This window comes from Pelophylax lessonae, assembly GCF_965119305.1.
Source record: "Pelophylax lessonae genome assembly, chromosome: 1".
In the NCBI taxonomy this organism is placed as follows: Eukaryota; Metazoa; Chordata; class Amphibia; order Anura; family Ranidae; genus Pelophylax; species Pelophylax lessonae.
This window is the reverse complement of record NC_138768.1, coordinates 600,514,037-601,090,752: the sequence shown is the minus strand read 5'-3', so window position 1 is coordinate 601,090,752 and position 576,716 is coordinate 600,514,037. Positions and strand designations below refer to the sequence as shown.

Below are 576,716 nucleotides of genomic sequence, written 5' to 3'. Positions count from 1 at the left end.
TCACCTCAAGCTTGATTGTGATGAATTTCTTTCAAAGAACCAGGCTTGACGAATTTGCTTTGAATCTAGGAGCCAACTAAAAAATTTGTACCCATTTTTTTTTTTACCTTTTTGCCTACTCTACTGGTTATTTTCACCCCTTTCCGACCCCGGCCGATTTCAGCGCTCTCTTAATTTGAAAGGCAATTGCGCGGTCATTCAATACTGTACCCAAGTTTAATTTTTCTAACTTTTTGAGACCGAGCTTTCTTCTGGTGGTTTTTGATCACTAGGTTATTTTATTTTTTTTGCTTTACCACGCCTATTGGGCAGTCCTCTCGTGATACCGGGCCCCCTTTCGACAGTCCCCTTCCCCCCCACAAGCAGGTTCCTACCTTTTGGGAGACGGATGTATTGTGGCGGTTCTGCTGGTAGGGAGTTGTTTCGATGTCGCCCCCCCGCATGGCCCGTTTTGGGGGCTGCCATTTTGCTGTCGTTTTTTGCTCTAAATCAATGTAAAAACTTTCTAATTGAAATGAATGGGCGGCCATGTTTTGGTATTTCCCCATAGGAATGTATGGGGGGCGGCCTTTTTCTTAATGTATGGGGGCGGCCTTTTTCTTAATGTATGGGGGCGGCCTTTTTCTTAATGTATGGGGGCGGCCTTTTTCTTAATGTATGGGGGCGGCCTTTTTCTTAATGTATGGGGGCGGCCTTTTTCTTAATGTATGGGGGCGGCCTTTTTCTTAATGTATGGGGGCGGCCTTTTTCTTGAAGTCAACGATCGCTGGACAGCGAGGGAGAAGCTAGGGGCTCTAGGCATATGACCCAGGTGTTGTTTCTTGTGTCAGTTTGTTTCTCTTCTCTGCACAAAACGTTCCTGTAGCCTCCAGACCGTTTCGGTGGTATGTTCCTGGGGTCCTGTAGGTATTCCTTACCCTGCTGCTTGCTGTGTTAGGGGTGGGTCTTGCGGTACCGCTTGTGCAGCGGTGCGGATTGCATGTTTCTCCTTTCATCCTTCCAGGACGGCCTACATTTGGGAGATTGTAGCTCTGCCTCACAGGAAACACAACTAATTTGCAGCTGTTTAAAAGAGCCCCACCCATCCTTAGCTCCAGTTTAGTTGTGTTTCCAACCTCACATCAGAACGTTTGTTTTTTTACTAACCTGAGGCAAATAGCTGGCCAAGACGGTACCCCTGGAAGGCAGCTTCGGTCGGCCTAATAGCAGGTTCCTCCCTAGCTGTGTCCTTGGAAAAAGGAGCTTTCAGGTCGCCAAACATTCCAGGTAGTGCGGTTTGCCTTGTGGTGAAGGTCCCTCATACCTGAAGTCCTGCTGGTCTCTGCAGGAAGTCTCCTCCATTCACTTCGCTGGGCGGTAAGGATTTCGAATTTCCCGCCGAGCGGTGAGCCCCAAGCCTCGCTATGGAGACAGGAAGTTCCGGCGGAAGGGGCGGAGCGGCTGACTCCCGGAAGAAACCCAGCGTGGAGGAGACGCCGGATCGGAGCGAACTCGGTACTACCATGGCTGACTCTCCGACTCTGAGAGGGCAGAAGCCCCAGAAAGAGACACAAGCAGCCGCAATCCTTACAGGGGAGAAAGCGGCAACGCGGGTGGCGACAGGATCGGGTAAGTGATACCGATGGCGGCCGACTGCTGTCTATTTGACAGGTATGCCATGCTTTTTCCTGTATATTGCCGTAGTGGTAGGCAAGAAGGTTATGTCGCTTCATGGTGTCCTCTGTCTTTTCATGTGTTGTCACAGGTACGCCACCAGCACAGGAAGCCCCTGCCAGACCCTTATCCTCAACTAAAAAATGTGGGGAATGCAGGGTTAGGTTGTCTAAATCTTACACAAAGCCCTTATGTCAGACTTGCATTAATAAATCGGCAGGGCAGGACCTAATGAAAGATTTGCTTAAATCTATGAGGGAGGAAATGGTAGCTACAGTACAGTCCTTTAAGGCTACAGCAGCTATCCCTCTAGTCCCAGCAGTGGAAGGAGCAGATAATGCGTCCTCCCAAGACGGTGGGTGGTCAAGGGGACCCCCATCCCTCTGGGAAGATTCTCTATCCATTCCCTCAACTCAAGTTAGGGAACAAGAGGATCCAGAAGAAGGTTCTAGTTATTTAAGAGACCCTTCTAGTTCAGAGGAGGACTCAGAAAAAAACAGTGAAGGGGAAAAAGTTAATCTTTTTTCCTTGGAATATATGCAGGGTCTTCTTAAAGTGGTATATGACACTGAAGAAATTCCTATTCCGGCAAAGAAGTCTTCTTGCAAAGACAAAGTGTACAAGGGCTTGGGGAAAGCCCAGTACAGAACCATTCCCATTCACCAGTCATTAAAAGACATAATACACCAGGAATGGAAAGTGCCTACACATGCCTTTTCCAGACCAAAAAACTGGAAAAGGTTTCCCTTTGAGCCTCAAGAATTGGAGGTATTCACCAAAAATCCTAAACTTGATGCTCCCCTGGCACAGTTATCAAAAGGAACAGATTTATCCTTTGAAAATGCCGGGCATATTACAGATCCTATGGATCGCAGGATTGAATCCGTATTAAGTAAGGCCTGGGATTCTAATGCATATAATACAACTATAGCCTTAGCTGATACCTGTATGGCCAGGAGTACAGACTTTTGGCTTAAGGAACTGTTAAAACGTGTCCGCAGTATGGCAGGATCACAAGATCTGATAGATTCCTTAAACATGATTAGTAAAGCTGCGTCCTATTTGGCAGATGCAGCTGTGGAGTCATTAGCAGCATCTGCTAAAACAGCAGCATTTAGTAAATTCTGCTAGAAGGGCGCTTTGGGTCAAAGCTTGGGAAGGTGATACAAACTCCAAAGTAAGACTTTGTGCCCTGCCCTTTGAAGGTTCATTACTGTTCGGTTCAGGACTTGATGATACCTTGTCCAGATCTGCAGAAAAGGGAAAAAAGTTCCCCACCAAGAGAAAGGACAAATCGGGAAGATATTCCTTTCGAAACTTCCAAGGCAAGAATCAAAAAAGACCATTTAAGGCCAGGAAGAAAGGCTCTGGAAAAGGAAAACAAGGGGACAATTTGTTGTTCCTTAAACCTGGGCCTAAACCTAAAGAATCTAACTGACGTCAGCGTCAGTGTAGGGGGCAGACTGACCCATTTTGCTTCCCAATGGGAAAACATCTCTGCCAGTCCCTACTTTCTGCATTGGGAAGGGTACCAATTGGAGTTGGTCTCCCAACTGGTACCAAATTTAACTATGACCTGTCCCTTAAAAATAGAACAGAAGTTCATGGTCAGAAAAAATTTGTACCAAAATGTCTGTATGACAATGTTGGGTGTAAGAAATGCTTACCTACATGTTCCAAGGTACGGGGAACATCAAGTAGTTCTCAGATTCACCATAGTTACAGAAGAGGGGGCTGCACGTGGACAGCCCAGAGCTTCTCCTTTTTGCTTGGCAGCAAATCCAGGGATCTTTATAAAAATTTGGGTCAAGGTAGTAGGTCTTCTGTACCTACTAGGCCAAAGTTTGGTCCCGTGTCTGGACGATATGTGGATTTGGATAAAACCAGCAGATCTACTGGGAATCAGTTACCATCTCATCCAACAGGTAGAATGGGAACTGAACCCCATAATTCTCTAACACCTGGTCCAATAAATTTGGCAATCAGAAGTGGACATGTTTGTCACGCAGCAGAGCCAAAAAGTAGAGCAGTTCTCCCTTCTGATAGTACAGAAGGATATGCTGGGCTTGAAGGCCCCAGTAATACCTGTGTCAGGTACCCCCACACCAACAACTCTAAAGGCACATTCCACAAGGGGCATGGCAACTTCCTGGGCCGAAAAAGCCGGAGCATCCTGGGAACAGATCCGCCATGCTGCCACTTGGTCCAGTCAAGATACCTTCCTAAAGCACTATCGTGTGGAAGTACTGTCGCAACAAGACCTTGCCTTTGGCAGAAAGGTTTTACAGGCAGTGGTCCCGCCCTAAGGTAGGCCAGTATGTATTCCTTTATTATCCTCCCAAATGTAGGCCGTCCTGGAAGGATGAAAGGAGAAAACTTACCGTTCACCGGTAACGGCTTTTCTCTTCAATCCTTCCAGGACGGCCGGCCTACTTCCCGCCCTATGTGGTGGTGAGTTCTAAAAGAATATGTATATATAAATGTATATGTATTTATATGTAGCTGTTTGACTATATTCCTTAAAGTTCGGTTGGAAACTACTTTCCTATTACTGGAGCTAAGGATGGGTGGGACCCTTTTAAACAGCTGCAAATTAGTTGTGTTTCCTGTGAGGCGGAGCCACAATCTCCCAAATGTAGGCCATCCTGGAAGGGATTGAAGAGAAAAGCAGTTACCGGTGAACTAACGGTAAGTTTTTGCGACTTGTCGTAAAGTGACACTGCGTTTTTTTTTTTTTTTTTTTTTTTTATACTCGTTGCAAATGGAGTCTCAGGACCAAATCGCGCCTACAGACCCCCTCAGTGTGGTTGCAGGACCCTCCTGGTCGCAGCCCCTGTCTGCTTTTACAGCAGCTTTGGAAAACCTGGTGCCAAAAGTGGATTTAGTTTAAAAAAAAAATAGCTCAAGCTGAAAGCACCCTATGCCTTCACGTAACTCCTATAGTATCCTCAGATTCTGAGGTAGATGTGGCTGCCGCGGACGCAAAAGGGGGAAAAATAAACAGACATCTTCTGCATTCCTAAAGAAGACCCTAAAGAATAAAATGGAGATCGTTGCAATATTTCTTCACACCGTATTTGCGCAGCGGCCTTCCAAACGCAATTTGTTTGGAAAAAAAATCACTTTTTTGAATTCAATAAGAAAACAGTAAAGTTAGCCCAATTTTTTTCCATAATGTGAAAAATGTTACGCCGAGTAAATGGCTACCCAACCTGTCATGCGCACACTCTTTGGTATTTAAAAATCCCATAGGCGACACTTTAAAAATTTCTACAGGTTACCAGTTTAGAGTTAGAGGAGGTCTAGGGCTCCAATTATTGCACTCGCTCTAACGATCGCAGCGATACCTCATGTGTGGTTTGAACACCGTTTACATATGTGGGCGGGGCTTCTGTATGCGTTCGCTTCTGCGTGCGAGCTAACAGGGACAGGATTTGGCCATGAGTACTATCAAGGGCCAGGTGTCGGCCTTGGCGGTCTTCTTCCAACGACCCTTGGCTACAGCTCTAGGGCGTACCTCTCTTCAGGTTGTTTGGCATTTGGTCTCTCCAGTGTGGTCTCCTTTGCCGCCTTGGGACCTCAATTTGGTACTTTCGGTTTTCCAGCAGTCTCCCTTTGAGAATCCTTCGGGAGTTTCCCCTGCTTACGCTGTCCCAGAAGGTAGCCTTTTTGGTGGCCTGGCAGTGTTATCCTCTCCACTTTATCTGGTGCTTCACCCCTGTCTGTCATTCCTTCCAAAGGTGGTCTCTGATTTTCATTTGAATGAAGACTGTGTTGCATTCCCTGTGTCCCAGGCTTAATTATCGGAAGGAAATTATCTTGCATGCCTTGGGTGTGTTCCAGGCAATTAGGGTGTACCTGGCAGCTAGCCTTTCAGGAAGTCAGACTCTTTGTGCTCACGGACGGACCTTGTAAAGGGTTGTCCACTTCCTCTGCGATCATTTCTAGATCAGAGAGACGGTGGTTCAGGCCTATTCTATCAGGGGTAATGCTCCTCCTTTCTCTGTCAAGGGGCACTCTACTAGGGAGCTTAGTGCCACCTGGGCCTTCCGTCATCAGCTGTCAGTGACGCAGGTTTGCAAGGTGATCACCTGGTGGTCGGTGCACTTTTTTACAAAGTTTTATAAAGTGGATGTGCTGTTGAGAGGACCTGATCCTCTGAGGGTGTATTGTATTTTTCAGGTGGGCTCCAGTTTGGTTGAGCCCCTATTACCTGGTTGGCTAAGGTTTAGCCTTGGGAATTTTTTTGCTGTTCCCACCACTCTTGTTTAACACTGTTCTGGTACGTCCCAATGGTTAATAACAGAAGCTGTGTCCGTCAATGAACGAAAGAGAATTTTTCACTTAACGTAAATTCCATTTCTCTGATCATTTACGGACACTGCACCCACCCCTCTGTGGAGTTATAATTCTCCCGACACTGCTTGTAACAAAACTGAGTGGCTATAGCAGAGAGAGAGAGAGTATACCCCCTCGGACTGCCCATGGGTGTAGCCAGATTCTTTTTCTGCCTAGTGGCCTACTCCTGTAGGGACGGTATAACCCAGTGGTTAAGAATACCAGAAGCTGTGTCCGTCAATGAACATTGGAGAAATTGATTTTACGGGAAGTCAAAAATCTCTTTCTTTCTTTCTTTCTTTCTTTCTTTCTTTCTTTCTTTCTTTCTTTCTTTCTTTCTTTCTTTCTTTCTTTCTTTCTTTCTTTCTTTCTTTCTTTCTTTCTTTCTTTCTTTCTTTCTTTCTTTCTTTCTTTCTTTCTTTCTTTCTTTCTTTCTTTCTTTCTTTCTTTCTTTCTTTCTTTCTTTCTTTCTTTCTTTCTTTCTTTCTCCTGTAAGGCAGTGTTGTGCTGATTTGCATTCTAGCTCATTATGGGAAACTTGCCATAGAGCGAAACACTTCCAGCGTCGGGCTGTCCCAGCTGACAGGGCTTCCATCTTCACCAGTCTTCCTTCCATGTTTGCAGATTCTGGCTGTGTGAGTGGTTGGAGCCGCTATGACATTACTCCTGCCCATGCACGAGTGCCGCCGTTTACAGCACAGGACTCTAAAGGGAGGCCGTTCCTTTAGAGCGCAAGCGCGCTGGTGATGTCATTAGCTGCAGGTACAGTAAATATTTCCTAAACGGTGCACGTTTAGAATAGATTTACAGTACCTATAGGTAAGCCTTATTATAGGCTTACCTATAGATACAATTATGGGAGTTTACTCCCACTTTAAAATGCATTGCTTGCTACAATGTAACCTGAGGACTCGCGGATCAGGGTAAGGTTAAAGGGTATATGAATATTCAGCCTGTGTGCTGTACTGTGCTCAAATATATGTACTTTAAAGGTAACTCCTCTCTCTCCCCCCATCTTGGTGTATGTAAGATTGCAGCTATCTGGTGTATCTAGGTAAGTTATACCATGGCTGGTTAAATGGGATCTTCATTTAATGGTAGTACAGTGGCATGTTTACAGCTCGTGGTCGTAGGATGTGACAGATCGTGTGATCAGGAGGCATTCCCCTGGCTCCCAATCATTAGTAGAAGACCCTAAACTGTTAGTGTCAGCTTAGTCTTTATACACAGGACATGTTGTTGAGTGCCCTTGGCACACACAGGTGTGAACCTATGCAGCGTCATAGAAGGCCCAATACTTTGATGCTATGTGTGACTATACTTGAGTGGAGAGAATGTTAATCCTGCAGTGAAAGTAAATTCATTAGTATTATAATGGGTGTTTTTTTTTTTTTTTTCTAACAGGTCTTTTGGGCTTTATGCACTTATGTTTACTAGTGGTTACCATATTTGTGTGTTTTTTTTTTTGTAATTTTTTTTTTTTTTTTGCTCTTTCTCTCTAGTGTTTCACTGGCAAGCAACAATTATGGGACCTGTGAGTATTACATTTTTGAAAGATTGAGCAATTGACCAAATTCTAATATTTTAATTCTGTGAATATGTTCAAAGCTTGGCTAATTGCAAGGGACTACAAGATAACCATCGAGTAGTTGTCTGACTTTTGTTTTTTTCCTTGTACCATCAGTGTGATATACTTATGTAATTGTTCAATGCACAAGATTAAAAAAAAAAAAGCTTCACATGCAAAAGTTTGTATGTTAGGAGATGCATGACAAATAAATATTGAATGGATTGAATAGACATTAAAGATGTTCATCAAACTCTGTAATGCTGAATTTAGGTGTTTTCTTCTTTCAGCGACACAAGATTTTAGGAATTCTGATAGTTAGGTTCCACTGCCTCCTGCAGAAGGTTGTTACACTGTCAAGCAAAGTTGAAGCCAGCCCCTATATAAATCTGTTTTTGCAATCATGCCTTAGTGTTTTGCTGGTGTCCTACCCAATTGGGTGCCTTTTTTTCCTCAGCTCTACTAGAAGTCAGTTTTTGCTAGTCTATCCTGGAATGTGACCTTTTTGTAGTGCTTTACACTGTGTATTGTGTGAGTTAACCGCAGAGTGATTTCAGGCACCATCTCTTGAAGACTCGATGGGTAAGGCTGGTCAGGCTGAAGCATCGAGAGCTAACTGTGTCCTTGGGTGAGCTTTTTAAATTTCCTGCCACTGCTGGCTTTAACATGGTAAGGGTTAAGGCTCTAGGAACAGTATTGACCTGGGCAGCACTCTGTGCTCTTTGCTGTCATTCAGCCCAGAGGAGGCACAACACCACCTCTGCTCCTGAAGTAGTACCACATGGCTCATTCAGTCTTGTCTGCATTGGCTGCTTGAGATTGTGCACTTGTAATGCCTTGCCTTTCTTTGTGCCTAGTTGCGCAACATGCCTTCTCAAAGACGCACAAAGGCTGATCCTTCTGCTACATTTGACTTGCACACCCCCAGAACGAGTAGAAGCGTATGGGCTTTCTGGTATCCCTGGAAAGCATCAATGCCTGAAATATATAAAACCTGGGATACCTATTATATAGAGCCTCTTTGCATATATTGCAATATAACTTGCTTAAATGTATTGGGGGAAATTTACAAAAACTGCCCCAGTCTGGAGCAGCTTTGCGCAGTAATTTGTGTCTAATCTCAGCTTGTTCAATTAAACTTGGAAAGGAAAAGCGAGAAGACTTGTCAGTTGGCATGCACAACTGCTCAAGGTTCTGGCTGAGATTGCAAGCCATATTCCTCTAGTATGGCCTTGGCTCCCTTTTTGGACTTTTTCCCTTGTGTCAGAATTTTTAGGCAGGACACTAAGATGGTCTCTTTGAACCATGACGTTCTGTGTTGGGGAACTCTCCCTGCAACAAATAAGGTGACCTGCTGCCTATCTATGCATGAACAGCTGTGAGTGTCTGCATTTTTTCCTAGAATAGTATGGCCTTCAAGATCTCCTCTGCAAGTAGCCTTTTTCATTAGTGTGAAAGTTCATCACTTGTAATGGGCATGGTGTATGGGGATAGTGTAAGCCTGGGGGCCCTTGTGGGGTCTTATTAAGAAATCATCCTCCTGCTGCTGAGCAACAGTCTTCTGAGGAAGCTGGAGGGCCACAAGGTTGAGATCCCTACTGTATGGTGTCCTTTTCGGCTGTACAGGTAATGGTAATATGGTTGTAACACCAAATTGTTTTCTATTTTATTTTGAAATTCAATAAATATGGTCTTTAAAAAAAAAAAAAAAAAATTGTTCTAGCTTTAGGATTCCTACATCTCGGAGGTTGCTACACCTCTTTAAGGGTGTGTGTGTCATGGTACCTTGGGCTTGCTGGTCCCTGTTGTGGTTCCTGAGGCCTTACTGTGTCGGTCCCTAGCTGCATGGTGCGCTGTGGGTGCCGCCATCTTGGATGTGGGCAATGTGATTACCCCTCCCCCCCCCCCCCCCCATAGACTTGTATGGGACAGCCATTTCCCCTGCAGCTTTCTATGGGTATCCTTTGTGTAGCCCTGGTGCTATACTTGGCAGTGTATTTCTAACAGGCGACATCACTTCCTATGTGGTCATTTCCTGCTGCTGAGCCAAGGTCACTTCCTGCTTCTCTCTCCATGCTGTGGAAGATTCGGGAGGCTGTGTATCTGAGGTGGTAAAGTATTGAGGGTCCCTGCGGTCATATCATTGCATGTTCTGCTATCAGTTTGGTTTAAAGGAGCTCCTTGCAGACCCCTGCGATTGGTGGATACCGCGATTGGCTTTCTTAAAGCTACAGTACTCCGTTTTTTTAAAATTGCACTGGAGTCCCTAACTGGAATTTCACCCTCAGACCCACTTTGTGCGACTCCCGGACAGTCCGGATCGCAATCGCTGGCTGCGATTTTAAATGCCCTGGAAAGCCTGGCGACTAAAGTTGATTTAGTCTTGAAAAAGGTTGATGGCCGTAAACGGCCACTGCCTTCTCCATCTGTGGAGATGTCCTCTGATTCAAAGGCTGATATTGCCCCCGATGCTACCCTTCCTGAGGGGTCGCTGTCCTTGCAGTCAGATGGTGAAGAGGACCTGTCTTCAGCTGCAGCGCGGGAATGTGCTTTGGTGGAAGCCCTGATTATTTCAGCGCTGGGTACTTTAAAATTGGCTGAGCCCACGCCGGCAGGGACGCGGGGGGCTTTTGGCTCCCAGAACTCCAAAAGCTTTGGACGGTGCAACCTAAAGTGGACCATCCGGTTTCCAAATTAGACAAATCTACTCTTGTGCCTGTGGAGGATTCCCCAATTTTTACTGATCCAGTGGACAGGCGGGTGGAATCTTTTTCCTGCCATCGTCACGTGCTGGTGGGTTCCATTTTGACACCATTTTTGTCTGTGCTAGTCTCAGACGGTGATGGCATGAGTTAGGGGTTTGCACGAGTCTTTGGACCCCGAGACTGTTCCACCGGAACAGCTGGAACTGTTGGACCAGGTGATCCAGGCTCTAGTGTTCCTGTGTGATACGTCTATGGATGCGGCTCCCCTGGTGGCCAGTGCCTCGGCCGTGGTTATTTTAACATGCATGATCTGGTTGAAGAGCTTGTCGGCTGACCAAGCTTCTAAAAAAGCCTTAGCTGATCTCCCCTTTCTGGGAGACAGGTTTGGCGACTCATTAAATGAATTGATCAAGGGCCTGACTGGCGGGAGGAGTACTCTTCTTCCTCAATCCTCCAAGGGTAAGACACCCTGTACTAAGCGGGGTCCCTCCTTTTCTGCTCATGAAACGTTTTTTTTCGTGCCTCTGGGGCGCAAGAAAAAGGTAAGCCGTTCAGAACGTCTGGAGGTGCTAAGAAACCCTGGGGAAAGTCCAAGGCCGGTCAGTCAGGTGCTGCAGACAAGTCCTCTTCAGCATGAAGGGGCGTCCTCAACTGTCTTAGGGGTGAGGGGACGTCTGCTCTTCTTTCAGGAACACCGGACTTCCTTCATTCAGGATGAATGGGTTCGCAAACTGGTTTGTTCTCGGTACAAGATCGAATTCTGGTCCCTGCCAGGGGACAGGTTTTTTTAGTAAAATCTTTACCTGTCTCTGGAGCGTTTGAAGGATTTGTGGGAGGCTGTGCGAGATCTCCTGGCTCAAGGGGCGAGTGTCAGTTCCCCAACAGGAACACTCTCAAGATTTCTATTCAAACCTGTTCACCGTGCCCAGAAAGGGAGGGCAAGCTGCGTCCAATCCTGGACCTCAAGGATTTTAACCTGCTTTGTGCAGGTGCAGAAATTCGGAATGGGAGTCCATCCAGTTGGTGGTGGCATCTTTGAATCAAGGGGATTCATCGATCTCAAAGATGCGTATCTCCACATCCCCCATTTTCGAGGGACACCAGCGATTCCTCCTCTTCGCGGTGACAGAGGAGCACTTTCTATTTAATTGGCGTTACCCTTTGGTCTCGTTTCTGCTCCCAGAGTTTTTACCAAGGCCCTAGCCCCTGTGCTGGCCTTGTTGGTCAATGAGGTATCGCCATTGTGGGGTATCTGAGCGATCTCCTGTTGCGAGCAATTTTCCATTCAGATCTGCTGAAAAACCTCTATCCCAGTTCGGACCCTTCAGGACTTCGGGTGGATGATCGATGTCGCCAAATCTGCCATGACTCTGTGCGGGTCACCTATCTGGGGCTGATCCTCGACTCTGGCGAGGGTCTTTCTTTTCTTCCTTTGGACAAGCTTCAGAAGTTGCAAAGAGCAGTCCAATTGCTGATGGAGGCCAATCGGTCCTCGCGGGCTTGCATGAGGGCACTGGGTCTGATGGCCTCGACCTTCAAAGCAGTCCCGTTTTCTCAGTCTCACACGAGACAGCTGCAGAAAGATTGTCACAATGGAACAGAGATCCTCTGTCTTTGGACCAGAGGATTCTGTTGAGCCATCTCCAAGTCAGCTCTCTTGGTGGATCCAGTCACCTGTCCTGTGCCATGGCAAATCCTTCCTGCCGGTGTTTAGGACGGTGGTCACCATGAATGCCAGCCTATCAGGCTGGGTTGGAGTTCTGGGGAAGCTTGGTGCTCAGGGGACTTGGGCGTCGGAAGAGTCTTACTTGCCGATCAATATTCTGGAGCTGAGAGAGCGATCAAGCTCTGCCTGCTTCACTGGACGAGTCGGCTACGTGGCTCTCCGGTTCGGGTCCAGTCAGACAATGCCACTTCCGTGGCTTACATCAAGGGGGCACCAGTAGAGCCCTGGTGGCCAAGGAGGTGGCCGAGATTCTGGTATGGGTGGAACACAATGTTCCGGCTCTTTCCGCAGTACACATCCCGGGTGTGGAGAATTGGCAAGCAGATTTCCTGAGTCGTCAGGTGGGTGTTCAGGGAGAGTGGTCCCTGCATCCGGAGGCTTTTCATCTCCTGTGCGTCCGGTGGGGGACCCTGGACGTAGATCTGTTTGCGTCTCGCCTCAACAGGAAAGTTCAGAGGTTTGTGGCCAGGTCTTGGGATCCTCTGGCCGACGCCACAGACACTCTGGTGGCTCCTTGGAGTCAGTATCGCCTGATCTATGCCTTCCCTCTGCTCTCTCCTGCCAAGGTTTCTTTGCAGGGTGGGGATGGAAGGCATTTTGTTCGTTCTGGTGGCACCAGGCTGGCCTCGGTGGTCTTGGTACGCTGAGCTGGTAAAAATGGTTGTGGATCCTCCATGGCGTCTTCCTTTGCGGGAAGATGTACTGTCTCAAGGACCGATCTTCCATCCTGCTTTACGGTCGCTGGCTTTAACGGCTTGTCTGTTGAAAGGAAGGTGTTGAGGGATAGAGGTCTTTCTGATTCAGTGATTCCTACCCTTTTGAAGGCCAGGAAGTCGACGTCTAGGAAGATCTATCATCGTACGTGGAAATCATACATTTCTTAGTGTGAATAGCTGCAGCCTCGCTTGTTTTCTGTAGCTAGGGTTTTGGCCTTTTTACAAAAAGGGGTTGAGCAGCGCTTGGCGTTGGGTACTATCAAGGGCAAGGTTTCGGCCTTGGCGATTTACTTCCAATGTCTGTTGGCTGCTCATACTTTGATTCGCACCTTCTTTCAGGGGGTGCGTCATCTGGCCCTTCTAGGAGATCCCCGTTGCCGCCGTGGTATCTTAGCCTGGTTTTGTCTGTTCTTCAAAAGCCTCCTTTTGAGAATAGGGAGATTTGTCTGCTTTGTCGCAGGTTGCTATCACTTCTGTCTGCAGTGTCTGAGTTGGTGGCGTTGTCCTCCTGTCTGCCTTATTTGGTGGTCCACAGGGATAACGTGGTCCTCCGACCTAATCCATCCTTTCTTCCTAAGGTATTGTTGCTCTAGGTAGGGTTCCTAAAAATGGTGCCACATCCCTATAGAAATTCCAGAGAAGAGGATTCCCCTATTGGTGGGACTTTTAAGGAACTTCAAAAATTAAAAATAGAGTATAATAGCAAAAAGTTTTATAACAAATAAATATAAATATACGATGAAGAAATGTTTTTTGGATCTTAGCTGGAAGGGAAAGAAATAGTTTCTGCCACCATCCCGAGAGTATAGTTTGTCGATTTGTGGTGCCTCAAGTCAAGTATGGGATTTTAAGGGCAGGAGTAAGGCGAGTAAACAGTAGTAGTACAATTTGTAGATAAAATTTATTCACATGTATAATTATATACAGAGATTTGAGTGAATTGATGGGTCAAGTCCCATTGTGATAGTGAAGAGAAAAAAAGTAGTAGGTGTGGTTACACGTGAAAATGGTGACTTAGACAAGAAAGGTAGATGGTCCTGCTCTGCTGTTCCTCATATCAGAGAATGGGAAATGGTTGCAGAGAGGGGCCTGATCGGTATTCCAACATGTTTCGGCCTGTAGCGGCCTTTATCAAGGATGTTACCGATTCTAGGAATAAGTACAATAAATTGTCAGAAATAGTAGTATATAGTTGTTCAAGTTTAAGTTATATATAGAGTTGTAGATTAACATACATATTTTTTGTCCACTTTCTGGAGTATTGCTTTCCCAGACTTTTTCCAGGAGCTGCAGGAACAATGCTGTATTGGGTGAGAAAAGTGCAGTATGGTTGTAGTTGGAGCCACAGGTGGAACAACCTGAAGAGTTGTTGGTAATAAATAGTATAAAAATAATAATAGTAATAATTACTTCTTGGGCCACGTTTTTTCTGGTCCAATGTAGTTCAATGTGGCTATAGTGTATAACTTTCCACATTGATGGAGATCATCTGTGGTGTTTGCACATTGATGGGAGTCATCTGAGGTGCAAGGTATATAAGAAAGATGCATAGTAAAGTAAAGGATGGTATGAGGTAAAAATAAAACATCCTTGAATGCAGTACTGAAGGTTTGAAAATTGGTGAAAAGTAAGGACTTGGTGGAGAGATGTTGGTACATCTTTTCAAGTCTATGCTTACGTTTTGTAGAAGGTATTGGTATGGTGTTGCAGCATGTTGCCTCCAGGTCCTGTCCTCCTGCGATCCGGGAGAGACTGAGGATCTGGAGGTGTTCCCCGGCCTTTTAAAGGCTGTCGCACATGCGCAGTGATGCGCTGTGTGACGCCTATGGGCGGTGTCCGTGGTCTGACGTGAGATGCGTCTGCGTGCGGCAGATGCGGCATCCCTTGTAGCCGTGCGGACGTGCCCCTGCGGCCGCCGACACGGAAGAAAGCCAATAACTCCCAAGGGGGATAGTGGAGGGTGCAGGACCGACCGATTGGCTTAAAAATGCCCCGATCCAAAAGGGGAATCGGGGCTTTCCGTGCCGGGAGTTCCTGGAGTGCAGGAAATAAGCAAAAGAAGTGGATGAACAGTGTCATGACAGTATATGTACAGACGTGTAAACACCAATTAAGTACATATGAGAAAGGTTAAATAAATAAACAAGATACAATATATATTGATATATATAGGTGCAGCAATATAATCATGAAGGGAGAGGGGATGTGAGACGGTCTGGATAGGGTCCGAGTAGGGAGGGTATTCTATGGTCAGGTATCCCGGTATCATGTTTTTGGCATGTATTGGGGAGTAGGATGGCCAAAAGATGGCCAATTGTAGGTTGGTCTAAATGAAGGTGGATTTTCTTGGTATGAGTTTAGTCTTTTTTTTTTTTTTTTTTTTTTTTTTTTACCCATCAATTCACTCAAATCTCTGTATATAATTATACATGTGAATAAATTTTATCTACAAATTGTACTACTACTGTTTACTCGCCTTACTCCTGCCCTTAAAATCCCATACTTGACTTGAGGCACCACAAATCGACTAAATATAAATATACACAATCTAAAATGAGCAAGCAATACAATACACAAGGTGCAGAGGATGACCACAGGGAGAGCAGGTAAGTACCCAATGCGTTTCGAAGTAGCTGAAGACTTCTTCCTCAGGGGTCACCTTAAGTGGTATTCTGTTAATGATTTGACATTTTGTAAGAAATACAAAATCATTTTTATAAAAATAAATTTATTTTACAATATAGTTGTATGTCCAACATATACATGTCAATATAAATTGTAAAGCCACTTACATCGACTGCTTGTGTGTGATTAAAGAGTGCTTGCAAATTTTTTTAAAAAAATTTAAAAACAACCAGGTTCAGGGAAGTCAGACTGGCAGAGCATGGTCAAAGAAAACAAGCCAAAATAGTAAGTATTTGGTAATGATCCAAAAGATGGCTGTTTAAGGTGTAGACCTCCGGTATGGGATGGTAGGGGCAGCTGACCTCCTGCTGGATTGAAATAATCATAGGATAAATGCTGCTCAAAAAAATGTATCGTAATTCAAAAAGGCTACCAATTCAAAAGATTAAGTATTAAGTGGCTTTACAATTTATATTGAAATGTATATGTTGGACATACAATTATATTGTAAAAGAAATGTATTTTTATAAAAATTATTTTTTTTATTTCTTACAAAATATCTAATCATTAACAGAATACCACTTAAGGTTACCCCTGAGGAAGAAGTCTTCAGCTACTTCGAAACGCATTGGGTACTTACCTGCTCTCCCTGTGGTCATCCTCTGCACCTGTGTATTGTATTGCTTGCTCATTTTATATTGTGTATTTATATTTGTAATAAAACTTTTTGCTATTTATACTCCATTTTCAATTTTTGAAGTGCCTTAAAAGTCCCACCAATAGGGGAACCCTCTTCTCTGGAATTTCTTCCTAAGGTGGTGTCAGATTTTCACATGAATGAAGACATTGTGTTGCCTTATGTCCGAAGCCTAAACATCACAAGGAAGTTGCTTTGCGCTTTCTGGATGTGGTTTGGGCGATAAGGGTTTATCTGGCGGTTATCGAGTCCTTCAGGAATTCGGACTCTTTGTCCTCGTAAAGGTTTGGGTGCGTCTGCTGCCACCATTTCAAGATTGTTCAGGCTTATTCGATCAAGGGTCAGGTTCCTCCTTTCCCTGTTAAGGCACATTCTACTAGAGCGCTGAGTGCCTCTTGGGCTTTTCGCCATCAGACCTCTGTTGTACAAGTTTGTAAGGCAGTGACTTGGTTTTCTGTGCACACCTTTTACCAAATTTTACAAGATGGATTTGTTGGCTTCTTCAGATGCCTCTTTTGGCTGCAAGGTTTTGCAGGCTTTGGTTTCATAAGATAATGTTTGTACTTCTCTTTAGGGTCTTTTTATCTGGGTGCGCTTGTTTGGTTAAGCTCCAGGTTGGCTACGTTTAGCCTTTTGGAGTTGACGTTATTGTCTGGTTGCGTTTTCCCACCCCTCATGCCTATACTGCTTTGGGATGTCCCACTCAGCTCATTGAGGCTGCATCTGTCAATGGACGATGGAGAAAATATGATTTCTGTAAGATCTTACTGTAAAATCATTCTGATGTCCATCGACAGACGCAGCACCCGCCCCTCTGTTTGGGGTTGGTTCTATTGTCTGATGCGCTGGGTTGTGCACTGGGGGTTTATGCCTGGAGGGACAGCTCTCTGGGCATGTGTAGTCAAATTTTCCAAATCGGACAGGCCCCTGTTCATAGACCCGGGGTATAGACTTGAACCTTAAAGCGTAGTTCCGGGCACAAAAAACAATTTTTTTTTTTGTGCCCCTCCGCTAGGTATGCCGCACCTGAAAAGGAATTGGATAGTTATTTTTATTTTTTTTGTTTACTCGCCTTTTTATTGAAGATCGTAAATACTCACCTCTGACTGCTTCCTCCCTCGGAGCCGCGGCTCACCCCGTCACTTCCTGCCTCGCTATGACAGCACCGGCCCCGCTCGTCATTTCCGGGCGACGCCGCATTCCCCTGCTAAACAGCTTCTGGGCATGCCCAGAAGCTGTTTAGGAATGCCACGCCGGAAGTGACAAGAGGGGCCGGTGCGGCGCATTCTGGGACAAGAAGACGCGGAAGAAGACAGAAGAGGACCGCGCCGGCTTCAGCTGCCCACAACAGAGATGGAAACGCTGTGGAAGAAATTTTATAAGTAAGTATTTCTTCTAAAAGGTAAGTGCGAACCGGGACAGATCAGAGGCTAGCCATTGTGGAATGTGCTAGCCCTGACTGTCCCGGGGGTATGTTCAGTAAAAAATAATTTCTGTGCCCGGAACTCCGCTTTAAGGTGATTGGACACTGTCAAGGCTTTAAAGGACACGCCCTATGAGTGCCTTCACTATATAACCCTACTTTTTTTTTTTTTTTTTGGCAGCAGTTTTGCCAGTTTGCCATACATGGCCCCCCCCCCCGTCATGCCCGTGAACATCTGAGACATGTCACAGGAGGCTGCAGAACCATTTGTGCAGCTTGCGCGTCGGTAGGAGACAGCTGTGCAATCTTGCGGCTTCCCACACACAGCTTGGCGGTGCCGGGACCAGAAAATTTAAGACCCAGCCTAGGTAAGTACAGAGCTGGATCCCTGAACAGGTAAGTATCTGTCTTAAGTCAGGCTGCAGTATTTGTAGCTGCTGAATTTTAACTTTTTTAAAAATGACTTTCTCTTCAGTTTCACCTCTTCAATCATTGCCTTCACTGCTTTCTAATGCCATTGAAGCAGTGCATCCAGGTCAGCACAGCCTCAGTAAAACCTTGAGAGCCATACCTGGACCCCATGCTGTATGGGCGGCCTGTAACACTGGTCGGGGTACTGCATTCTGCATGGGTGCTCACCTTAGAACTTAGTCCAACGCGTTTGAGTGAGCCACAGGGTTCTATAAAGGGTCTAGGGCTGTGGTCTATTGATGTGAAATACAGACACGGAAGCCCCCTCAGGGATATGCCCATGACAGGTGAAGCCTCAAAATTATATATAGTCCAGCATTTTGGGCAGGTAAAACAGGGTCATCTGGTATCAGACTGAGGTTAAAAAAAAAAAAAAAAACAGGACTATGTTAGGAATGTATTTACTTTTTACAGTGTAAACCAAACTGTGCTAAAATCCAGCCAAAGGAGCTTTGTCCAGGGCTACAAAACACCACAATCCTTCAGCACTTCTGTCTCGATCTGAACCAGGTGCTGCACTGTTTATACTAACAAGTGTAGGGGATGTAATGAGCTATATGTGTGCTCAACTGTGTATACTGTCATGTGTGGATGGTGTACTGAGCTGTATGTGTGCTTCACTGTATTTCCTGATTTGTAAACCAATAACACATTCTGTATGCAGGCAAACGTCAGCTATTTTCATAATCTATTATTGGTTTCAGCCCTACTTCTAAAGGCTTACACTGGTAGGCTCCCTGAAACTTCAGTATGCCAAAGTTCAGCTAACTGTACAAGGGCAATGAGCAACCAAGGATTGTGCTTTAATAGAGCTATTGCCCCCTTCTGTGCTCTTTTGTGCAGTTTCCCTGAAGACAGGTCTCCAAACTTTCTAACCAAAGGGCCAGTTTATTGTCCTTCAGACTTTGGGGGGGGGGTGACGGGACTGGATTGTGACCAATGGGAGTAGAAAATGTCCTGACTTTGGTGGTTGATAATATAGCACCTGTGGTCAGACAGATAAGTGGTTTCAAAGAAGTACAAAATAGAATTCAGAACTCCCCATTCCCCCCTTTCTTCCCCCACCCCTCAAATCAACTGAAAACTGCTCAAGGAGTTTCTCCATTTAAACTTCTAGGTCTAATAGCCTCTTTCAAGGCCACCCATACTCATGTCAAGCATGGTAAGGAATTTCCTAGCTTTGTTGATCTCCAGTCCAGCCTTTAAGGGAGTCTTTTTTTTTTCCTTACAACTGGAAAATAAGTTGAATTTCTCTCAGGCTGCGGAGTGTTCCAGTTCCTTAGTCCAGTGGTGGAAGCGAAGCTCCCATCAACATCCTGGAGCTCGGAGAAATACAAATGGCTCTGCAACACTTTACCCCCTTCTGCAAGGACACTCAATCAGGGTGCAATTCTACAATGCTGTGGCCTACATCAAGGGGGTACCAAGACTCATGCAGCCTCAATTTAAGCAAGCAGGATAATCTCATAAATGGAAATAAACTGTCCGGTATCTCAGCAGTCTACATCCCAGGAGTGGAGAACTGGACCACTTGGTGGCCACCGCCTTGATCTAGGGGAAAGGGAATGTCACCCAGGCATCTTTAATTGGATATGTTGTGAATGGGGTACACTGATTTAATATGGAGACTAGGATGTCTATATCCAAATTACCTTTGCACCCAGGACCAAGGATTCACTAGTGCTGGCCTTGGGTGCCCTGATATTCCCAGGTCTCAGTTCAAGCTAATCCATGCCTTTCCCCCAGAGAAAATTCTGCATCTGCTCAAAAAGAGGGAGACACTGATTCCCATTGCAGCAAACTTGCCCTGAAGATCCTGGTACGCAGATACACTTCTAGCAGAGGACCCCTGGCTTCTCAAACAGGCCATATCTGCTGTGCTCAGAGCCCCATTTTGCTTCTCACTCCCTGGCTTTAATGGCATTGCTGTTAATGGTATGGCTGTTGAAGCCCAGGTTTTAAGTTAGTCTGTTATTCCTACTGTTATTCCTATCTTGCTGACAGCAAGAAGACTCTTCCAGAAAGATCTACTATCATACCTGGAAATCCTTTGTAAACTGGCATGCCAAAAAAAACGGAATTTTTGTAAGATCTTACCTGTAAAATTCTTCTGAGTCCTCCGGACAGTCGCCGCCACTTCATATTCATCACTAATGGGGTTATTGACCTTTGCTCCGCAGGAGTAGCTAGGCAACAAAATAGTTAATATCAAAGCTTTTAGCATATCCCACCCCTAGGGGGTGGTCCCCTCAGTCAATACCTCCCTGCTTCCTGCATTCCCAACTCAGTTTCAGTAGCATAGCAGTAGAGTACATAAACAAACCCCAAAAGAGGGGCGGGGGCGGCGACTGTCGGAGGACTCAGAGAAAGGAATTTTACAGGTAAGATCTTACAAAAATTCAGTTTTCTCTTACGTCCGACAGTCGCCGCCACTTCATATTCATCACTAATGGGGACGTCCTATAGCAGTGTAGACATGAGGGGTGGGGAAAAAAAGCAGCCGCGCCTAAGGCAACGCAGTACCCACATCAGAGAAAGGAACCTTATCAAAGTAAGAGAACCAACTGGAAAACGGAAAAAAACGTGCTCAACAGGAGCAACAACCCAGGAAAACAAGTAACCTAGGGATAAAGACATCCCAACAGCCAAGGACCCAAAACAAGGGGTTTTAAGGCACTGCCGCACTAAGAACTTTGCGGCCAAAGGAAGCATCCGCCGATGCCTGAACATCCACCTTGTGGAATTTTGAGAAGGTGTGAACTGACGACCAAGTCGCCGCCTTACACACCTGGGCCACAGAAGCCTGATGACGATAGGCCCAAGACGTACTCAGAGACCTGGTAGAGTGCGCCTTCACAGGGAAAGGGGGAACCTTCCCCTTCAAAGCATAGGCTTGCACAATGGTCTGTCTGATCCATTTGGCGATGGTCGCAGCCGACGCCGCCATGCCCTTCCGAGGACCCTCTGGAAGAACAAAAAGAATCCGACTTGCGAAAGGATTTTGTCGATGACAGGTAAACCCTGATCGCCCGAACATCCAAGGAATGCAAAGCCACCTCCCTTGGATGCTTAGGCTTCGCGCAAAGCGAAGGCAAGACAATGTCCTCATTGAGGTGAAATTCCGAGATCCTCTTCGGAAGAAAAGACGGGTTAGGTCGCAAGACCACCTTATCCAGGTGAATCACCAAGTAGGGAGAGCTGCAGGACAAGGCCGCCAGCTCCGATACCCTGCGAGCCGAAGTGATCGCCACCAAAAAGGCAACCTTCTTAGACAAGAGAGGCAATGAGATCTCCCTAATCTTCTCAAAGGGAGCATGTTGCAACACGGACAGAACAAGGTTCAAATCCCATGGAGGTAAAGGATTCCTCCGAGGAGGAGCCAAGTGACGCACCCCTTGAACAAAGGTGCAAACCAAAGAATTAGACGCCACAGGGCGTTGAAAAAGAACGGCCAGCGCAGAGATCTGACCCTTAATCGTGGCCAACGCCAAACGCTGGTCCACTCCAGTCTGGAGGAAAGCCAACACACTCTCGATACCAAGTATGAGCGAGGGGAAAACCCCCTGGACTCACACCAGGCAAAATACGCCTTCCAAGTACGGTAGTAAATTTTCCCCGAAGAGGCTTTTCTAGCCTTGATCAAAGTGGGAATGACCTCAGGGGAGAGACCCCTATCCTTCAGGACCTGACTTTCAACAGCCAGGCCGTTAAAGCAAGCGACTGTAAAGCAGGATGGAATATCGGTCCTTGAGACGGGAGATCTTCTCGAAGAGGTAGACGCCACGGAGCGTCGACCGCCAGATTCACAAGGTCTGCGTACCAAGACCGGCGAGGCCAGTCCAGCGCCACCAGAATCACTGTGCGCGGTTCCGAGGCCAACCTGCGAAGGAACCTGGACAGCAGCTGAATCGGTGGAAAGGCATACATCAGACGATACGGACTCCAGGACGTCACTAACGCGTCTGAGGCGTCTGCCCGAGGATTGCGCGTTCTTGCTACGAACCTTTCCACCTTGTTGTTTAGGCGAGACGCGAACAGGTCCACATCTGGGGACCCCCACTTCGCGCACAGCATCTGAAAGACTTCCGGGTGAAGGGACCATGCTCCCTGGTCCAGGGTCTGGCGACTCAGATAATCCGCCTGCCAGTTCTCCACTCCCGGAATGTGAACTGCAGTTATCGCCGGGACGTGTGTCTCGGCCCAAGACAGAATGTCGGCCACTTCCCGAGCCGCGCGGGCACTCCTGGTGCCCCCTTGGTGGTTGATGTAGGCCACCGCTGTGGCATTGTCCGTCTGCACCCGAACCGGACAGCCTTGAAGCCTGTTCGTCCAACGCAGAAGGCAGAGATGAATTGCCCGCAATTCCAGAATGTTGGTCGGGGGAGGAATCCTCCCTTCCGATCAAGTTCCCTGGGCGGACAGGACGCCCAGGACCCCACCCCAGCCCGACAGGCTGGCATCCGTGGTGATCACCGTCCATGACAACGGACGAAAAAGACTTGCCCCCCGACACCGCCGGGGACTGGAGCCACCACAAAAGACCCCTTCGGGTGAGGCGGCTCAACGAAATCCGCAGATCCAGAGATTGCGGACGCCCGTCCCACTTGGCCAGGACCTCCGCCTGAAGATCCCGTGTGTGAAACTGGGCGAAGGGAATCGCCTCGAAGGCCGAGACCATCAATCCCAGACACCTCATACACGTCCGGAGGGACGAGTACTGATTGTCCCTGAGGGACCTGACTTCGCTCTGAAGTGTCTGGAGCTTGTCTTCCGGCAGGAAGACCTTCGCTTGAACAGAGTCCAGTATCATTCCCAGGTAGGGAAGACGAACCGACGAACACAACGTTGACTTTGGGAAATTTATCGTCCAACCGAACTCCTGCAGAGTCTGCATCGTGATGGACAGGTCGTTCACCAGGCCCTGACTGGTCGCAGACCGAATCAAGATATCGTCCAGATACTCGAAGACAGAGATGCCCTGGGCTCTCAGTAAAGCCAGGACCGGCGCAAAACCCGCGGAGCCGAAGCGAGACCGAAGGGTAACGCCACAAATTGGTAGTGATCCTCCGCAATGGCGAATCGAAGGTACCTCTGGTGACCCTCAAATTGGAATGTGAAGGTACGCATCCTTCAAATCGATGGAGGCCATGAATTCCCCCGGAACCAGGGCAGCCACCACCGAGCGCAGGGATTCCATGCGAAAATCTGCCCGCCGGCCGAGAGAGAAACTCGATCTTGTAACCAGATCGAACGATTTCCTGAACCCACCTGTCCCGAATGCGGTCCAGCCAGGGTTGAAGAAAACCGAGCAAACGTCCCCCCACCCCAGAACTGGGTGAGGGCGTCCCTTCAGGCCGTATTGTTATGGGCAGCGGACCCGGACTGGCCGGACTTCTGCTTACCCGTCCACGGCTTCTTCTGGGAGCCTTGGCCCTTGAAGGGCTTGCCCTTATAGTGCGACCGAAAGGCACGAAAGGATCCCTGAGAGGGTCTAAACGAGGCATTCTTCTTACCGCGAACAAACTTTTTCTTGTGAGTTTGGGGCAAGAGAGTGCTATTACCCCCATAAATACCCTTTATCAGAGTATCCAAAGATTCGCCAAAAAGACGAGATCCCGCTTAGGGCTAGTTAGCTAAAGTCTTGCGAGAAGATTGGTCAACAGACCAACATTTCAGCCATATCAGGCGACGGTTCAATACCGCCACACTTGAAAGACGGGCAGCCAAAGGGACCAAATCTAAGTCCGCATCACAGAAATACATGACACCCTGATGAATCTGATCCACCATAGCCAAAGTTGTCGGCGGGGCAGAGTCAGCCACCAGGGTGCGCCTGAGCACCTGCGTCCAATCCGCAATAGCCTGGGCTGCCATAATGGAAGCAAAAATAGGCTTCAGCATAGAGCCAGCAACCGTATAAGAATGACGGGCCAGAGATTCCAATCTCCTGTCCGTCGGGTCCCGGAACACCGGGGTATCCTCAGCAGGGATCGCAGTTGATTTATTCAAAATCGCCACCGCGTGATCCACCTGAGGCGGCACACACCAACGCTCATCAGTGGCGGGTGTAAAGGGATAGCGCAGCTTGAACCTACTCGGCACAGCGAAAGGCTTTTTTAAATTGCGCCATTGCTCATCCACCGCGCGCTGAAATTCCGTAGAGCAAGGAAAAACCTGCGATGTTTTGCGTTTCCTTTGCGTCCCATAAGGACATCAAAACAGGAGGACATGGTTCATCCTGCAAATGCAGCGTCTACTTGATAGAAGCAACCAACTCATCCATGAGTGCAAGCTCTTCAGATGAGCCAGGGGGAGAATTATCAACCCCTTCCACCTCAGCCTCCCCCTCAGACCCCACAAGGTCAAGGGATGAGTGAGACCCTGAGAAGGGCACTCCAGCCATAGCAGCCCCATCGCCCTCTGAATCAGAGGAAATACACTCTGGGCCGTTTAGTGGATCGATCAGCCACCAGCATCTGCACCTGAGCAGCTAAGTTTGCCACAATAGTGGCCAGATCAGCCCCCTCGGGGGAAGCAGCAGCCCCTTGGCCCCCCACCAAGGTGGGAGGAAACTTGCAATCCTGAGAATCCATGCCTCAGCAAGATAAGGAAGAAAGGGGTACTGCCCCTTTAAGATCGCGGCGAGCGTAGCCCACCGCACCCACTGAATACACTGACCCCCACAGGGACAAACTGGGCAAGGAATACAGGAAAAAATGGGAAGATAAAAACCTGGAGAGGTCACACAGGCTGCTGCCACCGATCGCTGTCCCAGAGCAAAAGGAAGTGAAGCAAGACTGACCGCCCCTATGAAGCCTATGCAAGGCTACACAAACATGGCCGCTCGGCTGAGGATTCCTTGGGCAAACAGAAAATGGCGCAGACATGTGGCCTGATCGATCGCCGCCAAAAACGCCATGCATTACCACACAGGACCGGCCACCATGATTCTGCCGCAAAATGGCGGATCGCCTCACAGCATGCCCAAAATCTGACTGCTTCATGCTTACACCCAGCAGAGCGGGAGAGCCCCCCCCTTCACAGCCCACACACAGGCAGCAAGTCCACACAGGAACTGACAGGGAGCACAGCAGTCACACAGTCCCAGACTGACACCCAAATAGACAGGACCCCACATAAAGTTACACTTACCAGTCCGGATGGCGTGGGGAGCCTGCTCCAGCGACCAAACCGCTGCACTGAAGACAGGGAGTGTCGCAAGCATGACGCAGTGGAACTGCGGTGCGAAACCGCAATGGCGTCCAGTGAGGTAGCCACCTCACCGATAGCATCCCTGCAGCGAAAAGGGATGGGTCGTTCAATGTGCCAGGGCAAAACCTAAGCTGAACGCTCGATGGCAGGCTGGGAAGCCCCTGGCCCTGAGCCCTGGGATCCAGGGTGGCCAGACTGAGACCCAGCTCCGCACGATCATCTTCATCAGAAGAAGCTAACTAACGCTGAAAATAAACAGCCCCAGCACAGGAACAGCCAGCCTACTCCTGAGCTAGGCATTAGAAACTGAGTTGGGAATGCAGGGAGGTATTGACTGAGGGGACCACCCCCTAGGGGTGGGATATGCTAAAAGCTTTGATAACTATTTTGTTGCCTAGCTACTCCTGCGGAGCAAAGGTCAATAACCCCATTAGTGATGAATATGAAGTGGCGGCGACTGTCGGAGGACGTAAGAGAAAGTTAGGGTTTTAGGGGATGAGCCAAGGGGGCTTGCCCTCAAAAGCATTGTCCAGTGTCCAATTACCTAATGGTATGAGCCTATAACCCAGGGTCTTAAATTACGTTGCCCATGTCCTGTACTCTTAAGGTATGAAATTTTCAGGCAAGTTAAAATGTCTGCATATGCACAGATTTTTAAGGCTTAAAGCTTTGTCTACTCAACCTGCTTTTAAAGAAGCCCTACTCACAATGAAGGGGCACCTCATTGCCATTTTCTCAAGTCTGGATTCAATCTTTGATTTCAAAGGGGTGCAAAATAGTTTCTACCTCTTGCCCCTCTTCGTTTTTACTTTCCAGTTTGCCAGCTTCAGGTTAAAAAGGCAGTTATAATGACCACCTTTTACCAATAATACAGGCATTAGGAGTGGTTGTACCAGTTGCTTATGAAAAGTGGTTTCACTTCAAACCAATTCATTACCACAACAAATGCGGTCATTCAACAAATACTAGACTTAAAATCTCTAAACCGATTTTTGTGTCAAAATAATTCCAGATGGAATAGACCAGGTCTGTATTTGCTTCTCTGAAGCAAGGGGTACTTTTGGCATCCGTAGAAATGTCGATCTACAAATCCTGCACTCCGAGTGTTCAAAAAAGTGCTTGCCCTACTTTTGGCTCTTCTGCGAACTCAGGGCATTCATTTCACAGGTTACCTGTATGAAAAAGTACTGAAGGATTCTTCAGCCCTTACATAGTCCAGAGTACCTGGTTCTAATCTTGCACAGCCCAATTAGCATCTAGCGGATTAGTCTTGTTCCAAACAAACCAGACCTACTGGCCCCAAGGTATGTTTTTCCATTTCATTGTCTAAAAATAAAAGTTCTTTAGTGTACAATCAAGCTAGTGGGAATTTTGAATTGTCAATACACTCATTGGAGTATGGTACAGGGCACAGGCATGCCCCTCCCCTTTATGTCTTGATCCTTATTGCATGCCAAAAAACTGGAATATCAGTTGATGGGGACAGTGTTCTCTGACGGAAGCCACCAAATTTTTTATTTTTTAATGCCAATGTCCACCTGAAAATACCTACTTATAACCTATGTTCTAATACAAGTAGTGTCCTCCTTTTTTTTTTTTTTTTTTTTTTTTTTTTTTCCTCCCACATCTGATTAGTTGGCTGGTCCATCTATCTTTACTGGTTGAGGCCCATCATTCCTTCAGGTTGGCAGATTTTTACCTGTCTTGATCTGGAGTATTACTGGTCCTCAGTGCCCTCGCTTTGGCTGTGGCAGTTTCCCAGTTTTCTTTGGCTTTCCCTAAAAAGCCCTGATTCAGGCGTAGGGTTCTTAAGATACTTTGCGCAATGATCTCCATATCAGTTGGACCTCTCCGAGGCTATTGCCCACACTTCAGTTGGACTGCTTTTGGACATACCCACTCATAATTCTTGTGTCCCTCCAATGTAAAATAAAGAGAACAATTTTACTCGCGTGCATTCCATTGAGACACAGTTCCCACCCCTTTTTTGTTGGCCTTATGTACTGCTTGCTCATAAAATGGAGTCATAACTGATAGAAGTGGGGTAATATGGGGTTGGTTTCAACATTTTGTTTGCCAGTGTCCCAACCTCCTGCAGGGGGCAATATAACCCGCCCACTTCAGATGTCCTGTGTCAGTCAGTGGACTTCAAGAAAAGCTTTTACTGAAAAGTACTAAAATAATGAAGCTGATCTCCATATTTACTTTAAATTTTAATAGTTTGAACCAAACTATTTTCTTCAAAAACTTCTGCAGAGGCTGTCAAGCACTGTATGTAGCCTAAGCTACATAAAGTACCCACCACTATGTAAAGATAAAGCTGTGTGCTGGAAGTCTGTCCGTCCCCTTTTGCCTTTTTTCTCTTAGTGTCAGGAAAACTTTTCAAAAGTGAGTAATGCTGATAGAAGAGGAATGGGGCACTGGACAGAAATGACTCAGTGCTCTGGAGAGAGGCAAATTAACACTATAAAAATGTGCTTTGTTGAGATTTCATGTCTGAGGTTTACAGCAACTTTAAAGTTACAGTAAACATGAAAATCCACTTTAAAGAAGTGGAGCAGGGAGGCTTAAGGGACGATCTGAGGAGTGGTGAGATTTTGCATGGTATCAGGTTAGATATTAAAGCCATGAAAGGGTTTAGAAGTTCTTCCTTGGGGCACCCCTGTGAAGAGGGAGGAGATGGGTTTGTAGTGAACACGAAGAGTGCTTGGGTAGGAGAATAGGAGAGTTTAAAGTACCTTTCACACGAGGCGGATCTTTTTTTGACGAGCTCCTATTGCTCAGCAGGGATTGCTCTACTGAGCAGGCGGATGACCGTTCCGCCTCCGCTTACTGTGCAGAGAAGGACCTGTCAGTCTCGCTCTCCTGGGGAGATTGGATGAAAATGGACAGGCTGTCCGTTTTTCATCCAATCTGACCCGCTGGACGGATAGCAAACCTATCCCCATCCGTCTGTTTTCAGCGCATCTTGTCCGTTCGGATGCCAGATGGGTGTCAGCGGATATCCACCTCCCTATAGAGGACCATGAGTTGCCCGATCAGTCCGAGAAAGTGGAGTGGGATGGCGTTATTTAAGAAACGGGTAGTTTCCCCCCCCCCCTGTCAGAGGCAACAGAGATGTCTTGTATTAAGACCTTTTTAAGTTGCATGGTCAAAGCACAGGTTCTCGTACAAATTTTTTGGTTGAGATGGCTATCCCAGTAACCTAAAACCTGTGTGTGTGTGTGTGTGTATGTGTGTGTATATATATATATATATATATTGTGTGTGTATGTATTATATATAAATTTTTTTATTATTTTTTTTCTTGTCTAAATTTGTTTTTTTTATTCTCGTAGAATGACAGTCCATATCAAGGCGGTGTATTTTTCTTGACTATTCATTTTCCAACAGACTACCCCTTCAAACCTCCAAAAGTATGTAGAGTTCATAATTTTATTTATCTTTTATATTTAATATTCCTAAGGAGTCTGATGCTAGTTTTGCATGTGTTTATATGCTTATGATTCTGTTAAGTGTTTTGCGCACTCTGCTTTATTTTTTATTTTTTTTTAATGACCTAGTGTTAATTGTCAAATCTCAAAAGTATTTTGCATGTGGCATTTATAATGTGCATTTGCTACTTTACTTTTTTCCAGATCACTATGTTGTGTGTGTTTGTGTGGTGTCTCCTCCTCCAATGAAGTCAATGTTATCGTTTTGAAGCCTGTTCAATAGAGTGCACTGCAATGTTAACAGATCAGAAGGATAAATGCATGTGTAACTAGGCTCTAAATTTTTTGAAGTGTAATTTAAAGTGTAAGTCCCTAACACTAAAATCCCTGCATCTACAGACATCCTCAATTTAACACTAACCTATCTAGCCCTATAAAGAAGAAATCTGTATACATACATTTTTTTTGAAGCTGAGCTGTCAGCCACGGCTTTGCTGTGGAGGTGGGTGCAGAGGACACAACAGACAATGGAAGCCCAATAGTAAGTCTATGGGTGACGTCACTTTTCATTCATTTCACAGCCGTCGACTGTGTCCTTTGCAGAACTTCCGCCGATTAAAGCCCGGAGCGGATCGGCTTTAAAAAAAAAAAGTACCGTATTTATTGGCGTATAACACGCACCTTCATTTTAAGAGGGAAGTTTTAGGAAAAAAACATTTTAAATATTTAAAAATAACAGTACACTGCCCCTTTAAACACCCCCCTAAACATTGCACAGTTCCCCCCATGCACACTACATTCCCCTTTTATTACAAAGCCCCCTTTACATTGCACAGCCCCCCCTGCACTCCCAGGTGACCCCCAGTCTCCTGGGACAGCCCTGACAGCGTAATCTAAAGTAAAAACAAAATCACTGCCAGCCCCTTTCCATAGATACTTCCTACAATGTGTCACTGTTATTGTAAACCGATGCCTCTAAATACCTCAGTAGCTCTGTTCTTTCATGGCCAGTCATGTGACTGCTCTCCTCCACCAATCTGAAGCTACACTCAGAGGAGGAGGAGCGGGAGGAGGAGAGCAGCTAGCAAGAATAAATACCTGGTTAACTTTGGAGGCAGCGTTTTTCAATGACAGTGATATAATGTAGTAAGGATCTATAAAAAGGGTCGGCATTGATTTTTTTCTAAACTGCAGAGTACGCTGGCAGGGCTGTCCCAGGGCCAGGAGAGGCGGGGCGGCCGGCCTGACACCCCTCCAATGTTTGGCACCCGTGGTGGACCGCCCGATTAAGTGTGTGTTATACGCCGATAACTACGGTATGTTACTGATTTCTTCTTTACAGGGCTAGATGGATTAGTGTTAGATCGTGGATGTCTGAAGATGCAGGGATTTTAGTGTTAGGTGGACTTAAACTTTAAATCTGCTCTTGCCATAATGGTGTGAGTATGCACAGTCTACTTGAACGCTTAAGGGCCTGTTTGCACTAGAGCAGTGACTGGCAGTTTTGCGCACTGAAAAATTGAGTTGCTGCAAGGCCACATAGAAAAAACAATTGTTTTCTATATGCCCCGTTCTCACTACATTGTAGCCCAGAGGAACAGTGCAGTGAGGTGCTATGAAATGCAAACATGCATAATATCGCCCCTCACTGGATATCAACGCTGCTAAGCGGTGACATGGATGTCACTTATTACATTTCCCAAAAGAAAAATAAAATGCACACATCACACCGCCTCATACTGCATGTTACTGCAATCCAAAACGGACAGCTAGCTGCCTGCACACTAAAATGCTGCAGTTTGGTGTTCAGGCAAGTGCGAATGGGCTGCAACTGTTAGTATGCTCTAGCAGGTAAGGGCCCGGTGCAGTCACCCCGCCACCTCAATCATCGGCTCAACTTCTCCTGGGTCTGGTGGTATTCTTCATCCATTGGGCAGCCACTGATATAACTGCTATAAAATGTACAGGGAAGTTACACCGTCCCTGGCACCCAGCTCCTTTCCCACCATATTAGATGCAGGCAGTGTGCACATTATTTTTAATACTTTAAAATTTCTCGTTACTGTTTCTTTCTTGCTTTTTCTCCTGTCCTGTTAAGCATTTAGAGATGTTTTGGAGTTAGGAATGTGTGGTGTAGATTGTGAAGTGGCTGCCTGGTTGAAACAGGTTTGTATTTAGCTAGGGTCTGGGGAAGAGTTTAGAAGGCCTGTTGGGTTTTCTTACCATCTATGTCCTGGTTTGGGAGACTTTAAGTCTATCAAACACAGTAACCAATTTATTAAGTTTTTTGTTTTGTAACCCTTCCCCACTTATCTACTTTATAAGATCATTATATTTACAAATGCCATTGACAGTAGTGAAGTCTGACTTGAAATATACACCAATTCATCCATAACATTTTGACCCCTGATAAAGTGCATAACATTGATTATCTCATTACAATGGCTCCTGAAAGTGGTTGAGAATAATTAGGCAGAAAATGAACATAATGTCCCTAAAGAAGTTAAAGGCAGAAAACGATAAACCTTGCGGTTTGTGCATGGGTCTGTGTAGCCTTATGATAATACGGTTTGAGGTTTTGACTTGGAGGGCAAATTCTCCAGATCTCAACCCTATCCTGTATCTGTGGTATGTGCGGGGGGAAAAAAAAAGATTACGATCCATGGAAGCCCCACCTTGCAACATGCAAAACCTAAGTATACCTTCAGAGGTCTAGCCTTAACGGGTGAGGACTTTTTTGGCAACAAAAGTGGGACCAGCTCAATATTAGGTGGGTGTTAACAATGTTATGGCTGATTGGTGTATGTTAAGGCTTTTGCTTTATCGCTGATGCATTGCTTCTGATTTTAGCTCCCTTACAGTGGTTTCTGGTCATAAGACCATTGTTTCTATTGTAACTGTGAGCTGGACTACATCAGTACTCCCATTAAATTCTCATTGTGAATGAGCCCTAAATGGCCTAATCATGCATCTTTATTACCATTTATCTGAGCAGGTTGCGTTTACAACAAGAATCTACCATCCAAATATCAACAGCAATGGCAGCATTTGTCTTGATATTCTCAGATCACAGTGGTCCCCAGCTTTAACAATTTCTAAGGGTGAGTTGTCATTGGCTTAGGCCTGTTTGGTACTGTTTATCAACTAACCATTTTTGAAAACAAGCAGAAAATCTTTGGGTTATAAACTTTCTTTAGCAATCTTTTACAAATAAAACTGGGCCTTACCGCAATACTAAGAGAATTATATGAATGAGACCCGAAGCATTGTCATTCAAAAGCTAAAAATCCTTTCTCTTATTTCAAGGTTTTTTGGGGGGTTATTTAAGGCAATTTTAGAAACATCTTACATCTGTATTTTAGGCTGTAGCAAGTAACCTGTTCCAAAGCACCCACTCCAAGAGGTCCCTCCCTGTAGCAGCGTGTGGGAGTTCCTCTCACCCCGCAGACATTGTAGTATTTCAAATTGGTGGTGCTGTGTGAAGTTCTGCCCACACAGCCGTGTCATTCATTCTCAGATCTGTAAATGAGCAAGTCCTGTCTGCTGCCGCAGCAGACAAGACTTGTAGTTTTCATTGGATTTAGGAGTGTGGTAATTGGCATAAGTGCCCTAGTAGTCCATTGACACTACCTCCTAGCATTCTAATTGAAAACCCATGCAGGGTAACGGCAGTGAGCTGGAGGAAGAGTTTGCAGGAGCTGCACCTGTTCATTGATTGAGGATGGAATGCTTTGCAGACTTCTAAATGAAAAAATAGTGCACTTTTTTTTTTCCAGGATAAATGTGCATTTTTTCTTTAAAAGTGAACTAGCGCTTTAAGGCAAAGAACATTTTTTGCAAGTAGCTAGACATTTACTCACCAGAAATGCAGTGTTCATTTTTAGGAGTTAAGTGGTGATTGTCATTTTACTACTATAAACCAGGGGCCTCCAAACTTTCTAAACAAGGGACCAGTTTTCTGTCCTTCAGCCTTTAGGGGTACGGACTGTAGCCATTGGGAGAAGAAAATGTTCTGGTGTCAGTGGGAGTAAAAGATGCCACATCTTTAGTGAGAGGAATAATTCCCTATCATTAGTGTTAGTGGGAGAAATAATGCCCAATCACTGGTGTCAATGGGTGGAAGCGTAACCATCATTGGTATCAGTGGGAGGAATATTGCTCCATTGTTGGTGTCAGTGACAAGAATTCTGCCACCATTGTTGGTGTCAGAAGGAATAGTGCCTTTAAGGGCCAGTTGAAGGCAAGCAAAGGGCTGCAGTTTGGAGACCACTGCTGTAAATATTTAATCTCCCAATCAACTCAGGCAATGAACAGAGCAGAGTGTTGCCACCAGGTAAAAATTGTTCTCACTTTGCTCTCGCCTTGAAAACCTGCGAAATTGTTAGAAAAATATCACCTTATCTACCATGTACTTGTATGAGAATATGCTGTTCTTTGTGTGAAATCCCTTGTGGTCCTGCCAGTCCCTCTGCTTTCCTTTTTAAAAACTGAGCACACTAAGCAGGAGAACACACCATAATCAGTTCTCTAGCTATGTTGGGAATTCAGTGTACACTCAATGATTAGACTTGTCCTGATGCCTCCGTTGCAAGCTCAGTGTGAAGCCCCTGTTTCTTCTCCCCCTAGCTCTTAGGCAGCTGCGAACAGAGGGAATGTGATCACTTACATTATAAAAATCTTTTTTATTTTTAGATGTATACAAAAATGTTTTGCCTTTAAATTTCTATTTTAAACTGAATGGGTTGTTACTACAAGTTGATCGTTTGCAATCACTTTAAGCTAGCCATACTTTATACAATTTTATTATTGAATTTTCTTTAGATTTACCTTAAAGTGTAAGTGCACCCTGAAATTAAAATCCCCTGCATCTACAGACATCCATGATCTAACATTAACCTATCTAGCCCTGTAAAGAAGAAATCGTTTTTTTTTTTTTTTTTTTTAAGCCGCTCCCACACTGAGCTAGTCTCCAGCGACGGAAGCTCTGCAGAGGACACAGCAGACAACGGCTGTGAAATGAATGGAAAGCAAAGTCACCCATAGGCTTACTATGCGGCTTTCGTTGTCGATTGCGTCCTCCGCATGTGATCCCACAGCGAAGCCGCATCTGACAGCTCTGTGTGGATTTTAGTGTTAGGGTGGACTTCTACTTCAAACTATGTAGTGCAAGGGCCTGCCTGATTGTATAAAAATTGAAAGTGTATAGGTTTTACCTCCTATGGTTTTGGGCTAAGACTCAATTTACACCTGAGCGTATCGTTTTTCATGCAATTTTTGCAGGTGTTTGGAGGCAGGCATTGACATCTAACAGCAATTGTAATCGGCTTAAAGGCTCCATTTACACCTGAGCGTATCTTTTCCAGGCGGGCATTTACATCTAACAAACGCTTATCTGCCAAAAAAGAAGCTCGTACTTTTTTGATAAGCGTTTTAAGAGCTGAAAAATGCTCAGGTATGAACAGGGCCTAAAAAGAAGGCTCATGTACTTTTTTGAGCTTCAGGCATTTTGCGACAAAACACATGTGAACAGGAGGCTATTAAAATTAATGGGATTTTGCTTGTTGGGCTTTTTGAGACTTCAGAGATGAGCGTTTTACGAGCTGAAAAACGCTCCGGTGTGGATAGGGCCTTGAGGAAAATTTGTATAATGTATGGACAGCCTTATGCTTTTGGGCGAAATACTGTAAATATCTTTACATTTGGGTTAGGTTTAAAAGCTTATGTATAGACATCCCAGTTGTATTTTATGTTTGATACCCATTTATGTATGCATGACCAGTAAGTGGCAAGGCTTTGGAACCAACTTCCCCTAATGGCAACTCGTGTAAGACAACTCATGTAAGATAGCAAGGCAATGGCTTTTGCCACTGGCCATAAACCTTTAAATAGCTGCTACTGTTTAAAAATGTAATTTCTCTTACGTCCTCCGACAGTCGCCGCCTCTCCATATTCGTCACTATGGGGTTATTGACCTTTGCTCCGTAGGAGTAGCTAGGCAACAGAATATGTCAATATTAAAGCTTTTAGCATATCCCACCCCCAGGGGGTGGTCCCCTCAGTCAATACCCTCCTGCTTCCTGTATCCATACCTCAGTTTCATTGTCTAGCCTTCGATTCGCCATTGCGGAGGATCATTACCAATTTGTGGCGCTGCCTTTTGGTCTCGCTTCGGCTCCGTGGGTGTTCACCAAGGTGCTTGCACCAGTTCTGGCTTTATTGAGAGCCCAGGGCATCTCGGTCCTGGGGTATCTGGATGACATTCTGGTTTGGTCTGCGACCAGTCAGGGTCTGGTGAAAGACCTGTCCGTCACGATGCAAACTCTACAGGAGTTTGGTTGGACGATAAACTTTCCAAAATCGACACTGTGCCCGTCGGTTCGTCTTCCCTACCTGGGAATGATCCTGGACTCTGTTCAGGCGAAGGTCTTCCTGCCGGAAGACCAGCTCAGGACACTTCAGGAAGAAGTCGGGTCCCTCCGGGACGTTCCGTGCTCGTCCCTCCGGACGGGCATGAGGTGTCTGGGATTGATGGTCTCGGCTTTCGAGGCAATTCCCTTTGCCCAGTTTCACACGAGGGGTCTCCAAGCGGAGATCCTGTCCAGGTGGGATGGGCGACCACAATCTCTGGATCTTCAGATCTCGTTGAGTCCTCGCACCAGAAGGGATCTTCTGTGGTGGCTACAGTCCCCGGCGGTGTCGGGGGGCAAGTCTTTTCGCCCTCTTTCGTGGACAGTGATCACCACGGATGCCAGCCTGTCGGGCTGGGGTGGTGTTCTGGGCGTTCTGTCCACCCAGGGTACTTGGTCGGAGAGGGAATCCTCCCTTCCGATAAACATTCTGGAATTGCGGGCGATAAATCTCTGCCTTCGACGTTGGACGGACAGGCTTCAGGGCCGTCCGGTTCGGGTGCAGACGGACAATGCCACAGCGGTGGCCTACATCAACCACCAAGGGGGCACCAGGAGTGCCCGGGCGGCTCGGGAGGTGGCCGACATTCTGTCTTGGGCCGAGACGCACGTCCCGGCGATCACGGCAGTTCACATTCCGGGGGTGGAGAACTGGCAGGCGGATAATCTGAGTCGCCAGACCCTGGACCAGGGGGGGAATGGTCACTCCACCCGGATGTCTTCCAGATGTTGTGCGCGAAGTGGGGTCTTCCAGATGTGGACCTGTTCGCGTCTCGTCTGAACAAGGTGGGAAGGTTTGTGGCAAGGACGCGCGATCCTCGGGCAGACGCATCGGACGTGTTAGTGGCTCCGTGGCATCAGTATCGACTGATGTATGCATTCCCACCGATTCAGCTACTATCAGGTTCCTTCGCAGGTTGTCCTCGGAACTGCTCACGTTGATTCTGGTGGCGCCAGACTGGCCTCGCCGGTCTTGGTACGCAGACCTCGTGAATCTGGCGGTCGACGCTCCATGGCGTCTACCTCTTCGAGAAGATCTTCTGTCTCAAGGACCGATATTCCATCCTGCTTTACAGTCGCTGGCTTTGACGGCCTGGCTGTTGAAACCGAGGTCCTGAGGGATAGGGGTCTCTCCCCGGAGGTCATTCACACTTTGATCAACGCTAGAAAGACTTCTTCGGGGAAGGTTTACTACCGTACTTGGAAGGCCTATTTTGCCTGGTGTGAGTCCAGGGGGTTTTCCCCTCGCTCATACTCGTTGTCTAGGGTGTTGTCTTTCCTTCAAACGGGTGTGGACCAGCGTTTGGCGTTGGCCACGATTAAGGGTCAGATTTCTGCGCTGGCCGTTCTCTTTCAACGCCCTGTGGCGTCTAATTCTTTGGTTAGCACTTTTGTTCAAGGGGTGCGACACCTGGTCCCTCCTAGGAGGGAGCCTTTGCCTCCATGGGACTTGAACCTCGTTCTGTCCGTGTTGCAACATGCTCCCTTTGAAAAGATCAGGGAGATCTCGTTGCCTCTGTTGTCCAGGAAGGTCTCTTTTTTGGTGGCGGTCACTTCGGCTCGCAGAGTGTCGGAGCTGGCAGCCTTGTCCTGCAGGTCTCCGTATTTGGTGATTCACTTGGATAAGGTGGTCTTGCGACCTAACCCTTCTTTTCTCCCGTAGAGGATCTCGGAATTTCATCTCAATGAGGACATTGTCTTGCCTTCACTTTGCACGAAGCCTAGACATCCGAAGGAGGTGGATTTACACTCCTTGGATGTTTGGGCGATCAGGGTTTACCTGTCATCGACTAAATCCTTTCGCAAGACGGATTCTCTATTTGTCCTTCCAGAGGGGCCTCGGAAGGGCTTGGCGGCGTCGGCTTCTACCATCGCCAAATGGATCAGACAGACTATTGAACAGGCATATGTTTTGAAGGGAAAAGTTCCCCCTATGCCTGTGAAGGCGCACTCTACCAGATCTCTGAGTACGTCTTGGGCCTGTCATCATCTGGCTTCTGTGGCCCAGGTGTGTAAGGCGGCGACTTGGTCGTCCGTTCACACCTTCTCAAAGTTCTACAAAGTGGATGTTCAGGCATCGGCAGATGCTTCTTTTGGCCGCAAGGTTCTTAGTGCGGCAGTGCCTTAGGGTCCCTTATTTTTGGGCCCTTGGCTGTTTGGGATGTTTTTATCCCTGGGTTATTTGTTTTTCCTGGGTTGTTGCTCCTGTTGAGCAAAGTTTTTCTCATGCTGCCCAGCTGGTTTCCTTCCTTTAATAAGGTTCCTTTTTTTTTTTTTTTTTCTGCTGTGGGTACTGCGTTGCCTTAGGCGCGGCTGCGTTTCCCACCCCTCATGTATGCACTGCTTTGGGGCGTCCCCATAGTGACGAATATGGAGAGGCGGCGACTGTCGGGAGGACGTAAGAGAACTGAATTTTTGTAAAATCTTACCTGTAAAATTCCTTTCTCTGAGTCCTCCGACAGTCGCCGCCCCCGCCCCTCTTTTGGGGTTTATGTACTCTACTGCTATTCTACTGAAACTGAGGTATGGATACAGGAAGCAGGAGGGTATTGACTGAGGGGACCACCCCCTGGGGGTGGGATATGCTAAAAGCTTTAATATTGACATATTCTGTTGCCTAGCTACTCCTACGGAGCAAAGGTCAATAACCCCATAGTGACGAATATGGAGAGGCGGCGACTGTTGGGAGGACTCAGAGAAAGGAATTTTACAGGTAAGATTTTACATAAATTCATACATACATACATAAAAGCTTGACTTCGCCCATGCACAGTCCCAGGTGGTATACACACTCAGCTATAGGCACTATCTATTTTTTTTTTTTTCTGCCTAATCAGGAGTAAGGACCTAGTTCCTTGCTGGGCTCTCCGGTCCTGGCTATATATATATATATATATATATATATATATATATATATATATATATATATATATATATATATATATATATATATATATATATATATATATATATATATATATATTACACACACACTGCCTTGCGAAAGTATTCGGCCCCCTGGAACTTTGCAACCTTTTGCCACATTTCAGGCTTCAAACATAGATGTAAAACTAATTTTTTGTGAAGAATCAACAAGTGGGACACAATCATGAAGTGGAATGAAATTTATTGGATATTGCAAACTTTGTTAAATAAACTGAAAAATTGGGCATGCAAAATTATTCAGCCCCTTTACTTTCAGTGCAGCAAACTCTCTCCAGAAGTTCAGTGAGGATCTCTGAATGATCCAATGTTGACCTAAATGACTAATGATGATAAATAGAATCCACCTGTGTGTAATCAAGTCTCCGTATAAATGCACCTGCACTGTGATAGTCTCAGAGGTCCGTTTAAAGCGCAGAAAACATGAAGAACAAGGAACACACCAGGCAGGCCCGAGATACTGTTGTGGAGAAGTTTAAAGCCGGATTTGGTTACAAAAAGATTTCCCAAGCTTTAAACATCCCAAGGAGCACTGTGCAAGCGATAATATTGAAATGGAAGGAGTATCAGACCACTGCAAATCTACGAAGACCTGTCCGTCCCTCTAAACTTTCAGCTCATACAAGGAGAAGACTGATCAGAGATGCAGCCAAGAGGCCCATGATCACTCTGGATGAACTGCAGAGATCTACAGCTGAGGTGGGAGACTCTGTCCATAGGACAGCAATCAGTCATATACTGCACAAATCTGGCCTTTATGGAAGAGTGGCAAGAAGAAAGCCATTTCTTAAAGATATCCATAAAAAGTGTCGTTTAAAGTTTGCCACAAGCCACCTGGGAGACACACCAAACGTGTGGAAGAAGGTGCTCTTGTCAGATGAAACCAAAATCGAACTTTTTGGCAACAATGCAAAACGTATGACGTAAAAGCAACACAGCGCACCACCCTGAACACACCATCCCCACTGTCAAACATGGTGGTGGCAGCATCATGGTTTAGGCCTGCTTTTCTTCAGCAGGGACAGCGAAGATGGTTAAAATTGATGGAAAGATGGATGGAGCCAAATACAGGACTGGCACGGAGATTTGTCTTCCAACAAGACAATGATCCAAAACATAAAGCAAAATCTACAATGGAATGGTTCACAAACATATCCAGGTGTTAGAATGGCCAAGTCAAAGTCCAGACCTGAATCCAATCGAGAATCTGTGGAAAGAACTGAAAACTGCTGTTCACAAATGCTTTCCATCCAACCTCACTGAGCTTGAGCTGTTTTGTAAGGAGAAATGGGCAAACATTTCAGTCTCTCGATGTGCAAAACTGATCGAGACATACCCCAAGTGACTTACAGCTGTATTCGCAGCAAAAGGTGGCACTACAAAGTATTAACTTAAGAGGGCTGAATAATTTTGCACGCCAAATTTTTCAGTTTTTTTTGTTAAAGTTTGAAATATCCAATATTCAACACTGTGTGTGTGTGTGTGTGTGTGTGTGTGTGTGTGTGTAATTTTTTTTTTTTATGGAATTTTTTCCTAGCTTTGTTCCCCTCCAATCCTTTGGTGGTCACTGTGGGTCTTTTGGCCCCCCTCCCTGGGTGAGGTTATGAGCTGGCTTTTGCCACATGCTCTAAAAGGGGCTTGTTGGTGTTGCTGCTGCCCGGGTTTTTACTGTTGTGCAACGGGGGGGTTGAGGAGGGTTCCCTCCCACCCTGGGGGTTGGTGACTAGAGCAGGGATGTCCTTTGGCCTCCCCGCGGTGGCTGTTGGGCAGGGGGAGTGTATGGTTTAGCGTCCGCGCCTCACGTGGTCGGATCCAGCCAAAAATTTAGGCCGCGGCTTTTTTGGCCTATTGCTCAAACTGTGTGGGGGGGGGGGGGGTGCCCGGGGGGGGGTGCCCCGCCCCTGTAAGGGTGGCTGAAGCCATGCGGCTGAGTCAGGCACCCCTGTTAAGGGGTGGCCCCAGTGAGTTTGGCTGAGGCCCTCACTCTTCCTTTTGGGAATCTGACGGACTCGGATCCGCGCACATGCGGTTTGGCCTCCACGAAAATTTAGGCTGCGGCTTGCAACCTGCAAGGCCATGCGGCTGGGGTGGTGCTGTGGGGGCAGTTCCCTTTTTGATAGCATTGGAGGGGCTCGGAGGGTGACACCCTCTCGTCCCCTTTTTGCAGGGTCTAGTTGGTGGTCCATTGGTGGGCCCTCATTTGGCATCCTCTTTAGTGGGATTCCAGTCGGCTTAAATGCTGGTATGCGTACCAGACTTCTAAGAAGGCCTTTTCTGATCTTCCCAGTCAGATCAGCTGTTTGGGATCAGCTGTTTGGAGCTTCTTTGGATGAAATCGTTAAGAGTTGCATGAGCGGAGAGTACTCTTCTGCTGGCTACCAAGGGCAAGGAACCCCGTTTTAGACGTGCGCCATTCTCCTCGGCATGAGCGTTTTTTTTTTTTTTTTTCCCCCCCTCAGGGTCCCATGACAAGGGATCAAAAGTCTGGGCCTCCACCGGAGGTTCCAAGAGGACCTGGTCTGGCAAGCCACGAGCGGGCTCTTCCAGACCTGCGGACAAGGCTGCCTCTGCATGAAGGGACGCCCTCACCCGTTTCTGGGGTGGGGGGCCATCTTCGCTGGTTTCCGGATCCATGGACCTCCCTGGTACAGGACAAGTGAGTCCACGAACTTATAAGGTCAGGCTTCAAGATCGAGTTTGGTCTTGTTCTCCGGAAAGGTTCTTCCCTTCCAACCTGCACTTGTCCACAGATCGCTTACAGTCTCTGGGGCAGTGCAAGACTTGTGACTTTTAAGGGGTGATTCATCCAGTCTCAACTTCCAAACTTTTTCAGGGTTTTTTTCTCAAACCTCTTTACAGTTCCCAGGAAAGAAAGCAAGGTATGTCCAATTCTGGCCCTCATGGCGTTAAACTGCTTTATACAGAGGTTCTGCATGAAGTCCATTCACACGGTAGTTGGTGTCCCTAGGTCTGGGTTTTCTTCTCACTTCTATCGACAAGGACGGAATATTTTTCTTGTATACGAATAAATAAATTTCTTAGTCAATACCCATTACCAACATTATTATTGTCCCAACGGTTGTATGATTATTATACCACCTTTCCCGAAAGGAAGAAAGGTATTTCTTTTATAACGCATTAAATTCTAAATCTATATTCTAGAAGACCGGGCCTATGCTAAAATGGGAGGAAGAACTGTGTCAAACGTTTACAAATATGCAATGGTCTCAAGCCATTAAATATTCCTATAAGATATCCCGGTGTGTTAACCATTGGGAATTAACACAGAAAATTCTCTCTAGATGGTATCTTACTCCTTATCGACTCAAAATTTTATCCCGACACATTCGCCACTGTGTTGGCGAATGTGCAGACAAATGGGCAATTTACACCACACGTTATGGGCTTGTAAAAATCTAACAAGCTTTTGGAATCAAATTTTCAATTTTATAGGAACAATAACCGGCACAGTTATTGAACCAAACCCGGCATTAGCACTTTTAAATCTGGGGATAGATATCCGATAAAGATACCATGGATTATAGCCCATATATTGGTAGCTGCGAGGGTAATAACTAGACAGTGGAAAAGCATCGAAGTTACTAAATTAGTGGATAATAACATCTGTTAGATTAACGTACGAGTACGAAAAGGCATTGGCATTGCGTTTTAACACAATGCCGATGTTCTTAAATTGGGAATTATGGACCCTTTAGATTGGCTTTTAAAGGATTGACTAGCAAGGATTTAAATTCTGAGGAAATGGTGTATTCCAATTGCTTATTGCTCATATAGTGATTATGAACACTAATGGTGCAGATTATTTCTTGCTTATGTTTTATGTATATATCTTTGTATTGAAGGAATTGTAGATGGGATGCTCCTTTTTTTTTTTTTTTTTTTTTTTTTTTTTTCTGTATCTTTTTGGTTGTGATTTTTGATTTGTATTGTAAAAAAAGATTAAAGAAAAGACGCCTACCCACACATTCTAATGTCTGGATCTGCTGTCCCAAGGACCAATCTTCCATCCTGCTTTATAGTGGCTGGCTTTGACGGCTTGGCTGTTGAACGCCAGGTGCTAAAGGATAAAGGCTTGTCTAAGTTGGTGATTCCTATGCTGTTGAAAGCTACCGTTGTACGTGGAAGACATACATTGTGTGATGCGAGTCTCTTGGGGTTCATCCTCACTCCTTAGTTGATCAGATCTTAACCACTTAAGCCCCGGAGGATTTGGCTGCTCAAAGACCAGGCCCTATTTTGCGATTCGGCACTGCGTGACTTAACGGACAATTGCGTGGTCGTGCCACACTGTACCTAAATGAAATTGACAACCTTTTTTTTTCCCCACAAACAGAGCTTTCTTTTGGTGGTATTTGATCACCTGTGCGATTTTTACTTTTTGCGCTATAAACAAAAAAAGAGCAATTTTGAAAAAAATAACTTATTTTTCACATTTTTTTTTATATGAAATTCCCCCCAAAAAATGTAAAAATCGCAATAAGCATATTTTGATTTGCGCAAAAGTTATTGCGTTTACTAACAACGGTAAAGATTTGTGATTTTTTATTTATTTTTTTTTAACTAGTAATGGCGGCTATCTGCTGTGGTTTTTTTTTTTTTTGCGGGACTGCGACTTCGCCGCGGACAGATTGGACCCTTGACTGACATTTTTGACACTTTTGGGGGTACCGGTGACATTACTACAGTAATCAGTGCTATACATATGCACTGTTACTGTAAAAATGGCACTGGCAGGGAAGGGCTTAACTTTGAGAGCAAGGGGTTAAGTGTGTCCCTAGGGGCGTGCTAACTGTAATGGGGTGTGGCTTTTGCTGTAACCACAGAGACATACGATCCTACATAGCAGGATCGTATGATCTCTGCTGTTACATCAGGGAGAATGACAGGCGGCTTTATTTACATCAGCGGGAGATCGCGAGTGACCGGCAGACATCGGAACCACCGGTCACTCGCGCTGGGATGCCCGGGAACGCGCCTCCGGCGGCGTGTGCTCGCCCCCTATTGGCTCGCAGACGAGTGACGTATCGGTTCGTCTCTTTGCCTGCACGGGGCTGACTATCGCAGTATATGTATTTGCGGCGGTCGGCAAGTGGTTAACCTTCCTTCAATGGGGGTTAAACAGCGGTTGGCCTTCAGAACCATCAAGGGCCAGGTATTGGCCTTGGCGTTTTTCCAGGGCCAGGTATTGGCCTTGCTGTTTTTTTCCAACGACCTTTGGCCAGACATTCCCTGGTGGGTACCTTTCTTTGGGGTGTCTGACATTTGGTTCCTTCAGTGCGGGCTCAGTTGCCGCCCTGGGATCTTAATTTGTTGTGGTCAGCTTTACATAAGCCTCCCTTTGAAAATATTCGGGAGCTTTTCCTGTTTTCGCTGTCCCAGGTGGTGGCCTTTTTTGGTAGCTTTCCCCTCTGCGCGAAGGTTGTCAGAACTTGCGGCGTTATCCTGTCCACCTTTATAGTGATTCACAAGGATAGGGTGGTGCTTTGCCCGTCTGTCATTCCTTCCTAAGGTGGTCTCTGACTTTCATTTGACTAAAGACATTGTGTGGTCTTCCCTGTGTCCCAGGCCTAAACATCTGATTGAAATTGCCTTGGATGTGGTTCAGGGCAGTTAGGGTGTACCTCGCAGCTATGTAGTCTTTTAGGAAGTCACTCTATTGTGCTCACGGCGGACCTCACAAAGGGTTTTCAGCTTCCTCTGCGACCATTTCCAGATGGATCCGACAGACAGTGGTTCAGGCCTATATTCCATCAAGGGTCAGGTTCCTCCTTTCCCTATCAAGGCACTTCATTAGGGTGCCTAGTGCCTCCTGGGCTTTCCGTGATGCGTCAGTGACACAGGTTTGCAAGGCAGCCATCTGGTCGTCGGTGCACACTTTTACAAAGTTTTTATAAAGTGGATGTGTTGGCATCTGGGGATGCTTCTTTTGGCCGCAAGGTTTTGCTGGCTGCCGTTTTAGAGGACCTGGTCCTTTGAGGGTGTATTTTTCAGGTGTGTTCCAGTTTATGGTAGAGCTTGGTTAGCTGATTAGCTATGGTTAGCCTTGGGAATTTTTTTTTCTGATGTTTTACCACCCCTCATGTTTAACACTGCTTTGGGACGTCCCAATGGTTAAGAAGAATCAGGAACTGTGTTTATGAACGAAAGCGAAAATTGCATTTTTGACAAAATCCATTTTTTTTTTTTTTTTTAATCTTCATTGATTCCCCCACCCCTTTTTATTTTTAAGTGGTCCGTTGTGACTGTTCTAAACCTCCAGACAGTCGCTAAACCTCCAGACAGTCGCTAATATATCTGTTACTGGTTGGGGGAAATAGTCAAAAATCCAACTTTCTATTCACTGAAGGAAGTTTGAGTGATGTGCTGTGGGGGCCTCTAGTGTCTGTCAGCGCTTCTCTTCCATCTCAGTGTGGCAGGCTGTTTGGCGCTCTTCAGCTCTGGGGTGATGAGTCTCTGGGGGTATACGATCCTTCCTCTGCTATACAGTGCTGCGGTGCGCAGATTCTTGTGGTGCTTTAGCTCCGATTAACCCCTTGTTGGCAATGGAGCCTCTGGAGCGTGTATCCCTACCTGACCCACTCCTGGAAGCTGTGGGACCCTCTGGGTCTGTCTGACCTGGTGGCCATGATGGCAGCCCTACAATCGCTTGTACCGCCACGGACGAGTGTCAGCCCATTGGGTCTGCGTCCACTCACGCTGAGTGCTCGAACAATGAGTCGTCCTCCACAGCCGCGCATGAACGCAATGGTGGAGGCCCTATTTGAAAGTGCGGGAAACTTTAAAGTTGGAGGAATCGGCTGGTGCTGAGTCAGCGACACCGGTGCAGTTTGGCGCACCCGCAAACCTTCCAAGGGGACAAAGGTGTTCCCATTTTCTGCCTATTTTAACAAACTTGTCACTAGTCAGTGGGGCTCCCCGAAATGCATGGTTGGAATACCTAAGCGCATCGCTAGGAGATATCCCTTTTTGAAGTGTCTCTCCTGAATAATCGAACGTCTCCACCGTCGGGACTCTCAGGTTTCCAGGTTAAATTAAGGCTACGCTTTTTCCGGTGGAGGATTCGCCATCTGTTAAGGATCCCAAACAAAGACCTCGGGGGGCACACCCTGAACATGCATTTCTAAAGCTGGTGCAGCTATGAACCAAGCAACATGCATATTTACAGAGAATAGCGCACACAATCAAAAGAAATGACTATCAAATATAAAGGCAATCAATAAATAAAAATGGGGATTTAGTCCCACCATATGGCCACATCGTGCTCAAGCCCACCACTACGTGAAAGTACCCCATTGTCAGTGGGTCCTACACTATCCATTAAAAGGATGAATCCAGCCTCTACCATTGGAAATGCTTACTCCTTACTGTGAAAGATGTGCAACTGCACTATAAGGGACTCCTCCTGTATATACTTGCTAGTGGACACTGATAAGAGTACAGGTGTGGGAGGGTGGGGTGCTCAACCCCAGAAGGATCCCGTGGACAAGAATGCTGAGGCTCTGACCCGGTATCTTTTTACCCTGGCTGTTTCAATGTTGAGGTTGGTGTTTGCTAACACCTTGGTATCCCAGACCTTAACGTAATGGGCAAAAGGTTTACGCCAGGATCTGGGAGGGGAGTAAACACTCTCCTGAGCTGGCAGACAGTTGATCCAGGGGTTACAGTACATTTCTGATGCATCTTTGGATGCGGCCCCTTTGGCCGGCAGGGTATTGGTGATGGTGGTGAGTCTTCGCTGCATATGGTTGAAAGACTGGTAAGGCTGACCAGGCTTATTAAAAGGTGCTACCTTTTTGTAGGTGACCCATTTGTTCGGTGCCTATATGGAAGAGATCATTAAGGTCCTTACGGGAAGTAAGAGTACATTACTTCCGCAGGTTGCAAAGGCCAATGAACCTCGTCGTAAAAATGCTCCTCAGCTCACAAGCTGGCATTTCCTCCGTCTGGATTGCAGGGAAAGGGTTTGTGATCCACCAGTATTTTGTGGTAGTTTTCAGAAGGCCCTGGAATATATGGGGGGGACGTCTTCACCTTTTTCCAGATCCATGGACCTTGCTCATTCAGGACAGATGGTCCAGGAGTTGGTTCGGTTACAAAATCAAGTTGTGCTTGTTCCAGAGTTGAGACGTTTTGAAGGTTTTTATTCAAATCTGTTTGCAGTTCCCAGGAAGTAAGGCAATGTTCGTCCATTCGACCATTCTCCGTTCCCTCCCATTCCTTTTGTTTCTCACCTGTTGGAGTTTCTACAACTGGGTGCAGATCAACGTTTGGCTCTGGGCACCTCAAGGGCCAGATCTCCACCTTGGCTATATTTTTTCGAAAGGCCGTTGGCTGCGAATTCCTCTTTTCACACTTTTTTGTGCAGGGAGTTCATCATTTGGCTCCTCTGGTGCCATCCCTGGCACCTCCGTGGGATTTTAATTTGGTGCTGTAATTGTGAACTTCCTTTGCTCACTTTGTTGCAGAAGGTGGCCTTTTTAGTCTATTACTTCCACACGTAGGGTGTCAGAGTTGGCTGTGTTGTCCTGTCGGTCACCTTACCTGGTGATTCACAGGGACAAAGTGGTGTTTTGCAACCCTGTCAGGCGTTCCTTCCTAAGGTTGTCTCGGGGTTTCATTTGAATGATATGGTGTTACTGTCCTTGTGTCGTAAGCCGAAACATCCTAAAGAAATTGCTTTACATTCCTTGAATGTGGTCAGGACGATTCGGGTGTACCTGGCGATTCTTCTTACTGATGGACCCTGTAAGGGGCAGGCTGCATCTGCTGCGACCATTTCCAAGTGGATCATGCAGACAGCGGTGCAGGCCTATTCTATTAAGGGTCAGGTTCCTCCTTCCTGTCCAGGCGCATTCTACAAGGGCGCTTGGTGTCTCCTGGGCCTTCTGTCTTCAGGTGTGCCAGGCGACTATGTGGTCGTCTGTACACACATTCACAACGTTTTTTTATAAGGTGGATGTACTTGCATCTTCGGATGCAGTGTTCAAATGCAAAGTTTTGCAGGCTGCAGTTGCAGAGGCTCCCGCCTCTTGAGGGTGCATTTTTTTCCTAGTGATCAACTCCAGTTGTTCCTGGTTGAGCTCCTGTTTTTACCTGGTTGGCTATGTTTAGCCTTGTTAGGAATTCTTCGTATTGCTGTGTTTTTCCCACCCCTCATGTTGACACTGCTTTGGGACATCCCAATGGTCTAGAAGACATGAGCTGCGTTTTGTCAGTAAATGAAAGAACTGGATTTTTGTCTTACCGTAAAATCCTTTTTTCTGAGGTTCATTGATGGGCACAGCACCTGCCCCTCTGTTGGGTTGAGTTGTGTTCTTCTGACACTGCTTGTTACAAACTGAAGTCCTATAGCAGGAAGTGATGGTATACCCCCTGAAACTGCCTCAGTGGCGTAACCAGAAAGGTTTCCGCCTAGTCAACTCCTGAGGAGCCAACAGCTTACGCCCAATGGTCAAGAATATGGAGCTGCATCTGTCAATGAACTTCAGAGAAAAGGATTTTACGGTAAGTCAAAAATCCAGTGTTTTTTTTTTTTCTTAGTCCATCTCAAAACAATTAGATGTCACTCCCTAGGCTCACAAAAGTACCGTATGCACCACATACAAAGCAACTGCATAAATTCTGGTTTACTGCATGCTAGAAAACACCATGGGATTTATTTTACGGTAATCCATCTATGCTATGGACCTGCAGTTTTCTGGTTTGATATTAACGTCGTCCTCGCCGCCCTATAAAACATAACGCAGTAACCCTATCTTTTTTTTGGCTCTTTTTTTTTTTACATGGACGATCTAAACAAGGGAAACTTAACCTTTCCTGTTGTCTCATAACCTCAAAAATGAAACCTAATCCAGTGGAGCACATCATGGATTGTTGGGGGTTAATGAGATAAAAAAAAAACACTTACTGCTAGAAAACCAAACAACTTGTAAAAATTTGAAATATGGAACCACTGGGATACTTGTGCATTCCAACACAAACTTTAAACCTGACCTGCAGGGACAATAGTGGATCCCATATCACAGGTCCATCTTTCATGAATCCTCTAGCCATCTTTTTTTTTTTCCCCTCTTGTGTTCTTTTGTCATGTTCTTTTGCCCTAATGACCAGAATGCTAGGAGTGTTAAAGGTTTCCTATATTGGTAATGGGTTACTATTTAGATGCAAAATTTTGGCATTTCAAGAAGTTCATATTTTCCCCACATTTTATTTTATATTTTAAAATGTAAGCTTAAAAAATGTTAGCTTCAAACAAATCTGTTTTCTCATTCTTTGTTCTCCAAGCCATATTGGGTCCTATTTGAACTGGGTTGTAATATAATGTATAAAATATTTTTACTGCCTTGACTGATGAGCACAACTTTTCTTTTCAGTTCTTTTGTCAATTTGTTCACTGTTGTGTGACCCAAACCCAGATGACCCTCTAGTGCCAGAGATTGCACGGATCTACAAAACAGATAGGGAAAAGTGAGTATTGCTTCATACTTTGAAATCTTTTTTTTCTTTTTTTTTTTTTTTTTTTCTTATGCAACATTGTCTTCTTTACCAGTTAGTCCTTATATATAAAAATATAATGCATAGATATAAACATTTTTGATACTAGGCTTTCTAAATGTTCGTTTCATCATGGTTTTTAAAGTAGGTTGTTCGAAAAAGCTGTGTGTTTAAATTGTTGGGTACAATAGGCTAGCAAGAGAATGGACAGAAAAAATATGCTATGTCATAGGATAGGGGTAAGAGTTTTGGAAATTTTGCAATATTGAGTGAAGCATGGATTTAGGGGACCTTTTTTTTTTTTTTTTTTTTTTTTTTTTTATCATAATTAAAAATGGCCCCAGAATTCTAAATCAAGGACCTGGTACACTTTCCATAAGAAAATATCAATCAGACTTGTAGTACTTTTTCAATTACAAAGTGGCAACTTGAAGATTGATTTATTTATTTATTGCGCTTTACAGTGTTGCTTTGGGGTGTTAAACTGTTTTTTTCCTTTACATTGTAGTTGACAGTATACCAAAGTATTTGTTTTGATACTGTATAGCTCTTGGGATATCTAATTCGTTTACAAAATTGTTCAGCAGATAACTGGTACAGAAATTGGAGTAAGTTTCTGAATTTGGTAGAGTGCACCTTTTTGTTCACTGTAAATGCATAGGGTATAAAATGAACCATGAATCCCTGTTTGAAATGTCAGTGTCCTTTTTGATTTGGAGAGTACACAGAAATGGCCTTTTTTCTTGTAAATGTATAAATACGTAGACTAGGGCTGCACGATATTGGGGAAAAAAGTACATTGCGCTATTTGGTTTTTAACTATATATATATATATATATATATATATATATATATATATATATATATATATATATATATATATATATATATATATATATATATATATATATATATAGCGATATTTCTCCCGGACAGTCTCCGGAGGAGGGATCAGTGAGCAGAGCTCAGCTCTCCGCCAGGGGATCCGCCACACTTGTAGAACTTCTCCCGCCCCGACAGCCCGAGCCTTGTGTCGGAGCCGAAGTGTAGAGGAAGCGGGCTGAGTGAAGTGTCCCAGCAGTAGTACGGTAGCAGCCTTTGTCCCCCGGTGCTCCTCCGCCATGCTCCGGACGTCTCTCCCCCTCTCCCGCTGCTTTGCACTGTAGCGCTCTGCAGCCTCTCCGCCGCCATGCAATCCAGCTTTGCCTCTTAGTCTCCAGCCGACCATTACTCCACCCATTGTCTCTCCATTGAATCTATTTACAAAACATTACAGCCTGATCCTGCCCCCGATGCAGCCAGGAGAGACAATGGGCGGAGTAATGGTCGGCTGGAGACTAGAGGCAGGGCTGGATCGCATCGGGCTGGAGGGGCGGAGTTCCGATCACAGCCGAAAGCAAAACGGATGTGTCGGCTGCCAGCACTGTGAGTCCTCCTATGTTTTATAGGCCCCTGCTTTCAGGTGATTACACAATGGGAAAGCTTTTGAGGACCTGCTTCTGGGTGCCTCCCTTATAAACCTACCCTACTTTGTGAGTCTTTAGTTTTTCACTAGTGTGCTAAAGGTGATGGTCCTCTTTTTCCCTTCACTGAGAAATCACTCATATCCTAACCCCTTCATTTTATTTCTTTAATTTGAAGAATTCAAAGATAAAATAAACTCCTCACTGCCTTCTAATGCCACAATTAAAAGCAGTGCATCTGGATCAGGTCTACTTCAAACCTTTACCCAGACCCCATGCTGTAGAGATGGCCTGTAATGTTTTCGGTATTTGTTCTGCCTAAGTGTTTGCCTTGGCAATGCGTAGTAGTGTAGGTACGACAAACTCGCCATGTTGCTGACTATTACTGTTAAAGACTGAGGTGATTTTAGCTTGGATTCAATATGGTGTATATTTTTCTAATTTGGTGCCTAAAAACATAACCATTTACAGCTTAGTCCCAGGTGGTGGATGACCAGGTGTGACATCACACCACAGGTTGTACAGGTTACCTGCACTTTTGCCCAGGGCCCTTATAGGATACTCTGGCGCTTCCTCCCGTCCTTTTGTCACAAGAAATTGATACAGGGCAGATATAAACCAGAGTTGCTACATTTTTCTAAATTCTATATTCCACAAGCTACTTTGTGAATACCTTCACATGTAGCTATGGTAGAGGAAAGGTGAAAGGGGAGCCTTTGCAAAACCACAGGCGCACATTTGCTTTGCCGAAGGCTTACACAGCACACATCTGAGAGGGGATGCACCCCTTGCACCAATTATAGCTTTATTTCGGGCACAAACTCTGTCCAGTCAGCAGAACTCCTTTTATTACAAAGAAGTGATCCTTCCATCTCAGTTTTGAACATTTCACTGTACCTTTTGAAGATGTTCCTCCTTTTCAAAGATTTTGCGGATAGAAAGTTTGAGATGCTCTTAAAGGCTTTCTTTACTCTTGCAGGTCCAGCCCTGCAACCAGCACTCATTGCAATTTCTGTATGTCAAACTGCAACTAACTGGACTGGGGCAATGAACAAGGAGCATTTTCAGGAGTCTGCTTTAACAGAACAAATACAACAACCACCTGCCCCTCTATTTTGTTTATGCCCTAGAACAGGCCATGAGACTAATTTTCCATAATGGCTCTAATCTCCATTCACTTGCGCAGATTCTTGTGGTTAAAATTCTGGACAGCTGAAGCCTGTAAAACACCATGTGTGTGCCTTTTTCATAGAGCACCTTGCCACTTTACTCGGGTTTCAACTTTAAACTGAAGTTCAGACCTTCCTTTAGAAGTAAAGACTTGAGCCTCAAAGCCCAGCAAGTCTTCCACAAAGCCCTTTTCCCAATGAAGGGGCACCCTCACTCCTAGGAGTTGGAGACATCTGTTACCATTTCCCTCTCTGGGTCCCAGACATGTGGGTTCAGTCTTTGATTTTAAAATCGGGTACAAATTTACCCCTTTTTACAGCTTTTTTTTTTTTTTTTTCTCTTCAGATCAGCCAAAAGCTGCCAAACGACAGTCCTATTTGCAGAATGTCCTGAGCCGTCACTTGTACCAGGAAGTAGTTGAGCCAGTACCTTTTTTAAGACAGTTTAGGATTCTATTCAAATCTGTTTATGGTACCAAAGCCTAAGGATGCCCATCTGACTTATTTTGAACATAAAGTCCCTCAACAAATACCTTCAGATTCTACCAGAATTTCACATGCAATCTGCAAGGTTGGTAATTGCCTCCCCAGGGCAGGGAAAATACTTTGTATTTTTAGACCTCAAGATGCCAGTATACATATTCTCATTTATTTACCTCATCAGTGCATTCTGCGCTTTGTAACTTGGTGACAGAAAATCGCTTGCAGTTTGGGTTCAGAGGATTTGCCAAAAGGGCAGTTCTTCGGAGTAATTCATGCAGAGCCTGGGAATTCTGAGAAGAGCAAAACTGTCCAAACCTTCTCCTGAAGAATCGCCTCCTATCCAGCTGTCAGCAAACATCCACAGGACAATTCAGATGTTTTGTTTGGGTGATTAAAAAATACTTTGATCTGGTTCTGGACACATCCCAAGTAAATGTTTTCCTTCAAGAAAGGTACATTTTTCATCAATCTAGAACGGAGACATCCCAATTAGAGTTCTATATGAGTTCTAAGCCTCAAGGTAGCTTCTTTCAAGGCTGTAACATTTTCCCAATTGTATTCCAAGGGCTTTCCAACACATCCTGTCAACCAGTAGCAGGCATGCTCCTTCTCTCAACCTTTCCATTCCCAGCTAAGTAGGGGACTCTCTATCTTAGCGGATTTCAAGATCAGCCCTAACAATAGGGAGGGCTTTTCTTTCCTATCACTGAAAAGCGTTCCATGCCAGTCTTTCAGGCTGGGGAGGAGTATACCTGTCCATCACATTCTAGGGAACATGGTTACTGGTGGAAGACAAGCTCCTCACCAACATTCTATATCTGAGCAGTTTAGTTAGCTGTGTACAGCATTGGACCCATCTGCCTCCTCATATACCCCTAATAAAGGTTCAGTCGGGCAATGTCAGGGCTGTGCCCTACATCCATCAAAGGGGTATGAGTAGTCATGCAGCCTAGAAGAATGCAATTCAGATATTCCCATGGATGGAAACTCACTGATCTCTGCAGTCCACATCCCAGGACTGGAAAACTGGACTACCTCGGTGGCCACTGCCTGGGTTAAGGGGAATCGAACCTTGCCACAGTAATTCTCGATTTGATGTGTCAGAAATTAGGGACTCCGGTGTAGACCTCTTAGCTGTTGGGTTCAACAAGCTGTAGCCAGGACCAGGTATCCTAGTCTGTACCTCAAATTCCTTGATTCCCTTGTATCAGTTAAGGCTAATCATCCAATTTTCCTCCAGTTCGGATTCTGCCTAGTCTGCTCGAATAGTGGATGAGAAACAGTGATGCTAACTACACCAAGCTGGCCCAGTAGTACCTGTTGCTCGGACTTCTAGCAGACAATCCCTGGCCTCTTCCTAGCAAGCAACGTCTATCTCCATGCAGTCTAGTCCATCTTCCTTCAGTGTCTTTATTTTCATGGCTGTTGAAGCCCAGGACTAAGGTGTCACTAAACCTACAGCAGTAATATCAGTCTGTGTGCATTTAGACATGCTTGTTATACTCACTCTGGAACTTAAGGGGTTATTCCACTGTATTGTATAAAAAGGCTGTTTTTTTTCCGGTCTTCTCTTATCCTCCCCATCTTCCAGAGTCAACAAGCCATCTCTGGATAGTACAGATGCTAGGGGACAATCTGCACCTACTCAGTTTGGTGTGTATTGCTAGATTTGTGTTGTCTTGGGAGGGTGCATGTGATCAGCACTGTCCAGACAGAGGGTTAGGAGTCCTGCATCTTCATGGGAGAATAAAAACTTCCCCTCCAAGCTTTAACCAGACACTAATAGAAGTCACAAGACTGCTCTAACTGCTTATGAGAAAAGGTATTTAGCCGTTTATATTTACAAAAACAATTTTATTTCCATGTTCTGTGGGAGAACAGATAGTGAATGCAGTGTCCTGGGTTTAGTAACGTTTTAAAGATGGAGTTCTCGGAGTCTTTTGTACCTTGCTAAAAGCAAGAAAACCCTTCTAGGAATATCTGCTATTGTACCTGGAAATCCTTCTTTGCCTGGTGTGAACACAGGCACTTTAATCCCAGAGATTACTCTGAGCCTCACATTCTGTCCTTTCTAGAATAAGATCTTGACCAGAACTTGGCCTTAAGCACTCTGAAAGAGAATGGACAAGGAAGAGGTTTATCCTTTTTTAAACATCTGGCTTTAGTCTCCCTTGTTAAAACTTTTAGTCAAGTTGTATCCTGCGTTGAGCCCCCCTGCATTACCCTGTGATTCCTTTTGGATCTTGGTTCTCTCTGCCCTGCAAGAACCACCCTTTGACCCAATCGGGGATATTCCTAGAGGATCTCTCCTGCTGTTTGGTTGCTATCACATTGGTCAGACATGTCAGTTTGTGTTCCTCTCCTGTAAGAAGCCGTTCCTCATACTTCACACAGACATGGTTGTCTTATGCCCAAAACCATTCTTTCTTTCTAAGCTGGGATCGGTCTTCTACCTCTGAGAAAATAGTCCTCCCAACCTTGTGCCCTTCTCCAAAGCATCTCGAGAGAATCCAGGTGGATCTTCTGCGGATAAAGCTTTGGTCAGAAATTCTTGCAGCAGCACTTTAAAGTTGGGTCTGTTTGGAAATGTGAGCAGGAAGATGTGCTTATTTGTAAGTAACATACATGGATAACTCTTTCCCTGCCTTATTTCAAGCTCAACAACACAAAGCAGAACAAAGAGGAAATGTGTGATGTGAGTGGTGCCGCTATTCTAGTGGCTTTATTAACTTCACACAGCAAGTGAAGCCAAATGTCCAGGGCTGCAAACCTGATTGTTGTGGGGTCAGTGCTTTAGACATGATGGTTATTTTTTAAATCTGGCGCAGACATAATCTGGCACAGCTATGCATGTCAACCAATCAGCTTCAATCTACAGCATGTCCAGTTATGCTATGAAAATGAAAGCAGCTGATTGGTTGCCATGCACAGCTTCTTCAATTTAAATAAATTCCCTCTCTGAAATGGCTACCTAGACAGCCAAGCAATTGAAGTAATTGTAAAGTCGTTTTTTTTTTTTTTTTTTTTTTTAAACCCATTAAGTTCTACTTACCTCTGTGCAGTTGGTTTTGCATGGAGCGGCCCAGAGCCTTCTGGGGTCCCTTGTTTCTGCTACTGGCCCCTCCCTCCTATCGAGTGCCCCCACAGCAAGCCGCTTGCTATGGGGGTAGCTGAGCTGCAGCTCCCATGTGTCCATTCAGACATGGAGCTGCCGTTCGGCCCTGCCCCCTCTTCTGATTGACTCCCTGACTTTGACAGCAGCAGGAGCATCTCAGCCAGGAGGGAGAGTCCCAGGACGGCCGAGGGACTCGTGGACATCACTGGACAGAGGGGCAAAAATAAATATGGGGGCTTCTAGAATGCTTTTAATCTTCATGCATATAATGCATGAAGATATACCTTTCTGTCTTGCACCTCTAAGATTTTAAATCGTAATCTACAGATATTTTAAGCATCTAATAATCGCAGCAATAAGAATGAATCTTCAGTTTTCTGCCTTTGTCTATCTCACACTGCATGGAAGATCTTAGTATTGGAAGGCTGAAACATTGCTGTGACTGCTAGGCTTTCCAAAAACGCACATTCCTTAGAATTTTATGCAGACATTCTGTAATCAATTTAGCAGTAGTAAAATTCTAGGTTTTAATAAAGCTGGGTTATAATTACCAAGGTATGCCCACAGTGACTAACTGGACAAATCAGAATGGGTTTATAAAGACTTATACATTTTTACTAAGTCTCTGAAAATGTTGATGCCAGAAACCGTAAAGGAGTTGTGAAGGCAGAAAGTTTTTTTATCTTAATGCATTCTATGCATTAAGATAAAAAGCCTTCTGTGTGCAGCAACCCCTCTCAGGCCCCCCAACACTTAACCTGCGGTCCCTCTGTCCAGCGATGTCAAAGTGTCTCAACTGACCGAGATTCTCCTTCCGGATTGGCTGTCACAGCAGCATTGGCGCCATTGCCTCCTGCTGTGGTCAAAGTCCGCTAGCCAATCAGGAGAAAAGGGGGTCGAGGCTCAGTGTCTGGACACAAGGAGCTGTGACGGGTGCCCTCATAGCAAGCTGCTTGCTGTGGGGGGGCACTGAACAAGAGGGCGGGGCCAGGATCACAGACAGACCTGAGAAGAGGATCCGGCTGCTCTGTGCAAATCCACTGCAACAGAGCAGGTAAAAATTACATGTTTGTTATTTTTATAGGAAACAGTTTACAATTTAAGTTGTGAAAGTTTTACAAACACAAATTTCAGAAGCAAATAAAGACTGTAAAAGACCAGGGGTGCAAGAGTTGACGTTTCATGGTTAAAACTTCACTTTTCGAATTCCCAGCCAATTTCAAATGGGAAGTTTAAAAAAACAAAAAAAAGCTTTTGGTAACAAGTTGGGTTTCCAAATATGCATGTGTTACAGCAGCATTCCAAACAACCTTGAGGTTTTAGTTTAAAGCATAAAACTTTATGCTTTCTCTGCTAAAACACCACCTGCATGCAACCCCCCAAACATTTGAGCCTGAATGCGATCCAGTGATGTGCATGAGAGCAGAGGTCGCACCAAGAGCTATTGGATCCTGCTGCTATTAATCGCAGCCAGTTATAAGGGAAGGGTGAGGTCGAGCGCACACAAGTGCCACCATTTCAGGTGGCTATCCATGTCTGAGTAGATATGAGCTCGGTCATCCTCCATCTCTTCTCTAACCAAACTCCTGCTTTTTTAATTTACTCCACTGAGCAGTGGTCCAGGTCGTTCCTGCTTAGCCTACTTCTTTGTTGACCTGTTGCAGCGCGGATCGCACCTCATTGGCGTAAAATGTTCAGCTAGATTAGAGTTCAGAGGACATGGACATTCTGGAACATGTGGTTTTTTTTTTTTTTTTGCCTTTGTTGCACACTCCAAATGTAATTGGGAATATTATGAATACGTTTTTTTAACCACATGTACATGTAGCATGTAATACGTACGCTTTCTTTGGCATTGGCACACATTTTGATTTTAAGTTAAACCACTTCAGGATAATTTGCATAGATGTTTTTCCAGTCTTATGTAGAATATTCTATTATTGTATTTGGCATACACATGAATGTAAAAATAAAATGTGCACTTATTTTCTACTAACACTTGTAAATAATTACATTTCCTTATAGCCTTTTTATTGCCAAAACCTTTTTATTTCTAGAGCAGTTTTCACTTTTTTTTTGTTTATGGTGTTGGCTCATACAGTTTTGTAGAAGTAAATCTTTGCATCTAAAGATGTAAAACAAAAAAAGTGCCAAATCGTTAATTATGTGGGATGTTAGCATTGAAAACTGCATTTTTTTTATTAATGTCTTCTCTTTTGTATAACTTTTCCAGGTACAACAGAATAGCCCGGGAATGGACTCAGAAATATGCTATGTGATGCTACCTTCAAGTCTGAATAAACCTGCATTATAGCTGGAATAAACTTTAAATTACTGTTTTCCCCTCCCTTTCAGACCTCATCTACTTACCTTCCCCTCTCTATTTTTTTTTTTTTTGTTTTTTTTTTCGTGCTGCCTCCCTTCATGCACATGCTCACATGGGAAGACTTTTAGCTCAATATTGGACAGAAACTGCTCTAGACTGTCAAGTAGTTACCAGAATACAATTGCCCAAGATTCATAATTGTATCAAACGGAGCATGTGTTAAAATGTGGCCAATGTCTTCACCATAACTTGGTTATGAGACTAAATCCATCTTTCATTTCTCACTGAAATGGTGAAGATAGTGCCTCTGTTTGGGCTAGGGAGGGGAAGGTGCTAAGCAGAAATAAATTAAACAAAAACAATGCCCAGTTGTCTGTCATTGTAGAATACAGGACCATGGATTTGCTCTGGATATTTTGGTCAAACCCTTCAGCTATTTCAGACTTCATGATGTACTTTATGCTCATAACTGATGTTTGGGTGGCGAGTTGGTGAAATTTATATAGCGGAACAGAAGTAATGTATTTTATGCATGTCAATAAATATGACAAATTGAAATTGGAAGGTGAAACCCCATTTAATAACAGGATCAAAAGTTTTGTAATTTTTCATTGAGATTTTTTTTTTTTTTTTTTTGGAGGCCGAGCTATTAGTTGATCTATCTTCCAAACACTGTTAATATAGCACTGAATAAAACCATTCAAGCGTCAATGGATGACTGATCAACTAATAGCTCTTAGTCTTTATTCTTCAATAAAGTTGCATAAACCAATCTGTTAGCAGCCTGAATTAATCAATGTTTGCAACCTTACTTTCTTTGTAAATTCAAGAAATGTGTGTGTATATAAAGTATGGATTTTTTTCTGTTTGACGTCAAATGATAGTGTAAAGTTCACAAGAACACAAAAGATTTTTCTTTTTTTTTCTCTGTTCTTTTAAAGTGGTTGAAATCGGCGTAGTATCATAAGCAGAATTGGCTTCTACCCATTCTGGGTGGAAATTACAACTGGTATTGACTGGCTGAGGAGGGATTATTGTGATTTAAAGTTTACTGGTCACGTGACACTCAACATTCATGGTATCTTATTTAAATACGTTTTTTTTTTCCCTGAACTCTGCAACATTCTGCTGGTGACAGCCATCAACCCACTGGCAATGTGTGGTTGGCATGATCAGAACTTGGTGAAAGCTCACACAGCCGTACTAATTTTCCACGGCAGAATCCTGCTTGGCCATTGGCATGGGGGACTGGTGTCGTGAAGCTTGTTTAAAAGTGATTTTTTTTTTTTTTTTTCTTTTTTAATGTGGGATGTTCATTAGATTGAAAGGATTATTTGCTCTGCTGTTTACAAAATACGTATTTTAGTGCAAACAAAAAGTTTACTCTCTAGATGACTTATCATGAATGAATAAAAGCAGTACTGTTGTTTTTTCATTTCACAATAAAAAGCTGTCTGTGCCACTTTAGTTCCTCCCTTTTTGTTAAAACGAATGTCCTTAGAGTACCTAAACGGGCCATAAATGTGGCTTAGGGCTGCTGAAAATTGGGCATTATAATGCTGAAGAGCATAGGATGTGAATTGGTTTGGACAGACACAGGTGAATTTTCAATTGGTTCATTTATATGGTGGCATTGAATGCTGACATGAGGCTCAAGCAGCTTCCAGAGCATACCGCTTACTAATCGGTGTGCCATGTTTTTTTTTTTTTTTTTTTTTTCCTTTTGTTCATTGATGGACACAGCTCCTAATTCTTCACCATTAGGTTATACTGCCCCCTACAGGAGTAGGACACTAGACAGGAAAAGGCTTCACTATGCCTATGGGCAGTCCCAGGAGGTATACACCCACTCTCCGCTATACTCAGTTTTTTTTTTTTTTTATTATATTTTTTTTTCTCTGCTTGGTCAGGAATAAGGACCTAGTTCCTAGGTGGGATCTCTGGTCCTGGCAATTTTTTCTTTTTTAAATGGAATTTTTTTAATTTTGTTTCTGAGAACTACAATCAATTGCCGGACTGGGCGACTAACTCGATATCAATCCTTAGGGTGCCCCCAGTCTAGCCAACGTGCAGACTGCAGCTCGGCGCTAGGTCGACCGTGACATAGCCCCACTGGACGGGGGCTGGCCTGCGAGTTAAACGTGTCGCAAAGACGCATACGAATTAGCTTCAGCCTGAGTAGCAGCACTTCCTCCTGGCCGACAGCACCCACATTACGATGGAGCGGTGTCCTGTCAGGAGTGGTGCCCACTCTCTTCCTCGTATGGTAACTAGCTGATCCACCACCCCCCCCCCCCCCCAAAATCTACCCCTGGGGCCATTTTGGGGTGGACGTGGGCTCCTCCCTGGGATGGTCGGACCCCCAGGTTCCCTTCCCCCCAGCCCCTCTAAATTTTTTGTTACTTTGGGTTTTTCGCCTCCATCCTCCCCTGGGTGAGGTTATGAGCTGTCCGTTGCCACGTGCTGTTAAACCCCTTAAGAGCTAGTTGGAGTTTCTGCGGAGCGGGTTTTCCTTGTGAGCAATGCAGGGTTCCCTGCCATCCTGGGGGTTGGTGACTAGGGCAGTTATGTCTTCTGGGCTCCCTGTGGCTGTTGTTGGGCTGGAGGAGCAGATAGTTTGGCATCCATGGGCCTCACGCGGCTGGATTCGGCCAAAATGTTAGGCCGCGGCTTTACAGCCTACTACTCGGAAATGACATGAGGGACTCTTCCCCCCCCCCCCCCCCCCGTTTTGGCATCAGTCTTCCCCTCCGCTGCCCCTGGGGGGGTCGGCTCTGCTGGAGCTTGCGACTGGGCGCCCTCAAAAGTTTAGGTTGTATATTTTTTTCGACCCTTGGCCAGCATCCCCTTGCGGGATTGCAGTCGGTGGAATCCCCTGATTAGGTTTTTGGGATGAGCTCAGTATATAGCCACCCTACTGGGTCTGCGGCCACGCCTATTGTTTAGATAGTATGATTCCTCTGCTCCTCTAGCTGTGCTTAAATAGGCACTTGTGGATGCACTGATTGTGTCATTACGTAAAATTTTAAAAATGGAGGTTGCGGCTGATGCCGTGTCTGAGGCATCGGTTTCTTTTGGGACCCACAGGCCCTGCAAAGCGGTGAGGTTTTTCCTCTTTGCGCTTATCTTGACAACATTGTCCCAAAACAGTGGGGGTTGTCCAAAAGTGGTTGCTAGGTGTTTTTGCTTGCGGTATACTTATTAGGATTTACTGCGTTTTAAAGGCAGACAGTCCCACCTGTAGTGGACTCGCTGGTTTCCAGGTCAAATTGGGCTACCTTCATTCTGGTTGCAGAGTCAGACCTTTACAGGACCTGCTAATAAGCGGGCGGATGCTCTGGCCCGCAATATGTGCCTGGTTCGGCATTTAGGCTGGTAATTGCTATTGCCCTGGTGTCCCAAACTGACCGGGTGGACTAAGCTTTTACAGCGGGACCTGGAGGGAGAACCCCTGTTTTCACAAAGCTGGTGAACAAGTTGGTCCAGGGGCTGCAGTTTGATGCCTCTTTGGATGCGGCTCCTTTGATTTTCTAGGCTGTCTATATCAGCAGTGGTCCTTCTGCGTATTGTCTGGTGGAAATGCTGGTCTGTGGACTAGACTTCAAAGAAGGCCTTATCTGATCTCCCTCTTGTAGGGGGTCGCCTGTTTGGAGCTTTCTTTGGATGACGTTAAGAGTATCACAGGGGGGGGGAAGGAGGGCAGGCTACCAAGGGCAAGGAACCCCGTCGTAGATGTGGACCATTCTCCTAGGCTCTTAATTGGCCTCTTCGTCACTCAGGGTTTCAAGACAAGGAATCAAGTCAGGGCCTCCACCAGAGATTCCAAGAGGACCTGATCTGGCAAGCCACGAGCAGGCTCTTCCAGACCTGCAGACAAGGCTGCCTCTGCGTGAAGGGGCGGCCCTCACCAGTATCTAGGGTGGGGGATGTCTTTGCTGGGTTCTGGATCCATGAACCTCCCCCCCTGGTGCAGGTAAAGTTGGTCCACAAACCTATTCGGTCAGACAGAGTTCTGTCTTGTCCTCCGGAAAGGTTTTTTCCCTTCCAGTCTGCACTTGTCCTAAAATCGCTTACGAGGTCTCTTTGGGGCAGTGCAAGACTTGTTACGTCAAAGGGCGATTGTTCCAGTTTTGACCTCCAGAACATTTTCAGGGGTTTTTACTCAAACCTCTTTACAGTCACCAGGAAGGAAGGCTAGGTAAATCCAATTCTGGACCTCAAGGTGCTAAGCTGCTTTATGTGAGTACAGAAGTTCCGCATGGAGTCCATTCACAGTGGCATTCCTACCTCAGGGGGATTTATTCTCGTTTCTATCGACATCGAGGCCTACCTGCACATTCTAATATGTGCTGGTCGCCAGTGCTTCCTCCGTTTTGCCATGGTCGAGCAGCATTATCAGTTTGTGGTGCTGACCTTTTTGGTCTCACCTCCGCACCTCAGGGTCTTCACAGGAGTGTTTGCTGCGGTGCTGGCATTGTTTGCGTCAGCAGGGGGATTGGGGTACCTGGACGATCTTCTGTGAGTGGAGTCTCCGACTGCTTTGATAGACTATTGGCGTTTGGTTTGCGAACTCTGAGGGTGTTCGGTTAGATCCTAAACATTCAGGAGTCTGCTTTTGGTTCTGTCCACAAAAACTGGATGGTCTGACTCTGCCTGCCTCAGCCAGAGTGTTTCTTGCCCAGGAAAAACTGCAGACATTGCAGGAGGCAATTCAGCTTCTGTTGTTCAGCAGACGGTCATCTCTCCAGGCTTGCATGCACGTGCTGGGCCTGATATCCACCCTTGAGGCAGTCTGTTCCACACAAGATCTCTGCTAAAGAGATTCTGGTGAAATGGGTGAAGGATCCACGGTCTCAAGCGGTGGCTTCGCTCTCTGGCACTTCGACAGGGAAAATCCTCCTGTACTAGACGGTTGTCTCCACGGATGCCAGCCTCTCTGGGTGGGGAGGTGTCCTAGGCACAGATGTGCTCAGGGGGGTCTAGACTCTGGCAGAGCCCAGACTGACTATTTTAGTGTACTGAAACTCCGAGCAATCACTGTCCGACTCGTTGGACAATCGTCTTAGCGGTGTCTGATACGATTTCTTTCCAAAAATGACATGGTCGGTCAATCACAGGGGGGCACAAGTGTCCTGGCGGCTCAGTATGTAGCCAGAATTCTAAGGTGGGCTGACTGATTCGTTCCAGCACTCTCAAACTTCTGCCACAACTCCTGTGCAGGATTCAGGCAGAAGGGATTCTGGGCATTCTAGTGGTTCCAGGCTGGTCTCGCCGGTCTTGGTATGTCGATCTGGTATGGATGGTTGCCATGGGAACTTCCTCTAAGGGAGGATCTGCTGTCCCAAGGATCAATCTTCCATCCTTTTTTGCAGTCACTGTCTTTAACGGCTTGGCTGTTGAACACCAGGTGCTGGAGGTTTGTTTGAATCGGTGATTTCTGCCCTGTTAAAAGGTAGGAAATCTGCCTCTAGGAAAGATCTGCCATCGTCTGTAAGATGTACATTGCATGGTGTCTCTTGGGGTTCATCCTCTCTCCTCCTGTGGATGGGATCTTAACCTTCCTTCAACAGGGGGTTGAACAGAAATTGGCCTCGAGTACCGTTAAGGGGACAGGTATCACTTTTTTGGCGGTCTTTTTCCAATGACCTTTGGCCACAAACTCACTAATGCGTACCTTTTTCTTCAGGGTGTCTGGCATTTGGTTCCTTCAGTGTGGGCTCCTTTGCCATTCTGGAATCTTAACGTGGGGCTTTCAGCTCTACTGAAACTTCTCTTTGAAAATATTCCAGGTTTCCTACTCTAGCCACCAAAGGAGGACACCTTCTGGGGCAGGGTGTTGGAACGGACATTGTTATCCTGTCGATCACCTTGTGATTCACAAGAATAAGGTGGTGCTTTGCCTCGGTCCGTCATGCCTTCCTATGGTGGTCTCGGACTGTCAATTGAATGCAGATATTGAATTGCCTTACCTGTGTCCCAGGCCTAAACATCTGAAGGAAATTGCCTTACATGTCTTGGATGTGGTCTGGGCAATTAGGGTGTACCTGGCAGCTGCGGAGTCTTAAGGAAGTCAGACTTTGTGCTCACGGACAGAGCTCACAAAGGGTTGTCCACTTCTGCGACCATTTCCAGATGGATCAGATGGTGGTTCGGGCCTATTGTGTCTGGGGTCAGGTTCCTCTCCCTGTTTAGGCGCACTCTACTAGGGCGCTTAGTGTCTCCTGGGCTTTCCGTCTTCGAGCATCAGTGCACACTTTTAAAACTGGTTTTGCTGGATGCTGTTAAGAGGACCTGGTCCTCTTTGAGGGTGTATTGTTTTTCAGGTGAGCTCCAGTTGTTTATGGTTGAGCTCTGTTACCTCGTTGGCTATGGTTAGCCTTTGGAATGTTTTTCTGAGGTTTTTCCCACCCCTCATGTTTGACACTACTTTGGGATGTCCCAATAATTAAGATCGCCGTGTCAGTCAATGAATGGAAGAGCAAATGGGATTTTTGACTTTCCGTAAAATCGATTTCTCTGATCATTGACAGACAGCACCCACCCCTCTGCGGAGTTGGCTTTCTTCTGACACTGCATGTAACACAACTGTGTGCCTATAGCTGAGAGTGGGTGTATACCCCCCCCCCCCCCCCCCCCCCCCCCAGGGACTGCCCATAGGCATAGTCAAGCTTTCCTGCCTAGTGTCCTACTCCTGTAGGGGGCAGTATAACCCAATGGTTAAGAATCAGGAGCTGTCCGTTCAATGAACATCAGAGAAATGGATTTTACGGTAAGTCAAAAAACCCATTTTTTTTTTTCTTCTTGATTACCCACCCCTTTATTTTTAAGTGGTCCGTTGTGACTTCTATAAACCTCCAGACAGCCACTATATATCTGTTACTGGTTGGGGGGGGGGGGAGAATCATCTTGTTAGAAATTATGCAATTAGAGATCTATTTTTCATCTTCTGTAAAAGGATTTTTATTTCCAGATATCAACACTGACATCTCACCGCCCACCCCCGCCCCCCCCCCCCCCCACCCTTGAGTGTGTGTGTGTGTGTGTGTGTGTGTGTGTGTGTGTGTGCGTGCGTGTGTGTGTGTGTGTATATATATATATATATATATATATATATATATATATATATATATATATATATATATATATATATATATATATATATATATATATATATATATATATATATATAATGTCTGTACACACACCCCTATCCTTGTATCTAAACACTGGAAATATTTTTAATGCATTAGCTCAAAGCTGGAAAGGGTTGACAATGCACACTTATCAACATATCACCAGCTACAGTTTTTTTTATTTTTTTATTCCCTTTATGGTTTTATAAAGTGATTTGAATCAGCATAATTATAGGTAAACTACTTTAATTTAAGCCTTAGTTTAATTTTGTGACCAGGCCTATTTCTGGCACTTGTTTACATCAAATCTGTATTTTTTGCTAGAAATTTACTTAAATAATATATATACACGCAGAGACCCTAGAGAATAAAATGGGAGTTTGTTGCAATACTTTCACACCGTATTTGCGCAGCGGTCCTGATGCAATTTTTCTTTTTTAAATGCACTTTAAAAAAAAAACTAAAGTTAGCCCACTTTTTTTCTGTGATGTGAAAGACTGTTTCGCCGTGTAAATTGATACTTAACAACATGTCATGCTTTCAAATTGCGCATGCTTGTGGAATTGTGACAAACAGTGGTACTTAATCTCCATATTTTGCTACAGGTTACAAGTTTAGAGTTCCAGAGAAGGTCTAGGGCTAGAAGTACTGCTCTCGCTCGAACGATCGCTGCGATACCTCACATGTGGTTTGAACACAGTTTACATATGTGGGCGTAACTTGTGTATGTGTTCGCTTCTGTGCGCGAGCGGAGGCATAGGGCACTTTCAATTTTTTTTTTATTGTCCCTTTTAGGAAATTGTTTTTTTGTGCAATTACAAGGAATGTAAACATCCCTTGTAACAGAAATAAGCAGGACAGGTTCTCTTTATTGTGAGATCTGGGGTCCAAAAGACCTCAGATCCCCAATCTACACTTAAAACAAATGGGCCCTTAAGGCCATTGGGAGAAGGCCATAGTTGCATGGGGGGTGATTTTGCCCTCACTTTACTTCCTGCCTAGGCCCTGAAAGAGCCAGATTGTTTCCCTGCTACCAATGGCTCCAGTAAGCTGGGAAAACGACCAGGAAGTGGTGGGCTTATCCTAATGCTATATTTTGCCTTAACCACAGGGAAAAAATAGGTTGACCGTTTATTTTTCTGGTCTATTATCATAGTTTACCTTTTGTCAGTGTAATCGGATGGGACTGTTTGGGGTAAAATGCAGAAATCCTGGAAATATGCACTCTGTAGTGGAATGATAAAGTCCAGGCTATTTCATTGCGTAACAGGGACCATGTACTTGGGTAAGCCTTCAGGCAAACTGAAACATGAAGAATTAACATTTTTGGTAAGTGATCCCTGTATACGGAGTGGTTTTACTATGTTTGCATATGTTAAACCCTAAAATTGACAAATGCTGCATAATAAAACTGTAGTGGAGTAGGTATTGAGCCAAAGCTTCTGTATGGATTTGCATCCTTTTTCGACTCTAGTAATGTTACAAAATACTCATGATTTCAGTGGAGATCTTTTCACTCAATCCTTTTGCTGTCCAATGCAGGCTGTGGTTATGATCATATACATTTTTTCTTTTGCATCAGTGTGTAAGCCTCTGACAGATGCACTACTTGTCAAGGACGTCAATTCTAGACTGAAAATCTTTCACACGGTGGAGGGCTTTTACCAAAAGCATCTGTGTCCACCCAAACCTGTGTGGGGAATTTATAAAGCTGCCACAAATTTCTCCAGCATGATTGAGGCTACGTTCATATCGGCGTAACGATTGCGGGCAGAATCACTGCGATTCTGCCCGTGATCCGGAAATCATTGCAAATCGTGGGACGCCTGTGCCTTGCCCGTGATTTGCAATAGCACCCCAAACGCTGTGTGATGTTGCTGCGTTTTCCGCCTGCTGAATCGCGGGAACATCGCGCAAAAAAAATAGTGGGACGCATGACGCCAAAAAAAGGTACAAGAGCTTCTTTGGGGCGTCATGCGTCCCGCAATGTTTTTTTTTGCGCCGACATGTGAACGTAGCCTGATTGTTTGAGGCATTGTTCATTTTAAGTTGCTTTACGTTTCTAAATGTGACCCAATGTGGGGCTAAGGAGATATCAAATGAAAGTCAGAATTTGAAGCAGTGGTGTGTGAGGTACAATCTATCATGACCTTGCTCACATGAAAACCCATGAAATACAACAAACGCCTGTACAAGACCTTGTATGAAGTTTCTACTACTTTTTAATGGTACAAAAACGCCATTGATGGATTGGGGCTGTAAGACTGTTTTTTCTGTTGTCAATGTGAATATTTACAGCATAATGCTGAAATTAAACATGGCAGGAAAGTGACTTTATCGGTTACATTTTGGATGTGGTAACAGAGCTGGCCACCAACCTAAAATGTAAATTAACATCTTAGAAAGGACTGGCTTCAATGGTACCAGAGCATACAATTTTTTTTTTTTTATACTGTATCTTAAAACGGTTTATGGTATCTGTAAACCATATATGTGGTACTTTTAATGGCTGTATTAACCACTTAAATAGCCATTTTGTGGAACTTTTATTTTAAAAGTTTAAATCTGTACTTTTTGCTCTAAAATTTAGAACCCCAAACATTCACTCTATTCCAGAGACCCTATGGAATAAAATGGTGATTGTTGCAATATTTTCACAGTATTTGCAGTGGTCTTTCAAGCGCAATTTTTCTTGAAAAAATACTTTAACCACTTGACCTCCAAAAGGTGTACCCCCATCTTCCTGACCAGGCCTTTTTTGAGATACTGCATTGTTACTTTAACTGACAATTGTGCGGTTGTGCAACACTGTACCCCAATAAAATTTATGTCCTTTCTTTCCCCACAAATGGAGCTCTTTTTTTTTTTTTTTTTTTTTTTTTTGGTTTGCGTTCAAAACAAAACTACTGACCATTTTTAAAAAAAAAAAAACTGTTTCTGCCTCTAAAAAATCTTAATCCATTTGGGCCACTATGTATTCTGCTACATATATTTGGTAAAAAAAAAAAAGAAAAATCCCAATGAGCATATATTGATTGGCTTGTGCAAAAAGTTAGGGTCTACAAACTATTTTTTTTTTTAACTAGTCGTGACCTATAACCTGACTGACACTTTTGAAACTTTTTGGAGACCAGTGACACTTAGTGATCAGTGCTAAAAATACGGTCACTGTACTAATGACACTGACAGGGAAGGGGTTAACATCAGGAGCGAGCAAAGGGTTAAATGTGTGGCTAACTAAAGTTTCAGTGTGGGGGGGAGGTTCTTTTACTAGTAGACCTGGATCGGCGTTTCTGCCAGGGTCCATGTCTTTTGTACTCTGACAGTTTGCCTTGTTTACATGGACAGACTGGTATCTGTAATATGATCGGCGGATATTGTGTCTGCGGTACCCGCTGTGTAAAATCACATCAGGAGCGAGGCGATGGCCTCTAGCCCAAAACCCAGAAGTGTGTGTATATGTGTGTGTGTGTATGTATATGTATATGTATGTATGTGTATGTATATATATATATATATATATATATATATATATATATATATATATATATATATAGTGTGTGTGTGTGTGTATATATATATATATATATATATATATATATATATATATATATATATGTTTGTGCTCATAAGTTTACATACCCTGGCAGAATTTGATTTCTTGGCCATTTCTCTGAGATAATGATCACACAAACTTCTTTCACTCATGGTTCGTGTTTGGCTGAAGCCATTTATTAATCAATTGTGTTTACGCTTTTTAAATCATAATAACAAACTACCCAAATGACCCTGATCAAAAGTTTAAATACCCCAGTTCTTAATACCGTATATTGCCCCTTTTAACATCAATGACCGCTTGAAGTCTTTTGTGGGATTTGTGAATGAGGCGCTCTTTATCTTCTCAGATGGTAAAGCTGCCCATTCTTTCTGGCAAAAAGCCTCCAGTTCCTGTAAATTCTTGGGTTGTCTTGCATGAACTGCATGTTTTGAGATCTCCCCAGAGAGGCTCAATGATTGAGGTCAGGAGACTGAGATGGCCACTCCAGAACCTTCACTTTATTCTGCTGTAGCCAATGACAGGTCGACTTGGCCTTGTATTTAGGATCATTGTCATGTTGGGATGTCCAAGTACGTCTCATGCGGAGCTTCTGGGCTGATGAATGCAAATTTTCCTTCAGTACTTTTTGATAACTTACTGCGTTCATTTTGCCATCAATTCTGACCAAATTTCCTGTGCCTTTTTTTTTTTTTTTTTTTTTTGTAGCTCACACATCCCCCAAAACATCAGCGGTGCACCTCTGTGTTTCACAGTAGGAATTGTGTACCTTTCATCATAGGCTTTGTTGACTCCTCTCCAAATGTAGCGTTTAGGGGTGTGGCCAAAAAGCTAAATTTTTGGTCTCATCACTCCAAATGACTTTGTGCCAGAAGGTTTAAGGCTTGTCTCTGTGCTGTTTGGCGTATGGTAAGCAGGATACTTTGAGGCATTTGCGTAGTAATGGCTTTCTTCTGGCGATCCGACTATGCAGCCCATCTTTCTTCAGGTGCTTCCTTATTGTGCATCTTGAAACAGCCACACCACATGTTTTCAGAGAGTCCTGTATTTCAACTGAGATGCAAAGAAATAACCCACGAATAACTTCAAACATTTTTTATGGCAGTTGTGGCTGAAATTTTAGTTGGTCTACCTGACTGGTTTGGTTTCAACAGAATCCCTTATTTTCCACTTCTTGATTAGAGATTGAACACTGCTGATTGGCATTCTCAATTCCTTGGATATCTTTTTATATCCCCCTTCCTGTTTTATACAGTTCAACTACCTTTTCCTGAGATTCATTGGCCATGCTCTTGCTTTATCCATGACTTAGAATACAGAAATCTCTGTGCAGCACTGGATGAAAGATGCAAGGGTCTGTCAGGAGTCCAGAAACGTATTGACCTTTTTTTTTTTTTTTTATATACACACACCAATTACAAGCAAACAGATCACTGGTGAGGATGGTTCTCTTTTTAATAGCCATTCAAATCCCTTTGTGTCAACTTGTGTGCATGTTATCAGGCCAAAATCACCAGGTGTGCATGTTATCAGGCCAAAATCACCAGGGTATGTAAACTTTTGATCAGGGTCATTTGGGTAGTTTCTGTTGTAATGGTTTAAAAAGAGTAAACAGTTAATTTAATAAATGGTTTCACATGAGTGAAAAAATTTATATTCTCAGAAAAATAGCCAAGAAATCATAAATTCTGCTAGGGTTTGTAAACGTATGAGCACGAGTCTGTGTATGTACATGATTCTGGACACACCGGCCCCCCTGTAGCAGTAACTCTGCTATGGGGTGGTCTGGAAATAATTAATGAATTACAAAAAAATTTGGATAAATATGTTTTTTTTTTTTTTTTATGTGAAAAATATTACGCCGAGTAAATAGATACCTAGCAGATCATGCTTTAAAATTGTGCATGCTCATGGAATGGCGGTGAACTATGGTACTTAACACACTCCATAGGTGACACTTTAGAATATATTTTTTATTTTTTGACAGGTACTTTTGTGGAAACCCATCCTCTGCACTTAAAAAGCATTCAAAAGGCCAAGTTGGCTGTCTTGAATGTGGTCATTTTTTTTAATCTGGCGTCAGATAGTACACAGAAGTGATATCACTCATGACATCACAAGTTTTTCCATGGGAACTCGATCAGAGCCGAATGCGGCTTTGATCGGGTCTTCGGCGGCTGTGCCGGTCGCCCGATGGGATGCAAGCTGCGGGGGGGGGGGGCTGGAACGACACGTCCCCTCCTGCTCCTTGTAATGACAGCCTTGTGGCTTCTCGGCCAGCTATGGATGCTGGTACGGGGGTGATTCCTCTAGATGCAGGCGTCACTCTGGTACATGCACTTTCCTGAAATCTATTGGCAATATCAGTAACCTCCGGGACCGATTACAATATATTGGGAAAAGTGCATATCAGCCCCCAATAATCGGTCAATCCCTAGTTTGAACATCATTTACATATACTTGCACTACTTGTGTATGCATTGGCTTCTGCACGCGAGCATAGAGGGATAAGGTGCTTTAATTATTTTTTTTTTTTTTTTTTTTTGGGTTTTGTCACTTTTATGCCTGGTACAAGGAATGTACACATCCCTTGTCATAGAAATAGGGATGATAGGTCCTATTTGAAAGATCTAGGGTCAAAAACACCATAATTTTCTCATTACTGTTAAAAGCAAAGGGGGAAAAAATTACTTTTCCTAAAAATACTTTGCCCTAGGAGCCCAATGGCATAAAGACAAGTGGTGGCAATACGTACCCAGCTATTGCCTGCCCTAGATCGTTCCCGGCTTAAGGGATCCATTAGGTAAGTACAGCAGGTGCACCCCTTCTGCTGATTCTAAAAGTAATCCCGTGGTGGATCTTTTATCTTAGAGATTGGGCCATACTAAAAATAACACTGGTATTTCATGTCAAAGTAATGATGTAGTTTTACTGTGGGCTGGTCGACAAGTAGTTAAACAAAAAAAAAAACAGTTTTATCCGATCAACATCTTGTCCTATTAAAGAATAATGAAAGGCAAAACTTTTTTAGTTTTTGGATTGAGTGGAGATGGATTAGAACACAGTCATGTTATTGTAGTGAATGAAAGTAAAAACTCACTTTTTTTTGTAATCACCAGAAAAGTAATATAAGAAAATCTTCCAATGAGGACACTAGTTCTGATAATCGGGGGAGCTTCAATATGTTCCCTTATGTGACTTTAAGTCAGGGGAAACTTTAATACTTACTGCACTAGGGGAGAAGTACAAATCCTACCACTAATTGTGTTAGAAGGGGTGTTACAAACAAACATAATTTCTTTTACGTCCTCCGACAGTCGCCGCCCACTCACAAGTCTTCACCAATGGGTATTGACCTTTGCTCCGCAGGAGTAGCTAGGCACAAGATTTAATAACAAAAGCTTTTAGCATAGACACACCCCTTGGGGTTGTCCCATTAGTCAATACCTCCCTGCACCAGCATTCCCAACTCAGTTTTGATCTTGCCTAGCTTAGGAGTAGCAGGCTTTCCTGTGCTGGGGCTTCAGTCTCAGCCTTCTACCCTTTTTTGATTTTATTTCAAGTATTTTCTCTTTACTTTACTAGCTGTTTTTTTGTCAGCTTAGATAGGGATCTTCGGATGAAGATGTGTCATGCGGAGCTGGGTCTCGGACTGGCCGCCCTGGATCCCAGGGCTGAGGGCCAGATGGATCCCCAGCCTGCCATCGAGCGTTCAGCTACGGTTCGCCCTGGCGCCATGAACGACCCATCCCTGCTCGCTGCAGGGATGCTTCCTGTGAGGTGGCTACCTCACTGGACGCCATTCTGCGGTCTTGTGCTGCGGTCCACTGCGTCCTGGCTGCGGCACTCCCTGTCATTATGGATAGCGGTTTGTTGCCTGGAGACGGCTCCCCACGCCATCCGGTACGGTAAGCACCTTCTGTGTGGGGAGCCTCTGTCTGGGGTGTCAGTCTGTGGCTGTGTCCCCTCCCATGTCTGTTGTGTGCGGGCTCCCTGCTGCGATCCCTATGGGGGTTACATGCCTTTATTTGTGCTGCGGGGGGGCCTCTCTCGCTCCGCTGTGAGAATAACTTTGGGAGATGTAAGTGCAGACATGTGTGGCGGCGACCGCTGCGGCTGAGCGCCGCACGGTCCGCCATTTTCACTGTGTGTGATATGATGGTTTCACCCTGGGCCTCGCACGGGGTTGCGGTGCTTTTGGCGCCGATCGCCGCCATTTTTTTGTGTGTGGCGGGCCGCTCGATCAGAGCACATGTCGGCGGCCATTTTCTAGAAGCCCCCATTGGTTTTCTATGGGCAGCCATTTTCCCTGAGCCTGCTGCAGGTATAGTTCAGCCTTAGTGACCTCGCTTCCTCTTTCTATGGAGCAGCGATCAGTAGCAACGCTCTGCAGGTGATCTCTCCATTCCTTACTGGGCTATCCTTCCTAATTCATATGTGAGCTTTGCGGTGGGCTGCGCTCGCCGCGGCGCTTAAAGGGCCAGTACCTTTTGTTCAATTATCAGGATAGCTGATTCCCCCCAGCCTGGTGGGGGACCCTGGGTCTGCTGAACCCCCGCTGTGCCTAATTGGCCGCTGTAGTGACATTTTTGATGTCATGGATGGAGGTGCGGATGGCTGAACATTCTGCATAGTAACGGGCAAGGTTATCTATCTCCTCTGTTTCGGATGGTGATGTGGCTGCTGTGCCTGGCTTGCCACTTTCCGGGTCTCGCTCATCTCTGGACCTTTTGGGGTCTACAGGGGAGGCAGAGGTTGAAGGGGTTGATACGTCTCCTCCAGACTCGCCTGAAGAGCTTGCGCTCATAGATGAGCTGCTCCCTCCCATAAGAGATCATCCTTTGGGATACATAGAACCCGCTAGTTGGCGCAGGTTTTTTCCCCTGCCCTACTGCATTTCATCACACTGTGATTGAACAATGGCGTTTTTAAAAAAAAAAAGGAATAAAAGCCCTTTACGGTGCCTGGTCAGTTTACACTGCTTTCACCCCGTTGCGCCCTCCACGGAGGAGCGCTAGTGCGTGGCACCCCAGGTGGATCGCGCTGGGGCCGTGTTGACCAAGGTTACCCTGGTTTCCACTGAGGATACCCCGGTTTTCCGGGATCCTAAGGACGGCAAGTTGGGAGTCTCTTACCCGCCTTGCATGTATGGTGGCGGGCTCTATGCTCGAACCTATTTCGCTTCTGTCATGGTGGCCCAGGCGGGGACCGCCTGGACTGAGGGGCTCTGGCGCACCCTTGTGTCCACTGCTGCACCGCCAGCTGCGCTGGCTATGGTAGACCTACTCCATCAGGGGGTCATGTACTTTTGCGATGCGGCCTTGCGTGAGGCCCTTTTCGCTGCACGCCTGTCTAGTGTCGCGGTGCCTGCCGTCGACTGATCTGGCTGAAGTGTTGGTCGACTGGCCAATGGTCACGGAAAACTGTGGATGCTTTTCCCTGTGCTGGGTCTCGCCTTTTTGGCGAGACTTTGGATACTCTGGTGAATGGAGTCACTGGGGGCTAGTGCACTCTGTTGCCCTAGAATCCGAAGAATGGTCCTTTCATGGCGAGCGGGGCCCCGCATTTGGACCCTCTCAGGGGTCCTTTCGTGCCTTTTAAGTCGCAGTCCAAGGCAGACCCTTCGAAAGGCCAAGGTGGCCTGAAGAAGCCCTGGGCGGGTAGCGATGGTCCGGCTACGCCGGCTCTGCGCCCTATTCCGCTTCTGCCTGAAGGGACGCCCTCAACCTCTTCTGGGGTGGAGGAAGTTTTTGTGCATTTTTTCCTCCAGCCTTGGCTGTTCCGCTTCGGGACAGGTGGGTTCAGGAACTCGTTCAAACGAGATACAATTCTTCGGCTGCCTCCTGGGCGCATGCAGGATCTCCTGGCCCAGGGGGTGGTGGTCCCGGTGCTTCATCGGGACAGGTTTTCGGAGGTTTTTTACTCCAATTTGCTCACTGTGCCCTGTGGGGTGGGCGAAGTACGTCCGATCCTGGACTTGTATGCTCTGGACCGCTTCGTGCGTGTTCGGGAGTTTTGCATGGCATCCCTGCACTCAGTGGGGTTGCCCTGAGCCCGGGAGGATTCCTGGCCTCTGTCGACCTGAAGGATGCGTGCTTTCGCATCCCCATTTTCGTAGGTCACCAGAGGTTCCTTCGGTTCGCCATTACGGTGGACCGTTGCCAGTCCGTGGCGTTACCTTTCGGTCTCGTTTCGGCCCCACGGGTTCTTACCAAAGTGCTGGCACCTGTTCTGGGCCTGTTGAGAGCCCAGGGCGTTGCGGTCTTGGGATATGTGGATGATCTCCTGTTAAGCTCGAGGGTTAGTTAGGGTCTGCTGAACGCCCTGTCCACCACGGTACGGGCGCTTCAGGAGATCGGTTGGTCCATCAACGTTCCGAAGTCGACGCTGTCTCCTTCGTTAGCTTTCCCTATCGGGGAATGGTTCTGGACTCTGCTCATGCTAGAGTATTCCTGCCGGAGGAAGAGCTCCGGACTCTTCAGGGGTCAGGTCCCTCAGGGACACCCGTTTCTACTCTCTCAGGACCTGTATGCGGTGCCTGTGGTCTCGACCTTCGAGGCGATTCTTTTTACTCAGTTTTCCCGGGCAGTCTCTCCACGTGGAGATTCTGGCCACGTGGGAAGAAGCATCCTCAGTTTTGGCTCTGAGGGTTTCCTTGAGCGCCAAACCAGAAGGGATCTTCTGTGGTGGCTCCAGTCCCCGGCTGTGTCGGGGGGTAGGTCTTTTTGTCCGATTTGCTATGGTCGGTGATCACCACGGCTGCCAGTCCGTTTGGGGCTGGGGTGGTGTTCTGGGCATCCTGTTTGCCCAGGGAACTTGGTCGGGAGAGGGATCCCCCCTTCCGATCGACATTCTGGAATGGTGAGCAATACGGCTTTGCCTTCTCCAGTGGTCGGAGCAACTTCGGGGCCGTCTGGTTCGGGTACAGATGGACAATGTCACCGCGGTGGCTGACATCAACCTCCAAGAGGGCTCCGGGTGTGCCCGAGCGGCCCGGGAAGTGACCGACGTTCTGTCTTGGGCCGCGACTCACGTCCCGGCGTTCACGGCAGTTCACATTCCGTGGGTGGGGAACTGGCAGGTCGATTATCTGAGCCGCCAGACCCTGGACCAGGGGGGAATGGTCCCTACGCCCGGAATTCTTTCTGACGCTGTGTGCGAGGTGGGGATCCCCTAATGTGGATCTGTTTCGTGTCTCGGCTGGACAACCTGGTGGATAGGGTCGTGGCGAGCACGCGCGATCCTCGGGCGGCCGCCTCGGACGCGTTAGTGGCACTTTGGCATCAGCTTCGTCTGCGGTATGCCGTTCCTTCATTTGCGGTCAAGGTTCCTTCACAGGTTGGCCTAAAACCGCACGCGGTATTTCCGGTGGCTCCAGACTGGCCTCACCGGTCCTGGCACACGGACATCGTTCATATGGCAGTCGTGCCTCCGTGGCACCTGCCACTGCGGGAAGCCCTTCTGTCTCGAAGGCCGATCTTCCTTCCTGCTTTACAGTCGCTGACTGTAACGTCCTGGCTGTTGGAAGCCGGGTCCTGTGGACTGGGGTCTCTCCCCTGAGGTCATTCCTACTCTACTCAAGGCTGGAAAAGCCTCGTCCGGTAATATGTTACCGTGCTTGGAAAGCATACTTTACCTGGTGTGTGTCCAGGGGGTTCTCCCCTCGCTCATGCTCGGTGTCAAGAGTGTTGGCTTTCTTTCAGACTGGTGTGGACCAGCGTTTGGCGCTGGCCACGATACCAGGCCAGGTTTCGGCACTGGCTGTTCTTTTTTCAGCGACCTATGGCGTCTCATTCCTCATTCGCACCCTTGTTCGAGGTGTGCGTCTTTTGGCCCCCCCTCGCCTCCATGGGACTTGAACTTGGTTCTGTCCGTGTTGCAGCGTGTCCCCTTTGGCTTCGTCAAGGAGATGTCGTTGCCTCTGCTGTCGGGTCAGATTGCCCTTCTTTGGTGGCGATCACTTCGGCTTGCTGGGTGTCAGTATTGGCGGCTTAATCCTGCCGCTCTCCCTACCCGGTGGTTCACAAGGGTAGGGTGGTCTTGCGACCTCACCCGTCCTTCCTCCCTAAGGTGGTCTCGGACTTTCACCTTGTTGAGGACGTTGTCGTGCTTTTGCTCTGTGCGAAGCCTGAGCATCCTGAGGGGGTTGCTTTGCATTCCTGGTATGTTGTCTGGGCGATCAGGGCTCACCTGTCGTCCACTGTTTTCTTTCACGAGTCGGATTCCCTCTTTGTCCTTCCTGAGGGACCTCGGAAGGGCATGGCGGAGTCTGCGTGACCATTACCGAATGGTTCTGACAGGCCACTATGCTGGCCTATACTTGCAGGAACGGGTTCCACCCTTCCCTGTTAAGGCGCACTCTACCTAATCTCTGGGTTCGTCTTGGGACTCCTGGCTTCGGCCCTCGGTGGCCCAGGTGTGAGCGGCCACGCCTTGGTCGTCCATGCACACTTTCTCCACTTTTTATAAGGTGTATGCTTGGGCATCAGCCAATGCCTCCTTTGGCCGCGAGTTCTCACGGCAGTGCCATTGGAACCCTTGTTTATGGGTCTTTGGCTGTTGGGGTGTTTTCACCCCTGGGTTTCTTGTGTTACTGGGTTGTTGCTCCTGTTGCCCAGCTTGTTCTCTTACTGTGCGTAGGGTTCCTTTCTCTGATGTGGGTACTGCGTTGCTTTTTCTGCGGCTACGTATCCCACCCCTCATGTCTACACTGCTTTGGAACATCCCATTGGTGAAGACTTGTGAGTGGGCGGCGACTGTCGGAGGAAGTAAGAGAAAACTGAATTTTTGTAAAATCTTACCGTAAAATTCCTTTCTCTGAGTCCTCTGACAGTCGCCGCCCCCCGCCCCTCTTTTGGGGTTTTTGTGTACTCTTACTGCTATGCTACCAAACTGAGTTGGGAATGCTGGTGCAGGGAGGTATTGACTAATGGGACAACCCCTAGGGGTGTGTCTATGCTAAAAGCTTTTGTTATTAACAAATCTTGTGCCTAGCTACTCCTGCGTAGCAAAGGTCAATACCCATTGGTGAAGACTTGTGAGTGGGTGGCGACTGTCGGAGGACTTGGAGAAAGGAATTTTACGGTAAGATTTTACAAAAATTCTGTTTTTTTCTTTTTTTTTTTTTTTTTGGGAGCCCTTATTGGTTTGTATGTTCTTAGTGTGATTTTTGTTAATGGAAACTGTTACCTAGTAAGATGCATGCTTAAGATCTTTGTTTTGTTGGTCTTATGTGTAAAAGCCTTTACTAAAGTGCATTAACTGGCATAGGAAAAGACTTCTGGAACATTGGGATATGCTGCCTTCAGGCGATTTGGACAGTGGTGAACAAGAGCTGTAAGGACAGTTCAGTATAACCCCTCCCACCCCAGCAGTCATGTAGCAAGTAGTATTGAGCTGCAGAAATAAAGGAGACCTGTGTTCCATAATGTACTCCAAAAATATTTTATAGGGATGTTGAATCCTATACTATATCTTAAAGGACACAAGTGATTGTATTCTGGAAGTTGTGGGTGTCCAAAAGCAATCCAACAGAGGGTGACAGTAACCAGGCTAACCGGTCCATGAAAAGCTACAAAAAGAGAACGTAGGGCTCTACAGCTTAGAGGTATGCCTTAAGACCTTTATGACCAAAGTCGGCTTCTGCTGAGGAATAAATGTCCATCTGGTAAAACAAGTGGAATCAAAGACCAGGTTTCAGCCTTGCAAATGAGAACTGAAGCATAATACTGAAAAGCCGGTAAAGCAAGAACAGATCTATTAAAGTGCTTTTGATTAGGAGCAAGGGAACTTTGCTATTTGTGGTAATGAGCTATTAAGGATGGTGAAATGAAAAGTCAGATGATCCCTGTGAGGGCCTTCAGAGATGACAAAACAACTGATGAAAAGGAAAAATCGCTTAGATAGTGCATCCAAACAATGGACTGAAATCTCTGCATGATGTTTGTGTAGGATTTAGGCATGGCAAGATGTCTAGGTTGGGGCAGAAGGAAGAAAAGCCACCTTGGACAAGTTTCCCTAGGCATCAAAGCAACCTAGTGTGTGTATGTAACACAAAGGGTTCTTTACAGGTTAAGGTCATCACTCAAAAACTCACTGCAGAAGTGATGGATAAAAAGGGTAGAGACTGGAGTATCCCTAATGGAGTCAAATGGCCGCCTCTAAAGCAATGGCATGATTAGATTAAGATTGCAGAGTCATTGGGTGACATGAACAATAAGCGATTTACTGTATGAAGGCTTTCACCAAGGAGTGATACAAATGGTCTCTCTGGTAAAAGAACCACTAAGCCGAAGATTTGACCCTTAAGGTAAAATGCTGATCCAGACTGGTAGAAAAATTGAATTTCTCTTTCGTTCATTGACTGACACAGCTCCTGATCTTTCATAACAATTGGGTTATACTGCCCCCTACAGGAGTAGGACACTAGGCAGAAAAGGAATCTGGCTATGCCTATGGGCAGTCCTATGGGGTATACTCCCTCTCCCTGCTGTAGATACTCCGTTTTTATTCTGCAGAGTAAGGACCTAGTCCTTTGCTGGGATCTTTGGTCCTGGTAAATTTTTTTAGATAGAATTTTTTTCTCCTGGTTTTTTTCCTGTGAAATCTACAATCAACTGACAGGCTGGATAATCTAGATCCAGTGGTAACCCCAGTCTGGCCAGTGAGCGAGCGCAGACCTCAGCTCCACGTTAGATTGGCCATGACCGCCCCACTGGACGGGGGCTGGCCTGCAAGTTAAACGCCTAGGCATACGACCGGGTCTTGGCCTAAGTCACCCTTGGAGGGTTTTGGGGTAGATGTGGTGGACCCCTCCTTAGGACAGTCGGACCCCTGGGTTCCCCTCCTTCCTGTCAGGCACCCCCTTTCATTTGTCCCCCATCCTAACCTTCCTCCACTTATGCCTGGGCTGGGGGCAGGGTGCTGTGCTGGTGATGTGGGGTTGGGGGTGTGCCACCAGTGACTGGATGATTTGCTGTGTGGGGGGGTTGTAAATGGTGAGGGCTCCTTCCAGGGCCCCTTGTCTTTCCTGGGTCTGTCCTTGAGCCCTAGGGATCCCTCCTGGGTCTCTGGGAGCCGTGTGGTGCCACCATTTTGCTGTAGCCTGTGTTTCTATGCACGGCAGCCATGTTTGTGTTGTCTGGTGGCCATTTGCGGTGGTTTGTCATTGAAAATAGCGGCAGCCATGACAGTGGAGCCCTGTGGGTGGTGATTTCGGTGGTGGGAGCCCCCCCTCATCCCCTGGTGCTGATTCTTGGATCTTTTCACTTCCTGATCACTGCACGGGGAGTGCAGACTATCCTGGTGGCTGCATGTGCCTGTTTTTTCTGGGTGGTGAGTCTGGTGGGGTTCTCTCTCTGCTCAGGATCACTTAGTGCTTGTACCTGGGGTCCAGGTGGTGCTGCCAGCGCAGTGCAGGCTGTCCCTTTGCTGTATTTAACACCTTTTTGTGGGGTCCCCCTGGGGACTTTGGAGCACATCTCCCCACCTAACCCCCTCCGGATCCCAACCATCCATCGATGCACTGATGGCGGTCCTTGAGTCCTTTGTGTCCCAGGTGGAGGTGGTTTTCAGGCGACAGGCTAGCAAAAAGCGCCAAATGCCTTCCCCTGCCTCATCTGTATCGTCAGATCCTGAATCTGATTCGGCCGCTGCGGACGTGAGTCACCCTGATGAGTCTGCGACCATGCGCCCAGGATCCTCAGATAGTGAGGATGATTCCTTGACATCTGCAACCACACATGAAAAGGCGCTGGTGAAAGCACTGATTGTATCTGTGTGTGAGACCTTAACGATGAAGGTGCATGTTCCCTTTGGCACTCGCAAGCCATCCAGAGCGTCAAAGCTGTTTCCTTTCCCCACCTATTTTGACAGAATTGTCGCTAAAGAGGTGGGATGACTAAAGCGTCCCCTTGGGGTCCCTAAGCTATTTCCTAGGAGTTACCCCTTTGAGTCCCTTATTAGGATGTTGACTGTTCCAGCAGTGGTGGACCCTCCGGTTTCCAGATTGAACAAGGCAACCATGATTCCAGTTGAAGAGACCCAGGTCTTACAGGAAGGCAAAGGCTGTGGTCCGCAATATGTACTCTGGCTGGTTCGGCACTGAGAGCGGAATTCACTCTAGCCCTGGTGTCGCAAACTCTGACAGAGTGGACTAAGCTTTTACACCGCGACCTAGACCCCCTGCCTTTGCTGAGCTGTCGGACCAGCTGGTCCAGGGACTGCAATTTATCTCTGATGTCTCTTTGGATGCGGCTCGGCTCTGTTTCGGCAGTGGTCCTTTGGTCTAAAAAGGCTTTGACTAATCTCCCCTTTTGAGGGGGGGGGGTTCGCCTGTTTGGGGCTACCCTGGATGACGACATTAAAGGTCCCACGGGGGAAAGAGTACTTTTCTGTAGGCTACTAAGGGCAAGGAACCTCGTCGTAGAAGTGGGCCCTCTGCTCATAAGAAGTTTTCTCATTCGTTCATTGATGGATACTGCCCCCTACAGGGGTAGTACACTAGTCAGAAAATAGTCTGGCTACGCTTATAGGCAGTCTCAGGGGGTATACTCCCTCTTTGCTATAGGTACTCTTATTTTTTTTGCCTAGTAAGGAGTAAGGATCTAGTTCCTTACGGGGATCTCTGCTCCTGGCAATTTTTTTTCTTTTTAGATACTTTACAATCCTCTGCTGGACTGGGCGTTGGGCTGGATGATGTAGATCCAGTGGTCACCCCAGTCTGGCCAGTGAGCACATGCAGACCCCAGCTCTGCGCTAGGTCAGCCAAGACTTAGCCCCACTGGACGGGGGCTTGCCTGCGCGTTAAACCCCTTTCAAGGTTGCATACGACTGGGTTTCTGCCTGAGTCGCAGCGTTCCTCCTGGCTGACAGCCCCCCATTTCGATGACGAGGGGTTTTGGCTGGAGCAGTGCCCTCCTGGTATGATGAGTAGCTGTCCCCCTTCTCCCCTTGGAGGGTTTTGGGGTGGACAGGGGCCCCTCCTTGGGATGGTCAGACCCTGGGGTTCCCATCAGGCACCCCCCTTTCTACTCTCTCCTATGCTACTCCCCCTCTCCACTTATGCTTGGGCTGTGTGGGTGGTCTAGTTCACCTCCTGGGCTGGGGGGGGGGGTGTGCTGCCAGCGATCAGATGGTTGGCGATTGTTGTACTTAGTAGGGGCTTCTGCCAGGCCCCCCATCCTGCCTTTGTCTGTCCTTGAGGCCTAGGGATCCTGCATAGGTCCCTTGGAGCCTTGTGGTGCCATGCGGGGCCGCCATTTTGCTGCAGCCTGTGTGTTTCTATGCATGGTGGCCATGTTTGTGTAGTCCAGAGGCCATTTTGCGGTGGTTTGCCATTGAAAATAGCGGCGGCCATGACAATGGAGCCCGGTGGGTGGCAACTTGGGTGGTGGGAGCCTCTCCCCTTCCCCTGGTGCTAACTCCTGGATCTTTTCACTTCCCGATCGCTGCACCTGGAGTGCAGACTGTCCTGGTGGCTGCAGGTGACTGTTTCAGGTGGTGAGTCTGGTGGGGTTCTCTCCCTCTCTGCTGAGGATCGCTTAGTGCTTGTGCCTGGCGACTGGGTCGTGCTGCTGGCGCAATATGGGCTGTCCCTTTGCAGTGTTTTACACTTTTTGTGGAGTCCCCTTGGTGACTCATGGAGTCTTTGGAGCACAGCTCCCCACCTGACCCCCTCTCTGAGGCTGCAGGGCCCTCCGGGTCCCAATCATCCATCGATGCACTGATGGCGGTCCTGGAGTCTTTTGTGTCACAGGTGGAGGGGGTTTTTTTAGACTAGAGGCTAGCAAAAAGCGCCCCTGCCTTATCTGTATCATCAGATTCTGAATCTGATTCGGCCGCTGCGGACGTGGGTCACCCTGCTGGGTCTGTGACAATGCGCCCAGAATCCTCAGATAGTGAGGATGATTCCTCCACATCTGCAACCGCGCATGAAAATGCGCTGGTGGAAGCACTGGTTGTATCTGTGCGTGAGACTTTAAAGATGGAGGGCGCAGCTTTTGCAGGTTCCCATTGGCACTCACAAGCCATCCAGAGTTGCAAAGGTGTTCCCACTCTTTAGCAACAATTCTGTCAAAGTAGGCGGGGAAAGGAGACGACTAAAGCGTCCCCTTGAGGTCCCTAAGCGATTTACTAGGCATTACTCCTATGAGGAGTTCCTTATTAAGAAGTGGACTGTTCCACCGGTGGTGGACCCTTCGGTTTCCAGATTGCACAAGGCAACCATGATTCCGGTTAAAGAGACCCCGGCTTCTAAGGATCCGGCTGACTGGAAGGCGGAAGCTGTGCCCCGCAATGTACACTTGTGCTGGTTCGGCACTGAGACTGGTATTCATCATTGCTCTGGTGTCGCAAACTCTGACCAAGTGGGCTAAGCTTTTATGCCGTGACCTGGAAGAACGGCTCCCCCTGCCTTTTGCTGAGCTTATGGACAGGCTGGTCCAGGGGCTGCAGTTTCTGTGATGCGGCTCCCCTAGTGGCTCGGCTCTGTTTTTGGCAGTGGTCCTTCCGTGTGTCTTTTTGGCTCAAGTTCTGGTCTGGGCCTCCTCTGGAGGATCCAAGCGAACTTTGTCTTGGAAGTCAAGTGCTGGCTTCTCCAAACCCGCGGACAAGACCCCTTCAGCAGGAATGTGCGCCCTCACCCGTATCTGGGGTGGGGGGATGTCTTTGCTGGTTCCCGGACCCGTGGACTCCGCTGGCACAAGAACAAGTGGGTTCACGAGGTCATTCAGTCCAGGCTTAAGGATCGGGTTTTGTTCTTACCATCTGGTAAGGTTCTTCCTTCCGATGTGTGCCTGTCCCCAGTTCGCTTACAGGCTCTTTTTGGGTGGTGCAAGACCTTTTTACTTTACGGGTGATGGTCCCAGTTCATACTTCCGAACGTTTTCAGGTGTTTTACTCAAACCTGTTTACAGTCCACAACAAGGAAGGCAAGGTGCGTCCGATTCTGGACCTCAAGGCGCGCTTACCTAGTTTGTGTGGGTGCAGAAGTTCAGAATGGGGGTGCCTCCATGGACAACATATTCCCATATGTGTCGGTCTCCAGCGCTTTATCTGCTTTGCCGTGGCAGAGGAACATTATCAGTCTGTGGTGTTATCGTCTTGCCTCTTCTCCTCTGGTCTTCACTGAAGTGTTTGGCCCTGGTGCCAGCATTGTTATGCTAATAGGGGGATTGTGGTCCTGGGCTTATAGCTGAATGGACACTAAGAGTGTGGTTTGTGTTGGAAGAGTGAGGGAGCAGTGTCCCTCAGGAGATGGGTGGGGGTTTGTTATTGTTAAATACCTGCATACTATTGTTCTATTGTGCCTGTCTGGCTAGAGTAGGTTATTATGGGATGTTCAGCTTTGTGTGTGGGATGGCTCGAAGAGGGAGGGGTTTTCCTAGATTGTAGTTCCCTTGTGTTTGTGTTTCAATAAATAAACTTAGTCTAGTTCGACTCCCAGAACTGTGTGTCGTCCAGTTACTGGGGGGGGGGGATTTGTTTCTTCAGATTTACCTTTTCTATGTAGTGCAAGGGCCTGCCGGATTGCATACAAATTGAAAGTGTTTAGGTTTGACCTCATATTATATGGTTTTGGTAAGTCTGCAGACAAAAGTCTTCAGATAATCTGCACGTGTGTACGGGGCATTAGTCTAGTTTGACTCCCAGAACTGTGTGTCGTCCAGTTACTGGGGGGGGGGGGTTTTGCCTTGGATATTTTAATACTTCTTCAGCTTCAGGGATGATACAGCGGAGATACCTAGGCTGGGTATTGGAGCTCCATTACATTGGTGGCAAGTGGTGGGATGCAAGCCTTGCATCAAGAGGAAGCAGTTTGTACAAATTCGGTTACACGAATGGAAGTGTGAATGGAGACAAACTATGCTGGATTAAAACGAGCCACGTTAAAGGATTTGCTGGAAGCGAGAGGGAAGATAGCCAGCAATAAAACCAAAGCCACGCTGATTGCAGAGCTGACCGAGGAGGATCGGGCACGCAGTATGGCTACGGAAGCCGTGGATGCAGAATTTGACAAAAGTGAAACGTAGGCTAGCGTTTTATGGAGAACACCCCTCAATAGAGCTGGTACAGGCAACGTTAGCCCAAGTGGATGCCTTTATCACAGCAAGAGAGGACCGGGAGAACCAACTCCGGCTAGCAGAGCAGCGTGCCTTGGAGAGACGGCCAACTACTACACAGGCACCAGAGACAAGATTAAAGGTACCACATGATGCCTTTAAAAAGTTTGTGGAAGCAGAGGAAGAGATTAATGGCTTCCTGCAAGATTTTGAACGGCAATGCAGGCTGTACAAAGTACCACTAACAGACTGGGTAGGGATCCTAGCTGGTAAACTGTCAGGCCGTTCAGCAGAAGCCTACAGAGCCGTGCCAGAGGAGGAAATCTCAAGCTATATCCGGATAAAGGAAGTGATTTTGGCAAGATATGCCATCACCCCAGAGGTGTACAGGAGACGCTTCAGGGAAACAGAAACAGGAGAAGGACTCCCACACTGAATGGGCTTGCCATATGCAGAGGGCAGCCCAAGCCTGGCTACAAGCCTGTCAGGCAACCACAGCAGAAGCGATCACCCAGCTGATTTTACTGGAACAATTCTATAATGGACTAAACCCAGGGGTACAGGAGTGGGTAAGGGACCGCAAACCTACCACTCTCCCTGAAGCAGTTAGGCAGGCCTATTGAATATCAGGATGCCCGCAGGCAATCACAGATTAGCTTCAGACCAAACCCCAGACCGTTAAACAATAACCCAGGGTCACCAGCACCACAAAGATCAGGACTAATCCCTAAGCGCCCAGATACCACGGGCACAACGGAGTGCAGTGCCATTTGTGCAAGAAATTTGGGCACTATCAGAGACTGCACTCAGAATCGGAACCACGCTTCATGGATTCGAACAAGACTACCACAGAGGGGGCAAATCTCCTCCAAACACCAGATACCTGTCCCGCAGTGGCGTACAGTGCCACAGGTGCAAGCAATTTGGGCACTATAGACGAAACTGTACCCAGAGCAGGAACCAAGATGCAGGGATCCGACCAGGGTCACCCCCTTCAGTACAGACAACGGTCCCCTACTATGCCGCAGAGGTTCCCCCCCAGTCGTACCCAGGTTCAAACCCACCGAGGAGCAATTGGGTACCCTTCACGAAGCTAACCTGGTGCAAGCCACTACGGAGAACAGACAGCACCATCTACAATCCGTCCAGTTAAATGGAAAGCCCGCGCAAGGTCTCCGAGACATGGGAGCCACTCTCACCTTGGTCAAGCGACACCTGGTCCCAGATACCGCCCGAACCGGAGGCTCAGTAGTGGTACGGATGGCAGGGGGAGCAGTACACCGGTTACCCACTGCGAGGGTCCACTTGAATTGGGGTTATCGCGACAAACTGAATTGGAAAAATGATCTGTGAGTACTCCCCAGACATCCCCAAGCCGATCCGTTATGGATCAGACTGTGTATGCCGGCTTGTGGTTAAGGGGGATGGTAAAGTCATTAATAGATAAAAACACCGGTCCTCCTGCAGGTTTAACCAATTAATGACTTTACTATTGCTTTAGGCCTGGTTCACATGTATGCGGGTTGGGGGGCCCACATTTGCACAGGCATAGCAGCCCATTGATGTGAATGGGCTTGAGCTGCTATGCCTGCGTTTTCAGCTGAAAAAAGGTGCATGCAGAATTTAAAAAAATGCAGTGGCCATGAAATCCATCCTTCTTTTGCACCATGCGACTTACCTGCCGTTGCTGCACACGCAAACTGTTTTTAAATGCCGTGCCCACGTATACAAAAAATGCAGAAAGCTTGCCAGAGCAGGAACTGCAGGTTAGTCGCATGGTGCAAAAGCAGGATGGATTTCAAGGCCACTGAATTTTAAAAAAATGCTGCATGCACCTTTTTTCTGCGGAAAATGAGGGCATAGCAGCCCGTTCAAATCAATGGACTGCTATGCCTGTGCAAATGTGGGCTGCCAACCCCCATACATGTGAACCACCAACCTGCATACATGTGAACCAGGCCTAAAGCAATAGTAAAGTAATTTATAAACACCTCCTTCAGGTTTAACCACTTCTTGACCACAAGGATTTGCCCTCTTAATGACCAGGCCATCGGATCGGAGCCGAGCGCCAGGACCAGTTATCACCAGTTAGGCCAGACACTGCTTGATGACCTATTTTAGGCCTGGTTCACAGAGTCTGTACTGACTGACTATATAATAATGTGCATAAGTGAACCAAAGCCCCTAAATTCAGCAATGAAATTGAAGTGAGGTGGAAATTTTAATTATTTAAATTTAATAATAGAATACCGTGATAATACCGTATACCGTGGCAAAACCTTAATCAATTAATCGCAGCATGAAAATCTGATACCGTCACAAGCCTACGTGCAAGCATTAAAATTTTTGTTGGGCAACACCAGAACGGCCGATTTGTTCGCCAGTCAGTACAGAATTTGGCCGACAATCAGCAGATTTGCAAGACTGGGCATGCTCAGAGAAGAAAAAACACAGGGAAAGTTAACCATCACATGACATCACTTCTGCAGTCGGCGGACAAAATTCGTGTGCAGCCTTTTGCACTTTTCAGCGGACAGGACAGCCCTGGACAAAAGACGGCCGACGATCGGTGTACGAGGCATAAGAGTGTGGTTTGTGTTGGAAGAGTGAGGGAGCAGTGTCCCTCAGGAGATGGGTGGGGGTTTGTTATTGTTAAATAACTGCATACTATTGTTCTATTGTGCCTGTCTGGCTAGAGTAGGTTATTATGGGATGTTCAGCTTTGTGTGTGGGATGGCTCGAAGAGGGAGGGGTTTTCCTAGATTGTAGTTCCCTTGTGTTTGTGTTTTCAGTAAATAAACTTATGCCCCGTATTACGTGCAGATTATCTGCAGACTTTTGTCTTCAGATTTACCTTTTCTATGTAGTGCAAGGGCCTGCCGGATTGCATACAAATTGAAAGTGTTTAGGTTTGACCTCATATTATATGGTTTTGGTAAGTCTGCAGACAAAAGTCTTCAGATAATCTGCACGTGTGTACGGGGCATTAGTCTAGTTTGACTCCCAGAACTGTGTGTCGTCCAGTTACTGGGGGGGGGGGGGGGGTTTTGCCTTGGATATTTAAATACTTCTTCAGCTTCAAGGATGATACAGCGGAGATACCTAGGCTGAGTATTGGAGCTCCGTTACAGGGCTACTTGGACATTGTCCTCCTGCGAGCGGAGTCTCCTACTGCTCTGGTGGAAAACCTGGAAATCATACGAGCTTGAGGGAGTTTGGCCGAATTCGGAATTTTCCAAAGTCTGCTCTGGTTCCGTCCACAAGCTGGACTATCTGGGTCTGACTCTGGACTCGGTCTTAGCCAGAGTGCTCCTTCCTCTGGCCAAACTCCAGGCTGCAATTTGTCTCCTACTGTCCAGCAGATGGTCATCCCTCCAGACTTGCATGCGAGCGTTGGCCCTGATGGTGTTGACCTTCGAGGCGGTTCCTATTGCACAGTTCTATAGGAGGTCCCCGCAACGGCGATTCTGGCCAAATGGGACAATAATATGCAGTCTGTTTCCTGCCCTTGTATTGGACAGTGGTCACCATGGATGCCAGTCTGTCCGGTTGGGGAGGAATCCTCAGCGAATATTCTGCTCAGGGGATCTGGACACTGGAAGAGTCCAGACTACCTACCGATCAATGTCTTGGAACTCTGAGCTCAAACTGGACCTTGAACATTGGACGGATTGTCTTCAGGGATGTCCAGTGCGTATTCATTCGGACAATGCCACGGCCGTGGCTTAGATCAGTCACCAGGAGGGGCATAAGAAGTGTCCTAGCGGCTCTGGAGGTAGCCGGCATTCTAAGGTGGTCAAAATGGTTAATTCCAGACCTCTCTGCTGCACGCATTCCTGGGGTGGAAAACTGGCAGGCAGATTACTTCAGTCGGCAGGCGTTGGACCAAGGGGAGTGGTCCCTTCAGCCGGAGGTGTTTCATCAGTTGTGTCTCCGGTGGGGCATCCCCGAGGTGGATCTGTTTGCTTCCCAGGTCAACAGAAAGGTGCAGAGGGCTGTGGCTCAGTCATGGGATCCTCCGGTGGACGCCACAGATGTGCTAGCGGCCCGTGGTTCAGTATCGTCTGATTTACGCCTTCCCTTTTCTCAAGTTTCTGCCAAGACTTCTATGCAGGATCAAGGCAGAATGGATTCCGGTCATCTAAGTGGCTCTGGACTAGCCTCGCCGGGCTTGGTATGCAATCTGGTGCGGCTGGTCACCGATGTTCTTTGGAAGCTTCCTCTCAGGGAGGATCTGCTGTCCCAAGGACCGATGTCTCGTCCTGCTTTAGTCGCTGGCTTTGACGGCTTGGCTGTTAAACCCCTATGTTAAACCCCTATCCTTCAGCACCTAGTGTTCATCTGAGTCTGTGATTCCTACACTGTTAAAAGCTAGGAAATCTACTTCTAGGAAGATCTACCATCGGACGTGGAAGATGTACATTGCATGGTGTGAGTCTCTTGGGGTTCGCTCCTTCGCGTTGGCTCTGATCTTGACGTTCTTTCAATGGGGGGTTAAACAGAAATTGAGTACCATCAAGGGCCAGATTTCCACTTTAATTGTCTTCTTTCAACGACTTTTGGCCACACACTCCCTGGGGCATACCTTTCTTCAGGGTGTCTGATGTTCGGTTCCTCCAGTGCGGTCTCCTTTGCTGCCTTAGGACCTCATTTTGGTGCTTTCAGGCCTCCAGAAGCCTCCCTTTGAGAATCTTCAGGATATTCCCCTGCTTACGCTGTCCCAGAAGGTGGCCTTTTTGGTGGCTATCGCCTTTGCGTGCAGGGTGTTGGAACTGGTGCCGTCATCCTGACGTTCACCTTACCTGATGATTCACAGAGATAAGGTGGTGCTTCGCCCCTGTCCATCGTTACTTCCTAAGGTTGTCTGACTTTCATTTCAATGAAGTCGTTGTGTTGCCTTCCCTGTTTCCTAGGCCTAAATAGCTGAAGAAAATTGCCTTGCATTCTTTAGATGTGGTCTGGGCATTTTGGGTGTAGTGGCAGCTACGAAGTCTTTTAGGAAGTCAGATTCACTATTTTGCTTGTGGATGGGCCTCGTAAAGGGTTGTCCGCTTCCTCTGCGACCATTTCCAGATGGATCAGACAGACAGTGATTCAGGCCTATTCCATCAAGGGTCAGGTTCCTCCTTTTCCCTGTTAAGGGGCACTCTACTAGGGGGCTTAGTGCCTCCTGGGTCTTCCGTCATCCGGTATCGGTGACGCAGGTTTTCAAGGCGGCCCCCTGGTTGTTGGTGCACACTTTCACAAAGTTTTATAAAGTGGATGTGTGGGCATCTGCAGATGCTTCTTTTGGCCGCAAGGTTTTGCAGGCTGCTGTTGAGAGGACCTGATCCTCTTTGAGGGTGTATTATTTTTTTATTTTTTATTTTTTTCCAGGTGGGCTCCAGTTGTTTTGTTTTGGTTGAGCTCCTGTTATCTGGTTGGCTACTGTTTAGCCATGGGAATTTAAGGCTGTTCCCACCCCTCATGTTTAACACTGCTATGGGACGTCCCAATGGTTAAGAATACAAGTTGTGTTCGTCAATGAACGAAAGAAAATTGATTTTTGGTTTACCATAAAATCTATTTCTCTGCTGTTCGTCGACACAGCCACTGACCCCCCCTCTCCTCTGTGGAGTTGTATTATTCTGACATTGCTTGTAACAAAACTGAGTACCCATAGCAGAGAGAGGGAGTATATCCCTGGAGACTGCCAGACTTTTTTTTCTGGCTAGTGCCCCACTCCTGTAGGGGGCAGTATAACCCAATGGTTACGAATATCAGAAGCTGTGTCTGTCAGTGAGCATCAGAGAAATGGATTTTATGGTAAGTCAAAAATCCCATTGTTGTAGAATCATGGTGTCACACTGTAATCAGCTAATTAACTTTAAAATTCCTGTAAAGGTTTTCTGAGCCTTTAGATGGTCTATCAATCTGGTTCAGTAGGTTACACAGTCATGAGGAAGACTGCTGATTTTACAGTTGTCCAGAAGACAGTCAATAACACCCTTTAGAAGGAGATTAAGCCACAAAAGGCCATTGCTAAAGAAGCACAAGCAACGGGGATAACCATAGCCTTGAGGGTTGTAAAGCAAAGGCCATTCAAAAATTTTGAGATTTACAAGGAGTGGGCTACGGCTGGTGTCAATGCTTCAAGAGCCAGCACCAAAGGCCATTCAAAAATTTTGAGATTTACAAGGAGTGGGCTACGGCTGGTGTCAATGCTTCAAGCGCCAGCACCTGGCCTATAACTCTCCCATTCCTTGTCTCAAGCCACTCCTGAACCAGAGACAATGTCAGAAGTGTCTTACCTGGGCTAAAGAGAAAAAGGACTAGGCTGTTGCTCAGTGGTCCAAAGTCCTCTTCTCGGATGAAAATACATTTTGCATTTCATTTGAAAAATCCCAGAGTCTGGAGGGAGAGGCACAAAAGCCAAGTTGCATGAGGTCTAGGGTGAAGTTTCCACAGTCAGTGAGGATTTGGGGGGGGGGGGGGGGCACGGATGTCATCTGCTGGTGTTGGTCCACTATGATTTATCCAGTCCAAAGTCTCTACCAAGAAATTCCAAGAAAAACTCTACCAAGAAATTCTAGAGCACTTAATGCTTCCCTCTGCTGACCAGCTTTACGGAGATGCTGATTTAATTTTCCAGCAGGACTTGGCACATTTGCCCACACTGCCAAAAGTACCAATACTTGGTTTAGTGATCAAGGTATCACTGTGCTTGATTGCCCTGCAAACTCTCCAAACCTAAACCCCATGGTGAATGTGTGGGGTATTGTTAAGAGGAAGATGAAACACCAGACCCAACAATGCAGACGAGCTATAAAAGCAACCTGGGTGTTTCTATAACACCTCAGCAGTGATCGCCTGTATGCCACGTTGCATTGATGCAGTAATTCATGCAAAAGGAGCCCCGACCAAGAATTGAGTGCATACTATACTGTACATGGGCATACTTTTCAGTAAACCAACATTTCTTTTTTGTATTGGTCTTGTGTAACATTTTAACTTTCTGAGATCCTGAATTTGGGGTTTTCACGAGCAGTAAGCCATTATCCTCAAAATTAAAAGAAAGAAATGCTTGAAATATATCACTCTGTGTGTAATGAATCTATATAATATGGGTTTCACTTTTTTGAATTGAATTACTGAAATAACGTTTTGATGATATTCTAATTTTTGGAGATGCACCTGTACATGAAGTAGCTGTCACCTCTTTTATGTACCCTCCACTACATACAGTATATGGTGCTGTGTTCTGGCAGCAGGATGTGGACTTGCTGTGAATTAATAAAAAAGAAAAGTGGGTCTGAGCACTGCTCCGCCATTCACAGGAAGCTTTGTATTTTCTGAATAAATAAATACGTGTCATGATGTCTGATTTAGCTAGAGAAACCTTTGTATTCATTCAAACAAATACACATTTACCTGTGCGTGGCTGAGCAGTGTAGTCTATTTTGCTCCGCAAGTGTGTGCATTCTACTGCCAGAATACAACACTGTATGGCCCTGGCCAAAAGTTTTGAGAATGACACAAATATTCACTTTCCCAAAGTCTGCTGCCTCCATTTTTATGATGGCAATTTACATATACGCCAGAATGCTATGAAGAATGATTAGATGATTTGCAAAGTCCCTCTTTGCCATGTAATTTAACTTAATCCCCCCCCCCCCCCCCAAAAAAATTCCACTGCATTACAGCCCTGCCACACGAGGACAAGGCTGGAAATCACTCTGTAATGCTGATTGAGTTAGAATAACAGACTGAAAACTTTAAAATAAAGTGCTTGAAATCATTGTTCTTCCTCTGTTGTTAACCATGGTTACCTGCAAGGAGACACATGTAGTCATCATTGCTTTGCACAAAAAGAAAATCACAGGCAAGGATATTGTTGCTACTAAGGTTAAATCGAAATCAACCGTTTTATCAGATCAACAAGAACTTCAAGGAGAGAGGTTCAATTGTTGTGAAGAAGGCTTCAGGGCGCCCAAGAAAATCCAGCAAGCGCCAGGACGGTATCCTACAGTTGGGAACTTGCTCAGGAATGGCAGCAGGCAGGTGTGAGTGTACCTGCACGGACAGGGAGGCAAAGAATTTTGGAGGATGGCCTCATGTCAAGAGGGGCAGCAGGCAACAAAGCCACTTCTTCCCAGGAAAAACATCAAAACTGATATTCTGCAAAAGGTATAGGGATTGGACTGCCAAGGACTGGGGTAAAGTAATTTCCTCTGATGAATCCCCTTTGTAAATGTTTGGAGGCATTGGGAAAAAAGCCTTGTCTGGCGAAGAAAAGGTGGGCGCCACCCTGTCATGCCAACAGTAAAGCATGCTGAGACCATTCATGTGTGGGGTTGCTTCTCAGCCAAGGGAGTAGGCTCACTCACAATTTTGTAAAAAAACAAAAGGACAGAGTGCACAACTGCCCTAGCATAACACCGTTTTATTAAGAATAAAAAGCCATGAAATGTTACTCGGAAGCATATATAAAAAGTCATGCAGAGCAAATGAATCCCTGATGTTCCATGGACAGAGACTCTCCTCTAGGTCCCACCAGGTAACCGCTTGTCCTGCATTTGTTTGCAGCCTCCTGAGACCGTGACATCCAGGGGAATTCCTCCCGCTTTGAGGGAGCTGTGTATAGTGCGCCCGGTCCAGCTGTCGCCGCACACACAAGGCAGGAGAGGAATGAGCAGCCGCTCAAGGCGCACAATGGTACGGGTACATGGAGGGGAGATCCCCAAACAGATCGCCTGACATGACACAAATGTGGTTGCTAAGGACAACGTGTTTCAGAGGCGTGGCCTCCTTCAGGTCTCACCCCCCCCCCTGCTGGTACCCTCACACCTATATACAAATGTGACGGCCCCTCCCCTCATATATACTTAAAGGGGAACAGACACAATAAACCATTATCAGGGGCAACCCCAATAGGAGCAAAGGTATGCAACCATATGTGAACAATTACTAACAATATATATCAAAAAATATGTATAAAGGATATATAAAATATATATAAAAATTGTCATTACAATATTACAACTTATACACTTAAAAATAAAATTAAAAGATAAAATAAATATATGTATATATATATATATATATATATCAAAAAAAGAGAAGAGGATCCCTACCCCAAAAATGCCAGATAAATTAACCATCCTCAAATGAATCATAGATGAATACATGTACATATAGGTATCTCAGTACACACTCACATACATACACTGAGTGTATAAAGACACACCCACACATACATATAACTAAATAAGGGTGCCTACCTCCAACTCCTCATTCAAGCCCTCGGGGGACATGGAGTTAAGCGTAAAAATCCAATACGCCCCACCATATATTTGTCACCGTTAATTACATCTCAAGGTTTCCCCAGCCTGGAAACTGAAGTTCAGGATCTGCGCATGGACTGGTAAAGTTTTTTTTTTTTCTAAATCGTTTTTTTCTCCTGTGAGATCTACAAGCAACTAAGCCAGATCTGGGCGACGGGCTGCATATATATATACAGTGGGTACAGAAAGTATTCAGACCCCCTTAAATTTTTCACTCTTTGTTATATTGCAGCCATTTGCTAAAATCATTTAGGTTCATTCTTCTTCCTCATGAATGTACACACAGCTCCCCATACTGACAGAAAAACACAGAATTGTTGACATTGTTGCAAATTTATTAAAAAAGAAAAACTGAAATATCACATGGTCCTAAGTATTCAGACCATTTGCTCAGTTTTGATCTAATACAGCCAGGAGTCTTTTGGGGAAAGATGCAACAAGTCTTTCACACCTGGATTTGGGGATCCTCTGCCATTCCTCCTTGCAGATCCTCTCCATTTCTGTCAGGTTGGATGGTAAATGTTGGTGGACAGCCATTTTTAGGTCTCTCCAGAGATGCTCAATTGGGTTTAAGTCAGGGCTCTGGCTGGGCCATTCAAGAACAGTCACGGAGTTGTTGTGAAGCCACTCCTTCGTTATTTTAGCTGTGTGCTTAGGGTCATTGTCTTGTTGGAAGGTAAACCTTCGGCCCAGTCTGAGGTCCAGAGCACTCTGGAGAAGGTTTTTGTCCAGGATATCCCTGTACTTGGCCGCATTCATCTTTTCCTCGATTGCAACCAGTCGTTCTGTCCCTGCAGCTGAAAAACACCCCCACAGCATGATGCTGCCACCACCATGCTTCACTGTTGGGACTGTATTGGACAGGTGATGAGCAGTGCCTGGTTTTCTCCACACATACCGCTTAGAATTAAGGCCAAAAAGTTCTATTTTGGTCTCATCAGACCAGAGAATCTTATTTCTCACCATCTTGGAGTCCTTCAGGTGTTTTTTAGCAAACTCCATGCAGGCTTTCATGTGTCTTACACTGAGAAGAGGCTTCCGTCGGGCCACTCTGCCATAAAGCCCCGACTGGTGGAGGGCTGCAGTGATGGTTGACTTTCTACAACTTTCTCCCATCTCCTGACTGCATCTCTGGAGCTCAGCCACAGTGATCTTTGGGTTCTTCTTTACCTCTCTCACCAAGGCTCTTCTCCCCTAATAGCTCAGTTTGGCCGGACGGCCAGCTCTAGGAAGGGTTCTGGTCGTCCCAAACGTCTTCCATTTGAGGATTATGGAGGCCACTGTGCTCTTAGGAACCTTAAGTGCAGCAGAAATCTTTTTGTAACCTTGGCCAGATCTGTGCCTTGCCACAATTCTGTCTCTGAGCTCTTCAGGCAGTTCCTTTGACCTCATGATTCTCATTTGCTCTGACATGCATTGTGATCTGGAAGGTCTTATATAGACAGGTGTGTGGCTTTCCTAATCAAGTCCAATCAGTATAATCAAACACAGCTGGACTCAAATGAAGGTGTAGAACTATCTCAAGGATGATCAGAATAAATGGAAAGCACCTGAGTTAAATATATGAGTGTCACAGCAAAGGGTCTGAATACTTAGGACCATGTGATATTTCAGTTTTTCTTTTTTAATAAATCTGCAACAATGTCAACAATTCTGTGTTTTTCTGTCAGTATGGGGTGCTATGTGTACATTCATGAGGAAGAAGAATGAACCTAAATGATTTTAGCAAATGGCTGCAATATAACAAAGAGTGAAAAATATAAGGGGGTCTGAATACTTCACATTTTTCAATCTGCCCATTTTTTAAACTGCAAAACTGTTATAGGGTGCCCACTGTTTCCTTGTTACAATTTCACTGGAAGGCATTGACTTCCAGCGAAATGAATAAACTTGCATGTCTCTCCGTGCTGTCCTGCGAATACTAGCCTGCTGTTGTCCAGTCATCACAGCATGGCAGTATCTAGCAAAATGCCCCATTCTATGACAGCAGAAACATTTAATGTGGCTGAATCTATCACTCCCAAGCACTTGTATCCACCTCTTAAACAAAGCTGGTATAGGAATCCCATCTATGGGAACATTTGTCATGAATCAGTTAGAAATCCACAACTGATACAGTGCTGGTGACAAACTTAGAGATCCTTCCTTCTGAACCTTCAGAAGTCATCCCTGGTTCCTTCCATGAGACTGGACTATCTGGGCCTGACTTTGGATTTGCCCTCAGCCAGGGTGTTTCTTCCTCCGGAAAAACTTCAAAAGCTCCAGACTACGATTCAGCTATTGCTGTCCAGCAAATGGTTGTCCTTTCTGACTTGTATGAGAGTTCTGGGACTGATGGTGTCATCCTTTGAGGTGGTCCCTTTCACTCAATTCCACACGAGAATCCTCCAGAAGGAAATCCTTGTCAAATGGAACAAAGATCCAAATTCCCTGGACAACCAGATCCAGCTGAGCCAGGGGGTCTCTGATATAGTGGCTTCGGTCCCCGACGATCAAACAAGGAAAATCCTTCCTCCCCTTATATTGGACTGTGATCACCACTGATGGTATTCTCTGCACGCTTTCTGCTCATGGGGTCTGGTCCCTGGAACAATCCAGGTTACCGATCAATGTTTTGGAGTGCCCTAATCTTCGTTGGGGAACTCCAAAAGTAGATCTGTTGGTGTCTTGGATCAACAGGAAATTTCAGAGGTTTGTGGCCCACTCTCGGGACCCTCTGACAGACACCACAGACGCGCTGTGGTGTTAATATCAGCTGATGTGGGGTTAATATCAGCTGATGTATTCCTTTCCCCCTCAAGTTGCTGCCAAAACTTCTTCGTAGGATCGAGGCCAAAGGGATTCCAGTCATGCTTGTGGCTCAGGACTGGCCTCGCCGAGCTTGGTACGCCGACCTTGTCAGGCTAGTCGCAGACGTTCCTTGGAGACTTCCTCTCAGGGAGGATCTACTGTCTTAAGGGCCAATCTTCCATCCTGCTTTACAGTCACTGGCTTTGACAGCTTGGCTGTTGAAAGCCAGGTGCTGAAGGACTGGGAATTGTCTGCTTCAGTGATTCTCACTTTGCTTAAAGCGAGAAAAGTGACTTCTAAAAAGATCTATCATCATACGGGGAAGTCTTGTATTGCGTGGTGTGAGTCTCTTGGGGTTCCCCCTCACTCTTACTCAGTGTCTCGGATCTTGGCTTTCCTTCAACGGGGAGTTGATCAAAAATTGGTCTTGAGCACTATCAAGGGTCAAGTTTCGGGCCTTTGCAATTTTCTTTCAAAGGCCATTAGCCACCCATTCCCTGGTGCGTAACTTTATCCAGGGGGTGCGACACTTGGCACCCCGGGGGCGACCTCCATTGCCACCTTTTGACCTTAATTTGGTGCTGTCAGTTCTCCAGAAACCTCCCTTTGAAAATATTCAGGAGATTCCCCTGCTTACCTTATCCCAGAATGTGGCCTTCTTGGTGGCTATTACTTCTGCGCGCAGGGTGTCAGAACTGGCTGCGTTGTCCTGTCGATCTCCCTATCTGGTGGTTCACAGGGATAAAGTGGTGCTTCGTCTGGATCCGTCCTTCCTTCCGAAGGTGGTTTCCATTTTCCACTTAAATGAGGACATTGTGTTGCCCTCCTTGTGTCCTAAGCTTCAACATCACAAGGAATTTGCACTACATACTTTGGATGTGGTTCGGGCAATTAGGGTGTACTTGGCGACTACTGAATCTTTTCGGAAGTCGGATTCGCTCTTTGTACTCACGGATGGACCAAAGAAAGGGCTACCTGCATCTGCTGTGACTATTTTAAGATGGATCATCATCAGGCAGAAGCCCAGGGGGAGGGTGAAACGTGTCTAACATAGGCAGAGCGTCTGACGTCATATGCGGCCGGTGGAACGCACGCTGCAGGAAGCAGGAACCACAGCGCCGCAGCTAGCTGTCTACTATTAGTTTTAATGTAAGTGGATTTTTTTTACATTAATAAAGTTGTTTAACATACTTCACTATGGCGGACCTTATTCTTGTATATTACCGAGGAGGATACTTATTTCAGCAAAAAATTTTGGGGACACAGTATTTGGATGCAAACCTGCCTTGGAAAGAATACGGCAATCTCACACAGTCACACAGGCCATCTACAATTCATGTTCTGGTAAGTAGGCATTCAACAGGGGAGCATGGGCACATTGGTTTGGAGTGGAGCACCGGAGCACTCTATTATCACCCATTGCATTTAAGAATTGCATATATTGGATTTAACATCTGAAGGACAATTATTAACTGTTAAAGGACTATTGATACCATTTTACACAATTTATTTATATATTGCACAGTTTGCGCCGAGCACTTTTGAACCATATATGGTATTAGATGATTGTTTGTTTTAAGTATTTATTTATTTATGGATACATGCAGCAGTGCTGACACTCACACTTAGCATTGTTCAATTAAGGGTCAGGTTCCACTTTTCCCTGTTAAGGCGCATTCTACTCGGTCGCCTAGTGCTTCCTGGCCTTTCACCATCAGGCATCTGTGCTTCAGGTTTTCAAGGCAGATACCTGGTTGTCTGTTCATACCTTTACAAAGTTTTATAAGGTAGGTTTGCTGGCATCTGCAGATTCCTCCTTTGGCTGCAAAGTTTTGCAGGCTGCTGTTTAAGGTTGTTTTAAGTCTCCCTTGAAGGTGTTTAATGTTTTTTGTCAGGTGGGTTTCACAGAGACTCCGTATGAATGAACAATAGAGAAAATTGGATTTTTGTCCTACCGTAAAATCCTTTTCTCTGAAGTTCTTTGACGGACGCAGTCCCCACCCCTCTATGTTGAGTTGGGTTGGTATTGTTTTCTCTAACACTGCTTTGATGCAAAACTGACATCCTATAGCAGGGAGAGAGGGTATACCCTGTGAGACTGATCTAAGGCATAGCCAGAACTTTTTTTCTGCCTACTCCTCTAGGGGGCTGAAGAACCCTACTATTACGAATAACAGAGACTGCGGCCGTCAATGAACTTCAGAGAAAAGGATTTTACGGTAAGACAAAAATCCAATTTTTCCAGCATGCTGGAGCACCTTGCCATAAGGCAAAAGTGATAGCTAAGTGGCTTGGGGAACAAACATCGAAATTTTGGGTCCATGGCCAGTAAACTCCCAAGAGCTTAATCCCATTAAGAACTTGTGGTCAATCCTCAAGAGGCAGGTGAACAAAAATCAAACCATAAATTCTGACTAACTCCAAGCACTGCTTATGCAAGAATGGGCTGCCATCAGTCAAGATGTGGCCCAGAAGTTGTTTGACAGCATACTAGGGCCACTTGCAATCGTCCTGAAAAAGAAGGGTCAACACTGCAAATACTGACTGCAAAAACTTGGTGGTATTTGATCACCTCTGCATTTTTCTTTTTTTTTTTTTGCGCTATAAACAAGAAAAAGCGACAAATTTGAAAAAAAAAACATTATTTTTTGCTTTCTGCTATAAAACACAGCCAATGAAAAAAATAAAAAAATCAAATTTTTTTCATCAATTTAGTCCGAAATGTGGCCCAATAAGTGTATATTGATTGCTTTGTGCAAAAGTTATAGCGCCTACAAAGGATGCAATTTTTTATGGAATATTTGTTTAACTACTTAAGCCACGGAAGATTTTACCCCCTTCCTGACCAGGGCCTATTTTGCGATTCGGCACTGCGTGAATTTAACGGACAATTGCGCGGTCGTGCGACGCTATACCCAAATGAAATTGACATCCTTTTTTCCCACAAACAGAGCTTTCTTTTGGTGGTATTTGATCATCTGTGCGATTTTTTGATCATGTGCTATAAACAAAATAAGAGCGACAATTTTGCAAAAATAACAATATTTTTCACATTTTTTTATATGAAATTCCCCCAAAAAAAATGTAAGAATCCAAATTTTTTAACATTTTAGGCCAATTTGTTTTCTGCTACATATTTTTGGTAAAATGTTTGGTAAAAAAAAAAATCGCAATAAGCGTATTTTGATTGGTTTGCGCAAAAGTTTTTGCGTTTACTAACTAAGGGAAAGATTTTTGTTATTTTTATTGTTTCTGGCGGCGATCTGCGATTTTTTTTTTTGCGGGACTGCGACACTGCGGCGGACAGATCAGACCCCTGACTGACATTTTTGACACTTTTGGGGGTACCAGTGACATTAATACAGTAATCAGTGCTATACATATGCACTGATACTGTAAAAATGACACTGGCAGGGAAGGGGTTAACTTTATTGGAGAAGGAGGGATTAAGTGTGTCTCTAGGGGCGTGATTCTAACTGTAAAGGGATGTGGCTGTTTGTGTAACTACAGAGATTTACGATCCTACATAGCAGGACCGTATGATCTCTGCACTTACACAAGGGAGAATGACAGGCGGCTTTGTTTACATTAGCGCCTGCCTTTCTCCCTCTGTACTGGATGATCGCGAGTGACTGGCGGACATCGGGTCCGCCGGTCACATGCGCGGACATGTTATGGAGCGAGCAGGGTCGGGAGCGCGCCTCCAGCGCCGTGCGCTCGCCCCCTAGAGGCTCACAGGCTAGCGACCTAGCCCTACGTCACTTTGCCTGTGAGGGGCTGACTGCCGCTGTAAATAGTCGTGCGACAGTCGGCAAGTGGTTAATTTTTGTACTAGTAATAGCGGCGATCAGCGATTTTTAGCAGGACTGCGACATTGCGGCAGACAAATTGGACATCTAAATTACATTTTTGACACTGGGAACATCAGGGGCAAACAAAGGGGTTAAGTGTGTCCATAGAGGGTGCTTACTAACTGTGGGGGGGTTGCAATGATTTGGGGAAGGCAAAGATCCAGGTTCCTGCTTAGCAGGAACACAAGATCTCCATCTTGTCCCCTTGCAGGACAGCTATCTGCCTTGTTTACATAGGCAGATCACTGTTCTGCCTCTCCCGAGGATGATCGCGGGTGGCTGCCGGACCCACTGATTGACATCCCTGTCAGCCAATCATGGCGCGATCACGCCATCTAGTGGCTATTGAACAAAACTATGTACAGGTACGTAGTTTCGCGCAATAGCATCACTTTGCCATCGTAAATACTCGGCGGCCAGTTGGCAAGTGGTTAAAGAAAATCACTGAGGAATGCCCATGTATAAGAAACAGAATCTCTACTTTTAAATTATAATAGTGTAACCTTGCCTCTCACGGATACAGTTGTGTTCAAAAGTTTGCATAGCCTGGCAGAAATCGTGAAATTGATCACGAAGCCTATGCTTTGAATCGTGAAATTATACCATTAATTTTGAAATTATGATTGATCATGGCAAAAAACTATTTTCTCTTACGTCCTCCGACAGTCGCCGCCCACTTCATATTCATCACCAATGGGTTATGTCCTTTATTCCGTAGGAGTAGCTAGGCAATAGAATATGTTAGTACAAAGACTTTTAACATATCCCACCCCCAGGGGGTGGTCCCCTCAGTACATAACCTTCCACTTCCTGTATCCAACTCAGTTTCATTTGTCTAGCTGTCAGGAGTAGCTGGAAGTTTCTGTGCTGGGGCACCTTGTCTCAGCTCTCTTTCCTTTCTTTGGATTTTATTTGAGTTTTTTCTCTCTTTCTTGTTAGCTGTTATTTTACCAGCGTTAGTTAGTTCTTCGGAAGAAGAGGATCATGCGGGCTGCGTCTCGGGCTGACCCCCCTGGTAGCAGGCTGTGGGTCAGTGGCTTCTCAGCCCGCCATCGAGCGTTCAGTCAGGTATCGCTCCTGAGTTATCTGAACGACCCATCCCTGTTCCGTGCAGGGATGCTAGGTGAGGTGGCTACCTCACCGGACGCTGTGCGGTTTCTCAACCCACCTTCTGATGCGTCCTGGATGCGACTCTCCCTGCCTCATGTGCAGCGGTTTGTTCGCCTGTGCGGGTCCCCCACGCCATGTAAGAGGTAAGTGCATTTATGTGGGGACCTGTCTGTCTGGGGGGTGTCAGTCTGGGACTGTGTACCTTGCCCTGTGTTCACACTATTACGTTTTCCCTATCTCTCACATTGCATGCTGTGGGCTGCAGGAGGGGGGGCTGGCTGCACTCTGTGTCAGTTTTCTGTCTGTGTGAACGGCTGTGTGCTGTGGGGCTTGAGTTTCTCATGCTTGGGGCACATTACAGCGCCGCTGCGGCGGTTTACCATGTTCCTTTTTTGGGCAGATGGTGTGTTTTACTTCACCCTCATGGGGTGTGGGAGCGGCGGTTTCGGCGCCAAAACGGCGCCATTTTGGCTGCGATCGCTCCGGCCGCATGTTTTACATGCATGGCGACCATTTTCTTGTAGCCTCCATAGGCTTTAATAGAGCGCCCTGTATGCCAGCACTTCCTTTCCTTCAGGAGCACCGCAGGCAGCAGCAGCAGCACCGATCTCTACAGGTTCATTTCTCTCTATTCCCTGTATCCTACCTTGGTATACTTGTCCCTGTGGGGGTCCCTTGTGTGGGGTGTGTAGTGTGAATGGGCTACGATCGCAGCGCTCTCTTAAAGGGGCGGTCACCCATTTATTTTTGCTACTACAGGGGCATGGATTCTCAGGAATGCTAGTTTCCTGCCAATTTAGTGGGAAGCCAGGGGACTGCGGTTCCCCCCCCCCCCCCGGGGGGGATTTGGCTGCGATTGTGGCTAGCCTTGTGACCCAGGTGCAAATGCTGGTGGCTGCTCAATCCTCTAAAAGGCCCAGAGTTTCAATTTCCTCTGCTTCAGATCTCCTTATCGGGGTCTCGTTCCTCCCTGGACCTTATAGGGTCAGAAATGGAGGCTGAGGTAGAGGGGGTTGATATTCTCCCCCTGGCTCGTCTGAAGAGCTTGCATTCAAATTGGTTGCTTCTATCAAGCAAACTCTGCGTTTGGAGGAGGACGCATGTCCTCCAGCTGCCTTGGCGGCTTATGGGACGCAGAAAAGGCGCAAATCATCGCAGATTTTTCCATGCACTGATGATTTTCAGCGCGCTGTGAAAGAACGATGGCGTAATATACGCAAACCTTTTGCTGTACCAAGTAGGTTTAAGCTGCGCTATCCTTTTACGCCCGCTACTGATGGGCGTTGGTGTGTCCCCCATCCGGTGGACCATGCGTTAGCAGTTTTGAACAAGTCCACTGCGATTCCTGCTGAAGACACCCCGGTGTTCCGGGATGCCACGGACAAGAGGATGGAGTCCCTTGCCCGTCGTTCCTGTTCTATTATGGGTTCTATGTTGAAAGCTTTATTTGCTTCACTTATGGCGGCCCAGGCGGTCGCGAGCTGGACGCAGGTGCTTAGGCGTGTCCTGGTGGCTGATTCTGCCCCCCAGGCGACTTTGGATATGGTGGATCAAATCCACCAGGGTGTCATGTATTTGTGTGATGCGGACCTGGATATGGTTCCGTTGGCTGCACGTGTACACAGTGTGGCGGTGTTATCTCGCCGCCTGGTTTGGTTGAAGTGTTGGTCTGTGGATCAATCTTCACGTAAGACCTTGGCCAATCTGCCTTTTGATGGTTCTCGCCTTTTTGGCGAATCCCTGGATGCCCTAATTAAAGGGGTCACGGGGGGTAAGAGCACGCTCTTACCTCAATCCCACGAGACTAAGACGGCTCCTGGAAAAAGAATGCCTTCTTTCGGCCCCCTCAGGGGTCCTTTCGTGCCTTTCGGTCACACTTTGGGGCAGCCGTCCATGGGTCAAGGCTCCCGCCAGAAGCCGTGGGCAGGTAAGCAAAAGTCCGGCCAATCCGGTTCTGCGGCCCGCAACAGTGCGGCCTGAAGGGGCGCCCTCACCCAATTCACAGGAAATCATTCGATCTGGCTACTAGATCGAGTTTCTCTCTCGGCCGGAGAGCAGATTTTTTCCCTCAAGTCTTCTGTTATCCCCGGAGCGTTTGCGGGACCTGCATCTAGCGGTGCAGGACCTGAGGGCTCAGGGAGTGGTGGTCCCGGTGCCTCATCGGGACAGATTTCGAGGGTTCTATTCCAATCTGCTCACCGTGCCCAGGAAGGAGGGCAAGGTGCGTCCGATTCTGGACTTGAAGGCGCTGAACCGCTTTGTGCGGGTGCGCAAGTTCCGCATGGAATCCCTGCGGTCGATGGTGGCTGCCCTGGTTCCGGGGGAGTTCATGGCTTCCATCGACTTGAAGGATGCGTATCTTCACATCCCGATTTTCGAGGGTCACCAGAGGTACCTTCGATTCGCCATAGCGGAAGATCATTACCAATTTGTGGCGTTGCCTTTTGGTCTCGCCTCGGCTCCGAGGGTGTTCACCAAAGTGCTGGCACCGGTTCTGGCTTTGTTGAGGGCCCAGGGCATTTCGGTTCTGGGGTATCTGGACGATATTCTGGTTCGGTCTGCAACCAGCCAGAGTCTGGAGAAGGATCTGTCCGTCACGTTGCAGACTCTGCAGGAGTTTGGTTGGACGATCAATTTTCCAAAGTCGACATTGTGCCCATAGGTTCGGATTTCTTACCTGGGTATGATTCTGGACTCTGTCCAGGCGAAGGTCTTCCTGCCGGAAGACAAAAACTCGCAGCTCTTCAGGAGGCAGTCAGGTCCCTCAGGGACGTTCCATCTCCGTCCATTCGGACGTGCATGCGGTGTCTGGGATTGATGGTCTCGGCTTTTGAGGCGATTCCCTTCGCCCAGTTTCACACACGGGATCTCCAAGCGGAGATATTGTCCAAGTGGGACGGGCGTCCGCAGTCTCTGGATCTCCAAATGTCATTGAGTTCTCAGACCAGAAGGGATCTTCTGTGGTGGCTTCAATCCCCCTCAGTATCGGGGGGCAAGTCTTTTCGTCCCCTTTCATGGTCGGTGATCACCACGGACGCCAGCCTGTCTGGCTGGGGTGGTGTTCTGGGCGTTCTGTCCGCCCAGGGTGTTTGGTCGACGGAGGAATCCTCCCGTCCGATCAACGTTCTGGAACTGCGAGCGATACTCCTCTGTCTTCGTCGTTGGACGGACAATCTTCACGGCTACCCAGTTCGGGTGCAGACGGACAATGCCACGGCGGTGGCTTACATCAATCACCAAGGGGGCACCAGGAGTGCCCGGGCGGCTCGTGAAGTGGCCGCGATTCTGTCTTGGGCCGAGACGCATGTCCCGGCAATATCGGCAGTTCACATTCCGGGGGTGAAAATTTGGCAGGCGGTTTATCTGAGCCGCCAGACCCTGGACCAGGGGGAATGGTCCCTTCACCCGGCTGTCTTCCAGATGTTGTGCGCGAGGTGGGGTCTTCCGGAGGTAGACCTGCTCGTGTCTCGTCTGAACAACACAGTACCACGGTTCGTGGCAAGGACGCGCTATCCTCGGGCAGACGCGTCGGACGCGTTGGTTGCCCCGTGGCTTCAGTACCAACTGATGTATGCGTTCCCACCGATTCAATTGCTGTCCAGGTTCCTTCGCGTAACCGACCACGGTGATTCTTGTGGCACCGGACTGGCCTCGCCGGTCCTGGTACGCAGACCTCGTAAATCTGGCAATCGACGCCCCGTGGCGTCTGCCTCTTCAAGAAGATCTTCTGTCGCAAGGACCGATCTTCCATCCTGCTTTACAGTCGCTGGCTTTGACGGCCTGGCTGTTGAAACCGAGGTCCTGAAGAACAGGGGTCTTTCCCCTGAGGTCATTCACACCTTAATAAATGCGAGGAAGTCTTCCTCGGGGAAGGATTATTACCGTACTTGGAAGGCGTATTTTGCCTGGTGCGAATCCAGGGGTTTTCTCCTGACACTTATTCGGTGTCTAGGGTGTTGACCAGCGTCTGGCGCTGGCCACGATCAAGGGTCAGGTGTTTGCTTTGGCCGTTCTTTTTCAACGGCCTGTGGCATCTGATTCTTTGGTTAGCACTTTTGTGCAGGGGGTACGTCATCTGATCCCTCCTAGGAGGGACCCTCTTCCCCCTTGGGACTTGAATCTAGTTCTATCGGTATTGCAGCGTGCTCCTTTTGAAAGGATCAGGGAGATCTCGCTGTCTTTGTTATCCAAGAAGGTCGCCTTTTTGGTGGCTATCACCTCGGCTCGTCGAGTGTCGGGGCTGGCAGCCTTGTCCTGCAAGTCTCTGTATCTGGTTGTGCATTTGGACAAGGTGGTCTTGCGACCTAACCCTTCTTTTCTTCCAAAAAGGGTTTCGGACTTTCATCTCAATGTGGACATTGTCTTACCTTCGCTTTGCGCGAAGCCGAAGCATCCGACGGAGGTGTTGCTTCACTCCTTGGATGTTGTCCGGGCGATTAGAGTCTATCTCAAATCGACTGAGTCTTTTCGCAAGTCGGATGCCTTGTTTGTCCTTCCGGAAGGTCCTCGGAAGGGCATGGCGGCGTCGGCTTCTACAATCGCCAAATGGATCAGACAGACCATTGATCAGGCCTATGCTTTGAAGGGGAAAGTTCCCCCTGTACCTGTGAAGGCGCACTCTACCAGATCTCTGAGTACGTCTTGGGCCTGTCGTCATGCGGCCTCTGTGGCCCAGGTGTGTAAGGCGGCGACTTGGTCGACCGTACACACTTTCACGATATTCTACAGAGTAGATGTTCAGGCATCGGCTGATGCTTCCTTTGGCCGCAAGGTTCTTAGTGCGGCAGTTCCCTAGAGCCCTTGTTACGGGTTCTTTGGCTTTTTGGGATATTTGTTTTTTCCCTGGGTTTTCTTGCTCCTGTTGAGCGAGTGTTTTGTTCTTATGCCCAACTGGTTTCCTTCCTTTGGTAAGGTTCCTTTCTCTGATGGGGAGACGGCGTTGCCTTGGGCGCGGCTGCGTTCTTCCCACCCCTCATGTTTACACTGCTTTGGGACATCCCCATTGGTGATGAATATGAAGTGGGCGGCGACTGTCGGAGGACGTAAGAGAAAACGGAATTTTTGTAAAATCTTACCTGTAAAATTCCTTTCTCTGAGTCCTCCGACAGTCGCCGCCCCCGCCCCTCTTTTGGGGTTTTGATGTACTCTCTACTGCTATTCCACTGAAACTGAGTTGGATACAGGAAGTGGAGGGTTATGTACTGAGGGGACCACCCCCTGGGGGTGGGATATGTTAAAAGTCTTTGTACTAACATATTCTATTGCCTAGCTACTCCTACGGAATAAAGGACATAACCCATTGGTGATGAATATGAAGTGGGCGGCGACTGTCGGAGGACTCAGAGAAAGGAATTTTACAGGTAAGATTTTACAAAAATTCCGTTTTATTTACCCACTTTAGGTTCGCCCTTTAGCAGTTTTACTGCTACAGGGCTGCACCTGTGCGCCAGATTCATGGTTCCCTTAATGAATTGTTGCTCTCCAGTGTCGGCGGCACTCCTGCAGCCCCAGACCATGACACTCCCACCACCATGCTTGACTGTAGGCAAGATACACTTGTCTTTGTACTCCTCACCTGGTTGCCGCCACACACACGTGATACCATCTGAACCAAATACGTTTATCTTGGTCTCATCAGACCACAGGACATGGCTCCGGTAATCCATGTCCTTAATCTGCTTGTCTTCAGCAAACTGCTTGCTTTCTTGTGCATCATCTTTAGAAGAGGCTTTCTTCTGGGATGACAGCCATGCAGACCAATTTGATGCAGTGTGCGGCGTATGGTCTGAGCACTGGCAGGCTGTTCTCCCCACCCCTTCAACCTCTGCAGCAATGCTGGCAGCAGTGTTAATTTCGTCACCGGCATTTTTCAACTGACGAAAATGAGACGCAAAGTATAGCACATTTTCGTCAAATGACGACAACTATGACGAAAATCAAATCCGTTTTCGTTAACGAACGAAAACTAAACGAGAATGTGAGGCAGGGACGTTTACCCAACTTCCGGTTTTCACGGAGCTCCGTCTGGCGTGGCGTGCCCCGTGACGTCCGACGTGAGGACTACTACAAGAGAGTCGAGACCAGTCAACTGACCTCACCAGAGCACTGCAACACTACAGAGCCAGGCCCGACTCCGTCACAATCACATCATCATTATCATCACACGGCAGACGACCAGGCAGTGGCACCCACCACCACATCCAGAGCAGGGCACCCACTGTGTGAGTTGCAACAGCCAGGCTATTACTGCCTCCCCTGAGTCCCCTCAGACCACTGGCATCCGCCATCCAGGACTGTGTGTGCATGCATAGGCCACTGAGGCCCGCCCGGCCCATCCTGTTCAACTTCAGTTCATAGTCAGACCAGAGACCACCCTTAAACCTGAGACCCCCATCCAGCACTCTGAGCAGCACTGGGCTGTGTGCACTGACTGCAGGCAGCAGCATTACAGGCCTTCTCTCTGACCTGACCATGACCACGGGCATCCGGCCATCCCTGAGACCACCATCCAGCACTGTGTGCACTGCACTGCAGCAGCATTTCAGGCCTCCTCTGACCTGACCACCATAGGCATCCAGGGCATTACAGGCCATCCCTTAGACTGAGACCACCATCCAGCACTGTGTGCATTACAGGCCATCCCTTAGACCTGAGACCACCATCCAAGCTCCAGCACTGTGTCCAGCAGCATTACAGGCCTCCTTTGTCTGACCTGACCACCACAGGCATCCAGGGCATTACAGGCCATCCCTTAGACCTGTGACCACCATCCAGGCTCCAGCACTGTCCAGCAGCATTACAGGCCTTCTCTGTCTGACCTGACCACCACAGGCATCCAGGGCATTACAGGCCATCCCTTAGACCTGTGACCACCATCCAGGCTCCAGCACTGTCCAGCAGCATTACAGGCCTCCTCTGTCTGACCTGACTACCACAGGCATCCAGGGCATTACAGGCCATCCCTTAGACCTGTGACCACCATCCAGGCTCCAGCACTTTCCAGCAGCATTACAGGCCTCCTCTGTCTGACCGTCACCTGAGTGACCACCAGACCACAGGCATCCAGGGCATAACAGGCCATCCCTTAGACCTGAGACCACCATCCAACACTGTGCATTAGATTAAAGGCCATCCCTTAGACCTGAGACCACCAACCAGCACTGTCCAGCAGCATTACAGGCCTCCCCTGACCACTGTCATCCACACAGCACTGTCATCCAGAGAAATGTCCGCGACCGCGTCTTTCTCTGTGACTGGTAGAAAGAGAAGATCTATGGGTGTATTTTACATTTGATGCTAAGGACAACAAGACCCTTTGCAAACCATGTGGACTGACACTAACTGGCAAAAATACAACAAACTTGAAGCTTCATTTGCGTACAACTCATCCCGAAATTCATACAAAGGTAAGCAGTGCACGATAGCACTTAACTCCACTTTTGTATAAAGAGACAACTTGGAGCTGAGTGAGAGAGAATGTAAAATCAGAATAGAATTTTTCCTTCTAATTTAACCCCACAGATACAGAAAACCTCAAATGATGGACCAAGTCAAGCCAGTGCACCACAGCAAACTATTTACATTTCTCTTTTAGGTGCTTCAAAATACAAAATTGACTCTAAGGAACAACAGGCCAGGGAGGAGGCCATAGCAAAATGGATTGGATTGGATTACCAGTCAGAACGATTGAAGATGAGGACTTTGTTAGCATGATGGAGACAGTAGATAGAAAGCTGACTGATCCAAAGAAAACTAAAATAAGCAATCTGATTGACAAACAATATGAGGATGAAAAACAAAAATTCAAAAAAGAGACTGACTGCTGCTCGGAGAGTATCTATTTGCACTGATTTGTGGACCAAAAAAGGACTCTCAGTTTCATTCCTTGCTATAAGTGCATGCTACTTTTGTGTTGAACAACATAAACCTGAACACATATTGTTGGCCCTTGAACAAGTAGCCCACCCACACACTGCACAGTCAATTAAAACATGTGTGGACAAATGCTTGCAAGAGTGGGACATACCAAAGAGGAAGATCCTTACATTGATAACAGACAATGGGAGCAATATGGTGGCAGCATTTAAACAAACCGCAGCAGCAGAAGAACCACCCAGCTCTAGTGAGGAAGACTTATCCATGACGGAATGTGACTCTGAGGCAGAGTCTGAAATTGATGAACTGCAGTGGGTGAGCCAATTTTAATATTATTTTACATGACACGGTTCGGTTGACAGTTACAGTGCCTTGCGAAAGTATTCGGCCCCCTTGAACTTTGCGACCTTTTGCCACATTTCAGGCTTCAAACATAAAGATATAAAACTGTAATTTTTTGTGAAGAATCAACAACAAGTGGGACACAATCATGAAGTGTAATTAAATTTATTGGATATTTCAAACTTTGTTAACAAATAAAAAACTGAAAAATTGGGCCTGCAAAATTATTCAGCCCCTTTACTTTCAGTGCAGCAAACTCTCTACAGAAGTTCAGTGAGGATCTCTAAATGATCCAATGTTGACCTAAATGACTAATGATGATAAATAGAATCCACCTGTGTGTAATCAAGTCTCTGTATAAATGCACCTGCACTGTGATAGTCTCAGAGGTTCGTTTAAAGCGCAGAGAGCATCATGAAGAACAAGGAACACACCAGGCAGGTCCTAGATACTGTTGTGGAGAAGTTTAAAGCCGGATTTGGATACAAAAAGATTTCCCAAGCTTTAAACATCCCAAGGAGCACTGTGCAAGCGAAAATATTGAAATGGAAGGAGTATCAGACCACTGCAAATCTAAGAAGACCTGGCCGTCCCTCTAAACTTTCAGCTCATACAAGGAGAAGACTGATAAGAGATGCAGCCAAGAGGCCCATGATCACTCTGGATGAACTGCAGAGATCTACAGCTGAGGTGGGAAACTCTGTCCATAGGACAACAATCAGTCGTATACTGCACAAATCTGGCCTTTATGGAAGAGTGGCAAGAAGAAAGCCATTTCTTAAAGATATCCATAAAAAGTGTAGTTTAAAGTTTGCCACAAGCCACCTGGGAGACACACCAAACATGTGGAAGAAGGTGCTCTGGTCAGATGAAACCAAAATCAAACTTTTTGGCAACAATGCAAAACGTTATTAGAGAAGTAAAGTGGGGTAAAATGGCGCTGCCTGTTTAAAAGTGTATATATAATTTTATGGAAGGGGTTAAAATAATGTGTAGTAAAGTGCTAATGTGCAATTATATGCAAAACACTATAAATAAACCTATATAAAAAAGTATCTAAGCATTATTTTAGAAATAAAAGTATACACATAAATTTTGAGCATAAAGTGATATGTGCAATCAATAAAGATAACAATAAACAAAGTGCGAGTGCAAGTTGTCCAGTGAAAACACCAAAAATATTATATATAAATATGTTGAATCAAAAAAGTCCAAAATCAGTCCATAAAGTGCTTGCAAAATGAGTATGAGTGCTTCATAAAACAATGGTGCTTCAATATTATTGATGAGTGATATTCGAGAGGTGATCCGGGTGGTAAGTGTAGGGTGAAGGAAAACATGCACCCCTCCAATATATCCCGCACTCACCAGAGATAAATACCCCTACAGGGGTAATGAGCTTTAGGGTAATAGCCTCTTTCCAACGGTTCCTAGTAGTGGGCTCGTGGGTAAAGATATCCCTGGGTGTCTCCTCTCAGCGGGGTCAAATAATTCCAATACACTAGATCACCATAGTATTCCTCTCATCATATCCTAGAAATAACTGACCAACTCTTGCGAACCGTAAACCAGACAGTCATAATGATGGAAAGAGATCAGGAATTAACTCCTTAGACCCAGTCTGTCCAGATAGTATGGTCACTCGTTGACTTGGACTTTCGAAAAAGTAGCTTAACTCTTCTATAAGACACAGAAGTTGAATCAAATGCAGTTTTACTATGGAGGAGGTTTTTTCCGGTCTTTTGAATTGTAAGAAGACAATAACTATAAAGAAGTTATTGACCATACTATCTGGACAGACTGGGTCTAAGGAGTTAATTCCTGATCTCTTTCCATCATTATGACTGTCCTGTTTACGGTTCGCAAGAGTTGGTCAGTTATTTCTAGGATATGATGAGAGGAATACTATGGTGATCTAGTGTATTGGAATTATTTGACCCCGCTGAGAAGAAGACCTGATGGAGTCTGCCAAAGACCTGAGACTGGGACGGAGATTTGTCTTCCAACAAGACAATGATCCAAAACATAAGGCAAAATCTACAATGGAATGGTTCACAAATAAACATATCCAGGTGTTAGAATGGCCAAGTCAAAGTCCAGACCTGAATCCAATCGAGAATCTGTGGAAAGAACTGAAAACTGCTGTTCACAAACGCTTTCCATCCAACCTCACTGTGCTCGAGCTGTTTTGCAAGGAGGAATGGGCAAAAATTTCAGTCTCTCGATGTGCAAAACTATTAAGAGACATACCCCAAGCGACTTACAGCTATAATCGCAGCAAAAGGTGGCCCTACAAAGTATTAACTTAAGGGGGCTGAATAATTTTGCATGCCCAATTTTTCAGTTTTTTATTTGTTAAAAAAGTTTGAAATATCCAATAAATTTCGTTCCACTTCATGATTGTGTCCCACTTTTTGATTCTTCACAAAAAATTACAGTTTTATATCTTTATGTTTGAAGCCTGAAATATGGCAAAAGGTCAAAAAGTTCAAGGGGGCCGAATACTTTCGCAAGGCACTGTAACTATCACATGCATATGAGATGATTGATATGGGGGGGCTAGTATTTGCTCTAGTCTACTCTATGGGTGCATCTTTGTTATTTTTCCAGTAGTCTTGTGTAAAAGTATTCCCATAAGATGTTAAATGTTAAAATAATAGAATGGAACAGAAAGCTTTTCTATACTTCATGCTTATTTGGCTATGTTCCACTGTTAGGTACCAACAGATCCACATGGACCGGACACCATGTGTAGTGCATACCTTACAACTAGTGGTCCACATGTTGCAGAAGGAGGCAAGTGTGACGAGAATACTGGATAAAGCAAGATCAATAGTGCACCTCTTCCGAAAGTCTTCCATCGCAACACAGAAGATATTGGAGCATTGTGGCCTGACCCTTTTCAATGACTGCCCCACACGCTGGTCAAGCACATTCAACATGATCGCAAGACTCCTCAAACTGAAAGAGTCAGTCTGCCAAATCACAAACAACATGGGATGGGACAGCTTGCTCCCTAGTGAATGGCAAAAGCTCACATCATTGCATGACCTATTGCTGCCTCTTGCAGAACATACTAAAACCCTCCAGAGTGACACCATGTCAATGTCCCTAGCTGTCCCTGCTCTTTTTGATCTACTTAGTCACCTTGAGGACTTTAAACAGAACACTAGCTACCAAAACCTTGCCACAATTGCACAGAAAATGGAAGGGAATGCTAACCAGCATTTTACTTCATTGTTAGATCCAACAGATGAAATGTTCTTGCCACTTGCAGCAGCTGCTTGTTTTGTCAACCCTACTGTCTGTGAAACCCTTGTTGATGTGGCAGATCATGAGAATATTCAGGAATTGCTTAAAAAGGCAGAGGAGTATGCAATAAGAAAATCCACTTCGCCCCACACGCAACATCATGAATTGTCTGAAGATGATGTGGAAGAACTAGTGGAACAGGAGAATATTGAAAAATCGGAGGAAGTTGAAGAAGCACCGGCATCCACATCTAAGCAGCCTATCTTTCGGTTTCTTTCTAAATGCCGCAGAAGACCCAGGCAGAGGATCTCCCCAAACAGCATAAAACAGGAGATCAGAAAATATAAGGAAGAGCTTTTGCATCAAGTTGAGGACAACACTGCAACAGATTTTTGGCTGTCAAAGAGTGACACTATTTATCACCAGCTAAAACCTTTTGCTTTAGACCTGCTGGCTATGCCAGCTTCTCAAACCTTTGCAGAGAGGGTATTCAGTGTCACAGGTGACCTCTCTAGAGGCCGGCGGAATAGAGCAAGGGTCATTTTGGCACAAAGTGCTTTCCTTAAAATGAATCGAAACAAATAGAAGTGTTTTATTATTGTTATTTCTATAAGAAGCATAACTAATACTTGTGCTTCAAAAACAGTTTTTTTTTTTTTCAAAACAGTGAGGTTTATTGAAATTTTTGGTACAATACAAAAATAAACCGTGCATTGAAACTGCAATCAGGTTCATAACACATTGGGGTACAAAAAATACAAATATACAAAATAATCAGCACCGAGAGACAGAACAGGCATAGTAAAAAAACAAAACAGTAGTCAGTGGCTCTCCGTCGATCCAACCCTCGAACAGAAAATATTGAATTACCAGGGGCGGCCAACATAGAATAGTTACCCACTGCATTACCGAGCCGTATCAGGGCACTGCACCCATTTGTCCCAAATCTTGTTGAACTTCTGAGGGCACCCCCTATGTTTATACAAAAGTTTATGAAATGGGATGACACCATTAACCTCCTTAATCCACAAACCTAGAGTAGGAGGAGTAGGTCTCATCCACCTCCTGGCTATCAGTTTACGTACTATAAACAAAGTTTCCTGAAGAAATATGACAGTGGATTTGGGCATCTCTCCATCTGGGTAAACCCCCAGGAGACACTCCTTAGGGGAGAGTTGCAGAGGAGACCCCATCTTGTCATGGAGGAATGTGACTACTTGTTGCCATAGAGTCTGTAATTGGGGACAGCTCCACAAGAGATGAAAGAAGGAGGCGTCAGGGTCTCCACACATAGGACAAGAAGGGACCAAGTCAGGGTGATATTTGGACAGTCTAAGTGGGGTGAGATAAGCCTGGTGTATTATGAAGGTCTGAGTTAGGCGATCCGACAGTTTTGGCGACACTCTGCGGCACGTCTCCAGGGCATCCTCCCATTCCTCATCCTCCATGGCCCCCACACTGCGCTCCCAGCGGGTCTTAAGTGCAAAAGCCAAGGTGGTCGAGGAAGGTGTGTGAAGTTCAGAGTAGAACATGGAAATAAGGTGACTGGGTGCTGTACTTTTAACAATCTCAAGGGTGGTAACCGATTCTAGCTCAGGAGGGCCATCAGGGAATTGAGATCTATAGGCATGGGAGAGCTGTAAGTATCTGTAGTGCATGGGGCCCTGGATCGCAAACTGATCCTGCAAGGCCTCGTAAGACCGCAGACCAGTGGTCGTGGAGATATGGCTAAGGAGAAGGATGCCCCTCCCGCTCCATATCGACAGGTCAGGGATGGAAAGGAACTCGTGTAGTGCGCTGTTATGCCACAGAGGGGTGAATGTGTGAAATGGAGGGCACCGAAGCCTGGACGCTACCACCTCCCAGATCCGACAATAGTGGTATAGAAGAGATCTGGGGCACAAGGGCTCCGGTGAGCCCCTGACACCCCTAAGGATAACTAGGAGGGGGTCCCCGAGGGGATGAGCCCACCCAGGGCAGAGCAGGGTCAAAAAACGTTCTCTATCCGTTTTATCTATATGAAAGAACTGGGACAACTGAGCTGCCAGATAGTACAGATTAAAATCCGGCAGGGCCAATCCCCCTAGTTTTGTAGGATTCTTGAGTTTGCGCCAGGAGATCTTGTGCCGGTCAGCACCCCAAACAAAGGTCTTGAGGAGTGATTCCATCTGCTTAAACAGCTTGAGTGGCAGGTAAATAGGAGAGTGCCATACAACATAAAGTATTTTGGGAAGGAGAATCATTTTAATTAAATTGACTCTACCCATCACTCCCAGAGGTAATTTGGACCATACTTGAATTTTAGCCTTAAGCAGAGGGAACAGGGGTTGAACGTTATCCGGGACATAATCTGCTGAGTTAGCTGTCACTTGAATCCCTAAGTATTTAATGCGGGATACACATTGTAGGGCTGGGCTTGCGGGGGTGATTGCCTGTGGGCTCTCGTCAAGCGGGAGAATTTGTGACTTATCCCAGTTTATCTGAAAACCGGAGAATCGTCCATACCGTTCAATTAAAGAAAGGGCCGTGAGTAGGGATTCCCGAGAGTCCTCCAAATATAACAAAGTGTCATCTGCATACATGCTGATCTTCTCCTCCAACGGTCCCTTACGTAGGCCTCGAATCCCGGGATGTGCTCTAATGGCCATCGCCAGAGGTTCCGCGGCCAGGGCATACAGCAGGGGGGAGAGGGGGCACCCCTGTCGAGTGCCACGGGATAAAGGGAAGGCGGTCGACTGCCAGCCATTTGCCAGGACCCTAGCTACCGGGGCGCTATATAAAAGTTTGACCCACTTAATAAAATTAGGTCCAAAGCCGTACCGGTCCAGACAGGTCCACAGAAACGGCCACTCTACCGAGTCAAATGCTTTAGCCGTGTCCAATGAGACCACCACCCTGCCACCCATTCCGTCGTGCCGTGCCTGGAGATTCATAAATAACCGGCGAAGATTAAATGAGGTGTTCCTCCCAGGCATGAACCCGGCCTGGTCCGAGTGTATGAGTGAAAGGATCACCTTGTTAAGGCGAAGGGATAAAATTTTCGCAAGGATTTTAGTGTCTACTGGGAGCAAAGAGATGGGACGGTAAGACTCTGGGGCGTGTACATCCTTGCCCGGCTTGGGAATGAGCACAATTAGCGCCTCCCGCATAGAAGGGGGTAGGGTTGCATCTTTGAATAGAGATTGAAACAAAGCCAATAATTTAGGAGAGAGGAGTTCCGAATATTGGGAGAAAAATTCAATCGGGAGGCCGTCCAGGCCGGGGGCCTTAGACCTAGGGAACTTGGACACGGCTGCTGCAATCTCTTCCACAGAGATGGGTGCCTCGAGGGTCGCCAACTGGTCGGGTGTCAAAGTGGGAAAGTCAATAGAGTCCAAAAAGTCATGCATGTCAGTGCAGTCAGCGGGAGCCCTAGAGGTGTAAAGAGTACTAAAAAATGAGCGGAAACACTGTGTCACCGCAGCAGGATCAGCGATCTCATTACCCAGGTCATCCTTCAAAGTAATAACTACCGGGGGCCTATCCTCACAATGGACTAAATATGCGAGAAGTTTCCCCGCCCGCTCACCATGTGCAAACAGATTCTGCTTCTGAAAAAACATCTTAGATTTCGCCCTCTCGTAGTCAAGTTGGGAAAGGACTTTAGAGGTCAATTTATACTGAGATTCATGTGCCGGAGTCGGGTCCCCCAGAAAGGCCTGTTCAGCTTCAATTAGATTTGTCGTTGCCCTGGAGATCTCCTCAGCAGCCCGCGCTCTAACAGCCTTGATTTTGGAAATCATAGTGGATCTGGCGAACAGTTTAAACGCCTCCCACACCGCAGCCGGGGAGGCAGTGCCCTCATTGTCAGAGAAGAATTGTGTCCAGGTCCCCTCAATGTCGTTCCCATCCGACACCAAGGGGAGCCAGGCAGGATTCAGGCGCCAGGCCGGGGGAGGTCTATTGCAGGGCAAGGACAACAGTATCCAATAAGGGCAGTGATCAGACAGAGTCCGTGGGGCGAAGCCTGCCGTCAGTAACCTGGGGAGCAGGGTTCGAGACAGCAATATCAGATCAATGCGTGACATAGAGTGGTGTGCAGCCGAAAAACAGGAGTACGCGCGCTGCGCGGGGTATTTGCTGCGCCAAGAGTCGGCCAGACCAAAGCTCTCCAACAATCGGGAGAACCTGGTCGGGGACGACCCCGGCGGCACCTGGGAGGCGCCACCGGACCTATCCAGACCCGAGTCCATCACATTGTTAAAGTCACCCAGCCAGATCACCGGGGCCCCTGGGCTCTGTGCCATAAACGCCAGTCCCTCCATAATAATCACAGCAGAGTAAGGGGGGGGCACATAGAAAGCCATCAGTAACATCAATTCCCCATAGACTGACGTTTTGAGAAAAACATATCTACCCATTGGGTCGACCTGAGATCCTAGGAGCTGGAATTGTACCGATTTGGCCACCAGTAGCGCCACACCCCTGGAGTGTGAGCTATAAGCAGAGTGTTGCACCCAACCAACCCAGGGACGTTTGAGGGACTGTTGTACACGGCCCTCCAAATGTGTCTCCACCAGAACTATAATATCAGCCCGTACACGGCGTAGGACATTAAAGACAGCCGTTCGTTTAATCTTATCACGCATACCCCTGACATTCCACGTCAACAATTTCAATGCGGCCATGGTAGGGGTAGTACAGTGCGCGGAGCGGAGGCTCCCAGGATCTCAGGCAGTAAGGCCGCGGAACCAACAAGTCCACGGTCACACACCAGCGGCGATATACAGCAGCAAAAGAGCAAATAATTATTACTTGAGGTCAATGTGCATAAAACAGAAACAGTATAGAGATTGTACCAAATATAAATCATAAACAATGGTAACACCCCAATCCCCCCTCCCTGCCCTGCACCAACCCCAACTTGTGCGGGCATGTTCCCAAACAAGTGCCTCAACCAGAACAGGCCCACATGCGACTGGGAAAGAGCAAGATCAGGAGGCCAGGGACCCCCAAGGTATGCAGCAAAAATACAGCAAAATACAAATAGAATAAACAAGGGGGCCCGGGGGCCCAGGTCCAGCAGAAGTCGCAGGGGGCAACAGGGGAGTTGGGCACAAACACACGCCTTAGCGGGTGTAGGGGGCGAAAACCAACAGGTGTATCGCTGGGTAGCAAAGCCTATGGGCAGGTGGAAGTCCATAGGAAGAGAACAGAGAAATCAGTTCCATCTGTGGAGCTAGGGCGCTCCGCCGGTCAAACACAGGAGCAATAGTGCAGGAAAATGAGGGGGGAGGGGGGGGGGAAGGGGGATGCAAAGTCTTGAGTTCCGCAGGATCTACAAAACCCCCTCCTCCGCTCTTGCAGCAGCTTAAGGTATAGGCCATCAGGGAGAAAGTATCATGAAGTCGCCAGGGCAAGGTGGTCAGGCTCTAGCTTCCAGGCCTTCTAGCCAGGAGATGGCGGCCTCCGGATCCTCAAAGAAGTGGGCTCGGTCCTCGCCCTCCACTCTAAGACGGGCCGGATACAACATGGAGTACTTGATATTCTTGATACGCAGTCTGCGTTTGACCTCCAAAAAGCTCTTGCGGCGCCTCTGGACCTCAGCAGAGAAGTCGGGGAAAATCGCTATTTTGTGGTTTCCAAATGGAATGTTCCCCTTAACCCTGGCCAGGCGCAATATGGCATCACGGTCTCGGTAGTTCAGGAATTTAGCGATGAACGTGCGGGGGGGTGCACCCTGAGGGGGGGGGCGCCCTGAGAGGCGATGTGCACGTTCCACAACAAAAGTGGGTGAAAAGGATTCTCTGCCATAAGTCTGAGTGAGCAATTGTTCCAAATATGATGAGGGGTCAGCACCTTCAGAGCCCTCCGGGAGGCCGATGAACCGCAGGTTACAGCGGCGCAGCCTATTCTCCATGTCATCTTGTTTTTGGAGGATAAGGTGTACTTGTTGCTGCAGCCTGTCTGAGGAGTTTTGCAATGGGGGGAGGGAGTCCTCCACCTCACTAATTCTGTGTTCAGCCTCACCAACTCTGTCCCTCAGCTTCTGCATATCCTGACGCATCAAAGATATATCTACCTTCACCTCCTCGATTTTAGTAGTCAGCATGGTCTGGCAAGTAGCAATCGCCTCCAAAACCTTGGATGTAGCAGGGCTCTCAGGCTCCTCCACCACGAGCGACGGGCCGGCGCCATCTTGGATCGGGGCCTCCTTCTCCAGCCTCCGGAATGCAGCCAGTTTTGCCGCAGCTTCAGAGCCTTTCTTCGGCGGAGACATGCGGAGGTCGGTGCCGCGGGTGTGCGGGAGGTGAAGGAAGGATTATCGTGCCCGAAGGGCTGCAGGATTAGCGGTGAAGGATATCGGTCCGGCGGAGCTCCTCTCACACACGTCCTCTCACATGCTGCGCCAGGCCACGCCCCCTCTTCAAAAACAGTTTTAATTGTCAATTCAATTCATTGGAAAAATGCACACAGGCTACAAATGCCATTTGTATGTGGAACAATAACACAAACACCACTTATTAACTCCTCTCTCTCTTAGCATTGACAAATGTTACAATAGACACAAATATCACACTAATGAAAAAGAAAAATAGATCAGTAACAGTCAAAAAGGGCAGCCTTACATCAGGGTCCTGCTGCAGTTCTTTTTAGTGTAATATTTACCTCTATTGTCATTGGAAATGCTGAGACTGAGAAAGAGGAGAGAGGAGTTGATAAAAAGTGGTAAGTCACTCTGTTATAATTCTTACCCTAATGGCATTATTGTAGACTGCGCACATTTTTATTGAATACATCTGAGAATTAGAACTGTTAAAATAATAAGCTGACACTGTAAATGGGTTCTTCTTATTTAGAAATAAGCATTACCCTCCTCAAGTTTTACAGTATTGGTTTATTATGTAGTGCCAGTGCATAAGCAGTGCTGATGCTTATTTTTTCTTCCCTTGAGTCTCTCTGCAGCTGTTCTTGGATGGTTGAGGTGGAAAGGAAGTTGTTCTCTTCTCTGAGGATGTTTTTGTACCATTCTTTATTCATGGCTGTGTTCTTAGGCAAAATTGTGAGTGAGCAGTGAGCACACTCCCTTGTTGGCTGAGAACTTAGCAACCCCCCACAGTGGTCTCAGGTCTCAGGATGCTGTACTGTTGCCATTAGCATGACACAGGACTGATGAAGTGAGCTGATGCTTATTTTTTCTTCCCTGGAGTCTCTGCAGCTGTTCTTGGATGGTTGAGGTGGGAGGAAGGAAGTTGTTCTGTTCTCTGAGGATGTTTTTGTACCATTCTTTATTCATGGCTGTGTTCTTAGCAGGGCCGCTAATAGGGGGGGGACCACCAGCCCTCTTGTAGGGGGCCCGAGCACACAGGGGGGCCCACACAGAGAGGGGGATTCGTGATGGACAACAAATACAGAAATCTTCCTCCAGCACCTGAATCTGATCTGTCCCTCTCCCTGCTATCAGCTTTTATCTGTTGAGAAAGATACAGTCGTCCCTCACTAACCCCCCTCCCTTGTGTGGGCCCCCTTCCCAGCACTTATCTCTGCTCAGGAGTTTATTTGTAACATCTCGTCTTCTTTTTTATTTAACATAGTTTTTTTTTTAGATCTAGCAGGAATTATGGGAGTTATGTTATATTTGTGTCTGATAATAGTGATTTTGTTGTCATTTTAGCTAAATATATCTTTAATATTTTCTTGGGGGGGCCTGCCAGGTAGTCAGTATGGGGCCCCACGATTTCTAACAGCAGCCCTGGTTCTTAGGCAAAATTGTGAGTGAGCAGTGAGAACACTCCCTTGTTGACTGAAAACTTAGCAACCCCCCCCCCCCCCCACAGTGGTCTCGGGTCTCAGGATGCTGTACTGTTGCCATGAGCATGACACAGGACTGATGAAGTGAGCTGATGCTTATTTTTTTCTTCCCTGGAGTCTCTGCAGCTGTTCTTGGATGGTTGAGGTGGGAGGAAGGAAGTTGTTCTCTTCTCTGAGGATGTTTTTGTACCATTCTTTATTCATGGCTGTGTTCTTAGGCAAAATTGTGAGTGAGCAGTGAGCACACTCCCTTGTTGGCTGAGAACTTAGCAACCCCCCACAGTGGTCTCAGGTCTCAGGATGCTGTACTGTTGCAATGAGCATGACACAGGACTGATGAGGTGAGCTGATGCCATTGCCTGCAAAGTTTTTATTTTTTTTGTATTTTTATTACATTTTTACATTTTTATGTTACCCCCCCCCCCCCTTTTGGTCAAAAAAGCAATATTATTGGCAAAACAGTTTTGCCTAAATAAAGACTTAATGACTAACTCTGTGTCTGTGTAGTGCTAGAGCATGCTCAAAGCTTAATACCATAAATAATAACATATTGGATTTTTCACTCCAGGACCAGCAGTAGTATATATAATGAGTTTTGAAATTGTAGAGAAATGCTTAAATAATGCATTACAAATTACAATTGAACTACACCCATTCGATTATAGCTGACTAAAATGAGTTTGTCGACTAAAATGTAGGACGTTTTAGTCTACTAAAATGTAGGACGTTTTAGTCAACTAAAATGTACTGGAGTTTTAGTCTACTAAAATGTAGGACGTTTTAGTCAACTAAAATGTACTGGAGTTTTAGTCGACTAAATACGACTAAAACTAAAACACTTGCAGAAGACTAAAATGGGACTAAAACTAAAATGCCATTTTAGTCCTAAGACTAAGACTAAAACTAAATTGAAATTTGCTGCCAAAATTAACACTGGCTGGCAGCACTCACATGTCTATTTCCCATTTACAACCTCTGGATATGAAGCTGAGCACGTGCACTCAGCTTCTTTGGTCAACCATGGCGAGGCCTGTTCTGAGTGGAACCTGTCCTGTTAAACTGCTGTATGGTCTTGGCCACCATGCTGCAGCTAAGTTTCAGGGTCTTGGCAATCTTCTTATAGCCTAGGCCATTTTTATGTAGAGCAACAATTTTTTTTTTTTTTTTCAGATCCTCAGAGTTCTTTGCCACGAGGTGCCATGTTGAACTTCTTATAGCCTAGCTAGGCCATCTTTATGTAGAGCAACAATTTTTTTTTTTCTTTTCAGATCCTCAGAGTGTAATTTGCTATGTGGTGCCATGTTGAACTTCCAGGGCCCAGTATGAGTGAGTAAGAGCAAACACACCTGCTCCCCATTCACACCTGAGACCTTGTAACACTAACAAGTCACAGGACATCGGGGAAAGAAAGTGGCTAATTGGGCCCAATTTGGACATTGTCCCTTGGGGGTGTACTCACTTTTGTTGCCAGTGGTTTAGACATTAATGGCTGTGTGTTGAGTTATTTTGAGGGGAAGGAAAATTTGCACTGTTATACAAGCTGTACACGCACTACTTGACATTGTAGCAAAGTGTCATTTCTTCAGTGTTGTTACATGAAAAAGGTATAATAAAATATTTACAAAAATGTGAGGGGTGTACTCACTTTTGTGAGATACTGTATATACTGTATGTAATCCGACACTTCTGGGTCGGGGGCACGCATGTGCACTTCCGGCGCCTCGCTTCCGCAATAATTAAACACAGCGGAAGCCGATCGGCAGGTGCAGAGAGAGTACCCAATGTACTCTGGCACCTGTCGACCATCAGGCAGAGAGACAGAACTGCGATCTCCCTGACTCTCCGTTACGCCATGCCATCTCTCTACTTTATCGTCTTTTGACGGTGCAGGAGCCTTCCTCCAGACCTTCATACCTCACTCAATGGGAACGCGATTTAGGCTTATCCTTCTCGGACCACCAGGTGGACCGCCTCTTCTTCTTCGCTTGTAAAACCTCCACATGCTCTAAGTACCAAGAAGCTGGCTATAAGTTTCTGACCAGGTGGTACTATACTACTATACACCGGTCAGGCTGCGTAAGATGTTCCCCTCCTGTTCTGATCTCTGCTGGCGCTGTGGGGAAGAGGTGGGATCCTTTCTCCACATCTTTTGGTCATGCAGCCGACTGCACCCTTTCTGGTCGGAGGTGCTCTGCATAGCCCAAAAGTTCACGGATCACACCCTCACTCTGAGCCCGGCCCTCTTCCTCCTCCACCATAATACTTTCCGAGGGTGTCCTATCGGAAATCGATCCTGCCGCTCCTGTTTACAGCGGCCAGGAGCTGTATTCCTCTTCTCTGGAAGCAGTCCCAGCCTCCCACGGTAGCGATCTGGCTACGTAAGTTGGGACTTTATAGGCTACTAGGAAAGTGCTGATCTCGGTGGGAATAAATGTAACAGTCATCTAATTAAAATATATCATTTATTTAACATGAACATACACAGAATGTAACAGTAGACATGTATTCAATAAAACATGGTATATACATGCATATAAATCATAAGACATAGTCTTTGACCACTGGAACCCCAATGCCTCTAAAAACTAAGGCAACTCATATAGGTATATGATAAATCATGATAGATCATGATGAAAGATCATAGAAATGTAGGGTTCACTCGTGGTAGACGTGGAATCGCAACATATTTGAGAGGCTGAGAGACCCCATTGAATTGGGGGATTCTCTCATTCCCCTCTCCTCTTTTCTCTATTTCGTCACTACAGGGATGTGGCAATAGTATGATTTAGAGTATGTCTCATTCATTCTTTATTCAGATGTGGCTACGTAAGGTAGCGTACATTAATGAGATGGAAGACCTTGTGGCTGCTGAACGAGGCACAAGAGATGGGTTCCTCAAGCGATGGCACTACTGGCATGAGTTCACTTTTTCCATGGAATACAAAGATCTGGTCGCCTAGGGTGACTCGGTCGGAACGGATGGCCCTCTCCCCCCCCTTCTTTTTTTTTTTTCTCCCCTATCTCTCTCTCCCCCCCCTTCCCCCTTCTTTGCTTTGCTCCTTCTGCTCACTTTCTCTCTTCAGTTATACCCGACTTCTGGGGTCAAAATTACCCCCTCTCCCCTTGGGCATACGTCCAGTTGCTGCCTCATCCTGCACCTGATGTGGTAGCTGGCCACCTGGGTTGCTCTTCTCCGTTCCCATACACCGGCCATGTGATAAATGCCGGTGGGGATGGGGATCGCCTGGGGGCATGGCACCATACAGACTTCTGTTGCACTGTGTGGCACATTGGGGTCCAATATCACAGTGTATTTGAGCCATATCTGCAGACCCTACTGTCCCACTGTGTCATTGTTTCACGTAATTGTCTCAAACTATCTCTTGAGATATCTTTTGTGTTTTTCATGCATGTTCTGATGTTCTAATGTTCTTTGTTTGTTCATGTATCATTGCTCTTGATGATATTGTATGCCTTTTCCACTTCCATAAATAAAGAATTTAAAAGAACTGCGATCTGCCTATCTAAAAAAGGCAGGCATTCTGACAGGAGGGAAGGGAAGGAGATTTTGTTCCTCCAAAGCAGGGAATACATTTTATCTCTTCCCCTAGCAAAAGCACCTCACGCAGTATAGTAAAACACTAGCTAGGCACACAGTTAAGGCTTTGATCAATGTCAATGACATGGGGGAATGCACAGTACTAAAAACTAAGGGTATGCAGACTTTTGAAAAGGGGTAATTTGATTTGTTTACTTGTTGCCATGTTTTGCTTTATGATTTTGCCATTCTGTTCTGACCTGCAGTTAAATATGAATCCCATAAGAAATAAAAGAAATGTGTTTTTGCCTGCTCACTCATGTTTTCTTTAAAAATGATACCTATATTACTAATTCTCCAAAGGTATGCAAACGTTTGAGCACAACTGTATGATTGTGTGCCTTTTTTTTTTTAGTTCTGTTCTCTCCCTCTTAAGCAAAACATTTCAGTTCAGTGTCAAGCTTAAAATGTATTTCCAGTTTTACAAATTCAAGAAAACCCCCATTCACACAGCATACCTTTTTCTAATATTGTTTTCCTTTTTTTATGTTTTTAACTAGTGATCGACCAATATCATTTTTTGTTGCCGATACTGATATTTTGGCGATCGCATATCTGTATCGGTCGATATTTTTGTATATTTAAAAGTTTGCAAAATAAACACAAATTTCGACACAAATCTGTTACTGAACATGCAAAACTTTATTTATTAACAATTTTAACATTAAGGGCTCGTTCTTCACACCTTAACTGCATGAGAACTGATAGGAAAACTTCAATTGCAGGGACATTTAGTTTCACATCATTCTGATTGTGCATTAATGCATAATAAACTGCTGCAGTAGTGCACTCACTCACTGCAATAATTTGAAATCACTACTGCAGTGCAGTCAGTGCAAAACTGCTAGAAAAAAAGCTAGACAACAGCTAGACGGCGGATTGGATTGGAGTCAGTGGACTACCACTGCAGTAGGGCACTCACTGCAACTACTGCAGTCAGTGCAAAACTGCTAGAAAAAAAGCTAGGCAACAGCTAGACAGTGGATTGGACTGGAGTCAGTGGACTACCGCTGCAGTAGGGCACTCACTGCAACTACTGCAGTCAGTGCTAAACTGCTAGAAAAAAGCTAGGCAACAGCTACACAGTGGATTGGAGTCAGTGGACTACCTCTGCAGTAGGGCACTCACTGCAACTACTGCAGTCAGTGCAATGCTCCTAAGAAAAAGCTAGGCAAGCTAGGTAATTGGAGTCAGTGGGCTACCCCTGCAGTAGGGCACTCACTGCATCTACTGCAGTGCAGTCAGTGCTTAACTGCTAGAAAAAAAGCTAGGCGACAGTGGATTTGAGTGGACACTACTCTTTTCAATACTCCCGGTTAAGTAGAACAATATTATACTACAGAAAGCAGAACATTTCAGAATGTCTATGGTCACCTGTTAAAGGGCTTCTTTTTTGTTCATATAATGCTGCCACTTCATAAACATGCTCAGGAGGAGAGGAGGACAGAGGAGCAGAGAGCGAGAGAGAGAGAGAGAGAGAGAGGTATCTTCTAGCATGGGAAGCAAGTCTTTTGTAGCGTGGCTTATTTTCTTTCCACCACTGAAATGGATCACTTCTTCTGTCAATTACTGGTTCCTTCAAATAGAGATGAAGTTCATCATCCAGGCTCATTATTGCAGATTAAGAAGAAACTGAATCCTCCGCATAAGGCCCCAATAAAACACTGAAAATGTCCTTGTCCAGCTTCCCCGGCCCCTAATAGACACAGGGTGACTTACACATAAGAGGGGCCGGGGAAGCTGGACAAGGAGTTTCCCGACCTCTCTAAACTAGTCTGGGTTCCACGAGCCCCCCACCCAAAGTGACTCCTGTCACAGGTGCTTTAAGCATCTTTTCAGTGCTGAAGCTGGTTTCTACACTTCCACCTTTCTGTCACATCTAGCTAAAATACAATGGATCTTCACCAAACTTACATTTGCACATATACACATCCTTCTAGCACACACATGGGTGGATCCCACTGAAGGTACTTACAGTGGTCTCCAGGCAGAGGGGTGTCCTCTTCGGAGCGCTGGCCTGGCTCCGCCTCCGCAGTCTCCTCCTCCTCTTCCTCCTCCCTCCTGGACACCATGGCTGATTTTACAGAAACAACAAAATATAAGAAACCCCCCCCCCCCCCCAAAATTGCAGTCCTACAAGTTTGAACAAGGATACAGAACACAGACATTCCCAGTCAAAGTGCTTACAGTGGCCCCCAGGGAAAGCGGCCTCCTCCAGGTCTCTCTCCTCCTCCACTTCCACCTCCTCCGCCTCACTCTCCTCCGACTCCGCCTCCTACCCATCTCCCTGATCCACCATGGCTGAAGCTAGATAAACGACAAAAGAAAAGAAAACACCCACAAAATTGCAGTCCTACAAGTTTAAACAAGGACACAGAAGACAGTCATTCACAGTCAAAATACTTACAGTGGGCCCGAGAGGAAGTGGCCTCCTGCTGCTTGTCCTCCTCCTCATTATCATCACTAACATCTACAGAAAAAAACAGCACAAATTACACACAATTTTCGGACACAAACAGCCTGCTACTTATCCACATGGCAGCAATATACCCCAACAATTTTGGTTCCAAAGCTAGTAACGCATTAGGGAATATCGCTCTGACATTTCCTTAGGCCAGGCAGTACATACAGGAACAATGACATCAATGAGATTCATTGTGCATCTTTTTAACCAGGAGGACATTGTACATCCACTATGATGCGCCCCACCCTATTCCCATCCCCAGCCCCCACAATAAAGTATCTAGTGGCTCACACTTTGAGGTCACTTGAAGCAGCCTAAAGATCATGTGTTTACTATGCAGTCACATTAGTCCAAGCTACACCAAGCTGTTCTGAAATCAGGTTATTCAGAACAGTTTTTCTTGGTTTCCCAGTAAGCTGTGTTTTGCGCCCAGCTAGCAAATACTTGCTGGCCCAATCCCAGCACTTTTTACCATGCGATTAGATGTAGGCAAGTTCAGATCACTGTCAACTACAGTTGTCAGGAATGTAGGCCATTTAGGCTACTTTCAAATATTTCTGTTCCAATCGTCCTCATTTGAAGACCAACCCCAATTTTTGCTAAGGGTAAAGAAGATCAGTTGCCCACCTTCAAGAGTAGTTTACTTACAATGTTGCTTCCAAGCTGTTCAGACAGAAGTGTTTGTATTAAAAGGAGCCAAATTTCTAAATAAAACAATATTTAGGCTCTACACTCCCCCAAAAGGGTTTCAAATTTAGCAAGTACAACATTCCCATGCTTCTGTGTACCCTCCACTTCCTGGAGCCTTTGGAATGGCTCACTCCCTGGGGCCACAAATTGTAGTATGGCCATCCCCCTCCCCTGCTGCTTCACCAAGCAGACCATTGCTGGGCAGCCATCAGCTGTGTCTAGAACAGTGGTTCTCAACTCCGGGCCTCAGGACCCACTAACAGGCCAGGTTTGCAAGATAACTGAAATAAATCACAGGTGATATATTTTGCTGCTCAGTGATTGCAGTATTCTAAAAAACAATAAGGTGTAACCACCCTTCTCCTGCGCTTGGTATCCAGGTCCCTTGGCCACACACTTCACGGGACTGACAACTGGCTTCTCAGATGGCTAGGATCTTGCTGCCCTTGTCGGACTGGGGTAGTCCACCAATACTAGAAGCAAAAAGAACAAAAAAGGGCGCACCGACCTAGCGCATTATCCTCAATAAAAGGCTTTATTTAAATAACATAAAAAATGGCTACTCACAGACGTAGATAAAAGTAAAGCATATCAAGCTGGATTGCTCGAAAGTCCGTGTTTTAGTCCATATGGTTGTCCATGATGAGATGACTGACGCGTTTCGAGGCCTAGCCTCTTCCTCAGAGCCACTGTGTCATGACTACCTCTCTGGTTTAAATAGTAATGTGGTGAAGTAGCGATCCAGCCACCACCCCCAAGTGGGAGTGCCTCCTCCCCCAGGGGGGTGCGGCTAGAGCACCACCCACCTTCTCTTGTGACATTAATAGTAGTATGCAGTGGCATACATCAATCATGAACGTACAATACAAGTGCTAAAATAATACCATTATATACGTGAAATAGACACATGTCCATAAAAACAGTACAACAAAATCTAGATTAAAAACCACCATGGGCTAATGTTAAAAACAAATAAATAAATAAAATTGCTTTCACAGTGCACTTAAAATCAATGTAGATGCTCCCTGGATTGACAGTAGAGAGCAACCAATATCAGTTTTGTTAGGTAATTACCCCACAATTTTTCTATTATATGTACCTTCTGCTGTACCTGATCTAGGCTAGAAATTCCTCTCTTCATAGTGGTGGTGTTCCTCCCTCTCCATGTTTTCCATCCTGTTGGGGGGGGGGGGGGGGGTTTACACTGAAAAGAGGGATCAAAGGGGAGTAGAGGGCCGATAGTGTACTCAGTGCCCCTAACCTGCTTCATTAGACTAGTGGGGCACAGACCGTAATAGACCGTGGAGCCGATCGGTCATGTTGCACCGATCACCGGCTCCGTGGAACGCACGCCGCTGCCCTACTTCCGGGTTATTGCGTCATGCGTTCCACCCATCGTCACTTCCGCCGATGTCACACCCGCCGACGTCACTTCCTGTATCGACGAAAACAGTGTACAGCGGGGCGGTCCGTTTCCAGGGCAACTCTCTCTATCCCGGCATTGGCCCGACAGATACCGCCCACCATGTACAGCATCCTATTCCACTACACTCTACATAGGCGCTCCTATTGCAGTGTTCGGATATTGATAGTGCTGCTATCTCCACTTGCAGAGCCTCTACCCCTCTATGTGTTCAATTGGGGACCATTTTGGGCCACTATATATTTAATGAAATCAAATCAAAGAACCAACATTTATATTCATCCCTGTGCACATCCTGCTTGTTTATACTGTTAGTGACGGTGCAGCCCTGTTGCATACACGTGTGAGCGCACATGTACAACCACATATATAGCCCACAGGAAGCTTGCAGGCAAATGCACATACGCGCGCACACATGTACGCAACATTGCTACTGTACACCATCCACATAGATTTAAAAGGAACCCTCATCTGATTTAACGTGTGAGTCCAAACAAGAACTATATATATATATATGTATGTGTATCGCACCATGTATCTACATAGATACTTCATGTGGTCACAATATAGAGAACAATTAAAATCAATATAAATAAAGGCTGATAACCCAAAGCATATATAGGTGTACAAATACACCTTCTTTTAGAAATTGACCCAAAGGAGGACTATTTTAGAGAAGACATGTCCTCCAGGCTAGGTGAACTGATGTCATCGTTCACTTACGGCTCATTGCAAACTGAATGGGACCATAATTTTAGATATAGTTCTAAAACCCAGGAACCACGTCCATAGACGTCGTTTGTCGGTATCTGTCGGGCCAATGCCGGGATAGAGAGAGTTGCCCTGGAAACGGACCGCCCCGCTGTACACTGTTTTCGTCGATACAGGAAGTGACGTCGGCGGGTGTGACATCGGCGGAAGTGACGATGGGTGGAACGCATGACGCAATAACCCGGAAGTAGGGCAGCGGCGTGCGTTCCACGGAGCCGGTGATCGGTGCAACATGACCGATCGGCTCCACGGTCTATTACGGTCTGTGCCCCACTAGTCTAATGAAGCAGGTTAGGGGCACTGAGTACACTATCGGCCCTCTACTCCCCTTTGATCCCTCTTTTCAGTGTAAACCCCCCCCCCCCCCAACAGGATGGAAAACATGGAGAGGGAGGAACACCACCACTATGAAGAGAGGAATTTCTAGCCTAGATCAGGTACAGCAGAAGGTACATATAATAGAAAAATTGTGGGGTAATTACCTAACAAAACTGATATTGGTTGCTCTCTACTGTCAATCCAGGGAGCATCTACATTGATTTTAAGTGCACTGTGAAAGCAATTTTATTTATTTATTTGTTTTTAACATTAGCCCATGGTGGTTTTTAATCTAGATTTTGTTGTACTGTTTTTATGGACATGTGTCTATTTCACGTATATAATGGTATTATTTTAGCACTTGTATTGTACGTTCATGATTGATGTATGCCACTGCATACTACTATTAATGTCACAAGAGAAGGTGGGTGGTGCTCTAGCCGCACCCCCCTGGGGGAGGAGGCACTCCCACTTGGGGGTGGTGGCTGGATCGCTACTTCACCACATTACTATTTAAACCAGAGAGGTAGTCATGACACAGTGGCTCTGAGGAAGAGGCTAGGCCTCGAAACGCGTCAGTCATCTCATCATGGACAACCATATGGACTAAAACACGGACTTTCGAGCAATCCAGCTTGATATGCTTTACTTTTATCTACGTCTGTGAGTAGCCATTTTTTATGTTATTTAAATAAAGCCTTTTATTGAGGATAATGCGCTAGGTCGGTGCGCCCTTTTTTGTTCTTATTGCAGTATTCTAGTCTGCATCTCCCCAAGGTGATACTTAAATTCTGGCTAGCAAATACTTGCTGGCTCAATTCCAGCACTTTAGTGGGTCCTGAGAACCAGAGTTGAGAACCACGGGTCTAGAACAAGAATACAAAGAGGATATAATTTACAGACAAAATCTAAAGGGAGTTCAAAAGGCTGTGAACACACACACACACACACACATATTTTGGCATATTTAGTACACATATTGACTTTCCAGAGATTCGCGCCACTGCCTTCTTCAGCGCTCTCGGATTGCATCTTTTTACGTTGCTCCAAGAGAGATTAATAGCAAGGATGGTTGTCCTGTGGCAGAATCTCTGCTATAGCCAATGCGTCACCTGCCGTACAATGGATATGGGGGTGTCATATTTGCGGAGGAGAAGGATCTGTGGAAACAGCAATTTATGTTTTACTTACATTCGTTAAGATTGTGTTAGCAAAAATCAAACCATATATAAGAAACCTTTAGAGATTTGTCACAAAGGAAAAACATTTTGCCAGTTTCTGATAATACGCATACACCTATCTACACATCTATCTACATGACCTATGTCACCACACAGTGGCAAAATGTAATGAAGTATTGATGACCTCAACATGGGGGTTGCCACACCCATATAGCCCTTTTTCAAGAAACTTATTTTAAGAAAGATTTGATTCCCAAATTGTATAACAGGGATTTCCCTTGGGCTTACCATGCCCCCTCGTCTATTCCCAAGGTGAAAGGCGTGAGTATAGTCATATCCAAAAACAACCCATGGACATTTAGGGACTTACAGGCCGACCCTCAGGGTAGGTATTTGATGATTAAAGGGACGTTAGGACAAAGAATAATTACCCTGGTAAATGTATATTTCCCCAATGCCAATCAAATACCTTTCATGCAGTCTTTAACGCCGATTATATTGGAATTTCGTGAGGGGCATCTGATTATGGGGGGAGACTTCAATTTTTCACCAGAGCCCCTCTCGATTAAACAGATTGAAAAGGGAAATATCCCTTTTAGACCTTGTTGATCCATGGCGAATAATGCATCCTGGGGAGAGGGATTACACTTATTACTCAGCTACACACAATACCTACTCTAGAATAGACAGATTTATGGTCTCCCAGAGCGACCTCCCCCTGATTGTCTCTACTCATATAGATTCATTCTCCTTTCAGATCATGTACCTGTTCATTTGTTGTTTGAGTGGGACTCTGGTCCACCGAGATTAGCGACATGGAGATTAAATGAATCCCTCCTGCAGATTCCTACTGCTAGGGATGAAATTGACGTAGCACTGACAGAGTTTTTTGTGAATAACACTGACCCGTCACTAACACCCGGGACAATATGGGAGGCACATAAGTGTGTCATTCGGGGAGTAATAATGAGGATAGGCTCCAGACATAAACGGGATCGAGAGAGGGCGGTAACCGCGCTCCTAGATTGTATCACAACATTAAGCCTCTCCCATAAACAGTCTCTAGCGAGGGAACACCTACTCCCCCTTATGAAAGCACAGGAAGAGTTAAACAAATTATTATTTCAGAGAACAGTTCGGAACCTTATGATGACCAGAAGAAAATACTACGAGTTTTCAGATAAACCGGGAACAATGTTAGCAAGAGCTCTCCACGGGCCACAAAAACGTACAGTAATTCCACACATACAAAATATAAACGGCCGGAAAATTAATTCGTCAGTTGAGATCGCAGAGGAATTTAAGGCGCATTATAAAACCCTATAAAATCTGTCACCCCCAAACGTAACTAAGAGTACACAAGAGAAAATCAACAATTGCAATGGCATATATACAAGCATCTGGTATGCCTCCTCTGTTGTCAGAACAGATGGTAGTTATGGAGGGCAAAATTACAGAAAAAGAATTGACCCAGACCCTGTCTCAACCTAAGCGACATAAGGCTTCCGGCCCCGATGGGTTTACCCTTCGATATTACCAACAATTCATACAACATTTGAAGACCCCTCTATTATTATATTTCAACTCGATTGGAGAAGGAGGATGTATGCCCTTAGATTCTCTGAGGGCTTACATAACTCTCATACATAAGGAGGGAAAGGATCCGTCACTGTGTGGGAGTTATCGCCCGATCTCCCTGCTTAATGCCGACTTTAAATTGTTTGCCAAGGTGTTGGCAAACCGATTAATACCATATATCCCACAATTGGTACATTGGGATCAGGTCGGTTTTGTTCCAACCAGGGAGGCGAGGGATAACTCGACCCGAGTGGTGGATCTGATATATAGTGTTCGATCATCGCAAACCCCCATGATGTTACTCTCTACAGATGCCGAAAAGGCCTTTGACAGGGTGGCCTGGGATTTTATCCAGGCCACCCTGTCGTATATTGGCCTAGGACCTTGCCTTGGATGTTGGCCTGTATTATGGCCCTATATACATCACCCACGGCGGCAGTGCGGGTCAATGGGTGGAGATCTGATTTCTTTGAAATCAACAATGGTATGCGACAAGGTTGTCCACTATCCCCCCTGATTTTCATTTTAACCCTAGAACCATTCTTGTGTACAATACGCAAGGATGGAAATATCACAGGTGTCCAGGTGGTGGGTGAACATCACAAGGTAGCAGCGTTTGCCGATGATCTGATTTTTTTAGTGACGAATCCTATTAAATCTCTGCCGCACATATTGGAAGCACTTCAGATATATTGCAATATATCTTACTATAAGATAAATCTATCTAAATCTGCGGCCTTGGATGTTTCTTTCCCCCTGGACACTTGGAGATCTTTACGTACAACCTTTTCCTTTCATTGGTCCACCAGTTCGATAAAGTATCTTGGGGCGAATATCACGGCGGATCCTAGGAATCTTTACTCCGCAAATTTTCTGCCCCTCCTGGGGACTATTCGTTCGAATATTCAAAGTTGGCAAACACTAGCACTGACTTGGTTTGGCCGATGCAGTGCACTCAAAATGAACAAATTACCACGCATATTATATGTTATGCAAGCGCTCCCAATATCAGTCCCTGGGTTGTTTTTTTCCCAAATACAATCACTGTTTCGATCTTTCGTGTGGGCCACTAAATCCCCTCGGATTGGGCTGCGGACCCTTACTCTCCCTTAAGATAGGGGGGGGGGGGATTGGCCTACCAGACCTTCTTCAATACTATAGGGCTTTACATCTTATGCGAATACTGGATTGGCGATTGGCACTGCAACTCCACTACAAAACAATGGGTATCTCTAGAGAATGGGATGGCTGGTCGACCTGTCCCCTTGGCCCCCTGGACACCACTCCTGGTGAATGATATACTCTATTCGCATCCGACAATTGGGCCTACATTACGTGAATCCCGCAAGGTACAAAGCCACCCGAAGGTAGCACCGTTGATATCTCCTATGACACCAATTTTGGGTAACCCTGAATTTCTTCCAGAATGCATGAACGACAGGGTGATTGCTTTGGTCCAGGTGGGGAGGGTGCGCATCATAGATGTTCGGACAGAGAAAAATCCGCCATCCCATTCGGAGATTAAAGCATGGCCAGACTTGAATCTGGATCCTTTAAGTATCTTGCAAATTCGACACTTCCTTCTTCATCTACAAAGTCAGGGCTATACCCCGCGAGCATTGTCCCCATTTGAGACATTATGCAAGGGGGGATCACCTATTCCACATGCATCTTTTTTCTATGCAATGCTGGGAGAAACAGCGAAGGAACAACCTTTGTCGTATATACGACAATGGGAATATGATCTTAAAGTCTCCTTCACTCCCACACAAATTAAAAAAATCTTATCAACAGTACATGGGGCTTCTCTGGCCAGTAGATACCAGGAAACTAGCTACAAAATTCTCACACGCTGGTACAGAGTCCCTGCACTCTTACATAGAATGGATGGGTCGATTCCAGACTGTTGTTGGAGATGTGGTGCTAAGGGAGGTACAATGATACATATTTTTTGGACCTGTCCCTCTTTGAGGGATTTTTGGAGGGAGGTCGCTCTGGTGGTTAAGGAACTTACCTCGGTAGAAGTGGGCGAGGATCCAGCACTGTGCCTACTTCATCTTACGAGGGGATCAATTAGGAAATATAGGAAATCCTTGATAGCCCACTTACTTAATGCCGTGAAAGCTTGCATTCCAGCAATGTGGAGACAGACGTGTCCTCCTACGCGACAAATGTGGGCTCTTAACCGCGGAATTAAACAATTCTGAGGAGCAAACTCGGCTATGTTGGTCACCATGGTCACAATTTATAAGCTCTGATGAATATATACAGCAAAATCTCTAATTCTAGGGATACCCCTCCGAGGTGTATAGGGAGTGGGTCTCTAGATGCCCCTGACTCGGCTGGAGTTTTTTTTTTTCCCTCTTTTTTCTTTTTCCCTTTTTCTACCTTTTTTGTATCGGTCCGCGGGTGGAGTCCCCTCGGGGGAGACAAATGTGATACGTATGGAGAGGTAGAAGGACGACACATAAAATCTGTTATATTTTCTTTTTTTTTTTCTTCACTTAGTTAAATGGAACACTGTGATCGTCCTGATAACAACAGCTCTATCTGGTTCAGATGCCCTTAAAAAAAAAAAAAAAAAACAGGAAAAATTTCTTCCTATTTTTTTTTTTTTTTCACATATATAATGGACTTAAAGTCACCCACTAAATGATTTCACTATATAATGCCACGTATGACACATAGTATTAAAAGTTTGGAGTTTGTGTGTTTACTTCATATGGTTTGTTTTATATTTGTTGTGTGCACTTTTCACGATCTTGATTTGACCAGGAATTTAAAAGAAAGAGGAAGGGATAAGATATCCTCTTCCTCTTTTTTTTTTCCCCTCTCTTTTTATTATTTTTTATGTAAATTTTGTATTGAATGTGGAATTTTCCTGTTTTAAGAGACATCTGAAAGATGATATGTACTGTATCCTTAAAGAAAAAAAACTTAATAAAATGCTTTAAATTACAAAAAAACATGGGGGTTGCATCGTGGAAAGGGGACTGAACACCCACCTCAAAGTATCTTGTCCCCATGTTGATGGGGACAAGGGCCTATTCCACACAACCCTGGGCAGTTTTTTGGGGGGGGGGCTGAGGGTAGGGTTTTTTTCAGGATTGTAAATCCCCCTTTAAAAGGTGCCACCCATATTCTGCCCCCACCCACCCCCCATGTGAATGAGAATGGGCTACATTGTGGCCCTACTAACTCCCCTCCAAAAAGTTGGCCCAAAAGCCAAAGACAAACCCACATTTGAGCAAAGAAATTTCTATGAAGCAATTTTCCAAAACACAAAAACACTTTCCACAAATGTGAATCCCATAGTCAATCACAATGACCGCCAGCACAGAAAAAAGGAGACCCAAAACATAAGCTCCGACAGCAGCAAAGGCTAATCATCAATGTGCTGCTCCTCTGTCTGGCATTCGTTAAGTAGGTGAGTTGCGGGGCCAAATGGCGATGTCACTTGGTGGCCCGCCTCCTTGTCACATTACCAACCAGTGCTTTTTTGTTTTGGGCTGGTGGGGCGACAGGCCTCCTAATTGACAATGGATCTCAATGGTGGAAAGTGATGTCTCCTATTGTAACTTAAACAAAGGACTTTGCCAAAACTGATTGTGTAATTACCTTAGTTTTATGTTAAAAATATTTTGTGCTCAATAGAACCTATACTCATTTATGGGAGTGAGGGGCTAGCATCTGGGGGAAGACTTGTCAAAGGAGGCATGCAGACATCAATAAGCCTCCTGGCCATAGAGTCTCCAGAACCACTGGCCTGGGTTCTGTGGAAGAGGCCCAGGGTTAGTGATAGCAGGTCTACTATGGATTTGGTGGGGGCCCCACATGACATGGATATTTGATACCTTTTTGCATATTGTTTCCCTAAAAAGCCATACAAGCACCAAAGGTCACCGTATTCATTGGTGAGGGGGGTGAGAAATAAATTTTTTTATAGGTTGCAATTGGCACAAAAAAGACACTTTTCAAAATTGGCACAATCTTTCCATATGTGATTTGGGAGAACGCATGGTCTAGATACAGTACAGATTAGGCATAGACCGATATGTTTTTTTAAGGGCCAATACCGATACTGATATTTTGGTCACAACGTATCGGCATCGGCTAATATGGGCCAATATTTTGTATATTTAAAGTTTTGAAAAATAAAGACAATTTTTGACACAAATCTGGTACTGAACATGTTAATTTTTGTTTAATGCTTAATGGCCGGCTTTCGGGCACCCTGTTGTGGGTGGCTGGCTGGCAGCCTGTAGTGGGTGGCAGGCTGGCTGGCACCCTGTGGTGGGTGGCTGGCTGGCTGGCACCCTGTGGTGGGTGGTTGGCTGGCTGGCACCCTGTGGTGGATGGCTGGCTGGCACCCTGTGGTGGATGAAACAAAATGTGTCAGCGCTGCTAATAAGACTCACAAATATGACAAAAGCTGTTATACAATATAAGTGCTACAGCTACAGTGCAAATGAAGTGCAATGAGGTGACTCAGTGGAATAGTGAAATAGTGCCTGTAAACAATGTCCATAAATATCAATCAATATATTGCACACATCAATAATGTTCATAAAGTGCTCTTAGTGCTCCAGTGACATTAATCCAGTCCTAAAAGTGCTTCAAACGTGCTTGGGAAGTGCTCCCCTGTGGTGTCCCTACTCACCGGCAGTGGCGTACCGTGGGTTGTCAGCGCCCGGGGCAAGGTAAGTATTTTGCGCCCCCTACACAAGTCTACCAGACCACTACACTGACACCTACACTGACCACTACACAGTCCTACCTTATTCCTACACTGACCTACCTGATTACTATACTGACACCTACACAGACCTACCTGACCACTACACAAACCTACCTGACCACTACACAGACACCTACACTGACCTATCTTATTCCTACACTGACCTACCTTATTCCTGCACTAACCAACCTGATCACTACACTGACCTACCTAATTTCTATACTGACACCTACACTGACCTACCTGACCACTACACAGACCTACCTGACCAATACGCAAACCTACCTGACAATTACACTGACCACTACACAGACCTACTTATTTCCTGCACTAACCTACCTGATCACTATACTTACATCTACAGACACCTATCTGACCACTACAGAGACCTACCTGATTCCTTCACTGACCTACCTGATTACTTTACTGACACCTACACCTACCTCACCACTACACAGACCTTCCTGACCACTACACCTACCACTACAATGACCAACCTGATTACTACACTGACCTACCTAATTACTATACTGATAATTACACAAACCTACCTGACCACTACACAAACCTACCTGACCACTACACAGACCTACCTGACTACTACACAGACCTACCTGACCAATACACTGACCACTACACTGACTTACCTGTTTCCTGCACTAACCTACCTGATCACTATACTGACACCTACAGAGACCTATCTGACCACTACAGAGACCTACCTGATTCCTACACTAACCTACCTGATTACTATACTGACACCTACCTGACCACTACACAGACCTACCTGACCACTACACTGACCTACCTGATTCCTGCACTAACCGACCTGATCACTACACTGACCTACCTGACACCTTCACTGACCCCTACACTTACACCCCTACACTGACCCCCCACTACACTGACCCCTTCATTGACCCCTACACTGACCCCCTACACTGACACCTACACTGACCCCTACACTGACACCTACACTGACCCCCCTACAGTGACACCTACACTGGCCCCCCTTCACTGACCCATCTTCCCTGCCCCTCCTTCACTGACCCCCCTAGACTGAACCCTCTACACTGAACCCCATTCACTGACACCTACACTGACCCCACCTACACTGACCCCTTCACTGACACCTACACTGACCCCTTCACTGACCCCCCTACAGTGACACATACACTGGCCCCCCTTCACTGACCCTTCTTCCCTGCCCCTCCTTCACTGACCCCCCTTCACTGACACCTTCACTGACCCCTAGACTGGCCCCCTTACACTGACCCCCCTACACTGACTCCCCCTACACTGACACTTACACTGACCCCTCTACACTGACTCCCCACATTGACCCCCTTACACCGACCTCCCCCACACTGACACCTACACTGACCCCCCTACACTGACCCCCCTACACTGACCCCCCCCCCCACACTGACACCTACACTGACCCCCCTACACTGACTGCCCCTACACTGACACCTACACTGACCCCCCCTACACTGACATCTACACTGACACTGTTGCCTTCACTCTGCCGTGCTGCTGGCTGCCTGCCACAATGATCTGGAGCGGGTGGCTGAAGGGAAGTGCTGAGCTGAGGTCAGAGAAGACGCGAGGCGAAGCTCATGTTTACGCATGCCCCACCCACACTACGCCACTGGACAGTCCGACAGGCACAGGCCAGCCCCGCCATGTCTGTCCAATCACAGGGCGCCTGTCGGCCATCGCTGAGCCAGGAGATTGCAGCTGGAGCGCGGGTAGAGCGCTGGAAGATAGCAGTGCAATATACCGCATATACTCGAGTATAAGCCGACCCGAATATAAGACGATGCCCCTAATTTTACCACAAAAAAATTGAAAAATGATTGACTCGAGTATAAGCCTAGGGTGGGAAATGCAGCAGCTACTGGACCCAACTGGACCACCACGAGACCCAAAACAGGGGCTGCGGGCATGGTACAGGAGAAAGCAGGGCTGCGGGCATGGTACAGGAGATTGCAGGGCTGCGGGCATGGTACAGGAGAATGCAGGGCTGTGGGCATGGTACAGGAGAATGCAGGGCTGTGGGCATGGTACAGGAGAATGCAGGGCTGTAGGCATGGTAATGGTACAGGAGAATGCAGGGCTGTGGGCATGGTACAGGAAAATGCAGGGCTGTGGGCATGGTAATGGTACAGGAGAATGCAGGGCTGTGGGCATGGTACAGAAGAATGCAGGGCTGTGGGCATGGTACAGGAGAATGCAGGGCTGTGGTAATGGTAATGGTACAGGAGAATGCAGGGCTGTGGGCATGGTAATGGTACTGGTACAGGAGAATGCAGGGCTGTGGGCATGGTGCAGGAGAATGCAGGGCTGCGTTCATGGTACAGGAGAATGCAGGGCTGCGTTCATGGTACAGGAGAATGCAGGGCTGCGTTCATGGTACAGGAGAATACAGGGCTGTGGGCATTGTAATGGTACAGGAGAATGCAGAATGCAGGGCTGTGGGCATGGTAATGGTAAAGAAGAATGCAGGGCTGTGGGCATGGTAATGGTACAAGAGAATGCAGGGCTGCGGGCATACTACAGGAGATGCAGCACTGCTTCTCTTGTAGTTTGCCCGCAGCCCCGCATAATGGCAGGTAGTGCAGCTGTGGAGGAGTCTCCCTTACCTGTTCCTGAGGTGCCTTAGATTTAAAAATGGCATTGCGCATGCACCGCTGCCGCTGGGGAAAGCTGGTATACGTTCGGCTATTCCTGGGAATAACCGAACGTGTACCCGAATGGCGGCGGCATCATGCGCGGTGATATATTTACATCTAAGGCGCCTTAGGAGCGCGTCGGGCCGGGGACATTTTTTTGTTATGACTCGTACTAAAGTTTAAGTGACACTGGCGTGGCCGCGGGATGCGCCCCCTCCCCCCAGATTTTGCACCTGGTGCGGCTGGCCCCCCCAGCACCCCCCCCCCCCCACGCTACGCCACTGCTCACCGGAAAGACTTTAAAGTAAGCCTGTGTTGTTAACTGTTGCTCCAATAATCGTCTTGGCAGGGAAGGATATGCCAGATAATTACACCCTGGTATAAGCTGGGCTTTCATTCTCCGTGTCCAAAATAAAGAGAGGATTCTCCATGGTGAAAGTACGTTTAAAAGAATCTTTATTAAATAAATGTCCACTTACATATAAAATATAGCTGTTCTCCTACGTGCGGCTCGGTGGTTCCTATGTATCTCGGCGTGCGTTCCACCGGCCAGATGTGACGTTGTATGCTTGGTTTCAGGCTAGACGCATTTCACCCTCCCACAAGGCGTCATCAATAGTTTATACACCTGTAACAAATTTGGTATTTTCTTTTTTATCCATAAGCGTGAGGTCCTTTGTTGAATTCCCCATTTATACACCTGTAACACATTTAGTATTTTCTTTTTTATCCAGAAGCGCAAGGTCCTTTGTTGAATTCCATCCTGTGGTGGATGGCTGGCTGGCTGGTATCCTGTGGTGGGTGGCTGGCTGGCACCCTATGGTGGATGGGTGGCTCACACAGGGCCTGTGGGTGGCTGGCTGGTACAGTGCCTGTGGCTGGCTGGTACAGGGCCTGTGGGTGGCTGGCTGTATGGCACCCTGTCTGTGGGTGGCTGGCTGTCTGGCACCCTGTGGTAGGTGGCTGGCTGTTTGGCACCCTGTGGTGGGTGGCTGGCTGGCTGGCACCCTGTGGTGGGTGGGTGGCTGGCACAGGGGCTGTAGGTGGCTGTCTAGTACAGGGCCTGTGGGTGGGTGGCTGGCTCGCTGGTACTATGCCTGTGGCTGGCTGGTACAGGGCCTGTGGATGTGGGTGGCTGGCTGGCACCGGGCTGCTGTGGGTGGGTGTATGGCTGTGATACACTCCAGCGAGACTAGTCCCGACTCCAGACGAGGCTGTCCAAGGCGAGGGAGGCGGCCTAAGAAGACAGAATGATGTCACAAAAATATTGGCAATATCGGCCAGTTTCGGGGCCGATACTGATATATCGGGAAAAGTGAATATCGGCCCCAGATATATCAGCCTTGCCAATAATCGGTCTCTCCCTAGTACAGATACACCACTTTACAAGCCAACTAAGGCAAAGCCCCAGGCACTATATTTATTTGAAATGTTTGCTTTTCTTGGTTCACCTTAAACATCCTTAACCCACTGGCACTTTAGGGGTTTGCTAGGTTTGGCACCTCATCCCTTTAAAACCATACACAATAATTACACAGGTTCCGTGGCGAATTAAATCGTTATTGAAACTCACTTGATGCCTTATCTGCAATACCTTTGCCTCAGAACCTGTGTAATTCATGTGTTTGGGCTTTAAGGGGATGAGGGGGCCAGCTTAGGATTTTCTCTTCAGGGTAGCGGGGCTTATGGGCATGTGACCAGCCATGTGACCACCATGATTGGTAGTCACATGATTGACAAAGTTCCAAATTACAAGTAGTGAGCAAGAACTTGCAGTGAGCTGCCAATCAGTGTGCAAGACCAAAGATGCACACTCCTGCTGCTAGCAATATTGCATGCAAATCTGCAAATGCTCTGTGACCAGGGCTAGCTAATGACATGGTGCATACTTGTGTGCGCACAGCACCAACTGCGTCAAATCACTGCTCCTTTAAAAACAAGATTGAAACATATACTGTACACTCACCCATACTGTACATACATACATATATATATATATACACACATAATAGAAGATGCAATCCAATTGTTGTTGCAAATATCTTTTACTTCTGATCTTCATGCATGTAAGTAAAAATACATTTACAAGCGACTGCACAGTTTCGGACATGCATATGTCCTTCATCAAGCTGCATGTGTAGCATTAATCCTCAGTACAATCTTTTATCTCTATTCCCTCAGTCCAGTCCAGCCTCACACTACACAGGTGTAGCTCCTTAACCACGTTATGACCGGAGGATTTGCTCCCTCAATGACCAGGCCATATTTTGCGATTCGGCACTGTTATTTAATGGACAATTGCGTGGTTGTGCGACGCTGTACCCAAATAAAACTGATGTCCTTTTTTTCCTACAAATAGACCTTTCTTTTGGTGGTACTTGATCACCTGTGCAATTTTTATTTTTTGTGCTATAAACTAAAAAAGAGCGACGATTTTGAAAAAAAAAAAAACAATATTTTTCACATTCTGCTATATGACATTCTCAAAAAAAATCTAAATTTTTTAACATTTTAGACCAATTTGTTTGCTGCTACATATTTTTGGTAAAAAATAGCAATAAGCGTATTCGATTGGTTTGCACAAAAGTTATTGCGTCTACTAACTATGGGAAAGATTTACGTATTTTTTATTGTTTTTTTTTACTAGAAATGGTGGCGATCTATGATTTTTTGCGGGACTGCAACATTGTGGCGAATAGATCGGACCCCTAACTGACATTTTTGGAGGTGCCAGTGACATTAATGCACTGTTACAGTAATAATAACACTGGCAGGGAAGCGGTTAACCCTATGGGTGATCAATGGGTTAAATGTGAGCCTAAGGGAGTGATTTAACTGCTGTCTAATTTTAAAATATACATATATATTTATATCTATATGCTTGTATCTTCCAATCAAATCTTATGATCTATGATTATATAAGTAATTGTAAGCCATCCATTGAATGAAGATATCATTTCTCCACTTATGTGTCCCTCCATGATCGCACCCGGCACACCCAGCCTCAGAAACAATAGTCTGAGGCATTCTGGAGTTTTAGAGGGGCCCGTGACATCTCTCCCTCCTGATTCCCTCAGAAATCAAGCTCCACTAGTTGTGTCGGCGGCATATTGTCGAAGCAGCAGCAGCCGCTGCCTCCACAGGTACGCGCACAGCGTCTGCCGGCGCATGCGCACTAAGATGGTGACCGCGTGACGGACACTGCACGTAGGATCCCACGGCGCAGTACTGCGCATGCGCAGACCTCTATAAATAGCCGGGGAATGCTGCAGAGTGCCAGTTCCCTCCAGGAGAGGGAAGGAGAAGCACCCTGCGGAAGCGCTGCCTGGAACATCTAACAGTGAGTTTTTTTGAAACATCTAACTAGCACCTTCATTGAAGAACCATTACTATTGAAAATAAATATTTTTATTCAGCAAACTTTGCCCTGATTTACCAATTTGTCAGTAATAATATATATATCTCATTCACTATAAACAGTCTTTACCAGAGAACTGCTATTTGCAGGACTCATCCTGCAGGGCTGCAGCACTCTGCAAACACTTCATGTGACGGCTCTATCTGTAAGCACTGCAAGCTGCAGGAAATAATTCAGCACAACTACAACATCTTGCCCATACCATATGTGAGTAAAGACGCTAATAACAAGTATTTTATCAATTATCTTAATACCTACTAACCACCACACGTTATCTCTAGAAGCAGCAATTTCTGGCTCTCGTTGCGATTTAAGGACACTAGGAGAAAAATCTTCAGATATGGATAAGGCAAAAAAACATGATGTAAGCTTTATAATCACCCCCCCCCCCCATGGAAATGATTGACTAAGCGGATGATTCTAAATAACCCTATAATGTAATTTCAGATATGGTGATATCCTTGAAAAAGGCTTAACAGCCGAAACGCGTTGGATATTACAGATGCCTTCCCTGTTCAAATCCAATACTTGAGATCAAGCACGGAATACAGAGAAATATATTCTAAGTCACCATATCACCAATGTCACAAACTTCTAACCTCTCATCACCTCTTCACTACAGGGCCCCTAAACCCTGCACAAATGTTTATACATGCACTGTAAAAAAGACTTCACTCTTCAATAAACTGTTATAATTTTATTACCACGTTATATATTTTTCTTGTCTAAAAAATACCACGCCCTTTGGCCTGAGGCACCAAAACATCTATATAAGGGAGTGATTCTAACTTTGGGGGTGGGGGGGTGTGGCTTGTGAAATGACCATAGAGACATGTGATCCTATATAGAAGGATCACATGAGCTCTGTGATCATTTTCGGGAGAAGAACGGTCCGCTGTGTTTACAACAGCCGATCGTCCTTCTCTCTCAGCGGGGAGCAATCGTGGGTGTCAGGCTGCAATTGGAGCCGCCTGACCTGTGCATTGGCTTCCCCACTGAGCGCTCGCCCCCCTCTTCCCGCGCGCGACCCACATAGGTCTACGTCGGTTTGCGCAGGAGAGCCACCCTGCCGCAGTAAAAAGGCGGCGGGTGGCCGGGAAGTGGTTAATCACAATTTCTAATCGAATCCACTTTAACCCATTATTTTCCAACAACCTCAAAACGATCGACAAATTTCAACACCTCCACTTAATACCCCCCATAGCTAACTGCAATCATGTATTACTAGTCTTCTATATCAAAACCACATCATTGTTTCATATTATTTTCATTAGATGTGTAGATTGGGCACCCCAAAGTCAAGAGTGCCCAGCCCACACGTGAATTTCGGCAATAGCAGACTAATCACAAAATTACCAATTTCCAACTGTTTACCTAATCTATTCAAGATCTCTCCCTAAACTCCTCATATACCAAAGGATAATATGTACATACTACCAAGCAATATTCAAAAATCATAATTATTATCATCCTATTCACAAGAATAGAGATCATAATCTCTATTTAATCCATTAGGGCAGGGGTCTTCAAACTACGGCCCTCCAGTTGTTCAGGAACTACAATTCCCATCAAGCCTAGTCATATCTGTGAATGTCAGAGTTTTACAATGCTTTATGGGATGTGTAGTCCCGCAACAGCTGGAGGGTCGTAGTTTGAGGATCCCTGCTTTAGGGTATAAATAATTTAGCGGTTTAATCCATCAAACTTCCCTCCCTTCCTATCTTTTTTTATTTCTTCCAAAATCATGAATTGTATTTCAGTATCCTTATGATTATGCTGCATACAATGTTTAGGTACTGGTAACCCTGGCTGTTTACCCCTAATTGAAGTTCGATGTTGTGACATACGATCTTTCATTTTTTGTGTGGTTTCACCAACATATATCAGCCCACACGGGCAAATTAATGCATAAACCACATATGATGTTTGACAAGTGTAAAATCCCCGAATTATGTATTGTTGTTCCATTACTAGGATGTATAAAGACATCACCTTTCCTCATTTGTCCACATTGTATACAGCTAAGACAAGGATATGATCCATTTCTCTTACTACCCAAAAATGTCATTTTTTCCTTAGACCTCCTTATTTTTTAAAGATCTGAAGGTACTAATACAGGGCTTTTTTCTCAGTAGACAGGCACAGGAACTCAGGAACTCAGGAACTCAATCACGAACACACACACACACACACACACACACACACACACACACACACACACACACACACACACACACACACACACACACACACACACACACACACACACACACACACACACACACACACACACACACACACACACACACACACACACACACACACACACACACACACACACACACACACACACACACACACACACACACACACACACACACACACACACACACACACACACACACACACACACACACACACACACACACACACACACACACACACACACACACACACACACACACACACACACACACACACACACACACACACACACACACACACACACACACACACACACACACACACACACACACACACACACACACACACACACACACACACACACACACACACACACACACACACACACACACACACACACACACACACACACACACACACACACACACACACACACACACACACACACACACACACACACACACACACACACACACACACACACACACACACACACACACACACACACACACACACACACACACACACACACACACACACACACACACACACACACACACACACACACACACACACACACACACACACACACACACACACACACACACACACACACACACACACACACACACACACACACACACACACACACACACACACACACACACACACACACACACACACACACACACACACACACACACACACACACACACACACACACACACACACACACACACACACACACACACACACTCCTAACTGCATCAAATAATGGGCGTAGTAAAATTTCACTAACAGTGGGAGGGTTTTGAAGAGGCAATAAATACCAGGAGTGCATTACGTACAGAGTGCACAGTTCGGGGGGTTACAAATAGAGTGCAGAGTTTGGGGGTGCGTTTGGCACATAGTGCAAAGTTCAGGGGTGCACTGCATACATAGTACAGAGCCTTCTTGCACAACTGCTTATCTCTGCATCTGCTATCCACATCTGACCTTACACAAGAATACATTGAGGTTGGCCCCACACTCACTGTTCCAATAACTAGATTTATGACAACAATTCTGGTAGGGACTGGCTGACATGAGAAGGATTATGGGAGGTACAACAATGGGAGTCAACAGTTCTATATTCCTTGATCTCCTCATGTTGACATGTTATGAAATGTGCTAGCAATGGCTTAGAAAAAGAAGGGGGGGGGGGGGATATGTGAAAGCAAATATGCATCATATGATGCAAAATAATACTATATTTAGATAATGCAGTCAATAGAACTGCTAACCCTTTAGATTCTTCAAAACCTGGTTTGATGTCAAGGCTGTAATATGTTGCATGTGCTCCAAACGGCTGTCTTAATGAAAAGATCATCTTTATGTCTGTAGCACCCTCCTAGATAGGTGCTAGGAAAAACATAGTCTGCTCCATCTGCTTATCAGGGGAGCCTGATCAGTAGTTAGGCCTGTTGCATGTGTCCAGGGTGTAATTTATCTGGACTGAGGGAGTACCCCCACTGTATCCAAGAGGGAAGCGTGTTGGACGGTGGATTAAACACAGCCAGTGACACACAGGCTTTTGTAACTATCCCAGTGGGTTGGCACAATCAGTTGTGCATTCTGGGATATGTTATAAAAGCCAAGGGCACATGTGACCGGGTGTCTTTGGGCGGGAAGCCAGGTCCCAGGAGGAGGGTGACGGCTGTCTCTCCTCCTGTCGGTGTGGAAGGTGGTCACGGGCGGTCGGCCTAGTGGACCAGAAGTGTGGTGCTGAGCCAGGAGGTCCAGTGGATACTGACTGTGGAGCAAGAGGCAGAGAAACCTGCAGAGTGTCCGTGAGTACCAGGAAGCTTGCCGAGGGTCTGCCCAGGAAGGGGAACCACTCCAGTGAGAGTCAGTGGACAGGAGCTAGCACACACAGCAAGTGAGAAAGGGGATGCCAAGCTAGGACCCTGAAGGTTTAACACAACACAACAATTTACTATCTTCACTTCAGTGGCAAGATGAAGCAGTGGCCTTGCCACACTCTACAGATAGTTGTCCTCTACAGTGTGCATAGTTCAAAGTTGGAGTATCCCACTCATCCCTTCTCCCATCCAAGTTCCAATAAAAACACAAAAAAAAAACAACATCCCCTGGACTGTTCATTGTCTGAGCCAAGTGTTAAAGTGATACGTTTCTAAAGACTGTTGCTACGGGTAACCCAGGGCAATCCAATCTCAGCAGCTCTCTAAGACTCTGTACTAGATCCAGTTTCACCCACTGTTTGGTGAACTGTATGTCAATGGCTATAAAGGCCAAGAAAAAAGTTTCCCAATTCAGGTGAAAGAGGAACAGTATGCGTCTGTTTGACAATAAGACATAGAAGGTCTCTTTTATGAAGAAGGCATTTAGCTCTGATACCCAAACTCAGAGAGAGTTGTAACTCATTCCACTATCTAGGTCCTGCTGCAAAATATCCAGCAACCTACGCACTACGCAGAAGAGGCAGGGCCATCTAAAATATTGGATGGGTGGGATGGATGGGATCAGACAGAGGGATGGGATCAGGCAGAGGGATGGCAGTGGGAGGGATGGGATCAGGCAGAGGGATGGCGGTGGGATGGATGGGATCAGGCAGAGGGATGGCGGTGGGAGGGATGGGATCAGGCAGAGGGATGGCGGTGGGAGAAATGGGATGAGGCAGAGCAGAGGGATAGCAGTGGGAGAGATGGGATGAGGCAGAGGGATGGCGGTGGGAGGGATGGGATCAGGCAGAGGGATGGCGATGGGAGAGATGGGATGAGGCAGAGAAGAGGGATGGCAGTGGGAGGGATGGGATGAGGCAGAGCAGAAGGATGGCAGTGGGAGAGATAGGATGAGGCAGAGGGAAGGTGGTGGGAGGGATGGGATCAGGCAGAGGGATGGGATCAGGCAGACGGATGGCGGTTGGATGGATGGGATCAGCTAGAGGGATGGCAGTGGGAGGGATGGGATGAGGCAGAGCAGAGGGATGGCGGTTGGAGAGATGGGATGAGGCAGAGCAGAGGGATATGGTGGTGGGAGAGATGAGATGAGGCAGAGCAGAGGGATGGCGGTGGGAGAGATGGGATGAGGCAGAGCAGAGGGATGGTGGTGGGAGAGATGGGATGAAGCAGAGCAGAGGGATGGTGGTGGGAGGGATGGGATGAGGCTGAGCAGAGGGATGGTGGTGGGAGGGATGGGATGAGGCAGAGCAGAGGGATGGCGGTGGGAGGGATGGGATGGGGCAGAGCAGAGGGATGGCGGTGGGAGGGATGGGGCAGAGCAGAGGGATGGCAGTGGGAGGGATGGGATGGAGCAGAGCAGAGGGATGGCGGTGGGAGGGATGGGATGGAGCAGAGGGATGGCAGTGGGAGGGATGGGATGGAGCAGAGCAGAGCAGAGGGATAGCGGTGGGAGGGATGGGATAGAGCAGAGCAGAGGGATGGCGGTGGGAGGGATGGGATGGAGCAGAGCAGAGGGATGGCGGTGGGAGGGATGGGATGGAGCAGAGCAGAGGGATGGCGGTGGGAGGGATGGGATAAAGCAGAGCAGAGGGATGGCGGTGGGAGGGATGGGATGGGGCAGAGCAGAGGGATGGCGGTGAGAGGGATGGGATGGAGCAGAGCAGAGCAGAGGGATGGGATGGAGCAGAGCACAGCAGAGGGATGGCGGTGGGAGGGATGGGGCAGAGCAGAGGGATGGCGGTGGGAGGGATGGGATGGAGCAGAGCAGAGGGATGGTGGTGGGAGGGATGGGATGGGGCAGAGCAGAGGGATGGCGGTGGGAGGGATGGGATGGAGCAGAGCAGAGGGATGGCGGTGGGAGGGATGGAGCAGAGCAGAGGGATGGCGGTGGGAGGGATGGAGCAGAGCAGAGGGATGGCGGTGGGAGGGATGGGATGGAGCAGAGCAGAGGGATGGCGGTGGGAGGGATGGGATGTAGCAGAGCAGAGCAGAGGGATGGCGGTGGGAGGGATGAGATGGAGCAGAGCAGAGCAGAGGGATGGCGGTGGGAGGGATGGGATGGAGCAGAGCAGAGTGTCTTTTGAAGTACCATTTCTTCCTTACCTTGCAGTTGCAGGCCTTGGGTGTCAGTGTCTTCGGTGCGGCTGCACACTGTTCCTGCTTCCCGAATCAAGCAGAAGGGGTCGCCTCTAGCTCCACCCCTTCACAGCCAGTCCTCCCCCTCCAGTCCTGAGCTGAACTACGCTTGATGGCTGCGCCCGCGGAGCTGGCCGCAGTGAGCGCAGCCCGGCGGCTGCCAGCCTGTCACTAGTGCCTAGGACTAGGAGTGGGGACACTACACAGTACAGTGACATACATGCGGTAATGCGGCCGGCCGGCCAGCTCGGGAGGGGACTCGGAGGGAGGGACACTGTCTGGGACTGGGTCCTGGGACACACAAAATAACATACGCCCGGAGGTCGGCCCACCGGGCATATGCCCGCTCTACCCTATGGCCAGTCCGGCCCTGCCTTCACCCCTCTTCAGCTCTCACTTCTGCATACCCCTTGTCCCCATCCTGCACTCAGTGGGAGACACTTAGGAGATCAGATCTGTGGGAGCCGTTGGAAGACAAACTGTCACTTGCAAACACAGAAGCCGGACTTCTGTGTTTACCAGTGATGGTGGTGAGCAGGGAGCAAAGGGCCTGAGCCAGAGGTGGTGGAACTGAGTTCCACCAAATTCCAGCTAAAAAAAAGCCCTATATCTCTTATTGTCCTGTTCCCTCTAATGGTACTTCCTGAAAATATTCTATCTCAGGGTATGCCCGTTGTAATAAATTGCAATTTGTTTTAATACATTTTTAATATTCTCTCACTATAACTATTGTACTGCAGGGAAAAAGGAAGATGTTTTGATCTAGATTTTGTATTATTTTTTTTTTTTTCAAATATTTTTTATCGAGTTTAGCATATAAACCATGCAAACTAAGTATGTAAAATCTGTTATCCAAAGATATAATACATCCGCTGGATATAGAAACAAAACTATGCATAAATAACTTCTCAAATATTATATGTACTGTAAGTTTACAATGAACATTTGCTCATAGGTAGAGTAGAAAGGATGGTGTTAGCCCTTCCTTCAGACCCCCCCAAATGGGAACATACTGTGGTCCAATTACTGTGGATATTTCTCAATACATATACTGGGAATGGCAAATTCAGGCTTGGGAGGTGTAAGAAAGCCTATGCATGACGCTATGAATTTAAATGTTTGGTTCCAGAAGCCTGTGAATGTGGGGCATTCCAATAAAATATGGGTTAGATCTCCCACTTGACCACAATTACATATTTATTATTATTTCTGATGGAAATCAAAACATCTTCCTTTTTCCCTGCAGTACAATAGTTATAGTTACAGAATATTTAAAATCATTAAAACAAATTGGAGTTTATTACAACGGGCATACCCTGAGAGAGGATATTTTCAGGAAGTACCATTGAAAGCGTAGAGAAGTGTAGCACTGCCCCCTAGAGGGCTGCTGAGAATTACACTTCTTAGGTCCCCTGGGTTACCATTAGCAACTGATAATAGATAAACGGCATTAAAAGTTCTCAGTTCAGTCAATGATCAGTCCAGGGGATGTTGGTTTTTGTGTTTTATTTAGAACTGGGATAGGAGAAGGTTGAGTGGGATACTCCTTACTAATAGTAACTATGCACAATTCTGAGTACAACTGACTGTAGAATGCGGCAAGGCCGCTGCTTCACCTTGCCACTGAAGTGAAGATAAGATTACTGTTTCCGCTTGAATGCTCTCTTCAGGGTTAATAACTTGGCACCCCCTTTACTCTCACTGCCTGTGTGCTGACACCCGTCCGCTGACTCTAGCCACTGGAGTGGTCCCCTTCCTGGGCAGACCCTTTAGCAAGCTTCCCTGTACTCACAGACACTGTTTTTCCAGAGTTGCTCTGCCTTCACCTCCAGAGTCAGCTTCCACTGGAACTCTGGCTTCAGCCACACTTTCTGGTCCACTAGGCCGACTACCCATGACTACCATCCACAGCAAACAGGAGGAGAGACAGCCGTCACCCTCCTCCTGGGACCTGGCTTACCACCCAAAGACACCCTGTCACATGTGCCCTTGGCTTTTATAACGTATCCCAGGATGCACCACTGTTTGTGCCAACCCCCTGGGATAGTTACAAAAGCCTGTGTGTCACATGCTGGGTTTCCTCCACTGTCCAACAGGCTCCCCTATTGGATACAGTGGGGACACGCCCTCAGTCCAGATGAATCACACCCTGGACACATGCAACAGACATAACTACTAATCAGGCTCCCCTGATAAGCAGACAGAGCAACTACACTTTCCCTGCCTAGCAACTACCTAGGAGGGTGCTACAGAAGGAACAGGACAATAAGAGATATATTAGTATATTTAGATCACCAAAAAATAAAGAAACCTATGGAAAAAAGGACATTTTTGGGTAGTAAGAAAAATGGATCATATCCTTGTCTTAGCTGTATACAATGTGGACAAATGAGGAAAGATGATGTCTTTATACATCCTAGTAATGGAACAACAATACATAATTCAGGGATTTTACACTTGCCAAACATCATATGTGGTTTATGCATTCATTTGCCCGTGTGGGCTGATATATGTTGGTGAAACCACACAAAAAATGAAAGATCGCGTATGTCACAACATCGATCTTCAATTAGGAGTAAACAGCCGCGGGTTACCGGTACCTAAACATTGTATGCAGCATAATCATAAGGATACTGAAATACAATTCATGATTTTGGAATAAATAAAAAAGATAGGAGGAAAGGAGAATTTTGAGGCTGAGACAGAGGGAAGTTTGGTGGATTAAACAGCTAAATTCTTTATACCCTATGGATTAAATAGAGATTATGATCTCTATTTATTCTTGTGAATAGGATGATAATAAGATAGAAATAAGATAAAAAAGATAGGAAGGGAGGGAAGTTTGATGGATTAAACCGCTAAATTATTTATACCCTAATGCAGGGATCCTCAAACTACGACCCTCCAGCTGTTGCGGGACTACACATCCCATAAGGCATTGTAAAACTCTGACATTCACAGATATGACTAGGCTTGATGGGAATTGTAGTTCCTGAACAACTGGAGGGCCGTAGTTTGAAGACCCCTGCCCTAATGGATTAAATAGAGATTATGATCTCTATTCTTGTGAATAGGATGATAATAATTATGATTTTTTAATATTGCTTGGTAGTATGTACATATTATCCTTTGGTATATTAGGAGTTTAGGGAGAGATCTTGAATAGATTGGGTAAACAGTTGGAAATTGGTAATTTTGTCATTAGTCTGCTATTGCCGACATTCACGTGTGGGCTGGGCACTCTTGGCTTTGGGGTGCCCAATCTACACGTCTAATGAAAATAAAACAAAACAATGATGTGGTTTTGATATAGCAGATTATTAATAAATTATTGCAGTTAGCTATGGGGGTATTATGTGGAGGTGTTGAAATTTGTTGATCGTTTTGAGGTTGTTGGAAAATAATGGGTTAAAGTGGATTCGATTAGAAATTGTCATTAAGTGTGTAGTGTGAGGCTGGACTCACTGAGGGAATAGAGATAGAGATGCAACTAGATGAAGGACATATGCATGTCCGAAACTGTGCAGTTGCTTGTAAATGTATGTTTACTTATATGCAGGAAGATCAGAAGTAAAGGATATTTGGAACAACAATTGGATTGCATCTTCTATTATTTGATGTATATTTTGTGGTAAGTAGGGAGTGCCACAATAGATGTAACCTTTGGGCAAAGAGATCTACACAGCAGAGGTGTCCCACCTTAAAATTGTGTGTATATATATATATATATGTATATATATATTGTGACAGGAAGTCAGCTAAATCTGGGAATGTAGTCACAGGAAGGAGATACATTTCCACCTGATTTAGAAAGTCCATTAATTAATTTAGGGTGTTGGCTACAGAGCTAGCCAGCAGGAAGTTGAAAGGCCTTCACCTGTTCAGAATGAGGGAGTTAAGGCTCTATAATTTGTTCAGAGAAAGTCCTATTGTTTGCTGCCTCCTGTCGCCGTGTAGGCTGGGAGAGGAGGACAGACATACGTGTACCTCCCGACGCCGTGTGGGCATGGGAGAAGGACTGCTGCCGCCTGTCGCCGTGTGGGCTGGGAGAGGGGGACAGTCGGATGTGTGCCTCCCGACAAGCTGGTGAGCATGGGAGAAGACCCCCTAAAGCGATGTGAAGCTAAGGAGGGTAACCAAGAGTGAAGACGTCTCAAAGGTGAGAAGACAAAGTGTTCCATGTGAAGAATCTGAAGAGTAAAGGATCCTGTTATAAATGAACATGTGCTGTGTGAAAGAAAACAAAGGGACATGTTCAATGGACAATGTTTGTGCTGTGTGAAAAGCAAACAAATGGACATTTGAGTGTCTGCTGTAGGATCAGCAGTGTCGGCCCAACAGTAGGTTGGAAAGACTTCTTAGGTAGGTTCCAGCGTGAGAAGGTAGCCGCCCACAGAGGCAAGGATTTATTTTGTCTTTTATTTTATTTTGGCTGTTTTGACGCTTGCAATTGTGTGAAGTAAATTGCATGAATAAATCAGTCTTGTTTTCAACCTCTGCTCGGCTATCTCTCTGTGAAAACGCACCCCCAAAGGGGTCACCCATACGCCTACCACCGAGCTAATCCCTTACATATGGTGGAGGATGCGGGCATAAGCAGAGATCCCTGCAAGGAAGTGCAAATGTTTGATGAACTTTGTCTGGTGCATGAGATTGCACAATCTATGTGTGCAGGAGAGAAGATCCTGACAGAAAAAAAAAAAAAAAAAAAAAAAACGTGTTTTAAAGAGACAGGGGTCTCAAAATTTTTTGATGAACTTTGTTGTGTCTGGTGCAAGTGACTGCACAAACTGTGTGTGCAGGAAAAGAGATCTTGCAAGAGAGAGAAAAACTACATGTGTTAAAGAGACAGTGGTCTGAAAATTTTTTGCTGGACTGTGAAAAATTTGTTTGTGGAGTTATTGAAGATGGGGCGTTCAAAACGCCTGAAGAATGCAAAGATAGATGAAATGAGAGACCGGATTCTATGGATGGAGGGGATGTTACCGTCTGAACCAGCCCCATCCATGCCTAAAGAGAGTCTACTAAAGAGGAAGGTTGTTGTTCCTAGCAACACTGATGAAACTGCTATGGAGACGCAGTGTGCTCAGATGAAAAGTAAGCTCAAAATGGAGGAGATGTTGAAACAACTGATTATATCAAATACAGCACAACAGCAGGCAAATGCAGCTCAACAGCAGGCAAATGCGGATTTTCAGCGGAGCTTTGCAGCTCAACAAAAGGCTCATCAAGAGAGCATGGCAGGCTGGAAACAGAGACGCCAGCAGCCAATGGAGGCCATCGGTTTGGAGGAAACCGAGTATGTGTGCAGGGCTGAGTTGGATGCCTTGCAACGGAAAATGGAAGAAAAGGAACAAGCCTTGGAATTGCTTAAAATGGAGCATAGAAACTTGCAGGAAATGAATGAACTACTCAAGTCTCATGTGTTACAGTGGGAAGAATCCACTGCTCTTCTTTTGGTCGAGTTGCAAAAACGCAGAGAGACTATAATGGAGAAAGATACCATCCTCATGGAAAAGGAAATTGAAATTCAGACTTTGCAGAAGCAAAGCATGTGTGAAATGTTGGAGTTGCGTAATCGGCTGGAAAAAAGTCTTCAGTGTTTGGAAGTTACAAAAATAGACCTGCAGGAGTCGCAGGAACAGAATGTCGCTCTGAAAACGACATTGTCTCTCAGCGACAATGAGAAAAGTGAAAGAGAGGCTAAATTACTGAGTACTGTGTATGAGCTCACCACTTTGAGCAATGTGGTAGATGAATTACGTGCAGACTGTGAAAGTTGGAAAGGTGAAGCCCAACGTTTCCAGCAGCAGTTAAAGGAGAAAGAAGCCTGTGTGGCAGAATTACAGTCTCATTCCCAGAAGCTAGCCAATGAGGTGAAAGCTCTTATGCAGGGAAAAGGAGATTGTGAACATAAGAGGGAAAAAGTAGAGGTACAGCTTCTGGAATCGCAAGTGAAGGTGTCAGAAGGTGACCGATTGTGTGCTAAGCTGTCAGAGAAGGCAAACCGACTGCAGGTTGAGTTGGACAATGTTACAAATCAGCTTTCTCAAGCAGACAGCAAATCTAGAGAAATTGCGGAAGATTTTTCTATCTTGGAATCGCAGCTGCAAGACACGCAGGAACTCTTACAGGAAGAGAGGTGTCAAAGGCTGAGTTTTAGCACAAAGCTCAAACAAATGGAAGATGAGAAAAATGGCTTCCTGGAACAATTAAAAGAGGAGGCGGAAGCAAAGAAAAACCTATCAGAGCAAGTCGCAACATTGCAAGCTCAGATAGCGGATATGAAAAAACGCATGGAAGAAAGCGTTGGTTCATTACAGTGTGTTGAAGATGTGAAAAAGAAGTTTGATCAGATGCTTGGTGAAGAGAAGACTGTGTCTGCAAAATATGCAGAAGAACACGACCGCGCAGAAGCGGAGGCGCGTGATAACGAGAGCAAAGCCCTGTTCTTGGCTCGCTCTTTGGAGGAAGCTCTAGAGTCTAAGGCTGAACTAGAAAGAGTTAACAAGCAGCTATGTACAGAGATGGAACATGTGGTCAGCTACAAGGATGAGGTTGAGAAAAGCGTTCAGGAGCTAGAAAAGTCTAAACGAGCCTTAGAACAGCAAGTAGAAGAGATGAAGATTCCGTTGCAGGAACTGGAAGAGGAATTACAGGCAACAGAGGATCTGTCCCAAAGAGGGGATAGTGTGCCTGATGCAGTTTTTAAAAGGATCAGTGTTTTGGGGTCTGTCCTGAGTGAGCCTCAGAAATGTGATGACACGTGGCTTGAATCACCCCTTTGGAATAAACCGTTCCTTCAAAAACTTCAAGCATTGGAAAATGTATCATTAGAACTTCAGCAAACAAAGGAGCTGAGTAAGAAATGTGATGATTTCTCAGTTCAGGCTGAAAACCTAGTGGAGAAAACTAAGGCTGTTGGTGAAAACGTGAAGCAAATGAATAAGTGCCTTTCAGGGAGTGTTTCCAAAATGGAACTGGTGAAAGACGGGTGGCAGAAGTTTGATCGTGATCTTGAGATGCATTCCATGTGGAATTCAGATAGAGAAAAAGAACTAGGTGACCTTGAGCGGTCAAATAGTTCAGCAGAAAGTGCATTGAAGAAACCTGTAAAAGAATGTGTTGCAGTTCCATGCTTCTTCACTGATGCAGAGAGGAGGTCTATAATGGATACCACCCAGATCGCTGGGTTCAACTGTGTTGTTGCCTTTGACCCCTATGTTGGTGGAAGGAAAGTTGATGATGTTCTGGTTGGCTTCTTCTGTGAAGAGTTTGGCAAGAAATATAAACTCAATATCAAATCAAATAGTAGGCCTTTACTACGACTCGCTCAGGAGGGCGAAAAGTTTAAGAAGTTGATGAGTGCAAATGCTTCAGATCTGCCTATGAATATGAAATGTTTGGTGAATGATATTGATATCTCTGGGAAAAGGAACAGGGGTCACTTTGAAGAAATGTGTGACAGCCTGTTGTCTCAATTGGAAAATCCTCTGCACAGCATCTTAGAGCAAGCAAAGCTCAAGAAGGAAGATCATTCCCTTTTACAACAAAAAGTCAATGATTGTGTACAGCTGAATGGAGAGGCAACTCAAGTCACAGAGGGATGTCAAGAGTCCCTACTTGGAACAAAGCTTAGTGAAGCAAAGGTTCTCAAAGTTTTGTGGAAAACATTTATGGATTGCAGAGAGAGGCGTCTTAAGAATGTTGAAGACATTAAGACTAGCCCAATTGAGTTGCCTATGGATCACGGTCCTCCATGGTGGATTGGACAGACGGTTATGAGGGACAAGCTGTCTGACATTTATGAGAAAGCTGTCAATGAAGATGACAGAAACGAGAAGGAGCAAAATGATGCCAAAAATGCAGTTGAAGAATGTGTATATGAGATGAGAGACAAACTGTGTGGCATTTATGAGAAATCCGTCAATGAAGATGACAAAACAGTTTCATCCGGAAGCTTGAGGATAATAGGAGGCTTATCAGTGAGTCAGCAGTGCCTGACACATGCGTGCCTGGAAATATGTGTCCCAACCCTAGGGTTGAAACAAGAGGGGGGGGTATGTGACAGGAAGTCAGCTAAATCTGGGAATGTAGTCACAGGAAGGAGATACATTTCCACCTGATTTAGAAAGTCCATTAATTAATTTAGGGTGTTGGCTACAGAGCTAGCCAGCAGGAAGTTGAAAGGCCTTCACCTGTTCAGAATGAGGGAGTTAAGGCTCTATAATTTGTTCAGAGAAAGTCCTATTGTTTGCTGCCTCCTGTCGCCGTGTAGGCTGGGAGAGGAGGACAGACATACGTGTACCTCCCGACGCCGTGTGGGCATGGGAGAAGGACTGCTGCCGCCTGTCGCCGTGTGGGCTGGGAGAGGGGGACAGTCGGATGTGTGCCTCCCGACAAGCTGGTGAGCATGGGAGAAGACCCCCTAAAGCGATGTGAAGCTAAGGAGGGTAACCAAGAGTGAAGACGTCTCAAAGGTGAGAAGACAAAGTGTTCCATGTGAAGAATCTGAAGAGTAAAGGATCCTGTTATAAATGAACATGTGCTGTGTGAAAGAAAACAAAGGGACATGTTCAATGGACAATGTTTGTGCTGTGTGAAAAGCAAACAAATGGACATTTGAGTGTCTGCTGTAGGATCAGCAGTGTCGGCCCAACAGTAGGTTGGAAAGACTTCTTAGGTAGGTTCCAGCGTGAGAAGGTAGCCGCCCACAGAGGCAAGGATTTATTTTGTCTTTTATTTTATTTTGGCTGTTTTGACGCTTGCAATTGTGTGAAGTAAATTGCATGAATAAATCAGTCTTGTTTTCAACCTCTGCTCGGCTATCTCTCTGTGAAAACGCACCCCCAAAGGGGTCACCCATACGCCTACCACCGAGCTAATCCCTTACAATATATATATATATATATATATATATATATATATATATACACACATACAATATCTCACCCCTCACAATTTTGTTAATATTTTATTATACCTTTTCATGTGACAACACTGAAGAAATGACACTTTGCTACAATGTAAAATAGTGAGTGTACAGCTTGTATAACAGGGTAAATTTGCTGTCCCCTTAAAATAACTCAACACACAGCCATTAAACTAAACCGCTGGCAACAGAAGTGAGTACACCCCTAAGTAAAAATGTCCAAATTGGGCACAAAGTGTCAATATTTTGTGTGGCCACAATTATTTTCCAGCCATGCCTTAACCCTCTTGGGCATGGAGTTCACCAGGGCTTCACAGGTTGCCACTGGAGTCCTCTTCCACTCCTCCATGACATCATCACGGAGATGATGGATGTTAGAGACCTTGCGCGCACCCTCTTGAGGATGCCTTACAGATGTGTAATAGGGTTTAGGTCTGGAGACATGCTTGGGCAGTCCACCACCTTTACCCTCAGCTTCTTTAGCAAGGCAGTGGTCGTCTTTGAGGTGTGTTTCAGTCATTATCATGTTGGAATACTGTCCTGCAGCCCAGTATCTGAAGGGAGGGGATCATGCTCTGCTTCAGTATGTCACAGTACATGTTGGCATTCATGGTTCCCTCAAAGAACTGTAGCCCCCCAGTGCCGGCAGCCCCAGACTAATACACTCCCACCACCATGCTTGATTGTAGGCAAGACACACTTGTCTTTGTACTCCTCACTTGGTTGCCGCCACGCACGCTTGACACCATCTGAACCAAATACGTTTATCTTAGTCTCAACAGACCACAGGACATGGTTTCAGTAATCCATGTCCTTAGTCTGCTTGTCTTTAGGAAACTGTTTGTGGGCTTTCTTGTGCATCATCTTTAGAAGAGGCTTCCTTCTGGGACATCAGCCATGCAGACCAATTTGATGCAGTGTGCAGTGTATGCACTGACAGGATGACCCCCACCCCTTCAACCTCTGCAGCAATGCTGGCAGCACTTATACGTCTATTTCCCAAAGAAACCTCTGGATATGACACTGAGCATGTGCACTCAACTTTTTGGTTGACCATGGCGAGGCCTGCTCGGAGTGGAACCTGTCCTGTTAAACCACTGTATGGTCTTGGCCAACGTGCTGCAGCTCAGTTTCAGGGTCTTGGCAATCTTCTTATAACCTAGGCCATCTTTATGTAGAGCAAAAATTCTTTTTTTCAGATTCTTAGAGAGCTCTTTGCCAAGAGGTGCCATGTTGAACTTCCAGTGACTAGTATGAGAGAGTGAGAGAAATAACCCCAAATTTAACACACCTGCCCCCCATTCACACCTGAGACCTTGTAACACTAACGAGTCACATGACACTGGGGAGGGAAAATAGCTAATTGGGCCCATTTGGACATGTTCACTTAGGGGTGTAATCACATTAATAGCTGTGTGTTGAGTTATTTTGAGGGGACAGCACATTTACACTGTTATACAAGCTGTACACTCACTACTTTACATTGTAGCAAAGTATAATTTCTTCAGTGTTGTCACATGAAAAGATATAATAAAATATTTACAAAAATGTGAGGGGTGTATATATATATATATATATATATATATATATATATATATATATATATATATATATATATATATAGTTGTGCTCATACGTTTACATACCCTGGCAGAATTTATGATTTCTTGGCCATTTTTCCGAGAGTATGAACTATGAAACTTTCACTCATGGTTAGTGTTATTCAAAATAAACATCAATAATTTATTATTACATGAAATATTAAAAACAATACTACAAATGATCAGTATAACAATGTCCTGATCAGTTATACATATAATTAGCCCGATTTTAATGGAATCGAAGGGATAAGGTATAAGTGCATATGGATTGATGCGTTTCGACCTATTGCACTACATGAACAAAAACAACACATGTAAGACGATGTGACATAATCTATCAACAATATACTAAAATAACATTGCACAAAAATTATACACAATTCATATAATAGTTATTAATCTTAACAAAAGACAAAGGGGGGGGGGGGGGGGAGTGTGGAGGAAGAAAAAAAAAGGGGGGGGGGGGAGAAGGAAAAAGAAAAATGTCCTGAGAAAGGTGCAAGAAACCCACCTCAGATATAAATGACGGGATGTACGAGGCAAAGGGGTGCAGGTTTCCTACAACTATCAAAATACCAATAATAGGTATTAAAAAAATTTAAAAAATTTGTAATTTTATACCTCATAAGCCATTCAAGATGTAAATAACAATCTGTTATACCCTGGTTAGATCACAGCCAGCTTACAAATCTAATCCATAGAGATGTTGAAAAAAAAGGGGGGGACAAGGGGGGTGGGGGTCGGTGAGCGGTGGATATGAAGGGGGGGGGTGACGGGCCCAGATTTTGGCCTGTATCTACACAACAAACATAATAAGAAAAGAGAACTAAATTAAATAAAAAGTGGCAATAATCATCCCAAAAAAATACCACAATTCTGTGTACTTACTCTTTAGCAAGAGGAGGGGGAAAATGAGAGAACAAATACACAACTCTCTTCATCTCAATCCCCAACAATGGTGAATTATCTCTAAATCTTAGTTTTAATGTGAGCAATCCCAAGTGGCCATCCTCCAACTCCAGTGTTCAGAACAAGAATTTCCTTAACAAACAGCCTTATATATTTAGCCGACCGTCCCCAATTATTATCAAAAAAGTGAACCAGAAATGGTCTCACTTAAATGTCTAAAAGCGATAGAATAGATATAGATTCAATAACATGCTAATATTTATATTCCCACCTACACCAAACACCAATATTTCCCTGTGTCATTAAAATACAAGATATCCCTCCAGGTAGCAATACAGGCTCCAGCCACACAAGCTGCATCTGACAAGTGAGGCCCGGAAACGATGCGCCTTATAAGACAAGGAGTGCATATGTGAACAGAGTTGGGCGCCGCCCAGTGTCTCACGTTCCCCACGCTGCGCTCCATATACCGCATGATTAGCTTGGAGACACAACGTTCTCCTCAGCAGTGACGTATCCTCCAGGGGCGTTGCTAGGTGGGAAAAAGACCAGGGGCTTCAGCCCGAAGGTAAATTTGATAACCCCCTCCCACATTTTAAAGGAAGTCCCGCCCAAGCTCCTCCCACATTTAAAAGTACTGCCCAAGCTCCACCTAATGCCCCCCTCAGTCAAGGGTCAGTCAAGGGGTGGTATGTAGAGGAGTACAGGGGGTCAGACATGGGGTGGGATAAAGAGGAGAGGTCAGACATGGAGAGGAGAAGAGAGGAGAAGGTCAGACATGGAGAGGAGAAGAGAGGAGAGGAGAGGAGAGAAGAAGAGAGGGTCAGACATGGAGAGGAGAGGAGAAGAGGAGAAGGTCAGAGATGGAGAAGAGAGGAGAGGAGAAGGTCAGACATGGAGAGGAGAGGAGAGGAGAAGAGAGGGTCAGACATGGAGAGGAGAGGAGAGGAGAAGAGAGGGTCAGACATGGAGAGGAGAGGAGAGGAGAAGAGAGGGTCAGACATGGAGAAGAGAGGGTCAGACATGGAGAGGAGAGGGTCAGACATGGAGAGGAGAGGGTCAGACATGGAGAGGAGAGGGTCAGACATGGAGAGGAGAGGGTCAGACATGGAGAGGAGTGGGGCAAGCATGGAGAGGAGAGGAGAAGGTCAGACATGGAGAGGAGAAGAGAGGAGAGGGTCAGACATGGAGAGGATAAGAGAGGAGAGGGTCAGACGTGGAGAGGAGAGGAGAAGAGAGGAGAGGGTCAGACATGGAGAGGAGAGAAGAGGGTCAGACATGGAGAAGAGAAGAGAAGAGAAGAGAAGAGAAGAGAAGAGAAGAGAAGAGAAGAGAAGAGAAGAGAAGAGAAGAGAAGAGAAGAGAAGAGAAGAGAAGAGAAGAGAGGGTCAGACATGGAGAGGAGAGGGTCAGACATGGAGAGGAGAAGAGAAGAGAGGAGAGGGTCAGACATGGAGAGGAGAGGGTCAGACATGCAGAGGAGAAGAGAGGAAAGGAGAGGGTCAGACATGGAGAGAAGAGGAGAGTAGAAGAGAGGAGAGGGTCAGACGTAGAGAGGAGAGGGTCAGACATGGAGAGGAGAAGAGAAGAGAGGAGAGGGTCAGACATGGAGAGGAGAAGAGAGGAGAGGGTCAGATATGGAGAGGAGAGGGTCAGACATGAGGAGAGGAGAGGGTCAGACATGAGGAGAGGAGAGGGTCAGACATGAGGAGAGGAGAGGGTCAGACATGAGGAGAGGAGAGGGTCAGACATGGAGAGGAGAGGGTCAGACATGGAGAGGAGAGGGTCAGACATGGAGAGGAGAGGGTCAGACATGGAGAGGAGAGGGTCAGACATGGAGAGAAGAGGAGAGGGTCAGACATGGAGAGAAGAGGAGAGGGTCAGACATGGAGAGAAGAGGAGAGGGTCAGACATGGAGAGAAGAGGAGAGGGTCAGACATGGAGATGAGAGGGTCAGACATGGAGCGGAGAGGAGAGGGTCAGACATGGAGAGGAGAGGGTCAGACATGGAGAGGAGAGGGTCAGACATGGAGAGGAGAGGGTCAGACATGGAGAGGAGAGGAGAGGAGAGGGTCAGACATGGAAAGGGTCAGGCATGGAGAGGAGAAGTGGAGAGGGTCAGACATGGAGAGGAGAGGAGAGGGTCAGACATGGAGAGAAGAGAGGAGAGGAGAGGAAAGGAGAGGAGAAGAGAGGAGAGGAGAAGGTCAGACATGGAGAGGAGATGAGAGGAGAGGGTCAGACATGGAGAGGGTCAGACATGCAGAGGAGAAGAGAGGAAAGGAGAGGGTCAGACATGGAGAGAAGAGGAGAGTAGAAGAGAGGAGGGGGTCAGACATGGAGAAGAGAAGAGAGGAGAGGGTCAGACATGGAGAAGAGAGGGTCAGACATGCAGAGGAGAAGAGAGGAAAGGAGAGGGTCAGACATGGAGAGAAGAGGAGAGTAGAAGAGAGGAGAGGGTCAGGCATGGAGAGGAGAAGAGAAGAGAAGAGAGGAGAGGGTCAGACATAGAGATGAGAGGGTCAGCCATGGAGAGGAGAAGAGAAGAGAAGAGAGGAGAGGGTCAGACATGGAGAGGAGAGGAGAGGAGGAGAAGAGAAGAGAGGAGAGGGTCAGACATGGAGAAGAGATGAGAGGGTCAGACATGGAGAGGAGAGGAGAGGGTCAGACATGGAGAGGAGAGGAGGAGAAGAGAAGAGAGGAGAGGGTCAGACATGGAGAGGAGAGGGTCAGACATGGAGAGGAGAGGGTCAGACATGGAGAGGAGAGGGTCAGACATGGAGAGGAGAGGAGAGGAGAGGAGAGGGTCAGACATGGAGAGGAGAGGAGAGGGTCAGACATGGAGAGGAGAGGAGGAGAAGAGAGGAGAGGGTCAGACATGGAGAGGAGAGGAGAGGGTCAGACATGGAGAGGAGAGGGTCAGACATGGAGAGGAGAGGAGAGGGTCAGACATGGAGAGGAGAAGATCCCTTACACAATTATGAAGAATGAAAGCAGCTTCCTGTATGTTGATTACATTTTCAGGTATAGTAAAGTTTAGTACCCTCCATTTGTATGACACAGCAACGTCTATATCTGAATTCATGCTTTTGGTGGGCCAGGCCTCTCTATGGCCCTATTAAATGTTTCCAAAGCAAAGGCCTTGCCACCCACACACAAATATGGGTAGTATGGCACTTCTGTTGTTCCAGGCCATGGTCTTTAGCAGGAATATATTTAATTTGTTAATACAAACACTAAGTTTTGGATAGTTGAAGATGGAATTGCAGCATCCATCAACAGATATCCCCCTTTCTCCTCAAACATACCACACGTACTCCTGATACTTCAATTCCCATGAAATATTCTGAGGCCTGGACAGGGCACTGCCCCAGAAAGGTGCCAGCTATAAATTTTCAACAGCATAGCTGCGCAGAGAAGATCTGATAACCAGCGCAAAGGGCAGAAATGCTGTCCCATGCAACTCCTGCACCTGTGTCACGTAGGGAATCAAAAAGTGTCATCAAAAGCTTAGCTGCACAACTCTGCTGAGTAGGAATTTCTACTAACACCTCTCTCATGCATAGTTACAAGATTAACTAATGTACTAATGTAATACAGTAAAATGTGTGTGTGGGATGGAATGGATGGATGGGTGTGTGTGTGGGATGGAATGGGTGTGTGTGCAGGCCCGTTGCTACCAGGCAGGCAAACCAAGCAATTGCTTGGGGCCCCGAGCTGGCCTGGGGCCCCAAGACAATGACTGGTTAGGAATAAATGCAAGGACACTGTGTAAGGCTGTGAGCGCCCCTTTGATCGTCAATGCAGTAAAGTGCAATGACACTGTTATCGGGATCTCCCTCAAGGGGCCCCTCTCTGCCTCAACAGGTTTGTAAAAAGTCTGATAAGATCTGCAGACACAAGAGAGATCCCTGGCCTACCAGCTAGACTTTATGCAGAGCATGGACAGTGCAGACTGACAGCTCCTACTGTATACAGATAGCATGGCTCTAAATGCAATTACAATTCCTGCAGCCAGTGTGGATGAGTGAGGAGCAGATAGCATCAGGGTGAGTAGCTGCTAGGACCCTCTGCTTCTACATCTGCCGAGTGCCGACAGGTCTGAAAACTTCTTTCTTTTTTTTTCTATCTCCCTTCTAATCTTAGTCTTCCTATGTCTCTTTTTGTTTATCTGTCCCCCTCCTCTCTCTCTCTCTCTCTCTCTCCTTTCTTTCTTTCTTTATTATATCTATATCTATCTATCTATCTATCTATCTATCTATCTATCTATCTATCTATCTATCTATCTATCTATCTATCTATCTATCTATCTATCTATATCATATATGTAATATATATATATATATATATATATATATATATATATATATATATATATATATATATATATGTATATATAGATAGATACTTAAACTGTATGGCTATGCTGTGGTTCCTGTAGGCTTTGCGTGTGTGCGGGGGGTCGGGGGGCCTCCGTGTCCATTCTGCTTGGGGCCCCCAAATTCCTTCAAACGGCCCTGTGTGTGTGTGTGTGTGTGGGATGGGATGGGTGCTGCCATCTCCATGAAGTAGCTACAGTCTGAGCTCTCTTAATGGCTCGGTTCACTGGAGCACTGCATAACTGTATAGATCCTTGTTGCAGTGGTGCATCCAAAAAGTTTACAGGGCCAGTACTACTGGAGCTTGATTATGACTTTCCATTAAAACTTTTGCATTCATATAATAGAGATGGGTGACATCATGTAAGAAGATATCCTCTGATCCAGCAAATGCTGATGATACTGAATTATTAGACCTTTCTAGACATTATTCATTTAAACTTTATATTAAAGGAAACATGTAGTAAGAAAGTATGGAGGCTGCCACTGCTGCTTTCCCCCAATGAAAATTCCAGCTTCCTAGATGTCATGCTGATCTATTTCTCTTAGTAAATGTTTCCTTTAAATTAGGTTTCTGATATTTGAGTGCTATAATTTCCAGCATCACTGATAGAAAAAAATAAAACTAACAACACAAAATAGATAAAGAAGCCAGACAGTGCCACATAATGAAAACCAACTTGAACCCTCTACTGTTCTTAGAGCCTTTTACTATGCATGTCTTTACAAGAGATTTTTCATTGTCATACATTTTGTACTGTTTGTGTATGATTATCCTCACAAAATTCAATAAAATATATTGTTGAAAAAAAAAAGCCACATACTACAGTATATCACTGCCGCGTCCGCCTATCTACCTGGTCCTTGTCCTGGTGCTGGTGAGCACATGTCCTCCTCTGTGATGTCTGACTGGAAACGGCGCCAGTTCCTGCAGAAGAGGGAGGTCCCCCACACTCCTGCACCGCATCCCGCAAGCACTTCAGTCCTCTGAACATCCTCGCCATGCCATGCCGGGCCGCCACCGCGAGTTTCTTCTCTACAGTGAGTCGGCGGCTACAACAAAATGGCGGCGATACCCAAACACTGCAGGTCGCTGTTAGACCTCTAGAGGCGGATCGCCAGTGTTTCCAAAATATGAAGCGGTCGCAAGCCACAGCTGAAAGCGGCCCCAGGGTAGGCAAGTGCTGCTGTCACCTGACGCTGCTGACGTCACTGGTTGCTAGACGCGAAGCGGCAGCCCGACTAGCAACCAGTGTGTCCGCGGCTTGCAGGCCAGGAAGAACAAGTACCGCCAGCCAGGTGAGGGCCGCCCAGCAGCCAGCACAGGGTGGAGGAGGCTCGGGGCTAATAGGTTTTTAACATGAGCAGGAGACCCGGGGCTTTTCAGAGATACACTCGGGGCTATAGCCCCTGTCAGCCCCCCCCTGCCGACGCCACTGGTATCCTCCAAGAAAAACCTGGAAGAGGTGTCAGATGTACACATGACTTATTAGATCAAAAACAAAAGTGACAGCCAAAAAAGTAACAACAGGATCATCATTCCACATCCAATATGGGAATAGCAAATATAATCGTTTGATACCAAACACCAAGATGATACTGTTATTTACTGGTACTGTAGTATCGTACATACAGCTATATTAGCCAGGGGAGACAGTCACCAGCATCCATGGGTGACACTGTGACACACACCATCCTCAGGGATATATATATAAAAAAAAAAAAAGGAGGGAGGGTGGAATAGGGGGATGGGGAAAAAGGAAGGAATACACATCATACCCTCTTTATTTGTACATCTATTGACAAAGAGCAATATTACATATACATTTATACTGGCAAAATAAATTTACCTTTATTTAATAATTTATTAACTAGGCAGTATCGAGCAAATATACTCGGCAAGTATACAAAAAACCCGACCTACATAATCCCTCATCCTAATCCCTCCCCAATCTTCTGATCCTAGATTAGCTATCCAAAAATGCCACAAAACTCATTTTCTCATTAAGTCCTGGTTTTGAGCATGCCTTTAAACTGTGAATCCACCTGCATTCATGTTGTAGAATAGCTCGTTCTTATTGTCCACCATGCAGATGCGGGTGGATGCGTTCCAAAGCAAAAAATTGTAGGCCGTCGTTCTTGTAATCATGAGATTGAGCAAAATGCGGGCCACAGGATTCTCCAAGTCACCACCCCTGGCACATTTAACATGATCGATTATGCATTCCCAGAAATGGCGCTTGGTTTTACCTATGTAAAATGCCGGGCAGGGGCACTTCATCACAAATACTACCCCCACTGTCTTTCACTAATCAAAATGTTGTGGAAAAAAAGGTTTACCTATAAGAAGTGTCTGGCCCTACTAGCAATAAAGGGACAATATTCACAATTATCACAAGGAAACGTGCCTAGAGGGAGTTTTTGGCATGGATCTCTTTACCTCCTCTCATAAAGTAACTAGGAGTCACCAAGTCCTTGATGGATTGGTTACGTTTAGACGTAATTGTCAGTTGCGAGTTCAAATTCTTTAAGTATTTCGTCTTCCGTTAAAATATGCCAGTGTTTATCAAGAATGCCTCCAATCTGTGCACCCTTAGCGTTGAATTTGGTAATTAGTCTAGTTTTTTAAAAGGGACGTCCTTTCCTCCCTGAAAAAGAAGAAGGTCTTGAGGGCTATCTTTAGCTTTTTTATAGGCATGTTTAATACTCTTATGACTGTGGCCTCTCATCAGGAATCTCTCTCTTAACTGATGTGGTCCCTGTTCAAAATCTTGAGGCTCAGTACAATTACGACAAATTCTATAGTATTGCCCAAGTGGAATACCCTGAATAGCATGTTTGGGGTGGCTACTTACTGCATGCAGCAAGGCATTCGTAGCAGTGGGTTTGTGATACAATGTGGTGGCTAGACAGTTGTTGGATCCTTTAAAAATGTTAAGGTCCAAAAAGGATATCTGTTGTAAATCACATGTATATGTAAAATGTAAGTTAAACGTATTAACAATTTTTGCATGAATTCCTGTAGGGTCTCCATGGAGCCAGACCACAGAACAAAAATATCGTCTATATATTTCCGCCACACTTCAATGTGGCGGAGGTATTGGACCATCGTTTCAGATGCAAAAAGCCATCTTTCCCACACCCCCAGGTACAGGTTTGCATATGATGGGGCACATTTGGTCCCCATCTCAACGCCCTGTACCTGGAGGTAGTGGGCACCATCAAACATGCGTCAGCAAGAAGAGGAGAGCATCTAGAACTAGAATAAAGTTATTGTATTCTCTCTGTTCAAGTCCCCGCTCATCCAAAAAGTTTTTCATTGTATGCACCCCCAACTTGTGTGGGATGTTAGAATATAAGGATTCCACATCAATAGAAACTAAAATGGTTTCCTAGGTCACTTGGAATTTAATCTAGAATGGTAAGGATATGCATTGTATTTTTAAGATAAGAAGGCAAAGATTCTACGTGCGGTCTAAGATATGCATCGATCACTGAACTTACATTGGAGGTGAAACTATTGATACCCGGAACAATTGGTCGGCCAGGCAGATCAATCAAACTTTTATACACTTTAGGTAGTGCGTAGAAGATGGGGGTCAATGGTTCCTGAATCAAAATAAAATCCCATAGGTCTTTCGTAATTGTTCCTGATATATAATGTTGATTAATAATCTGAAAAAATTCCTTCTTGTATCTTTCCAGATAGCTAGTGTAAATTCTACGGTAACACGTGCGGTTATGTAGAATTTTCCTGCACATGCTAGTGTATTGGATATTGTTCATCATAATGATGTTACCCCACTTGTCCACTGGTTTTTCAATTATATCCGTACGTTTTGAAAGATTCAATAGGGCCTTCTGTTCATTGGGGGAAAGGTTATTTCTGGCTTTTGAAGGAGCCATATGTTCAATTTCTCGGGTGACCATTTTGACAAAAAGGTCAACCTTATGATTAGTGGGGTTGGGAAAACTAGTGGATTTTTTCTTAACCTCTTTAGTCCCGGAGGATTTGGCTGCTCACTGACCAGGCCCTATTGTGCGATTCGGCATTGCGTGAATTTAAGGAACAATTGCGCGGTCATGTGACACTGTACCCAAATAAAATTGACGTCCTTTTTTTCCCACAAACAGAGCTTTAATTTGGTGGTATTTGATCACCTGTGCGATTTTTATTTTTTGCGCTTTAAACAAAAAAACAGCGTAAATTTTGAAAAAATAACAATATTTTTCACCTTTTTTTATATGAAATTCTCAAAAAAAATGTAAAAATCGAAATTTTTTACCATTTTAGGCCAATTTGTTTTCTGCTACATATTTTTGGTAAAAAAAATTGCAAAAAATGCGCAAAAGTTATTGCGTTCACTAACTACAGGAAAGATTTATGTCATTTTTATTTGTTTTTTTTTTAAAAGTAATGGCGGCGATCTGCAATTTTTTTTGCGGGACTGCGACATTGTGGCAAACAGATCGGACCCCTAACTGACATTTTTTTCACTTTTGGGGGTACCAGTGACATTACTACAGTAATCAGTGCTATAAATATGCACTGTTACTGTAAAAATGACACTGGCAGGGAAGGGGTTAACTTTACTGGTGATCAAGGGGTTAAGTGTGTCCCTAGGGGCATGAGTCTAACTGTCAGGGGGCATGGCTTGTGAGATCATCACAGAGACATGCGATCCTATATAGCAGGATCACATAGCCTCTGTGATAATCTAAGGGAGAATGACAGAAAGCTGTGTTTACATCAGCCGTCTGTCTTTCTCCCTCTGCTGCGGGAGATCGCGAGTGGCCGGCGGGCATCGGAGCTGATGGTCACACGCACTGGCTCCACAGGCGCCTGAGCGAGCGACGTATGGGTATGTCGCTTTGCCCAGCAAGGGCAGAGTGCTGCAGTATATGTACGGTGGGTGGGGTGAAAGTGGTTAAAGGACCTAGAACTATCGGATTATTGTATCTCAGCAGAGGATGATCCTAAGGTATCTTCATCTGCGTTCTGATAAAAGGACCCAGATTCCAATTCCAAATCTGTTAGGATTTTTAGTGCTTTATATTCCTTCTTAGTTAAATCCCGCCAATCCATGAGTAAACCTCCCAATACTGCTAATTTTAGTTTTATTTTAGGTCCTTCAATATATGAATGAAAATTTAACTTCCGGGCAAATAAATTGATGTATTTCACTACATCAAATTTGTCTAGATTACGTGTCGGACAAAGATTGAGTCCATATTGAAGGACTCTAATCTCATCTGTTGACAAGTGTAAGCCTGAAAGATTTATTACTTCAAGGTTGTTGCCTCCTCCTGTGTTTTTTGTGATATCTGTGCTTCCAAAAAGAAAAAAAATGATTTCCAAAGGCAATCCAGATTCTCAAAGCAATCTCCTGATGAGGGAAGCACAGATATCACAAAAAACACAGTGCCAAAAAATCCCTCTAGGCACGTTCCCTTGTGATAATTGTGAATATTGTCCCTTTATTGCTAGTAAATCGTCCCAGACACTTCCTATGGGTAAACCACAACATTTTGTTTCGTGCCATACATTGGGGGTAGTATACATGATGAAGTGTCCCTGCCCGGCATTTTACATAGGTAAAACCAAGCGCCGTTTCTGGGAACACATAAGGGATTATGTTAAATCTGCCAGGGGTGGTGACTTGGAGAATCCTGTGGCCCTCCATTTTGCTCATTCTCATGATTACAAAATGGACGGCCTACAATTTTTTGCTTTGGAAAGCATCCAAATGCATGCGCGTGGTGGACAATATGATCAAGCTATTCTACAACGTGAATGCAGGTGGATTCACCATGCATGCTCAAAACCAGCACTTAATGAGAACATTTGTTTTGCAGCATTTTTGGATAGCTAATCTAGGATCAGAAGATTGGGGAGGGAGTAGGATGAGGGATTATATGGGTAGGGTTTTTTTTTGTTGTTGTATACTTGCCGAGTATATTTGCTCGATACTGCCTAGTTAATACTGTACATGATTAAATAAAGGTAGATTTCTTTTGCCAGTATATTTGTATTTGTATTATTGCTCCTTGTCAATAGATGTACAAATAAAGAGGGTATGATGCGTGTTCCTTCCTTATTCCCCTTCCTCCTATTCCTCCCTCCCTTCCTTTTTTTTTGTTATATATCCCTGAGGATGGTGTGCGTCACCCATGGATGCTGGTCACTGTCTCCCCTGGCTAATATAGATGTATGCACGATACTACGGTACCAGTAAATAACAGTATCATCTTGGTGTTTGGTATCCACTGTTGGGCATGTAACTTAAAAAAAGTAATTGGTTAAAGTTATTAGTTACTTCTCACAAAAAGTAATTGAGTTAGTAAATGAGTTACATCAGTAAAAAAGTAACTAATTACCAGGGAAAGTAACTATTGCGTTACTTTAAAAAAAATGATCAAATATGTCAAATAACTGGTATGCCCCCAATATTAAATATGTTAAATGAATGAAATGAACACTAAATAGAAGCAATTATTATTATAAAACATTGTACAGTAATCTACACAATTTTGATGTTGCTGTGGGACAATGAGACACCTATCAAATATATTATTGTAAATATGATCATTACTATAGTAGAAAAATAAAACACAATAGATGGTTTAGAAATTTTTATATTTATTTGCAAAGACCTGAGACCACAACTGGCCAAGAAACAAGTCTCAAAATAAATTATACTTCTTAGAACTGTACTAAAAATAAAAAAAAATAACGAATAAACTCTTTGTTGTGCAAAATAAAAATATAAAACCGTCGCACAACTTCACAACTGGTAGACATACTGTGTAGCCTACTTCAAGTATTTTATACTGAACAATGTACCAAAAATAAACAATAATAATAAAAATATACACTCTTTGTAGTGCAATTAAAAAATATGAAACTGATATATGTAAAAAAACAGGTAATGAAACATTTTATTACCTGTTTTATATCAGTTACATATTTCTAATGTGCACTGTATATTTTTATTATTATAGTTTAATGAAAAAATGCAAAAAAAAAAAAAAGTTGTCCCCTCTGCCTCTATTCAAATCATTGTCATGATTTGCTAGATAAATCAAACTTTAGCTCCTAAACATTCATTCATCATTCATTCATCATCAATCATTCCATACACTCCTTCCTTCCTAGCACTTATCCATCCATGCATGCATTCATTCATCCATCCATTCATCTACCACCAATAGCATCCTTCCATCCTCCCCATCCACCCAAGCTATCCATCCTAACTTGTATTAAACCGGTGGTTGTATCTCAAAACCCGAAGCTTCTCAAACTTCTGGTCAGAGAGCCTATTTCTCTTAGGAGTGAAGACAAGTTTCCCAAGACTAAAGAGTCTCTCTACTGGGGTACAGAACAAAGGGGCCACATTATATCTGAGTGAAATTTTCTTTATCAGTGCAAATCCATTTAGAGAGTCTATCTCTTGTGCTCCTGATTTAAAATAATCTGCGTTTTGACTTTCAGCGGTAGGTGTCATCCTCTTCCTCAAAGGAAAATAACTCATCCTCAACGTCTGAGTCTCTGCTACTGCGGTGTGTTGATGTGCTGGTAGTGGTACCTGCTTGCTGGTCTAGGCCTAGGACAAGTTTCCAGCACTCCGCCAGCAGACTTGCCTTGGCCTTGTCCTTCCTGACCTGTGTCCGAAGCCCACGTAGTTTGAACTTGGGCAGATTCACTGCAGCCAAGACAGCATCCTAACTTTCCAGCACCTCTGCAAATTTTGTTTTTATTGCCTGGAAATTATAAGAATGCAAAGAACATATTATTTTATTTATTTTATTTCAGGTACATATAGTGCCTTCAGTTTAAGAGATATTGTTCAGATCATCCCTAGGAATCTCACTGATTCGAGCCAGGGCATCATAAAATGAATTCCATCTTGTAAAGCAAGGGACCATCAGCTTCTTTGCAATGATGTCATCCACACTCTCTGAAGCCACCGTTGAACGACTAGCCATGTTCCATAAGCCTGTACATTTTGCCGTAGCACTTCTGTATATCGCTTTTGTTTGTGGTTTTGACAGTAACCACTTGTCAACATCAGTACATAAAACAAGGTTTAAAGCAGTGGTCCTCAACCCTGGCCTACAGGGCCCACTAACAGGCCAGGTTTGCAAGATAACTGAAATACATCCCAGGTGATATAATTTGCTGCTCAGTGATTGCAGTACTCTAGTCTGCATCTCTCCAAGGTAATACTTAAAATCTGGCCTGTTAGTGGGCCCTGAGGACCGGAGTTGAGAAACACTGGTTTAAAGTGTGGTCAGCACACCTGTGATGTGGCGGCAAAGTGATCACAATTTCACCACTATATTTATCATCACCACCGTTTTGCTATACATTATTAATTTCCGTAAAAGTCACCTCCTCCTCATCATCCTCCTCATCATCCTCCTCAGTGTCCTCCTACTCGACTGGCTGCTGGAATCTTTTAAAGGCCTTGAGGAAATTGGAGCCATTATCTGTGATAGTTGCAGGGCCGCTGATAGGGAGAGACCACCAGCCCTCTTGTAGGTGGCCCGAGCACACAGGGGGGCCCACATAGAGAGGGGGATTAGTGATGGACAACAAATACAGAAATCTTCCTCCAGCACCTGAATCTGATCTGTCCCTCTCCCTGCTATCAGCTTTTATCTGTTGAGGCTCGGTTTCCACTAGTGCGACTTGCGGTGCGACTTGACACATGTCAAGTCGCATGACAAGTCAAAACCCATTCACTTCAATAGGGACCGTTTCCACTGCTGCGACTCAAGACGCAGCGTCTTCAAAAAAGCTTCTTGCACTACTTTGGGCCGACTTTAGTGCGATATGTCCCTCATAGAAGGTAATGTAAGTCGCAACGAAGTCGCAGTACACGGTTTTGAACGCGACTTCGTCGCGACTTCGTTGCGATTTGCACGGAAGTACAGTAATTTTTTTTTTTTTTATTGTTATGTTCCGCCCCAAATCACATGATCTCTGCTCCTCCCAAACACATCACTTCCCATAGTTAGCAGAGGAGAGTGATATACAGCAAGCATGCCTAGGTCCAGGAAGAACAAACGAACATCTCATGACAATGAGAAAAATCATTCGTCTGGTCAGAGCTCGCCCCTCAATATATGACACTCGAGACCCCTTATATAAGGACCATGTGAGGAAGGAGAGAGCATGGCTGGAGATTGCTAGGATATATTTTGAGAATTGGGACTGTTTAACAGCTACAGAACGGACTGAAAAATGTAAGTGTTTCATATATGCAATTTATCACATTGCTGCTTGCCCCCATATTCCCTGTACAGTACCGTTATTTTCTGTTTTTCAGTGCACTCCTTACAAACTAGATGGAAAAGCATAAAAGATTGCTATAACCGGTACTTAAGAAAATTACGTGAAGGAAGGAGTGGTTCTGGGTCCTCCAGAATTGTCCCTTATGCACACGCCCAGGAGCTGGAATTTTTAAGGCCGGTGTTGGAGATGCGAGAGTAAGTTGTCAGCATTTTTTTATATACTGTAGTTGACATATAAAATGTAGTAATATTCCTAAAATTTGAAATGTATTCATTATATTTCAGAACCCAAGCAAGCTGGCAAGACTCCTCACGTGGTTCTGAACAGCAAGAGGGGTCACAGGAGGCGGCAGCAGCGGAGGAGGAGGAGGAGGAGGGATGCCAAGACCTTGGTGACCCTGACCCTGATCGTGAAGAATCTGAGGGAGTAATGTCCAGACCAGTGTCCAGGAATGATTCTCCTGCTGCGGTGGAGGCTGAACCAGGGCCTAGTACAGAGCAAAGGCCTTCACGAAGATCTTCCTCAAGGTCTTCTTCAAGGGCGAGTGCTAGGGGTGGGAAACCCATGGAGCAGGTTCTGAAGGTGGTGAAGGAAATGAACACCCACATGAAAGAAAGCATGTGTGAAGACACTGCTTTTATGACCGTGCTTTTAGGTATGTGCAAGAAGGTCCCCCCAGAGAGCAAATATGCGCTAAGGATGGCTCTAATGGCAACCGCCCAATCTTTTGTGGTTGGGGAGGCAAGCTCAACAGCGTGTATGGAAACCCCCCCCCCCCACACATATCCCCCCAATTACCAGTACCCACCACCACCACTACCACCACCACCAAGTTCACCGTATGGGCAGCAAGTAAATCGCCCATACTACGATGAGTATGGCAACATGCTGAATCCCTCCAGGCCCCGCATGTTGCACCCAATACCACCCCCTATTGCCTCCACCCTTGGCAAACCAAGACCGTACCAACCTGCTCCCATGCAGGTTACGCCTTTCCCGGAAAGGCAATACCGTCAGGGATCAGCAACGGATTACCCTAGCCTATCTGGCCCATCAACTATTTCCCATTCTGGGTCAACTGAACCACCAATTACATACCAGGAGTTGTAAGTTTTGTTTTTTTGGTGTTGTTAACATTTTACCTGTTAATTTATTTTTTGGTTGTTTTGGTGATGGTATCTCCAAAACATTTGTAATGTTGTTCTAAAAAGTTTATTTTTTTCTAAATTTTGAAAAAAAAAAAAAAAAATTAAAAAATTATCTTGTTACTCTGTGGTTTTTGTTTTGATTATTTTTGCTTCTATAGTACTTTCAATAATGTGTGTATGCTATATAATTATATCTACATGAGAAAACAGCAAAACAGAAGGTAAAGCAATGTATTTTTATTATAGCTAGAAATGGAACAATATGCAGACTTTGGTTATAATTGCACAGAAATATAAGGAAAACATAACAGAAAAAATTTTATTCAAAATTGGACAGTGTTGGAACGTGTGATACATTATGAAATAGCGTCCAGCTGCCAGGGGACAGAACCAGCAGCAGACATGAAAAAGGATGTGAATCCCTCACGCACAGTGGCACCATTGCTTGTGCCCCTACTGGCACTCAAACTTGCACCCTCCATGTCATCCATGCCACAATCTTCATGAATGTACCCATCACGAAGTGCAACATAGTTGTGAAGAACACATGCTGCTTTGACTGCACATATTGCATTATCCATTTTTAAATTGATAGATGTGTGCAGGAACCTCCACTTGTTAGCTAAAATTCCAAAGGCGCATTCAACAACTCGTCTTGCCCTGGTTAAGCGGTAGTTGAAAACTCTTTTGTCGACAGTCAGAGACCGATTTGAATAGGGCCTTAATAGATGATGACTGAGAGCGAAAGCCTCATCTCCAACAAAAACAAATGGCTGTCGTGGTCCGTTTGTCCCTGGTAGTGGACAGTCCGGTGGCAGCTGAAGTCCATCTTCCCTCAACATTCTTCCGAATATGGATCTCGCAAATATGCTTGAGTCTGAGCTGCTTCCATACGAACCTATGTCTACATAGCTAAAACAGTATTTGGCATCAGCCACTGCTAGTAAGACAAAAGAAAAGTATTTTTTGTAGTTGAAGAATTTACTTCCACTGCCAATGGGCTTTAATATTCTAATGCAGTGGCGGCTGGTGAAGTTTTAAGATGGGGGGGCGCAAGACCCCGCCCTTCTATTTTGGCCCCTCCTATTTCTCAGAAGCCACACCCATTATAGACCCCACCCATTTTGTCCCCTGTATTTTGCTTGCGTGAACCAATTCTCCCAATATATCACATATTAAGGGCTCCATCAGTACTAGTATATCCCATAAAAGGGAGCAGGGGCCCTATTATGGGATATACTGTGAGAGACACCCTATTATGGGATACACTGACTGAGAGTGGCACAAACCCCACAGTACAGGCCCCTTGTACAAACCCCACAGTACAGACTCCCTAGCACAAACCCCACAGTACAGACCCCCTAGCACAAACCCCACAGTACAGGCTCCCTAGCACAAACCCCACAGTACAGGCTCCCTAGCACAAACCCCACAGTACAGACCCCCTAGCACAAACCCCACAGTACAGACCCCCTAGCACAAACCCCACAGTACAGACCCCCTAGCACAAACCCCACAGTACAGACCCCCTAGCACAGACCACACAGTACATGCCCCCTTTCAATGTAGTGACCAGCGTACATGCCCCCTTTCAATGTAGTGACCAGCGTGCATGCCCCCTTTCAATGTAGTGACCAGCGTACATGCCCCCTTTCAATGTAGTGACCAGCGTACATGCCCCCTTTCAATGTAGTGACCAGTATACAGGCCCCCTTTCAATGTAGTGACCAGCGTACATGCCCCCTTTCAATGTAGTGACCAGTATACAGGCCCCCTTTCAATGTAGTGACCAGTATACAGGCCCCCTTTAAATGTAGTGACCAGCGTACATGCCCCCTTTCAATGTAGTGACCAGTATACAGGCCCCCTTTCAATGTAGTGACCAGCGTACATGCCCCCTTTCAATGTAGTGACCAGCGTACATGCCCCCTTTCAATGTAGTGACCAGCATATAGGCCCCCTTTCAATGCAGTGACAAGCGTACAGGCCCCCTGCAGAGGTATGGCAGTGGGAGAGATGGGATCAGGCAGAGGGATGGTGGTGGGAGAGATGGGATCAGGCAGAGGGATGGTGGTGGGAGAGATGGGATCAGGCAGAGGGATGGAGGTGGGAGAGATGGGATCAGGCAGAGGGATGGAGGTGGGAGAGATTGGATCAAGCGGTGGGATGGAGGTGGGCGGGATGGGATCAGGCGGTGGGAGGGATGAGATCAGGCAGAGGGATGGAGGTGAGAGAGATGGGATCAGGCAGAGGGATGGCGGTGGGAGAGATGGAATCAGGCAGAGGGATGGCAGTGGGAGAGATGGGATCAGGCAAAGGGATGGCGGTGGGAGGGATGATGACATGAGGCAGAGAGGGATGGCAGTGGGAGGGATGGTCATGGGATGAGGCAGAGCAGAGGGGGATGGCAGTGGAAAGGCTGGATGGTTGGATGATCATGGGATGAGGCAGAGCAGAGGGGGATGGCGGTGGAAAGGCTGGATGGATGGTCATGGGATGAGGCAGAGCAGAGGGATGGCGGTGGAAAGGCTGGATGGATGGATGGTCATGGGATGAGGCAGAGCAGAGGGGGACGGCGGTGGAAAGGCTGGATGGATGGATGGTCATGGGATGAGGCAGAGCAGAGGGGGACGGCGGTGGAAAGGCTGGATGGATGGATGGTCATGGGATGAGGCAGAGCAGAGGGGGATGGCGGTGGAAAGGCTGGATGGATGGTCATGGGATGAGGCAGAGCAGAGGGGGATGGCGGTGGAAAGGCTGGATGGATGGTCATGGGATGAGGCAGAGCAGAGGGGGATGGCGGTGGAAAGGCTGGATGGATGGATGGTCATGGGATGAGGCAGAGCAGAGGGGGATGGCGGTGGAAAGGCTGGATGGATGGATGGTCATGGGATGAGGCAGAGGAGAGGGGGATGGCGGTGGAAAGGCTGGATGGATGGATGGTCATGGGATGAGGCAGAGCAGAGGGGGATGGCGGTGGAAAGGCTGGATGGATGGATGGTCATGGGATGAGGCAGAGCAGAGGGGGATGGCGGTGGAAAGGCTGGATGGTCATGGGATGAGGCAGAGCAGAGGGGGATGGCGGTGGAAAGGCTGGATGGATGGTCATGGGATGAGGCAGAGCAGAGGGGGATGGCGGTGGAAAGGCTGCATGGAGGACTGACAGGACAGGAGGACCACGAGGACTCACTTACCGTTGGTGATGTCTTCTCTTCTTCCAGCAGATGACCTCCGCTCCTCGAGCTGCGGCCTGGTGAGGTGACTGGTCCGGTCGTCTGGATCAGATGCTGGTGGTCTCCTCTCCGGTGCCGCCGTCACTCCCGTCCGGTGTCCACCCGACTCCATCGTCCGTCCGGGTCCGGTCCACTGCTGACAATGACGCACGCGAGTGACGTCAGCGGCGCTCAGCGGGGTCAGCATCGGATGTCCTGGATGCTGTGATTGGTCCAGGCTGGAGGCTGGACCAATCACAGCCAGGAATCCACGAAGTGGGGGTTTCCAAGCAATGTGCCTTGCGCCCAGGTTACGCCCCCACGCCCCCCAGAAGGCAGCCAAACGGCGCCTCTTCTGGGTGGTAACCCCCCCCCCCCTCCACATCGGCCGGCGGCGGCGAACGCAATTTTTTTTTTCAAACTTTATTGCTCGTTTTGTAATTTTTTTTTTCTTTTTTTAGGGGGGGCGGCGCCCTGGCGCCCCCTATGCACCGGCCGCCACTGTTCTAATGTGTTTTCCGTCAATTGCACCAACACAATTTGGAAAATTGCAGTGGTCCCAGAAATATTCTGCTATCTTGCACCAGTCTTCTGTAGTGGGTTTCTTCAGGACCAAATCCTTAAGAACATTCCAGATGTCTCTGCAGGTATCATGGATAATATAGCTGGCAGTAGTTTTGCCAACCAAGAACTCATAATGTAAACTTGTAAAGGAATGTCCAGTTGCCAGGTACCTAAAATTAAAAAAATAATGTTAGAATGATGCATAAACTGGCTTGGACGAAGGTACCTGAGGAAATGAAGGAAGAAGATGAGCAGGAGAAAGACACTGTTGAAAACAGACATGGCAAACATAATCACACCCACTACTACATATATGTTACATGATAATGTGTCTCTCCAAATGCCTCAGGAGGTAAGTAGGTTGGAAAAGTTACCTCAATGTGATAATCAGTCTTTCTATGGGCGGAATGTAAGGAAAATGGGCATAAATTATGCCCTTATTTTCCCCATGGGGTAGTTAACAGGGCAGTTTAGTTATGGAGTAGTTTTAGGTCTATGGAATATTTTAAGTAGATGCTGGGTGTGGGCTGAGGTAGGCCTGGGTCATAGAGGGCTTTTGAACTTTTGACCTGGCCCTCCTGAGTCTGTTTTCCCGCTCATTGTAGGTCTGTAGCTAGGCAGAATTTTGAACTGAGGGGTTTTCCCGCCCAATCCCTAGCGCTGTATCTGGGGAGATTTAGTGGGTTAGTCAGCTTCCCGCTTAAATTTGGAGGTCTTAGTGACGCAAACCGGCCGGTTCTGGTTCAGAACTGGGCTATTTAAGGGGGCTCATTGCCGCCTTTTCATTCAGTCATCGCTGAGAAGACCAAGAAGATTTAACTTCAACTTCCCCCAGCTTCTCAGAAGATAAGAATACGGGTTCAAGAGTCGAGTGTACAGCTTTCAAGACCCTTGGAATATTGGCTGTTTGTGCCAAGAAGGCTGAAGACTCTCACCGTGTTAGGAGGAAGATGAGCATGTTGAGACGGCTTATCGAGAGGGCCGGCGGCGCTGGAGGCGAGGACTGGCTTCGTCGATGTCTGGACCTGCCGCTGGAGGAACCGGTCGGCCAGCCTGCGGATGGCGGGGTGAGAGGACCCATCGGTAGCGGAGCGGCGGAGGCCGGTGAAGTCGTTCCTGCCATTTCGGAGTCCGGCGGAAGAATGATGGTGTCACCGGAGCCGGATGAGGAGGAGCGGTCGCATTCGTCAATGCGCAGCCGCGGAAGTTCCGTCACCTCCGGTCGGGTCACGGGTGCCGGGAAGCGGAAGAGGATGCCCCGGCGAAGATTTTCTCCCCCTTCTTCTCCCCACAGGAATCCCGGACAACAGAGGGAGCAGCGGGCCACGAGTCGGCGGCGGAGCAGCGGGTCAGTGTCGACGGCGGCAGCAGGACGGGCGGCAGCATCGGCGGCACCGGTAGCGGAGGCAGTGGCTGCAGCGGAAGGGCCGGCGGGTACACAAGCGGCCGAAGAAGGAAGAGGACAGCCATTTCCAAGTCAGCCCGCCAGGGTGACAGGTGAGAGGAACATTAACCTGTCTGCAAATAGGCAGAACTTTTTTCCCACAGGTGGAGTGGACCGGGAGCAAAGAACTAGCATCGCCAGGGACTATGAATGTCAAAGCGGTGAGTCTGGCAGTCGGCCAGTTAAAGAAGATATGTTTAACCTTTTTGGTAAATTTTTCTCTGATTTCAAATCTTTAATGGAGAAAGAGGTTGTTAGTCAGAGTCACAGTGCTAGTGAGGTATGGATGCCACCTACTGGTGATTCTAGAGAGGTACAGAGTCAGGAGTCAAATGCTGATAAGAGTGTCAGCTCTTTTAGGCTGGCTCGGGAGCAGAATTTGCCTGAGGTGGCTTTAAAGGAACCTTTGACATGTGAGGTCTCTTCACTTGGCTTCCACTTATCGGAGGCCATGAAGGATAAAATCTGGCAAGGTGCCTTTGTTGATATCCTCTCCTTGTTGCCATCCTCTAAGGAGTTCTTCTCCAAAGCTGACAGGAAGGATGATGAGGATAGGAAACGTCCAGTTACAAAATCATTTAACAACTGGCTCCAAGCATTTTTTATTTATTCTGCCGTTGTTTGTGAAAAATTCCCCAACAAATGTTTGGGGTTGTTGCAGCACATGGACATCATCCTAGAAGCCTATAAACATTTTGGAGGTACAGCATGGTACAGCTATGATGTAGCATTTAGGCAAAAGCTGGCTGTACAACCTCACCTTAAGTGGGGCATTAAAGACGTTAGTCTATGGCTTGACCTTTTCCTTCCTCAAAAGCCATTTCTTGCGAGATCAAATTTCAATACTCAGCAACCCCAGCAAACGACCACTAGTTTTAGAAAAGGGGTTTGTTTTAACTTTAATGAGTCGCAGTGCCGATGGCCTGGCTCATGTCGTTACAAACACGAATTCGCCTTTTGTTCAGGGGCGCATCCAATTGCCAAATGCTTCAAGAGGATGCAGTCGGCAAATCAGTCAGCTGGTGGTGTTCCCAAAAGCTCCGTCCCCAGTGAACCTCAAAAACATGCTAACCTGGCTTCAACTATACCCCGACAGGTTGAAGGCTGACTTGTTATTTGAGGGTTTTAGTGAAGGATTTTCGCTTCCCTCTTTTGAAGGTCATGGCTGTACTTTGGTAAAGAATCTAAAGTCAGTAAATGGTTTGAAAGAAGTGGTCCTAGACAAGATCAATAAAGAAATTAGTCTGGGCAGGTTTATGGGTCCATTTACTTCTCCTCCTTTTGAGAATTTTCGGCTCTCCCCCCTGGGGATAGTGCAGAAAAAGGAGCCTAACTCTTATAGGCTCATCCACCACCTGTCCTATCCGCAGGGAGGATCGTTGAACGATCAAATTGAGGACGAATGGGCTACGGTCCAGTACTCTTCATTCGAAGATGCATTGGTTAAACTTAGGCGTTTAGGTAAGGGAGTTATGATGTCTAAAGCCGATATCAAATCGGCTTTCCGGCTCTTACCTGTACACCCAAAATGTTTCAACTCCTTAGGTTTTTTATTTGAGAATTTATTTTATTTTGATAGATGTTTACCGATGGGGTGCTCCCTATCGTGTTTTTATTTCGAGAGTTTTTCCTCTTTTTTTGGAGTGGGTGGTAGTTCAGCAGTCAAGTATGGATAATATCGTTCATTATTTAGACGACTTTCTTTTCCTGGGCTCAAGTGGGACAACGGACTGTCTTTCTTTGTTAAATACTTTTCAGGATATTTGCAGAAGTTTTGGGGTCCCCTTGGCTCACGAAAAGACGTCTTTTCCAGCAACGCGAATAGAATTTTTAGGGATAACGATAGATTCACTTTTAATGGAATTCAGTCTCCCAGAAGAAAAAGTCTCAAAATTGACTAGATTACTCATTACAGTGATCCGCAAACGCAAGGTTTGCCTAAAGGAAATGCAGTCGTTGCTAGGTTTATTGGCGTTCGCGTCTAGAATAATTCCTTTAGGTAAACTGTTTTCTAGAAAGTTGTATCTTGCCATTTCAGGGCTAAAATCGCCTTCGGCACACGTCAGGTTGTCTAACGATTTGCGCGAGGACATGCTAGTATGGACGCAATTTTTGATAGGATTCAACGGGAAATCAATATGGCAAGAAGATTTTATTTTGGATTCTGATTTTTGTTTATACACTGATTCGGCGGGTTCTGTGGGATTTGCTGCAATTTGGCGGTCCCACTGGTGCGCGGACAACTGGTGCAAGCGATGGGTTTCCCTGGGTTTTACGAAAAACAGCGTGCTGATTGAGCTTTTTCCTATTGTGGTGGCGCTTGAAGTATGGGGTCACCATTATAGGAATAGGCGGTTGTTAATTAGTACAGACAATAAGGGCGTCATGTTCGCCATCAACTGTCTGTCAGCAAAATCCTTGCCGGTAATTAAATTGCTACGTTTTTTAGTGTATAAATGTTTACAATTGAATATTTGGATAAAGGCAAAATACATCCCTGGTAAGGACAACTCCATGGCAGATTCTCTGTCTCGCCTGCAGGTAGAGAAGTTTTTCAGCATATACCCGGAGGCAGATCGATCGGGTTCTCCTTACCCGCAACACTTATGGGACCTGGTTTAGAACTCATCAGCGATAATATTGACAAATCCTTGGCCCCATCCACCCTAGCTGGATATCGGTCGGCTTGGGTCATGTGGGTATCTTTTTTGCATAATAGTGATTTGGAAATCAGTCAATTTTCTGAGAATTCAGTTTTATTGTTTCTTAATTCTCTTTTTCTGAAAAGAATGTCTTGGTCACACGTAAATAAAATATTGGCAGGAATCTCATTTTTTAACAGGCTTAGGAACTTGCCATCCTGCACTTCTTATTTTTCAGTAAAGCAAGCTCTTAAGGGATACAGGAAGAGTAACCGAGGTAAGGACCTCAGAAAGCCAGTTACTCTGGAGTTGCTAGAGCAACTTTGTTACACTTGCAATTTTGTTTGTTATTCAGATTTCGAGGCAGCTTTATTTCAGGCTGCATTTAGTCTAATGTTTTTTGCGGCTCTGCGCATCTCGGAGCTAATACCAGATGGTAGGTCAAAGGATGCGGGCCTTTTTTCTTCAGACGTGCTTATTTCTGATCGCAGAGTACATATCTTTATCCGCTATTCTAAAACGGACCAATTAGGGGTAGGTAAATGGGTTACTTTAAATAGTTTTCTAGGTTCAAAAGTTTGCCCTGTCATGCTGTTGAAGCAGTTCCACATGATTAGGCCAAAATCTAGTGAGTTATTCTTTGTGCATATGTCGGGTAAGCCATTGTCCAGGTACCAGTTCAACAGTGTATTTGATAAATGTTTGCGCAAGCTGGGATTAGAGCAGGACAAGTTGTCATCCCATTCGTTTAGAATAGGGGCCGCCACTGAGGCGGCTAGGTTAGGTTTGTCAGGTGAAATGCTTAAGGGTATAGGCAGGTGGAAGTCGGATGCTTACTTGTCTTACATTCGTCCTAATCCTTTTTCATAATCTTTTTAGGTCAACAGCGGGTGATTTGGATCCTGGGGCATTCCTTTATACACTGGGCAAGACTGAGAGCTGCAGGCAGACCTTACAAAGAAAACCTGGGTTTGGATATCAGCAAATTTAAAGTATATTGGTTTAGTAAAAGGGGGATGAAATGGGCTGAGTTTCGCTTCGCAATCTTTAGGTTGTTACAGTTTAATTGCCCCCCGGATGTGCTTATTGTCCATCTCGGTGGCAATGATATTGGTAAGGACAGAACGCTAGACTTGATTTTTAGGATAAGGGATGATTTTCAATTAATAAAATTGCACTTCCCAGGGATATTAGTGTTTTTTTCCGAAATTGTCCCAAGACTAGCGTGGCATAAGTTTAAACACCTTAAACCGCTGGAGAAAATACGAAAGCGCATTAATAGAGCTGTTGAAAATTTTTTACCCCAGATGGGTTTCTTTTCTTTCAGGCACTTAGAATTAGAGGGTTGGGTAGATAGTTTATACAGGTCGGATGACACCCACCTTTCAGAAATAGGTTTGGACATCTTTAATTCCAATCTAGGCACATGTATTGAAAAGGCCGCGGTGTGGGGGTTGACAGGAGGGTCTTAATTCCCTCCTGTCTTTTGGATAAAGTTTTGATGATGTGTTATTTAATGGCACCCGGATCTTGGTGATCGGGTGGCTTACAGTGTTTCATATTTGCTATATTTTAAATATTTAATTATTTATGTTTTTATTACAAATAATAAATGGCCGCGGCCTAAAAATTTTTTTATTCCAACAAATGAAAGGTGTGGTGTCATTTATTTATTAGTATAAGTATAAGTTAAGGGTGATCCTGGATACTACCCCATGTAAGGAAAATGGGCATAAATTATGCCCTTATTTTCCCCATGGGGTAGTTAACAGGGCAGTTTAGTTATGGAGTAGTTTTAGGTCTATGGAATATTTTAAGTAGATGCTGGGTGTGGGCTGAGGTAGGCCTGGGTCATAGAGGGCTTTTGAACTTTTGACCTGGCCCTCCTGAGTCTGTTTTCCCGCTCATTGTAGGTCTGTAGCTAGGCAGAATTTTGAACTGAGGGGTTTTCCCGCCCAATCCCTAGCGCTGTATCTGGGGAGATTTAGTGGGTTAGTCAGCTTCCCGCTTAAATTTGGAGGTCTTAGTGACGCAAACCGGCCGGTTCTGGTTCAGAACTGGGCTATTTAAGGGGGCTCATTGCCGCCTTTTCATTCAGTCATCGCTGAGAAGACCAAGAAGATTGAACTTCAACTTCCCCCCCCCCCCTCCCTTGGATGTCGCGGCTAAATTTATTATTTGAGGGTCACCTTTGTTTTTGCAAAGGGGGACAATATGTTTCTATGGTTTGGATAAAGTTTTGATGATGTGTTATTTAATGGCACCCGGATCTTGGTGATCGGGTGGCTTACAGTGTTTCATATTTGCTATATTTTAAATATTTAATTATTTATGTTTTTATTACAAATAATAAATGGCCGCGGCCTAAAAAAATTTTTATTCCAACAAATGAAAGGTGTGGTGTCATTTATTTATTAGTATAAGTATAAGTTAAGGGTGATCCTGGATACTACCCCATACTCCTTCTGAATCTAGTGTTTTGTCTCTCTAGATGTCTGGAGAGCAGAGCAAACAATTCATCAAAACTGTAAAAAAAAAAAACATATATGGCATTTATCAACATTATCCATGTAAAAAATAACATACATAGAGACATACACAGAGAGAAATTCACAGCTCAGCGAGACAGGCTTAGCTCCATCTCCCACTGTATGGCCTGATTAACTGATGGCCACGGAGCAGGTGGTCCAGGGCCCTATAGCCAGTCCGGGCCTGATACTGACTATACCTATACACATATTTGTTAAAGAGTTGACATGAACATATGTTCTGACTTTTTAATTGACATCCGTGTGTAATTAAAGAATTTGTCTTCATGAGCACGGAGGTCATGATAAAGGATCCTGAACTGGCCTCTCTCTTCCCTTTGGGAGATGACAGGATGGATCCAGAAGCGATGCCTTCTCCTTCTCCGGTCCTCTTCTTCCTCATCAATAACAGCTGCTACAGCAGCCATAATGACTGCTGCTCCAACATACTGCATAGCCAACATGTTTCCTGCAACATACACTACTATTCCAAAACAGGAAATTACATCACTTGCAGGAAAAGGAATCTTTTTATGTGCAAGTTGCATACATCAAAGTCGCAACAAGTCGTAGCCGCAACAAGTCGTTGTCAATTCGTACACAAGTCGCGCGTTTATCAAAGTACAAAGTCGCTACTGAAGATGCGCGACTTTGCAGTCGCACTAGTGGAAACCGAGAGAGACAGTTGTCCCTCACTAATCCCCCTCCCTTGTGTGGGCCCCCCCCCCTCCCAGCACTTATCTCTGCTCAGGAGTTTATTTGTAAATTGTAACTTTGTTTCTCTCTCTCTCTGATCACTGAGCTCCAACTGCCCAGCCTGTATATTTTTCTCATTTCATCTTCTTTTTTATTTAACATAGTTTTTTTTTTTAGACTTAGCAGGAATTATTTGAGTTATGTTATATTTGTGTCTGATAATAGTGATTTTGTTGTCATTTTAGCTAAATATATCTTTAATATTTTCTTGGGGGGCCCTGCCAGGTAGTCTGTACGGGGCCCCGCGATTTCTAATAGCAGCCCTGGATAGTTGATGTAATTTTATGGGATATGCCATAGGACTAGTGAATGTTGTCAAGTTCAATTGCAATAATGTCATGAGTATGACGACCCTTGAATCTCCTGCATGCTAGTGCTGCTTTACCTTCGCTTCATGCTGTTTGGATTTATGCAATGCGTGGTTACGCCAAGATAGCTTTCATTATGTGCCGTCCAAATATCGGCTGTTGTGGAAATATAGTCTACATGTTTAAAGGTCTTGTTGAGGTCGTCATTCCTTCTGGCATACTCGGCATCTATGAAAAAGTTTTTTTGCATGGCGGCCTACCCCCTGTCTCGCAGGTATTTTTGCAATGATTGCCTGCAAAGAATCCGACTCAACTGTCGACAACGGCACCATCTCCTCAACTAAATATCTGGAAATTATTTTGTTTAATTCTGTCTGCGTTATACAAGTTTGCGGTGGTGAAAAATCAAGTTTTAGTTGCTTTGATGTCGTGGCTCCATCTCCTCCTTTGATAGCGGAGCTCACGTTATCAGCTGTCTTGGCCACTAGTTTTGTGGCGGCATGAGACGATGTGAGGTGCTTCATTAAATTAGAATTACTTGCCACCGAAGCGGAGAGACTCTTATTTCCTGTGCATAAGTTGCACGTTACATGAAAATTCTTGACTTTCACCTTAACGAGGCTTCCATAAGAGCGTTTTTATAGCCTTGCCCTTGATATCACATGCATGTCTACTGTCTGTACTGTACTGTGGGGAATCCTGATTCCTGAGTGGTACCTGAGTGGTATTTGCTAAATGGTACCTGCGTGGTATTTGCAGAGTGGAACCGGCTGAGTGGTATTTGCTGAGTGGCACTGGTATCTGAGTGGTATTTGCTGAGTGGTACCTGCATGGTATTTGCTTAGTGGTACTTGCTGAGTAGCACTGGTACCAGAGTGGTATTTGCTTAGTTGTACCGGCTGCAGGGTACACTGAGTGGTATTTGCTGAGTGGTACAGAGTGGTATTTGCTGAGTGGTACCGGCTGCGTGGTACACTGGTACCTGAGTAGTATTTGTTGAGTGGTACCTGAGTGGTATTTGCTGAGTGGTACCGGCTGCTTGGTACACTGGTACCTGAGTGGTATTTGCTGAGTGGTACTTGCTGAGTGGCACTGGTACCTGAGTGGTATTTGCTGAGTGGTACCGGCTGCGTGGTACACTGGCAGTGGTAGGTACCTGAGTGGTATTTGCTGAGTGGTACTGAGCAGGGGCGTACCAAAGGGGGGTGGTCCGCCCCGGGTGCCACATATTGAGGGGGGTGTCAGACAGGCTGGTGCTGCCGCCGTGTATCTGGCATGTGTAGTTCCCAGGCATCTTCATTCAGGGACAATGCAGTGTCCCAGAATGAAACAGAAACACAGCAGCCAGCTATATTTATTTTTTAATCCCGATCCTTAACTGGTTGCTAGCCGCCTGTCGACTGGCGTCTAGCAACCAGTGACGTCACTGACAGAAGCCGACTGATGCCGATGCCCCAGCATTCACAGCAGAGGAGGATTTAACCTCCTCCTCCGTGCCAGTAATTAGCTCCACCCACCTCCTCATCTTCTCCGGTGCAGTGGCATGCTCTCAGGGAGAGAGAGTGCTGAAGAAGCAGGTAAGTGAGTTAGGATTTCAATGACTTACACGCCGCTGCCTCAAGAGGAGAGGAGGAAAGGAGATCATAACTGTCTGTGCTGTCTGCCTATGGGGAGGACAGAGCATGGAGGGCCTACCTCCTGTCTGCTGGGGGGAGGGGGGGACAGAACTTCTGTCAGTTTTTCAGGGGGATCTGTATGGACACCCCATGCATCTCTATGGGGCATCAGATGTCAGCGGAGAGATGTACGCTGACATCCGGTCCGTCAAATCTGGACGGATGGAAACCCAATTTTCCATCCGTCCAGCGGATCAGATCGGATGAGAACGGACAGGCGGTCCGTTCTCATCCGATTCCCTCATAGAGAACTGCGGTGACCTGACAGCTCTGTCTCCGCACACAGCACCGAGACAGAGCTGCCGACCGTCTGCTCAGTGGGGGATCGGTGGATCGATCCCCCACTGAGAAAAACGGAGTCCGCCGACAGACTCCACAGTGTGAAAGGGGCCTAATTCCACATAAACCCATAGCTGTATGAAGAGCATTTGGCAGGCGGTGAGGAGGCACTTGATTTCACCCCTTGCAGCCTGCAATAGTGCGTCCCAACTCTGTGCATTGCGGGGTGGTTACACGGTGCTTATCCCGCATGGTTTTACCGCCCCCCCCCCCCCCCCGTGGCTGGTGTACATAAGGCTTTAAAATGTGTAGACAACATCAACCCTGCTTATTCTGAAAGATGGCCAGCAGACCAGCTGATGACAGTGACTGTGCTCAGGATTTGTAGACTGGGCAGCAGGGGACTCATAACATTGTAAAAAGGTATTATAATCATTAATAGGCTAGAGCCTGCATTAGCTTCTTTTTTGCTGCCTGTGTTCTCAGTGGAGATAGCCACACTTCATGTATCAGTGAAAGTGCTGTCCGTGGGTTGAAGGAAAGAAAATTGCTTTATACCCCCTTCAATGCAGTCAGTGTTGATGGGGGAATCTCTCCTGCATCACTATTGTGTTCTGCCAGTGGAGAGCCTTCCCTGCCACTAGAACCCAATGATCAGGACTGGCCCAAGACATTGTGCTGCCTGGATCCAAGAATGAAATGCTGCCTCAGCCCCCCCCCCCCAAAAAAATCACGCCCCTTAAAAGGCCCCCCCATCCATTATTTTATATCATGATAATTAACTACTTGCCTACAGGGCACTTAAACCCCCCTCCTGCCCAGCCCAATTTTCAGCTTTCGGCGCTGTCGCACTTTGAATGACATTTGCGCAGACACTGTACCCATATGAAATTTTTATCATTTTTTTCAAAGAAATAGAGCTTTCTTTTGTTGGTATTTAATCACTACCGGGGTTTTTATTTTTGGCTGAACAAACAAAAAAAGACCGATAATTTTGAAAAAAGCAAAAAACTGTTTTTATAGTTTGTTATAAGATTTTGCAAACAGGTAATTTTTATTCTTCATTGATGTGCGCTGATTAGGCAGCACTGATGGGCCCTGATAGGCACTGGTAGGCTGCACTGATAGGCACTGATAGGCTGCACTGATGGGCACTGATAGGCTGCACTGGTGGGCACTGATAGGCTGCACTGGTGGGCACTGTTATGGCGGCACTGATGGGCACTGATAAAGCAGCACTGATAGGTGGCACTGATGGGCGGCACTGAATGGCACTGGTAGGTGGCGCTGAAGGGCACTCATGGGCACTAAGAGGTGGCACTGATGGGTGGCACTGATGGACAATGATAGGCACTGGTAGATTACACTTATGATGGGGCACTGATAGGTGGCACTGGTCAGCACTGATAGGTGGCACTGGTGGGTGGTGCTGGTGGGCACTGGTAGGTGGCACTGGTGGGTGACACTGGTGGGCACTTGTGGGCAATGGTAGGTGGCACTAAGGGCACAAATCCCTCTCCTCTGACAGCGTGAGGAGAAAAAAACAGCTGACCGCCAGCTGCTGTTTACTTTACATGATCAGCTGTCATTGTCTCATAGACTCGCGGGTCACAGAGCGAGCAGGGCGCACTCCGCAGGGAGCACGCAGGCCGCTCGTTGCCGAGAGGACGTCAATGTACGCCCTCCCAGCAACTTAGGTCTGCGCTGTAGCAGTCATTCGGCTATAGCGCGGGCGTCAACTAGTTAAAACTAAATAAAAAATGTATCAGGAGTTCAAATTCACATGCAACAGCACCTTGTCTATATGCAGAATTTTTAGGTGCTGCATTGAGGGAGGTGGGGGAGGTTCTTCATAGCATTTAAATATGATCCACCTTCCTGTAAATGCCACACCCCTTCCTGTTTATGACCATCCTTTCATCTGTAAACCACAGACCACAACCACAGTCTATCATTGCCCATAAGTTCAGCCTCATCAGTGCCCATCAGTGCAGCCTCATTACTGCCCATCAGTGCAGTCTCATTACTGCCCATCAGTGCAGCCTCATCAGTGCAGCATATCAGTGCGGCCTCATCAGAGGCCATCAGTACAGCCCCATCAGTGGCCACAAGTGCATCATATTAGTGCCCATCAGTGCTGCCTTATCAGTACCATCTCATCAGAGGCCACCAGCGCAGCCTCTTCAGTGGTCATCAGTGTGTCCATCAGTGAAACATATCAGTGCCCATTATTATTATATAGGATTTATAAAGCACCAACAGTTTGTGCAGTGCTTTACAAAATGAGGGAAGACAATACAGTTACAATACAATTTAATGCAGGAGGAAATGGACGGCCCTGCTCGTTAGAGCTTACAATCTAGAAACCCATCAGGGCAGCATATCAGTGTAGCCTCATCAGTGCCCATCAGTTCAGCATATCGGTGGTGCCTTATCATTGCTGCCTCATTAGTGCCCCTCAGTGCAGTTTATCAGTACGCACCACTGCCGCCTCAACAGTGGCCATCAGAACAGCATATCAGTGCCCATCAGTGCAGCCTATTAGCGCACATCAGTGCAGACCCATCAGTGCAGCTTATTTAGTGCCACCTCATCAGTGGCCATCAGTGCAGCCTTATCAGTGCCCATTAGTACAGCCTCATGTCACGGGATTAGTAAGATTACTCCTTTCTTTTAAGAAATTTGGACTTGTGTTTGCTGCCACTGATTGTAATCATATCATTATTTCACTTAATCTGATTAAATAGTGTATGATCAGTGTATAGGTGGCCACACAGGAGTTGATATGATCGTTTAATGGATCATTTAATGCAACTAAAATGATCAAATAGGAATTGTAAACCGCAGCCCTACCATTCTATTTATTTAGTGAACTTCAGCCTTTTCCAAAAATTCAAAAGCCAGCAGCTACAAATACTGTAACTGTTGACCTTTAATAAAAGGACATTTACCTGTCCAGGGATCCAGCACGATCTTCACTTGGGCCAGTTTTTTGCTAGTCTTCGGGCCCTCGGTGCTGGCTTGTTTAGTGTGGGAAGCCAGCTGTGGCTCCTTGCGGCTTCACGCTGTGAATGTGTGAGCCTTGCTGCACTGTGTGAATGACCCTGCAGCCTTCTGGGACCTGTGACGTGTCCCAAGAGGTTGCGACAGGAAGGGGGACGGGGGGAGGGGGGGGGGGGCTGAACTTACACCACCTATCCGGAAGTGGGAGCGGGTACCTACCAAAACAAGGGACCCGCTCCCCCAACCCCCCCCCCCCCCCAATAAAAATGTCCAAAAGTGTTAAAGGAAGGGGAAGGAGGACATAAAGCAGAACTTCCCTTTGAAGTGAAGTTCCTCTTTAAAAACTTTCGATACTACCAAGTTGATTAGTCGTGGCAGAATTTTATTGATAATTTCTGATTGATTACATTTATCTAAAACTCTCTAGTGAGTTACTAGTGGCAGTGTAGGCAAAATATAGTTTGGCTCAGGGCTAAGCCTGAGCCATTGAATCTGGGTCAGGGTTCATTAAAGTTCAGGACTGGATAGCTCATTCCGGCAGCTCTCAGGTGCCTCCCCCTTGCTGTAGAATGTTGGAGAATGTTCTAGAAATGAGTGGCGGAGGCTAGCAGGGTTGTCCTGCATATTTAGGGGCCCTTAGCCTGGTGGGGGACTAGGACAGCCCTTAAATATTTGATGAGTCATGCTGGCAGGGAGTCGGTGAAAAATGGAGAAGCAGTGCTGAGGGAGGGGTTTTACTTCGGGCGGGGGCTCAGGTGGCTGGCCTGGGAGGATCCTACCAGAGGAGAAGTTGTAAGGAGGCTTTCAGGAGAGGCAGCGGGAGCAGGAAGGATGTGTGAGTACATTAGCACAGTGTAGGAACAGACATAAGTCTGTTAGTTTCCTAAAAAGGGTGGAGCTGTACAGAGGATGAAGTTGTTGTGCAGGAGGATCAAGAGGAGCTGTAAATAGGGAGGAACTTGTCCCTGGTTTTAGTACCGTCAAGTTGGGCACTCCATAATTCCCATCCCCATCCAAGTTTTACCCCTCAATAAAACAACAAAAACAAAGCTCAAGGACTGTTTTCTGTGTCTGGATGTAAGTTGAAGATGCTATGTGCCTGGCTGTGCAGCAGTGGGGAACCCTGACAGTTGTTACTTCTATGGGGGCAGTGCTACATGTATATATGCATGTGTGTCAGACAACTGATCATAATAGAGATCGATCAAATGATTAAGAAATCATTTCTAGTAGATCGTATTTTCAATTGATACTACTAAAGGCCCGTCCACACGATAAGAAAATTGAAAGTAAAATTTTGCCTGACAATTGATCTGCTGATTTTTCAGGTCGTTAAGCTGGATACACACTATACAACTTTTGCTGGTAGATTTCCTTTAGATTAAAGCCTCGTACACACGCACCGATTGTTGGCCATAAATTTTCGGCCAACGTCCGATCGGCCGATTGTCGGCTTGCTAGTATGATGCTTCCGACAACCGACTGCGACTTTTTGGCCGAACAAAATCTGGTGTGCTTGCTATAAAATTTTTGTTGGCCGTCAACACAACGGCCGATTGTTCCTCAGTCAGTACAGATTTCGGCAGACAAAAATGTGATGATCAAGACTGGGCATGCTCAGAGAAGAAAAAACACACGAAAAGTAGACCAGAACATGACATCACTTCTGCAGTTGGTTGTTGTTGGCCGACAAAATTCGTGTGCAGTCTAGAGCACATTTCAACCAACACAACAACACTGGACAAAAGACGGCCAATCAGTCGGCCAACAATCGGTGCGTGTGTACGAGGCTTTACCTTCAACTATGTAGTGCAAGGGCCTGCCAGATTGCATACAAATTTAAAGTGTTTAGGTTTGACCTCATATTATATGGTTTTGGTAAATCTAAGGGCTCTTTCACACGGTCCGCCTCCGTAGGCGGATCCGTGCTGCTCAGCGGGGATCGATTCGCGATCCCCGCTGAGCCGGCGGATGACAGCTCCGTCTCCGCTTGCAGTGCGGAGAGGGAGGTGTCACAGCCCCCGCTGCTCTCTATGGGGAATCAGATTAGAGCGGACCGCCTGTCCGCTCTCATCCGATCCCATCCAATCCGATCCCCAGGACGGATGGAAAATAGGGTTTCCATTCGTCCGGATTTCACGGACAGGATCGGATGCGGATGGCAGCGGACATGTCATGACATCCGCTGCTCCATAGGGCTGAATGGGGCATCCGATCAGATCCGCCTAAAAAACTGACAGGCAGATCTGATCGGACTGCCCGTGTGAAAGAGCCCTAAAGGAAAAAATCTAAGGACAATTGTATAGTGTGTATGGCCCATTAGTATAGTGCTTTCCACAGCAGATTAGGAATTTTGGGACGACAAAAACAAAATGTGCAGCCTATAAAATTTTTATCGATCGTGAACACGATGTCCAATTTATGTGTTTTCGTCCGAAAAAGACCGTAAGAGCATGCATGCTCAGAAACGAAAGAACACATACAAAAACAATTCAACATCACTTCTGAAGTTGAATTCTGTCGTACGAGAATTTTCGCATGAAAGTAACCTCTTCCCTTTCCATACGAGACCAGCATGCAACAAAAAACGAACGAAAAGTCGTCCGATAATCTGATCGTGTGTGCGAGGCTTTAAGTGTTGCATCGTTCAATACTTTATTAGATAAAACATTTCTTGTTTGTGATCACTTTTACCTAGCTCAATCAGAAACTGATACTTGAACTGGCACCTCTACCCTTCTGAAAGGTGCTGTCGGTAAACTGTGTGTCTTCTGTAGGCATGAGCATGAAGCTGCTTCTGTTTGCATATTTTTTCACTTCCTTCTATATAAGACAGAAAACACCACCCCTGGAATGACAGTCAGCATGTAACCCCGCCCTGATCACCACCCCTGGAATGAGAGTCAGCATGTAACCCCGCCCTGATCACCACCCCTGCAATGACAGTCAGCATGTAACCCCGCCCTGATCACCACCCCTGGAATGACAGTCAGCATGTAACCCCGCCCTGATCACCACCCCTGCAATGACAGTCAGCATGTAACCCCGCCCTGATCACCACCCCTGGAATGACAGTCAGCATGTAACCCCGCCCTGACCAAGCACTCATGACACATGACTCCACAGCAGAAGGAAGGAAGCCAGTATCTATTTATCTGAAATAAAACCATTGCACACAGCAATCTGCAGGACCCTGCACAGAAACATGGGGACAATTTGTGCATACAGCTGACTGCAGATTTCAGCAACTGAACAACAACTGCACTGCTAGCAGATAAAAGAGTCACTCTGCAGCTCTGGTTATAGGAATGGATTCTGTACTAAGATCTGCCAATTGGTGGATGGTTTTGGGGCTGCTGCAGGTTACGTATGGCAGTTTGCGGGAGCGTAATGCTAATGTACAGGTGTACAGCTTGAATGGGAAATGGGCTCTCCGTAATTCCAACAGCTCTATTAAGTTGTATGGGGACGTGCCTGGCTGTGTGCACACTGCATTATTCTCCTGGGGGCTCATAAAGGTATGGACTTTCTACTCCTACTCATTATTTCACTAAGGTAAAACTCTGAAAAGAAAACATCTTCTAGATTGTAAGCTCTAACGAGCAGGGCCCTCTAGTTCCTCCTGTATTGAACTGTATTGTAACTGTATTGTCTTCCCTCACATTGTAAAGCACTGCGCAAACTGTTGGCGCTATATAAATCCTGTATAATAATAATAATAATAATAATAATGAGAAGGTAGAAATCCTGTTTCTGCTTATTGCTGATCTCCTTATGAAAATGCTAACTTTCTGGCTGCCTCTGGCACAGTACTTTCTGAGTCACTGACAAAGATGAGCTTCGGCATCCTTCAAACTCCTATCTAACCAAACTCTGGACTCATGAGGTTTTTTTATACAACAATGAGCTTCGGGTCGGATCATTCCCACTCTGCAGCTCACCTCCTTTATGTGAGCTGCGGGGGGTGGCACGACCTGACCCGCAGCTCACTGGAGTATAAAAAACAGCGCAAGTTCATCTATAGGTGAGTTCGGAGGATACGTAAGCTCATCTCTACTAACAAGAAAGTACTGAAGTCATTATAAGCCCTATTTTGTCAGTGCTATTATAGTCTGCCCATAGCTTGCTGTTTTCTATTTGTATATCAAAATGTATTGAATTGAAACTGGATTCCAATAATCTGCTAGCACTGATCTTTAAAATTAAACCTATAGAAAGAAAAGCAATAAAGGCTTTAGTGGTGGTTCACATTGGTGCGATGCGGGAACCCTGCGCATCCACTGCGGGTTCCCGCATCGCACCCGACTCGCAGGCAGTTCACACTGCCATATGCAAACTGCTGGGGGTGTCAATACAAAGTTAATGACACCCCCAGATTAGTTTGCATATGGCAGTGTGAACTGTCAGTTCGGACAGGAATCAGATTGCATAAGTGTGAACACCCATGCGATCCAATTCTGGTGCAAGCCAAAAAAAAAGGGTCCTGTGCGACTTTAGTCCGAATGCGATGCGAATTCAGCCATGAAATCTGCATAGCTGAATTTGCATCGCACTGACTTCGTATGTGATTTGCACAGCAGTGTGGTGCGAATCGCATGCAATGTCTGACATCGCATATGGGTGAACTGGCACTTAATGCTGTCCTCTCCCTCTGTAGTATCTTATAGATTTGAGTTTATATCTAATTCATCGTTCTGTGCATTAAGATTAAAAAACCTTCTGTGTGCATCACCTGACCCCCCCCCCCCCCCCACAGGGCTGCTGTTAGAAATCACGGGGCCCCATTAGGGTTGCCCCCTCATCCCTTTAAGCCAGGACACATGTTAATTACACAGGTTCTGAGGCTCATATAAGGCACTAAGTGAGTTTAAATACCACCTTAATCGGTCACAGAACCTGTGTAATTAGTGTGTGTCCTGGTTTAAAGGGATGAGGGGGCAACCCGGGGCCCCCCCCCCCCCCCTGAAAATTTCCAAACAATATTTTCACAGGCTGATAGTCGATATTAGGTGCCAAAATTCTGTTTTAAAGTTTTTATTTTTACACTGTCCTTTTTTAATTTTTTTTTCTTTTTTTTTTTTGCATCACTTTTAATGCTGTCACAAGGCAGTGACAGGTACTGTTTATGGAGGGATCTAGGGTCTATAAGACCCCAAACCCCTCCTCTGCACTTAAACGCATTCAAAACGCCAAGTTTTGCTGTTTTGAATAGTCTTTTTTTTTTTTTTTTTTTTTTTTAAATCTGGCACCTTTAAAACTGGATACACACTATACAATTTTCTTTAGAATTTTTCCTTTAGATTTACCAAAACCATTTCAAATGAGGTCAAACCTAAACACGTTCAGTTGGTATGCAATCAGGAAGGCCCTTGCACTACATAGTTGAAGGTAAATCTAAAGGAATTTGAACAACAAAAGTTGTATAATGTGTATCCAGCTTTAAGGCTCCACTAATTGGGCTTTGTTCAGGTCTTTGGCCAGCCGGGCGGAAGGGGGGGGGGACACCCCCCCCAGTTGCTTGTAATAACAGCCGAGCGGCTGAGTAGCTGCATCGGTTGTTATTACAAGAAAGCGGACTGTCGGCCCATAAAAACAACGGTACCGGGTGATGCCTGTAGCTGCAGGCATCACTCCAGTACAACCACTTAAAGCAACATTGGCAAGTTTGTGACCAATACCAAAAAAAAAAACCAGTGAATATCGGCCCCACCGATAATCGTTTGATCGCTAATAGAGTTAATAAAGTTCTGTGTGTAAACAAGGTCTTGGGGCTAATTCATATGATTGCTGTGGTCTGATTTGGCTTTTTTTTTTTTTTTTTTTTAATGTGGCTATTGTTTTATTGCAGCCTATGTTACACTATGGGGATGCAGCAGTTGCATGAACTAAGCTGCAGGTCCTAACTTGACAGGCGTGTGGATGTAGGTGTATAGCCCCAAACACAACAGTATGCATTTGGGGCCACCCACACCTGCACACCTATCAAATTAGGACCTGCTGCTGCATCCCCATAGAGTAACAGACGGCAACAAATCCCTCATTCACAATATATGGGCCAGAGAACCCATGTGAATGAACCCTTAATTTTTTTTTAATTATTTTGTACATATTGTTTTTTTTCAACATTGTTGGGGGAGGGGGGAATTTTGGTTAGATACCAGACCCCTGACATCTCACCTTTGAGACAATTCCTTTCCCTGTAGTCCCAGTTGCACTGAAGATGAATGGACAGGACACAGAGGCTCCTCTTCATTTGTAAACTGAAGCATAGTAGACACAGTTTACTGTGCTCAGTTATCAATGGACGCAGAAGCGATCAGTACCAATTGCTTTCTGTGTCCATTCAGAAAAGGAAGGGGCTGGTAAATTATATATTTACTAGCCCCTTACCCGCTCTCAGTCCTGACACAAGCCCCTAGGTTCCCACATTGCTCGGCGGGAGAGGAAAACCAGCAGTGCTACGGTGGGGGAGCCTGGGCACACAGGGGGACCAGGTGTGGGCACATAGGTGTGCGCAGTCTGTTGCATTAGGGTAGAACCCCAATTATAATGTATGAACCCCACCCCCCCTATCTATCTATCTCCTTTAAAATAATATATGTAAACCCCCATAATAATCTCTTCAGCCCAATATAGTAATAAATAGGGATGTATAGGGCCCCTTTATACTAATGTATATGGACCCCTGTAGCGCTCACCAGCTCAGTAACAGTCCTGTGCAATGACGCCTTGCCTTCTGCTCTCCATAAAAGCTGAGTGATAGGGCCTGGTCCCCTCCCACCTCTTTTCTCCATACAGCCAGAGTGACAGTGTCTGGCCTGCCCCCTCCTCTCCCTATACAGGGTGAATGGCAGTCGATGTCCCCACCCCTATGCTCCTATTGGCTGCCCCCCAGGATCGGGGAGAGATAAGAGAACGGGCTAGGCAGAGAGCGGAACTATCAGTGCGGAGACTCTGTGCATGTCCGGCCCGCTGCTGCTTCACCTCGGAGGCCACTCCATACTGCTACCCTGCTGAGCCCTGACCCAGGAGTACTGTCCCCAGTTGCCAACCTGTCCTAAAAGCTCATGGTGTGCACACGCCTATTTGGGGGCAGGACAGGGAGGAGTATCGGCATGGTGGGGTGGGAGCACAGGAACAATGCACTGTACGTTTCTCCTTCCAACCGACGGGAGGTAGAGGGAGAGAAACCGTCTTTCATTTGCTGGAAGGACAGACACACAGTGCATTGTTTCTGTGATCCTCCTCCCTGTCCAGGCCCCCTGTGTGCTTGGGCCCCCTACAGGAGGACCAGTGCCCCCCCATTGCTGGCCCTGGGCTCCCCTAAAACTTAAGTTCCTTTTCTGTCCAGGGATGTCCACGAGTGTCTCAGCCATCCAAGATTCTCCCTCCTGATTGGTTGAGACACAGCAGCGGCGCTTTTGCCTGCTGTCAATCAAAGTCAGTTAGCCAAGCAGAAGACAAAGGGGGCGGGGGCACCGTATCTGAATGGACACAGGAAGCTGTGACTTGGCTCGGGTGCCCCTACAGCAAGCAGCTTGCTGTGGGGACACTGAACAGGAGGGAGGGGCCAGGAGAGCCGAAGAGGGACCGAGAAAAGGAGGATCCAGGCTGCTCTCTGCAAAGCCACTGCACAGAGCAGGTAAGTATAACATGTTTATTATTTTTTTAGGAAAAAAACAAGACTTTAGATTTACTAAAACTGGAGAGTGCAAAATCTAGTGCAGTTCTGCATAGAAACCAGTCAGCTTCCATTTTTTCTTAAAGTATAAGCCTAGTTAACATGGTATACTTACATGTTCTGTGCAATGGCTTTGCACAAAGCAGCCCTGATCCTCATATTCTCAGGCCCCCACCGGCGCTCCAGGCTCCTCCTCTTCAGCAATCTGCTTTCCATGGGGGCACCCGTGCATGCTCCCTCCCGAGCCACCCTGTCTGCGTCTATTGACACAGAGTGGGTGGCTCGCTCCACCCCTGCTCACTCGGCACACCATTTGATTGATATTAGCTCCTGCTACTATGAATCTGCCCAGGGAGGAGGGACTCGGGTGAGAGCTGCTGCTCTTGTGCACATCGCTGAATTGAATCAGGCTCCGATAAGTATAAGGGGGGCTGGGCGGGGGTTTGCAGCACAGAAGGTTTTTCACATGATGCATAAAGATGACAAACCCTAAGGCTGGATTCACACTGATATGAATTTGGATGTTGGTTTCCCCGCATCCAATTCGTATGTCAGCAGGGCTGGCCCAAGACATTGTGCTGCCTGGGTCCGAGAATAAAATGCTGCCCCCCCCTCAAAAAAAAAAAAAAAAATTCACGCCCTCCAAGATGCCCCCACATTCTATAGGACTATGAAAGCAGTCAGAGGAGTGTGAGTGTGTACGGAGTGACAGCAGGAGCAGGACAGAGCAGTAGGCACTGGGCAGATGAGCGCACCAGGCTTTCTACTGTCCATAGTGCCACAGTGCCCTACAGGGCTGCGGGCATGGTACAGGAGAATCCAGTGCTGCGGGCATGGTACAGGAGAATGCAGGGCTGCGGGCATGGTACAGGAGAATGCAGGGCTGCGGGCATGGTACAGGAGAATGCAGGGCTGCGGGCATGGTACAGGAGAATGCGGGGCTGCAGGCATGGTACAGGAGAATGCGGGGCTGCGGGCATGGTGGAGGAGAATGCGGGGCTGCAGGCATGGTACATGAGAATGTGGGGCTGCAGGCATGGTACATCAGAATGCGGGGCTGCGGACATGGTACAGGAGAATGCGGGGCTGCGGACATGGTACAGGAGAATGCGGGGCTGCGGACATGGTACAGGAGAATGCGGGGCTGCGGGCATGGTACAGGAGAATGCAAGGCTGTGGGCATGGTACAGGAGAATGCGGGGCTGTGGGCATGGAACAGGAGAATGCGGGGCTGCGGGCATGGTACAGGAGAATGCGGGGCTGCGGGCATGGTACAGGAGAATGCGGGGCTGCGGGCATGGTACAGGAGAATGCGGGGCTGTGGGCATGGTACAGGAGACTGACATGGTACAAGAGAATGCATTGCTGTGGGCATACTACAGGAGATGCAGTGCTGTGGGCATGTAAGTGCTCTCTAAGTCCTGCCTGGGACCCATGGTAGGGCCGGCCCTGCATGTCAGGACACTGTGACCGGCTCTCAATGGAGCTGGTTCACACAGCTCCAGAACGGCTGCAGAACAGTTTACAGAACGGTCCTGTGCGTCTTATGGTCTATTTCAGGTCCAAATTTGGCCAAAAATTCAGTGAACAGGGGCGCACTGGACCCCCTACTGCTAGTCTCTCCGCACAGCAGTGTGAACCCAGCCTTAGGCCCCTTTCACATGGGCGTTGCGCCCGACGGAGTCCGTTATGCTCAGCGGGATCGATCCGCTGAGCAGGCAGATGACAGCTCTGTCTCCACTCTGTGTGCAGAGACGGAGCTGTCAGAGCCCCGCTCTCCTCTATAGGAGATCATCTATGGACCGCCTGTCCGTTTTCATCCGATCTTATCTGATCCGATCCTCCAGACAGATGGAAAATAGGGTTTCCATCCGTCTGGATTTCATGGACAGGATCAGATAGCAACGGGTGTCAGTGGACATGTCTCCGCTGACACCTGCTGCTCCATAGGGCTGCTGAAAAACTGACAGGCGGACCGGATCGGAAAACCCATGTGAAAGGGACCTAAGGATTTAGAACCAGTTTTATTGAACAAGCGGACGTTAAAAGATGATTGGCTACCATGCACAGCTGCACCAGATTTTGCATTCTCCAGCTTTGGTAAATCCCTGTATGTTTTGAACACTGTTAGATAACTATAGTGTACAATATATTAAAATCAGTCCATTTCAATTGTAGTGTTTTGCTGTGCAAAGTAATTATTTTACTCTTTTAAGGATCCTTACTTACGTTTCAATGATATTGCTTACAAATGGATTGCACATGATGAATGGATATACAGCAAGAAGTTCACACTTTCTACTAATATCAGGTACACTTTAAATATTATATTATATAATGAAACCCAAATAACTGTTTAAAGTGCATATAAAATTGGTAAACTGGGGTGCAATTTCAATCTTATAATCACTTTCTTAAAATCAAATTCTTTTTTTTATTTTTTTTTTATTTCTTTATTTAGTCAAAGGTTGTAATACAAAGAGGTGAAATGGCAAAACATGAGATGACACGGTACATAGCACACAATGTTAAAGAACACATATTAGGTTGACCACATATCATTAAGATTTAGCAAAAACGAACAATATATTTGCATAGAAAGCATAACGTTCGATAGTGTACACCTCTCAGAGATGCCATTTACAAGGTCATTAAACATGGCAATTGACAACCAATTGAGCAAGTATTAAATTGGCAGATGACAGACGTGTCAACCGGCGGACGGAACCCATTTACAATAAGACCCGGTTCACACTACTCCGACTTGGGAGTTGGGACACGACTTGGTTGCCCCAAGTCTCTTGTCATCACAAATTCAATGTAAATGAATGAGAGCTGTCTTAATATGCACTACTGAAGTCGCTCCGACTTCAGAAAAGGTTCCTGTACTACTTCAAGGTGACCTCTATCCAACTTGTGCACATAGACTTCAATGGGAGTCACCTCTAAGTCGGATCCTTATCCATTTTCAAGCGACTGTGATCAGACTTTCCAGGAAGAAGAAAAAGATTACCCAGGCATTCCCCACAGACAAAGTCGCCTTTCATTTAAGTCTCTTGCAAGTCTCTTCAAAGTCGTGCTAAAAAGTCGCTCCTTCATGGGGCGACTTTCTGGTCACGGTAGTGTGAACCGGCTCTTAGAGGTAAATTTTGTTTTTAGAGAGAGAGGTATTGGTCAATACAGGTATGAAATTAGGAGCGGGGTGATCATAAAGATCTCAAGTGGTGTAAATACTGTATATGGAATTCAAAAAGGATCTTATAGTGACAATGAACAGGGTATGAATGAGAAAGAGAGAAGAAAATGCGAGGGGAAAAAGGAAGAGGGGTGAAAGAGGCAGAAAAAAGTGTGGAGTGGCTCCCCGAACCTGACACCCCCGTTTACCCCCGTCACTCAGCCAGGCTGCGAAAATTCCTGAAGGTAGTCATCCGTAAGAGTAAAGTATTGCCACGGTCCTCATTTGTCGTGAAAGAGGCCCTCATGATCGTATAGAGTGGCTGACATATCCTCCATGTCCCTGAGTTCTTTGCCTTCAGAGAACCAAATAGACCTCATGGGTGGGACAATCACTTCTAAATGTATACTTTTATGCTATAGAAAAGTTTGTATGCAGTTGGATAAAATCAAACTCTACAATTGGTTCAGAAACATCTAAACAAACGAAATAGACAATGCGATTCCATGCCCACTTATTACTCACAACTTTGACATGGTTTAGAGATATCCTGTTTAAAGCTGGTAAATTGTTAGCAAGACTAACTGGGCAGGGAGTAAAATCCAGTGGATAAAACGGATCCCATACAGCTGTTTGCCTGGAGCTCTGCTTTAAAATTGATTTTTCAGTAATTTTACAAGTCTGCATTGACAAATTCCTGAAATCAGACAATACAGCAACTGTATAATTTTGTGAACCCAATGTTGCAGCGCTGCTTAACATTAAATAAATAAGTTGTAGATATAAATAAATAAACATGTGCAAAATTAACAAATGTGTAGACTAGTGCAAATGTGCAAACATGTGCAAAGTATGTAATGTGCAAATCTCGCAAGATCTCACAATAAATACTCCAATTCATGAATACATAACTAATTAAAAATCAAAAAGTCCATATGTAGTGTCCATCAGGTGCAGATGAAGGTGCTTCTGTGCTTCACTGTGTGCATCAATTGGGGTGACCCCCTTGTGGTTATCTACTTACCACAATGCGCTCGGTTAAAGACAATTCAGTAAATCCTGCAGTGTAGTCACAACCTTCCCTGTCAGCCTGGATCCGCAATCATGTGGGAGCGATCTTTAATATGGTCCTTTTAAACATGTCCCGAGTTCCCTCAGAGGAAAGAAAGGCCATCCATAGTGAAGTACATTCCATATGAGTTTATTGTAACCAAAGAAAATTACTTACAAACGTAATAAAATACAGGCAGATAAGTCACGGCTCGGTGGTTCGCTGCTCCCGCAGCGTGCGCTTCACGTACGTCAGCTACAGAAGACGCCGTGATTGGACGGCAAAACGCGTCTAGCGATTGGCTGAGCGGACCTGACGTCACTTCCGGCCGGTGAAGCGCACGCTGCGGGAGCAGCGAACCACCGAGCCGCTCTGTGTCTTATGAACACAAAGAACATGGCTTGGGAGCGAGCTTGCAGCAGTGCCCCCATAGCAAGTGGCTTGCTATTTGAGGCATTGGCCAAGGAGGAGGAACCAGGAGAGCCAGCGGGGGATAAGAGTAGAAAAGGATTGGGGCTGTTCTGTGCAAAACCATTGCACAGAGCAGGTAAGTATGACTTGTTTGTTTTTTTTAAAACAAACCTTTAGAATCACTTTAACTTGAAAAAAATGTACCTGATGTTAGGCTGGCCATAAATAAATCGTGTTTTTTTTTTTTTTTTTCAACCAGCGGGTTGCACGAAAGAAAATTACTTGATTTCCCCCATCCACACAATCAATGTGGATAGGGGGATCCCTCCCACTGAGTCTTTGTTTTCTAACAGTGGGGAGACTTCCCCACCGTTAGAATACAGTGATTAGCACCACCGACTTCCAACAGGCTGGTTGTACACAAGTCGATCGATAGAGTACAAGCCTGCCCATATATGGATCAAAATCCAGCCCGTCCCTGCTGAACAGGCCACATTTTGATCCATGTATGGTCAGCTTAACGTTCACTTGAATTACTCTAAATGTGTTCAGGGACAGTTCAGAATCTATTACCTTTAGGCTGGGTTCACATATGTGTGAATTGGATGTGGTTTTCACCGCATCCAATTCGCATGACAGGCAAGTGAGACCGCCTCTCAAGTGAGCCGGTTCACACGGGCGGCAGCAGGGCGGATTGCAAAAGTCCAGTGTGTTTTTGGGTCCAGTTTAGGTGCAAATTCAGGTAAAATTTAGGACCTGAACCAGTGAACAGAAACGCACTGGCCCCCAGGCATGAAACTGCAGCCACACATATGTGAACCCAGCCTTATTTTGAGAAAAAAATGTAATTTCCTCTTCCAACTCCCATTTTTAATTTCCTGCTTATTCATCCTGTCTTTTATACTGGTCTTACCTAATTTTGAAATCCTAGAAGGGAATGACATATTTAGTGTAAAGCTTTTCGTGGAAAGAATTAGATTATGTTTTGTTCTGTCCTTGACAGCAAAGTCCTTGCCATTTCTACTAACTGCTTCTATCATGCAGTGATCATTTCTGTTCTTGTATCTAGAGTCACCGTTAGTCTCTGCAAATGTTCAATATCGAACTCATTCTTTAGAGAGAAGGCTGATCTGAAATTGCAGCTATAAACTAGTCATTTTTTTTCACCCTCCTGAAGTAAATGCATGTATTATATTTAACTTTCTAATGTCAAGAAGAGGGAAAAACTTAACCGCAATTTGGTAAGATTTGGTCTGCATGGATAGACTGCTTTGTTGCAGGTGCTGACCCTCCTTTTTAGCCTTGACGCAGTTGAGACTACCTGCTGGCCTTTCCTAGTTTTTATGATTCAGGCTCCTACCCTGTTTCATTTATTGCCTAACCCTGTCCCCCCCTCCTTTCGTTCATGATTCCTCCCCCCCCCCACCACCTTCTCTCCTCCCTCTTCCAGCTTCCTTCCCCCACTGTTCCATTCTCCCCCCTTCTCCACTGTCTTGTTGACCTCTCTTGGGATTTTTTCCCCTTCTCTTGAGATATTGAGGAGCCCTGCTATCTCTCTCCCTTTTAGAGGTTGGGCGATTACTGGTTTATCCTATATTGCAACTATGTATTATGTCTACCTATTCCTGTACTTATTCTGTATATGTTTGACTATTGTTTGATGGTGCCTACGTTGTCTCTGTACTTTGACTCTGTAGCTTTTGTACTTTCTTGATATTTGACTACTTGACTGCTACATACCTTGTTAATTTTTCTGGAAGATTTTAATAATGTTCTTTGGTTAAAAAAAATTCAATCAGACCCTTGCCTTATGTTGTTGTTGTTTGTAGTGCTAAAGAAGTTTGTTCAGTTAAATTGTACCGTGTTTTCAGCATTGGGGACTGCTACATTGAGGCCTTCCTACCACTGTTGCTGACTGTGTCCCCCCCCCTCAACCTTGGGTTTTGAGACTTTTACCTTAGGGTGTTCCTACTCCCACTTTTTTTGTCCATGGTGTAAAAGAAAAAAAATTCAATTCAATAGGGAAATTGGCATACACCTCACCCCCATTCTATATTCTGGAGCAGGCAGGAACTGGAGCACAAAGATCTCATCAAAAGTCCCAGTGAGATGTAAAAAACTGGTCTTTAAAGCAGAACTCCAGGGATTAACCTAATTAACCTTTTGTAGTGGGTTCACCTTTCACAGTTTACACCACAATGGTGCGGAAGAGGAGCATTCTGTGTGCATTTCCTGCACCGCATTCGAAAGGCACTGCCTTTGTGACATATTGTGGGAGCCAGTACATTAATGGCACCCCAAATGCATATCGCAAATGCAGAATGTTTGCAGGCACCAGATTGCATGGTACTGCAGTACCATGTGATTTGGTGCAGCATGTTTTATAAAAGTAGCGCATTTTGGTGCGATTTGCAGGCCATTTAATTGCATAGGCTGCAAAATTCCACTGCAGGGGAACATGGAGGAATCACACAGGAACATAGATACTGGTGTGAATCGCCCTTATTCCCTGTTCAACCAGCAGCCAGTGCTTTCCTCTGCTCTCCAATGCATGGGGTTGTGGGCAAGGCCCCCAGCATCCTTATGTACAATGCAGGACTGTCCCTCCTGCAATTTACATGGTGGTCTCTGAGATGTCACGATCTGTTGAGCAACAAAGAGAAGCGGCTTTGAGGACCAGTCATGCAGTGGGAAGGAAGCCTGCACGAGTAAGCATTAAGGTACAGTAATTCTACCTCTCTACCCTTAGACAAAGTAAGCATTTAACTGTTGGTGGAGGCGGAGCACTGCAAGGGTAACATATGTTCTCCCTGAAGCTATGCTTTGAAGAGTATGTGATGCTGTCCCATGAGTCACCTGGTCCTCAGCCAAGGGGTCCCAGGATCTCTATTCCTCTTGGGGTGCCTTCCCCATGTATACTGAATGTTCCTTTCCTCAGTATAGCTGTCTCAAGGGACTCAGATGAGGCATGGGTCTGGTGGAGGAGAAGCTGGATGTCTGACATGGATGCATTTCACTGACTTTCAACACAGGCTTTCTCTATCGCTCATTGACAGACGTAGTCGTCTTGATTCTGAAGAGCTGGGTTATGTTGTCTCCGCAGGAGTAGGACTAGGCAGAAAGACAAAACGTTCTGGCTCCACCTTAGGGGCAGTCCCTGAGGGTATATCCTCCCTCTCTCTGCTACAGGGAATCAGTTTTTTTCTGTCTAGTCAGGAGTAAGGACCTAAGTTCCTTGCTGGGATCTTTTGGTCCTGGCAAGACTTTTTTTCTTTAAGAAAAATACATTTTTTAGGTAGTTTTCTTCAGTGTTTTTTTCCTGTGAGATCTTCAAGCAAAAATGCCGGACTGGGCGACACTTGTGGTCACCCCAGCCGGCCTACGAGCGCGCGCAGACCATGGCATTGCGCTTGGTCGGCCGCGACATATTCAAGTAAGTATGCGGGGCCGGGCGACGGGCTGGATGTTGAGATCCAGTGGTCACCCCGGTTTCTGCCTACGAGCGCGTGCAGACCAGAGCTCCGCGCTGGGTCGGCCGCGACGGAGTCCCAGTGAAGGGACTGACTTTGCTAGTTAAAAGTCTCGCTTGGACGCCAGGTACCAGAGAGTCGAGGCGTCCACAAACCCCCACCCCGGTGGAGAGGGTATTGTGAAGAGAGGGTGCCTGTCGGTTCGGTATGGTGAGTAAACGTTCCCTTTTTTTCCTCGTTATGAGGCAGTATGTATTATGGGCCCCTCCATATATGGTCAGTATATATCTGATACTTACATGTCCCCCTTGTAATACAGCATGTGTTTGTGGGAAGTGGACTTGGTTTAAGAGCTAACACTCTACCCAGCAGACTGTAACATTACAGCAGACATAGGAGGTATAATCCTACCTTATGTGTAGTGTATCTCTGTAGATCCATATATCACCTCTTAGCAGAGTGCAGGTGGATGTGCTGGGAAGACGATTTTGGCGGTCCGCCGCCATTTTGCCGTAGACCGAATGCATGTATGTCCTCAGGTCACGCCGGCCGCCATGTTTTTGGAGTCTTATGTCTCTTCTATGGGGGCGGCCATGTTTTGTGAGCCCAGCTACCTCGTGGAGGGCTGGGAACGCCGGAAGGCGTACACAGGGGGCGGAGCCACGCCTTCTACCCGGGAAAAAGCAAACAGCTCCTTCCAGTCTGTGTAAGACAGACGCTGACTGCAGTTGGGTGGAAACTGCACTGCATCGGTTGGTGAGCCTTGGGGGTCCCTCTCTCTCTCTCTCTGGGATCGAGAAGCAGGTACTCTGAGGGGCGCTATTGCGCTAGGGGGAGACACACAAAAAAAAAAAAAAAAGAGAAAAAGTTTTTTAATTTGCTGGCAAAGGTGTCCTGTATTAACATGGACCCTGCCACTCATGTATCTCCTCCGGATCCCCTCGAGGGGTCTGCGAGATCCTCCAGCACCCCATTGACAATTGAATCATTGTCAGCTATTATGGAAACTTTTGTGTCCCGGGTGGAAGTGGCTTGTCAGGGACAGGGCGCAAGAAAGCGACCCCCGCCTAACCCCTTATTATCTGAAACCTCGGATTCAGACTCTGAGCCTATTTCTGCAGTTGCAGGTACTTCATCTGGGATTGGTGTCTCGGGTCCTGTCTCTTCAGACAGTGAGGAGGATGTTTCGGCATCCGCCATAGCCCGAGAGGAAGCGTTGGTAAACGCACTCATTTTATCTGTTCAAGAGACCTTAAGGTTACAGGGTATTCCATCGGAAATAGCTGAAACTGAAATCCCTTTTGGGACTAAAAAACGCATCAAAGTGGCGAAGGTTTTTCCATTGCCCAAATGTTTTGGCAATCCAATCGAAGAAGAATGGCGTCTGCCAAAACGCACTTTTACTATTTCTAAACGCATTGACAGGCGTTATCCGTTTGAGGAAACCCTTGTTAAGAAATGGACAGAACCACCTGTGGTGGATTCACCAATTGCTAGATTGAATAAAGCCACGGTTATTCCTTTAGAAGACGCTCCGTCTTTTAAAGATCCAGTGGATCGCAAGATAGAAGCTATGTCTCGCACCATGTTTTCCTTGATTGGATCAGCTTTCAGACCTATAATAGCTATTGGTCTGGTTTCGCAGGCTGTAACTGAATGGACCAAGTGGTTACGCCAGGACTTAGAAGAGGTCCCTCAGGCGGTATCAGATTTGTTGGAACAAATGATACAGGGGTTACAGTTTGTATGTGATGCGGCGTTAGACGCCACTCCATTAATGGCGCGAGCATCAGTCTCAGCAGTGGTTCTCAGGCGTACACTGTGGCTAAAAGGTTGGTTAGCCGACCAAGGTTCCAAAAAAGCATTGGCTAATATCCCCTTTTCAGGAGAGCGTCTATTTGGAGCCAACTTAGATGAGATCATTAAGGATCTCACCGGTGGAAAGAGCACCTTTTTACCGCAAAATTTTAAAGGTAGAGGAACTCGTCAAAGACGAGGGCCTTCTTTTTCTGCTCACAAGAGGTTTTTTTGTCCAGCGGGTGAAAAAACTAAGTCCTCCAAAGCTCCTGCAGGAGGCGTCAGGGGTCGTTGGTCGGGCAAGCAAAAGCCCGCCCCCTCCAGACCTGAAGATAAACCATCCAAAGCCTGAAGGTGCGCCCCCACCCATAACTGGGGTGGGGGGACGTCTTCGCCGGTTCCCGGATCCATGGCTTTCCAGAATCCCGGACAAATGGGTTTGCGAAGTCATAAGGTCAGGGTACAAGATCGAGTTTCGATCTCTCCCACCGGCGCGATTCTTCCCTTCCAATATCCGACTATCCTCAGATCGTTTAGAAGATCTGCGGAGAGCAGTCACAGATTTACTACAACAAGGAGTGGTAGTCCACGTTCCTTGGACAGAACGGTTTCAAGGGTTTTATTCAAACCTGTTTACAATACCCAGGAAAGAGGGCAAAGTGCGTCCAATTCTGGACTTAAGAGCACTCAATTCTTTCGTCAACATAAGAAGATTCAGAATGGAGTCCATTCGCACGGTAGCAGCCTTCCTGCATCCAGGGGATGTCCTAGCGTCCATAGACATCAAGGACGCCTATCTTCACATTCCCATTTTCGCAGGACATCAGCGTTTTCTACGCTTTTCCGTAGAGGAGAACCACTATCAGTTTGTGGCGTTACCTTTCGGTCTCGCCACGGCTCCGCGGGTCTTCACAAAGGTGTTAGCCCCAATGTTGGCACTTCTGCGCCAAAGAGGTATATCGATCCTTGGTTACCTAGACGATCTTCTGCTTCATGCAGAGTCTCCTCAGACCTTGCTACAAAACATAGAAATTACTATGATTTCTTTACAGGAATTCGGGTGGCTGGTGAACCAGCAAAAGTCATTTCTGGTTCCCACCCAGAGGCTCGAATATCTGGGTCTAATCCTAGACACAGTCAGGACAAGAGTTTTTCTTCCGGTAGGGAAACTCCGAAAGATTCAATCAGCAGTCCAGTTGTTACTGTCCAACAACTGGTCTTCCCTTCGGACTTGCATGAGGGTTCTGGGGTTGATGGTGGCTTCATTCGAAGCAGTCCCATTTGCCCAGTCCCATACCCGAATTCTTCAGCAAGAGATTCTTCTCAGATGGAATCGGAATCCGGAATCCCTGGACAATCAGATACGATTGAGCAAACAGACCAGAGAGTCTCTGGTTTGGTGGCTTCGGTCTCCAATGCTCAGCCAGGGAAAGTCATTTCTGCCAATATATTGGACGATAGTGACCACGGATGCCAGTCTATCCGGATGGGGAGGAATTCTCGGTCAGTTATCTGTCCAGGGACTTTGGTCCCCGGAAGAATCCAGGTTACCGATAAATGTATTGGAACTGAGAGCGATCAGACTTTGTCTGATTCACTGGACCGAGCAGCTCCAGGGCAGCCCGGTTCGGATCCAGTCGGACAATGCCACGGCCGTGGCTTATGTCAATCACCAGGGGGGCACCAAGAGTGTCCGAGCGGCCAAAGAAGTGGCTTGCATTCTTCGCTGGGCGGAACGATTTGTTCCAGCAATCTCTGCGGTGTTCATTCCGGGGGTGGAGAATTGGCAGGCAGATTATCTCAGCCGTCAGACCCTGGATCAGGGGGAATGGTCCCTCCATCCAGACGTTTTCCACCAGTTGTGCCTACGGTGGGGCACCCCGGATGTGGATCTGTTGGCATCACGATTCAACAGGAAAGTTCAGAGATTCGTGGCTCGCTCCCGCGATCCTCTAGCAGAAACCGCAGACGCACTGATCGCCCCGTGGGGGCAATACCAGCTAATATATGCCTTCCCTCCTCTCGCGTTACTGCCAAGACTTCTTCGCAGGATAGAGGAGGAAGGAATCCCAGTAGTCCTGGTAGCTCCGGACTGGCCTCGTCGAGCTTGGTACGCCGACATGGTCAGACTGGTGGCGGACGTCCCATGGAGACTTCCTCTCAGGGAGGATCTACTGTCTCAGGGACCGATCTTCCATCCTGCTTTACGATCGCTGGCTTTAACGGCCTGGCTATTGAGACCCAGGTGCTGAAGGACAAAGGTTTGTCAGCTTCAGTTATTCCTACTCTAGTTGAAGCAAGGAAAGCGACTTCCAGAAAGATTTATCATCGCACATGGAAGTCCTACATTGCATGGTGTGAACCTTTGGGGTTCCGTCCTCGGTCTTATTTGATTAGTCGAATATTGGCTTTTCTGCAACAAGGGGTTGAGCAGAAACTGGCCTTGAGTACTATCAAGGGTCAGGTCTCAGCATTAGCCATCTTCTTTCAGAAGCCTTTGGCTACTCATTCCTTGGTGCGGAACTTCATCCAGGGGGTGCGACATCTGGCTCCGCCAGTGCACGCGCCGTTACCCCCCTGGGATCTTAATTTAGTGTTGTCGGTTCTTCAGAAACCTCCCTTTGAAGATATTAGGGAGATTCCTCTACCCACGTTGTCCCAGAAGGTGGCCTTCTTGGTGGCTATTACTTCTGCACGCAGGGTGTCAGAACTGGCCGCATTATCTTGTCGTTCACCATATCTGGTGGTTCATAGAGATAAGGTGGTTCTTCGTCCGAATCCATCCTTCCTACCAAAAGTGGTTTCAGAATTTCATCTGAATGAAGAAATTGTATTACCTTCCCTGTGTCCTAAGCCCAGTCATCCTCGGGAGTTTGCTTTACACTCCTTGGATGTGGTCCGGGCGATCAGGGTATACTTGAAAACGACAGACTCGTTTCGCAAGACGGATTCACTTTTTGTGATCCCAGATGGACCCAAAGAGGGGTTGCCTGCATCTGCCGCGACCATTTCCAGATGGATCAGACAGACGGTAGTACAGGCTTATTCTATTAAGGGTCGGGAGCCCCCGTTCCCTGTTAAGGCGCACTCCACTCGGGCACTTAGTGCGTCATGGGCCTTTCGCCATCAGGCGTCAGTGGTCCAGGTGTGCAAGGCGGCTACCTGGTCGTCGGTGCATACCTTTACTAAACATTATAAAGTTGATGTAATGGCATCGTCTGATGCCTCGTTTGGCCGCAAGGTTTTGCAGGCCGCAATTTGAGGAGACCAGTGGTCTACCTCGAGGGTTTTTTCCGTTGGAAAATTTTTCTTTAGTCTCATTCTTTGTTTATAATGAGCCTTTAAAACTTCTAGTTTGGCACCAGTTGGGCCTTCTAGATTGGATTTGATTTTGTCAATCCCACCCCTCATTTGTGGCACTGCTTCTGGATGTCCCAGCTCTTGAGAATCAAGAAGACTACGTCTGTCAATGAGCGATAGAGAAAAATGGATTTTTGTAAGATCTTACCGTAAAATCCTTTTCTCTTAAGCTCATTGACAGACGTAGTACCCGCCCCTCTATCATTGAGTTGGGTTGGGTTAAATTCTCTGTAGCAGAGAGAGGGAGGATATACCCTCAGGGACTGCCCCTAAGGTGGAGCCAGAACGTTTTGTCTTTCTGCCTAGTCCTACTCCTGCGGAGACAACATAACCCAGCTCTTGAGAATCAAGAAGACTACGTCTGTCAATGAGCTTAAGAGAAAAGGATTTTACGGTAAGATCTTACAAAAATCCATTTTTGTCAGGACAGCAGCACAACACTCATACACTGCTTAAATCCAATTATAGGAGCTAGACATCGGCCCTTGACAGTGCAATCGGCATGTGCTAAGATGGAGTGATCTGCTCTGACGTGATATATTAAATCTTTATTCGTCATATACTAACCATTCTTGCTTTCCAAGGCTGTTTTGCCATGCTACTCTGCTAAGCTCTTGCTCTGTGCATTTAATAGTGGGCTAAATCTCCAAAAGTCATGATAGCTGCCTCAAGGCGGAATTCACAATGTTACCTGTCGGAGAAAGTGTGGCTCCAATGAAGATGAACTCCCACAAACCTTGCGGCTCAACACTCTATAGGTCGAAATCTCATTAATCTATGCCATATAATTACCCTTTTATCAGATAATGGTTTGCATTATTGCCACTCACTCAGGATGTTTTTTCTAGTTTAAGTAATGGTGTCACAGGATCTTTGAGGAAGGGGGGCTTGGAGTGAGTGGTCCAGATGCAAATTAGTGTTATCTGGTGACAACTTTGTCATTTGTAAATTTGATAGAAGGTAATACATTTTCATTTAATATTTTCCTATATTTTTGCTGGTAAATAAATGTGCATGCTATACCACATTTGTTCTGATTTGTAACCTCTGGTATTTGGCCCATCTGGGTCTTGTTGGTCCCTGTACTCAATCCACTCCATCAGGCATGGAAATGAGCTGCTAGGCATGAGTACTAAACCATGGTTCACATTCTTCACCATACCTGGAGGCAGTTAGACATCGGCCCTTGACAGTGCAATCAGCATAATTGTGTGCTAAAATGGAGTGATCTGCTCAGACGTGATATTCTGAATTTTCATTCCCCATATCCTAACCATCTTTGCTTTCCATAGCAGCAAGATGAGCTGTACCGCTTTGAGGCAAATTAACAGGTTTGCCAAGCATGCTTCGCTGTTTAGCCTTGCTACTCTGCTAAACTCTTACTACACGTGCTCTGTGCATTCAATAGTAAATCTCTAAAAGTCATGACAGCTGTCTCAAGGCGGAATTCACAATGTTACCTATTGGAGAAAGTGTGGCTCCAATAAAGATGAACTCCCACGAGCACTGCGGCTCAACACAGGGGGGGGGGGGGGACTCTTTGGGTGAAAACCTCATTAATCTATGCCATACAATTACCCTTTGATAATGGCTGGTATTACTGCTATTCACTCAGGATTTTTTTCTGGTTTGAGTAATGGTGTCACAGGGTCTTTGGGGGAGGGAGGCTTGGTGTGAGTGGTCCATATACAAATTAGGGTTCTCTGGTGACCACTTCGGAATTTGATGGAAGGTAATATGTTTTCATTTTAATAGTTTTTCTATATTTTTTGCTGTTTAAATTGACATACTATACCACATTTGTTCCAATTTGTAACCTCTAGTATGTGGGCCATCTAGGGGCCCTGTTGGACCCTGTACTCACGCCACTCCATTATTCTGCCATCATAATTCTATATAAAGTTACCTAACGGACCCTACAGGTGGTAGTTCTTAGGCATGGAAATTAGATGCTAGGCCTAAGTACTAAACCATGGGAGGAGGTCACATTTTGCACCATACCTGGTGGCAACAGGTATTATGTAGCAATTCTGACAGAGTGGAGTGGGAAGGGACCACGGGGAAGGTTAGTATATTAGTATAAGTGGGTTAGGAGCTGGTGGTATGTGGATCTTTGTTAGGAGACAAGATGTGACTGATGAATAACAATGACTAATAGGCATATTGTGGCGAAATATTTGCTTTAGATGGAATTTTTAAAAATGAAGTAATTTTGTCCTTTGTTTTATAGACTTTGGCAGAAGGTTGTCTTGGTTTGCGAAGGGATAGATACCATTTCTACAATTACTTTCAATGATATTCCTGTTATGAAAACTCAAAACATGTTCAACAGATATGTGAGTGGGTAGTTTTAGGTGCATTTCATGTTGTGTTAAAGTTTGCTTGTTTTTTTTTTGTTCTGTATAGATAAATTGATGTGATTTAACCAAGATGCAACACTTCCAATCACATAAGAAAGACACAAAAGAAAGGAAGCCACTTTCCAATAAAAACCTTATGTACACTACAGTGTTAATTTTGTAGACTAAAACCGACTAAAATGTTTTCGTCGACTAAATTAACACAATTTTAGTCAACTAAAATACGACTAAAACTAAAACAATTCAGATGACTAAAATACGACTAAAACTAAAATGGCATTTTACTCAAAAGACTATAACTAAAACTAAATCGAAATTTGCTGCCAAAATTAACACTGGTGCATGCTCAAAGCTAAATACCATAAATTTTTCACTCCAGGACCAGCAGTAGTGTATAATGAGTTTGGAAATTATAGAGAAATGCTTAAATAATGCATTACAAATTACAATTGAACTACACCCATTCGATTATAGGTGACTAAAATGAGTTTTAGTCGACTAAAATGTACTGGAGTTTTAGTCGACTAAATACGACTAAAACTAAAACACTTACAGAAGACTAAAATGGGACTAAAACTAAAATGCCATTTTAGTCCTAAGACTAAGACTAAAACTAAATTGAAATTTGCTGCCAAAATTAACACTGGTACACTAAGGGAAAAAAGTATTTAATCCCCTGTGGATTTTGTTTGTTTGCCCACTGTCAAAGAAATGATCAGTCTACAATTTAATGGTAGGTTTATTTTAACAGTGACAGAATAACAACAAAAAAAGTTAAATTGATTTGCATTTTTTGAGTGACCCCTTCACAAAACATGACTTAGTACTTGGTGGCAAAACCCTTGTTGGCAATCAGAGGTCAGACATTTCTTGTAGTTGGCCATCAGGTTTGCACACATCTCAGGAGGGATTCTGTCCCACTTCTCTTTGCAGAATCTCTCCAAGTCATTAAGGTTTCAAGGCTGACGTTTGATAACTTGAACCTTCAGCTCCCTCCATGTATTTTCTATGGGATTAAGGTCTGGTGACTGGCCAGGACCTTAATGTGCTTCTTCTTGAGCCACTCCTGTGTTGCCTTGGCCGTGTGTTTTGGGTCATTGTCATGCTGGAATACTCATCCACGACCCATTTTCAATGCCCTGGCTGAAGGAAGGAGGTTCTCACTCAAGATTTGATGGTACATGGCCCCATCTATTGCCCCTTTGATGCAGTGAAGTTGTCCTGTCCCCTTAGCAGAAAAACACTCCCAAAAGCATACAGTTTCAACCTCCATGTTTGATGGTGGGGATGGTGTACTTGGGGGCTTAGGCAGCATTCCTCTTCCTCCTCCAAACACAGCTAGTTGAGTTGATTCCAAAGAGCTTGATTTTGGTCTCATCTGGCCACAGCACTTTCACTCCGTTCTCCTCTGAATCATTCAGATGTTTTCATCAGCAAACTTCAGTTGGGCCTGTACATGTTCTTTCTTGAGCAGGGGGGCCTTGCGGGGGCTGCAGGATTTCAGTCCTTCAGGGCGTAGTGTGTTAACAATTGTTTTCTTGGTGACTATGGTCCCCGCTGCCTTGAGATCATTGAAAAGGTTCTCCCGTGTAGTTCTGGGCTGATTCCTCACCGTTCTCATGATCATTGAAACTCCACGAGGTGAGTTCTTGCATTGAGCCCCAGACTGAGGGAGATTGACAGTTATGTGTTTCTTCCATTTGCAAAAATTAAACACACCAACTTGGCAATGGTCTTGTATCCCATTCCAGCATTGTGTAGGTATACAATCTTGTCCCTGAGATCCTTGCACAGCTCTTTGGTCTAAAGCCTAGTACACACGCAACAATTTTCAGCCGACCGGTCGTCCGTCTTTTGTCCAGAGTTGTGTTTTGTTGGTTGGAATGTGCCTAGACTGCACACGAGTTTTCTCACCCGATAAAATTCTACTTCAGAAGTGATGTCATGTGTTGGTTTGCTTTCTTTGTGTTCTTTCTTCTCTGAGCATGCCCAGACTTGCTCATAAGATTTTTACCTGTCGAAATCTGTACTGACTGCACGAAAATCGGCAGTGTTTTGACGGCGGACAAAAATTTTATAGCCTGCACACCAGATTTTTTTCGGCCGAAAAGTCGGAGTCGGTTGTCGGAAGCATCATACTAACAAGCCGAAAATCGTCGGATCGGTCGTCGGACGAAAATTCCCTGCCAATTTTCGATGCGTGTGTATGGGGCTTAAGGCTGGATACACACTATACAACTTTTGTTGTTAGATTTCCTTTAGATTTACCTTCAACTATGTAGTGCAAGGGCCTGCCTGATTGCATACAAATTGAAAGTGTTTAGGTTTGACCTCATATTATATGGTTTTGGTAAATCTAAAGGAAAAAATCTAAAGACAATTGTATAGTGTGTATCCAGCTTTACCTATTGGTGGAGAGATTGGAGGCTGATTGATTGTTTCTGTGGACAGGTGTCTTTTATACAGGTAACAAGCTGAGATTAGGAGCACTCCCTTTTTAAGAGAATGTTCCTAATCTCAGCTTGTTACCTGTAAAGAAGACACCTGGGAGCCAGAAATCTTGCTGATTGATATGGGATCAAATACTTATTTCACTCATTAAAATGCAAATCAATTTATAACTTTTTTTTTTTTAATACGTTTTTTCTGGTTTTTGTTTTTTTTTTATTCTATCTCTCACTGTTAAAATAAACCTACCATTAAAATTCTAGACTGATTTTTTTTTTTTCAGTGGGCAAATGTACAAAATAAGCAGGGGATCAAAAAATGTTTCCCTCACTGTATATTTATTGAAGTATTTCACAAAGTTATTATTGAAGTATTCCAGTCTCTACAAATAAGTTCTGATGCAATGAAAGGCATTAATGAGAGGGGCTTCCTCTCTTTTGTGTTTGGTAACGGACTCTATAAAGCGGCCAGCGATCACTGGAAGCTTTCACCCATTTTCATAGGAGTAAAGGGGTTTTAAGCCTGCAGCTGGACTGGACATTTTTGCTATACAATGTGTCATCCACCATATTGGGTGTGATGATTCATTCACTGTCCATTGTTTTTACCAGTTTGTGATATTGAATATGACGGATTTATATCTGTAACCAAGCTCGTATTTTACTTCAGGATTCTCATTATGAATATTTTAATATTTCTATAATAAAGATGAATATTTTTACAAATTCCTAGCCTATTTAATTTGCTGCCTGAAAACCCCAGGAGCCTTTTCCTTTTTTCTTCCACATACCATTGGGGTGTGCAGCCTTCTTCCAACCATGTGGTGTTCTCTTCCCATTTACAATGTGTAAACACTGGCTAAAGGTTTCTTACAAAAAAAAAAAAAGTCAAAGTTTAAAGTGTATTTCCGCTTTTGGCAGTCAAAATGAGGATAACAATTACTTTATATTTGTTGCATGTTTCCATTCACATATCATAATTTTAAAGACCTATTTAAAAAATGCTGCTTACTTTTTAAATGCTCTTTGCATTGATGCCTCTTGGCATCACTTTTCCTGTAGATATTTGAGGGGGGCTGGGGAGTTAATGTTTTACAATAATTAACTGTACTTGTCTGTACTGTGCTGTCAGACCTCATTATCAGCTGTAAACTGGATTTTAACATTGTTTGTCCTGACAAAGGGCTAAAGATCTAGAAACCAGACTTTTCCATTGTATGTTAGGCTCAGTTCAGTTTGCTTTTGATCCATTTCTGCAGTGCTTTTTTGTTGTGGGTTTTGCACACACATTTTTGCCCCGATTCGCGTTTTTTGCATTTTTTTTATGCTACTTTTTTCTTTGCCCAGTTTGTTGTTGGGCAGATTAAAAAAAAAAACACAAAATCGCAGCCAAAATGCACTAAATGCTTTTCTGTAGCTTCTCTATTAAAAGTCTATCTAAAGCCTATTAAATCGAAAAAAGCTAAAAAAAAAAAAAAGCACCATTTTGCTTAAAAGAAGAACTCCAGGGATTAACCTGACCCTTTCCAAAAACGCAGTTGTGGGAAAAAAGCCTAGATGTGAACGTGATTAATAATTGAAAAGATCTGGCGCCTAAGGATTTTAGAGGTGAATATGATCAAGACTAATGAGGGAACACAAAGAAATGCTGCTGATCTGCTGTAGGTATACTACATGTGAATTAAAGGGTAAAATATTCAGCGCAAAACATTGTAATTCCACAATACAAAAAAAAATGCTGTGGTATAGTCGGTGATGCTAAAAACTGTGTATGGGGTGCTAATAATGGTAAATGAAAAATGAATAAATATGTTGAATGTGCAAAAATGCAAATAAATACTAATGGAGTGCAATCAATACAAAAAGTATAAATAAATCAATTCTCAAAGATTAATCAATCGATAGTCCATGTAGCTACCGCCCCGGGAAGACGTCGAATGACGAAACTAGTAGGGCGGGGCTAGGACGCTGAAAAGAGACTACACAGAGACAGTCCACGCTCGGGGCTTGGATTCTGACAGCCGGAGCGGAGGATTTTTTAAAACAACCAAGATTCCTAGTGTCGGGTAGACACTATAACATGTGAGTGTAAACTTCTTTTTTTTTTCTCTTTTAATAAAGCATTCGTACAGAATTACACAATTTTGGGCAATTTCTTTCTCCTCATATATTCGATCTCTTCCGTTTCATTTGGAGTGTAAGAGAGATAGGAGGATTTGACCAACAAGCTGGGTTTTGTTTGATGCGCGTGTCTGATGGTCTATAATTTTGATCAGCTCCACATCTGCTGAGTCAAGTTTAGTGGAAACAGTGGAGCACAGTTGTTGGGATTTCCTCACGTGTGGACACTAAGAAGACATATTGATCATTGGACTCAAGCACTGTTTGCACTTTTTGTCACTTTGGGACTTTTTCACATGGACTATTGATTGATTAATCTTATGAGTATTGATTTATTTATTTACTTATACAGTTCATTGCACATACCAATCCATTTTCATTAGGACATTGATTGTCCTTGGTTTATATATTTTAGTAATGAGTTTATTGCACTAGCACTTTTTTGGATTTAAAATTTAGTAATGAGTTCTTTGCACTAGCACCTTTTGGATTTAACTGCAATTTCACAAAACTATCTTTTGCCGGAACACTGAGTGATTTGGTCCTGACATTTAGATAGTTTGTACATTGCACTTTTTGTATTGCTTGCACTCCATTAGTATTTATTTGCATTAGTATTTATTTGCATTTTTACACATTCAACGTATATATTTATTTGTTTTTCATTAACCATTTATAGCACCCCATATACAGTTTTTAGCATCACCGACTGTACCACGGCATTTTTTCCTTGTGTTGTGGAATTACAATGTTTTGCGCTGATAAATGTGAGCGTGTCTAATAGGAAACCATGTTGAATGAACTGTAGTCCGTTTCTGCATAGGTGTGAACCAGACTTGGGGAGTGTAAAATCTGGTGCAGCTCTGCATGGTAGCCAATCCGCTTCTAACTTCAGCTTGTGCAATTAAACTTTGAAAAAAAAAACAGAAGCTGATTGGTTTCATTGCAGATAACTGTAACTTTGTCAGCATCCTAGTCTAACCAAACCTGTATTGGATTCGCTTGTTAAAATACCACTTTGACCATTTTCTTCTGGATAATTATTTTTTTACTGTTAATTAATTTTATTTTGTCTTGTTTTATAATCTCTGCTTATGCTACAAATTGTGCTTTAAATACCACAATACCTCCATCACCAAAGCATTACTTTATTTTCACAGACAATTGATATCACCAAATATATTTTAGAGGAAAATTATATTGAGATTAAACTTGAGTCTCCTGTAGAGTGGGCACAAGAGAAAAGCATAAATCGTTCTTATATTATACCTCCTAATTGTCCTCCAGATGTACAGAAAGGAGAATGTCATGTTAACTTCATAAGGAAGGTAAGTGAAAAGTGTTACCTTGTAAGCAACAAATATTTATTCTACTTTGTCTATCCCTGAATTAAGATAATCTGTTATCACTAACAAACACCTATTCTGATCTAAAAGATGTTACATAGTTAGAGTAAAATTGCAAAGATGATACATTACATTACCTAGAAGTTCTGTCCGTCTACTTAAAGAGGAGTTCCAGCCTGTCAAAAAAATAAATTAAATATCAAATATTGTAGTTGCAAACTTTTAATATAAGGACACTTATCTGTCCAGGGATCCTGCCATGTTGTCACCCCCTAGCCGATTCCTCTTTCGGCTGCGGGTGCAGGCGCCAGCATCTTCACTAAGGGAAAAAAGAAAGTGAAGTCTTAAGGCCCGTACACACGAGTCGAAAATTCGGCTGGGAATTTTCGTCTGACGACCGATCTGCTGATTTTCGGCTTGTTAGTATGGGGCTTCCGACAACCGACTCCGACTTTTCGGCCGAAAAAAATTCTGGTGTGCAGACTATATAATTTTTGTAGACCGTCAAAACCCGTCCGATTTTCGTCTCATTAGTACAGATTTCGATAGGGAAAAGTCTTATGAGCAATACTAGGCATGCTCAGAGATGAAAGAACACATAGGAAGCAATCCAACACATGACATCACTTCTGAAGTAGAATTCTGTCGTGCAGGAAAATTCGTGTGCAGTCTAGGCACATTCCAACCAACAGACACCACTCTGGACAAAAGACGGATGACCGGTCGGCGGAAATTCGTTGCGTGTGTACGAGGCTTTACAGCTTGTTTCCTACTGCGCATGTGCGAGTCGCGCTGCACTTTCTGAATGGTCCTGCTGTCTTCTGGGACCTGTGTGTCTCCATTTCAGCCCCCCATGACTTAATGAGGGTGTTTGAATGCAAAATATTACCCCTATAAACTATTGTAGAGTTCTATACGTGGAACCTTTTCCCATAAGCAGGAATTTTTCTTTTATAACCCCATTACCATACCTACTGCGGGCGATCCTGTTCCACTGGTTTTTATGGCATTTCGCAGTGACCAGATGGCTTATTATTAACCAAGCAGAGTGGCTATCCAGAAATGTCTGATATGAATATGGAAAAATTTGCACTGTCCAACAGCAACTTAAGGTATTTTTTATTTATTTTTTCACAATTTTTAAGCATTAGTTTGTAAACTTCAAAATTTCTATTTAAAATCAAAAAAATCAAAACAAAGGGCGGACTTTATTAGCACACCAAAAAGTGATATTCATGAAATCATGAAGTTATCAAAAAACAAGTTCCAATCCTCACAAAAATACTAAAAAGCAACACCCCAATCCATAGATGTTTTAACATATTGTTCTGGTCTCACCCAACTCTTCAACCTCTGCAGCAATGCTGGCAGCACTCATACGTCTATTTCCCAAAGACAACCTCTGGATATGACGCTGCGCATGTGCACTCAACTTCTTTGGTCGATATTGACAAGGCCATTTCTGAGTTGAACCTGTCCTGTTAAATCGCTGTATGGTCTTAGCCACCATGCTGCAGCTCAGTTTCAGGGTCTTGGCAATCTTCTTATAGCCTAGGCCATCTTTATGTAGAGCAACAATTCTTTTTTTCACATCCTCAGAGAGTTCTTTGCCATGAGGTGCCATGTTGCACTTCCAGTGACCAGTATGAGAGAGTGAGAGCAATAACCCCAAATTTAACACACCTGCTCCCCATTCACACCTGAGACCTTGTAACCCTAGCGAATCACATGACCCCGGGGAGGGGTTTACTCACTTTTGTTGCCAGCGATTTGGACTTTAATGGCTGTGTGTTTTGTTATTTTGAGGGGACTGCAAATTTACATACTGTATCTATCTCACAAAAGTGAGTAGACCCCTAACATTTTTGTAAATATTTTATTATATCTTTTCATGTGACAACACTGACGAAATTCCATTTTGCTACAATGTAAAGTAGTGAGTAAATTTGCTGTCCCCTCCAAAATAATTAAACACACAGCCATTAATGTCTAAACCGCTGTCAACAAAAGTGAGTACAAGAATAGACTGTTGAGTTTCAGAAGAAAGTTCTCTTTCTGGCCACTTTGAGAGAATAATTGAACCCACAAATGCTGATGCTTCTGAGAAGCCGCTCGGCTGTCATTCCAAGGAGCAGGAGGGGGCGTCCCCCCCCCCCCCACCCTTCCGCGGCTCGCCTGGGTTTCCCGTCCCACCGGGAGACCCAGGCATCCTTACCTTCACCGCCGCCGTCTGACCGGGTCTCCATTTCTTTTAATTCGGCGCCGCCAAGTACCCGGAATTGATGTCATGACATGACATCATTTCTGGGTACTGGCGGCGCTAAATTCAAAAACTTACAGCATTCAAAACAGCCAAACTTGGCATTTTGAATGCTTTTAAGTGCAGAGGAGGGGTTTGGGGCTTTTTAGGCTCTCAGATCCCTCCACCACAGTACCTGTAGACATTTAAAAAAAAAAAAAAAGTGTCTGAAAATATCGGCCGATACCGATGACCCAAAAATCGGTAGCGGCGGTAAAAAAACGATATTGGTCGATCACTATATGTGTGTATGTATGTATGTATATGTGTGTGTATATATATATATATATATATATATATATATATATATATATATATATATATATATATATATATATATATATATATATATATATAATAAACAAGCAAAAAATTGGGGGAGCAAACCCTGAACATGTATATCTAAAGCCGGTGCAGCTATGGACCAAGCAACATGTATATTAAAAAAGAATAGCGCAACCATGCAAAAGAAATGGCTATCAAATATGGAGACAATCCATAAATAAAAATGGGGGTTTAGTCCCACCATATGGCCATATCGTGCTCAAGCCCACCACTGCGTCAAAGTACCCCATTATCAGTGGGTCCTACACTATGTATATCTAAAGCCGGTGCAGCTATGGACCAAGCAACATGTATATTAAAAAAGAATAGCGCAACCATGCAAAAGAAATGGCTATCAAATATGGAGACAATCCATAAATAAAAATGGGGGTTTAGTCCCACCATATGGCCATATCGTGAATACATAATAAACAAGCAAAAATGGCCATATGGTGGGACTAAACCCCCATTTTTATTTATGGATTGTCTCCATATTTGATAGCCATTTCTTTTGCATGGTTGCGCTATTCTTTTTTAATATACATGTTGCTTGGTCCATAGCTGCACCGGCTTTAGATATACATGTTCAGGGTTTGCTCCCCCAATTTTTTGCTTGTTTATTATGTATTCGGTCTGACCAGACTTATGAGGTTGAGCATCCCATCCCCCACACACACCTGTACTCTATTGGTGTCCTCTATCAAGTAGATTTAGGAGGAGTCCCCTGCAGTGCATTAGCACACCTTCCCAGCAAGGAGTGTTGTCTCCAAGGGTAAGAGAGGCTGGATTCACCCCTTTTTTATGGATAGTGTAGGACCCACTGATAATGGGGTACTTTGACGCAGTGGTGGGCTTGAGCACGATATGGCCATATGGTGGGACCAAACCCCCATTTTTATTTATGGATTGTCTCCATATTTGATAGCCATTTCTTTTGCATGGTTGCGCTATTCTTTTTTAATATATATATATATATATATATATATATATATATATGTAGCACCCTACAAGGTAGGTGCTAGGTAAAGCCTAGTGGGCCTTGGCTGTCTAACAGCAGGGCCATGATTTCCAGCTGGGCTGTCATGTTTCCCAGGTGTGGCTGTTGAGACTGAGGAGTCTCCCCACTGTGCTCCATGAAAGGGTTCTCATTGGGCAGTGGAGGAGACCCAGCCAATCGCACACTCAGGCCTGTATTTACCCCAGAAAGGCAGATTCTGCTGCACAGCATTCTGGGAGTGGGTATAAGTTTGAGGGGAGCACATGACGCAGAACGGCTGTCTCTCCTCCTTTCAGAGGAATCGGGTTTCCCTGGCGGCTTGCCTGAGGGGATAGAAAGCTGAGCTGAGCAGCAGAGAGGATCCGGTGGGTAGGACCAGCGGAGCTGAGAGGGGTCCAGTTTTAGGAAAGCGTTCCCAGTTCATGAGTACTGCAAACTGCCCCCTGGGGGTCTGCCTAGGGAGAGAGGGGACCACTCCGGTGAAGGTCGTGGGGATCCAGGAGCTAGCCAGCCGGTGCAGGAGCAGATGTAAAGGGGGTGCCAGTGTTGGCCCTGAAGAGAAGCAGAGAGGGTGCCAGTGTGTGGACCCTGAAGTGAAGAGGGGGTGCCTAGTGAGAGGACCCTGAAGTGTAGAGGGGGTGCCTAGTGAGAGGACCCTGAAGTACAGAGGGGGTGCCAGCGGTTGGGCCCTGAATTGTTAAAGTGTACAGCGTGCAGTGTACAGTGTTGAGAGTTGCAGAAGCAGTATACAGAGGCTACCTCAGTCAGCAAGGACTGGAGGGAGCAGTGTTCGGGACTTTTGAGTTAACCAGAGTGTCAGAAGTCAAGTTCAAGTACAGTTCGGCAAGTCAGTGTTTTTCAAGCGCCAGCAAGTGTTGTTTGGCATTCAGCTGGCGCCAAGACAGCGCTGAAAGGCATTTTTCTTCAAGGTGTCCCATTTGTACCTAGTTGCGCCAGAGGAGTATCCCACTTCCCTGAGTGGGATACTCACGCGGCTCTGGCCAGTAATCCAGCCGGAGTCCGCAGACCCGGAAGGAAGACGGGCGAAGATAGATGCAGCCGCCAGCGGGGACAACGCGGGCTTCATTTGCAGGTAAGTGTCACATAATGTGGTAGTATGCGATGCATGCTAGCACATTATGCATTTACTGCTGAATGCATAATGTGCTAGCATGAGGAGTCTCGATTTCAGCCCGCAGCTGAAAACGAGACTCCTCAGACCAGGCAAAGTTTTTCCAATCTTCTATTGTCCAATTTTGGTGAGCCTGTGCGAATTGTAGCCTCAGTTTCCTGTTCTTAGCTAACAGGAGTGGCACCCGGTGTGGTCTATTGCTGCTTCAGCCCATCTGCTTCAAGGTTGGATGTGTTGTGCTTTCAAAGATGGTATTCTGCATACCTTGGTTGTAATGAGTGGTTATTTGAGTTACTGTTGCCTTATTGTCATCTTGAACCATTCTCTGACCAGTCTGCACATTCTCCTCTGACATCAACAAGGCATTTATTTTGTCCACACAACTGTATATTTTCTCTTTTTCGGACCATTCTCTGTAAACTCTGGAGATAGTTGTGTGTGAAAATCCCAGTAGATCAGCAGTTTTTTAAATACTCAGACCAGCCTGTCTTGCACCAACAACCATGCCATGTTCAAAGACACTTAAATTCCACTTTTTCCACACCTAGTTTTCTTCACCACATTTAGATGTCTAAATGCATTGAATTGCTGACATGTGATTGGCTGATCAGCAATCTGTGTTACCAAACAATTGAACAGGTGTACCTAATAAAGTGGCTGGTCCACCTGAAGCTAATTGTTGGATCTGTATAACACTATATCGGGCATATTGACCAAGGTATTGGGAGAGGCATCTGGGCCCTTATTCCCTTTTCCTCTTTCTTCCCCTCCGCCCTCCTTCTCCAATTTTCTGGCTCGCCCTTTACCTTCCCCTCCCTCCTTCCCTCATCCTGTCCCCCCCCCCCCATTACATCTGTCCCCATCCCCAGGTGCATTCTATCGACTGAGCCATCCTTTGTCTTACATATATTTTGGGCATAATTATTGTTTTCCTTGAATAAATGAATCTCCTGTTTTAATTTAATGTAAGATACACCAGGCATTGTACCATGTCCATATGTATGCTTTGATATTGTTCTACTTCTAATACCAATAAAGCACTCCTGTTTGTTTAAAAAAAAAAAAAAAGAAAGAAAAAAGGCTGGTGAGTGTATAAAAAAACATAAACAGCGCTGTGCAAATCAAATCTCAAATATTCTAGATTGGGATTACCAGATTATGTGCACTGTTTTTTATTGCGTTTTTAATGTTCTAGGCTCAGTGTTCATTCAGCTGGGACTGGGGCCCCTCTTTCCCCACTCAAGGTATCTGGAGAGATATTCGGATTGAAGCTTATAACCTTGTCAACATGGACTATATTTCCTACATGACCGTGTTTGGTAAGTTGTTTGCTTCACAGGAGGACAAATACCTACAGCAGCCCTCAAAAATTTCACTCGCCTGCTCGCATTTGATAGGTGGAAAAATGAGGAGGGCGAGTATGGACAGGGCTGTGCTGTACCGGGACTGTTTAGCTTACACGCTTGCAGCGCGGGCAATTCTATAAGCATTGTACAGCTGCCTAGGGCCGCCCCTCTCCATCTCCCACCTGCAGCATATCCCCGCCCCGCACAGGCTCGCAGCGCGAGGATTGCAATCAGAGTTTACTGGGTGCCTAGGACCACCCCTCTCCACCTCCCTCCTGCTGCATGTACCCCTCCAGGCACAAGCTCTTGCCGCACATTTAAGTAGTGGGGCGGTGCATACCTCTATAAGGCATGTCCTATGTGGGCAGGCTCAAACCTTCTCAGGCCGGCCACCCTGTGCACCAATGCCTGACCCCCGTGGCTACAGGAGAATGGTGAATATAACACTGTGCTGTGATGTGGAGGCATTCATATAATGGGGATTGAACAAGAGGTGTGCTGTGAGGAAGGTGGGGGGGGGGGTGGTTAATTGTAGGTATAGGTATAATGGATTGGGGGGGGGGTGAAATTTGAGGCATAGGTCTAAACCATACCTTTGCCTCCATCTCCACCCAAGCCCCTAATCCATTATACCTATGCCTCCAATTCCATTCCCCCCAATCTATTGTACCGTATGATAGTTGGGGGTGGGGGGGGGGTGGAATTGGAGGCATAGATATGATAGATTGGGGGAGGAGGGGGTGGAGATGGAGGCATAGGTTTGATGGATTAGGTGGGGGGGAGGGTGAAATTGGAGGCATAGGTATGATAGCTTGAGGAGGAGGTAGGTGGAATTGGAGGCATAGGTATGATGGATTGGGGGGAGGGGGTGGGATTAGAGGTATAGGTATGATAGATTGGGGGGGGGGTGGAATTGGAGGTATAGGTATGGTGAATTGGGGGGGGTGGAATTGGAGGCATAGGTATGACCGATTGGGGGAATATTGAAGGCATAGGTGCACTTGAATGGGGGGGGGGGGGGGCTGAATGGAGGCCTAGGTATAGATAGGCAGAGAGCCAGTGAGGCTGATCGGTAAGTTAAGCAAGAAATTTATTTTTTTGCATGCGTTACCCTTCCATGTGCTCCTTGCTGCAAAGGCCAGTTATAGGTGAGGGCAGTGGCCATTTGTTTGTAATGTTGAAATACTGGCGAGGGGATGCACTGGACACCTTTGCTGCCAAAGTGATATGTGCTGTGTGTTCAGTGCGCCCCTGTACCTTTTAAGGAGGTAAGCTCCCTATAGGCTCACTGGCCCTCTCTCTATCCATTATAATGCATGTGCTTCTATTGTGGAGGCTCTTAACATTTAGAGTTAGGGCCACACAAAATACTGGGGTGCCTTGACAGGGCTCTGTAGCTTACGCATGTATTTGCAAATGTGTGCAGACTAAACCCCTGTTTTTAATGCATCCTGTTAGACAGGAAAATTCAGTTAGTTAGCAGGCTGGTCGGTAAGTTGAGCTGGGAATTTCTCTGGTTTTCTTTTGCATGTGTTGCACTTGTGTGTGCTCCTTGCTGCAAAGGCCACTTGTAGGTGAAGGCAGTGGAGGTAGAGGTGTACTAGGGGAGGCATTGGAGGTAGAGGTGCACTGGGGTAGGCGTTGGAGGTAGAGAAGGATTGTGATATAAAGGGGGTAATGTGATATGCAGGGGGGACAGAGAACATGCTGTAAGAAGAACCTTGTTGCACCCCACCACCACCAATTCAACCACCGGGAGAGGAAGAGAGCATCTGGATCAGATGAACTGTGCACTGTAAGTCAATATTGGTTCTGTGTTACTGGGATTTGTACGCCAATATAGCTGGGGGTATTATTCACTGCTGTATAATGTACTGCTGGGATTTGTAGTCCTCTATAGCTGGTGCTATTCTGCATTGTTGTATGTATTGCTGGGATATGTAGTCCTGGGGGTATTCTGTATTGCTCCTTTTTTGTTCTCCGCAGAGATGTGACACCTCATCTTATAAGAATAAGAAAGGAGCAATACAGAATACCGCCAGGACTACATATCCCAGCAATACAGGGTGTAAAAAAAAAGGTGTACAAATCCCAGTAACACAGAAACAATATTGACTTGCAGTGCACAGTCCATTTGATTCAGGTGCTCTCTTCCTCTCCTGGTCGTTGTAGTGGTGGTGGGGTGCAACAATGTTCTTACACTATGTCCTCTGTCCCCCCTGCATATCACAGTCCACCTCTACCTCCAATGCCTCCCCCAGTGCACCTCTGCCTCCACTGCCATCACCTATATCTGGCCTTTGCAGCAAGGAGCACACAGAAGGGCAACACATGCAAAAGAAAGCCAGAGAAATTCCCAGCTCGACTTACTGACCAGCCTGCTAACCAACCAAATTTTTCCTGTCTAACAGTATGTGGTAAAAACAGGGGTTTAGTCTGCACACATTTGCAAATACATGCGTAAGCCACAGAGCCCCATCGAGGCACCCCGGTATTTTCTGTAGTTCTAACTTTAAATGTTGAGAGCCTCCACAATGGAAGCACATGCATTATATAATCACTAGGCAAAGGACAGGTGAGCCTAGAGGGAGCTTGCCCCTCCTTAAAGACACAAGGGCGCACCGAACACCCAGCACACCACTATGGCAGCAAAGGTGTCCAGTGCTCCCCTTGCCAGTATATCAACATTACAAACAAATGGCCACTGCCCTCACTAATAACTGGCCTTTGCAGCAAGGAGTACATGGAAGGTTAACGCATGCAAAAAAAAACAGAAATGACTTGCTCAACTTACTGACCAGCCTGCTAACCATCCAAATTCTAAATAGGGATGGGCTCCCTCCAGGCTCACCAGGATCACCTTCTCTCTGCCTATCCATTATATTGCATGTGCTTCCACTGTGGAGGCGCTCAAAATGTAGAGACTAAATCCTTGTTTTTAATGCATACTGTTAAACAGGAAAATTCGGTTGGTTAGCAGGCTGGTCAGTAAGTTGAGCTGGGAATTTCTTTTTTTTTTTTTTTGCTTCCCCCAGTAAACCTCTAGCTCCAACGCCTCCTCCAATGCCTCCCCTCTCCAGCACACCTATATCCCCAATCCCCCCTCCCCTAGCACACCTCTACCCGGCATATCTCTGCCTCCAATTCTCCCCCCCCCCCCGCACACCTGTGCTTTTTAATGACCCCCCTAGCACACCTCATCTTCCAAACTCCCTTCTCCACCACACCCAGGCCTCCAATTCCTCCCCCTCCCAATCAAGCACATCTATGCTTTCAATATTCCCCCAATCCATCATACCTATGCCTCCAATTCCACCTCCCCCCCCCACCAATCCACCATACCTATGCCTTCAATTCCACACACCTCCTCCCCAAATCTATCAGGCCTCCAATACCACCACCCCCTCCCCCAATCTATCATACCTATGCCTCCAATTCCACCCCCTCCCACCTAATACATCACACCTATGCCTCCAATTCTACCCCCCCCAATATATCATACCTATGCCTCCAATTCCACCCCCCCCCCCCAACTATCATATGGCCTGATAGATTGGGGGGTGGAATTGGAGGCAAAGGTATGATGGATTCGGGACGAGGGGGTGGAATTGGAGACATAAGTATGATAGATTGGGGGTGGAATTGAAGGCATAGGTATGATAGATTGGGGGGGGGGCAGAATTGGAGACATATGTATAATGGATTGGGGGGGGAGGTGGAACTGGAGGCAAAGGTATGATTTAGACCTATGCCTCCAATTAACCAATTAAACCCCCCCCCCCCCAATCCAGCACATGTATACTCTAATCCCCCCACTCCCCCATCCTCCTCATAGCACACTTCTTGTTCAATCCCCCATTATACCAATGCCTCCACGTCACAGCAGTCTCATATTCACCATTCTCCTGCAGCCATGGGGGGTCAGGCATCGGTGCACAGGGTGGCCTGAGCAGGTTTGAGCCCGCCCACTTAGAATTGCCTTGCAGAGGCATGCACCACCCCACTCCTTAAATGTGCAGCAAGAGGGAGGTGGAGGGGGTGGTCCCAGACGCCCAGTAAACTCAGACTGCAATGCTCGCACTGCGAGCCTGTGCGGGGCGGGGATGTGCTGCAGGTGGGAGATGGAGAGGGGCGGCCCTAGGCAGCTGTACAATCCCTATTGAAATGGCAGTGCTGCGAGTGTGTGAGCAAGGGGGGGGGGGGTGGGGGTCACTGGCTATACATTTCTGGTACAGCACAGCCCTGTCAATACTCGCCCTCCTCATTTTTCCACTCGCCGGCTCGTTTGAGGCCTGAACTATCTTGGGTATTGGGTATTATACAGCAAGATCTTTGATGTTCAGCATGACCATTTATCATTATTCACAGGAATAGGCAATCTACACAAGTATATTTTCTATAGAGTTGCAGTTTCAGCAATGTTATATTGTTTTCCATTTTAGATCCAAATTTGTAAGTTTGTATACTTTCCAATGCTCTCCAGTAAATCCGTCGCCCATAATGATTCCTAAAAGAAGTGACTTCAGGTTAAATGCCCTGCTTATATAGTAGCTTACAGGTCCAGCCCCTACCAGCTAGGATTTTATAGCATAAAGCACCAATTTCTAACAAACCTACTATGCCCAGTCTGTTGAGGTCAATAAGATGAAAACATTATATACACAGGTCCGTATTCTGAGTTGGTCGTATGCCCTGAAGTTGCTCCTATTGGGAATTTTTTTTTGGAAAGGCTTGTAGTGTTCGCTTGTTTAGCATGGCTCCTTCTGCATAATTAACTAATATGCCCCTGTCTGGCACATATAATGCATATAGTAAAAGAACCATAGTAACTTGGATTTCATAAGAAGACTATTGTTATCTATTCACAATCTCATTAAATGAATGTTATTTCAGTACATACCTGATTGCCCCCTGTGCCACAGTCAACCAGCTCTTAACTAGAAGACAGGGTTTCAGAATAAGATTTTAAATCATAATTGAGCAGTGGTAAAATGTTAAATACTAAAGCAAGATTTAAGCCCCATACACACGCGTCGAAAATTGGCAGGGAATTTTCGTCCGACGACCAATCTGCCGATTTTCGGCTTGTTAGTATGATGCTTCCGACAACCAACTCCGACTTTTCGGCCGAAAAAAATCTGGTGTGCAGACTATAAAATTTTTGTTGGCCGTCAACACAACGGCCGATTTTCGTGCAGTCAGTACAGATTTCGACAGGGAAAAATCTGATGAGCAAGTCTGGGCATGCTCAGTGAAGAAAGAACACAAAGAAAGCAACCCAACACATGACATCACTTCTGAAGTAGAATTTTGTTGGGCGAGAAAATTTGTGTGCAGTCTAGGCACATTCCAACCAACAAAACACCACTCTGGACAAAAGACGGACGATCGGTCGGCCGATAACACGTTTCGTGTGTACGGGGCTTTAGAAAATATGTTTACAAATGCAAGTAGTCTGGCCAATAAAATGGCAGAGCTAGAACTTCTGTTTGCAGAGGAACACTTTGACTTGGTGGGAGCATCTGAAGGCAGCTGGCATGCCTCTTTAATTGATTTTCCAGGAGTAAACTCTGAATTATTAGAAAAGGTGATGTAGTATGCCTGTATGTTAGAAGTGATTCGGAAGCAAGTATGAGTAATGAATTTATTATTGAAAGAATATTGTAAGAGTGCAGCAAAATGCTTCATATAAGTGCACTAAATGCTAAAATAATTTGGAGAGTTTGTTATAAGCCCCTAGACGAGGACAAGATTTGCATCTTTCTCCCATTGAAATGGCTGGGAATTAGGGCAATGTTCTTTTAACAAGGGATTCTATTTACCCTGATATTGGTTGGGCTAATGGAACTGCACTTTTGGTAAAGACTTGTCATTTCTTAAACCTATTGCAGGATAGTTTCATGGTCAGATGGTGGAAACTCCAACTACAAAACAATGATTTGTTGGAACAATTCGTTCTGGAGTAACGAGCAATTACTCAAATTATCTCTAAATTGCAGAACTCATTACAGATGTGCAAATTTAGAGAGAATTTGAGTAGTTGCTTATTACTCAAGAACCCCTAGCACCCTCTGGAGGAACTCTAGGGTTCCAAGTTGTCTTAGTTAGGAAAGCCTGGAGCTCTTTTCTCCAGGAAGTGGTGAAAGCTTATAGAAATTTCCCTCGGTCAGCATACTTTTTCTTGCCAAACAGAATTGCTCTCTATTGAGCAAATGAATGACACATAAACATCAGGTATCCAAATGATAGAACAAAGCAGATAAAAGGAGGGAAGATGCAAGTCTTTCTATCAATGAAAAGCTAACCATGCATTATAAGGCAATACAGAAGAAACACAGATTTACAATTGTTAGCAGAAAAAGAGAAAATCAGTAGAAGATCAACCTACTCGGGGACAAGCATTAGCCCTCCTACCCCGGTTTCCAAATGTTGTCATATTTCCGGGGACAATTTCTATTAATATATGTCAATTTATACATAGGCAATACCCCATTTGTAGTAGATTCCCAGGAGGATAACGTTGGGGAGGAAGGGAAAGCCCACTTAAACAGTATCTTTTTTTTGGCATAATATAATAGGTAGGATATCAGCATCTTCGCATACTTAGGTCTTTGCTCATCATCCTGTATGCCCAGAAGGGCCAATTCTGGAGCGCACGGGATAGTCAGTAATAAACGGGTGTTAATGAGATCAAAGACATCCGTCCAAAACTGTGTAATCCTAGGAATGGTCCAAAACCTGTGGCAATATATACCCTCAGTCTTTGAACATTTAGTGCAGTCAGAAGACCGCTGCGGATAGATTCTGTGGCATAAACTACACTCTATGTAAAAACTTTGCTTGAAACTGTTTATCTCTGGAAGCTATTACCAGTTTGGAATTGTCCTCAAAGCAATCCTTCCAGTCTTCCCTGTCCAACGTAGGTATATCTGCATGCCACTGTTCCGAGAATCATTCCATCTTTGGAGGCTCAAAACTAAGTAGCGCTACCTATAACGTGGATAGTGGCTTGGATAATGACTCCTGGGCCAAATGCTCCTCAATTGGATCAATCTCAAACGTGGGTGAGTCAGGAAATTGTGAACGCACAGTGTGCCGCAGTTGGTGGTATCCAAAGGACATCAAACGGGTAAGATTAAATCTGGCAGACAGTTCCCTAAAGGGCAGAACTGTCCCAGCAGGCATGATACCCTGCAACCTGGAAGTCCTAAATTTGATAGGAGGTTGATCCAGGGATTTATCCTTCTTACAGCAAACTGCCCTATGTGGGTTGTTTTTGCCTTCTTCTAGATCAAACACAAAAAAAATATTTCTCATTAAACTTGATGGACCTGTGTCTCCTCCTTTTTTTTTTTTTTTTCATATCCTCTCCTTTTACAGATACTGCTACATCACAGTGGATGATTATTATTGAACCTGTGTTTGATGTTGCTGAAAAATCTCTTGAAGGACATGTGACAGTCAAGGTGCCAGACCTTCATCTTGAGCACGCAAGTTCTTTAATCATAGGTCCAGGACTGCAGACATCTAAAATAATGATAAAAATCAGTGAGGTAAGCCGGCCATGACAATTTGGCATTCTTTGTATACCAATCAAAAATATTCCAAGGTGTGTATGTATGTATGTATGTGTGTGTGTGTATGTATGTATGTATGTATGTGTATATATATATATATATATATAGCGTACTGTGCAAAAGTTTTAGGCAGGTGTGAAAAAATTAAGAATGCTTTCAGAAATAGAGGTGTTAGTTTATTTTTATCAATTAACAAAATTTGGTGTGACCACCCTTTGCCTTCAAAACAGAATCAATTCTTCTAGGTACATTTGCACACAGTTTTTGAAGGGACTTGGCAGGTTGGTTATTCCAAACATCTTGGAGAATTAGGCACAGATCTTCTGTGCATGTAGGCTGCCTAAAATACTTTTGTCTCTTAATGTAACATTGATGTTGAGATCAGGGCTATATCATCCCTTCCAGGACTCCTTGTTCTTTACGCTCAAGATACACTTTATTACCAAAAGTATTGGGACACCGGCCTGTACATGCACATGAACTTTAAAGGCATCCCGGTCTTAGTCCGTAGGGTTCAATATTGAATTGGCTCCAACTCAATTGAGAACTCCACCTCTTCTGGAAAGGCTGTCCACAAGGTTTAGGATTGAGTCTATGGGAATGTTTGACCGTTCTTCCAGAAGCGCATTTGTGAGGTAAGGCGCTGATGTTGGACAAGAAGGCCTGATTCGCAGTCTCCGCTCTAATTCATCCCAAAGGTGTTCTATCGAGTTCAGGCCAGTCAAGTACCTCCACCCCAAACTCACTCATCCATGTCTTTATGGACCTTGCTTTGTGCACTGGTGCACAGTCATGTTGGAACAGGAAGCGGTCCTCCCCAAACTGTTCTCACAAAGTTGGGAGCATGAAATTGTCCAAATGTCTTGGTATGCTGACGCCATAAGAGTTCCCTTCATAGGAAATAAGGGGCCAACCCCTGAAAAACAACCCCACACCATAATCCCCCCTCTACCAAATGATTTGGACCAGTGCACAAAGCAAGGTCCATAAAGACATGGATGAGCGAGTTTGGGGTGGGGGAACTTGACTGGCCTGCACAGAGTCCTGACCTTAACCCGATAAAACAATTTTAGGATAAATTAGAGCAGAGACTGTGAGCCAAGCCTTCTCGTCCACATCCGTGCCTGATCTCACAAATGAGCTTCTGGAAGAAAACATTCCCATTGCCACACTCCTAACCCTTATGGACAGCCTTCCCAGAAGAGTTGAAGCTGTTATAGCTGCAAAGGGTAGGCCAACTTAATATTGAACCCTACGGACTAAGACTGAGATGCCATAAGGGTTCTTGTGTGTGTAAAGACAGATGTCCCAATACTTTTGGTAATATAGTGTAGTTCTTAATGACATTGGCTGTATGGTTGGGGTCTTTGGCTGCAATTCTTTTATGAAGACCACTTCTGGCCAGACTTCTCGGGACAGTAGGTGGGTGTACCTGGATCACACTGGTTTCTGCCAGTTTTGTGCTGATGGCACTGCTGGACATCTACTGATGTTGAAGGGAAGTAAGCATGCTGTATCTTTAATCTGCTGCATAGGTTTCCTTGGTTGACCCCTGCATCTACAGTCAATGTTGCCTGTTTCTTTGTGCTTCTTCAAGCACATCTTGAAACCCTAGTTAGTTTTGAAATCTTTGCCTGGGAGAGGCATTTCTGATGCAGTAAAACTACATTGTGTCTTGTTGCTGTGCTCAGTCTTGCCATTGTGTTTGACCTGGGACATGAAACGGTCTTCCCAGTGCTGTATCTTGGCCAAGGCCAACAAGGCCCAGGCCTAGGGCAGCATATTGCAGGGGGGCAGCACAGAAAGAGTCCCCTCCGGCTTGTGCTACACTTTTAGTGAAGCACCAGTCTTATGGGGCAGACTGGGCCAGGAGACAAATTAGTCTGGTGCCCCCATATGTGGGTGGCCAGCATTCTGCAACTGTGGGGGCGCTGCTTCTAGTTTTGACTGTCCTATCATTATAGCGGACCTCTCATCTGAGTTCTTAGCATCTGTCTCTCTGTAGCTATGTAGGGAGGCTGAAACTGTCTGGAGTAGAAAGTCAGCTGATGGGAGCGGACCAATAGAGTGAAGGGGGAGGAGCTTTCCACTGTGTTAGGAGACCCCATGTCGGGAGAGGTGCAGTGGAGACACTTGAAGGGAGCCAGACAGGCTGTAAATACCTAGGCTGAAAAGAAAACCACACCAGTTGAGTGGAAATTGCAGGGAACCTACCTAGCTGCTACGGGACTTTTAATCTGGGTAGTAGGGATGGTGCAGATGGAAGGGAGACTGAGATGGTAAGCTACACATAGGAGATAGGTACTAAGACTTTCCTGCAAACCTTTGGGTGATCTCAATCTAATGTATACACTGTATATACTAGAAATCCCTGAGGGCTTTCAAGCTTGCAATGATGCATACGGCAGTTATTATTAAGAAATCTTATTTATTTGTCTTTGGCAGAGGAACTGCTATATATATAAAGTGACTTACCACAGATACCAGCTACTGGTAATCAATATAGAAGGTAGGTGTTAATGTTTATACAGTACCTGACTTGATTATATAGCATGAAGTACCCAGGGTAAAGAGAAAGCTACGCTATTTCGAAGAAACTTGCATTGCACTTACCTAGCTGCCAAAGAGCTTTTAATCTAGGGATGGTGCAGACACAAGGGACACTGACATGGTCACCTATACCTGGCAAGTAGGTAATAGGACTCTCCTGCAATCCTTTGCTTATGTCAGTTGAACATATTTGGAAATCCTAATTTTATTTCTGTTGATTGCCGATGAGTAAAATAAACAGATGGATTTATTTGCTCCTGCCCCCAATCCTTCCTTTGCTCAATGCCTGTACCACCTACCCTTATCACTGTGCTATATGTTTTCTGCTGCACCACTGGCATGGTTATATCCTTAGTCCTCTTCATAAATTAGGCAGAAATTTGTGAACTAGAATTATAGGCAACACCTTTTTTCCTTGGATAGAGTAAGGGGAGGGTTATGGGTCCTGTCAGTTTATTTTTTTGCCATCCCTGTCCCATTGTGGAGATTTCCCTTCATTTCCTGCCCCATAGCCAAACAGGAAGTGAGAGGAAATCTCTGCAATTTAAGGCGATCCATTGCCTGCCCGCCCCCCCCCCCCCCCAAGGCTCTCAGAAATAGTGTCCCCAATGGAAAATTTCAGGGTGGGTTGTAGATAGGAAGGGGCGGGTCATATTTAAATTAGGGGGTGCGTGAGTTTAGTCAGGCCTAGGGCAGCACAAAACCTAAATACACCACTGGGTCTTCCACAACCTCATCTTCGTAACAGAGTTTGGCTGTTCTTCACCCAGTTTTACATATCCTACACAGTTGTTTGTTTCAGGTAATGACTGTGTTTCAACCTGCATATGAAATTGATGATCATTAGCACCTGCGTGGTATAATTGATTAATCATACACCTGACTCCAATCCTGCAAAATCCCTGACTTTGTGCAAGTGTAAGACCTGATGCTGGTTGAAAGCCAAATGGTAGTCACACCAAATACTGAATTGATTTGATTTAGATTTTTCTTCTGTTCGCTCACTTTGCATTTTGTAAATTGATAAAAAATAAACAATAAAATGCATATTTTTGAATGCATTCTTACTTTTACAGCATTTCTTCACACCTGCCTAAAACTGTGGCACAGTATTGTGTGTATATATAATAAGAACCATGTTTTATTACAACAACAAACAGGCTGAATATCTACTGTTACAGGTTTCCTCTTAGTGCTGGTTCACATATATGCGATGCGGGTTCCCGCATCGCATTCAACTCACAGGCAGTTCACACTTCCATATGCGAATCTCTGGGGGTGTCAATACAAAGTTAACGACACCCCCAGATAATTTCACATATCTCAGTGGGAACTGTCAATTAAGACATGAATCGGTTCAAATAGGTGTGAACACCTATGCAATCCGATTTTGGTGCGGACCCAAATAAGGGTACTGTGCGAGTTGTATACGAATGCAATGCAAATTCAGCCATACAATCTGTATGGCTGAATTTGTATCACACAGACATCACATGTGATTTTTTCAGAGCAGTACGCTCCGAATCACGTGCAAGGTCTGTCATCGCACATATGTGAACCGGGACTCGTAGCTGTACATACAGTATCTCACAAAAGTGAGTACACCCCTCACATTTTTTGTAAATATTTTATTTTATCTTTTCATGTGGCAACACTAAAGAAATTACACTTTGCTACAATATAAAGTAGTGAGTGTACAGCTTGTAAACCAGTATGAATTTGCTGTCCCCTCAAAATAACTCAACACACTGCCATTAATGTCTAAACCGCTGGCAAAAAAGTGAGTACACCCTAAGTGAAAATGTCCAAATTGGGCCCAATTAGCCATTTTCCCTCCCCGGAGTCATGTTACTCGTTAGTGTTACAAGGTCTCAGGTGTGAATGAGGAGCAGGTGTGTTAAATTTGGTGTGATCACTCGAACACTCGCATACTGGTCACTGGATGTTCAACATGGCACCTTATGGCAAAGAACTCTGAGGATGTGAAAAAAAGAATTGTTGCTCTACATAAGGATGGCCTAGGCTATAAGAAGATTGCCAAGACCCTGAAACTGAGCTGCAGCACAATGGCCAAGACCATACAGCGGTTTACCAGGACAGATTCCACTCAGAACAGGCCATTGCCATGGTCGACCAAAGTAATTGAGTGCACGTGCTCAGCGTCATATCCAGACGACAACTTTGGGAAATAGACATATGAGTGCTGTCAGCATTGCTGCAGAGGTTGTTGAAGGGGTGGGGGGGTCAGCCTGTCAGTGCTCAGACCATACGCCACACACTGCATCAAATTGGTCTGCGTGGCTATCGTCCCAGAAGGAAGCCTCTTCTAAAGATGATGCACAAGAAAGCCCGCAAACAGTTTACCGAAGACAAGCAGACTAAGGGCATGGATTACTGGAACCATGTCCTGTGGTCTGATGAGACCAAGATTACTTATTTGGTTCAGATGGTATCAACCGTGTGTGACGGCAATCGGGTGAGAAGTACAAAGACAAGTGTGTCTTGCCTACAGTCAAGCATGGTGGTGGGAGTGTCATGGTCTGGGGCTGCATGAGTGCTTCTGGCACTGAGGAGCTACAGTTCTTTGAGGAAACCACGGATGCCAATGTGTACTGTGACATCCTGGAGCAGAGCATAATCCTGTCCCTTTGGAGACTGGGCCACAGGGCAGTATTCCAGCATAAAGACCCCAAATAAAAGCAAACTTTCAAGACAACCACTGTCTTGCTAAAGAAGCTGAGGGTAAAGGTGATGGACTGGCCAAGCATGTCTCCAGATCTATATTCTAATGAGCATTTGTGGGGCATCCTCAAATGGAAGGTGGAGGAGTGCAAGGTGTCTGAACATCCACCAGCTCTGTGATGTCATCATGGACGAGTGGAAGAGGACTCCAGTGGCAACCTGTGAAGCTCTGGTGAACTCCATGCCCAAGAGGGTTAAGGCAGTGCTGGAAAATAATGGTGGCCACGCAAAATATTGACATTTCGGACCCAATTTTGACATTTTACCTTAGGGGTGTACTCACTTTTGTTGCCAGCGGTTTAGACATTAATGGCTATTTGTTGAGTTATTTTGAGGGGGCAGCAAATTTACACTGTTATACAAGCTGTACACTCAGTACTTTTACATTGTAGCAAAGTGTGATTTCTTCAGTGTTGTCACATGAAAAGATATAATATATTTACAAAAATATGAGGGGTGTACTCACTTTTGTGAGATGCTGTATACTGGTGTCAATATCATATCGTAGCTCACTGGTTGATAATTAGACCTCAACAACAATGGAACATCTGTATCTTGTATATGTATCTGTATATGGCTAAGGCATTTTGAGTTTCCTCCTCTTCAGGGGGAAAAATAAATATCTTTTTGTTTTGAGAGAGATATTTATAAACCGTCTATGCCAAAATGTAAAAATGGCCCACCCTGTGCACTCCAAAGCTGGTGAGACCCTAAGCGGAAGGGGGTGGGGAAGCATGCAAAGATCCAAGGGTCAGCAGGGACACACAAATATGTGCTTGACAAGGTCCATCCAAAGGTACTATAATGATTAAATATTCAGCCAGAACACATAACAGAGCATCAGATGGGGAACTCCAAACTTCTGGTTCAGGTCCGTGCGTCTGACAACACTTTTTTTTGTTGATGCCTTTCATCACCTGACTTCTACTTCAAAAATGCTTTGAAATCCATGAAATACTTAGTTACTATTAGATCCAGCTATATTTGACCCATTATTTCACCTATTTCAAAAAGAGTGAAAACGTCTGGTGAGAGTTTTTAATGGCTTATTTTAAAGATGGTGGAAGAGACTACCGCACAAAATATTTTATTTGTTGAAAGTTCATTTTGCTGTGTAAATTCTTCAGTTTCCTTTTAAGTCATTGAAATATAAGTGCTGGTATATTCACATTCAGATCCACAGAGCAGGGTTGTCGGGAAAGACCAGGGGTGTCCCTGGCCTGTGAAGATATTCAGCCGGTTTGTTTTATTTGTTCTAATTTTGATATATAAAAACATGTTTTTTATTATATATCTGTGTTAAGCCTCTGTTCACGTATATGCTCTTTTGTGGGCCGCTTTGCTTGGGCACGCAAGCCTATTAATTTGTTTGTATCTGTAAGACTATGTAAATGTATCTACTCCTTTATCATGTTAAATGATTGCCTCTGCATTTGATTTTTACTGGTTTTGGTAATAACTTAAGACTTAAGCTGTGAAGGGCAGGTGCAAGTCTGAAATGGAGAGTCGCACACCGCCGGTATCATCCACAAGAAACATTATTGGAGACCTCTCGGACAAAGTGGTTCTGCAATGGCATTCTTTCTAATCAGTCTCCAATAAAGTTTCTGGTAAATGATACCAGCAGTGTGCAATTCTCCTTTTTGACTGGCATAAAATTGTATTATTTTTCATAATAATTATAAGCAGTTGCCCAAGTCAAACCATTACCCACCATCCGAAGTCAAAAGTCCTCCACCCTGCCTTACATCACAGTGTACCCCCCTTGTGGTGCTACTGGGAAGAAGTTGGGGGCGGAGCTGAGAAGCTGAAAGTGCAGGGTCTGGAGGAAGACCAGAGGAGGGCTGGAGTCAGCTGCCGGAGTCTGCTGAATGCTGAGACCAGGGGAAGCAGAGACAAGCGGGTGCTGTGGTTGCAGCAGAGGCACAGGATCTGTAGGAGGAGTTCTGTTGTTGACTGCTGTGACGGGGGGGGGGTGGATACGAGTGGGGTGCACTAGCTATGTGAGAGGTGCAAGGGCCACATAAAATGGCCAGGGGGACCATTTGGCCCCAGGCCTTGTGTTTGACACTTGTTTTGTAAGATATTGTTTGCAAAATCACATTTAACCACACTAACTAAACTCTAGGGGAAATTCACTTGCAAAGTTGCCTTTAGTAAATCAAACCCATAGTTTCAGCACAATAATACATTTTTTCATTTTCTTCTTCTGTTTTTAGAATGCATCAATAAATTTGTGGTGGCCAAGTGGATATGGAATGCAAAGTGGCTACAATATGTCGGTTAATTTTAGCATTGAGAATGATTACATTTTTCAGACAACAACCAAGGTATGAAGATGTGTTTCTGTTTTTACTTTTTTGTAATTTACTGCTGTTCTAAGATGACCCTTTTCTAGGTGTGAAATCTCACCTTAAAGAAGCACTTTGCTAAGCACAAGTTTCATTAGCTGTTTGTTACATTCGCCATATTTGTGGTACAAGGTACTTGGTATAATCTGTTTTGCATCTTTCACAGTTTTCGATATTTATCAATTATTTTCCATTGATTCCTTTTGAGGGACATGCCACACGCTTTTGCTTGCTTGCTCGCATGCATCCACCACACAACTGATGCCCTATAAATAAGGACTTTAGGATTGAAATTGTATTCTGTACCAAAACTGATGGTGGGTAAGGTTTAGAACTTTGTAGAAGGTGCAGAGTAAAGGGTGATATAAGGTCTGTATACAGTAAACCCCCCTCCATTGCGGGGGTTACGTTCCAGACCCAGCCGCGAAAAGTGAAATTCCGCGAAATAGAAAAACCCTATTAAAATGCATTGTAGGCATGATTTTTTTACTGTCACTGTACGTGTAGAAGCATTTTAAGGTCTTTAAACACACTTTTAAAACAATAGAAACTCATTTAAACACATAAAAGATACTTAGAGACAGAGCAAGAGCTATGAAAAACACAAAAATCTTTAATTTTCAATGATTTATATAGTAAAATAACATTACAAAAAAAAACGCAAATTACCGGGACCGCAAAAACTGAACCGCGATGTAGCGGGGGATTACTGTATGCATATAAATCTAAGCAGGCTAAATGTATCCAGGCAAGCTCACTGTCTAAATTCTCCTGCTTCTTCCTTTTATATATTATCATTCTTCACTAACTTCATAAAATTCGACAAAATAAAAATTTACACTGGAATTCTTTCTAAAAAAGAAAAAAAAAATGGAGATCTTCTTTGTTTAGTTTGCAGTTCATACAAAGCTGGGTGTGTCAAGATATTTTGTTATCAGCTGTTTTCAGGCTGATCATTTAGGCTGTTACTGTTCTTCAAAGGCCTTACTTGACAGAAAGTGAACTTTGTAACAAAATATCACTCCATAAAAGGCTTATTCTTGATGACAATGCAAAGAATGGTGAAGATATTTAAGTACAATAACCTATTATAACCCAACTATGTAACTGTCCTTCTTTGATGCCAAATGAGTGAAAAAAATAACCTGGTTGTATTGTCAAATTGTGTCCTTTGTGTGGCATAGTGCAAAACCTTGTCTAAATAAATCAACCCCTACTAGAAGCATATACTTGGTTGGACTCAGCCTATTACATCTCCATAAATCCGTGCAAACAGCACAACTACTAGCCCAAATACCTACATTCCATGCCACATTCAAAACTCCTATCTGGGTGGCATTAGAATTTCTCAACTGTGACCATATCAAGGTCCACTATTTGCTTTGGCTTCACCCATCTGGTAGACAATCCGATTAAAGAATGGATGGATTGAAAGAAATATCACATAAGTGTGACTAAAGATTGAGTCAAATCTTTTATGCTTTTATAGCAAGAGAAAGCAGTACCACATCGAGAACTTTTTAGTTATTTGCAAATCAAACATTTCTTACACTCCTAAATCTGTTCTCCAGATGGCGCTAGGATGCTCTCTTTGTTTGAACCCAAATGCACCAATGGCCACCACATGCCTGCTCTAATCTTACTCATTTACTCCCTACTCTTGTCCTCTTCCTCGAATTACCTCCCTACCTATACCCAAAAATAGTCATCTGGTTTAGGTGCAAAGCTGGATACACATGACTGGTCTCATATTTTGGAAATGACCAAATCCTTGTCAAACAATGTATTAGTCACTGAAACAATTTACAATGCTCTGACCAGATGGTACCTAGTTCCCCTATAGATTTGCTCGCTATGCTCCAGGTTAACCTAAGCAATGCTTTCAGGATTGTGGAAGCTAGGCACTTTTTTCATGTATGGTGGACTTGTCCTGTAATACACCAATTTTGGAAAGATGACTTTTGGATAATGTTAGCATTCTCAGATGCCGCAGTTCCTTTGTTTTGGCTCAACACACTCTCCTAAATCTTAAACTTCTGGGTAAAACTAAACCCATTTTTAATTTGATATTGCATCAGCTTAGGCTGCATTCACACTTGAGCGTAACGTTTTCGCGCGTTATTTTTACCGCGATTTTCAGGCCTTTTTTTCAGGCATTTTTGGAGGCAGGCATTGACATGTATCAAAAACGCTGGTAATCAGCCCAAAAAGAAGCTCATGTACTTTTTTTTAGCTACAGGCGTTTTGCAAAACGCTCAGATGTGAACAGGGGCCATTTAAATGAATGGGGTTTTACTTGTTGGGCGTTTTGGAACATTTTTGTGAGCGTTTTTGGAGCTGAAAAACACTCAACGCCCAGGTGTGAATGGAGCCTTAGGGTGATGATTGCTAAGGCCTGGAAGACACCCACCGTCTCTTGGAATTAAACCAAATCTGGAATTAATTCAGTCCTCCTCTACAAAAAACTGAAAGTTAAACTCAATGGCAAATTGGTAACCTTTCTCTCCACATGGCTACCCTGGACATCTTGCCTTCTGTCTGCGGGATTTGACCAAGACTGTCTGTATACTGTAAAGTGTATACAGTTTCCAGGAAAGGGCCTGGAGGTCCCACAGGTCATCATGATGGATCTGGCATTCTTATATGCATGAAACACATCCAACCACCTTCGTGCAAGCATCAAAGAGTGCCTTAATATGCAGTCAGCTCAGTAGTAGACCTGGAAGCCCAGAAACCAGACTGTGTTTGCACATACCTTGAAATGCTAGAGAGCCCAGAAGTTAGTAAAAAGGGGGCAGCATTCAAATGTGAGATTTAGAAGTGGGAGGGGCATTTCATAGCTATAACATGCCAATAAAATTGAGTGATACACAAATGTATGAAGAGACACATTTGCTAAATACCCAATTTATTTTCTGTATTGGGAGGAAGTGCTGCTCTTTTGTGCTACCTAAATGTATGTATTACCATGGCTAAATTCAGGAAATGGCTCTGAATTTTCACTGCCCTCAACTGTCTTTATTTAGATGAAGCTTGCACTGAACTGCCCCAATGTATAAATTACATGGTATAATATTTTCCCACTTTGTGCTTTCCCACAGATTTACTTTCGCACAGTGGAGCTCATCGAAGAGCCAATTGCAGGTTCTCCTGGCCTGTCTTTCTATATGAAGATTAATGGAATTCCCATATTTCTAAAAGGCTCCAACTGGATACCAGCTGATTCTTTCCAAGACAGGGTTAACTCTAAAGAGTGGGTACAATATTCAAGGGAGATTATGGCATAGAGATTTGTCTAAATAGATAAACCAGTTAATTTTTTGATTTTCCATAGTTCCATATTATTCCTATCAATGAATACAAACTTCAAATAAGCCTTAACATTAGTGACCTCACTGGCCTTCTTAAACATTGGCACTCCTGCTTTTACATTATTGCATATGTGCTATGGTAAACTGTGTACTTCGTTGCTGTGTATGGGGAGATATAATAGAGTAGCAGATAGTAGATAATGGAGATCCCTCAAAGTCATGTCAAATAGTCTCCTATCTTACTTTGTAGTGAACTATAAGAGTTTAAAGCCGTATTAAATCCAAAAGAACACATTTACAGTATTATATTGCAGCTTACCAATTCTTAGATGTAGTGGCTGTATTCGTTTTTCTTTTTTGGATTTTCTTTCTTCTATTTTCATCTGGTAATCCAGCCAGCAAGTCTGTTATTTTTCACAGCACAAGCTTTCCAGCAGAATGTATCAGTTTTATATAGAGATTACATGGAGACAAACCACTTAACACTGGCAGGGGTGATTAAAATGATCTGCTTTTATTTATTCATGTAAAATCTGTATCTCAAAAAGAAAAAAACTGTTTATTGTAACTGATTATACAGTGTGAACTGGAGTTTGGCTGTCTTCAATTTGTTGGTGTATCTAAATCTGCTAACCACCCTCCCATACATGACAATGCTGCTGCGCCTCTTGTTCTCATTCCTCTAGAGCTGGAGTGCATGGCAGCAGATTCAAAGCTTCCCTTTGACTAGGTAAGTGACAGATAAGCACATTGGGATGGCCTGGGCAGAAAAGACTATAGAAAAGGCTTCTATTTATAATGGAATGTGAAATTCTGCCTGAAAAAGCGAACTTAGCCTTAAATGAAACCAAACAAAGCAAAAGGATATAGACTGATGGAACAAGGACATTTTTATTTTTTTTTTCCAGTTGATGATCCTAAAAGTGTAAAATTAGCACTATTTGGTCAATTTTTTTCCTTTTTTTATTTTCTACTACTGCAGCTTGAATTATTGATCAGTTATAAAAACCCAGTGTAAGTGTATTTTATGTGCCAATGATTGTATTTTTATTTATAACAGGCTCCATGTCTTGCTCCGTTCAGTTGTCGATGCCAATATGAACACTCTACGTGTCTGGGGTGGAGGAATATACGAGAGTGATGACTTCTACAGTTTATGCAATGAATTAGGAATTATGGTAATTTCACACCAAGTCACGTGTGCAGATTTCTACAAGTATTAGTGTTTCATTGGACGATGGGCGTTTCTTTTAAAATCTGCTTCAGTATATTGGCTAGAAATCTATTAAGAAAAAAGTTTCTTGCGTTTGGAAGTAAAGAAAATAATGGAGCTGCTGCACCCAAATACACCTGAATACCAGGTATTAAGTGATTGAAAATAAAACAAAGCAAAGGTGCACGGCCTCCTTAAAACATATTCTAAAAAATAATCTTAAGTGATCAAACATTTAATGAGAACTAATTAGAAGTATAAACTCAGTGCATGTATCATCAAACATGGAAATTAGTCACATGATTGCCACACATCATGTGATACACTATAATCAAAAATCAAAGTGCACCATATTAAATATATGAAAACCTAATCATATAAACAAGGTGTAAAACAAGAACTACATTAATAGAAGTGTAAAAAGTCAGTCAAAAGTAAAGTCCATATATGCATGCTGGAAAGTTCTCCGTGCTCTCTGTAAACAATTAAGTAGCAAATGTGCTCCAAAAGTGCCCATGCAATATAGAAGCTCCTTACCATAACCAAATGATCTTAAATTATAGAGATCATTACACGCGGTGTATAATACAAACAGTCAACATTCACAGACTAGGAATCCCCATATGATTCCAGGATCCAAAGCTCAGGAAACTATATCTTTCCAGTTGCCACAGACCCAACTCCACCCGACGCGTTTCCCCATAAGAGGCGTCCTCTGGGATTGGAGAATCCCAATCCCAGAAGATGCCTCTTACAGGGAAAGGCATTGGGTGAAGTTGGGTCAGTGATGTCATCACACCGAAGCTGCCTAGATGACACTGCGGCTGAGGCTTGTTTGCTTGCTATCCTGATTCATGCTTTTATTTTCTTTGTTAAATGTAGGTGCAACATCTCCATGCTGTCAAAAATCTTTATCAAATGAGTCGCGCTATGAGACTTCCTTTTTTTCTGCCCATTGTGAGTGGTGTAGTTCACCTCAGAAGCTAGATTTGCAATTGGACAGATATAGTTTCCTGAGCTTTGGATCCTGGAATCGTATGGAGATTCCTGTTCTGTGAATAGTGGCTGTTTGGATTATACACACTCTCTATAATTTGAGATAATTTGGTTCATTTAGGGAGTTGCTATATTGCACGGGCACTTTTGGAGCACATTTGCTACCTAATTGTTTACAGAGAGCACTGAGCACCTCCAACACGCATATATGGACTTTATTTTTGACTGACTTTTTACACTCAAATGTATTTCTTATTTTGTACCTTGTTTATATGCTTACGTTTTCATATATTTAATATTGTGCACTTTTGTGTGGCAATCATGTGACTATTTTCCATGTTTGATGATACATGCACTGGGTTATACTCCTAATTTAGTTCTCATTATATTTCGATCACTTAAAAATATTTTTTAAGGAGGCAGCGCACCTTTTCTTTATTTTAAATTGGCTAGAACGAGGCTTCCTCACTCACGGGGCTGCACTTTGTGAATGGTCCTGCAGCCTTCTGGCACCTGTGACATGTCCCAGAAAGCTGCAGGCAAAAACCTAAACCAGGTACCCGCTCCACCCAAAAAATAAATGTATACAAAAAGTGATTGGGGGGGGGGGGGTTGTGGTTTAAGCAAAACTTCCCTTTTGGGTAAAGTTCTGCCTCAACTCCTTTTTAATATGGTGTGCGCCAAAGAAGTTCTCCATCTTGGTGTAATGTCTCACACTGGTTTTGGTCAAAAGATCCCAGTTTGTTATAAGAGTTTTTACATATATAATATATGTGTATATTAACTTGTTGTTCTGGTAGGTCTGGCATGACTTTATGTTTGCATGTTCTCTTTACCCGACTGATGACTGGTTTTTGGACACAGTGAAAGCAGAAGTCACTCATCAGGTAAAAAGTCAATTTGTTTTATTACATTGATAAATTTAACAACTTTCAGCAAATTATTTTATTTTAAACTTGACTGTATAGATTATTGACATACATCGCATACAATAACATTGTGAATGATGCACATCACAGTTAGAGCCATAACTAAAGATCATGGGGCTCCTAAGCAAAATATGAATTATCTCCCTACTGTCATTGATCGTAATATAAAGCCTATCAAAATCAAGTACAGGTAGCAGTAGAACTATCAATATCTGCAAAGTCAGTACATTACTAAAGATCAGAACTAGGAAAATGGGGAAAATGTAATATTTTACACTATGACCTAATTAGTAGAACTCCTACACACAATTGTGTGATAATATAACCCCAAAAAAATATTAAATTGCAGCTTACCAACTCTTAGATGTGGTGACTGCATTAGTTTCCTTTTCTATTTTCACCTAGTGATCCTGCAAATAAGTCTGTTATTTTTCAACTTACTTTAACAGACCAAGTTACTTTAACAGAGTTTCAATTAGAGGGTTTAGACAAACCATTTAACACTGACAGAGGTGCTTACAAGGATCAGCTTTTATTAATTTATATACAACTTTTATCCCAAAAGGTGAAACATTGTTGGCTGTAACTGTTTATAAAGTGTTAGCTGGCGTTCAACTTCAATTTGTTAGTCAAGTACATCTAAATCTGCCAGTCTAAAACTACTCTCTCCCCAGACTGACAATGCTGCTGTCCAATGTGTCTGGATTAGCCCCCGATCACATCGGTGCCACTTCAGTTTCAAATGGCATGAGAAGTCGTACCGCATTGGCAGAAATTGAACAGTTCATATCTCTGTGACTCATGTCGCAGCGATTATGAAAAAAGTTCCTGCACTACTTTTTACCGATTTAATTGCAACTAGCATAGACTTCTGTTAAATGAAGTCGCAAGCCACAATGAAATTGGCAGTGCAAACCACACTGATGGGCAGCTTTGAAATCGCACTGAAGTAGTGCGATTTCAAAGCCACACAGGTGTGAATCAGGGCTCTCTACTTCATCCAAAATGCAGACACCCCAAGGGTGGCCATACATGGATCGAAGTTCGGCCAGTTCAGCAAGGACCGGCTGAAGTTCGATTCATGTATGGACAGGCTAGTTTTACAGAAGTCGATCAAATTCTGTACAACCACCCTCTCTGGTTTTTCTGAACAATCTATAGCTGGCAACACTGATCATTGTATTCTCACGGTGGGGAGACTTCCCCGCTGTGAGAACACAATAACACAGTGAGATATTTCTCCGTCCACCTCAAATGTGTGAATGGGGAAAGTCTTTCTTGGTTGAATGGAAAAAGAAATGACCAATGCATGGGCTTCTTAGGATAGGAAGTGTATTACTGGCTGAATCACTAGACGAAATAAAGGGAAAAAGAATAATATAAAAAAAGGAATGCAGCCACCATATCTAAAGATTGATAAGCTTTTTTATTTGGGGGTTTAATATTGCTTTATTAATACAATGAGCGATAGGTTTTCTCTTCATGTGCACGAAGATTTTCTATGTTTAAATTATCTGAACAGCCACTCACATTGGGGTCCCTTCTACTCACACAGATCACAGTACTAATTATGATGGATAAATGCAAACTAGTTTTTATGATTTATTAAAACTTTTAACTGCAAAGTTTTTACACTTTTATAACCATGTTTTTATTGGTTGTCCTGGTCCTGTTGTGCTTACAATTGATACACATAAAGTTTCTGTACTTTACAGCAGTTTATCACATGCTATTCTTTTTGTTACGATGTTGATCTAGATCAGAAGACTGAAATCTCACCCCTGTATTATTGTCTGGAGCGGTAACAATGAGAATGAGGCTGCAATTGCCAGTGATTGGTTTTCAATACCTCGCTCTATGAGAAAGGTGTATGCACAAGACTATATTACTCTCTACATAAATACCATTAGAGAGCTTGTTATTAAGGTAAGCAACAATCAAACACAGGAAGGTTTTTATGTAAATCCAATTTCGCCCCTGTAATACAAAGCTGATTTAGTTCTGTTTTTATGGCCAGATTTTACATTTTCATCTTTGGCTAATCAAAGAAAATTACAGTGAAGCAATTGTAGAAGCCATGCAACCTAATAGGAGCAAGCTACAGTACCAGTGGTATTTTATAGTTCTGATTAGTCACTTCCAGGATTGTGTGGTTAGCAGTGGCTACATGCTACCATGTACTTGTTCCTATTATTGATTTGAAGGTGATTATTGATTTGCAGGTCACAGAACTAGAACATGTCCATGTAGCTTTTTTTTGCAATCTGAACCAGATCATCCACACAGCAACCTAAGCAGCAGTATAGGGCCAGGTAGATTTTAGGGGGGCAAATTTACAACCTTCATGCTCCTGCAGTAAACCAGGAGGAAAGTACAGTTGGGCAAAACTGTGCACATGCCTTGCACTTCACAGGGGGGGGGGGGGGGGGTACACTTACATAGTTAACTTTTATCTTACATAGTTAATCGGGTTAAAAAAAGACACAAGTCCATCGGGCTCAACCAATAAAAAAAAAAAAAAAAAAAAAAAGAAAAATGAGAACCCAACCATACAATCCCATATACACAATCCTATACCCGCAGTTGATCCAGAAGAAGGTGAAAAAACCCCAGCAAAGCATGATCCAATTTACTACAGCAGGGTAAAAAAATTCCTTCCCAATCCCCCGAGAGGCAATCGGATATTCCCTGGATCAACTTTACCTATAAATATTAGTACCCATTTATATTATGTACACCTAGTAAAGAATCCAGGCCTTTTTTTAAAGCAATTTAGTGAGCTGCCCAGAACCACCTCTGGAGGGAGTCTATTCCACATTTTCACAGCTCTTACGGTGAAGAAACCTTTCCGTATTTGGAGACTAAATCTGTTTTCCTCTAGACGTAAAGAGTGCCCCCTTGTCCTCTGTGTTGACCTTAAAGTGAACAACTCTGGGTAAAGTGAACAACTTGTAGGGCAATTAGTGTCTGATGAGCCCATGCCAGGGCAACCATTGCAAACTGGGAATAGGGAGCTTATCTATGCCTATTGCAATCCTTATCATTGTCCATAGAAGAAATTGGAGACCAAAGCTGCTACTTTGCCTAGAGTCTCATTCAGTCTTTGTTCACACTGCCGCGGCTTCAAAGTCTGCGCAACTTTATTGCAGCTTGCAAAGGACTTCATTAACAGACATCAATGCAAGTCGTGTTAAAGTGACCCCAAAGTAGTATAGGAACCTGTTTCTAAGTCGGAGCAACTTGAGTCGCACCGATTAGAATGGTTCCATTGCCGTTAATGTGGCTCGACTTGTCATGCGCCTTTGAACCCTCAAGTCGCATGACAAGTATCGGCAGTGTGTACCAGGGCTTAACCTTAATCCCTCTCTGATTGCAATAGTCACTGATAATTTTATTATATAATTTTATCATTCTGTTAATTTTAATGATATTTTTATTGTTAATAAACTGATCTTTTTGTATAACAATTGTTTTGTAAAGAAATGTTTTGTCACCTAGATAAAGAGGACCTGTGTCCTGGAATCTTTGGTATTTGACATATTCATGTGAAGATAACTGCACAAAGCAGTGAAGTAAAAAAACAGAACCTCTGGAAAGTTTTTACTGTTGTGTGTGCCTTTTCATCCCCATCCCCTCACTTTTTGTCTTGTCCCGGGGATAATAAAATAAAGAGTAATCTCCCCAGTTGAGGTCACCTTTAATAATACCACAGAGTCACTTATAGAAAGGCCAGCCTGCAGCTTTTTAGTGACACCAGAGTGCTTCTTTAAAAGTCATCTACGATTTGTGCTCTTTGCTTTTTTTTACATTTAATATTGTTTATTTTGTGCTTCTGCACAGATGGATGGGACTCGTCCTTTCATTGCTTCAAGCCCTACCAATGGGAGAGAGACCATCAAAGAGCACTGGCTTTCCAAAAATCCATATGACAATCACTATGGTGACACACATTACTACAACTATGTCACAGACTGTTGGGATTGGAAGTCATACCCTAGGTCTCGCTTTGCTTCTGAATATGGTTTCCAGTCTTGGCCATCTTTTAGTACAGTCGCTCAGGTAAAGCAAGTCATTTCATGTACTTCTATGAAGAATATTGGCTATTTATTAGAGTTGTATGGGGTCTTTTAACCGCTTCTGTGTATTTACGTCGCTACTTTGACGGTAAATACCGGGGTTATGGCAGCAGATAGCTGCCATAACCCTGGTATTTTCTTACACGGCTGGCTTTAGCATAAAAGTGGCCCCAGCAGCGGATTCACCATGGGATTACTTTTATGGGCGGCAGGAGAGGTGCCCCCCCCCCCCAATTCCTGGTCGTTTTCCCCACTTACCAGAGCCGTCAGTTGCGAGGAAAATGATCTGATCCCATGTGTTGCTGTGCAGGAAGTCGAGTGAGAAGGAAAATAAATAATAATAAAAAAAAATTTAAAGTGCCCCGTCCCTCTGAGCTTGCACGCAGACGAAGACGCGAACGCATATGCAAGTTGCGCCCACATATGTAAACGGTGTTCAAACCACACATGTGAGATATTGCTGCAATTGTTAGAGCAAGAGCAATAATTCTAGCCCTAGACCTCCTCTGTAACTCTAAAATGGTAACTGTAGAAATTTTTAATGCGTCGCCTATGGAGATTTTCAAGTACCAAAGTTTGTCTCCATTCCACGAGCGCACAATTTTGAAGCATGACAGGTTGGTTATCAATTTACTCGGTGTAACATTATCTTTTCAAATTATAATACTTTCTAATTTAAAAAAATTGGGCTCAACTTACTGTTTTCTTATTCAAAACAATGTATTTTTTCCCCAAAAAATGCATTTGTAAGACCGCTGCGCAAATATATGGTGTGACTATGAAGTATTGCAACAGTCTTCATTTTATTCTCTAGGGTCTCTGCTAAAAAAAATACAGATTTTAACTTGTAAACAATAAGTGTCAGAAATAGGGGCCTGGTCCTTAAGTGGTTAAGTATGCCCACATTTTAAACAAGTCTAGTACAAGGTATAGTTTGGTAAATAGATTGAAGAATTCCATTCTGTGTAAGTCTGTCTTTGATACTATAGATTAATTTTATGAGTCTGAAGAATTTAAGTCGGAAATCATACTTTAAAAAGCACAAACTGACAAACTTTTAGGTAAGTACCACATTTGCCAGCTGATGCTTGGCTTGGATGGAAACCTCTTTTGTATAGCACAAATGTAACATTATTGTGCTCCAGATAAGATTCTATTTTGATTTTATACAGTATAGGGAACCCAAATTGTTTTACATCGAAGAGAAAAATGAGTGAATCTAATGTATGTAGAACCAATTTTCACACAATATATAAAGGGGTTATAAAGTCAGAAGGTTTTTTTTCTTTATCTTAAAGCATTCTATGCATTAGGATAAAAAGCCTTCTGTGTGCAGCAACCCCTCCCCCCCATCTAAATCCAGCGATATTGCAGGAGTGTCTCGGCTGCCCGGGACCCCCTCCTCCTCATGCCCGGTACCCCCTCCCAGAGAGTGCAGGATACAGAATAAAATGAAGATCACCCCCAGCAGTCCGAATTCCTCCTCAGTAAAGCCCCTTACCTCAGTATAGACCCCCCCCCTCCCCTAATCCAACCCCCGATCTGTACAGATCTTCCTCACCAGATGCAGCAATTCAGAGTGAGGGTTGTATCCTGTGAGTGGACCAGAATAGGAGTCTTCCTCTGCTCTTAAGGCCCTGTTCACACATATGCGAATTGGATGTGGGTTTCCCCGCATCCAGTTTGCATGACAGGGGAGTTTGACCTGCTCCATGGAGCCGGTTCACACAGCTCTGGGGTGGCCACGGTCTGCATGTAAAAAGGGTCCTGTGCATCTTTTGGTTCCGATTCACGTGACAATTCTGGCAAAAAAACCTGATTCGCACCTGAATTGGTGAACAGGGACGCCATGCTGTGAACTGCAGCCGCAGCATGTGTGAATGGAGCCTTAGTTATGTGCAGTACACACAGAAGAAAATTTACTTCGCAACTCCTTGACAATCTGCCCAACTTTTGCTGGTGACTCTACAGCACCCCCCCCCCCCCCCCCAGCATTGGCACCTAGTGCGGGCCGCACTCTTCTAGATACAATACAGGTTTTGGGTGGTTTATATATATATATATATATATATATATATATGTATATATATATCTGTATATGTATGTGTATATATAATATATATATGTGTGTGTATATATATATATATATATATATATATATATATATATATATATATATATATATATATATATCATTTTTTTTTTTGTGCAGGGATCAGTGTGTAATGCAGTGCAGAGAGTGTAGGGTTCAGGAATGCAGAACACAGAGAGTGTAGAATACATCCATAAATGACCTCCTCTTCCCAGTATGAATCTCCCCCAAGCCCATATCCCCCATAGTACAGACCTCCCCCCCCCCCTTTCCTTGTATAGATCTCCTTTCTTCAGCAGAGGCCAACCGCCTCAGTACAGAAATCCCAGTACTGACCCCCCTACCTATCAGAAATCCCCTATCTGTACAGGTTTTACCCCTCCCTCACCAGATGCAGCATCAGTTCAGGGTGAGGGAAGTCCTCCACTTCCTCTGTTCAGAAATACCACGGCCAGAGGCAGCACTGCAGTGCAAATTCAATAGACACTACGGCGGTGTGCAATACATACAGAAAGAAAATGTCAGTTGGTGAGAAATCAGTGGCAGCCCATCATTTTTTTGCTCTTGGCCCTGCAGCACCCCCCAGTGTTGGACTGCAGCTCCCTAGGTAAGCTACTGGTTTTGAGTAGTTTCTCAGATTCTTGAAAAAAGGAGAAAAAACATATCGGATGAATCCTGCAATTTATTTGATCTTTAGTCTAATTTGGACAGAATGTTAGTTGTACAATTCTGGGTACCATGTAAAATCTTTTCAGCCAACCTTTCTCAATCAGGGTTTAATGGAACCCTAGGTGTCCTCTGGAGGTTGCTAGGGGTTTCCTGACCAATGAGCAACTTCTACTTCTCAGATAAGTAGCCACTGACAACAGTGATCTTTTAGGGGTTTTTAAGGGGGATTGCTCCAATGACCACAAGTGTAAGGAGCATTCTTCCCAATTACCATCACACCAATGTACTGCGAGCTGTAGATGTAGTAATTAGCAGGGATTCACTGGAACTGGAGAGTTATTTTAAGGATTCTCCCATGTTAAGAAAAGCAGTTTTGAACCATAATGTTAAACTGCACTGCTATATCCTTCAAGATCTGCATAAAACTAATTTTTCCCTGTCTTTGCATTACGAAATTCTTGAACATGTGATTTTTTTTTTTCATACTCCACAGTAACTACTGGGATCTGACAACAACTAATGACAATGACAGTATAGTAATATATTCTGATATCTATCTTCCTCTTTTCGTGTTTTTACTGCATTCTAAAAGGGCATGTATTTAGTTTTTAGCACTTTAAGATGCATATGATCATATATCTTCATTCTTAGATCTCTTCTCCTGAAGACTGGTCCTACACCAGCAATTTTACTGAACATCGGCAACATCATTCTGGAGGAAACATGCAGATGGTTGATCAGGCTGCTCTACATTACAACATGCCACTGAGCAGTGATCCCATTAAAAAATTTCAAGACACATTGTACCTAACCCAGGTAAATCTGTGACTGGTTCATCAAGCTTTCTCTGTGTTGATGTTGAATGACAGTATGAATGTTGCATAATAGCGACATTTATTGACTAATGCATAGGGAATGTATAGTAGACGGTTTGAATCTTCGATAGTTCAGCAGGGACCAGCCAAGATTCGAACCATTATGGGCAGGCTGATTACACCCAAGTGATTATTGCTATAGCCGCTAGCAATAATCACTGTGTTCTCCCGGCAACCACTAGCAATAATCACTGTTATCCTGGCAGGGACGGCTCCCCAAGCTCCAGGCCCCCCACCCCCATCCCTTTACTCGGAGAACACAAAATCAACATTGTCTGCATTTATGGGGGAATTTAGCAATTTTTTTTTCTTTCTTGCATTTATGGTTTCAGGAAAATCACATCATCTATGGCCTGCCTTAAACTCCATTTAACTTGATCTCCTTCCCCCTGGTGTAAACAGCCTCCTTATAGTGCTCAATAGATTAAGCTTTAAAGCTTTTCTTTAGAATGCACATGGAGCTGCGTGGCGCCCTCCCACTTTGTAGATATGGCTCTACTCTTCCTTTGGGGAGGAGGCTACATACATAGGAGGAGGAGCTAGCCTGGGTGGAGTGGAGCTGGGGAATTTGTGAGCTAAGGATGTAGTCGCTATACGGACATAGTTATCTCCTCTGCCGCAGAGATTTGTGGGAGGTGGGAACTTTAGTGTTACCTTTTTGAAGCCAATATTTAGAACTGTAATGAAAGGTGTGGGCCAGAGCCAGTTAGGCTGGGGAGGAAACGGCTAGATAATGCTGGTTATCTTTCAGCCAAAAAATTATTTGGGGTGCAATTGACTTACTGCAACTTCTAATGCCAAAATTTTTTTTCTGGGCCATTAAGGCCAGACACTATTAAAAATTCAAAGCGGGCTGTTGTGTTTTTTTTCTTTTTTGTTGATGGAAAACCACCTAATAGGAGTTTTTGTTACAGATGCTCCTGGGTCATTTTGATAGTCCTTGCATTGTGATAGGATCATGTGTTTGAGGTGTTGATCATTTAATGCCTTGAGTACCTTTGAAAGGCTGGATAGTGAGTTTATGGAGTATTTACGGCTTCTCCCCTCCAGGTCATGCAGGCGCAGTGTGTAAAGCTTCAGACTGAGTTCTACAGACGCAGTAGGAGTGAGATTGTGAATGGCCTTGGCTTTACAATGGGGGCACTCTATTGGCAGCTAAATGATATTTGGCAGGCTCCTTCATGGTCATCCATAGGTAAGCAAGATATCTGTACCTGCTAATATAACTCAAGCCATAGCACAATCGTGAAATGGAATATACAGTATCATACAAAAGTGAGTACACCCCTCACATTTTTGTAAATATTTTATTATATCTTTTCATGTGACAACACTGAAGAAATGACACTTTGCTGCGATGTAATGTAGTGAGTGTACAGCTTGTATAACAGTGTAAATTTGCTGTCCCCTCAAAATATCTCAACACACAGCTATTAATGTCTAAATCACTGGCAACAAAAGTGAGTATATGCCTAGGTGAAAATGTCCAAATTGGGCACAATTAGCAATTTTCCCTCCCCCGTGTCATGTGACTTGTTAGTGTTACAAGGTCTCAGGTGTGAATGGGGAGCAGGTGTGTTAAATTTGGTGTTATCGCTCTCACTCTCTCATACTGGTCACTGGAAGTTCAACATGGTACCTTATGGCAAAGAACTCTCTGAGGATCGAAAAAAAAGAATTGTTGCTCTATATAAAGATGGCCTAGGCTATAAGAATATTGCAAAGACCCTGAAGCTGAGCTGCAGCATGGTGGCCAAGACCATACAGCAGTTTAACAGGACAGGTTTCCCTCAGAACAGGCCTCGCCATGGTTGATCAAAGACGTTGAGTGCACATGCTCATCGTCATATCCAGAGGTTGTCTTTGGGAAATAGACGTATGAGTTCTGCCAGCACTGCTGCAGAGATTGAAGGGGTGGGGGGTCAGCCTGTCAGTTCTCAGACCATAGGCCACACACTGCATTAAATTGGTCTGCATGACTGTCATCCCAGAAGGAAGCCTCTTCTAAAGATGATGCATAAGAAAGCCTGCAAACAGTTTGCCGAAGACAAGAAGACTAGGGACATGGACTACTGGAACCATGTCCTGTAGTCTGATGAGACCAAGATAAACTTATTTGGTTCAGATGGTATCATGCGTGTGTGGCGGCAACCAGGTGAGGAGTACAAAGACAAGCGTGTCTTGCCTACAGTCGAGCATGGTGGTGGGAGTGTCATGGTCTGGGGCTGCATGAGTGCTGCCGGCACTGGGCAGCTACAGTTCATTGAGGGAACCATGAATGCCAACATGTACTGTGACATACTGAAGCAGAGCATGATCCCCTCCCTTCGGAGACTGGGCCACAGGGCAGTATTCCAACATAACGACCCCAAACACACCTCCAAGATGACCACTGCCTTGCTAAAGAAACTGAGGGTAAAGGTGATGGACTGGCCAAGCATGTCTCCAGACCTAAACCCTATTGAACATCTGTGGGGCATCCTCAAACGGAAGGTGGAGGAGTGAAAGGTCTCTAACATCCACCATGGATGGAGTTATGTTGGTTATGTTCCTCATGGAGGAGTGGAAGAGGACTTCAATAGCAACCTGTGCTGTTGAAATGCATGCCCAAGAGGGTTAAGGCAGTGCTAGAAAATGATAGTGGCCACACAAAATATTAAAACTTTGTTCCCAATTTGGACATTTTCAGTAAGGGGTGTACTCACTTTTGTTGCCAGCAGTTTAAATCTTAATGGCTGTGTGTTGAGGTATTTTGAGGGGCCAGAAATTTAAATGCCTGGCTAATCTGATACCTACATATTGGCCTTCTTCCTAAAGCCCCATACACATGGGCCCGTGTGTATGCCAGATGGTCCAACAGAAGCCTGTAGTTTGATCAGCTTCTGTCGGACGAGCATACTGGAAAACCAGCAGCCAACTGGCTCCCAATCAGTGCTCTCAGCCAATGGTGGAGAGCACTGATTGGAGTGTTTTGGCCGGGGGGCCGTCCCCCCTGTCAGAACCCAACAGCTCAGCAGGGGAGATCGCTGTACTATTTTTGGATAGTTTAGTACAATGGCCCTGACCGGAGCTTACAAAAAATCCTAATGTACCTAATGTGGTTTAGGGATCTGATTGGAGCTAAAATGGTCCAACCTTCTTACGCTCTCCTTCACCTAATGAATGCTGTTATGGGATCCTCTCAAGATCTTCTCTTGAGAATGTGGGAAATATTGGTGCAGAGCTAGCAGAGGCCAGCTGACATAGTGTTTCTGTGCCCTGCACCATCAATTGGATTTCTTACACAAATATATGGACAAATCTGTGAAGTTTTTTAACTACTTGCCGACCAGCCGCCGTACTTATAAGTCGGCAGGTCAGCTCTGTCTGCGAAACGATGTACCTGTATGTCGCTTCGTGAGACAGCTAGTGGGGGTGCGCGCATGCCGCTTGGCCCCAGGGGGAGCCAATCAGCGGGTCCGGTGGACGTGATGTCCGCCAAGCACCCACGATTGCTCCCTGTGGAGACAGAACAACAGTCTGACGATGTAAACACAGCAGATCGCTGTCCTGTCAGTGATGAACACAGGAATCCTGTGTTCCTCCTATTTAGTTCATCCCCACAACAGTTAGAAAGCACCCCCTAGGCACACATTTAACCCTTTGATTGCCCCTGGTGTTAACTCCTTCCCTGCCAGTGTCATTAGTACAGTAACAGTGCATATTTTTAGCACTGATTACTGTAGTATTGTCACTGGTCCCCCCCCAAAAGTGTTAAAAGATGTCAGGTGTCTGATTTGTTTGTTGCAGTCCCGCTAAAAATCCCTGATCGCCGCCATTACGAGTAAAAGAGAAAAAAAAAATTGACTTAAATCTTTACCCTAAATTGTAGACGTGATAACTTTTGCACAAACCAATCAATATACACTTATTGGGTTTTCTTTTTACCAAAAATATGTAGCAGAATACATATTGGCCTAAAATGATGAAAAAATTTGATTTTTAATTTGATTTTTTTATTGGGAATGTTCTATAGCAGAATGTGAAAAATATATTTCTTTTTTCAGAATTGTCGCTCTTTTTTTATTTATAGCGCAAAAAATGAAAACCACAAAGGTGATCAAATACCACCAAAAGAAAGCTTTATTTGTGGGGAAAAAAAGGACATCAATTTTATTTGGGTACAGTATTGCACGACTGCGCAATTGTCAGTTAAAATAACGCAGTGCAGTAATGTAAAAAATGGCCTGGTCATTAAGGGGGTAAAACCTTCCTTTCCAGAAGTGGTTAATTGCATCAAAATGATGACAAAAACACAGATTTCCGGTGGAGTGAGCTTCATGACAGTAAAAATAAACAAAGATGCAGGCTCCGAACCCACAGACATACAGAACTCTTATCTGTTAATCAAATAGGTGGAAGTGCACCATTACAGCGAGCCCATTCTTATAGGGTATACTATGCATTCATATGGATGTAGATCAAGATAATAGGTGGTTTGATGGCTATACATTATATAAGCCTTTAACTGACCTTGCTGGCTCCTTTTTAGATGACTTTTAACATAAAGTCTGGTAATTCACACTCAGCCCTGTTGTGGTTTTGAAATCACGGTATTTCATCGCAATTTCAAAGCTGCACATCAGTGCGAATTGCGACTTCATTTACCCAAAGTCTATGCAAGTCACAATAAAATCTGTAAAAAGTAGTGCAGGAACCTCACTTCATCATGAGTCATGGCGATATGAACAGTTTGATTGCCAGCAATAAGGTGCGACTTGTCATGTGATTTGGAACTGTCAAATCTCATGACAAGTCGCACCACTGTGAATGGGGGCAAGTAGAACTTTGGCCTCCCATTTATAAAAATATACGTTACAGCATTTATTACATATGCATCTCTTCATCACCCTGCAAAGTCCCACAGATCCTGTTGATCCTGCAAGTGAAGTTTATCTAGTGCATCTTTCTGTGAGTGTGTGACAATGATGCTGCACTGCTCCTGAATTCAGAGCAGAGTTGCCACTCTCATGTAGGCTATGCCTGCATTACAGAGGGGTTAGAAGATATTGCAGGGGGGCATGGCTATCAACATTGTAATTGGCTGCTGATTCAAATTCTGTAGCTTGTCAATCAGCACCTGCCTACAATCTGTCCTGCCCACTGCTTTCTGGATTGACAGCACTGCCTCTGCTACTGAACCCCTCCCACTGTGAGCTGCAGTGCCTGGAAGGGGGGGGGGAGGCTATGAGACACAAACAGAGGAATGAGCTCAGTCAGGAAAGGTAAAGAACATTTTTTTTTGTCTAATTTATTTTAATTCTTTATCAGTTTTACGTCATAGAGAGAATATCGGGGGGGGGGGGGGGATAAGTTCCCACAAACAACAAGCAGCATGGGCAAAGAGCATGGTACACAAATAGAAATAAAGTCAACAGTAGAATCACCGCAAATAGAGCAGCAAATATGAAGTCTATAAGTTGCTTACTTTATTAGGCTTATGCATCACAGTGTAACCGTATTTTTGTACTTGTTTAAACTGTCATACAGGAGCCTTTAGTGCTGGTCATAGATTTTAGATGAAGTGTTCATAAACGCATGCACCATCATCATGTACAAGTATAAATGTACAGTATGTGTTGGCGGGTAAAGAAGTATGGTTGGATGTACCGGTGAGACGCCTCCATCCCCATACAATATACAAAGAAACATAAATTGCCAGTGGGACATTAGATGAGTTGGCTGGCAATGGACATGGACCTCTACTCCATTTAATCTGTGAATATGAGGCTGTGAATTCAAAGTTCCCAACTTACCAAGTATATATTTTTTTCCACAAGGAGGATTCCAGAAAACGAAATTTGGTCAAATCTAGTACAATATTGCTGTTTTTTGATTTTTATTTTAATATATGCTTGCCTTTTTTTATCTTTAAGAGTATGGAGGGAAGTGGAAAATGCTTCATTACTATGCCAAAGATTTCTTTGCCCCTGTTGCTACAAGTGCATTTGAAGACGAAGATATTTTATACATTTATGGAGTGTCGGATCTTTCGAAGGACTGTTCTTTCAAGCTTGCAGTAAGTTTTTTTTTCTTTTTTGTACAGATACATATGTTAAGACCTTGCTCTGACTTTTAAGAAGTTTGCCGCCATTCAGATATAGCAGAGGTCAGGGCAGTAATAAATAAATTACACAAACTTGCAAAAAAGTCTATATTCGAAAATATGGTTTATATTCAGAAAACGAGTGTTCTACTATTCAAATACAGACAGACACTGCAGTTGTTGGGGCTTTCAAATGGTGGCACACTGCAATCTTTTGGTATACTAGATCGTAGAACTGATTTTTGCCCCCAGTATTAAAAACTACAAACCAAAAAAAGCTGACCACACGGTACATTCTTGCATACTTTACATTCTTCTTGTAAGGATTTAAAAACAGACTTGGTAATAGGGCTTTGCAGTAGGGATCGACCGATTATTGGCAAAGCCGATTATCGAAGGGCCGGTATTCACTTTTTTTTTTGCCAATATATCGGTATCGGCCCTGGAACTTGCCAATACTACGGATATTCCAAATATAGTGAAAAAAAAACTGTAGAATGTTCCACACAAGTGCTCCTTCCACCACACTACGTGAGAATCTCTCCCCTTTGTAATTCCACTCTCCAAAAGGTGAATGTTAATGAGCCTTGTATTAACAATCCTATGTCCAGGTCTGATCGAGACTTAACAACCATTAGGTGGTGATGCTCATGTAAGGGTAAAATGATGTCACATAGCATAATTCCATTTACAATTGTTATTGAATAAACATACACACTTGAAATGCCACTCACATATGTACAAAAGATATAAGCAATTCCACATTAGCAGATCTGCATCTCTCAACCACTTGCCGTAAGTGATACCCGGGTGATACCGCTCTGTCCCGCATACGATCTCGGAGGTCACGTTGGCATAAGATCTTGGAGGTCACATGGTCACTGGGGTGACCACGTGACCTCCGAGATCGTATGCCGGAAGGGGCGGTATCACCTGGGTATATCTTACGGCAAGTGGGTGAGAGATACCGATCTGCCAGGAGATCCGCTAATATGGAATTGCTTATATCTTTTGTACATGGCATTTCAAGTATGTACATTATGTATGTATGTATGTATGTATGTATGTATGTATGTATGTATGTTCAATAACATTTGTAAACGGAATTATGCTATGTGACATCATTTTACCCTTACATGAGCATCACCACCTAATGGTTGTTAAGTCTCGGTCAGACCCTGACAAAGGATTGTTAATACAAGGCTCATTAACATTCACCATTTGGTGAGTGGAATATTGTGAAACTGATGTACCTGCAAGTGAAAGCTGTGCGGTTTTCATGCAAGTAAGGTGTGAAGAACGAGGCTTTCATGTTAAAAATGTTAATGAACAAACATTAACATGTTCAGTACCAGATTTGTGTCAAAAATTGTATTTATTTTTCAAAACTTTAACTGATTGCTGACCGCCGCACGACTATTTACTGCGGCAGTCAGCCCCGTACAGGCAAACCGACGTAGGGCTACGTCGCTTGCCTACGAGCCTCTAGGGGGCGAGCGCGCGCTCCTTCACTTACATCCCTGCGTGAGTGACCGGCGGCTCCGATATCCACCGGCCACTCACGATCGCCCGCTGGAGAGGGAGAAAGGCAGGCGGCTAATGTAAACAAAGCGCCTGTCATTCTCCCCTGTGTAACTGCAGAGATCATACGATCCTGCTATGTAGGATCGTATGTCTCTGTGGTTACATCACAAGCCACGCCCCCCCACAGTTAGAAACATGCCCCTAGGGATACATTTAACCCACTGATCACTAATAAAGTTAACCCCTTCCCTGCCAGTGACATTTTTACAGTAACAGTGCATATGTATAGCACTGATTACTGTAGTAATGTCACTGGTACCCCCAAAGGTGTCAAAAATGTCAGTCAAGGGTCCGATATGTCTGCCCCAATGTCGCAGTCCCGCAAAAAAATCGCAGATCGCCGCTATTACTAGTAAAAAAAAAAAAACAATAAAAATGACATAAATCTTTCCCGTAGTTAGTAAACGCAATAACTTTTGCACAAACCAATCAAAATACGATTATTGCAATTTTTTTTTTTACCAAACATATGTAGCAGAAAACAAATTGGCCTAAAATGTTAAATTTTGATTTTTACATTTTTTTTTTTTGGGAATTTCATATAAAAAAAATGTGAAAAATATTGTTGTTTTTTCAAAATTGTTGCTCTTTTTTTGTTTATAGCGCAAAAAGTAAAAATCGCACAGGTGATCAAATACCGCCAAAAGAAAGCTCTGTTTGTGAGAAAAAAAGGATGTCAATTTCTGTTAAAATCACACAGTGCCGAATTGCAAAATAGGCCCTGGTCTTTGAGCAGGAAAATCCTCCGGGGCTTAAGTGGTTAAATGTACAAAATATCGGCAGATACCGATACGTTGTGACCAAAATATCTGTATTGGCCCTGAAAAAAAAAACCTTATCGGTCTATCCCTACTTTGCAGACAGTAAAAGCAATTAAGAGCATGCTGAATGGAGGAGAGAACAGAGTGATGAAAGGATGAGCTCATCGGTTGTGCTTCAATGGTACTGCTTCTTCTTCTCTGTCCAGTGGCAGGCTGGGGGAGGGACATGAGTTGTAAATGTTGTGAAATGCAGCAAAAGAAAATGAGGTCTCCTGCCCTGCCAGACAGGGTTGTAGTGTGTGGCACAGCAGTGTATGTTTTTGAACTGGATGAACAGAAAGTCAAATCCTTTGGCAGGTAAACCAGCTCCCATATATGAATTTCTCCTGGTATTTCGCTTTTTCCTGGAACCCTTGCCCTTTAGCTGTGGGAAAGTTACTTTCAGCCCAGATAACAGGATGTAATGTCAGGTGACTGGTGATTTTGTTTATGTTGCATGGAGCTTCCCTTTAAACCAAAGGCTTCTTATATATTGTGCAACACATCTTTGGTGTTTAAGTGTTCTTTTTATCTTTTTCAGCTTAAAGTCTACAATTGGGACTCTCTAATAGCAGCATGTGAAACCGTTACAGAAGGCTTTGTTCTAAAATCTCAGAGTTCTGGACAAGTTTACCAGGAAGCGGTTTCAGGATTACTAAAGAGATGTAACAACTCCACCAGGCTGAATGCTGTGCTTGTTTACTATTTGTTACATGAGGGAGAAATATATGGCACTAAAAACTGGCATTTCCTAAGTTCACCAAAAGAAGCTGAAGGGCTCCTGAAATCCAATATTACAGTAAGAAGAAATTATTGACAAAACACATAGATTTGTTGTTATATTCAAAATAATAAATGCTGCCTGTTTTACCCATGCCCCAGTTTACATACATGTTCTACTATGCATGCCATTAGTTCCCACTGCTGGCAATTGCGGGCAGTGAGCCAATAAGGGGGAGAGGGGCATGGCCAAGCGGTGGGACTGTGTGTGAATGGCACACGCAGAGCAGCGGCTCAAGAGCGAGCCTGCCTGGACGCCCCCATAGCAAGCTGCTTGCTCTGGGGGCACTCGCCAGGAGAGAATGGCCAGGAGCACCAGTGGGGGACCAGAGAGATGGAGGATCAGGGCGGCTCTGTGCAAAACCACTTCACAGAGCAGGTAAGTATGACGTTTGTTATTTTAATGTAAAAAAAATTCTAAAGCTAGAATATCCCTTTAAAGGACCAATAGTGTAAAAAATATTGTATTCTTATGGGGCTCATGTAGTGATAATTGAGTTCCTTTTTATAGTCCACCTGCATGTATTTATACTTTTCTCCACATTTACATGCAGACCTAGCTTTCCAGTTATTAACCCCTATTAGTAACAGGAGTTAGGAAAAAATGAAGCCGATTACGTGCTGGCTACACTAAATGCATGCAGTCATCAGAATTAACGGTTTGTTAAAATTGCAGTTTGGGTATGGATATTTTTGTGTAGTTAAACTGGTCCACCTTGGTCCAATGTAAGCATGCATGTGCCATACCTAGAGATCACCGCTCTGCTTCTCCATCTAATCAAATCAGAGAACTCTTTCCATTCATTGAGAGCATGCAAAATTCTCGCTGAACAGCTCCTGTACTGAGCAAGCCAACTCCAATGTCCACTAAGGAGTAAGGCAACTGCTCGGCATTCAGTGATCATTGCAACAGCAGTGACCATAATGATCTCCAACCCCCACAGGATTGGCCAGGTATGGCACTTGTAGGACCTATGTACTGTAACTAACCAAAAATATCCATTACTAAACTTCAGCTTAAAAACTGAACACCAGAAAAACTAAAACTCCTACCTTGCAGTAGGGCAACAGCCATGCTACAAGGGTTAAAGTGGTTGTAAGGGTAAGGTTTTTTACTTTCTATGCAATATGGCAGGGGTGTCCAACTCCATTTCATTGCGGGCTGCATCAGCATTGCAGTTGCCCTCATAGGGTTGGTTGTATCTATTAGACTATATAAATGTATTTACTCTTTATCATATTAAGTAATTGCCTCTGTATTTGAGTATTACTGGTTTCATTAATAACTAAAGCCTTAAGTTGTGAAGGACAGGTGCATATTGGCACGGAGCCCACTCACACTGCTTGAGGTGGGAGGGGAAATAGGCATCTCTATTGCTGCACAGAGAAGCGGACCTGTAGGAGCAGCTTTGTGCTCCTCTCTGGGACTGCTGGGACAAGGTGCGGGGCGGAGATGAGGGGGGTGCTGTAACTGCAGGAGAGGTTTGAAGGTCACATGAAATGGCCTGGAGGGCTGCATTCGGCCCGCGGACCTTGTGTTTGACACGTGCATTAAAGTAAAAAAAAAGAGCAACCCCTCCTAAATACTCACCTGAGATCAATCTCAGGCCAGTACTGTGCAGTCTGCAGCAGCTCTTCTCCCCTCCCCTGGCTCTTATAAGCTTGGCTGAGAACAGCGAGAGCCATTGGCACCTGCTGCAGCTAGTCAAAATCTGTGAGCAGAGAGCAGGGGGCCGAAGCCAAGCCGGGCTGTGTGTCTGAATAGATGCAAACAGCCTGGCTTGGGAGAGAACCCACACAAGTGCCCCCATGGGGAGGGGCTTCCTATGGGGGCATGTGGCAAGGGGGAGGAGCGCCGGCGGGGGACCCAAAAAAGGAGGATTGGGGCTGCTCTGTGCAAAAGCACTGCACAGAGCAGGTATGACATGTTTTTTATTTTAATTAAAAAAAATAACTTACCTGATGCTCTGCTCCTGCAGGCTCTTCTGCTCTGATAAACCAGTCCCCACAGCCTCTTTTCCCCTATGCTCTGGCAGTTTAAGGTATTCTGATGTCCTCAAGGGTCCATCGTCCTACACTGGACATGAGGATGCCGAGAGACAGCCCATTGCTGGAGCATGGGGGAGCGATGTCTACCAGGGGAGCAGAGGATCAGGTGAGCAAAGGGCTTTTACGGTCCCCTAGACCTAAGCAGTTAACCCTTGCAGTGTGGGTGCAGACTTTGTTCTTGAATTCCTGTAGATTTAGGGAAAATTCAGTTGCATAGCTCAACCTTTGAAGTGGTTGCAACATAGAGGAAATAATAGAATTTACTGTATCATGTTTACAGTGTATCAGAAAAGATAGGTGCTTTTCTTGAACGTCTGTGTATATTTTTTTTACTTTTTGTATGCAAGACTATCCAGCTATAGACTGCAGTTTTCTCCAAGACAATTGTACCAGAACAGTTTTTTTTTTTATATTATTGGTTCATGCTCTTTTATTGCAAAACAACCTTCCTGCGCTCAAGTGAAAAAATTGATGGGGGGGGGGGGGGGGGTGGGGAAGAGAAAGAGGAATACTTTCAACGGGCTTAGATGGGTATGACTACTGGTCTTGCTGCCCCCTCAGGACCAAAGGTAACCAAAAACAACAAAAAGGGCGCACGGACCTAGTGCATTACCACTAAAAATGTTTATTAAAATAGTAAAAGATAAGCATTATACTCACAAAGCAGATGTGAATATCGCATATAACATATTCAGCATAGGGTCTCCAAGGTAGCTAGGGTACTACTCGATGCTGGATGGCATGCTGTGTACCACATGGAAACTGCTGTGGCTAGGCTGACGCATTTCCCCCTTCCTCAGAGTTGAAGAATGCTGCTGAACCAGGTTCAGCAGCATTCTTCGGCTCTGAGGAAGGGGATTCGCCCTCGAAACGCATCAGCATAGCCACAGCGGTTTTCATGCGCTACACAGCATGCCATCCAGCATCGCGTAGTACCCTGGCTACCTTGGAGACTCTATGTTGAATATGTTGTTATATGCAATATTCACATCCGATTTGTAAGTATAATGCTTATCTTTTACTATTTTAATAAACATTTTTAGTGATAATGCACTAGGTTGGTGTGCCTCTTTCTTTTGTTGTTTTCATGCTCTTTTATTCACAGATCTAACAGCTTTCACTATGGGGCATACCTATAACCTAGAAGGGAAATAAGTGCTGGTTTGGCTGTTAGGAGTCTTTCAGATGTCTTTTTATTTTTAGCCTGCTCTGTAGAAATGCCAACCAGGATTCTGGTTGCAATGGACAACACAGATGCTTTTCTTGATTGGCCCTTTTTAAGGTAGAACTAAAGCAAAAGTTTTTTTTTTTTTCTTTTTGGACAAGGTAAAGGCGGGTTATAACTTGTGTAATTTCTTTTTGCCATCTTATTGCATTTTTCCCTTCCTATCCCAAAAACAAAACCGAAATCCCTCCAAAGTTAGTCCATCCCTAGTTGTCACCAGGGCCACCAGAACTAGTGTTCTCAGTTAGTGTTTTTATATTTTCTTCGTGTTATCCAGACTTTCTGAATGCCCCTTTTTCTCAGACTGTGCATTTTGCAATTCCAAGCACTGTTCTAAGCACTAATCAGATAAAAAGTCTTTCAGCACAGTCACGGGACCAGGCTGCACCCCTGTCTGCCAACACTACAAGGCCTCATGCACACTGGGCATTAGAAAAATATCAGTAGAAAGCTGTAGAAGGATTTTTTCAGCATTTCTGCAGTAGCATTTTTAAGCTTTTTTTTTTTTTTTTTTTTAGCAAAAGGACGATAGATGCCGAATAGCCGAATTTTTTTTTTTTTTTAGCATTTTTTTAAAGCTTTTATCTGAAGTTAGAGCATTTTTACAGCTGAAAAACTCTACTCAAAACCCACTACTTTTGTTTTTTTTCAAGCCAGAAAAGGCCCCTGCAAGAAAATTGCTCATAACAGCCTATGTGTGCATGGACACATAGGATAACATTGCTGAGGAGTTTATTAGCTGCAGAAGAAAAAACCTCTGAAGCCAAAAACAGCAGCTGTAAAATCATTGTGTGCATGAGGCCTAAATAGTTTAATTTCTTAATAAATTCTTTGAAACGAGATTCATTAGGCTAAGATTATAGGTAAAGTGAATACATTTCCTCTCTTCAACACATTAGCAATTTGGTAAATTATGATTGGTATTTTTTTTAGGAGTTTCTAAAGCTTTTTCAGGGGTGAGAGTTTTTTGCAAGATTACATTTTTGGAAAGAACTGATTTGCATCATGAATAATCATCTAAAATGTTGTGTTCTTCCAGGTATCCATTTATCAGATGAACCAGGGGACCTATGTGTTTACTCTAATTAGTACCTACCCAGCTCTTTTTGTATGGTTGGATGTTGGAAACATAGCCGGAAGGTTCAGCGATAATGGTTTTCTTCTAATCGAGTGCAAGACTGTCATTTACTTTTTTGCCCAAGAAGCAACTACGGTTACTGAACTGGAGAAGACCTTACACATAAATACTCTTAGAGATATATACTGATATTGAGCTGGATACAGGGCAAAGCGGGAGTAAAAACCTTTTCTTTTAATAAAACAGTTCATTTACTGAAAAATTCTAAAATGTCGTCATTACTTAATATTTGGGCTATTCCTTTTTACGTTTCTATCAGTGGACAGAGTATTGTATATTTCAATTGTAACTGGAAAGCATGATTGAATGTTTCTCTTACAGACTTTTTAAAAATCACATCCTCAATAAAAGAACAACACAAAGCCTTACAGTTTTGGGTATAAAAAATAGCTATGTTGTTGGCATATATTAACCACTGGCAAGACATAAGTTAAAGGGAGCCTGTAATAGCAGAAATTCATTTTCAAGGCCTGGGCACTATAGCTGTCATCCTTGTTCTATTTTCATGAATTGAGTCACTGATCTCAGACTTTAGTGATTGTTGCATTCTCATTGCAGAAGTGTGAACTGCTGTGTGATCTGAAACATTTCAGGACCTGTCTACTCACTATGTACTGAAAGACAGGCTACCAGCCACAAAACCAGCAATGGCAGATTTCATGTCCATCCTCATAGTTGGACCATGATGAAGGAAAGAGCAGCATGACAATTCCAGAATGAGCAATGGCCATTTTCATATGGCCATTCTTGCATGTGAAAACCATGGTGCTTTGGCCTATGAACCTTGGCCTCTTAATAATCTTCCTAAAAAGCTTTAAAAATGAAAATTCCTGCATGTTATCTCTTTTCAAGTTGCTTCAACGTAAATAGAGCTGACATCTAGAGAGTTGGTATAAACTCAACACAGAACTGGAAACCAATAATCAGCCCAACAAAGGGGTTAACATTCGTATGAACACAGGGTATCGTATGAGTTTGGCTTTTGAGTCTAAGTATGTCTGCATACCAAGTGTGCCTCTAGTTTTACCACCAATGTTGAGTATAATAAAAAAAAGAGAAAAAAATGTCTGCAAATAAAAAAAAAAAAAAAAAAAAAAAGGTAATGCAGCAAATACAAAGAGAGAAAAAGGAAAGAGGGAAAGGAGAAGAAAAAGGAGGGGGAAAGACCATAAAGGCCGTGCCTATAACACTGAAAAATAATTTTAAGAGAAGCTCTTAACCAGACCATCAAAATTGGAGCAAGCACAAGGTTAGTCTGTGGAAGGAAAGTAATCCAGCCAGGGTTGCCATATCAATAGAAATTTGTCATGCTTATCTTCTAGGATAGCAGTTCATTTTTCATTAACAAATCTACCCTGGATTCTGGATTTTACATCCTCAAGATTAAGAGATGGAGCCCTTTAACGCATGAGCAATGGTTTGCTTAGTAGCTATAAAAATATGAGTAATGTGAATGCTGCTCAGCTAGGGGATATATTTTATTGGTCTATGGAGAAGGGCTTCCCATGGGCCCTTACGGATATTAGTGGTACCTAGTTATTTATTGTATAGATGCAGCTTTTGTTAAATGGATGATGCCAAGCACAAAAAATGGCTGAATAGAATGAAACCATACATGTGCTTTAGTAACAGTTGTGCTAACTGCCAACATAAAGAGTTGAATAAACCAAGTGTGCAGTGATGGCTAAGCTTATTATCTCTGCTGAATTTATAGCAAGCATGTTTTTTAATGATTTTTGAGGTTTTGTGACTTAAAAGAGAAGAATGGTTTTAGTTTTTTTTTTTTGAGAATTATACTTCCATAGGTGGATGCAACATCGGTCCCCTGGCACTTCTGCACTGAGAACTGAGCAATCCAACACTGCCGATCGCTCGGTTCTGACAGCTCCACGAGCAGAGAGCTGCTGCCTATCAGTCAGCAGCTCTCTGCTCTGCCCCCTCCCCGCTCATTGGAGCGATAAGCTGTGGAGGGGTGGGGAGCGGCCATCTCAGGCTCTCAGCGGTTCACTAAGAGGATGAGCCAGGTGTCAGTCCAGTGGTGCCTGGACTGACTTTTGTGATGTCAGCAGAAAGCGGACTTCAGCCTGCTCTCTGCTGTTACGGGTCATAAGAGTGCAGAACGAACTGCACTCTTGTGATCCATAGGGGATGTACAGCCAAACGAGCTTTGGCTGTACATCTCCTTTATCAGTCACAAAGCTGGTCACATGCTTTCTAAAGTGTGATTTACATTATCTGTACAGTTTTCTGTTATTTCTTGTAACAGCTACAATGCCTAATTTTTAGGTGAGCAAGTTAACCTGAAGCAAGTCATATTGTTAGGATTTTCACAGCGAAACAAGATTAACTAGTAATGCAGATTTTAGTGCAGAACCAAACTTAGCCATAATTGCCATTTTGCAGTTGCTCAAATTAAAAAAAAAAAAAAAAAAAAATTCTAAAAAAAAAATCAGTGATCTGTCAGCGTTTTATTATAAATGACCACCTCCAAAGATTCAAAGAGAAAGGTATAACCGCTTCCATACAGAGCAGTTAGACCCCCTTCCTGCCCAGACCAATTTTCAGCTTTCAGCACTCTCACACTTTGAATGACAATTGCTCAGTCATGCTACACTGTAACCAAACAAAATTTTTATCATTTTTTTCACACAAATAGAGCTTTCTTTTGGTGGTATTTGATCACAACTGGGGGTTTTTTTTTCCGTGATATAAGCAAAAAAAGAGCAAAAATTTTGCAAAAAAAACACTTTTTTTTAGTTTCTATTATAAAATTTTGCAAAAAATTAATTTTTCTTTATACATTTGGGCCAAAATTTATACTGCTACATATCTCTGGTAAAATTAACCCAAATTAGTGTATATTATTTAGTCTGTGTGAAAGTTATTGAGTCTAGAAGCTATGGTACCAATTACTGAAAATTGATCACACCAGATGTACTGATGGCCTATCTCCTTTCTTGAGGCCCTGAAATGTCAGGACAGTACAAATACCCCCCAAATGACCCTTTTTTGTAAAGTAGACAGTCCAAGGTATTTAGTAAGAGGCATGGTGAGTTTTTTGAAGTTATAATTTTTTCCCACAATTCTTGGGAAAATGAAGAAAACATTTTTTTTTCTTTTTTTTTCCCAAAACGTTGTCAATTTATAAGCTATTTCTAACACATAGCATGTACACAGCAAAAATGACACCCCAAAATTCATTCTGCTACTCCTTCTGAGTATGGTGATACCACATGTGTGAGACTTTTACACAGCCTGGCCACAAAAAGAGACTCCACGTCCAAGTAGCACCATAAGGCGTTTTAGGAGCATAAATACACATAAAACTTTCTTACTACCTATCACACTTTTCAAGGCCCTAGAGCACCAATACAATGGAAAAGTCCACAAAATGACCCCATTTTGGAAAGCAAACACTCCAACGTATATTCTATGAGGCATTATGGGTCCTTTGAACATGTCATTTTTTTCCACAAGTTTTTGGAAAATGTGGGAAAAAAATAAAACCTTTTTTTTTTACACAAAGTTGTAAATTTATAGAATATTCCTAACACATAGCATGTACATAGCAAAAATGACACCCCAAAATACATTCTGCCACTCCTCCTGAGTATGGCAATACCACATGTGTGAGACTTTTTCACAGCCTAGCCATATAGAGGGGCCTAAACATCCAAGGAGCATCATCATGCATCCTAGCCACTTGCCTAGGCCTATTTTTGACATTTGGTGTTTACAAGCTAAAATCAGTTGTTTTTGCTAGAAAACTACTTAGAACCCCAAAACATTATATATTTTTTTTTAGCAGAGACCCTAGAGAATAAAATGGAGATTATTGCAATATTTTTTATCACACCGTATTTGCGCAGCGGTCTTCCAAACGCAATTTTTTGGGAAAAAAATCACTTTTTTTAATTAAAAAATAAGAAAACAGTAAAGTTAGCCCAATTGTTTTCCATAATGTGAAAGATAATGTTACGCCGAGTAAATAGATACCCAACATGTCATGCTTCAAAATTGCGCACGCTCACAGAATGGTGACAAACTTTGGTACTTAAAAATCCCCATAGGCGACATTTTAAAAATTTCTACAGGTTGCTATCTTAGAGTTACAGAGGAGGTCTAGGGCTCAAATTATTGCTCTTGCTCTAACGATCGCGACGATACCTCACATGTGTAGTTTGAACACTGTTTACATATGTGGGCGGGGTTTCCGTATGCGTTCGCTTCTGCGCGCGAGCTCGCAGGGACAGGGCGCTTTAATTTTTTTTTTTTACTATTTATTTTATTTATTATTTTTTATTTTTACACTGTTTTTTTTAAAAAAAAAAATTTGATCATTTTTATTTCTATTACAAGAAATGTAAACATTACTTGTAATAAAAAAAGGCACGACAGGACCTCTTTTTTGTGAGATCTGGGGTCAAAAAGTCCTCAGATCTCACAAGTACACTAAAAGATAGAAAAAATAAAAAAAAAAAATTAAAAAAAAATTAAATAAAATGAAAAAAAAAAAGGGACCTTTAAACTGGTTGCTAGGCAATGACGTTTGCCGTAGCTCCGGTCCTCCAAGACCATAGAGTCAAGTGAGGGCAAGCTTGCCCTCACTCGACATCCTGTCTGTGAGGATCTGGGACCGGATTGTCTTCCCCGCTGCCGGCGGGTCCGGTAAACGGGGTAAAGGACCAGAATGCAGCGGGAGGGGGGGGGCACCTCTTCCGCCACCCCGGAAGGGTGATCCCGCGGCGAATCCGCCGCTGGGACCACCCTTATCGGAAAGCCAACCGTCCACCGTTTAAAAAAATACCAGGGTTATGGCAGCTATCTGCTGCCATAACACCGGTATTTAGGTTTAAACGGACGACGTATATAAACCTTTTTGGACTTGGACATGGTGGCTGTATGAAGGGTGACAGGTACTCGGGTACTTTGCTGGGCAGGTGACAGGTACTCTGGTACTGATGAGCAAGTGGCAGGTACTCGAGTACTCCGATAGGCAGGTGACAGGTACTCGGGTACTCTTATGGGCAGGTGACAGGCAGGTGATAAGTACTGATGAGTAGTACTGATACTGATAGGTGATACTGATACTGTACTGATGATGGGTACGGATGATCAGTACTGATACTAATAGGTGATAGGTACTGATGGGTACTGATGAGTAGTGATGGGTAATGATGAGCAGGTGGCAAGTACTCGGGTACTTCAGGTGTCAGGTACTCTGATGAGCAGGTGGAAGGTACTCGGGTACTCTGTTGGGTAGGTGACAGGTACTTGGGTACTCTGATGGGTAGGTGACAGGTACTCGGGTACTCCGATGACGGGTACTCAAAGTACCAGAGTACCTGTCGTCAGAGTACCCGAGTACCTGTCATCAGAGTACCCGAGTACCCGTCATCAGAGTATCCGAGTACCCATCATCAGAGTACCCGAGTACCCGTCATCAGAGTATCTGAGTACCCGTCATCAGAGTACCCGAGTACCTGTCATCAGAGTACCCGAGTACCTGTCATCAGAGTACCCGAGTACCTGTCATCAGAGTACCCGAGTACCCGTCATCAGAGTACCCGAGTACCCGTCATCAGAGTACCCGAGTACCTGTCATCAGAGTACCCGAGTACCTGTCATCAGAGTACCCGAGTACCTGTCAGAGTACCCGAGTACCCGTCATCAGAGTACCCGAGTACCCGTCATCAGAGTACCCGAGTACCTGTCACCAGACCATCAGAGTACCTGTCGTCAGAGTACCCGAGTACCTGTCATCAGAGTACCTGATGGGCTGGTGACAGGTACTCGGGTACTTTGATGGGCTAGTGACAGGTGCTCTTTATTGGGGGGGGGGGGGCAATCAGTGTGTTTGGGGTGCACTGTACTTGGTAACTAGCTGTTACCACAATCTCCTCCTCACACAGGATCAGTGTGTGAGGAGGAGAACACGGTGACAGCTAGTTACCGTGTTCTCTGTTGACATTTGTGACCGGCTGTGATTGGACACAGCCGGTCACGTGGTAAAGAGCCAATTTAATTGGCTCTTTACCTAGATCGGGGATCGACTCTGTCCGAGGGACGAGCCTCGTCCCCGATCGCCGCGCTGCGCGCCCCCGGGGGCGCGCATTAAGGAAGGAACGAGCGGCTCGCGCTGGAGCCGCTCATGTGATCGGCTGTGATTGACACAGCCGATCACGTGGTAAACAGCCAATTTCATTGGCTGTTTACCTTGATCGGGGTTGGGCTCAGTCCGAGGGACGAGCCTCACCCCCGATCGCCGCGCTGTGCGCTCCCGGGGGCGCGCAGTAGCGGGGAGATCCGGGCGCCGTCATATGACGTCGGCCCGGATCGAGAAAGGATTTGTGCCGACGTCATTTGACATGACGCGGTACGGAAGGGGTTAAAGAGAAGTGCAGGTTAAACAAAAACAAACAAACAAATATTTATACTCGCCGGGATGGCTGCAGCATAGATCCGACAGCTGATCACTCATTTCCCGAGTCCATTGTGAGCTTACCACTTCAGTGTTCACAGGAGTGCTGGGTTTTGGAGGGGGTGGGAACAGCTGCCTCAGTCTCTCAGCAGTGTGCTGAGAGGCTGAGCCAGCTGCCAGCCAGGCATCAGGGCGGATCCCGACATTGTCGGGATCTCTGCAGAGCTTGGACCTGCTCTGTGACATCAGCTGACCAGCGGGCTTTAGCCTGATGTCAGCTGAATCTGGGCCACAGGAGCTCAGAACTAAGGCACTCCTGTGACTCACAGGGGGAAGATGGCCAAAAAAGCTTTGGCAATGCTTCTTTAAGGGTCAAAAATCCATCTAATAATATTTGTGCCTGAACACTCCAGTAAGAAGCCAGAATATATTTGAGGTCTTTTTAGGGTCTAATACAGGGATCCTCAAACTACGGCCCTCCAGCTGTTGCGGAACTACACATCCCATGAGGTATTGTAAAACCCTGACATTGACACACATGACTAGGCATGATGGGAACTGTAGTTCCTGAACAACTGGAGGGCCATAGTTTGAAGACCCCTGGTCTAATACAACTGGGTTCTAGTAGGAAAGAACATTGATAACGCAAGAGCTATAAACGGTCTACCCTATAATAAGCATAATAGGACTTAATCTTTGCCTTAAGCCTATTAATGTTTTAAGTTGTAAATATAAAGCATGCAATCTTCAATAATAAGAAAAGAACATGTTAAAATATATGGGCAGCCAGTTTTTGCCTTTATATTTTTTTATTACAAAAGGCACAATAAAAAAGACATTAATTAAAATATATAATATTTATATTGTATTAAAATAAGACATGATTACTAGACATGACATTTAACCCACAGCAATATGTAAATATATTTAAAGTTCAATATCTTCTACTCACAAGTGTAAAAAATAGTATGCAGAAAAGTCTGTATATTTTAACTTGCACATTATGTGCAACACCCAGTAAGATTCAACAAATCTCCAATTAAGCGACCTAGAAAATCAATTGGCCTATTAAATTAGTAAGTGCAAGGAGGATGTCTGTGTGAGACACCAATATCTTTGGTTGCGGTTTCTACACTGTTTACCAAGGTGGGGAAAAGATGCAGAGTCATTACAGTGTTAGCAGACCTTCCCGCCTGCAGCTTATAGTTTGGAGTGCATATACATTCATAAGTGCTTTTGTTGCTTAGATAAGTTAAAAAGGAGTCAGACAGTATGAGTCCCCATAGCAGTGGTGCAGTATGGGCTAGTTCAGCACCCGTGTCATGATGCTGATATAACACATTTTAGTCCTTACATTTCATTCACACCAGCCTTTTCTCACTGTTGCTGGCATTTTGTGTGTAACATTGACATTCCTTGTGAGACCAGTGTTTTACCACACTATAAATATGCCTAAGAGTATAGTCTTTTCTGTGTAAGCATCAGTTGTTGCAAATAAGTTCAGAAAGAGGGGCCAAGAGTTCATTCTCCGCTTTCTGCAGTTCACAATATGAAAGGCTCAGCTTTTTGAAGGATGTCTCTACTCCGCTGTCACACATACTGTCATTATACTGTTGCGTGTACTCATCAGCTGGTCCTCTATGATGATCTATGCAAACAAGAATATTGTAAGGTTTAATTATAGTACTGTACATCTTTTCTTCTATAGGCTAAGGTCGTTAAAATGATTATCAGTACAAGTTTTATCATATCTATTCAGCCATCATATACATTCGAAAAACAGATTTGATATTAGCCAGAACCATTACAGACAGGAAGTAGATCATACCATAGTGAGGGTATAGGGGTGTAAAGGATGGACATGTAAACACATGCACATAGCCTGTTGGAGGTGTAATTCAGAACACCTATCATCCCTCCCTAACTCCCCTGCATATTGACACCTACATTAGGAAACGGTCAGGTAGACCCTTCTCCCCTATCTCTGCCTCCTGCAGTTTGTTTACCCCACAGAAAGTCCTGGCTTTGAGTGCCAGGCAGTCAGTGTCAGTTTGGTCTCCTCTAGCATTAACTGAAAAGCAACTCTGGCATGGTTCAGTTAGTTCTTAATAGTGGTGCTATTACTGCACAAAGTTCAAAAATCATTCTCTCCAATTAATAGAAAACGAAACTGGAGGTAATTAGGACCAAGAGTAACTTGGCATACAGAGATGGGCAGAATGGAGCAGGTGCCATATTAGCTACCCCTCCCTTCCTTATGGCTAGTACACACGATCCAAAAGTCGCACGACAGATCGTCCATTTTTCTTTGCATGTTAGTCGCTTATCGAAAATGAAGAGTTTTCTAAAGTTAAGAAAATTCCTGTACGACAGAATAAAAAAATCGGAAGTGATATAATGTGTTGTAATGCATCTGTACTGTATTTTCAAATGACAACTGTACTGATTAAACGAAAATAGTAAGATCTGGTATCGTATGAGAAAAATGTTCATGCTTGTCTGATCGGATGAATTGTTGTGATCGGCTCTCGAAAGCTGTGTACGAATGATCAGACTATCGTACGAACGATTTGAAAGCTGTATTTTTCGTACGATTTTCAGATTGTGTGTACGGGTCATTACCTGTCAATGGTTGTTGACAGGTTGTTTACAGACCACAGCCTTCCAGCCACCAGTAACACCGACAGTTGGCAGGGCTTAATGGGGAAGCTGAGATACTAGATTTTTATATCAGGTCCACTCTCTTCTTGTGATTGACAGCAGGCAGATTCTATAGCCAGTAACAGACTGTCTATTAGCTATGGATACACCTACTGTTTGCTGTCAAGCACAAGGGGAGTGGACCTGATGGGGGACTAGTGTATCTGAATCTCCATCCAAGTCTACCCACCCAGCTTCAAAAGTCCTCAGCTGCTGCGTGTTGCTTTGTCCAAGTAGACAGTCTGGCCTCATTGAACCTGCACAAAGGGTGCTTGCTCCAAATTCATGTACCTGTTGGAATCGGTCGCCCACACTGATATTTGTCATGTGGAGGCATGACACAATTTAAAAGTGTCAGACACTATTTATAAATTCTCCTGTATGCCCCTAATTAATGCTGTATCAGATTCTTCCAGCTAAAGCTGCTATAAAATGTATCATTTTGTATGTTCATACTCCAGAGTAACTGCTTAATCTGCTTTTCAGTTCACGTGTCAGGTAACAGCCTTACTTCTCAGGCGAATAAATACTGCAGCTTAAAACTGCATACTGTATGTTATTGTGCTTATAAAATCAATCTGAATGCTCATCTCAATGCTGCAGTGCTACATTAAGGCACAATTAAACCCTCCGTTTAAATCGCCCAAATATATTCAAGGTGCATCAAAGCAAAATGTGATTAATTTCTTGCAGTTTCTTCTTTCTAAAGCAACCACTGCCTGAGTAGAAAAGCCTGTCCCCGCACAGCTGAAGAGGGGGGACTCTTGCTGTCTGTGGGGATGAAGTGGATTCAGAGTTCTGGCATTCCCAACTGCTCTGTGTGAGTGCATGCACTGCTGTTTACAACAAAAAGCAGCTGACCACATGTGCTCTAAAGCACAGTACACATGATCAGAATATTGTACAAAAAATACCGCTTTTTGAAGCGATGGTACGATAATCTGATCGTTCGTACACAGTTTTAATCAGAAATATTCCAAAGGGACAAACATAAAAATTTTTTTCATACGATCTTAGATTGTACAATTTTTGTTTTAATTCAGTTTTCATCCAAAAATACAATACAAATACATTATATCACTTCTCAATTTTTATTTTGTCGAATGAGAATTTTCATAATTTAGTAACCTATTCATTTTCGATATGGAGACTAGCATGCAAAAAAAAAAACGAATGACCATTCGTCTGATAATCTCATTGTGTGTACTAGGCTTAACACGATCTAGTGTGTGGAGAAGGTAGTGACAGGTCTAGGCAGCATGGTGACAAGTGTGAGGATGTACAGATGTCTCGGCGCTTATTTTTTACAAGGATAAAAACTAAGCTAACTTAGATAAGCTAAACTAAGGAAACAATGCAAAATAAGTGTGATTTTTTATTTTTATAGTATAAAAAAAGGTAAAGCTCAAAGTGGTTTGCATTTTACTTTAGAACAGCTTTATTACTCAATGAATAATATGTTAACATAACATTCAGATACGTTAAAGTCATTAATGAAGACCTAAATAAGCATGATGGTAACATTAGTTTTGTTTCTTTTTGTAAAAGGTCTGTGATTGGTACAATTCCAAAAGACATTGCATTTGCTTACGTGAGCATTTGACACTTAAAGAAATGCAAATATTTGCACCAAGAGACTTGGTTTTATAAAAGCTCTTTTTCACTATAACCACCACAAACACATGCTCCCTAACCAATTGAGTGTACAGTGAGGGAAAAAAGTATTTGATCCTCTGCTGATTTTGTACGTTTGCCCACTGACAAAGAAATGATCAGTCTATAATTTTAATGGTAGGTTTATTTTAACAGTGAGACAGGGCCGGCGTTAGGGGGGGGGCAAACTGGGCAAATGCCCAGGGCCCCAAATGTCCAGGGGCCCCGTGTCACTGTCAGTCAGGGCCGGACCGGGCAGACCGGGCAGTGTCCCGACTCCCGGTGGGCCGCGGCGCTCAGAGTCATCAGATACAGTAAGAAGACGATCCCTCACTGCGGGCGGCCGCCGGCCGGTGTACTTGCCAACTACACCGGCTCCGCGGCCAATTAGCCTTCTGCTCAGGGGGGGTGTGAGTCACACCCCCCTGAGCAGAAGGCTGATTGGCCGCGGAGCCGGTCCGGAAGTCAAGGTGTGTGTGTTCCTTCCCGCGGCCGCCGATGATCACTGAAGCCGCTGCAGATGGGAGCTCCTTCAGCCCGACTTCGGGCTGCTCGCGGGGGGGGCAGCGACGAGAGGGAAGGTAAGAGACTGCCTGCAGAGCAGCCTGTGCAGCCCCGGCCGTGTGTGCTGAATAGGAGGGGGTTGGGGCGGCTCGGCTGCATATAGAGGATTTGATGTTTCCTTATGCCGCTGGATGGATGGATTCTTCTCCTCCCTTCTGCAGGCATTCTGCGGCTGCAGGAGAAATATGGAAATATCAATTTCTCTATATGCAGCTGAGCTGTCCCACCCCCCTCCTATTCAACTTCTTTTACTGCCCCCCAGTGATCTTAGCCACCCCAGTGATCTTAGCCACCCCCCTCCAGTGATCTTAGCCACCCCCTCCAGTGATCTTAGCCACCCCCTCCAGTGATCTTAGCCACCCCCTCCAGTGATCTTAGCCACCCCCCCAGTGATCTTAGCCACCCCCTCCAGTGATCTTAGCCACCCCCTCCAGTGATCTTAGCCACCCCTTCCAGTGATCTTAGCCACCCCCCCAGTGATCTTAGCCACCCCCTCCAGTGATCTTAGCCACCCCCCCAGTGATCTTAGCCACCCCAATGATCTTAGCCCCCCCCCCCCAGTGATCTTAGCCACACCCCCAGTGATCTTAGCCACCCCCTCCAGTGATCTTAGCCACCCCCCCAGTGATCTTAGCCACCCCAATGATCTTAGCCCCCCCCCCCAGTGATCTTAGCCACCCCAGTGATCTTAAACCCCCTGTATTTTTTTACCCCCCCCCCCGCCCTGTGCTCCTTAGCCCCCCCGTGCTCTTCAAGTCCCCACAGTGCTTTTCATCTCCCCCTATGCTCTCTGGCTCCCCCAGTGCTCTCCACCCCCCCCCGTGCTCCCTGGCTCCCCCTAAGTGATTTCCAGTGCTCTCCAGTCCCCCCCCCATGCTCTCCATCCCCCTGGTTTTCCCTGCCCGCCACCCCCCCCCCAGTGCTATCCACACCCTGCACCTTCCAACCCCCCTGCAATGCTTTCCAAACCCCCCCCCCTTAATTCTCTCCAGTTCCCTCCCCCCTTGCCCTTCAGCTCCTCCAGTGCTATCTGCTTTCCCTGTGCTCTCCGGCCCCCCTAGTGTCCTATCTTCTATCATGTCTGCAGTCTCTGACCTTCTCTTGTATCACATCCGCAGTCTCTGGACCATCTCCTGTACTATGTCTGCAGTCTCTGACCATCTCCTGTATCGTGTCTGCAGTCTCTGACCATCTCCTGTATCGTGTCTGCAGTCTCTGACCATCTCTTGTATCATGTCTGCAGTCTCTGACCATCTCTTGTATCATGTCTGCAGTCTCTGACCATCTCTTGTATCATGTCTGCAGTCTCTGACCATCTCCTGTATCGAGTCTGCAGTCTCTGACCATCTCTTGTATCATGTCCTCAGTCTCTGACCATCTCCTGTATCGTGTCTACAGTCTCTGACCATCTCTTGTATCATGTCTGCAGTCTCTGACCATCTCCTGTATCGTGTCTGCAGTCTCTGACCATCTCCTGTATCGTGTCTGCAGTCTCTGACCATCTCTTGTATCATGTCCTCAGTCTCTGACCATCTCCTGTATCGTGTCCTCAGTCTCTGACCATCTCCTGTATCGTGTCCTCAGTCTCTGACCATCTCCTGTATCGTGTCCTCAGTCTCTGACCATCTCCTGTATCATGTCCTCAGTCTCTGACCATCTCTTGTATCACGTCTGCACTCTCTGACCATCTACTGTATCACGTCTGTAGTCTCTGACCATCTCTTCTATCATGTCCTCAGTCTCTGACCATCTCTTGTATCATGTCCTCAGTCTCTGACCATCTCTTGTATCATGTCCTCAGTCTCTGACCATCTCCTGTATCATGTCCTCAGTCTCTGACCATCTCCTGTATCATGTCCTCAGTCTCTGACCATCTCTTGTATCATGTCCTCAGTCTCTGACCATCTCTTGTATCATGTCCTCAGTCTCTGACAATCTACTGTATCATGTCCTCAGTCTCTGACAATCTACTGTATCATGTCCTCAGTCTCTGACCATCTCCTGTATCATGTCTTCAGTCTCTGACCATCTCCTGTATCATGTATTCAGTCTCTGACCATCTCCTGTATCATGTCCTCAGTCTCTGACCATCTACTGTATCATGTCCTCAGTCTCTGATCATCTACTGTATCATGTCCTCAGTCTCTGACCATCTACTGTATCATGTCCTCAGTCTCTGACCATCTCCTGTATCATGCCCTCAGTCTCTGACCATCTCCTGTATCATGTCCTCAGTCTCTGACCATCTCCTGTATCATGTCTTCAGTCTCTGACCATCTCCTGTATCATGTCCTCAGTCTCTGACAATCTACTGTATCATGTCCTCAGTCTCTGACAATCTACTGTATCATGTCCTCAGTCTCTGACCATCTACTGTATCATGTCCTCAGTCTCTGACCATCTACTGTATCATGTCCTCAGTCTCTGACCATCTACTGTATCATGTCCTCAGTCTCTGACCATCTCCTGTATCATGTCCTCAGTCTCTGACCATCTCCTGTATCATGTCCTCAGTCTCTGACCATCTCTTGTATCATGTTTGCAGTCTCTGACCATCTCCTGTACTATGTACAGCGGGAACACTCTGTAGCCACACCGCACAGCACACCCAAGGTAAGTGGAGGACTGGAGAGAGGAGTGACTTCTACTTAGGGATTTATTTTGCAGATAGGCTGGGCTGGCACTGGCAGCAACAATTTTATTTAAAGAAATCAGGATTTCTTCTGCAAATATACTGGCACTGGCAGCAACAATTTAATTCAAATCAGGATTTCTTTTGCAAATAGGCTGGCCTGGCACTGGCAGCCAGGCATAGTACTAGTCTAGTACAATGCCTGCCAGTGCCTTGTCTGATCTGATGATGTCACTGCCAGGCTATTTGCAGAAAAAATCCTTATTTTTCCTCATTTTTTGATCATGTGTCATGATGACATTGGTTTTGGTAATTGTCTGACTCTGATGCCAGCCTATTTGCAGAAGAAATCCTGATTTGAATAAAATATTTGCTGCCAGTGCCAGCCTGCCAGGGGCTGATCTGAGGTGTGAAGGTGCAGAAATTGGGGTGATCTGAGGTGTGAAGGTGCAGGAATTGGGGTGGTCTGAGGTGTGAAGGTGCAGAAATTGGGGTGGCCTGAGGTGTGAAGGTGCAGGAATTGGGGTGATCTGAGGTGTGAAGGTGCAGGAATTGGGGTGATCTGAGGTGTGAAGGTGCAGGAATTGGGGTGACCTGAGGTGTGAAGGTGCAGAAATTGGGGTGGCCTGAGGTGTGAAGGTGCAGGAATTGAGGTGGTCTGAGGTGTGAAGGTGCAGAAATTGGGGTGGTCTGAGGTGTGAAGGTGCAGGAATTGGGGTGATCTGAGGTGTGAAGGTGCAGGAATTGGGGTGGTCTGAGGTGTGAAGGTGCAGAAATTGGGGTGGCCTGAGGTGTGAAGGTGCAGGAATTGGGGTGGTCTGAGGTGTGAAGGTGCAGAAATTGGGGTGGCCTGAGGTGTGAAGGTGCAGGAATTGGGGTGATCTGAGGTGTGAAGGTGCAGGAATTGGGGTGATCTGAGGTGTGAAGGTGCAGAAATTGGGGTGGCCTGAGGTGTGAAGGTGCAGGAATTGGGGTGGTCTGAGGTGTGAAGGTGCAGGAATTGGGGTGGTCTTAGGTGTGAAGGTGCAGAAATTGGGGTGGCCTGAGGTGTGAAGGTGCAGGAATTGGGGTGGTCTGAGGTGTGAAGGTGCAGAAATTGGGGTGGTCTGAGGTGTGAAGGTGCAGGAATTGGGGTGGTCTGAGGTGTGAAGGTGCAGGAATTGGGGGTGATCTGATTTGTGAAGGTGCAGGAATTGGGGTGATCTGAGGTGTGAAGGTGCAGGAATTGGGGTAATCTGAGGTGTGAAGGTGCAGGAATTGGGGGTGATCTGATTTGTGAAGGTGCAGAAATTGGGGTGGTCTGAGGTGTGAAGGTGCAGGAATTGAGGCTGATCTGATTTGTGAAGGTGCAGAAATTGGGGTGGTCTGAGGTGTGAAGGCGCAGGATTTGGGGTGATCTGAGGTGTGAAGGTGCAGGAATTGGGGCTGATCTGAGGTGTGAAGGTGCAGGAATTGGGGTGATCTGAGGTGTGAAGGTGCAGGAATTGGGGTGATCTGATTTGTGAAGGTGCAGAAATTGGGGTGGTCTGAGGTGTGAAGGTGCAGGAATTGGGGTGGTCTGAGGTGTGAAGGTGCAGAAATTGGGGTGGTCTGAGGTGTGAAGGTGCAGGAATTGGGGTGATCTGATTTGTGAAGGTGCAGAAATTGGGGTGGTCTGAGGTGTGAAGGTGCAGGAATTGGGGTGGTCAGAGGTGTGAAGGTGCAGGAATTGGGGTGGTCTGAGGTGTGAAGGTGCAGGAATTGGGGTGGTCAGAGGTGTGAAGGTGCAGGAATTGGGGTGGTCTGAGGTGTGAAGGTGCAGGAATTGGGGTGGTCTGATTTGTGAAGGTGCAGAAATTGGGGTGATCTGAGGAGTGAAGGTGCAGGAATTGGGGTGATCTGAGGTGTGATAGTGCAGGAATTGGGGTGATCTGAGGTGTGAAGGTGCAGGAATTGGGGTGATCTGATTTGTGAAGGTGCAGGAATTGGGGTGATCTGATGTGTGAAGGTGCAAAGCTCACTTGATTTCTTATTTATTCTATTTAATGTTATTTAATTAAAGCATATTTTCATGTAGTTGTATGTTTTATTTGGCTAAATTGATTAAATGCGCCTATATTTTTGGTAGAATATAAAAAAATTTGGGGCCCCACTTTTAGGTTTGCCCAGGGCCACACTTTGTCTAAAACCGGCCCTGCAGTGAGAGACAGAATAACAACTAACATATCCATAAAAACTAATTTTAAAAAAGTTACAAATTGATTTGCATTTTAATGAGTGAAATAAATATTTGATCCCCTATCAATCAGCAAGAATGCTGGCTTTCAGGTGTCTTCTATACAGGTAAGGACCTGAGATTAGAAGCACTGTTTTAAAGGGAATGCTCCTAATCTAAGCTTGTTACCTATATAAGACACCTGTCCACAGACGCAATCAATCAGATTCCAAGCTCTCCACCATGACCAAACCCAAAGGATGTCCGGGACAAGATTGTGGACCTACACAAAACTGGAATGGGCTACTAGACCATCGCCAAGCAGCTTGGTGCGAGGGTGACAACAGTTGGTGCGATTATTCATAAATGGAAGAAACACAAAAATACTGTCAATCTCCCTCTGGCTGGGGCTCTATGCAAGATCTCACCTCGTTGAGTTTCAATGATCATGAGATTGGTTAGGCCTGAGGTGTGAAGGTGCAGGAATTGGGGTGGTCTGAGGTGTGAAGGTGCAGAAATTGGGGTGGTCTGAGGTGTGAAGGTGCAGGAATTGGGGTGGTCTGAGGTGTGAAGGTGCAGGAATTGGGGGTGATCTGATTTGTGAAGGTGCAGGAATTGGGGTGATCTGAGGTGTGAAGGTGCAGGAATTGGGGTAATCTGAGGTGTGAAGGTGCAGGAATTGGGGGTGATCTGATTTGTGAAGGTGCAGAAATTGGGGTGGTCTGAGGTGTGAAGGTGCAGGAATTGAGGCTGATCTGATTTGTGAAGGTGCAGAAATTGGGGTGGTCTGAGGTGTGAAGGCGCAGGATTCGGGGTGATCTGAGGTGTGAAGGTGCAGGAATTGGGGCTGATCTGAGGTGTGAAGGTGCAGGAATTGGGGTGATCTGAGGTGTGAAGGTGCAGGAATTGGGGTAATCTGAGGTGTGAAGGTGCAGGAATTGGGGGTGATCTGATTTGTGAAGGTGCAGAAATTGGGGTGGTCTGAGGTGTGAAGGTGCAGGAATTGAGGCTGATCTGATTTGTGAAGGTGCAGAAATTGGGGTGGTCTGAGGTGTGAAGGCGCAGGATTTGGGGTGATCTGAGGTGTGAAGGTGCAGGAATTGGGGCTGATCTGAGGTGTGAAGGTGCAGGAATTGGGGTGATCTGAGGTGTGAAGGTGCAGGAATTGGGGTGATCTGATTTGTGAAGGTGCAGAAATTGGGGTGGTCTGAGGTGTGAAGGTGCAGGAATTGGGGTGGTCTGAGGTGTGAAGGTGCAGAAATTGGGGTGGTCTGAGGTGTGAAGGTGCAGGAATTGGGGTGATCTGATTTGTGAAGGTGCAGAAATTGGGGTGGTCTGAGGTGTGAAGGTGCAGGAATTGGGGTGGTCAGAGGTGTGAAGGTGCAGGAATTGGGGTGGTCTGAGGTGTGAAGGTGCAGGAATTGGGGTGGTCAGAGGTGTGAAGGTGCAGGAATTGGGGTGGTCTGAGGTGTGAAGGTGCAGGAATTGGGGTGGTCTGATTTGTGAAGGTGCAGAAATTGGGGTGATCTGAGGAGTGAAGGTGCAGGAATTGGGGTGATCTGAGGTGTGATAGTGCAGGAATTGGGGTGATCTGAGGTGTGAAGGTGCAGGAATTGGGGTGATCTGATTTGTGAAGGTGCAGGAATTGGGGTGATCTGATGTGTGAAGGTGCAAAGCTCACTTGATTTCTTATTTATTCTATTTAATGTTATTTAATTAAAGCATATTTTCATGTAGTTGTATGTTTTATTTGGCTAAATTGATTAAATGCGCCTATATTTTTGGTAGAATATAAAAAAATTTGGGGCCCCACTTTTAGGTTTGCCCAGGGCCACACTTTGTCTAAAACCGGCCCTGCAGTGAGAGACAGAATAACAACTAACATATCCATAAAAACTAATTTTAAAAAAGTTACAAATTGATTTGCATTTTAATGAGTGAAATAAATATTTGATCCCCTATCAATCAGCAAGAATGCTGGCTTTCAGGTGTCTTCTATACAGGTAAGGACCTGAGATTAGAAGCACTGTTTTAAAGGGAATGCTCCTAATCTAAGCTTGTTACCTATATAAGACACCTGTCCACAGACGCAATCAATCAGATTCCAAGCTCTCCACCATGACCAAACCCAAAGGATGTCCGGGACAAGATTGTGGACCTACACAAAACTGGAATGGGCTACTAGACCATCGCCAAGCAGCTTGGTGCGAGGGTGACAACAGTTGGTGCGATTATTCATAAATGGAAGAAACACAAAAATACTGTCAATCTCCCTCTGGCTGGGGCTCTATGCAAGATCTCACCTCGTTGAGTTTCAATGATCATGAGATTGGTTAGGCCTGAGGTGTGAAGGTGCAGGAATTGGGGTGGTCTGAGGTGTGAAGGTGCAGAAATTGGGGTGGTCTGAGGTGTGAAGGTGCAGGAATTGGGGTGGTCTGAGGTGTGAAGGTGCAGGAATTGGGGGTGATCTGATTTGTGAAGGTGCAGGAATTGGGGTGATCTGAGGTGTGAAGGTGCAGGAATTGGGGTAATCTGAGGTGTGAAGGTGCAGGAATTGGGGGTGATCTGATTTGTGAAGGTGCAGAAATTGGGGTGGTCTGAGGTGTGAAGGTGCAGGAATTGAGGCTGATCTGATTTGTGAAGGTGCAGAAATTGGGGTGGTCTGAGGTGTGAAGGCGCAGGATTTGGGGTGATCTGAGGTGTGAAGGTGCAGGAATTGGGGCTGATCTGAGGTGTGAAGGTGCAGGAATTGGGGTGATCTGAGGTGTGAAGGTGCAGGAATTGGGGTAATCTGAGGTGTGAAGGTGCAGGAATTGGGGGTGATCTGATTTGTGAAGGTGCAGAAATTGGGGTGGTCTGAGGTGTGAAGGTGCAGGAATTGAGGCTGATCTGATTTGTGAAGGTGCAGAAATTGGGGTGGTCTGAGGTGTGAAGGCGCAGGATTTGGGGTGATCTGAGGTGTGAAGGTGCAGGAATTGGGGCTGATCTGAGGTGTGAAGGTGCAGGAATTGGGGTGATCTGAGGTGTGAAGGTGCAGGAATTGGGGTGATCTGATTTGTGAAGGTGCAGAAATTGGGGTGGTCTGAGGTGTGAAGGTGCAGGAATTGGGGTGGTCTGAGGTGTGAAGGTGCAGAAATTGGGGTGGTCTGAGGTGTGAAGGTGCAGGAATTGGGGTGATCTGATTTGTGAAGGTGCAGAAATTGGGGTGGTCTGAGGTGTGAAGGTGCAGGAATTGGGGTGGTCAGAGGTGTGAAGGTGCAGGAATTGGGGTGGTCTGAGGTGTGAAGGTGCAGGAATTGGGGTGGTCAGAGGTGTGAAGGTGCAGGAATTGGGGTGGTCTGAGGTGTGAAGGTGCAGGAATTGGGGTGGTCTGATTTGTGAAGGTGCAGAAATTGGGGTGATCTGAGGAGTGAAGGTGCAGGAATTGGGGTGATCTGAGGTGTGATAGTGCAGGAATTGGGGTGATCTGAGGTGTGAAGGTGCAGGAATTGGGGTGATCTGATTTGTGAAGGTGCAGGAATTGGGGTGATCTGATGTGTGAAGGTGCAAAGCTCACTTGATTTCTTATTTATTCTATTTAATGTTATTTAATTAAAGCATATTTTCATGTAGTTGTATGTTTTATTTGGCTAAATTGATTAAATGCGCCTATATTTTTGGTAGAATATAAAAAAATTTGGGGCCCCACTTTTAGGTTTGCCCAGGGCCACACTTTGTCTAAAACCGGCCCTGCAGTGAGAGACAGAATAACAACTAACATATCCATAAAAACTAATTTTAAAAAAGTTACAAATTGATTTGCATTTTAATGAGTGAAATAAATATTTGATCCCCTATCAATCAGCAAGAATGCTGGCTTTCAGGTGTCTTCTATACAGGTAAGGACCTGAGATTAGAAGCACTGTTTTAAAGGGAATGCTCCTAATCTAAGCTTGTTACCTATATAAGACACCTGTCCACAGACGCAATCAATCAGATTCCAAGCTCTCCACCATGACCAAACCCAAAGGATGTCCGGGACAAGATTGTGGACCTACACAAAACTGGAATGGGCTACTAGACCATCGCCAAGCAGCTTGGTGCGAGGGTGACAACAGTTGGTGCGATTATTCATAAATGGAAGAAACACAAAAATACTGTCAATCTCCCTCTGGCTGGGGCTCTATGCAAGATCTCACCTCGTTGAGTTTCAATGATCATGAGATTGGTTAGGAATCAGCCCAGAACTACACGGGATAATCTTGTCAATGATCTTAAGGCACCTGGGACCATAGTCACCAAGAAAACAATTAATACCACACTACGCCCTGAAGGACTGAAATGCTGCAGCGACTGCAAGGTCCCGCTGCTCAAGAAAGCACACGAACAGGCCCATCTGAAGTTTGCTAATGAACATCTGAATGATTCAGAGGAGAAATGGGTGAAAGTGTTGTGGTCAGGTGAGACCAAGATCAAGCTCTTTGGCATCAACTCAACTCGCTGTGTTTGGAGGAGGAGGAATGCTGCCTATGACCCCAAGAACACCATCCCCACCGTCAAACACGGGGGTGGAAACATTATGCTTTGGGGGAATGATGGACGGGGACGTGTACTTCCCTCAGCCAGGGCATTGAAAATGGGTCATGATTGGTATTCCAGCATGACAATGACCCAAAACATACAACCAAGGCAACAAAAGAATGGCTCAAGAAGAAGCACAATAAGGTCCTGGAGTGCCTAGCCAGTCTCCAGACCTTAATCCCATAGAAAATATGTGGAGGGAGCTGAAGGTTTGAGTTACCAAATGTCAGCCTCGAAACCTTAATGATTTGGAGAGGATTTGCAAAAAGGAGTGGGAGAAAATCCCTCCTGAGATGTGTGCAAACCTGGTGGTCAACTGCAAGAAATGTCTGACCTATGTGATTGCCAACAAGGGTTTTGCCACCAAATACTAAGTCATGTTTTGTGAAGGGGTCAAATACTTATTTCACTCATTAAAATGCAACTCAATGTATAACTTTTTTGAAATGCGTTTTTCTGGATATTTTTGTTGTTATTCTGTCTCTCAATGGTAAAATATACCTACCATTAAAATTATAGACTAATCATTTTTTTGTCAGTGGGCAAACATACAAAATCAGCAGGGGATCAAATACTTTTCCCCCCGCACTGTAAGCCTGTATATACGTCTCCATTAACAGGCCAATTTTTAGAGCTTTTATAGTTTGGATTACTGGGTCATACAACACCATACCTAAAATTAGTTTTATATATTTTTTTTATGTACAAAGCCTTCTTTTGGTGGTACTCAACGCTGTTTTTTGTATATTTTACTATTTTTATATTTTGAAATAAACTGATGTATGCCATTTCTTGAGACCTCCCAAATTGTTTCGTTTTATGCTAGGTTCGCACTGTTGCGCTCAGATCTGTCTTTAATGGGCGTACTAAACACAAGAGGGTGTTTTCTGAAGTGACATTTATAAATGGCACTAAAGGAAATACACATCCACCTTCCCCCACCCCCTTTTTATTTTACAGTATTGCTGTGGTGGTGGTTAATCCAGACTGTATGTAACTTACAGATAGGCATACCGTTTTTCAATGTTTAGCTTTCACACTAAATACATTTTCCATAAAAGAAAAAATCTGGCTGCCATCTGAATATACATTTTCCTTATATTCATACCACAATTACCTTGTTCCTGAGAGATTTCAGTAGAAGAAGGATCATCCTCTTGGGATGCATCAGAATGGCTTGGCTGGGACTTTTCAAGGATTTCAATAGCTTCTGTGAATGACATCACTTTTAAGGCAGCTAGAAGTTCTGAGATTGTCCCTCCAGATACCTGCCAGAATAGAAAAACATGCCTGTCACAAAAAAAAAAAAAATCTCAGCTTTTATTGCAACTAGTGCTCCTGCTTTCAGTATTATATGTAAACTGAAATGTACATAGGTTTGGGTTAGACAGTGATAAAAAGTCACAAAGCAAAAATATTTTTGGAGGAAACATGTAAACAATTTAGTTATCAGTGCATGCAACCAAAACATCAGTCATATTGTTATGTCTTACAACATAACAAAAGCGCCTAATGAAGTACTATGAAAAAACTTGGATTCTTGTACTTGCCATGAAGTCAATTCCTTAAGGCCCGTATACACGATTAGAAAATATGTAGGGAAAATTCGTCCGACGACCGATCTGCCGATTTTCAGATGTTAATATGGTGCTTTCGACAGCCGACTCCGACTTTTCAGCCGACAAAATCCTGATGTGCAGGCTATAAAATTTTTGTCGTCCGTCAAAACAATGTCCGATTTTCGTCTCATTAGTACAGATTTTGACGGAAAAAAATCTTAAGAGCAAGACTCGGCATGCTCAGAGAGAAAGAACACATACAAAGCAATCCAACACATGACATCACTTCTGAAGTAGAATTCTGTCGTACCGGAAAATTCGTATGAAAATAACCTCTTCACTTTCCGCATCAGACTAGCATGCAACAAAAAATGGACGACAGATCGTTCGATAATCTGATCATGTGTACGGGACTTTAGAGTTCTTAGGATACAGGAATGCAGAGAATCTTGGGGGAAGCTGCTGCCTACAGGAGGCAGTGAAGGAAGACGTCTGGAAGGCCGCACTCCAATTAACTCGCGTTTATTTCAAAGAAAAATCCATACAGCACGGGTACAGGATAAAAAGGCTAAGAGTTTGTACACTGGCAAACAAAAAAAGCAGTGCCCAGCCCTATATAATCGCTCCTACTTCCAGCATGCTTAAGTTTGTTGGAAAAGCAGTAACAACATAATCATGTACAGAGGGGTGGGCTCTGTGTATCTCAATAAACTCCAAGAAAAGATTTTTATGATAAGTACAAACAATCTAAATTCTTTCACATTAATTCAGGGCCACATGAATTTAGAGAGAGAGTTTGGTTGTCCGAAAACAGTCCAACTGAGGGGTGGGCAACAGCAACAAAACAATAGGAACCCCACAAAAAAAACAAAAACAAACTGCTTGCATACCTTCCTGATACCTGATGGACCCTATGCCCAAAGGTGGCATTAGGTGAGGCCTTAACATCCACGTGGAGTAAGAGTGAACAGAAGACCAGGTGGCAGCCTTAAAAATCTGAGAAAGGGCTCTTTCACACGGGCGTTCCTTTTTTTTTGCCCGATCAGGTCCTTTTTTTTTTTTTGTAACGGACACGGATGACACTTGACCACGGATAAACTTAGCCAACCAGTGAACATGGAGCTCAATCAGGAACAACTGGAGCTCACCTGGAAACAGCATACACCCTCAAAGGGAAAATTTTCTTTTTTACATCGCAGCCTGCAAAATTGTGCTGCCAAAAGAAGCATCCGAAGATGCCACCACATCTACTTTGTAGAATCTTGGGAAGATGTGCACAGACGACTAAGTTGCCGCCTTGCAAACTTGCATTACTGACGCCTGATGATAAAAAGCCCAAGAGGCACTCAGCGCCCTAGTAGAATGCACCTTCACAGGGAAAGGTGGAACCTGACCCTTCAGTGAATAGGCCTGTACCACCGTCTGCCTGATCCATCTGGATATGGTCGCAGCAGACACAGCCAATCCCTTGCAAGGCCCTTCCATGAGGTCAAAAAGAGAGTCTGATTTCCTGAAAGATTCACTAGCCACCAGGTAAACCCTATTTAGCTCGAACCACATCCAAAGAATGCAAAGAAATTTCCTTGGGATGCTTGGGCTTAGGACAGAGTGAAGGTAGCACAATGTCTTTATTCAAATTTATATCAGAAACCACCTTAGGAAGAAACGAATGATTAGGTTGAAGTACCACTTTATCTCTGTGGACCAGAGAAGGTGAACAGCAGGATAGCGCCCCCAATTCAGATACTCTGCGAGCAGAGGTAATAGCCACCAAAAAGGCTACCTTCTGCGACAGTGTAAGCAGAGTAATCTCCCTAGTGTTCTCAAAGGGAGGTTTTTGAAGAACAGACAGTACCAAGTTAAGATCCCATGGAGGTAATGAGGATTGTATCGGAGGAGCCATATGGCAAACCCCTTTAATAAAAGTGTGAATCAAGGCATGCATAGCTAAAAAACACAGCCAAAGCTGACACTGGGCCTTTAGTAGTACCCAAGGCCAACCGCTGTTCAACCCCTTGCATCACATATAAATAGTATGGCTTGGACCATTTGGTCCGTTAGCTCTGCCAGGCCCGGAGGGAGCTGTTCTGTTTGCAGGTCACTTTTTAGTAACTTTGCCCATTCCGTTATTGTCTGAGACACCAGAGTGATCACGAAGATTGGTTTAAGTATTGAGCCCGCTATCACATGTGTTTTAGATAGGACCATAAGTGTCCGAGATTATATCTGTCCCTGGCCTGATTAGATACGATGTGTGCACACACAGCGGAAGAATCAGACACTGACAGTTCAGAGTTGAAGTATCTTGTGCTTTAATTCTACAGTGTCAGTGTTATATATATATCTTGTTATTAGTGTCATCAGTTAGTACGTAGATAAACATAATGTCATCTGCTTGCTAGTAGCTTCTTAATTGGTTATGTTCATTATAAGATAAACTCCCTCCAAGCTCGGAATGTTATCTGTTGGGTGTTCTCTTCTTTTGAGGTCGTCATCTTTGCTCAGACGAAGGGAGGGGTGATCTAGCAGGTTCATTTTGAGTAAGGAAATAAGGAAAGGAAATAAACTGCAGCAGTAACATAAATATCTTAAACATCATAAGTGAAAAAGGCATTTCACTATAACCATTGATTACATCCATTACACATGTAAGTGGCGGGACAGAGACTGATTCCTTCTATCCACAGGGTCTTTAAAGACCGGGGACTCCTCCACCGAGACCACAGTAGATTTGTTCAGTCTGAAGACCGGATGCTCCACCCTCAGTGGAATGGCCCATTTTGTGGATACTGTGTCCGTGAATGGATAACGCCTCTTATAATGCTTTGGCACCACTAACATGTTTGAGGTGCCCCCATTGGTCAGAGACAATTTTGTCAAAACGTTCCGGTCAAGGGAAAACTTTGCCCGACTTCTGGGATATGCGAGTGCCAAATGACACCTGCGTCCCTAACGCTGCAGAATCATCCGCCATTTTTAAAGTTTCCCTCATTGACACTATAAGTGCCTCCACCAGCGCGCTTTCCCATGCGGCTACAGAGGAAGATATGTCGTCCTCGCCATCCGAGTGCGATGACGCAGAACCCTCAGGGTGACATGCGTCCGCGGCGGCCATATTTACCTCAGAAACTGAGGATACAGGAGAGGCAGGGGAGGGCATAGGGCACTTTTTATTGTGGTGTTTTTTAAAACCAAATCCACTTATGACACCAGGTTTTCCAAAATCGCTGTTAAGGTAGACAGGGGTTGCGACCCGGAGGTTCCCTTAACCGCATCTAGGGGATCTGTAAGTAAAATTTGTTCCTGGGACTCCATATTAGTGTTTGACCGATATTGTTTTTTTTATTGCCAATACCGATACCGATATTTTGGTCATCGCATATCGGTATCGCACATTTAAATTTTTTTTTTTTTTTTTTTTACAGGTACTCTTGTGGAGGGATCTGGGGGTCTAAAAGACACCCAAACCCCTCCTCTGCAATTAAAAGCATTCAACGCCAAGTTTGGCTGTTTTGAATGCTGTCATTTTTTTGTATTTGGCACCGAGTCATGACATCACTTCCGGGTTTTTACATGGAGACCCGATCAGAGCCGAATGTGGTCTTCAGCGGCCATGCAGGTAGGATGCCCGGGTCCTGGCAGAGAAAACGATCTTCACAGAAAGAGGAAGTACCTGGGTCATTTACTAGAGTAAAGGCCTAGCTGCTCCCTGCTGTCCAGCCTTTGCGGACTCCGGGAAAATGGCCACCCAATGCATTTATATGGGGAAACCACAAAAATATGGCCGCCTATGCATTTCAATGGGAACTTCAGCAAAATGAGGCCGAATGATTCTACAGTAAAATGGCGACCCCCACGACGCGCCATGCGTTCTCCGGGACCCCCTAAGAGGTCCCAAAGATTTGTGGCATCGGGGGGTCCCTGGCAGGGGCCCCTACCAGGGTTAACCCCCCCAGGGGATCCGCTATAGTGGAATTGGCGCGTCCACCCCTAGAGGACCCCCATCGCTGACTGAGGTAGGGACCTCTATGAAGGTGGGGAGAGAGGCCTTGGGGGGGGCTGGTACATACCGAGGGGCCAGGGGGAATGAGGGGTACCCGAGGGTCTGACCTTCCCAGGGAGGGTCCCACGTCCGCCCGAGACCGCCAGAGCTATGGGGGGACACTACTCACCATACCAACGACATTGGGTGGGCGCCACTCCGGACAGACTACCTCTCCACTCGGGGTGGGGGTGCTGATGGCCAAGGGGTAAGCTGTGACTCAGGCCAAACCAGGTTGTCTGCGTTCCGGCGAGGTGTTTCACTCGCGGGCAAGCCCCCATCCATAGGGGCTCTGTCATGGCGAGGCCTAGCGCTGGGCTATAACCTGCTCACGGCTCGCTGGCCGGGCTGGAAGACCTTAAGGATCTAGGATATCAAGTCCGAAACCCAGTCTGGCTGTTGACTGCAGTTCTCTCAGGAACATAACTAGCTAAAAAATTAAAAATTCAACAAAGGTTCCATTTAAAATAAAAAAGGCAAGCTAAGACCGAAGTTCCAGCCGGGAACTAGGTCCTACTCCTAAACTAGGCAGAAACAAACTGAATCCTATAGCAGAGTGAGTGGTTGTATGCCTGCAGGGACTGCCCCAAAGGCGTGGTAAAGATTTTTCCTGCCTAGTGTCCTACTCCTGTAGGGGGAAGCATAACCCAATGGTCATGAAGAATATGGAGCTGCGTCTGTCAATGAACGATAGAGAAAAATAATTTTTGCTCTACATAAAGATGGCCTAGGCTATAAGGAGATTGCCAAGACCCTGAAACTGAGCTGCAGCACGGTGGCCAAGACCATACAACAGTTTAACAGGATAGGTTGCACTCAGAACAGGCCTCGCCATGGTCGACCAAAGAAGTTTAGTGCACGTGCTCAGCGTTATCAGGTTGTCTTTGAGAAATAGATGTCTGAGTGCTGCCAGCATTGCTGCAGAGGTTGAAGGGGTGGGGGGTCAGCCTGTCAGTGCTCAGACCATACGTCTCACACTGCATCAAATTGGTTTATATGGCTGTTGTCCCAGAAGGAAGCCTCTTCTAAAGATGATGCACAAGAAAGCCTGCAAACAGTTTGCTGAAGACAAGCAGACTAAGGACATGGATTACTGGAAGTATATCCTGTGGTCTGATGAGACCAAGATAAACTTATTCGGTTCAGATGGTGTCAAGCATGGTGTTGGGAGTGTCATGGTCTGGGGCTGCATAAGTGCTGCCGGCACTGGGGAGCTACAGTTCATTCAGGGAAACATGAACGCCAACATGTACTGTGACATACTGAAGCAGAGCATGATCCCCTCCCTTCGAAGACTGGGCCGCAAGCCTGTATTCCAACATGATAACGACCCCAAACACACCTCCAAGACGACCACTGCCTTGCTAAAGAAACTGAGAGTAAAGGTGATGGACTGGTCAAGCATGTCTCCAGACCTAAACCCTATTGAGCATCTTTGGGGCATCCTCAAATTGGATGTAGAGGAGCGCAAGGTCTCTAACATCCACCAGCTCCGTAATGTCATCATGGAGGAGTGGAAGAGGACTCCAGTGGCAACCTGTGAAGCTCTGGTGAACTCCATGCCCAAGAGGGTTAAGGCAGTGCTGGAAAATAATGGTGGCCACACAAAATATTGACACTTTGGTCCCAATTTGGACAATTTCACTTAGGAGTGTACTCACTTTTGTTGCCAGCGGTTTAGACATTAATGACTGTGTGTTGAGTTATTTTGACGGGACAGCAAATGTACACTGTTATACAAGCTGTACACTCACTACTTTACATTGTAGCAAAGTGTAATTTCTTCAGTGTTGTCACATAAAAAGATATAATAAAATGTTAACAAAAATGTGAGGGGTATACTCACTTTTGTGAAATACTGTATATATATATATATATATATACACATATATATATATATATATATATATTGTGTGTATTCCAATACCTTTAAATAATTTATTTGCGTTTTACTGCACAGTCCTTTGGAAGTCAGAAATCCAGCCTTCTTTATTCTGTGAAGAACCCTCTGTGCCCCTCATATTCTGTCCATAAGATCGTTGGCCCCTGCGCCTTCTATTCCCCTGGCCACCAGTCTTGTAAATTACCCTCCTGAAATTTTCAGTAAAGCTACAGTGGGTAGACAGGATGGTCTCAGACTCCTGGTCTGATCCACCCACAGTTCAGCATAGATTAAGGGTCTGTTTCATCCTATACACATATTCATCCTATACACACCCACAGTCTTGCCCACATTGCCGCCCATTCAGATTGTGGGTGGATCAGACCGGGAGTCTGAGACTATCTGGTCCGCCCACTGTAGCAAAAGCTCTTTACTGAGAACTAAAGTCTGAATTGGCAGCAATGTGGGTGGGACTGTGGGCGTGTATGGGATGACTCAGACTTCTGGCCTGTCCATCTAACTATGCTGTACAGTGGGCAGCTCAGGCCAGGATTTTGACACTCTCCTTTCTGCTCACTGTACAGCATAGTTTGATGGACAAGCCAGGAGTCTGATTCATCCCATACACTTCTACACTCCGGCCTACACTGTCACCCATTCAGACTCTAAATCCTAGGGCATGATGGCATTTGTAGTCTTAGTATGTAATGACAAAAACTAATGGGAAGTCATGTCACCACTCCTGCTCCAGAAGATCCCTCCTCCTGGAGCCCAGGAATAGAGAAATGTCTGTGTAAAGAGATGACGTCACTGTTTTTTTTTTTTCGTACACAGCGTGCAATTTTAATCTAAATCACATTTGCAGTTTTGCTTAACTAACTACACAGGGCTAATGTGCAAATTTTATTACTATCCTGGAGTTTTTCAAGTCTGGAAATTATAGCAGTGACTTCTAAGGCTACATTCACACCTGAGCGTAGCGTTTTCGCGCGTTTTTACAGCGATTTTACCACGCTTTTTACCGCGATTTACAGGCGTTTTTTGTGCAGGCGTTTTTAGATTGAATAGAGACCAATGGAAAACGCCTGTAATCTGCCTAAAAAGAAGCTCATGTACTTTTTTGAGCGTTGGGCGTTTTGCTCACAGCGTCAAAACGCTCAGATGTGAACAGGGGCCATTGAAATTAATAGGATTTGTCTTGTTGGGCATTTTGAGAGCTGATCCTAGAGCAGAAAAACTCCCCAAAAACACCCCAAAACGCCTACATGTGAACGGAGTCTAAGGTGTAGCATCATGCAATAAGGACTTAGAAGACTCAACATCTAAAAGAGTGTTAACTAATGTTTAAGCCAGTGTTCCACTGTTTACACTTTCATATATACTGTTTTGAGAGGACCGTTTTTATTACTTTATTTCATGGCCGTGGCCTGACTGTATTTTTGCACTGTTGAAAACTCAATAAAAATATTGAAATATAAAAGAGTCTTAACGTCTGAAGGATTAGAGGCTGCTAATACCACGAGGGATCAGATAAGGAAAGGTAGGGAAGCATGCTTTCGACCTCTGTGGTCAGAATCAAAAATGAAAGTTGCAATTTGGCCCATAAAATCCCGCACAACTGTGGTGAAATAGTTCCAGGATAGAGCTGAGGAGGGGCTATGCCCAGCAGAACTCCAAGGATATCATAGACTCAAGCAGAGTTCCAACAAATTCCATGTTGTCAGTGCCAGACCCTTCAGGTGATGGTACGCTGCATTGCGAGCTGAAGGCATCCGGGGCAGCTGAATTTATCCCTATGTGTCCAGGATCTGGCATCTTGCATTGCAAGATGGGCAAGATAAGTAAGGATACAAAAGCAACATCTTTAAAACTCATGAACCGGCTGCTGGTAGCAGTAAAAGGCTCAGTTGTCCGAATGTGACCATTGACATTATTTTGGGCAATGGACATGGGACAGCAGGAATACCTGACCTCCATTCTTTGCAAAAATTAAAGAAATAACATATCTGCTCATAATTGTCTTTGGGCACATTAAATGTGTCAATTTTATGTGAGGAAAAACTGTTGTAATTGGCTAGTTAAATCAATTCTGGCCAATGAACTTTTTTGCACAGGTTGCATGAAGGTCACCTTACCCAGCCATTCTTTTGTGTACTATTCTTTTTTTTCCACATCCTTTGTTTAGGGAAAGGAGCAGTTTCCAAAATAATCAAGCAACAAGACAAGAAAATGTAACCATTGGTACAAAACACTACCATCACCTTCTGACATTTATAACAGTGATACAAATCAGTGGTATGAAATTATTGACATAGCTAGACTGAACAAGGAGTGAGTATACTCAGGACTAACGGTGACTCCATACCATCCCAGAATGTGAAAGATGGATCATGAATAAGCAAACATTGACCCAGATGACCATAGAGGAACCCTAGCTGGCAGTCTTAGGATAGGAGTGTACCTACTGCACATTAGAAGACTGTCAAGAGTTTTATGTAAACGAGCAAAGAAGACAAAGAGGGTGGAGAGAAAAACTAAGAAAAGGAGAGGGGGGGGGGGAGAAAAAAAAAAGGGGGGGGGGGTGGAAGGTAATGTTGGCATGTCTCAAAGGGAGGCACAAACTATCTCCATCATCTAGCAGAACCCACATCAAAGAGGACTTTGCCCTCCTTGGAGTAGATAAACATGGTCAACAAAGTCTAAGTTTTCGAGTACACCTCTCGTGTTAAGCCCCGTACACACGTACCGATCGTCGGCCTAACGATCGGCCGTCTTTTGTCCGAGGGCTGTCTTGTCTGTTGAAAAGTGCAAAAGACTGCACACGAATTTTCTCGGCCAACAACAACCGACTGCAGAAGTGATGTCATGTGATGGTTAACTTTCCCTGTGTTTTTTCTTTTCTGATCTTGCAAATCTGCTGTCTGTCGGCCGAATTCTGTACTGACTGGCGAACAATCGGGCGTTCTGGTGTCGGCATACAAAAATTTTAATGCTTGCACGACAGATTCTGTTCGGCCGAAAGTGCGCTGTCGGCTGTCGGAAGCATCATACTAACAAGCCGAAAATCGGCCGATCGGTCGTCGGCCGAATCTTTTCGGCCCACAATCGGTACGTGTGTACGGGCCTTTAGTCAGTACCAGATCTTCCATCAGGTTCAATTCTTTCTTAACCCATAGCCCAATGGATAGTGGCTGTGTTTTTTTTTTTTTTTGTCTTTTTACTATTCTTTTGACAATCCCCAATAATAAAATAGAATGCTTTCATTATATAAAAATGTATGGTTATAAAGGTGTGTAAAGTGGAAACATGAGCTAAAGCAGCCTATGGAGAGAAACCAAAGCTGTCAAAGCCAGCGACTATAAAGCAGGATGGAAGATTGGCCCTTGAGACAATAGATCCTCCAGGAACGTCTGCGACTAGCCTGACCAGGTCGGTTTACCAACTTAGCTTGGCGAGGCCAGTCTGGAGCCACAAGGATGATCGAAATCCCTTCCGCCTTGATCCTGCGAAGAAGTTTTGGCAGCAACTTGAGAGGGGGAAAGGCATACATCAGCTGATACTGACCCCACGGAGCCACCAGCTGTGTCTGTCGCGTCTGCCAGAGGGTCCAGAGAGTGGGCCACAAACCTCTGCACTTTCCTGTTCGCCAACAGATCTACTTCTGGAGTGCCCCAACAAAGGCACAACTGCTGGAACACCTCCGAATGGAGAGACCATTCCCCTTGATCCAGAGTCTGTCGACTGAGGTAATCCGCCTGCTAGCTTTCCACTCCCAGAATGTGAACAGCAGAGAGAGCCGTAACAAAGCGTTTTGCCCATCGAAGGATGCCTGCCACCTTCAAGGCGGCAAGGACACTTCTGGTGCCCCCTTGGTGATTGATATAAGCCACGGCCGTGGCATTGTCCGATTGAATGTGCACTGGACAGCCCTGAAGGTACTCCATCCAGTGGACTAGGCAAAGCCTAATCGCTCTCAGCTCCAGAACATTGATCAGTAACCTGAATTCTTCCAGAGACCAGACTCTGAGCAGAAAGCAGAAAGAGAGGGGGGAACAATCACCATACCTGGAACAGGCGAGCACTATCTCCTGATAGAACCCCTCTCCACCGAAGTGGGGGGGCTGTCGGCCAATAGGAATGCTGCGACTTGGGCCTAGACCGGTGGTGTGCGACCTGGCTAAACATTTAACTCGCAGGGCCAGTCTGGTGGGACTATGTCGCGGCTGACCTAGCGCGGACCTGGGGTCTGCGCGCACTCGCTGGCCGCCTGGGGTGACCACTGGATCTATTTATCCAGCCAGTCGCCCAGATTGGGCTTAGTTGCTTGTAGATCTTACAGGAAAAAATCTGGAGAAAAAAACTAACTAGAAAAAAACATTTTGCCAGGACCACAGATCCCAGCAAGGATCTAGGTCCTTACTCCTGACTAGGCAGATTAAAACTGACATCCTATAGCAGAGAGGGGGTATACCTCTTGAGACTGCCCATAGGCATAGGCAGAACTTTTTATCTGCCTAGTGTCCTACTTCTGTAGGGGGCAGTATAACCCTACTTTTATAAAGAACAGAGACTGCGTCTGTCAATGAACGATAGAGAAAACTGGATTTTTGTACTTACCGTAAAATCCTTTTCTCTGAAGTTAATCGACAGACGTAGCTCCATATCTTCTTTAGACAATTGGTTTATGCTCCTCCAATCAGAAATAGGACACTAGGCAGGAAAAAGCTTTACCACGCCTATGGGGGCTGTCCCTGCAGGCATAACCCCACAAACTCTGCTACAGCAGCCAGTTTCGTTGCAAGCAGTGTTTAGAAGACAAAAAAACCCCATTCACTCAGAAGCAGAGGGGCGGGTGCTGCGTCTGTCGATGAACTTTAGAGAAAAGGATTTTACGGTCCGTACAAAAATCCAGTCTTCTCTGTTGTTCATCGACAGACGCAGCTTCATATCTTCTTTAGACCATTGGGATGTCCCAAAGCAGTATTTTCACGATGGGTGGGAAGACAACGCAAAGAAGAATGTAACTCCCGAAAGGCTAAATGTAGCCAACCAGGTATTATGGAGCTCAACCAGGAACAACTGGAGCTCACCTAGAAAAAACATACGCCCTCAAAGAGAACAAAAAAGATTCTCTTTAATCAGCAGCCTGCAAAACCTTGCAGCCAAAAGAGGCATCCAAAGATGCCAACACATCAACCTTGTAGAATTTTGTGAACGTATTCACAGACGACCAAGTTGCCGCCTTGCAAACATGCATCACTGAAGCCTGATGGCGAAAAGCCCAAGAGGCACTTAGCGCTTTAGTAGAATGCGCTTTCACAGGGAACAGAGGAACCTGACCCTTCAGTGAATAGGCCAGACAACCGCCTGCCTGATCCATCTGGATATGGTCGCAGCAGACACAGCCAATCCCTTACGAGGTCCCTCGGTAAGGACAAATTGAGCATCTGATTTTCTGAAAGACTCAGTGGTAAACCCCGATCGCCCGAACCACACCCAAAGAATGCAAGGCAATTTCCTTGGGATGCTTAGGCTTAGGACAGAGTGAAGGCAGCACAATGTCTTCATTCAAATGAAAATCAGAAACCACCTTAGGGAGAAAAGACTGATTTGGTCGGAGTACCACTTTATCTCTGTGGACCACCAAATAAGGTGAGCGGCATCACAACGCCGCCAATTCAGATACTGTGCGGGTAGAAGTGATAGTAACCAAAAAGGCAACCGTCTGAGACAAGCAGAGGAATCTCCCGAATGTTCTCAAAGGGAGGTTTTTGAAGAACAGATACCAGATTAAGATCCCACGGAGGTAGCGTAGACTGTCTCGGAAGAGCCATATGGCGCACTCCCTGAATGAAAGTACGAATCAAGGCATGCGTAGCTAACGGGCGTTGAAAATATATAGCCAAAGCCGACACTTTGGGCCTTTGATAGTGCCCAAAGCCAACCGCTGTTCAACCCTTTTTTGCAGAAAGGCCAAATCCCTAGCTACTGAAAACAAGCGAGGGTGCACCTTCAGCAATTCACACCATGAAATGTACGATTTCCACGTACAATGATATATCTTCCTGGAAGTTGACTTCCTAGCCTTCAATAGTGTAGGAATCACAGAGTCAGAAAGACCTCTATCCCTCAACACCTGTCTTTCAACAGCCATGCCCTTAAAGCCAGCGACTGTAAATCAGGATGGAAGATCGGACCTTGAGACAGCAGATCTTCCCTGAGAGGAAGTCTCCAAGGAACATCGGCGACCAACCTTACTAGGTCTGCATACCAAGACCAACGAGGCCAGTCTGGAGCCACCAGAATTACCGGGATCCCTTCCACCTCTATCCTGCGAAGAAGCCTTGGCAGGAGTTTCAACAGAGAAAAGGCATAAATCAGCCGATACTGACCCCCAAGGAGCCACCAGCACGTCTGTGGCGTCAGCTAGAGGATCTCGAGACCTGGCTACGAACCTCTGCACCTTCTTGTTGAGACGAGAAGCAAACAGATCGACCTCGGACATCCCCTACCGAACACACAGGAGATGAAACACCTCCAGGTGCAGGGAGCACTCCCCTTGATCCAACATCTGCCAACTCAGGTAATCTGCTTGCCAGTTTTCAATACCTGGGATGTGCACAGCAGAGAGGGATGGGACAAACTTTCCGCCCAGGCCAGAATCTCAGGCACCACCCTGGCCGACAAGACACTCTTGGTGCCCCCCTGGTTATTGATGTAAGCCACAGCTGTGGCATAGTCCGATTTAATCCGAACCGGACAATCTTGCAGAAGAGTCGTTCAGTGCTCAGACAAAGCTTTATTGCTCTGAGCTCCAAAACATTTATCAGCAGTTTGGACTCTTCTACTGTCCAGGTTTCCGTGGGTACAGAGCTTCCCAGGAGCCCCGCCCCAGCCCGACATGCAGGCGCCACCGTCCAAAACAATGGGAGGAAGGACTTGCCCTTGCATAGTGCTGGAGAATGAAGCCACCATAATAGAGCAGATCTTGTGCTGTGCCTCAACCGATCCTTGTTCCATTTGACAGAATCTCCCTTTGCAAAGGTCTGGTATGGAAATGAGCAAACGGAACCTCCTCGAAGGTTGATACCATCAGACCCAAGGCCCACATGCAAGTTCGCAGAGAGGACAGATTGTTTGCCAACAACAACCGGATCGCCCCCTGCAGCTTCTGCAGCTTGTCTGGGGGGGGGGGGGGGGGAGACCCTCCAGAGTCAGGCCCAGATAATCCAGTCTCAAGGAAGGTATGAGGGAGGACTTCTTGAAACTGATATTCCACTCAAACTCCTGCAGGGAGCTGACAGTGATCGCCAGGTCGCTCATCAGGGCTGAATGAGAGTCTGCTCTCAATATGAGAACGTCCAGATACCCCAGTACTGCAATTCCCGTTAGCGCAACAAAGCCAACACTGGGGCCAATACTTTGGTAAACACACTGGGAGCAGAGGCGAGACCAAAGGGTAATGCCACAAATTGATAATGCTCTTCTGCTATGGCAAAGCGAAGGAACCACTGGTGACCAGCGTAGATAGGAATGTGTAGATATGCGTCCCTGATATCTATGGAGGCCGAAAAGTCTCCCTGGTGTAGTGACGCCACTACCGTTCAAATGGATTTCATGCGAAACCTCTGTACCCGCACAAAGCGATTCAGAGCCTTGAGGTCCAGAATTGGACGCACTTTGCCTTCTTTTCTGGACACAGTAAACAGGTTTGAAAAAAACCCTTGAAAGTGTTCCTGAGAGGGAACTGGCACAATCCCACTTGCGACAGCAGATCTTGTATCACCTCTCATAGATTCCTTACTCGGTATGGAGATAGACGCAGATTGGACGGGAAGAATCTGTCCGACGGACGAGACCTGAATTTGATCTTGTACCCTGATCAGATCAGGTCGTGAACCCATTTGTCCTGAATCAAGGAAGTCCAAGGTCCCGGAAAGAAGTGAAGACGTCCCCCCACCCCAGAAGTGGGTGAGGGCACCCCTTCATGCAGACGAAGATTTGTCTGCAGATCCTGACTTGCCTGTCTCTGATTTACCTGACCATGGCTTCTTGGAACTCCCAGAAGACCTGAACGGCTTACCTTTTTTTTGTGACCCGAAGGTATGAAAAAGCCGCTTATGAACATGAAGGAAGGCCCCCGTCTATGACGTGGCGCCTTACCCTTCGAGAACTGAGGAAGACGAGTACTCTTCCCCCCCCGTAAGGCCTTTGATCAACTCGTGCAGAGCGGATCCAAGCAACCTCTCCCCCATAAAGGGAAGATCTGTCAAAGCCTTTTTGGAAGCCTGGTCCGCAGACCAGCTTTTAAACCACACCATGCGTCTAATCGCAATCCCCACTGCCGACACTCTGGCCACTAGGGGAGCCGCATATAGGGACGCATCACACATGAACACCAGGGCTTGAGCCATCTGGTCCATTAGTTCCAGCACTGCTGGAGGGAGCTGCTCAGCTTTCAAGTTATCCTTTAGTAACTTCACCCATTCAGTCACCGTCTGTGACACCATAACATTCACAAATATTGGTTTCAATATGGAACCTGCTAGCACGTGTACATGGCGAGACTCCATCCGTCTATCCGCAGGTTCTGCAAATCCCGGGGATTCTTCCACTGGAACCACAGTAGACCTATTCAGCTTGGAAACCGGGTGATCCACCTTTGCTGGCACGGTCCACCTAGTGGAACCTGCATCTGCAAAAGGATAACAGCGTTTAAAGCGCTTAGGCACCACTAGCATGTGCTTGATGCACAGCCATTGTTCCTTGACAATATCGTCAAAAAGCTCCGGACAAGGAAATACCTTGCCTGATATTTTGGAACCAAAAGACAAATACGAACTCGACGCTGTAGATTCATCTGCCAACTTTAAAGTTTCCCACACTGAAACTTTAAGTGCTTCCTCCAATGCGCGTTGCCGCGTGGCGGCGGACGAGGACAGGTCCTCTTCACCATCAGAATGCAAAGACACCGGCCCCTCAGGGTGGGGTGTGTCTGCGGTGGCCATTTCTGCCTCAGAATCTGAGGAAACTACCGAGGGAGGCGAAGGCAACGGGCGTTTGTGGCTAGCAACACTTTTACATACAAAATCTTCCAAGACTTTCCAAGACTGCTGTAATCGCAGACAGGGGTTGCGACCCAGAAGGTTCCGCAGCCACTCCTAGGGGGTCTGTAGGTGAAACAGTACCCTGGGACTCCATTTTATACTGATATGAAAATACATATACAGGGGGACCCAAGAAAGCGTTACCAAACCGCTCAGGAGACTGCCAGCACGTTCTTGTGAAACAGAAAGTAAAACGTTCTGCCACAGGAAATGGCAAGCACAGCCTGTCACAGCTAGATTTTTGTGTTACATGCCATTCACCTGTCCAGCGATTGTGGACTACAAGAAAATGGCCGTCCTATGCATTCCTATGGGGAACTAACAAAAAATGGCTGCCCATGCATTTCAATGGGAGAAAAGAAGCATAAATCTACAGCAAAATGGCAGCCCCCACGGAGCGCCATGCGGTCTCCCAGACCCCCAGAGGAGGTCCCAGACAAGGGCATCAGAGGGTGCCTAGGAAGGGACCCCACCAGGACAAGGCCACCCCCGCCACAATATTCCCCCCCCCCCCCCGGAGGTAGGACCTGCTGTGGGTAGGGGAAAATGCTTGGAGGTGGTAGGGCTAATATCACAGAGGCCAGGGGAACCGAGGGAGCCCTGAGTGTCCGACTATTCCAGGGAGGGGGCCCACATCCACCCCAAGACCGCCAGAGGATTGGGGGGTACAGTATTACTCAACATACCACGGTACCAGGTGGGCGCCACTCCGAACAGTCCACCCCCCACCCGGGGTAGGGGTGCTGCCAGCCAGGGGGTACACTGCACCCCAGGGCATTCCAGGTCCATTGCGTCCCAGCGAGACTTGTCCACTCGCAGGCTCGTCCCCATCCATCGGGCTCTGTCGAGGTGAGGCCTAGTTCTGGATCATAAACTGCTAACGCTCGCTGGCCAGGCTGGGTGACCATAAGGATCTAGGATATCCAGTCCGAATCCACAGCCGGCTGTTGCTTGTACTTCTCCAGGAACTCTAACTAGTGAAAATAAAAAAAAATCACAAAATAACAAATTTCCCTATTAAAAGCTAAGACCGAAGTCCCAGCAGGGAGCATAGGATAGATATTTTTATCCTATGCCCCTTACTCACATCTTTACTCTCTCTCTCTCTCTCTCTCTAGTGGCACCTTCCCCTCCCCTCTAAAACATGCACAGATCACTCCCATACTTAAAAAGCCCTCACTGGATCCCACCAACCTGAACAACTTAAGACCCATTTCACTGCTCCCATTCACTTCTAAACTTCTAGAATGCTTAGTCTACAACTGTCTCAGCTTCTACCTCAGTGAGAATAACCTTCTTGATCCCTTACAGTCTGGCTTTCGCTCGCAGCACTCCACAGAAACTGCCTTACTAAAACTCACCAACGATTTACTAACTGCTAAAACCAATGGCCACTACTCCATACTCCTATTACTTGACCTCTCTGTAGCCTTTGATAATGTTGACCACCCGCTCCTTCTTAATAAACTCTGTTCCCTTGGCCTCCAAGATTCTGCTCTATCTTGGTTCTCCTCCTACCTATCACAGCGCTCTTTCAGTGTTACCCACAACTCTACCTCCTCCTCCCCATTGCCCCTTTCTGTGGGGGTTCCCCAAGGCTCTGTTCTTGGACCCCTCCTCTTCTCTATCTACACCGCCTCCCTTGGTCACTTGATAACCGCCCACGGCTTCCAATACCATCTATACGCTGACACTCAACTCTGTCTACTCCTCACCTCACTCCTTCAGTCTCCTCTCGCATTGCTAACTTACTTACTGACATATCAACATGGATGTCGCACCACTTCCTCAAACTAAATCTCTCTAAAACTGAGCTGGTAATATTCCCCCCCGTCTATGCCCCCCTCCATGACTTTTCCATCAAAATTAGTTATGCAACCATCAATTCCTCCCCTCATGCCAGGGTACTAGGTGTAATCCTAGACTCTAACCTGTCCTTTCAGCCCCAAATCCAATCATTGTCAAAAGCTTGTAGACTTCACCTCCGCAACATCTCTAAAATTTGCCCCTTTTTAACAACTGAAACCACCAAGCTACTCGTTCACTCCCTTGTTATTTCTTGCCTCGACTATTGCAACTCCCTTCTCATAGGCCTACCACTCCATAGGCTATCCCCTCTTCAGTCTATCATGAATGCTGCTGCCAGGCTTATCCATTACCAACCGCTCAATGTCTGCCTCTCCTCTCTGCCAATCCCTACACTGGCTCCCGATTGCTCAGTGAATTAAATTCAAAATACTAACCAAAACATACAAAGCCATTCACAGCTCTGCCCTGAGCTACATCACCAATCTTGTCTCAAAATATCACCCAAACCGTTTTCTCCGCTCCTCTCAAGACCTCCTACTTTCAACCTCCCTTGTCTCCTCCTCCCATGCTCATCTCCAGGATTTCTCCAGGGCCTCTCCCATCCTCTGGAATGCTCTGCCTCAACCTGTACGGCTATCTTCTACTCTAGCTGCTTTCAGGCAATCCCTGAAAACTCATCTCTTTGGGGAAGCCTATCACACCGCCAACTAATCTTCCATCAGCTCATTCCCTACTGTTACAACCTCTTGTAACACCTGCCCCACCCCATTAGATTGTAAGCTCTTCTGAGCAGGGCCCTCTTAATCCTCTTGTATTTTATTGTATTGTAACTGTATTGTCTCCCTTTTACATTGTAAAGCACTGCGTAAACTGCTGGCGCTATATAAATCCTGAATAATAATAATAATAATATGCCTAAACTAGGCAGAAAGAAACTGGCTGCTGTAGCAGAATGTGCGGGGTAATGCCTGCAGGGACAGCACAGCCCCCATAGGCGTGGTACAACTTTTTCCTGCCTAGTGTCCTATTCCTGATTGGAGGAGCATAACCCAATGGTCTAAAGAAGATATGGAGCTGCGGCTGTCAATAAACGATAGAGAAACATTTTTTTTAAAACCAGAGTTTAGTGTCACCAAAGTTTGTGGCCCAACGACAACTTTATCAGGAGCATGGGAGGCTGCCATGGTGCTTTATTAGGACTGTTTTATGATACATACCTTTGTGTATTATGTTTATCTTTTTTTTATACAAAGAAACTGAGGTATAATCATGTGGTTGTTACTGAATGCATACAGGGAGTTTATTATTTGCGATTTTTATTTTCCATGCAACTTATAAGGGAAATTAGGACACTATTCATCCTGTCCAATTGCTAAACTTCCTTAACCAGTTCCCGCAAATCGACGTACCTGTACGTCGGCTCAGAGAAGTGGTTGTACCGGGATGATGCCTGCAGCTGCAGGCATCAACCCGGTACCGTTCTTTAGAGCCGGCAGTCCGCTTTCAGAAGATAACAGCTGTTGCGGCTTGGGAGCCGCTCAGCCGTTATCCCAGCGAGCGGGAGGGAATGTTCCTCTTTCCTGCCGCCTTCCTCGGCCATGCCCAGGTCTCCCATCCCACTGGGAGACCCGAGCAACCAGCCGGCACGGATTCGGCTTTGATCTGGTCTCTGATATTGTTAACCTGGAAGCGACATCATGACCCCATTTCCAGTTTACTCTGCGGCTAACTGCGCCGAATTTAAAAAACTATCAGTATTCAAAAATGCTGATTTCGGCATTTTGAGTACTTTGAAATGCAATGGAGGGGCCTGGGGTCTTTTGGACCCCTCCATAACAAGTACCTGTCACTGCCTATTACTGCCACAAGGGATGTTTACATTGCTTGTGACAGCAATAAAAGTGATCATATTTTTTTTTTTTTAAAAAACAGTGCTCAAAATAAAAAATGTAATAAAAAAAATAGGAAAAAAAAAAAAATCGAAAGCTCCCGTCGCTGTGAGCTCACGCATGAAAGAAAACGCATGCGTAAGTCGTGCCCGCAAATGGAAACGGTGTTCAAAGCACACGTGAGGTATCGCCGCAATCGCGAGAGCGTGAGCAAGGATTCTTAAAAAAGACTCTGTAACTCTAAACTGGTAACCGTTAAAAATTTTTAAAGCATCGCCTATGGGGATTTTTAAGTACCATAGTTTGTGGTCATTCCACGAGTGTGCGCAATTTTAAAATCGTAACATGTTAGGTATCTATTTACTCGGCATGACATCATCTTTCACAATATACAAAAAAGTGAGCTAACTTTACTGTTTAGTTTTTTTTAAATGCAGTGAAATATATTTTTTCCCAAAAATTGCGCTTGAAAGATTGCTGGGCAAATACTGCATGACAAAAAAATATTGCAAAGGCGCCATTTTATTCTCCAGAATCTTTGCTAAAAAAAAAATATATATATAAATATGTACAGTATGTATATATATATATATATATAAAAATATATATAAAATGTTTTGGGGCTCTAAGTAATTTTCTAGCTAAAAATACTGATTTTAACTTGTAAACAACATGTGTCAGAAATAGGCTTGGTCCTTAAGTGGTTAAACAGTGGCAGCCGTCCACATTTTAGACATTAAATCATGTACCCATATCCAGCTGGATAAGGTAACATCTCAGATCTACAAGCAATTTAAGATATGCTGGTCTTGAAATAAATCAGTTACGCTAAACTAAAACTCCTAACAACTTGGGCATTTATGTGCACACTCTATGACTATTCTTTGTGGAAATAAAAAATGACACTGTGTAAAATGTTGCTTACCTCAAAATTGTCCAGTAAGGTTTTGGAAGGCTGAGGACTTAACCTGAAAGCATTGTTCAGTATTCCAAGGCCAAGGTTTTGTGCCAAAGTGGACCAGTTCTTGTCCGTGTCTTCACTTTGTAACAATGTATGCAGCTTCTGTTTCGTCTCCTCACTCAGGTCTTTCATGTCCCCTACATAAACATATAGGATTAGCACTTTGCCCCTTGCTGGGTTAATTCAATTCTGTAACCTTGCAAATAACTCAATCATATTAAATCTGCTAAGATACTTAGTTATTTTCACCCTGGCTGAAGTAGTAAGTGTTTCTTTAACTTGGTACCATACAATGATCAGCCATAACATTATGAACACTGACAGGTAAAAAAAAAATAACATTGATTATCTCCTGATAATGACATCTGAAAGCGGGTGGAAAATAATAATCAGCAAGCAAATATTTTGCCTCTGAAGTTGATGTTTTGAAAGCAGAAACAGTTGGCAAGTGTATAGATTTGAGTGACTTTGATAAGGGTCAAATTGTAATGGCTAGATGATTGGGTTAGAGCAGCTCCAAAATTGCAGCTTTTGTGGGATGTTCCCAGTCTGCAATGGTCAGGACCTACCAACAGTAATCCAAGGAAGGAAAACTGGCAAACGGGTGACAGGGTCATGGGTGGCAAAGGCTCATTGATGCATGTGGGGAGTGAAGGATGTAGTTTAAATTGCTGAAAAAGTTAATGCTGGTTCGGATAGAAAGGTGTCAGAACACACAGTGCATCGCAGTTTGTTGTGTATGGGACTGCACAGCTGCAAATGGATCAAAGTGCCCATGCTGACCTGTCTCCACAGCCAAAAGCTCCTACAATGGGCATGTGAACATCAGAACTGGACCATGGAGCAATGGATAAAGGTGGCCTGGGCAGATGAATTCAAGAATGGTTTGAGGTACACTACTAGTTTAACACTTTAAGGCCCCTTTCACACTTATGCGACGCGATTTTACAGCGATTTTGCCGCAAATAGCGGCGCGATTTTGACGCAACTTTGCCGCGATTTTGAGCAATGGCTCAGGGCTATATACCTCAAAACGCATTAAAATCGTGCCAAAGTAGTGCAGGAACTACTGATATGAATGGGGCTCATTGAAAATAATGGAAAACGACTTGTCATGCGATTTTGCGGTCCAAAATCGCGGGACAAGTCGCACAAGTGTGAAAGGGGCCTAAACAGTTACTTACAATGGTCAGCTTTTATTTATTTATGTAAAACCTTTATCAAAAAATAAAAACTGTTGTTGCAACTGCTTAGAGCAGATCTAAACTTTCTCAATCAACATAAGGGCCCCTTTCACACGCGCGGATCGATCGGGTCCGCCTGTCAGTTTTTCAGGCGCCATGGTCCATGGAGCCCTTTTCCATTTTCAATAACCAGATCAGAGGTAACCTGATATAAATGGACAGTGGAGTGTGTTCATACCGGACCGCCCTTAAAGCTGAGCGAGGTCTGCCTGTGTCCGCTCTGCATAAACTGAAGGGGCATGGGTGTGACATTTGTTCTACTGGGCTCTGATTAGCAGGGGATCTGTGATCAGATCCCATGCTGGTCAGACTCGACTCTCCATGGGATGCCCTAAGGGGAAAAAAAAAGCCTAAAAAAAAAACTAAAGCAGTTGCCAAATATAAAGATGGGTAAACTACGATAAATTACATTTTTGTTTTTGGGTTTACCCCAATGTATGTAGTATACCAGTGGCAGCAGGGGGTTTTACACACACTCCCAGTGGCTTCTCGCAATTTGAAAACTTGACATGTTGATGAGCATCTATCTACTTGGAGCAACCTCATATTTTATATTTTGCCAAAAAAGTGCATAATAGGTTGCATTTATGTGCCCTAAAATTAAAGTTAATGTATTTTTAGTAAAATTTTGTGTTTCGTAAAACAGTTGCATAAAAGATGTAAACTACCACTATTTTATTCTCTAGGGCAGTGATGGCAAACCTTGGTACCCCAAATGTTTTGGAACTACATTTTCCATGATGCTCATGCACTCTGCAGTGTAGTGGAGCATGATGGGAAATGTAGTTTCAAAACATCTGGCTTGCCAAGGTTCGCCATCACTGCTCTAGAGTGTCTGCTTTCTGAAAATACACTGCTCAAAAATATTAAAGGACCAATTGTTAATCAGAGTGTAGCATCAAATCAATTAAACTCCTGGGACATTGATCTGGTCAGTTAAGTAGCAGAGGGGATTGTTAATCAGTTTCAGCTTCTTTGGTGTTATTGGAATTAAACACAGGTGCACTGGATGGGCTACAATTAGACAACCTCCAAAACAGGAGTGGTTTTACAGGTGGAGGCCACTGAAATTTTTTTTCCCTACTCATTTTTTATGACTGTTTTTCACTAGTTTTGCATTTGGCTAGGGTCAGTGTCACTACTGATAGCATGAGGTGATACCTGGATCCTATAGAGGTTGCACAGGCAGTCCAACTCCTCCAGGATGGCACATCAATATGTGCCATTGCCAGAAGGTATGCTGTGTCACCCAGCACAGTCTCAAGAGCATGTTGGAGATTCCAGGAGACAGGCAGTTAGTTACTCTAGGAGAGCTGGACAGGGCCATAAAAGGTCCTTAACCCATCAGCAGGACCGATATCTGCTCCTTTGTGCAATGAGGAACAGGATGAGCACTACCACAGCTCTACAAAAATGACCTCCAGCAGGCCACTGGCGTGGATGTCTCTGACCAAATAATCAGAAACAGACTTCATGAGAGTGGCCTGAGGGCCCAACGTCCTCTAGTGGGCCCTGTGCTCACTGCCTGGCACCGTGGAGCTCAATTGGCATTTGCCATTGAACACCAGAATTGTCAGGTTAGCCACTGGTGCCCTATGCTTTTCACAGATGAGAGCAGGTTCACCCTGAGCACATGTGACAGATGTGAAAGGGTTTGGAGAAACCATGGAGAACGTTATGCTGCCTGTAACATCAGCATGACCGGTTTGGTGGTGGTCAATGATGGTCTGAGGAGGCATATCCATGGAGGAACGTGCAGACCTCTACAGGCTAGACAATGGTACCCTGATTGCCATGAGGTATTGGGATGAAATCCTTGGACCCAATGTCAGACCCTACGATGGTGCAGTGGGTCCTGTATTCCTCCTGGTGCACGGCAATGCCTGGCCTTATTTGGCGACAGTATGCAGCCAGCTCCTGGAGAAAGAAGGAATTGATACTATTGAATGGCCCCCACGCTCGCCTGACCTAAATTCAATAGAACACCTCTGGGACATTATGTTACAGTCCATCTGATGCTGCCAGGTTGCACCTCTGTCTGTTTAGGAGCTCAGTGATGCCCTGGTCCAGATCTGGGAGGAAATACCATGGACACTATCCGTCGTCTCATTAGGAGCATGCCCCGACATTGTCAGGCATGCATACAAGCACATGGTGGCCATACAAACTACCATTTTGAGGTGCTGCAATGAAATTTCAGCAAAATGGACTAGCCTGCTGCATCATTTTTTCACTTAGATCTCCAGGGGGGGGGGGGGGGGGGGCGGAGGGGGGGGGCTTTGAATTCAGCCCTCTGTAGGTTGGTAATTTTAATTTCCATTAAGCAATGTGGCACCCTTTCGTTCCTAATACATTACCCAGTCCATGTCAGTATAGATATCCAGCATGATATTTTTCCCCATTGAGATCTAATGTGTTTTCAAAGTGTTCCTTTAATTTTTTTGAGCAGTGTAAATAATGTTTAGGGGGGATATTACGTAATCTTCAGGCTTCAATTGATTTTTTTTAAACATTCGTGCAAAAAAATGCAGTGAGAGGGCTAATATTGCTTTAAAGTGATATTAAACCTTTTTTTCTTTAAATAACAAACATGTTATACCTACCTTTTGCACTGAGCAGCACTTATCCTCCTCTTCTGGGGTCCCCTACTGGAGCTTTGACTCCTCGCCCCTTCCAAGTACCCCCCAGCAAGCCGTTTGCTAAGGGGGGTTACTTATGTGGGCTCGCTCTGGAGCCCCACTGCCTGCGTCAGCCACAGGATTTGATTGACAGCAGCAGGAGCCAATGGTTGTTAGAAGGGAGAGAGCAGCTGCTCTCGTGCACAGCGCTGGATAGAAATCAGGCTCAGGTAGGTATAAGTGGGGTGAGGGGTGGGGGAAATCCTGAAGCACAAAAGTTTTTTTTACCTTATTACAGAGAATGCATTAAGGTAACAAAACCTTAAGGCTTTAGCACAACTTTAAGTTGCATACAGATATGGAAACCTTTCTGTAAATACCTATGAATGACATTAGATTTTGTTTCCACTAAACTGTCTAACTGTACATTTGTGTTTTAAGTTTCCGGGATATTTTACTATTGGTTGATGATCAACTTTTTTTTGCATATAGGGAGCCCCCACCACTCTTCAATTAGAAGAGATAGTGGGAGAAAGGGGATTTTAAAGTGCCCCCCTAATCATAAAGCAATTGCCAATACTGCAATGATCCACAAATTCATAAAAACATAATACAATTTATTAATACATCAAATGTTTAAAAAAACATATATTTTCAATGTAATAGGAATATTATAACAGACAGATATGATCATCCCATAAAGGGGAGTGCGTAGAAAGGTACATATGGATCTGGATCAACGTGCTTCGTCCGAATCTAGGGCTTCTTCAGGATCCATGTATCTGATGTTTAGTGAACTCACATATAGATCAACAAAAATATGATCCAATATCTGCCTCAAAAAGCCATGATTACAACCAAAACAAATATATTCACAAATGTGTAAAAAATCTTTCAAAATCATGTGAGGATGGACCAGTGGGTGACCACCATCCCTCAGATAAAGATGACCAAAGGGAAGAAAACGAGCCAATCCCAAATACCCGTGATCAACAAAAGGAATTAAACCACTGTGGCAGCCTCCAAACAACAACATCCTCATTAAGCACAGCCTGTTGTTGTTTGGAGGCTGCCACGGTGGTTCTTGGGTATATTGTTGATCATGGATATTTGGGATTGGCTCTCTTTCTTCCCTCTCGTTCTGATTATTATTTTGAATCAGACCTGGTTACTGTGAACTTGTGGACTATACATCTGGAGCTTCCCTTAGATGGAAGCCTTTTGGACTGCCTTCACCTAATCATGGTGTGGGCTTAACCTCTTGGTCATCTTTATCTGAGGGATGGTGGTCACACACTTGTTCATTCTTGAATGATTTTAAAATATTTTTTACACATTTGTGAATATATTCCTTTCGGTTGTGATCATGGCTTTTTGAAGCAGATATTGGATCATATCTTATCTATTAGTGAGTTTACTAAACATCAGATACGTGGGTCCTGAAGAATTCCTAGATTCGGATGAAACGCATTGATCCAGATCCATATGTACCTTTCTACGCACTCATCTATATGGGATGATCAAATCCGTTTGTTATAATGTTCTTATTACTTTGAAAATATATATGTTTTTTTAAACATTTGATGTATTAATAAATTTGATTGTGTTCTTATGAATTTGTGGATCATTGCAGTATTGGCAATTGCTTTATAAATAGGTGGGCACTTTAAAATCCCCCTTCTCCCACTAACTCTTCTAATTAAAGAGTGGTGGGGACTCCCTGTTCAATTCAATCTATCCTTTTTGGGGATAGTGCCGTGTTATCTTTCAGTACAGAGTCCCCCCTACCTATCTATTTATTTTGCGTATACTGAAAGCAAAATCACTGACACTGGAAATTACTAACGCTGGATAAAAGACAGATAATATACCTTGCGGACAATCAGAAGAAAGTGCTGTTGTGTATGGCTTTCCATTCAGTATTTCCAGCACCTGTGACATATAATAATGGAAAAAAAAAAGACAGGATTAGCATATAACTAGAGCATATTGAACCGTCCATTTCTATGTAAAGCAGTATAAAAAAAACACAGACAATACCTGAATGCACTTTCAGGACATATATTTAAACATAACCAAAAAAAGGGGTACATAGTGCCACCTACTAATGTACACTGCATCCGGAAAGTATTCACAGCGCTTCACTTTTTCCACATTTTATGTTACAGCCTTTTTCCAAAATGGATAAAATCCATTATTTTTTTCAAAATTCTACAAACAATACCCCATAATGACAATGTGAAAGAAGTTTGTTTGAAATCTTTGAAAATGTATTAAAAATAAAAAAACAAAACAAATCACATGTACATAAGAATTCACAGCCTTTGCTCAATACTTTGTTGAAACACCTTTGGCACCAATTACAGCTTTAGGTCTTTTTGAGTATGATGCTACAAGCATGGCCCCCCTTTTTTTGGGAAGCTTCTCCCATTCTTTTTTGCAGGAACTCTCAAGCTTCATCAGGTTGGATGGGGAGCACCAGTGCACAGCCATTTTCAGATCTCTCTAGAGATGCTCAATTGGCTTTAAGTCTGGGCTCTGGCTGGGCCACTTAAGAACATTCACAGAGTTGTCCCGTAGCAACTTCTTTGTTATCTTGGCTGTGTGCTTGGGGTCGTTGTCCTGTTGGAAGATGAACCTTTGCCCCAGTTTGAGGTCCAGAGAGCTCTGGAGCAGGTTTTCATCAAGGATGTCTCTGTACTTTTCTGCATTCTTCTTTCCATCGATCCTGACTTGTCTCCCAGTCCCTGCAAATGAAAAACACCCCCACAGCATGATGCTGCCACCACCATGCTTCACTGTAGGGATGGTATTGGCCAGGTGATGAGCGGTGCCTGGTTTCCTCCAGACATGACGCTTGCCATTTAGGCCAAACAGTTCAATCTTTGTTTAATCAGACCAGAGAATTTTGTTTCTCATGGTCTTAAAATCCTTCAGATGCCTTTTGGCAAACTCTAGGCGGTCTTCCATCTGGCCACTCTACCATACAGGCCTAATTGGTGGAGTGCTGCAATGATGGTTGTTCTTCTGGAAGGTTTTCCTCACTCCACAGAGAAACACTGAAGCTCTGTCAGAGTGACCATCGGGTTCTTGGTCACCTCCCTGACGAGGACCCTTCGCTCCCAATCGCTCAGTTTGGACGGGTGGCCCGCTGTAGGAAGAGTCCTGGTGGTTCCAAACTTCTTCCAGTTACGGACGATGGAAGCCACTGTGCTCATTGCGACCTTTAATGCTGCAGAAATTTTTCTGTACCCTTTGCCAGATCTGTGCCTCGATACAATCCTGTCTCGGAGGTCTACAGACCATTTCTTGGACTTCATGGCTTGGTTTGTGCTCTAACATGCACTATTAACTGTGGAACAAAATCATGTTCAATCACATGAATTTCCCCCCCGTGGACTTTAATCAAGTTGTAGAAACATCTGAAGAATGATTAGTGGAAACTGGATGCACCTGAGCTTAATTTTGAGTGTCATGGCAAAGGCTGTGAATACTTATGTATAGTGATGAACCGAACACCCCCCTGTTCGGTTCGCACCAGAACATCTCGAACAGGGGAAATGTTCTGGTGAACATGCGAACTCCATTAAAGTCTACGGGACACAAAAATTAAAAATCAAAAGTCCAAAGTCCTAATTTTAAAGGCTTAAATGCAAGTTATTGGCCCAAAAAAGTGTATGGGGACTTGGGTATTGCCCTGGGGGGACATGAATCAATGCAAAAATATTTTTTTAAAACAATCATTTTTACAGGAGCAGTGATTTTAATAATGCTTAAAGTGAAACAATAAAAATGAAAAATTGCTTTAAATATCGTGTCTGGGGGGGCCCCCTTAATCTGCCTGTAAAGTGGTGCATTTTTGCGATGTATGTAGCTTGCTGCAGCAATACTGACATTTCTAAAGGAAAAAATGTAATTTAAACTTGCTCGCGGCTGTAATGTATTGTCGGCTCCCGGCAATACAGATAAAAAAATGAAAAAAAAAAAAACGGCATGGGGTCCCAGCCCCAAAATCTATACCTCAGGGTCTGGTATGGGTCATGTTGATGGGGGCAGGGGTATCTTCCCCACAACCCAGATCCTGGCCCCCCCCTTATGTGAATGGATATCGGGTACATCGGGTACACCCATTCACCAAAAAGTGTACAATGTACAAAAAAAATAAAGACAAAAGCCAGTTTTGGAAAAGTCCTTTATTAAAAAATATGAATAAAAAAATAGTGTCCCCCGATGATCAGTCGCCCACCTGAAAAAATAGAAAAAAAAAGAAGCTCCTATTTCTCTGGACGCTTCCCACGCTGTGAGCTGTTTTGATTTTGACAGCTCTTTTATAGGGATCTAACATCACGAGCCGCCCCACAATGCACTGCTCAGGTGCAGTGAATAAATTACATGACGTCAGTAATTTATTCACTGCACCTGAGCAGTGCATTGTCGGGCGGCATGTGATGTCAGATCCCTATAAAAGAGCTGTCAAAATCAAAACAGCTCAGAATGCGGGAAGCGTCCGTAGAAGCTGGAGCTTTTTTTTTCTTTTATTTTTTGGGTGGGCGGGTGACTGATCATCGGGGGACACTATTTTTTTTATTTTTTAATAAAGGACTTTTCCAAAACTGTCATTTGTCTTTTTTTTTTTTGCACACTTTTTTGGTGAATGGGTAGGGGTACGATGTACCCGATATCCATTCACATGGGGGGGGGTGGGATCTGAGGGCCCCCTTGTTAAAGGGGGCTTCCAGATTCCGATAAGCCTCCCCCCGCAGACCCTCACAACCACAGCCCATGGTTGTCGGTAAGAGACCCCTGACCCCTTCAACATGGGAGCAAGGTGCTTTGGGGTGGGGGGCCAGAGCCCCCCTGCCCCAAAGCACCCCCCCCATGTTGAAGGCATGTGGCCTTGTGTAGTTCAGGAGGGATGGGGGCGCTCGCTCGCTCCCACCTCCATCCTGGTCAGCCAGGCTGTGTGCTCGGATAAGGGTCTGGTATGGATCTTAGGGGGAACCCCACGCCGTTTTTTTTTTTTTTTTTAATTTTGGCAATACTGACATAAACATTGGCTGCAAGCGCTGATTAGATGCTGGTTTTCCAGCATACCCATTAGCTAAAAGCTGATCATTAGATCGGCTTCTACTGGACAGGCTTCTGTACACATGGGCAGAATGGTTTATGTTGAACTGGCCGAAGTTCGCCCATGTGTAACAGCTTTACCCGACACATGCACACCCAAGCACAAACACAGTCCAACGGCCAATGAGCACATGCCCTAATCTATTGTTTTTTGTAAACCACACACACTTGTTTAGTTTAATACACTAAATATACATAATTCCCACTACAATAATCAGTTTAACATAGAGAAAAATCTACACTAGACTGCACCTCAATTCTCAAATTAGTGATCTGCAAAGTGCATAATATTGGTAGTTTAGTGAACACCAGCGTGGCCTTCTTGCGATGTGCTGTTCATGGACAATTCAGCACCTCTAATTAGGTCCACAGTGGTTTACTGTATATGGCCACATATCAGATATTGCGAAAAAAAAAAAAAAAAGTTTAGGCAAGTGTTTTAAAAGAAATGTCATATGACAATAGAGAAGTATGTAATGCAAATTACTGCAGCAGTTAACCTCATCATTGATTGCCATGTCTGTTGGTTTTGTTCCAGGAACAATGCCTTCATCTATATCATTCTCATCCTTGTCCTCAGGGTTGTACAGTGGTTCACAGTTTTCAATGAATGAGTCTGCACCTTATAGCAATAAAAAAAGATATACATCATTAATACCTCCAAAAATGTGATCTGATCTTCATCAAGACAATACAAATACAAACTTATTTAACAAACAATGCTGGCAACATTTTATCGTAAAATAATTTTTTAGAAAGAATGGTTGAACCTTTAAGTCTGGTACACACTATACGTTTTTGTTGGTTCAACCCAGCAGGCTGAAAGAAACAAAAAACATGAGATCGCTGAACTAACACAAGCGACACTCTACACACGGGCCAAAAGTTGTCAGTTTCCTGCTGAACTGGACGATTTTGGCTTGTGCGTACAAGGTTTTACAGCCATTGCTGGTAAAACTGCTTACGCCTTTTATTTAACAGTTAAAGCAAAGCAACACTCCACCATTATACTTATGCTAACATAGCTTACAGCCGGCATGAGTGTTTGGTGCTCTTATGTAGTTTTTTTTTTTTTTTCAAAATATAGTGCATATTTACTGAAAAACAGTCCTCCGACAGTTGCAGCCCCTCATACAGCCTTCACGAGTGGGTAATGGCGCCCTCTGCAGGAGCAAGCTAGGTAGTTTTAAATGTTATTAAAAAACCTTCTACACTTAAGCACACCTCCTGGGGTCCTTATCCTGATTCAGTTACCTCTGTCCTTCAGCTTTGTAGCAAGCAGTACCGGAAGGCAATAACCCCAAGATCCAAAAAAACTGAGGGGCGGGGGCTTTGATTGTCAGAGGACTCAGAGAAAAGAGTTTTACGGTAAGTTCTGAGCCACAGAAGCCTGATGGCGAAACTCCAAAGAGGCACTGACAGCTCTAGTAGAATGTGCCTTTACAGAGAAAGGAGGAACCTGACCCTTGATCAATCGTCTGTCTGATCCATTTATAAATGGTTGCCGCGGACGCAGCCGAACCCTTCCGAGGTCCCTCAGGAAGCACAAACAGGGAATCAGACTGGAAGATTTTACCCCCTTCCTGACCAGGCCCTATTTTGCGATTCGGCACTGCGTGACTTAAACGGACAATTGCGCGGTCGTGCGACGCTGTACCCAATTGAAATTGACGTCCTTTTTTCCCACAAACAGAGCTTTCTTTTGGTGGTATTTGATCACCTGTGCGATTTTTAACTTTTTGCGCTATAAACAAAAAAAGAGCGTAAATTTTGAAAAAATAACAATATTGCGACATTGTGGCGGACAGATTGGACCCTTGACTGACATTTTTGACACTTTTGGGGGTACCAGTGACTTTACTACAGTAAACAGTACTATACATATGCACTGTTACTGTAAAAATGACACTGGCAGGGAAGGGGTTAACTTTATTGGTGATGCAGGGGTTAAGTGTGTCCCTAGGGGCGTGCTTCTAACTGTAAAGGGGTGTGGCTAGTGATGTAACCACAGAGACATACGATCCTACATAGCAGGATCCTATAATAGCTGCAGTTAGATCAGGGAGAATGACAGGTGGCTTTGTTTACATCAGCCGCCTGCCTTTCTCCCTCTCCACGGGGAGATCGCGAGTGACCGGCGGACATCGGGTCCGCCGGTCACACGCACGGACATGTTAGGGAGCTCGCCTCCGGCAGCGCGCGCTCGACCCCTAGAGGCTCACAGGCTAGCGACGTAGTACTACGTCACTTTGCCTGTACGGGGCTGACCGCCCCAGTAGAAAGTCGTGCGGCGGTCGGCAAGCGGTTAAGGTGGAAAGTCGACACCACCTTGGTGAGAAAAGACTGATTGGGTCGTAGGACCACTTTATCCCTATGAACTACCAGATAAGGCGAACGGCAAGACAGAGCCACCAACTCAGACACCCTGCGAGCAGATGTGATAGCTACCAGAAAGGCAACTTTCTGGGACAACACAGGCAGAGGTATGTCTCTGATGTTCTCAAAGGGAGGCTGTTGTAAAATGGATAACACCAAGTTCAGGTCCCAGGGAGGCAAAGGAGCCTTCCTCGGGGGAGCCCGATGCCGTACCCCTTGAATAAAAGTGTGAATCAAGGAATTAGTTGCCAAGGGACGCTGGAACAGAATGGCTAAGGCCGACGACTGAACTTTTATCGTGGTCAGCGCCAAACGCTGATCCACACCTTCCTGCAGCAAGGCCAAAATCCTCGCCACCGAAAAGGAGTGGGGATGAAACCCTTGCGACTCGTACCAGGCAATATACGCCTTCCAGGTGCGATGATAAATTTTTCTAGAGGTAGCTTTCAGAGCCTTCGGTAAGATAGGAATGACAGCATTCGGGAGACCCTTGTCTCTCAAGACTTGGCTTTCAACAGCCACGCCGTCAAAGCAAGACACTGTAAAGCAGGATGGAAGATCGGCCCTTGAGACAGAAGATCGTCTCTCAGCGGAAGCCGCCAGGGAGGCTCGACGACAATCTGCACGATGTCTGCGTACCAAGACCGATGTGGCCAGTCTGGGGCTACCAGAATGACCTGCATCTGTTCCAACACCAACCTGCAGAGGAACCTGGATAACAGTTGAATCGGAGGGAAGGCATAAATCAGCCGATACCGGTGCCCAGGCACCACTAACGCGTCTGTGGTGTCCGCCAGAGGATCGTGGGTTCCGGCCACGAACCTTACCACTTTTTTGTTGAGACGAGACGCGAACAGGTCCACGTCCGGAGACCCCCACCAGGCACACAGGAGGCGAAACACCTCCAGATGCAGGGACCATTCTCCCTTGTCCAGGGTCTGGCGACTCAGATAGTCCGCCTGCCAGTTCTCCACACCTGGAATGTGAATGGCCGAAATCGCCGGAACGTGCGTCTCGACCCAAGATAGGATCTCGGCCACTTCCTTGGCCACCCGAGAACTCTTGGTGTCACCTTGGTAATTGATGTAAGCCACCGCCGTGGCGTTGTCCGTCTATACCCGAACCGGGCAACCCTGAAGCCGAGTTGACCAATGGAACAGGCAGAGTTTAATTGCTCGGAGCTCCAAGACGTTTATCGGTAAGGAGGCCTCTTGCGCCGACCACGTCCCCTGGGCACAAAGCGTGCCCAGAACTCCACCCCAGCCGGACAGGCTGGCATCCGTGGTGAGCACCGTCCACAGCAGAGGCCGGAAGGACTTGCCTTGTGTCAGAGTTGATGACAGGAGCCACCACAAAAGATCCGATCTTGCGAGGTGGCTCAAAGAAATCCTCCTGTCCAACGACTGAGGCGTTCTGTCCCATACGGCAAGGATCTCTGCTTGCAGAGTTCTAGCGTGAAATTGAGCAAATGGGATGGCTTCGAAAGCCGAAAACATCAGACCCAGGGACCGCATACAGGCCCGTAGAGAGGAGAGATTGTTGTCCCTGAGGGACCTGATCTCGTCCCGCAGGGTCCGGAGTTTGTCCTCCGGGAGAAAGACTTTTTCCTGAGCGGAGTCCAGGACCATCCCCAGGTACGGGAAGCGAACTGAAGGAGTCAGAGCCGACTTCTGAAAGTTGATGGTCCACCCGAACTCCTGGAGCATCTGAACTGTGACCGACAGATCGCTCGTCAAAGTTGCACATGAGCTCGACCTTAACAGGAGGTCGTCCAGATAACCGAGGACCGCAATCTCCTTTAAACGCAGTAAAGCCAGCAATGGAGCCAAAACCTCGGTGAATACCCTGGGAGCCGAAGCAAAATCCAAGGGCAACGCCACAAACTGGTAATGCTCCTCTGCCAACGCGAAGCGGAGATATCTCTGATGACCCTCGTAGATAGGGATGTGCAGATATGCATCCTTCAAGTCGATGGAGGCCAGGAAGTCCCCTGGACTCAATGACGCCACCACCAACCTGATGGATTTCATCCGGAACTTCTGTACCCTCACAAAGCGGTTCAGAGACTTTAGGTCCAGAATCGGACGCACTTTGCCCTCCTTTCTAGGCACCGTGAACAGGTTGGAATAAAAACCGCAAAACCTGTCCCATGAAGGCACTGGCACAATGACTCCTTGGGAGAGAAGATCGTGCACTGCCCCCATGAGATCTCTGGAACGATCGGGATTCAGATGGAGATTTGATGTAAAGAACCTGTCTGCAGGGCGAGATCGAAACTCGATCTTGTACCCTGAACAAATCAGTTTGTGAACCCACCTGTCCTGAATTCTGGACAACCAGGTTTCCTAAAAAACAACTCAGATGTCCCCCCACCCCTGAAACAGGTGAGGGCGTCCCTTTAGGTAGAGGTGGACTGGGCCGCCGAACCGGCCTGATCGGCATTTGGCTTACCCGACCACGGCTTCTTGTGACCACCTGAGGTCTTGAAGGATTTTCCTTTATCCTGTACCCCGAAGGCACAAAAGGACCCAGGATGAGCTTTAAAAGAAGGGCCCCGCCTAGTGCGGGTGGATTTTCCCTTAGAGGCTTGGGGCAAAAGGGTACTCTTACCACCCGTAAGCCCCTTGATCAACTCATTCAGAGTGTCCCCAAAACGACGACTCTCCACATAAGGGACAACAGACACAGTCTTTTTGGAACCGTGGTCCGCCGACTAACTCTTCAGCCAAATAATGCGGGGAACCGTAAAATCCCAACCGCAGACAACCGTGCGACTAAAGGAGCCTTGTCCCAGGCCGCGTCACAAAGGTACATCACGGCCTGGATCACTTGTTCCACCATGTCAAGGGCAGTCGGAGAGGGCGATTCCACCACCAGGGTGCTCCGAAGCACCTTGGACCATGCCGTAACAGCTTGAGAGACTATCACCGAGGCAAACACAGGTTTGAGCAGGGAGCCCGCCATCAAATACATGTGGCGGGAAAGCGTCTCCACATGCCTATCTGCCGGATCCTTGAACACTGGAGAGTCTTCCAGCGGCATCAAGGTGGATTTATTCAACCTAGAAACAGTGTGGTCCACCTTAGGCGACACCGTCCAACGTTTGTCCACAGGATCTGCAAAGGGATAGCAGTAGTTAAACCGCTTAGGCACCACCAGCATATGTTTGATGCAACGCCATTGGTTGTTCACTATTTCGTGAAACTCCTCGGGGCAGGGGAAAACCTGACCCGACTTCTGGGCTTTTCGGAAGCCGAAGGCAGCACGCTTACTTCACTGAGAGGGCTCATCGTCAAGATTCAAAGTCTCCTTAATGGAGCTAATAAGTGCATCCATTGCTGCGCGTTCCCGCGCCACCGTGGAGGAAGACTCCTCCTCCTCCCCATTCGGAAAGTGAGGACAGGGACCCCTCCGGAGGACTTTGTCCGTGGCAACCAAATCAGGCTCAGAGTCAGATTACTGGGAGGGCATAGGCCGTTTGTGAGAAGTGCGTTCAGACATCAGCAGATCTACTTTGGATGCCAAAGTCACAAGAGCAGCAGATAATAAAGCCATGGAAGAGGATTCAGGGGTCCCTGAAGCACCAACCAGGTCTGTGGGGAATTTGTCATCCTGGGACTCCATTTTTGCAATAAAAATTTTTTGGAGCACTGGCCCTTTAAAACGGCGGTTCCAGCGGACCCGGACCGCAAAACTGCACCGCTCGTGGAGACCCTTAGAAACAGCTACAGGTACAAGAAGAAACATTTTTTAAGGAAAAAGCCAGAAGAAAATGGTTAAAATCACCCCACAGTGTCCCAGTGTACTTGCCACACACACGCTGCTGCAGTAAGAGAGAAAGGAGGAAGTGACCTCACTCACTAGAGGCCTATGCCTGCACGGAGCCACAAAAAAATGGTGCCTGATAGAGATTAAATGAGAGAAAGTACTGGTTAAAATGGCTGCCGCCCTTACTAGGCGGTCGCCCTCATCCAAGATGGTGCCCAAACTGGCGCCAGAATAAGCTAAAGTGGCTGCTGCCCACACAAAGAGGCCTAAACAGCCTGCCCACACCCAAAATGGCGGCCGTGCAAGTGGTGCCAAATAGGGCAAAAAATACACGCGCTGATCCCCACAGGGAAACCCAGAGAGCACCCCCGGGATGTATGAAGCCCCCACACCGCCCAGTCATGGCAGTATGCATCGCAGAGCACCTCCAGCAGGGGCAAGGAGGAAGGGGGCCGCACCACACAGGCAGGAAAGGGATACCACAGAAGCCACCATGTACTGCCATCCCCTAAGAGTGGGCCCACGGAACACCTCCACAGACAATAGCCCCCATTAGGGGCCCAGGGGTAGTAGCACTCACCAGTCCAGCGAACACGGGCACCATTCTGATACGGAACACCTCCCACCCTGAGCGGGGGGTGCCGTCAGCCAGGAAGGATGCTAGCAACTTACGGGCGTTCCGGAGTTGAGACATAAAGGCGAAGAAGAAACTCCGCAGGCTTGTCCCCATCTCAAGGGGCACTGTCCTTGCGAGGCCAGGGTGCACCAATGATCTGCAACGCTCGGTGGCAGGCTGGGACTCCATAAGGATCTATATTATCCAGTGCGAGGCCCAGTACTGCTATCGCTTGTAGTTCTCCAGGAATTCCCTGACTAACTAGCGATAGTGAGTGAAATAAAAAAGCTATTTTCAAAGGAAAAAACACTTTTTAAAGAAAAAAAGATAAAAAGAAACTAAGACACTAGGTCCCAGCAGGGAAACCTAGCCTACTCCTGATGCTAGGCAGCATAAAACTGAAGGACAGTGGTAACTGGATCAGGATAATGGCCCCGTGGAGGTGTGCTTAAGTGTAGAAAGTTTTTTATTGACATTTAAAACTGCCTAGCTTGCTCCTGGAGAGGGTGCCATTACCCACTCGTAAAGGCTGTATGAGGGGCTGCGACTGTCGGAGGACATAAGAGAAAATGTATTTCTGCACCAGTCCATAGAACATTGCTCCAGTAATGCTGTGGAATATGAATTTATTTTTGTTTTTAAGAGAATTGGTTTCTTCCATGATAATTACAGTACTCACGAACATTAATCTTGTTTATTATTTTTCTTATGGTTGAAACAAACGTTATCAAACGCAACAAATTCTTGCAATCAGAGTCATCTGTCTGAGGACTGCATAATGTACCCTGATTATTGTTTCATACCTACTCCTGGGGAGAGTGGCAATGGTGCTGAATCCTGACTGTAAACTGACAATGACTTAGTCTTTATGAATTATTTTACAACTCCCAACTAGTCACAGGGCACAAACAGAAATCTATTTAAAAAGAGCATGTAACCAGAATATGTTAAGAGGGCAGTTTACATCCATACATAAAACTTCCTGGAACACCCTGACTCTACTTTTTTTTCAAAGATATCATCCTAGTTGTTCAAATGTTTTTTCACTAGATACCTTGACAGTTTGAACCATTTTTTCAATAAAGATATGGCAATATATACAGTACCTCACAAAAGTGAGTACACCCCTCACATTTTTGTAAATATTTTATTATATCTTTTCATGTGACAACGCTGAAGAAATTACACTTTGCTACAATGTAAAGTAGTGAGTGTACAGCTTGTATAACAGTGTACATTTGCTGTCCCCTCAAAATAACTCAACACACAGCCATTAAAGTCTAAACCGCTGGCAACAAAAGTGAGTACACCCCTAAGTTAAAATGTCCAAATTGGGCCCAAAGTGTTAATATTTTGTGTGGCCATCATTATTTTCCAGCACTGCCTTAACCCTCTTGGGCATGGAGTTCACCAGAGCTTCACAGGTTGCCACTGGAGTCCTCTTCCACTCCTCCTTGATGACATCACGGAGCTGGTGGATGTTAGAGACCTTGCGTTCCTCCACCTTCTGTTTGAGGATGGCCCACAGATGCTCAATAGGGTTTAGGTCTGGAGACATGCTTGGCCAGTCCATCACCTTTACCCTCAGCTTCTTAAGCAAGGCAGTGGTCGTCATGGAGGTGTGTTTGGGGTTGTAATCATGTTGGAATACTGCCCTGGGGCCCAGTCTCCAAAGGGAGGGGATCACGCTCTGCTTCAGTATGTCACAGTACATATTGGCATTCATGGTTCCCTCAATGAACTGTAGCTCCCCAGTGCTGGCAGCACTCATGCAGCCCCAGACCATGACACTCCCACCACCATGCTTGAGTGTAAGAAATACACACTTGTCTTTGTACTCCTCACCTGGGTGCCCCCACACACGCTTGACACCATCCGAAACAAATACGTTTATCTTGGTCTCTTCAGCCTACAAGACATGGTTCCAGTAATCCATGTGCTTAGTCTGCTTTCTTCAGTCTTCAGCAAACTGTTTGCAGGCTTTCTTGTGCATCATCTTTAGAAGAGGCTTCCTTCTGGGATGACAGCCATGCAGACCAATTTGAAGCAGTGTGCAGCATATGGTCTGAGCACTGACAGGCTGACCCCCCCCCCCCAACCCCTTCAACCTCTGAAGCAATGCTGGCAGCACTCATACGTCTAGTTCCCAAAGGCAACCTCTGGATATGACGATGAGCATGTGCACTCAACTTCTTTGGTCGACCATGGTGAGGCCTGTTCCGAGTGGAACCTCTCCTGTTAAACCGCTGTATGGTCCTGGCCACTGTGCTGCAGCTCAGTTTCAGGGTCTTGGCAATCTTCCTATAGCCTAGGCCATCTGTATGTAGAGCAACAATTCTTTTTTTCAGATCCTCAGAGAGTTCTTTGCCATGAGGTGCCATGTTGAACTTCCAGTTACCAGTATGAGAGAGTGAGAGCGATAACACCAAATTTAACACACCTACTCCCCGTTCACACCTGAGACCTTGTAACACGAACGAGTCACTTGACACCATGGAGGGAAAATGGCTAATTGGGCCCTATTTGGACATTTTAACTTAGGGGTGTACTCACTTTTGTTGCCAATGGTTTAGACATTAATGGCTGTGTGTTGAGATATTTTGAGGGGACAGCAAATTTACACTGTTATACAAGCTGTACACTCACTACTTTACATTGTAGCAAAGTGTAATTTCTTCAGTGTTGTCACATGAAAAGATATAAAATATTTACAAAAATGTGAGAGGTGTACTCGCATTTGTGAGATACTGTAGTATATGCAGTATTTATTAAAAGGACAATCATTACTATTCTAACATACTAAACAATAGATCACATTACTAACAAGCATAACATAAAAAAGAAATGCTAAATATTCATAAAATACCTCTCAAAAACCTGTAAATCTATCCAAAAGTGTTTGTTGGGTTATCTCACTAGCCTAAATTTCCTTTAGGACTATACCTGGCTGACTTACTTTTAAATTGCAGTGTCACCTATCTTATCCTCCTTCTGCTGGATCTTCCATAAATACAGTATACAGTGGGGAAAAGATTAATTTGATTCCCTGCAGATTTTGTAAGTTTGCCCACTTAAAAAGAAATGAAGGATCTATAATTTTTATCATAGGTGTATTTTAAACGATACAGAATATCAACCAAAAATCCAGAAAAACACATGATACAAATGTTAGAAATTGAGTTCAGTGAGTAAAATAAGTATTTGATCTCCAAGCAAAACATGACTTAGTACTTGGTGAAGAATCCCTTGTTAGCAAGCACAGAGGTAAGACGTTTCTTGTAGTTGGTTACAATGTTTGCACACATCACAGGAGGAATTTTGGTCCACTCTTCTTTCCAGATCCTCTCTAAATCCTTAAAGCGTTTGTTACCTCAAAAAATAAAAATAAATATCCTGTTCCCTTAAAGAATGTTATGCAGCACAGTGCTTGTGCTGTGTAATTTGGCACTTAGTATCACCTGGAAAAACCTGGCTAATCCTACCAGTTTCTACCCTTCCCCTTTACACTGACCATGGTATATCATGCATTTTTTTTTTTTTATAAAACACAACACAGAGACAGGGGCATTAGTAATCAGGCTACACAGAGGATTATATAAAGTTGTATAAGTAAATTAACAACCACTTTAAGGTTTCTTGGCTGTCGCTTGCCAATTTGAAGTTTCAGCTCCCTCCATACATTTTCTAAAGGATTAAGGTCTGGGGACTGGCTAGGCCTCTCCATGACCTAATGTGCTTCTTTTTGAGCCACTCCTTTGTTGCCTTGGCGATATGTTTTGGGTCATTGTCATGCTGGAAGACCCATCCACGACTCATCTTCAGTGTTCTGGCTGAGGGGGAGAAGGTTCTCATCCAAGATTTTACAATACATGGCCCCGTATATTGGCCCCTCAATGCGGCAAAGTCGGTCTGTATCTTTAGCAGAGAAACAGCCCCAAAGCATAATGTTTCCACCTCTGTGCTTGACTGTAGGGATGGTGTTCTTAGGGTCATAGTCAGCATTTTTATACCTTCAAATACGATGAGTGGAGTTAATGCCAAAGAGCTCAATTTTGGTCACATCTGACCACAGCACTTTCTCCCAATCCTTCCCTGAATCATTTAGATGTTCATTGGCAAACTTAAGACGGGCCTGTACATGTGCCTTCTTGAGGAGGGGGACCTTGTGGGCGCTGCAGGATTTTAGTCCATGGCAGCGTATTGTGTTACCAATGGTTTGTTTGGTGACTGTGGTCCCAACTGCCTTGAGATCAATCACAAGCCCCTCCTGTCTAGTTCTTGGCTGATCCCTCACTTTTCTCATGATTATCCTTACCCCATGAAGCAAAATCTTGTGCAGGTCTACAATCTTGTCCCTGATATCCTTTCACAGCTCTTTTGTCTTGCCCATGGTTGTGAGGTTTGCATGGAAGAAAGAGATTCTGTGGACAGGTGTCTTTTATACACATAATGAGTTGTTAGCAGCACCTTCTTAAATTGACAGGACTTATCTGTGTACCACATAAGCACACTGTAGCCAGTCTGTGGGAGCCAGAATTATTGTTGATTGGTAGGGAATCAAATACTTATTTTACTCACCATTTATAACATTTGTATCATGTTTTTTTTTTTTGGATGTTTGGTTGATAATCTGTCTCTGTCATTCAAAAAATATACCTATGATAAAAATTATAGATCCTTAATTTCTTTGTACGTAGGCAAACTTAAAAAATCTGCAGGGGATAAAATAATTATTTTCCTCACTGTATATGGAGAATCAAACACATATATATACATTCAACTGTCATTACTCAGCATAATGCTAAACAAGTAAGGTCACTAAGATTTTGTTGGTGGGGAAGATAAGTATATGTGCCTTAATATCCACAGCAGTATTAGTGGTACATTACCCCACTGGAGTATTTGGTACCTTTAGGCTGGGTTCACACTATTGCAAATTACATGCGGGTTTCCCCACATCCAATTCGCATGTCAGGAGATTGTGATCGTCTCTCTATGGAGCCGGTTGACATACAGTATCTCTGGAGCAGCTCCGGAGCAAATTGCACAGGAGTTCTGTGTATCTTCAGGTCTGTTTCAGGTCCGAATTCAGCCAAAAATTCAGACTGAATTTGGACCTGAAACGGTGAACAAGGACGCACCGCACCCCTGCTGTGAGCAGCTCCATGCGGCAGTGTGAGCCCAGTATTGATGCTGAGCTGAAAGATAAGTATATTCAGCACAATATATAACTATATCAACTTTTATCACTTTTTAATTTGTTGCATTTTTTGTGGAAATTAAAGGATTGTTGTACATATAGTATACAGTATAGCCTTGTGCATGTAAACTTTATTCTTACAGATACTTTTATGTCAAATTTATTTTATTCTAATAAGATCCTATATTACTCAGATTTTTCTCTATTAAAAAATGTTTTAAATCTTTACAAAAACAAAACACATCATCCCCTATGTCTCACTGGTAGACCGGAATAAAACCAGTGTAGATGTATTGCAGATGTAAAGTCTCTCTGGATTATTTACTTCTCCATATCTGAAAAAGTGGCCCTCATTTATCAAAGGGTTTGGAATTGTTATAGGTATCAGTCATTGATCATATTCAATGCTGTGTAGTAAAATGAGGGAGAATGAAAATTTGGATGGCTGATACAAAGTAGTACAAGTCTTTTCTCTTGCACCTTAATAAGTTATTTATTATTATTAGTATTACTATTATAATTGGATTTTTGTCTTATCGTAAAATCCTTTTCTCTTAAGTTCATTGACGGACGCAGTCTTCTTATCTTGCTATCAGTAGGGTTATGCTGCCCCCTACAGGAGAAGGACACTAGGCAGAAAAAAGTTCTGGCTACGCCTATGGGCAGTCCTAGGGGGTATAGCTCCTCTCTCCCTGCTATAGGATGTCAGTTTTGTATCAAAGCAGTGTCAGAGAAAATAATACCAACCCAACTCAAAAATACAGGGGCAGGTACTGCGTCCGTCAATGAACTTAAGAGAAAAGGATTTTACGGTAAGACAAAAATCCAATTTTCTCTATCGTTCATTGACGGACGCAGTCTTCTTATCTTGATACCAGTAGGGACGTCCCAAAGCAGGGCCATAAAATGAGGGGTAGGACAGCAGAAAAATTCCCCAAGGCTAAACCATAGCCAACCAGGCAACCTAGGACTCATTAGAACAACAAGATGAGACCCACCTGAAAAACCATAAAAACACTCAAGGGAGATTAAGAGCCCCCTAAACAGCAGCCTGCAAAACTTTGTGGCCAAAAGAGGCATCTGAAGATGCCAGCAAATCCACCTTATAAAATTTTGTAAAGGTAGGAACAGACGACCAGATAGCCGCCTTGCAAACCTGAAGCACAGATGCCTGATGGCGAAAAGCCCAGGAAGCACTAAGCACCCAAGTAGAGTGTGCCTTAACAGGGAAAGGAGGAACCTGACCCTTAATCGAATAAGCCTGCACCACTGTCTGTCTGATCCATCTGGAAATAGTCGCAGCAGACGAAGGCAGCCCTTTCTTAGGGCCATCCGTAATCACAAAGAGCGAATCTGAATTCCGAAAAGACTCGGTAGTCGCCAAGTACACCCTGATTGCTTGAACCACATCCATGTCTTCATTCAAGTGAAAACTGGAAACCATCTTCGGAAGGAAGGACGGATCCAGACGAAAATACCACTTTATCCCAGTGAACCACCAGATAGGGGGGAATGACAGGACAACGCCGCCAGTTACGACACCCTGCGTGAAGAAGTAATAGCCACCAAGAAGGCCACCTTCTGAGATAGGGTAAGTAGGGGAATCTCCCAAATAATTTCAAAGGGAGGTTTCTGGAGAACCGACAGCACCAAATTAAGGTCCCAAGGTGGCAACGGAGGTCACGCCAGAGGTACCAGGTGTCGCACTCCCTAGATGAAGTTACGCACCAGGGAATGGGTGGCTAATGGCCTTTGGAAGAAAATTGCCAAGGCCGAGACCTGACCCTTGATAGTTCTCAAGGCCAACTTTTGATCAACTCCCAGTTGAAGGAAAGCCAAGATCCGAGCCACCGAGAAAGAACGAGGAGGAACCCCAAGAGACTCACACCACGCAATATACGCCTTCCACGTACGATGATTGATCTTCCTAGAAGTCGCTTTCTTAGCTTTAAGCAGAGTAGAAATCAATGAAGCAGACAACCCCTTGTCCTTCAGTACCTGGCTTTCAACAGCCAAGCCGCCAAAGTCAGCGACCGTAAAGCACGATTAAAGATTGGCCCCTGAGACAGCAAGTCTTCCCCGAGAGAGTCTCCAAGGGGCATCCGTGAAGAGGTCGGCGTACCAGGCTCGGCGAGGCCAATCCGGAGCCATAAGAATGACCGTAATCCCTTCCGCCTCGATCCTGCGAAGAAGTCTTGGCAGCAACTTGAGAGGAGGAAAGGCATACATCAGCTGATACTGACCCCACGGGGCCACCAGCGTCAACGAAGGCACAACTGCTGGAATACTTCCAGATGGAGAGACCATTTCCCTGCATCCAAGGCCTGTTGACTAAGGTAATCCGCCTGCCAATTTTCCACCCCTGGAATGTGAATAGTGGAGAGAGCTGGAACAAAGCGTTCCACCCACCGAAGGATGCCTGCCACTTCCAAGGCCGCAAGAACACTGTTGGTGCCCCCTTGGTGATTGACATAAGCCACGGCCATGGCATTGTCCGATAGAATGCGCACTGGACAACCCTGCATGCGCACTGGCAACGCGTGATCGCTCTCAGCTCTAGAACATTGATCGGTAACCTGGATTCTTCCAGGGACCAGACTCCTTGAGCAGAGAACCTGCCGAGAACCCCTCCCCACCCGGACAGACTGGCATCTGTGGTGACAATTGTCCAATATACAAGGAGGAAGGATTTCCCTTGCTTGAGCATCGGGGACCGAAGCCAACATATCAAGAACTCCCTGGACACCTGGCTCAGCTGGATCTGATTGTCCAGGGAATTCGGATTCTTGTTCCATTTAACCACTTGCCTACAGTGCACTTTCACCCCCTTCCTGCCCAGACCGATTTTCAGCTTTCAGCGCTCTCACACTTTGACTGAGAATTACTCAGTAATGCAACACTGTACCCATACAAAAATTGTGTCCTTTTTTTCACACAAATAGAGCTTTCTTTTGATGGTATTTGATCAATACTGGGTTTTTTATTTTTTGTGCTATAAATAAAAAAAGACTGAAAATATCGTGAAAAAACGCATTTTTCTTTGTTTCTGTCATAAAATTTTGCAAATTAGTAATTTTTCTTCACAAATTTTGGCCAAAATTTATACTGCTACTTATCTTTGGTAAAAAAAAACCCAAATAAGTGTATATTATTTGGTCTTTGTGAAAGTTATAGAGTCCACAAGCTATGGTGCGAATCATTGAAAATTGATCACACTTGATCACACCTGATGTACTGAAGGCCTATCTCATTTCTTGAGACAATAAAAGGTCAGGAAAGTACAAATACCCCCCGAATGACCCCTTTTTGGAAAGTAGACATTCCAAGGTATTTAATAAGGGGCATGATGAGTTTTTTGAAGTTGTAATTTTTTCCCACAATGCTTTGCAAAATGAAGATTTTTTTTTTTATTTTTTTTTTTTTACAAATTGCCGAATTAACAGGTTATTTCTCTCACACAGCACATGTATACTTGCAACTACACCCCAAAACACATTCTACTACTCCTCCTGAGTATGGCGATACCACATGTGTGAGACTTTTTCACAGCCTGGCCACATACAGAGGCCTAACATCCAAGTAGCAGCGTCCGGCATTCTAGGAGCACAAATTACACATATCATTTCCTGACAACCTATCGCACTTTTGAAGGCCCTGGAGCACCAGGACAATGGAAACCCCCATAAAATGACCCAATTTTGGAAAGCAAACAGCCCAACGTATAATTTTTGAGGCATAATGAGTCTTTTGAATATGTCATTTTTTTCCACAAGTTTTTGGAAAATGTGGAAAGAAAATGAAAACACATTTTTTTTACACAAAGCTGTCCATTTATGCAATATTTCTAACACATCGCATGTACATAGCAAAACTTGCACCCCAAAATACATTCTGCTATTCCTCCTGAGTATGGCGATACCACATGTGTAACACTTTTTCACAGCCTGGCCACATACATAGGCCTCACATCCAAGTAGCGCTTTACACAAAGTTGTCCATTTATCCACTTTAAGACTGGGCCTATTTTTGACACTTGGTGTTTACAAGCTAAAATCATTTTTTTTGCTAGAAAACTACTTTGAACCCCCAAACATTATATATTTTTTTTTAGCAGAGACCCTAGAGAATAAAATGGAGATCGTTGCAATATTTTTTATCACACCATATTTGCGCAGCAGTCTTCCAAATGCGATTTTTTTGAAAAAAATTCACTTTTTTGAACTAAAAAATAAGAAAACAGTAAATTTAGCCCAATTTTTTTCCATAATGTGAAAGATAATGTTACGCCGAGTAATTAGATACCGAACATTCCATGCTTCAAAATTGCGCATGCTCACAGAATGGTGCCAAACATTGGTACTTAAAAATCCCCATAGGCAACATTTTAAAAATTTCTGCAGGTTACTAGCTTAGAGTTACAGAGGAGGTCTTGGGCTCAAATTATTGCACTCGCTCTAATGATCGCGGCGATACCTCACATGTATGGTTTTAACACCGTTTACATATGTGGGCGGGACTTGCGTATGCGTTTGCTTCTGCACGCGAGCTAACAGGGACAGGGTGCTTTAATTTTTTTTTTTTTCCTATTTATTTTATTTATTATTTTTTTATTTTTACACAGTTTAAAAAAAAAAAAAATGTTTTGATCATTTTTATTCCTATTACAAGGAATGTAAACATCCCTTGTAATAGAAATAGGCATGACAGGTCCTCTTTATTGTGAGATCTGGGGTCAAAAAGACCTCAAACCTCACAACTACACTAAAAAAGAAAAAAAAAAAAAAAAATTGTTGAAAGAGGAAAAAAAAAAAGCAAAAAAAAAAAGCGGCCCTTTAAACCGGTTGCTAGGCAACGTCTTTTGACGTAGCTCCGGTCCTCCAAGACCATAGAGTTGAATGAGGGCCATTTTGCCCTCACTCGACTTCCTGTCTCTGAGGATCCGGGATCGGATAGTTTTCCCCGCTGCCGGCGGGTCCGGTAAGCTGGGAAAACGTCTGGGACGTGGCAGGAGGGGGCACCTCTTGCCCTGCACCGTAAGGGTAATTCCGTGGCGAATCCGCCACTGGGACCACCCTTATCTGAAAGCCGACCGCCCGCCGTTTCAAAAAATACCGGGGTTATGGGGGCTATCTGCTGCCATAACCCCAGTATTTAGCTTTTAATGGCCGACGCATATAGTCGTTAGGCGGTCAGTAAGTGATTGCATGTATATAGCAAACAGGTGACAATGACTGATGGGGTGACAGGTGACGATGACTGATGGGGTGACAGGTGACAATGACTGATGGGGTGACAGGTGACGATGACTGATGGGGTGACAGGTGACGATGACTGATGGGGTGACAGGTGACGATGATTGATGAGGTGACAGGTGATGATGATTGATGAGGTGACAGGTGACGATGATTGATGGGGTGACAGGTGACGATGATTGATGGGGTGACAGATGACAATCACTGACGGGGTGACATGTGACGATGATTGATGGGGTGACAAGTGACGATCACTGATGGGGTGTCAAGTGACGATGACTGATGGGGTGAAAGGTGACGATGACTGATGGGGTGACAGGTGACGGTGATTGATGGGGTGACAGGTGACGGGCGATGGTCACTGATGGGTGACAGGTGACGGGCGATGGTGCACGGCGGTACTGATGGCAGTCTCTGGTGACCGGTGAACTTTAGGCTACGTTCACATGTGAGTGTAGCGATCGTGGGCAGAATCACTGCGATTCTGCCCGTGATCCAGAAATCATTGCAAATTGCGGGGCGCCTGTGTGTTGCCCGTGATTTGCAATAGCACCCCAAATGCTGTGCGATGTTGCTGCGATTTCCGCCTGCCGAATCGCGGTAACATCGCGCAAACAACGCATGACGCTCCAAAGAAACTCTTGTACCTTTTTTGGGCGTCATGCGTTGTTTGCGCGATGTTACCGCGATTCGGCAGGCGGAAATGGCGGCAACATCGCACAGCATTTGGGGTGCTATTGCAAATCAGGGGCAACGCACAGGCGTCCCGCAATTTGCAATGATTTCCGGATCGCGGGCAGAATCGCAGTGATTCTGCCTGCGATCGCTACGCTCACATGTGAACGTTATGGGTGTCAATTTCTGGGCACTGATGAGGTGACTGTTGGGTGACAGGTGACATTGGGGGGGGACTGAGGACTGTGTGGGGACCTTTTATTTGTGTGATTTTACTGTGCTTTTACATTTTGCAGGTACACAGAGCAGTAACTCAGTGTTTCTAGCTCTGCTCCCCTCATACTGGAAACTGTATGAGGAAAGAAGAGCTAGTAACACTGAGTTACTGCTCTGTGTTTACATTTTGTGATCGGCTGTGAATGGATTCCCAGCCGATCACATAGTAAACAGTCACTGTCAGTGACTGTTTACTACCGCCGGTGACAGCTGTGTTCCTACGGAACACAGTGCCACCGACATGACCGCGCTGCGCGCTCCCGATCGCGCATGCGCGGTCATCTTGTGGGCGCCTTCATTGTGATCGGCTGTGTCATTGGAACACAGCCGATCACGTGGGAAACAGCCACGCCCATTGGCTGTTTCCCCCCTGCCGGTGACGGGGGGTGTCCCGGGGACACACCGACACCGGCAGTGCAGGGCGGCGCGCACGCGATCGCGCGCCTGCCCTGCTTAAAGTGCCGCCGTCATATGACGGCGGCCCAGGATAATGGTCGCACCGCTCCGCCGTCATATGACGGCGGGCGGGCGGCAAGCGGTTAAGAAGGATTTCCTTCTGGAAGATTCACGTGTGGAATTGAGCGAAGGGGACCGCCTTTAAAGGGTGACACCATCATTCCCAGAACTCTCATACAGGTCCGAAGGGATGACTTTTTGCTGGACAGCAACAGCTGAACCGCGGTCTGGAGTTTTTGAAGTTTTTCCAGAGGAAGAAACACCCTGGCTGAGGACAAATCCAAAGTCAGACCCAGATAGTCCAGTCTCATGGAAGGGACCAAGGACGAATCCAGAATCCACCCAAACTCCTCCAGAGTTCTCATGGTGATTGCCAAATTTGTTTCCAGCGCTGTGGGAGACTCCGCACGTAGAAGCAGATCATCCAGGTAACCCAGCACCGATATCCCCCGCTGTCGCAACAGCGCCAGGACCGGAGCCAACACCTTTGTGAAGACCCAAGGAGGCGAGACCAAAGGGTAACGCCAAAAACTGATAGTGATCCTCTCCCACGGCAAAACTGAGAAACTGTTGGTGCCCTGCACATATCGAGATGTGAAGGTAGGCATCTTTAATGTCTATGGAGGCCAGGAAATCCCCCTGATGTAGGGAAGCCACCACCGTGCAAACGGATTCCATCTTGAATTTTTGAACTCGCATAAAGCAATTCAGTGCCTTCAGGTCCAGGATTGGATGCACCTTGCCTTCCTTCCTGGGGACCGTAAACAGGTTTGAATAAAAACCCTGAAAATGTTCCGCACACGGAACCAGAACTATTACTCCCTGTTGTACCAGGTCCTGAACTGCCTCAAAGAGAGCCTGTAAGCGATCCAGGGACAGTCGCACATTGGAAGGGAAAAACCTTACCGGTGGGACGGATCGAAACTTGGTCTTGTAACCGGACCATATGACTTCTTGAACCCATTTGTCTTGTATCCGAGATAGCCACAGGTCTGGGAACTGGCAAAGACATCCCCCCCACCCCAGATACGGGTGAGGGAGCACCTTCAGGCCGAAGTGGCCTTGTCCTCAGGCCTGGAGAAACTAGATTTTTGTTTGCCAAACCAGTGTCTCTTGGAACCACCCGAGGGGCCCTTGAAGGACTTTGCCTTATCGACTGACCCTGAGGTGGCACAGTCCACTTCTTAATCAGGGACTCCTCAAAATGGTAGCATCTAGCAATCCGCTTAGGCACCCCAGGGGAACGCTTTGGGTGCTCCCATTCTTTTTTGAGCATACTGTCAAAATACGCGGGAAAAGGATAAACTTTTGCCACTCTGAATGGCTTGTGAGTGCCAAACGTAACCTGCGCCTTAGTCGCAGTTGTGTCCTCCATTTTTAAGGTCTCACGCACAGATACAACCAGTGCATCCACCAACGCCCTGTCTTGCGTGGCAGTGGAGGTAGAAATGTCATCCTCACTATTGGAGAAGACAGGGCGCAAGGTAGGCCTGGCAGGGAGACCCGCGACTGCGGTGGCTGAGTCAGACTCAGAATCTGAGACATCAGATGAGGCAGGGGTAGGCGGAGGGCGTTTTTTTAGCACCTTGCCCTTTAAAGGCCACCTCATCCCGGGACACAAACGGGACCCCCCAGCCTACTGAACGGAATCGATTAGAAGGTGGGCCCTGGAGTGACAGGTAGAACCCCCCCCCCGCACGATCGTTCGTCCGTCGCCGGCAGCACATCCCCCCACCTGCGGCCTGAAACTCGGACTCAGCCCCCGGGAGTAGTTACCAACTTACCAACATCCCCAGTAGTGGGGGGGGGGGGGGGGTCAGGGCAGGTAGGCGGGGGTGCGTGACAGGACAGAGGGGAACCTGGGATTGTGAGGGTCCGACTGTTCCAGGGAGGGGCCCATGTCCACCCCAAAACCCGCCAGGGGAAGAGGGGGGAACATTAACTCACCATACCGGAACAGGCGTGCGCCATCTCCTGACAGAACCCATCTCCGCCGACGTGGGGGGCTGTCAGCCAAATAGGAATGCTGTGACTCGGGTCTAGACCCGGTCGTATGCTATCTGGCGAGACATTTTTACTCACGGGGCTAGTCCCTGTCCAGTGGGACTATGTCGCGGCCGACCAAGCGTGGAGCTAAGGTCTGCACGCGCTCGTTGGCCGGCTGGGGTGACCACTGGATCTATACATCCAGTCCATTGCCCAGATCCAGCATAGTTGCTTGTGGATCTCACAGGAAAAAAATCCGGAGAAAAAGCTAACTAGAAAAAAAACTTTGCCAGGACCAGCGATCCCAGCAAGGAACTAGATCCTTACTCCTGACTGAGCAGATTAAAACTGACATCCTATAGCAGGAAGAGAGAGGGTATACCCCCTGAGACTGCCCATAGCTGTAGCTAGAACTTTTTTCTGCCTAATGTCCTAATCCTGTAGGGGGCAGCATAACCCTACTGATTTCAAGATAAGAAGACTGTGTCCGTCAATGAGTGATAGAGAAACAGGATTTATATAGTGCCAACAGTTTACACAGCGTTTTATAATGTAAAGAGGGACAGTACAATTACAATACCGTTCAATACAGAAGGAATAGGAGGGCCCTGCTCATGGAGCTTACAATCTAAAGGGAGGGGGAGGTGGTACAAATGGTAATAGCTGTGGGGTATGATCGGATGGAGGTGACTCGGGTATAGTTCGGTGGAGGTGGGGTGGGCTTCCCTGAATAAGTGAGTTTTCAAGAATCGCCTAAAGGAGGACAGGGTAGGAGCTGACTGGACATTTTGGGGCAGGGAATTGCAGAAGATGGGAGAGGCTCTGGAGAAGTCTTATAGACGAGCGGCGGAGGAGGTAACAAGAGAGCTAGAGAGCAGGAGGTCTTGGGAGAAGCAGAGGGAATGATTTGGGCGATATTTGCAGATGAGGTTGGTGATGTAGCTGGGGGCGATGTTGTGGATGGCCTTGTATTCTGAATTTTATACAATGGGGTAGGGGATGCCAGTGAAGAGATTGGCAGACAGGAGCAGCAGTCACGAACCGGTTAGTAAGGTGTATTAGTCTAGCAGTAGCATCATAATAGACTGAAGCCTGTGTAAAAGTAGGCCAGTGAGGAGGGAGTTGCAGTATTCAAGGCGGGAAAAAAACCAAGGAGTGAATACATTATTTTTTGGTGTCATTAGTCAGGAAGAGATGAATTCTGGAAATGTTGCAGAGGTTGAGGCGGCAAGATTTAGCCAGTAATTAGATAAGAGGGCTGAAGGAGAGGTCAGAGTCTAGAATTACACCCAGCACCCTGGCTTATGTGGAGGGACCAATGGTTGTGCTGTTGTTCTCAATGGTAAAGTCATGGCGAGGGAATCAGTGAGGAGAAAACATTACAAGCTCACTTTTTGAAAGATTGAGTTTGAGGAAGTACATGCATACTGATATGTCACTCAGTAAGTTTGTGATATGTGAGGAGATTGACTGACGGTTCACATATGTGCGGCTGCAGAGATCGCATGTAATTCGGAGCGCACTGCTCCTTCATTACATGCGATCTCCTCTGCGGATGCAAATTCAGCCATACACTTTGTATGGCTGAAATTCGCACTGCACCCGCACTAAAGACGCACAGGAGGCATTTTTTCAGCCGCATCAGGATCGGATCGCACAGTGGTTCACACTTGTGCGATCCGATCCTGTGCGAACTGTCAGATCGCACTGCGATATACGATCAAACTGGGGGTGTCGTTAACATTTAATTGACACCCCCTGCGTATCGCATATGGCAGTGTGAACTGCCAGATGTGCGGATGCTATGCAGGAACAGGCTGCATATTCGCAGCCTTCCCGCATCGCACAAGTGTGAACCGGCCCTGAGAGGGTGAGTTGAGAAGTTGAGAGATAGATCTGGGTGTCGTCAGCATAGAGGTGGTATTGGAAGCCATGGGAGGTTAACAATTGGCCAAAGGAAGAGGTATATAGAAAGAGAATTAGAGGGGCCCAAGGATGAAGGCTGAGATGGTGTTGTATGTGATACTGAAAGTGTGCTGAGATAGGTAGGAGGAGTTTTAGGAAAGAGCAGAGTAACAGAGGCCAAGGGAGAGGAGTTTGTTGAGGAGAAGTGGGTGGTCAACTGTGTCAAAGGCAGCAGAAAGGTCCAAGAGTATGAGTATGGAGTACTGGTTGGTGGTTTTAGCAGTTAGTAGGTCATTGGTGAGTTTTAGTAGGGCAGTTTAGTGGAATGTTGTGGGCAGAAACTGAACTGCGGGTGATCAAGAAGGTTGTTGTCAGTGAGGTTGAGCTCATACGGTTGTGGACAAGGTGTTCAATAAGCTTGTAGGCAAATGGGAGCAGGGAGATGGGTCTTAAGTTATTCAAACAGGTGGGGTCCAGTGAGAATTTTTTTAAGTATAGGGGTAACCAGTGTATGTTTGAGAGGGAAGGAAAAGGTGCCGCAGGAGAGGAAGATGTGGTTTAGGAGTTTAGGATAGAGCAGGAAGGTGGTCACAGTAATTGTGAGGGGATGCCTTGGTATCCCTACATAAAACACATCATCCCCTCCCCACACAGCAAAATGATTTTAGCGCTTAGTGACAAATCTAGATGCGATCATACCTGCTGCTTTCAAGAGAGCTGTGAGTTTTGCAGAACCTCTGCCAGCTGCTACATGAAGAGGGGTGCTCCCATCATACGTTGTACTATCTACACATGCATCTCCCTGTGGGGAAAAAAAAAAACTATGCAACTACATGCCAGTGATAACAACAGCAAAAATAGACCTCCTTTTTATAACACTGCTTTTATGTTGTATATGTCCTAAAAAAAACCGACTTTTACACTGGAGTATGATAGGTTTACCTGCAACTCCCACATGTGGTCAAAAAAATCTTTTTTTGTATCTAAAGGTTAAAAACATTCAACATCCAAATACAGTATCCGAAATATAACAGAAACTGGTAGTATGAACAAGACCCACATGTCTTGTTCACGATAGCTGTAGCTGCCAGCCCTGGAGCCTTTATGGTGGTGGCTGCTGCAAGCACGGACTTGATAAAAACTGCACAGGCCATCTGTCTAACAGTGAATACTGGCAGCTGTAAGATTGTGAATCTGCAGTGTTTTAGAGTTACCAGTTGCTATTGGTACAGAGTCCAGTGGACCCACTCTGATACAAACAAACATCCAGGACCAGTTGCTAGAGGGATGTAAATTCCCAAACAGATGTCAGACCAATCAGTAGACAGTAGAAGAGTTAATACAATGGTGGCCAGATCAGACACAACAAACCAATCCTTAACAGAGACCAGTTTTCAGAAATTATGGTAGAGCACAGACTGACAAACGGTTGCCAGGTGATGACAAACACTTCAAACACACAAAAGTAATCCAGGGCATAAACAGTCAGAAGTCAGACAGACCTGAATATAGGCATCATCAGTCAGACTAAACTGTTGATAAGCAGTTTGAATGTCCAGCAGTGTACTTATTCCATTTTTGTTTAGAAAAAAACAGAGCATCTAGGTACATTGCAGGGATTTTAAAAACTTTGTTGCAGATTTCTACCTTTTGTTATTCTGAAGTAATAGCTGTTTGTCTGTGCCCATATGCAAAGTGAATGTGAGTGACATTTTCATTATCAGCTGCTGGACTTGCAGGGTTCTAATAAGGAAAGTGTCAGGGTCTGAATTCCTTTAGGTGTAAATAATCCTTTGGCAGTACTTCACCAAAACTGAAATGTTTGCTGCAGTGGATGCAAGGATGCCAAAAATCTGATTTGTATCTTAGTGCAGACTTCTGTGAAAATCAGTGAGCCAATTACATAAGCAGGAAATTACATTTCTGGAGGGTGTCCCTTACACCATTTGTGTACAAAATCCCCCCAGGTTGCAATATTGCATTGAATTTTACAGAAAATTACAACGCTGCAGATTGAGAAGGAAAGGTACTTTTTAAAAATGTTATATATTACAATATGACTTGTGTTGCAATTGTACATGCTATATTATTATTATTTTTTTATTTGCGCTATTTTTTCCCATGAAAGTTAAGCATTCCTGACAAGGGCAGGTCTTAACTGCAGTAGTAACAACCAGCAGATGGCAAAGCTTCAAGGCTGATCATTGCAGCTATTGGATATTGGATACAAATGTAATACTCTTCTTGGTAACTTAATGTTTTTAACCTTTTGAATACAATGAAGAGATTTTATAGCTCTATTACCTCACTATCAGATCTGATCACCAAAGATACAGATTAGCCCCCGTTCACATCAGGCCGATTTGACATGCGAGTTGACATGTCAACTCGCATGCCAAATCGGAGCCTATTACCGGCAACGGTACCAGTTCCTGCATTACTTTTGGCGACTTTGGGGGCGATTTCAATAGACATCTGTGCATGAACCTGCACAGATGCCTTTCAAATCGCCCCCAAAGTCAGGCTGAAATACGGGTTTGAAATCGATTTCAAACCAGCTCTCAGTGTGAACGAGGGCTTAAAACAAGTTGAGACTACAAATTATAGAAATGCATCTGTATTATCCCATTCAAAATATAAATGAATGTGTGCTGTTGTTAGGTTACATAGCTCAGAAGTGTATCTATATCTAAGGGAAGATGGCAAAATATATCTGCCTAGAAGGGTATGAACAGTTGGGGTATATTATCAAACAGAAAAAGGCCATTGAGCACTATGTGTGTTGTTGAAAGATGAATAATATACTTACAATTATATTTATATATATATATATATATATATATATATATATATATATATATATATATATATATACACTGAATAAAATTATAAATGCAACACTTTTGTTTTTGCCTCCATTTTTCATGAGCTGAACTCAAGGATCTAAGACTTGTTCTATGTACACAAAAGGCCTATTTCTCTCAAATATTGTTCACAAATTTGTCTAAATCTGTGTTAGTGAGCACTTCTCCTTTGCCGAGATAATCCACGCACCTCACAGGTGTGGCATATCAAGATGCCGATTAGACAGCATGATTATTGCACAGGTGTGCCTTAGGCTGGCCACTCTAAAATGTGCAGTTTTACTATATTGGGGGGGGGGTCTAAAAAAACCAGTCAGTATCAGTGTGACCACCATTTGCCTCACGCAGTGCAACACATCTCCTTTGCATAGAGTTGATCAGGTTGTTTATTGTGGCCTGTGGAATGTTGGTCCACTCCTCTTCAATGGCTGTGCGAAGTTGCTGGATATTGGCAGGACCTGGAACACGCTGTCGTATACGCCATTCCAGAGCATCCCAAACATGCTCAATGGGTGACATGTCTGGTGAGTATGCTGGCCATGCAAGAACTGGGATGTTTTCAGCTTCCAGGAATTGTGTACAGATCCTTGCAAAATGGGGCAGTGCATTATGCTGCAACATGAGGTGATGGGCGTGGATGAATGGCACAACAATGGGCCTCAGTATCTCATCACAGTATCTCTGTGCATTCAAAATGCCTTTAAAAAAATGCACCTGTGTCCGTTGTCCATAACATATGCCTGCCCATACCATAACCCCACTGCCACCATGGGCCACTCGATCCACAACATTGACATCAGCAAACTGCTCACCCACACAACGTTATACACGCTGTCTGCCATCTGCCCTGTACAGTGAAAACCGGGATTAATCCGTGAAGAGAACACCTCTACGAAGTGCCAGACACCATCGAATGTGAGCATTTGCCCACTTAAGTTGGTTACGATGACAAACTGCAGTCAGGTGGAGACCCCAATGAGGGTGACGAGCATGCAGATGAGCTTCCCTGAGACGGTTTCTGACAGTTTGTGCAGAAATTCTTTGGTTATGCAAACCGATTGTTGCAGCAGCTGTCCGGGTGGCTGGTTTTAGACAATCTTGGAGGTGAAGATGCTGGATGTGGAGGTCCTGGGCAGGTGTGGTTACACGTGGTATGCGGTTGTGAGGCCAGTTGGATGTAGTGGATGTAGTGCCAAATTCTCTGAAACGCCTTTGGAGATGGCTTAGGGTAGAGAAATTAACAATCAATTCATGGGCAACAACTATGGTGGACATTCCTGCAGTCAGCATGCCAATTGCACACTCCCTCAAAAAAGCGACATCTGTGGCATTGTACTGTGTGACAAAACTGCACATTTTAGAGTGGCCTTTATTGTGGCCAGCCTAAGGCACACCTGTGCAATAATCATGCTGTCTAATCAGCATCTTGATATGCTACACCTGTGAGGTGGATGGATTATCTCAGCAAAAGGAGAAGTGCTCATTAACACAGATTTATGAACAATATTTGAGAGAAATAGGCCTTTTGTGCACATAGAAAAAGTCTTAGATCTTTGAGTTCAAATCATGAAAAATGGGGGCAAAAACAAAAGGAGAGGGGGAGAGAGAGCGAGAGAGAGTGTGAGAGAGAGAGAGGGAGAGATAGAGGGAGAGGGTGAGAGAGAGGGAGAGGATTGCTGCACTTAAAATGTAGAGAAAACATCATACAAAATAAAAATAATCAGTTTAGTATCCAATATAACGATTCTCTATATATGACCTGTGGGAGTGCCTGATTTCTCAGCGCTGGAATGCATAACTGTAGCGCACTTTACTCTGAACGTATTTTATATATATACATATATATATCTAAATATACTGTATTAAGATATATATATATGTGTGTATATATATATATATATATATATGTGTGTGTGTGTGTTATATACACACAATATCTTACAAAAGTGAGTACACCCCTCACAATTTTGTAAATATTTTATTATATCTTTTCATGTGACAACACTGAAGAAATTACACTTTGCAACAATGTAAAGTAGTGAGTGTACAGCTTGAATAACAGTGTAAATTTGCTGTCCCCACAAAAAACACAAAATAACTCAACACACAGCCATTAATGTCTAAACCGCTGGCAAAAAAAGTGAGTACACTCCAAAGTCAAAATGTTCAAACTGGGCCCAATTAGCCATTTTCCTTTCCCAATGTCATGTGACTCGTTAGTGTTACAAGGTCTCAGGTGTGAAAGGGGAGCAGGTTGTTATATTTGGTGGTATCGCTCTCACTCTCTCATACTGGTCACTGGAAGTTAGACATGGCACCTCATGGCAAAGAACTCTCTGAGGATCTGAAAAAAAGAATTGTTGTTTTACATAAAGATGGCCAGGGCCAGTGATGGCGAACCTTGGTACCCCAGATGTTTTGGAACTACATTTCCCATGATGCTCAACTACACTGCAAAGTGCATGAGCATCATGGAAAATGTAGTTCCAAAACATCTGGAGTGCCAAGGTTTACCATCATTGGCCTAGGCTATAAGAAGATTGCCAATACCCTGAAACTGAGCTGCAGCATGGTGGCCAATACCATACAGAGGTTTAACAGGACAGGTTCCACTCAGAACAGGCCTCGCCATGGTCGACCAAAGAAGTTGAGTGCACATGCTCAAAGTCATATCCAGAGGTTGTCTTTGGGAAATAGATGTATGAGTGCTGCCAGCATCGCTGCAGAAGTTGAAGGGGTGGGGGGTCAGCCTGTCATTGCTCAGACCATACGCTGCACACTGCATCAAATTGGTCTACATGGCTGTCTTCCCAGAAGGAAGCCTATTCAAAAGATGATGCACAAGAAAGCCCCCATGCAGTTTGCTGAAGACAAGCAGACTAAGGACATGGATTACAGGAACCATGTTCTGTGGTCTGATGAGACCAAGATAAAGCTATTTGGTTCGTATGGTGTCAAGCGTGTGTAGCGGCAACCAGGTGAGGAGTACAAAGACAAGTGTGTCTTGCCTACAGTCAAGCATTGTTATGGAAGTGTCATGGTCTGGGGCTACATGAGTGCTGCAGGCACTGGGGAGCTACAGTTCATGGAGGGAACCATGAATGCCAACATGTATTGAGACATACTGAAGCTGAGCATGATTCCCCTCCCTCGGATACTGGGCTGCAGGGCAGTATACTAACATGATAACGACCCCAAACTCGCCTCCAAGACGACCACTACCTTGCTAAAGAAGCTGAGGGTAAAGGTGATGGACTGGCCAAGCATGTCTCCGGACCTAAACCCTATTGAGCATCTGTGGGCTATCCTCAAACGGAAGGTGGAGGAGCGCAAGGTCTCTAACATCCACCAGCTCCGTGATGTCGTCATGAAGGAGTGGAAGAGGACTCCAGTGGCAACCTGTGAAGCTCTGGTGAACTCCATGCCCAAGTAGGTTAAGGCAGTGCTGGGAAAATAGAATTTTTGTAAGAACTTACCGTAAAATTCTTTTCTCTGAGTCCTCTGACAGTCGCAGCCCATTCGGCATTCATTCACCATTGGGTAATGGCGCCCTCTGCAGGAGCAAGCTAGGCAGTGAAAAGGCTTAGCAAAAGCTTTACACAAAGACACACCTCTAGGGGGCAGTCCCTCAGACATTACCCTTAACCACTCAGTGCTGCTCTTCAGTTTTGTAGCAAGCAGTACAGGAAGGCAACTAACCCCAAAATAGAGGGGTGGGGGGCTGCGACTGTCAGAGGACTCAGAGAAAATAATTTTTACGGTAAGTTCTTAAAAAAAATTCTATTTTCTCTTACGTCTTCTGACAGTTGCGGCCCGTTCAGTATTCCTTCACCAATGGGATGTCCCAAAGCAGTGCAGGTGTGAGGGGTGGGAAATACGCAACCAAAGAAAAATCGGCCGGGTGTCAATAAGGCCAGAGAAAAAACGGAGCCAACCAGGCAACAGAAGCTCAACAAGAGCCAACCCCAGGTCAAAATTCACCCCAAGAAGAGACAGAACAACACGTCTCTTCAACAAACCGCCGCGCTCAAAACTTTGCGGCCAAAAGAAGGATCCGAAGTTGCCATCACATCAATCTTGTAGAATTTTGTGAAAGTGTGGACAGACGACCAAGTCGCCACTTTGCACACCTGATCCACAGAAGCCTGATGGCGAAAAACCCAAGAGGCACTCATGGCTCTAGTAGAGTGTGCCCTCACCGGGAAAGGAGGGACCTGACACTTTAGTAAATAGGCCTGAACAATAGTCTATCTGATCCATTTGGAAATGGTTGCAGCGGACGCAGCTGAACCCTTCTGAGGTCCCTCAGGAAGGACAAACAGGGATTTAGACTTCCGAAAAGACTCCGTGGCCGACATCACCCAGACCACATCCAATGAATGCAAGGCAAATTCTTTGGGTTGCTTGGGCTTCCCAAAGCTGAAAGCGGAAAGCCGCAAAGCGAAGGCAACACAATATCCTCGTTGAGGTGGAAATCTGACACCACCTTGGGGAGAAAAGACTGATTAGGCCACAAGACCACTTTATCCTGATGAACCACCAGATAAGGTGAACGGCAAGACAGAGCCGCCAGTTCAGACACTCTGCGAGCAGAAGTGATAGCCACCAGAAAGGCCACTTTCTGAGACAGCAGAGGCAGAGCGATTTCTCTGATGTTCTCAAAGGGGGGCCGTTGCAAAATGGACAAGACCAAATTCAGGTCCCACGGAGGCAAAGGAGCCCTCTGCGGTGGAGCCAGATGAAGCACCCCTTAAATAAAGGTGCGAATCAGGGAGTTAGTCGCCAAAGGATGCTGGAAGAAAATAGCCAAGACTGACAACTGACCTTTGATAGTGCCCAGCACCAAACGCTGATCCACACCTTCCTGCAGGAAGGCCAAAACCCTCACCACCAAAAAGGAGCGAGGATGAAACCCTTGCGATTAACACCAGGCAATATACGCCTTCCAGGTACGATGGTAAATCTTCCTGGAGGTATTATTCCAGGCCTTCAGCAAGGTAGGAATGACAGAGTCTCTAAATACCTGGCTTTCAACAGCGACTGTAAAGCAGGATGGAATATCGGCCCTTGAGACAGTAGATCTTCTCTCAGAGGAAGCCGCCAGGGAGGCTCGACAACCATCTGCACGAGGTACGAGTACCAAGACCCACGAGGCCAGTTTGGAGCCCCCAGAATTATCTGTACCTGTTCTGACGCCAACCTGCGGAGGAACCTGGACAACAGCTGAATCGGAGGGAAGGCATAAATCAGCCGGTACCGGTGCCAGGGCACCATCAACGCGTCCATGGCGTCTGCCAGAGGATCGCGGGCCCTGGCCATGAACCTTCCCACCTTTTTGTTGAGACGGGACGCAAACAGATCCACGTTCGGAGTCCCCCACCGGGCACACAGGAGGTAAAACAACTCCGAATGCAGGGGCCATTCCCCCTGATCCAAGGACTGATGACTCAGATAGTCCACCTGCCAGTTTTCCACTCCTGGAATGTGAACAGCCGAAATCGCTGGAACATGCACCTCAGCTCAAGACAGGATCTCATTTCCTTGGCCGCTCGGGCACTCTTGGTGCCCCCTTGGTGATTGATGTAAACCACTGCTGTAGCGTTGTCCGTTGAACACGAACGGGGTTACCGTGCAGCCGAGTCGACCAATGTAACAAGCATAGCTTGATCACTTGGAGCTCAAAGACATTTGTCGGCAAGGAGGATTCCTCCCCCAACCACGTCCCCTGGGCACACAGGGTGTCCAGAACTCCACCCCTGTCTGACAAGCTGGCATCCGTGGTGATTACCATCCACAACAGAGGCAGAAAGGACTTGCATTGGGTCAGAGTGGGTGATATGAGCCACCACGAAAGTTCCGTCCTCGTAAGGCGACTCAAACATATCCTCCTGTCCAACGACTGAGGATCCTTGTTCCACCTGGCAAGAATCTCTGCTTTCAGAGTTCTCGTGGGAAACTGAGCAAACCGAATGGCTTCAAAGGCCGAAACCATCAGCCCCAGGGACCGCATGCAGGCCCGTAGAGAGGAGAGATCATTGTCCCTGAGGGACCTGATCTCGCCCTGCAAAGTCTAAAGTTTTTCCTCCTTGAGCGGAGTCCAGGACCATCCCCAGGTAACCAAGACGGACTGAAGGGGTCACTGCTTATTTCTGGAAGTTAATGGTCTACCCGAACTCCTGGAGCATCTGAACCGTGACCGTCAGATCGCTCGATAAAGTGGCTCACGAGCTCGCCCTCAACAGGAGGTCGTCCAGATAACCGAGGACCGCAATCCCCCTCTTGCGCAGCAAAGCCACCACCGAAGCCAAAACCTGAAACGGGTGAGTCACTTCAGGCGGAGGAGGACTGGTCCGCCGCACCGGACTGACTGGCCTTGGGCTTCCCGGACCATGGCTTCTTGTGACCGCCAGAGGCTTTGAAGGGTTTACCTTTTTCCTGTGCACCTGAAGGACAAAAGGACCCACGATGAGCCTTGAAGGAAGGACCCCGTCGATCGTGGGGCGATTTTCTCTTAGCGGTTTGGGGCAAAAGGGTACTCTTACCCCCCGTAAGACCCTTGACCATCTCATCCAAGGGATCACCAAACAGCCGATCCCCCAAATAAGGGACATCAGACACAGTCTTCTTGGAGGCATGGTCAGCCGACCAGCTCTTTAACCAAACTATGCGGCGGAGTGCGACCCCAACCGCAGATAACCTTGCGACCAAAGGAGCCTCGTCCAGGGCCACGTCACACAGGTATATCAAGGCCTGTGCCATTTGATCCACCAGGTCAAGGACAGTCGAAGGGGCCGACTCCGCCACCAAGCTGCACCTAAGCACCTTGAACCATTCAGTGACCGTCTGTGAAACCATCACAGAAGCGAACACAGGCTTGAGCAGAGAGCCTGCCACCAAATACATGTGGCGGGAAGGCGTCTCCATGCGCCTATCCATCGGGTCTCTGAACACGGGCATCACCGTGGATTTATTCAACCTGGAAACAGTGTGGTCCACCTTAGGTGACACCGTCCAGCGACTGTTGACAGTGTCTGCAAAGGGATAGCGGCGTTGAAACCGTTTAGGTACCGCCAGCATATGCTTAATGCGATGCCATTGTTCGTTCATGATTTTATCAAACTCCTCGGGACAGGGGAAAACCTAACCCGACTTCTGGGCTTTGCGGGACCCAAAGAAAACCCGCTTACCTGACTGGGTGGGCTCATCAACAATATTCAAAGTCTCCCTGACGGAGTGAATAAGTACCTCTACCAGAGCTTGTTCCTGCGCCGCAGCGGATGAGGACTCCTCCTCCCCTTCAGAATGGGAGGACTGGGACCCCTCAGGGGGGACATTGTCCGTGGCAACCAAATCAGGCTCTGAGTCAGAAGACCGAGAAGGCATCGGCCGTTTTGATACAGTACGTTGAGACATCAGCAGATCAACTTTTGATGCCAAAGTCGCAAGACCAGCAGATAAGGAGGCCATGGAAGTTGTTTCAGGAGTTCCCGAAGCACCAACCAGCTGTGGGGAATTTGTTATCCTAGGACTCCATTTTTGTGAAAATAAAATTTTTTGGACACTGGCCCTTTAAATCGGCGATTTTCATGGTCCGCACAGCAAACGTGCACCGCCACCGGAGAACCCCTTTAAATAGATGCAGAAACAGGAAAGGCACAGTTTTAAGGTGAAATGCCTGAAAAAAACTGAAGAAAACAGCCCCCACAGTGTCAGAGTGTAAGTTACCAGACTCCCCTCACGATCTGCTGCAGGAAAAAGAAGAGGCCAGCAGGAAGTGACCTCATCCACTAGAGGCCGATACAGCGCCCTGAGCCACTGAAAAATGGATGCCATTAAATTCAATGGGGGAAAAAGGTACCAGTAAAATGGCCGCTGCCCTTACTAAGCCGTTGCCCACATCCAAGATGGCGCCCGAGCCGGCGCCAAAAGTACAGAAAATGGCTGCTCTCACAGGGAGTCAGCCAGGCTGCCCTTACCCAAAATGGTGGTCGAAACAAACGGCGTCAAACCGTCTGGATTCCCAGGCACTGGCTACCACGGGAATCCCCCAGGGAGACCCCCAGGACAAGGTAATAAGCCCCCACACCCCCCTATGCAGCGTTCACTGCAGAGCACCCCCCACAGGGGGCAGGGACCCTCCAAACCGACCAGGGGGGGACACTACAGAGACCGCATGTTCTGACATCCCCAAGGAGTGGGCCCACATAACTACCCCTCAGATAACTGTCCCAGAGACGCGGGGGGCAGCATCAGTCACCATACCACGAACTGTGGGCTCTGCTCCGATACGGAACACCTCCCACCCTGAGTGGGGGTGCCGTCAGCCAAGGGGGGATGCGGCAACACAGGGCATTCCAGAGTTGAGACGTCCCGATGAAGAAGGCTCTCCGCAGGCTCGTCCCCATCCACAGGGCACCGTCGTGGCGAGGCCTGGGCGGACCACAACCTGCATGCGCTCGTTGGTCAGGCTGGGACACCATAAGGATCTATATTATGCAGTGCGAGGCCCAGCCCGGCTGTCGCTTGTAGCTCTCCAGGAGGATACCCCTGACTAACTAGCGATAGTGAGTGAGGAAAATAAAACCAAAATTTTTCAAAGAAAAGGAAAAAACTGAGACAAGGAGTCCCAGCTGGGAGACCTAGACCTACTCCTGAAGCTAGGCAGCAAGAAACAGAAGAGCAGCACTGAATGGTTAAGGGTAATGTCTGAGGTACTGCCCCCTAGAGGTGTGTCTTTGTATAAAGCTTTTGCTAAGCGTTTTCACTGCCTAACTTGCTCCTGCAGAGGGCGCCATTACCCAATGGTGAAGGAATACTGCGACTGTCAGCGGACCTAAGAGAAATAATGGTTGCCACACAAAATATTGACAATTCGGCGCCCAATTTGGACATTCTGACATAGGGGTTTACTCACTTTTGTTGCCAGCGGTTTAGACAATAATGGCTGTGTGTTGAGTTATTTTGAGAGGACAGCTAATTTACACTGTTATACAAGCTGTACACTCACTACTTTACATTGTAGCAAAGTGTAATTTCATAAGTGTTGTCACATAAAAAGATATAATAAAATATTTATAAAATGTGAGGGGTGTAGTACTCACTTTTGTGAGATACTGTATATATATATATATATATATATATATATATATATATATATATATATATATATATATATATATATATATGCACAGAAAGCCTCCACAACTTTTTTGTTTTTTATTGGTTAAGCTAGATGGACTTGTGTCTTTTTTCAACCTGACTTTGTAACTATGTAACTTGGCTAAAAGGAGAATGCTGCAGCAGCCAAATGTGATCATGTCCGTGTTCTCACCTCAAGAATAAGACAGCCTGCCAGAGAGATGTTGTCCTGTTCAACAGCAAAATGCAAAGGGGATCTCCCTGACTTCCGCTCCTGGGTATCCACATCTGCCTTCGCTAATATTAATTGTCGAAGGCAGCCCATGCTGTTTGCAATCACTGCAATGTGGACTGCGCTTAAGCCTGGTGGAGAACAAAGAGCTGTTATGGTTTGAGCAGCATTGTTTTATTGACAAACATGACTATTTCATTTAACTTATTTAGAAATTCATGCTTAACTCATAACCACAAAAAAACTCATAATTAACTACCAAAATTAGCACTGCTGATTACTATAACACTATATATCACAAAATAGAGAAAGTATGGGTTTTTAGGGCCCAATTGGAAAAGGAAAACCAAGAATCCATAATTTATAAAAAATTTAACATTTTATTTAGATCATAAAAAATATATAGTGTATTACATGAGGGATTATTGGAAAAACAGGAACAAATCCCCCATATATCCACCAGAAACCAATAAAAAACCACAGCACAGAAATATACCCCTGGTAGGGGGCTAATATATGCTTCAAGCTGATGTTGGTGCAAGAAGTCTCTGTTGTTATTAGGTTTGAGGGTCCCAATGAGCCAACGCGTTTCGCATCGGGCTTCGTCAGGGCCAAAGAGACCGAGCAATACCGATATTTCTTGCTGTATGTAGAAGTATTATTATTGGGCAGGACATATAGACTCCTGTATTCGTGAATGTCTTGTAAACACAAGATTGGTAGTGCAGACCAGTCTAGATATTTATCCTACAGTTAGTATAGGTCCCCCGTGTTGTAAGGATGGCCTTTATTACCCTCTAGACAGGTATCTCCTCTAGGTGGTTTAAATCATTCAAGAGAGATCTGATGATCGCAGGTCATCTCGGATCATTTTTGGCATATAAAAAAACAGAGATGATCGGGGGAGAACATGTTCTCCCCCGATCATCTCCACACGTGGATAATCTTTTATTGACTGACACAGAAATGGCCAGTTTATGAAGCTGTGATCTCCACACTTCACTGGCGATCTGTGCCAGAATTCACACTCCCAGATTCACCAGCCCAGAGGTGGAGAATCAGGAAGAGAAGACAGAATCCGGGGAGAACTGAGGGGGGAACAAGGAAGATTGACTTCCTTCTTCCTCGATCAGACCCCCTAAGACAGTAAACATGTCCACCTGCCATATTTATGTATATGTATATATATATATATATATATATATATATATATATATATATATATATATATATATATAATGTGTGTGTGTGTATATATATATATATTCTTTTTTGTATAGGGGGACTAACTGTAATCTCGCTTTGTCTCACGAGATTACAGGCAGCCCATTCACTTGAACACAGATCTCTGCCGTTTTCAGAGGAAAACATCTCCTCTGTTATCCCTGTGAGAAGTGAAGTTCCCTGCTTCATAAACAGGGTGCCAGAGGAGATAACTGCCAAGAAGTGAATTGAGAAAAATCTCACTTTCATAAACGTACACCTAAGGCTCCATTCACACCAGTGCGACTTGTCAGCCTGAGAAGTCGCGCTCCCTCGTGGTCCATTGACTGCTACAGGATCCGTTCTAATAGGAGCGACACAAGTCGCTCCGACTTAGAAAAAGGGTCCTGTACTACTTCGGGGCGACCTCGGAGCGACTTGCATAGACTTCCATTATGTGAAGTCCCTGCAAGTCGCTCCGAAGTCGTGGTGCATGGGAATGCACAAGTCGCCCCCGAAGTAGTATAGAGTCGTGCCGCCCCAGTGTGAACCGAGTCACAATCACATTGTTGATTTTGTTGACTAGGAGTAACAAATACTGCTTTCTTTAAAAAAAAAAAAAAAAAAACCAACAAGAGCCTCCTCTGACCTCCAAGCCTAGGCAGACTAGGTCACATGGTCACCAGCTGCCAATCCTTTAGCTGGCCATAGATGGACTGAAATTCGGCTGGTTCAGCGGGGACTGGCTAAAATTTGACCAATGCGTGGCCTCTCCAACTCAACAGTAGTGGACTTCTGTTGAACTGGAATGTTGCAAAACTTCTCAATCAGTGGAGAGCCCCCACTGTCAGAATACAATGTCTCAGCAGGGGGGATTCCTCTATCCACTTCACTTGTGTGGATGATCGAAATAAAGATGAGTAATCTATGGCCAGTTTTAGAGACTATGCAGAATCTATTGTTTTCAGAAAGACTCTGGGGGGAATTTTTCTAACTTCAGCCTATTCAATTAAGCTTTGACAATAATACCATTTAAAAGCTGTAAACACATGAACCGAATATAGGCTGGCCCAGCAGGAACTGGCCGATATTCGGATCATGTGTTCAGCTGTCCTTCCGAAAGAAGCCGGTCCAAGGACCGGCTTTTGTCGAAGAGACATGCTGGAAAACCAGCATCCGATCAGCGATTGCAGCCAATAGCTGTGAGCGCTGATTAGTATGTCCTGGCAGTAGGATGGGGGTGGGGGCAGTCAGAACAAGAAGGCACAGCGGGAGAGATCCCTGCACTAACATCACTTAGTACAGCTGGTTCTCAGTTTTTTTTCATTCAGTCCACTGGGTTGAAGGAAAAAAAAAAAATGTGTGTACCAGGCTTAAGTAAATCTCCCTATCTGTTTTGTAGATTTATAATAAGATAAGGGGCACAAATGATGGAAATATGGCAGTTTTCTTGTAAGTAGAGAATTACAAATTACTAAAGTGAACAAAATAGGTGCGCTGTTGGTGAAAAAAAGCTGCCACCAAAGGTCCAATTATGCAATTGGAATAATAGAATATAAATGTGTGATCTGGTGCGCTAATAAGATGAACTACTGTGTAATAATAAACACAATATCTAAATAAGTGAAAAAATACATGTGATCACATGAGACTAAAGAAAATAAATAAATTTCAAAGTCCATTAATCACTGGTGCAAAATAACGGTGAATATGATGTTCCCAAAATCAAATGGTGTTGGTTCATAAATGGTGATATATAAATCCCTCCACCATACAAGTTGTTCTCTCACCAGACGGAAATGATGAAAGTGCAAAATCAACTTTAAAATCCACTCTTGTGCAGTTTAAGTGAAGTTCCACTATCCACTGTGTGCACACCCAGTCAAATCAAAGCCTCTTACCAGACGGTAACATATAAAAGCATGGATCATCTGATAGAAGGTTTCTCTCTCCTCAGCATAAGTAGGACAAATCCAAATGACTCAGAAATGACTCAGAAAATAATCCAGCTTTCCCATAAACTGTCCTGGGACGATACCTCAGAGTATAATCCTCCTGTTTCAGTCGAAGCTCTTTTGAAAGGAAACGCGTCATAGAGGAGGCGCCGCACCGTCACACATCACGTCCGCGGTGCAGGCGGTCACAGCTCCCCACAAGTTTATGCACACCGCTCCTTGAAACCATCTCAATTGTAAATGCATGTCTATATATTATAATAAAAGTGTTTTGAGGTAATGCACCATTGTTTGCCCATTTATTCCTCCATGGGTATACTCTGAGGTCCCAGGACAGTTTATGGGAAAGCTGGATTATTTTCTGAGTCATTTGGATTTGTCCTACTTATGCTGAGGAGAGGGAAACCTTATATCAGATGATCCATGCTTTTATATGTTACCGTCTGGTAAGAGGCTTTAAATTTGACAGGGTGTTCGCACAGTGGATAGTGGAACTTCACTTAAACTGCACAAGAGTGGATTTTAAAGTTGATTTTGCACTTTCATCATTTCCGTCTGGTGAGAGAACAACTTTGGAATGGTGGAGGGATGGAGGGATTTATATATCACCATTTATGAACCAACACCATTTGATTTTGGGAACATCATATTCACCGTTATTTTGCACCAGTGATTAATGGACTTTGAAATGCATTTATTTCCTTTAGTCTCATGTGATCACATGTATTTTTTCATTTATTTAGATATTGTGTTTATTATTACACAGTAGTTCATCTTATTAGCGCACCAGATCACACATTTAAATTACAAATTACTACACCAAAGAGCAAGGATTTTTAAACAATAAAGAATACATTAAAAATGACAACATTTTCATATAAATGTTAATGTGAACCTGTATCTACATGGTCATTTGTAAAAGAAACCTGGGCATAAAAGAAGATCCTGCATAATTACCTTTGCCTGTGTCCTCAAATGCAGCCGCATTGCTACTCCCTGGCTGATCCAGGTATTCCACACCTCAGTGCACGTGAATACCTGCTCCTCTGGCAGCAGGCAGTATTTCCTTTGGCCGGCTCGTATATCACAACAGGACAAAGCGGTGGCATTTGAAGGCACAAGCTGCTGGAAAGATACATATACATGATCTTCTTTTACTGGTCACTGACCTTTACAAATGTTCTTGTGGTAACAAGTTTACTTTAATGTGTCTGAGATAAACAATGTACTGCTTCACTTCAGTATTAATTCTGACTAGCTTACCGTCGTTGTTTGGAAGATTGATAATCTCAGTTAATTTTGGGTGTTTAAGAAGAATGCTAAGAGTGGTCGCGTCTCCTTCCTTACATGCAAGGTGCAGTACAGAATTCCCATTACGATCTAACATTAATGGATCTCCTCCTGCTTTCAGAATAAATTCAACTACATCAGATTGACATGTGATGACAGCCAAGTGCAAAGGAGTCTACAAATGTAGAAAGAGATTATTAGCATAAGCCATGTTCTATACTGAGCAAAAACCCTTTATAAACGGGGATCTTCTTTAACTCTCACCTAAACAACAGTAAGTGAAACTTGAAATATAATTGATTTCATGCTTCTGTATAATAGTGTTTATTATTTATGAAATGCATAAACCAAAGTGATGTTCAAAATGATAAGTCACATCCAGTATGTATTTAATGAAGAAGAGCAAAGAGAAATCATAAAGTACAAAGTGCAGCAATCCATAGTAACCTACATCAGTTATCAGTTTACCCTTACCAGTAAATGTGTAATTCTGGACTCATTTTATAGGCTACTGAAACCCAAGATCAGAAAAATAAATACAAAGTGTACAAATTATCTAGGTGTACTAGTAATTATGTAGGATTATTGGTCATTTTTAAACTCAAATTTTCCTTTTGAAGGGGTTTTCCAGATGACATCCCCCCATTACAAAAAAAAAAATTACTGCTGCAGTGCTAAAATAAAAATGCATCAGTGCACAAGGTCCCACAAATACCTGTTGAGCCTGCAAGTAAAGTTCACCAAATGTAACCTGTGATGGTGTGACAATGATGCTGAACTGCTCCTGAATTAAGAGAAGAGTTGCCACTCTTATGTAGCCTGTGCCTGCTTGCACTGTAATGGAATGAAAAATGTTGCAGCTTGTCAATCAGCAAAAATTTTTAAAAATGATGTAGTGTCTGCACAGCTGATGCCATAATTCCCTCCAACTCCTAGCTGCTAGCACCCTTGAGATTCACTTCACGCAAATTTTAAAAAATAATGAAATTCAAATAACGTGCAACGCTTATCTTCTAAAGGTCAAACACGAAACCATATATAATAATTATATGTGGAAATAATGTGGCATATTGTACCATTCAAAATACACAGACCAATTCCAATAAAAAAAAAAAAAAACATAAATAATCTCAAAAATCATACAAGAATTCCCCTAAAGAGGTAGTAAAGTCTCGAGAACAAAATTGAATGGTCCCACTGCAGGTTTAAGTCATAATGTACTAGTACTGTATGCACTGCCTGCTAGTAAATTATGACAGACTTACCTACAAATGGTGCCCTCCAGCGATGTGCTGTCAGGGCTCTTCCCGGTCCCCGGCGCTTCCATCTTTACCCGACCTTCTTCTGGGTTTCGTATTTTCGGATGCTTGATTGACCAGACTAAAGTCATAGCCGCGGCACACACAGCGGGCTGTAAATGTGGTCTGATCTGCGCATGTGCGCAGATCACATTACCTGCTGACAGGCAGGGGGGCCATTTATGACAGAAGAGACCTCTACACCAGGAAAAAAGGTAATATTGAAGGGAGTTTAAAAGCAACAAGTATGGGAGGGCTCTGGAAAAAAGAAGCCCTGCTTCATGAATGTTTCTCTTAGTAGACAAAAAATTTGCATACCTGATAAAGATCATTTCGCACATTGATGATGTCTTCACATATAACCCCAGACGTTATTTCCAGAAAGATCTTAACCAGTGCAGTATGAAGGTGAATAATAGAAAGATGAAGGACACTGCAAACAGAACAAACATTATAGAGATTAAAAAACTGTTATATTGGAAACAGGTGCCTTGTTGAGTTCTCCTGAAGATGCCAATTTCTTTGTTATTTGTTTGTTACAAACCCAATTCCAAAAAAATTGGGAAGCTGTGTAAAATCTACAACAATTATTTGAAAACCCCATTAAATCATATTTTATTCACAATAGGAAATAGAAAACATAGCCAATGTTTAAAATAAGAAAATTTACCATTTTAAGAAAAAAATAGGGCAATTTTGAAATTGATGACAGCCACACGTCTCAAAAGAGTTGGGACAGGAAAACAAAAACCCAGCAAAGTAAACGGTACTAAATATTAACATGATTGGATATAAAGAGTATCTTAGAGAGTTAAAGTGTTTCAGAAGTAAAATCATCATCATCTACTGTACATATAATCATCAAAAGATTCCAAGAATCACAAGAAATCTTTGTGTGCAAGGGACAAGGTCGTAATGCAATACTGGATGCCAGTTATCTTCAGGGCCTCAGACGACACTGCATTAAAAATAGACAAAACTGCATGGGCTCAAGAATACTTTAAAAAATCACTACCTGTGAACACAGTTTGCCACGCTATCCAAGGTAAAGCTTTATCATGAAAAGAAGAAGCCATATCTGAACATATGATATTTATTGGATCAAATCACAAGGTGAGAGTACTGGAATGTTGGTGAAGGAATTTGCACAATATAATTGTAGAAGACAGGTTTCACTGAAGTCACAAAATATGGGGGCAGAAGGAATAAAGTATAAGCAACACAGTGGCCAGAAATTGGTTACGGACATTTACTTTATTATTTATGGACACGTTTTCTCTTTTGAGAGTGTTTTCCAAAAATAGACACAATGTGTGTATAATTGTATTGTTTGTTACCTGATACTGCGCGGCACTGTTTTATATATTACTTTGGTTGGCACATGTGGGAACACAGAATGTGGGCAGCAGTATTGGGGCATATAACTGTAAGCATATATATTTTTTTGAGGTACTTTAAATAATTGCACACATTTTATCATTTCGTTGGAAACTGTCACAGTTACTAACACTGTCATGATTACGCTTAGGTTTTGCTAGTTTATTTTCTGACTGCTCTTCTGTCCCAGCTAGCCTGACCCTTGTATCCTGCTATCCACCTGCCAGCCAAGTGCCTGCTGACCTTCCACCCGCCAGTCAAGCGTCTACCTGCTTCCAGGAAATGACTACTGATCTCCTGTTACCTTCTTGCCAGTACTGTTGAGTACCAGCCTCCATCAGCTGTCCCTGCTGTTCGGCTTGACTCTGTGGATGCATCAGCCACTGACCAACACCAACTGCTGGAAGAGCTTACAGGCACTTATGCCACTCTATGCCCGTTTCCTTCCTGTTAACTTACCAGGAGCACTTAAGCCAGAGGTGTAAAAGAGGCCTTCTTCATCACCTCAGGCTCTGCCACCAGATACATGACAATTTTCTCAGTTTAAACATTTGATTTGTTTTCTATTATGAATAAAATATGGGTTAATGAAATTAGCAAATCATTGCATTTTGTTTTTATGTAGTTTTTACACAGCATCCCAACTTTTTTGGAAATTGGGATGTATTTTTGGGAGTTAGTAACCCAAAACAAGATCAGGGTAGTGATTTTCTCTGGCTTTCCTGATCTGCATAACTGGTCAGTGACTTAGGAACCATTAAAATAATGGATTTTTTAATACATACTTACCTGTAAAATTCATTTCTTGAAGTACATCACAGGACATATGGCATGTCCCAAGGTATTGCATCTGAGGGGAGGGGGACACCAAAAAATACCGCCATCCGACCACAAAAAGGATTACACCTCTGCCTGCAGAACACTGCGGCCAAAAGCAGATTCCTCCTGGGTCCCAACATCCACTCGATAGAAACGAGTGAACGTATGCACCGACGTCCAGGTCGCGGCCTTGCAAATCTGAGTCATAGAGGCTTGAAATGCCCAAGAGGCACCTTCCCCTCTGGTAGAATGTGCCTATACAAGAAAAGGTGAAACTTTCCCTTCTAAATCATACGCCTGGGTAATAACCTGGCTAATCCAATGAGAAATTGTAGACTTAGATGCTGCCAACCCTTTCCTGGGCCCTTCTGGCAGCACAAACAAGAACTCGGTCTTACGAATCTGAGCTGATCTTTTTAAGTAAAATTTAAGTGCACGCATTACATCAAGAGAATGCAATAACTTTTCCTCCTCTGAGTGAGGATCTGGAAAAAAGGGAAGGTAGTATAATGTCCTGATTCAAATGAAAGGCAGACACTACTTTGGGCAAAAAACCTGGGTATGGACAACGAATCACCCTATCTTGATGAAAAATAAAGAATGGCTCTTTACAAGAAAGAGCTGCTAGTTCTGATACCCTTCTAGCCCCATGGGCTCAGAAGGCTGTTTTTGTAAAACTGCCAGCACCAAATTCAAATCCCAAGGACATAATGGTGGCTTCATAGGTGGAAGCAAACGTAACATTCCCTGGACGAAGGTCTGAACCAACGAATGGGAAGAAATCGGTTCTTGGAAGAAAACCGATAAGGCTGAAATTTGCCCTTTAACCTCCCTGGTGGTCTGATTATGTCAGGATTTCTGTGCTAAAAGCGGTACATTGTTTTGCATGGAAATCTGTTGCTTTATATTTTAAAACTCACCTTCCCCCACCTTGGTAAAGACCCTGGGAGCAGAGGCGAGACCAAACAGTAACACCACAAATTGAAAATGGTCCTTGCCCACCGAGGAATCGTTGATGACCCTGGCAAATAGGGACATGGAGATGGGCATCCTTGATATCGATCAAGGCCAGCAGGTCCCCTTGAAGCAGGAACGCCACCACTAAGCGCAGGGACTCCATGCAAAATTTCTGGAGGCACACAAAGCGTTTTGAGGTCCAAGATTGGACACAATTTGCCCTTCTTCAGTGGAACGGTAAACAGGTTAGAATAGAACCCTCAAAACCGTTCCTGATGAGGAACTGGTACAATCACGCCTTGTGACAGCATATCCCGAATCGCTTCCTGCAGCCCCGCAAGGCGATCTAGGGACAGCTGAAGATTGGAGGGAAAAAAATCTGTCTGGCAGACGGGAACTAAACTCTATCTTGTACCCGGACTGAATTACCTCATGGGCCCACCTATCTTGCAACCGTGCGGTCCAAGGATACGGGAAGAAATGGAGACGTCCTTCCCACCCCTGAAGTGGGTGGGGGCCCCCCTTCAGGCAGAAGGGGTCTGCTTGGAGGTGCTGGGGGCAGAGGATTTCGGCTTACCAGCCCACCGTTTCCCGGATCCTTTTCCGCCCGCATCCTTTTCCGAAGTCTGTTTGGTTTTCTGCGACATGGTCGCCCAAAAAATATGCTTCTGGGCTGGAAAGGAAGGACCTCGCTTACGCAAGGAAGACTTACCCTTAGTTGAGTAAGGAAGGAGTGTGCTCTTTCCCCCAGTGACCGTCTTGATAAAGTCATTCAAGAAGGAACCAAAAAAAGGCGATCACCCTGAAAGGGAAGATCTGCCAAAAGCTTCTTAGAAGCCTGGTCAGCCGACCAGGACTTTAGCCAGATTGCACGCCTGAGGAGCACACTTACCACTGACGCTCTGGCCGCGTGTGGAAGAACGTCCAGGTTAGCATCGCATACAAATTGCAGGGTCTGCGATAATTGGTAAGCGAGTTCCAGGGCAGATTACGGTAACAGTAGTCAGGGCAGGCCTGAGAATAGATCCCACTACCGTATACAGGTGTCGGGATAAGACCTCAATACGTCTGTCAACCGGATCAGGGAGAGATGAGGATTCTGCCACCGGTAAAACTGTGGTCTCGTGAATACCACATATCTGGGGGTCCACCTGAGGGGGGACCGTCCATTTGCGTAAGATCTGTTCCTCAAATGGGTTTTGTCTAGCCAAACGTTTGAGAATTACAAGCGTGCGATTAGATCACCGCCATTGTTCCTCCACTAAGGCGGACAAGACTTTGGGACATGGTAAAGCCTTGGCCGATATCTTTGCCCTGAGGTATCCAAAGGATACCGAGGCTCCTTGCGATTTAGAAACTGCATCCGTGATTTTTAGGGTGTCCCTCACTATCAAAGCATCTACCAGTGCCTTTTCCCGTGCCAAGGCGGGTGTAGAGACATCCTCTTCCACGTCAGAAAAGTCTGAATGTGGGGACGAATCCCCCAAAAGGGTGTCTGCGTCGCCGGCGACCATATTGGCCTCAGAATCTGAGGTCTGAGATGAGACAGGCGAGGGCTGAGGGCGTTTCTTAGTAAATGCTCCCGCAATAACTTTGTCCATTTTCCTGGACATTTTTTGCATCACAGACAATAAAGTCACATCAAGAGCATTAGAAGCGGGCCCCAACGATACATCGGGGGTCGCAGACAACCTTTGGGAATCCATGTTAGACATGTGGCCAAAAAGTAGGATTGCACAGTAAGAATGTAAAGAGCAGACAGGGAAATGGGGAAACACCGGAACCTGCACTGCAAGGGGTTAAACAGAAGCTTCTCCTGAAAACACGAGCAATGTCCTAAGAGGGAGCAATCCGCGCCCAATCTCCAAATATTAACGCCCCTGAGGCTAAGTGAGGTTACAAAGGCACCACAGGTCCCAGCAAGTCCACCACTACCGGCGTGCACTGCGCCTTTAAGAGGCGATCGCGACGCACACATCGCTACTCCGGGGGATAATCCTAAGCCCCCTAAAGGCCTGAAACCCCTCTGAAGATGAAAAGGAAGGCCAGGGTAATTAAATTCCTCTAGAGTAGTTACCACATGGAGAACACAGCAAGGTCCATCAGCAGCATGGAGAAGAGAAGTAGAAGGAAACGCCCCCGCCCACAAGAGCCAAAAGCTCTTGTGCTGTTTTGTCTCCCGCTCCAGCAAAATGGCCACCGGCATTACAGTGATAGGGATACCCAGGCAGGCTGCTGAGGCCTGCTAAGGCTGCTGGCCACGGCAAAATGGCTGCTTCACGCCGATGAGCACGTGAGCTCGGGCCTAGTGAGGCCTACCTTAGTGACAGCCATTACCCGGTATAGCACCTGAGATGACTTACATAGGGGACCCCCACTAAAAATGTCCCAGGGGTCCGGAGCCCAGGGTAGGGAGAGGTCAGGGTAGGAGGGGAAGGTCCCAGGTGACCCATCATAGTGGAGGAGGGTGGTAGGAGGTATGGGTACCCGAGGGTCCTACTCACCTATGAAGGAGCCCACGTCTGCCCCAGGCCCGCTAACCAGACGGGGGGACTGTACTTACCGATCAGTCCCCATCCCTGGGACTATAGTCGCTATGGTGACCCAGCGTGGAGCTACAGTCTGCAAGTGCTCGCTGGCACAAATTGGAAGATCGTAAGGCTCTCATATAGCCAGTCCAAAACCCAGCCGGCATTCCACAGGAACTGGAGTCAGCAGCAACAAAAAATAAAAAAGGTTCCCTTTAAGATGTTTAAAACAGAGTTAGGACAAAAAGGTCCCAGCAGGGAGCAGTTTGGCCACTCCTAAGACCAGGCAGCTAAAACTGGAGATGTAACGGTGAGGACAGGGGTAATAACCCAGGGACCCTGCCCCCCTGGGCGTGTCAAAGCCTTTGGCTCTGCCTGGTCACTCATAGTGGGAGGGGCTTATTACCCATCTGTCTGTGATTTAAAGCAGCAGCTACGTCTGTCGGTGGACGAAAGAGAAATGTAATATGCCCAACGCACATCTATTCCGCTAAGATCAACCTCTTCATTTCCTGAAATTGCTGGGTTCCTAGACAAATCTGATTATGATTATGTTATCTGAATATCTCTGCAGAAATCTGAACAGGATAAGAGGCCTGATCCACTGATCCATGACCTAGTCTGATGCAGACAGTCGATGTAAGGAGGCACACTGATGGGGACAATATACGTAAGGAAGCACTCTGATGGGGATACCTGATATAAGGGGCTACACTGATGGGGATACCTGATGTAAGGGGGCACTAGGATAGGGACATCCGGTGTAAGGGAGTACACTGAGGGGGGCAATTGATGTAAGGGGACACTCTGATGGGGACACCTGATGTTGGGGGGTACTCTGATGGGGATACCTGATGTAAGGGGCAACCTTTAGGAATTGCTGATGTAAGGGGGCACTCTGGTAGGGATAAATGATCATATGTAAAGGAAACTCGGATGGGGACTGAGGTAAGGGGGCACTCTGTTGGGGGCACCAAATGTAGGGGGGCACTCTGATGGGGATTTAGATGTAAGGTGACACTCTGATAGGAACATCTGATGTAAGGGGGCACCCTGATAGGGACCTTGATGTAAGGGGGGGTCCTCTGATGGGAACCTGATTTATAGGAGGACTCTGATGAGTACTCATGTTGTAAAGAGGGACTCTGATGAGGACTCCTTAGGTAAAGGAGGATTCTGATAGGGACATCTGATATAAGGGGGCACAGGTTCTGTTTATTCACCCTTATCAAAAGACTGCCTAATGCATACTAGTTTTTCTCAGGTCATTAAACTGTGTAACAGACTGTCAGAGACTCACACACAGTGTTGACACAATATACACTTTATTAACTTCAGAATCTAAAAAATTGCCCTATGTGGAAAGATAGGAACAGGGCCTAAGGAATGAGATGTTATTGGCAGAACGGCATAAACTAGCTTCCAAGGCATCCAGTACATTTATAAATACTTTAATTGTCAAGGCAAACTATAAGGTATTGTTAAGATGGTACATGGTTCCATTCCGAAAAGACATCTTTGTACCTGATGGCTCACCCTATTGCTTCTGTCAATGCAAATAGAATTGTATAGCTAAACAGATATGGTGGATTTGCCTTTTTAAAAGACCAGAGATTGTAGCCTTTTTAATAGACCAGAGATTGTAGATTAAAATATAAAAATTTTATATACTGTACTTTCTTACCTAAAAAAAAAACTTAGCAAGTCTCCATCTGAAGCACTGATAAACAGATTTATAAGTATATTGCCTGAACGCTTTAGGAGGCTGGTATCCTTCCTTTTTTAAAGCAACTGGAACTCCTATAGCCAGATCAAAGAAGATACCTTCCACTCTTGAGTTAGTAAAAGCTACACTCTCCAGGTTAATGAGCAATTAAAAATGATTCACAATACTAATAAGATGGAGGCTTTCAAAGGTGTTGGGGAATATCTTTCAGAAGCATAGGGGGATGAGTAGGCAGTCAACCCTGCAAAATGGACACCCCCTTACCTGACCCTTAACCCATGTCCCCCTTGAACCCACATTCTTCTTTTCAATCCCACCCTTATCTATACATCCAGAGTGCCTCAACACCATATAATCCTTTTCTTCTTTCAATAATTTCCTCTTAAAAATCTTCCATGTAAGGGCAAGGGCAGCAAGTGGCTCCTGAAACCCATTAATGACCAGCCAACTTATCTATAAATTTGACTGTTGAGACACAAAGAATATGTCAGTCTCTCATGTGAAGATTTCAATTGCTAGGCTGTTTTCATTTAGACTGGGAATAACAGAGAATGTAAACATGTTTTCCTTTATATGCAATGATAATTTTATTAGAAAAATTAATAAAAAAAATATCAAACAGAAAAGAAGCTATTAAAAACAGTCAGCAAAACAGCAGGGCAACTAGCATTTCCAAAAAGATATTAGCCGTGGCAGCCTACTTATTTCTCTCATAACAGATTTACATCTATAACTTGATGTCATGCCAGTAACGCTGGATAACAAGCAAAACTATGGTCTGTAATGCTATTTTATGTATAAAACAGTTATTTATCATAAAGTAATAAGTAAAATTAAAAGAGAACAAAAACAAAAAACAAAAGACAAGAAAAACAAGCAAAAAAAAAAGATTAAATTCTTACTTGTCCCCATTTTCATCCTGAGCTGCAGCTAGGTGGCGCTGTACTGCTAGTAACATTCTTACATCTCCTGTCACAGCATAGTCGAAAAGGGAGTCAGCATGGTGCTTAGCAACTTGCATGGCCTTCTCCAGGAAGTGACAACCTGCGAATATTGAAAGTAAAATACCTGTAACGCGGTAAAGATTGTGAAAGTGACAAAAAGGAAAACATTTGCTTTACTATCTATGCTTTGATTTTAATGTGATATGATGTGTATACAAGGTCTCTTAGATTGTAATTGTGATAATGAGCAGGTTCCTACTGTATTAAATCATAATGTAATTGTACTGTCTGCCCTTATATTGTAAAACACCACATAAGCGGTTGGCACTCAATAAATCATGTATAATACTAATAGTAATGTCAGCTGCTACAACCTCTTCTTTGTCACAAAATATTTAAATACAGTCTGTAAAACGGGCAAAGATAAGACCTTTGCAAACGGTGGGAAACTAGTAACAACATTTAACCACCTCAATACTGGGCACTTAAACCCCCTTCCTTCCCAGACCAATTTTCAGCTTTTAGCGCTGTTGCATTTTGAATGACAATTGCGCGGTCATGCAACACTGTACCTAAGCCAAATTGGTGTCATTTTTTCCCCACAAATAGAGCTTTCTTTTGGTGGTATTTGATCACCGCCAGGTTTTTTCTTTTTTGGTGCACAAATAAAAAAAGTCCGAAAAGTTTGAAAAAAAAAAACGTTTTTTCGTTTAGGTTATAAAATTTTGTAAATAGATATGTTTTTTCCTGCACTGATGAGCACTGATGATGCCGCACTGACAGGCACTGATGAGGAGACACTGATGGAGTGACACTGATGGGGTGGCACTGATATGCAGCACTGATGGGCACTGATAGGTAGCACTGATATGCAGCACTGATGGGCACTGATATGTGGCACTGATAGATAGAACTGATATGCAGCATTGGTGGGCACTGATAGGCAGCGCTGATGGGCACTTATAGGCAGCACTGATGGGCACTGATCGGCGGCACTGATGGGCACTGATAGGCAGCACTGATGGGCACTTATAGGTGGCACTGATGGGGGGCACTGATGGGCACTGATAGGCAGCACTGGTGGGCAATAATGGGCACTGGTGGGCGGCACTGATAGATGGCAATAACGGGGCCCTGGTGGGCAGCACTGATAGATGGCATTGGTGGGCAGCACGAATAGGGGGGCACCACTGGCAGGCTCTCTGAGCCCTGTTTGCCATCCCTGGTGGCCATGGTGGGCATCCCTGGTGGTCATGGGTGGGCATCCCTGGTGGCTCTAGTGGCACCCCCTCCCCCCAGGGCTGCACTGGTAATCAATCATCTGATTACCAGCACAGACCCCCCCTGTGATCAGTGAGTAATTAGAAATACTCACTGATCACCCCAGCTGCAGTATCGATCCTCTGCTCTTCTCCTCACTGACAGGATCTGTCAGGAGGAGAAGAGATTGAAGCCGTTACAACGGCTGTATTGACATTACATGACGGCTGTGATTGGACACAGCCGTCATGTGATCAGGAGGGCCAATCACAGGGCCCTCCTGCCGAGGCTTGTTGCTCTGTGTCCTAGGGACACAGGCACATCGAGATCGCGCCGCTGCGCGTGCCCGCGGCGGCACGATCTCTCTCCTTCTGAAGGACGTTCCGGAACGTCCGATCAGAAGGAGGAAGCTCCCACCCGCCCGTATATGTACAATGGCCCGGGTGGGAGGTGGTTAAAAATACAAATGACTGCAGTTTAGAATTTAAATGGTTTCTCTTATAATATTCCAGTTGGTTGTTCTAGAGGTGTAGCTGATTTTTCACAACACAGTGACTCTATGGCCCCTTTCACACAAACGGTCTGTTTTTCATCCATCTGTTGACGGATGAAAAACGGACATCAATGCATCTCTATGTAAAAACGGATGACAATGGATGATCATCCGTTAACATCCGTTTTCATCTGCTTCTATCAATGTCCATTTTTTGGAACGGATGAATGCCCTATTTTTTATCCGTCAAAAAAACGGATCGGACGAAAAACGGATGTAAATGGACAAACGGTCCGTTTTTCGTCCGTTCTGGCATTGGTAGTAGATGTAAAAAAAAAAACGGATGAAAAATGGATGAAAAACAGATGAAAGATGAAGATGAAAGATGAAAGATGCCTTTTTTTCATGTCCACAAAATTGATCTATAGTCCAAGATATGACCTGGAAGGCTCATTGCAAGAACACAAGACTTGTGGACAGGACACGGGCAGTTCTGAATTTTTGACAGGATCGGTAGGTATTTTCTTTTGGCACTTATTGCACAGATATAACAGAATGCTTTCAATGGTGACATTACCAGACCAAAAGCAGGCAAAAAAGAGACTTTTATTGTTAGAGTTAAAATACACTTTACGTTTTTAATTGATGCAAGTAAACATTCATTCAATCATATCTGACTCTGTGATTCCATAGACCAGCTCTCTTGCCACCATGACTGACACGCTTGAAAGCTTTTTCTGTAAAATTTTCCTGGCAATTTTTTTTCCAAGGTAGGTCACCAGGTCTTTCTGCAACCCTCCCCAATTGCTCTGTTTAAGACCGGCAAGCAGAATATAATAAAACATGTATTTAATTATTTAGACAGGAGCCAATTGACTTACCAGCATGTCTCTAAAGTGTGAGAGGAAAACAAAAACATCCAGAGGAAACCCATACAAACACAGAGAGAACACACAAACTCAAAGCAGATAGTGTCCAGGCCAAAATACAACCCCAGTGCTGCAAGACATATAAGCTAACCCCTAAGCCACTGTACTGCCCAAGCTTTATATACAATAGATGTCCTTTACGTTAAGGCAGCACATGTTATAACTGACTGCACAATCTCTTTGATTTAGCAGCCACTGGGGATAGGGTCTGTCCAAGTACTGCATCTAATTCATATAAAATCAGATGGGCAGTTGCTCTACAGTGAAGAATAGATTACAAAGATTGTATAAAAGTCAGAGTTTCTCAACCACAGTTCCTCCAGAGGCTGCTAGGGGGCTCTTGACTAGTGTCCATGATCAGTTTCTGCCTCTCCCTTTTATATTCCCACTGACACCATCGATCTTTCTAGCTATCTGTGAGGGGGTCATTTTTCCCAATGACCACAAGTGTAAGGTGCATTATTTCTACTGATCATCACACTAATGCATCAATGTATCAAATCCTAAAAATGAAACGTCATTACTAGAACCAATGTGATCTCCCAACTTGTTATTGTTAGTGGAATTTATTTCTGAAAAGACTGGGCCAATTTAATTGTTTAAATGGTTTGCTACATCCAGGTCCCCCTTAAGGTATGTGTTGTGCCCAGTTTTCATTTTAGTAATCACAATGTATTTTTTTCCTTCCATCACTAATATACCTAAAATGTATTTCTTAATATATTTAGTAATTTCCTCCTCTTTCTGTGCTTTGGCAGCACTGATAATGTGTTTGGCCCCCTTTTGTCTATTTTTATACACATCTCTATCAGCTATACCTCTTGTTTCCTTGAATTTTGTGATTCTAAAACTTCTGACGCTGATTTTTTTTTCTCCCTTACTATGCCTCCAGGATAATTGCCTTTAACCTCCCTGGTGGTCTGATTATGTCAGGATTTCTGTGCTAAAAGCGGTACATTCTTTTGCATGGAAATCTGTTGTTTTACATTCTCAAACTCACCTTCCCCTGCGATCCCCCGCCGTCCTCCCGCTGTGTGCTCGCCTGATGCCAGCACCTGTCTTCCGGTTCTCTTCCCTGCGAGCGAGCGTTGCAATTTAAAAAATGTAAATACACTAAATGACATGATGCAAAGTTATGATCCTAATGGATCACATTTTATCATGCCATTTCACCACAGGATTTCACCTAGTGACTTTTCCAGTGCCCTGCCTGTGCTTATCCAGTTCTTTGTGCCTGGAAAATTGAGAACGACCATGGCGTCCAAAAAGCATTCTTTTTGCGCAAAAGCGCTTTCAGACGAATTGGAGAACAGCGACAGCGAAACGGAGTTACTTGAAGAATTAAACGATAGCGATTCGTGGGAAAATTCGTCATCAGATACGGAAAATGACGACAGGGATGATTCTGATGTCTCTTTCTGGCACATAGCTCCGTTGGAAATTCTGAAAAATCATTTGATCTCCTTCCCAAATTCCACAAGCTATGTGTCAGAAAGAGACATTAGAATCGTCGCTGTCATCACTTTCCGTAGCTGTTGACGAATTTTACCACAAATCGCTATCGCTCCGTTCTTCAAGTAACTGAGTTTCGCTGTCACTGTTTTCCAGTTTGTCTAAAAGCGCTTTTGCGAAAAAAGAACGCTTTTTGGACGCCATGGTTGTTCAACATTTTCCAGGCACAAAGCACTGGAAAAGCACAGGCAGGGCACTGGAAAAGTCACCAGGTGCAATCCTGTGCTGAAATGGCATGATACAGTGTAATCTGTTAGGATCACAGCTTTGTATCATGTCATTTGTGTATTTACACTTTTGAATTTGCCATCGGTTCCACCCCCCTGCGTCGCAACGCTCGCAGGGAAGGGAACCGCAAGTGCCAGCAATCGGCCGTGCACAGAGCGGGAGAAAGTGGGAGGACGCTGGGGAGGACGGCGGGGGATCGCAGGGAAGGGGAGTAACATTCTGGGGTAATCCCGAGTGTGGCTCGGGGTTACCGCTTTTGGTACTGAAAGTTAACCCCGAGCCACACTCGGGAATACCGCCAGGGGGGTTAACAGTGCCCACTGATTACTGACTCCTATCGTTCTACTCCAACCTCTTAATTAATTTTTTAGAAATTCCCCCATTTCAGCAAGAATTGTCCTTTTGAAGGCTAAAACTTTTGTTTTTGTATATGTTTTTTTTTAAATATCAAATCAAAGACATTGGTGATCACTAAAGCCTGAATTTCCACCCACCTCAACATCAGACAATCAATCTCCATTTTTCAGTACTAGGTCTAGAATATGATCACCTCGGTTTGGCCTTTTTACTAACTGTTTCAGAGAAACCCCTCCATTGTCTCTATTACATCCTTGCTCCTGCTTGACATAGCAGTTTGAGAATTCCAGTTAATGTCAGGCAACTTGAAGTACCTATAAATAAAATCTCCCACTTCATTGCCATTTGGGTCATCTCATCAATCAACAAGTTATCATAATCTTCAGTCTGTCCAGGGGGCCTGTATACTACTCTAAGTCTAAGGGATGATCTCTGGTTGGAAGGCAGACCCAGAGGGTTTCAAAGATTTAATTTTGTTTTTTTTAAATTAATGCTAGCCTTTTGCTGATTTTGGCATTTATGGCAATCCCCCCCTCCCCTATTCCCTACTGTTGTTCCTGTATAGTGTGTACCCTAATATAGTTATTTCCCAGTAATCTGAATCCTAGAACCACGTCTCTGTAATTGCAACATGGGCCATATTGTCCTTAGACATAAGAGCTGTCAGCTCACATAGCTTGCTGCCAAAACTACGAGCATTAATGCACATGATGTGACAAACGCTGCTATTTACTGCTTTATTTTTACCACCAGAAACTTTAACTGAAGTATCTACCCCACCGATCCAGTCCTTTAGCAATACAAATCCCCATATTTGTTTTAACCTGCTGGGGCAGAAATTCTCCTCAACAATTAAATCTCTGCCCCCAGTTCTCAGTTTAAATGCATGCTCAAAATCTCCTGAATTCCATACTAAGCCCTTGTGTGAGGGATGCAGAAAACCTTTTTTGCACACCTCAATATCAGACGACCTGCTAGCATCATGACTAACATACCCAAAATCTTCAGCTTTGCACCAATTCTTTAAAATAGAAGTGCAGGAGGGGCATAAAAAAAAAATTATACTCGCCTGGGTGGCTGCAGCCCCGATGGCAGCTGCAGCTTCCCCCCACTGGCTCTATCCCTGAGAACTAAACAATCAAACACCACTGATTGCTTAGTTCTCTCCCTCCCCTTTAAGCAGAGAGCTATGACTGTTAGTCACTGGCTCTCTGCTCTGCCCCTCCAGCGCTCACTGGAGCACTACTCTGTGGAGGGGTCAGAAGGGGCTTGCTCAGGCTCACTGAGAGGCTGAGCCAGCTGCTGGTTCAAGCTTCTAGGCAGATCCTGAGCATATGTTATATAGGATATATATATAGGATCTTTTCAGAGCCTGGACTGGCTGAGTCAGTGTCAGTGGGCCGCCTGAAAACAGGCGGCCCACTGCCGCCTGAAAACAGGTCACGGGTGTGCAGAACGAACTGCACTTATGCGATCTATATGAGAAGTATAGCCCAGAAAGCTTTGGCTATACTTCTCCTATAGCATTATTATAGTTTTTCCTATAGGTAAATATCAACCATGGGAGTTTGCTCCCATATTAGGGAAGCAGAAAATAATAAAAAGCAGTGAACAGCTTTCTAAACTCTTTAAACCTACCTAATAACCGATCCAATTATTTTGAATGAGGCAGTTAGTGTAACCGCAAGCTGTTATGTGCAGCTCACTGCCACAAAGAGCAACTAAAAGAGCAGTGTTGGAACTTTCTTCAAGAATGCATAAACCCAACATTTCATATTCCTGATATGTGCCTGCTGTACCATGTACTCTGCATGAAAAAGTATCCTGTGCTTTTTGTATTGCTTCCTTTGTGTGAAATCCCTGTTGTCCCTGCCAGTCCTTCTGCTTTCCTATTGAAAATTGACCACACTAGGCAGGAGAACACATTGTGGTCAGTTTTCCAGTTGTGCTGGGAACTCAGCCTGCTCTCCTCCAATGACCAGACTTGTCCTGGCACCCCCCCCCCCCTCCACAGCCTATTACTGGCAAGATCAGTGTCCTGCTGTTTCTCCTCTCCCAGCTCTTATGCAGCTAAGAACAGAGGGAATGTGATCACTTATAAAAAATGTGAATAAAAGGTATTTATATTTTTTTTTCATATCTATACACAAATGATTTGCCTTTCATTTCAATTTTAAACTGAATGGGTTGTTGTACAAGGTGGGGATTAACAATCACTTTCAACATATACATATATGGCAATAAAAACACCTTTTATGGCAGTTTAATGGTTGTATGAAGAAGTTACCAGGGCAGTAGGTGAGTAGCAAATCCCTCCAAAGGAGACAAAACCATGAAAGCAGTTCTAAGCCTTGAAGACCACTATACTCAAAACAACACAAAAAGCGTTGGCACAAAAAAACTGTGTTGTGCAATCACTAAAATTAACAACCTTTGCTTTTATTTGCATTTACCTGGTACTTTGCAGATTTCTTTTGTTGTAAGTTCTGTTTGCACATCACCTTCTGTGACCAAGGCCTCCAGGCATTTCTGTTTATGCTGGGAGCACAAGGCTTCAGTCTCTTCCTGGACTCCTTCGCACTGGGGCTGTAATACTGAAAGTACACAAAAGATTTGCATACTATATAATGCTGCCCATAGTTTTTATGTATTTAACAGCTGTCACCTCTTAAAAAAGACTTGTTTATCAAATCTAAATGGCAAAGAACCATGTGGGGCTAAGATATCTTTAACAAGGAAGTAGATTTTACTTATGGTAAAAGATGGTGTCTGTTTACATGCTTGATAATGCCCATCCGTGGTATCTGTATTTCTATTCCACTAGAAAAGTACAGTACTGTCCATAACGTGCTTATCTAAAACAACTCTATAAAAACCCTACAAGCTAAAAAAGATGTAAGAGTATACATCTGAGACATTGATACGTGATTAACAGAAAAAATGGGAAAGAGAAGAGACTTGACTAAAGATGAGTGGGAGGAGGCCCGGAGGCACATATCCTAACATATCATATAATTGTGCGTAAATATAAACTATTCATAGGACATACCTAACCCAATTGCAATCCTCTAAATTTGTAACTTTCACAGCCCCTCTGTGCCCAAAATGCAATGGTTTTTGGGGTACTCTTTGTTATTGGCTTATTGATTATCCATGGATGGATATTGGCAATAAACAATATCATTCCTAATGGTCACATGGACTTCTCCATCAACATCAAGATCAATAATACAACCATCAATCCCTCTACTCATGCCAGGGTGTTAGGTGTTACCCTGGACTCTGGCCTGTCCTTTCAGCCACAAATCCAATCACTGTCCAAATCTAGCAAACTTCACCTCTGTAACATCTCCAAAATATGCCCCTATCTAACCGTTGAAACCACTAAGCAACTTATTCACTCCCTTTTTATCTCTCTCCGTTCGGTATCCGCCACCCCTCTCTGCTAATCCCTCCACTGGCTTCCCATTGCCCAATGAATAAAAATTCAAAACACTAACAATAACATATAAAGCCATTTCCAATTCTGCCCGAGCTACATCCCAATCTTATTTCCAAAAGTCACCCAATAGTCCTCTCCGCTCCTCCCAAGACCTTCTGCTCTCTAACTCTCTTGTCTCTTCCTCCAATGCTCGTCTCCAAGACTTCTCCAGAGCCTCTCCCATCCTCTGGAGCTCACTACCCCAATCTGTCCAATTATCTCCTACTCTGTCCACTTTTAGGCAATCCCTGAAAATTCATCTCTTCAGGGAGACCTTTCCTGCTTTCAGCTAAAAACCGAATCTTCTACTTCCCTCATCAGTTCATCCCTCACAGTTACTACTTTTTGTTTCACCAGCCCCTCCCTTCTAGATTATAAGCTCGCAGGAGCAGGGCCCTTCTCAACCTCTAGTATTGAATTGTATTGTTGGTGTATTTGTCTGCCTTATATTGTAAAGTGATGTTAAAAAACTGATGGCGCTATATAAATCCTGTATAATAATGATAATAATAATTATAGAGGATGCCAAAAAAAAATTAGTAAAATATGACAATGATGGATGACACAACCCATATCATGTAGCCTAGTTACCTAAATACTGATGCAATCCTAATAGCCTATAAAACTAGAAAACACTCCCCAAGTACAGTATGTATGTTAACCTCTTAGCATCCAGTATTCAACTCATGTAGGTTAATCCCCTCAGCGCTCAATACCCAAAGTACAGTATGTTATGTAACATCTCAGCACCTATTAATTTTATGTGCATTATTCTCCCAGCTGGCAGTACCAGTGCATGTGTAATAACACCTTCATGCCCATCCCTGAAACTGGCACATTATTGCTAGATGATTTAATTTCTGTTACTGTTCCATCCTGAACATCTTTCTGAAATGTTTATTCTTCTGAAACCACTTAGGAAAAACATTATGAATGTACTTTACCAACATGCTGAAAATAATGTCCAACAAAATGTAGCCAGCATTAGTTAGGGTGTGCCATACCTGTGTTGGAGTTCATTGTGCCGACATGAAAATTCAGTCCTCCATAATTATTGGTGTAGTTGAATGTGGAATAATTATAACCTGGAAATAAAACGGGAGTTTAAAAAGTGTATCTTCTTACACTGCCTGTTATGGTACCTAGACAATTTTAGGCCCTTATTTTGTAGACCTTTTGTCATGCATCACTATTTTATTGAAATGCCTCTTTCTGAATATTCAGAAAAAAACTGTATAAAAACATGTACAATGAGAATAAAACAATGAAAAATGAAATAGTTTTATCTGCTTACACTGCCTGTTATGGTACATGGACAATTTTCTACCATTAATTTGAAGATCTTTTCCTTATACCACCATTTTATACAATCATATAAAATCATGTAAAATTGGAAGGAGCAGAACAACCATTACCAATAAAGATATTCAAGTATTGCCTTATCTGGTTTATCTGTCTAACAATTCTGCATAATCAGTCTCCTATTCCATTTACTGTACCAAACATTCTTTATATTAATAAAAATGTCCTATGGCTGCATTCTAAAATAACATATACTTCAGAGCAGCCATAGCTCATTCTGCACTCCTGTAACCTGTTTTTAGCAGACATCGGGCTGAAGCCCGCTGTCGGCTGACGTCACAGAACCGGTCCAGGTTGAGGAAAGATCGCAGGTGACTGACAATCACCAGCTCTCGGCTTAGGGAGCTCTGAGAACCGAGCGATCTTGAGTCTTTGATCGCTCGGTTCTCAGCCTTAGAGCCGGCGGGGAACAGATGCAACATCGGACCAATGCTGCATCTACCTTGGTAAGTATGATTAAAAAAAAAAAAAAAAAAATTCCCATACTTCTCATTTAGGCCTCATGCACACTGGACGTTTTTACAGCTGCTGTTAGCAGCGTCAGACGTTTTTTTTTGCAGCTGCAGAACGCCCATCCATGTTATTCTATGGCCTCATGCACACATAGAGCTTTTAGGAGCTCCAAGTGGCATAGGCGTTTTACAGCTCCAAAAAAAACCCAGGAACTGTGGGTTCAGGAGCTCCAGCGTCAAGCTGCAAAAAACGTCTGACGCTGCTAAAGGCTCCATAAGGCTCCATAACGTTGCTTAACGTGCGTTAAGCCACGTTATACGTTTTTTTTCTTCCATTCAAAATCAATGGTTCCCTATGGGAGCCTATTGATTTGAATGGAAGTCACACCGCAGGTCGGATCGGGGTGATCCGACTTGCGGTGCGACCTGCACTGTGAGAATCTTGAGGGGGAACTCCACGCCAAAATGGGGAAAAAAACGGCGTGGGGTTCCCCCCCAGGTTCCAAACCAGGCCCTTCGGATCTGGTATGGAATTTGAGGGTAGCCCCGCGCCGAAAAAAACGGCGTGGGGTCCCCCCCAAAATCCATACCAGACCCTTATCCGAGCATGCAGTCCGGCATGCCAGGAAAGGGGAGGGGACGAGCGAGCGGCCCCACCCCCCCTGGATCATACCAGGCCACACGCCCTCAACATGGGGGGGTGTGGGTGCTTTGGGGCAGGGGGGGCTCTGCACCCCGCACCTCAAAGCACCTTGCCCCCATGTTGATGAGGACAAGGGCCTCATCCCCACAACCCTGGCCGGTGGTTGTGGGGGTCTGCGGGCAGGGGGCTCATCGGAATCTGGAAGCCCCCTTTAACAAGGGGGCCCCCGATCCCGGACCCCCTCCCTATGTGAATGGGTATGGGGTACACTGTACCCCTACTCATTCACCCCATAAAATGCAGTGTATGGAAATAACGACAGGAGACGTTTTGGAAAATTTATTAAAAATCTTCATCCGGCTCTTGTCCTCTCCGGGGGTCTTCTCCTCTCCGAGGGTCTTCTGCTCTTTTGCTGTCCACCCTTCTTGTCTTCTCCTCTCCGGGGTCTTCTGCTGTCTTCTGCTCTTTTGCTGTCCGCCCTTCTTGTCTTCTCCTCTCCGGGGGTCTTCTGCTGTCTTCTCCTCTCCGGGGGTCTTCTGCTGTCCGCCCTTCTGCTGTCCAATCTTCTTGTCTTCTCCTCTCCGGTCTTCTGCTCTTTTGCTGTCGGCTGTCGGTTGTCCTTCTTCCTCCGGTCCTCCTCCTCCGACGTCTTCAGCGATAATGCCGGCCTCTGGTCTCTGCAGCTTATTATATAGCCATTAGGGGCGTGGTCGCCAGATGACGTCATCGGGAGACCACGCCCCCTTGTGTCACAGATGACGTCATCTGTGACACAAGGGGGCGTGGTCTCCCGATGACGTCATCTGGCGACCACGCCCCTAATGGCTATATAATAAGCTGCAGAGACCAGAGGCCGGCATTATCGCTGAAGACGTCGGAGGAGGAGGACCGGAGGAAGAAGGACAACCGACAGCCGACAGCAAAAGAGCAGAAGACCGGAGAGGAGAAGACAAGAAGATTGGACAGCAGAAGGGCGGACAGCAGAAGACCCCCGGAGAGGAGAAGACAGCAGAAGACCCCCGGAGAGGAGAAGACAAGAAGGGCGGACAGCAAAAGAGCAGAAGACAGCAGAAGACCCCGGAGAGGAGAAGACAAGAAGGGCGGACAGCAAAAGAGCAGAAGACCCTCGGAGAGGAGAAGACCCCCGGAGAGGACAAGAGCCGGATGAAGATTTTTAATAAATTTTCCAAAACGTCTCCTGTCGTTATTTCCATACACTGCATTTTATGGGGTGAATGAGTAGGGGTACAGTGTACCCCATACCCATTCACATAGGGAGGGGGTCCGGGATCGGGGGCCCCCTTGTTAAAGGGGGCTTCCAGATTCCGATGAGCCCCCTGCCCGCAGACCCCCACAACCACCGGCCAGGGTTGTGGGGATGAGGCCCTTGTCCTCATCAACATGGGGGCAAGGTGCTTTGAGGTGCGGGGTGCAGAGCCCCCCCTGCCCCAAAGCACCCACACCCCCCCATGTTGAGGGCGTGTGGCCTGGTATGATCCAGGGGGGGTGGGGCCGCTCGCTCGTCCCCTCCCCTTTCCTGGCATGCCGGACTGCATGCTCGGATAAGGGTCTGGTATGGATTTTGGGGGGGACCCCACGCCGTTTTTTCGGCGCGGGGCTACCCTCAAATTCCATACCAGATCCGAAGGGCCTGGTTTGGAACCTGGGGGGGAACCCCACGCCGTTTTTTTCCCCATTTTGGCGTGGAGTTCCCCCTCAAGATTCTCACAGTGCAGGTCGCACCGCAAGTCGGATCACCCTGATCCGACCTGCGGTGTGACTTCCATTCAAATCAATAGGCTCCCATAGGGAACCATTGATTTTGAATGGAGGCAGAAAAAAACGCTGCTAACAGCTACTGTGGCCAAACGTGCAATAACGCTAGTAGAAAAAGCTACTGAAAGCACGTTTTTACAGCTGCTGTTTCCCGGCGTTATGTAAACAGCTTTGGAGCACGTTTTTATGACGCCCTGTGTGCATGGAGCCTTAGAGTCAGTTCACAATATGGCGACACGACTTCGGGGGCGACTAGTGAAGTTGCCGTGCACCGCAACTTCGGCGCGACTTGCACGGACTTCACATAATGGAAGTCAATGCAAGTCGCTCCGACTTCGGTCAAAAGTAGTGCAGGAACTATTTTCTAAGTCGGAGCGACTTGAGTCGCTCCTATTAGAACGGTTCCAATTGCACTGAATGGACCGCGACTTGTCAGGCGACCAAGTCGCGGTAGTGTGAACCAGGACTTAAACCTAAACTTTCTTCAAGAAACAAAAATAGTTTAAATATTTTCTGTTTACTTTAAACGCAATCCTTTGATACATTTTCAAAGCTGCAAAATTCTCGAAACATTGTCATTTATGACAACTAGTTTTCATGGCCTGAATATTATCAGCAGGTCATCAAAAAATATCAGCAGAGATTTGGTTGAAATTGGCCGTAATCCATACCTGTCATAAATAAATATAAGGGCTACCATTGCTGACCTCCTTCTAAAATGCTAATTGCCTGGCTGTGTCTGGATTCTATACTTCTGAATCACTAAACTGGAAATAATGTAGCTAAAAAAAGTCACAGAAATGCCAGTACCCCTTATCTCTTTCTTTAAAGCAGAAAATCACTGCAGGAGTCCCTTCTACATACACTGATAGCTGTGATCTTTTGGGTGCTGCTCAAGCAGCTTCCCCTCAGCTCACATAACACAGGGTTTGCTCTTTTGGCACCACTGCCATTCAGAGAACCCCTTGCTATTTATTCATTGAATAAAAAATGCTCTCTGATTGGATAAGGTGGAGAAGGAGAATGTCATCTCAATCTCCATCTCATCCAATCACAGAATCCTTTGTATACACTAAAAGAAAATGGGATTTTGACATACAGTAAACTCAATTTCTCTGATGTTCATGCATGTTTATCCCTGTGAATCACCAGGTAAGGTGAACAACAGGATAACGTCGCCATTTCCGACACCCTGCACGCAGAGGTATATGTGGTGTGGGGTGCGCTAAACAACAAATAAATAATGAATATATAACATATATCTATGTGTGAACCAAATCAACAAAAGTAAATATATATAACATATATCAATCTGTGAAGCCAATTAATAATGCAAATCCATTGGTGCATAAACATAAAAGTTCATAAGTGTCCATAAATATTTTGCAGGTGAGTAGAATTGTATTCTATCCGAATAATACGTGTATCCACCACCGAGTGAAATTCATCCTTACCAAACGGAAATAAATAAGGTGCAACTATATTTTCTTGTGCTGAAAAAATATCCAATCTCCTTGTGAACAAACACCACGTGTAAATCACCAAGAATTAGCCTCTTACCAGATGGTAATAGGTATGCACTTGTTCAGTGAAACCACCGCCTTGCTTCCTCTTTAAAATCCTGAAGTGGGATGTAGAACCGCTCTACCTTTCTTTCTCCACTAGATGGCAACGAGTACCAGCAAGAAACACAGCCTCATCCTTCTTTACAAGCTCACAAAACCACCGTGTATTAAAGGAAAAAAGAGGGCTAATAGTGTATTACCCTTGAGATTTATTCAAAAAACAGTTGATAATGCACTTACAATTAGATGTCTTGTATTCAGCATAAACATAGGCATACGAATTCCTGCAAAGGAGTCCTGTCTCAGTAGAAGTCCTATGGGAAGAAACCGGTCAGATTAGGAGGCGCACACGTCACACACAACTTGCGGTCCGTGCTGCAGCCGGCCGCAAGCCTTTGCAGGAATTCGTATGCCTATGTTTATGCTGAATACAAGACATCTAATTGTAAGTGCATTATCAACTGTTTTTTGAATAAATCTCAAGGGTAATACACTATTAGCCCTCTTTTTTCCTTTAATACACGGTGGTTTTGTGAGCTTGTAAAGAAGGATGAGGCTGTGTTTCTTGCTGGTACTCGTTGCCATCTAGTGGAGAAAGAAAGGTAGAGCGGTTCTACATCCCACTTCAGGATTTTAAAGAGGAAGCAAGGCGGTGGTTTCACTGAACAAGTGCATACCTATTACCATCTGGTAAGAGGCTAATTCTTGGTGATTTACACGTGGTGTTTGTTCACAAGGAGATTGGATATTTTTTCAGCACAAGAAAATATAGTTGCACCTTATTTATTTCCGTTTGGTAAGGATGAATTTCACTCGGTGGTGGATACACGTATTATTCGGATAGAATACAATTCTACTCACCTGCAAAATATTTATGGACACTTATGAACTTTTATGTTTATGCACCAATGGATTTGCATTATTAATTGGCTTCACAGATTGATATATGTTATATATATTTACTTTTGTTGATTTGGTTCACACATAGATATATGTTATATATTCATTATTTATTTGTTGTTTAGCGCACCCCACACCACATATACATTTATCTATATTCAAAAGCACTGAATACCGGGAGCAGCTTCAACGCACTATCAGCGCACCCATCCCCCCTTACAACTGCACGCAGAGGTGATAGCCACTAAAAAGGCCACCTTCAGGGACAGTGTAACTAGGGGAATTTCCCGAATATTTTTAAAGGGAGGCTTCTGTAGAGCTGAAAGCACCAAATTAAGATCCCAAGGTGGCAACAGAGCCCGCACTGGAGGAACCAAATGTCAAAAACCCTGAAGAAAGGTACACACCAGGGAGTGTGTGGCCAAAGGTCATTGGAAGAAGACTGCCAAAGCAGACACCTGGCCCTTGACGATACTCAAGGCCAATTTCTGTTCAACCCCCCGTTGAACGAAGGTCAAGATCCGAGCCACCGAGAAGGAGCGAGGAAGAACACCAAGAGACTCACACCACACAATATACATCTTCCACGTACGATGGTAGATCTTCCTAGAGGTTGATTTCCTAGCTTTCAACAGTGTAGGAATCACAGACTCAGATAAACCCCTATCCTTCAGCACCGGACGTTCAACAGTCAAGCCGTCAAAGCCAGCGACTGTAAAGCAGGATGGAAGATTGGTCCTTGGGACAGCAGATGCTCCCTGAGAGGGAGCTGTCAAGAAATGTTGGCGACCAAACACACCAGATCGGCGTACCAAGCCAGACGAGGCCAGTCAAGAGCCACTAAGATGACCGGAATTCCTTCTGCCTCAATCCTGCGTAGAAGTCTGGGCAAAAGCTTGAGAGGAGGGAAGGAGTAAATCAGACAATACTGACCCCACGGGGCCACCAGCACGCCTGTGGCATCCATTAGAGGATCCCTTGACTAGGCCAAAAACCTCTGCAACTTTCTGTTGAGTCGAGATGCTAACAGATCCACCTCGGGGCGGCCCCACCGGAGGCACAGCTGATGAAACACCTCCGGTTGAAGGGACCACTCCTCGTGGTCCAACGCCTGCTGACTGAGGTAATTCGCCTGCCAATTTCCCACCCCAGGAATGTGTACAGCGGAGAGGGCTGGAGCGAACCGTTCTGCTCACCTTAGAATGCCGGCTACCTCCAGAGCTGCCAGAACACTTCTTGTGCCCCCTTGGTGATTGACATAAGCCACGGCTGTGGCATTGTTCGACTAAATGCGAACTGGACAACCCTGAAGATGATCCGTCCAATGATCCAGACACAGTCTGATCGCTCGGAGTTCCAAGACACTGATTGCGAGTCTGGACTCTTCTATCGTCCAGATCCCCTGAGCAGAATGCTTGCTGAGGACGCCTCCCCAGCCGGACAGGCTGGCATCCGTGGTGACCACTGTCCAATACAAGGGGAGGAAGGATTTCCCCAGCCTAAACACCAGAGCCACACTATCAGGGACTCCTTCGTGCCCCGACTCAGCCGGATCTGATTGTCAAGAGACTGCAGAGTCTTGTCCCATTTGGTCAGAATTTCCCTTTGCAGGGACTTAGTATGGAACTGTGCAAATGGAACCGCCTCGAAGGTAGACACCATCAGGCCCAGCATCCGCATGCAAGTCCAGAGGGATGAACATTTGTTGGACAGCTGGAGGCGAATTGCAGCCTTCAATTTGAGTTTGTCCAGAGGAAGGAGCACTCTGGCTAAAGCCAAGTCCAGAGCAGAGTCAGGCCCAGATAGTCCAGCTTTGTGGACAGAACCAGAGCAGACCTCTGAAAATTCAGAATCCAGCCGAACTGCAGCAGAGTTTGTATAGCGATCTCCAGGTTCTCCACCAGAGCAGAGGAAGACTCTGCTCGCAGAAGGAGATCATCCAAGTAGCCCAGTACCGCAATGCCCATTGACGTTGCAAAGCTAGCACTGGGGCTAACACTTTTGTGAAGGCCCGAGGAGCAGATGCGAGACCAAAAGGTAACGCCACAAACTGATATTGCTCCTCTCCCACAGCGAATTGAAGAAAATGCTGGTGACTGGCACATATGGGAATGTGAAGGTAAGCATCCTTGATATCGATAGAGGCGAGGAAATCGTCCTGACGCAGGGATGCCACCACCGTTTGAATGGACTCCATTCTAAAACTTCTGTACCAGCACAAAGCAGTTTAGCGCCTTGAGGTCCAGGATTGGAAGCACTTTGCCTTCCTTCCCGAGAAGTGTGAACAGGTTTGAGTAAAAACGCTGAAAACGTTACAAGGTCAGAACCAGGACAATCACCCCTTGAAGAAAAATGTCTTGTACCACCCCAAACAGGCCCTGTAAGTGGTTTGGGGACAGGCGCAAGTTGGGAGGATAAAAAACCTTGCTGGGAGACAAGAGTGAAACTCGATCTTGTAGCCGGGTCAAATGACTTCATGGACTCACTTGTCTTGCACCCGGGAAGTCCACGGGTCCGGAAACCAGAGAAGACGTCCCCCCAACCCCGATACGGGTGAGGGCTCACCTCTCGCCTTGCCAGACCAGATTTGTTTGGATCCTCCAGAAGAGGTCCTAAAAGGCTTTGAGCCCTTGTCAGTCAACCGTGAGGGACGAAATAAACTTCTTATTATTTATTATATTTATTTCAGGTTCTTATATAGCGCTGTCAATTTACGCAGCGCTTTACATATACATTGCACATTCACATCAGTCCCTGCCCTCGAGGAGCTTACAATCTAAGGTCCCTAAACTCACATTCATACATACATACATAGTAGGGCCAATTTGTTTTTTATACAGGATCCAATTAACCTACCAGCATGTCTTTGGAGTGTGGGAGGAAACCGGAGTAGCCGGAGGAAACCCACGCAGGCACAGGGAGAACATGTAAAATCCAGGCAGGTAGTGTTGTGGTTGAGATTTGAACCAGCAACCCTCTTGCTGCTAGGTGAAAGTGCTAACCGCTACACCACTGTGCCGCTGTGAGCTTATGAGCTGAGAAAGAAGGCCCACATCTACGACGAGGTTCCTTGCCCTTAGTAGCCTGTGGAAGAAAAGTACTCTGCCACCCCTGTGAAACCTTTAATGATGTCATCCAGGGTAGCTCCAAACAGGCGATCTCCTTGAAAAGGAAGATCAGTCAAGGTCTTTTTTAAAGTCTGATCCGCAGACCAGCACTTGAGCCAAAAAACCACGCCGAAGGGCCACTGCCAAAACAGAGAATCGAGCCATAAGGGGAGAAGCATTAAAAGAGGCATCACAGATAAACTGCAGCCCCTGGACCAGCTGGTCCGCCAACTCGACAAATGCAGGGGGGGGGGGGGGCTGTTCCCCCTCCAGGTCGCGGTATAGGAGCTTAGCCCACTCGGTCAGAGTTTGCGACACCAGGGCAATTGTAAATACCGGCCTCATTGCCGAACCAGCCAGAGTGTACATAGTACAGCAGCCAGATAATTAAAGGTCGGGGACTCTTCAACTGGAATCACGGTTGCCTTGTTTAATCTGGGAACCGGAGGGTCCACCACCGGTGGCACAGTCCACTTCTTTAAAAGGGACTCCTCATAGGGTCACAGTCCAGTAAATCGCTTAGGGCCCCCACGAGGACGCTTTGGTCGTCCCCACTCTTTAGCGACAATTCTGTCAAAACTGGCAGGGAAAGGAAACACCTTTGCTGCTTTGGATGGCTTGTGAGTGCCAAAGGTCACCTGCGCCTCCGTTGCAGCTTCAGCTTCTTCAGGGTCTCACGCACAGATACAATCAGTGCATCCACTAGCGCCTTTTTATGCACGGTCGCAGACATGGAGGAATCATCCTCACTATCAGAGGATTCCAGGCGCGTGATTGCAGACCCAGCAGGGTGACCCACGTCCGTGGCGGCCAAATCAGATTCAGGATGTGATGAGACAGATGAGGCAGGGGAAGGTGGGGGGCGCTTTTTGCTAGCCCGTTGCCTGCAAGCCACCTCCACCCGGGACACAAGGGACTGCATGGATGGATGGTTGGGACCTGGAGGGCCCCGCAGCCTCGGAGAGAAGATCAGGTGGGGAAATGTGTTCCAAAGACTCCATGAGTCACCAGGGGGAACCCACAAAAAGTGTAACACACTGCTAAGGGACAACCCCCACTGTGCTGGCAGCCCCACCCGGATACCAGGTACAAAGCACCAAGCGATCCTCAGCAGAGAGGGAGAGGACCCCACCAGACTCGCCACCCACAGAAACAGGCACCTGCAGCCACCAGGAGAATCTGCACTACATGTGCGGTGACCAAGAAGTAATATGATCCAGGAGTTAGCACCAGAGGATGAGGAGGGGCTCCCACTGCCGAGATCAGGTTTATTGGAGAGTAAAATTGCATGTAAATACCAAGTCAGATGCACAATGCAATGGTGTGGTATACAGGAAAAGTATATACTTTCTTGAAATTAAGAATCTCCCTTCGTGCTATGAGATGTAGTCTCCACTGTGGCCACCAAGTGAGGATGGAGCAAGCAAAAGGGCAACTCTTACCAGGTGGAGAGTAAGCTCAGTAGGAGGGTGCCAGTCTAGTCAATAAGCAGGGTGTCCGTTACAGGTGGAGGCAGTCGTGTTCCCCGTTCGTGGAACTCACTGCGCCTAATCACGGAAGGTCCAAGGAAGAAGATAGAGGGGAGGAGAGCATCTGAGGATGGTCCCGTCGCTATAGCAACATGTTTCGCGCTCTGCGCCTCCTCAAGCTAAGCGATTGGACGGACCAAACCACTTTATATATAACAATTGGGTGGAGAAAAATGACACCCATAGGGGCGGGAGTATGTACATAATTGAAATAATTGAAAATTTTTATTTTCATAGCAGCTCAGGACCATACAGGCACTGGTAGTTTCCTTGCCACCGCCATTCAGTGGGCGATGGATTCTGGTTTGTGTACATACAACATAATGGCGGCCCCGCGTGGCACCACGAGGCTTACGGGGACCCAGGAGGGAGACCAGGCCTCAAGGACAGATCCAGGCAGGAGGGGGGGGACCCTGGCAGGAAACCAAGCTGTGTAAAACCCCCCTCCGCACAATCGATCGTCCGATTGCCAGCGGCGCACCCCCCCGGCCCCCATCGCCAGTAAGAAGCCCTGCCCCCATCTCAGGAAAGTGGCCAGACCACCCAAATAGCCCCAGCATGGAGGGGGGGGGCAGGATGAGGGACCTGGCAAGGGGGGGGTGCCTGCGGGAAGGAGGGGAACCTGGGGGTCCGACCGCCCCAAGGAGGGGCTCACGCGTGTTTGCTAGCCAGACTGGGGTGACCACTGGATCTAGATTATCCAGCATATCCCTCGGTCCAGCAGTTGATTTTAGACTTCCCAGGAAAAAATCCAGGAGAAATTTTTTTCTAACTTTCTAAAAAACTGTTGCCAGGACCAAAGATCCCAGCAAGGAAATAGGTTCTTACTAGGCAGAAAAAAAACTGAGTGGCTATAGCAGAGAGAGGGAGTATACCCCCTGGGACTGCCCATGGGTGTAGCCAGAATTCTTTTCTGCCTAGTGTCCTACTCCTGTAGGGGGCAAAATAACCCAATTGTTATGAATATCGGGAACTGTGTCCGTCAATGAAAGAAAGAGAAAAAGGTGTTGTCTGAATGGCAGCAGTGCTGAACTAGTGACCCACTGTAATCAGTATGCAGTAGGGAAGCCACTGGAGAAGCACCCAGAAGATCATGGCTATCACTTTATGTAATGTGGACTACTATAGTGATTTTCAGCACCCCAGCGACCCTCCAGATAACAGATATGGATATTTAAATCAAGCCAGGCTGGACCAATGTCATTTTGCAAAAAGATCATTCCTGGAGTTTGCCTTTAAAGTCAGTGCCTCAACATTTTTCGAAAGGAAAGCATCAGCATAACAGCTAGACATTTACCATTTATAAAAGCAGCAGTCAGCAATGGCAGCCTACATAGTTCCAGAAAAGGTTAATTTCAGATAATACTATTTTTTCAGACGATATAAAAGATCAAATATATTATTAATATCTATATGTAAATGTATTATTAATTTATTATTAATTATCATTAATATGTATTTGCTGATATGGAAAATAAACTATACCTGGAGATACAAAGTGAAGAAGACATTTGTTATCTTCATTTCATTTAGTCTATCCGACTGTATGACCTTTTCTAAAGCAATGCAAGAGAGTACCCAAATCCTCTAGGTTTCCTGCCATCAACATAGGGAAAATATGCTTTGGGGGAGGGAGGGGCAAAGCACCCCCCTCCATGTTGAGGGTATGTGGCCTAGTATGGTTCAGGAGGGGGGCGTTCGTTCATTACCCCCCCCTCCCTTTTCCAGGCTAGGCTGAATGCTCAGATAAAGGTCTGATATGGACTTTAGGGAGGACCCCCACGTCATTTAAAAAAATAAAAATTGGTGTGGGATTGTATAGTTAGTGCAGTGCATATATATATCTAGCCTGTTATTAGCCATAATATTCTGCCCTGAATTAAATGCCATGGCAAAAGAAAATAAACTGTATAGTATGCAATCATTTAGAACCAAACTGGAATGCATTGTGCATGCTGGGATATTTTTGCAAAAATGTAGAATGCTAAAAAAAGAATAAGTGCAAATGGCATACCCTACAATACCCTTTCCGCCTAAACACAGATCAGTTGTGCTGTTCTACGAAGGCAATAGGTACAGTATGCTTTTAAAAGTATCTTGTATTGCAGGCTTTGTAATCCTAAAATCATATTAATAGCATACAAGTCCATTTCTAAATTATTTTCAGTCATCACATACTTGCATGTCACAGCTTGTTGAGCCAAAGTTAGGTACAGATATAAAAGCCAATCAAAAAACAAAGTCCTTTTCATGTCAAGTAATGTGCAAGTCATTGTGGAATGGTTATTTTTATTGTGCATTTTCAAGTAGCACAAGCTACAGCATGCAGCACATAGTAAGATCATTAAAGAAATTCTTTCAGTAGTAAGAACAGCATTTACAATACCTGCCGCCTTTAATTCCATCATTCAAGTTTATTACCAACTCTGTCAGTATTAGAGGAAAATGAAGGGCAATACAGGTAATGTTTGTGAGTAATTTCCAATCACCCACATAGTGTTTGACAAATTTTATTGAACCCTTTGGTAAACTAAAGAAAAATGTCGTTCTCACTAACTACACTTAGGACCATAAAGAGGTCAAGGCTTGGCTTGGGCAACAGTGGGGTTGGGGGAGGAGGGGCGGGGTATTCCTTGTAATAATGATTTTAATAAAATAAATGGGTAATATGATTTGCACTCCTATGTCTGCACAATGTAATGTAAGACAATATGGTACCTTTCCTTTAACACCCCATAGGCACCAATAAAAATGTGGAATAGACATTAAGTTAGTGAGTCTGTGCATACAGAAGTGGAACCTCTTGGGCTTACTTCAGAGACAACATCTCCCCATATAATTTTCTGCTATCACCCACTTACTAGTTTTCTATGTTATCGCCCACCTTGGGGTGTTCCAAATCATCCTGCTGCATTCAACGTATGAATTAAAAAAAAATCCAAAAGGAGAATGGGACTTCCCTGTAATGGCTGCTTTCATTTTTGAGACCAAGGCAGATAATGTCCCCAGCAGTCTATCTGGAGCAGTCTGGCATGCTCTCCTGTCTTGGTCAGAACTAGAGTTCTACAATCAGCAATACTCATCCTTCCAGCTCAGGGGGCCCAGGCATTGTTGACTACAAAGCTCTGGTTCTGACTGAGGCAGAAGATGTGATAAACCATTGCAGATAAAGATGATGTGCATTGTGTAAAACCAGATAAAGACCCTTGCACCCTGTGTGAAATCAGTGGTCTGATATGCCCCTGCCTGAGTCAGAACTACAGCTTTGCAATCGGCAACAGCCATGATCCCTGAACAGGAAGTGAAAGCATTGCTGACTGTGGAGCAGACTGAGACAGGGGTTTACTGATGCAGATAGACTGCATCCATTTCACACAGTTAGCAGGAGTTCCTATTTGCAGCCTGGGAACAGGTTTTTCAGCTGACACTGGGACTGAATTACAAATGAAAAAAGTAATATATATACAAATAAGTGTTTTGCTGCACCCTCAGTTTAATTATATGCTTCTGAGACTTAAATTGGACTTTAACCACTTGCCGACTGCCCCACGCAGATTTAATATGGCAGGGCGGCTCGGCTGCGCATAATCACGTAGAGCTATGTGATTATGTGCACACGGTCTCCGCATAATTAGACACAGCAGGAGGCAGACCGCGGGAGGAGCGGGTTTGATTGCCGCCGGCCTCCTGCGATCTTCGGCAATACTGACAGGAGAGCCGTCTGGTATGTAAACAATGCAAGACGGCTCTCCAGTCAGAGAGGCAGGGAAAGATTGTGTGATTTTAGCTAAGTTGAATCACAGATGTCTCTCTGCCTCTGTTAAATCCATCCCCAAAACTGTTAGAAAGCACATATAGGAAACACACTTAACCCTTTGATCACACCCAGTGTTAACCCCTTCCCTGCCAATGTCATTATTACAGTAACAGTGCATATTTTTTAGCACTGATTACTGTAGTAATGTCACTGGTCCCCCCAAAAGTGTCCAAAATGTCAGTTAGGGGTCCATTCTGTCCGCCGCAATATCGCAGTCCCGCTAAGAATCGCAGATCGCTGCCATTACTAGTAAAAAAACAAAATTAAATAAAAATGGCATAAAGCCTTCTCCTAGTTTGTAGACGTGATAACTTTTGCGCAAACCAATTATTATACGCTTTTTGGGATTTTTTTTTACCAAAAAAATGTAGCAGAATGAAAATTGGCCTAAACTGATAAAAAAAATTAGATTGTTTTAATTTTTTGTTTGGGAATGTTTTATAGCAGAAAATAGAAAATATTGGTGTTTTTTCAAAATTGACGCTCTTTTTTGGTTTATAGCGCAAAAATGAAAAACCGCAGAGGTGATAAAATACCACCAAAGAAAGCTCTATTTGTGAGAAAAAAAGGACATCAATTGTATTTGGGTATGGTGTCGCATTACCACGCAATTGTCAGTTAAACCAACGCAGTGCTGAATCGCAAAAAATGGCCTGGTCATTAAGGGGGTAAACCTTCTGGGGCTGAAGTGGTTAAAGAATAAATTAACCTTTCTGAACATGTTACACCCATATTTAGGGTGTAACATGTTCAGCATCAGACCTCTCTCCCCCCCTCCTGTGGCAGTGAGCCGGGATCTTCTCCCCACACTCTCTGCCACAATTCAAAGAGGGCATCATTGATTCATAGATCCGTGAGAATCAATGAACTACAAGTATCAACAGCCTTTGCGCTGTCGGCTTGAAGTTCTCAATAAACGACCATGTTGAGCACTTTGGTAGTTCATTGATTCTTCCTGTCAGTGTAAAACTGCCTGCCCATATGATGTAGAAGTAAACAGCTTAGTGGTTTCTCTTTCCAACTAAACATGAAATAATTGCTCAGTGGAAAAGGTCAATTATTCTTTTCAAAACATTTATAGAAAAGAAAGGTGGAAAATATGGTTATGCTTACCACCACCAGATCCGGATGCTCCTGCACCACCGTACATACTGCCACCACCTCCGCCACCACTGCCACTGCCTCCAGATCCTGCTCCACTTCCACCAAACCCATCAGAAAAGTTAGGCATAAGTTTTAGACGCTTTCGAAGAACTTCCTCTTTGTCTAGTAAGAACAGAATATGTTTATAGTAATACTGAAAATATCAGAATCAAAACAATATTCAATTCAGTGCTTAAAATTGCTAAGCATCTCTATGATTAAAAACAATGATATAAAACACCCACAATGTGTCAGGTACATGGAGACCTTGCCTAAGCTTTGGGTCACAAGACAAATCTCAGAAGCAGCACTTTCGGATTTATGACAGTCAAACACTACTTTTTTTTTGTTTAACTCAAAGTGGTTCTAAAGCCTTAAGGTTTTTCAGGTTTTTCATTTTATGCATTAAGGTGAAAAAACTTTTGTGCTGCAGCTCTCCCCCAGATCCCCCCTTTTTCTTACCTAAGCCCCAGCTGATCCAGCAGTGTACACGGGGCCGAGTCTTACTGTCTGTGCCAATGGACACAGCATAGGGACTCAGTAGCGAGCACGCACGGGTGCCCCAATGGAACGCGGCTTTCTGTGGGGGCACCCCCTGAAGAGGAGGGGCCTGGAGTGCCGACAGGGGACCTCAGAAGAGGTTGGGGCTGTTCTGTGCACAACCATTGCAGCAGGAAAGTATACTATGTTTGCTATTTATTAACACTTTAAGCCCCGGTTCACACTTGTGCGTGTGCGGGGTTCGCATGTAATGTCGGAGCGCACTGCTCCGACATTACATGCGATCGGCTGTGCGGTGCGAGTTTAGCCATACAGTTTGTATGGCTAAATTCGCACCGCAGCCGCACCAAACACGCACAGGGACCCTTTTTTCTAGCCGCATCAGGATCGGATCGCACAGCGGTTCACACTTGTGCGATCCGATCCTGTGCGAACTGCACGATCGCACTGCGATATGCGATCAAACTGGGGGTGTCGTTAAGATTACATTGACACCCCCAGCGTATCGCATATGGCAGTGTGAACTGCCGGGGGTGCGTGTGCGATGCGGGAACAGGCTGCGAATTCGCAGCCTTCCCGCACTCGCATAAGTGTGAACCGGACCTAAATTGAGAGTGTGGATAAAAAAGTAAATAAAAAAAAATACATATTTGATGCAACATGTCACTGTTTATGGGGGGGGGTTGTGCTCCTCCCATATAATATAGCTTTATTACCTGTTGCTTCTGCACAACAAAAGTGTCCCCCTGTGGGTAGGGTAGTCTTAGATAGACATATCATTTTGAAAAGGCAAATTATTTAAAATAGTTACAGCTGACAGATCTACTAAATGACAGACCTACTGATGGGACACACAGGTAATAAAACTTTGTTACATGGGGTCTCCGAAAACAAAGATTGCTGTGTTATTGTTATTATTATCAGATTGCATCATATATTTAATGCCAGGTTCACACTTTTCGCACGATCAGATAATTGATGTGACTATTCACACAGTTTATGAGCCAAGATTCTAAACTCCTTCAGTAAATCAGTCTCATAGTTATATTTAGTTGTTGAGATGTATTTACTGTTACATTGTATCTTCTTTTGTACATTTCTTTTTTCTTTAAAAACCTTACTCTAAGGCCCCGTTCACACCTGAGCATACTGGAATCGCAGGCAGATTGCACCCCAAACGTGGTGCAATTGTTGTGTGACAAAACGCATGGAAATTGTGGCAAAAAAGTACCGCCTAGCGCGCCTGACTCAGTGCCAAAATTTGGTACATGAGCTTCTTTGCTGCATTTTTGGAGCAGAGGGGGGTCCATTCAAAATAAATGGTGCTGCTCCAAAAACCACGCTGGGGCAGTGTCGCTTAGGTGTGAACTGGGCCTATAAAGTGCTGGTTATCTTATTCTTCCAGTGCCATTATGTCCACCAATCACCCCAAACTGACTCACCACATGGAGTGGCTGGTAAAATTATAAACCAGCTATTGCGCCTTTAGATATATTATCCAGCAAGCAGGTCCACAGTCCACTATATGTTAACCCCGTCACACAGGTATTTACAGGTTTATTGGCACATTATACTGCACAGAAGATTCGTTGCACAGAATAAACAGTTCATGCACTTTAATTGAACCTTTAATTGAACCTTTGAGACTTGTTCCGCACTTTATTTTTGGGGACCCTAATAGGAATATTGTTTCATGGGCATTGCTTATGAATTTTTGTGATTTTTATATATTTATTCATGTTTAATATGATATGAAATACTTGATTGCTTCACATTCATCTCACCATTTTTTCACAGATATCAATTGTTTTTTTAATGTTTTAATATATTTTGGTATTGATTTTTTGAGAATGTTTTCATATCTCACTATTATCTCACTATAGTATGGAATATGATTATGACACTTGCACTTTTTCTAAGATAATATAGGATATATTCGATGGGTAGGTAGATTTGCCCTGATGTACAGTACTTTTTACTGCACATTCTGCAGATAATCAGCTGTAACTACATATTTTTAGATTCCCATTCTGCAGCCACTGATATTTTTGGCGCCTGATCCCTTTTTTACTATGTACACACATAAAAATACCTGAGCGGAATATACACCTTACATCACAGCAGCAGTCTGTAAACGCATTCCGCACACTACATGAAAAGCGCAGGTATCACAATATTTTATCATTTCACAAGATGTTGATCATGAAATAGATACCTCATTAGAAGGCTTTGTTTGTTTGAAGTACCTGTTAAAGTGATATTAAAGTTTTTTTTTTTCTTACATAACAAACATGTTATACTTTTTTGCTCCGTGCAGTGGTTTTGCACAAAGCAGCCCTGATCCACCTCTTCGCTGGCCCCCTGCTAGTGCTCCTTGCTCCTCCCTCCTGCTGAGTTCCTTCTGAGCAAGCAGTCTGCAATGGGGGCACTCGAGCAGGCATGCTCCTAAGTTGTCCATTCACATGCTCTTGATTAACCCTGCCCCCTCTACCCCCGGATTGGCTCAGTGGCTGTGTTTGAGCCAATGGCTCCTGCTGCTGTCTTAATAAGGTGGCAGAGCCCTCAAAGAGCCCAGGCACTTGTGCACATTACTGGATTGACATGAGGCTCAGGGAAGTATTAGGGGAGCTGGGGGGGCTGCTGCACAGAAAAGGTTTTTTATCTTCATAGACTGCATGAAGGTAAAACAACTTCAGCCTTTAGAACCACTTTAAGTAACCCCAACATAATCCTGCAAACAGTCTACAAATATAACTAGGGGAAAATGGCCAATGGCAGCTTTACTAAGCATGCTTACTTATGAAGTCACACTTTATATAGAGATAGGATCACAAATGACACAAGAAAACCAATTTTTTTAAACCCTCTGACGCCCCCCCACCACCACTAGATTTGCTTTATACCAGCATTTCAAGACAGCAAATGCAATCAGGTTTAGCAATGAATACTTGATAGTGGATGTTGTCTTACAGTTTCTTACCTTTTATTTCTGGATAATACAGAAATGGTTTGGGCTCACTGGTCTCAAAATCTGATTTTCTCCGAAGTTGAACAAACACAGAAACTGGTTTTGAAATATTTGGATCTCTGTATTTAGGAGTTTTAAATACAATGGCAAACTAAAGGAGACAAAAAATGATTATTGTAAGCACTTAACTTTCATCTGTCAACGTTCTTAACCACTTAAGGACCGAGCCCATTTTTGACACATGTTGTTAAGAAGTTAAAATCAGTATTTTTTGCTACTAGTGGGGGTGGGGGTGAGAAGGGATACTGATACCTGAACATGTTTTACTTAAATAGAAGGAATGCATTAAGGTTAAAAAATGTTTAGGCTTTAGAACCAATTTAAATATATCTAATGTAACTTCTAATGCCAGTAAATTAAAAAATAATTTAAAAAGAGCCTCAGATACAAATGCCATCTGAAGAAAATGAAAGCTAGTGTCAATCATCTTTGACTACGCCTACACCATACTAATACACAAACAGATGCACATTTGATGTTCAATAAAGAAAATAAAGGGGAGCTGTAAAACAGTGTTTTGATATGTATAATCTAATTTGAAATGCTCCTCTGAAACTGCACGAATCAGGGATGGCTAGACCCAGGCTCACACTGTAGAGAGCAAACATTGGCAGATGCCAAAGAACATGGAAACATCATATGACCACATAACAGTGCTGCAGGAATAAGGTATTTAGAGGAGTAAAAAAAATTATAGTGGCATGATATATGTCAATGAATTATAGCATTTAACACTTCTCTGTTTAGTATCACTTTAAAGATAAATGCAGGTATCTGATAGCATAATATAACCATCAAGGTTTCAACCACTCAAACAGAACATAAGTATGTACGCTCAAATCATAGAATCCTCATCACCATGCTGTTATTTTGAGAGATAAGTATTGTAAAATAATTCTGTGTTTTAACCTGATTTTATGCAGTATTGTACACATAATATATTAGACTAGCGTGTTTTTGGTCTTTTGGGAGAGCAAATCGAAAAGATGCATTTAAAATGCATAAAAGGCCTGCCTGCTAAATCAATGGTGGACGCTATGCAAAGAGGCTGGCTGAAAAGTATTGTGGATTCAAAAATGAATTGCATTGAAGTATGCTGCTCTTTGCAACCAAATAGTTACCTGGGTGTGGTCTAATATTGTGCTCAGGTAACCCATAAAGGGTGTCATTTTTTTGTACTCCTTTAAAAGAGTAGTACTCTCATCATGCTCAATGACCTCTGGCCCCTGACCTGCACTGATTAAGCTATCACACTACTAATATCTTTCGGAGCCTGCAGTAAGTGTGTCTTTTCTGTGACCCTGATATCTAATTTAATATCTACCTTATTTGTAGACTTTGATTTTTGTTTTGTCCTTAGCTGTGATTTGATCCTTATCTTATTTATTTTTAATACATAAAATGATATATCTATTGCCTGGCTGTCTGATCTGACCCTGGCCTGTTTTATTGATTATGTACCTTGAGCAACCGGGCTTTCTGGGCCTCTGTCATGCTCCTTTGAAGCCACTCTGCTCTCCTCTTTGTATGCTGAACTCGGTTTCCCGATCCAGACACACTTCAATGGTTAGTTAATTAAGAGGTTGCTTTCCTGCATATCAGGTACTATGGGGTTATTTATAAAACACAAATACGCTAAACATTTTGTAAGGGAAGTTGTATCGTGCAAATTATTTTCCTCAGATCTTAACGAGCTCTGGTCAAATTTCACTTTGCAGGGAATACCTCATTCACTAAGCTCTGGGGAAAATTATTTTAGAAAGTGAAACTTACCCTAAAAAAGAGAACAGTCTGTTTGCCTTTAGTAAAATCAACTTCTACAAGTTACTATTTTTATATTAATAAACTGGTATACTGTACAGCATATTATACCATTTCTTCTGCTGGTACTATTGTTTATGGGGGATTCTATACAGTTATGAGTATATTTAAAGCCTGACAAAACCTCACTGTGACAGCCAATAAAAGCATAAGAAGTGCCCATCAAGTCTGTCTGCTCTATGGTACAGCATAAACCTCCAATGCCTGTTACCTTTAATACCAATGCAAATTCAAACACACTTCCCATCAAACATCTGAACTGATGTTTAGTGCTTGATTTAGCTCTAGAACAGTACATACCTGCCTGTGAACATCTGTGGGTGAAAAGTCCCCAAATCCTTCCCAAATATGGCCATTCTCATCTTCTTCATAAAAACGTATTTGAATGTCATCTATAACAGACAAACAAAATTACTAATGTATCAGGTTAAAAAAAAAAAATCTCATTAGCTTTAGAACAATATGAGACCACATTACTAAGAGTTGGAGTGCAGAAAACGGCTGTTGCAGCATTAGTCTACAAGAATATGATCCATCTCGAATATATATGGTCATTTTAGGATGATAATCAATCATGATTATTTTACTGTCTGCACTGCCTGCCATAAAGGTGTAATTGGCCATTTCATTGAAAACCTGCATATTTTAGCATTAACCATAAGATAAGGAAAATGTTGTTATATTCCAAGCAGCTGTTATGTTTGGCTAGTGTGCATAATAGATCAGCGGCAGTAAATAAAATATGAAAAAATTTCAATCGCATATCTACATCATTTAACCAAGTCAAAGAAGAATAGGCACTATGACTCACAAAGTTGCACATACCCTTTTGAACTTTGTCACATAGAAGATAAATCTCTTCACCTCCTGTCACACAGCCAGAGGTCCTATCCATTCTCACAATTTTCAAATTAGAAGCATTTGGAGCTTCTGTAAATAAGGAGCGATAAAAGAGGTTAAAAATCACAGAATAAAAGTACTAATTCAGCTAAGGCAGATGGCATAAATAAAATACTATATATAGAACATTAATACATTAAACTGATTTTGTTTTAATACATGATTAACTACTTGCCAACTTATACCCCCTTCCTAACCAAGCCAATTTTCAGCTTTTAGTGCTGTCACATTTGAATGACAACTACTCTGTCATGTAACACTGTACCCATATGACATTTTTGTCCTTTTTCACACAAATAGAGCCGAAAACGTGTAAAAAAAATGCATTTTTCTTTGTTTCTGTTAAAACGTTTTACAAATAAGTAATTTTTTTTATAAATTTTGGCCAAAAGTTATACTGCTACATATCTTTGGTAAAAATAACCAAAATCAGAGTACATGATTTGGTCTTTGTGAAGGTTATAGGATCTACAAGCTATGGTGGCCAATCATCGAAAATTGATCACCTCTCATGTACTGGCGGCCTATCTCATTTCTTGAGACACTAAAAAGCCAGGACAGTACAAATACCTCCCTTTTTGAAAAGTAGACATTTCAAGGTATTTAGTAAGAGGCTTGGTGAGTTAATTTTTTTGAGCTGTATTTTTTCTTTTGAGTTGTATTTTTTTCCACAATTCTTTGCAAAATAAAGATTTTTTTCCCCCACAAAAGTGTCATATTAACAGGTTACTTCTCTCAAATGGCAAATGCATACTTGCAACTACACACCAAAACACATTCTGATATTACTCCCGAGTACAGCGATACCAAATGTGTGAGACTTTCACAGCCTGGCCACATAGAGAGGCCCAACATGCAAGGAGCACCATCAGGTATTCTAGGAGCATGAATTACACATTTCATTTTTTGACTACCAATTACACTTTTGAAGGTCCTGGAGCACCAGAACAAGGGAAACGCACACAAAATGACCCCATTTTGGAAAGCAAACACTCCAACATATATCCTATGAGGCATAATGAGTCTTTTGAACATGTAATTTTTTTCCCTTCAAGTTTTTGGAAAATGTGTAAAGAAAATTAAAATGCATTTTTCAGCACTGATGGGCGCTGATGAGGATCCACTGATAGGGTTGCACTGATGAGCACTTACTGATCTGCACTGTAGGGCCATGATGTGCATTGATGGCACAGATAAACACTCACTGATGGGCACTGATAAGCAATCACTGATGGCACTGTAGTGGCACTGATGGGAACTGTGATTGCACTGATGTGGCACTGTATGGCACTAATGTGACACTTTGGGCACTTATGTGACACTGTGATGGCACTGATGTGGCAATGTGATGGCACTGATGTGGCATTCTGGGAACTGGTGGCACTGTGATGGCACTTTGGGCACTGATGTGGCATTGTGATGGCACTGAGGTGGCATTTTGGGGACTGATGTGACACTGTGATGGCACTGATGGGCACTGTAGTGAAACTGTGATGGCAATGTAGGGCACTAATGTGACACTGTGGGGACTGATGTGGCACTAATAAGCACTGTGGGAACAATAAAGCAGAAAAATCAAGCAGCCTCACGCTGCTCCTCTCCTCACTCGCTGTATTGGTGTGAGGAGAGAAGCTGAACCCGCAGGTTTGTTGACAGTGATCGCTCCATCATTGGAAGGAGCGATCATGTGGCAAAGGGCCGCTGTCATTAGCCCTTTACCCCTGATCTGTGATGCACTGTGTCCTGAGGACCCAGCAGTCACGGATACTTCTGGATGTGTGCCCCAGATGCCCTCCCAGAACTAGCCGGCCGCACTGTAGCCATCATTCTGATATGGTGCGGTTGGCAATTGGTTAATTCTGGCAATATAAACAGCTTATAATCTTTTTTTTTTTTTTTTTCTTCTACAATGCATTAAGGTAAAAAACCTTCAGTCTTAAGAAGCACTTTAAATGATATCAATGTGGGTATGTTTAGCATAGTAAAATACATGAGGTACACATACATGACATACACATAAAGAAAATGGTAGCTAGGGCCTTTAGGTTTGCTCACAGAATGTTCTATGTTGTTATATTTAAAGAATATCGTGCTTACTGCTATCATAGATAGGGACTGATATAACAGGTTCCAGTCTTCTTGTAAAGCTTCCATTGCTATCAGGTAGGAAAGCAGTGAACATAAGTCGTACCACGCTCAGGTCTATGTCTTTCGATTGCTGATAAGCTGCTTGATGTATAATCTCTTTTTCTCGCTCTACAATACAAAAATGACATTTGTAAATGTACAATCTATAATAGATTTGTTCATGCAAACTCTCGATTAAATAGAACCTGTGAGGATAGAAAAAATATGTAAACTCACAATGACTTGTTTGGAAAGATTAGTCCTAGTCACTGACCTGGAGGAAGCATTCAAGAGAAGAGTTCAAAATGACAAGCTGGCAGGCCCATGGCTGACTAGGTAGTGAAGCCAGGATCAACATGATAGCCCCAAATCCAGAAAAAGCAAGCACACTTTCTTTATATGTATATTACCAAGTACTCTACGGAAAAACTTTTGTGAATGCTTAGGTATATGGGGACTAACTACACATTTCAGGACATGGGATTATGGAACCTTTTTCTTTACTACTGTCATACAATGCTATTATTTCTGGCTAAATTCTAGAACACATTTGTGAGACATTTTATTTAGAGAGAATCTGCTAGCAACATGTTGCCCAAATTCTTATGGGCAACAATACTGCGTTACCAAATTGCTTTTTGGGGAGACGGGTTACCTGTCCTGTTTATAATAAAGGAAAATCTATTTGAAACAGTGCAACTATGCTAGAATACAGTCTACTGTTTAATTTACTTAAACTAAAATCTCTCAATCAGTATTAACTAGTTTTTATCCTTATGCTGCTAGCATTAGTAAACAGACTGGAAAAAATACTATATTAACTTGTTTAAACTTTTTTTGCCTTTCCTCAGCTGCTTCTTGTTTTTTTGGCCTAAGCCAAAATGATGTCATACATCCCATGGGAAATTATTTTTTTTCATATGGAGGTGGTGAGGAGGAGCCTTCTCAGGTAAGCACACCCTCCTGCCTGCATACCTAGCCTAAGGGCAGATGGATTCCAACAGGTCAATGCTAAGTGAGTCATCTGCCCTTACTCAAGATTGCCATGGCTAGAAATGCTAGGTGGGTGTTTTTCAAAGTGATTTCCCAATAAAATAAAGCATGAAGACAAGGATGAATTGGTGAGTTTGCTTTGAATATTAAAAGTGGATTAAAACACACAGTTTATTTTCTGCTTTAAATTTTATCAACTTCATCAACTGAAAGTTAGCTTTCAGAGAACTACAGGCCTGTTCAGGTCAGAGTAAGCAGTAACATGGGGACTGTAGGAAAAATGAATGGCTTTCTAAAAGGCCCCATTTACAAATGTGTGATTTGGAATCATAGGTAGAATCATTGCAATTCTGAAATTGTGGCAAAATGCCCACAAAGCGTTTCCGTGTGAAAAAAAGATCGCAAGCAGAAAGGCAGGGTTTCACTATGGGTAGTGCGAACAGGGCCAAAGAGTAGCAATGTGTGAATTGATATTGTCAACGTTCATTTTGCAGCTATTGGTATTTTTTTGCCAAAGTGGAGACTTTCAATTTTGCTCACCGAGGTGCTGTGAAATTTGCTTAAACAAAGAGAGTATGTTTTTTCTCTTTTTTTGGGTACTGTCAAATTTAGTTATTTTCAGGGGCTGTTTTTTGGCACAGGTAAAGGTCTAGGGTAGTTGAGAGAAACTTCCATAACCCCTCAGGAAAATTTAAATCCCATTATACACTTAACAATAACCCTAATTTTATCTTCCAATTTGACTCCAAAGCATTTTTCCAAAATTACATTTTGCAGACAACTACAGATTTTCACAAAAATAGATCTCAGTTTTCCTAATTCATAGTCTTAAGATATCATGGAGACTAATAGGAGCCTGATCTAGCAGAGGACTAAATACAGCTGACCTAACATTGCAGACTCACTCATTTTCTTAGAATTTCTCTGTGAACCATTTGGGGAGCTGTGAACTATTTGGTAAATAAGGAACATGCATATATTAGAACATTTCATCACTCTAATTTGTAAACTGGATATTTAAAAAAGTGACACATTCTTTTTTTTAGTTAGTATACTATATCTATACTTTAAGGCGCACTGACACTTTTGTATGCATATTGTATTGAGCACCTAAATCCATGGTACAATAAACTTTGTATGCACTATAGGTTGCATGCTTATTAATTTTAAAGGTAAACTCTGGGGAACAGAAAAAAAATTACCTTTGTATTGGGGCTCCCCCCACACTGCAAGGGTGAAATGCTCCTTTTTTACCTAAAGTGCCAGCTTTTAGCACTTTTTATGTACCATATCCCTCACTTCTGTAGGCTTCCATGGGACTAGCAAAGCCTTCCTTGGCTCTGTGTCTGGCCGTCACAGCTGTGAAGTCATTGTTTACAACATTCGTGCATTGTGAGAGAGAATGCAATGCGAGGAAAGCCCTACTGCAAGGGAATTTTTTTTTGTTCCCCAAAGTATAATGGGGTTTTTCAATACAAAAATGTGATAAAGTGCCAAAAACACGTTACTGTGCATATAAAAACGTGTGCACATAAGGATCAGCTGTTAAGGGTGTTTAACGAGCTTCAAAAATTACTTAATGGAAGGTTCAACAATTGATGTAATACCAATAGCAAGGTATTATAAAAGCAAACAAGGAGGAGGCAGGAAAATAGTCAAAAACATCAAAGGAGAAATATTGGTAAAACAGACACAGGAAAAAAAAGACAGGTACACTTAGGACAAACAAAAAAGTTGGCAGACAAGAAAAAGACAATTTTGCTACTTATTATTAAAAACAAATGCATCCATCAAAATTAAAAATGTAAAGATAAAGGAAATGATAAGATAATAATTAAATATTACTCACCAGTCAGTGGCCTATCCCCTGAATATTGGTAGCTTAACTCAGGATGAACCAAAAGACCAGCATTGTATCCCTTCTTAAATGCATCAATCATGCGCATTTCCAGTATCTCAATCACTTTTTTCTTTGTGACATGAAGAATTCCTAGATTGGGGAACCTGCAAGTAATGCAGCACATATAAAATACATAAAAACAATATATAATATAAATATATTATTGTATATCATGTTTTGAAGTGTGCTATAGTTTCAAACCGTATAATCATGGTTTACTATGAGAGCAGTCTTTCTTTCTCCTCCATGTGGGGACACAGGAAGTGTATAACTAAAGGCAAAACTTTTTTTTTTTATGTTTTGGATAGAGTGGAGTGAGATTAGAACACCTGACTGTGGGGTTGATTTACTAAAAATGGAGAATGTAGAGTCTGGTGCAGCTCTGCATAGAAACCAATTAGCTTACAGTTTGTTTTGTCAAACCCTAATTGAACAAGCTGAAGTTAGAAGCTGATTGGCTAAAATGCACAAATGCACTAGATTTTGCACTCTCCAGTTTTAGTAAATGAACCACTTTGTCTCCATTAAGGAGATTCCCCCTCTCTATTTATGATTTACAATCATCAGGGCCACCTTCTTGCCTAAGGTAGTTTCTGCCTTTTGCCTTAACGAACATATCTTTCTTCAGTCCCTCTGTTAGCTGCTGTTCACTAAATGGAAATTTCCTTCTAGAAATAGTTATGGATGTAGTATTTCTTTCATCCACTGCTTCTTTCAGAAAGACTGATTCTTTTTTTGCCATCCAATAAAGAGCCAAGAAGGGAGCATCAGCTTCTTGTTGCACCATCTCTAGGTGGCTCGGGAACACTATTATCCAACCCTTACCAATAAGACGCACTGTGAGTACTGGGCCTTTTGCTATCAAACAACTGTTTCCAAGATTTGTTAGGCTGTTACCTGGTCTTCTGGTCACACAGTCTCTAAGTTCTACCAGGTGGACGTTTTGACCTCACCTGTTACAAGCTTTTGGTGTTAGGTCCTTCAGGCAGCTCTTTGAGGTACAGGCAGGCCTCAGTTTTCCTGTTTCTTTTGCCTGTTGGTGATTGTTAGCTATGTTGCCCACCTTCAGTTGGGCTGTTGGGAGGTCTGGAAGGTTAACAACTCCATGTGTCCCTTAACAGGCATGAAAGAAAACATAATTTTTCTACTCACGGTAAAATCCTTTTCTTGGAGTCCACTGAGGGACACATTTGTTTGTGCTTATTATCTTGGTGCTACTTTGCTATACAACTGATGCATGCTGGTGGCAGGAGGGATTATCCTGGGCTGGTCTACAGTTGTTTTGTTTGCCAGCGTCCAATCCTTTCATTGTTGGCAGTATAACTTTGAGGTTAAAGACTTGCTGTGTACCTCAATGAACTCCAAAGAAATTATTTTACGGTGAGTACAAAAATTCTATTTTACATTATTAAATTAAACTAAACTGAGTAGATTTCGGCTTTCCTAGATTTTAGCTTTAAACTGACTAGGTGTTTGAAACAAACAAACGTTTACTGAGCCAGGTATATAATTACTGAGTTTTATCCCTTTATGCGCTTATGTTCAATAAAATCAACAGTGCAAGCGTAGCAAAACACTGTGGTCAAGTTCATTGTGTATCAACGTAAATTTAAAAGCCAAACTCAAGGCAAAGTTAAATAATTTTTACAGGTCTTATCCTTCCCATAAGACTGGAGAAGGACAAGAAAGGAGACATAGCATACTAATAGACTAATGCCTCTTGTTGGCACATGAGCACTGCAGCACAGATGAATGACTTATTGTTTTATTTTCTCCCTCCCCCTATCTAAGCTCTGCTATACAGTGGATTTAAAAAGGCTGATACTAAGTCAAAATCAGGTACTGCTTGTATTACATTTTTGTGAGGAAAGGGGAGGTAATATGGCGCTGTCAGGCTAATAAATAGGAAAAAATAAATAAATATGTCTTAAAGTGCACTGGTGATAGGTGAATAAGAACCAGAATATATAAAACTTCATATGGTGAATCCTTAAAAAGTGTAAATAAGTTTGAATAATTTGGTAAAAAATGTGTATCTATATAATGATAAATAGATAGGAAAAATTAAGATATAGGTGATAAATTATTAAAAATCAATGTGTAATCTTAAAAATATATGTATGACTATATAAAAGAATTATAAAGTGGTGTTATAAATATCCTCCATATATACTTAACCTCCCTGGCGGTATGATTATGTCTGGAATTACATACCAAAAGCGGTACAATTCTTTTCATGGAAATTTGGCGTTATGTATTATAGGCCTACAATTCTTAGTAATTACTGACTTAAACCTGACCAAAACAAGACTCTAGTAGACATCCCAGATGTGATAAATTTGAAACACAAACGCATGAATTATAATCAAATCAATAATATTATTTTATTATTTAATATATAATATATATAATAAAATTATATTATTGATTAGATTATAATTCATGCATTATATATTATATACAGATATGTGTGTGTGTATATATATATATATATATATATATATATATATACACACACATATATATATATAATATATAACGCATGAATTATAATTGAATCAATAATATAATTTTATATATATATATATATATATATATATATATATATATATATATATATATATATATATATGTGTGTGTGTGTGTGTGCATATTATATATATATATATATATATATATATGCATGCATGCATATATATATATATATATATATATATATATATATATATATATATAATATATATATATATATATATATATATATATATATATATATATATATATTTATATATATATATATGCATATATATATATAATATAATATAAAGTGTGTTTTGTGTAACGTTTTTTTTTTTTTTTTTGAATTTCCCTCCCTAGTTCCGCTCCCATGCAGCATTGCTGCTGCAGGGAACGGAACTAGGAAGTGATCGTACCGACGGAGGGACGGAGGAGCGGCGGGACTCTCGGCTGGCGGTCGCAGCAATGAGAGATCATCGCTGGATCGCCAGGATAAGGTAAGAGAAGCTCCGCTGCGCTCTCTGCAATCCACCCCGAGCGTGACTCGGGGTTACCGTTCCTGCAATGAAAAATCAACCCCGAGTCACGCTCGGGATTACCGCTAAGGCGGTTAAAGTGCTAATTAATCAATCAGATATATATTGTGCTAGTGGGCCAAACGATAAATAACTTTGTATAAATCTGTGCACATACAAATCATAAATAGTGTCCCAACAATTTAGATAGCATAAATAAATAAATAAATATAAAGCGAATATATAGGAAAATTGTCCATATAAATAGCCAAATATTAAATGGTGCTACAAATATAATCGAGTCCCAAGAAGGGTGATGAAGTAGGGATTTGACAGGATAAAATGGATTACAGGACTTCCAGACTGATGGGGGTGCTCAATACAGGAATCAGTGCTCCCCTCCTATTATTCCCGCACTCACCAGATGGTGGTACCCCCACAGGGGTAATCAGCGTTTGGGGTGACTCTCAGAGGTCCCTCCGAAGGTTGGCTAGTAATCCACTTAATCCCGACTTCGTATCTTACTCCAGGGGAAATTGATGAAAAATCCCTCCTCTTAGAGTACTCCAAAAATGTTTGAGAGATCCGGATGAGGAAAGAAAGAAGGGCTTTTTCCCATAAAGAAATTTCAACCTCCTCCAGATAAAACACACCGGCCGTCTTGTTCTCGAGGAATGTCAGGGAAAGATATCCTTCTTTAAATGACAGTCCCAGCCATGCTTCACCGTCATTACATCCACCGTTGAGTTCTGTGATTGGAGTTGGTGGGAATGTGATCTGTGTCTCTTTGGTGCTGTTCACACACAGCAACGGATCAGTTCACCTGCTTGAAACCTTTCCAGCCTCAGCACTCACTTCCACAGCCTTCTGGTGCATGGAGATCATTGCACCAGAAGGCTGTGGAAGTGAGTGCTGAGGCTGGAAAGGTTTCAAGCAGGTGAACTGATCCGTTGCTGTGTGTGAACAGCACCAAAGAGACACAGATCACATTCCCACCAACTCCAATCACAGAACTCAACGGTGGATGTAATGACGGTGAAGCATGGCTGGGACTGTCATTTAAAGAAGGATATCTTTCCCTGACATTCCTCGAGAACAAGACGGCCGGTGTGTTTTATCTGGAGGAGGTTGAAATTTCTTTATGGGAAAAAGCCCTTCTTTCTTTCCTCATCCGGATCTCTCAAACATTTTTGGAGTACTCTAAGAGGAGGGATTTTTCATCAATTTCCCCTGGAGTAAGATACGAAGTCGGGATTAAGTGGATTACTAGCCAACCTTCGGAGGGACCTCTGAGAGTCACCCCAAACGCTGATTACCCCTGTGGGGGTACCACCATCTGGTGAGTGCGGGAATAATAGGAGGGGAGCACTGATTCCTGTATTGAGCACCCCCATCAGTCTGGAAGTCCTGTAATCCATTTTATCCTGTCAAATCCCTACTTCATCACCCTTCTTGGGACTCGATTATATTTGTAGCACCATTTAATATTTGGCTATTTATATGGACAATTTTCCTATATATTCGCTTTATATTTATTTATTTATTTATGCTATCTAAATTGTTGGGACACTATTTATGATTTGTATGTGCACAGATTTATACAAAGTTATTTATCGTTTGGCCCACTAGCACAATATATATCTGATTGATTAATTAGCACTTTAAGTATATATGGAGGATATTTATAACACCACTTTATAATTCTTTTATATAGTCATACATATATTTTTAAGATTACACATTGATTTTTAATAATTTATCACCTATATCTTAATTTTTCCTATCTATTTATCATTATATAGATACACATTTTTTACCAAATTATTCAAACTTATTTACACTTTTTAAGGATTCACCATATGAAGTTTTATATATTCTGGTTCTTATTCACCTATCACCAGTGCACTTTAAGACATATTTATTTATTTTTTCCTATTTATTAGCCTGACAGCGCCATATTACCTCCCCTTTCCTCACATTTACCAAATATAGTTATCTATATTTTTGAGGTAGGCTGCAGTCATTTATTTACTTAATTTCCTCCAATAGCGCGGAAACTTTCCCCCTATATGTATTACATTTTTGTTTTAAAAGTGATACTAAAGTCTATTTTTAATACGTTTGGTTGGGCTGTGTGTATCAATAGATATACACAGCGCTAAAGCCTAACATAAGCATGAAAGCCAGGGAAAAAGGCTCATAATAAGTATCCTATAAAAAAAAAAAAAAAAATACAATAAACTCTACACCACATTGACTATTTTCTGTTCAGTGTCCCCAATTAAACAATAATATTCTGAGGTGCCAACAATGTTTTGTTGCCAGCTAAAGAGCACTTCAATTTGCATAATAAGCTAAAACAAGTACAGTCAAATAGTTTTTTTGCTGTAAATCAGTTGGTTTAAAGAGAATTGGACACAAACACGCATACTTTTTATTTTGCTTTATCAGTGAACAAAATGATAATTATTTCCTGTACCAAAAGTTTCTGTATTACATATATGTCTCGTACTGAAAGTATGGTTTCACACAAAGGGCCTCAAAGACAAACAACTGGAAGAAAGTAAAAGTTGATTTCTCATCTGCAGCAGTCAATCACTCATTCTATAACCTCCATAACTAATATATATATATATATATATATATATATATATATATATATATATATATATATATATATATTTATTTATTTCTATATATACAGTGGTGATCGAAAGTTTGGGCACCCCAGGTAAAAATTTGTATTAATGTTCATAAAGAAGCCAAGGAAAGAAGTATCACAGCTTGTAAACACTTTTTGTAGCCAGCCAAGAGTCTTTCAATTCTTGTTTGAGGTATCTTTGCCCATTCCTTACAAAAGTCTTCCAGTTCTTTGAGATTTCTGGGCTGTCTGTCACGCACTGCTCTTTTAAGGTCTATCCAAAGATTTTTAATTATGTTGAGGTCAGGTGATTGTGAAGGCCATGGCAAAACCTTCAGTTTACTCCTCTTGATGTAATCCCCTGTGGATTTAGAGGTGTGTTTAGGATCCTTATCCATCTGTAGAGGCCATCCTCTCTTTAACTTCAGCTTTTTCACAGATGGCATCAAGTTACCATCCAAAATTTGCTGAAATTTTATTGAATCCATTTTTCCTTCTACTCGTGAGATGTTCCCTGTGCCACTGGCTGCAATACAACCCCAATGCATGATTGATTCACCCCCATGCTTAACAGTTGGACAGAGGTTCTTTTCATTAAATTCTGTGCCCCTTCTTCTCCAAACGTACCTTTGCTCATTCCGGCCAAAAAGTTCAATTTTAACCTCATCGGTCCACAGAACTTGTTTCCAAAATGCATCAGGCCTGTCTATATGTTCATTTGCAAAGTTCAGATGCTGATTTTTGTGGTGAGGACGTAGAAGAGGTTTTCTTCTGATGACTCTTCCACGAAGACCATATTTGTACAAGTATCTCTTTATAGTGGAATAGTGTACAGCAACTCCAGTGTCTGCCAGATCTTTCTGGAGGGATCGTGCAGTCAAACGTGGGTTTTGAATTGTTTTTCTCACAATCCTGCGAGCTGTTCTGTCTGATATTTTTCTTGGTCTTCCAGATCTTGCTTTAACTTCCACTGTTCCTGATGACTGCCATTTCTTAATTACATTCCGAACAGAGCATATTGGCATCTGAAAACGCTTTGCTATCTTCTTATAGCCTTCTCCAGCTTTGTGAGCGTCAACTATTTTCAGTTTCAGTTTTTCTAGACTGCTTAGAAGATCCCATGGTGCTGATTGTTGGGGCAAGGTCAGATGAGTCTGGGCATTTAAAACCTTTGAGATTGACATCACCTGGTCTTCCCAGACAATGATTGAGAACAATCCATGACACTGGCAGGTCTCAGCCTTGCAAAGGGGGCAGTGCATGCTATAAATTCTGCAAGGTGCCCAAACTTTTGCAGACACCATTTTTTTTGTTTTCTGTAATTTTGAAAGTGTCAATGATGGAAATAAAATCTAACTTTTGTTGACATACGGTATTATAAGAATGTCTAATCTGTAATCTGATGCCTTTTGGAGATTTTTTCCATCTTTGCTTGGCTTCTTTATGCACATTAATACAAATTTTTACCTGGGGTGCCCAAACTTTCGATCACCACTGTATATATATATATACAGTGTATATATATATATATATATATATATATATATATACACACACACACACACACACACACGTGCATCTCATAACATTAGAATATTATCAAAAAGTTCATTTATTTCAGTAATTCTATTCAAAAAGTGAAACTCCTATATTTTATATAGATGCGTTACACACAGAGTGATACATTTCAAGCATTTCAGTATTCAGTATCAATTCAGTATCTCAGAAGATTTGAATATTACATAGGACTAATAAAAAAAGGATTTTTAATACAGAAATGTTGGCTTACTGAAAAGTATATCCACGTTCAGTACAGTATGCACTCAATACTCGGTCAGGGCTTCTTTTTCATGAATTACTGCATCAATACGGAGTAGCATGGAGGCGATCAGCCTGTGGCACTGCTGAGGTGTTATGGAAGCCCAGGTTTCTTTAATAGTGTCATTCAGCTCATCTGCATTGTTGAGTCTGGTGTCTCTCATCTTCCTCTTGACAATATCCCACAGATTTTCTATGGGGTTTAGGTAAGGGGAGTTTGCTGGCCAATCAAGCACAGTGATACCATGATCAATAAACAAGGTATTGGTACTTTTGGCAGTGTGGGGCAGATGCCAAGTCCTACTGGAAAATGAAATCAGAATCTCCATAAAGCTGGTCAGCAGAGGGAAGCATGAAGTGCTCTAGAATTATTTCTTGCTAGAGGGCTTTGCTGACTTTGAACTTTGAACATGGAACTCTGTCTTCCCCCAATCAGAGCAACTCCACACAGTTAGCAATGACACATTTAAACCTTCGATTGCCTCTGATGTTAACCCCTTCCCTGACAGTGTCATTACTACAGTAACAGTGCATATTTTTAGCACTGTTCACTGTAATAATGTCACTGGTCGCCAAAAAAGTGTCATTTAGGTGTCCGATTTGCCCGCTGCAATGTCACAATCCCGCTAAAAATCGTTGACCATCTCCATTACTAGTAATAAATAAATAAAAATGACATAAAAAATCCCATAGTTTGTAGATGCAATATTTTTGTGCAAAGCAATCAATCTACGATTTTTTTTACCAAAAATATGTAGCAGAATACATATTGGCCTAAACCTATGAAGAAATTATTCTAATTATTTTTTTTTCCAAATTGGTCTTTTTTTGAGATTTAGGATAGCAAAACATGGTATATATAATGAACGAGTGTTAACAGTATATAAGAAAAAGGAACAATAACGCATCTGAAACAGTTAGTGGCATGTTGGTTATAGGCTTACCTATAGGTACAAGTGTCAGAGGAGGGTTTACTTCCTCTTTAACTGCATTTACCTGGGATATCACATAAAAAGAAATTCGATTTTTTACATTTTTTTCATTAAATGTATTTTATAGCAGAAAGTAAGAAAACTGGATTTTTGTCTTGCTGTAAAATCCTTTTCTCTGAGGTCCATTGAAGAACACAGCTCCATATCTTCTTGACCGATGGGTTTATGCTGCTCTCCATAGGAGTAGGATACTAGGGGGAAATAAATGTGACCATGCCTATAGGGCAGTCCCAGGGGGTGTACTCCCACTTCCTACTATAGGACTTCAGTTTTGTAACAAGCAGTGTCGGAAGAACATAAAACCCAACTCAATAGAAGGGCGGATGCTGTGTCTGTCAATGAACACCAGAGAAAAGGGTTTTATGGTAAGACAAAAAATCCAGTTTTTTCTTTCATTCATTGACGGACACAGCTCCATATCTTCTTGACCGATGGGACGTCTGAAGGTAGTGTCAATATGAGGGGTGGGAATAACACAAGAAGAAAAAACACACTTCCCAAAGGCTAAACATAGCCAACCAGGCAAAATATGAGCTCAACCAGGAACAAATGGAGCTCACCTGACAAAAATAACAAATACACCCACAAAGAGGACTAAACCTCTCCAACAGCGGCCTGCAAAACCCTGCAGTCAAAAGAAACTTCCACAGATGCCAACAAGGGGTCTATCCGTAAGGATAAACAAAGAATCCAATTTCTGGAATGACTCAGTCGCCGTCAGGTATACCCCGATTGCCTGAACCACATCCAAAGAATGTAAGGCAATCTATTTTAGGATGCTTAGGCTTAGTACACAGAAAAGGCAACACAATGTCCTCATTTAAATGGAACAATTGACAGGTACGAAGCACCACCTTATCTCTGTGAACCACCAGGTAAGGTGAACCGACAGCACCAAATTGAGGATCCAAGGAGCCAACGGAGACCTCACAGGGGGAGCCAGGTGGCGGACCCCCTGAACAAAGGTTTGAACTAAGGAATTTGTGGCCAACGGGAGTAGAAAGAAAATATCTGGCCTTTGATGGTACCCAAGGCCAAACACTGATCTACACCTCTTTGGAAAATCTCCAAGACACGAGACACTTAGAAGGAACTGGGGGAAACACCCCGAGACTCACACCAAGTAATGTACGCCCTCCAGATTTGATAAATCTTCCTAGAAGTCGATTTTTTAGCTTTTACAACGTAGGAATCAACGATTCAGACACCCCTCTATCTTTCAACACCTGGCTTTCAATAGCCAGGCTGTCAAAGCCAGCGACTGTAAAGCAGGATGGAAGATCGGCCCATGAGTTAACAGATCTTCTCTGAGAGGGAGTCTACAAGGGACATCGGCGACCAGCCATACTAGGGCTGCGTACCAGGACCTGCAAAGCCAGTGCGGTGCCACTAGGATGACCAGAATCCCTTCTGCCTTGATCCTTCGCAGAAGTCTCGGCAGAAGAGTCAGCGGAGGAAATGCATACATTAGAAAATATTGGCTCCTAGGAGCTACAAGAGCGCCCCGTGGCAACGGCCAGAGGATCCCGAGACCTTGCTACAAACCTCTGCACCTTCCTGTTGAGACGAGTGGCCAACAGGTCCACATTAAGAGTCCCCCATCTGAGACACAGTTGATGAAACACTTCCTGGTGGGGAGACCATTCTCCCTGATCCAACTTCTGCCGACTGAGGTAATCTGCCTGCCAATTTTTCACCCCTGGAATATGCACAGCAGAGATGGCTGGAACAAAGCGTTCTGCCCATCTTAGAATACCGGCTACTTACCGGCCGCTAGGACACTTCAGTGCCCCCTTGATGATTGACATTGTCCGATTCAATCCTCACTGGGCACCCCGGCAGACGATCCGTCCAATGAATTAGGCAAAGCCTGATCGCCCAAATTTCCAGGATATTGATTGGCAGACTGGACTCCTTCTGAGTTCAAACCCCCCTGAGCCGGATCCATACCCAAGGTACCTCCCCATCTGGAGAAGCTGGCATCCGTTGAGACCACCTTCCAGTACACCTTCTTGTTGAAGCACTGGAGAGCCACCAAATCAGGGATCCCCTTGTACTCAGGCTTAAAAGGATTAGATTGTCTAGAGCCTGTGGATTCTTGTTCCATTTGACAAGGATCTCTTTCTGTAGAGACCTGGTATGGAACTGAGCAGCTGGAGCCGACTCGAAGGTGGAGACCATCATGCCCAGCACTTGCATAGAAGTCCTGAGGGATGATCGCCAGTTGGACAACAGGAGCCACGTCGCATCCTGCAACTTCTTGAGTTTCACCTCTGGAAGACACACCTGGGCCAAGGTCATGTCCAGGGTCAGGCCTGGATAGTCCAGTTTTGTGAACGGAATCAGAACAGATTTTTGGAAAAATTTTCCATCCGAACTCTTGCACCAAAATGTGCAGATTGTCATTTAGGGCATTCGGAGACTCTGCTCGCAAAAAGGAGATTGTCCAGGTACCCCAGCACTGCAATCCCATTCTGCCTCAGTAAAGACAACACCGGGGCCAACGCTTTTGTAGACACCTGAGGAGCCGAGGCAAGACCAAAGGATAATGCCACAAATTAATAGTGCTCCTCGCCTATGGCAAAGCGAAGGAAACACTGATGCCCGACATATATTGGGATTTCAAGGTAAGCGTCCTTGATATCGATAGAGGCCAGGACATTTTCTTGATGAAAGGATGCCACCACCGTGAGAATGGATTCCAATCGAAATTTCAGAATATTACGTAACCAGGTATGATGGTGACCACTATCAAGTGGCAAATAGGCATTTCTGTCTGTAGATTCAAAATAATTCCTAGTATAAAATCTATCTATTTCTTTAAAAATCTCTAAATCTAAAACTATCACCGACTCTCACTAATGGTCCAACTTAAAACAATATTTTTGGGAACTGGAGGCCCCCATCACGGTAGAAGATCTGGACTTTGCTCTGGCACAATCTAAACCTAGAAAGGCACCGGGCCGGATGGCTTCACTCCGTCCTATTATAAGACTTTCCATGACGGTCTCTCCCCCCACTTGCTAGTTGCCCTCAATGCGATTAAAGACGGCCACCCTTTTCCGGCTGACTCGTTGCGGGCCCATATCTCCCTGATACCCAAAGAGGGTAAGGACCTGTCCGGTTGCTGCAACTATCGTCCTATAGCACTTCTCAATGCGGACCTGAAATTGTTCGCTAAAATCTTGGCCAACAGGCTTATAGGGCACGCTCCGTCTTTGGTCCACATTGATCAGGCAGGTTTTGTCCCCCTCAGGGAGCCGCGGGATAACACCATCCGAGTCCTCAACTTCATTCATGCTGCCAGGTCTTCCAAAACCCCCTTCTGCTATCTACGGATGCGGAGAAGGCTTTTGACAGGGTTAACTGGCAGTTTATTATGTCAGTCCTGACCCACATTGACCTCGGGCCATCCATGATGTCTTGGATTTTGTCCCTCTATTCGCATCCCTTGGCTGCGGTCAGAGTCAATGACACACGTTCCGACTTCTTCCCCATCTCCAATGGGACTCATCAGGGGTGCCCTCTATCACCCCTAATCTTTATCCTTACCCTGGAACCATTTCTCTGTATGGTCCGGAAGGAGTCGGAAATCGCGGGATATCGCAAACCCTCTGGGACCCATAAGGTTGCGGCTTTTGCCGACGACCTGATCTTTTCTCTCACCAACCCCGGCATTTCATTCCCAGTCTTGATCCGGGCCATTCATCTCTACGGAGACCTTTCCTTCTTTCGTATCAACTTCACCAAGTACTATGCCCTGCCCATCGCCGTCCCGGCTGTTGTTGTGGAGGGCTTGCGTCTCGTTGGATCTTTTAGCTGGGCCACTGGCTCTATCAGGTACCTTGGCGTCAACATCACGCCTGACCCTGCGGCTCTCTATGAGGCTAATTTTACTCCTCTCCTCGCTCAAATTAAAGCCGACTTGGCACATTGGCACTATCTCACCCTGACTTGGTTTGGCAGATGTAGTGCCCTGAAAATGACCACTCTGCCCCGAATTCTCTACCTGCTGCAATCCCTTCCGGTGCCACTCCCTGCTGTCTTCTTCCGTCGAGTGGACGCTGTGTTCCGGGAATTTGTTTGGTCCCACCGTCGGCCCTGCATCAAACTCCAGCTCCTATATCTTCCTAAGACGTGTGGTGGGGTGGGCTTGCCAAACATTAAGGCTTATTTCAGGGCGGCTCACCTAACCAGATTGATTGATTGACATTGCCACTTGGTGGCGAAACGTTGGGTGGCCATGGAATTGGAGGACTCGGGTGGCACAGCTAGGAGTTGGCTGTGGATCTCTACACCTCTCCCAGGGGAGTTGCGGGATAATCCCACTTTGGGATGTACGCTCTCTGCTGTCAGAGACACTTTTTTGCACACTACGGTCTCCCCGCTCCCCTCGCCGATGGTTCCTGTGGTGGGCAACCCAGGTTTCCCTCCCGGGCTGGATGGTGGTGGGTTCCGTGGCTTGACTGCCGCGGGCCGTGTCCATCTTGTGGAATTTTTGGGAAGTGACGGTGACTGTGGGGTCATTATCGGGAACCGTGGACCCTCCACTAGACTTGGAGTGGTCTCCAGCTTCTGCATTTCCTCCGGGGGACTCTCCACCTCCCCGGTATCTCCCGTCCTCTGACTGCCCTGGAGCGGATCTGCCACAGTCGGGAACCGACGTAACACACCCTTTCTGTCGCTTATGCGGCACTGAACAATCCCCCCGCTGATTTTTCCCCTCCTTTTCTTGCCCACTGGGATTCTGACCTCCGTACCACTTTCACGAAATCCCAAAGAGACAAGATCCTTCTCTTTGCGCATAAATCCTCCATCGCCACTAAGATCCAGGAAACAGGATACAAGGTTCTCAAGCATTAGTATAGGGTGCCGTCTTTCTTACACCAGTGTTTCCCTCTGGCATCGGAAAAATGCTGGCGCTGCAATGACGCCACGGGGACGATGTTTCATATTTTTTGGGAATGCCCGCTGGTCAAACAGTTTTGGCAAGCGGTGGCTGGCGTTATTAAACAGCTTACTAACGTGGACGTGGCGGATGATCCTGCGGCATGCTTACTGTACCTCACCCGACGGCCAGTTAAGAAATACAAGTTCTCTCTGACTATTCAGCTTTTAAATGCTACCAAAGCCTGCATACCCCTCTGTTGGAGGTCACCTGGTACACCCCCAAGGTCTCTGTGGTTTTCCAAGGTTAAGGAGCTTCGGGACATGGAAGACTTGTCGGCTACCTTGTATAATCAAGAACAAGCTTTTCGGGACAAATGGAGACCGTGGGACTACTTCACATGTACAGATGCTTACCTGCAGGAGCTCTCTGTCTCCGACTAGGGCTCTGGGGGTGCGGGGGGGTGGGTACGGGCCTGAGGACCCAGGTACCGCCGGCCTCTTCAGCTTCCTTCCTGTTCCCTTCCTTCCCCCTTTCTTCTACCTTTTTTCTTTTAGCCCCGCGTTTCCAGCTCTTTTTCTCTTTCTCTCCCATCTGTACCTACTCGTACTTTCTCCCCGAGACTGGGATCTTCTATAGCTTTTATCCCTGCTAACTGTTCATTCCCTGACTGACTCCATGGTTTGGAGTTACCGTTTCCTGCTCTGTACAGGAGCCCGTCCGTCGGTACTACCCTGGTACCCGACACCCATAAGTTTGTTATAAATTGAGATTGTTTCCTTGTTATCCAAGCTGCCATCTTTTGTAACATTTGGCATGTCTGTTCTCTTGCACATCCAGGGGGGGACTGATCCCACCTTTCTGTTCCAGTGGACTATATTCTTTTTACAGCTATGGTAACCTTGGTGAAGCGCTGTTTATGATGCTGTTGTCAGATTGTACTGTTTCATCTTTACCTGATGTGCCTTCACTCTGTTTGTATTGCAACCTCTTACTAAATAAAGGAATTACAAAAACAATATTTTTGGAATTATTATTCATGTTATCTGCAAAATTATCGAGAGACAGTGAGTCACCTCTCCAGACAATCAACAAATTGTCTATGTACCTCTTGTAGCACACCAATTGCTCAGGGCGTTTACTGAGGACACCCGAAGCTTCACAGAAAGCCATAAATAGGTTTGCTACGCTTAGGGCAAATTTGGCACCCATAGCAACACCCCTTATCTATAGGTAAAAGTCACCCCTGTACCAAAAGTAGTTGTGCTTGAGACAAAAATTCAAGCATTCCAAAATACCTTTTGTGACCCCTGGAAATATTAGCATTTGGCTAGGGTGTCTTCATGACTAATAATGGTATATGGAGAACCTACATCAGCTGTAGCTAAAATGCAAGAGTCTATATCCCTCAGGGATCCCACAGTCTGTATAATGTGTTTCGTATCTTTAGTATAAGCCTCTGTTTGTGTGACTAAAGGTTGCAGGAAAAAATCAATGTACTGACCCAGCCTGGAGTCAATACCATTGATTATATGTCTACCAGGAGGTTTCAAAAGTATCCTTTTGAATCTTGGGCAAAAAATATATGGTCAGGGTTTTTCACCCCTGTGGGTTGAGATAGAGGCCCTCTTTTTTAGTGAGGTAATCCTTTCTAAGTCCTTTACTAACAAGGACATCTAGCTCCTTTTTATATTCAGGAAGAGGGTTTTTGTTTAACAAGGAATAGGTATCCCTATCCGATAATAATCTCAACATTTCTTCTGAATAGTACTCTTTACTCATCACCACTAGTCCCCCTCCTTTATCTCCGATTTTATCACTACGTCCTTCCTCTGTTCTATCTTGTCAATACCCTTTTACAGCCACTGTGGATGGTGAATCTTTTTAATTTTTTCAATATCATCCACCACTAAATTTTGAAAAACTTCCAAAAATGTATTATCAGTGTTTTAAGGGTTAAAAACTGATTTGTTTCTAAGGTTAGAGTGAAAAGTGTTAGTCGTCTGAGGAGGTCTATTGTCTGGTTTGGATAAAAAGTATTTCTTTATAGTAGGGTTCGGGGTAGGGGGTCACCTCGACCTCTCCATCCCTGATATTGGTAATTTCCTGAATTTGGATATTGTTGATATCCCCATATGTTACCTCTTTTGCCTCTTTGGAAACCCCTCTGTGGTCCCCCTCTACCCGGCCTCCCTCCTCGCCAATGGCCTTTATAGGGGAGAGGTCTAGGGTAATCCTGAAAATCTCTCATCTCATTAGGTGGTACCCTAAGTGGTTGGGAACCGGGTGTCCGGATTAGGGGGGCAGGTGAGGAAGGCATGGTTTCTCTTGGGGTGTGCTTTCCCGATAAAGAAAAAGGGTATCCTCTTTCACATACGTTTGCCACTTAAAAACCTCATTATTTTTCAAATCAGTGGTGTCCCTAATACATTTCTTATGTTTTTTCTCTTGAGTGTCTTTATCTATTTTTTCTAATTTCTTTTTTAATTCTCCTGATAATTTAATGAACTCTGAAGTGTCCTTAAATGGCTCTATTTTTTCTTTAATATCCTTAATCTGATTTTCTAATGTTTTTAACTTTTTTTGTTTGCGAGCGAGCGAGTAAAAATGTTTTACTTCCTTTAAGACCCTTAATGATCTCCACCATTGAAGAACCGAACAAGCGGTCTCCTACAAAAGGGAGAGCAGTCAATACCTTCTTAGAAGCCTGGTCCGCAGACCAGTATTTCAGCCATATCATGCGGTGCAAAGTCACCCCCTCACAGACACCCTGCAAGCTAAGGGAGCCGCATCCAGGGAGGCATCACAGATATACTGCAACCCCTGGACCAACTCAGGAGGAGGTTGTCCATCTTCCAAATCCTGCCGCCGGAGCTTAGCCCATTCTGTTAATGTCTGTGAAACCAAGGTTATGGCAAACACTAGCCGTAGAATGGAATCGGCCATGTTGAAAAAGGTATCGTACCAGATATTCAGCTCTCTTGTGAAAGGGGTCCCTAAAGGAAGTTGAGTTCTCCACCGGAAAGAGGGTGGCTTTATTCGATTGGAAACCTGAGAGTCCACCATGGGTGGTACTGTCAGTTTCTTTAGCAGGGACGCTTCAAACAGACACCTTCTAGCAAAGCACTTGGGGACCCCGACAGTTTGTTTGGGGGAACCCAACTGACCTGTGACAATGTTGTCCAAATAGGCGGGAAAGGAGAATAGCTTTGCCGCCTTGGAGGTTCTACGGGTACCAAACTGCACCGTTGACGCCGACGCAGTAGTAGCTGCGTCCTCCAATTTTAAAGTTTCCCGCACTGATACAACCAATGCATCCACCAGCGCCTTTTCATGCGCGACTGTAGTGGAAGAGGAATCATCCTCACTATCAGAACACTCAGGGTGCGCGGACGCAGACCCAGTAGGGTAACTCACGTCCGCGGAGGCCAAATTTAGCTCAGAATCTGAGGAGGCAGAGGATGCAGTTGAAGGCTGAGGATGCTTTTTACTCGTCCTAATTTGGAGATTCAAATCTACTTTAGACACCAGTGACTGCAGGACCGCCGTCATAGCAGACAAGGTGAACTGGGATCCTGGAGGTCCTGCAGCCTCAGAGGGGGGGGGGGGGGGTCAGGTGGTGACACGTGCTCCAGGGACTCAATGGGTTAACCTGGAACCACCAGCAAAATATGTAAAATTGCTGTGAAAAAAAATACCAACCCACCGCTGCACCAGCGGTACTACCAGTGCACCAGAATCGCTATAGCGGCAAGATAGAGCCAAATAAACCCCCCCAGGGACTCTCCACCCCCTTGACAGATGCGGATGCAGAATGTGAGGCTGTGCACCATCCGGTGATCAGAGAGGAAGAAAAAGTTCATAGAACTGCCACTAGAGGCCCACCGCCAAATCAACTCCCCATAGTCACCAAAAACATGGCCGCCGATTGGTAGTAATGGGAAATTACAAGGAAATGGCCACCGGACTACACAGACATGGCTGCCGAAAGATACAGCAGCCATCCACAACAAAATGGCGGCTCCCAGGACCCTCCAGGGACCACCAGGTACAGTTGGACAGCCAGGGGGGCCCCCACTAGAGACCCCCAGCAGGACCCCCCCAAAAGAGGCCGCGTTTGTGCCACCGCCCGCCGCCCCCCTCCCCGTCCCCCAGAATCCGCACGACATCCCCACCATGTGGGGAGCTAGGTATGAGTGAATGGGGGGTGGTCAGCAGAGGGACCCCCATATTGAGGGGGGCGTAAAGTGGGAAGGAAATGCGCCGGGGGGTCCGAGCAACCCAGGGAGGGGCCCATTTCCAAGCCGAGGGACCACCAGAGGGGTGGAGGGACACTACTTACCACACCATGGGACAAATCCTCCGACATCAATTATACCTGTTTATCTACATCTGTCCCCTACATTTATTCAAAGTGCAGAATTTACATGGGATCTATCAGCTCTGATAAACAGGGGGTGGACAGCTGATGTTACATCAGTGAGGAGAGCTCTGAGAGCTGATTGGAGGGAAGGCAAACCCACCCTGAGGCTGTAAATCAGCTGTAGCTCCCTCCTATCACCATTTTTGTTCTTGGCATAAGGAAAACTTGTCATAAGTAATGTATGGTCTTAGTTCTTCTACAAGTGGCAGGTCAGGCATCAGCAGAGAGGTTAGCACTGGGGTCCCAGTTTGTGCAAATTGATGACGTGGAATTGTTCACTTGGGTATCCTCAAATGACTTGGCCGTCACTCCACCTCACACTACAGTTCCTAGGTGGCTCTGCAGTTTCTTGATCAGCTATGTGTCTGGATTGTATTAGCAACTCCCCCCTCCCACCAGCCCTGTATACAGAACAGTGCTCAATCAGTGCAGGGGGGGGGGGGGGGGGGACTCCGAGGACCAGTAAAGCTACTACCACAAAAGATAACATTGTGACTGATAGCAGCTCACTGTGGTGAGTACCAACCCACTTAATGAAGTATACCTACCTCTATACTACCACTACTACTACTGTGTATCTACCTGCTATCTACTGTGCAACACCTTATATTTACCTTCCAAATTAATACATTTAGTTACCTGCCAAATAACCTTATCTACCTCCTGTGTACCTAATTGATAATTACGCTGTTCCAACTGGAAAACCATACCTACCTTATGTACAACTGTTAATACTGTCTGTACTCCTCTACTCTTTAAACTGCCTGCCTTAATACTATCCAACTCCTTCACAAACTGCTTGCTATCACACTCTCCGTACTCCTTTCCTGCACATACAGCCTGCTGTCACACCATCCGCACGGCTCTCCTGCACATAATTCCTATCATCTTAGCCTCTGAACTCCTTCACTGTACATATGGGTTGCTGTCATACCCATAGCACTCCTCTGCTGCAATACTGTCTGCCATCATATTTTTTGCACACCTGTTCTGTACATACTGCCTACTGTACTACTCTCTGCACTCCTCTCCTGCACATACTGCCTGTCATAAATGCTCTTGCACATACTGCTTGTCCTGATAACCATTGCACTCCTCCCCTGCACATTTTGCCCACTTTCAAACACTCTCCTGCACATATGGGTTGTCATCATACTCTCTGCATTCCTCCCTTGTACATACTAGCTGCCATTATACCCTCCACCAAAACACTTCTTCGACATTGTTTGTAAATTCTTCAACCTTATGCTAGTGCCATTAAAAGGCAAGTGGTAGTGAATTTTGCAAAATGGTTAACTAGTACTGAACAGTGTTCAGTCCAAGTAGCTTACCCTGGCCCACAAGTGTCCTGACAATGCAGTGGTGCTGCCAAATAACATTGCTAGACTGCAAACCCAGAATTATTTAAATCAGAAATGTATTACTAATTAATTATTATGTTTGTAGAGCACTACATGTATGCATGGCTTTTTTATGATGTTAAACAACAACAGCAAAATACCTAAGGCAAAAAAATAGCAAATGGTCTGATGCTTCAATTTATTATAATTTTCAGCCCATGTCAGCTTTAAGCTATGCAATGCATTTCTAGCATCACAGGAAGATTTGGTGTGAATATTGGTGTCGCTAGTCATCTAGTGTGGGATGTGCCATTTTAGTGTACCTCAAAATAATGTCATGCAAGTGTGAAGCATGCTGTGGTTTGGAATATTTGAACAGCTCATGTACCAAGGCTTACTAGTTATTTCCTGCTCTCGTTTATTTAATCCTTTAACCGTTAGAGAAAACATTTAAGAAAATTGTATTACATAAGTTACTCCAGCAAATGCTTACCCAACTACCATGTCTTTAGGACCCATATTTATAGAACAAACTCCATCTTCACAATGCCTCCCTACCAGGCTGTGGGCATGTAGCCGGACATCTTTGCTATTGGTTACCAGCTGGACAATGATTTTAGCGTGGCCAATGTAATTGTAGATCTGTTGAGAAAAGGGGAAAATGTTTACTGGAATTGTATAGCCAAATAGTATACTATAACAAGTATTCTGCCACATATGACTCTTAAAGCTGAAATCTAAGCAAACAGCTATCACAAAGCTGAAATACCTTTACGGGTTCTATTTTACTTGCCAACATTTTTTATTTTTATTCATGTATTTCCAATAGTTACACAGGTCTACCAGACAGCCAAAGCTGATTACTTTGTTTTTCTTTACTGCAATGAAAGTATACCTGAACTCAAAGTGAAGATTTGCTATGTTATAGGCAACATCTAAAAAGGGTAATTGCATCATAGCAGCACCCTGAAAAAAAAAACACTTTTTTTTTTCTTGAATTCCTCCTGAAAATATTAGTGCAACTTCTGTGGCTTGATCAGGTAAAACAGCTCCTCTGACTGCTACATCATTATATAGTCAGTAACACTAGTTCATCCAGTTCAACCTATGGTATGTGCATGTGTTTATGTCAATTGTAAAGCGTATATCCCTGTATGTTGTGAACGGTAAGATGCCCATCTAATAGTTTTACCTAACTAACTATTGACGCTCCCTGCTGACACCCCTGCTTGTGGAAGAGAATCATCCTTACTGCTCTGACAGTAAAGAACCCTCTACGCTGATTACAGTTAAATCGCTTCTCTTCCAATTTCAGTGAATGGCCGTCTGTCTTTTTAAACTCCCTTTACTGAAAAGTTTTTTCTCTATGCTACAGTCACTAGAAAGATATTTTGTATATCGCTATCATATCCTCTCCAGAGAGAATAAGTTCAATGCTTGTAGTCTTTCCCCATAACTGAAATCCTCCAGTCCCTTTATTAGCGTAGTTAAACTTTTCTGAACTCTTTCCAGTTCCAGCACATCCTTCTTGAGGACTGGTATCCAGAACTCAAGATGCAGCTGGACCAGAGTCTTGATGAGTGTTAGAATTATTGTTTTATCTCTGGTGTAAATCCCATTTTAATGCATGCTAATTTTCTGCTGGCTTTGCTTGCAGCAGCTTGGCATTGCTGAGCCTGTCATTTACTAGGACCCCCAGATCTTTCTCCATCCTGTATTCTCCTAGACTCCTAGAGGTTCTTCACATAGCGAGTAACTTGCGTTCGTCTTTTTGGCACCCAAATGCATTGCCTTACATTTTTCAACATTAAACCTCATTTGCCATGTAGTTTCACACACCATAAATTTACTTTGGTCTCCTTGTAAGGTTTCCCCATCCTGCGCGAAAGTTATTGCCCTGCTTAGCTTTGTATCATCCGCAAATACTGAGATTGAGCTATTTATCCCATTCTCTATATCCTTAATAATTATATTTAACAAAACTGGCCCCAGGACAGATCCCTGGGGGACCCCACTTACCATCCTGGACCATTCCAAGTACTCGTCATTTATTACCACCCTTTGGACACGCCCCTGTAACCAGTTTTGAATCCAGGTACATACCCTATGGTCCATGCTAAACAGACCTCAGTCTGTAAAGCAAAGGAAACAAATGCCTTTGCCTAATCCAGATACACCACATCTACAGGCCTTTCTTTATCTAGATGGCAGCTCACTTCCTCATAGAATGTTAACAGGTTGGTCTGGCAAGAACGATCCTTCAAGAATCTATGCTGATTACTAATAATTATACTGTTTTCATTAGCACAATATTGAATATAGTCCCTTATCATCCCCTCTAATAGCTTACAGACTATTGATGTTAGGCTGATTGGCCTATAGTTCCCAGGGGTATATCTCTGACCTTTTTTAAATATTGGCACCACATTGGCTTTTCTCCAATTAGCTGGTACCATTCCAGTCAGTAAACTGTCCATAAACATTAGGAACAACGGTTTAGCTATCCCCCGACTGAGTTCCTTAAGGGTATAAGCCATTTGGTCCTGGTAACTTATTTGTGTTAAGCTTTTCAAGTCTATTTCTGATACTGGCTTCTATTAGCAACGAGCCAACACTGCTAGTGTTATCAGATTTGGATTGATATTTGTTGCTGCTATTTCTGTGGTGTTCACTGTTCTCCTTGCTGGAGAGAAAGCTGAACTTGGGAACCTGAAAACAAACATCTCCCTGCTTCCTCTTTTTACATTCTGGGGATCTGTGCTTTCTGAACCACTATTGCAGCTGCTTTTTTAGTCATCCATCAGGCAACAGACCACCAACCGTCCACTGACATGATGAATCAAAGCCCATCACTTTACCAAGATAGCTCCCTTTAAACCGAAAAAGGCTTGGTAAGCCAGTAACTTAAAGTAGTTCTAAAGCTAAAATGCTTTTTTACCTTAATGCATTCCCTGAATTAAGGTAAAAAAACATTTTAGGACTTGATGTGCCCCCCTCCACCAAACATTTCCTTCACTCCTGGGTCAATCCAGCGCTGTGCCTGGCTGCAGTCTTCTCTCCTATCCCCCTCTTCACATAGGGATTGACAGAAATCAGCGGGAGCCACTGGCTCCTGTTTCTTTCAGCCAAATTCATGGAGGAGGGAGCGGGGCGGGGCTAAGCTGCATTGTGTGTGTCAATAGACGCACAAACTTTGGCCTGGAAGTGGGCTCGCACAAATTCCCCATTAGCAAGCGGCTTGCTATGGGGGCACTCATAGAGGAGGAAGAGGAGAAGCCCACAGCACTGGCAAGGGACCTCCAGAAGAGGAGGTTTGGGGTTGCTCTGTGCAGTACCATTGCACAGAGCAGGTAAGTATAAAATGTTATGTATTTTAGGGAAAAAAGAGCCTTACCAACCACTTTAATTAGCTGCAGGGAGCCTATAGGTAAGGCCGGTGACCAGTTCTTTGGCCACTGCTTGCTTTTTTGGGGGAAAAGGTTCCTCAGTTCATGTCTTCTTTAAGCAATACAGCTTGACCACCTTACTGCCTCCCCTACAATGATTGAACAGTGAATGAGCAGCAGCACATTGATGAGCTCAAACTGTTCTCTCTGTCCAGTTCTTCTTAATTAATGGGCACACAACACACCTAATTGGCTGCTGGTGCTGCCCCTCCCTCCTCTCTGTACAGAAGTGAAGAGGATTACAGGAACTCAATACCAAGATAATTTCAGGGACTGTATACAAGCAGCATTTACAAAAAAAGTAGTGCTTTCTGAATACAAATTCGTTTTAACTGGATTTCTAGAGATTAGATTTAATCTTTTGTTACTATTGGATACCAAATCAAACAAACAAAAAAAAAGAAAATGTACATGAAAAGCTCTACATGACATACATTTGAAACCAAGAATTAGCACCTGCATGCTAATTGATGGAAACATCCGGTTTCTTGACGACATTAGTAGGCAGATATAAACATCTGCTTTCAGATATTTGTCAAATGGAGTCTTTTATATACCGTATTAATAAATAGTATATTTCTTAGACTACAATCATTTATATATGAGATAATATGACACACTAATAGCTATTTAATATTTTAGTCAGCATATATGTCATCTCCCTGGTTTCCATGTACACATGACTGATGTGAAATGAGTGTGAAGGTCTCCCAGACACATACTAAAGAGGACCTAAACCCTAACTGAAGAACATTTAAATGATTATGTTTTTTATGAAAAGACTAAAATGACATAAACATATTTTATAAAAGATTTTAGTAAATGGGTTTAAGAATTTTACTCCTACAGATGCGACTGGAAGTCCTGGAACCCATTAAAGTGGTAATAAATCCCAAAACAAAAATACATTTCAGCTTTCTATTCCTTAAAAGGTGGTGTCTACATTAGTTTACTCTTTTTTAGACTTTTTTCCTTTATTTTCACCTGGTGATCTGGCCAGTAACACAAGTGCTCTCTAAGGCCAGCCATAGACAATTCGAATCTCGGCCGGTTCAGCAGGAAAAAAAAGGTGATATTACACAATTTGGAGTGTAAATTGAGGCCTGGTTAACACCTACTGTATGTGTTTTTTGGCGCTTTTTGCAGAAGAGCACTACAGTCCATTCAACATGGTTTCCTCTGGAACACGTTCACGTCTATGCTTTTTTCAAAATGCAAAACAGTGCATTTTGGGCTCAATAGAGTTCAATAGAGAAGCCGCATTTCGTGTTTTTTCATTTGTCCAAAACCAAATTGGCAAATAAAAAAAATTGCATGAAAAAACACTGCAAAAATACAAAATGCAAAGCAAAAAGCACTACAGAAACATACCAAAAGCAAACTGCATAGGTGTGAACCAGGCTCGAGGGCAGTATCTAAAGCCATTTTTGCTAATTATTTTGAACAGACCTCGGTTCACACTGATGCGGTGCGGGAAACGCAGTAACTCCTGTTCATTTCCCGTACCGCATAATTCGCACTGTGTTCTGCTATCTGCTGCGAGTGTCAACTGAAAGTTAACAACACCCCAAAAGCAGTTTGCAAATGCAGTGTGTTTGCCCGAACCAAATAGCATGGGTATAAACAAGCATGCAATCCGGTTCCAATGCGAATAAAAAAAAGCTGTCTACACCCTCTTGATGTGGATGCGGTGAGATTTGAGATCATTCATTTTGGATAGCTCAAATCGCACCGCATCCACATCGAAAGGGTGCAGGCAGCTTTTTTGTCACTGAGGAAAATAGTGGGGTTATTAAATCTGAAATTTTGAGTTGCTTCCAGTACAAGAATAAAGGGGACAACTTTCAAAGTCGATATTTGTTCTGAAAAAAAAAAACAAAAAAAAACTGTTAGGGGTTTTAATAATTCCATACTCTAAACCAGGGGTCTCTAAACTTCTTAAACAAAGTGCCAGTTTACTGTCCTTTAGCCTTTTGGGGGCAGGACTGTGGCCAGTGGAAATACAAAATTTTCTAGGCTCAGTGAGAGAACCGGGGTCTCTCATCTTTATAAAGTGCTCCATCTTTGATAATAGGGGGAGGAATAATGCCCCATTGTGGGTGCCAATGACAGGAATTATGGCCCATTTTGAGCAGAATAGTGTCTCATATTATTGGGATGAATAGTGCCTCAAGGGCCAGATAAAGACAGGCAAAGGGCCACAATTTGATGTCCCCTGCTCTAAACAAAACACAGTACTTCATCTTCTTGACCATACGGTTATACTGCGCCCTACAGGACTAGGACAATAGGCAGAGAAAAAAGCTTGAGCATGCTTTTGGGGCAGTCCCTGGGGGTATACTCCCAATCTCTGCTATATGTATTCATTTTTGTAACAATCAGTGTCAGAAGAAACAAACCCAACTCCATAGAGGGGTGGGTGCTGTGTCCGTCAATGAATATCAGAGAAATGGATTTTACAGTAAGTCAAAAATCCTATTTTCTCTTTAGTACATTGACGGACACAGCACTTCATCTTTTTGACCATAGGGATGTCCCAAAGCAGTGTCAAACATGAGCGGTGGGAACAGCAGAACAAAACAACTTCCCCAAGGCTAAACCCAGCCAATCAAGTAACTTGGAACTCAAATGTCAACAACTGGAGCTCACCTGAAAAAAACACCTTCAAAGAGGAATAGTCCTCTAAACAGCAGCCTGCAAAACTTTGCGGCCAAAGGAAACATCCGCAGATGCCAACACATCCACTTTATAAAACGTAGTGAATGTGTGTACAGATGACCCAACCTGGTGGCCGCCTTGAAAACCAGCATCACTGACGCCTGGTGATGGAATGCCCAGGAGGCAACAAGTGCCGTAGTGGAATGCGCCTTGACAGGGAAAGGAGGAACCTGACCCTTAATAGAATAAGCCACAGTCTGTCTGATCCATCTGGAAATGGTCGCAGCAGAGGCAGCCAGCCCTTGCAAGGTCTATCCATGAGGACAAATAGTGAGTCTGACTTCTGAAAAGACTCCGTAGCTGCCAGATATACCCTTATTACTCAAACCATATCCAAGGAGTGCAAAGCAATGTCCTTAGGATGCTTAGGCTTGGGACACAGGGAGGGCAACACAATGTCCTCAAACACAAAGTGATGACCACACTCTGATGTAAGTAAACATGTGACGTTTATTCACCACTGCAAATTCAAACTGGACATCAATACATCACGGACAAGGACAAAGGTTGACGCGTTTCACGAGTTTACACTCGCAATGTACGTCTTCCACGTGCAATGGTAAATCTTACCAGCAGTAGATTTTATAGCTTTTAATAGCAAAGGAATCCCAGAGTGAGACCACCCTCTATCCTTCAGCACCTGGCTTTCAACAGCCAATCTGTCAATGCCAGTGAATATAAAGCAGGATGGAAGATTGGCCCTAGGGATAACAGATCTTCCCTAAGAGGAAGTCTCCAAGGAGCATCGGCGACCAGCCTTACCAGATCGGCATACCAAGACCGGCGAGGCCAGTCTGGAGCCTCTAGGATGACTGGAATCTGTACAGCAGAGAGGGCTGGAACAAATCGCTCTGCCCACATTAGAATGCTGGCTACTTCCCGAGCTGCCAGGACACTTCTTGTACTCCCTTGGTGATTGGCATAGGCCACGGCCATGGCATTGTCTGATTGAATCCACACAGGACACCCCTGGAGACGATGTGTCCAATGACCCAGAAAAAGTCTGATCGCTCGGAGCTCCAGTACATTGATCAGTAGTCTGGACTCTCGCAGAGACCAGACCCTCTGGATACACTCCGTGCTGAGGACGCCTCCCCACCCGGATAGGCTGGCATCAATAGTGACAACCGTAAAGTACAGGGGAAAATAATTATTTCCCCTGACGAAGTGCCGGAGAATGAAGCCACCAAACCAGGGACCCTCTCGTACTCTGGCTCAACAGGATCAGATTGTCCAGAGACTGAAGATTCACCAGCATTGGATGCACCTTCCTGGGAACTGTAAACAGGCTTGAGTAAAAACCTTGAAAACGTTCCGACTTTGGTACTGGAACAATCACTCCTTAAAGTAACAAGACTTGCACCGTGCCCTAGAGATCCTTTAAGCAATCCGGGGACAGGGCAGGTTGGAAGGGAAGAACCTTTCTGGAGGATATGATCGAAACTCGATCTTGTAGCCAGAGCCAATAACTTTGTGGACTCACTTGTCCAGGATCAGGGAGGTCCACAGATCCGGGAAGCAGCGAAGACATCCCCCCACCCAAGATACGGGTGAGGGCGCCCCTTTGTGTGGAGGAAAGATGGTCCGCAGGACTGGCAGAACCCGCTCCTGGTTTTTCCCAACCAAGACTTCTTGGAACCCCCAGCTTGTGACCCGAAAGGAAAGGTCCCTGTCTCCTACGAGACTCCTTACCCTTACAAGCCTAAGGAAGAAGAGTACTCTTTCCCCCTGTGAGGCCTTTGATGATGTCATCCAAGGAAGCTCCAAACAGGCGATCCCCCAAGAATGAAAGATCGGACAAGGCCTTTTAGAAGCCTGGTCCGCAGACCAGCATTTCAGCCAGATAATGCACCCCAGGACCCCTGCTGAGACAGACAGTCTAGAAATCAGGGGAGCGGCATCCAAAGAGGTGTCACAGACAAACGGTAGCCCTTGGACCAACTGATCCACCAGCTCCAGAAAGGCAGGGGGGGGAGTTGTTTCTCCCACAAGTCCCGGCGTAGCATTTTAGCCCATTCAGTCAAAGCTTGTGACACTAGGGCAATAGTAAATACCAGCCTAAGTGCCGACCCAGTCACAGTGAACATATGGCGGGTCAAGGCCTCCGACCGCCTATAAGCCTTGTCTGAAAAGACCGGGGACTCTTCAACCGGAATTACAGTGGCTTTATTTAACCTGGAAACTACAGAAGGTACGGTCCATTTTTTTTAAGGAGGGACTCTTGGTAAGGGTACCACATTGCAAAATGCTTAGGGATTGCAAGGGTGCGTTTTGGGCACCCCCCTGTTTTGAGACAATATTGTCAAGGAAGGCGGGAAAGGGAACACCCTCTCCGCTTTTGAGGACCTGTGGGTGGCAAAGGTGACCCGCGCCTCTGATAATGCGTTAGTCACATCTTCCATATGCAAAGTTTCCCGCACTAATACAATCAGTGCATTCACTAGCGCCTTTTTATGTGCCGCTAGAGGAGCAGAGGAATCATCCTCACTATCTGAGCACAAAGGGTGCGTGGACGCAGACCTCGAAGGGTAACTTGCGTCCACGGGGGCCGAATCGTACTCTGGATCTGAGGAGACAGAAGAAGCAGGTAAAGGCGGTAAAAGCTTATGCTAGCCCATTTGCCCAGGACAAAATCTACTTTGGTCACCAAGGACTCCAGGACTGCCGCAGCCTCTGAGAGGGGGTCGGGTGGTGAAACATGCTGCATGGACTCCATGAATGAAGAGGGGCACCCACAAAAAGAAAAAGGGAAACCCCACCGTGTTGTGGTACTACAAGGCCCAGCATAGAGCACGTCCGCTGCAATAGCAGGAAGAGGGAGAGAAAGTCCCACAAAAGGCACTCACCACACCGGTCAGGTACTCACAGCCCAACCTATCTGCACACTATGCGGTGATCAGGAAGAGTAATATCGCTATATCAGCACTAGAGGCCGAATGCTGAATCACCGCCAATCTGACTCCAAAAACATGGCCGCCGCTATTTGCAATGGGAAACCATAGAAAAATGTCCGTCGAGGCTACACACACATGTTCGCTGATCTGTAGAACACAAGACTACAAGAAAATGGCGGCCCCTTGCAGCACCACGCAGCTCCCGGGAACCCCATGTAAACTAAAAAGGTATGTCTGCCCCAGGAGGGGGAGAGGAGGGGGGTGTGGCAGATAGGAGGCACAGGCCGTAAAAGGCCACCGAGACAGGGGGAACGTGAACTGTGAGGGAGGGGAGCCTGGGGGGTCTGACCATCCCACGAAGGGGCCCACATCCACCCCAAATACTACCAGGGGGGACAGCTACTTACCACACCAGGGAAAGGGTGGGCAATGCTCTGGACATGGACAGGACACAGCTCCATTGTAATGTGGAAACGCTGCGACTCAGGCTGAAGCCAGTTCGTATGCACTCTCACGAGATGTTTAACTCGCAGGCCAGCCCCCGTCCAGTGGGGCTATGTCGTGGCCGACCTAGCGCAGGGTTGTGGTCTGCACATGCTCGCTGGCCGGACTGGGGGGACCCTCCTAAGGATCTAAATTATCCAGTGCGTCGCCCAGTCCGGCAATTGATTGTAGATTCTCACAGAAATAAAACAATAAAAAGAGGAAAAAATTCAATTTAAAACGAAAAAATGCCAAGACCAGAGATCCCAGCAAGGAACTAGGTCCTTACTCCTGACTAGGCAGAAAAAACTGAAGACCTATAGCAGGAAGTGGGCAAATACCCCCAGGGACTGCCCCATAGCTTAAGCTTTTTTCTCTGCCTAGTGTCCTACTCCTGTAGGGGGCAGTATAACCCTATGGTCAAGAAGATGAAGTGCTTTGTCAGTCAATGAATGAAAGAGAAAGAAAGTTTTGACTTTAGATATACTTTTAAAGTCAGTTTTAGATCAGGTTGTGCTTTTATCCCTCTGTGGTCAAGGTCAAGATGGGCTTGGCAAATTAATTAAATGCATGGTTATCACACAGTAAATGAAGCTTACAGCTAAAACCTCTGTACTGAGTTCAGATTTACACAGACGTAATGTCAATACTCAGAGACTTCCTATTTCACCTACTTGTGATGGTTCAGGGCAATTAACGCCTCTGTACATTACAATTTCTTTTGCTTGCTTTAGACCTCTCTGTTAAAATCAAACTACTGTAAATGCTATTTACAAGAGACTACTATAATACACAACACAGCGACACAGAAATGATGTAGCAGAAGGAATGTAAACCAAAAATTCCAGAGTAACATTTAAGCATGCTGAAGGTAGCTTCTAAATATATGCATTTGGAAGGCAGCCAACAAGCTTCTGCTTCCTTGTAATGGAAAGTACACAAACTGCTGTACTTTCCCAATTCAACATAGAACTACTGTATTCCAAAACGTTTAGCTTACAGAAGAATACAGTATCAGGCAAACAGAAAGCAAATTTTATGCACTCACATAAACTGAAAGATAAACTGAAAAAATCAGTAGTATTAGAATGTTACTAAACCCACAACAGTAAAATCAGTCTGTATATGCAGTAAAGCATGCTTGTTATACTCACTCTGGAACACAAGGGATTAATCCTCTGCATTGTGTAAAAAGTCTGTTTGATCCTGTTTTCTCTAATCCTTCCCTTCTTCCACAGTCCCCAATCCATCTCCTGATAGTATAGAGTCACTCTGTGCATGCTTAGTTTGGTGGGTATTGCTAGAGTTTTTTTTTTCCTTGGGAGGGTGCATGTGATCAGCACAGGGCCAATCAGCACTGTCCAGACAGAGGGTCAGGGGTCCTGCAGCCTCATAGGACAATAAGAGGAGAATGAAAACTTCTACAAGCTTTACCAAACACTAATAGAAGTCACTTACTGCTATATACTATTAAGGTATTTAGTAGTTTATATTTACTAAAATAATTGCATTTCCATGTTCTGTGTACTGTGGGAGACCAGATATAGTGAATACAGGGTCCTGGGTTTAGTAACACTATATCTGGTCTCCCACAGTACACAGAACATGAAAATGTAATTATTTTAGTAAATACAGTATAAACTGCTAAATATATTTTCTCATCAGCAGCATATACAGTTAATCAGAAGAAGCTGTCGGGGCAGGCGGACTTGCTGCACCTGTGAAGCTGAGTGTCAATTTTGCCCAAAGCCTCTTCCTGCAGAGATGGGAAAGGAGAGGAGAGAGATATAGATTTGTTCCACCTCCTCCCTCCCCTCTCCTTTGTGTCTCCCACACTCCGATCTCCGGATAGTGCTGTGCCTGAGAAAGGGGTATGGGTGGGAAAGTTGAAGCACTATGGGCAGCAGATCCATCTGGCTGTGTGATTGCAGGTGTCTGAGCCTGCAGAGACCAGCCTGGGTGAGTGAGCTCTGCACTACCTCTGATGTAAGAGTGCACTCTGCCAGGCTCTGGGGTAAGGGGGCACTCTGCCAGGCACTGATGTAAGGGGGCATACCAGCTGGATTCTGATGTAAAGGGGCACTCCACTGGATTATAAACTAAGGGGGCACTCTGGTGGATTCTGATATAAGGTGGCACTCTGCCAGGCTCTGATGTAAGGGGACATTTTCTGAACTCTAAAGTAAGGGGAGACTCTGCAGACCCTGATGTATGGTGGCAGCACTCTGGGGACACTGATGTAAGGGGGAACTCTGATGCATGCTGGGGACTTTGGTGTAAGGGATGACTCTGATGTGAACGTGGCACTCATCCTGACTGTTGCACTCCATATGTTGTTTTGTTTGTTACTTGTTCCTGACTCCTGTTCTCTACACAATAAGTTGTAATGGATAATTGGTAATTATTGGGAGGGGGAAGTGACACTATGTTTTACTGCACCAGGTGACACCATCCGTAGTGACGCCACTGATGATCGTCTCTGGTTAACTGGCCTAATTTTGATCCATGTATGGCTGGCCTAAAACTACATTACAATTCACCCTAGTTGCATATGCTTTTCATTCTCTATGCTGAACACCAAGTTATGTACCACCCGCCTCTTTCATTCCATTTCTGTAATGTTCTCTCTTAAAGTGATGCTTTGCCCTACATTAGTTTTCTTGACTTTTATCTCTACTAAACCTTTTCCTTCCAATAATATTTATAAGGAGTTTACAAAGGTAATACAAAGCCAGTGTTATAACACTTAACAACAGATCTCACTTTCTATATAGTACAAGGTAAGATACCAAAAGAAAAACAATTTTACATTGCCAATGTTATAACGGGTAACATCATATCCCAATTTCTGTACAATACAACGATACCAAAAGAACAACAGTTTTAACATTCACAAAATATACTGTAGTAAGGTAAAAACCTGGGTATCCAGTTTTTACTGGACAAGCAGACTGTAACCAAAATGGCCAACGTTATAACTGCCTGGGCACCCATATGAGTTGTAAGAACAATTGGATCACCTGACTGCACCATATATGCTTTTGAGAGAGTCATCCCCGGACATCTGGTAACAAAAAACCCAAAGCGGGGGAAGAAAAAAGAGAGATAGTTTTTAGCAACTACATTTTAGCAACTAAAAAAATGAGAGCAATCATGCACCTCGTGTGTCTCAAAGTCCCCCCCTCCCCCTCCTGACAACCCAGCAATGCCTTGCTGGGGGCATTTCTGGAGCTTCATCTGGGTGAGGGAATAGATTTTTTTTAAACGTATCCAGAATAACCTCACCTGTGGACATGTCCACCATATGATATGTTGTGCCCTCTAAGCCGCAACCTCTAAAACATAGTGCAGAAGCCCCGGGGACACACAAGGCCACTTTCGATGGAATCATATACCACTTCAGAAGTACCTTTTAGTTAGCTTCTATAATGGAAGTATTAATGAGTGCTTTCGAGGCCTGTAGTGCTAACTTATACCAGTCATCTATTTCAAGCGTCTATGTCATATCTTATTCCTATTTGTCCATATAGGATTATTTAGTAGGCATTGAGGTAGGTATGATATATATTTTTGATATATGGCCTGCAAACTTATCAAAGTTCCTGCAAATAGACGTGGTTACATCGGAACATGATTTCAAAGATTCTATGAAATGTATTCTTTGAGCGTTTCTGACAACATGTCCAAAAGTGAGAGCGATAACACCAAATTTAACACACTTGCTCCCCATTCACAACTGAGACCTTGTAACACTAATGACTAATTAACCCCTTATTGCAGTGATTATCTGCTGTTTTTGTACTATAAAAATGTGATTTTTTTTAATGTAAAATTCATTTCTCTGATGCTCATTGACGGACATAGCTCCTTATCTTCTTGACAACTGGATTATACTGCCCCCCTACAGGAGTAGGACACTAGGCAGGAAAAAGCTTGACTATGTTTATGGGGCAGTCGCAGGGGGTATACTCTCACTCTCAGCTATAGGCACTCAGTTTTGTTACAAGCAGTGTCAGAAGAAAGCCAACTCCACAGAGGGGTGGGTGCTGTGTCCGTCAATGAACATCAGAGAAATGTATTTTACGGTAAGTCCAAAATCCCATTTCTCTTTTGTTCATTGATGGACACAGCTCCAGAATCTTCTTGACCATTGGAAAGTCCCAAAACAGTGTCAAACATGAGGGGTAACAGTAAGAAATAATTCCCAAGGCTAAACCATAGCCAACCAGGTAACATGGAGCTCAACCATAAACAACTGGAGCTCACCTGAAAAAAAAAATACACCCTCAAAGAGGAGCAGGTCCTCTAAACAGCAGCCTGTAAAACCTTGCGACCAAAAGAAGCATCCGCAGATGCCAACACATCCACTTTATAAAACTTTGTGAAAGTGCACAGATGACCAGGTGGCCGCCTTGCAAACCTGCATCAAACCTGAAGCCTGATGACAGAAGGCCCAAGAGGCACTAAGCGCCCGAGTAGTGTGCCTTAACAGGGAAAGGAGGAACCTGACCCCTAATTGAATAGGCCTGAATCACTGTCTGTCTGTGCCATCTGGAAATGGGTGCAGCAGAAGCGGCTAACCCTTTTTGAGGTCCATCCGTGAGGACAAATAGTGAGTCTGACTTCCTAAAAGACTCCGTAGCTGCCAGATACACCATGATTGCCCATACCACTTCCAGGGAATGCAAGGCAATACGAATCGTTCTGCCCACCTTAGAACGCCGGCTACTTCCCGAGCCGCCAGGAAACTTCTTATGCCCCCTTGGTGATTAACATAGGCCATGGCCGTGGCACTATCCAAATTAATTCATATCAGACACGCCTGAAGATGAATTGTCCAATGATCCAGACAAAGTCTGATTGCTCAGAGTTCCAGTACATTGATTGGCAGTCTGGACTCCTCCAGAGTCCAGATCCCCTGAGCACAATCTGTGCCGAGGACGCCTCCCCACCCAGGTTGGCATATGTGGTGATAACTGTCCAGTACAGAGGCAGAAGGACTTTCCCCGTCGAAGTGCAAGAGAACGAAGCCACCAGATCAGGGACCCTCTCGTACCTGGCTCAACAGGATCAGATTGTCTGGAGACTGTGGATTCTTGTCCCATTTCACCAGAATCTCTTTTTGCAGAGATCTCGTGTGGAACTGTGCATACGGAACTGCCTCGAAGGTAGACACCATCAGGCCCAGTACCCGCATGCAAGCCCGGAGGGATGACCATCTGCTGGACAACAGAAACTGAATTGCCTCCTGAAATTTCTGGAGTCTTTCCAGAAGAAGAAACACTCTGGCTAAGACCGAATTTCAGAGTCAGACTCAGATAGTCCAGTTTTGTGGATGGAACCAGAGTAGACTGAAGGCTCAGAATCCAACCAAACTCCCCCAGAGTTCCCAGAGTAATCTCCAAGTTGTCCATCAGAGCAGTCGTAGATTCCGCTCGCAGAAGAAGATCGTCCTTGATATTGATAGAAGTAAGAAAATCCCTGAGGTAGGGACACCCCTACCATGTGAATGAACTCAATTCGGAACTTCTGTATCCGCACAAAGCAGTTTAGCGCCTTGAGGTACAAAATTGGATGTACCTTGCCTTCCTTCCTGGGAACTGTAAAGAGGGTTGAATAAAACCCCTGAAAACATTCTAAAGTCAGAACTCGGGACAATCACCGCTTGAAGTAACAAGTCTTGCACTGTCCCAAAGAGACCCCCTAAGCGATCTGGGGACAAGTGCAGATTGGAAGGGAAGAAACTTTCCGGAGGATAAGACTGAAACTCGATCTTGTAGCCGGACTGAATGACTGAGACCCTAAGGGACGAAAAGGACTCCTATGAGCCGAAAAGAGTGGCCTACGTCTATGACGGGGCTCCTTGCCCTTGGTAGCCTGCGGAAGAAGAGTACTTTTCCCCCCCTGTGAGACCCTCAATGATGTCCTCCAAGGAAGCTCCAAACAGTCAATCCCCTACAAAGGGAAGATTAGATAAGGCCTTCTTAGAAGTCTGGTCCGCAGACCAGCATTTCAGCCAGATAAAATGCAGAAGGACCACTGCTGATACAAACAGCCTAGAAATCAAAGCCACATCCAAAGAGGCATCCCAGATAAGCTGTAGCCCCTGGATCAACTGATCCGACCGCTCTGCAAATTCAGGGGGAAGCTGTTTCCCCTACAGGTTCTGACGTTAAAGGTTTAGCCCACTCGGTCAGAGTTTGCGACACCAGGGCATTAGTAAATACCAGCCTGAGTGCCGAACCAGCCACAGTGAACATATGGCGGGCCAGAGCCTCCGTCCTCCTATCAGCCGGATCTTTAAAGGCTGGGGACTCCTCAACTGGAATTAAGGTAGCCTTATTTAACCTGGAAACCAGCGAGTCCACTACAGGTGGAACCGTCCACTTTTTAAGCAGAACACTTAGAGACCACAAGAGAGCGTTTTGGACAACTCCACTCTTTTGTGACAATGTTGTCAAAGTAAGCGGGAAAGGGGAACACCCTCACCACTTTTGAGGAGCTGTGGGTGCCAAAAGAAACCGGCGCCTCCAACACAGCATCAGCCGCATCCTCCAGTTTTAAAGTTTCAGGCACTGACACAATCAGTGCATCCACCAGCGCCTTTTCATGTGGGGCTAGAGGAGCAGAGAAATCATCCTCACTATCTGAGCACTCAGGGTGCTTGGACGCAGATCCAATAGGGTGACTAGCGTCCCAGCTGCAAGTGTATGGATCCCAGCCAGGCAGATGCCCAAAGGAAAAGCGGGGGCTTCAGCAAACCCCACTGGGGCCACCCAACCAAAGGAGGCGCCCGACTCAGCCGCATAGCCTAGTAAGCCACAAGCTGCGGCCTAAATTTTCGTGGACACACAGCCACTTGGGCGCGAGCCCCAGTGGAGCTGACCATCCAGGGGCAGCGGAGGGGAGGGCGGATGCCCAAACGGAGGGTAGTGGCTTTAGCAACCCTAACTGGGGCTGCACCACATAGCTCCCGACCAGTAGGCTGCAAAGTCGCGGCCTAAATTTTTATCCGGATTCGGTCGCGTGAGGCATGGACCCGCGGATCCATCCACTCCCCCAGTCCAACAACTGCAGCAGAGAGCCCAGAGGACATCCCTGCCCTAGGCACCAACCCCCAGGGTGGCTCCAACAAGCCCCCCTTAAGAGCATGTGGCAAAAGCCAGCTCATAACCTCACACAGGGAGGGGCTGGAAGACCTACAGTGACCCCTGAAATTTTAGAGGGGCTGGGGGAGGAAGGAGGGGAACCCAGGGGTCCCACTATCCCAGGAAGAGGCCCACGTCCACCTTAAAACCCTCCAGGGGAAGAGGGAGGACAGCTACTTACCATACCAGGAAACAGGGTGGGCACCGCTCCAGACAGACAACCTCTCTATCGAAATGGGGGGCTGTCGGCCAGGAGGAATGCTGCCACTCAGGCTGAGGCCAGGTCATATGCGCCCTCGCGAGACGTTTAACTCGCAAGCCAGCCCTCGTCCAGTGGGGCTATGTCGAGACCTGCGCACGCACTGGCCAGACTGGGGGGGACCCTCTGGATCTAGATTATCCAGTCCATCGCCCAGTCCAGCAGTTGATTGTAGATTCTCACAGGAACAAAATAACAAAGATAGGAAAAAGTTCTATTGAAAAGGAAAAAAATTGCCAGGACCAGAGATCCCAGCAAGTAACTGGCCCACAGCTGAGAGTGGGAGTATATACCCTGGGACTGCCCCATAGGCATAGTCAAGCTTTTTCCTGCCTAGTGTCCTACTCCTGTAGGGGGCAGTATAACCCAATGGTCAAGAAGATAAGGGGCGGTGTCCATCAATGAACAAAAGAGAAAGGCTATATTTTTTTTTTTTTTAATCCCCCTCATGACAGGTGATAAAAAAAAAAAAAAAATGCTGCTGTTACTAAATTTCTTATGCTGGCCATACATGTATTGATTTTTGAACAAAAATTCTTTGTACATCAGAAGAATGGACAAATGTCGTTCGAAAATTTCACTTGCTTTTAACATCACAGCATGGTGTATTAAAATGAAAATTTGTGCGATTGAGAAAAGTTTTCTATTCTGCTCCTTCAAATTTACCCATCACTGTGGTCGAAAACGAAGGTCGATTTGATCCCCCTAACGATTATAAAATCGAACGAACATTCTTAAAACAAAAATTTTGAAGGAAAAATTAATTTGTGTATGACTAGCAAAAGTGACAAGCTACCTGCCTATAATAAGGTAATCTGTCATACATAATATTATATTACAATACTGTCTGAAAATCTGAAAAACAGTGTTTTAGGTCTTTTTTACGTTTTTTTTTTTTTTTAAATAAAAAGTTAGATCTCTGAGTCTGATGATATGCACCAGATTAAACCTCTGATTTAATCTCATATCAGCCTGGATGTCACATCACTTTCTTAAACTCAACCTATCCAAAACAGAGCTCATGATATTTCCTCCCCCATGTGCCACCTCCCCGGATTTCTCTGTCAAAATCAATTGCTCTACTATCAACCCATCCCCCCCAGCGCCAAGGTCCTAGGTGTAATCCTGGACAACAAACTAACCCTTCGCCCCACATACAATCGCTGTCCAAAGCTTTCCCCCTCAACCTCTGCAACATGTCCAAGAAACGCCCCTTCCTAACCAATGTCATCACAATCACAAATCCACTCCCTTGTCATCTCTCGCCTTGACTACTGCAACTCCTTCCTCATTGGCTTACCTCTAAATAGGCTATCGCCCCTTCAGTCCATCATGAACGCTCCTGCCAGGCTCATCCACCTTACAAACCTCTCAGCGTCTGCTACCCCTCTCTTCCAATCCCCCCTCCATTGGCTGCCACTCAACCATCAAATTAAATTCAGGATACTAACAGTAACTTACAAAGCCATCCACAACCTGCCCCCCAGCTACATCAGTAACCTGGTCTCTAAATATTAGTGGTGCACCAAAATTTTCGGCCGAAAATGGGCCTATCCCATTTCGGCCGAAAACGGATCAAAGATGCCGAAAATTAATGGTCGCAATGCAAATGAAGTACACCGGGCGGGCGAGCGAGCGGCCGCTAATAGCTGAGCCCAACACTTCCCTGTCAGGCGGGTATCTCCGCTTTGTTCCTCCGCCGGGCGCTTTAGTGTGAGCTACACTGGTTGCTAGCAACCAGTGACGTCCTAGTTCTGCGCCATCCCAATTCCTACACTGTGACCGTCTGTCATCCCATGTCCGATCATGACATTGGCTGCCTGGTGCTGTGCTGTTGCTGCTGCCCTCTCCATTCCCGGGCCAGGACCATGCCCAGACTCTCCGCAGCATTCCCTGTGCTGATCCCAGTCCCGGGACCTCTGCAGCTCCCCGCTCCATCCCATACAGCTCATTTGTAGGGATGGAAACCAGCTACGCTGAGCAGGGGGAGGAGGAGGAGGCGGCAAACAGCTCACACCGGACACACTACCAGTCCGATCCTGGTCCGGTCCATGGAGAACAATGGGCGGTATGCGGGGCATGTGATCGAAGCACTGCCACTACCCCGGAGGGATTACTGGGCGATATGCGGCTGCATTGATATGGTAGCTGGTGAGTGTAGAGCTGCGAGCACCGGACACCCCCAACACCGAGGTGAGTCTCCATTACTGACCAGCACTGCTGAACCCCCCAAGTGATGTGCCCGATCGGTGTATAGAGACAGGGAGTCAGGACAGTCAGAGTATGATCTCGCTGCACCACACATGCGCTCTCTCACTCTCAACAGGTCTAGAGAACATCAAGTGAGCAAGATTTAGGTATTTTATTATTATTTTTCTAATAGCAGAAATACTGCCTTCCCCGAAGGTTCCACTGCACCCTCATTTCAGATAGAGGATTGTAGTGTACTGCCTTTAATCAGAAATCAATATTACTGCACAACAGTATGATGGAAGAGCTTGAGATACGGAATACCTCTATCTAATAAATGACTCTCACTCTTTATCCACATGTCTGCTTATCCATCTTTCCTAAAGACAGAGTTAATATTATGTGAATTGGCCAATATTCCAGGTTCAATTAGAGTGATTAACCCAGCTAGTTAGAGGAGAGCCCTGTAGGTCACATAGGAGAACAGGGCTGTAATCTACAACAGGAAAGACTTGATATTTAAGTCAGCTATAGGAGCTCAATATTAAGTTACAGGATAATGGTATACTATTTTCCTCTTTTGCTCTGTTTAGATTGAGCAATCAATAGTGAGAAGGATGTCTTCAGGCTGAGATAAACAGAGTGAAAAGGGCAGGTATGAGAGTGTCCAGAGAGTGTATTTATTTTATTGGCTTGTAGTTTTTCATTTCAGATTCATTAAATTCAAGTCTAATATTAATAAAATGATAGAAAAAAATATTTTTAAATCAATTGGGGGAAAAAAGTCATTTTCGGTTTCGGTTTTCGGCCAAGGGCATCCTGAATTTTCGGTTTCGGCCCAGAATTTTTATTTCGGTGCATCTCTACTAAATATCAACCAAATCATCCTCTTCGCTCCTTCCAAGACCTCCTGCTCTCTAGCTCCTTTGTCACCTCATCCCATGCTCGCCTCCAGGACTTCTTGTGAGCCTCTACCATCCTCTGGAATGCTCTACCCCAATCTGTTCGACTATCTCCTTCTTTGTCTACTTTCAGACGATCCCTGATAACTCATCTCTTCAGAGAAACCTATCTGGCCCCCACCTAACAACTGTACTTTATTATTATTTCTCCATCAACACATCCCCCACAGTTATTACCTCTTGTATCTCTTGACCCTCCTTCTTAGACTGTAAGCTCTAACGAGCAGGGCCCCCTGATTCCTCCTGTAATAAAGTGTATTGTATTTGTGCTGTCTACCCTCAAGTTGTAAAGCGCTGCGTAAACTGTTGGTGCTATATAAATCCTGTACAGTATAATAATAATAATAAATGATAATAATAATAGTATCTATAAATAGTATCTATATCTATTATGTCTGTTATTCTCAGAGGGGATCAGATGTTTTGATCCCCAACCATATAGCTGGATATTTATATTTACAACTGCGTATAGCTATTTAAGAATAAAATGTCTTTACAAACTTTACACACTTTTTTCTTAAAGGTTTTTTATCAGATTAATCGAAAAATTGGCTAACTAATCAATTATGAAAATAATTGTTAGTTGCTGCCCTAGGGAAGAGATGTGGTTTCATCACATTTTTACTCCCACATTTGTGATGCAAGACAAGAGGAAATGGTGAGGCATGGATTGTGACCCAGAACAAGAAGTTGCCTGTCCCTTTAGTGAATAGGGACAAGCAAGGTGAATTAATAAATTGACATAGGTGAATTGATCAGCTATGACACCAAACCGCAGCCACAACAACTGAACCCATCAATCAAAGGTAAGGCAAACAACACAGGGAATAAAATTGCAAAAATGCCTAGTTAAAACAACAAAAACATTTGAAAGTATGCAATACCTTAAGATGTTAACGAAGAAATATAAAATTGGTGTCCCAAAAAAACCTGAGGTATCAAGATAACACATTTTTTATCAGAAGGAGCTAATATTTTCCTGTACAGTTTATTCCCGCACTTAAAATCTATAATATTGTCTCATTTTTTACTGACAGTGCATGCAATATAACCCATAGCAATCTTTCAGAAATCATATTTTACTCAAGCAGTTGGGTACAAAGAAAAATTACCCAGAAGATTTTCTTTATTTTGTATTTCTTTCTATTCATTCCTGGGACTTACACAGCTCTGCTGCACAGCACAGCCTTGTCTGGCAGTTTTTTTTCTCCTGCAGTAATTAATACAACAGAAACTTGTCCCTGTACACAACCAGGGACTGAACAGTAAAGGGGAAACAGCACACAAAATATGTCATTCCCTCTCTGCTCTCTCCTTCTTTCAGAATGCTCATTGTCAGCAGATAAGCACCATCAATTTGTTCCTTATGCTGCTTTTCCTCTCACAGTCTAAATTCTGATACACAGTGGATTACAAGAGGCCGATGCCAATTCCAAAATCAGGAACTTACACTGCTTGCATTAAAATTAATTTGATTATGCATTAATGGATATAGAACTGTATAATTTGTGTCTTTTATATCTGTCTTGAAAATATATAGGTGCTTCCAAACCTCCCTCTGAGAACACTTGACTTCTAACTCACAGATCTAAGAAACAAAAATAACAAAAAAAAAGTGTTCTGGGTCTGTTATTCTGCTCTTTCCGATCAGAATGCTCCTTGTTGGCGCATGAGCACTGCAGAACAACTGACTGGTTCCTTGTACTGCTTTTTCCTATTCCAGTCAGAGCTTTACTGTAGAATAAATTGCAAGAGGCTAATACTAAACTAAGTTCAAGCATTCAAACTGTTTGTATTAAAAAAAAGCAATACATTTATTATTGAATTAATGAATAATGAGCTGCATTAATCTTTGCCTTTAAAGTGTTACTAAACCCACAACAGTCAAATCAGTCTGTATAAGCAGTAAAGCATGCTTATTATACTCACTGTGGAACCTAAGGGGTTGATCCTCCGCATTGTGTAAAAAGGCTGTTTGATCCTGTCTTCTCTGATCCTCCCCTTCTTTTACTGTCCCCAATTCATCTCCTGATGGTACAGAGCCCTAGGAGGCACTCTGCACATGTTCAGTTTGGTGTGTATTGCTAGAGAGTGTTTTTTTTTTTTTGGGGAGGGTGCATGACATTAGGGGGTGTCAGGGAGCACCAGGGTGACACCCAGGGCAGGCCGCCGGACTGCCTCCGCCGCTCAATGACATAGAAGAGCGGAGCAGGAGGAACTGTTTCAAGCAGAACGGGAGAGAGAGACTCACCAGCCCTGAATAAACAGCAGGCACTGCCGGAGTTAACTTTGCTAGTTATTGAGTGATTGGTTGCTAGGAGGCGTTTTTGCAGAGGAGGAGGGGCCTGGTCGCCGGGGGAAGAAGAGGGAGGAAGATTATTTCGGGTTTCGGGTCGCAGTGTGCGTAGGCGCTACATGGGACGTTACTTGATGACACGTCAATGTGCGGTGCGTCACCTGCCCGCTTGGGGGGGGGCTGCCAGGTATAGGATCTGCCCCAGGGCCAAAAAAGCATAAGGAGACATTTAGGTGTGGGTAGGGTACAGCAGAGTGACAAATACGTCGTGACCTTTTAATCTGCTGCTTCTACTTTCACTTTGCTGTAATAAGGGGAGAGGAGCGGACCTTTAAGTGAAAGTGAAACTGCATAAGAGAATGATCAGGTTTCATCTCCTGCACAGGACTGTGCAGTATGATAGGGCTATGTAAATCTCATGGTCCGTTTTTTTTCGATTGTTTATGATATACAGTGCTTTAGTGAACTAAATGACATCCAGTTAAGAGTTTGCATAAGAGGCGGTCAACTTACTTGATATAAAAGGCCTCAAGTGTGGCCCCTGACACTCAAGTGTGGCCCCTGACATCACCAAAAGGCTACACATAATGTACATTGTATGTAACGCTACAAAATACGGTTAGACATAGACATACCAGAGTAGATGGTCAGAGACCATGGGCATGCTACAGGAGATTATCAAAGACTGAAGACATGATGCAGGTAGGGATGAAGACTAGGGACCTGTTGTAGGAAGCTGTCAGAGACTTCAGACCTCCTACAAGGTACTGTTAGGCTATGTGATATTGCTCTTAGTAACATCTATTTTAAAATGTAAAAAGGTAAAAAAAGTACTGTTTAAGCCTTGGTTCACATTTATGCGATGCGGGAAGGCTGCGAATCCGCAGCCTGTTCCCGCATCACACACGCACCCCCGGCAGTTCACACTGCCATATGAGATACGCTGGGGGTGTCAATGTAATCTTAACAACACCCCCAGTTTGATCGCATATCGCAGTGCGATCTTGCAGTTCGCACAGGATGCGGCTGCCAAAAAGGGTCCCTGTGCGTGTTTGCTGCGGCTGCGGTGCGAATTTAGCCATACAAACTGTATGGCTAAACTCGCACCGCACAGCCGATCGCATGTAATGTCGGAGCAATGCGCTCCGACATTACATGCGAACCCCGCACACGCACAAGTGTGAACCAGGGCTGACAGTTAAAAAAAAGATTGGACAGCAAAAAAACAAACAAAAAAAAACAAGAAAGTGTGAAATAAAGTAAATAATTGTGTTAGTATATATCAGGTTAAGACATTTTTCCTTCGCTGTCTTTTCCACTTCAGGTCTCACCCCTGTTTACCCCTTATGGACCAGAGCAGTTTTCAAATTTCTGCTATGAGCCTGTTTATTAGTTATATTTATATTGTTTTTTTAAGGAAAAACAAGGCTTTCTTTTTGTGAATATTGTCGTGCAGCAATGACTTCTTTTTGCAATTCTTAGATAAAAAAACATAATAAAACTAAAGACACTTTTTCTTTTTTTTTTGAGCAGTGTTAGTTTAAAAATAAATAGTGTTACTACACATAAAAAGGGTGTGTTTTATTCTGTAATTTGTCTTGTTTAAAACAACACTAACATTGAATCAAAGAGAATAAGGAGTTTATTAGTGTTGATAAGAGTATACTAAGGGGTTCATAGGGGGTTCTATCTATCCTCATTGGATAGATTGATAGCAGCGGAAGCCATTGGCTCCCGCTGCTGTCAATCAAATCTAGTGACACAGGAGCTGTGGGGCGGGGCCGAGTCCTGCTGTATGTGTCAATGGACGCATGAAGGGGGATTTGTGACGCGCCCGCACGGGTGTCCACATGGAAAGCAGCTCTCCATGGGGGCACCCCATAAAGAGGAGGAGCCAGGAGTGCTGCCAGGGCACCCCAGATGAGGAGGATCAGGGCTGCTCTGTGCATAACCCTTGCACAGAGCAGGTAAGTATAGGCAAGTTTGTAATTTTGCACAAAATAACAAACATTTACAATCACTTTAATTACCAAAAAAAATGTTTTTACTTGTCAGGTTGCTTTAACTGACATCTGCAGATCAAAGTTCATCCCTTTAATCTGTAAATTAGAAACACAGAAAGTTACAAAATGAAACAATGTTTCATTGTAGCTTTCTGTTATTTGTAGTTGAGCAATGTTGTTGATAAACATTGCCAGGCTTCTTTTTTTGACAGCTCCTGCTGCCAGGACCTTATCTATGTACTCGGCAATGCAGCTGGGATTCATCAGTGCTGAATTGCCTTGTACTGTGACAGGCGGATCCCAGCAGCAGGGCAGAAGGAATGGATGTGCTAGACAAGCCCTGCATACACTGATGAAATTTCTTTGGGCGTGTCTAGTATGCCTAGTGTCTGCACCTGGTTATGTAAGCACCTAGGCAAGTAAAACCCTGACTACAGCCTAGTGGGGCCTGGGGCTACACATTAAGTGCTAAATGGCTCCATGCAGCCCTTGTGCCACAGGTTAAATACCGGGGGTTTACATCTACTTGAGCAACCAGTGAGGTTTGAACATTTATTTTCAAGACCGCACAAAGAAAATGACAGCTAGACATTGACAATGCCTCCTTATGTGTTTCCTCCATTATTCAAAACTCTAGGGTATCACTATTGCATTCACTCACTAAAAAATGGGCAACATCTTTCTGCAGTTAAAGTGTTACTTAGCACAATGGTTCAGCAAACGTGTTTCACACTCCTGTGCTTAGTCATAGCCGCCAGGGTTTGAGGGTGAATCATGTCATCACAAATCAAACCATCTGTGGCTTTGGCTAAATCCAGGTCCCGGTGAATGACAGTACTGATGTGACCCTCCAATCTAGGAATTGGGTTTTGGGTATGTACTGAAACATTTTAGTCAGGCTGTCAAAGGCCAAGGTCCTTCAGAGGGATTAGGGTCAACTTAAGAACAGATTCTTTATAAATATTAGTAGTTTTTATTCATGTATAATGCATTGTGTACATGTCATACTGTTCATGTGTGCTGTTTCTGTAGTCACAATGATTTACTGTATTGTGCATGTCACAATGGACTACTAATTTAACAAGTTAAATTTGTTAAAAGAATAACCCACTGCCATACTTTATTGAGGAGGAATTAAACACATATGCACCATAAAAACAGGCAAGTGCTTTGTTAACCAGAATGAGGCCTTGACCAAAAGCTAACTGCAAATGGTACGTGAAAACCTTGACAAACTAATCGGTCAGACTTGATTTACTGGTATTTGGCTTTATTATCTATAATTATACAGCACTGGCATATTCCACAGCCTTTTACTGAGTTTAAGTCCAGGACCATGACCAAAGTGGAGCACAGAGTATGATAATTACACAAATGTACAAAATCTAGTGCCCTGATGGAATCGATGAACACACAGTATATACTCTGGGGTTGATTTACTAAATGCAAATGTATGGTTCACTTTGCAAGGGAAGCTGCACTTTGCATGGGTATTTACTCTAGGGCTTAGTAAATTAAGTAAAGCTCTGCTGACTTCTACCTTTCAATGATGTTTACTCAAAAATACAAAAATACTGTTTTGCGTTTTTTATTTTCCTTGCACATTATTAGGTATTCATTGCAAATTGATATTTTACATTCACTTTTTTTTTCAAGTTCTGGGGTTAATTTCTGTGCAAAATGCAACTGCAAAGTGAGCAGCCTATTTGCCTTTTGTAAATTAGCCCAATATGTTTTTCAGTAAGGATTGAGGAAACTGGAAGCATGCCCGGGAAAATGCCTAAAGAACATTCAAAACAACCTAGACTGACCTAATCCAAAACTACCTAATAATTAATCAGAATATCTCCTGGGGAATTTTGTCAATAAATACAGTGCTTTAATAGAGAAACAAGTAATGCAATGTATATAAACCCAATGCATATGGCCACCCTTTTTTTCTTCAGGGGATATTTTTTTTCACATTTTGAGGCTTTACAAGCACTACATGATCTCTGTCACTTTTCTCTCTTGTGCTTGTGTTTTTCTGTATAATATTATAGTTTCTCAAAATGTAAATTCCACTTACATAACAGTTTTTATAGTGCTAAAAACAGCATCCTGTATGTTGGTTTCTCTTACTACATGGCAGTGTCTTGTACTGTGTGTCTATCCAAAATAAAATTCTTAGGTATTGGCTTCTCTTATGACATGGCAGTGTTTTGTACTGTGGGTATCCAACATAACAGCCTCTTGTATTGGCTTCTCTGATTTCATGGCAGTGCGCTCTCCCTCTTACACCAGTTTATGTCAGTTAATGTCAGAGCGGGCCTGACTGCTATCTGCAGCTAGGATCCCATTCCCAGCTACCACCACACTTCTCTCAGCATCACTGCACAACTCTGGGTGACAACTGGGTTTTACGTGTAGCCAGAAGTGCATGGTCCAAGCTCACCTTAGCAACCCTATCCAAAGCTTTCCTCTGAACCTGTGTCCAAAGCTTACCCCTACACCCCACCATGCAAAGGTCACCTCTGAACCTCCCATCCACGGCTCATCTCTGCAGCCCACCATCAACAACTCACCTCTGCACCCTTGTTCAAAGCTCATCTTTAAACTCCTGTCCAAGTAGCTAAGCCCTGTCCATAGCTCTGACCTCTGCACCCCCTCCCCTCTCCATAGCCCTTACCTCTGCACACCCCACCCTCCACTGCCCTATTTTAACCCCCACCCCAAAGCTCTACTCTATTCTACATGCTTACCTCTGTACAAACCTCTGGCTCTAGTAGCTCCCCCAGCTGTTGCTTTTTTCCCTCACAGTGCTCCACATCTCTCACTAGGCCAGCAGCAGCAATGAGATCATGCATATGGGCCCTAAGCAAGAGTTGGAGTTTAAGGAGAGGGCAGTTTGCTATGCGGCACCCCCTTCTTACGCTTGAATACATCGCTCCCAGGGCAGCTACTCCTCCTTCTCCCTTGTCCTGGCTCTGACACTGTGTTGTACTATGGTCCTCTCCGACATACCGGTCTCTTGTATTGACTTCTTTGTGTGACATGACAGTGTCTTGAACTGTGTGTCATAACATAACAGTCTCTATTATCAGCTTTTCTTATGACAATAACATCCAAAATACCAGATATTATAAATATACCATGTATATCAAGAAATAAAATTTAAAAAAATATTTTTTTTAAAGAAATCAACAGGCAACTTATTTTCACCTATCACATCAAATTAAGGAGCGACCATAGAAAAAGTGCAAATATATCAAACAGTGTCCAAAATAAATAGTTCATTCAAACACTCAAAGTCCAATGAACAAAGAAATCTTCCTACCACCGTTGTGTGATTAGTCAGATGACCAAAATACACCTGGTGTCCATCCCCATAATAATGAAGCTCACCATTATAATTGACCACCAAAGTATGGAGGGTCTAACATTGCTTAATAATCCATTCCACAGTGCTACTCTTTATCCTTTTAGATCACAGATTCTTCCCTCAGAATACAGTCCCCATCCATATAAAACAGAAACTTGCAAAAGTGAAGTACCGTAAAGAAGCTTTATTAAGCATTAAAAGGCTAAACTCAAATATATGAAGATCACATCAGCATGTCAGATATGCATAAAATGCACCAGGCTCCAAGTGCAGACTCGGGCGTCACAGTACTCTCACAGTTCCATCTCTTAGAGTGATGACATCAGCAGAACCTTTTCTACATGTACAAGCTTCATCAGTGTGACTTCCTCAGGTCTCCTGTACTGTATATTCTTACTTGAATTTTGGTGTGCTTTGTGTATTTCTTTTAGACCTGTACAGTAATCCAGAGTGAAACTTTGCCTCTGTGCAGGAGCTTCCTGTATTCAGACCAATCACTGCTTTTCTCTCTCTCTATGTAGGGTGACTTGTCTTATATCCACCCCCTCATGGAGTTCCCAGCAGCCTGCAATGGTTGCTTTGGTTGAGCTCCTCCCACAACTCTGCTTTCTGTGCATATTATAATAACTGGGTTTGCAAAGACATTTGGTGCACACAAAGTGCATTTATATACTTTGTGGCTATCAATGAGAATATTTCAAAAATCGTTTTTGTGCCTGGAGTTTGTGGGCTACTGTTTTGTGGGCTACTGCAGAAACTACAGCCTACAATGACCACCGCTACACAAGGGAAATAACTTTGTATTCTCAGAGCTTTTAGATGTCATGCACTAAAGCTATTGAGCACAGCAATAGTTCAGCGAAAAGTTTCCCCCACAGTTGTTAGGTATAAGCATGTTTTCTCAGTAATTTCTACCCATACTAAAAGCAAACATCTGACAATTTTTAAACTCAGTAAAACTACTGACTGATTGCAGTCATCCAGCCCCCTTCAATGCTTTTGCCAAAAACATTACGAAATGCTGCAACTTTCTGCAACAGATCATAACTCCAAAGTATAAATAGATGACTTACTTGATTTCTAAGTTCCTTCTATTAGCACACCGTTTACAGAACTTAAGACTTCCCCTTTCTCAAAACGGTTAAAATATAACTATATGACAAGCAAAATGAATACTATACTACGGCTGCTATCTATACCTGTAAACCTCAAAACCATTCTTTAAATAGTACCACCTTTTTTTGGCAAAATCCGACAACACTAATGTGAAGAGCATCAAATAAAAGTGAAACTTCAGGCAGAGAGGTTTCTGTGACATAAGGGACCTCTCATGATGGTCTGGTGTGCTGTACTTCTGTCCCAATGAAGTCTAAACCTAACCACTAAAATCGCATATGCTTTAACATAAAGGTCATTTAAAAAAGTCGTTTTCATTATTTGAAATCATGAAAATAATACCTGCCATTCCTGTTGTGAAGTTCCTTGTTAAAGTGTAATTCCAGAATCAATCTAACTAAGCTTAAAACTGCCCCCACCCTCCTCCTAAATCCTTTACTAACTACCCTACAGAAGGAAGATGCTTATACTTACCTATTATGAGGACACTCTGGTTCAGTCAAGTGATCAACTCCCAGCGGTCGGCTTTAGGGGGAAGGAGGGACAGCCAACAACCAATGCTCCACAGTATGCCTATGAGTGACGTCACCACCCAAGTATTTCAGCCATCGTCAGTGCTCTCTCCTCTCCCCTGTGACCAGGCCGGAAAAACACCCCCAGAATAGCTAAGTATAAGCATCTTCCTTCTACAGGGTAGTTTAGTATTGGAGTTTGGAGGTGGTGGGAGCAGGTTTAAAGGAGTTGTAAAGGAAGAAGTTTTTTATCTTAATGCATTCTATGCATTAAGGTTAAAAAGCCTTCTGTATGCAGCAGCTGCCCCAGCAACCCCCAATACTTACCTGAGCCCCATCTCTATCTAACAATGTCATTGAGTCCCTTGGCTGTCCAGGAGGACGACTTTCCATTCTGATTGGCTGAGACACAGCAGCAGCGCTATTGGCTCCTGCTGCTGTCAATCAAAATCAGTTAGCCAATCAAGAGAGAGAGGGGTGGAGTGGAACGGCAACTCTGTGTCTAAATGGACAGCTCGGCTCGGGTGCCCCCATAGCAAACTGCTTGCTGTGGGGGCACTCGACAGGAGGGAGGGACCAGGAGCAGTGAAGAGGGACCTGAGGAGCAGAGGATATGGGCTTTCCTGTACAAAACCAACTGCACAGAGGAGGTAAATATAATATGTTTGTTATTAAAAAAAAAAAAAAAAAACACAAGAATTTACAATAACTTTAAGCTTAGTTAGGTTGATTTTGAAATTTAACTTTAAGACACCTACTATTATGTAGTGACAACCCGGTTTCTCATCTGTGCTCCTGCATTACTACCTGTTGCAAGAGCTTCCAATGCAGATTACAAGTAGCTGCTTTAATAGATTATGCAGGTATGGTTCATTGTTATCACCTGTGAAATGCCATGCAGCTACAACTGGTGTGCACATACGGTATGTTAAATATAGTGGCTGTAAAGAGGCTTTAAGAGATCAGCCTACTAAATGGCACTGTTTATCTTACACTGTGTTCTAGTAAACTGTCATTCAGTCATGCATATGATCTACAAACCCAATTCCAAAAAAGTTGGGACACTGTACAAATTGTGAGTAAAAAAGGAATGGACTAATTTACAAATCTCATAAACTTATATTTTAGTCACAATATAATATAGATAACATATCAAATGTTGAAAGTGAGACATTTTGAAATGTCAAATATTGGCACATTTTGGATTTCATGAGAGCTACACATTGCAAAAAAGTTGGGACAGGTAGCAATAAGAGGCCGGAAAAGTTAAATATACATATATGGAAGAGCTGGAGGACCAATTTGCAACTTATTCGGTCAATTGGCAACATGATTGGGTATAAAAAGAGCCTTTCAGAGTGGCAGTGTCCCTCAGAAGTCAAGATGGGCAGAGGATCACCAATTCCCCCAATGCTACGGGCGAAAAATAGTGGAGCAATATCAGAAAGGAGTTTCACAGAGACAAATTGCAAAGAGTTTTAAGTTATCATCATCTTCAGTGCATAATATCATCCAAAGATTCAGAGAATCTGGAACAATCTCTGTGCGTAAGGGTCAAGGCCTGAAAACCATACTTGATGCCCGTGATCTTCGGGCCCTTAGACGGCACTGCATCACATACAGGAATGCTACTGTAATGGAAATCACAACATGGGCTCAGGAATACTTCCAGAAAACATTGTCGGTGAACACAATCCACCGTGCCATTCGCTGTTGCCAGCTAAAACTCTATAGGCCAAAAAAGAAGCCATATCTAAACATGATCCAGAAGCACAGGCGTTTTCTCTGGGCCAAGGCTCATTTAAAATGGACTGTGGCAAAGTGTAAAACTGTTCTGTGGTCAGACGAATCAAAATTCGTTCAATCAAAAATCAAAAGTTCTTTTTGGAAAACTGGGACGCCATGTCATCCGGACTAAAGAGGACAAGGACAACCCAAGTTGTCATCAGAGCTCAGTTCAGAAGCCTACATCTCTGATGGTATGGGGTTGCATGAGTGCGTGTGGCATGGGCAGCTTACACATCTGGAAAGGCACCATCAATGCTGAAAGGTATATCCTAGTTCTAGAACAACATATGCTCCCATCCAGATGTCGTCTCTTTCAGGGAAGACCTTGCATTTTCCAACATGACAATGCCAGACCACATACTGCATCAATTACATCATCATTTTTCACCCATAGAAAACATTTGGTCACACCTCCACTTAATCTTTGGCCAACAAGATGTATTGCTTTGACTGCACTGAAGGACGGTAAATGGTCCAGATGTAGTTTAGTATTAACCATATCTGGTTAAGAAAACTCTGAACAAAATTACAAATGTTTTAGAAGGTAAGATAGTTCCCACATAGTGCAACTGTGTATTTAACTGCTTCCTTCACTTACAGTTAAATTCACCAAAATAAAGAGTACTGTATGTGACCCACTTTAATGATGAAAATCAAACCTTAATCTGTGGATAGGATTTCTTGTTTTTCTCACTGGAAGCTCCGGGCAGTCCTCCGTGGGATGGTCCTTCACACACATATCTGAAGCGGAACCCTCTCTGCAAAGTTTTTAGAAAAATTAATGCATTTGAAAGATTATGAATGGATACATTCATGACTAATATATAAACAGATAGGGATTGATTTACTAAGGGAAGAGAGCGTGACCAATTTCAAGGTATTATTTCACTTATCTTAGGGAGTGTCACCAGTTCCTGAGGGATCTGGGGAACCATCTGAGGTGCAAAAATATCAGACTGGTAGACCCTCCTGAGTGTATAGACAGTGCAAGCCAATCAAGGTCTGCAGAGTGCTGACTACTCAACACAATTGACAAAATGCACCTTTCTCTAGTGTTTACAGTGAAGAGGGCACAGGGTCCGTACCGGCCCCCTGTCTCCAGGCAACCCTCTGAGACTTTATACACCTCCTGAATTACAGAGATAAGGAAAACATCCTCATTTGATCCAGAGATCCTAAGTTGTTACTTTTATTGGCAAGAGAGTTATTTTTTCCTAGACTTCTCACTCAAGATGCAAAAGCACATGGAAAAATTCCATAAGCCAAAAAACATCTCCAGAAGTTAAGTCTTCAGTATTCATTGCTATATGCTGCGAAACTGCGGGTGGTTGCTAATGGCAAGGTACATTTTTTTTATATACCTGTAGCAGCTTCCTACAGGTGGGACAGACATTACAAGCGTGACTGTTCACTTATCTTAAAAAGCCAGATGAAACAAAGTAAAAATGTATTTTGCAAAAATATGCAATAATATGTAAAGAACATGAAAATAAAATAGGATTTTTGCTTACACATGATTGGATGACTGAAGTCAGACCAACCTCGCCTAATTCATTTAGTTTACAATTAGTGACAACTCTCTTTGCAAAATGGTTTCTATTAGCTTAGATTAAGAGGGGAAGTTGTGTTGACTTCATTATCCAATCATGTGTGAACACTAATCCTGTTTTCTCTTTCGTTCACTGACAGACACAGCTTCAAGTCTTCAGACCATTGGGTATTATGCTATCTCTCTTTAGGGGTAGCACTAGGCGGAAACCTTTTTGGTTATTCCCTGGGGCAGTCCCAGAGGGTGTACTATCACTTCCTGCTGTAGGACTCCAGTTTTTTCTGCCTAGTTAGGAGTAAGGACCTGGCTCTCTGCTGGGATCTGCGGTCCTGTCATGTTTTCCTATTTAAATGGAATTCTTTACTTTTTCTTTATTATTTTTGTTCCCGTGTGAACTACAATCAACTGTTCCTGTGTGAAGTACAATCAACAGCCGGACTGGGCAACGCACTGGATATTCTAGATCCTTATGGTCTTCCCAGTCTGGCCTGCGAGCACGACCCAACTATTAGCTCCGCATTAGGTTGGCTGCGACATAACCCCACTGGATGTGGGCTGACCGGCAAGTGAAACACCTCGCGAGGTTGCACAGCCCTGGTCACGACAGCAGTCACGACTAGAGGTGCAGTGTACCTCAGGCCGCAGCACCCCCATTCAAAGATGGTGCAGGGGAATGTTGGGAGTGGCGCCCGCCTGGTGACCGTGGTATGGTGAGTAGTATCCCCCCTCATTTCCTGCGGAATTGCTGGGGTGGTCACAGGTCCCCCCTGGGTATGGTAGGCTCCTTCTGTGTCCTTCCTCCCCCTTGTCTTCCCCCTTCTCCTTTGTGGGGTTCCCCCCTAAGTTGGTGCCCTCATCTGTCCCCTGTCCCCCCGGCCCCTTTTGGGGGCATGGGTGAATTTGGGTAGGGGGGCTGCATGGTGCTGGGTGATGCAAGGGGTGTCCGTACCTGGGTGCTGGGGGGGAGGGGGGGTCCCCTCCAGGTGTCTGTAAATTTTTCCCTGGGGTCCAGGGTCCCGTGCAGCTCCCTGTGGTGCCGCCATTGTGCCGTGGTCTCTATATTCCCGGCTTCAGTGTCCATGTTTGTGTAGTCCAGCGGCCATGTTTTTGGTTTCCCCATAGTTTTAATGGCGGCCATTTTCTTGTAGTCTGATGCAGTGCTGAGGCTGCGGGGGCCTCTAGTGTTAGATCAGCGTTTCCTCTTCCTCTTTCCAGCAGTGTGGCAGACCATTTTGCTGCTCTCCAGCTTGGGTAGTTAGTCTCTGGGGGTATCTATCCTTCCTCTGCTGTATACAGCGCTGCGGGTGCGCTGATTCTTGTGGTGCCCCAGCAGTGCACGGGGGGCTCCTGTTTTTTTCCACAAAAAAAAAATATTTTTTTCTTGCTGAGCAGCGTGGTTCCGTTTAACCCTTTATGGTCATGGAGCCTATGGAGAGCATTTCACCACTCCTGGAAGCTGCGGGACCCTCTGGGTCTCAGTCTGCCCTGGTGGCCATGATGGCAGACCTGCAGTCGCTAGTAGCCAAAGTAGATATGGTCCTATGAAGGAGACCTGGCAAGAAGCACCCCTGTCTTCACCTGTATCCTCTGCTTCCTCAGATTCTTAGGTGGATTTGGCCGCCGCAGACGAGAGTCAGCCCACTGGGTCTGCTTCCACGCACGCTGAGTGCTCTAATAGTGAGGATGAGTCCTCCTCCTCTGCAGCCACATATGAAAAAGCGCTGGTGGAGGCCCTGATTGTGTCGGTACGGGAAACTTTAATATTGAAGACTCACCTGCAGCTGAGTCATGGACGCCGGTGCAGTTTGGCACCCGCATAAGGTTTTTCCCTTTCCAACCTATTTTGACGAGATTGTCACTAGTCAGTGGGGTTCCCCAAAATGCATGGTTGGAATACCTAAGCGTTTTGCTAGGAGATATCCCTCTGAGGAGTCTCTTCTGAAGATACTAACAGTTCCACCATCGGTGGACTCTGAGGTTTCCAGGCTAAAAAAGGCCACACGTTTGCCGGTGGAGAATTTCCCATCTTTTAAGGACCCCGTGAACAAAAGAGCAGAGGCTCTGGTCTGGTATCTCTTCGCCGTGGCTGGTTCCATTTTGAGACAGGAGTTTGCTATCACCTTGGTATCCCAGACCTTAACAGAATGGACTAAGATTCTGCGCCAAAATCTGGGGGGGAGTCAACACCCTTCTGAGCTGGTGGTCCTGGTGGATCAGTTGATCCAAGGGTTACAGTATATTTGTGATGCATCCCTGGATGCGGCCCCCTTGGCCGGCAGGGTTTCTCTGACGGCGCTGATCCGTTGCCGCATGATCTGGTTGAAGTACTGGTCACCTGACCAGGCTTCTAAAAAGGTGCTGAGTGATCTTCCTTTTGTAGGTGACCGTCTGTTCGGTGCCTCTATGGAAGAGATCATTAAGGGTCTAACAGGAGGTAAGAGTACAATACGTTGCTAAGGGCAAGGAACCTAGCCGTAAGCGCGGCCCTATTCTTTTCAGCTCACAAGCGGCCCTTTCACTAGTCTGGTTCGCAGGAAAAGGGCTCGAAATCCACACGTAACTTTGCAGGAGGCTTCAAGAGACCCTGTAATGGTAAGTCCAAAGCGGGCACTTCTGGTTTCGAAGAAAAGCCTTCCCCAGCCTGAAGGGGCGCCCTCACCCTCATTTGGGGTGGGGGACGTCTAACTTCTTTTCGGATCCGTGGACCTTGCTCATTCAGGACAAATGGGTCCACAAACTGATTTGGTTTGGTTACAAGATCGAGTTTGGGTCCTTGCCTTCGGCAAGGTTATTTCCTTCCAACTTGCCTGTCTCCAAAGCAGCTACAGGGCCTCTACGGGGGCAGTGCAGGACCTGTCAGCACAATAAGGTATTGTGCTGGTTCCAGAGTTGGAACATTTCCAAAATTTTTATTCAAATCTGTTTACAGTTCCCAGGAAGGAAGGCAAGGTTTGTCCGATCTTGGATCTCAAGGCTCTGAACCACTTTGTGCGGGTTCAGAAATTTCGGATGGAGTCCATCCGCACGGTGGTAGCTTTCCTTCATCAAGGAGATCTGCTGCGTTTTGCCGTGGGCAAGGAGCACTTTCAATTCGTGCCGTTACCCTTTGGTCTCGCCTCAGCTCCTCAGGTGTTCATAAAGGTTTTGGCCCCAGTGTTGGCCTTGTTACGGAGGAAGGGGATTGCGTTACTAGGTTACCTGGACGATCTGCTTCTGCGTGCAGAGTCTTCCTCGACTCTAGAAGCTGACTTGGATGTTATGGTGCGCACCCTGCAGGAGTTCAGGTAGACACTAAATTTTCAGAAATCCACACTGTCTCCGTCCACAAAGCTGGACTTCTTGGGTCTGACGCTGGATTCAGCGTCAGCCCGAGTGTTTCTTCCTCAGATAAAACTTCTGAAGCTACAGGATGTTGTTTGGCTCCTGTTGTCCAACCATCTATCATCACTCAGGACTTGCATTTAAGTGCTGGGGTTGATAGTCTCCACCTTTGAGGCGGTTCCATTTGCGCAGTTCCACACCAGACCCTTACAAAGGGAGATCCTGATCAAATGGAACAAGGATCCGCTGTCATTGGACAATCTAATCCTGTTGAGTCGGGGTTCAAGGGAGTCTCTCCTATGGTGGCTCCGCTCCCTGGCCCTATGTCTTGGAAAATCTTTTCTTCCCCTGTATTGGACTGTAATCACCATGGATGTCAGTCTGTCCAGATGGGGAGGTGTCTTGGGAGTGTGTTCGGCCCAAGGTGTCTGGACTCGAGAGGAGTCCAGGTTGCTGATCATCATCCTGGAAATTCGGGCGATCAGACTTTGTCTGCATCAATGGACGGATCATCTACAGGGATGCCTTGTGATGATACAATCGGACAATGCTACGGCTGTGGCATATGTCATTCATCAAGGGGGTACAAAGAGTGCCCTGGCGGCCCGGGAAGTGTCCGGCATCTTGAGGTGGGCAGAAGGATATGTTGTGGCTCTCTCTGCTGTGCACATTCCGGGAGTAGAGAATTGGCAAGCGGACTATCTTAGTCAGCAGACGTTGGATCTGGGAGAATGGTCTCTTCACCCGGAGGTATTTCATCAACTTGGTCTTCGGTGAGGGACCCCCAATGTGGACCTGCTGGCCCGTCTCAACAGGAAGGAGCAGAGGTTTGCGTCAAAGTCTCAGGATCCTCTGGCCGACGCCGCAGACGCTCTGGTGGCCCCTTTTGGTCAGTATCATCTTATTTACGCCTTTCCTCCAGTACAACTTCTGTCGAGACTGCTACGCAGAATCTAGGTAGAAGGAATTCCAGTCATTCTGGTGGCACCAGACTGGCCTCGCCGGTCTTGGTACGCAGGCCTGGTAAGGCTGGTAGCAGATGTCCCTTGAAAGCTTCCTCTCAGGGAAGATCTGTCTCCTTTTGAAAATATTCAAGAAATTTCTCTGCTCACTCTGTCACAGAAGGTGACTTTCTTAGTAGCTATTACTTTTCCATGTGGCGTGTCTGAGTTGGCTGCATTGTTCTGTCGGTCACCTTGCTTGGTGAGTCATAGGGACAAAGTGGTGTTGCGGCCCTGTCAGGAGTTCCTTCCTAAGGTTGTCTCGGGGGTTTCATTTGAATGAAGACATTGTGTTACCGTCCCTATGTCCTAAGCCTAAACATCCTAAGGAAATTGCTTTACATTTCTTAGATGTGGTAAGGGCGGTTCCGGTGTACCTGGCGGTGACTGAACCGATTAGAAAATCTGATTCTTGTTTGTTCTTACGGATTGACCTCATAAGGGGCATCTGCTGTGACTATTTCCAAGTGGATCAGGCAGACAGTGGTGCAGGCCTACTTAGTTAAGGGTCAGGTTCCTCCTTTCTCTGTTAAAGCCCATTATACGAGGGCGCTTAGTGCCTCCTCAGCCTTCCGTCATCAGGCTTCGGTGGTTCAGTTGTGCAAGGCGGCTACGTGGTCGTCTGTACACACATTCACAAAATCTTTTAAGGTGGATGTACTTGCATCTTCGGATGCAGCGTTTGGCCGCAAAGTTTTACAGGCTGCGGTTGCAGATGCTTCCGCTTCTTGAGGGTGAAACTTTTAACTGGTGGTGAGCTGCAATAGTTGAGTTCCTTTTGTTAACTGGTTGGCTATGTTTAGCCTTGTTGGGAATTCTACGTTTGCTGTGTTTATTTTCCCACCCCTCATGTTGACACTGCTTTGGGGCATCCAAATGTGTCTGTCAGTGAACGAAAGAGAAAACTCGATTTTTGTCTTACCGTAAAATCCTTTTCTCTGAGGTTCACTGACAGGCACAGCAACCACCCCTGTTGGGGTTGAGTTATTTGGTCTTCTGACACTGCTTGTTACAAACTGGAGTCCTACAGCAGGAAGTGATGGTATACCCTCTGGGACTGCCCCAGGGGAGTAACCAAAAAGGTTTCCGCCTAGTCCTACTTGTGAAGAGAGACAGCATAATACCCAATGGTCTGAAGACTTGAAACTGTGTCTGTCAGTGAACCTCAGAGAAAAGGCAAATTAAGCTACTAAGATCCACCAAAAACTAAAAAAAATTGTTATGAGAGGATAAACAGTAATTCAGCAAATATTTGTACATTATCTCTGTATTAAGGTAGGATTTGCTGTTTTTGAATAACTGTAGAGTGCTAGAACAGTTTATAGAAATCATTATCTTGAACCTTATCCACTGTTTAAAGTGGTAGTAAACTCTTTTTTACCACTTATACCTAGAGGCTTGCCTTTAGATACTGTGAATATCTCCTTAGTAGATATTTAGAGTGCATGCAGCTGGTAAAGTTACTGACACATGCGCTCTGGATGTCCGGCATACCATGTCATGTCATCACGCCCTGGCCACTCATGTAGCTGGAGGCCGCAGTCCTGGAAAGAATACCGGGTGAAGATGGAAGCCCTCCCAGTGGTGGCAGCGCGCCACTGGAGGGCTTCGCATTACAGTAAGTCTCTCATAATGTGCTAGTATGCAATGCATTCTAGCACATTATGACATTGCCTTGTAGGGGAATTGTTTATTTTTTTTCTTCAACTGTTTACTATTGCTTTAAAGAATATCAAAAAAAGCTGATTGTCAACCTTTACATATAACCCCGACAACACAAGATCACCAGCACAATATCAAGGTATGTGACAGATCCATAAATTAATGGTTAGGAAAATAATTAAGTAAAAAGTATAAATCAACAGTTCATTACCTGTTTTGGCTGCTCAGTTACTTCAAGGTATGGCCCATCCACTAGGGTAAAAAAAAAAAATAGAAAATCATAACCCAATAACTAACTGGATAAAATGTAAATGAAATTATTTCTGGCAACGTTTTTTTAAATTCCTTATTTAGAACGATTAATCGTTTGAGAATCGGGATCTCGATTCACCCCCCTATGAGATCTCAAAGCCGAATTTCCGCGACTCTGAGTGGCGCTGGTAGGGGAAGCTGTCGGCCGTGGCGGAGCCAGCCTGGAACGCAAATGGCGCCGCCGCCAACACAGGAATTGACGTCAGCAGTGAGAGACAACGTGATGCCACCGCATCCACTGATGGGCGGTACCGCGTATCTTCAGAGGCCCCAAGAACACTGCACTCAATCCCTCTCTTTATTCATCAAGTCATCATGTGAGCTATCTTTCCATTATGTGAGGGGGTAATCTATGACAGAATAGAGGAGGAGGAGGGGGGGTAGTCCTTAAAAAAAAAATTATATCTATATACATTAATTGCTTGCCGACCGCCAACAGTAATATTACTGCGGCAGGTCGGCTCCCCTGGGTCCAGCGACGTAGACCTATGTCACCAGACTGAAAGAGATCAGCAGATTCAGCAACTGCGATCTCTGTGTCTGTCACAGAACCCCCCCACACACACATCAGTAAGCATGAGGCATACATTTAACCCCTTGATCACCCACAGTATTAACCCCTTTCCTGCCATTATTACAGTAACAGTGCATATTTTTAGCACTGATTACTGTAGTAATGTCACTGGTCCCCCCAAAAGTGTCAAAAATGTCAGTTAGGGGTCCGATCTGTCTGTCTGCAATGTCACAGTCCCGCAAAAAAACGCAAATCGCCGCCATTAATAGTAAAAAAAAATAAAAATAAAAATTACATAAATCTTTCCCGTAGTTAGTAAACGCGATAACTTTTGCGCAAACCAATTAAAATATGCTTATTGCGATTTTTTTACCAAAACTTTGTAGGAGAAAACAAATTGGCCTAAAATGTTAAAAAAGTTTGATTTTAAAATTTTTTTGGGGAAAGTCATATAGCCGAATGTGAAAAATATTGTTTTTTTTTTTTTTTTTTTTCAAAATTAAAAAATATATGTATTTTTTAAAAAAAAAAAAGTTATATATATATATATATATACACATTTTAGGTGTATATTTTCTGACTGCACATAACGCTACCTTTTTCATTACATTTCTTTACATTTGTTTGATGCAAAGAGTATTATGGCTTATTTTTTTGCCATCTCGTTTGATAACCTAATGTCCAGAGGTTGTAAATCTTTAAAATAAAAAAGATTTTGAGAATCGTGAGAGAATTGTGATCTTCATTATAAGCCAAAAAATCGTGATTCTCATTTTTGCCAGAATCGTGCAGCTCTATTTAGAGGTATGCATAAAAAATACGACAACAAACAATACAAAGTGAACACATCCTGGTATCAGGAAACGGGTAAAAAGTATTTAAGTCATACAGATTACAAATGTTAGTGTGCGTCATGCCCCAGTTTCACAGTTTACCAGCTATCTCGTAGTTAACTTAACCTTAGTAATTACAATCAGTTCCGTCGTGTAAAAGGGACAATACTAGAAGAGGTCTGATCCGAAAAAAACTGAGGTGAGAAGGGGGAGAGAACCCCACCGGCATCTATCTGCTGGCCTGGGTGGGACCCACCAATCCCCTTATTGTAATACATATAAGACTAACATACCGACTCTTTCTAATCACATTAACCACACCTAGTGAGAGTTTGTAATTAATATGGAGGGGGAGGGCACTAGCCTGTCCTGAGAAAAGGAAAGAGGGCGAGATAGGAGAGGGAGCAGAAGAGCAAGCAGATGGGGATAAAAAAAGAAAAAAGGAGGGGGGGGGGATAATTTGGGAACGTAGTGCAGGTCATGTAAAACTGTCTTGTGCAATTGATTCTTTAATTAAGAGTATGATAGGTAATCGTCCGAGACGTGAAACAGATCCCAATGGGCCTATCCCATTGTGTTCCGTGTTCCTCCCTCCTGTCTCTCAAAATCCCAGTAAAGCCCCGTACACACATACCGATGGTCGGCTTACAAATGTTCCTCTTTTCTCCCCGGGATGTCGGTGTCTGCTGAAAAGTGCAAAGACAGCACAAGGACAGCACAAGAATTTTGTCCGCCGACTGCAGAAGTGATGTCATGTAATGGTTAACTTTCCCTGTGTTTTCTATTTTCTGAGCATGCCCAGTCTTGCAAATCTGTGGTCTGTCGGCCGAATTGTGTACTGACAGGCGAACAATCGTCCGTTCTGGTGTCGGCATACAAATATTTTCATGTTTGCACGAAAGACTTTTGTCCGCGGATTGTGCGCAGACATCTGTCGGAGGCACCATACTAACACGCGTACAATCGGCAGATCCTTCGTCCACCGACGTTTGTATGCCGACGATCGGTACGTGTGTACGGGCCTTTAGATGTTCCATTTGTTGTAGATCGTTCACCCTGGCAAACCACTGGGAGGTGGGGCGTTTGCTGTCTCCACATGCTGGGAATGCAAGCTCTAGCCACATTCAGAAGGTGTTTTAGTAAAGACTTAAAATATTTCTTACTGGGCATGGGTGTTTTTTAGTAAAGACTTAAAATATTTCTTTCTGGGCATGGGTGTTAGGTTGAGAAGCCAGGTCATCAACTAGAGAGTAACCTGTAAGTTTGAGCACAATCTGTATCTGGGAAAGTTTTTAATGTAAACACTAATTGATGTATCTCAAAAGCCATGATGATGTATAATAACCTGTTAAATAAGGGAAGGTAAGTATTTGTGGACTTTAGTTGTGCTTTAAGAGCATGGCAAGTTTATTCTTTCTGTATTTTAGCAGTCTTGAAATCATATTGTGTTCCAGGTAAAAGAAGAGTGGAGATGGAATTGTGTGCTATCACAAATTTAGAAGCATATTATAAATACTGCATATCAGTAAATACAGACGATTTTATTTCAACAAACATGCAGATACGTTAAAGCAAGTTTTGTACTATGGACTATTTGAAATATTTTCATATTTGAATTATAGTGTCCACTTAAAAGAAATGTATGTTTTTTTATTTTTTTTATTTCATACTTACCTTGGTGGATGCAGCATTGGTCTGATGCTGCGGCTGTCCCCTGGCACCTCTACACTAAGACCCGAGCTATCAGCAGTGTTCGCACAGCTCCATGAGCAGAGAGCTGCTGACTGTCAGTCACAGCTCTCTGCTCTGCCCCCCCCCCCATGCTTACTGGACCGCTGAGCTGTGTAGGGGGTAGGAGGGGCCGGCTCAGGCTCCCAGTGGCTTGCTGAGCCGGGTGTCGGCCCAGGGATCTAGGTATATTCCGACTCCGTGGTCGTGATGACGCAGAGCCTGGACCGACTCTGTGACGTCAGCAGAGAGTGAAATTCAGCCCACGCTTTGCTGATAATGGGTCAAAGGAGTGAAAAACGAACTGCGCTCCTGTGATCTATAGGAGAAGTAAAGCCAAATGAGCTTTGGCTGTACTTCACCTTTAAGTCACATCAAGGCTCTCTTCTCATGGGGGCTCCAACCTTTTCCAACAATAACATTACAGTCTTTACATTAATATTAATTATATGCCAATAGATAACCTGTATCAAATATTTGTTACTTTAGCTCTTTGTTGTGCTAAACTTTCTATTTTTTTTTTCACTGTTTCAATACATTTTTATTCAGTTTTTATACAGTACAAAACAATTACTAACTACAGAGACTTGGTGTTAGCCTACAGTACAATCACAAACCAAAAGTTTCATTATGGGTACAGTGCAGTATACCCACAGTTTTACTGAGGGTTACCCACACTTTGCCATAGACTTTCATTCGATTGGGAGGTTTTGTTGTGTTTTTCGAAAGCGCGCGAAAACTGCCCGATCTAGATGAAGTCTATGGCAAGCCCTCAGGAAAACTGTGGGTACACTGCACTGCACCCGTATTGCGAAGAAACTACACCGGACCAGTGTGAAAGGGGCCTAAAGGTACACATACTAGTTGTATGCAAACAACATTTACTATCAGATACTTTTTTAAAGTGTATGTAAACCATTACAAAAAACATCTCTTATTTGCTCCCTATCGGTCTTATTAATATACTATTGGAAGCATTTTGTTATACATGTTTGATAAGTGCAACTGAAAAACGGTTGATCTTCTCAGAAATTCTGAACTATGCTGTGCCTTCTGAATGCTTCCTGTCTTGGCTCATGGTCTATGTAAAGCCCGCTGTCAAGTAAGGTTGAGTTGTGATACACTTTTCACAGCTTGGACTACCTCTGGCCACCACTAGAGGGAGACACCACTTTAATCAAGCTGGCTGACCACAAACAGGCAGATACAAAATCTTACATGCAATCTGGTTCACTCTAAGGCAGGAATCCTCAAATTACGGGCCCTCCAGCTGTTGCGGAACTACACATCCCATGAGGCACTGAATTACACATCCCATGAGGCACTGTAAACTCTGACATTCAAAGACATGACTAGGTATGATGGGAATTGTAGTTCCTGAACAGCTGGAGGGCCATAGTTTGAAGACCCTTGCTCTAAGGTTTGGAGAGCAGTCTAGTAATTAGCACACACTTCCTGGATTCCTCAAGTTATCCTACAAGCTATAACCCTTGTGTTAATCACTCTTCCCACTGCCCACGCATACCCATACACTAGACACTGTCCGCTGACTCATCTGCTTGGCAACCATAAACACTTAGGTCACCATCTGGCTGATCTGCCGGTTTACAATCTGCATGCAACCTGCCAACACACAGATTAGCAAAGAACTTAGACTGAGCACACCGACGCTACAATGCAACAGACCCTCTAGAAATATGAGTCCTGGCTTAGTACGCAGAAGCCACTTAATAATTTTATAATTTAATATCCTAAAAATGGGCAGTGCATAAAAAATATATAAGATGACATGGCTCCCCAAATCATCACGGACTGTGAAACATTTTGAATTTTATTTGGAAATCAAGGTCCCAGAGGCACAGAATCCAGGTTGCATGAGGTCCAGTATGAAGTTTCCACAGTTAGTGATGATTTGGGGAGCCATGTCATCTGCTGATGTTGGTCCACTGTGTTTTATTAAGTCCAAAGTCAGCGCAGCATTCTAGAGCATTTCATGCTTCCCTCTGCTGACCAGCTTTATGGAGATGCTGATTTCATTTTCCAGCAGGACTTGGAGCCTGCCAACACTGCCAAAACTACCACTACCTGGTTTAATGATCATGGTAGAACTGTGCTTGATTGGCCAGCAAACTCACCTGACCTGAACCCCATATAGAATCTGTGGGGTATTGTGAAGAGGAAAATGAGAGACACCAGACCCAACAATGCAGACAAGCTGAAACCCACTATCAAAGAAACCTGGGCTTCCATAACACCTCAGCAGTACCACAGGCTGATTGTCTCCATGCCATGCCCCATTGATGCAGTAATTCATGCAAAAGGAGCCCCAACCAAGTATTGAGTGCATATTATACTGTACATGGACATACTTTTAAATAGGCCAGCATGTCTATATTAAAAACCTTTTTTTATTGGTCTTATGTAATATTCTACTTTTCTAAGATACCGAATTTTGGGTTTTTACTAGCTGTTAGCCATAATCATCAAAATTAAAAGAAAAAATGCTTGAAATATACCACTCTGTGTGTAACACATTTATATAAAATATATGAGTTTCACTTTTTACTGATATCAATTAACTTTTTAATGATATTCTAATTTTAGGAGATGCACCTGTAGAGGAAGATCTGAAGAATAAGTAACTTTGAATGTTTGAGCTTACCTGGTCGAATATGATGTTCATGGGGCATCAAAATTTGTTCATCATATACACCCACTGTATTAGTCCTGAAATAATTTTCGAGCATCTGCTTATTAAAAAAATAAATAAAATTAAACACAGTTTAAAAGTTCAATAGCAACTGCATGCATAGTTCTCGTCATTCAAAACACAAACTGCATCAATTATATAACTTTTAATTCTGTTTTATTAAAATTAGATATTCATTATGTAGATGAGCTGTGTTTTATAATGGTATTGCATAGCCATCAGGCTGGAAAGGCTTTAAGGCACACTGCAGAGCCCATACTCCCTGGTACTAGCTTCTTAGGTGGAAGGACAAGGTTTTCAATAATTCTAGTAACTTTTCTGTACAACAAGTCTCAGACACCAATGTCTGCTGATGTCTCATAGATATTGGATTGTTTATTGTAAGGTAATGTCTAAAAGCACCTTTGGGAGCACACAATAAGATAGGGATCAACAAATCCCATGCGCCAGGTCGCCATGGCAACTAGTAATTGCATCCTGGCGCCTGGGCTTTTGTCAAACTATTCACTGTTGCAGGGATGCTTAATTTGTATCGCCCGACGCCCGGGACATGCAGGTCGTTTTTTTCTACATTCAGCACTACTGCAGGCAAGAAGCAGGCCTCACTTGTCAGCTGTTCCCTGATTGCTTCCACACATTTCAGGCGCTGCAGGGCAGAGGGGAGGGAGGAAAGCAGATACACATTAGCGCTCCTCCCCATCTTCTTCCTGACGTCACTTTTGGGTCTCTGTTGGCAGTTTACCTGCCCATGAAGTCCGGAAAAGAGTGCAATGCAGAACGATCTACACTGCATTATATTCAGTGGAGCACAGGAGAGACATGCAGGGTCTTTTCGATGTCTCAATAAAGAAAACACATACAAATGTAAACGCACGCTTTGTGGCACCTACGCGTAAAAACGATGAATGCGATATATGTTACATATCGCCTGGCTCCTAATTTTTTTAGCCGGCTCCTAAATTCAAAGCAAATTTGTCAAGCCCTGCAATAAGTTCACTATTCAAGTAACATATTGCAAAATTGTTTCTCTATCTGCAACATGTTCTTCAAAACGCATAACAAAGTTCCATGTTAAAATGTAATGCATTAAAACAAAACTGTACAGCATTGTAATAGTGTCATACTATAATATACAGTATATTGAATCCAAACATAACTTCAAGCTGTCAACTTGTGGAAACTCTAGCAAATATGATCTTGACAGTTATGCCCCATTGACCTTTAAACATGTTATCTGTTTCTTGCCTTTAGAAATGAATGAAAGAAATATGTGCCATGTTCACAGACATTGTTTACATAGTAACATGTAATGTATAGCCCAAGGACACAGTTATCCTAAATAACTGACAAAATGTATGATTGAATTTAATTCATCCATGCTGCACATTCAAGTTTTTCTGCTACTTGAATGTGAATAGTTAGAGATGTGGTAATTAGTTATTTCTATTAATGTAGTGCTGCCTATTATTTACTGTCAATGATACAACAGGAAAAAAATGTGATCAGCCTACCTGATCAAAGTATTCTAGATCTAGGTGCTCAGTGAACTGATTGATCAACTGTATCTATCTGTGTGTAAGCAAACCCTCCAGGGCAAAAAGTTATAGCACCAGCCTCAGCGAGCACATTGTTTAATAGACCAACATACAATGGATAATACACTGACTGGCCAAAAAAAAAGTCACCACCTGGAATTAACTAAGCAACTAACTAAACTAAGCTTGTAGTAACTATCCTACTGGATAGTTACTGCTTGTGCCCAAAGAATGAGGTCAGCTGACTAACTGAATGACCAGGTTATTCCATCAATGGATTTTTTCTTCCCTGATAGCACGGGTTCAGGGAAAGAGTGGTTCAGGGAGCACGAGACATAATTTTCACACATGGATTGGCCACCACAGAGTCCAGAACTTAACCCCATTGAAAATCTTTAAGATGTGCTGGAGAAGGCTTTGCGCAGTGGTCCAACTCTCCCATCATCAATACAAGATCTTGGTGAAAAATGAATGCAACACTGGACAGAAATAAATCTTATGACATTGCAGAAACTTATCAAAACAATGCCACAGCAAATGCGTGCCATAATCAAAGTCAATTAAATATTAGAGTGTGTGACCTTTTGGTGGTGACTTTTTTTTTTGGCTAGGCAGTGTATTTCCAATCTACAATGTTATAACCCACTATTACATCTACTGTCCATTTTATAACATAATTTATAATGTATAGTAGTACTGTGCTTTACAGATGTAAAACATGCAGCATTTGTTCATTGATATGCATATGTTTTTGCAGTTACAGTATCTCACAAAAGTGAGTACACCCCTCACATTTTTGTAAATATTTTATTATATCTTTTCATGTGACAACATGAGGATCTGAGGATCTATAAAAAAGAATTGTTGCTCTACATAAAGATGGCCTAGGCTATAAGAAGATTGCCAAGACCCTGAAACTGAGCTGCAGCACGGTGGCCAAGACTATACAGTGGTTTAACAGGACAGGTTCCACTCAGAACAGGCCTCATCATGGTCGACCAAAGGTGTTGAGTGCACGTGCTCAGCGTCATATCCAGAGGTTGTCTTTGGGAAATAGACATATGAGTGCTGCCAGCATTGCTGCAGAAGATGAAGGGGTGGGGGGGTCAGCCTGGCAGTGCTTAAAAACATTTGCCGCACACTGCATCAAATTGGTCTGCATGGCTGTCATCCCAGAAGGAAGCCTCTTCTAAAGATGATGCACAAGAAATCTGGCAAACAGTTTGCTGAAGACAAGCAGACTAAGGACATGGATTACTGAAACTATGTCCTGTGGTCTGATGAGACCAAGATAAACTTATTTGGTTCAGATGTGTAAAGCATGTGTGGTGGCACTGGCAACGAGGTGAGGAGTACAAAGACAAGTGTGTCTTGCCTACAGTCAAGCATGGTGGTGGAAGTGTCATGGTCTGGCGCTACATTAGTGCTGCACTGGGGAGCTATAGTTCATTGAGGGAACCATGAATGCCAACATTTACTGTGACATACTGAAGCAGAGCATGATCCCCTCCCTTCGGAGACTTCTTACGCCTTTGTGTGGAAAGCTCTCATCTGCGTCACGCGATCTTCCTGCTCTATCGTTTGTTGTCCGCTCCAGGGCCCGCCTTTTGGCCTTCTTATATCGCCCACTGGGAGAGCGACCTGAGTCTCTCTTTCTCTGACCACCAAATAGACCGTCTTTTGTTTTTTGTGTACAAAACCTTCAACTGCTCTAAATACCAGGAACCCGGATATAAGTTCCTGACCAGGTGGTACTTTACCCCGGTCAGACTTCAAAAAATGTACCCCTCTTGCTCTGATCTTTGTTAGAGATGTAGACAGGAGGTGGGCATACTCTCCATATTTTCTGGTTTTGCAGCCACCTTCAGACTTTCTGGTCGACAGTACTGCAAATTACTCAGAAATTCACGGATCATGCCCTCACCCTTGATCCGGCCCTCTTCCTTTTGCATCATCACGAGTTTCCGAGGGCATCGTATCAGAAATCCATTTTGCCGATTCTGTTCACGGCGGCCAAGAGTTGCATCCCTCCTTTCTGAAAAGAGTCTCAACCCCCCACGGTGGCGATGTGGCTACGTAGGGTGGCCTATATCAATGAAATGGAGGACCTTGTAGCTGCGGAGCGGGTGCGAGAGATAGGTTTCTCAAGAGATGGTTTTACTGGCACGAGTTCATGTTTTCCGATGAATATAAAGCACTGGTTGCCTAGATGCAACATAACCACTTGGTAGCCATCTCTGCCCCCCCTTACCCCCCTTATCCCCTACCCTTTCCTTGTCCTTCCTCCAGCCTGTCACCCCTCCCCCGTCTTCCCTGCCTTCTGGACTGTTTATCTCCTTTTTTTGCTCTCTCTCTGAATTACGCCTGACTCTCGTCATAAAAACTCTTCCTTTCCCCTCGGGCATGCTTGCAGTTGACTTATTATTTGGTAGCTGCTGTGGCCACGTGTTGCCTAGGATGTAGTTCCTTCTCCCGTATATCGGTCACCTGATAGATGTCGGTGGGTGCGGGACTAGACCTGGAGTTGTATCGGCCTATCAGCATTTCACATGTTCCATGTCACATCTACACTCAGGCGGAATATGTTAGCTGACCTGTGTCAGAGGTCTCTGCTCTCCTGCTTGTACCATGTTCTCTGGACCATGGGTGGGTTGTTTGCTTGCTCACCATGTTAGCTCTTATGAGTTCTGTATTATCTTTGTTCCACTTGTCATGCTAGTCTGATTTATGGAATTGTTCTCGACTGTACTGTATGCCTTATACCTCTACTATAAATAAAGAATTTGAAAAAAAAAAATATTGACATTTTGGGCCCAGTTTAGACATTATGACTTAGGGGTGTACTCACTTTTGTTGCCAGCAGTTTAGACATTATTGGCTGTGTGTTGAGTTATTATGAGGGGACAGCAAATTTACACTGTTATACAAGATGTGAGGGGTGAACTCACTGTTGTGAGATACTGTATAAAGCTGTATGTGCTAAAATATAGGTTAGAGCAGAACAAAATTCCACTACACATGCCTCCTCTCTAGTGATATCACTTCTGCAAGATCCCTTACTAGCGCTGACATCTATGAAGGCTTCTTCTTTAGGGTTTTGCATTTTGGCTATCTTAAAGCGGAGTTCCGGCCTCGGGGTTCAAATTTAGCTAAAAAATACCCCCCGTACAATCAGGGCTAGTACATTCCATAATGGATAGCCTCTGAACTGTTCTGGGTCGCACTTACCTGTAAGAAGAAATACTTACCTTGAAAAGTTCTTCTCCAGCGCTGCCATCTCAGGTGTGGGCAGCTGAAGCCGCAGCGTCCCTCTTCGTGTCCTCTTCCGTGACGTCGTAGTCCCACAATGCACTGCACCGGCCCCGCTCGTCACTTCCGATGCAGGCGTGCCCAGAAGCTGTTTAGCAGGGAATGCCGCGCCTGCACCGGAAGTGACGAGCGGGGCCGGTGCAGGCACATTGACTCCTGGGAGCGATGACGTTTAGCTCCCAGGAGTCATCGCAAACCGGAAGAGACGGCGCGGGCTGCTGCCGCAGAGGGAGGAAGTGGAAGGAAGGTGAGTATATTTTCTTCTATAATAAGGTAAGTGACCAAAAAAAAAAAAAAAAATCGGCTGTATCCATTTCTTTTTCAGGCTGCACTCAGCAAGCGGATGGCCCAAAATCGATTTTTTCGATTTTGAGGCCAGAACTCCGCTTTAAGTACTTGACCTTTCCGAAGATTTAACCTCCTTTATGACCAGGCCATTTTTTGCGATACAGCTTTACTTTAGCTGAAAAAGAAGCGGTTGTGCAACAAATACCCAAATAAAATGTATGTAACTTTTTTCCCCACAAATAGAGCTTTCTTTCGGTGGTATTTGACCACCACTGCTTTTTTCTTCTTTTTTTTTATTTGCGCTATAAACAAAAAAAGACCGACAATTTTGAAAAAAAAAAAAATGATTCTCTTACTTTCTGCCATAGAACACATCCAATAAAAATATAAAAAAAAAATCAAATTTCTTCATAAATTTAGGCCAATAAGTATTCTGCGATATATTTTTGGTAAATAAAACCCCAATAAGTGTATATTGATTGGTTTATGGCTTTATGCAATCGTTATAGTGTCTACAAACTATGGGATATATTTATGGAATTTTCTTTTTTTATATACAGTACTAGTAATGGCAGCGATCAGCGACTTATAGTGGGAGTGCAATATTGTGGTATTATTCTGACACTTTGTGTGGAGCTGGTGACACTAATATAGTGATCAATTCAAAAAAATATGCACTGTCACCGTACTAATGACTCTGGCTGGGAAGGGGTTACCATCTAGGGCGATCAAGAGGTTAACTGTGTGCCTAGTCAGTGTTTGTGTGTTAACTGTGTGCTGCTTTTACTAGGGGAAGTAAATGGATTTTAGTCCCTTTGCAGGAACACAGAATTCATTCCCTTCCCCCTGTCAGAACTTAGATATGCCTTGTTTACATAGACAAATCCCTGTTCTGTGTGTATTGTCGACAATCAGTCCCTGCTAAACCTGCCAAATTTCGATCCATCTACGACCAGCTTCGAGTAGACCTATAGGCAAATTATTTTTTTCCATTTTGGACAGAGCAAGGAGGGTTAGAACCTCTGTCAGGTTTTTATTTTCACCATCTGTGTCCCATAGATTTCCCTTCACTTCCAGTCCCATAGCCAAACAGGAAGTGAGAGGAGATGCCTGCAAATTAAGAGAATTCCTTGGGGACCCCCATAAGTGTCCCCATAGGAAGATATCCCCACTATTACTTTTCTGGGGACAACCCAAAATTTGTGATTTTCTTTTACTTTCACTTTAGAAAGTGAAACAGGACAAATTGAGAGGCTGAATCTCCTTAACTGTTTGCAGACTGCCCACTGTAGATATGCTGCAGCAGGGCGGCTTCTCTGCACTGGATCATGTACCTAGACCTTGGCTGTGCTGCGATTGGCTGCAGCACCAACCAATCAGCTGGTGCCGGCCACCGATTGGTCACCAAAACCCACTGATCGGCTCCTGACATTACTGAATGGGGCCCTGTGTAGCTAAACACACACAAGGCTCTCTTCTGATAGCAGCAATGTGCTGTTTTTTTTCTTCCTGAAAAAGGGAAGTAAAAAAACAGCACATTGCTTAGTAACACAGCACACACAGTAACACATGTTGGCCACACATTTATCCCCTTGATTGCTTCTGATGTTAACCCCTTCCTGCCAGTGTCATTACTAGTACAGTGACCGTGCATATTTTTAGCAATGGTCACTACATTGGTTTCACTGGTTTCCAAAAAAGTGTCAAAAGTGTCAGTTATTGCGGAAGCTAAATCAGGCACCTATCGCAGTCCCGCTATATGTCGTTGATCACCGCCAATACTAGTAAAAAATAAATAACAATGTAATAAATATATCCCATAATTTGTAGACACTATACCTTTTGTGCAAACCAATCAATATATGCTTATTGAAATTTTTTTTCTAAAAATAAGTAGCAGAATACATTGTTGAAGAAATTTGATTTTTTACATTTTCTATTGGATGTGTTTTATAGCAGAAAGTAAACTATATTGATTGTCGCTCTTTTTTTTGTTTATAGCGCAAAAAAAAAAGAAAGCAGAGGTAATCAAATACCACCAAAAGAAACCTCTATTTGTGGAAAAAAAGGACATACATTTTATTTGGGTACAGTGTCACATGGCCACGGAATATTCAGTTAAAGTAACGCAGTGCCGTATCGCAAAAAATGGCCTGGTCATGAAGGGGGGTAAATCTTCAGGAGCTGAAATGGGTAATGGGGGCACAAATAGCAATAAAAACAAAAATATACTCACTCCAATCCCTCTGCACTCTATCCAAAACTTAAAAAAAAAAAAAATTGCCTTTAGTTATACTTTAACCACTTCAGCTCCGGAAGGTTTTACCCCCTTCCTGACCAGGTCATTTTTTGGGATACGGAACTGCATTGCTTAAACTGACAATTGCGCAGTCATGCGACACTGTAACCAAAAAAATTGATGTTCTTTTTTCCCACAAATAGAGATTTCTTTTGGTGGTATTTGATCACCTTTGTGGTTTTTATTTTTTTGCGCTATAAACAAAGAACCACAATTTTGAAAAAAAAAAAACAAACAATACTTTACTTTACTTTCTGCTATAAAACATACCCAATAAAAAAAAAAATTTAATTACATTTTTTTTGACAGAACAGCTGTCTGCCTTGTTTACATGGGCAGATCACTGTTCTGTCATTCCTCCGAACAAACGGTGGGTCCCGGCGGCCATTGTTGCCATTGGACCAGTTGATTGGCTCCTGCTGTGTCCAATCACACGCGACCCCTTCATCTAATGCACAAAATGCATGAATGTGATTTTGTGCTGCCGGGCCACCCTGCCGCAGTATACAGTGCCTTGCGAAAGTATTCGGCCCCCTTGAACTTTATTGGATATTTCAAACTTTTTTAACAAATAAAAAACTGAAAAATTGGGCGTGCAGAATTATTCAGTCCCCTTAAGTTAATACTTTGTAGCGCCACCTTTTGCTGTGATTACAGCTGTAAGTCGCTTGGGGTATGTCTCTATCAGTTTTGTACATCGAGAGACTGAAATATTTTCCCATTCCTCATTGCAAAACAGCTCGAGCTCAGTGAGGTTGGATGGAGAGCGTTTGTGAACAGCAGTTTTCAGTTCTTTCCACAGATTCTCGATTGGATTCAGGTCTGGACTTTGACTTGGCCATTCTAACACCTGGATATGTTTATTTGTGAACCATTCCATTGAGAACCATTCCATTATGTTTTGGATCATTGTCTTGTTGGAAGACAAATCTCCGTCCCAGTCTCAGGTCTTTTGCAGACTCCATCAGGTTTTCTTCCAGAATGGTCCTGTATTTGGCTCCATCCATCTTCCCATCAATTTTAACCATCTTCCCTGTCCCTGCTGAAGAAAAGCAGGCCCAAACCACGATGCTGCCACCACCATGTTTGACAGTGGGAATGGTGTGTTCAGGGTGATGAGCTGTGCTGCTTTTACGCCAAACATAACGTTTTGCATTGTTGCCAAAAAGTTCGATTTTGGTTTCATCTGACCAGAGCACCTTCTTGCACATGTTTGGTGTGTCTCCCAGGTGGCTTGTAGCAAACTTCAAACGACACTTTTTATGGATATCTTTAACCGGTTGCCGACCGCCGCACGACTATATACTGCGGCGGTCAGCCCCGGCCAGGCAGAGTGACGTATCGGTACGTCACTCGCCTGTCACTGACTTGCGAGCCTATCGCGGGCGGGCGCGCGCCCGCCGAGGCGCGCGCCCGCCGCGGCTCGTTCACAGGCAAGTCAGTGCGTGTGACCGGCGGACTCGATGTCCGCCGGCCACACTACGATCGCTCCTGTGAAGGGAGAAAGACAGAGCAGCTTGTGTAAACAAGCTGCCTGTCAGTTCTCCCTGTGTAAAAGTGAAGATCTGACCGTTCTACTATGTAGAACGGTTGATCTTTGCTTTTACACCAATAGCCATGTCCCTACACAGTAGAAAGCACGCCCCTAGGACACACTTAACCCCTCCCTGTCCAATAAAGTTAACCCCTTCCCTGCCAGTGTCATTTTTGCAGTAACAGTGCATATGTATAGCACTGATTACTGCAGTAATGTCACTGGTAACCCCAAAAGTGTCAAAAATGTCAGTCAAGGGTCCGATCTGTCCGCCGCAATGTCGCAGTACCGAAAAAAAAATCGCAGATCGCCGCCATTATGCGTTAAAAAAAAAAACACCAAAAATGACAAAAATCTTTCTCTTTGTTAGTAAACGCGATAACTTTTGCGCAAACCAATCAAAATACGCTTTTTGCGATTTTTTTTACCAAACATAGGTAGCATAAAACAAATTGGCCGAAAAATGTTAAAAAATTTTGATTTTTACTTTTTTTTTTGGGGAATTTCATATAAAAAAATGTGAAAAATATTGTTATTTTTGCAAAATTTACGCTCTTTTTTTGTTTATAGCGCGTGATCAAAAAATCGCACAGGTGATCAAATACCACCAAAAGAAAGCTCTGTTTGTGGGAAAAAAAGGACGTCAAATTCGTTTAGGTACAGCGTCGCACGACCGCGCAATTGTCCGTTAAAGTCACGCAGTAAAAAATCGCAAAAAACCCCCTGGTCCTTTAGCAGCCAAATCCTCCGGGGCTTAAGTGGTTAAGAAATGGCTTTCTTCTTGCCACTCTTCCATAAAGGCCAGATTTTTGCAGTATAGGACAGATTGTTGTCCTATGGACAGAGTCTCCCACCTCAGCTGTAGATCTCTGCAGTTCATCCAGAGTGATCATGGGCCTCTTGGCTGCATCTCTGATCAGTCTTCTCCTTGTATGAGCTGAAAGTTTAGAGGGACGGCCAGGTCTTCGTAGATTTGCAGTGGTCTGATACTCCTTCCATTTCAATATTATCCTTTGCACAGTGCTCCTTGGGATGTTTAAAGCTTGGGAAATCTTTTTGTATCCAAATCCGGCTTTAAACTTCTCCACAACAGTATCTCGGACCTGCCTGGTGTGTTCCTTAGTCTTCATAATGCTCTCTGCGCTTTAAACGGACCTCTGAGACTATCACAGTGCAGGTGCATTTATAGGGAGACTTGATTACACACAGGTGGATTCTATTTATCATCATTAGTCATTTAGGTCAACATTGGATCATTCAGAGATCCTCACTGAACTTCTGGAGAGAGTTTGCTGCACTGAAAGTAAAGGGGCAGAATAATTTTGCACGCCCAATTTTCCAGTTTTTTATTTTTTAACAAAGTTTGAAATATCCAATAAATTTCGTTCCACTTCTCAAATGTGTCCCACTTGTTGTTGATTCTTCACAAAAAAAATACAGTTTTATATCTTTATGTTTGAAGCCTGAAATGTGGCAAAAGGTCGAAAAGTTCTAGGGGGCCGAATACTTTCACAAGGCACTGTATATGCGGTGTGTGGTCCGGGAACTGGTTAAGAAGCTTTCATTGTAGAAGAGACATTAGGAACTTCCCCTGCAAAAAAATCCTACCTGATGCCAAAGTTCTACTTTAAAAAATAAATTTGAACTTTAAATTATTCTTGCAGTGGGTCCGCCTGCACTGCAAGGGTTTAATGCGAATTTTTGGTTAGGGAAGCATTGAACAGCAGTGTTATTTACCATATCCCTCGCTCCCACAGGGCTTCTTTTTCCCTGTGCAACTGGTTCCCTAAAGTCTCTTCTCTTCGGTGCTCTGTCCCTCCGACGTCATTCTGCACAATGCACAATCAGCAGTCCTGATTTGTAAATGAAGACACAACTCAGGAGTAGCGAGGGATAAGATAAGCATCCTAAAGTGTTTTTTACCCCAAAAAAAAGGATCCTGTTCTTATAAAGCACTAATGACACAATCCTTGTGCTGTGTAATTTGGCCCTTTGTATCATCTAAAATATCTGGTTGATCCGGCCTGGTTCTGCCCTCATCCCTGTAAACTGATCACGGTTGATCATGGCTGCTGAGCCCTGACACTGTTGTCAGTTTACGTGCCTCCGTCATCCGCTGCTCTCCTCTGTCCTCCTCTCCCTCCCATCCCTGCCTGTCAGCTTGTGCCAATGCCCGCCCCCTCCACCTCCTGTTGCTGAAATAACTTTATCACTTCCAGGCAATCCCTAGTGTCAGATAATGCTATCCCTCCACTGTACATGGTTTATTAAAAAAATGATATTGCATACTTTATTTCAGGGGCCACTTGGCGTCCTCCTCCTCTCCTCCCAACTGATGTCAGCGGGGGATTCTCAGCCCTTCTGGCTGTAGCTGTCAGATCGGGAGAGGGAACAACGGGCGGTCACGTGTGCACCGAGCAGCACTCTGAAATAAGGTATACAACAGCATTTTTTATTAAAGCACATACAGTGGAGACATATAACATCCAAGTTAAAAATATAACACCAACATGTCACAAAAAGATAAAAAAATTCAAAAACAGAATCACTGAGTTGGAAAAAGGATCACCCTCTCATGTCAGTATTTTGTTAAATCACCTTTTGCTTTAATGTCTCTGATAACTTTTCAAATCTAGACTTTGCAATATTTGCCCGTTCTTCTTTGCAGAACTGCTCAAGTTCAGTTAAAGGAGTTTTAAAGTCAGATCTTCATGCATTTTAATGCACTAAGATAAAAAACCTTCTGTGTGCAGTGGCCCCCCTAACACTTACTTGAGGTCTCTCTCTGTCCAGCAAGGTCCATGAGTGTCTCAGCCGTCCGAGATTCTCCCTCCGGATTGGCTGAGACACAGCAGAGGCACCATTGGCTGCCGCTGCTGTCAAAGTCAGCTAGCCAATCAGGAGAGAGGAGAGGTGGGTCGGGGCTCCGTGTCTGAATGGACACAGGGAGCTGTGAATCGGTTCAGGTGCTGCCACAGCAAGCGGCTTGCTGCCAGGGCACTGAACAGAAGGGAGGAGCCAGGAGAGCAGAAGAGTGAGTCGGGAAAAGGAGAATCCAGGCTGCTTTGTGAAAATCCACTGCACAGAGCAGGTAAGTATAACATGTTTGTTATTTTTATCGGGAAAAAAGAGACTTTACAATCTCTTTAAATTTGATGGTGACCGTTTGTAGACTGCAGTCTTCCAGTCAATCCACAGTCATTCTGTTTGTGGACTGCAGTTTTCAAGTCAGACCGTAACACCTTTTTCCATGTGGCCCCAGAATCTTCAAGGTATGTTTAGGGTGATCAGATAAGGCTAAAATTGAACTCCAAATGATCTGTCTGGCGGCAATCCAATACAACTCACCATCTAAATAACACCATTCCTACAGTAAATCATGGAGCTGGTAACATCCTGTTATGGGGGTGTTTCTCTGTAGCAGGGACTGGAGCACTTGGCAGGATAGAAAAAAAAATGGATGGGGCAAAATACCATTATATTCTTGTGGAAAATATGTTGCCCTCTGCCAGAAAGTGGTCAATAGGAAGAAAGTTTACCTTCTAACATGACAATGACCCAAAGCACACCGCAAAAATTACCACACAGTGGCTGAAGGAGAAAAAGGTGAATGTTCTTGCATGGCCTAGTCAGAGTCCAGACTTAAACCCCATTGAAAATCTGTGAAATGACTTGAAGACTGCAATCCACAAAAATTTAACTGAACTTGAGCAGTTCTGCAAAAAAGAGTGGGCAAATATTGCAAAGTCTAGATATGCAAAGTTAGTAGAAACATTTCCAACTTGGTGATTCTGTTTGTGATTTTTTTTTTCTGACATGGTGTTATATCTTTCACTTGGATGTTATTTGTTGTACTAGAAAAATCCAGCTGGATAAAAAAAAAAAACTGGGTGTTTTCATTTCAGGCTGCAAAGCAACAAAATATGATTATTTTAAAGCGGGTGATTCTTTCCTCTACCCACTGTAGGTTCAATAACATTACTTACCCCTGCTGAAGTATATCCCATGTCCTGCTAATCCAAGTGTAAAAATGTTTCCTGCAGTAATGACATGTTACCTTTACAGCGCTAAACTTTTGTTCGGCAGACAGAAAAGTGCTTGTATAGTTTTCACAGAATGCAACACTTGTGAATTGAGAAGAGGATAATGTTACTAAATCTGTATTCTAGAATTTTTTTTTAAACTAGTCTCCAGGTTTAGCCCTTTTACTCCCACCAACATATAGCCCACACTCCAGTATCTGTGGCAGGGTGCTTTTATTTATGCTCCTGGCTGCTGTGCATTTAAACTTTTCAAGCTTACTGTCCGCTTTTCACTAAACCCCAGTACATTCAACCCTCATCATCCCCCCCACCCACATACACACTCATCATATAACCCCTACACCATGTTTTCTGTTCTCCGTCCTCCCACCTTATGGTGGTTGCTGATCTCTCCTAGTAAAAACATGAAAGCGACATTTTGTCAGTTACGGTTTCTGCTGTCATTTTCTTCAGCTGATATGGCTGAAGAAGTAGTTAATGGAGTGCAATCTGGGCCATATTAGCTTTGCATGAGTGCAGGGAAGACATTAGGAATGTAATATACTGTTTGGGGGTTTAAACAAATCTAAAGGCCTTTTTTTTTTATATTTCTGCAAAAAAATACAAAAACATCTTTGGCAGCAAACGGGTTAAATAGTTAAATTCCAGACTTAATACTTACTGGGTCATCCAACTCAAACATGTGTCTTGCCATGTTTCACCTGTAAAAAAAAACATGAAAAGCTATTAAAAAAACTGCTAATATTTTAAAAACGAATACAAATAAATTGAAAGAGTGTAGGAAAATGTGGAGACTGCATTGCATGGGATATCTACTTCTGTTCTCCTATAGCGGACACTGACAGAATTGGACAATGATTTGTGAGGTGGGTACTGTCTGAGAGCTGATGAAATGAAATGTAATGCAAGGAAATGTATAAACACAGAAGAATGAATGCTGGCACAGTCCTTGCAGGACTGAATAAATAAATAAAAAAAGTGTTAGGCCCCTTTCACACAGGCGGTCCGTTCAGATCCGCCTGTCCCGTTTTTTTGGCGGATCTGAACGGTCCCCTTATGCATCCCTATGGGGCATCGGATTTCAGCGGAGACATGTCCACTGACATCCGATCCGATCCGTCAAATCTGGACGGATGGAAACCCTATTTTCCATCCGTCCAGCGGATCGGATCGGATGACAATGGACCGATGGAATTAGTGAGACGCAACTCAGGAGGAATGAACATAGGAGGCAAAGCAGAAAGCAGCATTGTCAGTCTTGGAGGAGGAGGTGTTAAATGTATTAACAGATTTAGATGTACTAACAAACTGAAGCCAAACTCCAGCTCACTCTTTTATTCATTTTGTCATAAAGGTTTTACATGAATAAATAAAAGTATAAAACTAATTGTTTTAATCACCCCTGTCAGCACTAAGTGGTTTGTCTCATCCATGTAATCTGATACGTTTTGCTGCAGAGCTTGAGCTTTTGAAAAACAATAGACTAAAGCCAGGTACACACTATTTATTTAAACAAAAAAAACTGTTTAACAGGGGTTAAACAAAAAAAACTGTTAGCGCTGGTCGGAGCCGCTGTACCGACCATGCAAGGTTAGTTCAGTGATCTCCCCCGCTGAGCTGTTGTGTTCTGACAGGGGAACACTCCGATCAGTGCTCTCTGCCATTGGCTAAGAGCACTAAGCAGGAGTCGGTCGGATGCTGGTTTTCCAGCATGCTCGTCCGTCAGACCAACATACACACGGGCTGAATGTCAGCCATTTTGTTTTTAGCCGGCCGTTGTCTCCGGACATTCAGATTGTGTGTACCCAGCTTAAGTGGCCAAATCACCAAATGGAAGTAGAAGCCATCACATCTAAGAATCGGTATGCTGCAGTATAATAGTTTGCTTTTGGGTCTAATACTGCTTTAAGCCCAATATCCCTTTAACTGACACCAGTTTTTTTATTTTATTTGGAACACGTGCCTGCATTTTTAAAAACATGGATCATCTTCATAACTCCGAAGCAAGAAAAGCCTACAAAATAAAATCTGTTCTCCTCCACGTAATTATCGCAGTCAAGAGCTGTAGAAAGAACCTCATTCTCTGTTCTCCCCTATCTCATTTTGTGAAGCCAAAATAAAGCAAAATATATGAAAAGAAGACCCTCAGACAGGGAAACAGATGACATGTCTGGAAAATCTTGTCCTACTAGATTGATTTATTTTCTATTAATGAATAACAGGACTAAATTGTTACATTACTTAGGCCGGCCATACATGGATTCAGCAGGGACCAACCGAATTTCGAACCATGTATGAGCAGGCTGATTGTACCCAAGTTGATCTACTTGGGTACAACCAGCCTGTCAGATTTTTTGCATGCGATTACTGCCAGCGGCTATAACTGCTAGCAGTAATCATTGTGTTCTGCCGGAAGGGAAGGCTCCCCGCTGGCAGAACACAATTACGGCTAGCAGCTATAGCCGCTGGCAGTAATAGTATGCCAGAAATTTGACAGGCCGGTTGTACCCCAATCCCAACGGCAGAACACAAAATCTCTGCGGGTGGCATTCCCTCATTCAACAATGACTGTTTTGATGGGGGAATTTAGCCATTCTATGATACTGGAGTCCCTCTGCTTGTCATCCTTGAAAAAGCCAAGCAACTTTCAATGCTGCTTGGCCTTTTCTGGATTGGCTTTTCAAAACTGACAAGAACCCCATCTCGCCTACAAAAATTCTCCCCTTTCATAAGGAATAATTGTTAGAGATGTGGGAGGGCTGAAGGCTTTTTGCTCCACATATGGGGGTCCTGTGAATTACTCTAACCCTTTTGGAGAGAGGTCCATGATCTCATTGCACAAGCGACCACATTTACTCTGGACTTTCCCCCAGCACAAATTCTTTTACACCACATGACCCTATCCAAAAAACGCTACCACAAATCACTGGCTATGCATATGGTGAATGCAGCAAGACTCTTTGTTCCTGTACATTGGCGGTCTATACGCGTCCTGATGATTAGGGAATGGTTTGCCAGGCTCTCAGACGAGATAGAAGAACCTATTCGAATACAAAAATTCAAGAATACATGCTTCTGTTGGACTCACTTCAAAACTTCTGAACCCTTCCAATCCTACTGATTACCAAATGCATGTGCTATTAGCAGAAACCGTCCTATCAAGGGTGGACGAACAGGAATAGGGGAGCAGGTAAAGTCCCTGACTCACCTATACCCCAATCCTACTTTTCCCTTGAGACCCTTCTCTTCCTTCCTCCTCTGCTCCCCCCCCCCCATTTTTTCTTTCCCTTCTTTTTGGTCTTTAAACTTTTCTTGTCCCTGTACGCAGGCTTTCTTGAACCCTACAGAACACAAAATGTGGGGTTGAAATAACTGCTTAGGGATGCAGTTGTGCGATCAGATTTATCCTTGTTTGACATTTAATCTTACAGTATAATCTGAATTACTGTATCAATTCTTTTGGTATACTCCATAGCTTTATTGATATTTGTTACTTGGATTGCCTATGACTGTCATGGACCTTCAACCACTGTTTGAGATGTCTGTAATGTATTGGATCTTTTTTGCTCTTAATAAAAATTAAAAATAAAACCAAAAAAAGGAGGACAAGCCACTTAGGCTACACACACAAGGGTGATTGGGCCCATTATTGTCAAATCCAGAGAGGCACAAGTGCAACATCCAGCCCCGCTGCCAGCAGCCTGACAAAATCGATGCCAGGTTGAAATACGCAGTGGATGTGTTCAGGACATATGTCCTTGAATGCACACAGTCCTAAACACAAGTAATGCTTAGTGCAGTGTCTAGCCGCTGTGTATTTCAGTACGTCATAAATTTTGACAGTCTGATGGCAGCAGGGATTGATGCTGCACCATCCGAACTAGACCAATTATCGGCAAGGCCGATATATCGGGGGCCGATATGCACTTTCCCCGATATATCGCTATCGGCCCCGGAACTGGCCGATATTGCTGATATTTTTGTGACGTCATTCTGCCTTCTTAGGCCGCCTCCCTCGCCTTGGACAGCTTCATCTGGAGTCAGGACTAGTCTTGCGGGAGTGTATTACAGCCATACACCCACCCAAAGCAGCCCAGGGCCTGCCAGCCAGCCACCCACATCCACAGGCCCTGTACCAGCCAGCCACAAGCACTGTAACAGCAAGCCAGCCAGCCACCCACAGGCCCTGTACCAGCCAGCCACCCACAGGCCCTGTACCTGCCAGCCACAGGCCCTGTACCAGACAGCCAGCCACCCACAGGCACTGTACCAGCCAGCCACCCACAGGCCCTGTACCAGCCAGCCACCCACAACCCCTGTGCCAGCCAGCCACCCACCCACCACAGGGTGCCAGCCAGCCAGCCACCCACCACAGGGTGCCAGACAGCCAGCCACCCACAACAGGGTGCCAGCCAACCAGCCACCACAGAATGCCAGCAAGCCAGCCATTAAGCAATAAACCAAAATTACTATGTTCAGTACCATATTTGTGTCAAAAATTGTCTTTATTTTTTAAAACTTTAAATGTACAAAATATCGGACCATATCGGCCGATACCGATACGTTGTGCCAGCCACCCACAGGCACTGTACCAGCCAGCCACCCACAGGCCCTGTAACAGCCAACCACCCACATCCCTTGTGCCAGCCACCCACCCACCACAGGGTCCCAGACAGCCAGCCACCCACCACAGGGTGCAAGACAGCCATCCACAGACAGGGTGCCAGACAGCCAGCAGCTTACAGGCCCTGTACCAGCCAGCCACCCACAGGCACTGTACCAGCCAGCTGCCCACAGGCCCTGTACCATCCAGCCTCCCACAGCCCCTGTGCCAGCCACCCACCTACCACAGGGTGCCATACACCCAGCCACCCACCACAGGGTGCCAGCCAGCCATCCACCACAGGGTGCCAGCAAGCCAGCCACCCACCGCAGGGTGCCAGACAGCCACCCACCACAGGGTGCCAGCCAGACAGCCACCCACCACAGGGTGCCAGCAAGCCAGCCATTAAGCAATCAACAAAAATTAACATGTTCAGTACTAGATTTGTGTCAAAAATTGTCTTTATTTTTCAAAACTTTAAATGCACAAAATATCGGCCCATATCTGCCAATACCGATACGTTGTGACCAAAATATCGGTATCGGCCCTGAAAAAATCATATCAGTCTATCCCTAATCTGAACACCCGAAAACGTTGCGAATTGACGCTGATAGGCCAATGTATAAAGTCTTACTGGATTGAGCTTGATAAAAGTCTGAGAAACATTATGTGATAGTTCAGATAAAGAACTGATGAGAAAACATCAGTATTATTATTGAGTTTTAATAGCAGTAGCATATATGCCATCCTAGAGAACAGGAACCATTTACCTGGGTTGTTACTTCCTCATGTCATAAAAGCCCTGGGATTTATTCAAATTGGTTATTTGCGTATGCAAGATTTTTCACTCTAGTTTAATGTGACTCGTTGAAGTTGGCAGCTCTCATGATAAGAAAATCTCCTAAACCACAAAGTGAACTTATTGTTTAAGTCAGTTTTAAAAGACTAATATACCTGTATTAAACTAGAGGAATGGTAAGGCACAATCAGTATGCATCACTACTAAAAATATAACATAGTTTTTAGTGGAATCAGCAAATATGGCTGTCCCATGTACTGTACATACTATATATATATATAGTTGTAAAGAAAATACAAAGGCTTTTAAAACATCAACATTGATTAATTATATATCGTATATTATACATTAAATGTGTAATTTTAACCACTTGTTTCTTGCACCTGTATACCCTTTATGGACAAGATGAATTTTTACTCTTCTGCTATGGGCCTATTGATTCACCAATAAAATTGGAGATGATTCAGCAACAACACGGATATCATTACTTATGAGGCTCCATTCACACGAAGCGTTTATCTATGTGCATCATAGAAACGGAAATGCATAGGTGTACATTGTTGTCTATTGGGACACGCAGCCGCTGTGTCTGAATATTTTCATGCTGAGTGGAGCAGCAGCAGTTTCCTGAACTGTACTGTGCAGTAATACCGGGTGCTGAATGTGCACCAAACCTTTGGAAGTGTAATATTTTTTATTTTGGGCAATTTTAAATAAAAGGCATTACACAATTATATTTTTATGGGTCTGTGTCTCCTATGTACTATATTGCATATGAGAAGTGAATACTGATGGATGGCCAATCCTGTGTCCTTCTGAGGATGTCCATGCTTGGAGGAGGAAAACAATAGCTTGAGCGATGGTAGACCCACTTATTAAACATAAGGGATCAACTAAATCCGATGAGTGGGCACACTTAAAGGTGCACATATTGGCTTTGAAGGTGATAAATCCATAATCCTACCACTGTACAAAACTCTGGTTCGGACACACGTTGAGGATGCTGTTCAGTTCTGGTCTCCAGTCCGCAGAAGGGATGTGGTTGAACTAGAAAGAGTCCAGAGAAGAGCAACAAAACGAATAAGAGGGTTGGAGGATCTCAGTTATGAGGAATGTTTACAATCAATAAACTTATTCTCCCAGGAGAAGAGGCGCTTAAGAGGAAATATGATAGCGATATACAGATATCTTGATGGTGATTCTAGCATATGGTGGAAACTATTCAGTCTCAGGCCACTCAAGAAGATGCGGGGCAACTCGAAGTTGGAGGAGAAACGGTTTAACCTTAAATTGCATTAGGGGTTTTCCACTGTTAGAGTGGTAAGGATGTAGAACTTCTTTCCAAAATCAATGGTTTCAGCAGATAATGTTGTGGATTTAAAAAAAAATTCTTAGATGGGCATCTTATTGAACACAATACACAGGGATATGGGAAGTGGTAGAGACATAGTACACACCCCCCTACACCATACCCACAGGTTGAACTAGATGGACTGGTGTCTCTATTTAACCTTACCAACTATGTAACTATGGCGAGGAGATATTTGTCCATAGACTTTTAGTGTGACAGACTAGTCTATGTTTGTCGATTCACATTTTGGAGGATGAATTTGGACACCGGGCTCCAAATTTTTGAAGAAAATGAATCATGGGACTTTGTGTGCACATAATTAATTTGGTTTATTGAGAATGGGTCACAAATGCATTATAAGCATAAACAATTTGTGAGGGTCATTATATTGATTTGCACTTTGTATATTTTAAGTTGTACTTTTGTTTCATATATATATTTTTTTTAACTCTTCCACATTTTTTTAGAACTCTATTTGTACACTGAGTAACAATCAAGATTACAGGGTTTATAATTTTATTTGAGTCTTGATAAACACAGCTTTCTTTTCTCCAAATTTAGTAACGTTCATGCACTGCCCGGGCTACATGTGGTGAGATACATAGAACTGCACTTTTTCACTAACTGTAGTCACACGGCTATAATATCATAGACCCATAAGCGTGGGTATTCTGTAGAGCTGCACGATTAATCGTATGAAAATCGCGATCTGGATTCACCCCCCCTGACGATCTAAACCTGACATATGCTCGATTCTTTGCATAGCTGCATACCTGTCAGGAAGCAACAACAGCTGTGGAAAAAAAAAAAAAGCCTCCCGCAAACAAACGCCTATCAGCATTAAGGCCCCATTCACATTGCCGCGATCCGACTTGGGGGGGGCGACCTCCGAGATTGCGGTGCGAGCAGCGCGCCACGACCTCGGAGCGGCCGCCACGGACTTCATAACATTGAAGTCTATGGCGGTCGCCCCAAAGAAGCTCCGGACCCTTTTTCTAAGTCGGAGCGACTTGTGTCGCTCCTATTAGAACGGGTCCGCAGCTTCCCTATGGAAGGCGACCTACGGCGACCTGTGAGGCGACCAGGTCGCCTCACAGGTCGCCTTAGCCCCCGTTCACACTAAGGCGACCTGTGAGGCGACCTGGTCGCCTCACAGGTCGCCTTCCATAGGGAAGCTGCGGAACCGTTCTAATAAAAAGGGTCCGGAGCTTCTTTGGGGCGACCAGGAGGCGACCGCCATAGACTTCAATGATATGAAGTCCGTGGCGGCCGCTCCGAGGTCGCGGCGCGCTGCTCGCACCGCGATCTCGGAGGTCGCCCCGGGAAGTAGCGCCGCTCGTATGTGAACGGGCACTGAGTGTGAACGGGGACTAAGTCTCCCAGTAACTATAAACAAAATGATTACATTGTATCTTTTCCTTCCCTCTGCCAGGGAGAAAGGAAGTTTAACCTCTTAAAGACTAGACCTTTTTCTGACACTTGTTGCTTGCAAGTTAAAATCAGTTTTTTTTTTGCTAGAAAAGTACTTAGAACCCCCAAACATTTTATATATTTTTTTAGCAGAGACCCTACAGAATAAAATGGTGATTGTTGTAATATTTTATGTCACACTGTATTTGCGCAGCAGTCTTTCAAACGCAATTAATAGACTTTAATGAATAAAAAAAAAAAAAACGTAACAGTAAAGTTATCCCAATTTTTTTTTGTTACACAGAGAATCGTGAGAGAATCGTGATCTTTATTCCAAGCTAAAAAATCGTGATTCTCATTTTGGCCAGAATCCTGCAGCTCTAGTATTCTGTATATAATTCATAATATTTTATGGCCAATTTATGTGCATGAGGCCTAAAACCGGCCACACACAGACTATACATATTCTTGCATAAAAAGTATATAAAGTGTTGGTAGGTAATTGTCTTAACCTATGTTATCACTGTTATAGTTGAAAATGGGTAAAATTTCAAAAAACCTGAAAACCAAAATCGTTATCCTTCACATCATAGATCTCCTCATACTTTCTGCTGTGTCTCTAAGACAGGAATCAAAGGGAAAACACCATGATGGGATGAAGACAGAAAAAAAAATAAATCTTTGCAAAAAGTTGTGCTGCCAGTCAGCATGAACTGATGAAGTGGTCGGCACAGATAATCTCTGGGTGTCCCACCTTAAAATACATACTGCCTGCATGATAAATCAATTAAAAGAGAAGTATGGGCGAATGTACTTAGATGTATGCAGCATTGAATGCTGCATCCATTCCCGGCAGGCTCTGCACAGAGTGGTGAAACACCGCAATCACTCAGTTCTGTCAGTCACCACCTCTCTGCTCTGCCCCTCCAGTGCTCATTGGGGAACTGGGCTGTGGAGGAAGTGAGCTGCTGAGGCTCAGGCTCTCAGCGGATCGCTGAAGGACTGAATTAGCTGTCGATCCAGGCTTTGGGGCTGATCCTAACCATATTTTCGGGATCTTTTCAGAGTCTGGACCGGTTCTGTGATGTCAGCCAACAGAGGGCTTCAGCCTGCTCTTGGCTAAAAACAAGTCACAGGAGTGCAGAACTAACTGCACTCCTGTGGCTCATATGAGAAGTATAGCCAAAATGACTATAGCTCTCCTTTAATTTAAATGAAATACATAATTTCCAATTTTATTGGAAGTAATGTATTTTTACACCAGAATAGAGTTGTCCTTTAAATTAGGTACATACTTGTAACCCCATACGGTACTGTAGTAATAATGAAACCTGTGGGAGTTGCTGGTGAAACTTTAAACAGTGTTATATTTTGTTATGAGAAAAAATACATTTGTAAAACCAGATGTGTTTGGTGTACTGGAAAGCAACAATGTGGGTTACATGTAGCAAATGAGAACAAGAAATATGTGCAGAACATATAGTAACAACTGAATATAATTTTTCAGTTAACATTTCTCAAAATAGTCAAGAGAATTCTGATTTGGCCTAACTGGACTTAGTACTTTACTATAAAAATAAAGGTCAGAGTGCTTGTTTTCCATCTTTATTATTTATTTATTACTGGTACTTATATAGCACCAATTTATGCAGTGCTTTACATATATACTGTACAGTCACATCAGTCCCTGCCTTTATGGATCTTACTATCTAAGGTCCCTAACTCACATTCAGACATACACATATTAGAGCCAATTTAGACAGGAGCCAAATAACCTCCCAGCATGTCTCTGAAGTGTGGGAGTAACTGAAGTACCCAGAGGCACAGGAAGAACATACAAACTCTGGAAGAGAGGAAGTGCTAAACACTTAGCCACTGTGTTGCCCTATTATGGATTTATAATTTTGAGAAATGCTTACTGTAAAGTTAACTGAAAATATGGTTCTGGCCTTCTAACATCCTGCAATGTATAAAACGTTGTCAAACAAGCAATCTATGAAATATGAAAGTGTGTTCTCGCCAATCAGAACTAATCAGAATTTGATGATGCCTCCATGTCTCTTTGCACACTTTAGGCATATTTAAAAAGAGCAGAGTGCAGTAAACTTTAGTAACCTTTCACAGATCTAATAACTAGTAAATGCTTTTGTTTAATAACTAATATAAGTAATACATTATAGTCTAGTCTAATGTAGGTGATTCCCATTAGTGAACTTTAATGTGTAAACACTACTTAATGGCTCGTTTCCACTGAGCGGTACGGTAAGGTTCGGTACGCAATTTTTGCCGTTTCCATTGTGAATGGTACCCTAATTCCGAACTGTACCGTACCACTTTTTTGGGACCCTTTCGTTGGGGTACCAAGCACATTAGTACCGTACCAACAGGGTGGAGCTACACTCTGCAGAACTTTGATTGGTTGACAGAGAATAGTCTATCACTGCTTTCCGCCTACACCACGCCTATCATGAAAGGGTACTATTGGCGGTGGAAACGCAAGGTGTACTGTTCCGAAACCGTACCGTACTGAACCAAACCGTACCGTACCACTCAGTGGAAACGAGGCATAAGATTACAAAATACCTGAGCAGTACAAGCTCCATATTGCTGTGCATTATTGCTACACCACTGTATAGTCACAAAGACATCCTTACTTTTGGCAGTGGAGTATATGTTTCAAGAGCCCCAATACATTTCAGAAAACTCAGAATTAAAAATATACATTGCAGATTTTTCACTATTTTTTGTTTATGTGTCTGGCCACTACTCCTACCATAACTGATTGGAAAAACATGCTAATATCATTTTGTCTGATTGGTTGGCGTAAGCTCTACTTTGTGTGATCTGTATGTCAATAAACATAGCAGTGGAGGGATTTGTCCCTTATATATAAAAACAGGAACTTTTATGTGTACATGTGCTCCAGTTGGGTCCTGTCAGGGCTTCTCTATTGATGCAGGACTTTGACACATTTAAGGCACGCTTCCCATTTTAGCATTGTAAGAAATGTAAAAACAAACTGGGCACTTGAGACGAGTCAGTTGACATAACCTGAATGCCCGTGCACTGCATACAAAATGCACATTAAGGCTATAGGTGTGTAAAAATGCTGGTTTGAGATTCAACCCCATGTGCGAATTTACCTATAGACTTGGCAAATTACTCCACACACACATTCCAAGTTGGTGAATGGGGCTCAAGATAGAGAAGACACTGAACCTGAAATTATATAAACATCTAGAAGGCTCCATTACTGCCTTGATCCAGAAACTGGTGCCTAACAATCAACAGGTTTCTACAACGCAGATCCAAAAAACATCCACAGGCCCTCCTAGGTAATTACTGCAACACTTAAATGCTTTTGAACAAAGGAACACGTGCAAGCTGCTTGCAATCTAGAACCTGAGCTTTGAGTGGCATGCCTACAAAATCTCCACATACTTGGTACCAACAACTATCTAAAGAGAAGGAACCTCTGCCTTTAATGGACTATACTGCAGGCCAAAATTATGAAATATAGAAGCGGATACCCTTTTTAGCTAATCTTTTATCACTGTGACAAAACCTATTGAACACTGACCCAGGAAGAGAACCTATTCCTACTTTGTAATGTTAGGTCTTAATATCCTAATGGCTCATCTACCACAATTGGAACACCCCTTTGAAAACTGAAAAACCACACTGATTAACTTATAACAAATGAAAGAGCCCATCTCAATGCTCCTAGGCTCTGAAATGTCTCCGCTCTCATGTACTAAAGTGATTGTACATTTTTTTTTTTTTTTTAATAAACAAGTCATACCTACCTGTTCTGTGCAATGGTTTTGCACAGAACAGCCCCGATCCTCCTTTTCTCGGGTCCCCTGCTGGCACCCTGGGCTCCTCCTCTTCTCTGTGTGCCACCAAAGGAAGCCACTTCCTATGGTGGCACACGCTGCCGCTTGGCCCTGCCACCTGTTCCCTTTTCACTAGATGGATCGAGATTGGGCTTAGAGAATGCATTAAGGTAAGAAATCTTCAGCCATTACAACCATTTTAACCACTTCCCACCCAAGGCGACTTTGAGTGGGTATAACTGGCAATCAAAGACCATTTGTATTACCTCAACTTAAGCCTTCCATCCAGTCCTGTAGACCATCACTCTGTAGTTATTGCCCTGCTGTAGCACTCTCCAGACACATGACGCAAGTGCCCCCCATGATCACTATACCGCAAGGCAGTGATGACTATCATCCTGAATGTTGTTCCTGTTCTCTGCAGCTGGAATGCACGACACGGCCACCACCTACACAGTGTGGCTGCGCTCTGCGTTCCAGCCCTCATCGGGACCACAGACTCAGCCCGACATTCTCATCATGTGATGAACTTCAGCTTGAAGCATACAGTGATGATCCCAGCTCATGTCTTCACTACCCCAGGTGGCCTAAAAGGTGTATAACGTTACTCCTACTTCTGCTATAATTCTATAGACTGTGCCTGTTGGGAAGCTTTAGATGGATGACATTAAGCTCCCCCCCCCATACCTATTAGATAGCCTAGCATGAGGGAGGGCAGATCTCAACGGGGCCGATTTGTTGCTCAGGGCAGAGTATTTATTTCAAGCTCAGATGGTTAATATTCAGGTGTGATTACAATACATGTGTGTATGTATGTATTTATATATATATATATATATATATATATCCAAACATATCATAACATGTAATATAATGTGCCATCTAGAGAGTCTAACATGGGGGAGGGCAGATCTCTACACTGGCAACTTATATTCATTAGGATTTGTTATTTGGGGCATAACTCACATGGTTCATATTCAAGTGCGACCTAGTAAATATACTATATATATATATATATATATATATATATATATATATATATATATATATATAGTATATCTCCCCAAACGTAGCATATATAAAAAAAAAAAAGGAAATAAAAAGTAAAAAATGTAAATTAATAGGTTTTTCCATGTGCTTTTTAGTGCCCCTGAAGACTATTCATCCGGATGTTTAGTGCTTATCCATACACCCTCCCAATCTGCTATTTTATGGGTGGAGTAATCATCTCAAGACCTAAGTGAAGGAGATCATTCTTGTTGGCTACAGTGAGGTCCCACCTACACTGTTCCTAATATTAATAAAACATTGTTAGAAAATTATTAAATAATGTGAGGTATTGCAGCGAACATTAGAGTGAGGGTAACAATTCTAGCCCAATACCTTCTCTGTAACTCTAAACTAGTAACCTGTAAACATTTTTAAAGCGTTGCATATGGAGATTTTTAAGTACTGAAGTTTGGCACCATTCCACGTGTGCGCAATTTTAAAGCTTGACATGTTAGGTATCTATTTACTCGGCATAACGTCATCTTTCACATTATACAAAACTTTTGTGTTTTGTTTTTTTAATTCATGAAAAAAAACATGTTTGAAAAATTGCTGCGCAAATACCATGTGACTTAAAAAGTTGTAATGACCGCCATTTTATTCCCTAGGGTCTCTGCTAAAAAAAACATATATAATGTTTGGGGGTCTGAGTAATTTTCGAGCAAAAACAAATGTGATTTTTACATGTTGGAGAGGAGTGCCAGAATAGGAACAGTATGGAAGTGGTTAAAACCTGCTGGCAATAGGTGAAACTCATTCTCTTCTTCTCATACAAGCAAGAATTATACCTTTTTTACTCAGGTAATGGCAAATTATCAGCAACTTCTTGTTACTTTCTCTTTTATCCACAGGTTGCTGGTTTGTTTCTTGTTTCTGTAACCGATATGAGCCTGTTCTACCCCCCTGGGGAACATTACTGAGCCAGGATTAAAACTGGCCTAAGATTAAACGAAATTCGGCCGGTCCCTGCTGAACCGGCTGAATTGTGATCCATCTTTGGCTTTTCCGGCTCAAGAGAAGTCAGTATAATGATAGGCTTCTCTTAAACAGGAATGTTGGAAAATTTTCTTTCAATCAGCGTTGCAGTCAATGAGCTGTAACATTGATCAGTGTATTCTGACAGCAGAATACAATAGCACAGTGGGGAGGATTTCTCCAATCACCTTGAATATGTGGATCAGGGAATCCATTCTTTTTTTTTTTTATCAGCCCACTGGTCCATAGATTCATCTATGTCCAGTATTACACTATTAGCATGCAACCTCGATCTAAAAGAGGAGACCCTGGAGAATTAAATGGTGGCAGTTGCAATTTTTTATGTCATTTGACATTAGGGCATCTGTTTATCAAACCCATATTTTCAGTAAAACATACACTCTAATGTTAGTACACAGAAACACAATATAGCACCAAATATGAAAGATTGATGTCACTGCAATGTGCTGAATGTGATACCTAATGTGTGTGACACAATTGTCATTTGTGTTCAAATATGCATGTACATGGGGGCTTTTTTTTCTATTTTTTTTTTTTGTTTTATTAAACTTTAGTTTAAAAAAGCTAACTATATATCCCCCTCTATGCTACTCTTGAAGAGGAATTAAAAACGTTGTCTACATACTCTCTCTCCTGGTTGGGTAGGATAGCCATGTTAAAAATGACATTGCTGCCAAAAATCTAATATTTTCCCACACTGCCAACTCCTATCCCCTATGCACACCTTAAACGATTCCAATCCCTTATCTTTAAGTATATATGGAGTTTTGGTGGACTTATTGTAGCTAGTAAAACTTTATATGCTCCTAAATTTTTTAGAGTTCTAAGGGTTCCCCACCTTTTCAGATATTATGAAGGCGGCACAACTGATCAAGTTGTCACAGATTTATTCTACCAAGTGGGCTCACCTCTTCCGATAGACCTCCTTATGTGGATGCCTTCAAAAAAACCTTGTCCTACTCATTGCGTCTTTAGAATACTGTCTGTAATACGTTTGATTTTATGTCCCCACACACAACAGTTGCACTTCTTGGACCATAATGGAATCACATTGCCAGAGTACCTCCTTCAGAAACTCAGGGTGCCCACACACACCGCCCCCCCTACTAGAGTCATTTCTTATATATTATATATCAAATATCCCATTTCTTGACAGGTAGGCTATATAAAGGCAATACAAACAATATAATACATAAAGTCTAAAAGTTAAAATATTATGGACTAGGGCTTTCCCCATGATACATTCTGTAACCAGTGTAAATGTACCCAGAAATGCTAAAACAGAACTTTTGAGTGAATTGCCAGTGTATACTCCTAGACATACACAGATTCCTATAATTTATATTTTCTTGGTGGCCAAAATGACTATAGCAAGGATAAAGAAACCACCTGGAATTAACAAAATTTCATGGACATGAAAAACCAGTTAGCATTCTTCAGGACTTTTTCTTCTTACATCTTTTTCTCATTCTTTATCATCCCTTTTCTTTTCCTTATTTCCTTATTTTTCTCTTAATGTTTTTTAAGTTAAAAAATGTTATATATTTGAAGGGTAAAGGGTATATTACGAATGGAATGCATTTTTTTAATAAATAATGATCACTTGTTCATGAACTTATGTTTTTTTTTTTTTTTGACACGGAAACTTTAATTCAAAACGTTTGTTTTTTTTACCTAACTTTATTGCTCTCACAATGAGGTTTTACAGCTGTTTAAATTTCTTCAACTAGAAAGCTGCCTGCATAGGAAATTATAAAAAAAATCTCCTGACTGGAGTCTGTTTACATGGCGGTAAGAAAAGACGATCTCTGGTTGCTATACCCTTTATTTCCAATCAAAGGATTCTATCTGACATTTTGCCTTGACGGCACCTTCCTCATGCGCAAACGCTGGGAAACCTGCATTTCTGCTGGGTCCTGCAGTCTGTCAGAGCCCTTCAGCTAATCTGCATACACAACTGCAATTCTCACCTTGAATAAGAAAGGAAGAAAAATGTAAAAAAAGCAGTTAAAACATGGGGGTCTTTTGGGGGTGAAGGTCCACTTTAAATGTATTGCTTCTTGATGCTCAAGACCTGTTTTGTCAGGGGCTTGGAGGCAGATATTTCATTCATCCACCCATCTACTGATAACGAAACGCAATCCATTATGGGAACCTATAGTACAGGTGCTATGAATGGAGCAGGGGGCAGAAAAGGCAGGCATAGTTGGCACTTTTGACAAATCCCAATTAGAGAGGCCAAAGATAACATCACTAAGGCCTTCAATGCTATTTACTATGCACATTCCAAGAACATCCACACCCTCCTTCTCTCTACTAATACCAAAAAAGGCATACAACAGGGTAGGGCTGGGCGATAAATCGATTTAATCGATTTATCGATTTTTTAGTTTGAAACTATTTTTTTTTTTTAAACTCGAGTTTTTTTTACAATACTTTTTCCTGCCTTGTGTAGCCACCGAACTCCCCAGTAACGGACCTGCGGGGCGGGCGGTGCATCTGTACAGGCCGGGGCTGCGGCGCGCTGTGATAGGTAAAGTCTCCCTGGCCTGGATGTGACGTCAGCTGCCGGGAGAGGAAGCGGGCGGTGCGTCTGTACAGGCCAGGGGCTGTGATAGGATAGGTGCCTATCCTATCACAGCCCCTGGCCTGTACAGACGCACTGCCCGCTTCCTCTCCCGGCAGCTGACGTCACATCCAGGCCGGGGAGACTTTACCTATCACAGCGCGCCGCAGCCCCGATGTTCTAAAATTTTCTCGGACCCGTGAAAAAATCGGACCTCGTCACTTCCGGTGATGGGAGTTTCAAGTGCGCATGCGCACAAGACATTATCTTGGTTTGGTAAACTTATAACACATAGCGGGCAGTTGAATGAGAGGAGGCGGGGCTGAGGTGGGACTGAAGACACCGCCGCGTCATCTGCAGAGCTGAATAGAGGAGGCGGGACGGAGGTGCGGCCGTGTAATAAATGCAGGAATTAGCGACTCCTTTTTTTATTATTTTTAGTAATTATCGTATTATTTATCCTTAGGATTTCATAACATTTAGTATTTCTATAATACAAAATAAGAAATACTAAATGTAATGAAATCCTAAGGATAAATAATACGATAATTACTAAAGATAATAAAACAGAAGGAGTCGCTTAAGCCCTGCATTTATTACACGGCCGCACCTCCATCCCGCCTCCTCCGCCAGCTCTGCATATGTGCCTCCGTCCCTAATGTCTCGATGACGCGGCGGTGTCCTCCGTCGCACCTCAGCCCCACCTCCTCTCAATCAGCTGTCCGCTCTCTGTTATAATTTTTCCTGTTATAATTTTTCCAAACCTCGAAAAATGTCTTCTGCGCATGCGCACGGACGACTCCTATCAGCTGTTTTGTGATGCTCTGTCACCGGAAGTGACGAGGTCCGATTTTTTTTCACGGGTCCGACAAAATTTTACAACACCGGCCTGTACAGACGCACCGCCCGCCCCGCAGCTGACGTCACATACAGGCCGGGGAGACTGTACCTATCACAGCGCGCCGCAGCCCCGGCCTGTACAGAAGCACCGCCCGCCCCGCAGCTGACGTCACATCCAGGCGCGGCGGTGGTCCGTTACTGGGGAGTTCGGTGGCTGCACAAGGCAGAAAAAAGTATTGTAGAAAAAACTCGAGTTTGAAAAAAAAAATAGTTTCAAAGTCAAACTAAAAAAGGTGGCCGGTTGCTGTGGACTCGTTCTCTGGACTGTACCTATCACAGCGCAGCCCCTGTACAGACGCACCGCCCACAGCTGACGTCACATCCAGGCGCGGCGGTGGTCCGTCAGAGTCAGACACACATATACAGCGCTTCTCCTTCTCCTCAGTCCTCCCTCCAGACTCTGCAGTCATTTTTTAAGTGCATTGGAAAAAAAAACGAAAATCGAATCGAAACTCAAATTTTTCTTTAAAAATCGAAGATTTTTTTTTTTAGGCAAAATCGCCCAGCCCTACAACAGGGTTGATTGGTGTTTTATGAGAGCCATTATGAAATATATCAGGCTGGTAGTACATACGAGAGACTGTATCGACATAATATACTCGCTCCTGACAGCAGCGGTGAAAATTATAAAGTGTCACTAAACCTACAAAAAATAAAACTATCAATAAATGCTGTATTACATGCTGTTCATACTCACTATGTCACTGTGAGATTAGTTTTCTCTATTCTCCAAAAAACCTGGTTGATCCCGCTGTTCTCTACCTCCACCTTTTGTCCAAGTCCCCAATCTAGCTAGGGATTTTGAAGCTGTGGTGGCAACTCTGCACATGCTCAGTTTTCAGTGAGTTTCTATGCTGAGCATTTCCTCCCTATCACATCTGAGCAGCCCATGTGACTACAGAGTCACACATGTGGGTGTATACACTGTGCTAAATGACAGCCCACTCCCTTCCTACTTACCCATGTCCACTAACCAGCTAAACACAATGGGGGTGGGATATTACATGTAGATTAATGGAGGCTTCACCTCCCTCTTTTTCTAAGACAGGGGCTGGAGGGGCATGACACAGCCTGTGACTGGCAGAAATCCATCCACGCCATTTTATTTCCACAAAATAATAAAGATTTAATTCAAAATATATATTTGTATGACAACTTAAAACTGTTTTTTTTATTTTTTTTGAACATGTGACCAGTAGCAGAGGACCTGAAGACAGAGTGGGAGAGAGCTGGGTCATGTGACAGTTGTATATTGATTAGGAAAAAGGTACTTAGATTTTTCTTTTAATTAAAATAATCACAGAGCCATCATCCATAGACAGGAATAGAAGGGACAATGTCATTTAAACAGGGTATGTTTAGTATAACTTTAAAGTTCTTTTACCAACTGCCTACTGGGCATTGATACCCCCTTCCTGCCCAAGCCAATGCCCTGCCGCACTTTCAATGACAATTGCGTGGTCATGCAACACCTTACCCAAACCAAATTTTTATCATTTATTTCACACAAATAGAGTTTTCTTTTGGTGGTATTTAAAAAAAAAAAAAAAGGGCAAAGATTTTGAAAAAAAAATTTTTATTTTTATAGTTTGTTATAAAATTTAGCAAACAGGTAGTTTTCCTCCTTCACTGATGTGCGCTGATGAGGCTGCGCCGATGGGCACTGATAAGCTGCCCTGTTGGGCACTGATGTGGCTGCATTGATAGGTGGCACTGATAGGTGGTACTGATGGGCTCTGATAGGTGGCACTGAAGGGCACAAAGAGGTGGCACTGATAGGCAGCACTGGTAGGCTGCACTGATAGGCAGCACTTATAGGTGGTACTGGTTGACACTAATTAGCAACACTGATGGGCACTGTGTGGGACTGATGTCCTTGTAACAGAGGCCGTTTACCAGCCTTTCTAACAGCCTGAGGAGAAAAAAAGCAGATAACCGGCTTGTTTACTTTCATAATCAACTGTCATTGGCTGACAGCTGATCATGTGGTAAAGGGGTCACATGTCACTTTTGGATTTACACAGTCATATGATATATATTTATTTATATAGTTATTTAGCTGTTTCAATAATTGCGCAGCATTTTTTGGGTAGATTGTAAATGCACTTATGAGATAATGGAGTGCTCGTAGCAATTAACTTCACAAAAATCTGGTTGCTGGTGGGACTCTTTTTATTTTCTTTGTAGATTACAAATGTGCCTGTAAATGCCCAAAAGTGCATGGACACATAGGCTAACATAGAGTTGCTTCTACATGCTGAAAGAAAACACACCAAATGTCTGTATAAGTACTAACTAGATATAAATTATACAGCGCTAAAATACCCACTGTTAACACTGAAATTATGTTAGGGTGTTAAAAATCCCAATACACAAAAATGATGCATAAATATCCAATTAGACTATGTATCAAACATCACATGTGTGTAGTATCAGATGAAACAATCCCATTAAGGCCTCTTGCACACGCTACTCCTGTTTGAGCATCTCGTGGCTTGAAAATGCTCAGTACAGCTTTTTGAGCTAAAATACAGCCCATTAATTGTAATGTGTCTATGCACACAGGCGCGTAAACAAGCGCTGTGCATTCTTCAGTAAGAACAAAATAGAAAAATCTGCATTTTTGGTCAGTAATGCACGCGAAAACTCGAGAATACTCTCAAATACTCGCAAATACTCGCAAATACATACAAAAAAAAAAGGTCTGGAAAAAGTAGATGCTCAAACAGGAGTATTGTGTGCAAGAGGCCAAAAGGAAATGCTCAAACAGGAGTATCGTGTGCAAGAGGCCTAACCATCCACTAATAAAGTAAAAAACTAGGGAAGAACAAACAAATAAATAAATAAATCGTCCATGCATGAGTGTGACTGCTGGATCAAAAGTTGAAGAAACATCCAAAAACAGATGCAGTGCAGTGATTCTAACTCCCGATTAGTGTTAAAAAATACAAACAAGTGCTCCACTTCTCACTGGTGCTCAGGTGCTCCCCCCTCCAGGAGTAATCTCACCTGAAGTAGTGTGATCTCTTCAATGACGTGAGATCATTACAAGCCTTTCAGCCTCCCTGGGCTGTGAACAATATGGTCCTGACTTTCTTGCAGCGAAAGCCCATGGTGTTCAATATATGTAAAGGAAACAGCTATAGTGCTTATATCCTCCAAAAAAACGATCATATTAAGTATAGTATAGGTTACTCACATTTTTCTGGGACTCTGACAAGCATAAAAACAAATTCGTGTTTTGAAAATGCCGCTCTCCTCACACAAGCCTCACATAACAATCCGGCTACCAGCTCCACACTAGTGTGCAGATGTCTTCACTGCCCTGGCCCCTCCCCTACGAGTGTCGATACAGGGTCACGTGTCTTTCTCAGGGGGATTTTTATTGGATGTACGGGCTACTGATATATTCTCTATATATAACGGCAGGTGCCATCTTTCTGTAGTTCATGTATAAGTAGCATTCTTTACGCCCAGTGTGCATAAGGGCAAAAGATCAAAAGATGGGAACATAACATGTGATGCTGCAACATTCCATAAGACCATACTGCAGCCCAGGAAGCCAAGCAAAAAGACATAAAAATCTCACTTTCGCAACACAGGTTTACACATTGACCACAAGAAGTCAACTATTCAGGAAGCATGGTTAATCCAGCTGTAGTTCCCACGTTTACGGTTTTACATTAAAAACCAGCATACCTTTGGTCCTCGTACAGCAAAGACTACTTTATTTAATGGAAACTCACCTATGTCATCAGCAGTATTGGTAGAAATGTCAACTTTTTAAATGACATTAGTATGTTTGTGACTGCATGTTTGATGTTCCTAGAAATAAGTCGCCAAGGGCTCTTCACATGGGTGCCAAAAATGTCACATTTTTAAACATTCAAGCATTTTTCTACTGATCTGGATAAAACACATTGCTTTCAAGGAGCGTACATGTCAGTAAACTAGCACCTTGTTTAGATTGGTAAAAAAGTCATTTAGATACAAAAATCTGCATTTGCTGGACACTACCCTGTTCAAGGACTCATTCTCAGTTTATGGGAAGGTATAGAGTTTGTAAACATAACTTATACTACACTTGATCTTAGCCAAAAGGCCGAGAAGCGATGTAAACATAACTTATAATTATGTACTGGACTAAAATACAGTTTCTATTTTTTTTTTTGCTTTTTTTTTTTTTTTTAGGGAAATATCAAAATGTGCATGTAAATATTTTATATTAATTTTTTTTTTTTTATATCCATGAGTTCTAGACTCCTATTTACATTTGTATGGTAATCTATACTGCTTTGCTGGAAAAAAAAACTAGTGTTTACAGAGCTCAATAGCTGAAGCTATAACTACACACACAACTACATGCTCCCTATACATTGATTGCTTTGTATAACTGTTCAGAGTGTCTCAACTAGCCACAGTCTAAAAGGAAAAAGCTACTGAGGTGCTCTATCTTTATCAATCTAACAATAAATTATAAAACCAGAGTCAGATAAAGTTTATTTATAAAAAAAAATCAAGATTTTTTTGTTTTTCAACAAATAGTAAAAAAAAAAAGCTCTCTCAGTTTAAAAATTCTAAATTCAAGAGAAATGCCCCCAAAGCATTATAATTTTTCTTAACATACTGGTGTATGTTACACAAGGCTAAAGCAGGTACAAACATGCAGAATGTCACATCTGGCAATACTAATAAGTAACTAAAAGCTATATTTTATAAAAATCTGTCAATACAAAAGCAAAGCCTAAGGCCTACTGATATGAACCATTTGTTGCTCTTCCCAAATACACTAAAGCCATTAACACACGATCAGAAAATCGTACGAAAAATACTGCTTTTGAAGTGATTGTATGATAATGTAAACATTTAGTACACAGCTTTCGAGACCCGATGACGACAAATCTTTCAAAATTATCCAAAGGGATGAACACATTTTTTTCTTGTATGAACCAGATTATATGATTTTTGTTTAATCAGTACAGTTTTAGTCCAAAAGTACAATACAAATATATTACAGAATTTGTATTCTGTCGTACGATAATTTTGATAACTTTAGTACCTCTTAATTTTTTTTCGATATGGAGACTAGCATGCAAAAAAAACAGATGATCATTTGTCCCATAATCTCATTGTGTGTACCAGGGGTAAATATAAATAAGGGGTCTATTTATATTTAAAACAAATCGCTGGACAAATGTCACAAGCATTTGCATAGCCATCACAAATTATCCCTGTATTTTGTTGAATATGTTTATTTCCTTAGATCGTCTGCTTCATCTAGTGGCCATAATGCGGTAATTCTCTGATTGAGGTATTTCAGGAAAATACTGCATTACAACCACTAGATGGAGCTGATGATCACATGAGTTATACATATTAGGCAAATTATGGGGTAATTTGTTATGGCTGTGTGAATGTTTGTGACATTCATTAGGCAATTTTATCTATACATAGATCCCCATATTCAAAACAACCAGTTCTACAGAAATAAAGCAAAAACATATGCATGATTGTATGTTAAAGGTATCTTATTATATTATTGGATATGATAACTGTACAGTATGTACAGTTTATGCCTGCTACTAGTTACTGTGACTGCCACAACAGCTGTCATTAAATAACTGCATATTTTGATCTCCTTGCCCACAAATTTTAATATAGTATATAGAATTTACCAGTCAACGTGAAATGTAATTAAAGAGGAAGTAAAGTCTGTAGGGTTTTTTTTTTTATCTTACCTAGAAAGTAAAGTCATAATGTGCTAGTATGCATCACATACTAGCACATTATGTTACCTCCAAATGAAGACCTTGTCATTCCTGCTGGAGGCCACATCCATCTTCGCCTGTCTTCCTTCCGGGTCAGCCAACTCTGGCTGTGCTACTGGTCGGAGCCAAGTGATGTCACTCCTGTGCATGTGTGCGGGAGCCGCCGGTCACAGCACAGGGCTCTGAAGAAACAGCACAGGTGGCCGTTCTTTCAGAGTACATGTGCCGATGACGTCATCGGCGCAGTATACAGTAAATATCTCCTAAACAGTGCAAGTTTAGGAGATATTTACAGTACCTATAGGTAAGCCTTATTATAGGCTTTCCTATAGTTACAAACATTACAGGGGGGTTTATAACTCTTTTAACCTCCCTGGCGGTATGATTATTTCGGATTTTAGGTGCTGAAAGCGGTACCATTATTTTGCTAGTAATTCTTAAGGATGAGCAGCCCAAACCAACTATTTATATATGATTTTTTTTTTACTGTGCGTTCTTCTTTATAACATCTCAGGTATGATAAAGTTTGAAACACAAAATCATAAATTATAATATAATAAATAACTATAAAATAATAATATAATAAAAATACTTTTTATTCAATAAATTATAGTAAATAACGTAATCAAAAACACTGACATTTTTTTGGTCAAACAATGATGCAATATTAATGGTCATATTGCTTCAGTAAACGTCCTGGGTATGGAAAAATGTAAAACGGGGTACAGCACAAAGTCCAACGTCACAGTCAGGACAATAGTACCGTGTTTCTTTTCAGATTTTCCTTCCAGTGTCGTCACGTTTGGAGCAGCAAACCACACACTTCCTTGTGGGTGCAGGCTTCTTTTCCGTTGGTGGAATGTGGTCCATAAAGTGACGACCGGTCAGGCGTTCGGGGTTCACAACACCAGCAGCGCGGCGTCTGGATATACTTACGGCCTGTTGGTGTTTGGTGCCTGAGAAATATCAGTTCGGCAATTTTCCACACAAAGCCCGCATGAACCACAGGCTTGTCAATCTTCTTTTTTAGTCGAATGAATGCGTTCCACAAACACTGTTCAAGAAGATGCCTGAATATTTTTTTTGTTGTTTCCGCATTGCCGGATAAAAAGTCATGGCCTGGTCAGCTCTGTCCACACCTCCCATGGTGTTGTTGTAATCCATCACCAGTTGTGGTTTCATTATATCTTTTTCACCTTTTGTGTGTACCATGACAGTAGAGATGTTGTGGATGGTAGTCATCAGGCACACATCTTTTTTGTCGCACCATCTCAGTGCCATAATTTTTCCTTTTTGCCAGGCAACTATTTCTCCTGCCTTGAGCTTTTTGTTGGCAAAGGTTGGGGGCATGTAACGCCGGTTAGCTCTAACGGTCCCATACGCATCCGTCTTGTTTTGAAGAAGGAACTCATAGAGTTCTGGGGATGTGTAAAAATTGTCTGTGGTGACACAGTACCCCTGATTCAGCAATGGCTTAATCAGCGTAACAACTGAAGCGGTTGCCATTCCATAGCTGCTGAACCTTTCGTTGAATTTGGTTCCTTTCCCGGTGTATAGGACCGAATTCCAAATGTATCCAGAGCTGGGTTCACATAGCATAAATGACTTTATGCCAAAGCGTGCTCTCTTGGACGCAATATACTGTATCCAGCTGAGTCTTCCTTTATAGGCCATTAGACTTTCATCTATACAAATGTCTCTATCTGGCACATAGGACTGCTGGAAATTTTTCAAAATGATTTGATAAATGTCCCAAATCTTTTTGAGTTTTAGAGCTGGATGAGAAGTCTCGTCAAAATCGTCATTATTTGTAAAGTGCAAATACTTCATAATGAGCGAAAATTTGTATTCCGACATGACCGTGCCAAAAAAAAGGAGTGGCCAGTAATTTGTTGGTGGTCCAATACCACTTCTGCAGGGGTTTCCCCACCACTCCCTGCAGAATTAAACTTCCAGATGTCCTCTTTGGTCACTGGTTCCCACATCCTGCTCCTTGAAAACCGCTGATGCGCTGCAGCTTGTTGCTCCTGGTACCGATTGGTTTCCACGACAATCTTTTCAATAACCTCATCGGTCAAAAAGAGTTGGAGGTATGCCAAGGGTTTGTCATCCTCAACATCCACTTTGATACCAGGTGCTCCAGTAAACGGAACCTTGGGGGCGCAGCGTACTCCGTACCACAGTCGATCGAGCACCAAGTCCACACATCGCTGGGCACAGTCGTAGGATCATCGCTGATATCGCTTTCTGCGTCCGATGACGAACTTCCCCACGAATCGCTATCACTCCATTCTGCAAGCGATTCTGTATCGCTGTTCTCCAGCAGGTTATATACCGCTTTTGAGGTGGCGGCGCGCTTTTTTGATGCCATGGTCGCTCTGCAGTATCCAGACACAAGGTACAGAAAAAATGCAGGAAGGGCAATGGAGAAAGCACGGGGGGGGGGGGGGCAATCTAAGGTCAATTTATTTTATTTTAGTAATGTAATCCAATAGGATTACAGTGTATCAGTGTGTTTGTGCTTTTAACTTTTTGAATTTGCCGCCGGTTCCACCCCCCTGCGAACGTCACGTCGCAGGAGACGGAAGCCGGGCACACAGAGAATCGGGAGGAAGATCCGCCGCCGCACACTGCCCAGATACATCGCTGGATCCCGGGGGAAAAGGTAAGTAACCCCTGTTTCAGGATCCAGCGATGCTTCTGGCAGTACCCCGAGTGTGGCTCGGGGTTACCACTTTTGGCACTGAAATTTAACCCCGAGCCACACTCGGGAACACCGCTAGGAAGGTTAACCCAAATTGAATCCAAATACAGTAAATGGAAGACTTTATTTCTATTACCTTCATCCTGATATTATACCTGCTATAACATGTCCTAATATCATGGCTGTTATTACTCAGGGCAATATATATTTAAATTAAAAGGATACAATTTTTGAGTATTTAGTTTGTCATTTTACCAACAAAACCCAAATTCCAGGTTCTCAACCATATGATCTGTAGCAGCCTAGAACTCTGCAACTGCAAAACCTCTTTGCAAGCAACTGTTATCTACTTTTAGAACATAAATATTGGCTTGATAGTTCAAAACTCAAAGTTAGCTGGTAGGGGCAAAGCATGCAGCTCCCTAATGCCTATTAGCCCATCATTATAATTGACTGTCTTACTGGCCAACAGGCATGGGGGGGCGGGGGGGGGGGGTAAGAGTTGAATTTTACTCTCTCGATCAACATTAACTATTTGTAATGTATAAAATAGGATTCAAACTGCACTAATACAAAAAAGAAAAGCTGCCAGCACTTCAACCGACATAAAGTTGTCCAAACATTATATAAAAATATATAGTGCAGCGCTAAAAAACACAAATACAGTCCAGTGAAGAACATATATGAATAAAGTGAAAAAATATTGTATAATGGTTAGTCTCAAGTAATCAAAGGGTTAAACCGTGAAGGTGAACCATCCAAACTTATATAGGTGATCAAAGATGAAGAGGAGTCCCAACACCACCGAACTAGAAACTGAATGCGCTCACCAGAGGTTATGGACCCAAAACACTATACAGCAAATGGGTCACTCAAGCTGGATATTAGCCATAGGTCTCCCAACAGATAGCTGTATCACCGGATGTTCGGTATATTCTTGAACGAAGATGACTAGATCTCCCAATCAGGTATTCATATATGGAAGTAAGCCAAACAAGACAGACATAGTGTAATATTAAAAAAAGGGGGTCATATGAATTTATTAAAAAAAGGGGGTCATATGAACTTACAAAACATCCATATCCATGGAAACAGCACAAAACGTAGGAATGATGGTGAATAGCAAATACCGTGGTGCTGACGCATTTCGTCACATTTGACTTCCTCATAGGATGATACCAGCAAAAATGATCATTCCCACAGTATTTATAGTAAACTAAACTCAGTAAATTGCTCCTAGCTGGTCCAGGAGCGTTCGTGCTACTGAACACCGCCGCGTCATCCAAGACATAGTCGGCGTGCAGTTCAAGCCTCACTTTCGGACAGACCGAGCCTCGATGTGGCTGTCACTTCTGGGACTAAACCAGAAAGTTATACGTTAAACCAACTGCATGCGGCTCGAGTCTCATTGTGGGATAAGCCGAGCCTAAATTTGCATGAATCAGCTGCCCTTACTCAAGTGGCGGTTAGTTATATTTTATGGTTAGGGAATATTACATACTAGAGATAGGTGACTAAACACTAGGGCAGTCTTTTTCAACCAGGGTGCCCTGAGGTCTCTTCAGGTGTGCTTTGGCAAAATGCCTAAAAATGTATCAAAAATTGTATACAAGCCAGCAAGGGGATAAAGCCTGCCTTTTAGTTACATAAAGCCACGGGTTTTAACCGGTTGCCGACCACCGCGCGACGATATACGTTGGCAGTCAGCCCCAGCCAGGCAAAGTGATGTACCAGTACATCACTAGACTGTCACTTGCTTGGGAGCCAATATCCGGCTCGTTCCCCAGCAAGTCCGTGCGTGTGACCGGCGGACCCGATGTCCACCGGTCACTCGCCGATCGTCGATGCAGAGGGAGAAAGGCAGGCGGCTGATGTAAACAAGCCGCCTGTCATTCTCCCCTGTGTAGAAACAGTGATCATATGGTTCTACTATGTAGGACCGTTGATCATTGTTCCTACACTTCAAGCCACAGCCAATCACAGTAAGAATCACGCCTCTAGGGACACACACCACCCCTCCCTCTCAAATAAAGTTAACCCCTTCACTACCAGTGTCATTTTGCAGTAACAGTGCATATGTATAGCACTGATTACTGCAGTAATGTCACTGGTAACCCCAAAAGTGTCAAAAATGTCAGTCAAGGGTCCGATCTGTCCGCCGCAATGTCGCAGTACCGCAAAAAAAATCGCAGATCGCAGCCATTACGCGTTAAAAAAAAACACCAAAAATTAGAGAAATCTTTCCCTTAGTTAGTAAACGCAATAACTTTTGCGCAAACCAAAAAATGTATCAAAAATTGTATACAAGCCAGCAAGGGGATAAAGCCTGCCTTTTAGTTACATAAAGCCACGGGTTTTAACCGGTTGCCGACCACCGCGCGACGATATACGTTGGCAGTCAGCCCCAGCCAGGCAAAGTGATGTACCGGTACATCACTAGACTGTCACTTGCTTGGGAGCCAATATCCGGCTCGTTCCCCAGCAAGTCCGTGCGTGTGACCGGCGGACCCGATGTCCACCGGTCACTCGCCGATCGTCGATGCAGAGGGAGAAAGGCAGGCGGCTGATGTAAACAAGCCGCCTGTCATTCTCCCCTGTGTAGAAACAGTGATCATATGGTTCTACTATGTAGGACCGTTGATCATTGTTCCTACACTTCAAGCCACAGCCAATCACAGTAAGAATCACGCCTCTAGGGACACACACCACCCCTCCCTCTCAAATAAAGTTAACCCCTTCACTACCAGTGTCATTTTGCAGTAACAGTGCATATGTATAGCACTGATTACTGCAGTAATGTCACTGGTAACCCCAAAAGTGTCAAAAATGTCAGTCAAGGGTCCGATCTGTCCGCCGTAATGTCGCAGTACCGCAAAAAAAATCGCAGATCGCAGCCATTACGCGTTAAAAAAAAACACCAAAAATTAGAGAAATCTTTCCCTTAGTTAGTAAACGCAATAACTTTTGCGCAAACCAATCAAAATACGCTTTTTGCGATTTTTTTTAACCAAACATATGTAGCAGAAAACAAATTTGCCAAAAAGGTTAAAATAATTTTGAGTTTTACATTTTTTTTGGGGGAATTTCATATAAAAAATGTGAAAAATATTGTTGCTTTTGCAAAATTTACGCTCTTTTTTTGTTTATAGCGCAAAAAGTAAAAATCGCACAGGTGATCAAATACCAACAAAAGAAAGCTCTGTTTGTGGAAAAAAAAAGGACGTCAAATTCGTTTAGGTACAGCGTCGCACGACCGCGCAATTGTCCGTTAAAATCACGCAGTTAAAAAATCGCAAAAAAAACCCTGGTCAGGAAGGGGGTAAAATCTTCCGGAGCTTAAGTGGTTAATTATGCACCATTACAAATTTCTAGACGTTGGCATCCTAACAACCAATGACATCATCAGTTAATAAAGAGGATGTCTGTTGCCTCCACAGCATTCTTTTTTGACCTTCCTGTGCCCCTCTACCTCAGCACATTAGCTAACTGATGGAGAGAAATTGGGGGAGGAGAGAAACATTGTTGTACTAGTCAGTACCAGTGTGCAAAAGTGTATTTGCTTTGGAAGAATAAATTACCTCTAACATTTGGTGTCCTACATTTGGATGTTGCTGCATTGTGTATAGCTATTAGAATACTTTTTTTACATTTTAGAATTGGGTGCCTCAAGGCCGTTTATAATTTTAAATTGTGCCTTGACTGAAAAAAGGTTGAGAAACACTGCACTAGGGCATGGGGATGTTCTGTAAGATTACCATTTGTTTTAGTTTTGCCAACCTTGTAAATGTCCGATGTTTGGCTCAGACATAAAGAACATCTTGCCAGGGCTTGTGAGACCAGCATACAACTTGGTAAGACTTGAATTCATGATTTAGCTTTCACTGAACATTAACCAAAATGGTAGAATGGAAAACATAAACAAAGCGGTTTATGAATCTCATTAAATATAATGCCTGTGTTGCCTGAACTGGATACCATTCATAGTGGTGTAATGTATGCCAATTCACTGTACATGCATCATTAGCTAGTAGCCACATACATAAAATAATAAAAAAAGAATTATCACTATTTTTTTTTATTTTTTTTATGTTATTTAAAAGAGAAGTTTGGGATTTAAAAAAATAAACATTTATACTGGCCTAGGTGGATGCAGCAATGATCTGATGCTGCATCATTCCCCCACAGGCTTTGTAGGGAGAACTGAGCGATCAAACACTGCTGATCGCTCAGTTCTCCCCCTCCGCTCTGAGCAGAGAGCCCCTGATTGTTAGTCAGGGGCTCTCTGCTCTCCCCTCCAGCACTCACTGGAGCTCTGAGCTATGGAGGGGCTGGCTCAGGCTCTCAGCCAATTGCTGAGAGGCTGAGCCAGGTACAGATTCAGGCTTCTGGGTGAACATCGACCATATGGTCAGGATCTTTCCTGAGCCTGGTTCGGCTGAGTGACATCAGCTGACAAAGGGTCACAGGAGTTCAGAACGAAATGCACTTCTGTGATCCATAGGAGAAGTATGGCTAAAAAAGCTTTGGCCATACTTCTCATTAAATTCCTGATGGGACAAAAAACCCTGTCTCATATTCCTTGGTGCCCTATGCAAAAATCAACACGAGGTGAAGCTGACACACATTACCATCCTTGGCATTCCTCGTGCTGGTGCTTGCCTCGGGCAATTGCTGGGAACTTAGGACAGGCGCTATCAAAGCAGCCATCTCCTTGTTAGCTGAGGTGTTGGGAGGCAGTTTTGGGCTTAGGTCTAGTGGAACTATAGGAAAATAAATATCTATAGACAGCAAGATTAAATGTTTTCTTTTAAATATAATCCTAGTCCTATATCTTTTTAAATACAAGTTTGGAGAGGAACTTTAACTCCCAGCTTCTTCTCTTACATCATCAGGACTGGCTGTCTCTTCCAAGTTCTTGCAATAGCGAGACAGAAAGCCCTCCTCCTCCAGTGCTGTGTCTATGCCTATGATGCCTCCTGGGATGAAAAGCTCAGGAGGCTGTGGAAGCAGGATAACATCATTCTCGTCTAGGGAAAAATGCAGGCATGGGGCAGGCCAGACCATAAAAAAAAGATAAAAAATAAAAAATTACCAAAATAATAGGTTGGCTATTTCAGGTCAAAGCGGTGTTCCATCCTCCCCCTCAAAAAATTTAAAGTCAGCAGCTACACATACCGTAGCTGCTGACTTTTAATATTAGGACACTTACCTGTCCTGGAGTCCAGCAATGTCGGCACCGCAGCCGATGTTTCCATCGGTTGTTGGGTGCTGCCGCCGCCATTGCTGGTAAGGGAACCCGGCAGTGAAGCCTTGTGGCTTCATGGGCGGGTCCCTACTGCGCATGCACCCAAATAAAATCTATGTCCTTTTTTTTTCCACAAATAGAGATTTCTTTTGGTGGTATTTCACCTGTGCAATTTTTATTTTTTGCGCTATAAACAAAAAAAGAGCGATAATTCTGAAAAAAAACAAAACAATATTTTTCACTTTCTCCTATATAACGTTCCCAATAATAAAAAAAAATTAAAAATCAAATGTTTTCATCCTTTTAGGCCAATTTGTATTTTGCTAGATTACTTTGGTAAAAAAAAATCCCAATAAGCGCGTTTTGATTGGTTTGCGCAAAAGTTATCGTGTCTACTAACTACGGGAAATTTGTCATTTTTATTGTTTTTTTTTTTTTTTACTAGTAATAGCGGCAATCTGCAATTTTTTGCGGGACTGCGACATTGCGGCGGACAGATCGGACCCCTGACTGACATTTTTGACACTTTTGGGGGGACCAGTGACATTACCACAGTAATCAGTACTAAAAATATGCACTGTTACTGTAATGAGGACACTGGCAGGGAAGGGGTTAACACAGGGGTGATCAAAGGGTTAAATTTGAGCCTAGGGGAGTGTTTTCTAACTGTATGGTGAGGGACTTGTGAAATGACCACAGAGACCTGTGATCCTAAATAGGAGGATCACAGGCGCTCTATGATCATTTCAGAGAGAACAACAGTTTACAACAGCTGACCGCCCTTGCTTCGTCCTTCTGCCCGGTGGCATCCCTGCCTAAAAAATGTATTAAGATCCAAAAAAGCATACATTGTACTCATAAATGCATGATAATAGCACACATGTAAGGAAAATGGAACCAATCGACTCCAGGACTGCCAGGGTACTCCTATGATGCTGGATGACATAATGGCATCCGCATATGCCAGGCTGACGCGTTTCGAGGGAGAACGCTCTTCTTCAGAGCCAAAAGTGGCATTCCTGGAGGCGATTGGTTCCATTGTCCTTACATGTGTGCTATTATCACACCTTTGTGAGTACAATGTATGCTTTTTTGGATTTTAATACATTTTTTAAGTGGTAATGCACAAGGTCGGTGCACCCTTCTCTTGGGGTTTTTCAGTACTCTGGTTTCTTCCCACACATTTCAAAGACAATATAGTAGGCCAATTGGCTCCTACTATGTGAATGTATGAATGTAGGTTAGGAACCTTAGATTGTAAGCTCCATGAGGGAAGGGACTGATGTGATTTTACAACATACTGTATATATATGTAAAGCACTGCGTAAATTGTCATTGCTATATAAGTACCTGTAATAAATAAATAGGAGTGCGGTCGTGCAGGACTCTGGTATATATTTGTATATATACTTTGGTTCAGTTAAATAGTAATAATGAAGATTAAAGGGTAACCACTGTTTGTTTTGAGATGAATTTCATCGGGTAGTATAAGACAGGAATAGAAGTCAGGAATCAATGTAAAACAGGGGCAGTCAATGCCTATAATATAGAAAGCCTCACTATTAAGAATATGTAAATAATGAGCTGTCTGTATCCTGGCCACAGTTAACTCTAAATGACACATTTTAGTCAGTGTTTGTCTGACTTCCCTAATATAGACCATACAAGTTCCTGTGTAAATACCCATTTTACACCACACTGCAGCAATCAAGTTATTTTTCATTCTGAAATCCTCTTTTATGTAGCCACTTTCACTCTTATATTGTCATTGCTTATTACAGAACTCTCAATTGTGTCAACATAAAACAAACAAACAAAAAAGTACCACATCCATCAAAAGTACACGTGTACCTGTGGTCACAGGGCATGTCTTTTTTGTCAAAAGAATGGTAACAAAATAAATAGTATATGTTTATTTTTTACACATTGATGACATATGTCATACATTGTTACACAGAGTACTTTAGCACCAGTAGCAGCAGAATTTAAAGGGATTGTAAAGGAAGAAGGTTTCTTTTTTTTAAATCTTAATAAATTCTATGCATTAAGATAAAAAAACCTTCTGTGTACAGCAGCCCCCCCCCCCCCTCAGCCCCTCTAATACTTACCTGAGCTCGTCTTTATCCAGCAATGTTGCAGGAGTGTCTAAACTGCCTGGGACTCCCTTCCTCATTGACTGAGACAGCAGTGTGGCACGATTGGCTCCCACTGCTGTCAATTAAAATCATTCAGCCAATCAGGAGAGAGATGGGGAGGGGCTGGGTAGTAGCTCCATGTCTGAATGAACACAGGGAGCTGTGACTCGGCTCAGGTGCCCCCATAGCAAGCTGCTTGCTGTAGGGGCACTCAACAGCAGGGAGGGGCCAGGAGAGCCGAACAGGGACCCGAGAAGACGAGGATCTGGGCTGCTCTGTGCAAAACCACTGCATAGAGCAGGTAAGTATAACATGTTTGTTTTTTTTTTTAAAAAAACAAGACTTTACAATCACTTTAACTCCTTTACGACCGTCCGCCGCGGCAGGCAGCCGCCCCTGAGGGAATCGCCATACATGTACGGCGCTCACACTCGGGAGTCTAGGTGGCGAGCGTGTGATGCCGGTGGTGCACTCCGGCCCCCGCTCGTCAGCGGTGAAGCCGATGCGTGTGTCAGGTGGCTCTGATTGATTGTATACAATTTTGGTTGGTGGTGCGCTTCAGAAGTGAACATAAAGTAAAATAAAGTGAATGTATAAACTGACGTGGTTAAAAGTGTTCTAGTGATAAAAAGTGCTGTCGCTGGATAATACAAGGTGATCAAATTACTTCATATATAAATATCATATATAAATATCAATATAAGTAAACCATTCCAGTATATCTTCTATACAATAAAGTGCTGAGTGTTTAAACTTTCCTAAGAGATGTCAATAAATATGCCGTAGACAAGATAAAAATATAATTAAACTTCAAAAAAGATACAAAGTGCTATGTGCTATTTTTCTTCAATCAAAAATAAATAAATAAATTAGGTGCTGTGTTTATAGTGTCCATATATACAAAAATCCAGAATCAGGTGTATTCCCTTCGATATCATCAGATAAAACAAGGTGCTCTCATGCAAAATATGGGTGTTGTGACTCGTTGCCTCCACCAGGTGTCACATCTAGGTGCTCTATATTCTCACCTCAATAAGGTGTGTATTGCGCCTGTATACAAAACTTAGCCTCCGGGTATCATATAGGCTTTTACTTATTCCGGTATCTTGTTCCAACCTCCGAGTGTTTCCTGTCCTGTCCTGTTAGTATTTTGGGGTGCATAAACTTTACGTCCTTAACTCCTTATCGTGGCCTCGGGCTCAGTGAAAACAGAGGGCAATCATGGTGCAGTATGTCAAATCAGATTTATTATTAAAAACGTAGTTGCACTTACAATTTGTAGATCATTTGTTTGCAGATAAAATCTCAATACAACGTGGGGAGCGTTATCGCTCCGATCTTTAACGTCACTTCCGGTAATCTGGCGGCTCCTCCTACGCGTTACGTCACATCACGTGACTTCCTCAGGTTCCTCTGATTGATTGACACTCTCGGTCGCTCCCCGCTGAGAGAGAAGGACGGCCCGCTGTTGTAAACACAGCCGACCGTCCTTCTTCCTGGGATGATCACAGAGCTCATGTGATCCTTCTATATAGGATCACATGTCTCTATGGTCATCTCAGAAACCACGCCCCCCCCCAGTTAGAATCACTCCCCTAGGGTCACATTTAACCCCTTGATCACCTATACTGTTAACCCCTTCCCTGCCAGTGTCATTTTTACAGTAACAGTGCATATGTATAGCACTGATTACTGCAGTAATGTCACTGGTACCCCCAAAAGTGTCAAAAATGTCAGTCAAGGGTCCGATCTGTCCGCCACAATGTCGCAGTACCGCAAAAAAAAAAAACGCAGATCGCCGCCATTACTCGTTAAAAAAAAAAACACCAAAAATGACAGAAATCTTTCCCTTAGTTAGTAAACGCAATAACTTTTGCGCAAACCAATCAAAATACGCTTATTGCGATTTTTTTTTACCAAAAATATGTAGCAGAAAATAAATTGGCCTAAAATGATAAAAAATTTTGATTTTTTAATTTTTTTGAGGGGGAATTTCATATAAAAAATGTGAAAAATATTGTTCTTTTTTCAAAATTGTCGCTCTTTTTTTGTTTATAGCGCAAAAAGTAAAAATCGCACAGGTGATCAAATACCACCAAAAGAAAGCTCTGTTTGTGGGAAACAAAGGACATAATTTCGTTTGGGTACAGCGTCGCATGACCGCGCAATTGTCAGTTAAATTGGCACAGTGCCGAATCACAAAAAGTGGCCCAGACGTAAGACAGCAAAATCCTCCGGTGGTAAAGTGGTTAAGGAATAGTCCAGGAAACTGATTAGCATTCCAGGTGGTTTAGCAAGAAGAGACATTGCCTGACACAGCAGAGGTTTCAGGCTCAAATCCAGGCTTTGAAATGTGGTTGTGCCCCTTCCCTCCAATCAGCTGTCAGAGCTCACTTCACTGAGATCTGCAGAGTGTGACTTCAGCTCTCCGCCCCTTTTTTTGACAGCTCAGATAAGCTTTAAAAATTCAGCAGTTTGATCGGATGTAGAGAAGAGAAGATTGCAGATAAACAGGTACAAATTATGTAGGAGGATGTGTTAAATTTCTGTGTATCACCTGGGGTCAGTCACTTCAAGATTGATCGAACTTCAGACGGTTCAGTTTGGACCAGACAAATTTTGATCCATCTATGGCAGTTCCTATTCTACAGAAGTCGATCTATCAATGGATTTCTCTCAAGCTGGCTTACTGGAAAATTTGCCTTCGATCTGCGCTGCAGCCAATAGGAAGTCGATCTATCAATGGATTTCTCTCAAGCTGGCTTACTGGAAAATTTGCCTTCGATCTGCGCTGCAGCCAATAGGCTGCAGCGCTGATCAGTGTATTCTCACAGCGGAGAAGTACCCACTGTAAGAATACAATAACAAAGACGGGAGGGTTCCTCTATCCACCTCACTTGTGTGGATGGGGGGAATTCATTCAGGTTTTGTGTGGTCAGCCTGCTGGATAATGAAAAAAAAAAAATGATCCATGTATAGCCAGCTTTAATTCCAAAAAAATAAAACAAGACAACAATATAAAAAGCAAAACGTGAAAAGAGAAAGGTAACTAAAAATAAAAAAAAGCTATGGAAAAAAAATTATGGCCATTAGGCCACTTTATCACAGGGCAGATTCTGTTTTAATAAGCAGGGGATCAGAACAAATATCTCCTGCTGATTGGAGCAGAGCGGACCTGATCAGAACGGCCATGTTAAAGGGGCCTTACTTAGAAGGCCGGTCAACCAAAAAACAATATTACATTTTTTGGTGGGTACTTGAATGTTAAAGTAGTTATTAAGCCACTTATATAAAATCCCCTCTGTAATATAACAATACGTGTCCCTGTGTCTGTGTTATAAAAAAAATATGCCGATCTGCATCTAAATAAGAGCGGCTCCAGTGCTCAGCTGACTCCTCGGCTCTCTACTGTTGGGCGGGGCCGAGCATTGCCGCTGACATCAGCTGGAGGAGGGGAAGAGAGGAGAAAGAGAGCCGAGCGGTCACGTGATCCAGTAGCCAGGTTTTTTAGGTGTTACAGGGGGCAAAATGACACAGCAAAAGCACTGTGACAGGATCTGTTTGTTTGTATTTTTTTTTTTTTGTTTTTTAGGGTAACAGACACTAAGCGCCGGTTCACACTACCGCGACGCTACTTTAGGTGGCGACCTCCGAGGTCGCGGTGCGAGCAGCGCGCCGCGACCTCGGAGCGGCCGCCACGGACTTCATAACATTGAAGTCTATGGTGGTCGCCTCCTGGTCGCCCCAAAGAAGCCCTGGACCCTTTTTCTAGGTCGGAGCGACTTGTGTCGCTCCTATTAGAACGGGTCCGTAGCTTCCCTATGGGAGGCGACCTGCGGCGACCTGTGAGGCGACCAGGTCGCCTCACAGGTCGCCCTAGTGTGAACCGGCACTTAAAGCTGAAGTATGGTTAAGGTATTTTTGTATTTTTGCACAATAAAAGTGAGTTTGACTAAAGAAGTGTGCCTCCTCTCTGCCTGCTGTAGCGTTTAGTAAATCTTTTATTCAGCCCGCACTCCCTTTCAGGTGTGAATGTCCAAAGCTGAGACTTGTAATTCCAGCTGCAGTACAGATATCACAGGAGGTCGCACGCTGTGCACTTCATCTATTCAGAAAAAAATATATTTGATTTTTTTCACTGAATACAAGGCATTTTGTGATAGGAAGAGGGAGATTGTGACGTTCATCAGCATCTTCTCCAAACACAGAATGCCTTGCATTTAGGGAAAAGAATGAAAAGAAAGATTTTCTCTGAATGGATGATGTGCAGAGTATACGGCCTCCTGTGATATCTGTACTGCAGCTACAACTACATTTCTCAGTGCCTATGCTTGGTGCCCGCAGGGGCGGTGTGGGCTGAATAAAAGTTATAACATATGCTGCAGCAACCAGAGATGGGGCACACTTCATTTGCAGTAACTTATTTTAACTCATACTTCAGCTTTAAACCACCTAAGGGCATCATATGTCCTGCAAGGCATGCAGAATTGCTTGATAGGTTACAATGACTTCCACTCACCCAGCTGGTTTTTAAACGTATTTTGCAGAATGTTATGAAGACTATAAGATGTTTTAGAAAACACAATGCCTGTCAGCAACACTGTGGCAAGCCATTATCATAGTTGGGGGTACAAGCTTAAAGGGGGTGTTGTAAAGAAACTAAATGTGGAGCTGTTGCCCAATACAACCAAAGAGGGGCCACCTTTAAATAAATAAAAAATGAAAATGCAACAGTCCAAGCTTAAAGTGATTGTAAACTTCAGATATGTAATATGAACAAAGCATATCCCTCTATAGAGTGTACTTGTCTCAGTCCAGAGCACTGAGTGTAATTTCTGTCTGCTGCTTCATTCCTCTATCAGCATGATTTACTTCTGACAAGTTTTCCTGGCACCATGAGAAAAGTGGTGACAGGGGAGGGATCTCCAGCTGATTGACATCCTCGGCTCTGTTTCTGTGAGCTGTATGAAGGGGGGGGGGGGGGCTATTATCCCTTCCTTCAATCAGCTCTCAGACCTCTCCTCACTGAGCTCTGCAGAGTGTAACTTGAGCTTTCCGTCCCTTTATTTATTGATTTTTTTAACTGTTAGACAAGATTTCTAAATTAATAGAATAGAATAAATATAAAGGTAAAACTTATGTAGGAGAATTTTTTTTCATCTCTGTGTATTACCTGAGGCCAGTCCCTTCACTGGGTACATGGAAGGGTTTAAAACCACTTTAAGGTGCTTGTAAGCCCTCACATATACCCAGTGAAGTGAATAACTTGAGGTGATACACAGATGAAACAAATCCTCCCACATAAGTTTTACCTGTATATCTGCTGTCTTCCCCTTTCTACACCCTTTCAGAAGTGCAGATTGTGTTAAAAATCTCTCTTCATCTGCCAGCAGTACATAGGGAAGGGTGGAGAGACAGCACTTATATTGTGTAATAGCGGAGTTGAAGAATGAAGGAATATGCAGAGATGTATTCTGAATAGACAAGCTCTGCTTATCCCTCTCTAAGCTCCCTCCCTGACATAAATTTTAAGATCATGTTATCTCATGAGTCAGAGAACTTGTCAGAAGTGACTCATGCTGATAACAGAAGAAGGAAACACCAGAGAGAAACAACACATAGAGCTTTGGAGAGAGACAAGTAAACACTACATATATATGTGCTTAGTTCAAATTTCATGAATAGGGTTCACAACCACTTTACGTTAACATTTTCATAAATCAGCTCCTCTGCTTTAAGTGCAAGAACCAATTGAAACCAAACATTTTTCAAATTTCCAGGGGTTTTTTCTTGGCTAAGGTTCCTGCTAACTATTGTTCTTTTCCATCATTGAAATGTCATATGTACCATAATCATGTTACAAATTCTTGTAACTTTTATTATGCAAATCTACTTTTGTCAGTGACTTAAAACTTTCTTTGCAGAAAGAGATTTACAGAAAAATACCATAAGCTTGCACATCTTAAAGAGACCTTGACATCAACTTGCAGGTAAAAGAACTGACAAATCGTGTATTTTAAAAGCTTTCTTGCAGTGTTTTCCTTTCCATAAAAAATGTTTTTTGACTTGCAATGCACCTCCATATTTAGAGTGTTAAGCGGGCCATAAACGGTTCAAATCTCATTCGGTTCAGTGGGAACTGGCTGAGATTCGAACCATGTATGGGCAGGCTGAATGTACCCAAGTTAATCAATCGATCAACTTGAGTACAACCAGCCTGTTGCATTTTACATGCCATTATTTCTAGCGGCTGTTATAGCAATAATCAGGGTGTCCTCCCGCCAGGAGAACACAATAGCTCAGTGGTGGACTGACTGTGTTGATGGGGGAATCAAGTGATTTTCTTTCCTGCAACCACATGGCCAGCTTTACATGAAATGTGGTCAAAGTCCACAGCCCCTCACCCACTGCCTCTTCCTACATACAGAATCTGGGGGTCCTTCTACCGGCTGGCTCCTATCATACTTGAATTTGGAGCCACACCTGCATCATTCATTCACAGAGATCTGTAAATGAGGAAAAAAAACACAAGTCTCATCTGCCACCACAGCAGAGGGACTGTGATTCCCAATGGAGCACAAGTGAGGTGACCACTGTATATAAAGTAAAAAAAAAAAAATTATCCATTTTTGGAAATGGGGTGCTCCAAAGTGATCTAATTTTTGCCAAAATTTATGGAAATGAAAACACATGCTTGTACTGGGGGGACTCAATCATGGAGTTTGGTAATTGTGCAGTAAATATATTATTGTATTGGTCATACACAGAGGTAGGAGGATGGAGATGAAGAGGTTAAAGAGGAACATCACCCCTGTAATATTTGCACTTATTTAGACTCTTTAGATCGGATTTGATCAAACTGTGTTGATTAGCCAGGGTAGAAAATTATCAATTGTTTTGATCAGCAGCACTGAGATGATTTGGTCATGAATCCGAAAATACAATCAATAACTTCCAATTATCGATTGCAATCCTCTTCTCTGAGTGTGGCATATCAATCAATCGTGTTGTCAACTGTCGTACGATTATTCCCATGGCAAGAAACGATTGATGACTAATAATTGTATCTTCCAACTATTGATTGCAATCCACTTCCCAGCATGTGGCATATCGATCGAGTGTGTCGATGACTTTTAAATGATAATTATTTTTGGAAGATGCAGTCAATAATTTGCAATCATATCTGCCAACTATCAATTATCTTTCAATGATATCTTCCGACTATCGATAGAAATACACTTCCCAGTGAGTGGTATATCAATCATGTTGTCGACTATTGATTGAATATCCCTATCAGAAGACAAAATTGATTAACTAAATTGGTATCTTCCAACTATCATTTGAAATACACTTTCCAGTGTTCAGCATATTGATCGATTGTGTTGTCGACTATAGACTATTCTATCAAGAGATTTAATCAATGGCTTACAATTCTATCTTCCAACTATCAACTAAAATACACTTGCCAGAGTGTGGCATATCAGTCGATTGTGTTGTCACCTATTGATTAGTTCTATCAGGAGAGACTGACTGTACAAGAAATGGATCATTTATCAAACTGAGAAATTGTACAATCAGATTGCACAGTGTGTGAATTATAATTCTGTGCTGTCACAATACAGATACGATCTGATGAGTTACGTTTATATCTTCCAATTATTAACTGAAATACTCTTCCCAGTGTGTGGCATATTGGTTGATTGCGTTGTCAACAATTGATGGATTATTACTATCAGAAGATAGGATTGATTATTTACAATTATATCTTCCCACTATCGATTGCAATCCACTTCCTAGGATATGGATCGATCGACTGGGTTGTTGACTGTAGATTGATAAATAGAGATAGAATTCCTAATGTGAGATGTGACTGATTACTTATGGTAATATCTTCCAATTATCAATTGAAATACACTTCCCAGTGTGTAGCATATTGATTCACTGGGTTGTCTATTATAGATTGATTATTCCTATTGGGAGATACAATTGATGACTTATGATCGTATCTTCCAATTATCGACTGAAATGCTGCATGCTGGGAAGTGGATTTCAGTCAATAATTGGAAGATACGATCATAAGTCATCAATCGTATCTCCCAATAGGAATATACGATCTATATTTGATAATCCAGTTGATTGAAATGCTGCATGCTGGGAAGTGGATTTCAATCAACTGGATTAGACAATTTAGATCGTATATTCCTATTGGGAGATACGATTGATGACCCATGATCGTATCTTCCAATCTTTAAATCCACTTCCCATATTATGTTTTTGTATGACGTGCAGTCATTCTAAGCCTGTAGAAAGGAATATGTTCTTGATGACAGCTCTTAGATACAGCCTATTGGATGTGTATACTCTCTGCTACCAAAATGAACAATTAGTAAATGACCCCCCTTCCCAACATGTGGCATATCGGTCCATTGGGTTGTTGACTATAGATGGATAATTCCAGTTGGAAAAGAAACTGATGATATACTGAAGTAGGTATGGCCACCATAGAAGAGATAATACAATCAGATTGTCCAGTCTGTGAATTTTAATTCTGTGCTGTCACAAGAGAAGATACAGGAGATACAATCAATGACTTATGTTTGTCACTTCCAATTATTGATTGAAATACGCTTCACAGTGTGCAGCATTTCTGGCATTTGTATTGTCAACTACTGATTGATTATCTCTATCAGAAGATATGATTGATGACTTACAATTGTATCTTCCAACTATTGATTGCAATCCACTTCCGTCAACTATACATGGATTATTCCTATTGGGAGATATGATTGATGACTCATGATCCCTTCTATGAGTAGTGTCTTTAAAATATTGATTGGAATCTACTTTCCAACATAAAGCATATCCACTTCCTGTGTTATGTTTTTGTGTGACACGTGCATACATTCTAAGTCTGTGTAAAATAATATGTTCTTAAAGACAGCTCTCAGATACAACCTGTTGAATGTGTCTTCAATGTACCTTTTGCATGTATGTACACTGTCGGTTCTCAGCACCTATTCCCTGCGCTCTGAGTGGTGCAATCCTCTATCCAGCTCAACTTGTAGATGAGAACAGATAACTCGGCAACCTTCTAATGCTTCAGCCTTGCAGCCCCTTACTAGACCAGGGTGGTCTGGGAACACTGTGAAACGACAAACAAACACAAGGGCGCACCGACCTAGTGCATTATCCTTTAAGCAGATTTATTAAAATAATGAATTAAAAATACTCACAGAGGAGTTCTTGATAAAAAGGCACATCAAACAAAGTATAAAATCCTCAGCATCGAGATCGGGATAGAATCGTCCCCCGAAGCTGTACAGGCCTGAAGAAGAGGCGCTGCCTCGAAACGTGTAAGCCTGTACAGCTTCGAGGGACGATTTTATCCCGATCTCGATGCTGAGGATTTTATACTTTGTTTGATGTGCCTTTTTATCAAGAACTCCTTTGTGAGTATTTTTAATTCATTATTTTAATAAATCTGCTTAAAGGATAATGCACTAGGCCAGTGCGCCCTTGTGTTTGTTTGTCGTTTCATACCTTTTGCATGCTGGTACTGAAATAAACAGGTGATAAATGGCAAATCGATTGACTGGGTTATCGACTATAGATGGAATATTCCTATTGGGAGATCTGATTGATGACTTATGATCGTATCTTCTATTATTAATTGAAATCCACTTCCTATATTACATTTTTGTATAAGACTGTAGAAACTAATATGTTTTTGATGACAGCTCCTAGATACAGCCTATTGGATGTGTTTACACTCTACCTTTTGCATGCTGCTACCAAAATGAACATTTCATACATGTCATATCTTCCAATCATCGACTAAAATACACTTTCCAGCATGTGGCATACCGATTGCCAGGCTTATCAACTACAGACTGATAATACCTTCTGGGAGATACAATTGATGACTTATGATCATATCTTCCAATTATTGATTGAAATCCACTTCCCAGCATGTAGCATATCGGTCACTGGGGTTATCAGCTATAGACTGATTATTCCTATTGGGAGATATGATTGATGACTTATCATCCTATCTTCCAATTATTGATTAAAATCCACTTCCCAGTGTGTTGCAAATTGATCGACTGGCTTATCGACTATAGACTGATTATTCCTATTGGGAGATACGATTGATGACTTATCATCCTATCTTCCAATTACTGATTGAAATCCACTTCCCAGTGTGTAGCAAATTGATCGACTGGCTTATCGGCTACAGACTGATTATTCCTATTGGGAGATATGATTGATGAATTATCATTCTATCTTCCAATTATTGATTGAAATCCACTTCCCAGCATGTGGCATATCGATTGACTGTCTTATCGACTATAGATTGATTATTCCTAATCGGAGATACAATTGATGACTTATGATCATATCATCCGATTATTGATTGAAAGCCACTTCCCAGTATGTGGCATATCAATCGATTGGGTTAACAACTATAGATTGATTATTCCTATTGGTAGATATGATTAATGGCTTATGATCGTATCTTCCTATTATTGATTGAAAACCACTTCCCAGTATGTGGCATATCAATGGACTGGGTTATTGAATATAGATTGATTTTTCCTAATGAGGGATATGATTGGCGACTTATGATCCCTTCTATGAGCCCTTTTAACCCTCCTGTATTGAATTGTATTGGAACTCTACTGTCTGCCCTCATGTTGTGCAAACTGTTGGCACTATATAAATCCTGTATCCATAATAATAATGACTATATCTTCCAATTAATAAATAAAATCCACTTCCCAGCATGTGGCACATCGACCGACTGGATTATGGACTATAGATTGATTATTCCCATGGGGAAAGCATTTGATGATTTATTGAAGTAGTTATGACCACCATAGAAGAGACAGTACAATCTGATTGGACAGTGTGAGTTCCAACCACAATCTGATTGGACAGTGTGTGAGCAGATTGTAGGTGGTTCAGCCCCCTGGTCCCCATTTCCTGTGTAGTGTGTGTCAGGGGTGTCATGCTGTCACATGTGCTCTGTGTATGAAGAAGTCTTATTGTACAGCTGTCATGGAGTGTATGAAATAAAGTTTCTATAATAAAAGCTGACACCCTAATAGTAAGTATGGGGCGTCCTGTGCTCTCACCTGGTGTTCCTGGTGAAGGTATAGCAGTGTGTCCCCTCCAGGCAGTGATGGCGCTGGTAACACTCACTCCTCTCTCTTCTTCTTCTAAGGCTCCATAGTGACCAGTGCAGGCTGAGTTGAGCCCCGGTGTCGCCTGTTCCTCTTTCAGTTTCCTTGTTTTCTCTGGCTCCTGGGCGGGTTTTGGGGTGAGCTCATTACACAGCACAGAGGTCCTCCTCCCTCCTCCTCCTCCTCCCAGGCTGGAGGTGTGTGCGGCTTGTGTGCTGCTACTAAACTCTTCTCTCACTTCCTGACTGGAAATTCCCATGTCAGTGACTGGAGGAGGCCGGCCAGCCTATCACACGGCACCTCACAGCACGTCATGGGGATTTTGGATGGCACCGAGTGATGCTGAGGTGTTCACAAGAAAGTCTTTTCTCTGAAAATGTCCCCTCACCAAATAATAACAATCATATCAGAACGGCGCATGTCAGGACAATAAACAAACATGCAGTGACTCACCTCATTCCTCTCACCTTTCACTATGTACTCAGTGTAACACATTGCAGTGTATCCATCACACTGAGGTGCTTTTCAAGCGCTGTGGTTCTAAAAAAATAAAATAAAGCGCCTGAAAAGCTCATGAAAACCTATTCCCAATAAAATCAATGCTTTCACACTGGGGCGCTGCGCTGGCAGGGCGGTGAAACAAATCCTGCAAGCAGCGTCTTTGGAGCATGTTTAGAGTCCTATAAAAGCGCCTCAAAAATACCCCTCTAGATTTAAATGAATGGGAAAGCCTCAAAAGCACCTCAAAACGGTTCTTGAATCAGTTTTTGAGTCACATGTCCTTAACCGCTTGCCGACTGCCGCACGACTATTTACTGTGGCGGTCACCCCCTCACAGGCAAAGCGACATATGTCTACGTCGCTAGCCTGTGAGGCTCTAGGGAGCAAGTGCGCGCCGCCGGAGGCGCGCTCCCGCTCGCTCACGGACCCCCCCCCCCGTGCGTTTCCCCGGCGGACCCGATGTCCGCGGGTACCTCACAATCATCCATTACACCGGAAGAAAGGCAGGCGGCTAATGTAAACAAAGCCGCCTGTCAGTCTCCCCTGTGTAAGAATGGAGATCATACAGTTCTACTATGTAGGACCGTTGATCTCTGTTCTTACACTAGTAGCCACAGCTAATCACAGTTAGAAACACGCCCCTAGGGACACACTTAACACCCCCCCCTCTCAAAAAAAGTTAACCCCTTCACTGCCAGTGTCATTTTTACAGTAACAGTGCATATGTATAGCGCTGATTACTGTAGTAATGTCACTGGTACCCCCAAAAGTGTCAAAAATGTCAGTCAAGGGTCCGAGCTGTCCGCCGCAATGTCGCAGTACCGCAAAAAAATCGCAGATCGCCGCCATTACTCATTAAAAAAAAAAACAACAAAAATGACAAAAATCTTTCCCTTAGTTAGTAAACGCGATAACTTTTGCGTAAACCAATCAAAATACGTTTTTTGCGATTTTTTTTTTTTTTTTTAAATATGTAGCATAAAACAAATTGGCCTAAAATGTTAAAAAAATTAGATTTTTACATTTTTTTTTGGGGGGGGGGGGGGATTTCATATAAAAAAATGTGAAAAATATTGTTATTTTTGCAAAATTGTCGCTCTTTGTTTGTTTATAGCGCATGATCAAAATATCGCACAGGTGATCAAATACCACCAAAAAAAAGCTCTGTTTGTAGGAAAAAAAGGACGCCAAATTCGTTTAGATACAGCGTCGCACGACCGCGCAATTGTCCGTTAAAGTCACGCAGTGCTGAATCGCAAAATAGGTAGTTGTCAGGAAGGGGGTAAAATCTTCCGGGGCTTAAGTGGTTAAAGGGGAGTTCCACCCAAAAGTGGAACTTCCGCTTTAACCAGTTCCAGACCACCCGCCGCATTTTTACTGTGGCAGGGTGGCTCGTACAGGCAGAACAACTTAGACCTACGTCGTTCGCCTGAGGGGAACTGGGGGGCAAGCGCGTGCCAGCCCCCGATCGTCAGCAGGGAAGCCGACGAGTGGCTCCGATTGCCGCCTGACACTCTCGATCGCTCCCCGCTGAGAGAGAAGGACGGTCGGCTGTTGTAAACACAGCCGACCGTTCTTCTCCCTGGGATGATCGCAGATCTCATGTGATCCTTCTGTATAGGATCACATGTCTCTATGGTCGTCTCAGAAGCCACGCCCCCCACAAAACAATAAAAAATGACATAATTCTTTCCCGTAGTTAATAGACGCGATAACTTTTGCGCAAACCAATCAAAATACACTTATTGGGTTTTTTTTTTACCAAAAATATGTAGCAAAATAAAAATTGGCCTAAAATTATGATTTTTAATTTTTTTTTTTTATTGGGAATGTTATATAGCAGAAAATGAAAAATATAGGTTCTTTTTCAGAATCGTTGCTATTTTTTTGTTTATAAGGTAAAAAAATAAAAATCGCACAGGTGATCAAATACCACCAAAAGAAAGCTCTATTTGTGGGAAAGAAAGGACATCAATTTTATTTGGGTACAGTGTCGCACGACCGCGCAATTGTCAGTTACAATTATGCAGTGCCGAATCGCAAGAAATGGCCTGGTCATTAAGGGGGAAGCTCAGTAAATGAGGTAACGCTTCACTTTGTAAAGAATATCCAATCACATACACGGAAAATAAAAAATAAACAAACAGCATTTGTGCTTGCACATGATTGGATGATGGAAGTCAGCAGAGCTTCTGCTCATTTACTAAGCTCTGGAGAAACTGCACTTTGCAAAGTGCACAGTCTATTTGCCTTTAGTAAATTAGCCTCTAAGTGACACTGATGCTCATTTAAAAAATGTTTTTTTTTTGTTTTGTTTTTTTTTTTAGGCCTGGTTCACTCTAGTGTGATTTTAGTCACTTAAGTCGCACAGAATCGCATGACAAGGTAAACCACTTTATTTTCAAAGGTGGCTATTCACATTAAAGCGAAAAGTGCGGTGCAATTTTGGAAAAGGTTCTTGTACTACTTTGGTGTTATTTGGCCCCATAGACTATGCAAACCACATCCAAATCGCAACCAAGTCGCAACAACGTTGCACTAAAAATTGGATTAAAATCAGTTTGCAGTAGTGTGAACCTAGCCTACCTAAAATACACTGACCCTCAACTTTCACCCCAAACTTTGACCCTAAACATGATCTTTAACACTAATCCTAACACTGACCTAGAACATAAAGCTGTTTTATATATATATATATATATATATATTTTTTTTTTTTTTTTACACAAGTAGAAAAAGATTCTAGGGGGATTGACTTACTAAAACTGGAGAGTTCAAAGTATGGTGCAGCTCTGCATAGAAACCAATCATCTTCCAGGTTGTGGACCTCCCTGATGTGAATGGGAGGCTCGCATGGGGGTGATTTGACACGTCAAATCACATGCCAAATCGCAGCCTATTGCCAGCAACAGCACCCTCCAAATAGGTGTGACGCTGACTTTGCAGCTCTGCACCGATTTCCAAAAGTAGTTTCTGCTTTGGCGACTTCGGAGGCAATTTTAATAGACATCTGTGCATGAGCCCATGTAGCTTTACTGCTACAGGGTGGTCGCTCTGCGCAGAGTCATATAAATATATATATATATATATATATATATATATATATATATATGTATGTGATTCTGTATTTCCAAGTAGGGTGCGCAAGCATGTGATTTGTCACAGAAAATGTCTATTACAGGGTCCCGCCCAGTGATTGACCGCCGGCACCCGGCGATTGGGTCTGAAAGCTCTGTGAGTGTAAATAGCACAGAGCTCTTTTCAGTAACAAGAGATCTAGTTGGTTTTCATTCCCTGAAAACCACTATATCCCTAGTAAAAGCAGCACACAGTACACACACAAACATATGTTAGACACATATTTAACCCCTTGATCGCCCTAGATGTTAACCTCTTCCTGCCCAGTGTCATTAGTACAGTGACAGTGCAGATTATTAGCACTGATCACTGTAATAATGGCACTGTTGATGTCAGTGCCAGTTAGTTAGTTCCCATAAAGTGTCAGTTAGTGTCACATTGACCGCCGCACTATCACAGTCCCATTTTAAGTCACTGATCGCTGCCATTACCAGCATAAAAAAATAAATAAATAAAAAATTCCAGGATATGACCTATAGTTTGTGGGTGCTATAAATTTCACCCAAATCAATCAATATACACTTATTGAATTTTTTTTTTCCCCAGACATTTTTTTACCAGACATGTAGTAGAATACATTTTGGCCAAAATTTATTAAGACATTTGATTTTTTTTTTTCTTTATATGTTTTATTGCAGCAAGTCAATTATATATATATATATATATATATATATATATTTTTTTTTTTTTTTTTGTGGTGATCAAATACCATCAAAAGAAAGCTCTATTTATGTGAAAGAAAAGATATCATTTGTTTGGGTACATGATCGCACAATTGTCAATTAATTTAGCACAGCACCACATAGCAAAAAAAAATGGCCTGGTCATAAAGGGGGTATATCTTCCGGAGGGCAAGTAGTTAATACGATCCCAGAGCCCTCCATGACAGCTCGGTTTCTGTGCTGAGAGGGCACTGAGCAGCACACTCTAAGCACAAACACAGTAGCACAAATTCACGGCCCCACACAGAGAAATAACCACTTCTGCAGAGCAAATAGGGGCCACATATGTATGTGTACACTCGTCAGGAAGGGGTTAAAGTGGAAGAAAACCCTAACTATAAGTTTTCCTAAACATATTTCCTCCCTCCTCCCTCCTTCTCCATATCCTGCCTACCCTGTATAAAAAAGATCAAAGTACTTACCTATATTTAATCTGCTCTGGTTAGGTTACATAATACTGCACTTTTTGTGTAACAGTTCTGGAAGCCCCATGACCTAGCCATTGCCATTTGCTCCCTCCTCTCCCCTGCAGCTGCTTACTGACATAGGGAAGCAGGAGCTATGGGATCCTGTGACCAAGACTCAATGCAAAAATGTAAAAAAATGACTATTTTTATTACTTAGTAAATAGATAGGAAAGTATATCACATTTACTTGTTTTACATTTTTTTTTTAACATTCTTCAGTTACTTTCTGGTTTCCAGGCCCAAGGCAAATTATTTCATCCTAGGAGTCTTCGGGAGGGAGGAGGGGTTTTCTCAGCTAAGCACACCCTGCATGCCTGAGCTAAGGGCAGATGGATTCCAGGAAGTAAATGCTACATGAATCATCTGCCCTTACTCAAGATGGCCACGTCCATAAATGCTTGGGGGTGTTTTTCAGAGGGATTTCTCAGCAAAATAAAGCATGGAGACATACACAGGTCGCCCCAGTGTGAACATGGGCTCAAGGCGATGGTTGGCTTTCTGTTACAATGCACCACACTGTTTACTTTTTATTTTATTTATTTATTTTTTTTGTTGAAGTGTCCCAAAATTATACTTCATTGAAGTCTATGCAACGTACCATAAAAATGCAGACTTGCCTCATTTTTTTACAGCGCACTGCACCTCAGTGCTGCCTTATGGTGTAAATCAGGCACATAGAAAACAATCATTTTATATCTGCCCTTGTTTAAGCCTGTGTTGATCGATGCAGCTCAATGGATATGATGGGCACAAGCCCTAAGGCCTCATGTACACAGGACGTTAAAAAAACGCCAGTAGTGTGAGCTGTAGAACAGGGACGTGCGGTGAGGTCAGTGGCTGGTGAGGCACTGGCTAGTATCAGAGCCAGATACAACCCCCACATTATTTAGTGAATAAACACCACATCACCATTTAGTGAATAAACCCCCGCATCACCATTTAGTGAATAAACCCCACATCAACATTTAGTGAATAAACCCCCGCATCACCATTTAGTGAATAAACCCCTACATCACCAATTAGTGAATAACCCCCACATCACCAATTAGTGAATAACCCCCACATCACCAATTAGTGAATAACCCCCACATCACCATTTAGTGAATAAACCCACATCACCATTTAATGAATAAACCCCCGCATCACCATTTAGTAAATAAACCCCCATATCACCATTTAGTGAATAAACCCCCATATCACCATTTAGTAAATAAACCCCCATATCACCATTTAGTGAATAAACCCCCATATCACCATTTAGTGAATAAACCCCTGCATCACCATTTAGTAAATAAACCCCCATATCACCATTTAGTGAATAAACCCCCATATCACCATTTAGTGAATAAACCCCCATATCACCATTTAGTGAATAAACCCCCATATGACCATTTAGTGAATAAACTCCTGCATCACCATTTAGTAAATAAACCCCCATATCACCATTTAGTGAATAAACCCCCACATCACCATTTAGTGAATAAACCCCCATATCACCATTTAGTGAATAAACCCCCATATCACCATTTAGTGAATAAACCCCTGCATCACCATTTAGTAAATAAACCCCCATATCACCATTTAGTAAATAAACCCCCATATCACCATTTAGTGAATAAACCCCCATATCACCATTTAGTGAATAAACTCCCATATCACCATTTAGTAAATAAACCCCCATATCACCATTTAGTGAATAAACCCCCACATCACCATTTAGTGAATAAACCCCCGCATCACCATTTAGTGAATAAACCCCCATATCACCATTTAGTGAAACCCCATATCACCATTTAGTGAATAAACCCCTGCATCACCATTTAGTGAATAAACCCCTGCATCACCATTTAGTAAATAAACCCCCATATCACCATTTAGTGAATAAACCCCCATATCACCATTTAGTGAATAAACACCACATCACCATTTAGTGAATAAACCCCCGCATCACCATTTAGTGAATAAACCCCCATATCACCATTTAGTGAATAAACTCCTGCATCACCATTTAGTAAATAAACCCCCATATCACCATTTAGTGAATAAACCCCCACATCACCATTTAGTGAATAAACCCCCATATCACCATTTAGTGAATAAACCCCCATATCACCATTTAGTGAATAAACCCCTACATCACCAATTAGTGAATAAACCCCCATATCACCATTTAGTGAATAAACCCCCACATCACCATTTAGTGAATAAACCCCCATATCACCATTTAGTGAATAAACCCCCATATCACCATTTAGTGAATAAACCCCTACATCACCATTTAGTGAATAAACCCCCACATCACCATTTAGTGAATAAACCCCCATATCACCATTTAGTGAATAAACCCCTGCATCACCATTTAGTAAATAAACCCCCATATCACCATTTAGTGAATAAACCCCCACATCACCATTTAGTGAATAAACCCCTGCATCACCATTTAGTGAATAAACCCCCATATCACCATTTAGTGAATAAACCCCCATATCACCATTTAGTGAATAAACACCCATATCACCATTTAGTGAATAAACCCCTGCATCACCATTTAGTAAATAAACCCCCATATCACCATTTAGTGAATAAACCCCCACATCACCATTTAGTGAATAAACCCCTGCATCACCATTTAGTGAATAAACCCCCATATCACCATTTAGTGAATAAACCCCCATATCACCATTTAGTGAATAAACCCCCATATCACCATTTAGTGAATAAACCCCTGCATCACCATTTAGTAAATAAACCCCCATATCACCATTTAGTGAATAAACCCCCACATCACCATTTAGTGAATAAACCCCTGCATCACCATTTAGTGAATAAACCCCCATATCACCATTTAGTGAATAAACCCCCATATCACCATTTAGTGAATAAACCCCCATATCACCATTTAGTGAATAAACACCCATATCACCATTTAGTGAATAAACCCCCATATCACCATTTAGTGAATAAACCCCCATATCACCATTTAGTGAATAAACACCACATCACCATTTAGTGAATAAACACCCATATCACCATTTAGTGAATAAACCCCCATATCACCATTTAGTGAATAAACCCCCACATCACCATTTAGTGAATAAACCCCCATATCACCATTTAGTGAATAAACCCCCATATCACCATTTAGTGAATAAACCCCTGCATCACCATTTAGTAAATAAACCCCCATATCACCATTTAGTGAATAAACCCCCATATCACCATTTAGTGAATAAACCCCCATATCACCATTTAGTGAATAAACCCCCATATGACCATTTAGTGAATAAACTCCTGCATCACCATTTAGTAAATAAACCCCCATATCACCATTTAGTGAATAAACCCCCACATCACCATTTAGTGAATAAACCCCCATATCACCATTTAGTGAATAAACCCCCATATCACCATTTAGTGAATAAACCCCTGCATCACCATTTAGTAAATAAACCCCCATATCACCATTTAGTAAATAAACCCCCATATCACCATTTAGTGAATAAACCCCCATATCACCATTTAGTGAATAAACCCCCATATCACCATTTAGTGAATAAACCCCTGCATCACCATTTAGTAAATAAACCCCCATATCACCATTTAGTAAATAAACCCCCACATCACCATTTAGTGAATAAACCCCCATATCACCATTTAGTGAATAAACCCCCATATCACCATTTAGTGAATAAACTCCCATATCACCATTTAGTAAATAAACCCCCATATCACCATTTAGTGAATAAACCCCCACATCACCATTTAGTGAATAAACCCCCGCATCACCATTTAGTGAATAAACCCCCATATCACCATTTAGTGAAACCCCATATCACCATTTAGTGAATAAACCCCTGCATCACCATTTAGTGAATAAACCCCTGCATCACCATTTAGTAAATAAACCCCCATATCACCATTTAGTGAATAAACACCACATCACCATTTAGTGAATAAACCCCCGCATCACCATTTAGTGAATAAACCCCCATATCACCATTTAGTGAATAAACTCCTGCATCACCATTTAGTAAATAAACCCCCATATCACCATTTAGTGAATAAACCCCCACATCACCATTTAGTGAATAAACCCCCATATCACCATTTAGTGAATAAACCCCCATATCACCATTTAGTGAATAAACCCCTACATCACCAATTAGTGAATAAACCCCCACATCACCATTTAGTGAATAAACCCCCATATCACCATTTAGTGAATAAACCCCTACATCACCATTTAGTGAATAAACCCCCACATCACCATTTAGTGAATAAACCCCCATATCACCATTTAGTGAATAAACCCCTGCATCACCATTTAGTAAATAAACCCCCATATCACCATTTAGTGAATAAACCCCCACATCACCATTTAGTGAATAAACCCCTGCATCACCATTTAGTGAATAAACCCCCATATCACCATTTAGTGAATAAACCCCCATATCACCATTTAGTGAATAAACCCCCATATGACCATTTAGTGAATAAACTCCTGCATCACCATTTAGTAAATAAACCCCCATATCACCATTTAGTGAATAAACCCCCACATCACCATTTAGTGAATAAACCCCCATATCACCATTTAGTGAATAAACCCCCATATCACCATTTAGTGAATAAACCCCTGCATCACCATTTAGTAAATAAACCCCCATATCACCATTTAGTAAATAAACCCCCATATCACCATTTAGTGAATAAACCCCCATATCACCATTTAGTGAATAAACTCCCATATCACCATTTAGTAAATAAACCCCCATATCACCATTTAGTGAATAAACCCCCACATCACCATTTAGTGAATAAACCCCCGCATCACCATTTAGTGAATAAACCCCCATATCACCATTTAGTGAATAAACCCCTGCATCACCATTTAGTGAATAAACCCCTGCATCACCATTTAGTAAATAAACCCCCATATCACCATTTAGTGAATAAACCCCCATATCACCATTTAGTGAATAAACACCACATCACCATTTAGTGAATAAACCCCCGCATCACCATTTAGTGAATAAACCCCCATATCACCATTTAGTGAATAAACTCCTGCATCACCATTTAGTAAATAAACCCCCATATCACCATTTAGTGAATAAACCCCCACATCACCATTTAGTGAATAAACCCCCATATCACCATTTAGTGAATAAACCCCCATATCACCATTTAGTGAATAAACCCCTACATCACCAATTAGTGAATAAACCCCCATATCACCATTTAGTGAATAAACCCCCACATCACCATTTAGTGAATAAACCCCCATATCACCATTTAGTGAATAAACCCCCATATCACCATTTAGTGAATAACCCCCCACATCACCATTTAGTGAATAAACCCCCATATCACCATTTAGTGAATAAACCCCTGCATCACCATTTAGTAAATAAACCCCCATATCACCATTTAGTGAATAAACCCCCACATCACCATTTAGTGAATAAACCCCTGCATCACCATTTAGTGAATAAACCCCCATATCACCATTTAGTGAATAAACCCCCATATCACCATTTAGTGAATAAACACCCATATCACCATTTAGTGAATAAACCCCCATATCACCATTTAGTGAATAAACCCCCATATCACCATTTAGTGAATAAACACCACATCACCATTTAGTGAATAAACACCCATATCACCATTTAGTGAATAAACCCCCATATCACCATTTAGTGAATAAACCCCCACATCACCATTTAGTGAATAAACCCCCATATCACCATTTAGTGAATAAACCCCCATATCACCATTTAGTGAATAAACCCCTGCATCACCATTTAGTAAATAAACCCCCATATCACCATTTAGTGAATAAACCCCCATATCACCATTTAGTGAATAAACCCCCATATCACCATTTAGTGAATAAACCCCCATATGACTATTTAGTGAATAAACTCCTGCATCACCATTTAGTAAATAAACCCCCATATCACCATTTAGTGAATAAACCCCCACATCACCATTTAGTGAATAAACCCCCATATCACCATTTAGTGAATAAACCCCCATATCACCATTTAGTGAATAAACCCCTGCATCACCATTTAGTAAATAAACCCCCATATCACCATTTAGTAAATAAACCCCCATATCACCATTTAGTGAATAAACCCCCATATCACCATTTAGTGAATAAACTCCCATATCACCATTTAGTAAATAAACCCCCATATCACCATTTAGTGAATAAACACCACATCACCATTTAGTGAATAAACCCCCGCATCACCATTTAGTGAATAAACCCCCATATCACCATTTAGTGAATAAACTCCTGCATCACCATTTAGTAAATAAACCCCCATATCACCATTTAGTGAATAAACCCCCACATCACCATTTAGTGAATAAACCCCCATATCACCATTTAGTGAATAAACCCCCATATCACCATTTAGTGAATAAACCCCTACATCACCAATTAGTGAATAAACCCCCACATCACCATTTAGTGAATAAACCCCCACATCACCATTTAGTGAATAAACCCCCATATCACCATTTAGTGAATAAACCCCCATATCACCATTTAGTGAATAAACCCCCATATCACCATTTAGTGAATAAACCCCTACATCACCATTTAGTGAATAAACCCCCACATCACCATTTAGTGAATAAACCCCCATATCACCATTTAGTGAATAAACCCCTGCATCACCATTTAGTAAATAAACCCCCATATCACCATTTAGTGAATAAACCCCCACATCACCATTTAGTGAATAAACCCCTGCATCACCATTTAGTGAATAAACCCCCATATCACCATTTAGTGAATAAACCCCCATATGACCATTTAGTGAATAAACTCCTGCATCACCATTTAGTAAATAAACCCCCATATCACCATTTAGTGAATAAACCCCCACATCACCATTTAGTGAATAAACCCCCATATCACCATTTAGTGAATAAACCCCCATATCACCATTTAGTGAATAAACCCCTGCATCACCATTTAGTAAATAAACCCCCATATCACCATTTAGTAAATAAACCCCCATATCACCATTTAGTGAATAAACCCCCATATCACCATTTAGTGAATAAACTCCCATATCACCATTTAGTAAATAAACCCCCACATCACCATTTAGTGAATAAACCCCCGCATCACCATTTAGTGAATAAACCCCCACATCACCATTTAGTGAATAAACCCCCGCATCACCATTTAGTGAATAAACCCCCATATCACCATTTAGTGAAACCCCATATCACCATTTAGTGAATAAACCCCTGCATCACCATTTAGTGAATAAACCCCCATATCACCATTTAGTGAATAAACCCCCATATCACCATTTAGTGAATAAACACCACATCACCATTTAGTGAATAAACCCCCGCATCACCATTTAGTGAATAAACCCCCATATCACCATTTAGTGAATAAACTCCTGCATCACCATTTAGTAAATAAACCCCCATATCACCATTTAGTGAATAAACCCCCACATCACCATTTAGTGAATAAACCCCCATATCACCATTTAGTGAATAAACCCCCATATCACCATTTAGTGAATAAACCCCTACATCACCAATTAGTGAATAAACCCCCATATCACCATTTAGTGAATAAACCCCCACATCACCATTTAGTGAATAAACCCCCATATCACCATTTAGTGAATAAACCCCCATATCACCATTTAGTGAATAAACCCCTACATCACCATTTAGTGAATAAACCCCCACATCACCATTTAGTGAATAAACCCCCATATCACCATTTAGTGAATAAACCCCTGCATCACCATTTAGTAAATAAACCCCCATATCACCATTTAGTGAATAAACCCCCACATCACCATTTAGTGAATAAACACCCATATCACCATTTAGTGAATAAACCCCCATATCACCATTTAGTGAATAAACCCCCATATCACCATTTAGTGAATAAACACCACATCACCATTTAGTGAATAAACACCCATATCACCATTTAGTGAATAAACCCCCATATCACCATTTAGTGAATAAACCCCCATATCACCATTTAGTGAATAAACACCACATCACCATTTAGTGAATAAACTCCCGCATCACCATTTAGTAAATAAACCCCCATATCACCATTTAGTGAATAAACCCCTGCATCACCATTTAGTAAATAAACCCCCATATCACCATTTAGTGAATAAACCCCCACATCACCATTTAGTGAATAAACCCCCACATCACCATTTAGTGAATAAACCCCCGCATCACCATTTAGTAAATAAACCCCCATATCACCATTTAGTGAATAAACCCCCATATCACCATTTAGTGAAACCCCATATCACCATTTAGTGAATAAACCCCCACATCACCATTTAGTGAATAAACACCACATCACCATTTAGTGAATAAACCCCCGCATCACCATTTAGTAAATAAACTCCCACAGCGTAGCTGAGCGCTGTGAGATGAAAGATTTCATCTTCATCTTCAGCCAATTGGCTTACGCTTAAAAACCCACGTGTCAGGACGCAGGCAGTCAATAAAGAGATTATTCTCCCACTCTACAAGGCTCTGGTCCGGCCACATCTGGAGTATTCCGTCCAGTTCTGGGCACCGGTCCTCAGGAAGGATGTGCTGGAACTGGAAAGAGTCCAGAGAAGGGCAACAAAAATAATTAGGGGAATGGAGGACATCAGCTATGAGGAAAGACTACAAGCACTGAACTTATTCTCTCTGGAGAAGAGACGATTGAGGGGGGATATGATATCAATGTACAAATACTGTACTGGCGACCCTAGCATACGGAACAAACTATTCAGAGAAAGGGAATACAATAAGACACGTGGCCACTCACTAAAACTAGAGGAAAGGCGGTTTAACCTTAAACTGCGAAAGGGGTTCTTTACTGTCAGAGCAGTAAGGATGTGGAATTCTCTTCCACAAGCAGTAGTATCAGCAGGGAGCATTGATAGTTTCAAAAAACTATTAGATGGGCACCTTAGAGACCACAACATACAGGGGTATACAATGTACGGTTAGCAGCAAACACAAACACATCATAGGTTGAACTGGATGGACTGATGTCTTTTTTCAACCTCACTAACTATGTAACTATGTAATTTAACCAGCATAAGGACTTTAGCATGTGTAAAGGGTGTTCAAACCACACATGTGAGGTATCGCCAGAAACGTTAGAGCGAGAGCAATAATTCTAGCACTAGATCTCCTCTGTAAAACATGTAACCTGTAAAAAGGTTAAAGCCTATGGAGATTTTTAAGTACTGAAGTTTGGCGCCATTCCACAAGTGTGCCCAATTTTAAAGCGGGGCATGTTAGGTATCTATTTACTCGGCGTAACATCATCTTTCACATTATACAAAAAAATCAGGCTAACTTTACGTTTAAAAAAAAAATTGCATTTAAAAAATGACTGCGCAAATACCGTGTGACATATAAAGTTGCAACGGCCACCATTTTATTCCCTAGGGTGTCTGCTAAAAAAAAAAAAAAAAAATATGTAGCACTACTTGCTGCTGAATACGTGTTCCCCTGGGTTACCATTAGCGACAGCAGCACAGTTCGACATTTTCAGAGTGATTTTGGCTCAGTCAGGAAACAGTCTAGGAGCTTTGGTTTTTGTGTTTTTATTGAGAACTTGGATGGGAGAAGGGAATGAGTGGGATACTCCAACTTGTATAACTATGCACAATTGGCTGGGACAACTGAGTAATGCTGAGTAACGCTGAGTAGCACTGTATAATGATAGTCACGGCTAGGCCGCTGCTTCACCTTGTCATAAGTAGTGAAATAGAATTGAGTGAACTTCCTGAGGTAAACTCTACTGTACTGCAGAACAATCTTCAGGGCCCTTCCTGGCACCACCTTTGTTTCTTTTCTTCAGGGTCAACTACACGGCACCCCCTTTACTGTTACACTTCCTGTGTGAGCTAGCTCCTTGATCCCCTGAATTCTCTGGAATGGTCCCCTTTCCTAGGCAGACCCTTTGGCAAATCTCCTGGTACTCACGGACACACACGGTGATCCTCTGCGGCTCAGCTCCACACACGGTTCACTAGGCTGACTGCCTGAACCACTTTCCTCACACCTGCAGGAGGAGAGACCAGTCATCTGCCTCCTCCTGGGACTCTTCTTCCCGCCAAAAGATGCCCTGTCACATGTCCCCTCAGTATTTATGGGCAATTCCAGGAAGCATTGCAGTAATGCCCTCCCACTGGGACTGCCACAAAACACAAAGTGTCACTGGCTGGGTTTTCTTGTCCAACAAGCTCCCTCATTGGATGCAGTGGGACCAAACACTCCCTCAGACCCAGTGAATCACACCTGGAGACATGCAACAGGCAACCTAATAGATTAAGCTCCCCTCATAAGCAGCAGGAGCAACAGATGCTTTTACCTAGCACCTATCCTATCAAATGTTTGGGGGATCTGAATAATTTTCTAGAAAAAAATGATGATTTTTACATGTAGGAGAGAAGTGTTAGAATTGGCCTGGGTGGCAAGTGGTTAATTACCGTAAGTAAGTAATATACAAATAAATATTATATATTGTTTTTGAGGTAATTTACTATATTTTAAAAAAAACTGTACTGAAGTTTGAAGTTATAACCTCAAACCAGTAATTTCACAGTAAATAGATAAATAATAAATTATTTTGTTACAACATATAGCAGTGGCGGCAGGTTCGTTCGGGGCTCAGGGGCGCCGCCCCCTCATCCATGCGTCCGGCCCCCTAATCTGCATGCAGGGGCGCCGGACGCATGGAGCTTAATGGGGATCTTTTTTTTTTTTACATCACCTGATTAGAGGCAGAGGCTTTTATAGGGCGATGCAAAGGGTGGGCTTGGGGCGCAGAGCAGTGCGTCCCGAGCCCACCCATTGTGTGACAATAGCGAATGAAAATTCGCTTTTGCCACACCGATCCTCCTCCTGGCCAATCAGGAAGCGCATCCGATACGCGCTTCCTGATTGGCTACAAGGCAAACCTCATGCCATTGGCCGAGGAGGAGGCGGGAGGACTGCAGGAGACGCGCCCAGGGACAGAGTGAGGAGAAGCCGCCACCGCCGCCGGGACTGAAGAGAAGCCGCCGCCAGTTAAGTGCATTGGTCTCGGGGGGGGGAGCCCACACTGCATTGAAGGGGGCACACACGCTGGTCTCTGCATTGATGGGGACATTGCTGTGGTGCTCTTCATTGATTGGGGGGCATGCTGTGGCGCTCTGCAATGATTGAGGACAATGCTGTGGCGCTCTGCAATGATTGGGGACAATGCTGTGGCACGCTGCAATGATTGGGGACAATGCTGTGGCACTCTGCAATGATTGGGGGCAATGCTGTGGCACTCTGCAATTATTGGGGGCACGCTGTGGTGCTCTGCATTGATTGGGGACAATGCTGTGGCACTCTGCAATGATTGGGGGCACGCTGTGGCGCTCTGCATTGATTGGGGGGCATGCTGTGGCACTCTGCATTGATTGGGGGCATGCTGTGGCACTCTGCATTGATTGGGGGCACGCTGTGGCATTCTGCATTGATTGGGGGGCATGCTGTGGCACTCTGCATTGATTGGGGGCATGCTGTGGCACTCTGCATTGATTGGAGGGCACGCTGTGGCATTCTGCATTGATTGGGGGGCATGCTGTGGCACTCTGCAGTGATTGGGGGCACGCTGTGGCATTCTGCATTGATTGGGAGGCACGCTGTGGCATTATGCATTGATTTGGGGGCATGCTGCGGCACTCTGCATTGATTGGGGGGGCGCGCTTTGGCATTCTGCCTTGATGGGGGCATGCTGTGGCACTCTGCATTGATTGGGGGCACGCTGTGGCACTCTGCATTGATTGGGGGCACGCTGGTCACTCATTTTTCTGTTTGCGCCCCCCCAAAAATTTTGAGCACCAGCCGCCACTGACATATAGCATAATAATATAATATTTTGCTTAATTAAAAAAGTACCTTCTTAGCAGTAGCAGATTCTCCCTCCTAAGTGTGTGAGAAAAGCATGGGTTTATGTGTAAACCTTATGCCCATAAACCCTTGTTTTTTCCTTGTAGTTGAAGAGGTTGTAAACCTCAGAATTAAAAAAAAAAAAAAACGAACACCTGAAAGACAAACACATAATGAGCTAGTATGCATCGCATACTAGCTCATTATGAAATACTTACCTTAGAACGAAGCCTCGCAGTTCCGACCGCTCACCTGTCTCACGGGTGACCTGTTTGGTCGCCCTTCTTCCGTGTTTGCAGCATCCGGCCTTCTGATTGGCTGGAGCCACGGTGACGTCACTCCCACGCATGCGCGCGGGAGCCGACGGTCACGGCACCGGGCTCTGAAGGAACGGCACAAGCGGCCATTACTTCAGAGTGCATGCGCCAGTGATGTCACTGGCTGCATGCAAAGTAAATATATCCTAAACAGTACATGTTTAGGAGATATTTACAGTACCTATAGGTAATCCTTATCATAGGCTTACCTATAGGTACAAGTTACAGAGGAGGGTTTTCTTCCTCTTTAAGAGGGCTGGGCTGGAAGGGAACATTTTGTCTTTTAGACACATGCCCCCTTCGATGACACTGCAGTGAGAGGAGAGCCTCCACTGCAGCATTTTTATTGGACAACTTGGATCAATGGTACTTTACCGTTGGTCCAAGGCTCCAAGCTGTTCATTGAGCTATGACAAGAAGTCAGAGGCACTGTGAGCTCATCCTCTCAGTCTGCTGCAAACAGTTTATGACAGGCTGCGCAAGGTACCCTGTATCTCCGGAACCATAGGTGCTAGGAGCCCCAAATTTTGACCAGTGGTGGGGTGGGATTTCAGGTACCCCCCCCCCCCTCCAGCCAGCAAAACTATACTCCCACAAAAGCTTATGGCTCAATAACGCTGATAAATGCTGAATAGCTGTGTTTTCAGTGTTTTTTTTTAGCATTTTATGGCCCCCATGCACACTGGACGTTACTAAAATGACAGTAGCGTTAGCTGTAGAAAGCTGTAGCTGTAGAATGAGTATTGCAGTATTGTTTTTCAGTGTTTTTTTTAGCTGTAGGGTTTTTTCAGCTCTTGCGTTTTTTTAATTTATTTAACAAAACTATTCTCCCTCAAAAGCTTATGGCTCAAAAACGCTGAGAAACGCCGAATAGCTAGTGATGAGATGAACACCCCCCTGTTCAGTTCGCACCAGAACACCACGAACGAGGAAAAGTCAGTTCCAATAATCAAACTCCATTGAAGTCTATGGGACTCGAACGTCAAAAATCAAAAAATCCTAATTTTAAAGGCTTAAATGCCAGTTATTGCCCAAAAAAAGTGTATGGGGGTCCGGGTACTGTCCTGAGGGACATGTACCAATGCAAATTTTTTTTCTAAAAATGATCGTTTTTAAAGGAGCAGTGATTTACTGATTTTAATGATGTTTAAAGTGAAACAATAAAAATGAAAAATTCCTTTTAATATTGTGAAACAAAAAAAATGAAAAATTCCTTTAAATATCGTGCCAGGACAAGCGTGCCCCGCCTGCAGAGGATGCACCGTGTCCGTGGCCACCACTTTTCACTGTGGTCACAGAGGCTGCTTGCCCTCTTTTAGTGGCCTGTGAGCGTCTTCCTCTCCTTTTTGGTCTTTCGGACATGATGTGGATTTTGGGGTGGTTTTTATAACGGATGAATATTATAGAATGTGTGATGGAAATATGATGCTTGGGTACAATATTGTGCTTGGTGAACTATAAACTGTTTTATTATTGTGTTTTATTTTTTGGGGGGGATTTTGATAACTTTCTTGTGTTGAGTGTGAAAAGGGAATATGGTGCTTGGGTGCAAAACTTTTGTGCTTGGTGCACTATAAACCGTTTTATTCTAGTTTTTTTTATTAATAAAGCAAAAATTAATAAAGCCCAAAAAAAGAAAACCTCTGCTGAGGCAGAAGGAAGAACGCCTGAGATGCACAAGGGGGTACAACAATTATGCCCTTAATATTATTGTTGCTGGTTCACCACCCTCCAAAAAACACCCACGTCTGGAGCAGAAAGAAGAGCGCCTGAGATGCACAAGGGGGTACAGCAATTATTGCCCTAATATTATTGTTGCTGGTTCACCACCCTCCAAAAAACACCCACGTCTGGAGCAGAAGGAAGAGCGCCTGAGATGCACAAGGGGGTACAGCAATTATTGCCCTAATATTATTGGTGTTGGTTCACCACCCTCCAAAAAACACCCACGTCTGGAGCAGAAGGAAGAGCGCCTGAGATGCACAAGGGGGTACAGCAATTATTGCCCTAATATTGTTGCTGGTTCGCCACCCACCAAAAAACACCCACGTCTGGAGCAGAAGGAAGAGCGCTTGAAATGCACAAGGGGGTACAGCGATTATGTTCCTAATATTATTGTTGCTGGTTCACCACCAACCAAAGAACACCCACGTCTTGATCAGAATGAATAGCGCCTGAGATGCACAAGTGGGTACAGTGATTATGACCTCAGAATTATTGTTGCTGGTTCACCACCCACCAAAAAACACTCATGTCTGGAGCAGAAGGAAGGCTCCATGCACACAGGGCGTTATAAAAACGTGCTCAAAAGCTGTTTACTTGACGCCGGGAAAAAGCGGCGTCAAAAACGCGCGTCAAGCCGCGTTTTGCATTGGCGTTTAGGCGCGTTTAGGCGCGTTTAGGCGCGTCAGCGCTAACAAGCGTTTTTTAAAGTAAACACAACTTTTTACATAAATTCACTCACATATTACCCAGAATTCCATAAAATATGATAAATATCACATGACTATGCCATTTTGTGAGGAGAAACTGAGGAGAGAGCATTTGTTTTGAGGAAAATGGATCCTGTGATTCAAAAAATCGATGAGGCAATCCTTCTGATTGCTCTGCATAGGATGCGGCGGAGGAGACAGATGGAGGAGGAGAGAAGCAGCAGACGGCGTAGATTCTGGGTACATCCCATTGTATCCCAGCGTCCTACGTTGGGGTACTTTCAGAGCATGTACACCCATCTTCGCATGCATCCTGAAAAATTCTTCAACTTTACAAGAATGTCAGTATCTGTCTTCGATGACCTGCTGGGGATGCTCAGGCCAAGGTTAGAAAGGATGGACACCAGGATGAGAAGCAGTGTGTCACCAGAGGAACGACTGCTCGTGACACTCCGGTAAGTGATATTTGCTTTGAAAGGGGGGTTAGTGCCTGTTCACACATATGCAATGTCACACATTGCATGACATTGCATGCATGCAATTTGTACCGAACTGCTATGCAAATCGCATGCGATGTCTGTTCATTGCGATTTCTTGCAAACCGATTGCATAGCTTATGTCGCATTGCATGTGTACAAAATGTATTGCGTTGTATTGTTTTGACACTCCCAATTTTGATCTTTTTTAGGTTCCTTGCTACAGGATCGAGTTTCGTGTCCTTACACCACCACTTTCTTCTTGGTGTCTCGACGATTGGCAAGATAGTCCGAGAAAGCTGTATGACAATATGGGAGGAGCTTAATCAAGTCGTAATGCCGGAGCCAACTGAAGACCTCTGGGAAGCAGTGGTTGATGAATTTTGGGAAAAAACTCAGTTTCCCAATTGTCTGGGCGCACTGGATGGCAAACATATCAGGGTCAAGAAGCCTCCTCACTCAGGTTCGTCATATTTTAACTATAAAAAATACTTTTCGGTGGTCCTGCTGGCATTAGCTGATGCGAATCTGCGTTTCATTGTGGTTGACGTTGGAGCATATGGCAGCCAGAGTGATGCCCGCATTTTTCGTGAGTCAGCGTTTGGACGTCGGCTAAACGAAGGAAGGTTCAACATTCCAGAAAGAAGGCCTCTACCTTGTACCGAGGAACCAAGCTTACCATTGGTCATGGTAGCGGACGAGGCCTTCGGACTTAGTGAAAATATAATGAGGCCATACAGTGGCAATTGTCTCAGCGACAGCCAAAAAATATTTAATTATCGTCTCAGCCGTGCACGCCGCGTTGTTGAATGTGCCTTTGGAGTCCTGACAGCAAAATGGAGAGTGTTACTCACCTGCATGCAGCTTGATGTGGAAAATGCCATTAGGGTGGTCCTGGCATGCTGTGTTCTCCACAACTTCCTGCGGGAGAAGGAGAGGAGCACCGTTGAACCGGAACCCCGAAACCAAAATCAACGAGTGCAATATTTGGACTTGAGGTCAACGGCACGGGTGATAGGCATTCGTAACCAGTTTGCCGATTTCTTCTTATCACCTGATGGAGAAGTTTCGTGGCAAAATGATTTTATTTAAAAAAAATGTTGTATCTTTCTAAGCTCTGCCTTCTTGTTTTTTTTAGAAATAAAGCAATTTAAAATTTGGCAGTTCTTTTCATGTCTCCCATTTCTTCAGTTCAGCTGTGCCTTGTACCTTGTTGGGCAGAAGAAAAAGAGTCCTTTTCTTCTGCTTGAGGCAAGCGTACGATATCCCTTGTTGGGCTGCACTTACGCTTGCCCCAGGCAGAAGAAAAAGAGTCCTTTTCTTCTGCTTGAGGCAAGCGTACGATATCCCTTGTTGGGCTGCACTTACGCTTGCCCCAGGCAGAAGAAAAAGAGTCCTTTTCTTCTGCTTGAGGCAAGCGTATGATATCCCTTGTTGGGCTGCACTTACGCTTGCCCCAGGCAGAAGAAAAAGAGTCCTTTTCTTCTGCTTGAGGCAAGCGTACGATATCCCTTGTTGGGCTGCACTTACGCTTGCCCCAGGCAGAAGAAAAAGAGTCCTTTTCTTCTGCTTGAGGCAAGCGTATGATACCCCTTTTTGGGCTGCACTTACGCTTGCCCTAGGCAGAAGAAAAAGAGTCCTCTTCTTCTGCTTGAGGCAAGCGTATGATATCCCTTGTTGGGCTGCACTTACGCTTGCCCCAGGCAGAAGAAAAAGAGTCCTTTTCTTCTGCTTGAGGCAAGCGTACGATATCCCTTGTTGGGCTGCACTTACGCTTGCCCCAGGCAGAAGAAAAAGAGTCCTTTTCTTCTGCTTGAGGCAAGCGTACGATATCCCTTGTTGGGCTGCACTTACGCTTGCCCCAGGCAGAAGAAAAAGAGTCCTTTTCTTCTGCTTGAGGCAAGCGTACGATATCCCTTGTTGGGCTGCACTTACGCTTGCCCCAGGCAGAAGAAAAAGAGTCCTTTTCTTCTGCTTGAGGCAAGCGTACGATATCCCTTGTTGGGCTGCACTTACGCTTGCCCCAGGCAGAAGAAAAAGAGTCCTTTTCTTCTGCTTGAGGCAAGCGTACGATATCCCTTGTTGGGCTGCACTTACGCTTGCCCCAGGCAGAAGAAAAAGAGTCCTTTTCTTCTGCTTGAGGCAAGCGTATGATACCCGTATGCTAACATACTGCTGAAGTGTACCTTAACCCCAAAAAAAAAACATACAAATTCTTGTTTAAAGATTTATTGAACAAGCTGGAGTAACAAAACAAAAAAGAAAACTGGAGTAACAAAACCAAAAAAGCTCAAGTTTATAACTGCTGATATTGAGCAGATTGGTCAGCAGGGCTCAGATGAGGTGATTGGGGACGGGGGACAGTGGATTCAGGGTGGGAATGGGTAGGTTGGGGCAGGCGCTCATTCCCAAAGTCCTGGGGATGGTAGGGTCCTTGGAAGGCAGGGGGTATGGCAAAATTGGAGCATGTTGCATGTCCTGGAGGAGGGGGAGGAGTAAATTCCGTGGGGAAATGTGGGGAGTAATAGGAATTGCCAGATGGTGGCTGCCATCTAGGCTGCTGATATGAGGGGGGTGGTAGCATTGCTACAGTCCTGGAGGACATTGATAGATCCTGAAGAGCACTGGATGGATCGCTAGGTGGTCGCCCACCACTTAATTTTGATGTACGATATTGCATAGCAAAAACGTACATGCGATCCATACAGTGCCTCTCCTCGGGTCCACCAATCTCCTCCAGGACGTGGTACAGGTTCCGCAAGAATGAGGCGCGCGCATTCAAAGGATCCAAAAATGGGTCTACGACGCGCCTCTCCTGCCTCACTTCCTGCAGCAAGGCTACCACCCTATCCTCTGTTTCAGGGGCGAACATGCCACCCCTCTGGCGCTGATTGCGGCCTCTGCCACGGGTACTGCCATTGCCACGGCCACGAACTTCCACCTGGTATTCAGGTTCCTGGCGGATGCTGCTGGCAGGTGTAACCTGGCTCGTAGATTCCTGTGAACAAAAATGGGCATGTTCAGATTGGTACATAGACTGACAGACAGAAGAGACATAATGGACAGATAATTACCTGTGCTGGTGATGGGCTTTGGGAAATGGAGAGATTGGGGGATAGCACCTCCGCTTCTGTTACACTCCCACTTTCTATACAAGCTGCATCTGGAGCATCCACCTCCTCCTCGATAGGATCCCTGTTGTCTGAAATGTTTGATGTTGTTCTATAGAGAATTAAAATGTGAATGTACATTTTTTAATTTTTGTTAGGGTATATGTGACATAAAAAAAAAAAAATTAACTTACTCTCTTGCATTTTGCAGCATTGATCGGCGCAGGAACGCTAGGTTGTTATGAAATAAATATTGTTTTCTGGGTGGAGCTGCTGCTCCACTCCGCTGAGATTTTTCTATTTCTGTTAAATCTCTCCTTACTCTGTCCCGTATTGATTTCCAGCGCCGTTGTAATGCTTTGGCTATGGAAAATTGAAAAAAGGGTTAATATGCTTTCTAATAAACATAGCAAAGGAATTAAAAAAAAAAAAAAAAAAACTTACTTCGTTCTTGTTTTGATGAATTGCTCAGCCGGGCCCAGTCTGGTATGAGAGCATTTGAAATTTCCGTCCAGATCTTTGTTTTACGTATTCTGTCATTATATGATGGGTGGGATAAATCCCAGAGCTCTGGATTAACTTCAATTGCTGAAATCAGCTCTGCCTGTTGAATGTTAGTAGCCATGCTTCTTTACACACTATCCACTCTTCTCAACAGGGGCAAAGGTCTCTTGGGTAATGTGGGCATGTATTTGCTGTTTTCCATGTGATTACAGTCACCAATCACATTTTTTCTGTATTTCCTGGTTTCCAGGTCATTACAATGACCAATCACAGTTAAAAAAAAAAAAAAAAAAAAAAAACGCTTGACGCTGCTTGACGCGCGTCGTGCCGCGTTTAGCCGCGTTTAGCCGCGTTTAGGCGCGTTTAGTAGCGTCAGGCGTTTTTTGCAGCTTGACGCTGGAGCTCCTGAACCCACAGTTTCTGGGTTTTTTTTGGAGCTGTAAAACGCCTATGCCACTTGGAGCTCCTAAAAGCTCTATGTGTGCATGAGTCCATAGAATAACATGGATGGGCGTTCTGCAGCTGCAAAAAAAAACGTCTGACGCTGCTAACAGCAGCTCCAAAAACGTCCAGTGTGCATGAGGCCGAAGAGCGTCTAAGATGCACAAGGGGGTACAGCGATTATGGCCCTAATATTATTGTTGCTGATTCACCACCATTTAAAAAACACCCACGTCTGAAGCAGAAGGACAAGCGCCTGAGATGCACAAGGGGGTACAGCAATTATGCCCCAAATATTATTGGTGCTGGTTCACCACAAACCAAAAAACACCCACATCTGGAGGAGAAGGATGAGCGCCTAAGATGCACAAGGGGGTAAAGCAATTATGGCCCTAATATAAATGTTGCTGGTTCACCACCCACCATAAGACACCCACGTCTGGAGCAGAAGGAAGAGCGCCTGAGATGCACAAGGGGGTACAGCGATTATGGCCCTAATATTGTTGGTGAGGGTTCACCACCAAAAAAAAACACCCACTTCTGGAGCTGAAGGAAGAGCGTCTGAGATGCACAACAGGAGCAGTAATTATGCCCTTAATATTATTAAAGCTGCTGTGCAAAAAAAAACAAGAATAAAAAACGCTGCTGATGCAGAAGGACACAATGCCACCTGCGACAAACAGGGGGCAGTACTAATACTGCAGCAACAGAACCTGATGCTGCTATAAAAAAAAAAATGAATTGAAAAGAAAAAATATATACAGTGGGTACGGAAAGTATTCAGACCCCCTTAAATTTTTCACTCTTTGTTATATTGCAGCCATTTGCTAAAATCATTTAGGTTCATTCTTCTTCCTCGTGAATGTACACATAGCACCCCATACTGACAGAAAAACACAGAATTGTTGACATTGTTGCAGATTTATTAAAAAAGAAAAACTGAAATATCACATGGTCCTAAGTATTCAGACCCTTTGCTGTGACACTCATATATTTAACTCAGGTGCTTTCCATTTCTTTTGATCATCCTTGAGATGGTTCTACACCTTCATTTGAGTCCAGCTGTGTTTGATTATACTGATTGGACTTGATTAGGAAAGCCACACACCTGTCTATATAAGACCTTCCAGATCACAATGCATGTCAGAGCAAATGAGAATCATGAGGTCAAAGGAACTGCCTGAAGAGCTCACAGACAGAATTGTGGCAAGGCACAGATCTGGCCAAGGTTACAAAAAGATTTCTGCTGCACTTAAGGTTCCTAAGAGCACAGTGGCCTCCATAATCCTCAAATGGAAGACGTTTGGGACGACCAGAACCCTTCCTAGAGCTGGCCGTCCGGCCAAACTGAGCTATCGGGGGAGAAGATCCTTGGTGAGAGAGGTAAAGAAGAACCCAAAGATCACTGTGGCTGAGCTCCAGAGATGCAGTCAGGAGATGGGAGAAAGTTGTAGAAAGTCAACCATCACTGCAGCCCTCCACCAGTCCGGGCTTTATGGCAGAGTGGCCAGACGGAAGCCTCTCCTCAGTGTAAGACATGAAAGCCCGCATGGAGTTTGCTAAAAAAACACCTGAAGGACTTCAAGATGGTGAGAAATAAGATTCTCTGGTCTGATGAGACCAAAATAAAACTTTTTGGCCTTAATTCTAAGCGGTATGTGTGGAGAAAACCAGGCACTGCTCATCACCTGTCCAATACAGTCCCAACAGTGAAGCATGGTGGTGGCAGCATCATGCTGTGGGGGTGTTTTTCAGCTGCAGGGACAGGAAGACTGGTTGCAATCGAGGGAAAGATGAATGCGGCCAAGTACAGGGATATCCTGGACAAAAACCTTCTCCAGAGTGCTCTGGACCTCAGACTGGGCCGAAGGTTTACCTTCCAACAAGACAATGACCCTAAGCACACAGCTAAAATAACGAAGGAGTGGCTTCACAACAACTCCGTGACTGTTCTTGAATGGCCCAGCCAGAGCCCTGACTTAAACCCAATTGAGCATCTCTGGAGAGACCTAAAAATGGCTGTCCACCAACGTTTACCATCCAACCCGACAGAACTGGAGAGGATCTGCAAGGAGGAATGGCAGAGGATCCCCAAATCCAGGTGTGAAAGACTTGTTGCATCTTTCCCAAAAAGACTCCTGGCTGTATTCGATCAAAAGGGGGCTTCTACTAAATACTGAGCAAAGGGTCTGAATATTTAGGACCATGTGATATTTCAGTTTTTCTTTTTTAATAAATCTGCAACAATGTCAACAATTCTGTGTTTTTCTGTCAGTATGGGGTGCTATGTGTACATTCATGAGGAAGAAGAATGAACATAAATGATTTTAGCAAATGGCTGCAATATAACAAAGAGTGAAAAATTTAAGGGGGTCTGAATACTTTCCGTACCCACTGTATATCAATGAAAAAAAAGGGGATCAGTGAGGTGACACAGACGTGTTGTATATGTTACATTTAATGGCCCCACTACAATCACAGCACAGCACTAAACTGACTGCATGCAGTACACTGTGTAACATAAGAAACAGCCCTACAACACACTGCAATGGCTGATATATATATATATATATATATATATATATATATATATATATATATATATTCCACTATCTCCTGAAATAGCTGATAAATATATGGATCTACTACACTGGCCTAATCTATTTAGCTATAAATTGCACACTCCACTAACTATCCTGCCTAATCTCCACTCCTAACACACTGCACGCGGCTGCCGTTTAAGCAGCCTTTAGCTAGTGTGGGGCGTGCGTGGACTTAGCCCCTGAGCCGTGATTGGCTAAAGGCACCTTTGTGCTGTGATTGGCCAAAGCATACAGGTCAAGGTGCATGCTTTGGCCAATTACAAGCATTGTATTATGGCATGTATTTTGGTGGGCGAATTTCCCGCTAACAGCCAAGTTTGTTCTACGAACAAACAAACAGCCCATTTTTCGAAACTCAAAGCTTATCTCTACGAATAGCCACGCTTTCAGCGTTTTTTGCGTTTTTCACCCATTTTTTTGCCTCATACACACTGGACATTAGTAAAACGTTAGTAGTAGCGTTAGCTGTAGAAAACTGTAGCTTTAGAATTAATTTTTCAGCATTTTAAAAAGACCTCAGATCTCACATCTACACTTAAAAAACAGAAAAATAACGGAAAAAAATGGGCCCTTTAAGGCCGTTGGGAGGAAGTGACGTATGAAGATGCTTCAGTCCCCCAAGGTAAAAGAGGGGAGTGGGGGCCATCTTGCTCTCAGTCGATTTCCTGCCTAGGACTTCATTGGATCGGATTGTTTTCCCCGTTCCTGACGGCTCCGGTAAGCTGGTTAAATGACCAGGAAGCGGGAGGAGGGGACACCTCTCCCGCCACACATAAAAGTGATCCCATGGTGAATCCCCTACTGGGACCACTTTTATGTCAAAGTGGACCGCCCGCTGTTTAAAAAAATACCTGGTTTATGGCAGTAACCCCGGTATTCAACGTCAAAGTACCGACATAAAACTGCGGCGGGCAGTCCATAAGTGGTTAATGCATAGAATACATTAAGATAAAAAACCTTCTGACTTTACAACTCCTTTAACCGCTTGCCGACCGCCGCACGACTATTTACTGCGGCGGTCAGCCCCTCACAGGCAGAGCAACGTAGTACTACGTCGCTAGCCTGTGAGGGTCTAGGGAGCGAGTGCGCGCCCCCGGAGGCGCGCTCCCACACGGTCACGGACCCCCCCGCGCGTGTGACCGGCAGACCCGATGTCCGCCGGTCACTCGGCGATTGTCGGTGCAGAGGGAGAAAGGCAGGCGGCTGGCCGCCTGTCATTCTCCCCTGTGTAGGAATAGTGATCATACGGTTCTACTATGTAGAACCGTTGATCACTGTTCCTACACCTCAAGCCACAGCCAATCACAGTTAGAATCACGCCCCTAGGGACACACATAACCCCTCCCTCTCAAAAAAAGTTAACCCCTTCACTGCCAGTGTAATTTTACAATAACAGTGCATATGTATAGCACTGATTACTGTAGAAATGTCACTGGTAACCCCAAAAGTGTCAAAAAATGTCAGTCAAGGGTCCGATCTGTCCGCCGCAATGTCGCAGTACCGCAAAAAAAAATAGCAGATCGCCGCCATTACGCGTTAAAAAAAAAACAACAAAAATGACAAAAATCTTTCCCTTTGTTAGTAAACGCGATAACTTTTGCGCAAACCAATAAACAAATTGGCCGAAAATGTTAAAAATTTTTGATTTTTACATTTTTTTGGGGGGGAATTTCATATAAAAAAATGTGAAAAATATTGTTATTTTTGCAAAATTGACGCTCTTTTTTTGTTTATAGCGCATGATCAAAAAATCGCACAGGTGGTCAAATACCACCAAAAGAAAGCTCTGTTTGTGGGAAAAAAGGACGTCAAATTCGTTTAGGTACAGCGTCGCATGACCGCGCAATTGTCAGTTAAAGTCACGCAGTGCCGAATCGCAAAATAGGCCCTGGTCAGGAAGGGGGTAAAATCTTCCGGGGCTTAAGTGGTTAAGAAGTATCTGCTTTCCAATGAATGAGCCCTTTGAGATACAGCAGTCATCTGTACCTTATTATGTCCTTGGTGTGTCAATAGATTCAATAAAAATCTCCTAAACAGTTTTAGTTTTATGTTAGCTCGCCATTCACAATTGTTCATCAAAGTGTTTTTTGCTTTCAGTTCAGTAGGTTGTTCATTGTCCTTTCCGGATAAACTGTAATCTGTGAAGTGCTGCCATCTCCTGGCATTCTATATATTCCTAGTTGTAATCTCTCAAATTTTTTGGCATACTTCTGCTGTGTTTTTACATTTTAAAATCATTCATAATTTCTTTTTTTTTTGTTTATTAAAGGGGAGCTATAGCCGTTTTAAATTATGTTTTTTTAATATGTGAAAAATGATTTCCTGAAAACATCTTATCATTGTGTGTTAGGCCTCATTCACACTAGCTTTGATATCTGAAGAGTGATCTAGCTTGCGGAGTTGCCCCCTTCAGTTGAATGGATCACGTATGACAGGCGCTATGCACGATAAAAGCAATAGGAGGGGACAATTCCTGCCACGGCCACAAGGTGGTGCCATGTGTATACTCTAAGTTGCTGCCTCTGAAACTAAAAGGGGTAGCGGTTGGGGAGCAGTAAAAAAGCGGCTCAACTGTGGGGTTTTACCACTTCCCAAACTCACAAGTGAACCAGCCCTTAGTATAAAATCCACTTGTGACATATGCATGGCTCCCAACTGTCCCTGATTTGGAGGGACTGTCCCTGATTTGGAACAAAGTCTCGCTGTCCCTCTTTCAACCATTTTGGTCTGATCTATATAGTTGTATATAAAATGCATTATTTATCTATCAAAAAAGTGTTTCACAGAGCTAAACCTTTCATCCAATTTCTAAATTGCTGCATTTGTATATTCCGAAAGCCAATATAAAGGAATAGTAGTGGTAAAAAAAAAAAGCACTTGTGGGGTTAACTAATAATTTATTTATTATATTTCTCCTTTAAGGGGGTGTGGCAGGGGTGTGTCCTATGCCTACATACATACTCTTGCTAATAGATGTCCCTCATTCCCATCTCAAAAAGTTGGGAGGTATGCATATGCCCATAAATGCTTAATTTAATTACCTTGAATATACCTTGTACATCCAGCGCTAGCTCCTCCTCTTCCCCATCTCCATTTTATTCTATTTGCAGATTGCATTGATACACAAGGTGTAACAATGTTATTATGATAGTGCACTTAAAGTGACATTAAAGGTTAATTTAAAAAACCTCCAAAAAACAATATACTTACCTGCTATGTGCAATGGTTTTGCACTGGGCATCCCCGATCCTCCTCTTTTCAGTTCCCCTGCCGCCGCTCCTGGCTCCTCCTCTTCAGTCAGTGCTCCCGAATCCCACTCTATGCATTGAAACGACAAATAGAGATGTGACTCGGACCCACCCCCCTCCTCATTGGCTCACTGGCTGTGATTGACAGTAGCAGGAGCCAATGGCTCCTGCTGATGTCTCAGTCAATGAGGAATGAGAGACCGGGGAGAAGCTCAGCTCTCGTGCACATCGCTGGATCAAGAGATGGCTCAGGTGACTATTAGTGAAGGTAAAAAAACTTGGGCCTTTACAACCACTTTAAACAAATAATTTTATGTGCAGGTGAAAAGACATTGTTTAGTAGCGAAGTAACTTCACAAATAAAAAAAAAAGCATGATTGTTGAATAAGTTTAAATATGGCAGTTTTTCCCGCCTATCAGTATGTATGTGCCTTACTTGTGGGTTCCCTGTGGAAACTGAAGATTACTGCAGTAGGTACCGCTATTACAGCTCCCAAGTCCTGGGCCAAGCACTGTCCTGCTGCATTGTGAATAAAGGAAGTCGCTCACTCGGGACAAGCGCCATTCAGAGATCACTTTACATTTTCTCAGTGAATGCAAAGCGTTCATTGGACTAGGTAAAGAGGGGGCAGTGATGTCACCATCTCAACTTCATCCAATAAGAGAACACTTTGCATTCATTGAGAAAATGCAAAGTTTCCTTTAACCACTTAAGCCCCGGAAGATCGGACCCTTGACTGACATTTTTGACACTTTTGGGGTTACCAGTGACATTACTACAGTAATCAGTGCTATACATATGCACTGTTACTGTAAAATGACACTGGCAGTGAAGGGGTTAACTTTTTTTTTGAGTGGGAGGGGTTGTGTGTGTCCCTAGGGGCGTTATTCTAACTGTGATTGGCTGTGGCTTGAGGTGTAGGAACAGTGATCAACGGTCCTACATAGTAGAACCGTATGATCACTATTCCTACACAGGGGAGAATGACAGGCGGCTTTGTTTACATCAGCCGCCTGCCTTTCTCCCGCTCTAACGGACGATCGCGAGTGCCCGGCGGACATCGGGTCCGCCGGGCACAAGTGCGGGGGGGGGGGGTCCGTGACCGAGCGGGAGCATGCCTCCGGCGGCGCGCGCTCGCTCCCCAGAGCCTCACAGGCTAGTGACGTACCCATACGACACTTTGCCTGTGAGGGGCTGACTGCCGCAGTATATGTACTTGCGGCGGTCGGCAAGTGGTTAAAGCTGGGTACACACTGGCCGAAACCAACCGGTTGACCTCCTGTGTTTAATAAGCAGCAGGGCAGCCACTCAGCACAGGACCTGGAAGCAAGTGGAGATCATTGTAATAGTGGTTTTCAGCTTCCACGGGGATCCCACAGGTATGGCACATTCTATATATACTTACAGTGGGGTACATAAATATTTGATTCCCTGCAGATTTTGATCAGTCCCTACAGTCAAGCACAGAGGTGGAAACATTATGCTTAGGGGCTGTTTGCCTTAATGAGGGGCCAATGGATAGGGCAATGTATTGTAAAAATCTTGGATGAGAACCTTCTTCCCTCAGCCAGAACACTGAAGATGGGTCATGGATGGGTTTTCTAGCATGATAATGACCCAAAACATACCAAGGTAGCAAAGAAGTGGCTCAAGAGGAAGCACATTCAGTCTCCAGACCTTAATCCTATAGAAAATGTATGGAGGGAGCTGAAACTTCAAGTTACCAAGCGACAGCCAAGAAACCTTAAGGATTTAGAGAAGATCTGTAAAGGAGAGTGGACCAAAATCCCTCCTGAGATGTGTGCAAACCTGGTAACCAACTACAAGAAACGTCTTAGCTCTGTGCTTACCAGCAAGGGTTTCTCCACAAAGTGCTAAGTCATGTTTTGCTTGGGGATCAAATACTTATTTTACTCACTGATCTGCAACTCTATTTATAACATTTGTATCACGTGCTTTTTTTTCTGGATTTTTAGTTGATTTTCTGTCTCTATCATTTAAAATACACCTATGATAAAAATGATACACCCTTCATTTCTTTGAGTTAACTTATTCCTCCACTTCTCCTGCCAGGTATAATTTTTAGCTTTTTTTTTTTTTTTACTATTCATTTGTAATATTTTTTTTTGCTTTCATTTGGCTCAACAGCTTTTTTAAATTGGTGGCCACAAATAGGTACTTTCCAATGCCCGACTGATTCATGTGGGTTTTAATGACAGGTACACTTTGAAATAAAATATGTGAAGCCTATTAAAAAGTCAGCCAATACATTGTTTACCTTGGCATAGGAAACAAAAGTATATTAAGAAAGCAAGCCGACTTTGTACTGATTTCAGGCCCAGGCATAAGGAAGCAAAGGTGAGTACTTATATTTCATATGCCTCAGATGTTTCTTATAGCTAATGGCAAGCAAGGTCCATGAATTCAGGACCTGTAAATCAGCCTGAGTGCCAGTTCACAAATATGCGTTGACAGACATCGCATGTGATTCGCAGCATACTGCTCTGCAAATCACATACGATGTCTGTGCGAGCCATACAGATTCGGACACAACTCGCACAGGACCCTTTTTTGGGTCCGCACCAGAATCGGATAGCATGGGCGTTCACAACTATGTGATCCGATTTATGTCCGAACTGACAGTTCGCACTGCGATATGCAAACTGATCTGGGGGTGTCGTTAACTTTGTATTGACACCCCCAGCGATTTGCATATGGCAGTGTGAACTGCCTGCGAGTTGAATGCGATGTGGGAACCCGCAGTGGATTCGCAGGGTTCCCGCATCGCATATGTGTGAACCGGGACTGAGGTTGAAAGCAGTAATAAATTGCAGCGTACTAATCATTATATGTGGTGGCTATACTAGTTTATTTTATTTTTTTTTTAGGTTTTTTTTATCCCATTACTTTTACTTCACTGGATGAAGAAGTGCAGGGGGCACATTTGGACATTGTCAGTTTGGGAAGTGTTAGATGTACTAGCAGATTTAAATACACTAAAAATTGGAGCCAAACTCCAGCTCACTCTTTATAATCAGTTACAGCAAACCTCTTTTATTCCTTTTGGGATAAAGGTTTTACATAAATAAATAAAAACTGATTATTGTAAGCACCCCTGTCAGTGTTGAATGGTTTGTCTTATCCCTGTAACTGACACATCTGTAAAGGCGCTTTTCCACTGCATGGAACCGAACGGTTCGGCTCGCTTTTGTGCTTTTCCACTGCATGGTACCACATGGTACGGTGTTGGTACGGTTTGGTACGGTACGGCGGCTCTTTTCTACTACATGGAGCCGAACGGTAAGGGTTGCTTAACCACTTTACCTCCGCTCACATGGAGGCTACTGCGGCAAAGTGCCGCAATCCCGTCCAGCGACGTAGACCTACGTCGCTGGACTCCGCCCCTTGTGGGCGGCGCTCGCACGCCGCCGGAGGCTCGCTCCCGCTGTGTTCATTCACAGCGGGAGTCGGGCCAGCGGAGGAGCAGCGGCGAGTCTGGAGATCCGCCCGCTGTGTGTAAACACAGCGGGCGGATCTCCATAGTGACAGGGACTGACAGATCGGAGTGTTCAGCATAGCTGGACATCCGATCTGTCCCTGTGTCACACAGTCACCTCCCCCCCCACACGTCAGTAAGCACCAGGCATACATTAACCCCTCCCTCTCCAATAAAATTAACCCCTTCCCTGCCAGTGTCATTTTTACAGTAACAGTGCATATTTATAGCACTGATTACTGCAGTAATGTCACTGGTACCCCCAAAAGTGTCAAAAATGTCAGTCAAGGGTCCGATCTGTCCGCCGCAATGTCGCAGTCCTGCAAAAAAAATCGCAGATCACCGCCATTACGCGTTAAAAAAAAAACACCAAAAATGACAGAAATCTTTCCCTTAGTTAGTAAATGCAATAACTTTTGCGCAAACCAATCAAAATACGCTTATTGCAATTTTTTTTACTAAACATAGGTAGCAGAAAACAAATTGGCCAAAAATTTTAAAAAAATTTGATTTTTACATTTTTTTTGGGGGGAATTTCATATAAAAAAATGTGAAAATTATTGTTATTTTTTCAAAATAAACGCTCTTTTTTTGTTTATAGCGCAAAAAGTAAAAATCGCACAAATTTCGTTTGGGCACGGCGTCGCACGACCGCGCAATTGTCAGTTAAAGTCGCACAGCGCCGAATCGCAAAAAGTGGCCTGGACGGAAGACAGCAAAATCCTCCGGTGGTAAAGTGGTTAAACAGTACCACCTCGGTTGTGGTTCCAAGAGGGCCCGCATCCTCCACCAAAAAAAAAAAAGAGGGCCGTACCGGTACTATATCCCACAATTCTTTGCATGCAGCCTTTACTGTTTGTCACTACTAGCCACTGATTGGTCAGAGAATTGTTGTTATCCCACCCACTTACTATTAGTGGAAAAGAAAACCGTACCAAACCGTACCGAACCGTTCCAACACTGTATCATGCGGTACCATGCAGTGGAAAACCAAACCGAGCCAAGCAGGGCCGAGTGGAGCCGAGCCGGTACTTGCAGTGGAAAAGTGCCATAAGAGAACTTGAAATTCAACAGACCTAATGGCCAGATCACCAGGTGAAAATAGAAGAAATGAAGTCTAAAAAAAGATAACAAATGCAGCTATCACATCAAAGAAAAGGTAAGCTGTGATACAATAAATGTTTGCTTTTGGGTTTATTACAGCTTGAAGGCTCACCCTTGTGGGAAAGTCAAGATTGTTTGAAAACTGCGATTGTAAACTGAAAATAAGAAGCGAAAACAGCACATGTTGGGCTTTCCAGAAACACACAAAGTATTTATGCTATGTGTGATAGGAATGTAAGGTACTTTCCTTCAGGTCTACAAGGAATTGTATCCATACAGAGGTATAAATGACATCATATACACACTTGTCCTTTAAAGCGGTAGTATACTCCGCTTTTTAATTTTTACCTACAGGTAAGCCTATAATAAGGCTTACCTGTAGGTAAAATTATTATCTCCTAAACCTGCATGGTTTAGGAGATATTCACCCTGCATGCAGCCGCTGATAGCAGCGGCGCATGCGCGGGAGTGACGTCATCGCGGCTCTGGCCACTCACAGCACCGGAGCCGCCGAACCCGCCGAACCCGGAAGAGACTCAGAGGGAACATGTCAGCGCCCTCAGCGGTGTCCAGGCGACCGAGTGGGGGCTCCGTTCTAAGGTAAGTATTTTATAATGTGCTAGTTTGCGATGCATACTAGCACATTATGCCATTGTCCTGCAGAGTTTTTTTTTTTTTTTTTTTACACAGGGGATACAACCACTTTAAAGCAATTTACATAGTATACTATCAACAGGAAATCTATGGTTATTTTGTAACCAGAAGTAGCTTCCTGCTGTTACTGAAATCAACATACACAGTTGTCCATGAAGCCTCATTCACATATTGATTGTATAAATAAGAGTTTGATAGGAAGTTATGATCCCTACCAGGCACCTCCTAAATATTAGAGCTAATTTAGATTTAGTTCAGTATACATGTGAATGGTAGCGAGGTGGAGTGTCTGCCCAAATGTTGTCTGCTACATTCAGTGCATGGCTGAGCCAATCAATTGCTTGGTTTCCCCTGTTGAGCACCAATACCAGTGAGCAGTTATAATGCAGTGGGTCTGATATGCCAACAACAATCGAGCTGGAGGATCTCTGAAGGTCGTTGTAAACCTCAGACAGGAAATATGAACAAAGCATATCAATCTATAGTGTATACTTGACTCAGTTAAAAGCACTAAATGTCATTTCTGTCCGCTTTCATTCCCCTGCTATCAGCATCAATTACTTCTGACAAGTTTTCGTGACACCAAGAGAAAAATGGTGACAGGGGAGGGATCTCAGCTGATTGACAGCCTCATCTCTGTTCCTGTGTACTGTGTGAAGCAGAGATGTGTCCGTTCCCTCCAATCAGCACTCAGACCTCTCCTCACTAAGCTCTGCAGAGTGCAAATTCAGCTCTCTGCCACCTTTTTTTCTGAACCCCCAGACACGCTTATACAGTATCTCACAAAAGTGAGTACACCCCTCACATTTTTGTAAATATTTTATTATATCTTTTCATGTGACAACCCTGAAGAAATGACACTTTGCTACAATGTAAAGTAGTGAGTGTACAGCTTGTATAACAGTGTAAATTTGATGTCTCCTCAAAATAACCCAACCCACAGCCATTAATGTCTAAACCGCTGGCAACCAAAGTGAGTACAACCCTAAGTGAAAATGTCCAAATTGGGCCCAAAGTGTCAATATTTTTTGTGGCCACCATTATTTTCTAGCACAGCCTTAACACTCTTGGGCATGGAGTTCACCAGAGCTTCACAGGTTGCCACTGGAGTCCTCTTCCACTCCTCCATGACGACATCACGGAGCTGGTGGATGTTAGAGACCACCTTCTATTTGAGGATGCCCCACATATGCTCAATAGGGTTTAGGTCTGGAGACATGCTTGGCCAGTCCATCACCTTTACCCTTAGCTTCTTGAGCAAGGCAGTGGTCCTCTTGGACATGTGTTTGGGGTCATTATCATGTTGAAATACTGCCCTGCGGCCCAGTCTCAGAAGGGAGGGGATTATGCTCTGCTTCAGTATGTCACAGTAGGCATGCATGGTTCTCTCAATAAACTGTAGCTCCCCAGTGCTGGAAGCACTCATGCAGCCCCAGACCATGACACTCCCACCACAATGCTTGACTGTAGGCAAGACACACTTGTCTTTGTACTCCTCACCTGGTTGCTGCCACACACGCTTGATACCATCTGAACCAAATAAGTTTGTCTAGGTTTTATCAGACCACAGGACATTGTTCCAGTAATCCATATCATTAGTCTTCTTGTCTTCAGCAATCTGTTTGCGGGCTTTGCTGTGCATCATCTTTAGAAAAGGCTTCCTTCTGGGACGACAGCCATTCAGACCAATTTGATGCAGTGTGCGGCGTATGGTTTGAGCACTGACAGGCTGACCCCCCATCCCTTCAACCTCTGCAGCAATGCTGGCAGCACTCATACGTATGTTTCCCAAAGACAACATCTGGATATGATGCTGAGCACGTGCACTCAACCTCTTTGGTCGACCATGGCGAGGCCTGTTCTGAGTGGAACCTGTCCTGTTAAACCGCTGTATGGTCTTGGCCACCGTGCTGCAGCTCAGTTTCAGTGTTTTGACAATCTTCTTATAGCCTAGGCTATCTTTATGTAGAGCAACAATTCTTTTTTTCAGATCCTCCGAGAGTTCTTTGCCATGAGGAGCCATGTTGAACTTCCAGTGACCAGTATGAGAGAGTGAGAGCGATAACACCAAATTTAACACACCTGCTCCCCATTCACACCTGAGACCTTGTAACACAAACAGGTCGCATGACACTGGGGAGGGAAAATGGCTAATTGGGCCCAATTTAGACTATTTCACTTAGGGGTGTACTCACTTTTGTTGCCAGCGGTTTAGACATTAATGGATGTGTGCTAAGTTATTTTGAGGGGACAGCAAATTTACACTGTTATACAAGCTGCACACTCTCTACTTTACATTGTAGCAAAGTGTCATTTCTTCAGTGTTGTCACATAAAAAGATATAATAAAATATTTACAAAAATGTGAGGGGTGTACTCACTTTTATGACATACAGTAAATTCAGCACTTTGAACGAATGTAGAGATGAGAAGACTGCAGATGAACAGGTACAACTTATGTAAGAGGATTTGTTTTATCTCTGTGTATCACCTGGGGATAGTCCCATCACTTGGTATACTGTATGTAGGGTTTACAACCACTTTGGTATTAACCTCCCTGGCGGTATGATTCTGTCAGGAATTACATACCAAAAGCGGTACAATTCTTTTCATGGAAATTTGGCGTTATGTATTATAGGCCTACAATTCTTAGTAATTACTGACTTAAACCTGACCAAAACAAGACTCTAGTAGACATCCCAGATGTGATAAATTTGAAACACAAACGCATGAATTATAATCGAATCAATAATATAATTTTATTATATAATATATATAATAAAATTATATTATTGATTAGATTATAATTCATGCGTTATATATTATATATATATGTGTGTGTATATATATATATATATATATATATATATATATATATATATATATATATATCCCACATATATATATGTGTGTGTGTGTGTGTATATATATATATATATATATATATAACGCATGAATTATGATTGAATCAATAATATAATTTTATATATATATATATATATATATATATATATATATATATGTGTATATAGGTATATATATATATATATATATGTGTGTGTGTGCATATATATATACATATATGCATATAATATATATAATATAAAATGTGTTTTGTGTTTTGTGCAGCTTTTTTTTTTTTTTTTTTTAATTTCCCTCCCTAGTTCCGCTCCCATGCAGCATTGCTGCTGCAGGGAACGGAACTAGGAAGTGATCAGAGCGACAGAGACCGACGGAGGGCGGCGGGGATCTCGGCTGGCGGTCACAGCAATGAGAGATCATCGCTGGATCGCCAGGATAAGGTAAGAGAACACCGCTGCGCTCTCTGCACATCCACCCCGAGCGTGACTCGGGGTTACCGCTCCTGATATGAAAAATCCACCCCGAGTCACGCTCGGGATTACCGCCAGGGAGGTTAAAACCAAAGCTACAAATGTGATATATTGCAGCTTACCAATCATTAGATGTGGTGGCTGTGTTAGTTTTCTTTTTTATCCTTTTCCCCTCAGTGACCTGTCCAGTAACACGCCTCCTGTATTAGAGTGCCCCCACTCTGCACGAAGGAGCACAGGGGGCACAGCAGACAGCAGCTATGTCAGTTTGGGGAGGGGATAATTAGATACATTTGCAGATTTAGATACACTAAGAAATTGAAGCCAAACTCTAGCTAACACCTTATAAGCAGTTACAGCAAACAGTTTTGTTTTACATAAATAATAAATAAATAAAAGCTAATCATTATAAGCACCCCTGTCAGTGATAAATGTTTTTTCTCATCCCTGTAATTGATACATTTGCAAGAGAGCTTGTTCCTTTGAAAAAGAACAGACTTACTGACCAGATCACCAGATGAAAATAGCAGAAAGAAAGCCTAAATAATAAAACGAATGTAGCTATCACATCTAAGAATTTGTAAACTGCAATATGATAAATGTTTGCTATGGCTTTAACACCAATGCTCATGTAAATCCAGATTAAACTTGAGCATGTTGTATTTAAGGTATTACCAGATCATTGTCATTGTGATTAGCGCCGTAATCTTCCTTTCATTTTTCCTAATTTCTCTGCTAGATTCCAAGCACTCATATTGTGCTATTTCTGATCTGGTGCGAGGAGGAGAAATAATGCAGAAAACATATTGTGTACACCTGCTTTTTCTTCAATGTTCAGAAGAGAAGAAAACGAAGAGGGACCAAGAGCTGAGGCTTGTTGCCTACACCCTTCCTAGACTGATTTACCATATTTTCCGGCGTATAAGACGACTGGGCGTATAAGACGACCCCCCTAATTTTCAAGTTAAAACATAGGTTTTGGGCTATTCTCGCTGTATAAGACTACCCCCCTTCCGAAGCAAGGCAACACCATTGAAAAACATCAGATTTCTCATAGATCTCCAAGGTACCCCAAGTACTGTAATACATGTAATCTCTCATAATATCTCCAAGGTGCCCTAAGTATAAGTATTACCAGTAGATGTAATCTCAAGACGCTGGCTGTGTGGGGAATCCTGTACCGGTATACCGGATGTACCGTAGCTTTGGCTACATACAGTATACCGCGCTGAGCCAATTACAGTGAGCCATGTATTCTATTATTGAATGCAAAGCCTGCTCGGATTGGCAGAGTCAGAGAGGCGGTCTTATGTTACTCCGCCAATCCGAGCAGGCTTTGCATTCAATAATAGAATACATCGCTCTCCCTGATTGGCTCAACGCGGTACATTGTATGAAGCCGAAGCTATGGTACATACGGTATACCGGTACAGAATTCCCACACAGCCAGCATCATGAGAGATTACATCTACCGGTAATACTTATACTTTGGTTACCTTGGAGATATTATACTCAGCGTATAAGACGACCCCCCATTTTTGGGGGATTTTTTTGAGGTTCAAAAGTAGTCTTATATGCCAGAAAATACAGTACATAAGATATGACGGGTCATGACAAGAATGACTCTCCCTTTAGCCATAAATCTTCATAGCTTTCTGTGATCATCAGTGACCATCCAGTGTTCAAGTCAGCAAAGAAAAACGTCAAAGCGGAAGTAACCTCTTTAATATTTTTGCTGGAGGGAAGCAAACAACACTTGTTTTCTCCTTATTTAAAATACAGGGTTATTGGTGAACACTCCCCCAACCAGAAGTTCGGGGAAGTGCACAAGTCAAACTGGCGGATCAGAAATAGCAAATTTGTAGGTCATTTTGGCTTTTTTTTTTTTTTACTATACTCAACTGGGCAAAGCATGTGTTATTAGGATAAAAAAATGTGCGGCTTTAGTTCTTGGCTAAAACCGCCCCAATTCCAGGCCCTGGGGTTTAATGCAAGGTGTGCCTATGTAGGCAGTGGTGTATTTAGATTTGTGCTGTCCTAGGCCTGACTAAACGTTTGCACCCCCTAATGTAAATATGACCCACCCCTTCCTGTCAAGGTCACGCCCCTTCCCATTTAAGACCCGCCCTGCCATCTGTAAACCACAACCCTTCCTCTTTAGGCTTCAACTTTTGTAACATGCACGATGAGCCTTAAAATGGGCATATTCTATAATCTGATTGCACAATCTCCTTTTGAGCTACCATCAAATGTGTGGTACAAGGGCCTGCCTGATTGGATACAGATGTATGTTTAGCTGTGTCCTTATATTACATGGTTTTGGTAAATATAAAGGAGAATGTCCAATTTGATTTTTTTTTTTTTTTTTTAGTGTTGGGTCAGCTTTATAGAGATGTTTGGAGAAAGGGAAGAAGGGATGGATGGATAGAGGAATTAATGAATGGATGGAAGTAGGGGTGAATGAATGGAAGGATGGACAGATATTATGGATGGAGGAATGAATGGAAGGAGGAAGGGTGGATATGGGGATAGATGTATGGAGGGATGTATGGAGTGAAGGTAGCTGTCACACACTGACCTGGTTTTCTCTGGACTGGCTTCTTCCCCCCACTGCAGAAGTGTACTTTATTGAACACCCCTGGACATACCTCTCGCACAGGGATCGGTTGTCCTTGCTGGGGTCTTCTGCGTCTCTTTGGAGGTACATACTTGGTCACTGTTGGATTCCCTTGCCTGTCTCTTCTGTCAGATTAGAGAGCTGGCTATAGCCGCAGCCATAGTCGGTGTGGGGAAGGCTGCAGGTGTGCTGAGTCCTCCCTATACTCTTCTCTAGAATAATGGAGGGCAGAGGGATCAGGACTTTCCCATCACTCCCAATTCTGGAACATCCCAACAGATCACCATAGGCGGAAAGACATCCTGGAACATCCAGGAGAGAGGGGTCGGTCACAGGGTATTATTCCTGGGAGGCAGAGGAGAGCCCATGTAATATGGCAGCACATCCCTGAGCACATCCCTGAGCCAGGCATCCTACATACTTCTCCCATATTGGGGGGGGGACACATCCTGGGTCACCCAGATAGGAACCCCCCTGAGATAAATATCAGCAGTGTCAATGTCAGTTGAGGAGGACTGATGGTCCCAGGTAGGGAGCAGTGAGGATCGTGCACTGTGTACACAGCACAGCCCTCCCTTCCTCTGCTGTCCTTGGATATCAGCATTACATTAACCACTTAAGCCCCGTAAGATTTTACCCCCTTCCTGACCAGGGGGTATTTTGCGATTCAGCACTGCGTGACTTTAACGTGCGACGCTGTACCTAAACGAATTTGACGTCCTTTTTTTCCCACAAACAGAGCTTTCTTTTGGTGGTATTTGATCACCTGTGCGATTTTTTGATCATGCGCTATAAACAAAAAAAGAGCGTCAATTTTTCAAAAATAGCAATATTTTTCACATTTTTTTTAATGAAATTCCCCCCAAAAAAATGTAAAAACCAAAATTTTTTAACATTTTCGGGCCAATTTGTTTTATGCTGCATATGTTTGGTAAAAAAAAATCGCAAAAATTGTATTTTGATTGGTTTGCACAAAAGTTATCGCGTTTACTAACAAAGGGAAAGATTTTTGTCATTTTTGTTGTTTTTTTTTTAACTCGTAATGGCGGCGATCTGCGATTTTTTTTGCAGGACTGCGACATTGGGGCGGACAGATCGGACCCTTGACTGACATTTTTGACACTTTTGGGGTTACCAGTGACATTTCTACAGTAATCAGTGCTATACATATGCACTGTTACTGTAAAATTACACTGGCAGTGAAGGGGTTAACTTTTTTTGAGAGGGAGGGGCTGTGTGTGTCCCTAGGGGCGTGATTCTAACTGTGATTGGCTGTGGCTTGGGCTGTAGGAACAATGATCAACGGTCCTACATAGTAGAACCGTGTGATCAGTGTTTCTACACAGGGGAGAATGACAAGCGGCTTGTTTACACTAGCCGCCTGACTTTCTCCCTCTGCAGCGGCGATCGCAGAGCGACCGGCGGACATCGGGTCCGCCGGTCACACGCGCGGGGGGGTCCGTGACCACGCGGGAGTGGGAGCGCGCCTCTGGGGGCGCGCACTCGCTCCCTAGACCCTCACAGGCTAGCGACGTAGATCTACGTCACTTTGCCTGTGAGGGGCTGGCTGCCGACGTAAATCGTCGTTAGGCAGTCGGCAAGTGGTTAAAGCGTAAGTTCACTGGACACCCTCCCTTTTCCCACCAGTCAACCTGTTCCAATGGCCTGCGATCCCCCGCTTTCAGGATGCCGCTTCACAAGTCCAAGGATTTGAAAACCCTGCAGCATAACCAACATCTGAAACTCTCAGCAGAAGACGCATTCCGAATGGTCAGCATCATCACATGGACGGCACTGGCCAATCAGATTCCGTCTAGCCTGTTCTGTCAAAATGCGGACGGCCCCTTCACCCTACAACCAGTGGTAAGGACATGCGGCCCAGCGGACGGGTGTCACCCCTCTGGTGGGTGTCACACAGGTGCGGCACGCTATAGGGGTGCTATAACACCCCTATAGCAAGGCCACTGCTGGCAGGGTCTGTTTTAGTTTGGGAGCAGGCTGTTTTTTTGTGCAGGGGAGCTTTTTTGCAGCTCCCCTGCAAAGTGCCGCCCTAGGCCTAGGCCTAGTCAGCCTAGGCCAAGACACAGCGTTGTATGTAGTCAGAACTGTATGGAGGGAGGCCAAACAGCAGACATGTGTCATTTACTTCTGTGTGTAAACTTCAGCTTGAACTATTCAGCTCTGTAAACCACAACCAGGAAAACATGAAAATGAACCCATCTGCTAGCAGAGTAAAAAGATACTAAATATTCATATTTACTGCAACAAGAAGAAACATTTGTAACATAATAATTTTTAGTTTTGATGATAAAAAGCAACTAAAATCATCTAGGGACAAAAGTAACAATTAAAGTAGAACTATAGACAAAACATTTTTTTTTTTTTTCATTTTGGATAGAGCAAGGGAAGGTTATAACTGCTGTCAGATTTTTTTTTCACCATCTGTGTCCTATTACAAAGATTTCCCTTCACTTCCTATTCCATAGCCAAACAGAAAGTGAGCGGAAATCCCTGCAAATTAAGGGAATTCCTTGGGGACCCCCAGGTCACCAGAACTAGTGTCCTCATTGGAAGGTTTCTTCTCTATCACTTTTCTGGGGACAACCCAAAATTTAGGATTTACTTTCATTTCACATTTAATGATAATGATAAACAGGACAAATAGAGAGGGTGGATCTCTCTAACGAAGGCACAGGCAGCAATAAAAACTAACAGCATTCTAATTCCTCTACACTCTATTGAAAACTAAAAAAAAAAAAAAGTTTTGTCTTTATTTATACTTTAAACAAACCATAGTTCAGACAGCAAATTAACAGAATGACATGCGTTTCAGTTTCCTTACAATTTTACATCTTCTTTTGCAGGACACACTGATTTATTATGCTGTTAAGGGAACCTTTGTTTACTTCACACGTTTAATCACCTGTAGGGGATTTTAGAGGCAAGGACCTTTTCCTATATGTGGCTGGATGTTTTAATTTGGGTTCACTTTACCTCACCTCACTTTACACTTTATTAAATCAGATCCATTGTGTAAGCATAATTAGGACTATAATGCCTAGGGGTACAGTCCATTTATTTCATAAAGTAAGGTTTGAGTTCTGTCTTAAGGTCCCGTTCACACCAAAACACGGTGCAAGTATGTAGGCAGGTTGCCTACAAGGTTATTGCTAGTTAAAATAGCATGGCTGCCCAGGCTGGGGGAGAGGAAGGGTTTTGTTCTACTGCTCAAATTTCGCTGGCTTTTGGGGTAAAGCCTCCTGTCCTGTGAAATATAAAAGGCAGAGGTTCAGATTTCAAGGGTTGGGCTGGGTTGGATCAGCGACAAGAGATCAGCACCGTGCTAGAACTTCTCCTATGGAGCACCGGTTTTTGGAATTCGCCCAAGCTTGAACTTCTCCCATTGAGACATGGCAGCTATAGACTTCACCCACAAGGACTTTACTTGCACAGGTACTCCGGGGCAGCCACTATTAACCTTCTTAGCGGTATTCCCGAGCGTGGCTCGGGGTTAAATTTCAGAGCCAAAAGCAGTAACCCCGAGCCACACTCGGGGTACCGCCAGAAACATCGCTGGATCCTGTAAGCAGGGTTACTTACCTTGTCACTGGGATCCAGCGATGTATCCCGGCGGTGTCTAGCGGCGGATCTTCCTCCCGATCCTCTCCGTGCCCCGGCTTCTGTCTCCTGCGACGTGACGTTCGCAGGGGGGTGGAACCGGCGGCAAATTCAAATGTAAAACACACCAAACACACTGATACAATTCAAAATAAAATAAATTCACATTAGATTGCCCCCCAGTGCCCTTTCCTGCAGTTTTACTGTACTTTTTATGTGTGTATATATATATATATATATATATATATATATATGTATATACATATATATATATATACATATACAGTGTATATATATATATATATATACAGTGTATATATATATATATATATATATATATATATACATACGTATATTTCTAGATTGTAAGCTCTAACGAGCAGGGCCCTCTAGTTCCTCCTGTTTTGAATTGTTTTGTAACTGTATTGTCTTCCCTCACATTGTAAAGCACTGCGCAAACTGTTGGCGCTATAGAAATCCTGTATAATAATAATAATATATATATATATATGTATATATATATATATATACGTATATATATATATATATACACCTATATATATATATATATATATATATATATATATACATACATACGTATATATATACAGTGGGTACGGAAAGTATTCAGACCCCCTTAAATTTTTCACTCTTTGTTATATTGCAGCCATTTGCTAAAATCATTTAGGTTCATTCTTCTTCCTCATGAATGTACACATAGCACCCCATACTGACAGAAAAACACAGAATTGTTGACATTGTTGCAGATTTATTAAAAAAGAAAAACTGAAATATCACATGGTCCTAAATATTCAGACCCTTTGCTCAGTATTTAGTAGAAGCCCCCTTTTGATCTAATACAGCCAGGAGTCTTTTTGGGAAAGATACAACAAGTCTTTCACACCTGGATTTGGGGATCCTCTGCCATTCCTCCTTGCAGATCCTCTCCAGTTCTGTCAGGTTGGATGGTAAACGTTGGTGGACAGCCATTTTTAGGTCTCTCCAGAGATGTTCAATTGGGTTTAAGTCAGGGCTCTGGCTGGGCCATTCAAGAACAGTCACGGAGTTGTTGTGAAGCCACTCCTTCGTTATTTTAGCTGTGTGCTTAGGGTCATTGTCTTGTTGGAAGGTAAACCTTCGGCCCAGTCTGAGGTCCAGAGCACTCTGGAGAAGGTTTTTGTCCAGGATATCCCTGTACTTGGCCGCATTCATCTTTCCCTCGATTGCAACCAGTCGTCCTGTCCCTGCAGCTGAAAAACACCCCCACAGCATGATGCTGCCACCACCATGCTTCACTGTTGGGACTGTATTGGACAGGTGATGAGCAGTGCCTGGTTTTCTCCACACATACCGCTTAGAATTAAGGCCAAAAAGTTCTATTTTGGTCTCATCAGACCAGAGAATCTTATTTCTCACCATCTTGGAGTCCTTCAGGTGTTTTTTAGCAAACTCCATGCGGGCTTTCATGTGTCTTACACTGAGGAGAGGCTTCCGTCGGGCCACTCTGCCATAAAGCCCCGACTGGTGGAGGGCTGCAGTGATGGTTGACTTTCTACAACTTTCTCCCATCTCCTGACTGCATCTCTGGAGCTCAGCCACAGTGATCTTTGGGTTCTTCTTTACCTCTCTCACCAAGGCTCTTCTCCCCCGATAGCTCAGTTTGGCCAGACGGCCAGCTCTAGGAAGGGTTCTGGTCGTCCCAAACGTCTTCCATTTGAGGATTATGGAGGCCACTGTGCTCTTAGGAACCTTAAGTGCAGCAGAAATCTTTTTGTAACCTTGGCCAGATCTGTGCCTTGCCACAATTCTGTCTCTGAGCTCTTCAGGCAGTTCCTTTGACCTCATGATTCTCATTTGCTCTGACATGCATTGTGATCTGGAAGGTCTTATATAGACAGGTGTGTGGCTTTCCTAATCAAGTCCAATCAGTATAATCAAACAGAGCTGGACTCAAATGAAGGCGTAGAACCATCTCAAGGATGATCAGAAGAAATTGAAAGCACCTGAGTTAAATATATGAGTGTCACAGCAAAGGGTCTGAATACTTAGGACCATGTGATATTTCAGTTTTTCTTTTTTTAATAAATCTGCAACAATGTCAACAATTCTGTGTTTTTCTGTCAGTATGGGGTGCTATGTGTACATTCATGAGGAAGAAGAATGAACTTAAATGATTTTAGCAAATGGCTGCAATATAACAAAGAGTGAAAAATTTAAGGGGGTCTGAATACTTTCCGTACCCACTGTATATATATATATATACACACACACATATATATATATATATATATATATATATATATACATATATATATATATATATATACATATACAGTGTATATATATATATATATATATACAGTGTATATATATATATATATATATATATATATATATATACATACGTATATTTCTAGATTGTAAGCTCTAACGAGCAGGGCCCTCTAGTTCCTCCTGTTTTGAATTGTTTTGTAACTGTATTGTCTTCCCTCACATTGTAAAGCACTGCGCAAACTGTTGGCGCTATAGAAATCCTGTATAATAATAATAATATATGTATATATACAGTATATATATATATGTATACATATATACATACTTTAACTTATTTATAGTTTTTTTATTATATTATAATTTATGATTTTGTGTTTCAAACTTTATCATACCCAAGATGTTATAAAGAAGAACGCACAGTAAAAAAAAAAATAATATGTAAATAGTTGGCTTGGGCTACTCATTCTTAAGAATTACGTGCAAAATAATGGTACCACTTTCAGCACCTAAAATCCGAAAGAATCATACCGCCAGGGAGGTTAACATTAGCTAGGGAAGGTTTTGTTAAAGTTATTAACTGCAATAAGCCTGGTCTGAAGTTATTCAAGGGGTGCACACAGAGTCTTGGCACACACACACACAAAGGTCTGAATCTGCAATAGCCTGTGGCAGCATACAAAAGGTTTTTATCACATTTCAGCAAAAAAGGGGTAACTGCAACCACTCATTGTGTTACCTGGTAGGGTGACGGCTTCTCCCTAGCTGTTTGTTTTCGTCTGTCTCCAGGAGTGGGTTAGCGTCATGGAGAGTCACAGCTTGGTCACTTGGTACGGAGCGTAAAGGGTTAAGTGAGCACACATGAGGTTCGCGCTATGTGCTCAGTGGGACCCCATTCTGCTATTGGGAGTGAGGTGACAGAGTGTGCTGACTAGTGGAGTGGGCATAGGCTCTGCTTATTCCTCCTAATGCATCACATTTACCTGTACAAGTGTATAATATACAAGACCAAGTCCTCGGAGGGGATCCCACATAGCACTGCACATAAGCGGCTGGTCTTTGAGTGGGAGGACTTCAGAAGACTTCAGCCCTTGCCAGGTCCCGGCAGTGTTACAACACACGATCCTTCTGGTCACCTTGTGTACTCCAAAATAATCCACCCTGGGGTAGGCCTCCTGTATGACCCGCACTTGGCACCCAACGAGTTGATGGGGTACACTTGGAGGAAAAGTCAACTGTCCATCACAAGACACGCACCCTACCCTTACAAGTAAGATGCGTTCTGTGCATGTATCCTGCACCGCAGTTGGATACGCTGCCCTGGTGAGACATATGCGGGTGCCAAGTAATTGTTATTGGCACCCCATACGCATTTTTGTTTGGTGCACTGCAATCTGGAAAAGTAAAGCTTGAACTACATTTTCTGCATTCCAGTGCATTTTACAGCTAATTCAAATGAATGGGCTGTCAAAACTGGACCACATGGGAAGGCACCCACGTGGTCCAATGTGAAATGGCCCTAAATCTGAACTCCAGAAAAATGAATACACAAACTACATATATGAAAATGGTTTCACCTGTCAAAGGATCTGTAATTCTGTGATCTGGCACAGACTGATCCAGAACCTGTATGTAGTCTAAACTGCAGTTGTCAATGCGGCTTGATTTAGTAACAGCCCCAGCCTGTGACTGAAGAGTGAAAGATCAGCAGTCCGTTATGAGGCGATGACTTTGCTTCCTTTCAGGAAACTTCCATTTTTGTATGACATTTTGTAAAAAAACAACAGCAAAAGAGTAATTTTAAAAATCTAGCTCTGTTTTTGAACAGAGCTTAGGTCCGCTTTGGTGACCCCTGCAAAGGTTACCACTGCACAGGGAATTCCTTTTTTGAGAAATTTTTAGAGAAAGAGCTAGTTTGCACTAGTGTTGATGAGTGATCCATATATCTCTCTCCAGAGGCCATTTAACAAGCCTTGAGGAGGCATCATATCACCTCCACACTACCCGTTTTAACCCCTTAAACACTTTATTAGTGTAGCAATATTTCCAGGCATTGGGCCTGATGTGGGTCTGCCATTGTTACCGGGAACACTTCCAACACATTTAAGTGTGAGAACTGAGATAATGACCATTCCAACATCTTTGGTTTGTGTTGTTTATTTATAATGGGGATGGGAGAAGGGAATGAGTGGGATACTCCTCTGGCTCAACTAGATTTAACTGGGACACTTTGTAGAAAATGCCGGTTTGCGCTGTCCTGACGCCAGCTGAATGCCGACCAAAGCTTCCTGGTGCTTTAAATACTTTTCTGCTGAAAGTGCTGAAA

General features: G+C 44.3%; 3 protein-coding genes across 5 annotated transcripts in view; 2 read left to right on the top strand and 1 right to left on the bottom strand.

Annotated features, from left to right (window-relative positions):
- The window catches only part of UBE2D3 (ubiquitin conjugating enzyme E2 D3), a 140,140-nt gene extending 82,588 nt beyond the window's left edge, over positions 1-57,552 (top strand). For both annotated transcript variants that reach the window (XM_082261704.1, XM_082261705.1), the window contains exons 3-7: positions 7,494-7,525; positions 28,472-28,549; positions 31,563-31,668; positions 48,312-48,405; positions 56,896-57,552. In XM_082261704.1, coding sequence (XP_082117830.1) covers positions 7,494-7,525; positions 28,472-28,549; positions 31,563-31,668; positions 48,312-48,405; positions 56,896-56,941 — 356 coding nt within the window. In that variant the 3' untranslated portion in view covers positions 56,942-57,552. The remainder of the gene's footprint in view (positions 1-7,493; positions 7,526-28,471; positions 28,550-31,562; positions 31,669-48,311; positions 48,406-56,895) is intronic.
- Positions 57,553-195,021: 137,469 nt separating this feature from the next.
- On the top strand, positions 195,022-270,487 carry MANBA (mannosidase beta). The gene is made up of 17 exons (XM_082269333.1): positions 195,022-195,425; positions 201,805-201,899; positions 215,083-215,188; positions 220,941-221,108; positions 227,074-227,197; positions 234,605-234,777; positions 242,313-242,423; positions 245,546-245,697; positions 246,816-246,933; positions 248,765-248,851; positions 250,652-250,819; positions 252,734-252,952; positions 256,382-256,546; positions 257,656-257,800; positions 262,521-262,663; positions 265,616-265,873; positions 270,168-270,487. Exons 1-17 carry the CDS (start codon positions 195,216-195,218, stop codon positions 270,393-270,395), a joined length of 2,670 nt encoding a protein of 889 aa, XP_082125459.1. The 5' UTR covers positions 195,022-195,215; the 3' UTR covers positions 270,396-270,487.
- Positions 270,488-277,521: 7,034 nt separating this feature from the next.
- NFKB1 (nuclear factor kappa B subunit 1) lies at positions 277,522-483,547 on the bottom strand. 2 transcript variants are annotated; one of them, XM_082244169.1, is made up of 23 exons: positions 483,503-483,547; positions 469,786-469,873; positions 463,948-463,988; positions 456,863-456,961; positions 425,521-425,669; positions 405,843-405,997; positions 402,971-403,129; positions 400,799-400,903; positions 400,274-400,365; positions 398,105-398,243; positions 394,594-394,746; positions 379,334-379,414; positions 377,302-377,442; positions 370,028-370,169; positions 362,037-362,151; positions 360,394-360,595; positions 355,934-356,103; positions 344,438-344,540; positions 321,729-321,850; positions 317,973-318,033; positions 312,204-312,376; positions 292,108-292,258; positions 277,522-278,335 (listed from the first exon to the last, which is right to left on the bottom strand). In XM_082244169.1, the coding sequence occupies exons 1-23, from the start codon at positions 483,533-483,535 to the stop codon at positions 278,169-278,171; spliced, it is 2,841 nt and encodes a 946-aa protein (XP_082100295.1). In that variant the 5' UTR covers positions 483,536-483,547; the 3' UTR covers positions 277,522-278,168. The 2 variants fall into 2 exon arrangements, with proteins under 2 accessions (XP_082100295.1, XP_082100296.1); XM_082244170.1 differs by having other exon boundaries at positions 469,786-469,870.
- Positions 483,548-576,716: the final 93,169 nt, after the last annotated feature.

Excerpts from the sequence above, each read along its gene's own strand:
- MANBA (XM_082269333.1), top strand. The coding sequence starts at position 195,216 with ATGGATTCTGTACTAAGATCTGCCAATTGGTGGATGGTTTTGGGGCTG. Across the intron at positions 227,198-234,604 it reads TTCCTACATGACCGTGTTTG|ATACTGCTACATCACAGTGG; the intron begins GTAAGTTGTTTG and ends CTCCTTTTACAG. Across the intron at positions 257,801-262,520 it reads TCCTTCATGGTCATCCATAG|AGTATGGAGGGAAGTGGAAA; the intron begins GTAAGCAAGATA and ends TTTATCTTTAAG.
- NFKB1 (XM_082244169.1), bottom strand. The coding sequence starts at position 483,535 with ATGGCAAGACACATGTTTGAGTTGGATGACCCA. Across the intron at positions 400,366-400,798 it reads ATGTGACAAAGTTCAAAAGG|ATGACATTCAAATACGTTTT; the intron begins GTATGTGCAACT and ends TGTCTGTTATAG. Across the intron at positions 377,443-379,333 it reads CACAATGAACTCCAACACAG|TATTACAGCCCCAGTGCGAA; the intron begins GTATGGCACACC and ends GTGTACTTTCAG.